Source organism: Cydia fagiglandana, chromosome 1, assembly GCF_963556715.1.
Source record: "Cydia fagiglandana chromosome 1, ilCydFagi1.1, whole genome shotgun sequence".
Lineage (NCBI taxonomy): Eukaryota > Metazoa > Arthropoda > Insecta > Lepidoptera > Tortricidae > Cydia > Cydia fagiglandana.
This window is the reverse complement of record NC_085932.1, coordinates 13795752-14372467: the sequence shown is the minus strand read 5'-3', so window position 1 is coordinate 14372467 and position 576716 is coordinate 13795752. Positions and strand designations below refer to the sequence as shown.

General features: G+C 36.4%; 17 protein-coding genes across 18 annotated transcripts in view; 7 read left to right on the top strand and 10 right to left on the bottom strand.

The window, feature by feature from the left end:
• The first annotated feature begins 17709 nt into the window (after positions 1-17709).
• LOC134670785 (uncharacterized) lies at positions 17710-18771 on the top strand. Its single transcript, XM_063528605.1, has 2 exons — positions 17710-17852; positions 18552-18771. Exons 1-2 carry the CDS (start codon positions 17710-17712, stop codon positions 18703-18705), a joined length of 297 nt encoding a protein of 98 aa, XP_063384675.1. The 3' UTR covers positions 18706-18771.
• A 19431-nt stretch (positions 18772-38202) lies between these two features.
• On the bottom strand, positions 38203-44735 carry LOC134664763 (uncharacterized). The gene has a single exon (XM_063521509.1). The coding sequence runs from the start codon at positions 43656-43658 to the stop codon at positions 38406-38408; it is 5253 nt and encodes a 1750-aa protein (XP_063377579.1). The 5' UTR covers positions 43659-44735; the 3' UTR covers positions 38203-38405.
• A 1134-nt stretch (positions 44736-45869) lies between these two features.
• On the top strand, positions 45870-85532 carry LOC134664757 (carcinoembryonic antigen-related cell adhesion molecule 1-like). The gene is made up of 7 exons (XM_063521505.1): positions 45870-46238; positions 58873-58960; positions 61263-61471; positions 63242-63452; positions 81218-81345; positions 82985-83153; positions 84461-85532. Exons 2-7 carry the CDS (start codon positions 58903-58905, stop codon positions 84568-84570), a joined length of 885 nt encoding a protein of 294 aa, XP_063377575.1. The 5' UTR covers positions 45870-46238; positions 58873-58902; the 3' UTR covers positions 84571-85532.
• On the bottom strand, positions 73681-78155 carry LOC134664750 (uncharacterized). The gene is made up of 2 exons (XM_063521496.1): positions 78032-78155; positions 73681-77458 (listed from the first exon to the last, which is right to left on the bottom strand). Exons 1-2 carry the CDS (start codon positions 78148-78150, stop codon positions 73717-73719), a joined length of 3861 nt encoding a protein of 1286 aa, XP_063377566.1. The 5' UTR covers positions 78151-78155; the 3' UTR covers positions 73681-73716.
• A 42708-nt stretch (positions 85533-128240) lies between the features above and the next one.
• Positions 128241-140529, bottom strand: LOC134680396 (uncharacterized). Its single transcript, XM_063539555.1, has 8 exons — positions 140441-140529; positions 140113-140365; positions 139761-139871; positions 131698-132116; positions 131421-131523; positions 129236-129331; positions 128659-128814; positions 128241-128361 (listed from the first exon to the last, which is right to left on the bottom strand). Exons 1-8 carry the CDS (start codon positions 140527-140529, stop codon positions 128308-128310), a joined length of 1281 nt encoding a protein of 426 aa, XP_063395625.1. The 3' UTR covers positions 128241-128307.
• Positions 140530-164690: 24161 nt separating this feature from the next.
• LOC134670777 (uncharacterized) lies at positions 164691-168493 on the top strand. The gene is made up of 5 exons (XM_063528593.1): positions 164691-164762; positions 165665-165709; positions 166160-166264; positions 167124-167351; positions 168309-168493. The coding sequence occupies exons 1-5, from the start codon at positions 164718-164720 to the stop codon at positions 168387-168389; spliced, it is 504 nt and encodes a 167-aa protein (XP_063384663.1). The 5' UTR covers positions 164691-164717; the 3' UTR covers positions 168390-168493.
• An 83580-nt stretch (positions 168494-252073) lies between these two features.
• LOC134664618 (ATP-binding cassette subfamily G member 4-like) lies at positions 252074-396431 on the top strand. Its single transcript, XM_063521351.1, has 11 exons — positions 252074-252633; positions 324768-324885; positions 327749-327938; positions 329212-329357; positions 355526-355685; positions 369834-370021; positions 373977-374130; positions 374743-374911; positions 376351-376451; positions 392025-392180; positions 394787-396431. The coding sequence occupies exons 1-11, from the start codon at positions 252402-252404 to the stop codon at positions 395174-395176; spliced, it is 2004 nt and encodes a 667-aa protein (XP_063377421.1). The 5' UTR covers positions 252074-252401; the 3' UTR covers positions 395177-396431.
• On the top strand, positions 304335-310272 carry LOC134664533 (uncharacterized). The gene is made up of 2 exons (XM_063521229.1): positions 304335-305786; positions 306364-310272. Exons 1-2 carry the CDS (start codon positions 305650-305652, stop codon positions 310103-310105), a joined length of 3879 nt encoding a protein of 1292 aa, XP_063377299.1. The 5' UTR covers positions 304335-305649; the 3' UTR covers positions 310106-310272.
• Positions 396432-398660: 2229 nt separating the features above from the next.
• LOC134664520 (malate dehydrogenase, cytoplasmic) lies at positions 398661-400486 on the bottom strand. Of its 2 annotated transcripts, none has more exons than XM_063521218.1 (2): positions 400353-400486; positions 398661-399775 (listed from the first exon to the last, which is right to left on the bottom strand). In XM_063521218.1, the coding sequence occupies exons 1-2, from the start codon at positions 400353-400355 to the stop codon at positions 398783-398785; spliced, it is 996 nt and encodes a 331-aa protein (XP_063377288.1). In that variant the 5' UTR covers positions 400356-400486; the 3' UTR covers positions 398661-398782. The 2 variants fall into 2 exon arrangements, with proteins under 2 accessions (XP_063377288.1, XP_063377278.1); XM_063521208.1 differs by lacking the exon at positions 400353-400486 and adding an exon at positions 399905-399994.
• Positions 400487-402839: 2353 nt separating this feature from the next.
• Positions 402840-412794, top strand: LOC134664511 (leucine-rich PPR motif-containing protein, mitochondrial). Its single transcript, XM_063521197.1, has 9 exons — positions 402840-403090; positions 403760-403947; positions 404366-404564; positions 407912-408230; positions 408380-409921; positions 410181-410417; positions 410806-410952; positions 411239-411959; positions 412219-412794. The coding sequence occupies exons 1-9, from the start codon at positions 402957-402959 to the stop codon at positions 412647-412649; spliced, it is 3918 nt and encodes a 1305-aa protein (XP_063377267.1). The 5' UTR covers positions 402840-402956; the 3' UTR covers positions 412650-412794.
• Positions 412795-414194: 1400 nt separating this feature from the next.
• On the top strand, positions 414195-431134 carry LOC134680229 (fibrous sheath CABYR-binding protein-like). The gene is made up of 15 exons (XM_063539353.1): positions 414195-414325; positions 414443-414570; positions 414872-414920; positions 415129-415249; positions 415559-415639; positions 419166-419385; positions 420492-420555; positions 423841-423964; positions 425416-425562; positions 426480-426638; positions 427228-427512; positions 428011-428086; positions 428296-428623; positions 430008-430162; positions 430892-431134. The coding sequence occupies exons 1-15, from the start codon at positions 414195-414197 to the stop codon at positions 430984-430986; spliced, it is 2163 nt and encodes a 720-aa protein (XP_063395423.1). The 3' UTR covers positions 430987-431134.
• A 391-nt stretch (positions 431135-431525) lies between these two features.
• LOC134680142 (uncharacterized) lies at positions 431526-528092 on the bottom strand. The gene is made up of 6 exons (XM_063539241.1): positions 527697-528092; positions 443535-443663; positions 441084-441767; positions 436545-436643; positions 434790-435290; positions 431526-433324 (listed from the first exon to the last, which is right to left on the bottom strand). The coding sequence occupies exons 1-6, from the start codon at positions 527760-527762 to the stop codon at positions 432938-432940; spliced, it is 1866 nt and encodes a 621-aa protein (XP_063395311.1). The 5' UTR covers positions 527763-528092; the 3' UTR covers positions 431526-432937.
• Positions 528093-528551: 459 nt separating this feature from the next.
• Positions 528552-537500, bottom strand: LOC134664505 (WW domain-containing oxidoreductase). Its single transcript, XM_063521186.1, has 7 exons — positions 537335-537500; positions 536821-537058; positions 536033-536301; positions 532149-532328; positions 531019-531133; positions 529550-529690; positions 528552-529186 (listed from the first exon to the last, which is right to left on the bottom strand). The coding sequence occupies exons 1-7, from the start codon at positions 537421-537423 to the stop codon at positions 528947-528949; spliced, it is 1272 nt and encodes a 423-aa protein (XP_063377256.1). The 5' UTR covers positions 537424-537500; the 3' UTR covers positions 528552-528946.
• A 992-nt stretch (positions 537501-538492) lies between these two features.
• Positions 538493-550158, bottom strand: LOC134664496 (synaptic vesicle glycoprotein 2A-like). The gene is made up of 10 exons (XM_063521176.1): positions 550001-550158; positions 549259-549420; positions 546087-546249; positions 543173-543294; positions 541566-541804; positions 541319-541467; positions 540545-540650; positions 539786-540081; positions 538965-539092; positions 538493-538574 (listed from the first exon to the last, which is right to left on the bottom strand). Exons 1-10 carry the CDS (start codon positions 550086-550088, stop codon positions 538516-538518), a joined length of 1512 nt encoding a protein of 503 aa, XP_063377246.1. The 5' UTR covers positions 550089-550158; the 3' UTR covers positions 538493-538515.
• Positions 550159-558252: 8094 nt separating this feature from the next.
• On the bottom strand, positions 558253-562594 carry LOC134680064 (probable serine/threonine-protein kinase DDB_G0282963). Its single transcript, XM_063539121.1, has 4 exons — positions 562279-562594; positions 561559-561684; positions 558500-561453; positions 558253-558285 (listed from the first exon to the last, which is right to left on the bottom strand). Exons 1-4 carry the CDS (start codon positions 562592-562594, stop codon positions 558253-558255), a joined length of 3429 nt encoding a protein of 1142 aa, XP_063395191.1.
• A 1335-nt stretch (positions 562595-563929) lies between these two features.
• Positions 563930-566288, bottom strand: LOC134664489 (uncharacterized). Its single transcript, XM_063521165.1, has 3 exons — positions 566169-566288; positions 564626-565177; positions 563930-564541 (listed from the first exon to the last, which is right to left on the bottom strand). Exons 2-3 carry the CDS (start codon positions 565161-565163, stop codon positions 563964-563966), a joined length of 1116 nt encoding a protein of 371 aa, XP_063377235.1. The 5' UTR covers positions 565164-565177; positions 566169-566288; the 3' UTR covers positions 563930-563963.
• Positions 566289-575673: 9385 nt separating this feature from the next.
• Positions 575674-576716, bottom strand: part of LOC134664478 (uncharacterized) — a 22950-nt gene continuing 21907 nt past the window's right edge. The window contains exon 11 of the mRNA XM_063521158.1: positions 575674-576716. This exon is cut by the window's right edge and continues 3089 nt beyond it. The gene's annotated coding sequence lies outside the window, so the exon portion shown is untranslated.

Below are 576716 nucleotides of genomic sequence, written 5' to 3'. Positions count from 1 at the left end.
AAGATCTAATATTGAATTAGAGTCTGTAAAAATAAGTCTATTACTATAAAATAATATACGCAGCCATATTATGGAGAGTAAGAAATTTCTGTGTGTAGCTTGCATTGTAATAGTCAAATCTAGTTAAAAAGGCGCGAAATTCATACATACGCCGCGCTGGTCCGTCAGTCGCCGGCGCGGCGCTCGAGAGCCTATCATAGCCTACCTATACCTCGCCCCTCGCCCCACCTCCCGCTCAGTAACACTGTCTGTCTTTTCTTATCATTCATTTGTTTGTTTACCGTGCACATATATAAATTAGATGCGGACATTACGTGAAATTAAAATATCTTATTACGTAAAAATACCTACAGCTGGTCAATCAGATCTTGTCAGTAGAAAGAGGCGGCAAATTTGAAAAATGTATTCACGAAGGGATATCGTCCCATAGAAAATTTGAATTTCGCGCCTTTTTTTAGTGACAAGATTTGCTTGACCAGCTATATTTCATTATCTTCACTAATATTGTAATAAAAATGTACAAGATATTCACAACTATTTTATACTATACATAGTTTGTCAAAGGATTGTCTCATTTCAAACATAGACAGAGAGAATCATCATACTATCTTTGACTTACACTAGTACTAGCACCCAAAAGAAAAGGATGAATATAGTTTTTTGTTTTTATTTACTGACAAATTGGTTTGACCAACTATACCCATTTCTGGTTCCTATTGTCATGTCCTGTCCTATTTAACGTCAATATCATAATATGTATATTATAAACCAACTGCTCAATATTACACGGTATACATCCTGAATATACAATAAGGTAAGTGGCCTCACTTACCTTATTGTATATTCCGTGTGGGCCGTATATGCCTATATACAGCCCACCTTAAATTAAAATGGTTTTTTTTAATGAACAGGATATGAAGTATGAAAAACTCACTCAAATAGGTTTCTCATTTATTTAAGTTTCTTCATTATACCAAAATAGTTATAAAAATATTACGATACTCTTGGAAAATAAACCTTTTATAAAAGTCCTATTATCGGCCTTATTGAACACTAGCAGTGTATTACTTAATCCCGCAAAAAATAATCATTTTGACAGTAGGTAATAACAGATTTTATTGTGTTTAACTTAAGAGTTATACAAATACAAATAACAATATTTGATACTTCATATCAGGAGGATTTATTTATAATAAGTGAAAATAATTATTTTGGGCCTTAATAACTAAAGATATAAAAATTGTCTAGTTTACGCGAAAATAGTAGGTAACTAAACATAAATCTTTATTAGTTACAGTAGTATCATCTTTTAACATCTGGGGGCACGGAAGTGCCCCCGCCAAGACGAGCAAAGCGCAAGGGCACTATCTACCTTTTCTCGAAGCGCTTCGTCGTTTTTTGGAACCCTCATAACTTGGGGTTGGATTATACCAGATAAACAAAGTTCTCGGACTTATTAAGCATATCAATTGCATAGCTCTTATACTTTAGATTTTATTCATATCTAAAAACTTTGATTTCGTCACTGACTCACTCACTTGATGATCATCAATACCGGGTACTTCCTGAAGTCCTCTAAGAAGCTGAAATTTGGTATGTAAGATAGTTTTAAGTTGTAAAAAACCCGTAGGGATCGGAAAACTAGGTACTTAAGTCCGACTCGCGCTTGACTGCACATTTCTAATAGGTTTTCCTGTCATCTATAGGAAAAAAGCTAATATGTGTATTTTTTTCATAATTTTAGACCCAGTAGTTTCGGAGATAAGGGGGGGGATGGTCATTTTTTGTATTTTCTTAAATAACTTCTAAACTATTTATTTTAAAATTATGAAAAAATATATCTAAGATTCTCACAATGAGCCCCTTCATTTGATATATAACAAGATATAATTTTTTTTTCTTCTATTTATCATTCATCTCAAAAGTGACCCCTTTATTTGAATTTCTGTTATTTACTTTACATGTATTGTCCTTGGGTTATAGACTTACATGTGTATACCAAATTTCAACTTATTGGTGCAGTAGTTTCGGAGCAAATAGGCTGTGACAGACGGACAGCCAGACACACGAGTGATCCTATAAGGGTTCAGTATTGTTCCTTTTGAGGTACGGAACCCTAAAAATAATGAATTAGATAAATTTTTCACCTTACGCCCATGTGGCGGTAGAGAAACAGCCAAGCCACATATTTTGACTAAGGTGTAGAGTTAGTGAAGTTAGGGCTTGTAGAGTTTGAAGCTTGGCTCGACAAGAGATCTGACAACTTTTTGACAGTGCGAGTCTTATGGTTTCGTCTTGGCAACAATTTACATGAAAATGTGTTTGGTGGGATAATTTTTTACAGTATAAATATTTATTCGTAACAGTAAGTATTATCTTTTAACATAATTTTTACAGTACATCTGGTGCTACATTACGACACCGGTGCTATAATAAGCACATTAGAACACTCCCTTTGGCCGTGTTTTAAAATTCCTCACTCGTTGCAAAATATCTATTTTTCGCACTTCTATCGTAAATACCTACCTATGTATTAACAAAAAAAAGTCACTTGTAAATAGTACAAGGCAGTACCTTTAAAAAGTATAAGTGCCTCAATGTTATTAGACTTTTTGATTCTTTAAAACGTCTTTAGGTCAATAAAGCAAGTGAAACATTATTAGAGTTAGACCAAGAAAAGTCTGCAGCAATTTTGACAGCCCACGCAGTGCAAGTGTTATTTATAAGTCATAATTTCATAGAAGTTTCTTCAAATCGACCTTATTAATAAGAGATTAAAAATATTCAAAATTTACTTAAAATATTTTAAACTAATATTTCATCTCATACGTTCAATAAGGCCCGGGACTGGACCTTTTTACCTGCACTTACAGTGGGCCTTCTAAGCAACAAGTAGAAATTCAGAATAATTGGGAATAATAGGGAGCAACTGCTACTTTTGAATGCTGGGCCTTGTTACCCGCCGGGCCTCATATGCCTGCACCTCACCTACCTTATTTATTTGTTTTACAAGGGGAAAAGTTGTTGATTAACCGCTCGTGCATTTTTTTATTAAATAGGAGGCAAACGAGCAGACGGATCACCTGGTGGTTAGCGATTACCGCCGGCCATGGACATCCGCAACACCAGAAGGGTTGCAAGCGCGTTGCCGACCTTTAAGATGGGGGTCTTTGAAGGTTTGAAGGTCGTATCGGACAGTTCATACCACAGTTTGGCTGTGCGAGGCAGGAAATACATTCACAAATTCAAACATTCTAAAATTGAACCACGAGCGTAGCGAGTGGTTCGTAAAGTTGAACCTTGAGCGTAGTGAAGGTTTCAAGGGACGAATGTTAAATAAAATTTTCACCACATCAGCTCGTAAAGGCCCTCTTGATTGTTCGAGACGGATAAGAAAAGTGGCATTTAATTTAATGCAAATTTTGAGTTGTTTCCGTAGGTAAATAGGATCAGTTGGTTGGTAATATTGACGTTAAAATGATAAATATTGAATAACGTTAGTTTGAAATTGATTTTATGATAAAGTAAATATTATCGGAGATGATCGTTCTTAAAAAATATATGCCGCTAGTCATTTATAACCTAAAAGCGCCATATTACGCAAAATTATATTGAAATGACACCTGTGTATTGAATTTGAAGAATACTTTAACAAGGGTAGTTATCTGTATGACAAAGCATCTAAAATAATTTTCAAATGAATCTATTATTTCTATACTTAACACGATAACGAATTCTACGTAAACGAAACCGCGGGCAATCCCTAGTACATATAGAAATAAATAAGGGAAGGTAAGTTTCCATTAGTGTACTGTGTAAAATAGCTATTTACCATTGATAATAATTTTATAAACGCTTTGCGTATTTTTAAGGGCACCGCGCTAACCGCTAGCCCGCGACGTCGATCGCTGCCTCCTGCCACGGCGCACAGCGCGGCGCGCGAAAACGCCGCGCGTTTGAAATGTAACTTAATATAAGCTCGGAATGCATACTTACGTATCAGTATTTAGTGTCGCCGTGATTTTATATTTCTAATCTTTTGTGTGAGAAGTAAGATCTTTATTATGACCGTGTAATATTAACTCTACAAACTTTAATTCAATATTGGCTATACTGCTTAACCAGAAATCAATATCTAGACAAGCACATTGTCTACATTTCTAACTTTTTACATGTATACTAAGTTGATAGATAATATCGTAATTTTGCAATATCAGCGACTCTAATTCTGTATTTGCATAATAATTCGTGTTTTTACGTTCACCAGAAAGCAGCTGTTCCAGATTTCTAAAAACGGAATATTGTGAATAAATTAAAGTGTTATTGAATATGTTAAAATTTTTTGTAACTTTAATTTTATATTTACATAGTTATTTAGCAAAAATTGAAATATTTAAATATGGCCGAACGCTTCACCTAAAATTTTCTAACTTTTTACATGAATGTTATTTAACATGCTTACAATAACATATCAAAAAAGAAAAAACTTTAATGTTATCAAAACCCATTTTTGTTCCACCGCTGGTCTACTAGGTATACTCTTTGTTTCAAAACATGGGAAAACTGTAACATTGTCATTCCTTTATGTTTTTTATTACCTTCCTAATAATTTATTACGAATAGGTATATTGCTTAAATTAAAAAGAAAAATCTAGATCTCAGATTAGTAAAATTATTATTTGACTGTAGCGTCTAATTTTCTTAGACGCTACTTAAAACCTTTTGACATTGCCAATTTAATAAAACTGTAATGTAAGTGTCGTGTTTAAAATTGTCGGTGTCCCGTGCCCAGTGGCCATTATTCATACAGGCCATTTGTCGGCGACACGGCCTGACCAATATATCCCGATTTTAAAAATAACTCTTTAGTTAAACTTTATGGCTATGGATTTTTTACATGACATATTTTGTTGTTTAGACTAAGAGGCTTTTGGGCAATAAAACTTTTCACCTCATAAGCGAGTTTTAGGATCGATTTAATACCTACTGAAGATATTCTAACAATGTTAAGTTATCACTAAGTATCACAACGCGAATGGTATAAACATTATTGGACCTAGTGCAAATTCAATTACAGTGAAATCTGGATAGTTGAATCTCAAGATCCGCCAATTTTGTGTCCTGTTTTCCATTTAAGCACGACGTACAACGAAAGTTTCACATGCATTGATCACAGATATCATGTATGCTGACGACCTGTGCTTTCTTGCAGAATCCCCAGATGGCCTGCAACAGCAGATGTCTGTTTTTCACCAAGCCTGCTGCAAGTTCGGCCTCAAAATTAGTGTCAAAAAGACGGAGGTGATGTCTTTGGACTCATATGGTCACGAGACACTAGCCGTACAGCTTGGTGAGGACGTGCTGAAGCAGGTCAACAAATTCCGTTATCTGGGGAGCACTATAACATCGAAGTGTGACCTTGACGCTGAGATCAACAGCAGGATCGGCGCTGCAGCTGCAGCGTTTGGGAAACTGTGTTCCAAGGTCTTCTGCTCGCATGACCTAAAACTGGCCACCAAAATTTCTGTGTACATGGCGGTTGTGCTGCCAAACCTTTTATACTCTTCCGAGACGTGGTGCGTGTACCGTCATCACATTCGTACCTTAGACCGGTTCCACCTCAAATGCTTGCGTAAGATCATGAACATCAAATGGTCTGACCGAGTGCGAAATACCGAAGTTCTGCGACGAGCCAAGGTCGGTGGAATAGAGGCTTACCTAATGCGTCGACAGCTTCGGTGGTGCGGTCACGTATCGCGTATGGCGGAGGAGAGAGTGGCGAAGCGCATCTTTTTTTCTGAACTAGAGGAAGGTAAGCGGAAACTTGGCGGACAACTCCTCCGATACAAAGATGTTCAGAAACGACACATGAAAAGATGCGACATCGAGCCCTCTCAGTGGGAAGGTTTGGCAGCACAACGTCCTGAGTGGCGCAGGCTGGTCCATGACAAAGTGCATGGTTTCGAGGAGCAACGTAAAGTTGACCTCGACGCTAAACGCGATGACCTGAAAGCGCGCCAGCCTGCTTCCATTCACTACCACTATGTGGCTGGTGTTCTCACGTGCCCTCAATGTGCGCGGAGGTTCACCTCCAAGATCGGCTATGTCAGCCATATTCGGGCGCACGAGCGCCGAGCGAACTAGGAGTCGAAGTGGTCGCCATGGTCGAAATCGGCCGGAAGGATCATCATCATCATCATCACCAGGAAATTACGCAATTTTTGATCCTGGATACATCCGATATTTGAACACTAAGAACACAAAATATCTGAATTTAATTTAAAGAGGATCCAAATTTCTAATTATAGAGGAATTTTAATACCGATGAACTAGGACCGAACCTTCGGTAAAATTATTTAGATCACCCGTTTATCCAGGTCCGAATTAACCAAGATTCACTGTAAATACGTATACAATTTTTAATGATATTCGGATCCTAGTAAATATAACTTGAGCACTTTTAGCATAAATTTAGTAACAAATATTTATTTTAGCTGTGAGTTTTTACTAGGAAATACACGGAAAACAATACTTTGTTTTAAAATGTAATTGAATACAAAAATAGGTTGCGTTTTATGTACATTAATTTTTAACGGACTATTAGAAGACTATTAGAAATGTTTTTATTTTTATTTTGTGATCTTATTTAAACCTTTGTTTTAAATAAAGCTGAAATTGTTTTTACCACTCACTCCAGCTTATAAAAATTGTAAATGGTATGAATATGACAGGGTAAGTAGTTTTCACCAAGGCAGTAACTAAAAGCTTGTAATTCACTAATAAAAAGTAAAAATTAACTAAAGAAAACGTGTCTTAACTTGAAGTACATAAGGTTTTAAGGTAAGATAAGTATTCTTATGGTATTTACACAAGGTAACATTTTATATCAATGAGCATTGCGTGTTATAGTCCCCTTCAAGCCAGCCCACAACTGGTCTAATCTGTACGGAGCCAAACAGAGCGTGTCTCTTGACATGGCCCTAATTGTAATCTGTCTGCATAGACTAACGACAAGGCAATAATCGTAGTCGAGTCGGTTACTATTAATGGTTAATTCCTCATTCTTCTATTCAGAAATTCGAATAGTAGCTGTCTATGAAAAAAATTCTTGAGCATCTCTAAGATGTTGTAAATATTAGGTACCTAATTGAGTACAATGTGAATATTTTATTTTGTTACAAAATTGCGACCTTTAACAAAAATCTGTGTATATGAGATTGTTTGTGAAAGAACACCTGTCACGTTTTTGATATTTGTTTTTTTATATTCATTACGTTTCATAAGAAATTGAAAGTGAGTGCCGCAATGGCCATCGTTACATGCGGTTCCTGAACAAGTCATAGAGCTCAGACAGTTTGTAGAATCTTTAGCCTAATACCGTTCGAGAAATGGGCCCCTACTTATTTCATAAACTACTATAAATAGGTAAAATACCGAATGTTTCCTTTAACCTCTAGCCGCCTATAAGTCAAACCTTACCAAGCAAAATGAAATTTTATTTTTTCAACACAAAGTTCAAATAAGAATGGAATAGGAGACCTTTTTATAAGTTTCTGGGCGGCTAGAGGTTAAACGATTATCACTAACAAGGAAGGGTACCCAACTGTCCGACTCCGATTTGATTTATTTTGATATATATTATAGAGTAGTCTAAAATAACGGACCGTATTTTTTTTTAGCTGCCCAAACTCAACCTGTTAGGAGAAAATGGCCTTCAAAGTACTGAAAATTGACCAAACCTTCTAATTTCTGAGAAGAACTTTTTTCAAAATGAGTTTGTGGTGAAATGACAAAACACGTCCCCTTTCTTTAATCATGTTCTCCAACATATAACGAAACCAGTAATTAATTATCAATTTTTTTGAAAAAAGTTTTTCATAGAATGTAGAAGGTTTGGTCAATTTTCAGTACATTGAAGGCCATTTTCTCCTAACATATTCAACCTACTGGTTGATCACATCATGATCTTAAATAAGATGTTATCAAATTGCAACATGACGAAAAAACTGAAACGTTTTTTTTTTTCTAGCCTACTTTGGTGTCCCACTGCTGGGCAAAGGCCTTCCCTCGTTTTCTCCAAACTGAAACGATTATAAATAAAAGTAATTTCAAATAACCCCATAATGATGGTCATAAAATTACGGTTGTCAGTGTCAGGAACCTTTAATTCCACGGCTATGTAAATAAGAGTGGCAAAGCTGTATTTAAATTTAAGGTGTGTGCGCATTCCTATTATTTTGCCAAAGTTAATCTGCATATTCAAGATTCATTCTTATGTTGATTGCTATGATTATGGTCTCGCGTTCCATTTCTATATGAAGATGATTCATATTCACTGAGCAAAATTATGATTTTGAGCCAGATTTGCACAGGAAATGTGATATTTATTATGTTAAAATGTATTTAATATTGTTTTAATTGTGCAAAATAAAGACGTTCATACTTCGACTACTACTACTCAACTTTGTATGTATCTAAAGATACAATCCTAAAGGATTCGGCGAGATATATTTTTGTCTTAGGTATCGAATTTTGCTCGATAAATGCGTTCAATTTGAATATTTTAAAGAATAAAAGATATCTCGCAGATATCCAGTAACGGAGATTGCATGAAGGAGGTCATAAGAAGGTCTCAAATCGCAAAAGCAGCAGTGAAGCGCTTGGAGAAGATTTGGAGAAACAGGAACATATACCGCCACACGAAAGTCCGACTTATGCGCACCCTTATCTTCTCCATATTCCTCTACGCCTCTGAGACATGGGTATGGAAGCCACGTGTGAGAGCAAAAATAGACGCATTCGAGATGTGGTGCTGGCGCAAAATGTTGGGCATATCCTGGACGCAACGCCGCACCAACGCGTCTATTCTCGAAGAGCTACATATTACCACCCGGCTTTCAACTACATGCTTCCAGAGAATGTTGACCTTCTTTGGCCATGTGGCCCGCCAAGACCCGTCCAGCTTTGAAAAGCTCGTTCTGGTTGGGTGCGTCGAAGGGAGAAGGAGTAGAGGCAGGGCTCCAATTCGGTGGTCTGATGCCATACGCGACGCTACGGGCGTCAACATCCAGGGGTCAATACAGCTGGCCCAAGACAGGGGGGTTTGGAGAGCGGTGGTGAAGAACTGCACTCCTGATGGTCACGACCCTCAGCCTTGAGGAACCGACTAAGAAGAAAGAATAAAAATTAAAACCAAACCAAGAATTATATAGCTAATTACAGGATAATAATAATTGTTAAGGAATCATAATTATACCCTCAATTGTTGAAGTGGGTGGAAAGAGCTATTGACACTAAAAACACACATTTTGGGGACAGGTAGGTACTGATATAGTTAATTCGAATGACGTATTACGGAGTCAACCCCGAAATCACCAAAACAACCGAAATGTATTTCTACGCAATTGTATATGTATTAACCAAAGCTATGCCCTTTGTCTGAAGTTTTTACATTTTTTAATTACCCATTATAAGAGTTAGGAACATTAAAAAAATGTTTTTTGCTCCTAATTCTTATAATAAGATGAAATCGATAAAGTCATTTAAGGGGCAAAATTTAGTTATTCTTAATGTAGTGTAAAAATATATTCCATATTGTCAATATCCAAGGAGGAAAATTGTGACCACGTTTTTATGGAGACGGTATTCCGCTATTCTTATCTTCATGCTTATTATTTTAACCTGAGTTAGTGATTCATCGACATCATTCGCTTCTCTCTTTTAAATTCGAGACTAGGTATACTATTACCAGGAAAAAAACTCTATATGATTAAAACTTACACCAAATAATACTTCACAACTCGCGTAACTATCGATCAGCATTTGAGAGGTTTCCGTTAGTACCTGTTATGTTGTGTATGGACATGCCTGTAAAAAATATATTTCAGGCAAATATTTAACTTGCTAAAATAAAATTAATTAAGTAATTTGGACTGAGAGTCTGAAATGACGCAGGTACAGAACGCTTTATGGGTCAAACAGAAAACTGTGTTCGCGTCTTTCCTGTAGATATACACAAAAGTCAAGGGCTATAAAGGTTTATTTTCTTATTTAACCCTTACCACGTGAAAAGGTACTCGTTTTATTTAGAGAACTATGATAATAAATAAGAAAATTAACCTTTATAGCGCTTAACTTTTGGTATGTCTACAGGAGAGACGCGAACACAGTTTTCTGTTTGACCCTTATATCATTCTCTGTCGCGGTATGATATTGCATCAAATCGCGATGTCAACATTTGCCGCTTCGTTGATGGCAAGCTTAAGTTCCTATAAGCAAGGTGCATACTTGAATCTCAAAACAAATACTGATTACGAGATTTCTGCAACCCCACATCCCCACTCCACTTGTAGGTACCAACATTATTTTATTCCACAGCAAATTTAAATTAAAATAAGAAATTGAAGGCATTTTATACAAATCAACGATTAGGCAAGCAGTAGTTTCAATAACCCATTAGAAAATTCAAACAACAGCAAGCAATAAATCAGAAAATCAGACCGATCAGACGTTATGTAAGTTAAAACAGTTTAGGTTATAATTTACATAAACAAATTCTTAGTGTTATTTAATTCCGTATTGTCTATTGCTAGTTGCCAAGCGGACCTAGGATTTTCCATAAGCCGTGGCAACATCAGGAAGATAATGATTATCATTTGCTACCAGCCCATCCAATATTTTTACTCACAGCCATATCCGTAGTCTAGCCTTTGGGACGGTCTCCTCACTCCCCTGAATGCGGTTCGTTAGGTGTGTTAGTCAGTGCGAACCGTGCGTGCGACTTGTTTCCACAAGGTAATATTACGTTGGATAATATTTGATCAGACGGCAGGTGTTTGTGGTTGTTTCGTTTGTTCTAATTAGCTAGTTTTAATTCATTGTCTTCTTTTAGTTAAGTAACCCGGCAAAAACGAGGAATTCATTATTTGATAAAAAAAATACCGAAATAGGATTTTATCAAATGTTGTTTTAGTCCGACGCGTAAAATCAAAGTACCATCCAAAGGAACAAAGCATACAATTTGCCATCCATGTAGCTTTTGTACTTTTGTGTCCATTTTCTAGTTTTACATTTTTATTAGAAAAACGGTGGAAATTCCAACAAAACTGCTAAGTTATAATGCTATTTTTCGTTAAATTCTTACAATAGTTGCCTTTAAAGTTTGTTGCTAGGAATTATAGTTTCCAAATGATGTGAGGTGGAAATTTTTACGAGCGATTTTTCTACCACACATCATAGTATGGGCACCCTGAGTAATATAAACTAAGCACGAATGGTTTTACATAAGTATAGGTAAATGTTCTAATTAACTACAAGCTATGTAAGTACCTAATAATTTCGTTGATGAGTTTTAACACGCGCCCTAATTGTATAGTCACTGTGACCTTCATCAGTGCCCTATTTTGTAAATAACTTGGTGGTGTGAATATTATGTTCTTCCAATTAGTTACACAAAGGGGTATTTTGATAATTCTGTCAAACCTTGGCAACTAGCTGCCCATGAATAATAATTAAATTGCTTTAAACTAAGGCTAACGTTCTCTAATTTATCAATAGTATCATGTTCCACATTTTCCACAATAACAAAATTACCAGAATATATTATTAAATATAGATTCATACTTTTTATATTTCGTTTGTCACTACCATTTTGTGTTTGAGTTATTTGTGTATTCTTAGTGAATACCTTTTATATATTGTATACCCTACTTGTAAGGCTTTGCTTTTATCGACGTTGTGACTTGTCAATAGCACAGATGTGCGACATAAACTCTTTGTAATGTATAAAAATTACCTATAAGTAGTAGTAGTAGTAAAACACTTTATTGTACAAAAATCAAAACAAAACAGGAAAAATAACATTCGTCATTAGTACAAAGGTGAACTTATCCCTTTATAGGATCTCTTCCAGTTAACCTTTGAGTAATTGAGGGAGAATTGGAGACAACAACTGGAGATTAAAACTAAGACGTATCAGCAAAAATAACCTAAAAACTTAAATAAATAAAAAATCCCTTTTTTATGCAGCTTTTTTTCAGGTGCACCATGAAATCAAACGTATACATAATGATATTTATCTTAATCGAATAGTAATAATTTCTAGTTTAGGATGGTGATTACCGCACGGCATTAATAGAGTTAAACCAAGAAAATTCTGCATCGATGTTGATAGCATACTCAGTGCAAGTGTTATTTATACTCCATAATTTCGTATAAATTTGACGTTTAAAATAAACTGGCACTGCGTGAACTATCCAAATCATTGTAGGCTTTTCTTGGTCTGACTCCAATCGCACGGTGTTAATGGCAATATTGAGAGTGTTTAAATTACAAACATGGAACAGACAAGTACCCAGACATTAAAAAATTGTAAACCCGATATCGATACCTAAACTAGCCTAAAGTATTCTATTCTGAGATTTACTCTTTGAGTTAGGCATGCAAACACTTAAGTCAATTTAACTATCCGATCCAATAATAGTTTGATTTGTTTAGGTAGACCTTAATATTTAGTAGTAGTAGTAGTAGTAATCACTTTATTGTACACAACACAGGTAGGTATATTTCTACGTAGTAATGGTATAATATAGACAAACATCTGGGTATGTACATACTCGTACAAATACAGGTTACTTCAGACAAAGATTTTATTGTTGCAAAGATTTACAGTTAGGTACTGTTGTAGGTATAAGTATAAAATCCATATGATAAAATTGTAATAGCAAAAGTGATGGATATTATTATTGGGATATAAGTAGATTAAATTTTACATTCCTAGACGTCAAGCCTGTCTTGCTTTAAAAAAAAAATAGTTCCTAGTTTTACTCACCTAGCGCCACTGTCTATGTAACTTTCCTCATGTATCTTTGGTTAGAAATACCAGTCGAATAAATAAGTGTTTTTTCAGAATTTCTTGCATTTCTATTAAATGGGCTACCGATTTCCTATAAACTATAATAGGTTATGGGCCCAGCCATTTAATAAAAGTACAAAGAGCAGTGAGTGGACTCGGTACAGTAAAAATTACGAAGTCATTGTTAACATAACCTCAAAGTATGGATCTCGGCGGACTCAAAATGAATGTGGAACGTTTTGATGGAAATAACTTCCGTCAATGGAAATTTCAAATCAAGTGCGCGCTAAGAGCGAAAGGCATTGATATATCTAAGCCGGAGCCAGAAGACAAGAAAGAATCATGGTTAAAAAATGACGGCATGGCGATGTTCATTATGACGTCCACCATGGATTACCGGCAAATCGCGCTTATTGAAAACTGTAACAGTGCGTCGCAAATTATGGAGAAACTTGAGTCAATATACGAAAAGAAGTCAGAATTTAACAAAATGTTAGTTCATGAGCAATTTTACCAATACAAAATGAACCCGTCAGATAGTATGGCGCAACACATATCTAAAGTGGAGAGTTTAGCGCAACAGCTGAAAGATTGTGACGAGAAGATTAGTGATACGGCCATAATAACAAAAATCATAAGTACTTTACCATCCCAGTATCGCTCTGTAAGACAGGCCTGGCTGTCACTGGAAACAACTCAGCAAACCTTGCAGAACCTGACGGCTCGGTTGATGGACGAGGAAGCCAGCTTAACGGCAGAAGAAAAGACTGACGTAGCACTTGTAACCTCGCAAGATAAAGCGAAACCGAAGAAGAATTCCAGTTCTCACAATGATGAAGATAAGCGTCATCGCTTCATTTGTTATCACTGCAACAAGCGGGGGCATTTCGCCAGAGATTGTAGATCTAAAAAGAAATCATACAACAAACCAAATGGTAATATGTTGGCATTTCATGTGGAAGATGTCATGTGTGTAAATTTATCAGAAGAATCTGAAGATGTTTTTCTGCTTGATAGTGGAGCTTCAGTACATACCACTTTTAGAAAAGATTTCTTTTTGAAACTGGATCTATACAGTGATAATGACAACAGATATGTGAAACTAGGAAACAAACAGAACCTGAAAGTGCATGGAATAGGTACCATAATTATAAAGAAGTGCTTGAACGGCCAGTGGGAGGAAAATATGCTCAAAGATGTTTTATGGGTGCCTGAGTTGAAGAGGAATTTGTTTTCGGAGGGAGCTATAATGAAATATAATTATGTGATAATTAAGAAGAATGATTCTGCCCTTATCTACAAAGACAATGAAGTAGTTCTAACTGCAACTAAAAAGTATAATAACTTGTATGTGATGAACTTTAAAGTTGTGACAAGTGCAAGTTGTAATGCAGTGCATGTGCCAGTGAACAATCTTAAGGTTTGGCACGAGAGACTTGGACATCTGAATGTGAAAGAAATACAAAAAATGGTGAAAAGTGAACTTATACAGTGTAAAGACATAAGTGATGAAAAATTTGTATGTGAAGGCTGCATGTATGGGAAACAAAGTCGCCTCCCATTCCATGCTTCGCGCCGAGGTGGGCAGTGTCCTGGAGACCTGGTCTACAGCGATGTTTGTGGACCTATGAGTGAATCATCTGTGCAAGGTATGGTGTACTTTGTCTTGTTTAAAGATGCGGCCTCTAGCTTTTTATATGTATGTTTTATGAGGCATAAAAGTGAGGTTTTGGAACATTTTAAGACTTTTAATGCCATTATTCGGAACAAGTTTGGCCACAACATACGCATCCTGCATACTGACAATGGTAAGGAGTATGTGAACAATGAGTTTAAGACCTACCTTAACCAAAATGGCATCCAGCATGAACGCACAGCACCTTATACGCCCCAACAAAACTCTCGAGCAGAGAGAGAACTACGTACAATTGTTGAAAGTGCACGTTCAATGCTGTATAGCCGCAATCTGCCAATGAGTTTATGGGCAGAAGCTGTCGGATGTGCAGTATACATACTGAACAGGACAACTTCAACACAAACACCAGATAAGTCGCCGTTTGAGATTTGGTATGGCGAAAAACCAAATCTGCAACACCTCAGAATATTTGGATCTTGTGGTTTTGTTCACATTCCTGATGCATGTAGAACAAAACTTGAAAAGAAAAGTAATAAACTGTACTTAGTTGGTTATGAAAATGAAAATTACAGGATGTATGATCCAAATACCAAGAAGATAAAAGTGACACGTGATGTTATATTTGACGAAACTTGCAGTGACAATATTGTGAACAAACCTGCTCAGATTGAAGTCGAAGAGACAAACAATGAATGTCCCTTAGTACCTGTGACTACTTCTACTCCAATATCCACTCCGCCAAGAGTTGAAACTTCAACTACAGCTGTGGATGATAGTTTGAAGAGCTGCAATGATGATGGTGACATTACTTTTGAACCGGCTCAGACAGATAACACATCTGAAGTGAGATCCCCTATACTACGAGGCCGAGGAAGAATATCCATTTTGAAGAAATCAACTTTACTGAATACCCGGTGCCCTCAACATATGAGGAAGCAATGAACTGCTCTGATGCAATGAAATGGAGGGAAGCAATCAATGAAGAGCTTAAGGCACACGAGGATAACAATACGTGGACGATAGTTGATAAAGAAGCTGGTAAGAAGCCTATAACATCAAAGTGGGTGTTCAATATCAAACAGGACCGAGAAGGCAACATTGAAAGGTATAAAGCTCGACTATGTGCTCGAGGTTTCACACAAATTAAAAATGTTGACTACACAGAGACCTTCTCCCCGACTACTCGATATGATTCAATCAGAGTCTTACTAAGCTTGGCTGCAAAGCATAATTACAAAATTGTTCAATTTGATGTTAAAACAGCTTTTTTGTATGGGGAGCTTGAAGAAGAAATTTTTATGGAAATTCCACTAGGCGTGCATGTAGAAAATGGTAAAGTTTGCAAGCTGAATAAGTCCCTGTATGGACTAAAACAAGTGTCTCGTTGTTGGAATGCAAAGTTTACCAATTTCCTTAAGTCCTATGGATTTACACAAACAGAATCTGACCATTGTGTATTTACAAGTTACATAAACAATATTAAAATATTGTTAATTATATATGTTGATGATGGTCTCATATTCTGTTCTAACGAAGAGACTTTAAACTTAATTATTGAAGCTCTAAAAACAAATTTTTGTGTAAGAATCTTGGATCTTAATTATTTTGTTGGACTAGAAATAGTTAAGAGTGAATATTCCATTCGCATCACTCAAAAGAAATATGTAGAACAGATCATTCAAAGATTTAATATGTCAGATGCTCATTCCTGCTCTACGCCAGCAGACCCAAATGTGTTATTAACAAATTGCAGTAATGATGGCGAGGCAGTAAGTTTTCCTTTTAGAGAGGCCGTAGGCTCATTGTTATTTCTAGCCTCTGTGTCTCGTCCGGACATTTCATTTGCAGTAAATATTGTATGTCGTTATGTCAATAACCCAAGCATAGAGCATGTTAAAGCTGTAAAACGTATTTTAAGATACCTAATAGCAACCAAACACATAGGTATAGAGTATAAAGGGAATTCAGGCCTGGTTGGTTACTGCGATTCAGACTATGCAAGTGACACTGAATCAAGGAAATCCACCAGTGGATATATTTTCTTATTGAATAATGGTCCAATTGTATGGGCAAGTAGAAAACAGCAAACCATTGCCCTGTCTACAATGGAAGCTGAATTTATGGCTGCCTGTGAAGCCACAAAACAATTTTTATGGATAAGACAATTGTTGATTGACTTAGGTGAATCTCTTAATAATATGACTCTGTTGGTGGATAACCAAGCTGCTATTAAACTAATAAGCAACCCTGTGTTTCATCAACGATCCAAACATATTGATGTAAAGTACAAGTTTATTCGTGAGAAGGTAGAGCAGGGATTGTTAAAAATTCAATATGTTCAAAGCTCAAACCAGTTAGCTGATTTTTTAACAAAAGCTCTGACACCTCAAAAATTTTGTCTCAATAGAGATTTGGTACTTTCTTAGGCTAGTATAGTAATATTAGTAATAGTATAGAATCTATTTAAGTGTATCAAGACCGGTGAGATGTAGAGAAAATGTATAATTAGTGGGAGTATTGGGATATAAGTAGATTAAATTTTACATTCCTAGACGTCAAGCCTGTCTTGCTTTAAAAAAAAAAATAGTTCCTAGTTTTACTCACCTAGCGCCACTGTCTATGTAACTTTCCTCATGTATCTTTGGTTAGAAATACCAGTCGAATAAATAAGTGTTTTTTCAGAATTTCTTGCATTTTTGTTAAATGGGCTACCGATTTCCTATAAACTATAATAATTATTATAACCGTACTATTTTAGTTTTACTTTTCAATACCTCAGCTTTATTGACATAGGTTTCTAGGTTTTAATATTCTTATATTGTTTGTTAAATATTTCCATATTTATATCGACATACCTATACATTTACATATTTTTAGGCTATCAGTCATAATACTTGGGTAAACATTTTGTTGGCATGATTTTATACAATAAAAACATGAGTAGGGCAGCTGCCCCGGTTCCGGCCACCTTAGTTCTCTTTTTGGTAGTTAAATTATTATTAAAAGCTATTCTTTATATTAAAAATTATGTAAAATATTTTATTTTATTTAAAGCTTCATATGGTTAGGAATTGAGTTTGTAATGGTATAAGTATAATTAATAGGTACATTTATAATATAACAATAAATAGCCAAGACTTGCCCAGTGGCCAGATTTGGGGCATCTGCCCTACTAATAAAATGGTTATAAAACTAGATTTTTTTTTCATTATAAGGGATTATGGCGAAGAATAAACAACAGAAATCACGCACAACAAATCAGTCTGCCAAAATTGTGGAAAACAAGGAAACTGACAAATCGGAAGTACCTGTGAAGACTGACTCTTTAGATGATGAAGATCAAGGGTTTGGAGGATGGCTTAGGTAAATATATTTTATTTTTATTTTATTTTTTTATCATATTGTCACTTATAGTATACACCAAACATGACACAGGTATATAAGCATGAAATTGAATTACACATAACTAGAACTAAATACAAAATACAGTAAGCCAGAACTTAAATAATTTTATTATCTAATCAGCCGGCCTAGCCAAGGTGACAATCGCTATTGCTTCGACAACGATGCGCTTTACGTCTCCCTATCACTCTTCTATATTAGTGCGACAATGACAGTTGCGTATCGATCGCTACGGAGCGTAAGCGATTGGCATGTTGGCTAGGCGGCCTGTACTAATGGTGAATATATGTACCTGGGTCAATCAACTACTTTTTGTTGTTATTCTGTCCCATCAGCCAGGAGATAATAGTAGCATAGTTTCTTAAAAGAACTGCTGTACCATGTTCTACAAACATGCTTGGGTAGATGTCACATTTTGGAAAGACCTTATAACTACCAAAACATTCAAGTTTGGTTCATTTAAATACAAAATAACTAGTATTTTAAGAGTGACCCAGGAGACCGTAACCATGGCAACTAATTATCAGAAAAAGTTGATTCACCCACCTAAACAAAAATTTGAAGGTATAAATATGTCAGGTGGCATTTTGTTCCTTTACACAGGTACGAAATACCACGTAAAATACCCTTGTCCCGTTAAATTTTTTTTTATTCTTTTAGGTCTGAGGATGGCATGGATACTATGAAGCTATTTGTATTAGCGAACAGCATAGTGATGGTTACAACTATTGCTTACCCACACATTCAAACAATATTCTCTGTCATATCAGAAATTATATACGGTGAGGACGAGTATTACCGAGTCGAATTGTAATAAGCATCCTAGAGAGTCACTTTTTAAATATTGTTTAATAGAATTTGAATTTATTAAGAGGACTTATGTTGACATTGAAATGTGCCCGAGACTGTCGACTGCAAAAAAGGCTTTGACTAAAAATATTGTATTTACCTAAAGTAAATCGGTTTTCAGCTTCTCTAGTTACCTATATAATTATAGTAAAAAGAATTACCAACCACTTTTCATGTATATAATTATATTACATTTCTAGAAACGTGACTTTGAAAATAGAAGTGGTTAAAAAAAACATATACTTACCTATTTAATATTGAAAATGCTTGGTTTAATATTTCGTGTTGTTTTTTCGTTAGGGGTAGTTGTTTGGTATTCAATAAACGTTTGGAAAATGATTTCCGACTACTTTAATAAAGAGTTCCAAAGAATGTTATTAAATGTAACGGGAGATGAAAATGAACTGTAAGCTGAATAAATAAATATTTGAGTACATGTTTTTTTTCGCGCTAAAACCTAAGGAAATTTAATCAAATACTTACAATTAATGTATACTTACATGGAGATATATAAAAACGATCAAGTGCGAGTCGGATTTGGACATTACCAAGTTTTAACTATGTATTTTTTTATGAGGAACGTCAATTAAATGTCTTTGAAAAATCGGATCAAACCAGTACTTAAGTTCGACTCACGCTTGACTGTACATTTCTAATTGGTTTGCCTGTCATCTATAGGCATTGTGTATTTTTTTCAAAATTTAAGACCCAGGGGGCATAGTCAGACAGACAGACAAACAGACGCACGAGTGTTTTTTTACCTTTCGAGGTACGGAACCCTAAAAAAATAAATAAAAATACTTAGAACCAGAAATTATAAAGAAAGGGTTTTCTGCGTTTGTTTGTCAAATACCTACTTTAAATAAAAATGTGTATTTAAATAACAACAGTGCTTTGTCATGAAGTGTAATGTGTTCTAAAATAATTTGCATTGATTCCCAGAGAAATTAGCCTGATACCATAAGGGCCCCCCCAAATCTGGCGTCTTTCGAGCGTCGGCGTCTGTCGGCGTCGGTCCAGCGCTATGGAAAACGACGTCGCTGCGCAGTTGCGTCGACGCTGCGTCGACGTTGCGTCGACGTCGGCCATAGCATTGTAGACGCCGACGCTCGAAAGACGCCAGATGTGGGGGGGGGCCTTATATTAGACGTAGACGTGGACGCAACAAAATAACTCAAAAGCATATATTCTCATCGTTAAAAAATAATAAATTACAAATTAAACTAAAGAGAGCTTATCAAGAGCAAATTAGTTAAACGACTAATCCGCTGCAGTAAAACACTTAAATTGGCCTTTTAACGAAACGACTGAAGTAATTAGTTAACAGAGCTTTATATAAGCCGTGTCGAGGCACGAAGTTTGGTACAAATGCAACTGCATTTGGCTTGTTGCCAGAGCTTGTAAGAAAACCTGTGCGTATCGATTTAAGCTAGCTGTATTTACCTTATGGTAAACAGTTTCTTAAGAGACCGACTATGTTATAGATACAGTACGGATATGATGGTCGTATTTGTCTACGTGACAGCGTGATAAAATGGTGCCCGGCTCAGCGTGATAAAAAGTGACAGTTGTTTTATCACGTGGATAAATGTGGATAACGCGATCCATAATAGGCTTGCAGGTTTGTTACAACAATTTATGCAAAGTATGTTCACACATTTTTTACTCTATTGTAATTATATGATTCTCAGTATATATTGTCGTCATAGTTATTTAGTGTAATTAGGGAAGAACTTTGCTGTATAATATCAATATTATTGATTACATATGAATAAGTAGTCATGTGATAATTATGAGATCCATAATCCAGAGTGAGAGAACCATTTTTAATAATATGAAATCCCTAGCAGTTTTCATATTGATTGTCACCGTGACAAAGTATGACAAGGTGCGAAATAGTGTAGAAATTAAATTCCTTAACCTTACGAATACTCTCCGTGTACCTACATATTAAAGGATATTTTCCTTCATCACTGAACTACTCCGCGCACTAAACCCAACCTAAACCTAAATAGGTACCTAAATACTTGATAAAGTATTTAGGTCATCTTACATGTCGTTTAATTGACGTATATAAATACCCATTTTGTTGACACTAAGAACCAGAAAGCATTTCAAAGAAATCTTCAAAGCCGCCGGGAAGTAACTAGCCTTTTGCCATGCACTTACTAAGATTCATGACAGCAAACAGAATCAATATGCCAGGGCCTCTGGCGGAATACTGGCAACTGGCCAGCTTCACACTGTTTTCCATTTACAAAAAGTACAGACAAATTCATGCAACGCAGTGCGGGTTCTGCTGCGGTTACAGACACGGTAAAGCACTGTGTTGAAATGTGAATTTAGTTCGAGGTGTCAGACACACATCAGGCCGTTCTAGGCACTCCCTAACTGTCAGCAACCGTTGCCTTGATTGTTAGTATGCAAATCCAGTGAATGTACGACCCACATAATTGCTACTTTAACAAAATGTATACTTTGGTTCGGGTTATTGGCCGACAAAAGTAATTAAGCTACCTTCCATAAACCTACATACGTTAATTAAACATTATAAGTTTCTTCGTAGCGTAGTGTTATATTTTCAAGCTAAGAATAATTACACGTACTTAATACTATGTCTTAATAGGTAATTAAACTTAAGGAGCAAGGCTAAAAATTATACAATTATTTACATAGGTACTAAAAGCAGTCTGTAATTGCATTGAGCTTAAAATATTATTTTAAACCTACTGTATCCTTTAGAAATTCAAGTAACAATATACAAACACCGCAATAAAATAAACATATCCATTATGTAGGTACGTTATTAATCCATCCAATGAATCCATCCAATCAATTAATTCCAGTCTATTTATACATATTCGCCATATATTTTCTAGCTTAATATAATATTAACCCTCAATGCGAGTATAAAATGTCGCGTGTATCTTACCGTACGAGTAATTTGGCGTACGCGCCGTCACGAAACTGCCTGCGTTCCGTGTTCCGTCTGATATGCAAATTTATTTAAACTGGAATCCGCGAATCCCTAAGACCGCATGTGAAATGTCTGATGCCATGAGCGACGAAATATAGGAAATATGGCAAACGTTACATTTTATACCTACATTAGATGCATAATTATAATGTTACCGTAAAAATCCGTATTTAGTTTCCCGTAGGTATTGCCCTAATGAAAACGGATTTTCACTAATTATTCAAAATTAATTTCAGTTCAAACTATAATATAATACATAGGTAATTACTACGTGAGCGATGCGAGAGGAAAAACCAAGAATTCTGTTGTTTTGGGTTATTTAAACATATTACCTACCTACTACCCAAAGATTGTGTTTAAAAAGGTACATATCTATGTATATAGAATAAGTTATTTCGAGGTAAGGTTATTTCTAAGAAAATTATCCATCATAAGTAGTTCAACTACTCATATTGTGCGTCGCAGTTCTTATGACGATAAATTATTTTGTAAGTTGTGCTGTATAACAATATATGTAGGTGACAGTAGTAATCTATGTAACTATTTTAGTTTGAATCATTTTCAGTACTTATTTACCAATCAGAAAGTACCGTTATGTTTACATCTGTGCAACATTCTCGAAAGACTTATTAACAGTTCATAAAAAATATTAAAGTCCTCTTTTATCACACACTGCGTTGAGAAAATTACTCCATCAAGCACTGCCACTTTAAAAACATAATGTAGCTACTCCGTTCATTTTGAATTCCATGGTCTGGTGCAAAATCTAATTTTATTTTGCTTCGTAAAGAATTTTTTTCGTAGCGTCACATTTATTTCTGGTAAGAAACATCCGTAATTACTTGGTATTTTACATCCACAACGATTTATGATGTAAGGTATGTACATATGTAAGGTACTCTAATTTTATATCGTGTGATCTGTTTATCTTACGCCATGTTGTAATGAATATCTTAATAAACTGTGAGTCCACTAATGATGGATATAAACTATTCATTGAATAGAACTTATTAACCGACTTCCAAATCTCAAAGAAGGAGGTTATTTTATTTATTGTGAAAGGCGGCAGTTACAAATGGAAATTCTCAGAAGACTGTTAATATTTACTAAGGGCACCAAACCTTTTGATAGAACGTCATCGATGAAACATTTGTGAAACTGTTTTGGAATTAGAAAAATCGGTCAAGTGCGTGTCGGACTCGCGGTCCACGGGTTCTGTACATTACCCAATTTTTAACAATGTATATTTTTAAGTGGAATGTGATTGAAATGTCTTTAAAAACCCGTAGATTGCACATATCTAATAGGTTTTCCTGTCATCTATACGTAAAGAACTATTTTTTTTTAATGTTAGTCCCAGTAGTTTCGGAGATAAAGGAGGGGGGAGGTGGTCGGACAGACAGTATACAGACGCACGAGTGATCCTATAAGGGTTCCGTTTTTTCCTTTTGAAGTACGGATCCCTAAAAATCATAGTACATTGCTGTTATAGCCTGCCCACACATAAAAAAGGTTTCCGTATTATATACCTAATAGAAAAAAGCTATCAACGACTTTTGTTCACTGAGATAGGTTTTGTTTTATTATTTAGGTTATATAGTAGGAATAGTGTTTTTTTACTGGGATCATAGAAAAGGTATTATATACGATAGTGGTATAATGAAGCTTTTTGGTCTTTTACCTTACTTAGGCCACTCAGCAAGCTTAGCATCAACTCATCAAAAATCCTCCGGCAGTCGCATCAGTAGTAGGTAAAGGTGTAATGTTATAAAAGGATGATTATTAAACGTTTGTTCTTGCCTTTTAAAGCTCACCTACCAACAAAGGCAGATTGGAAAAGTTCTTTCTTGAGAGTCCAATTAAAGTTGTTAAAAGCAATTTCCGCAGTGTGTGCCAGAAACTGGACGCAACAGAATCGACGCTTGTTCGTTTTATTACTTGTTATTTTGTGAGGTGTAACTTCATAATATTATTTTTAGTAAAGTGAGGATAAAGGATGACTCACGCTAGACCGGGCCGGGGCCGAGCCGGAGATTCCGGCGCTTCGTTTTCTATGGAAAACGTCACGTGATCACCGATCAGCAGTCATAGAAAATGACATGTCGGAAGCCTTGGCCCGGGCACGGCCCGGTCTAGCGTGAGTCATCCTCAAAAGTCAAAAGAGCTCTCAAATGATCCCAGATAATACAACTAAATATTATAACTTTATTGGTATTGTTACAAATACTAAACACCGTTTCAATAGTACATTACTACAGAGGCCGGGACGAAAGGGGTTGCCGGCCGAAGACATATAGACGGCCGAGCGAAGCGAGGCCGGATAGCTCTGAGCGCGGGCAACCCCATTTCCCGCCGAGGTATGTATAGTGCTTTTCTCAAACATGCAATGAAATAAATAAAATAAAAAATCCACGAAACCCAAGTTTTATTTATAGAAAAAACTAAAAGTAAACTACACCCAAAATATAACCAACACGTACCTATATCATTATCACGCGTATGTTTTACACGAGTCGTGTATTTTTACTACCCGCATATTTTCATGTATCTTTGATTTTTTTCGCCTTGTATCCGTCTGACTGTCGTTTTCGTCACATAAGTTTACATAGTCTTTCATGTTGATATCATGTTTCACATACATCGTTGCTTTATGCATGGAGTAAATAAGTATAATTTCCACAGTGTTGACGAATTTGTAGTTACATTCATTTAAAATATGCCACAAAACTCTTTCTAATAAACTGTAAGCCATTTTTCTTAGTTTCTCAAATAATAAAATTGCCATAAGCAAAGCAACCATATACATACTTCGTCTTTGACTTGGCGGCAGAGGGAGCAAGTTATTTAAAATCAATTCTGCTTACGCTGCCAATTCCAACACCTACGATTACAATTAATATTAATTTCATTATTTCGTCGGAACTTATATTAAAGTCAAAAAATCAACAACGCACCATAAATCCAATAAAACAGAATGAATATTTTTCAACTTTACCTCCATAACAATTTAAAAAATATAACTACGCGTGTTTGAGTAGACCTTTTTACCGCTAACGTTTAGATGAAATATTTTAAATGTTTTTATTTGTGTAGTTAAATTTATAATTTAAAATTATAAAATTATATAATGTATTATTTATTAAGTTCATGTTGATTTTATACATTTAAAACTGCAAATTATAGCAAACATTGTTTTTTGTTTTTTTTTATAGGCGTAGTGCCAGAGTGTCATTACGAACGATAAAGCAAATACTGCCTCTAGTTTTTTTTAATGGATTAATGCCACGACGCTGTGTCACAAATATCTGTGAAATGAAAATTAAAAAAGAGGACTTTGCCGGCCTAGGCCTGCAAGATGTGTATGAAATTCCATTACGACCTTTTGTCCTAGCCGCACCTGAAACGTCATACTTCGCAGCCTATTATAAGGAACATAACATCAATATTTCATTGCATGTTTGAGAAAAGATATTACTACATAATTTGATTTGTGTCACCAAAGAAATCACTTGTAGCATAGGTATACTTCAACACGTACTAAGCCTTTGCAATAAATTATGCCAGTATGTTATTGCGAAAAGGCCGAATACAATGCCAATGTATTGACATTGGTTGCCCGATTTGCGCTGCAAAAGAGAACTAGTTGATACCCTATTTAAACTATACAATCATTCTCTTTAGATCCAGTCGATAGATCCAAAATGGATCTAGTGAGAAAAAAAAATCTTCTTAGATCCAACTTCTTTCCGATGGATCTATAGAGAAGTTTTTTTAGTAATAGATCCAGTTGAAATGATAATGTAACGTAAAAGTGACATTGTTTGCCCGAATTGCGCTGCAAAAGAGAACTAGTTGATATCTAAACTATAATGTAGGTATCTAGAATGGATCTAGTACGTGTCGTCTCTTGTGAATATCTTGAAGTTCGAATAAGGCAGTTATTCTTTTACGATAACTTAGAAAAACTGAATTTTAGCTGCCCAGATTAGTCATACCTATACCACATAGTGCATCGGCTTGAGCGGCTAAGGGGTGTCGAGAGCTGTACTGCGCTTTCTCCAAAGTTACTCGCGGTGTTATGCATTTTAAAACTTCCACCCCAGGAGCATACATATAGCTCTGACGACTCCTCTCTGGATAGCCTCCTTATGGCAAGCCAGAGTTGAGAGTCCTGCGGGTCTGAAAGAGACACGCTGGAGACGGAGACCCTGACTGACTCGGGAGCACTAGAATCCGAGTATTAGGTAATCCTCAACAGCCCGCCACATTATTATTATATATAGGAGCATCCACATCCACCGATGACCACGATCCTCAATCATCGACCACAGAGAGAGATATAAATTTTATAGTACACCCAAAATATAACCAACACGTACCTATATCATTATCACGCGTATGTTTTACACGAGTCGTGTATTTTTACTACCCGTATATTTTCATGTCATCATCATCATCAGTCGTTCCCTCAATGCTGAGGATCGTGACATCATGTCCTAATGTTGCTGACCAGTCTCTTCCATAGGCTTCTGTCACCCGCCATATGTAGTAGTAGTACAGTCATTCGGCACCCTTTTGAAGGGGTGCGAGAGGCCTCTTCCGCCTTCCGGCTGCGGAGGCTGTCTCCGGTCGCGCCCCACCTTGTGGGGCGGTCAATCGCTCGTCATTTTGGGGACGGCTGTGTGTCCATTGAGGGCCAGCTTTCTCGCTACCGGCCGTTTATCCAACCCCGCGACCCCTAGCCCGGTGATACCGTTTGAGCGGGGCCGGGCGTCGGGGAAGCAGGGAAGGCGACCGGCAGCTTAGGCTGGCGTGTGCGTCGTGCCTACTGTTGTGTAGGCGGCATCCGGTGTGGTGAGTTCGTGTTTTCTTCTTCTTCTTCTTCTTCTGTGGTGTGTAGGAGGGCTCGGGGGAGATGCCGAGCCCCGCGTTGGTCCGGCGGGCGCGCGTGATGAGGCGCGATCCCGCGTATGTGTTCGTGGTCGGAGTTGTCCGCGCGGTCGAACATGCCCCGCGCGAGACGCTCGATGACGAAGTCTTCCAGGCTGCTGCTCCACTTCAGGTACTCGGCGATGGCTGCGTTGCTGACGTACCGCGTTGCCCCGACGATGGTCCGTAGCGAGAGGGTCTCCTGACGCCTCAAGTTGGCCCTGATGGTCCTGCAACAGAAAGAATACCAGGCTGGTGAAGCGTATGTTAGTCGAGATCGCACGTAAGCTTTGTACAGACCGAGTTTGGTCCGTACGGGAAGCTTACTGCGCAAGACCGGGCGGAGGTTCATACGAGCGGTTCTCGCTCGTATGATCGTCGCCGCGACATGCTTCTTCATGTTGAGCCTCCTGTCTATGGTCACCCCCAGGTATTTCACTGTGGGTGACCATGTCAGTGGCTGGCCTAGAAGGGAGGGAGGTGGGGGCAGGATCCTGGCTGCCCCTGTGATGAGCGCTTGCGTCTTGCCCACGTTGACTGATAGCCTCCATTTGGAGAGCCAGTCAGGAAGGGCGTCGAGCGTCGGCTGGATCTTGGAGACTGCGTGCGGCATCTGGAAAGAGGAAGCAAAGTAAGCGGCGTCATCTGCGAATAGGGCTAGTTGCGCTTGTCCTACGACTGGAATGTCGTCGGTGTAGCGCGCGTAGCATGCGGGCGACAGGCAGCTCCCCTGGGGGACGCCTGCCTGTATCGGGCGTTCCTCTGACAGTGTGCCTTCCACTTGAACGTGAAAGCGTCGGTCTGCCAGGAATGAAGCGATGACTCTCACGATGCGGCGAGGGGCTGTGGACAGAGAAAGTTTATATATTAGACCTTCGTGCCAAACTCGATCGAACGCTTTCTCCATGTCTAGGAGGACAGCGACTGTATACTCCTTTTTGTTGAGCGCCGTGCCCATGTGGTGTAGCACGCGGGTGAGCTGCAACGTGGTGGAGTGTTGAGACCTGAAACCAAATTGCTCCGGCCTGGGTGTCAGGTGTGGCGAGAGGTGCCGGAGCAGTAACCTCTCGAACACCTTTGATAGGTTGCATAGCAACGTGATGGGCCGGTAGTTCTCCGGCTTTCTTCTGTCCTTCCCGGGCTTGGGAAGGACTATGACCCGTCCGGACTTCCAGATGGTGGGGAAGTGCCCCGATCGTAGGATCCCGTTGAACAGGCGCGCCACTGCCGCTAAGGAGTTTAGCGGCAGTTGGCGGAGCGCCATGTTTGGGATCTCGTCGGGGCCCGGCGCCTTCTTCGGCTTGCAGTGACGTCTGATTGTCGCCTGGACCTGTGAAGGAGAAAAATAAAGTGGATCATCGTGGGTCTCAACGGGCACGCTGAGGTAGTCTCGAACGTGCCGCACGATGTCCGCTGTGTGCTGCGGGTCGGTGTCGGGGAATGGCCTGAATTGCCGCTCAAGGCTGCGAGCGAGTATTTCCGCTCTGTCCTTGGCCGCGTATTTCGGTTTCCCGTCGGTGTCGTCCACTAGGGGCCGTATCGGCTCGGGCGTCGTGCTGAGTTGTCGGCATAACCTGTGGATGGAAGGAACGTGATCAGTTAGGCTATCGATGTGCGCTTCCCAGCTTGCAGCTCTGTGCTCGCTGAGTTTTACCCTTAACAGTCGCTCGAGACTATTGAGCTCAGCCTTGACCGACTGAGCCCTAGTCCTTTGCCACTGTTTCCTGTACCAGCGCTTTTTCTCCAAAAGCGCTTGAAGCGGCCTCGGGAGCGGCTTGCGCCGGTCCGAGGCACCCGCCATATGTACGGCTTCCTGCAGATGTAGATGCAGCGGTGTAGTGACTTGTGCGCTCCATCTAGCGGGTGGTCTGCCGCGAGTCCTCTGGCACTCAACTTTGCCCGTCATAGTCGTCATTTCTAGGCTATCAGGAGAACGTCGTGAGAGGTGGCCAAAATATGCAAGGATGCGGTCTTGACATACGGTCGACAGCCGGCGGTTTATGCGTAGCTCTTCTAGAATGGACTGGTTCGTACGCTTTGCAGTCCAAGGTATTCGCAGAAGTCGACGCCAACACCACATTTCGAAGGCATCGATGCGACTTTTCATTTTGGCTCGGATAGTCCAGGTCTCTGAGCTATACATAAAGATCGAGAATACTAGGGATCGCACTAGTCTGATCTTTGTGCTCCTCTGGATAGCACGATCCCTCCAAATCTTGTCTAACCGGCTCATCGCTCCCTTAGCCATCTGGATCCTCCGGACGATATCCTTGTCGCAGCTCCCATCACTCGTTATGAGTGAGCCCAGGTAGGTGAAGCTATCGACGCACTCTATATTTTCATGTATCTTTGATTTTTTCGCCTTGTATCCGTCTGACTGTCGTTTTCGTCACATAAGTTTACATAGTCTTTCATGTTGATATCATGTTTCACATACATCGTTGCTTTATGCATGGAGTAAATAAGTATAATTTCCACAGTGTTGACGAATTTGTAGTTACATTCATTTAAAATATGCCACAAAACTGTTTCTAATAAACCGTAAGCCATTTTTCTTAGTTTCTCAAATAATAAAATTGCCATAAGCAACCATATACATACTTCGTCTTTGAATTCTGCTTACGCTGCCAATTCCAACACCTACGATTACAATTAATATTAATTTCATTATTTCGTCGGAACCAAAGAATTATATGACAAAGAACAACTCTCAATCTTCAAAAGTGTGACCAAAAATGGAAATGCAAGTGTGTGCGTAAATTGTCTATGTGAGATCAAAAATAGTGATGTCATGTTACAACATATTCATAATCTGTCGATGTTTGATTGCTTTATCGACTACTTTTTCAAATGTGTTATTTTAAACACTAATATTCTATGACATTATGACGTATAAATAACACTTGCACTGCGTTTGCCATAAAAATCGTTGCAGACTTATCTTAATGTAACTCTTACTGTGTTGGAAAGTGAAGTTATCATAACACGCTAAACATGAACACCTTCAAAAAAGTATAACAATCGTTATTATTTGAAGTCGGTTATAAAAGATAATATCTTAATAATGTCTTGTGAAGAAATAATTACATAGCTATTAATATACCGACAAGTTATCGATACTGTCATATGAACATTTTGTCAAGCCCTAGCGTAAACTAACAGTTTATGTTTTTACACAAAATATTCTAAATTATTGACTAATATGATAAAATATTAGCACGGAACGGAAGAAAAACTTATAATGAACTGTATAAACCGGCTTCTTACACTTTTTACGCTGTTAATTTGACAAAATATCGCTATGAAAATTTCGCTCGGAATATCATAAATACTCTGAAATGAGTATTTGCTTGGATTATTTGGCCCTGTGACACTGCAATCCGGCACACTACAAGACACCATCTTAACTGAATTACTTTATTTAATACTTTTCGTCCTAATCCATGTATATTTTTCAATTTGAAAATTATCGTGATACGCTCTTGGCCGTCCGCGGCCGTCGTCAAACTCAAAAGTGGTTACGTTTTCTCATTGGTAGTCTGACTCTTTCGCACTTATGGGATGTTCATTTACGTGATGGCTTCCCTTTCGCACACTTAAGCTGTCTGTCAAGCGCAAGCGAATCCTAGGTCTATGGTCGGAACTCATATTAAAGTCAAAAAATAACAACGCACCATAAATCCAATAAAACAGAATGAATATTTTTCAACTTTACCTCCATAACAATTTAAAAAATATAACTACGCGTGTTTGAGTAGACCTTTTTACCGCTAACGTTCAGATGAAATATTTTAAATGTTTTTATTTGTGTAGTAAAAATTTATAATTTAAAATTATAGAATGTATTATTTATTAAGTTCATGTTGATTTTATACAAATAAAACTGCAAATTATAGCAAACATTGTTTTTTGTTTTTTTTTTTATATGCGTAGTGGCAGAGTGTCATTACGAACCATAAAGCAAATACTGCCTCTAGTTTTTTTTTAATGGATGAATGCCACGATGCTGTGTCACAAATATCTGTGAAATGAAAATTAAAAAAGAGGACTTTGCCGGCCTAGGCCTGCAAGATGTGTATGAAATTCCATTAACGACCTTTTGTCCTAGCCGCACCTGAAACGTCATACTTCGCAGCCTATTATAAGGAACATAACATCAATATTTCATTGCATGTTTGAGAAAAAACTATTTATATAATCGACCCAGGTAAGCACTGTCACTTCACTAAATTTCCTACATTGATCGATACCTGAGCAATTCTCAAAAAGTTTGTACATTTCGATCACATCTTAGATGTCTATAAAAATTGGTATGCTGGTAAAGTACATAAAGCTGAACAACTTCCACTACATTTCCCAAAATGTCCCAGAAAGTTTCGAAGAAACATTCCTTTTTTGTTACCAAATGTGTAATAAAATCGGGTAACAAAAAAGGAATGTTTCTTAGAAACTTACCAATTTTTAGGGTTCCGTACCTGAAAAGGAAAAAACGGAACCCTTATAGGATCACTCGTGCGTCTGTCTGTCTGTCCGTCTGTCACAGCCTATTTTATCGGGAACTACTGGACCAATAAAGTTGAAATTTGGTACAGATATGTAAATTAGTGACCCAAAGATGGTCATGTTTTTTTTAGAATTTTAAAATACATAGGTTCGAAGTTATTTAAGAAAATAGCCAAAGAATGACCATTCCCTCCCCCCCCTTTATCTCCGAAACTACTGGGGCTAAAATTTTGAAATAAATACACAATATAGTTCTTTACTTGTAGATGACAGGAAAACCTATTAGACATGTGCAGTCAAGCGTGAGTCGGACTTATGTACGGAACCTTAGAAACGCGAGTCCGACTCGCACTTGGCCGGTTTTTATAGAAATCTAAGATGTGATCGAAATGTACAAACTTTTTGAGAATTGCTCACCTAACGAATTGTCATAACGTTCACGGGTTACCTACTCAAGTACGTTTGTTCTAATGAACTGTTTACTGTTTACTCTCTTTCCCAAACGTTTGCAATAGTAATAGCGGTACACCGTGAAATTCGGGAATCAGCTGCAAATGGTGTTAGAGGTATGAAAATCGGCACGATTAATCTTTAGACCATTTGAATCAATTTGACCCGTAGCACCAAAAACAAAAAACAAACGGAAAGAAGTTATGACGTCATCTTTTTTTTGTATGGAAAAAGAAAAAAAATTTTTCATAAATCTATCGTGTGTGGTATTAAATGAAAGGGCATTTTGAGCCGGTTCTAAAAATATATCACATTATTATATTTCCGTCACTTGCATTCAATTAAAATAAAAATAATTTTCAAAATATACCAAGTTTGGGCTCCTCCAGATAGGAAACCGTTGAATTATTTTTTGTAAAATATACCTCAAGTAATACCCAATATCCTCATATCTAACCCCAAGAAATTAATTTCGAAAATATTTAGGGTTAGTATATTTTTTTTTTAATTTTATCATTACTAATTGTGATATATCAATCTATCAATGAAACGGCCTCCTAGCCTAGTCGATAGTGACCCTGCCTATGAAGCAGGAGGTCCCAGGTTCGAATCCTGGTAAGGGCATTTATTTGTCTGTTCATCATCATCATCACACAAATAAATGCCCATATACACATATATACAAGCTCTGGTAAGGACATTTATTTGTGTGATGATGATGATGAACACACAAATAAATGCCCTTACCAGGATTCGAACCTGGGACCTCCTGCTTCATAGGCAGGGTCACTATCAACTAGGCTAGGAGGTCGTTTCATTGATAGATTGATAGATCACAATTTGTAATAATAAAAAAATAAAAAAAAAATACTAAAACTAAATATTTTCGAAATCAATTTCTTAGGGTTAGATACGAGGATATTGGGTATTACTTGAGGTATATTTTACAAAAAATAAATCAACGGTTTCGTATATGGAGGAGCCCAAACTTGGTATGTTTTGAAAATTATTTTTATTTTAATTGAATGCAAGTGACGGAAATATAATAATGTGATATATTTTTAGAACCGGCTCAAAATGCCCTTTCATTTAATACTACGCACGATAGGTTTCTGAACATTTTTTTTTCTTTTTCCATACAAAAAAAAGATGACGTCATAGCTCCTTTCCGTTTGTTTTTTGTTTTTGGTGCTACGGGTCAAATTGATTCAAATGATCTAAAGATTAATCGTGCCGATTTTCATACCTCTAACACCATTTGCAGCTGATTTTGGTCAACCGCTAGCACAAGGCAAATCATATCAATATGCCTTGTTAGCGAATTTACCATGTTTTTCACAAGAAATTCAATTGTTGATAAATGTATTTTTACCTGTTTCTAGAGTTTATTTTTAATAAGTTGTGTAGGTATTTGTTAAATAATGCCAAATAGGCAGGACCGTTGATATCTAAATAAAAAAATATATATTTGGCCTAGTAGAGGACGAATTTCTAATATATAGATACTAAAATGTAGTAACTTAGGTAACACCATGGACGGTTTGTGGCCGTGTGGAGAGCGCAGTGTGTGACCCATCTCGGCTGCGGTATGATATTATATTCTATATATATTAGTCATGCTGCTCAGCAGGCTTAGCATAGTAGGGAGCACCGCGGCAGTATCTCGCACGCGAGATAGACTATCCGTATTTACTGTACCAATACTGTAATTAACTAGAGAGCCTACAGTCGTAAATTAATAAGTATTAAGATGAAGAATAAGTTCGATTTTGTATCAGTATCTCGCACGCGAGATAGACTATCCATAATTACTGTACTAATACTGTAAGTAATTAACTAGAGAGCCTTACAGTCGTGAATTAATGAGTAAGATGAAGAATAAGTTCGATTTTCGATTATTAAATTTGTGTATTTTATAATTCGAGAATGTCATATCTACGCAAAAAATGGTGCCTATTTATTTTAGGAGTGATTCGCTTGCTCCTTAAAATGCATGTATTAAGGTGAAAAATTACAATATTGAATTAAGCATTTCTCATTCTTTATTAATCCCTTTAACTTTGTAATCATACTTAGTCTAGGTATAAGGAATCTTTTTTTAAGTACATATTTATGGCTATGGACAACAAAATACTCAACTCATTACGGCTGGCTGTATGATGTGATGACATACAGGTGTAATAAAAAATCAACACTCATTAGCAACCCTGTTTCAAGTTGCGTCAAACACTGAGCACGCGAAAGCGTAATTCATAATATTAAGTGACTGCTCCGCTGATTGCATGAGATACGAAGATAGATTCAATCCACTAATTGACACGTTAAGTAGAAACTGCTCGGAGGAATTTCCGTTGGATGAACTGAGCTTTGATAATCAGGGTAGAATGTGTTTTCCGAGAATGAAATTCATTTAATGAATTGAATATTAATTAATTCAGGGGACTAATTTGACTGATTGTAATGACAGCCCTCGACATCGTATCCATGTCACCGTAAAACTGTAAACACTCGTCAGTTTATAATATCGCTAGTTAAATTATAAACTGACGGTAGGGAGATTACAATCTAACCTAACCTAACCTACGTTAGGTTGTAAATTAACGGGTTCACAATCTGACGGTGTCATCCATAATATCAACAAAATGTTAATACCTACAATGGCAAAAAACTTGTGAGCGCAGTGGGTCATCTTGCCTACTACTTCAAAAACCAGAAGATTATTACTGACTGAAATTTATATGACATTCGTGGCCTCCATCACACAATACAAACTTTCAGGCGTCCACCAAAGAATGCCCAACAATGACACCGATATGCCCGTCACGCCACCTATTGTTCGCAGATAGTACGTTTCGAGGGCATTGTGCACATTACGGATTATCTCACGTAAAACTGAGTTTTGTTTAAGAAGTAAGGCCCTAAGATATATATGTATATGCAGCGACCTGCACAAAAGTTGGAGTATGATAGGTACTTACCTAGCATGTAATATACGTATTATAGTTCTACTGTTTAACTGAGGTAGGTACTTACTTAACAAGGTAGGCAGGTCTCGGATGTGTACGTGGATATTGTGAGTGTTGCGGGTCGGACAATTGACAATAATTAACATTATGGAGACTGCAGGACCAGTCTGGATAAGGGAGACTAACAATCGCTCAAAATGCAGAGAGATTGGGGAGGCGTATGCCCAACGGTGGGCGAAAATACGCTGAAGAAGAGAGAACATTTTTATGTGTAGTGGGTGGTTTGAAAATGTCTAATTTTCTACCCCAAACTTTTTCGTACACTTTTCGTCGGGTAGTTGCACAAATCTGTTGATATTTTGCTGGGACATTAATTAGCCGCAACCACGACCAGTGAAACCTGTGTCGAAACATCAATAAATAAAGGTAATAAAATAAATTCGCGGTAGACCCGTCTATAAATGTAACTTTATATGGGTAATAATAAACTTATTAAGTAATAAGCTATTAAATATGACCAGTTACGAACTGGTTGATGGCTCCGCTGCATGAAAATGATTTGTAATTTTCAAGTTAATAATAAAGTAAAATGTAATGTACTATACTTCGTTTTTTTTAGCATTTGAAAGAACTCCACAGAAGCAAGCGTGCAGTTTTTATCAGGCTCTTTAATTGTTAATAATTATTGAATTATCTAATGTAGCATGGTCAATACATATAATTTACTTCAAATTATTACCGCTAAAAGTGCCGGAGTTGGAACCACTAGCTTACTTCTGCGAAGTTCTTTCTAATGCTAAAAAAAACGGACTACATGTGTAAAATAATTTAGTCACAAAACTCAGTTACTTACCAGTTATCTATGCAGAAAACCACCACGCAAATTGGCCTGACATAAGTGGTTTTGGTTATAGTTCATAAAAACAAGGTCAGTACCCGAACCACGAGTAACTGACAGTGTCAGTACATATAAGCTAACTAACATCTACGTAATTTACTATCTATGAATCTCGCTTGTACTGATTTATTAGTGCGAGTGAGATGTAGCCATAGAAAGTATGATAAGGGGTTTCGGCAGAAAAATAAGTAAATCAGGTTCAAAGGATCTATTTTTCAAGTGATCAACACACAAAAGTTGAAGTTTAGACTAAAATACAAGTATGATACACAAGTGAAATACAGGTATGAGTATTAAATGTAAGTTATTTTAATAGCAAAATTTAATTACTCCTTCGTCTACTATACGTTTCGTGTTAATTACGGTGGTTGATTCTGTCATGAAGTTTACTTATCTGTTTCAAATTATATATAACTTGAAATAGATTCGGGTAGGTATACATCCGTATCCGTAAATAAACATGAATAAAACTACACTCTATTCAGGACAAAATAATATATTTTAGTCTGTTCAAAAAAGTGTATTGGGCACTATACATTCCACGACTCTTTCCGCACAGACATTATCATATGACATTGCCAACATCATCGAAGATCATGGCACAATCGCACCAATACACCAAATATATATTTCATAAATAGGGCTATTTTATTTAATAACGGCCAAACGAAAGTAATTAACGCTTGAAAACCGTGGTGACGAAGTAATAAAACTCACGCCATTGGCTATTTGTCATGAAATTCGTTTCATTTGTAAACGGCGTGCGAAAAGATCCCAGTAATAAATAAAAAAACATGCGTAATTGCATTATAATATACTTACCTATATTATATTTTTGTAAAAACTAGAACGAAGTAGGTAAAGTTCGTAAAAGTAAACGGTTTCATTTTTAAACTTACATTGAAATAGTATATTTATCCCCACCCAAAATAGTTATTTACGATACAAGTGCGAAAAAGAGGAAATTCGAAACGAGTGGCGATAAATTAAAACACGACCGAAGGGAGTGTTTTAAATCGACACGAGTTGCGAATTACCTATTCGCACGTGTATCGTACAACGTTTTACAGTACATATGGCCCTTTAAACTTTTGACATCGCACGAAAAGTGCTATTTTACGCACTAGTGCGGGAAAATAGGACCATATGTACTGTAAAAATATTTTTTTAATATTACTGTATCTCAATTGTGATAGAATTACAGGAGATAAACGATTTCCACCGAATAAAATTCCTCAATCACAAACAACGAAAATATACAACGTTGACAATAAAAGCTTTTCTCCACTATTTGTGTAAAATCAATGTTCCAGAAACCACTATATAATACTCGTATTTTACAAGCACGAGATTTTTCCTTTGTATGAAAACTTTTATTGACTAGGTACTATATGTGAGTAACCCATCCCAAAGGATTGAATGCCAGTGTCCACGCAATTCGAAGTCTTATATTATTTTATTATGTTTCTCCTGTTGAACTTCACATTCTTTCCTTTTCTCTTTAACGGCATTTGTATTCCGTTGGAGAGAAATGAACGCCATTGAATGTTGGAAGTAGACTCGGATTAGATTCGAGTCGTTGGAAGGTAAGCTTGAATACACATGGCGTTCTTTACGGATCCCCTAGCTTGTTTTTTCTTTTAAAATAACTAAGTTTTATGCTTCATAAAAAGATAAAAGATAAAAAAAAAGATAAGAAAATAGTTTATTCAAGTAAGCATATTACAATGCGCTTATAAAACGACAAATAAACCTAAACCGTCTCCAACCGGCCGGCTCCATACAAACAATAAATTTGCATATTTTGCGTCTATAGGTGACATTCGAATAGCAATTTTAATTTTATTCAGTCTAATAAGTAACTAAAACTCGAACGGGCCTCTCAGTAACATACGTACAAAAATACGGTCGAATTGATAAGCTCCCCCTTCACCTGTTACTATGTCGAGTTGTATGGTATAGGTATATGGTGACAAAAATTACACCTTGGAGCTGATTTTTGAAATTCGACCGCTCGATTATTTCTTTAAATAATTGCTAAGTATTGCTAAGCATTTAAATTCTACTAATAGAATTGAAAACGAGCGGTCAATACCACTAGATTCCCAATTTCTATCGCTCGTATTTCTAAAATTAGCATTTTACCGTTTTCCACTGATTTTCGTGTGACGAAATCGAGCGATCGAAATTCAAAAATCGCCCCCCTGATACTAAATTTTAAAAATATGTAATATACTCCGCCTCTGACTTCTTGCAAGTGCTGGCATCTATTAGGTATTATTTTCAGTTTCTAAAGTATTATCAGAGATAAGTATATATAACTCCGTATAAGATAAAGTCTAAGAAAAAAACATGCCTCGGAAATCAACAAAAAGTCATTCTCGAATAGATGGCGCCATTACCTTTGGCCTATTCTCAGCTAGATGGCGTTGACGACACCGTTTGATATTTAACAATTTTAACACATACCTGTGTTAGTGAAAGAACATGGGTCAGTATGGAACAATAAAAATTAAAAATAATTTATCCGTAAACATATTTTGATTAATTTATACATTTTCAATTTTATTTTAAGTTTTAATCGTGTGTCGATAGACGGCAGTAAATGTACCGTGACTACAAAATATACAATAGTTAAATGTTTACTCGTGTGAGAAAACTCTTTTGTAGATATAATAAATACACTCTGAGTGTCATATCTTTAGAGGATATGTGGTGTAAATCAAATGCCCAAATATATACATGCAAAATTAATTTAATCAAAAAAGGTGTAGCTTGTACAGAGATCGTATTAGAAGTGAACGACGACAATTAAAAATGTTCCAAGCACTGAAAGCGCCTGCCGATAGTTACGAGCAAACTTCACGAACCACACTTATCACTGTCTTTTTAACATAGGCTCCAGAGCCTGTACATACTCCCGGCCGTTGAAAACTTGCTTTTCAACCTCGAAGCTCTTCGGCTGTCGGAAGCTTACACAAACGCACAAGAGAGCGACGCACACAGCCTCTGTTTGTGGTGACGTCTGCCACTCTGGCTAATCCATCGGACCCAGTGATGAGGCGTAGAACACGGCCGAGCCTCCATGACAGAGGGGGAGCGTTATCTTCTGCCAGAAGCACCATATCTCCGACGCTCAGCTTGGCAGCGTTGCTCTTCCATTTAGTCCTTTGCTGCATTTCTGATAGGTAGTCGCGCTGCCATCGCTGCCAGAAATGCTGTTGTATTTTTTCCAGGCGTTCATAGCGTTGGAGGTAGTTTTCCTTAGAGTCACCCAAGTATTGCGCTGGTGGAGCAGTTAGCGGCCTTCCGATAAGAAAGTGTCCAGGGGATAGGGAAAGGAGGTCATTGGGACACGATGACAACGGGCATAATGGCCGACTATTTAAAATAGATTCCACTTGTGTAAATAAAGTAGAAATTTCCTCAAAAGTGAGGTGACTATTACCCATAACACGCTTTATATGATGTTTAGCCGATTTAACGCCGGCTTCCCATAGTCCACCAAAATGAGGAGTGTAAGCCGGAATGAACCTAAACTTTATAAGGTTTTGACTTGCAAAATCAAAAAGAGGTTCTTGGTTTTGTTTGATAAATGACCCTAATTCCTTTGCGGCAGCTACAAAATTAGTCCCATTATCACTAAAAATCTCAGTAGGTCTGCCTCGACGCGCTATAAAACGTCGAAGAGTCATTATGAACGCATCCTTAGTTAAATCGCTAACAGCTTCGAGGTGGATGCATTTATAACGAAGACAGACAAACAAGCACAAGTAACATTTAATCAAACGACTTCCACGGCCCTTGCGGTTAATGATAGTAAAAGGACCAGCGAAGTCCAGCCCGACTGACAAGAAGGGATAGTCGGGAGTAATCCGTTGAGATGGTAAGTTACCCATTTTAGGTTGTAGGGTTTTACCTCGTAGACGTCTACACCTAACACAATTATTTACAACACGCCAGGCGAGGTGACGTCCGTTTACTGGCCAAACTGTTTCTCTTACGGTTGAAAATAACAAGAGAGGACCAGCGTGCATATTGACGATGTGTTCTCTTTCAAAGTAAAGCCTTGTCAGTCTATGCGATGCATGAAGTAAAATGGGGTGTTTTTTATCAAAAGAGTAAAAATCTGTTGCGTCTAGGCGCCCTCCAACACGCATTATCTTATTATCTAAAAATGGGGACAAACACAATATTTTGCTTTTATTACTTATAGGTTTATTATTTAAAAGTGATTCATATTCGTCTGAGAAAGATTGACTTTGAGCAATAATACATAACGAATGCCAAGATTCACGCAATTCATCAGCTGTTAATATGCCAGTACGCTTGATACTATTTTTAGTGTTGAATATGAATCTTTGTACGTACGCAAACGATCTAATAAGTCTATTACAAGAAGAGAATCTTTCGAAATCAACTATTGGTTCACTTATTACTGCGGAATGCACTTTCAGTTCAGGCAGAGGTTCGGAATCTTTAACTTTCAAGACAGGCCAATCGTCTTCATTTTTGAGCAGAAAGTTGGGACCTGACCACCAAAGATCCAACGACATTATATTTTTTGGGTCAACACCACGCGAAATGAAATCTGCGGGATTTAAATCTGTAGGAACGTACCTCCATGATTGTGGCGAAGTAAGCTCAACTATTTCACCAATACGATTGGCAACAAATGTTTTTAGTCTACTTATATCACCTTTGATCCATCCTAAGACTACGCTCGAGTCACACCAATGCGCTATTCTATCTGGCTTGTATCTGAGGGACTCTAAAACGGATTGCGTGAGCTTGGCGGCGACCAGCGCAGCACATAATTCAAGCCTTGGGATGCTGGTGAATTTGATTGGTGCAATTTTTGATTTTGCACATAACAATTTGACAGTAACATCCTCATTCGGGCCTATCGACTTGACATAAATGCATGCCCCATATGCAGACTGAGAGGCGTCACTGAAAGAATGAAATTCTATACGCTTAGGCGAATCGCCTAGCACCCATCTTGGAATGTTTAAATTAGTCAGAATTTTCAAATTGCCAGAAAACCTTATCCAGTCATTTTTTATTTCTGATGGGACTGGCGAGTCCCAATCTAATTTTTTCTCCCACAATTTTTGAAGCATAATCTTAGGAATAACAATAACTGGGCTCAGAACACCTAACGGGTCGAATATTTTAAAAGAATTTGACATTATAAATCTCTTTGTTATTACAGCGTCAGGTTCACTAAACATTTTTATAGGAAAGTGCAAAGTATCACTTGAAGGGGTCCATCCGAGGCCCAAAGTACTTGAAGACTCACTGATTGTTAAATTGTCTTGTTTGTTTATGTCAAGATTATCAAAAATAGATGGATGATTGCTTTTATATTTTCTAAGATTGAAACAACCTGATTTTAATGCGTTTGAAACTGATTTTTGAATGTATATTAATTGTTGAGGATCATTTGCCCCTGTGATTAAATCATCCACGTAAAAGTCCTTTTGAATGATAGTTTTAATCAACACATCATCCTGTTGCTGCCCTAGTTCCCACAAGCAACGTGTACTGAGATAACTGGCGCTAGCTGTGCCATAAGTTAACGTGTTTAACACTAACGTCTGAATAGGTTTTGACTCGTCCTCTCTCCACAAAATAAGTTGCAAGTTCCTGTCACTCTCGCTTACTAAAACCTGTCGGTACATTTTTTCGATATCGCCAGTTAGTAGGTACTTGTATTGTCTTGCACGAATTAAAATGGAAAAGAGAGTATCTTGAACATTAGGGCCTACCATCAACACGTCGTTAAGAGAGTAACCGGAAGTGGTGGGGGAGGATCCGTCAAAAACTACCCGCAACTTGGTAGATTCCCTTTCCTCCTTAATAATTGCATGGTGGCAAAGGTAGTACGATGGTCTAGGGCTTGGCACAAGATTAGAAATTGAAAGATGCCCTAGATCAGCATATTCGTTAATAAACTTTGTATACTCACATTTGAGTGTAGGATTTCGTTTAAATCGTTTCTCTAAATTCAGAAATCGTTTTTTGGCAGTATTATGACTATCACCTAAACAATCTACAGATTCCTTTAATGGCAAATTGACACAAAATCGTCCTTCCTCATCCCTTATAGTATGAGTGAGGAAGTGTTTTTCACATTCACTTTCTTGTTTACTTAAGATTTGTTTTTTGGGAACTTCTTCCAAGTCCCAGAATTTTGACACTAGATTTTCAATATTTTCATTTTGAGTTGAAGAAATTATAGCATGATTGCAGAGTATCTTTTTGCTAGATACAGCTGAGTTTATACGGCCACATACTATCCAACCGAACTTTGAACTTCTTAATTTTGGGTTATTTGGTCCTAGGGAAATTTCCTCGTGTCCTAAAATATCCCAGAATATATCAGCACCTATAACAACATCTATAGGGCCTGGCTGATAAAACATTGGATCAGCCAACTCAATATTTTGAGGTAAATTGAAAGAGGTAATATCGACGGGCGCCTTTGGTATACGACCGGTAAGTTCGTCCATGACGTAACAAGATAAAATAGCACTAAACTTATTTTTTATTGAATTTAATTGAACATCACAAGTTCCTTTTATGGTATGTTTAGAAGGAGTGTCGCCCATGCCTATAACATTTAAACTTTCAAGTGAGCGGGGTTTCAATGACAGTCTGGCCTTAAGAGACTCAGTAATAAAAGACGACTCGCTTCCATTATCTAAAAATGCACGAATTTTTAATTTTTGATGGTCAACTGGATTCTCGACTTCAATAATTGCCGTGGATAACCAACCTCGACGGCCTTGATTTGTATTTTGATAAGCATAATTGACGTGTACTGCTTCTTCTTCGTCTACTTGAGCGAGGTGGCTTGAGGAGGGAGATGGACGGTGGAGAAGACTATTGTGTCGCTCGGTGCAGCCGTGCTCGCGGCATGGACCCATGCGGCATTCACTCTCAACATGACCTTGTCTCAAACAATTTATGCACAGTTTATATTTTGACACATCCATCATTCGCTCGTCAACCCCTTTCGCCTTAAAAGTAGGGCAATCATAAATCCTATGACGCTCACTACAAATAACACATGCAAATATGTTTTGTTTTTTATTGTTATTATTATTGGTTGAACTTGCAAACGATTTGACGTAATTATTTTGAACTGGTCTTTGACCGTAATTATTATTCGTTGTAGAACGAGAAGGAACGCTAGGCGTCTTTGACACACTAGAAACATCTGATTTATTGTTACGATTTAACGATTCGAGTACATCAGCACGATCGATCATGAATTTATAAAATTGTTCTAAAGTGGGTACATCACCTTCTAAATTGTTGCGGTATTCTTCCCATTTTAGCAACGTATTGCTATCTAACTTAGAGGACAGCATGAATATTATCAATACGTCCCACTTGTCTGTGGGCTGGCCTAGGCTAGTTAAGGCACGCAAGTTTTTGGTCACGTGATCAACCAAAAATCGCAAAGATCGCTCTGTTTCCCGTGGAAGTTGTTTAATATTGAACAATGAATTTAAATGATGATTAATTAATATTCTTTTGTTATCATATCGATTGCAAATCATTTTCCACGCTTCAGCATAATTATCAGTTGACACTTCCAAATTTGAAATGATCCTAGCCGCATCACCCTGTAGATATGACACGAGATAATGGAATTTATGGATATCTGAAATACGCTCATTTTTGTGTATTAAATTTTCAAAAGTATCGCGGAACTCTAACCAACGAAAATATGCGCCATCAAATTTGGCAATCTGTATTTGAGGTAATTTCAACCCTATTTCGTGAGAGTGAGTGGGATCATCACAATATGACGTATTATGCGCGGAAATGCGCCTCTTTTCGCATTCAATTTTTTTAGAAAATCTTTCGACCAAATTTTTTGCCGTGGCAATATTTACTATTATTTCGTGCTCCATGAGGTCACGTTCTTCAATTTCAGCCGAAATATTTTCAAAATTTAAAACCTCTATTTCACTTTGCAATTCATCAACCTTGACGGACAAAGCCTCAAACTTTGCGAGTTTTAAATTTAACTCGGTTAATTGAACATTATCCAACTCCGTCTTTGGTGCAATACTATCTAAATATTTTCCAAATTTAGTAATTTGTCCTTTGGCGGAAGCCCTTTTTCTAGATAATTGAAGCAGCATTAACTTATCTGCCTTTTCAGTTTCATTTGACATTTTTGCTAGTAACTGTATCTACTTAGTTATTTAGATAGTAATGCAATAAAAAATATAATAGAATGGCTCACGTTCCTCGTTCTGGTGGTACTTGCCGATGACAGGGAAACCGGCTGCGCACGCTCAGCAGACTCCTCCCGGCCGGTGCCGAGCCACGGAGTTTATTTGCAAACGATGCCAGCGGCGCACGGCGATTTTAAATAGTATTGCCCTGGAATAGTCGGCAAATAATGCTAAAGATCTTGTAAACAAAGATAAGGAAAACGGAACCTAAATTAAATTGAATTCAATACGAAAAATATTATAACTTTCACTTTAGTTATACTAATAAATGTTCAAAACTTGTAAATGTAATGATGATTATTAAGTTTTATTGTCAACTTTGTAATATTGAAAGACTTTTATATCGAATTTAAGTAAAATAATCTAAAATTGCAAAGTTAATTGCAAAGTTCTTTGTTCACTTTTTTATGTTTCGGGTAGGTATAGAATCTGATGCAATGCACCTTTTGCACTAATTTTAGGTTTTTAGACGTAATTATAGTTTTGAAATCACTTGATTTACACAAATGGAGATATATTTTAAATAGTTATATTGCCTGTTGTCAGGATTATTGGAATATATGAAGGATAGACACTTATCTTTGGGTGGCGGCGTGCGAACGTAACTGCTCGATGTGAACTTTAGCCGTTTCACTGGTCGAACCCTGGTTTGGAGATCCTCGTTTCTTGAAGCCTGGTGACTTTAGACATCCCCTGGTAGCTCCAGAATACAACAGCAATCCTCTAGACTTGAACTGCGATGTTGAAGATCCGTTACTCGTCGCGCCGGCCGATGTCGTATTTAATTGTTGTACATTAATCTTGATTATTTCGCGGATTCTTCTTTATTTTCCCCTCATGGGCCACCATGTCATATCTTTAGAGGATATGTGGTGTAAATCAAATGCCCAAATATATACATGCAAAATTAATTTAATCAAAAAAGGTGTAGCTTGTACAGAGATCGTATTAGAAGTGAACGACGACAATTAAAAATGTTCCAAGCACTGAAAGCGCCTGCCGATAGTTACGAGCAAACTTCACGAACCACACTTATCACTGTCTTTTTAACATAGGCTCCAGAGCCTGTACACTGAGAGAATATCACCTAGAAATATCTTTCCTTACCAGCCCATGTATCACTAGGCTACGGTAAAGATGAGCCTTCTTTATAGGCCGACCTAACGAGAGCCGGCTAAACGGACCGTGAAGACCGTTCCACACAAATTTATATAATATAAGTTTATTTATGAATAGGTCCTTTCAGTTTGGTGTTTTTAGTGTTTTCTGATTGCTAGCGAAATATTTGTGTAGGTATGAAAGAGTGCTGTTGTCCTAGACGTTATTTTTCTGGTACGCTCAATATAATAACTAAACAAACCTAATAAATATTTTTACGTAGATTATCAGCCCATATTATACGATTACCTACTCTTTTGTTAGAAGTGTTGCAAGAGTTTAAATTAACTTCTTCAAATTTATAAAACAGTTTTAATATACATATTAGGCCCACTTGCACCATCGCACTAACCCGGGGTAAAGCGGTTAAACCGTTAACTCAGTGTCAAATTGTACTGGTAACCATGGTAACTCCAGATTTAACGGGTTAACCCCGGGTTAGACGAATGGTGCAGGTGGCGCTTAGAGGTTAAATTACCAATAACTTATCATATCGTATCGATTATAATTTTAAAATTCAATTATGACTTTATCTTTGCATATGTTTGTATTTTGTACTTCACATTAAAATATGTTAGATCTTTAGGTAATTTTGTTACTCTCCTTTGACAAGGTGATAGAAACACTTGAGATTTTAGACCGAATCAAATCTTAAGTTCATTATTATATAAGAAACAGCTCTATCGGATTGATTAATGAATGAACATTGATTTTCGAGAGAAATAATATTGCCTACATTGTAGTTGAATCCCAGATCCCAATTAAACATTCTTTTTTTATTTACTTAAAAATAATAAAAATTGTGTTAATGTTTATTGTCATAGTCTGACTTATCATCTGACTTAAATATTTCAAATACAATTTTCTACAATCAAGAAGAGGTTTAAAATGCAAATTAAATGTAAAATTCAAGAGGCAAACAAAAGTGCTATTTGAAAAAAGTTTTATTTTACATAAATTATCTGATGTGGTGTTAGAACCATAGACTTTTAGGTGTAATTAAGAGAGCTGGATTAATTGAAGCAGAAATATATTAGGAGTGCAGGACGGTGGCGCAAAGTTACGCAGGCGCGCTAGGCATGACACATCGCAGTGGTGGCCCTACGGACGCGAAGGCAACCCGCCGGCAAAGCCAACGTCCCCACGACTTCCGAAAACCCCATTTACGAAAACTCTCCTTCTCGTTTGTATTTTGTTTTTCGTGACAGTGTCTTGAGTTCCAAACTTCAACGCGAAACAAAAGAACTTTTCGGCTTTCTTTTGTTTGTTATCTTTTGTCGTGAAGTGTTCCGTTTTACCGCTCAAGTGTTGATAAGATATTAAAATCTTTGGAGTAAGGGGCTGAAGATTGACGCTATGGTAATTACTGACCTCGATCTTTGTTGCCTTTTGTTTTCGATCTCTGAAGTATTACACAATATTCTTGCAAGTTGTTAAAAAAAATATTATTTATCGAGGCATTCATATTATGTGGATGTTGTTTTTACTTAGGCATTTAATGAATCATATTAAATTTAACATAGTCTTACGTATAGTTTATATTACTTAGTACGTACTTTTCATATTTTAATGCTTAAAAACAGGTAACTTACCTGCGGAGATTCTTATTAGAATAAAGTACTCAACGAAATTTTTGACAAATCGTCCGTATATTTATAATAGCTAACTAAAAAAAATAAGCAAATACCTATTGTTATTATTAATCAGCTTAGAGTTCATTTGTGTGTTGTGAGCAAACTTAATCTTAAATTCATCAAAATTTGTTGACGACTGATTGCATGTAAGTAATACAACAGACCTAACGCTTGAAACTTGTGTGATCAAAAAGCCGCGCAAACAAAGGCTTAATTCTTTACATCATGTTATAGTCTGAATATACACTATTTGACATGAATGTTGCTGTTAACATTTAAAATAGATTATCATTGAAAATTATGTGCATTATTTTTATACAAATGTGTAAATATGTAAATCTGTCAAAATATCGATTTTAAGTTTTTATTAATCCTACTTATGTTATCTAATTATTATACTAATCAATTTAAATCTCAAGTTTTTGGTCGGGGAATTTGAAATGCAAATTGCATTCCCCAATCAACACGCGCGTGTTGGTGAGATATTATCACTTTTTTTATCGTTCCGTAAAACTCCTCTTTTAGTGAAATAAGTTTAGTACCGTGTCGTTTTTAGGGTTCCGTAGTCAACTAGGAACCCTTATGGTTTCGCCATGTCCGTCTATCTGTCTGTCCGTCCGAGGCTTTGCTACGTGATGCAGTACAAACAACAGGCAGTATCTTGGCGGCACGCCCTTTTGCCAGGACTATGGAACTCTCCGCGCGAGCTCGGATTTATACCTCCGAATCTGCTCCCGTTCACGGTAGAAAAGCGAGCCAGTCGGTTGCCACACGCGCCCACGTACGCACGTCACCGCGCGCCGCCCTGTCAATTTTTACGATAGTTACAAGCTACGTAGTAGGCACCTACCTACTATTGAATCTCTTTAATTGAAAATGTAATGTTTATTATGTATGACAAATGTATAGTTTTAGATATCTATCAATTTGAAATAGGTAGTAAATTTTTAATTTATTTTGGTAAATGTTTATTTTAACGACAGTAAGTTAACTTTATCCGGTGTAAAGTTAAGTGCCTACTCATTTTTGCTCTGGTTAACTTATAATTAATTACCTGTATTCATGGGGTTTCTATTATTTTTCTTTATTGTGTAACATCAATCTCTATCTGGTTTAAAATTACACGAAGTTTTAAAACTAATTCTTGCTGGGATTATTGCGAGGTTTATAAAACGGCGTAAACACTGCGGTTACTGCAGGGACATATGACCTTTTAAAATGACTATTTCGCAAACACTAACGCATAATCGGAATATTAGGTATAATTTAAGATTTAGCTTTCCTTTTATTTCACTCCGCTGTTTAAGTAGGTATTTATTTATCATTACTAAGCCTCAGCAACCCTAGCGTTGTGCCGGTGCGCGCGGTGCGGGGAGCGGCGCGCTGAAGGTCACTCCATTGTATTTTAGTGTAGGTATCAAAACGTTAGGTATTTGCTTTTTCTTTGAGAGATAAGTATCTGTTCGTAAGAACTATTATATAATCTGTGCTTTTGCTACAAAGGAGTTACAAACTTTTCAATCGAAAATGTTCCAAACAATTTGGAGACTTTATTCAATATCCCTCTGTATTTAATTTATTTAACTAAGTAACGACACAAAAACACACATTTTTTATTGAAATAGTTACATAATAATATATCGTATACTTCCTTCTCGAGTAATATGGATGTGACATACCTACGAACTACGGACATAACGAAATTATAAGGGTTCTATACTCGTATATCTGCCTTTTGGCAACGGAATCCTTAAAAGGAAAATGATTTGTATTATTATAGTAAAATATCAATTTATGCGTAGTATACGTAATGTCATGGACGAATCAAACAAGAAGACTGACAATATAGGTATTTCGCGCTCCTCTAACATTCAGCGCCATGTCGCCATGTACTAAACGGAAGTTGAGTTAGGTACTTATTTTGACCAGAAGTTTCCCCGCAGAACAAAATGGATGGTGCAGAGACCCGTTTCAAAACTATTCAACTTAAATTGAATGGATAGGTAGTGCTGCAGAACCGGAACCCAATTCCAGGGGACTAAGAACTAAGAACCGAGCAAAATTAACAGAAGTACGACCTGCTGCATGACCAAATGGTGTCATTTGGCCATAACCTATTGGAGGAACGCGATATTGTATAGACATTATCAGTCTTATTTTTTAATCGTCCATAATAATACTTATTTTACTGAAATGAAAAGAGACAAACTCCCTCGAAAGGTAAATCAGATGTAACTGCCCTAAACGACTGTAATGAAATAATGATTATGCTTATATCTTTGAAGACGTTCGAAGTTAAATCAATTTGTGTTCAATTAGAATTTCAGATTTACCAGAATAATATTGGTTTTCATATCTGCTCCAACGAGTTCAAGTTTTTAACTTTGCAAAGTTCGGGCTCATCTTACATAGGAATCTTATATTCAGATGATATTAAGGAAGTAAATTAACAAAGCATAAGGCTTCCGCATATCTGGACTTTCTTCATCAGTCCTGGGATCTTTGTATTGAATAAAATAATATTAAATTTTCGGAGTTACAATAAAAAATAGTCATTCATCATTCATTCAATTTAAGAGCTAGCTAGTTTTTTCGAAAGCGACTGCCATTTGACCTTCCAACCCAAAGGGTAAACTTAGGTCTTATTGGGATTAGTCCGGTTTTCTCGCGATGTTTTCCTTCACTAAAAAGCAACTAGTAAGTATCAAATGATATCTCGTACATACTCGTAAGTTCCGAAAAACTCATTGGTACGAGTCGGGGTTTGAACCCGCGACCTCCGGTTTGCAAGTCGCACGCTCTTACCGCTAAGCCACCAGCACTTCACGATAACATATTTTACAAAATTTAGATTTGTACCTCTATTAATATCAAAACAACAGCTCGATTCATAGCTTTTCGTCGCTTTAGTTTGGCATATATGCCAATGAATGATGAAAATAAATAATTACATATATTCATGTCACATATGTGGTTTCCTCACGAGGATTACCTTCAACGAAAAGCGATTGGTATTTATTTATCAAACGATCGTTATTAAGTGCATATTGACACGTAACATTATATTACTCTCTCAAGATATATTATTACCTTCAAGACAGTCTCCGCTAAAATACAAACTTGAAAAGAGGGTATAATAGTTTTCCAGAACATGAATTCACTATTAAAAATGATATTTAAATTGGTCTCAGCACCTAATAAGTAAGCGTTCAAAAAGAACAAAAGAAAAGTTAATTAATATTATACCAGTAAATATAATATCATGCCGTTACGACTTGGACAAGCATTTACGCATATTTGACAGAGCACTATTCTTAATTTCTATAAAAGTTAGTTTAATATTATTATTATTATAAGCCTATACGGTGTCCCACTGCTGGGCAAAGGCCTCCCCCCTTGATTTCCATTCGTCTCGATTTTGGGCAATCTCCGGCCAGTCGTTAAGATATGCGTCCAGGTCGTCCCGCCATCTCCGTCTGTTTAATATAATTGAAATAATTCTGAGTCAATTGGGCGGAGTTAGCAAGTGGTACTAAGTCGATTTCCTTCATCATCATCATTAGTTAAGAGTTTTGCTCTTATCGGTGGAGTAAGAGCCAATCATTTCTTTCTCGTGTCAGTCTATTAATTTCTTCATATGATGCATTATTATGACGACATTCTTATGTGAACTATATCTACCCAAACATTCCAACAAGCAGCAACAAGTAATGTTGCCATATCATGAATATGCATCCTTAAATTCTTCATAATATTTCGGTAAGACAAGCATTTTATATCGATAAAGTATAAAATATCGTGTCACTTTATTATTGCTCTGGCGTATAGGGATCTCGTAATTAGCTTAGTAAATTACCTTTTATTTACTTACTCGTGACGTACTAATATACAGGGTGATTCATGAGACGTGAGCAGGACTAATCCTGTACACTCAGTAACTGACAATTGATCGATCACCGTTGTATTAAGGCAAAACAACTTCACTTTTTCCTATTTTAAAATTTTTGGTGAGGGCTAATTTAATTCTCTACAAACATGGTCACCCTACAAGACCTACTTAATAAACATAAAACCTCTTTAACCGTAATGACAGCATTTTGATTATGAAGAAAATAAACTGTCAAACTTGAGTGAGATACGAGATTTCAAAAGTAACCAGACCTTGATGACAGTGATTTCATTCAATTTGACACAATATCGGTACCTAGTTTAGTAGTCTAATTTTAGGGTGACCATGCATGTCGTAAATAAATTAATAGCTTTTTTTTTTCAATACGACTAGAAAATTAACGTTAACCTCACTAATACCGATACGAAGCAGTTGCTTATAATTTACGAAATGCGCAGTGTTAGTCCTGCTCACGTCTCTTGAATCACCCTGTATAATGCAAGTGTCGTGTCGTCCTATATTTAGCAATCTCTTTGAGTAAAATATACCTCTATAAAATAACAATGGTTATTTGCTCGCGTTATTAGTTTTTAGGGTTCCGTACCTCAAAAGCGAAAACCGGAACCCTTATAGGATTACTCGTACGTCTGTCTCTCTGTCAGTCTACCACAGCATATTTTCTCCGAAACTACTGGACTAATTAAGTTGATATTTAGTACATATACCTATGTAAGTTTGTGACCCAAAGACGGACATGTAACGTACCGTAATGAAACGGATTTGAAATATTAGGGCCACTTTTGGGGGGGTAAATAAGAAAATTAAAAAATAAAGCGGTTCGAAATATATCGTGTTACATATCAAATGAAAGAGTTCATTATGAGCATCTCAAATATATATTTTTTATAATGAACAGATTAGAAGTTATTCAAGAAAATTGGCAAAAAAATTACCAGGGGCCCTTTATCTCCGAAACTGGGTCTACAATTTTGAAAAAACACCAAAGAGTTCTTTACCTACGGATAACAGGAAAACCTGTTAAAAATGGGCAATCAAGCGTGAGTCGGACTTAATTATTTAGTTTTTCAGCCGACTCCTGCGGATCCGTTAAAGGCATTTCACTCACGTTAAACATAAAAAAAAATTGTAATATACGGAACCCTTGGAACGAGAGTCCAACTCGCACTTGACCGGTTTTCTAATGTTAACCGAAATATAGAAAGGCAAGCAAGAATAAAATATAAACGGAAAGGTCAAATAACAATGTAGTTATTGTATTCCCACAAATCTATTAAAGAATTTTTGCTCAAAGTTATAAAACTACAGGATAGCTGATACCTATCTGAAAATACAGCTCAAACGAGCACAAGGTACAAACCATGCAACCTAAAAACAACAAAAGCGCACGTCTGCATTGTTCAAGTTTTGGCACAGCACTGGAGCACTATACGGGAATCGTTCCAAAACTCTTAAATAAACATAAACTTAAGTCCATCAGATAGTATCAAGAACGCATTACATGGAAAACATACTGTAATTTATGAGTATGAGGGATAAAAGTGCAGTTTAGTGCAGAAGCATAAAAGGATACTTCGTAAACAAACTTCGGTTTTTAAATTTTTCAGGCCATTTCTTTCAAGTATTGAAACTAGGTATTGAAAGCGCTCGTTGTGGATGATGCAAGCTAATTACAATGTTTTCAGACAGCAATACATTTTATAATGAAACGGTTGTTATTATATTGTGTAAAAATCACAATATAATACTTGATATTGATTCTATTTAGTGGTCAATTTCAATCAAAAAAATGTATTTTTTGGTTAATTTTAATGGCTTTTATTTAAAAGTTGCTCTTGCATAAGTATTTGCGTGAACGCAACCATGGCAAGAGTTGGGTAAACAAAAACAACCTCAAACTCTGTAAACATGTTTGCATTGAACTAGTGCGAGGTAGATACTCGTATATTTACCTATGTTAGGTAATAGATATGTATATGTTTACTCAATAAAAATACGAGATATTTTACCCGTTAGATTAAAAACGGGATATTGTGAATTTATGAGAATATATTATCTCGATTTGAAAAATTAAATCTTCGGCTGCGTGGGATGATGAATATGATTGATCAAAACTACCCTAGCTATGTCCATCCCCGGGTCTCAAACTACCTTCATACTAATTCAGAGGTATAAGTGTGAAGACGTAATAGACAGGCAGACATACACATTTTTGCATATTAACATGCAATTAGGACGGATTATAAATTATAATAGGGGTAAACCAATATAATTTAATTATGTAATCAAGCTGATAATGTTGGTGTTATGAATGTTATCATTATTGTAAATAGTCATAGGTGCGAAATTTTTTTAAACATTCCACTCGCATGTTCTTAGTGATTTGTTGTTTATTTTTTTATTCTTAAGCGCACTTGCACGATCCTACTAACCCGGGGTTAACCGATTAAACCGTTAACCTAGTGTCAAATTGTACTGGTAACCATGGTAACTCCAGGTTTGACTAGTTAACCCCGGGTTTGTGAATGGTGCAAGTGAGCCTTAGAGTTTAATTCCGACGAGCGTCTAATCTCTTTCTTCTACGCAGGGAAACAATAAACGTGCTGCCGGCGTATTATGGATAGCTTTATCCATCTTTATTCATGCGATAAAATAACTGTCACTGTTTAACACCATGGGATAGAAAGTGACGGACACCGTTTTATCACGCTGTCACGTAGACAACAACGACCATCATATCCGTACAGGTTTAAAAAATCGAGGTCAAATGTCTGTAAAATCTGTCAAATTGTGTACAAATAATTAGCGCATCGTAACGCTTGTATCACAGCGAGTAATAAATAAAACTACTTTGTATGCAAAAACCTCACATTATAACTTTCCATTAAACATTAATTATGCAATAAACTTTCCTGAACGTATGACAACGCTACTGTTGCGGAATTATATTTCAGGAAAAAATTGCTGCACGCTATTGCATGCAGAATGTGAAAATGCATTTTTATGTAAAATATCAACGTGATAAACATACATACCTACTGGTAAAAACATTATCCTGCACTTTTTGTGATAGCTGAGCTACACTGAAAAGTAAGTAGGTACCTATATAAAAAATGTACACGTAAAAGCCTCAGCCTAGGTGTGTTAAGGCACCAGTCTTCTATTTACCTATGTGTAAAATTTTGACCAGAGTATATTATTTAAATGTCCTAGAACTTGACTATGCTCAATTAGTTATTTGCACTAAATATAAAGGTAACCAAAGTCTTCCTATTCCAAAAACAAGAGTTTCTCGTCTACATTTTGTTTAAAAATATTGTGTAAAGGTGTTTTTTACTCATTGATATTATACATATTATTTGTTTTTATCTCTCATTGTACAATTTTTCAATGCAAACCTCGGTATTTTGTTTTCCGGTCATCTCATCAAAAACCATTCCATTTGACCCCATATAATAATATGATTTAATACGATTATAAATAAGACAAAAAACTGGTCAAGTGCGAGTTCGGACTCGCGTTTCAAGGGTTCCGTACATCACACAATTTTCAAAAAAAATTTTTTGTAAGTACATGAAACGTGACGTGAGTGAAACGTCTTGAAAAACCCGAATGGGTCAAACCAGATGTAACATGAAGTTTTCTGGCGTGATGGCTTATATCTCTGCAACTATGCAAAGTAGCTTCTTAGGTAGATAGGAAGATTAAATACCGAACAGTAGTATAATAAGTGTCCAAATGCGAAGACTGAAGACCGAGCTCCGCGTAGGGCTGATAGCTCGGAGCGTCCGACGGGTTCGCGCTTCCTACAACTTCCGCAAGTGTTTTAAAAGCGAAGGCCGAAGAGAGATAATACCTACAGGGTGGCCAAAAAATAAGTGCATTCCCGTAGCCGGGGAGGTTTTCGGATTATACTGAGCTTTACAACTTTTATTATGGGACCAACCCCGAAATCGCGAAAAAAAAATGTATCCTCCCATAGAAAATGGACCAGCCAAAATGTATGAAACAGCCAAATTTTTCCTCGCAATTTCGGGGTTGCACGTTGGCAACGGGAATACACATAGTTAATTTTTTGGCCAACCTGTATAGTGCTTTTTAAAACACGTAACAATAGTAACCTAATCAATCAGTACTACAAGTACCAATGCGCCGGCTGTGTGCCAGATAGAGCCTAATCGCATTTTTTGTCGTCATTCCGACTCACGCTTGAAGCTAAAGGCACGCCTCTTCGGGACGCTTCGGGCCTTCGGCCTTATGCGGATATCGGCCTAGGACCTTCGCAATAGCTGTCTACATCCCGTTTCACTTAAACCATTGCGGCTGTGTCCCTAAAAAACCAAAAAAGCATTTTTGTTCTTAAATCCGACTCACGCTTGACTGTAGATTTCTCATAGGTTTTCCTGTCATTTTTAGGTAAAGGACTATTTTGTGTATTTTTTTCAGAATTTTAGACCCTGTACTTTCGGAAATAGAGGGGGGGGAATGGTAATTTTTTGTCTATTTTCTTGAATAACTTCTAAACTTTATATCGTAAATTTATAAAAAAAAATATATTTGAAATTGCCACAATGAGCTCTTTCATTTGATATGTAACACGACATAGTTTGCAAAACTTTGTTTTTAAATTTTATCTTTTACCCCCCAAAAGTAGCCCTTATGTTTAAAATTCATTTGTTGACGTTACATATCCGTCTTTGGGTCACAGACTTACATATCTGTACCAAATTTCAGCTTAATTGGCCCAGTAGTTTCGGAGCAAATTAGCTGTGACAGACGGACGGACAGACACACGCACGAGTGATCCTATAAGGGTTCCGTTTTTTCCTTTTGAGGTACGGAACCCTAAAAACCAATTCGCAGTGCATCTCGCGTGCACTAGCAGGTAACTGAGGCGCCTTTGGACACCACTACTGCAGTGCATTTCGGGCTTAACAGATTTTAAAATCTATTTATTGCCCTCAGGACGCTAGCTTGGAATAACAGGCCTTATCAGTATGTGTGATTAAATGTCACAGGCTCAGCCTAGTGTGGGGATCACTGAACTGCCTCTCCTTTTATATTAATTTCTGAAATAAATATATAATGAAATTGAATTTTGAATTAATTAAATACCAATTTTTTACTGTTGTGTAGTACGGGGTTCTGAAACAGTAATATATAATATATTCAATAAACCAGGCCAGGGTCGCTATTATTGAATAAATATTTTCGGATGTTATCCCGGTAGTTTCAATAAAACGTAATTGAACAGCAAACATAAGTTTTCCGATTTGGCTGTATTTACTGAAGGATCAGGCCGGAGTTAACGTTCAACAGACTTTATTTCATATAATTTTGTTTGCTAACGAAACTTAAAATATAATGCCTACGTTCAACGTTCACCCTCGAACTATTATAACTACTGCTGATATTTTACGAATACTGAGGTACATTTTTTGTGGTTCGTTGTTGGCTACGTCTATCTATTAAATTATGCAAGCTGTCTAAAAATAAGTGTATTTTTTATTTTACTTCTATTCTCTAACACAGACCAATTACTGTAGTACTTAATATTACGTTCTTAACAAAATATTTTAACTACAAAGCACAAAGGAAAAATCCGCCTCAAACACATGCTTAAGTTTGATCAAGAAAGAAAACACACCAGTCCGAGCGGTGAAGCGAAACAAGTGAAGAAACTTTAGAACTTCCGAGTTTGCTCAGGAGTCTTAAAAGTTTAACAGGAATGAGAGGCTGTGGTGAAATAAATAACTTTGCCGATAACACACTGGAAGCCATTGTTATACAAGTTGGTACATAAAAAAGTACCTGTCGTAGTTAGATTAAGTGCCAATACCTGCAAACAAAATGGGTCTTTTTTTAGAGTTTCTTACCATGCCAATAGGATTAAACCGTCGGGTGACAAGCAAAAGTCACCGTTCAGCTAGCCACCAGTCACCACTCAACTAACACCATTGAAATTATTGGACAATAAACCGTGTTACAAGATTAATAAAGTGCATTGATACTTTAATTTTTTGATAGTACTTAGTGACTTTTGCTTGTCACCCGACGAAACTATACATGTGGATATAATATAGTGAATCCTTAATTATTTTGAGGAAAACTTACCTACTGATAAAAGTGTTGGACTGTAATTTATAAACAACTAAGTACGTTTTTGATGAATATTTAATAAGCATCAGGTACTTACTAGATATTGTAAGACAATTGCTTTGGTTTCTTTGTACCTTCGAAGTTTCGCTATGGTAGCCATTTACTAAAACAAAGTCAGAATGCCTTTTCTTTTGCCAAAACACCAAGTTCTCAAAATGCCACAACAATCGACGTAATAACTAAAACTCAAATTACGTACATTTGTGACTTCTATAATAATCCTATATCATCGTCTTTACTTCCAGCATCAGACCCTTAAAAAGAATATTTAATTCGGCAATGGTTTACGCAAAATTGCACGTAACTACAATTTATGCAAAGTGGCACGTAATTGCACGTAAGATTTAAAGAATTTAAACTTTAATTATATTGGGTGTTGGTGTGGGACGCTACATGCGTCGATACACTGGCCCCGTCCCATCTTCATGGCACCTCTTGTCTCACCGGGTGCAGCTGCAGATGCGGCTGAGCGAATCAAAGGGAATAAGTACAACCGTATCGGGCAGAGTATATAGTTTACCCCTTTTGGTGTAGAAACACTCGGCCCGTGGGGTCCCGGTGCTTTGAAATTTAACGGCTCGTTAGCAAAGAGGTTGGTGGACGTAACTGGGGACCGTAGGGCTGGCAGCTTCCTCGCACAGCGTCCGCGTCCACGGCACCTTACCGAGGGGCGATTTTTTATTGTAGTTTAGGTTTTATTCTTATTAATTTAGGATAATTTTAGTTTATAAGTTTTTATACAACTTTTATATTTATTTAAATAAAGATTTCAAACTATATTTAAATTATAAATCCCCTCGGCAATTCCCAGTATTTGATGAAACGTACTTTAATCTGAATATTAAAATACCCGAGTTTTTGGAACTTGGGCGATATGAAAGTCATTATTTTATTTGCTCATTTTAAAAGTTTGAAAATTAAGCATGTTGGGACTTATCAAACTGCACAACGGGACTTAATCGCGTATTTAAGTTTTAAGATTTACCTCCGACGTTTCGAGGACGGCGTTGTCCCCGTGAAGAAGACTCCGAGACCACAAGGACAACGCCGTCCTCGAAACGTCGGAGGTAAATCTTAAAACTTAAATACGCGATTAAGTCCCGTTGTGCAGTTTGATAATGTTTAATAATCGTGAAAGTTTAAATCAGTATGTTGGGACTTAGTTGTTTAAAAATTTAATTCAAATAAAAACAATGGCATTAATGATATTTATGGGCAAATAAACCAAAGCAATTTATTTTCATATACATACATACATACATAGTTTAGAAATTGAATAAAATCCATATTTATAAGTAATATGTTACTATTTTACACCTATTACAATTTAAGTGTCCAAAAAAAACATAAATACCTACAGGTCACCTGAATATAACAACAAAACCTAAATACAATCCGCACAATTAAAGTCGTCTGAATAGGCATTGTTCACACTTATTGGTGCGCGTGAGATGCCTAATGATATTAATAACAGATTTATGAAATCAGAACCGGCCTCTTTATATTGCTTCAGATTAATTTTTATTGTTCACTATAGTTTTCTTTCGGGAGGGCTTCATAATAATAGTCCTGCAAATTATTATGATCAAAATTGGCAATATATGTGCACAATATATTTACGTACGAGTATGTGATATTACGACTAAACTGTAATATTTTACAAAGTTATACGCGTAAAACTTTTTATGGTTATAAAATCCAAGGATCCCCTCATCTAATTTGAGGGGCTTGGCTTTTAGAAATTATAAATTTGCATGAATCCGTTTATACCTACCATGACTTCCATGGCATTTTTTATTTGCCATAAGAAAAAAAAGAAACTCCGGAACATTATTAATTTTTTTGTGTAATATGTTGAGTTGTTGAGTATGTCGACTGTAGGATATTCATGGAGTATCTATGTGCGGATATTCTAACATTCATGCATGATTTTACGATGTCTTTATAAGAATTCAATAAATATCTCAAACCAAATGCTTAAAATGTTAATGTTAAGGGTAACATTCCATTTCCAACGACAGCTGCACTACTGTCAATTTTACTATGGAAATTGACAATGACAGCGACGCGTTCAGTACCGGTAGTGCAGCTGCGGTTAGAAATGGAATGTTACCATAACTTAAACCTTGCCATGCATTTGTTTGCGGCAGTATAATATCCGACCTTTTCATCACCAACTATTTAAGGCAAGGATGGCAGTAAAAATCTCGGTCGCGTTGTTGACTTGTGGAAATTACTTCCATTCATTTTTGCGCTACGTTTAAAAGGGATGTTAAAAGAAGTTTTGTTTCAGGATCAATGACCTTGCTCGGAGGCAGCGACGATGGCGCGTAGCACGGCTGTCTACCTCTTTACAGTCCATTTTCTCTCGTACATTATAGGTGAGTGTCTTGACAGATTGTTAAGTGTTTGCAAGCTATTGTGAGCTTTATGGTGCTTGATTGCACGCACTTGACCTGAATCGTTGCCGGAGTAAGTGTGAAAGGGTGACGGAATGGTGTAAATGGAATGCGATTGATGGAATTGGATGGATGAATGGAATTACTATTTTATCGTTTAAGTGAAATCGCGATAGAATTCCCCGAACGCAAATAGGTATATTTCGAATCATTTTTTATTGTTACGTTTTCTTTTCAGGCTTTTGTTGCGTAGGTACGTGCTAAACATTTTGTCGTTTCATTAGCATAAATACGTTATGAATGGAATTCCAAAGGTCAATATACATAATTGTACGTATGCGTAGCGCAAAACATACGTTTCTAAAAATATATACCACACCTAATGAGTAAACCCAGGTAAAGCCTAAAATAATCCATAATAAAGAGATTAAGATCAGTCAGACATAAACAGAATTATGGTCCTACGGAGCATGAGGTTTATCACGTCAAGCATAAAATTTTGCAAAACGCGTAGGTTGACATAAAACGGTGTTGTAAAGCGGTCCGTCCACAGGACAAAGCGAGGATCATAATTTAAATTTTAACACTTAATCAAGCTTTGGCTGACAATCAAGATTTACGTCTCTACTGGGAGCGTTTCATTTTCCACTCCATTTCTTCGAGCTGCTCTTTAGGCAGATAACGCGATTAATTTTTAATCTGATCGCTCTCCATCATTAATTTCCCACTCTGTGCTGACGCGTAGGACGATTGTAGACAAATCTAATTGATGGATATTTCGTTGGATCCACTGGCGTACTATAACGAGGGGTTATTAAATAATACGACCCAATGAGAATTCGACAAACGTAGCTAGGTACCTACGTTTGTCGTACCATATATCAACGGGTCCGTAACGTCATAATATTTTTTGAAAGTTTTATTTTGAGACAAACTGATGCTGGATTTATTTTTGGAATATGCCATTTCTAATGGTTTAATTACCGTTCCAAATAAAGTTGGATTGACGAAATATTTGGGGGTGAAACTTTTTTACACGCATTTTCTCAAAAACACGGCATATTTTTTGATAAATATTTCATTGGCAGTACTTTAGCTATAACTTTAAGAATAAATACTTGACTGTTTCATTACTTACAGTTAAGAATTTTAGTATTGATTGCTGATAAAATCTCCATGAGCAAGGTTCACAACAATACCCGACGAGTTCTTGAACTATTGTGAATAATGTATAACACAACTTTGCTTGAACAATCTGTTGGTAATAGGTACTTGCCCAGTTGAATGCAATTTGAATAAAGTTGTTGAGAAGTCAATTTTATTTAAACTAAGTTATCAATGAAATTAAAATGGAAACACAGATGGCGTGTTACATAGCTTAATCCTACTTATTGTACAATACTAGTAATATTACAGTTTATTGCCTACTTTTATCTTATTAAAAATTTATATTAAATTTGGTTCAATTAAACCACCATCCGTCAAAAATCTAAACTCAAAACACAAAAATGATATTGTATACCTACATATACTTGCTATGATGCAGCATTGCTTGCTATGTTTGCCAGATTAATAAAGTTATTGTTCTGTTTATTGTAGACCAGAATATTTACAATCACTCGAAATTTACGATAACGTTTATCTAACGAACAAAGCGAGTTGCACGTAAGTAAATTTTGTTACAAAGTTTTGTACGAATGCCTCGCCAGTTTTGATGAACTTGTCATGTAAATTACTCGATTTGAAATGTTAATTTAGTTACGCTTTAAAAATGGATATAGTTTATAAATAGAATGATTGAAAGAAAGATTGCAGATTTGTTACCATGTTGCTGTTTAGGTGCAATATCATGAATTACTAATGTGGATGTGTGGGTGTGCATGTGTAGCGTCAAAGTAAAATGTCTTGCAGGATAAACATTTTACTTCGAATTATACCAAATGCTTCTTATTATGATTTCTTTTAAGTATTTCAAGGATTTCAAAACAGGGTGATTTTAAGAAAAAATAGTTTAAGCTTTGATAACTTTGTAACGTGGATCATAATTATCATAAAACATTATTTTTATTTATATTCATACAATCATGTAACTTGTAATACTTTGTACCTACAAAAACTATCTGCGTAAAAATCGATATTATAGCTTTAAATCGGAAAGTAATTTTTTATTTCAAAGTCACTCTATTATACGATAAAAACATAATTTCACACACAAAGCACATCTATCTGCTTTGCTGTTAACAACACAACATGTATCCATAATAAACAGATAAAATGATTTCAGTTTGCCGTCAAGATAGCAGTAACAACAAACCTCGAGACCAGAGTACAGTTTCGGAATCTTCCCGAAGATTCCGAACAGAGTTCTTAGAAGATTGGCCGCAAGCTCCTGGGGCTCCGTACTTCGATCCAAGTACACCCGACAATGTGACCGGACTGGTGGGACATCCTGTCACGCTTCTTTGTAAAGTGAAGAATTTGCAAAATCGGACGGTAATTGTAACTTAAACCAGAGTATAGTAAACATAGAAGACCTACCTTATAAAACACCGCATTTTTTTTTCATTTTAGCTTTGTGCGTGCAAGGTACTTTGAGGCACAAAAGTAAATCTAAAGCGTAATTAAAGTATTTTATTGTTATTTAATTTTCATACGCTAATATTTAGTTAAAATGTTGAAAATAAAATTAGTTAAGCGCCATATTTAATGACGACTTTCGTGGCGTTGTACGTGGGTATTAATTAGATAGTCTTCTATTTACTAGCCTCTGCTTGAACTATGGTATCATTATTATGTCTTTAGGCATAAAATATTTTGATTGGTTTGTTGAGTCTTATCCTTTTATTAAACTTTATTTTTTCCATACTACTCCCAATAATTGAAGTAAGATGAACGATTATTGTATCTATGTGGTATAGGTATCGTCTTGGGTCATCGCATTCGTTTTTCGTCAAATTCTTATATTAGTCCTATTTTACTTTCGTCACTCATTCTACATTGAAAGCCACCGACGATTGTGATGAATGTAGAGTGGGTGACGAAAGCAGAATAGGACTAATTTAAGAACTTGACGAAAAACGAATGGGACGACCCAAGACGATACCGTGGTATACAAGTACCAACACAATATTTTTATCTTCCGTTTTGTATATGTAGAAGTTGGTTAATGATTCCTTGATAAAGAAATGCAAACTTTTCTAAGATTTGATTTAAAAAAATGGACTTTGTCCAACCTTTGTTTTACCATAGCTCGACAAGACTAAAAGGACATTTGAAAAATAGCCTAACCCTTCAAATATATCACAACTTCCATTTTTCTGTGACAAAAATGCCGGGCGCTCGCTCGGAAGTTTTAATTGCTCAAACTTTTTGCTCCAAATCCAAGTGTGAAAACGTTTGAAGCGAAACAGTTCAATCTCCGGTTCCTATGCACCAAAACGTTATACCTCTGCTGGAACTATTTCAATGAAATATGCTCAAAATATCGATTTCAGTAGCTTTGATATAATAGCATAAAGTTTGGGTAGCCACACATTTCTCCACAATGCAATGGTAGGTGGCTACCTACCATTCAGATATTCTCATTTACATCCAGATTGCGACTGCAACAGCGTCACCATTGCGGCGTTACTGGTGCAGTGTTATTGTAACATTCCATTTCTGACCGCAGCTGCACTACTGGTACTGAACGCGTCGCTGTTGTTGTCAATTTCCATAGTAAAATTAACAGTAGTGCAGGCTGTCGTTGGAAATGGACTGTCACCTTTAACATCACTGTCAATTTTCTTAATAGAATGAGTGATGAACTCAACGTTATAATCACTACAACCATGCGACAGTTACGACAATGCAATTTATCATGAAAATTGACAGTAACATCTTCCGACTGCATAGCTGCAGGAAATATCGAAATAAATATCGTCCTGGATAATTTTAGCTACAGCAATTCTGCACATAATGCTGCAATAGTATACGAGTATTACCTTAATGTTACCTTGTAATTCAATAGTAGTAGATATTAGTTTGAAAAATGTAGGTAACGAAGAAAATAATGACATTCTGGCACTTCTCGCTATATCCTCATTACGGAGGATTTCTGGTGCTGTTATTATGCCCCGTAGGTAGATCTGTCATAAAATATGTATACTCGTATATTAACAAAAACACATTCACTGTTTAAAAATTACATTACCTATAGTTGTAATTATTTTATACTAAAACTATTTTCATTTTAGTATTATTTATGATCTATTTTTGGTAAAGGTATCATGGGTGCGTCACCGTGACATCCACCTGCTGACGGTGGGGCGCTACACGTACACATCGGACCAGCGGTTCGAGGCGCAGCACAAGCCGCGCTCCGAGGAGTGGGCGCTGCGCATCCGCTCCCCACAGCGACGCGACTCCGGCCAGTACGAGTGCCAGATATCCACCACGCCACCCATTGGGCATGCAGTCTTTCTCAATATCGTGGGTAAGATAACAAGCTATGCTCTAACGGATGAGCGCTATAGATCTAACCCCGCAGCAGAGCATTTCTAGCAAGTGCGAGTGTTAGATCTTCAACTCGCCCCATGGCCATCCGCGCCATTTTCCCCCAACATTAGGAGTGAGCGTTTCCGTCATACGTGACGTATATATACATGCTAGACGAGGTAGTTTTTGCACATTCAATCTGCACAAAAGTATGGCGTTTGACGCATTCCATAAACGCGTAAAAATCTTCTTACATCCCTGTTTTTATAGTCAAGATGACTACTTATATATACATATAATAAAGCTGAGGTATAATACGCTATGAAATTACACAAGGGCATACTGAGAATTCCTGGAAGAGGCCACTAAAGTAAGTCGTCTCATATATCAGAATCCAAAAACTTTCAGTATGGCTCACGTACATTAAACTCTCGAAGCTATCTAGATTTGTACTACCCCATTGATTAAAACGACACTGTTCAGCCACGAGCTACTCGCTCCAGCAAGCTTGCCAACCTTCTAATTGGAATCGTATCCGGCTTGAACCGGCTCGTTCCAGTTAAGCCACGACTGCAGGAAGCTTGCCACTTGTTTATCTGTTTGTCTTACCCTGGATTAAGTTTCCGATGAAGTTATTGGAGCGAGCACGGCTCTGTATAACCAGGATGTTGCATAAATGTAAACATTGAGATATTTTATGGTTTAATGCGATTTTTGATTAAATAAGGATAAGTTATTTGTTTGTTATGATATGACCGCCCATGAAAAACCAAGTAGTTGGTCAAAATCTACAACAATGCGAATTATGGACTACTATTGTACACTCTTGAGACGAAGATCGTCTTAATTTACATGGATGACAAATCGGTTATTTTCGGTTATTTTTTGTATGGAAATAATCGGTTATTAACCGAAACCGCGGTTATTTCCATACAAAAAATAACCGATTTGCATTCCCTAGATGTAAAGCTTTGATTGGAAATACTGTATAGGCAAGATAGGTTTTAATTACTTATTATACTTATTTTAATTACTGTACACAAAATTGTTTTTTTTATGTGGGTACTTACGTTGTTATTTGAATTTCCCCGAGGTAGTATTTAAGAGCCCGAATTTCATGATATTTTTTACTTCCTATTACAGTTAATTTTAAACAATGTCAAGTCATTATAAAAAAACATCCAACCCAATCCAATATAATTGATCTAAAGTTATAGTTTTCCCTAATTTTCATTTCCCTATTGTCTGCTATTAGTAGCATACAGCTGTTTATAAATGATTTATAGTAAAAACCTTTTATTAAGTACCTTCTTACATACCTCTCAAGACTCGAGATAGAGGTCGTATTATTTCATTATCACAGTCGCTCATACATCAAAAGGACAGGCGGAGTGAAAAATTGAAGGGAAAGTAATTCCTTAATGCTTCCTAATGTACATGAGGCAAAGTTAAATGGAACGCTTCGCTCACATCCATATTGTTTGCTTCTACTCTGTCACCGACATCAGTAGAAAGTATTCGCCGTTTCTGGCCCCGCCTCTCAGTGGTCCCCGATCCTGACCCCAGGGCCGAGCCACCGCCCATGCTGAACCAAAAAAAAAAAAAAAAAAAAAAAAAAAAAAAAAAAAAAAAAAAAAAAAAAAAAAAAAAAAAAAAAAAAAAAACAAATAGCCCCCCATTTGAATTGATTGCGCTAGGTCCCAGCAGTGCCCGGCGCCTCCTTCAGGGACTTACGAAATACGCTACTTAAACAATACACCTTGTTCACCACGGTAACAATAGGCTCATCGACCCTTTTCTATTGTTCGATCTCGACTCGGGCGCGCTATTGTGTTACCGAGCATACTACCTGCCTGGACCCTTTCCTTAACCCACCGACGTCTCCATTCATGCCTTCTTTATGTGTGTATACAGTAGGTGTTTGTGATAGGTATTAGAGATAGGTATTTTGCAATATGTATTAGCAATACCTATTTGCAATAGGTATTAGCGATAGGTACTTATTTGTGATGCATAGGTACTCTAACTATCAACTCTAATAACCCGCATTATCTTATTACCTCTTGCAGCTATTTCGATTTATAAGGAATACAGTTCTAACCTTCTTCTGACGTAGAATTTACACTATTTAGACTTTGGCAGTCTAAACTAGCCTTAACCTTTTACCAAACCTAACTTATTCTTCGAAAACCTTCTCATTTCAAACTGACCTGCTTTCACCTAGTCTTCCGATATAAAGTAAACTCGTAGTTACTTGTTTCTTTCTATTATTTAAAAAAATAACGAGGCGTGTGAGGTATTTCTTGTGCACTTGTTTTCATTGTTATAACAGCTTAATTGCTTTATTGATAGATGTCTATTATATTTTATGCTGACAATGGGTTTATTGTTTCCTATACATATTTTTTTATAATTTTGGTTTGAGTAAAGAGAACGTCTGTTTAGATGAACTTGTTGAGACATGTTACTTTGAGTGATTTAAAAAAAGAACGAGACGTGTCAACTGGTTTCAACATGATTTAGTCTAACACATCAACATTTCTTGTGCGTTGCTATTCATTGTTATAACAGCATAACTGCTTTATTGGTAGACATCTATTATATTTTATACTGACAATGAATTTATTGTTTCATATTATGCTTTTGAATTTGGATTTGAGTAACGCGTCTGTTTAGATAAACTTGTTGAGACATGTTACTTTGTGTGATTTTAAAAAAAGAACGAGACGTGTCAACTGGTTTCAACATGATTTAGTCTAATACGTCAACATTTTTGTACGTTGCTATTCATTGTTATAACAGCATAATTGCTTTATTGGTAGACATCTATTATATTTTATACTGACAATGGATTTATTGTTTCCTATTATGCTTTTGAATTTGGGTTTTAGTAAAGAGAGCGTGTATTAGATGAACTTGTTGAGACATGATTTTAACGGTACTGTACCCTGGTCATAGTGACACGGTATAAAAGCCGAAGAGAAATGAGTTTGAGTAAGTATTACCGTCGTGGCAGTCCTCTGTATCAGAGCTCCTTGTATCTATTGCAGTATATAGAAATATAGTGTTAATTCAACAGTGAAGTGTTTAAGTGTTTATAGAAAGACCCAACAATGGATGTAAGTATGTCTTTTATTACCGTAACTTACTTTGTTTTGTTTTCACTTGTGTTCTTTGTGTTTTAATTATCAAGTGTAGACAGTGTGTAAATTATTGTTTTATATTGTTTCAGTTCACTGAAAATACTTTCAAGAACTATTACTACCCGGATAATAATAAAGACGAATCAAGCGATGAAGAGGGTACGCTTGGTTTCAAAGTTAAACAAGCCATCGCAAAGAAACGTTCAGGAAACAATATCGATAGTTTCTTTGAACGACCTAAAAAGCAACCCAAAATTGTGAAACGGTCTTCGAATGTGAGCAAAAGTTCACCAGACGGTGTTGCAAACTTATCATCCGGACAAGACGACGGGGCGTATGCATCACATTTGATTAAAATCGAGATATATGATATGCAAACAATTAAAAACGTCCCACCCATGGAACACTGGAAGCATGCGGACTTCAGATTGAAATATTTTGCGTTGGAAGACGATTTGGAGCTACAAAATACGCGAAATATTATTTATAACATAACAAAGCAATTAGCTTCTAAGGACAGTAGTGTGAAATATTTTATAGATAATAAGAAACAGTGATAGTTATAATTATTAATGATAGTGTTAACGTATTTCTCATTTTTTACCTCTTAAGTACATTTTCCATGTAACAGATTTTTTTTTGTGTCGTCTCGTTTTTAAGTAACAAGGATGTTAAGAAATATTTTGTAAATAATAAAATTTAAAAAAAATGTATAGTTTAGAAAGGTCTTTGTATTATATGAAAAAATAAAAAATCTTATTTAAGTACAAGTATTATTTTATTTCACAAAAAATGTTTTAAACATATTCCTTAATATAAGGTCATTACATACAGAATTATCAGAAAACAAACTTAGCATATCTTTCATAGTTTTTCCATGATATTTAAAATACAAATAAACTAAACAATATTCACCACAAACTGCAGTAAAATGGTTTTGAAGAGGTTTATTGTTATAAAACCACTGTCTGGTGTTTCTTTTCAAAAATAAGTTATGGTAACCTGAAGGCTTCCTTCCGAAGGAATCAAAATATTCTCCTATACCAGTAACATCAATGTGTATGGCAACCCAGTGGGAGCCTGGTTTCGTGTCAGGGTCCAAATTACTAACAATAAAGACAGGTAGATCGACCCAAATAGGTATTTTGTTGGCAGCAAAAACATTTGTTTCAAACAGTGGGTTTAATTTCTTCATACAAAATTGTATCTCATTAGTATCCATAATTACTTAATTAATAACAATTTATGTCTTGATGATGCTGCAAACAATGACTACAATAAAATAAAGTAAACGAAAGAAAACATTGTATTTATATAATTATGTTTATCAACTATTATAATCTACAGATACATCACGGTTTTTGTTTATTTCAATAATGTTATCAAATTCTGCATAAACGATAAAATTAATGGTGCTAGTTAGAGCCGAATCAAAGCGTACTTCTATCCGAACACTTCCATGTCTAACAAGATTCCAATGTGAAGTTGAACTAGCAGATAAATCTGGGGTTAAATCAAAACATAACAAACAATAACCTCCACCATAATCTGTTCTACTTATTCCATTACCTTCGTTGTGAAAATGAATACCAGTTCCGGAAAATAAGGTGTGATATGCCGCCGCTATTAAACCAGAACTAAATGACGGTTGTAATGTTTTAGAAGGAATTTCATGACCATCTACAAACAAACTAAATGAATTCATATTATAGTTTTGAAAATTAAATGGATTCAATGCTAAATTTCCATTAAAACCTGAATTTGATACAAATCCAATAATACACCGTTTAGGAATTTGTCCGAGAAATATATTATCCAATGTTTTACCCTGGACCCCTGATGGTATTGTGAGAACCTTAACTTCTGCTCTCGTAATGGGGTACTTCGCAGTCGTTGTTGCCAATACTTTTTGATGGGCTAACAAAACGCTAGGATTGATTTTTGTTCTTCTAACAATGAGACTAGCATCTGTTATTTGTACTTTATATTTTTTATCTTGATGACAAATTAAATTAAACGATTCTTTTGATCGGACTAACTTAATACGCAATTCAACGCCATTTATCAAGAATTTCTCTTGGTTAAATATATCGCCATGCAAATGTCCAATCATTTCCACTTGCTTACTCTCTTTGATAAATTCTAGTCTTTTCTGAAATCCTTTGTTGTTGGCGTCAACGGTATCCATAAAATCTGGGGTATCCTCATACCATAACCCACAAGTAAGATGGGTTTTTTTGGCTGCCGGTCCATAGTTGAGAAGATTTTCCATATAAGCACGATAAGCATATGTATTGTTTGGGGGTGATATGAGTTTTTGATTTAAATATACATCAAGTTGGTTGAAAAGGGAATGTAGCCAGTTATTGGTGGGTCCAACACCGGCATCTGCTTTTAATTTTGTCCCATCTTGATTCAACACTTTAGCAGTAATATGTAACATTGTGTGTGATAGATCAATGTAGTCATCTCCTGATCCAGGTACTTGAAATTCAATGGGACCATCATCACTTAAAGATGAAATTGGTTTGTAATGAATCCAATGTCCGCTTTCAATACTTGTTTGAGTTGATGGAAGGGCAAATATATCTAATTCTGATTTTGCACATTCACATGAATGACTGTGTAGAAATGACATTATTTAACTTGAAAATATATCGTTATTTTTATTATTATTTTTACTTCCTCTTCGTCGCGATGCTTTTCGAGTAATGAGCGGTTCTCTTCTTTTATTCGACATTTTATACCCAGATCCTGACATGAGAGAATCAATTTTTTCATCAGCCTTTCTTTTTAGGTTAGCGCTCGCTTCCTTAAATCGTGATCGAATGGAACTATCCATAGGACGAGAATTTACCATATCAGATAACAGACCAACCCCTGCCCCTAAGGTTTCTTTTCCAATGGTTTTTAAACCGCTAGATAACAAAGGGAGCACTGATCTAAATAGTCCACCCAAAAAACTGCCTATACCATGTCCTCGTTGGTATGGAACTCCCTTATAGACAATACCTATCCCAGAGCCGGCTTGGTGTGTATAATAATGTTCGTAAGGACAAGAGACTGACGATCTGTTGTAAATCATTTTACTCGTTGAAAGTGTAGCTTCACGCAAGAAGATCCAAATTGAAATGGTACTCTGACACCAGTCGTTGTTCTTATATCTATTTCAATTGTATCGAACTCTCTTCGTAAAACTGGTACATAATGAGCGGGTGAGAAGATGTGAGTTTTATAAGCTCCATAAATGAACTTAGTTGGATCTAAAGGTATTATTCTGAGTAATGAAGTAATAACATCTCCGACTACTTGTGGATGTATTATATCAGTATAAACAAATATTTGAGATGGTAAACCTAAATATAAATTTGCGGGGTTTTTTCCTAATGTATTTTGTTTTAAATTTGTTCTCGGTTTAAAACCCAATTGCAGACTTAGTATCGGAGTTGTTATGATAGATGTTATTTCTTTATTTGTTGTTGCTATTCCAACCAGTTTTGTTAATCCATCATATCGAAATTTTACGTTATTTTTTAACTGTGGGTTTTCATTAAACGCTTGAAGAAAATGATCTATATTATCATATGTAGTGGCTGGTATATGAGTTTTTATATCCACTATTTTTGTAGTTTTGTCGGTGGGTGATACCACCGTTTTCTTTAAATAAATGATGTTTTCGTGCTCTTGAACATTATACATGGAACAAGGGTATTGAAATTCCACCAACCCAACTACCCATTCTCCATCCAATTTAATGGTCTTTGGTAATTTAGTTAAGAAATGTGCAGTCGTGTTATCCGTGTAGTAATCTGATGAAATATTACTTAACAAAGTTAGATAAAAACTATTTTCACTCATATTTTCTTTAAATTTGATTCAGGTATCCAAGAATTAAATTTATTAGGATAACCTTGCCACTTAACTAGTATTTCCTTTCTGCCAGCAACTCGACGCGAGCGTATTATTTTATCAATTTTATACTCGTTGGAGGGGAGGTAAGTTACCTTTTGTAATTCTTTAGAATAAAATGTACCAATGATGGGTTCACCTTCTAAATCCTTTATTGTATAAACAACTCGTGGCGATCTGTTAATAATCGAATCAATAATAAATATTTCATCACTCCAATTACTTTCATAACCTTTTTGAAACACATGCTTATATTTAGTGATTCTAACATGATCACCTACATTTAGTTTTTTAGTTTCTGATGAAATTTGCCTATCTTTTTTGCGATCATATAAATTACACCAAACAGTCATAATATTATTAGAGCTAACATCAACTGGACGCATTTTAATGCTAGAATGATAGCTATGGTTGTAAGAATGTAAAAGATCTTGTAATATATTTGTGTAGTTATATGTATTCTTATGAGTGAAGTAACGCCACATTTTCATTTTAAGTGTTCTTTGAAACCTTTCTACTATACTTGCTTTAATGTCGGGGTTATTAGTGGTATAATAATTAATATTTTTGCTCTTAAAGTAATCTCTAACCGCCTTTGAAACAAATTCTGTACCTTTATCAGATTGGATGTGACGGGGAACAGAGTTGGCTTCAGTAAATATGCTTTCAAAACATTGTTTAACAGTTGCTGAATCCTTCTTCTTCATGGCTCTTGCAAAAGCATATTTACTGAATACATCAATAACACAAAGAATATATTTGTACCCATCATTATATTGACTATAAGTACTCATATCACTTAAATCGGCTTGCCAAAGTTCATTAAAGTTCGAGAGAATGTATTTATTTCTAGTAAATCGTCTATGAGTAGGTTTATGCAGCGTGTACGTATCTTGAGATTGTAACCATTTTTTCACTTCCTCTTTGTTCATTTGACCTTTCATTTCCTTTGATAAATTATTTAAACTGCTATAGCCAGCTGGATTAGAGACATCATAGTAGATTCTGTTAATGTCTAATAAGGACTCCATCTTTCCCACTCTATTTTCTTTCCGGATCGCTTTTGCTCCCGTGTAGCAAGAGGTGTAGAAGTATTATTATCTTTATCTGTTGAGGCTCTCGTCTTCACAGATGTGGAGGGGGTAAAGGGTTCAATCAAAGGAGTACCATTAATAAATGCTAAATTAGTAGGATTACCTATGCATGACCTAGGCACTTCGATATCTTTTAAAAGTAAAGCAAACACTTCCCATCCAATTGGCTTAGGACGTTTAAGACATCTAACGGTGTCGCTTACCAAATCAGTAATATTACTATTTTGAATGGTTTGGTTATTTATAACAACTTCACCAGTCTGTTTCCACCAAATTTTCGGTTTACTTGAAACAATGTAATCTAACAACGTTCGAGCTTTTTTTTCATAAGATTTAGGTAATATGTTTATAATTTTTGATGGACTAATTGGCATTAGTTCTTGATTTATTTCACCAGGTGGTGTATTAAACGATGACGGTGTTGCTGCTTCAGTTACATTATCTGTAACTGACTCATTATTTTCATTCTCCTCCTTTTTGTTCACTTTTCTTTTTATAATATCATTACTTTCGTTGACGACTTGATCTAGTCCCTCCATCACGATGGGTATTCTAAACGGTTTTCGATCTGTTTCAATAAAATGTAGAAATCTTTGTAATGCTTGAGAATATAACGTCCACTTTTCGCGATCATTCATTTTACTTTTAAGGATCTTTTGCATCTCTCCATCTAGCCGAGATGAGGAATTTTCGGGTGGACTCTCATTCCGTTTCAGTCTTTCAATAAAATCTGATTCTACTAATAACATTTTTTTTGTGTTTTCCATTTTGTTTATGATAAAGAGTTCACTAAAGCACTTAAAACTGCACCTAAAATAATAGGTAGAAATGCACCTCCTTTTTGAACTATAACAGTTTTTCTTATTTTATGTTTCCCTTTCGAAACTAATTTTCTTAAAATATCTTTATATTTTTTTAGTTTCGTCTTTTCTTTTTTTTCTAATGGAATTTTCCCATTTAGGACGTTATAAATACACTCACAAATAATGTTGATCTCTTCATCGTCACAAGATTTAAGTAACGCAGTACGATATTTGGGTTTAAGCAACTGCAATGCTTCAAGTAAATGTTTATATGTGTTTACTCTTGCATGCATCATGTAGAACTGACTAAAATATGCTGATTTTTATCATATTTAAACCCCTTTTTAGGTACATACACTGTGCAATGCCCATCGAACGGAAATATTTTTGTTTTGAAACGGCATATGTCATTTGTATTTTGTTTCAGGTCAATCATGAGGTAACCATGAGCATCCTTTGTAGCATCTTTGTAGGCTTCGTCCACAAACTTTGAGTTTTCTGGGTAAACTTGTCGTGACAGGTAGCGTATTTGAGTTTTATCCCTGGGATTTTTAAAAAATACAATGTAGCTTGTATTCAATGAAATATCACGTTGACCTCGACCTTGATGAAATATGTTTTGTGTAATATAAAAAACACTTAAGTTTCTATGATGACTACCTTTCGTAAAAATGTCAACGATTCGTCCATCTGATTCTCTCATCAAATCATCTATAATAAGAAGTTTAGGTTTCTTCCCATCAAAAATTGAAAAATCTGGTATTCCTTGACTATAATTTACATTTTCCAGATTGTAGAGAGGTTGCATTTCATCATAACACCAAATAATTTCATCAAATTCAACATTACATATCTCTTTGGAGTTATTCAAAAAGTTTGTGACAAATTGAGTTTTACCACAGCCACTAGGACCTGCGACAATGGTGGTGAAAGGATGATAAAAGTGAATCATTATTAAATATCGTAATCTATGTGTATGTGTGTGTTTGTGTGTGGGTGAGTGTTGATATGTTAACGGATGGACTTTAAATGGTAATATTCAGCAAGACGATTACTATTTAAACAACTCAGATATAGTAGAAAAAAACAAAAGGATTACGTAAAAAAATAATTTATTATATATGATCACACTTTTAACATCAATTTTTTTTGTTTCTTATTTACAAAATTACCTTAAAAGATACAATAAAATAAAATTCATACATTTTTGTTTACATGTTTACAAGTAATATCTTAAAAATATACAATGTACAAACAATAATTTGGAATTCGAATGTTCTGTGTGATTAAATTTCAACTTTGAAACTTTTTAATTATTGCGGTATTTTATAATGACCCCACGCAAGAGTGTCAGAAGAGTTTTCTAATAAGTATCGTTTTGTATCTTCATGCGATAATGATATTTTATTTATTTTTTGAGTGAATATTATATGTTTTATAGACTTAAATCTTAGCATTTGAGCGCGTTGCAAATTTTTATTAAATAAACACGTTTTGTAATTGTCAAGAGTAAATTTTTTTGTAACACATTTATTGACTCCTTTGGCTTTTGATAAAACACCGTATTTTTCACTTTTCTCATCATTCTCGTCATATTTTCCAACATCTAAGGTATACATTTTAGACCTCAGACCTACGAATTCTTTTAAAATTCTACCATTATTTTCATCTTTGAAAAACCCTAATCGCTTTTTATTTATTAACGGCAAATCATATTTATTGTTAGGAGGATAGTCAGATGTATCAAAATATAAATTAAGGTCTGATTTTATATCTGCGTAATAATTTTCCGTGAAAATTTGATATACTAAGCTATCAGTATCTGTATAAAGAAGCTTAAGATTGTCTGGATATTTGGTTTTCATGTAGCTGTAGTGAAAGTCATACATCAAAGTTTTTGATATATCTAATACGCAAAATCCCAAATAAATCGGTTTATTATAAAATATTCTAGTTTTATTCAACTGAACGGCTACTAAATTCTCAGAGAATATGGATAAACTATGGAACTCAGGTTTCGCTATCAAAGATTGAACCCCCTGCGTTTTTCCTCGATTTTCCCAGTTATTTAATAATTTGACATTTACACGTTTTGCAACATTTTCCATGGTCTTACCGAACACTGAATTATTCATTAGTTTAAAGAAATCTTTTTCAAAATCAGATGATGCCTGTGATCGCATGTGGGTGTTCAAATCTATGTAACTTTTTAACCACATAGACTGCTGAAATTTAAGAATGCGATGGATTTTACTCAATTTCAAACCATTTTTTAAACACTGTTTTAGATTTCTATAGTGAATGACATAATTCGTTTTTTTATTTAAATTAGTAATTAATTTTTTTTCTTTGGAATTACCCAAACAAACGTTTTCAGGACAGAATGGTAAATCTGAATGAGAGTCATGCAACTCGTTAGGGTATTCGAGATCAACTTCTAAAATTAAACCATGTTCAGCGTCATCAGATATATTAAAGTCAGTATCTGTATTTACCCATTCAAATTTACCGGTAGGAAGACATTGAGACATAGCCCACCCGTAAAGGTTATTTGCATCAAAGTACATAAGAAATGACGATGGGATATTTTGATTATAATCTGACAAAAAAATATTATTAGCCTTCGCATATCTATTACTACATTGTGATATGCCACCTCGAATATTTTTCGCTATAAAAGCTATTTTATCGATATCAGTTAGGAGTTCTAGTTTTATTTTTGTAGTTCTTAACATTGCATCCCAACTTAATCCCGGAGCAGTATAATAATGAGCGGGGTCTAATCCATACGTCTTAAGACAAAGGTTTCTAAAATTTTCAAATATATCAGTTAGTAATAAAACATCAGTTTTTAAATATAAATCAGAATAATCACCCATATTTTTGCATTGAAAATGAGACCAAACATCTTTTGCGTGATCATAATCCTCCTCTGAGATGTGACTATCAGACAAGGAACTAAAGAAATCATCTTTAGAGGGAAGAGCTGTTAAGTTTAAAGAATCGTATGATGACATGTGTTCATAGGGATATACACCCTTTCGTAATAAGCGTTTAAAATCCTCCTCGCATGAAAAATTCAATTTTAATTCATGAAATTGTTCAGGCAACAAGTTTTTTGCCAATTTGTCAAGACTACTGGACATAAATTTAAGTGAATCAACAAATCTCAATTTAACTGTGCGATTATTTATTTGCAAGCTCTTAGAAAATGAAATGTATTTCTCTTTGTTCTCTGGAATCAGTTCAATGTCGCCTTCCACCAAACCAAGCCCATGCACTATAAAATGACTATCATAGTTACACAAATTATGGAAAAATACAGGTACAAAATTAGGTGCCCTATATTTTTCAGAACAAAATTTATGTGCCACTCCTTCATAAAGACCGGTATGGTAATTATAGGAAATGACTGAATCCTCGTTTAAATTTTTATCACAAATATAACATGTACTACTCTGAGAAATATGCACATTATTTGCGTTAGATAAAGGCAATGGAGTTTTTACAAAAGTATTTCTCCTACAAATGGCCTTTAAGTCTTGTTCCATATACTTCATAAATTCCTGGGTGCAATTTTTGCCTTTATATGTTCTGTACACTGATAATTTATCATTATAAGAACATTTAATGTAGTATCCAAAACTATATACCTCATGTTTTTGTACATTTGTTGTTGAGGATGTAGTAGGATTAATTTTACCTGTTTGAATCGGGTTTAGAAAGGCCTCGAAATCAGCATAAATAACAAAAGGTACCCTTAATTTACGTTCATAATTATCGAAAGTAAGTATATTGGAGGAAACGTTTTCATTGAACCAGTTTTTCTTTTTATCCTGTTCTGAAGGTAAATGTGTACAAACATGGAAACAATCGTTTCTTTGATGATTCATTAAATTGTCGCGAGTTGTAAATTTCGACAAACAACCATCACAAATATGTGCGGCATGCTGTGTATTTGATAATTGTTTAGATACTAACCTAGATAAATTTTTGATATAGCAATAATGCCCCTTACTGTCTTTGGATATGTACAATAAGTTCAAGTGGGTAGCTTTTTTGCACTTTGTTAAGTGTAATGGGCCTACTACGTCATGTATTTTACTTTTCGAATTGTATTCAAGACCAAAAACGTTTATACTTATATCATTCATTTTTTCAAATTTCTGAATATCTCCAACTTTAAGTGGGAAAGTTAAATTTCCAAAATTTAATTTATTTTTATGCGCTATATACGATTTCGTTGTGTTTGAACGATGACTTGTAGGTGGATACAAGCCTGACAATACAGCCCATTTAAAACATTCATGATCACTATTTTTTACATTAATAACTGCCTTTCTGTTCTGAATATCACGTGGTAATTCGATAAAGGAAGAACCACGCAATGGATTAAATTTGTTTACATTGACATCTAGATAGTTAAATTTTACTAAACTCCATCCACTATCTTTTCTCTCAAAGTTAAATAATTTTGTTAATATATCTTTAACAACTGACTCGAAAATCTCATCTTTGTTGCTACTAATATCAACTACATTGTTACATAATTGGAAATCAAATGTATTATTTACTTGTTTGGTCTCTTGAGTAAAATCCGCATTTAAAATAAAGTTTACTTTTAAAGCATGGTGATCAGTGAGGGAACGATCCAATAATGCAAAGATTTTATCTTTATTTCCTAGTAAAATAGATTCGGGAGTAAATGGTTGGTGAACATTTTCATTTAATAGTATTCTGTAAGTGGCCACCCTATTCTTAAAAGCATTTTCAATTAACTGAACATTAACCCATTCAATGTCAGCCCTTAAAACATTATTTTTGTGAAGATTACTATTTAAATGATTTTTAAAATATCTTTTAGAGACAAACTTATTACACACAGAACATTCAATTTCATGATTATTATTTGTACTCACAATGACATCGGGAACTGGTTCGGATGATGTTGATGCGACAGGTTCAGCAGCTGCTGGACGGTTTTTCTTCAACAAGAATTCTTCAGTCTCCAAAAATTCAGCTGTCCTTTTTACTCCCCGTCCTATTTGAGAAGATCTATAACAATACAAAAAAAACATAAATATCTTAATGTGAGATAAAATAAAAATAATTACTAAAATGGTTGGTTGTATATACTAACGTAAGTCTTTTCGACACTGCTGACAATAGGCCTGCATCATCAAAACTCCATCAATCACATCTGATGACTCAGTATTCCCCTTGAAATTTTTTATATGCCCATCACATGGTGTATAATACGGTATAATATCAGAATCTTCCAGTAACGTGTGAGGTAATTTGTTTGAAATGTACCACATTCTGATATTTCTATGAAAATATGCTACAATAAATTCTTTATTTAATTCTTCAATCTTATCACGAGGTAAGGTGAGGCCAATATGATAATAAGTAAACACCATTATGGAAAAGGATATCACAATACAAGCACGGCACCAAAACACTGAATGATATGAACTCGAGATACCCCGCTTATATAACCAGTCCTCTCCCACCCCACCTTTATCCTAACAATAAGTTCAGGTCACAACAAGTTAGGGACCCATCCTTTGTTAAACAGGTACCGATTAAGAGTTATAAACATGTATGAACAGGAATATTTTTACTTACGCCTCTCGATGAAGTTGGCTCACAAGACGGGCAGCCTCGCATAAATCTTCATTTTCTTCTATTTCTTCACAGAGTCTGATAAGTTCAAGATCGTAGACATCACAGCTCAAAGAGTCCATTATGAAATGAGAAATCATACAGTGCTTTCTTTCATTTAAATAGTTGACTACACATATAAGATTTCTAAGAGTGGGGACTGTGACCTTTACAAGTGAGAAGTTTAAATTAAAACTTGTTGTAATGTGATACAATAAAAATAATCTGTTACATGGAAAATGTACTTAAGAGGTAAAAAATGAGAAATACGTTAACACTATCATTAATAATTATAACTATCACTGTTTCTTATTATCTATAAAATATTTCACACTACTGTCCTTAGAAGCTAATTGCTTTGTTATGTTATAAATAATATTTCGCGTATTTTGTAGCTCCAAATCGTCTTCCAACGCAAAATATTTCAATCTGAAGTCCGCATGCTTCCAGTGTTCCATGGGTGGGACGTTTTTAATTGTTTGCATATCATATATCTCGATTTTAATCAAATGTGATGCATACGCCTCGTCGTCTTGTCCGGATGATAAGTTTGCAACACCGTCTGGTGAACTTTTGCTCACATTCGAAGACCGTTTCACAATTTTGGGTTGCTTTTTAGGTCGTTCAAAGAAACTATCGATATTGTTTCCTGAACGTTTCTTTGCGATGGCTTGTTTAACTTTGAAACCAAGCGTACCCTCTTCATCGCTTGATTCGTCTTTATTATTATCCGGGTAGTAATAGTTCTTGAAAGTATTTTCAGTGAACTGAAACAATATAAAACAATAATTTACACACTGTCTACACTTGATAATTAAAACACAAAGAACACAAGTGAAAACAAAACAAAGTAAGTTACGGTAATAAAATACATACTTACATCCATTGTTGGGTCTTTCTATAAACACTTAAACACTTCACTGTTGAATTAACACTATATTTCTATATACTGCAATAGATACAAGGAGCTCTGATACAGAGGACTGCCACGACGGTAATACTTACTCAAACTCATTTCTCTTCGGCTTTTATACCGTGTCACTATGACCAGGGTACAGTACCGTTAAAATCATGTCTCAACAAGTTCATCTAATACACGCTCTCTTTACTAAAACCCAAATTCAAAAGCATAATAGGAAACAATAAATCCATTGTCAGTATAAAATATAATAGATGTCTACCAATAAAGCAATTATGCTGTTATAACAATGAATAGCAACGTACAAAAATGTTGACGTATTAGACTAAATCATGTTGAAACCAGTTGACACGTCTCGTTCTTTTTTTAAAATCACACAAAGTAACATGTCTCAACAAGTTTATCTAAACAGACGCGTTACTCAAATCCAAATTCAAAAGCATAATATGAAACAATAAATTCATTGTCAGTATAAAATATAATAGATGTCTACCAATAAAGCAGTTATGCTGTTATAACAATGAATAGCAACGCACAAGAAATGTTGATGTGTTAGACTAAATCATGTTGAAACCAGTTGACACGTCTCGTTCTTTTTTTAAATCACTCAAAGTAACATGTCTCAACAAGTTCATCTAAACAGACGTTCTCTTTACTCAAACCAAAATTATAAAAAAATATGTATAGGAAACAATAAACCCATTGTCAGCATAAAATATAATAGACATCTATCAATAAAGCAATTAAGCTGTTATAACAATGAAAACAAGTGCACAAGAAATACCTCACACGCCTCGTTATTTTTTTAAATAATAGAAAGAAACAAGTAACTACGAGTTTACTTTATATCGGAAGACTAGGTGAAAGCAGGTCAGTTTGAAATGAGAAGGTTTTCGAAGAATAAGTTAGGTTTGGTAAAAGGTTAAGGCTAGTTTAGACTGCCAAAGTCTAAATAGTGTAAATTCTACGTCAGAAGAAGGTTAGAACTGTATTCCTTATAAATCGAAATAGCTGCAAGAGGTAATAAGATAATGCGGGTTATTAGAGTTGATAGTTAGAGTACCTATGCATCACAAATAAGTACCTATCGCTAATACCTATTGCAAATAGGTATTGCTAATACATATTGCAAAATACCTATCTCTAATACCTATCACAAACACCTACTGTATACACACATAAAGAAGGCATGAATGGAGACGTCGGTGGGTTAAGGAAAGGGTCCAGGCAGGTAGTATGCTCGGTAACACAATAGCGCGCCCGAGTCGAGATCGAACAATAGAAAAGGGTCGATGAGCCTATTGTTACCGTGGTGAACAAGGTGTATTGTTTAAGTAGCGTATTTCGTAAGTCCCTGAAGGAGGCGCCGGGCACTGCTGGGACCTAGCGCAATCAATTCAAATGGGGGGCTATTTGTTTTTTTTTTTTTTTTTTTTTTTTTTTTTTTTTTTTTTTTTTTTTTTTTTTTTTTAGGTTCAGCATGGGCGGTGGCTCGGCCCTGGGGTCAGGATCGGGGACCACTGAGAGGCGGGGCCAGAAACGGCGAATGCTTTCTACTGACATCCGTGTCGTACCTTGTTTGCCCACATACTCATGTCAAAGAGTTAATCTTGGTGTGAATATTTACTTCCGCAGATTGAAGATTTTGTGCATTTATTTCTAAGTTTTGTGGTTCGGCAGTGAACATGGTCGATTGGTCATAGAATAAGGAGTCATATTACTTAGGTATAGAAAATTACAGTTTTGATTGGTACTTCGTAACATTTGTATTTCAAGGTGAGGTGGGTCCATTCAAATAAGTGCCGTCTTTGAAACAGATCAAACGAGTGACGTTTTCTATTTCTAGACCAGAGTGTAACAAATAAGCGGTCGTCGTTTAAAAAAAGTAGGGGGAATAGCTCTATCTATGTATAGATATTCGTTGTATCAAATTGTCCATGACAAATTATTATCATTGTATCTCGTAAATTCGTACTGGGGAGTAATCACAGAACACAACGATAGCAGTTGTTAGAAGTATAATTATGTATATTGTTAAATCCAACTAACTTCGTTATTGGATAATACTTTTATTTTTCTAATTGCCATCCCTAAATTCGCTTGAAATAAAAGATAATTTATTGGCCTGGAGCAACCCGGATCCTTTACGAAAAAAATTAAGTTTGACTTTGTTAATCGGTTGTCTGACATTATGTGGCGATTATCATTTAATTAGTGTATTTTTTTTGCAGAACCAGAGACGGAAATACTGGGTGGGCCGGATTTATTTATCTACGCTGGCTCCACCATAAATCTGACGTGTATAGTCAAGCACACACCAGAGCCTCCGAGCACAATTAATTGGACTCACAGAGGCAAGGTAATACAGGTTAAGGACCGTGCTCCATCTTGGCGTCCTGTCGCTTTGAGTAGTTGGACGACTTCGTTTGATGGATAATATGACTAATGTGCGTATCAAGAAAACTATTATCAGTGACAGTTACAATCGGGTCTATCGCGAATTTATTGTGTTACCTTTAAGGCCGAGCCACACCGGCTTGCGTGTGCGTGACGTGCGCGTGTGCGTGCGCTAAAATGTTGGAGCCGCACACGCACACGTCACGCAAGCGGTGTGCCATCTCTCATAAGGATCTGTATACTACAACGCTGCACGCACACGTGCACGTCACGCACACGCAGCCGGCGTGCACAGGCCCTTATTAACCGACGTTACCACGACCAGTGAAAGCTGTGTCGAAACGTCGGTAAATAAGGTAACCAAATAAAGTCGCGATAGACTCAATAATAAATGTGATTTAATTTGTGTTCAAAACGCGAGTTTTAAATTTTATATTATCAGTGATCTGTAATAATACATACTATAGGTCGTTATATTTATTTTATTAAATGGAGATAATGGACATAGCTATCTAAAAACTATAAAACTATCATTTAACTTAGGCGATTGATGAAAAGTTTTAACACATTCACTGCCAGCGATTTCTATTCGTAGGCGTTTTTCGCTACACACGGGTTTCCCATTTACCCACCTATCTTATTAACACATTCATTTCATTATGCTGCCTAATAATACCTGTACGAGTTTTTTATATAGGTATTTTTATCCTACACGATATACAAGGAGTTAATTTGAGCTGAAAGAACCAGGCCCCATTTTTCATTTAAAAAGAAAGAAATATCTAGTTAGCCAACTTCTAGCGGCCACATCGATTGACGAACAACCGAACAATGAACTGTCGATCGACAAACTAAAACCAAAATACTGAAAGCTTGGACACCGTCCCGGCGCGGCGGTTCAATTTGGTTGTAAGCCGAGTAACCAAACGCGTTCGACCATCATCACGCACGGCGGGGACGTCATTATATATTCCACGCCAGCCATTCCGATCCAAAACCCACATCTACCGATATTGCACGAAGCAATGAATAGTCGGATTGTGGCGAAATATCGTAAAAGCTTTTCGTGTGTACGTTAAACTTTATATCATATTTGTTTTAAATTGCAATAACTATTTGAAATATCATTCATATACCTACCTACAATTTATTTGACATTGCATTGCAAAAATATAATTTCCTAGTGAGAACGGAATAAATAAAAAAAACCAATTAATCAATTACTTAGTATATTGTACACCAAATAGTGAAGGATATAATTCCAACCCGTTGATAGCAGTTTATTGATAAAATATTCTGTATACCAACCCATACAATATATAATGTTCAATCGGTCTCGTGACATATCTTACCGAAATTTACGGCCCGATTCGAACTTTAAGATACGTCGATTGATAGATCTAGAAACGATATGGATTATATTATGTCAGTGTCAAATGTGACGTTTCTTCAAACAAAAACGTCACTTTTGACACTGTGATATATCTAATCCATATCGTTTCTAAATCTATTTAATCGACAATATCGACATATCTTAAAGTTCAAATCAGGCAGTTAGTAGTCTATTGCAAAATTACATCAAGGACTGTTTTATCTGATAGACGATAAACTTCGACTCTACACGAGGCGGCATATCGCTGGTGACTGAAAAGGGGACACACAGCAGCAGTCGGCTGCTAGTACAGTCAGCCAGGACGTCAGACGCAGGCGCATATCAGTGCGCGCCGGACAACGCGCTGACCGCTTCAGCGAGAGTACATGTACTTACTGGTAAGTAAATTCAAACATTTTCTGTTTCAGTTATAAAAAAACACGACGACACCAATACATATATAGTCAGCCTAGAGTCTTGAATTCTATACGAGGATCTATCTTATTTAATTTTAATGGATGGGACGTCAAATAAAATTAAATAGTATAGATCCTTCTACTTACAAAACATTTGTCAGCCTCAACTTAAAGACACGTAATACATCGTTTAATATACAACGTTCGATTACACACTTTATTATTAAAAACTCACTTTATCAGTAAGATTTCTAACTTTTTAAAGAACGTCTCGTTCTATGTTGCACGGAAATGAAATTTTAAATTACTTTTCAGACGATTTCATTAATATTACATTTTATAGAAACCGCTTTGATTGAAATCTCTAGCTTAGGTAGATTGATTTCAAAAAGCGATTTCAAATTTGTATTGGAAGTTATCAAAGTACTTATGAAATACGCATTTATGTTTTATAATTTAAAAGATAAGAAACTGTATTTAAACTTACGCCAATGTTTAGTAAAAATAATCGTAGTTTTAACGATTCCTAAAAGTAAATGCTTATTGTACTTAGCATACCGTAGATTTCTACGATATGCTACTATTTTCTTTTTTAGGTACCTATGTCGGAATTGAAAAATATACAGGATTATATTTTGAAACAAGATACGTTGGAGCTCTTAGATCCCATCTCGGCCTCCAAGCACTTAAATTATGGTTGATAGGTCAGACACAAGACACTTAAGAATGGCTCACATTTCACCGATCCGAGCTTTGGATTTATGTTGGCCCCGTATCTACAAAAGCAGTTTTCGAGCATGTGCTAAGGGCTACAGTAGGTACTACTCCCACTACTCTGTGTGTAAAATTATGTATTTCTTTTTTTTGGCACCGCGTGAGTTTGAAACAAGAACAATTCAACTAACAAAAAAAGTTTTATTGAACTATGAACTCCAACTCTTCGTTAAAATAAATCACAAGCGGAGACAAGTAGGTAGGTAGATAGTTAGAAAACTATTCCTACTTGAACCCAAAAGTTCCATTCGTGCCAAGGTGGTGTCAGAAAATACCACTTTTTAGTCCACTTGCGAAACGTACTGTACAGTCTGTCTGGTCGTTTGTCTTGTTCGGCTGTCTGTCGTGAACTGATGTGATTTTGTCCCCGTAACGTTTTGTGTCTAATTTTGATTTAAAATGCCCGTAGTTCCAAATATGTATGCCAGTCAGTCGGTCTATGTCAGATTGTCAAACGCTTCATAGACATTTAACTGCTTACAGAGTACGAAAGATACAAAACATTTTTGTTCCAGGGGAAACACCAGCAGCGATGCAAGGCAGCGCCCAATGGCCTAGCAGGTTACGGCTACCTGTTGTTATCATTATAAGTGTATCATTATTTAAAGTGACTGTAATAGACTAATTGAAGTAAGGTGAAATAAGAAAGTGTTAGCCGCCAAAATTTACCTAAGTCTCTCTAAGTGTAAATACATTTTTGTAAACACTAAGGTTAACTTTAAGGTATCTACTATTTAAAGATTATGCGAGTGGATGGGAAACATCGAATTGTAAACGCAAAAATCAGTGTCAATGTTGCAAATGTACTTAGAACCTAAAATATCAGGGTAAATTGTAAATTAAAAATAATAGTTGCTGAGTGCATCATTTAAAGTACAACACCATAGATGTTTAGTTCTATAACACTTTACTCAAGACCAATGTAAAGTTTATCAATTCCTCTCTTTTAAATAGGTATATTTAACTAGCATCTCAATTTATTTTAAAACAATATAACTAAATAAAAAGTGTTCCTTATTTCGTCGAAGTAAAAAATTTCTACGTCGTACTGCTTAAAAAACCAATGTAGACTTTTTGTGGATTTTCAGTTACGTTTTGACCATGACCCACTGTCTCACTTAAAAAAAATACAAATTTTCAAAGTGCGATAAAACTAAATTGAAAATTCTGAAAAAATCCACTTCGGTTATTTAAAGGAAGAGACCACATTAAGCAGTTCAGACGTAGAAAATTTTATTTTGCGGATACGAGCAATGCCCTACTAAATAACTTATATCTAAAATTGGTTCATGATTATGATTTTCCGGTAAGTGTTTTTTGTATACTGTATTTTCTAGTTATCAAGATCAATAATAGTACCTACTAATAAATAGTATTCTTGGATTGACTAGTAAATACACTGTAAATTGGATTGAATGTCTAATACTTGTAAGGATTTCTGTCAAATTGTTCTTAATAATTCAAAATACGATTACAGTTAATATGAGGAGAAAACAATAAATCAAATTGTAGTTAGTAAATAAGGATAGTCGTAATTACCTACATTGTTCTCAAATTAAAGTTGATTCAGAATAAAACGATTTACAATTATACTTTTACTGTTTTATTTTTTTATTAAAAGACCAAATTATATCAAAGTACCTTATAAAAGTAATGAGACGTAGCGAGCAAAAATGTAAACATTATTGTTATAAATATGTTAGAAGGTGAAGAAAGATCAAAGTTACATAGGCAATCGTTGCTGATTCATTTTCATAATTTGAATAAAATTAAAACTGTTGGAAATAATAAGTCTAATTTTCTGGTCCTGAATTAAATAAAAAACGGTACATCTCAAGGATACGTTTTGTTACACGGGTTTGTAGTCAATTTCAAAGAGTATTATTATTTTATATTTACAAAAAATAAAATGACGTCAACAACTTCACAATAAAATACTCCGACGATAAATTGTAGAAAGTTATTGACGGCGTCACTTCCTAAGTTCCTACGTAACACTGACATTTTTGTTGAAAACGTCACAAATGCTTAAATATGGCAACAATTCAGTGTGGATTTTTTTTAGTTCCATTTTATTTAATTTCTACTATTTGTAACGTTTTCAACCAAAAGGTACCACATTAGGTTCGCGCGGTTATCGATAAGATTGATTTCAAATTGAAGATAAATAGAAATAGCGCCTTATCTACAACCGACAATAAGTACCTGGGTCGTTCTACCGTTTCGTGCCGATTTGCCACTTTTTTGGAGATTTTTTTTATTTTGAAGTTACAGTGTAGGTTTTGATATTGTGAATGTGTATACGTATTGTGTATATTATTTTAAGAAAGGCACCTATATACTGGTTATACTTTTGGAAAACATATAAGGAAAGTAATGAAGGCACAGATGGAAATGAAAAACCAAGGGAAGGTAATGAAACACGAATAGAAGGAAATGAAATTAGATTAAATATAAATTAACTTTATTGGTCAAAATCAAAATGATAATATTTTAAACGATGGAACCATAAATAGCTTGGCTTTTAAAAAATATATCTACCCTGTTGATCTGTTTAATATAATAACCTACTTTTTAACAATACTTTTTACGATGTTTCAGTATTCGTCTTCGGTCTCATTATTTGTCAGAACTAGAAACATATAATAATGAGATTTGTAATGTAAAAACTACTTATATAAATGAAATTAAAAAAGCTTAAATTATTTTTGTAATGTTAAAAAACTACTTATATAAATGAAATTAAAAAAGCTTAAATGATCTAGAAATTGTCATAAAAAAACAATCGTTAGTTTTGATAAAATATATTATTCGGGACAGAACTGAGGTATAATTTTAAACTATCCAGTATTGATGTAGGTAATGTGACTTAGCCGTCTTTGTAAAGGGCAGATCCTGTTTGTTTAAATAATGTAGTGGGCTAGAATATTACATTTCGGACACGACCATGATAAGCCGTTTCAAAGGGAACGGCGGGCCGAGGTTAAAGCTGCAGAACAGCAGAGCTTGAAGACGAACAAATAGTTGTGTATTAAAAAGCAAACTAGCGGACCGCAAACACGATGTTGAGCTCTAAAGCCGTTGGAGGTCGAAGAGCGTATTCTACGAAACACCAAAGCCCTGTGTACGCCCCAATAATCAAAATACGCCCCAATAACCCCAACACCGTCCAGAGGCCGAGTACGCCCCAATAATCAAAATACTTATTATAAATAACAAACTCCATAGGGTTGTAGACTCAACAAGTCGCACTTTCGAGGAAAAATGCAAAGTTCAAGCCGCAGGAGAGTCCGAGATCACATTGGTTAAATTTCAAGCTCTCTTAGTTCTCAAGTTAGGTCTTCTATGGAAGCGCAACGTGATCAGACGGACTGGGCCTTCACTCTTGCAGATTGATATTTGGCCTTGTACGGAAATGTGCCCCTATCTGACGCTCCCCCGGGCCTTCGGCCTTGCTTTTTAATACATTCGGCTATTGGTTCTTGTTTGAGCTCAGCTCCACTGAAGCTCAGTCTTTAACCTCGCACGATTGTGCCGGCTGCCAATAGTTAAAAAAAAATTTGAACTCCTTTTGCGGAGCTCGGCTTTCGGCATCGCTTGCATTTCGGCAATGAAACAATTTAAGGTCTACTCTCCTGCGAAAGCTTGGCTTTCAGCCTCGCAGGCAAGCGCGCCACAATCGGACGCTCCGAGCTGCCTGCTCTTTCTTTGTGGAACTCGCAGAAAGGGGTGGGAATTGGACGCTCCTCTCCAGTTCTAGATGGTGTTGCACCATTGTTTCATGAACTTTCTAGATTTTTCTAAAGCTTGGCCTTTAGACGGTTACAAAGTTACAAGTAATTTCCCTGATACGGCCAACCCGTATTTTTAACTTAGCACAAGAAGGGGCTTCCGGGAGCAGATCTTTGTGAGACCCTGCTCATAAATATCTGCGGTCGGAGGGCTCGCTCTTGAGCTTTATTCAAGGACTATCATAAGTTTTATAGTAGTTTATGTGACTGCTACATAATGAAAGGCATTAAAATACGAGTGTGGGTTTAAGAAACGAACGAAGTGAGTTTCTTAAAAGGATCACACGAGTGTTTTAATGCCTAATTATGTACAGTTACATACACTACTTTATCTACACACATATTATTACCTTCTATTATATATTCACTAACCTCATATTTCAACCGACATCCATCGTTGCTGTCTGACTTAACTCGCAGATTTGAGAGGTGGCGGCTCCTAAATATCTTTTTATCACTCATTTTACACGATACTTTTGCTTAAAGTTTGTTTAAAAACAACTATCAAATCAATTTTATAACCTAAAACTAATTAAAAGATGAAACTGTAAGTCAAATGGCGGTAAATGAAAACTTTTTTTCACAAATGTCACGCATCCGTAGTTTTTTTTAATTCATAGACAAAAGAATGAAGTCCCTATTCTCATGCCACTCGAGATCAAATGTCGTACGGTTTATATTAAAAAATATACCGAATTGACGTTTCGTATCGATAATTGTTTTAATATCTATGGATACTAGAATAGACACCCACTTGAGTTTTGACAGCTGTTCCAAATTTAAAACTCATAACCTTACAAAAATCTGTAAAGTTATAACTTTAAAGTACAAATTTTACCTACTACCACAGATAAGAAAGTTCTCATAGTAAAATTGGTTGTGATAATGCTGGTCATTTCCTACGGTTTCTGAATGCATTTTAGAGCAGTAATGATATGTGCGTAGATAAAGTATTTTAATTAGCAGATAAGTTAGGTTTTAGACAACTTTCAATAGGGTCATCTGTCCAAAATGTTCCGCATTTATAAAATGTTGGAAATATGGTACATCATATTCCGATCCGATATATTTACAATATTTGCCATGAAAAAAAAACTACTTACGCTTACGCGCATATCTGCTTATTTATATGCAATATCCACAACCAACAGGATTCCCATGACATAGTGTCGGGTATAGGTAAGACCCTAGTTATACCCTGAAACTCTGTCAAACGGTCTAACGAAGTCGAAAGAATGGGACATACATACGTTTCAAAACATCAGGGTTATGATTTGAGAGCGTATGTGTGCATATAACTCTTGGGCTGTCGGCTAAAAACATAAAAAGGTATCACATCTGTCATACAAAATTATTGTTCATTTCCTTCCAAACTGGTTCATTTCCTTCACCCGAAAATATTGGAAGAAATGGAGAGGAATGAATTGGAGCGAAATGAACTTTCGACGGTTTTTTTAAATTTCTTTATCGTCTTTAAGGCTAGAATGTCATCAAGTAAAAGTAATGAAGATATACCAAAATGCTAACTGATTATTAACAAGATGATTTTTTTTTGCAATAGATAGCACCAAATTACTTAATGGATAGAAATGAGCAGTAACCGTGACAAAGTGTCTTTGCGGTGAGGAGAACCAAAATTACTCGTAAATCAAGAGCGCGAAACCTCCTTCGTTGACGTTTTGCGGTAGACTAAGGTAGTCAAAACACGTAGCAATCACAGGTATTCGTGAATAAAGGCGCGTTTAGATTTAGCATGAGTGACAATTTTTTAGAGTGAAAATGAAGTCTTTAGCGTGACAAAATTAAAAAGTGCGTTCTCTCTATGATAATTTAACTTTAAAAATACGTACCATGTACCATTATAATACTGACTATTTGCTTATTTATAAACAATAATGGAAAGTAGGGTTTATCTGCAAATAATAGTGTTTTTAAATTTTCGAACCCAATGGTACGCCATTTTATGTCGAGGGAAATGAATTTTTCGCATGTTTTTAATTTTTATTTAATAGATCATTGGGTTTAGCTAAATTCCAAAACTGGCGCATTTTCCGTACCACATAAACATACCTTTTAAAAATAACCACATGTAAAAAATTATAATTTTAAGGCTTGATGTGGGCTCGGACACCAAATCGGCACGAAACGGTAGAACGACCCACCTACTCTTTTGATCGAGAATGGCACATTTTATGTTGCACTATAGATGTTACGATTACGATTGAGTCAGTTTTGCACCTAACTATTAATGTTATTTGCAAAATTGACCCATAATTGCAAGGAATGAAGAAGCCAGTCCAGATCTTTTTATTTGTACATCTGTGTTACCAACACCTGCAAAGATTTAAAATACAGCGTATTACGAAGCGACAGAACACAGAGCGAGGTCAAGCCAGCGCCTCGCCGGCGGCGCTCACGGTCGAAAGGAGCCAATCGAAACCTAGTCCAATGGAAAAGTGCTCTGATAGGGTGTCCATTTACTAGGTTTTCAGTAAGGACAAGCGCGAAATTAACTAGAAGTGTTCATACATATATGTAAATGCACTGTTGTAGATTATTCTTGTTGCAACAGGATTGATTGAGATGTCGAAAAAACTCAGTGGTAGAAACGAAATCATTGCAACTGTATCGTTAATTTTACCATGAGTTTTACACGGCCTTAAACGCTAGCGACTTACTCAATTCAAACGCAGTACGTCTCGCTTGCACCAATATTAATACTAGAGAGATCCATTGTGAGTAAGTTTACGCAGTCGCTAGCGCAATATGTCAGTGTCAAATACGTGGTAAGAATACTAGTATATTTTTGTGTGCATATGTCGAAATGCGTTTCGCATCAGGGCCCCAAATTTTGCAATAGCCAATAATTGATTACCTATGAGAAGCAAATAAAAATTTTCGATCTGAAATCACAAAGGTTCATTATATACACCTTGTCGACCGAAATACAGGAATATAAAAATATTTTCCCCTTTGGTGTCACTAGTCCAGTACTCTTAATTTAGCACCAAGGTAAGTCTACCTTAAACCTACCTAAACTTTCGGATTTTTTAAAATCTGTTTTTTTTCGTACTTACTTATTTTCTTTACTTAGGAATTTTATCAAAATTGCCTGGCAAGGTTCGCTTTGCTCAACATACTCTTCAGTTTCCAATTGTACGTTTTTGGCGATTGCAAGTTTACAGTTTCGGCCGAAAACCGAAACTAGGTTATTAACATAAATACCATCCAAAATGTGTTAACCGATGGATTGTATCAATTCGTGTAGGTTTGTTCTAAATGTTCGCTATTAATGTGAAAATCAATACCATAAATTAAACTACACATCACTGAGCACGTGCTGCGCGTATGTAAATAACAACCGATGCCTGAGATATTGTATCTATTTGCAAACCAGTGAGCGATGATAATTTATAACACTATAATATTTACTAAACACGATTGTTTTTTGTTCCCTCATATTCATATTCAGCGCTGAATATGATTTTCCTCTACAAAGCATTTTCTCTGTTCTTCTCCGCCAAATTAATCTCGATAGAGCAGTCGTGGCCACGTTGAACGACAAACGACATTTTCTCTACATACTGGAAAGTCCATGCTATCGGCTACGACCGTAGCTCAGCGGTAAATGTGTTAACCAATTTAACTAAACTTTAACAGAGATGACATTAAAGTAAATATGAAAAATTAATAGCGTGTTTATAAATTTAATAAACATCTGGACGTACAATGTTTTTTAAATGTGTAAGTTGACAATATTGTTCCTTAATTTTTTAATTTGCCTATGTATTATTGATATACTTATTATAACCGGATTAGCACAGGATGGATAAAACGGCGACAGGTCACGGGAACCATTTGCGACGCCCGAATGTCTCTTCGGTTGAAGGGTAAAATTTATAAAACCATCATAAGACCTGTCGTCATGTATGGATCAGAGTGTTGGGCCCTAAAGGTGACGGATGAAAAGAGATTGCATGTAACGGAGATGAGAATGCTAACTATAAGATGGATGTGTGGCGTGACGAGAATGGATAGGATAAGGAATGAATGAATGGAGGAAGCCTGAAAGTTGCACCCATAACAGAAAAAGTAAGGGCAAATCGCCTAGCGTGGTACGGGCATGGGATGCGGAGGGATGAAAGTCATGTGACGAGAAGGGTACTACGAATGAATGTAGAGGGAAGTACGAGGAGAGAAAAACCGAGGAAAAGGTGGATGGACTGTGTGAGAGATGATATGAAACGAGCGCAAGTGAATGATGAGATGACGGATGACAGAGAGGTGTGGAAGAGAAAGACATGCTGCATCGACCCCAAGTGAATGGGACAAGGGCAAGAGGATGATGATGATGATGTATTATTGATGTACTTCAATGAAATAGGTATACAAAATTGGCTTCATTTTATGGACAATTGTACATATGTTTATGTAGTAATTCTAGTTATAAACAATAAGGTGTACTAGTACCAACAGTAATGTTATGCTATAAATAATCTGAAAATACAGAATACGAGTATGAAAGCCTCGTTTATATTTTTCCTCATTTGAAATTCAGAATTCTGCACACAAAACGTAATATTTCACACTTGTCTGATCTTGCTGCGTCTTTGGAAATTTGAATAAATAAGCACGCAGGTAATACAATCATATGATGCGAGGGTCTATGGACAAAAGATAGGTACCTACCTATGTACGCCCAACTTGGCGAATTGTCTAAAATGTGACGGACGGACAGAGTCGCACTATAAAGGTTCCTTTTGTACCTTTTTGGTACTTAACCCTAAAAACGAAACCAAAGATAATTAAATCACTATGTTTTAGTTCGGATATGATGGGCGTTCTTGTCTACGTGACAGCGTGATAAAACGGTGTCCATCACTTTCTAACCACGGTGGTAAAAAGTGACGGTTATTTTATCACGTACATAAAACCTTCCGTAACATGCCTACTGCTCACAAAATTTCACGAGAATCGGTTAAGAAATGCGACATGTACAGTCGGTAGCAAAAGTTGTTAAGCGGGCCATATATTCAAAATGATTTAGACGCGACTTCATTGTTAAGAAAATAAAAGCTTGTCTAGGTAATTTTCAACACCTCGCCTCGAACAACTTTACTCATGATGCTGACTGTACCTAAAGGAGAACATCCAGACATACGAAGAAATTTTTGCCCACGCTGAAACCGAGACCTTCGCTAACGCTGTTTATGCTTTAAATCTATTTACCTATTTATCTATTAACCTGTGATATGTAGGTACCTACAGAAATGATTACTACTTACTAGGTACGCTACCTACCACTATTTTATGTGAGTTACAGAATACGTAGTTATAGTACTGTGGTCAGATTTTACGTCGTGAAATTATAGATAGCAGTAGAGTGGTAGTTTTCATACCCAAATAACTAAAATGTATCAACAAATAATATTTCATTTCATTTACAAAACTGACGATTCTGGCGGCGTTGTATAGATTTGTTAGTCTTCTTTATTTACTACACTCTGCTGTAAATCAATAATATCAAAAAATATGAAAATGACATGAAATATTATTAATATATTTTTTTCTTGTGAAAAATCCTTGATTAATTTTTGAGTTCATGGTAAAAGCGTTGCTTAATATCGTCTTTCTCTGAAATAATTCCTGTTCAATATACGAGAGGAAAACGAAGGCTTTAAAATTCTCGCTCGATCTCCCATGATAAATGTGTTATACACCGTGTTTATTGAATTCCGTTAATTTCGGGGTATGGTTGAGTACGTTTAAGAAAATTAATTGGCATAGTTAATACAAAAAAAGTAATTAATGTTGCATATGGCTTTGTTGTAACACGAGCATTTATTATTTAATTCAACCGAGGAATTGAAAACTGTGACATATTATCAATGTCATTTCGAACATCGATTATCCGAGATAGTACTTAAGTTTAGCAAATATATGAACTTATACTAAAGACTAATCAATATGTATGCAAACAGGCCCTAAGGCAAGATTCACGCTCGTAGGGGCCTTATCAGAAAAAAAAATGATTATCTCCAAAATGGAATTTATTAAAATAGCGGTGTCTTTTGAGATATTTACTTGATTGAAGCTCAGGAATGCACCCTAGAAATTAACGGAAGAAAAACACGGTGTATGTCGGTACGGAAAATGTTTTACGTAAATACCTAACTTACGAAAAGTCAAAAGAGTTTCCCCATGTTCAATTTAACTTGTATAACGCGAAATTTGGAGAAATTAATGATTATTTGAGGAACACAATATGCGCTTTATAAAGCGGAAGAGTTTAATTTAAAAGTAAAAGTAATTTGGAGTTTATGAAAATAATTAATTATTTGTAAGCATTTTTTTACTTTGTTCATGTTCATTTTATTAGGTAGGAACCGTAAATATATTTACAGTATACAATATGGACCCACAAGACCCACACCCACAAGATGGACAGACGACCTTGTTAAGGTCGCCGGAAGACGCTGGATGCGGGTCGCTTCCAACCGGCACGTATGGAGGTCCAAGGGGGAGGCCTATGTTCAGCAGTGGACGTCTTATGGCTGAGATGATGATGATCAATATGGTGCTGCTTTAGCGCCCAAGGCCAGGATTAAGGACTATACGTGCCTATGTTAAAAATTGAAAGGACATATGTATTGGAAAACGTTGACCAATACACATATAAAAACAAAACAAGTGCGAAAAGTGGGAAATTCGCAACTCGTGTTGTTTTAAAACACTCCCTTCGGTCGTGTTTCAATTTATCGCCAATAAAGCACAAATAATGGCATTTCATAGATGAATAAAAGTTTTTTTTTTACAAAAAGCAGGAAGTGACGAGTCACAAAAGGCGATTAAAATGATATGTATTACATTGACAACCCCATCTGTGTACAGTTCGGAACTTGACTCTTTTAAAACTGCAGTTTAATCCCACTTACTATTTCCGCTTAGTTCTAGTTCCCAGTAGCTTACCGCTTATCGCAAAAGGACGAGACGCCAACGCTCAAGCGAAATTAGCACTTAACTTCGTTTGCATAAGAGATTTTTTCGAGTGACGAAGGATGCTTTAGTATTAAATTATTAGCCGCCAGAGCCTAAATAGGGATCACATCGTTAAGTTTAATCTATATTCTAAACTGTTTAGCCGGAGATGGTGCGTTTGTTGGCAGATTATATCGGATTAAGTGTAAATGGAGGTAATTTTGCAGTCGTCCTTGTACTTGCTTAAGACGCAATTGGATAACCAATGAAAATTCAAGACTTCACTAACTTTACGATAGTATTATTGTATCCTGGTCAAATGTGTACTACGCTTTAATACTAATAGTCAACTAAGTACCTACGTAAAGTAGTACTAGTGGGAGTAGTAGGTAGTAGTAATAGCTGTCGTCCTTGTACATTAAGACGCAATTGGATAACCAATGAAAATTCAAGACTTCACTAACTTTACGATGGTATTATTGTATCCTGGTCAAATGTCTACTAAGCTTTAATAGACAACTGAAAAAAAATATATCTTTATTTCAGAACATTACATTCCACTAACTAACTAAGAACCTATGTAAAGTAGTAGTAGTGGGAGTAGTAGTAATAGTACCTAGTAGTTAATTTTAGGCATGTTTCTTAAAATGAAGTTTTTAGAATTTACAGCTACGATTTTAAAGAGAAAATAATCCTAATTTGTAAAATTTTATCAGGAGTCCACGAAAACGTAATCAATTGAAATTATAATGTGACAGCACCAACTACATTTTTTTTAATTTAAATTTAAGGACTATCGCCTACCTACACGCAGAAATACGCGAAAAAATGTAAAATAAAATATAATAAATGCAGGGCAACCGAAATTTAATATAATATTTGCACGTACGAGTAATGTGCTATAAAAATCGCTGCAGAGTTATCTGGATCTGACTCTTAGTGACGATAAAAAATCATCTAGTAATAAAATGAATCCCTGTAAGTTTATATATTAATCTGGTTGGTTGGTTGATTAGGTAATTAATACTTGTTTTTAGGCATTGTGCAGAGAAAGCGTATTTTAAATTCTAAACAGTATACATTGTTTTCAATATCGATGAAATTCTTAACAATGAAAACATTGTAACCAACGTTAATTTATATTATTATTACTTATATTAAAACTATTTTCTTACGAAATATTGATAACAATATTTGTAATCAGATATGTTTCTACGGCAATGAGCACGAGAACTAAGCCGTATAAACCAAGCTATTTTAAACTCCCTCAGGGCAAGGGATTGAGACCAATTTGATTGGATTCAAAACAAGCAACCATTGTCAGAACCACGATGCTAACCCTCGAGACATGTTGACTACTTGTTAGGAAATTAACCGGGCATGCTGCGTGTGTGGGTGCGTCGGGTTTAAGTTTTTGCTTTTTTAAATGGTAAAGCTTTAAAACATCATATCTAGAGCGACAAACGAACTTTAGATCTATTATTGATTTATCAACAGGCAACGAATCTATATATAAAATTATTTTATAATAAAATTAATAACTAAACTAATCTAAATTAAAATACATCTAAATAAGGCCCCGCGGCATTGTGCCAAAGATGCTGGCATCATTCCCATTCCCTCGCTGAAGGGCAAAATACTAATGCGCTGCGAGAGAAAGCTGCCAGCTCTCTGGTCATCGGTAACATCGATGAGCTTTTTGCATAGTTCTTGACAAGAACATGTGCACTTGAAGCCCACGGCCCCAGTATCTCGACAATAGTTATTATTGATTTAGTTACTCACAGTGCATCTCAATCTTTTATTCGCGATTTGGGGGTTGGTCCTATATAGTAAAAGTTGCTCAGTATATTCTCAAAATCGCCCTGGCAACGGAAACGGGAATGCAGTTATTTTTAGCCACCCATGTAGTTGCGTTATATGAGCCAGATGCACGGGCTAGTAATGTCTAAATGAGATTATGTCCATTTGTAATTTATATTTGGCCTCTTACTTACAATTATTGATACTTTTAATCTATTACACTGTGGCTAGTGATATCTTACATTAAACTTCGGTGTCAGAAATTACATGTTATCAGATTACTAACATCACAGAGCTCTTACAACCTGACCAGTAATATATCATCAATTCATCACAAACGCCATATTTAGGAAAATCATTGAAACTAAATTTTTCATCACCCTTTTGACAATGACCATTATATTTCTGGTCGAGATTTACATAATGTTTACTTCACAATCGCAGTATCGATTTTAGAATCAAATTTAGAATATCAGTTACAAAAAAATTTTTTTGGCCTATATACTAATAAATACCTATCAGTCGAGATGACGTTTCATCCCATCTTCACCTTATCACCTAAAGTGTCTCTAGTCATACTTAAACACAAAATATAATTCGTATAAACCCTCATAATTCTATCTACCTACTATTTTTTTTGGTTCTGTAGCGATTTTCTGATCTCAACACAAATCGGAAAAGTTTTAATTTGATTTACGTCCCTAAAGTTGCGTGCAAATTATACCTTATCTACGACCAAACACGATTCCTACTAAGAAAATTGTAACTGTTAGCAAATGATGAAAGATAAACTACAAAAGTTGAATGAAATCAAGAACTATTTTGTGAGTGCGTGCCCGCTAAAGTGTGAAGGAGTAAAAGCAAATCAATTAACCAATTTTACTGTGTTTTAATTCAACAGACATCCAAAGGGCCCCACAGATTATCAGTTTGCCGGAAGATATCAGCCTGTCAGTTGTTCGGAGCTGTCAAATTTTGCATTTATAACTGACAGGCATATCGTCCGGCGAACTGGTAAACAGTGGGCCCCTTAAGGCACTGGTCCCACCGCGAGCTAGTAAGCTATGAGCTATCGGCTATAAACATGAACAAAAGATAAACACTCCCTTGTAAATAAAAGAGACACGGCGATATTTATAGCTCACCGCTGGGCGAGTAACTATAAATATCGCCGTGTCTCTTTTATTTACACGGGAGTGCTTATCTTTTGTTCGTGTTTATAGCCGTTAGCTCATAGCTTACTAGCTCGCGGTGGGACCAGTGCCTAACAGACCATCGAGATACGAAAAAATACGGGTAGATAGGTACTTACTCTATGTTAGGGGTCCATCTCTTTCTATAGTTATTATAAACAATTACCTATTTCTTGGAAAATTTGTAGCTTTGTAGGTGTATTTTCTATGTTCCATATGAACTGTCTCAATTATGATGTCACGGCTCATTAAACAAGAGTCGATTTACTAGGTAGTATTTAAGTAGAAGTTACTATTTACTATAGTCTGTATCTTTAGGTATTTAAACCAACATATTGAACATTATCGGGTAGTTATAACATTTATTGGTTAACCAACCAAATACAAAACCGCCTGGATCAGTCACTGAACGACCTGACTTTAATCTCCATTATTTGATCATGTAATGTTTTCATCTAAACTCAACTGAATTAAGGAGCCATTTGAGGGTAGATTTTGTTTAGTTTTGTTTAAATAACTAAAGATACAAGAGTATAGTTAGTGATTTTAACATGTCTACGTCGAACATTTTCAGAATATAAATATTCTGAAAAGTAATTATAATTATAATCGATGTTAGCACTTAGTCCAACATCAATAATGATCACAGTTAGTTAATAATTATTATCGCTCCACACTATTATGTTAATCGTCAAGTCCTTTGTTTGCGGTAATACAATGGCAGTTTAGCTTGATTATCTAAATTCATATGCAAATTAGTCAATTGGCTGAAGTAAGACCAATGCGTAGGTACAAATTGAAATGATTGTACTACTTATAAGCAATCTTAATTTATAAAAAGCCGTTTTGACACTTGGTAATAAAATATGTAAGTAGAGGACAGTGAGGTACAACATGACATGATAGGATGAGAATGTGCTACTGTTGTTTGACATTGGTACTCCTCATACCTGTAAAATGCGAGCAAAATGTCTCTCGATTCCGGGGCTTCTTGTTTTTCGGAACTAATTACCCAAAATCAATGTGATTTTTCCTAAATATTATGATTTACTATCGTCATCTATGCCATAAGTCTATAGGAATTGCATATGCCAAATATTTTCCAAGTCTATACTGGGAAAATTCGACCCATGTCGCCATGGCCCGGGTGGTCGAGGGGCTTAGGCACCTGCCGCGATATCAGAGGACGCTGGCACGTTTCCAACACTGGGCACAGGAGGCCATGTTCACTTTTTCTTCGTATATGAAAATTTCGGTTTATGTTTATGACTGTTACGCAAATTCGAACGTACACATATTCTACATCAAAATGATGTCTTCCAATTGTGCATTTCGCTCGTACTTATCCGTAGATGTGCCGCGATCGACACGTACGATAACGAAATGATATTATTCAAATATTTCCACTATAATGCGCCTTTTGAGAGGCGCCCTAAAGGCTTATAAGGCTTCTGTTTATCTTTTGACTGGTTTATTCACGTATAGTTAGCCACTATGAGCGACATATTTCTGAGAGCCTAGATCTTAATTTTCAAGCACTGATACTGTGCTCTGTGTTTCAATATGTACTACCTTATGGTTTTCTTTAAGGTTACATACGAGTACAAGTACATTACATAACGCACAACAACCGGGAAAGAAAGAGAAAGTTCTAATTTGGTTATCAGACCCTTTACCCCTTTGCCCCTTAATCTAATTGAATGACGAAAGCGACGCGAAGCGATGTGACGTGATCCTGCTCATACATTTATGCAAACTGATGGTAACATTCCACTTCTAACCACAGCCTGCACTACCGGTACTGAACGCGTCGCTGTCATTGTAAATTTCCATAGTAAAATTGACAGTAGTGCAGCTGTCGTTGGAAATGGAATGTTACACTTACACGATCACGTGGACAAAAACATGAACTAACTGCGTTTATTACATAGGTATGCATATTTTAGTGATATATATTTTTGATTTAAAAACTGAAAGTTGCATTTTATATACAGGCTGCCTATAACATTGACAATTAATTAAACTATAGGCTGTACTGTACTACTCAAACTGACAAACATTTGTTCTGAGACTTTTAAAAATAACTTATGATTTGATTTTTATTACACTTTAAAGTTTATTCTAACACGCTATATGTATTGCATTTTTTAATGATTAAAGCGTGACGGGCACGAACTTCCGGCGCATCGTTTTCTATAGAAAGCATCACGTGATCTGAGCCGGAAGCTCTGACCCGGACACTGCCCGGTATAAGGTGAGTCATCCTTAAGATGTATTTCTTATTTTACTTTTATAAAAATATTGTGAAATATAAAGAAAGTAAGTAAATGGAAAGGATAACTGTTGGATATCTGCCAGACAAGTTAAAACCCTGCAGGGCTTATTGTAAATTCTCCTTATTTTAATATTATTAAGCCTTGAAGAGTTAGCCTTGTTTAATATAAAATTAAAAATGTGTTTATTTTAACTCTTCGTGAATTAATGAGAAACTTAAATATAAAATAAGCTTTATTCGAAGAATTATAGACCGAAAAAAGTTAGGTTATTAGCGTAATCTGAATCAAATCTAATAAAACCTGCCAAGTGAGTGTTGGATCAAGCATCATGGAGGGATCCGTAGCTTAAAGGATGACTCACGTTAGACCGTGCCGTGTCCGGGCCGGAGCTTCCGGCGCTTACTTTTGTATGACATGGCAGGTGATCACGTGATGCTTTCCGTAGAAAACGATGCCCTGGAAGCTCCGGCCCGGACACTGCCCGGTCTAGCGTGAGTAATCCTTTATAAATATGTACATACAATACAAAAAGCCATACTAGCAAAAGACTTTCTTTGTTTTCTACGAAAAACTCAACTTACCACAAGGCTTAAACGACCGTATTCATAATAATTTTCGTGGAAAATATTTACTTAATTACTTTTATTTTGCATCTCCGGTTAAAATATTACAGGGTCCCCCTTAGAATATATTTGACTTTTGGAGCGAGTATTTCCAAGGGTATTCACGGTATCAAAAAACGCTTTTAGCAGCCAAAATGTTACCCATTTTAAAAGACCTATCGAATCCTGTGCCACGCGTTTACTTTTAGTTATACTTATGTATTAATAGAGCTCCTCTCTCCCCTCTTAAATATATCTTAAAATATTATCATAAGATAGATATACATTATCGTAGTATTTAAGTTTTGGAGTAATATGGTACCGTAAACCGGGGTTACTTTGATCAATTTTAGAGTTTGGCACCATTTTTTGACGATCCTAATATACGTAAAAATATGAAATAAAATATAATAATCGGTTTTTTCTCCTCTTTCCGCCTGCCAAATAAAAAAAATTAAGACTTATAATTTTTTCAGAAAAAAATAAAAACAACGCGGTCAAAGTTATATTGAAAATGGGGTTACTTTGAAACCACTTATTTTTTTGCTGACAATCTAAAGAAGACCCGCTAAAAAGCCCGTAAAAAATAAAAAAATAAAAATCGGTTAAGTACTTTTTAAGTTATTTTTATTTTTAAGGTGTGGGGCTACTTTGATATCATACGAATTGATCAAATTAGAAAAATTAAGCGCTTATTTACTATAAATAACGTAGGAATTTAACTTATCATCGCACTTAGCAACAGATTTTTGAATTGCATGCTTTTCCGTTTCAGTAAATTTGGTCTGTGCACCCGGGTTTTTGATATTATGTTACCTTTATATTATACTTATTGTATAAAGTTCTATAAAAAATATAGCGTGCTTTCGATGCGGTACGAATAGATTTTGTGCCAATGTTTGCGAATGCATCATTAAGTTGTTCTTCTTGGTATTTTTTGTAGGTAGTCTCGTTACCCGATTTTTTTTTTATCTATGGCATTATTCCTATAAAAAAACAATGCATATTTATTTATTGTAGAATTAATGCCCTGGTGGGCTGGTGGCCTTACGCACGTATAATAAAACACCTAAAGCAAAGCCGCAGGATAAAATATAGCCAAATTTCACCCAGAAACTTAGTTCCATACGACAACTATATGGAAGAAAGGGGTAAAAGAATAATTATAATCGGATAAGCAGTTCCAGAGATCAACTCCTAGATACAAATTTATAATTCTACAACCTTTAACTCTTCCACTGACTCAAACGATGCCTATTTATTACATTACTATTGAAAAAAATACGTAAAAAAACCGTAAGCTGCCAAATTAATCCATGGTGTTACTTTAATCCTTTGATCAATTTCACCACGTATAAGTGATCAAAGACACCCCGACCCATGGATTCCCCGGCTACGTGCGCATGTGGAGGTTGTCGAATTCAGGTATTTTTTTATAAACTCGCGAATCAACACTAATTAACGTAAGACACTAAAAAATTACATGGATTAATTATTGACACAAATACAGTCAAAGTTTTTCAACCAATAAAATCGGGAAAAAAAGCGTACCCGCCATTAATATTTTTTTTCTAGACGAAATAATAATATTACACTCGCATCCGCTCACTGCGCGGTGAAACAACTATCAGTGTTGACAATAAAGAAAAAAATATTGGGAAGTTATTGTTCAACTCGTTAAAACAAGGACTTTAGTAGCGAAGAGAAGTTGCTATCAAAGTCGACCCGCAAATCAAAGTAACCCCGGTTTACGGTAGTGCCACACGGCAAACGGACGGACATGACGAAGTTTTATAGTTGCGATTTTGCCATTTTGGCTACGGAACCCTAGAAATTAAGAAATCTGGAATTTATTTTTGAAACTCTTTAATCTGATAAAATCTAGTAAAAACCAATAATCGTATCCAAGTAACATACTTACATATTATTTATTTATAATAAAGAGACATTTTGAATGTACCTATCACAAATAAGTACTTACCATTTATTAACACAGATAATTCCAATAAATTTGCACAATGCACATTACTGGAAGAGGTGAAGAGGGATTTATCACACACGGTATTATTGTAGTAGTCGTTGGGATTGGTCCAATGGATAAGCGTGACTCATAACTAGGTAATGTTTTGTTTATCGCGATAAAAAATATTCAGGACGCAGCCTGCTCACGACAACAATGCGGAAATGACAGTTTCGCAATTTAATAAGGATATGGAGTGACATCTACATTTCCGCTGCTATAACACTGCCGTAGTCGCAACATGACCACCTGAATACCAGCCGGCCTAGCCAAGTTTACAATCGCTATCGCTTCGACAACGAAAACCATTATGTCTCTCTATCACATTTCCATATTACTGCGACAGTGACAGATGCGTTTCGATCGCTACGGAGCGTAAGCGATCGGCATCTTGGCTACGCGGCCTGATTACCCTTAGCGACAAAGCCATCAAGTGACTGACTAGCCTTAATTTGTATTTATAGTTGTATGTTTTCTGTTTATGATACTATGCCATACGATTAAATTAAGTACTCATGCTTAAACCCGTAATGGTTACTGGCGACTGTATTTTTATGAGCAACATGTAGAATTAATAAAAAACAACAACGGGTTGCACTCCGGTAGTGCCGGCAGAAGTGAAAACTCATTGTAACAGTTTCTCGATCAGGTCACGTGTCCGTCTTACGAAGCGTCTTACGTCTTACGCTCTCGCGAGTTTAACTTTTTTTTCCCCATCACAAAAGTGCACAGCGCCGCTAAAGAAGTTTTCACTTCAAAAAATAGCGTCACGTCTTTTTAACAAACCGCTTTTAGCTTAAAGCTTGCGAACGAGCATTAGCGTGATCATGCGACGTAGAACTATGGGAAACCGTGTTGGACATGAGTGCGGAGGCAGGCTGCCGGTAATGCCGCGCTATTACATACGCCCACGAGGGACGCACGGCTTAATACTTTTATACGCCCTGATATTAGAACAGTTAAATAAGACAGAGAAAAGTTGTTGGTACAAACTAATGGCAGGTACACCGACTTCAGATAAAATTCCAATTGCAACCACATTGCTGTACCACAAATTAAGTACTGCCGATAACATTGTTGCAGGAAAAGTTACCTACATAAAATGTCCTGAATGATAATTTCAGGAAAATGTCCTGAATGATAATTTCAGGACATTTTCTGTAGGTTTGTTTTAGACTTACTGCCGTATTCGAACTTCAAGATATTCACAACAGACGACACGTACTAGATACATTCTAGATCTAGACACGCGGCAGCGTGTCAAGCCAAGTTCAAGCAAAGGAACTGGCTAGCTAGCGCCAAGTGTAATATTACACGAACCACTTGGTGCCACTTTTGACCCTTCTATAACTCAAAACATCTTTAACGTAAACACATAAAACTACGTGTGTTTAATTATATCCATAAGGACATCTAGAAGCCCAAATTTCATGAAGCTAGCTCAAACGGGTATAAAGATATGAAGGTCAAAAAATCGTAAATTTTAAGACTGACTGACATACCTATAGTACCTAAACCTAACCTACTTCCAGATGACCCAGAAGGATGAAATTTGGAATCCAGCTCAGTTATTGTGTGAAAGCGTAGGAAAAAATCTAAAAATTAAAAAAAGTTATAAAATAGGGGGGGTCCCCATACAAAAAAAACATTTTTTATTGTGACTGACATATAAGTACCTAAACCTAACCTACTTCCAGATGACCTAGAAGGATGAAATTTGGAATCCAGCTCAGTTATTGTGTGAAAGCGTAGGAAAAAATCTAAAAATTAAAAAAAGTTATAAAATTGGGGGGGTCCCCATACAAAAAAACCCTTTTTTTATTGTGACTGACATATAAGTACCTAAACCTAACCTACTTCCAGGTGACCTAGAAGGATGAAATTTGGAATCCAGCTCGGTTATTGTGTGTAAGCGTAGGAAAAAATCTAAAAACAAAAAAAAGTTAATAAATAGGGGGGGTCCCCATACAAATTTCTTTTTTATTGTGACTGACATATAGTACCTAAACCTAACCTACTTCCAGATGACCTAGAAGGATGAAATTTGGAATCCAGCTCGGTAATTGTGTGTAAGCGTAGGAAAAAATCTAAAAATAAAAAAGTAAAAAAATAGGGGGGGTCCCCATACAAAAAACCTGTAATACGCGCTAAACAACCGGCCAACGGTGTGTCGTTGGCGGCGCGCGGCACCACATAATTAATACAAAGAACAGAAGTAAAAACATGCAGCGGAAACACAAGAAAAAACATTAAATCTAATCTAATTTAATTTAATCGTGTGATATATGTATGTATGTACATTGTATATATTTTGTTTCTAGATAAGTTCTCTTTTGGTTTTCTAATGCACCGCCTACAATATTTTCTGCTTGGCCTTAAGGTTGACTGGTAGAGAATGCCTCATGGCATTAAGTTCGCCTTTTGTACATTAAGTTATTCTTTTGTGCAATAAAGTTTTAAATAAATAAAAAAATAAATAAATCTCAATACCTGCCTAGTTTTCTTTACAAAAAGTATTGATATCCCATCAAAAACATAAATGTAAAAAAGGAGAGCCAAGTTCAATACAAAAATTATGCTTGGCTGTGGGGTTCGCCGCAAAAAGAATGGAGATTTAAATGAGTGCCAAGTTCTATGCAAAATCGAAATATGTATTTATAGGAACAAAATAACATTATAAACAAGTATTAAACTCTATTTCTTTGCTTTATTGGATACCTATAACAATTGCTGTTATTTTTAAAAAATGTGAGATCTTAAAGTAGGTTAGATTTGGCTTGGCCAGTTTTTATCAGAATTACAAAATATATATGTTGAATAACTTTATAAAATGACTGATGTAATGAAAACTGGCCAAGTCAAACCTAACCTACTTTAAGATCTCACATTTTTTTTAAATAACAGCAATTGTTATAGGTATCCAATAAAGCAAAGAAATAGAGTTTAATACTTGTTTATAATGTTATTTTGTTCCTATAAATACATATTTCGATTTTGCATAGAACTTGGCACTCATTTAAATCTCCATTCTTTTTGCGGCGAACCCCACAGCCAAGCATAATTTTTGTATTGAACTTGGCTCTCCTTTTTTACATTTATGTTTTTGATGGTACGTTATAGTTTAGATATCAACTAGTTCTCTTTTGCAGCGCAATTCGGGCAACCAATGTCACTTTTATGTTAGATAGAGTAAGATATCTATTAGATGTGAATTGGATCTCTAAGTCATATCCTGTGGAAATCGTTCAAGAATATCTCCAGAATCGCGCAAATGTCAAATTTGACGGGTTAGATCTTAAACATATCGTTATCGTATCTTGGTGATGTCTAAAAGATATCTAATAGATGTCTATTTCAAAATCCGAATCGGGCCCTTAGTTGCTGTAAAATGTTGAATTCAATAATTTAATGTGCACCTCTTGACGACGACTCGTGACCAGCATATTTTTTATATATTTTGTTTTGTTTGTGTATGCTACCGTAAAAACCTGTTTTGAATGAAAACGCATTTTCCCTAGTTTTAGTTGCACAATTTGAACCCAATAACACTTATAAAAGTATGAAATTGTAAAAGTAGGTAAAAGCTTTTTTATGTACCGGGCCTTCTTTGACGCAGGTACCTCATTAAGTATGAATGTCGTAATCCACATCATAAAATAACTGTCACTTTTTACCACCGCGTGATTGAAACAGACATACACTGTCACATAGAGAAGGATGACCAACATAATTATTCATACTGCTCAGCAAAAGGAAAAACCTGAACATTCACGGCGTAGGTAATGTAATCTCGAAATGTGCAGGTCTGCAGGTGCGCCTGCTATTGAGAGCACACGCGAATCCCATTTAAATTCATTTCATTAACATCCTCATATATTTTCGCAGCTAACCGAGATGCGAACAGTGGCCAGTGTTTTAATTAAATTGTTTATAGTGTAATGGAATGTGGACTGAATTGAAAAACGGACATTTTTATTCGGATTTATTGAAGAATGTTATGTCAATATTTTATTGTTTCTGTTATTCCAATTGTGTTGAAAGGTTTAAGTTTTAGTGAGAAGCATCAGCAATGTACCTATCTATTCTTACCATCACCACTACCTAGGCCGATAAAGACAAGTGAGCTTAAGAGTGACATTCCATTTCCAACTGCAGCTGCAATACTGTTCATTTTACTATGGAAACGCGTTGCTGTCATTGTCAATTTCCATAGTAAAATGAACAGTATTGCAGCTGCAGTTGGAAATGGAATGTCACTTTAAAGGTGACAGTCCATTTCCAACGACAGCTGCACTACCGTTCATTTTACTATGGAAATTAACAATAACACCGACGCGTTCTGTACCAGTAGTGCAACTGCGGTCAGAAATGGAATGTTAACATAATCGTCAAGTCCCGCTCAATACATCAAACTTTTGTTTTGTTAGTTTTCCACTCATGCTAGACAAAAGTACCTACTATACAGTCCTTGATGAAATAGAAATGAACAATTTGTGTTGCTGTCTCACTTACCGTAAAACGGGGTGGCTTTGCAAATGCAGGAGCGACTTAGAAGCTATATTTTTAGCTAGATTTTTTACAGTAGGTGAACATGTATATACAGGCGTATTCTAGTTTTAAAAACAGTTTATGAATTAGATCTAGATTAGTTATTGATCTGATTTGTCAGTTTCAAATGTGACATTTCTTCAAACAAAAAAGTCATTTCTGACACTGACAGATCAGATCCATATCCTATTATTAAACTCAGAATATGCCTGATAATATAGTACTTAATCTAACTAGTTACACGAATAGCTTCAGTAAAAAAAAAATGAATATTGGTAATTTTGTGACTGTTTTAAAACTATCAAATTAACCCCAAATTATATTTTCCTAAAGCCACCCCGTTTTACCGGTAAGTTATCATTCGCGAGCAAGCGCACGCAAATAATTCGTCTTCGGTATTATTTATACGCACATTAGAGAAAGGTCGCACATGAGGTCGTATAGGGGAGTATTCAGAGCGGCTACCGCGAAAACCGAAATTCGCAAATTGCGGGGATCTTTCTCTTTTACTCCAACGAAGGCGTAATTAGAGTGACAGAGAAAAATCCCCGCAATTTGCGAACTTCGATTTTCGCGGTTATAGCCCTGAATCTATGTAAAACGAACAAAACTGACATAAGTAACACAATCATAGTCCGTCTAGTAGGTACCATGTTTATTCAAGTTTATACATGGTGGCCAAAAAATAAGTGCATTCCCGTTGCCATGGTTTTCGGATTATACTGAGCAACTTTTACTATGGGAAATAAAAATATCCCTCCCATAGGAAATGGACCAGCCAATGCGTATGGAACAGCCAACATTATTTTACGCGATTCAGGGGTTGGTCCTATAGTAACAGTTGCTCAGTATTATCCCCAAAACTTCCCTGGCAACGGGTATACACTTATTTTTGGCCACCCTGTATAATCTGAATACTCCTGTAATTTGTCCGCAGTTGCGGAGGCTTCGCGTGATCTTTGTCAGTCTGTCCGTGATTATGTTCTCCCTTTGTTTGCTATTTTCAGCCCATTGTGGTATTTAATCCATCACACTCCGGCTAGAACAATTACGAAAAGAGTCTAGCTTATAACAGCATTGGTTTTGAAAAAGGTATCAAGACTGACAACTGATAATAACAATTTGTTTATAAATCGCAATACATATAAACGTGGCTCTAATTATTGATACCTAGTGACGTTATAGTGCATTTAGGTCATTTTAACGCATTTACTGCAAGGGGACATGGCCTAGGAACAAACTTGTATGATGTGTAAGAGTAAAAACACCAGAGCACCACTTATTAACAAGATTTATTAGGGAATCACAATATGAGAGTATAGATCTGAAAATAATATGCGAGGACGCTCTCGCGTAAAACCAATCTAAGATGGACGACCACCTCTAGTGATGTGACATTGTCGGTTATCGTAGTGATGTCAAACACCGACGGATGACGATCTCGCCGTATAGCTCGGCCATCTTCTGACCCGACCTACGTCCCGTCAGGTCACCGTTATCAAGGCCGCCACTGAAGACTGCCGCAGCCAACGCAGTCGCAGCAAGCTGGGCCTTCACCAGGTGGCGGTAGCCTCCACCAGTTCATTACTGGTTGGCTCCTCCGTTGAGTTGGCTCCTCAACTGGTGGGAGGCTAATGTGGGACACGTCTCATGCATGTGCATAGGTGCCCTCCAATACAGCACATGTAAACAGTACAAACTCTTATTCACGAAACTCTGTAACATACATGTGAAAAGCCTCAGTTCCTTAATATAACCAAGGCGTTATAATTCACCCTAGCGCCATCGATAGGCTTTGCATTAGCACACCACAATGTTGTTCAAAATAATCATGATAAGGTTTCGACGATATATTAATGCGCAAATGGCACAGTTAGACCCTTTGATCACAGGTCCGACTTGATAGCCATAAAATTATACTGTAATAACCATCACAGTCAAAAGGTCTACTTCTGTAAATACATGAGAAAGATGCAGTTATGATTGGACAGAACTCATGAGCACTCTTTAGCAACATTGTTAATAAATTACATAATCACCCTTAATGGCGACGTAATCAAGTAGGTACTTCATGTCACCGCTTTCTAGCATCGTGACTAATGGCATATAACCACAGATTTGATTATTGGACAAAAAGAAAACATTACCGTGTTAAAATACCACATGCAGGCTAGAATATCACTGCCCTTGTAGGGGCAACGACCGTAGAAGTCAGCCCTTCACGATAAGGCTGTCACGGAGCCCATTGCACGCACTCATTCTACTGGGCATCTTGAACAGGCACTACCTCAACGTCTACTGGATCCGGAACTGCGCCAGCGATCTCTAGAAGGTATTAGTGCAAGCAACCCTTTCAAGGTAACCTTGAGATCATCAGTCTTAAGGTCATTTAAATATCCTTTTGTAAACAAAGTCTCAAGCCAACCTCTCAAGGTCAACAACAAATAGTACGATATAGATAAAACAGTTATCGGTAGTAGAAATAATGGTCCTCTTAAGGATAATCTCATATCACATACAATGGACCGCCTCTTAAGGCCTACACTGCAGATACCAGGAACAAACTAGCATCTTAAGAATAGTACTATGTTATAAGCAATGGACCGCCTCTTAAGGCCTACACTGCAGAAACCAAAAACAACTAGCCTCTTAAGGATAGTATTGTCATCAGCAATGGACCGCCTCTTAAGGCCTACACTGCAGAAACCAAAAACAACTAGCCTCTTAAGGATAGTTAATACTATGACATAATTGTCATCAGCAATGGACCGCCTCTTAAGGCCTACACTGCAGAAACCAAAAACAACTAGCCTCTTAAGGATAGTTAATACTATGACATAATTGTCATCAGCAATGGACCGCCTCTTAAGGCCTACACTGCAGAAACCAAAAACAACTAGCCTCTTAAGGATAGTAATGTCATCAGCAATGGACCGCCTCTTAAGGCCTACACTGCAGAAACCAAAAACAACTAGCCTCTTAAGGTTAGTATTATATCATCAGCAATGGACCGCCTCTTAAGGCCTACACTGCAGAAACCAAAAACAACTAGCCTCTTAAGGTTAGTATTATATCATCAGCAATGGACCGCCTCTTAAGGCCTACACTGCAGAAACCAATAACAGATAGTGACAAGCAACAGACCGCTCCTTCAAGCCTTTGTTGCGATTACCGGCGCCAGGAACTAGCCTCTTAAGGATAGCATCCCTTGCCAAGACAAAAGTAACAGCCTTTCTTAAAGAGCACACAATAATTAAAGCTCTATAACAGACATTGAAGCAACCGGTAGAATTATGAACCAGCCTTTAGAGTAAAATGGTTAACAGTGAGGTGGCATAAAATAACATATCGCAAGCATTACCATGGTTACTACAATATTTAATCAAGCACAATGTGTTTATTTTCTAGGTTTTGTCGGCAAACCCGTTAACAAAACACATTAGTATGACAACAGTAACCCAGTTCTAAATCTGGAATAAAACAAAATCACAACTCGGTTCCTAATCCGAGAGTATGAAATATAAATAATAACTCAGTTCTTAATCCGAGTGTTCAATAAAAGTATAACTCAGTCTTAGTCTGAAAATATAACCAGTTCTTAATCTGAAAACGGTACCTGAAATAACAGCATTTGCCTTCATTAGTCGGCAAACCCGTTAACAAAACAAATTAGTATGACAACAGTAACACAGTTCTAAATCTGAAATAAAACAAAGTCACAACTCGGTTCCTAATCCGAGAGTAAGTAATATAAATAAAATAATAACTCAGTTCTCAATCCGATTCAATCCGAGTGTCTAATAAAATTATATCTCAGTTCTTAATCTGAGAATATACTTGTCGTCAGTTCTTAATCTGAAAACGGTACCTGAAATAGCAGCATTTGGCGTTAATATGGAAAATATAAGATAATAAGCAGTTGCTACTATGCAACCAATGTAAATGATCATGTGCAACTTGGCGTGCCTCTTGCGTGCCCCTAAATAAAGGCCACACTCTTACTATACCACGGTTGAACTACAGTAGACCCTGAACAGAAGTTCATGTTATCGAGGTTCCTCTGTTACCCAGGTTCGCCTTACCGAGGTTTCACAAATTGTATTTTTCAACCATCATGAAAGTGTGTATTGATAATGATCAATCAACCGAATCAATGGCACATATGCTTAAACCATAAAGCTTCCGATTCCAAGACACACATGGTTGATTTTCTTCAGCTGTATATGTGCATTTTATGTGTAGGTGACTCATCACATCATCTTATACCTGCACAAAACTAAATAATTTTGTTAAATGCCATGCAAGCACACATTTAAAAGTAAATGAGTTCATAACATAATAAACCACAATTTATGCAGTTTGCAAAACAATGAAATAGTGAACCCACAAAATTTGTGAAACATTATTATTATTATTATTTTTAACTTCTGATTTATGAAACCCAGAAGCAATAAAAGTGTACTGTTTTATAATGCAAACAGTACCATAACACACTACAAGTTCAGACGAAAACCGTTAATAACTTCAAACAGTAGCTCATGAAATGATATGATATCCTTCGGTCAATGTTCAGCAGCAGTGAACGGGTTAAAATAGTTACTTAGAAAGCTTTAACCAAGCTATTTACCTTCGTTTAGTATTCATCCATTTAACATTTAACTGACCGGTACGTTTAGAGTCCAGTAGCAATTGTATGTAAAAGACATGTACATCATGTAGACCGTCAAAGTCTATATTGACTCCTGAAAGAATTCACCTTGCTTACCATTAGCAGCAACCTGCTTTACCAATCATATTCAGCTCAGTAAATAAATATCTAGTTCAATATGTCCATCTCTTTCATAAGATTTAAACCTTGAAAACTCCTGTAATCATACTTCACCGGTGCAAATATTATAAAGTTATGATCAAAACTTCACCAGCAATCAAGTTTTGTTATAAGGAAATGCATCTGAAAAATACTGCTAGAACACAAATGATTATCTTTGTCAATAACTCAAACACTTGACAATGTAATGCCAATAAAATTTTCATTAGTTTGGTAAGTCTGTTTAAATATATGTCTTTGGTACATTTTATAACATGACATTTTGTGAAAAATATTTGCAATGCAAACATAAACCAACATCCCTATGAACAAAACAATCACAACACAACATACTATAAGTTGTATGGAACGGTTGGATAAACATTTTATTCATAATTAATAAAATAATATGTACAGACAGACAGAAATTATCCTTGATACTTTCCTTGCCATTTTTACTGAGATACTGCCTATAGCAGTATGTCTCCAACTTAATATGAATTGCAAGGATGTATGTGGTTATATGAGATATGGAACATTTAAAATATTCAGCCCGAGGAGGCTCCGGAAACATGGAGTGACTAAACCTGTCACAGACAATACTAACCAGCTACAAATAGATGCCAATAATTCCTTTTGCTTATTCACAAAGCGCATTTTACCAACCCACAGTCCATGTAACACATACTAACCATTAGTACCCATGTAAAACATGAACAATCATTTTATTTCTAAATAAATACCTCATTTTCCATGGCATCAGAGATTTGTCACTTATCAACATATTTTCTGCATATAATGAATTACTTGAACATAATATACCTGGCATCCATAACCAACTAACTTTGAAATATTATCCATGTCGATTTGGGTTCATTATAGAGGTCTGAGCTGATAGGCCTAGGCTCTCTAATGCCTTCAACGGTATGGTAATTCACTTCAAGAATCATTGCTGTCAAATTTCTGGAAATTACACAACTCAAAAACATACTAACAAAGCATTATTTCAGTTGCAATAAGCATGTTTTACACACACACATATGTGAAACAACAATTCACTTTCCTTACCGGTTTGAGTTTTTGAAAACTTGGAATCTATTTTAATTTGACTGTAAAGGGAAAGTATTAAGTAGCACTCATTGTTAATTGTGAGAGCATAATATCACCATACACATAGTATCAATCAAGGCTAAATTTATATTACCAAACTTGTTTGTATGATATGACTTTTACTTGAATATAGTTCTCACACCGTAATACAAATCTTAGAAAATGATTATAGCATTGTGTTAATGTGTCAGGTGTATATAATCACATTATGTTATGTATCTGAAAGCACATGAATCACAAAAATAACACAACATATAAGAGAGACAGTGAATATTTACCACTATGACCCCGGTAGCATTCTTAGGTGTTGGGTCAACGACTTCTTACCTGAGTTAACTTTGGTTCTTACTTTGTAATCCCAAGGATTCACTCAATTCATACCGACATTACACCATACTGTCAGTCTATGTCTTACAATTCCCCGCTGTGAACATTGCAATCTCCATCATCATCATTCATCATCATCATGGAATCAGCTTTATTACACTGTCCATATGTATTTCTTTTTTAGCCAGACATGTTCATTTATGATGGACAGTAAACTGAAATAGATATCTGAAAGTAAACACAACAAAAGGCAAAGGTACAGTACGTCGGCAGCCGACAGTGGTTTAGTAGGTTAGTTAGGTTATCCTTGTAGGTCTTGGACGGTAAGACCTTGTATATTTGAATTTAATCCCTAACTGATGAGTGGTGTTGATGCGTTTACTCATTACAATCAGTTTCATTATTTTATATAACTATAACGTTCAATAACAATGAAACAAGAAAGGACTACGCCCGGTTAATTTTGTATTGCCAATTTCCGACAAATTATATCGCAGTTGGCGAAAAGTTCACATCCCACTTCTGAAGCTGTAAGAGTAAAAACACCAGAGCACCACTTATTAACAAGATTTATTAGGGAATCACAATATGAGAGTATAGATCTGAAAATAATATGCGAGGACGCTCTCGCGTAAAACCAATCTAAGATGGACGACCACCTCTAGTGATGTGACATTGTCGGTTATCGTAGTGATGTCAAACACCGACGGATGACGATCTCGCCGTATAGCTGGTAAACGCACATGTGCGTCTGGGGCACTGAATATGTTAAATTGCATACATATTTTCAAGTACTAAGGGTGTACGTCACTTCCAATACAAAGGATACGTGTATGATAGGATATTAATAGTACATTAAAATATTGAACTGATATTTTTTTCGGTGGCTACTTTGCATCAGTCGTATACTTGTGAGCCGCCAACTTGTACATATACGTAGGGTACCTACATTTAAAATGGTATTCGATACCTTATTTAATAAGGACAACTCCCGGTACACCGGTCCGAGGCGTCAGACGCTTTGTTTTCGAGATGTCTGATGCCCGGGCCGTTCTAGCGTTATTTTTTATTTACAAAACAAAAACAAATTATTTTATTTTCATTTACAACTTTTGCGTATCAGTGCGTAGTTGGATGTCTGTTTCAAATTACACAAGGTTACCAGTACACATATCTACAAGGACAACATTTTGTGATACAAAGCTTTTGTTATTAGACAATGAAGAACATTACTTTCACACGAGAGAACTCCTCTTAAAGAACATTAAACCAACAGTAAATTTGTTTCATTCTCATAGCATTTTCGCAAGATACTTAATATAGACTCACACCCCATACGAGGCTCGTACAAACGTAACAAAGTTTGAAGCGTCTATCTCCAAATCGGTGACATCATTTCGAACAATGCGATTCGGGGATGTTCGCTAGTCGACGAAATAAAATAAAACAGTTCACGTAAAGCGAGCCATCAATGTAAGTAGGTACAAAAAGTCGTGGATATTATATATTTACTATAATGCCTTATTTGACTTAGAGAACTACTTAGAACTGCAGTTGATGTGATTCTTGCTCGTAGACTACATACACTTAGGGACTTCTTAACTGAATTGGGTATTTGGATTGAGATCTTAAAATAAATATCTTTGACTTGGGTATAAGTGTCTTGGCTCAACCTATATAAATTTCTCTAAACGTATTTTTGTTCAAAAATACATTTTCTGGAAAGTAAAATACCGAATAGTGTCATTCCGAAATTATTTTTTTAATAACACATGCCTTTGTTCTCAATCTTCATCCGGATTGTCACCTCTCGACCCGTGTCCGCTCAGTAAGGAAATAGTGAAGGATGGCTACTTATTATAGTTTATTCCAAAGTAAAGTACTTTTATAGGGTTAATGGCGTAAAAGTAGCGATTCACACCTCCACTCCCATGTCACACGCTAAGGGAGTGGTTTCCGCAATAAAACCTTATTGTACATGATAATTCAACCAGAATAACCATCTCTTAGAATGCGATTATCAAACTGATACGGATCCGCACGCCATAGCCGCTATGTGAGCAAGACAGCGATATGCACGACATGCACGTGTATGAAGTTATGTCCCGCTCGCGCGTTGGACCAACGTGCAACCGTGGGACGAAGATCCGAATCCAATTTGAAGACCGCCTAACCCAATATAAAAAAAATACATGCCCACAAACATTCACATTTATAGAGTCTGTGCGGAAAGTGAAGAGTCGTAGAATGTATGGAGCCCAATACATTTCACGACTCTTCTCTTTCCGAACATACTCTAGTATATATTTGTGGGATAAATAAATTACTAGAGGTGTATAATATATACAACTTTATCGGCTTTGTGCAGAAATATGACTTTGAACATGTGCCAAGAAAGTGATTAGCTTTGGCAAGACTAAATTGAAACAGGCACCCGTCTCATTGTACAGTAATCTCACGGGTTACATTGGAATTTGTATAAGATTTAGTAGACTAATAACTATTTGCATAGGCAGACTACAACCAAAACAAATGTTGGCTCGATAGAAAAAAAAACATGAAAACATGTCTACTTTTCGTTAATAATTCTAAAGTCATCGTGAGTTTCATTGGTTTCATTAATAGTCGAATAGTCTAGTCTAGGGTTTGCACGACGGATCCGAAATGTTTGGGAAGATCCGCGGATCCGGATCCAGATCCGGATAATTTCATACATTTCGGATCCGGATTGCAAACCCTAGTCTAGTCATAGGTCTCACTATGTCTCTACCCATAAGGACGAGATTTGCTTGTATCTTTATACAAATAACCTGTCAAAGCATCCTTATGGCAAGCCACAGAGTGAGACATAGAAACGACACAATTTTCAGCTTAACCCAGCATATCATAGCAGTATAATTTTAGTATTACATGTACAAACTAGTAGTATGGCCGAGGCATCTAACGAGTAAAATTGCAAACAGAAGTATACCTACTTTCAGAGTAGATAATTGATTTTACAGCTAAAAACCCGCGCGATGTCCAGTTGTTCCGTCGAAAGACTCACAATTTTTGCGCGGTACCTATTGGTACCTTCTAATTTCCTGGCTTTACGTCCTGTCTTAATCAGGAATGTTCATGTTTGAGCTAGGAACCTAACCTATGTATAATATAATTTAACCTATGATTTCTTGATAAGCATATTCAATCGATGATACCACGTACGTACCTGCTTGTTCCTCGATCAATTACTTAGGAAGGTACTTAAAAATACGAAAATATTTTTGGAATAAAGCTTACGGTTAGGTACTTAGCAGTCACTTGCTTGTTTAAGCACGTGGCTGCGTGACTGGGTTGGGTATAAGGGTAGTAACCTAGGTATCTTGCACTCTATAATGTACGGCTGTATGTGTATATACCTACCTCTTGCTTCATTAAAGCACATTTTGAATAAATTGAATCATACTTGACAAGTATGAGTATGATAAATAATAAATAAAAGATAAGGTGGAAGTGGACGTCCGAGTACCTACCCGTCACTGCCCCAGTACATGGTCTACATTTAATACTTAAACTTTGGTAAGTACTTATGTTTCGATATTTGGTAATAAAGGTTGCCGCTAATGGGCGTTATCATATCGAGTACGTTTACCTCAATGTACAATCACTTGTCATATTTAAACATAAATAAAGTGTAGACCACGACCCACGAAATATAATTAAAAGCTTCTCATTGTGTTGGAAGTGCCAAGTTTAATGAACCTAAACTTTTTGTTTTCCTTTTTGGCGACGAGCTTTTACCTTGGACCGGGCTTATGAGCCACAAGAAATTCAATAAAACAAGGCGTGAATATAAATAACACCTTTTCAGGGTGTTAACATATTTAGCATTTTGATGATTTAGTGTTCACTTTCATGTCCCAGAATGTTTTGGTTTCAGGGAGTTTTAAGTATTATTGAGAAAGTATCAACTAACGTTATTAAATAAATAAAAATACAACGATAACCCGCACTAGAGTAGATACTTACCTACTTCAATTTTACATTAATTTTAATAGTAAATTACATCCAAGTTATGAACCAATCTCATACACACTCACACATGAGGCAGACATGAAACGATCTAACGGTATAGGTATAATATTTTACATTTCAAAATTAATTTTACGCCAATATACCGGGTGCGGCCTGTAATACGAGCAAAAAATTTAACTGTACTCCTTATACGGACCAACATTTCTTCAGCAACTTTTAAAAATAACTGGTGGTTTGATTTTTAATACACTTTAAAGTTTATTTTAACACGCAATGTATTGCAAATTTTGTTATGTTTAAGGTATGACAAGCAACGTCAATCACATATGATATGGCATGGCGATGGCGTCCATTGAAGATAATATTTATTTTGTATGAAAAATAGCAAGTCTAAATACTTCATAATTTTTAAAAGTTGTTGAACAAAAGTGTCACCGTTTGAGGAGTACAATCTATGTTTTAATTATTTGCTCGTGTTACAGGCCACACCCGGTATAAAGTGGGATGCAAGACTTGAAACGCTTGTGCTAACACGATCAAATCCCAAATGTCATGCGAATCGATCGGCCCGGGAACGAGTAAATACGACGTATTTACCCGCCCTTGCGAAATGGGATTATTCTCGAAGCTTTGATAAAGGTGTTCAGACTCGGGACTTGAGATACTCAATGGAAAAGGAATTTCTCTTATTGGAAAAGTATTATGTGTAAATTAACGAAAGGATATCTTTGACAAACCTCTTGTGGCATTGTGATACATTTTGGTGGCCTTTATTTTTTGAGGAATGTCTATTTGTCTTTGACTATTTTATATAAAGTAGTACTGATATTTTTAATTGTTTGGATTATATATGTCGGCGGCCCATCGTAGTTAATGTTCCTGTGTAATGTTTTGACGATAGTCACATTAAACCAATATATAGGTAGGATAGGTTCGTTAGGTTTCTTCATATACCCGAAAGGCAAACTGCCCAGAAATAGGAGCCCCGCGTAGCGGGGCTCCGTCGACTCAGAGAACGGGTCAAATATTTTCACGTTTCATGATATGCCTAGGAATTTCACGATATGCCTGATCTTACGATCGGCTGCCGACATATACATTAATAGTACATTATTGCAGAGGCCGGGAAAGGGCAATTCGTGGATGAGTTTCGATTTCGACAAAGAAGACGAATCCACGAATTGCTATTCCTGCCGAGGCATATATAGTGCTTTTCTCCAAACATGCGAGGAAATAAGCTAAAATAATAATTATTTAAGCATCAAGCATCACTCAAATCAAACCTTCACATCCAAAATGTCAAAAACAATTTCCCTCTTTAATTAATTTTTAAAAGTTAAAGGCACAAACCTATTCTGCCATTCAGTACCATTCAATATTCGTTCATTCAATATAATTGCGCAATATAGTTTGTCAAACCAACTTTTCAGTCAGTAAGAACCAGGAAAACTACACCCATCCTTTTCTTTTGGGTGCTAGTACTAGTGTAAGACAAAGATAGTATGGTTCTCTTTGTCTATGTTTGAAATGAGAAAGTCCTTTGACAAACTATGTAAGCTTTATGAACACGGATGAGATTTAAAAAAAATATAAAAATAATCTTTGATTTTATTAAGCAGTATTCGCACGATCATACACGTGAAATGATAGCTGATCGGGTCGTGTAGAAGCGGCTCGCGGCAATAATAATTGGCTGTTTGCGTTTTTTATTATTAAAAAGTAAAAAACACTACAGTAATAAGTTATTACTGTAGTGTTTTTTTACTTCCCGTCCGCTAGAACAGGACAGCGATAGTTTGATGTTTTTTAGTTAGAGTTTGACATTAACGAAGAACTTCCCGTACTATTTTTGCTACAGTAAGGTGAACATTTCCGAGCATATTGGAGAAATAGTACATTTCGATGCTAGTGCGGAAGGTATGTCATTACTTCACGAGTACCGAGATATCTTGCCACGAGCCGCAGGCGAGTGGCAAGACTCGGGACGAGTGAAGAATGACATTTCCGCACGTGTATCGAACGACGTTTTTTAATACAGTTGCGAAAAAATAAGAAAAACATAGTTAATCGTACACTAAACAAAAGTGGTAACAGTGACAGCTCGGTTAGACGTCGTCTTTAAGTATATTATATCTATGGGCGTTTGGCAGCTATTCCGTTCCATTCCAGTCAACTTATTAAGAACGGAATTTTCAATATTGAATATTAAAAAATAAACGTGTTATAATCATGAAGAGGTAAGTAATTAAATATGAAATATGTAATATTTTTCGTATTCTTACATTAACGGTAGGTTTTTATGCTGATTACGACGTTTAAAGGAAACTAATATTAACACTCATCAATAAGTAGTCGTGAATTGGAACAAGTATAAATTTAAAAAAATTGGAAAAGTAAAAAGCACTAGTTCGAGATAACCAACTTTCCGCACGCTAAACAGCTACGTAAAGTAGCACTTTTTGAGCAACTGTATTAAAAAATATATTTATAGTGGATAGGTACAAAATACAGCAAAGATCTCATATTATACTTTTTAATTAGGTCTCCAATATGCCTTTTGTTATGTTTTTAGTAACTAAGCACAAAGTAACGTATTAAGCCGATTAGCTTTGCTACAATTTCTCTTCAATTTAATAGGTAATTAAATTTCTAAGAAACCTTATAAGTCCATACATGTAGCAACTCCTACGTATACTAGGTATTAACAGTATAGATGTACGTTTACCTACCTTATTGTTTTTGACACAAGAACCTTGTATCTAATGTGGAGATAGCGTAAATATTTGTAAATTTTTTTTATTCATTAATTATTCTTGAGCTTAAAACCGGTCAAGTGCGAGTCGGATTCGCGCACGAAGGGTTCCGTACCATTACGCAAATAACGGCAAAATTTTACGTTTATTGTATAGGAGCCCCATTTAATTATTTATTTCATTATGTTTTTAGTATTTGTTGTTACTTATAGCGGCAACGGCAACAGAAATACATAACATAAGTATATCATCTGCGAAAATTTCAACTGCCTAGCTATCACAGTTCATGAGATACAGCCTGGTGACAGATAGACGGATGGACAGACAGACGGACAGCGGAGTCTTAGTAATACGGTCCCGTTTTTACCCTTTGGGTACGGAACCCTAAAAAGTATATTTATCCTTAACATAAAGACGTTGTGCAATTAATGCTGTCGCATTTAACTCGGAACAATGTTCATTCCGAAAGCAATCTAGATAGCAGTTAAATGGGCAAATAAACAGCGATCATGAGGCTTTCATCGCTATACATTACAGTGATTGCGATTGCACTCGTATTTATGTCGCACTGGACAATATGGATGGTGTGAATTCACCAATTCTGTTCTTCCTAGGAAAAGCAAGCCTTTTTTATTTTGTAATTGTTTTTCATAGTACCTACCTACCGAATTCGTAAGCACGTTTCTTACGTATTTAAATGAGTAACTATTATTATGGGTTTTGCAATTTTAATAGAAAAAAAATATGGTAAGTAAGAATATATCTAGTACTTATATGACTCCCAAATTAAATCCTTATCGGTACAAAGTAGATACTCGCACTTCTATTTGTGGTTTTTTGGATAGTAGTTAATTTAGAACAATTGCTAACTTTCCAACATGTGCATCAACTAGGTTCATTAGTACAATCATGAGCATTGGAAGTTAATCAAGTTGTACAATTAAGCCGCTTTTGGTCGCTCGCACCTGGCGTACCCGCAGACAAATTGGCCTGACAGACCACATTGCCAGGCCACCCGCCTGGCCACCGCACGGGGACGTACAGAAAATAGTTATATTCTATACCGGGTGTGGCCTGTAAACACGAGCAAAAAAATAAACTGTGTGTTAATAAATAATGTACACCTGATTTGTATTACATGTGCCTACGCTTCATTAAATACGTAACATTAAGGTCCAATTTCTTCAATCACCTAGTTATACCGGGTGTGGCCTGTAACACGAGCAAAAAATTAAACTGTAGGCTCTACTCCTCAAACTAACCAACATTTGTTCAGCAACTTTTAAAATTTACTTGTATTTTGATTTTTAGAACTCTTTAAAGTTTATTCTAAGACGCAATGTATTGCGAATTTTGTTATGTTTAAATAGTAACAAGCAACGTCAATTACATTGATGACAGCATATACTTATTGAAGGTAATATTTAATTTGTATGAAAAATAGGAAGTCTAAAGACTTCATAATTTTTAAAAGTTGCTGAACAAATGTTGGTTAGTTTGAGGAGTAGAGCCTACAGTTTAATTTTTTGCTCGTGTTATAGGTTATAGGCCACACCCGGTATAACCAGGTGATTGAAGAAATTGGACCTTAATGTTACGTATTTAATGAAGCGTAGGCACATGTAATACAAATCAGGTGTACATGATTTATTAAGTTAAGTGTACTTCCTACCCTACGTTGTGTTAGAATTTCACATTGATAAAAAGCTCATTAATTATGTCCTTCCTTTTTGGTAAACACATTTGAATCACGACAAATTTGATGGCTCCGGATGAAGTATCTATCTGTCTTAGCACCTATTTACATATTTAGATGTTTTAATTAACTCGTTTCTTACCTGTTTCTATTCTATAGGTTTACAATGGTGATTATACTGAGATAAACATCTTTCCTCTCTATAGTTAATAGATACTTAAAAAAAAATTTTGCCGAGTCAGAACACATAAGTACTTAATGCATTTTTAAGTATTCATTTAAGGTTCAAAGAAAAAAATCTTCCCTTTAAGTTCCTCATAATAAACATACGGATAACATACACTGAAGTAAAGTGTCTCAGTCGATACAGGCAGGGCCGGATTAACCCTAAGTCAAAGTAGGCAACTGCCTAGGGGCCCCGCCTCAGCTAGGGGGCCCCGGCTCGGCTAGGGGGCCCCGGCGGCTCAGCACGCACCAAATAAAATTCTGTTCCATAGGGTCAAAATTCATGAGTAAATTTTTGATTCTTATAATGAGTATGCTTTGTTATTGTTTTTTTCCACTCTTTAAATCAGCGGTCGGCAACCTGTGGCCCGCGGGCCGCATGCGGCTCGTGAACCTGTCACTTGCGGCTCGAGAGCCGCCTTGGCTACTTTGTATGTGATAGTGACAAACGACAGTGTCTCATAAAGTCATAAATATTAACAAAGTACGGCCCGCATCACCTCCGTTAACTACTATGTGGCCCTTGGCTGCTAAAAGGTTGCCGACCGCTGCTTTAAATTAATGAAATACTGTTATAAAAATTGAAGCAATACGTTACAGTTTACGGGGCGTATTCTGCGTACCTGTTGTAAAGTTGTAATAATAGGGATTTTCAGGAAAAATAGGTTCACTTTTTTTCGAACAACCAACAACTTTTGGGTTATTTTGACTCAGAATCACGAGGACTATTGATTAAAACAAAGAAAAAGAAAGAAGACGAACGTGTCCCCAGTTTTTCATAGGAATGCTTGACCTTCGACCTCACTTTTTACCTCAATTTACCATTGGTTTGTGTTCCACATCTCCTCTACTTCAGCTAAGCCTTTGGCCTCGCTGCGCTAAGCTCGGCCTGCGGTCTCGCTTTTTAATACAATGGACATTGGTTCGTGTCTGTGCTCGACTATTTATCCTGAAGCCTGATGAAGCACGGCTTTGACTTCGCATGAAAGCTCGCCTCACTGGGGCAGTTTGGACTTTTAGGCCCAGATGAAGATCGAGACCCGGCCTTTTAACACGCTCTCACAATTTGAGATATTGTTACAAAAAAATTTCGCGCCCGCTGCGCTCGCGCTTCTTTTTGGTTCTTTAGTTGCTCCTTTTATCATCGACATGTTAGCTTGACTGGTGAATGGATAGAGTTAGACCAAAGTATGTAATGATTTTGATAGCATACGCAGTGCAAGTATTATTTATACGTCATAATTTCGTAGAAGTTTTGACGTTTAAACTAACACTTGCACTGCGAGTGCTATCAAAATTGTTGCAGGCTTATCTTGGTCTAACTCTAGTAATTGACCGAAGCGAAGCGAAGGTCTACGTTTCGACTCGGGCGTTTCGCTTTTGTATGTCCGGATGTTCTCCTCTACAGGTCGCAATTCTTAATCGATTCTCGTGAAATTTTGTAACCGAATTCTATAAACCAATAAAATTTTTTTGTCGAGCCATTTTTTGAAAATTTTTCAAAATGGAAAAGTTGTGATAACTCTCGCTTATACAAATAGTCGTATCGGTATCATAAGAAAGTATTCTTTTTGAGACATGTTTACAGATTAAATGTCAAAAAATTCAGAAAATTTATTTCGCTGGTTTTGGAGGTATTAAGATATTTAGTTTTGTATGTCCGGATGTTCTCCTCTACAGGTCGCAATTCTTAACCGATTCTCGTGAAATTTTATAACCAAATTCTATGACTCAATAAAAAAAAATTGTCGAGACGGTTTTTGGAATTTTTTCAAAATAGAAGAGTTGTGATAGCTTGCGCTTAAACAAATAGTCGTATCGGTATCATAAGAGTGTATTCTTTTTAAGACATGTTTACAGATTAAATGGCCAAAAATTCAGAAATTTTATTTCGCTGGTTTTGGAGGTATTAAGATATTTAGTTTTTACTTGAGAATGAGTAGCTAAATTTCGTCACCTCATGTAAGAACTATCATGGTGTATTTTGCAAACGTTCGCTTTTTTGTTTGCACGGAAGGTCTGGGTTCGATACCCAGTAATTATATGCTGGGATATAACTTTTTGTATTTTTTTACACTTAAATTTCATATCAATTGTTGTTTTTATTTTATTTTTTATTTAATTTACTCAATTTTAAGCTCTGCTCGCGAGGTCTACAGCTCACAGAGCCACTAGTTTAAGTAATTTTAACATACGGAAATTCTTTACTATTAGGTTCGGCTCGGCGTTCGGTCTTATGGTCGGACAATCGCTGTTCAGCCTCGCAAAATATTAACTATTGAGAAAATCAACTTTGCGGCACTAGTTGAGCTTAGCTTTTAGCCTCGCTTAAAATTTGCCATTAGAGGTAGATAGGAAAGTGACGCTGAAGCCTAAAGGGCTCTCCCCACACTTGACGCGACGCGGAATCGGCCAAAACCGATAGAATAAAGCTTTAAGTCCACGCAGTAAGAGCGAAAATGACATCGTTCGATTAGGACCGACGCTGATGATTAAAATTAAAAACGCAAACTTATTTCCCTGTACTGAATGTGCTGTGTGCAGAATTGACTGTGGGGGGCCCCGAGCCTCGTACTGCCTAGGGGCCCCGACATGCTTAATCCGGCCCTGGATACAGGTGTTAATAATTAATAATGACACACATTCCTTTACGATCAAACTGCAGGTATTCATAAAAATAACAACATTACAGGGAAATCTCACGGTCGTTTCTATAAACAAACTGGAGCGTCAACTTTTTCGCGATTCTGAACACCTATGATAACAATTTAATGTTGTTTTGTTTCCCGTGTCATAAAAACAAGAAGAGTAGTATAAGCAACGATAGGTAGGGAATTTTCCCTGCATCCGCAAACAACCATTTTATCACACGGGTCTCTACCTACTTAATGGATGGCTTTATCCACGTGATAAAATAACTGTCACTTTTTAACACCGCCGGATAGAAAGTGACGGATACCGTTTTATCACGCTGTTACGTAGGCAAAAACGACCATCATATCCGTGCTGGGCTACCTTATGCAAAAGGCGAAGAAATACATTTTAAATTTTGCTATACATCTACCGCTTAACTGAGATGGTCCGTGAGATTAGGTAACAGGGTCAAACAGATCACTGTGTTACGTTCTTTCCTGTAGACATACACAAGAAAAATGTACAGTTCGCGCGAACACGCTAGTTTTCTCTCCTGTGGGCATGTAAGTAATGATTTTATCATAGTTCTGTAAATAAAAGGCGGACCTTTTTACGTGGATAAGGGTTAAATAAGAAAATTAATCTTTATAGCCCTTAGCTCTTGTGTATGTCTACAGGAAAGAACGTAACACAGTGATCTGTTTGACCCAACAAGGTATTGTTGAAATCTTAGCCGTGCCCCACTGACTAGCTTCAATTAGGTACTCTGAGTAGGTATGTAAGTAAAAATAAAAACTTTCACTATCCCAAACCTGCTTTCCACTAGAAAATCTTTGCACAACTATATCAACTATTCCACAATTATATCTGGTAGGGCCAAGACCTGTAGTTATACAGACGCAAATACTATTCGTAGGTAGGTAGGTAGGTGCAGATTCTGAGACCATACAATTAATTGTTTTTTGGTATACGATAATTATTTACATTATCACCGATATTAAGTAACGGTAACATTTTTTTTCTAATAAATGTTATTGTTTTTTAAAATGGCCTTGAAATTTTTCCGCGTAAATCCGTTCGGTTGATAAGAACCTGAGTTATTTATAATTCCTTACACAGTGTCGGGAAAATTTCGCGTAACCGTTACAAGGTTTATTATTTCCCATATCATTATCTTGATTTACATTATTTCCATTTTGCTTTGCAATATTTTTAGTATGGCGTTTTATTCATCTGATTATCGACTTTGATAAAGTAAAGTAAGACGTACACATGGAAACCGTTTTTAATTATTTTTATATTAAAAACTTTTAAACAGATTAAGAAAATTACGGTTGAAGAAAAATACATTTCAAATCGAAATTTTTAGGTTTAAAATAATAACTAAATAAATAAAATAAACCGTTTTTATTGAAATTCTCCATAGTTAATTAACTATTTATCCAAATATGTATTAGGTATCTGACAACTGTAATTTACATTTAATGTTTTTAATTTCTTATTCCATAATAATAACAAAGACAAGCAAAGCGCAAAACGCAAAGCGGCGCACGTTCATCTACAAGAGTTGCAATATGAGTTTGACCAATCTCATGCGGAGTTCATAATTGCTTGCAGCATAAAACACCAAACATATTTTCAAAAGCCATCAAAAACAAAGTCACTAGACACCACTAAGAAAGTTGGTCCGATGTGACCAATATTTTTGCGACGTGCTCAGTCGCTCACTCGTTTTCTTTTATGGAGGAGCAGTTACGAAAAACTTTCGTGTTATGGAAAGCTCACTCGCTATTGGCTGCAAAATCACTTCGCTGCTCTTAAAGTCATCCATGTTGTATGAGATTTTACACTTTTGTCATTACATGCGCATATTATTTGTTTGACACGAGTTTAATATTTTTCCGTGATTCGAAACTCCTCTTCTTCTTTTATCACGGCTCATGGGGTCATGGGATCAACCATCCACATTCACTATTTAATATTGCATTAATTCATATTATACATATATTATTCATTCTCATAATCTCGGAAACTTTTGACCGGATTTCAAAAAATATACCAAACAGTACCAAACAGTAGGTACATTATGGGTACATAGGTACCATTGTAATTGACTGGAAACTATATCTCTGGACTTGGCAAATTATTCGGAAACTAAATGTTCGTAACCGTGGAGCCAGTTTGTCCTAGGATAATAGACACTTATAAACAGCAACACGAACTGCATTTAACAACCTCAGACTGATAATAGTGTTAATGTTCCGTAGAATGTTGTCTGCTCTTATTTAAGTCATTGCGATTGTAACAGCGTTACTTCTGTAGCGGTTGGTGCAGCGTGAGTATTATGTTGCAGTCACATCAGATGTCACTGACAATTTCCTGCCGTTGTTGCGTAGCTATAACGATTTTAACGTTCAATCCTTCCATAGACTAAGAATCCTCAAGACCGCGTTCAGAGCAATTATTTCATGCAACCGATGATGCCAAAAATGCGGGGGTGCGCAGGACGAGGTGAACGAAGTCCCGTCCCGTGATTGGTCCGTTCAAATACACGAACGTCACACAAAGACACTTTCGACTAAAAGTGTCTCTGTGTGGCGGAGGAAAACGCGCTACCCCGTATGCGTGGCAGAGGGGGTAGCGCGACTATGCTCAGTCTGGAGGATGTTTTGTCTGTGAATCCTTCACTCCTTTTATGAAGATTGACAATAACATGACATGGCCCGTTTTCTGTTGCTGCAACACCGCAGCAGTAACGCTACATTAGTTACGCTACGCTATGCTGCTGGAGTCGCAAGCAGAAAGTAACATTTAAACTAAAGAACAAGCATTTCTTATCAAATGTATTAAGTATATAAGTAATTATGCTTATATATGAATGCAGCATTCATGGCAGTTCGGCCTGTTCTCGTGTAAGTAAAAAAAATATCTACATTCACTCGAGTACTAGGGTTGATTGAACATAGACTATCAATTAGTCTAAATTGGTCTGTGATGTTCCGAGTACGTATTACATTTTACATATAAACATCACCCATGTGCGCTCACCTCTTGCTCCTCATAAACGCTTCGTAATGCGGTTCCTGTGAAATATCTACTACCAACATATTTAGAAACACCGAGGCCCCGATATTTGAAGCGTCTTATTGTATTAGGTACCTTAACTGCTGCAACATCAAACAACTAGGCCGTTAAGTGTAAAATTGATGTGAATTAATTGTTTCCGAGTGCTCCCGTAAGCCTTGTCGCGTCCATTCCCTTGCTTGCCGCCTACTCACGAATGAATATAAGGTCGTGTAATGTAAATAAATAAAAGAAATTACGTTACACCCACTTTTCCTTTCTATTTGCAATTCAATCAAAGCTAAAACAAGTTGAAAATAAAAACAATACTTTTACGTATTTTTACAAGTTTATTATTTATGCAATAACGTCGTACGTCGTAGATTTAGTGCTCTTACTAATCTCGTGTTAATAAATTTAGGTATAGTCAGCAGCAAAATTAATAAAAGAAACTACACTACGCTATATTTCGCTTTTCTGCCTTTTAAATTAAAGTTATCTAGGTGCCTCTGCTGCTATATTTTATTCTATGCTAGATTTCAACATAACATAGTACGAAAATGTTGATTTGAGGATCTGAAACAAAGAATATATCTGAAATAAAACACAAAATGTTTACAATGCTTATGCTCAGAATGTGTTACCTAATTTATGTGGGACAACATTGCCATACAAAGTGCCACTTTTCCGCACGCGTTAATAAAACATTTAAAAAGAAACTTAAAACCCTAGTAGACCATGATTATTCTGCAAAGTTTTAAAATCATTGTGTTACATCTATTACACTTCTAATCTATTCCGGACCGAGCGGTTACCAACTCCATATGACCCTACGCTGCGTTTTCAAGCCACGCTTTCCTCATCTACACTTACCGATGCCAAAGGCCTTACTCCAGCTCTTAACCCACCGGACGCTTTGAACACCAATGGAGTCTGCATTCGGTGTAAGATTGGTATTAGTAACTTTTGATTACGTACTGACATCTTCTCCCAAGGCACGTTGTAGAGCAATACCGGTAGGTCGTCCGTCTTTGAAAATAGGTACTTAGTTATTTACTGTATTATTTTAGCATTATAAGGCTAATAACGTAAGTTAAAGATTGGTATAATTTTCAGTGGCGGTGCGTCTAGATTGTTTGTAGGCAAGCCTCAGCTATGTTGCCCTTCTTTTTCTTCATAAGTTTAAATAAAATGGCCCAAGAGCCTAAATATCAGACAAGCCGATGGGAATCGAGTTCTATGGACGCTCCGCCACTAATAATTTTTAATAAGAATGAGTTTTGCGTGGACTTGTGGTGCTTAATTTTCATATTGATTAATTATCTTAATTTACTGAAGCGCCTATGTCGTGCACACAGCACACAGCCAAAACTATTTTTAATGTGATAACATGTAAACCGTGTTGACATTTAATTAATGTTAAAGGGCAACGAAAAAAAACAACATTTACCTTAATACGTATTTGTTCTAACGCCAGCGACATTAATATCAGGCCTCCCATGTGAAACTGCATCATAATTACATAGGACAGTCTGTTTGCCTTATCCTGAAATAAAATAAAGACATTTCTAGCGATGAAATCTAAAATCTAAGCTTGTCTAGACGTAAGCACCAGCTGGAACCGCTCATGCCTATCCCGGGGTAACTATTGCAGCGGATATTTTATAGACTGGCTATAGTTTCGAACATTGGAAATCGTTTTCTTACGAAATCAGAATTGGGGCCAAATTTACTACCTATATAAAATAAAGCGCACAATATGACTCGACTTTAGATTATAATATTTCGTAATAATTAGTTGCAATATAAATAGATAAATTATCCGGAATTTATTATTTATGAATGTTAAACCATAATATTATTAAGCTTTGAAACTCTAAAACGAAATTTTCATTGAAACCGCAAGACACATAGTAATTTGCCTGTACAACGCGGCATAATGACTGATTAGTTTCAGAAGTTGCCTCATTAAATGGTGTGTGTTATACCTACCTACTGCAACAATGTCGTACTATGCGGTACTAAATAACTTGGTATCAAATTGTTTTGACGTAGGTAGGTAATTAATTAGGTATATATTTTTTTGTAATTGTTTGTACAGTTTTTTGGCGAGCAGAGGCTGATCTAGATACCTACTATATACTTTTTATTTTTGATGTTCATTTTCAATGCCTACTCCAGCCTAATGCGATAGTTGCAAGTAGTGCGAAATTTGTAATTTTTTTGGTTGAATATAGAAAATATAAAATGACTTTCAGATAACTGAATCAAGAAAAAAAAAACATAATTTTAAATTATTATTTAATTAGATGTTACCCTAACCCTAATACGGGTACAAATATGAATATTTATATGAGTATCTGTTATTAATTATTTTTTCACCGCACCAGCTCGGAAAGGCTTACTTTGCACTTCAAAAACTGATAGCAAAGTTGCATTTTATTCACATGAGAGACAAAGTAATCAAATGCAAATTTTGAGTTGGTTTCTTATGTTTGCTGGTAGAAATGACTTTTAAATGATGATTTTGGACGATAAATATTTAATAACATTCATTTGGATTTGATTTGATTTTGTTTGATATTTTACATTTAATATTTGCTTCAGGTTGGTGTGGTGAAAAATTTTGTGTTTCACTCGGGGGCAAATTTTGTATAACCCTCGTGCTTTGAAACACTCGCAACGCTCAAGATTCCATTTTTCGAACCACTCGCTACACTCGTGGTTCAATTTTGGAATCTTTCGCTTGCTCGGGTATCAATATTAGCACGAGCAGTTAAACAACAACTTTGCCCCCTTGTAAAACAAATAACTATTATTAATTTGCCGCTAGCGATTGTATAAAAACATAAATAAAAATAAGTATCATCATTATTTATAATAAATCTATGATAAGTAATTAAGTTAAAATTTCGAAATATTTTGAATTACCATTATTTTGGATATGCCAGCTTGCAACAGTAACTCATCCGGTTGAAGAAATGTCACTGTTGACAGCTGACAGATCATATCCCTAATGGTTTGCAAGAAATGATTATCCGAATAGGCCTCCTGATTCTATTTTGATGATAGGTGTCAGTGATACGGAGAAAAAACAAAGTAAGGGTCTTTGAAACAGTCTATGTTTTAATGGTATTTATTTGAGTGTTGTCAACGTAAAAGATGTTTACATTTTCCGCCTTATTACAAAAGAGTAAGGTATAAATAAATATATACCTACGTCTACATATCTTTGACGTTGACTGTATTTATCTGACGTAAGGAGTGCAGGTGTTTCTTTATTGTAACATTCCATTTCTAACCGCAGCTGCACTACCGGTACTGAACGCGTCGCTGTTATTGTCAATTTCCATAGTAAAATTAACAGTAGTGGAGACCGAGGTAAGTTGTGACAGAGGAGAGTTGTGACATCGTCGATTTTTTTTTTTTTTATTAACTAGAAACTAGGTCGCAACAGTGTGCGTTTGTTAGCTCGTAACTTGAACTAACAAACGCGCGCTAACTATTGCGACCTAGTTTCTAGTTAATAGATTCAAATAATCTACGATGTTCCAACTCTCGTCTGTCACAACTCACCTCGGTCTCCCCTAACGCAGCTGTCGTTGGAAATGGACTGTCACCTTTATAGTACGTACCCCAATCATAATTTGGTATAATAATAAACTGTCCACAATTAGGTTGTGAGCATAATTTACAGCTACATTCATTCCAAACGCAGCCTGCATATCTTTGAAAGTGCTGTAACAAATGAGTATACAACATATTTATATAGGTAAGTAATGTGAGTAAATAAATAATACCGTCAATAAACACATTCAAGCGTATTGAATAACCTCCTCATTCCAATCCTCTTTTTAATATTTTAGTGAATAATTTTATGGAAAGATAAAAAGGCAAGCTTACATTGCTTACCTTAAAATAAAAGAATGATATTTTATAATGTCGACAATCCTTGTTTTAGTTGTAGATTCATCTAGCTTTGTAGCAAAATATGTTTTCATCTTGTATCTTAGTACGTCAATGTGACTCAGAAAGTGGAAAATGAAAATAAAGTTAATGGAATCATAAAGAGCGAAGACACAGCAACCGGCACCAACGAGGTACACGTTCATGGCGTGAGTTATAGCCCATGTATTATAGTCATAGCCGTAGTCAAACGGCATCCATAAGTACAGACACGTTTCCATCCGTACCATGCGTTTTTCTATTAGTTCTTTGTTTTTAATGTTGTTCATAAGAGGAACGAAAATCCATAGAAGCCAGTCGAAAAGAATGAAAGCTGCAAGACACAACGTGATCCAACGGGTGTGACGTTCGACTTGAATTAATTTCTGTAAAAACGAGCAGTCTATGTATGTACATAAAAAAAATGCGTCCCTAGTTTGACAGCCCAACTAAATGGCGCTTCAGTGAGCCATATATTTTGTGGTGACCTTGTGATTAAATTTCTTATTGCTCTTTGACTAACTTATTAGTGTAGGGACACGCGTTTGCCTATTGGAAGGTTTAAAATGTCTCCTTAATTAGTGTAAGCATTGTTTTGAGTTGATTTACAAGAACATACAAATAATGGGTAGTTGTGAACAAATTAAGTAAAATTACCTTCGTTTTATTGAATATTTTATCGGGTAGATGTAAATTAAGCAATGTGATTCTACCTTCCTTTAGTATTATTTTCTATCGGTCACCGGGGTATAAATACAGCCAGTCATTCTGAAGGAGGCCACTTCTAGTTCGGAGTTCAACGAGTTAACAAGGTAATTATGTTAAATTGAGTATGATTTATTTCCTATTCTTGAATATATGCTTTTAGTTCAGAAATGGGGATTTACAAGCCCACATACCATTCGGTCACAGTTTTAATGGAATTTAAAATTATTTAATAACATTTTTATTAGTGTGTAGACTAATCTAGTATTTTTAAAAGTCATTGTTTTAACTGATAAATATAAAAATAACATAAAAAAGTGTTAAGGTTATTTTTAGCTAATGGATGGTTTGTTTGAAACAGGAAGGATTATGTCGGAGGAACATGCCGATGACGATATGAGCGAGGGTTCAGTTGTCCTGGGCGTGACAACACGGCGCCGTGAGGAGCTGCCGGAACGAGGACGACATGTCACGCGGCAACGGAGTGAACGACGCAGCAGGACCCGGTCCCGGCCGCGAGGCAAGCGACCATCGAGGCTGCGTTCACGGTCGCCAAGGGAGCGTTTACGGACGCTTAGAAAGCGTTCACGGACACCGTTCAAGCGCTCTCGGGCGCTAAGGGAACGGTCACCTTCATCCTGTGAACGTGCACGATCGTCGAGGAAGCGTTTGCGTTCGCCGGGCAGCAGCGAGCGGACCAGGCGCCGCCGATACAACACGCCGTCTACAAGTCGACGGGAAAGACGACGCGAGTACCGGTCAACCGTGAGTGCTTCCAGTTCTTGTACAGACGATATGATTAGGAGTTGCCGAAGTAGTAGTAGTAAACATAGTTTAAATAGGAACGCTAATACATTTACCTTGCAAGATGTCATGGATCTGATGAAATCGTTGCCCTCATCTACATCTCAGCATCAGAATCATTTTTCAATGAATACCAACGCGGTCCCGGAATTTGATCCGGCCAGCAAAGAGCAAACAATAGACGCGTGGATTAGGAAAGTAGAGGAGTGTTCGACTTTGTACAAATGGACGGAAACTCAATTGATTCATTATGCCTTGCCTAAATTAGGTGGTGTTGCAAAAGTCTGGTACCAAGGGTTAACTTCACTTAACTACACTTGGCCAGAATGGAAAGAAAAGTTAACAAAAACATTTCCCACCGTTCAAAATTACGCGCAACTTTTACATGAAATGTTGGACAGAAAAGTAAGGCATAATGAATCACTTGAGCAATACTTTTATCATAAAATTAATTTACTTAATAGATGTGGAATAACTGACAAACGAGCTGTAGATTGTATCATATACGGGTTAGACGATAAAGGTATTAGGTTAGGAGCCCAGGCTGGTAAATTTAATGAACCAGAAGAGTTGTTAGCATACCTAAAGTCTATAAAAATTGAGGATTCAAAGGATAGGCGTTTCCCGTTCATCAAGAAATCGAGTGAACCACAAAAAGATAATGCGCGATCTAGTACTATTAAATGTTTTAATTGCAATGAGGTTGGTCACCCGAGTTTTAAATGTTCAAAACCCTTGATAACGTGTACTATATGCAAACGATTAGGACATCAGAGTATTAATTGCAGGCGGTTAGCCAAGACAAACAACGATAGCAATAAAAATAGTCAGGCAGAACAGTCGGTGTTAGAAGTTAAATTTGCCGGAGAAGTAGACAAGAAGTTTGTTCTTCCTATATTAGTTAACGACAAACCGAAGACGTGCTATGTAGATTTAGGGTTTCAACCTACCTTGATTAGACATAGTGATTTTCTAGAATTGGGTATAAGTCATTCCACGGACAATTTGAAGTTTTTAAAAGGATTTGGCGATGGCTATATAAAGCCTATAGGTAAATGCACTTTACAATTGCAAGTACAGTCGGTTAAAGCCTCGATTGAAGTATTGATAGTGTCAGATCATTTGTTAAAGCATCCTATATTACTCGGACATACTTTTACGGAGCGAGATGGTTTAATAATCATCAAAACGCATGAAAATTTAATTTTACAACAATTACCTTCGATGAAACAAGATATTGAAGAAATTAAATTGAAATTAAATGTAAGCTCTGAAGTAACTATTAAGTGTATGGATATGGTACCTATCGAGGCTGAGTCTGATCTTACTTGCAAGGTGTATGTGAACGAATCTATAAGAAATATTGGCACGAATAAATATTGTATTTTACCTGGTCTCTATTCTTTGGTAAATGGAAAGGGGTGTGTAATGGTGGTGAATTTAAACTCTTTACCGGTTGCTTTTTGTAAAGGGCAGTTATTGATGAGAGCTTATGTTTTTCAAGAAAATAATTGCGCTGAAGTTAATAAAATAGATGAAGAGGAAAATAAAAATATAACAGATACTTTGCAGACAGAATTAAATTTGGAAAATCACAATAAATTAGAGCTGTTATTGCAAAAATACAAGGATTGTTTTTCATTCAGTTTGAAGGATTTAGGTTTGACTAATTTAAATGAAATGACAATTACGCTTAAAGATAATACTCCTGTGGTTTATAGACCTTATAGATTAGCATATTCAGAAAAAGACAAAGTAAAACAAATGATCAAAGAAATGTTGGATTGTGGCATCATAACTGAATCCACTTCATCTTATGCTAGTCCTATATTATTAGTACAAAAGAAAACAGGTGACCAGCGACTTTGTGTAGATTATAGAGCCTTAAATTCAAAAACCATTAAAGAACACTACCCTTTGCCAAGAATAGAGGACCAGATAGATCAGTTAGGAGGATATGAATATTTTATTACCCTCGATCTTGCATCAGGGTATTACCAAATACCAATCGCTCCAGGCTCACAGGATAAGACTTCGTTTGTCACCCCTGACGGTCAGTACCAATTTACGCGTATGCCGTTTGGGTTGGCAAATGCGCCGTCAGTGTTCCAAAAAACTATAAATACTATGCTCAAGGACCTCAAAAATAAAGAAGCTTTTGCATTTATGGACGACATAATTATTCCAGCTCATAGTGTAGAACAGGGAATGGAGCGATTGGAAATGGTTTTGAAATTGATTAGAGAGGCGGGCTTAACATTAAAGTTATCAAAATGTAAGTTCTTCTGTAGGACGATTGATTACTTAGGATTTGAGATAAACAAAGAAGGTGTACGGCCAGGATTAAGAAAAACTGATGCTGTACAGAATTTCAAGCGACCAGTAAATCAACATGAAGTTCGACAATTCATAGGCTTGGCGAGCTTTTTCCGCCGTTTCGTTAAGAACTTTGCCATAATTGCCAACCCCTTAACTAGTTTATTAAAAAAAGATAGCAAATGGGAGTGGGGTACGGAGCAAGAAAATGCGTTTAATTCACTGAAGACAGAACTAATTAAAAGACCTATCCTTGCTCTTTACAATCCTAAGGCTAATACTCAAATTCACACTGATGCTTGTAAGACTGGTATCGCAGGGATTTTGTTGCAACAGGACGACCAAGGTAGATGGCGTGCAGTGTCGTATTATAGTAGACAAACTACCCCAGAAGAACAGAAATATCATTCTTTCGAATTAGAGACCCTGGCAGTGATCGCATCTTTGAATAGGTTTAGAGTATATGTGTTAGGTATTCAATTTACCATAGTAACGGACTGTAGTGCATTGCGCACTACCTTATCGAAGAGAGATATGATACCTCGTATTAGCAGATGGTGGTTACAGTTACAGGAATACGACTGTACTATCGAATACAGGCCAGGGAATCGCATGAGTCATGTTGACGCATTAAGTCGCAATGCTGTTCCAATGTTAGAAGAGCCCGAGCCTGTGTTCGATGTACTATTAGTAGAGACTGAGGATTGGTTGACCACAATGCAAGGAACTGACGAGGAAGTTAAGCGAATTAAGCGCACTTTAGAAGACCCTGAATCTCCCAAAGTGGTAGACATTCATAAGAACTATCAAATAAAAAATGGAAAGGTGTATAGAGTCATTGACGGTCAATTGAAATGGTTAGTACCTAAAGGGGTTAGGTGGCAATTACTTAAGAAAAACCATGACGAACTTGGTCATTTTGGAGTTGAAAAGACTCTAGATAAGATAAAAGCTCTATACTGGTTTCCCAAAATGAACAAGTTCGTCAAAAAGTATGTACAGTCATGTCTAGAGTGCTCTTATTACAAAACCCCAGCAGGCAAGCGACAGGGAATGCTTCACCCAATACCAAAAGTAGATCAGCCCTTTCACACGGTACACTTAGATCACCTGGGGCCATTTATTAAAAGCAAGTCTAAAAACGCTTATCTCTTAGTTTTGGTTGATGCTTATACTAAATATTCATGTTTATATGCGGTAAGGAATACCAAAACGCGAACGACCATAAAGGTTCTTAATCATTTTATGAGCTATTTTGGTATACCTAGCCGTTTGATTAGTGACAGGGGAACTTCATTCACAAGCAAAGGGTTCAAGCAGTTCGTATCAGCATTAGGTATAAGACATGTTTTGAATGCAGTGGCTACACCGAGAGCGAACGGTCAAGTTGAAAGGTACAACCGAACCATATTGGCGTCGCTCTCGGTAAAGAACCACGATCATAACGAGAATGAATGGGATAAGCATCTAGAAGAAATACAGCTAGGACTTAATACCACATTAAATAAGGCAATAGGCAAAAGTCCGGCTGAGGTACTTTTTGGAACTAGACTGAGAACAAAGGGTGATGGATTAGTAGCTTCATTAATTGATCAAGAAAATTCGAGCCAACGTTCAATCGATGATGTGCGGTGCGAGGTTAACATGAAAATTCAAGAAGAGCAACAAAAGAATAAGGAAAGATTTGACAGGGTTAGAAAAATAGCAAAAAAATATGAGGTAGGGGATCTTGTTAGAATAGAAAGAGATATTAATAGCAATAACGGCAAATCTAAAAAACTCCTACCTAAATTACAAGGACCTTATAAAATAGCTAAAGTGTTAGACATGGATAGATATTTAGTAGAAGACACGCCAATAACCCGAAAGCGGAATCGAAAGTACGAAGCAGTTATTGCGGTTGATAAAATACACCCATGGTTAACATTTACGCAAGATGTTATTGATTCAGGTAGCGAGAGCAGTGATACTGATGTAGACATGAGGGGAGTAGGAGATGACATTGCAAATGAATCACAGGGCGAGAGTAATTTGGAATAAATATGAGTTATATGATGATTGTGATGTTGATTATGACTATGAATACCTTAACAATGATATGATGAGTAGGATTTTGATTCCGAATTGACACACATATGAGTCGTAAGACATTTGGGAGTGTGATCAGTTTGGCATGTAGACTTCTTGGGTTGACACACAAAGGAGTCTTAAGGACAATTTGGAGTGTGTTCAATCCAAGACAATGAAGGCAGGAATTGACACACAAATGAGTCGTAAGACAATTGGGAGTGTGCTCAATTCTTCCCTATGAAAATAGCTCAAGAAAGGCTTTAAGTTATATAGCTGTAGCTTAAATGTTATTGGTCATATATTTCCCACAAGTATTCTAATGGTCGAGGGTAATAGGTACTTGACATAATACTTGTATAGTACGAAATTTCCATATTGTAATCGAAAGAGACTTGTGAAAAATATATTAGTGTTTAGGGCTGATTTTTAAGTATTAAGTATCTTTTGAATATTTACTATCGTGCGTATAAATAATTCAATTAATTAGTAAAATAAAATAAGAAATATTTAAACTTACGATTTTACCTAAAAGTCTGCCCTAATGATTGTAAATATTGTACGTAATTGATGGAACAATTACTTTGGTAAGATGGCCGAACGAATTAGAAAAAAAAAATTAAATTATATATTTTATTTTACTTTTCATAATTTTGTTTTCTAGAAATGTATGTTGGTATCAGACATAATATGTATTAGTGTTTTTGTAAGTCTAGACACAAATATGAATTTATTTGTTAATTAATGGAGTCGAATTATAAGCTTGATATCTTGTAATAATGCTATAACGAGAGGACTTCGTTTTTTCAGAATGGCCGACTGTAAGCATTGTTTTGAGTTGATTTACAAGAACATACAAATAATGGGTAGTTGTGAACAAATTAAGTAAAATTACCTTCGTTTTATTGAATATTTTATCGGGTAGATGTAAATTAAGCAATGTGATTCTACCTTCCTTTAGTATTATTTTCTATCGGTCACCGGGGTATAAATACAGCCAGTCATTCTGAAGGAGGCCACTTCTAGTTCGGAGTTCAACGAGTTAACAAGGTAACTCTGTTATCGTATTTTGTAATTAAATATATTTGTTATTCTCAGTTGTTGAAAATAAAAGGTAATTATGTTAAATTGAGTATGATTTATTTCCTATTCTTGAATATATGCTTTTATTAGATAATATGGATTTCACCACGCTCTGTGCATTTCGCTCATATATATGTATATTGTTACATGCGAGATGTACTTACTGCGCGTAATGTGAAATCAATATCAAGTTGAGGTTTTTACAATTCCTATAGGCCTCCTGAAAAATGAAACGATTTCCCGATGGTGGCTTGATACTTCGGGTACATTGGATTCTTTCTTTGCAAGCAATACGTCTTGCTTATCCCATGACAGCTGTTATTGGATAGTATTCCACTAGGTTAGGTAGGTAATTGATTCTGAAATTGGGTTTGCACTTCGAATAGTACCTGTGTCGACATGTAAAGTAACCTTCCTTTTTACAAGCTTTTATTAAATTTCACCTGACCGTTGTCTGCCTGTCTGTCTGTCTGTGTGTAATCGAATCTTGCAAGTTAAATTTGATCCACTTCCCGGTTTCCGATTGAGCTGAAATTTTGCATGCATGTATAAATCGGATGACAATGCAATATTATGGTACCATCGAGCTGATCTAATGATGGAGACAGGAGGTGGCCATAGGAACTATGTGATGAAACAATACAACCTAATTGTGTTAGGGGTTTTTAGAATTGTCTCGATGAGTATTAGTTGTCTGTCGTAAGAAAAGTACAGTCAGCGATAAAAGCTTGTACCAAGAATGAAATTTTTGCCAAAAACTTATTTATTTTACGGAGCAGTCAAGTGAGAAAATGAATGCATAGAACAATGTATATTGTACCTACTTATGAAAAACATCTTTATTTAGCAATACCAATACATAATGTTTATTCGGGCCATGCCTAAAGGGGGTATTTTTTGCAAATGACAAATAATGTGCAGAGATTGTGTAAAAAAATCCAAAACATAGTTTCCATGTTGCGCCCAACAAGTTATTATTCCAAAGACAAACAGACCACCCGATATTTTAAATAAAATTGAATGCCATTATACTTACATATAAATGATAACTTTACCTTCTTTATGAAAGAATCCTTGTCATCAATAAAATTGTTTAAGTGTATTTTATCCATAAGCTCTTTCATTATTTGAGAGTAAGCTGGTATCATGCAAATGTATATCTTTGTCTAAAAATTTGTTTATAACAAAGATAAATTGTATTAATTCATTAGTTACCTAATGGACCAAATTACACTCTTGCTACCTACCTATCTCCTTTTACAGTTTTTAATTTAATATTATGAAACTAATAAAAACGAATAAAAGATTTTACATTAATAAGTGCGGAAGTTAATAATTATATATTTTAGTATATTTTAGTTAAAATTGTAGTCATATAAAACGAGTATAATTAACAAAATTACATACCACCACGACAGCAGTTGCTGGAATAATTGAAAACATGGTTCCCAAAGTTCTAAAATTTAGATCATCAAAATTTATATACAGGTATACAAATTGCAAAATTAAACATATCGGACAAATCACAGTCATCAACCAAACATTGCACTTGAAAATCTTGTGCACAGGAGGGAAACCCCACCAAGTTCGATTTCCCATACCAAAGACGTTCATTGCGAAAGCTAGTTTCTGATAAAATATCTGTTGCCTTGGAGGTAACCTGAAAGAAGAACAAATCATACATTTTTATTAATTCACTTTTAAAAATTTTCTCTATTATAAATTCAATAATTACAAATAGTATTCGCATTTCAAGTTTTCTTGGAGGTCAACATTGTTATTAACATGTTTGATTATATCAGCGTCTTCAACCTCCATGCCCATGTCTATATTTTTCAATTGTTCAAGTCGTAATACTAGACTGGGAAGTAAGAAGGACAAAACGCATTTACTACAGTTGTTTGAAATGAATTCGTGTCCATTGTGTTACGAGTTATGATTGTCGATGGTCCCATCTGCTACCTTCCCATTTTTTTCATATTTGTTAGGTAAGGGCTTGTATGTGATCTATTCTATGGCTTATGCAAATATGCACGTACGGGAATGGCACGGGGAAAAGGTCACCCGGTCGTTTTGAAGCCGAGACCAACACACAGAGTCCCTGTCGATGAAATGTAAGGGGTAGATACGCCGACCGTGCGGATACTGCCTGTGGTATGCACGCAGAGTAAGCAACCACCAGAGCGCAAGGACTGTTGAGAATTACAGAAATCTAAATTGTACTAGGCTATATCGTGTGTAGGCATATATATTTTTTATGTCATATACCTACATATTGCATTCGATTTTCTTTGCCGAATGTTAAACCAGTCGATACTAAGATACTTTTGAATAATGAATGGTTAGAGATGGTAGATAAAGCACTGTTTCTTGGTTTAACATTGGACAAAAATCTACAATGGAGTCCTCATATAAGAACACTAGCAAACAAATTAAGTTCGGCCGCTTACGCTGTGAGGAGAATTAGACAATTGACTAATGTTGAGACAGCTCGCCTTGTTTATTATAGTTATTTTAATAGTGTAATGTCATATGGTATTCTGGTTTGGGGCAAAGCAGCTGACATACAGACTATATTTGTCTTACAAAAGAGAGCCATTCGTTCTATATATAATTTAAGGGTGCGTGAATCATTAAGAGAACTTTTTAAAGAAATTAATATTTTAACTGTAGCTTCCCAATACATATATGATAGTATTATTTATGTTGTTAAGAATCTAGACTCCTTCACTAAGAATTCTGATGTCCATAACTATAATACTAGAAATAAAAATAAGCTTGCTATCAGAAAGGTTCGTAAAGTACAGAAGTCATTCGTTGGGCAATGCATTCATTTTTATAACAAGTTACCTGAGGATGCTTTAAGATTACCCTTTCCAGCTCTTAAGAATTACTTAAAAAAGTCATTGATGTTGAAGGCTTATTACAGAGTCGAGGACTACTTGACAGACAAACATGCATGGTCCAAACCAGAAACTGTAATAACGACAAGTAGCAATTAAAAACATTGTATTATGTGTAGAGTTAAAGGTGACTCAGCTCAGGTAAGAAAGCACATCAAATTGTATGAAAGCATCTCATAACAATCAGTTAGATTCATATAATATGTATTCTCATTTCTTTTATTGATTTTATTTTCTTTTCCTTTTGTAAGATTTGATTTGTTTTCTGAAAGAGCTACGTATTTGTGATTTCATGTGCATATATGTTTATTTTTTATATCAAATTCTATAAAGTTATGTACTCACTGAGTATAATTGCATGAATTCTATAGTAATTTAAATTGTATTAATTACTCGTAATGCATGTTAATTATAAGATGTAATAATGTTTTGAAAAGATGTGTCCCGCCGAGTTTGTTGCCGGTCCCATATTGGGATACCCTCCTCCAATTGAGGGGGGATTTAAATCTTCTCGGGGCAGAGGTGTACGGTTGGAGCCGGTAAAGGTTTATTTGACGTTCATAAGCGCATTGTAATATGCCTACTTGAATAAACTATTTTTTATCTTTATCTTATCTTTATCTTTTATTGTATTTTTCACTTAAAGATAAATTAAAATATAATTAACAATGGATATGAATTCTTCCGTAAAACGTCAATTAATTGTCATTTCCCTTTCGTGGTTAGGTATATTTGATGATAGGAAAATGAGCTGCTTGTTTTATTCTTCTTACAAAATTAGAGGCTTTGTTACTTTCTATGACTACTTCGTTGTTTCAAACAATCGTTTGATGATATCATGTCTGAAATTACATAGGAACATAATTAGATAGGTACACATTGAAACTTTTTATTTGTAGGTAGGGTTCTAAGTAAAGGTTATGTCTTAATTTTTACTTTTGTTATTAGTACCTAACATCCGCTTATTCTAATATTGAAATAACCGCTTAAGGTGGTTCGCTTTTCATACAAAATTCAATCAAAGCTCATTAAGTAACTACACACTATTAGTACACAAATATTTCCGCATTTATCTTCTTTCGAATATTCGTTTGCGCGAAATTAACAGGAAAACAATGTTTCATACAGAAATCATGCAAAAATCATAGTTAACTTTTCATCAATTTTACGTATGTGTGTGTCACAAATGTCGTGTACAGATACATTTGCGACGTTGCCATACCATTTCCGACGTTGCCGGGCTGACCACGGCTCGAATTTGGAGTGCCGTCATGTTTAGTGCAATTTTATTGACACTGATATTTGACAGGTAGTTAATTGACCTAAGCGAGAAGTTCGTCAGCTTAGCTAAGAACTATCATGGCGTGTTATGCAAACAGTCGCTTTTTTGCTTGCAAACGGAAGATTCCCGGTTCGATCCCCAGTAATTGTATGCTGGAACATAACTTTTTGTATTTTTGTTACACCTAAATTTCGTAATGTTTTTTTATTTTTATTTAATTTTTCTTATTATCATAAATCGATTATTAAGTATGGGCTACACGTATTCTTTTATTTTTACAAAGATAATTAGAAATTATACTCTACCTAATCTCTCTGATTTTTACAATCAGGACATCCTCACTGCAATAAAAACCGGGCAAGTGCGAGTCGGACTCGCGCACGAAGGGTTCCGTTCCGTGCCATAATGCAAAAAAAAAAAAACAAAAAAAAGCAAAAAAAAAACGGGCAAGTGCGAGTCGGACTCGCGCACGAAGGGTTCCGTACCATAAAGCAAAAAAAAAACGGAAAAAATGCAAAAAGAAAACGGTCACCCATCCAAGTACTGACCCCGCCCGACGTTGCTTAACTTTGGTCAAAAATCACGTTTGTTGTATGGGAGCCCCACTTAAATCTTTATTTTATTCTGTTTTTAGTATTTGTTGTTATAGCGGCAACAGAAATACGTTATCTGTGAACGCTACGCTATCACGGTTCGTGAGATACAGCCTGGTGACAGACGGACGGACGGACGGACAGCGAAGTCTTAGTAATAGCAGAGATATATATAACTCCGTATAAGATAAATAAAGTCTAAGAAAAAAACGTGCCTCGGACGGCCAAGGAAAAGTCGTTCTCGAATAGATGGCGCCATTACCTTTTTACTATTCTCGGTTTTAACTAAAATGGAATTGGGCAGGACATGTTGCTAGGCAGAGTGATGGCAGGTGGACTAAAATGTTAACAGAATGGTGGCCGCTTTCAAATGAAAGAAGCGCCTGGCGTCCGTTGGCTCGTTGGGTGGACGACATCCGGAAAATTGCGGGTCACTGCTGGATGAGATTAGTTCAGGACCGGGACAAGTGGCGTACTAGAAGAGAGGCCTATGCTCAGCAGTGGGCGATAAAGGGCTGATATGATGATGATGATGATGATTCTCGGCTAGATGGCGGTAACGACACCGTTTGGTATTTAACAATTTTAACACATATCAGTGAAAGAACATGGGTCAGTAGGGAACAATAAAAATTAAGAATCATTTATCCGTAAACATATTTTGATTATTTTATACATTTTCAATTTTATTTTAAGTTTTAATCGTGTGTCGATAGATGGCAGTAAATGTACCGTGACTACAAAATTGACAATGACAGGACCCCTCTATACTATCTATTCTTTTTGATAATAGGGTCCCGTTTTACCCTTTGGGTACGGAACCCTAAAAAGAAGTGTATAAAATTTCCTGTGGTTAAAAATAATGGAATCTTGACGTGTCTTTTAATTGAAAAACACATTTTAAAAATAAGTTACGGCAAATATGTAACAATTATAAATCTAATACGATCATTTATATTCTTCTGCTTTCATAAGTAATCGTTTTTGATTTTTAAAAAACCTGATAACACTGAGTATGTGGGGGAAGCGCTGCTGGCCTAGCGGAAAGCAATTCGGAGGTCGCGGGTTCTAACCCCGGCTCGTACCAATGATTTTTCGAACTTTTGTACGAAATAGCATTTGATACCTACCTATTTATACACCGATACCTATTTTTCGGTGAAAGAAAACAATGTGAGGAAACCGGACTAATCCAAATAAGTTTACTCTCTGGGTTGGTAGGTCAGGGCAGTCGATTTCGTAAAAACTAGTGCGCATGCCAATTCTGGGATTAGTTGCCAAGCGGAGATTGAATATCTGGGAGACCGACCAAAGCTTACAAAACATAAAAACTCAAAAATGCGCGTTTTCTCATAGACCTAGCTAAGAGATCAAACCCCTTATAGCAAATTTCATCGAAATCGTTAGAGCCGTTTCTGATACCATCCAAATATATAAATAAATAATTATATATCTAATAATTGCTCGTTTAAAGGTAAGATAACACAAAGGAGAAACAAAAAGAAATTACCTACTCGCACCAGTCTTGAACCCCAATCCTCTTGCACGTATTTCCACGAACATACCGTTACGCTATTGCAACATACTTATGTTGTGTGAAATTGTCTACTACAAGGATGACGGAAACACCCAAGGATTGCGTGCGACTTGCAATCTGGAGGTCGCGGGTTCAAATCCCGGCTCGTACCAATGAGTTTTTCGGAACTTATGTACGAAATATCATTTGATATTTACCAGTCGCTTTTCGGTGAAGGAAAACATCGTGAGGAAACCGGACTAGTCCCAATAAGGCCTAGTTTACCCTCTGGGTTGGAAGGTCAGATGGCAGTCGCTTTCGTAAAAACTAGTTGCCTACGTCAAATCATGGGATTAGTTGACAAGCGGACCCCAGGCTCTCATGAGCCGTGGCGAAATGCCGGGATAACGCGAGGAAGAAGAAGACAAGGATGACGGAAACACTGTTTGCATGTGTGAGTAATAGTAGGAAAAAGCGTGACAGCAACACTCCGTCGAATTAAAAAGGTGGTTTTTGCGCAATGAAGTATTCAATGTTTATTTTAATAGTTCAATATTTACTTAAAGAGTGCGCGAAACATACTTTTAAGTATACAAATACCAAGACCATTTCACAAAAAAATAAAATCTGAAATTTTGCAAAAGTGGTGCCATCTAGCGAGAGTTAAGTTTTGAGTAACCTAGGCGAACCACCTTAAGTTAAATACTTACAGTGGCTTTATTGACTGGAATTCAATTTGAAAGCAGTGATTGGAATCCTACTATCCTACCTACTCCTACCTAAATAATAATATACAAAAAGTTGGAGTGCAGATTCGAACTGGGTTCGAGTAGACTCCACGTAGGCCTCTATAAAATTACCACTGTTTCTTTCAGTCGTAAACTTTTCAAACCCTTTCCCCCTGACTGAGGTATTTCCCAATGACTTTCTCTTACTTCGTTCATTTCATAAACCCACTCTCGTATTTTAACATAAGACTACTATTTTACTATTAATTAATCCAGAATAATGTAACATTAGTGTTTTTATCTCCTTTCCACAATATTGTGATACATTTGTTGTACAATAGGTACATGGCCGAGTGTAATATTTAATACTTTGTTCTACAACAAGGGTCTGGTAGAAAAAAAATACTCATCAGAAAATTATTTTACATGACGCAATTTATGCTACTTCATTTCAACCGCATGTAAAGTTATAAATTCAATACCTAGATTTGGTATTTCATCCCCCTGAGTTATCGCTTTCGCTCTCCCGCTAATGTGCTTCATCCATCATCCGAAACTCGGTAATATTGGATTTTTTACCAAGCATTTTCACCTTGTTTTAAATTATTGCGAATGTATCATCATGTCTATGAAATTGGCAATACTTCTATCAGGTTATGACTCCAAATTGATTTAAAGTATACCCGACACATGCGAGGCCCAGTGTCTAATAAAACCCGCTGTTTTAATGTCCCACTTTGCTGAGCCGAATAGATTGAGCTATTTGATGAGTGTGTAAAATTTATTAGCTGTCGTTGTATCCATACCTACACTGGGTACTGGACAACTTTTACTAGTAAACCCACCAAAATCTGCTCATCCATAAAAAAATGACATAGGTATGATTCGCCGAAATGTATGAGACAGCAGATTTTATTTTGCGTATTCGGGGTTGGCTCCTTAAATTCCCCCCTCAGAGTATGGTCAGACAACAAAATTCCCGTGTATAAATTTGAGATAGGTATAAAAATTTACACAATGATCGCACGCAAGTCGACTTTAAAAATAGATATTAGGCAGGTACATAATATGTGTACCTAATTACGTCACTCAGACACACTCAGAAAGGCAGTGCTTTGGTCCTTCTGCGCGACGGATCGTCTGTAAATGTAGTATTTATTCTATGAGTATGAGTCTGTATGACTGAAGTATGATTGTGTACAAACGCAAGAGTAGTTAAAATGACATTCGGATAAGGGCCCAAATTCGACATGTACAACTGTCAGATTTCGCATCCACGTCAAATCAACAGTTGATTTTATTCCATACTGAGTGTTGATTCCATCAACGGTGGATAATATCATTTGGTACAACCAAAACTCAACTCTAATCTAAGGGTGATTCGGTTTGGTTTGCTTGTCACCCTAACTGTGGATTGTTAATGTCAAATTTTGACATTGTACGTATTCGAGAACTTATGATTTTTCCCACATCAACGGGAGATCAACACGATACGTCAAATGTCGCTTGTCGAATAGGGGTCCTGGATTGCAGCAGTGTTACTGTTGCTGCATTCCTGCTGCAACATTGATGGCGATGTTACTGTCAAATTCCTTGATAAAATGAGTGACGAATTGAACGTTCTAAACATGATAGTAAAGGTGACAGTCCATTCCCAACGACAGCTGCACTACTGTTCATTTAACTATGGAAATTGACAATAACACCGACGCGTTCAGTACCAGTAGTGCAGCTGTGGTCAGAAATGGAATGTTACCATAATGTGGCAACGGACGTAATATAGTTATTTTACCAAGAATGACAGTACCTGCGATAATACCGCAGTAACGCCGCAAAAGTAACATTATTGCATAGTTTATTCGAATGTCACTGTTGCTAAGTAGTAAAGTTATTAGCTAAAATATATAATCTAACCACATACTTAATTTTGTTCTTGTTTCCATTTTTACCTTTTTAAATATTTATAATTTGACCTCACTATATAATAGGTACCTATGTACATAACGCAGTAGGCAATAGGTAGGTATTTACTAAACACCAGGAGTTCAGGACTGTTGAGTGTAAAGTTTATGTGAATGAATTGTATCCGAAGTGCTCCCGCAAGGCTCTCCGTATTCATTCCCTCACTTGCCTCCCACTCATTAAGTGAATGGATTTATATCTGGGATACACAGCTCGCGTTTCAACTTATTAAATATACATACAATATACATCCACTTGCAAAATGTTTTAAATACGTCTAAAATATCTGTTACTCTTTTATAATATCTAAAGTTATAAAATGTTTCTTGACACAAAATACTTTTCGTTCAGAGTTTGAATAATCATAATATAAAAAAATAAGCTTAAATGGTGCTATTTTAATTTCGTCCCGTTTTCTCTCCGACTGTCTTGCGTTCCTTGAGATTTCATTTATACAATGAATAGATATTAAGTAACAGAAAGTAAGAAGAAGCAATTAAAACGAAGTTCTATTATTTAGTGAACATTTTCGCGAGTTATCGTTTCCCAAAAACTGATGTGAACCCTCTCTACAACTTACAAAATAGTGAAAAGCGTATATTTGTTATTCCAATTATTCGTTTTAAATAATATATTTTTATTGTTATTTATAACTGGATACACATTCACCATTATGACTATTTACAATAATATAACCTGACTGCTTAGACATTTTAAAGATTACTATGCACTCGTATTTATTCTTAGCAAATAGAAGAGATAAAATTATTTCATATTTTTGATTTTCTACCTATCATAAAAATATTACAAGAATTATTTAGTTGGGTAAAGTGTACATAACAAAATGTTTTAATACTTAAGACGAAACGGGAGCTGAGCTAAAAGTCAATTTTGAGATTTCAAGCTGAATATACCCGTCGCTCTGACGGGGCGTAACCGCGGCATGAGAGACTGTATTTGTATGTGTAATGCACGCACACAGACGCGTGCGGTGCGCCCGTACTCGCGCTGGCGCGCACCTCACTGATTGCAATTTGCATTGCCACTTTTTGTTACTGCTACTACTAAGTAGGGTAATTCGCCAGTAACTGGCCACTTTTAATAACTGGCCGCCCTAAACTAAAAATGAATCCTATTCACCTATAAACAGAATTCATTTTAGTATAAGGTTTCAATAACTTCAATAACTGGCCACTTTATACTAAAATTAATTCTATTTATAGGTGAATATAATTAATTTTTGGTTTGGGGTGGCCACTGACGAATTACCCTATTGCGATTGAACTTTTTTACTTACCCGGCTTACGTTTACGGAACTCGATATCGAATAGGGTAATTCGCCAGTAACTGGCCGTCCTAAACTAAAGATGAATTCTATTCACCTCTATACAGAATTCATTTTAGTAGGTATAAGGTTTCAATAACTGGCCACCTTATACTAAAATGAATTCTATTTATAGGTGAGTGTGAATAGAATTCATTTTTGGTTTGGCGTGGCCAGTTACTAATAGTGGCCTGTTACTGGCGAATTACCCTATTTATGTACTTAGTGGTTAATACTAGTATCAAGTAAGTTTTTTTTTTTCAATAATGCTCAGAAACGAAGTATAGACATGACAAATATAAATATTAACGTCTTTGTAAGGCAGGATTGGACATTCTATAGAGTAAGAGTAAGTGTATGAAACAACCAATTCAGCTAGGACTAGGGAATGCTATCTAGATCTCGCAATTTCGAGATCTCGCTAGATCTCGCACGTATTTTCTAAATTTAACCTAGTTGACAGGAAATCTCGATATATGCAATCTCGGTCGAGATCTCGATTAATATATTCGAGATCTCGAACAAGACTGAAAGTGAAATACTTTGTTTTAAGTAATATATGACCTTAGATTCATGTTGTTCAGGCAGTGCTATTATGTGTCCGGCTTTAGCTCTATTATTGTTACGCAGTTTCTAAGTAAAGGTAAATAGTGGTTTAACATCGATAGCATTTCATACAAGTAAAGTAAAAATTAAAATTGATTTTATGTTAAATATTTAATTTGTTGTTGTTATTTTCAAAATATAACATGAGGTACCTTAAATAAGTAGTATGTCGGCGGCATATCGAAAAATCGTAATCCTTGGCGTATCATGAAACGCCACCATTTCCTGATCTAATATTAACCCAAGCATATCACGATCTTCCTTATGAAAGAGACGGCAGATTCATCAGAGCAATGCATTCTTTGATATTCCTAGCTTCATAGCGGGTGCATTGTAAAATAATTGATCGAGAAATCATATACATATTTTCAATGATTTTGTAAATGACTACAGTTATGACTACGGTTATTAGAAACCAATTATAGTATGTTTAATATTCTTTCTAATGGTATGCATCACCAATTGATCAGTAAAATAGAACCCGAGAAATAATGATCAGTTGAGGTCGGTCGCCCGCCATTTACGTGACGGAACAAAATTCATCATTACTTTGTTATATGTATAATATCATACATCAATAAAACTTATGTTTTTGGAAAGCTAATGAAATTTTTCGTATATTTTATAATAACATTAATTGCGATAAAGTTATAATTTATTGAGTTAGACGCATGTTTTGTCAGTACTTATGCCATCCATGCACGGTAAAAAATCATATATTTTAAATATTTTGTAAATGACTACAGTCATGACTACGGTTATTATAAAACAATAATTGCACGTTTAATACTCTTTCAAACGACATCTCACACGAACCGATCGGTCCCATAGGACTAAAGACGTGAACAAATATCAATGCTGGTCGGCCGCCCACTTTTTCCTTCCTTTTTTTCGACACGTCCCCCCCCCCCCCCTCCATAAAATAAAAACCGGTTTATTCATATTCTGGAGACCACGAGGAACACGTCCATACCAGTTTTAGGTATTTAGAAGAGATGTCGACGAAAATCGTGAAGGAGACGACTTTTGTTTAATTTGCCTATAGACTATAGGAATATCAGAATATCACACCTTGAGGTTTGCGCAAAATGGCTGGTGTTCGCTAGGCAGATCATGAAATGTCGGCGTTTCATTATATTCCTAGGAATATCTCGATACGCCCGATTTTACGATGTCTATATCTATGGAATTCTTAGAGATTATTGATTAAAATAACACATTTTTAGTTACTTTGTCAAATTCGATCTCGTCGAGATATTAATCTCGATCCCGAAAATCTGACTGTCGAGATCTCGAAACACCCAATCTCGATTCGAATTTTTCGTGCGAGATCTCGAATCGCCAATCTTGGTGCGAGATTGCATTCCCTAGCTAGGACCTTAAATTGCTCGACAATTACGGAGCGTGACTGTACCTAAAAATTTTGTAAATCCATAACCATGCAATAAAATATTTTTGATTTTGATTTCTAATTTGAAATATTAGAATCAAAAAGTTCAAAATAGATTGTACCTATGTAACTACAAAAATGTGTTCCCTCTCAACGCAAAACCCCTTGTGTCTTAGGAGGATCTAGATATTTTCACACAAGACGGTTTATCGATAACTTCTTACATCACTAGATTATCGACATTAAATGTCGACTATTGCCCATCACTTTTCTGGCTGTGTACGTATTTAGAAACTTGACTCCGCCCCTAAAATTAGTGCGATAGGGACAACTGCAGCTGAGGCGAAAGATCCTGCGTAAAAATGACAAAAATAGAGGTTTCGTAGTCCTCTTTTTCCTCCTCCAAAACTTAACCAATCGTAACCAAATTTGGAAATCTAAATGATTATGAAATTATCTGTGTCGGACCGTTTTGCTTTTTTGGCTAATTGATATCAGTTTTGAATACCACGCCTCTCATTGCGGCATAGTCAATTAGGCCATTTTGGCCATTTTTGAAGGGCTCTAGCGCCTTAAAAAACAAAAATATAAAAAAAAGCAAAACGGTCCGACACAGATATTGACAATATTAATCTGTGTTGAAAAAATCATTGCTCTAGCTTCAAAAACCACGGAGGAAAACGAGGACTACGTTTGTATGGAGAAATGACCACTCCTGTTGGCTCTTAATTGTGGATTTTAGTAGCTCGTGCATTTTTTTGCAGAACAGAAACAGACACCTTTAAAAGTCCGCATCAAGCTCGGCCGAATTTCACCTTCCCATACGAACAGAGCTACGTTCTCATTTTAAAACTACGTATTGGATTGTAATGAAACTTAGCACATACAATGACATGAGGTATATGTATTGTGGCTCCTCTACACGATGGGCCAGCGCCGGCCACTCCAAGGGACGCAGCCATACGGTAGAATAAGATAGCAATGTCACTAGCTCCCTCTAACGCATAAATGCGTCCCTTGGAGTGGCCGGCGTTGGCCCATCGTGTAGAGGAGCCATAAATGACTGTTACCCAGCTCCAGTTCCAAGTTGTTGTACCAGCTCCTCTAAAACAAAAACAAGTTTTGTGTGAAAAACTATATTTTTAACTATAGTAATTATCTGCAGCTACATAAACTAATTACAAGCATAAATATTTAAAAAAAACCATTTATTCACGGAACAGCATATTTTTACATCATAGGTACACCTCCGCCAAACTGTATAACAGTTTGTTGGCAGAAATAGGCTCCTCTCTTTACATACTGTTTTAGGCTAATTTACTTAATTTAGGTATTTAAACTATTTTTAGATGCTATATACAAATACAAGTACAAGTTAAATATAAAATGACACTCCTCAACTTAAGTTCATCCCAGCTTCATATTGTTTCAACATGAGCTTATTTAATTTAGACTTAAATACAGTTTTGCTGGTGCTTTTCCTAATATTTATTTATTTATACCTTATATTTGTAAGTAAGTACAAAGTTTCAGAGAAATCTATTGAAAGTAGTTTTAAAATGAGAGCGTAGCTGCTATACGTTTAGAGAACCGAGCTTGCTGCGGACTCTTAATGAAGAGGTACAGATTATGAACAACATAGAATGATGGCAAGCTAAAACTGATTACTTACAACCAATTTGCTTATATAATTATGAAGGTGGATGTTTCACTGCATGGTGATATAATTCAGGTTCAACCATTCCCAGCCATCCCTCGTACAGTCTCCAACAACACTCGAAGGACGAATAACCTCACCCCGTATAAACATATTCAGCGCAGCTCCATACATTCATTAAATCAATGTTTACCCGAAGCACTTTCACTACTTGACACGTAACTAGAATTTATTTAGTGGAGAGAAGTGGAATACGTGAACGAATACGTATTATGGTAAGTAATACGAGTAAGATAATTTTAGGAGACTGGGTTTCGACAATTTGTGCACCTTAGTTACTTTTTTTTCAAAAAGAAAATAAAATATATAGCTGAATATATCGGGTGGAACAGAACGAAGGACTTTTACGGAAACTGGGAATTTTTAAAGCTACGTACTTTATTTTTGACTTATTATTCTTATTAATCACTTTAATTTTCTAACCGTTTTAATGTTACAGTTTGTTAAAATATGTTAGTGCGAAAATTATCTTTCAACCCTAGCAACTAGATCCTATTGAATGACATGACATGACTGTGTTAATTTAAAATGTAAATAGCTTTGTAGGGTTCTCACTGATATAAAACTTTTCATTTTAATAATTTTTATTTTTATGTGAGTTCAAAACTCGACTTTAATTTGTACTTGTACAAGTACACGGGGACATACGAGGTTAAGATTATACTAAACTTACTCGATTGTAGTCCCAATCCGCATTGGGCTAGCGTGGGGACTATAGCCCAAGCCCTCTCGCGCATGAGAGGAGGCCTGTGCTCAGCAGTGGGACGTATATAGGCTGAAATGATGACTCGATTGTAGGTCACTTAGACAACACTATCTTTTTAGCTCAGACTATATTGTATTGTATGATAACACTGAGCTAGGTATGGCTTGTATTCTTGGAATTAATTAAATTAATGAGGTGCTTAAATAATACAAAATAAAGAGAGATTAAAATAAATTAAAAAGATGTTAATTTGTAGTCCTCGACGACGTCTCATTATTCAGATATTTTCATAGCGTTGGTTTAAACGGCTGAGATAAGTAAAGGGTAAAAAATTTGTGAAAAATATATTTTAAAAATCCGAGTGTGGCCGCTGGTACAAATACCGCGCGTGCCGTGCCGTGCGCGTGACTAGCTCAACAGGAGACAGTGTGAGAATAGTAGGTAATATCATTTTTAGGGTTCCGTACCTCAAAGGGAAGAAACGGAACCCTTATAGGGTCACTCGTGCGTCTGTCTGTCCGTCTATCACAGTCTATTTTCTCGGAAACTACTGGACCAATTAAGTTAAAATTTGGTACACATATGTAAAGTAGTGACCCAAAGATGGACATATTTTTTATAATTTTAAAATACATAGGTTCGTATTTAGTTGGACTTCTAGAAACGCGAGTCCCACTCGCACTTGGCCGGTTTTTTAAGTATTCAAGATTATCATAATAAATTAAAGATGTATCGCACTATAGGTACTGTCATACTCTTACTACGTATTTCTTAACGAAGAAGGTGGGTAGGTAATTTTTAATATGACGATTTCATGACTACCGCTCGGACAAAACTCACTGATGAATTGCTGATAAATAAATGAAATTGTTGTTGTATTTTTGCTAAATAAATGAATAAACCCTAATCGGAGTCAAGGGGTTCAACATTTTTATAAACTATTTATCAAAAAAAACATTTTTATAAACTATTTATCAAAAAAAAAACAAGAAAATTAAGTAACTTCAGCATGTTTCTAACAAGGTTAAAGATGTATAAGTATGATGGTTTGGTAAGAATGTATGTAGGTATGGGTACTGTTCCCGCACTGTCTACTTACTCTGTCAGTTCACTATTCCCGTCACGCTCCGCTCATCAGTTCAGGCGCAGCCAAGCTTGCTCTCAACTGTACAGCTTAATAATAAACTTTAACAACTCCAAGAACAATTTTTAATGTCGTCCGAAGTGCAATTACTATGTCACTTCAGATATTTACTGCTGATAAGCAATAAATAGGTTTTACTTTTGATTTCAACTAACCCATTGAAGTATTATTAGATAACGATAATTAATATAATAGACGTTTTCTTATGGGAATGATTTTATCGAATTGATGAAATAAATGCACCTATTTTGAGAGTCACTTATTTGCTATTTCTAATCGTAATTGCGTTGACAGTTTGCGAACAATTTATCCCATAAGTTCATTTGGGTGAATCATCTAATGGTATACCAACATTTCCACATTACATAAATGATTGTTCAGTATAACGACCTCACCTAAGTATTCTGCCAAATGATTACTGGCCAAAGCGAAATATAGGTACTCAACTACTCATAGATTTGGTTACATTTGTTTTGGTTTGCTAACTAAACATTCTGCGATTAGGTGATTTTGAATTAAATCTTATGCAGAAAATCGTCATTAAAATGGATACAGGAAGTCCCTAGCACCGAATTACATTATAACTAGGTACTCGTACAATATTAATAAAATGAATGACCTAATTGTTATAAATTTTCAATAGGTACTAATGTGAGCTATATAGAACAAATCACTACACCTAATAAAACATAGTCTAAGTGTATGTACGTTCGCGATAAACTCTAAAACCACTTATCAATAGAGTGATTCTTGAGTAAGGTTTCAGTGTATAATTTATTACCGTTTATCCATGGGAAACCGGGGCGGATCGCTAGTAAAAGTATAATCCTTAAACACCGACGACCGTTCAGTTTTAACAAGGATTTATCAAATACTCTGCCTCTATACACTCAATCCGAAAACTTACTTATGAACTTTCAGATCGATATCCGATACCGCAAAGCACATTACTCACGCTCGCAGAAAGATCCCGCCCAGTAGGAACGCTGCGGGTTCGCACTGACACTTGCCAATCTATAAAGTTTCCTGAAATATGGCATCAATAAAGATCGTAGGCCTATGCGAAGTATAAAAATCCTAACTGGGTTTATTATTGGTATTATACGAATATTACACACTCGCTAAGCGGCAAGCCGATTCTGTTTTAAGCATTAAATACGGTTTTCATCATAATTTGATATAACCTTAACCGTGGGCACCAATAAGCGTTAGCGGCTAACGTTGATTGTTACTGGTGAAATGTAGGCAGGAGTCGTACCATAAGGCATTTTGTTCGCACTTATTAGTGCTCATGAAATTCCTACCCGATAACACGAATATAAAATGGAAGTGACGTCAAATTGTTAAAACAGAATCAGTGTTCATATTGATGGGCACGAGATTCACTGCGAGTCCCGTCATATACGTATCATAGAAATTACAAATAGCGATGGGATATTCAATTTCAAATAACCCTCCCAGTAGGGAATGTAAGCCAGTCCAGTAGCACCAACCACATTCGATGAATTAATTAACACAACTCAACAGAGATAACTATAGTAACCTATTATGAAATGAATAGGTTCGATGAAAATATTAGCGAAGTAATTAACAGCGTTGTCGTCACACGGACATAGGGGGAAGTCCCGTATCGCCGGACGGAATCTATTTATTCGGACACACGTTTATCTCGGCAACTAACAATTGTGATATTTTGTTTCAATCCTTAATTTTGTTGACTAAGTTAATTCAGTAAATAACTAAACATACATTTTTTTAATACTGTTTGGTTTTCTTCAAAAATTCCGACCGTCCGAGCGTCCGACAATGCGGGACTTTCCCTAATATTAAAATACAAAAACAATTGAAGACAATGACATATCAATAGGTATCGATAGTCCGAGATTGCTGTACTTACGTCTAGTATCAAATGTAATAAACTCATACTAAACACTAACAGGCCCTAAGGCAAGTGTACTCACTCGTAGGGACCTTATCGGATAAAAATTAACCATTTATTTATAACCTATCTCTAATAAAAACTCTTTACAAAAAAAATAAAACCGACTTCAAAAAGGATGAAATAAAATATTATCCTTTTTAAGTCTATACGTTACCAACTTAACTTTTTAACGTCGACTGTACCTACAGAAAGTACGTTCATTGTAAGGCAATCCAACGTACATCCTTATCGAATCGCACCAAAATCATGGTATGCTTCAAAAGTTGGCTTGGCACCGACTTCAAACATATCAGTTGGTAACGTATAGACTTAAAAAGGATAATATTTTATTTCATCCTTTTTGAAGTCGGTTTTATTTTTTTTGTAAAAAGTTTTTATTTTTCCATTTTTAGTTTTAACGCATTGTTAATAGCGCGACGCGTGAATGAAAAACAACATCATGATTAACACTAAATTCGTGTATCTACTTTAATAAATATGTAATCTGGAATTTTCTCGAGTCCGTCTGGGAAATTATAATTCCTGTCACTACACTAAATCCATCCTCCGCCCCGCCACTGACCCAATCCCTCAACCTCCCCCCGATCACTCAACCTCATAGCGTATGAACCCCTGATCCATGTACCCCTCGGCCCTGAACCAGCACCCCTTCAACCACCATTACCCGACCCCTTAAACCCCGGCCCCTTAACTCCTAACCCTAACCCCCGATCAGTATCCTTACCAGCTTACCAAGAGTTTGACATTGATTTATTCGCTAGCGTGTGTGTAACTTACTTTCTTTGCATCTCGCTCGCACTGGCATATTAGTGCGAGAGAGATGCATAAAAAGTAAGTTACGAAGACGTTAGCATCGCTAACTTAGCGAATATGTCAATGTCAAACTCTTGGTAAGGCTACACTTGCACTACATCAAATTGGCGGTGTTCGGAAGCAAATGCTCGAGTTACTTTAGAAAACACCGAAATCACTTTACACGTGCCTTTAAAAACTGAGGAGTTCCCTCAATTCCTCATGGATTCCATCATCAGACCAGAACCAAAAATAATACGGAAACAGCTTGGAGGCAACTCCTTCCAAACAAAAAAAGAATTACTCAAATCGGATCACAGGTGCCGGAGTAATCGCTGAACATACTACATTTAATAAATCATCATCATTATCATCAAAACAATCATCATCATCAGGTCTACTTCATCAAAGTGGTGGTTTTCGGGAGAAAATGCTCGAGTTGCTTAAGAAAACACCCAACTCACCATGCATGTGCATTTAAAAATTGAGGAGTTCCCTCAATTCCTCATGGATCCCATCCCATCATCAGAACAGAACCAAATTAAAATGGGACCAACTCGGAGGTAGCTCCTTTCAAACAAAAAAAGAATTACTCAAATCGGACTACGGATGTCGGAGTAATCGGTGACCGTACATAGAAAAAAAAAATAGCCACAACCGAATACAGAACCTCCTCCTTCTATGAAATGGAAGTCGGTTAAAAAGGAAATAATTAAAATTACTTCCTCGCTTAAAGTACTTACTTACTTTTGTAAGTTACTTACTGTAAGCTCAGGAATGCACCCTAGAAATTAAATGACTTAAAAAAAACCGGGTTTATCAAAATTTCACAGGTAATTATATAATAAAGCAATATTCCAGTATTCAATATGTTAAAAAATATTTAAGTTTTCCTATAAACATCCTTTACATGGTATATCGTTACAAGCAATCAAATAATTGAAATAAGGAATATAAAAGGCAATATGTGCAATACATGGCCTGTTGTTACAATAATTTTCTCAAACATGCAATGAAATATTGATGTTATGTTCCTTATAATAGGCTGCGAAGTATGACGTTTCAGGTGCGGCTAGGACAAAAGGTCGTTAATGGAATTTCATACACATCTTGCAGGCCTAGGCCGGCAAAGTCCTCTTTTTTAATTTTCATTTCACAGATATTTGTGACACAGCATCGTGGCATTCATCCACTAAAAAAAACTAGAGGCAGTATTTGCTTTATGGTTCGTAATGACACTGCCACTACGCCTATAAAAAAAAAACAATGTTTGCTATAATTTGCAGTTTTATTTATATAAAATCAACATGAACTTAATAAATAATACATTCTATAATTTTAAATTATAAATTTAACTACACAAATAAAAACATTTAAAATATTTCATCTAAACGTTAGCGGTAAAAAGGTCTACTCAAACACGCGTAGTTATATTTTTTAAATTGTTATGGAGGTAAAGTTGAAAAATATTCATTCTGTTTTATTGGATTTATGGTGCGCTGTTGACTTTAATATGAGTTCCGACGAAATAATGAAATTAATATTAATTGTAATCGTAGGTGTTGGAATTGGCAGCGTAAGCAGAATTGATTTTAAATAACTTGCTGCCTCTGCCGCCAAGTCAAAGACGAAGTATGTATATGGTTGCTTATGGCAATTTTATTATTTGAGAAACTAAGAAAAATAGCTTACAGTTTATTAGAAACAGTTTTGTGGCATATTTTAAATGAATGTAACTACAAATTCGTCAACACTGTGGAAATTATACTTATTTACTCCATGCATAAAGCTACGATGAATGTGAAACATGATATCAACATGAAAGACTATGTAAACTTATGTGACGAAAACGACAGTCAGACGGATACAAGGCGAAAAAATCAAAGATACATGAAAATATACGGGTAGTAAAAATACACGACTCGTGTAAAACATACGCGTGATAATGATATAGGTACGTGTTGGTTATATTTTGGGTGTAGTTTACTTTTAGTTTTTTCTATAAATAAAACTTGGGTTTCGTGGATTTTTTTATTTTATTTATTTCATTGTATGTTTGAGAAAAGCACTATACATACCTCGGCGGGAAATGGGGTTGCCCGCGCTCAGACCTATCCGGCCTCGCTTCGCTCGGCCGTCTATATGTCTTCGGCCGGCAACCCCTTTCGTCCCGGCCTCTGTAGTAATGTACTCAGAGATGGGCATTAATCGATTAACTTTTTAATCGACTAATCAATCGATTAAAAAAGTTAATCGTCAAAATTAATCGGCGATTAATTTAATCGCGATTAATTTAGTCGACCTAACATACGATTGAAATTGAATTAATCTTAATATTAATCGATTAAATTTCTCGATTAACTCTCGATTGAAAGTAGACAGGATACTGGTGGTCATTTTTGTATGTACCTAACTAAAAATCAAAACTTCTTGCGTACACATTAAAAACCATTCCAGTGTTATAAATGTGCTTCAATAGTATAAGATGGTTACATTGGTTACTATAATAATGCGGATAACTTAGCGCGGCATCTCTAGGTAAGGGTTTAGGGCTTGTAGCGCAGGTATAAAAATTAGAAAGAGAACGACGTATGTGTATGAAAGAGCAAACACATTACTTACCTCTTATCAGTTGTTTTCTATAAGGTTTTTGTCAATGCAGTAATTACTTACTACTTACATCGAACGGATACTATCCTATCGAAGACGGTCGAAATTAATAGTCTCCAAGTGAACATACATAAAAATTCGTCTGTTACTTATATTATTTATGGGTCAATTTCTGAACATTTTTTTTTTCTGTCCGTGATGAAAATCGCGGGCTAGCATCAGATAATACTTACCATTTTTTTTTTTACATAAAGAAGCCACACTTTCACACCGGGTTCCATATGAATTCACTGATTAATTGGTTTTTAGAGTACACTTAAAAATACCTAAAGGCTCAAATTACTACTCCCGTGCCCTATCCGGAATCTACTTTTGAGCATAATGAAAAATCCTACGAAAAATTCTACATTAGTATCACTAATTTAGTGTCAAATACTTAAACTAGATGATATTTAAGTTTTGGGATGTAATGTGAAACCAAGTCGGTTATTTTAGTCAGTGCCAGGGGGTATTTTTTTAGCAAGTTTTTTTTAGGAAGATTATGATATTTTTGAGAAATTACTTAACCAACCTACACTTTGAAGATTTTCCCGCAGGGCAGGGACACCCCGTATACCTATGTGTAAAGTAAGGCGGGGTAAGACTAACTTAGTTTATTTTGATCGGGGCAAGACTAACAGTATGAGGATTTCATACAAGTGATAGTCTTACCCCACCTTACCTCATATGTGTTCAAACAATTTTTTGGGTTATTAATTTATGAAGGCAGCATATTCGATTTGTTCAGATTAACTTACACAATAACTTCTTCTCACTGTGGCCCTATTTATTTCTTAGTATCATTTCCTATAAGACCATATACCAGATCATACACCTTGTACCTATCTACATGCAGATACATAATGACACTTTTTAATGAATAGTTTTGTATGTAAAGACGGACAAGTTTACGAAACTACTCAAAGTATTGTTTTGAAATATGTACATTTTACTAAGAAAGAGATATTAGTTGTCATTAAAATAAAGGAAAGGATTAGTCAAATACGTAGTTTTTAGTGTAACATACTTTCGTAGATTTGTCGTTCGAAACTAAAATTAAAGAAGGTAAATATGTCCGATGCCACTTCAGTATGGTTGCAGTATATTATTGTAGATTAAAATATACATAAATAATAGTTTTAAGTACCAAAATAAGTTAAGAAAACAATTCCCGTGCCGTGTTCTAATTTCCGACCTAGTAAAATCTAATTTCCATGGACACACTAATTCCCGTGCCCTGACCAAAATTTTAAATTTAAATAACTTTTATAGTTTTATGAATATTTTTATCCCATAAGAAAATTAATATTTATTATATTTTTTATCAAATTCTCAGCATATTTTTTTTTGTGTAATGTTGGTATTTCAAAATTCCATGGGAATTAGACAAAAATGCTCGTTTGGTGAAATTGACCCTTATAAATGTTTCAGACGAATTAGGCACCTCGTCCTTTTTTTTAAGTCGGTTAAAAAGACCATATGTATTGCTAAAATTAATCGAGAGAAAATTAATCGAACTAATTAATCGATTAAAAAAATTAATCGCCGGTAATTAGTCGACGATTAATTTAATCGTGACAATATTAGTCGGAGCTTTTCGACTAAAATTAATTAATCGTCACTTTTAATCGTTGCTCGCGATTAAGTCGGTTAATTTTAATCGTTAATCGTCAATCGATTACATTTTGCCCAACTCTGAATGTACTATTAAAAATAAAATAAAGACGAAATGGTAATATGTTCATTACATGGTAGGTGTAATAATTACCTAGTAGGTCATTAGTAGTCATGGTAGGTCACGAATCTCACTAGTGCTCAATGTAAGGATACTATACCACTAATGAACCTGAAATCGTATTAAGGTAATGCGCATCTAAACTCGAATAACCTTTATCATTCGTCTGAACGACGTCGTATTCGCGAAACCTGAAATTTGATTTTATGACATCATCCTGTTATCGTGCCAAGGCAGGCTGAAATCGGCAAAGTTCAGCTTCGTTATGAATTCTGTGTCATAGGCAAAATTTGATTTTTTTATTTTCATCACAATCTTATGGAATATTAGACACAGAATATTAGATATAGAAACTAAAGAAATTACATATTTTATTAGGTAAGCCTGAGTTTATTAATAGCTCACTAGATACTATAGTAAATTATGATACGATACAAGTGCGAAAAATAGGAAATCCGCAATGGGCGGCTATAAATGAAAACACCACCTAAGGGAGTGTTTTATGTCTACATGAGTTATTCGAATTATTCTGACTGATACTCATAATTTTACCCGCCAGTGCAGCTAATCGGGGGGCACGGCAGTGCCCCCGCCAAGTCGAGCGCGAAGCAAACACTGCCGTACCATCCTTCACTGGAACCATTTCGCCGCATTTTCAGGCCCCTATTTGAGAACCTCTGGATAAGACCAGAACGCAGAAATTTTGATCATCCAGTAAGCTATAATCACATACTTAAAATCCAAAATTTCAAGTCATTTAGTTCCGAAGTTAAGCGAAGGCAAAGTTTCGCATTTATGAAACTCACTCATGATCATCAGAATAGAACTAGTACTTCCCATAAACTCAGAGAGCTGAAATTTGGTACAGAGTTAAGGTTTAATGGCCACATAAAGGGAAAACCTAAAAATATTGCAATATCAGTCACGTTTTAAAGATCTAAGAACTGCATAAGTAAGTTTGTAATCCCATATAAATATATGATATTACAAAGTTACTGTTGCAGTTCCTACAAATAGTAGGTAAAGTAAAGTAAAGGTACACTACGATGTACGATGTGAGTATGAATGAAGATATGTTTAGTTATGATATGTGTATACATAGTATGGGTATGAGTACCCGAAAAGAAGGACTGCCTACAAAAAGAGATGAGATCCCATCAAAAACATTACATGTAAAAAGGTGCAAGTCTCGCAACGCTTTTACTACAAAAAAGTTTTGAGATGTAATGTGAAACCAAGTCGGTTATTTTAATCAGTGCCAGGAGGTGTTAAAACCGTATCAATAAGATATCTTTAATTTGTAATACGTATAATGACTTGGCCATCGCACGGCTGCATAATGACAAAAGGATCATCGTCACCTATTAAAAATAATTCTAATTGAACATAACGCTAGCGCTAATTGCAGTTTGAGCATTACACATATTTACGAGTACGGTACGAGTAAAGCATTATGTGCGATTGCCAAGTCATTATATGATGATTAGTGACGGATTACTGATTATTATTTAATTAGTAGATTTAATGAAAATACGAAAAACTGTTGCTACTGTACAAGAATCAGAACCGGAAAAAAAGAAAAGAAAGATTTGTAATAATATAAATACTACTCCTAAAAAGAAAAAAAATGTGTTAAATAAGAAAATCTAATAAAATAAATCAATATGCCCACGTTTCTACAAAAACAAGTGAAAACCCACCAAAAACATTCTGTAAAAAACTAGCCAAGTCTCGATGGAGCTGCTTGTTTATCTCTAAAAAGTAATGAAATCTAGACAAAGTCGTGCCAAGTCTAAGGTTCCTTACTGCGATTTCTTTATTATTATAGTTAATGTTGTGTGACTTGGCCGTTGAAGGGTACACAAGGGTACAAAACCAGGTGCTCCATGACACCATTGCACCAATCTGCCATTGCACCAAAAAGAAGTGTTTGTTTCAGGCTCGCCCATACATAAGTATTATTGAAATACGCAGCTTTATCAAGTCACAATTGACTGGTTATTGAACCAACGTTTTCCAAGTGGCAATTTTCCATCGTCAATGGGTAGCGGTTCTGGCGACAGATTGGTGCAATGGTGTCATGGAGCACCTGGTTTTGTACCCTTGTGTACCCTTCAACGGCCAAGTCACACAACATTAACTATAATAATCAAGAAATCGCAGTAAGGAACCTTAGACTTGGCACGACTTTGTCTAGATTTCATTACTTTTTAGAGATTCAAGCAGCTCCATCGAGACTTGGCTAGTTTTTTACAGAATGTTTTTGGTGGGATACGATATTACAGCGAGCATGTCTATGGCATGACAGGCGATCACGTGATGAGTTCCATAGAAAACGATGCGCCGGAAGCGCCGGCCCGGACACGGCCCGGTCTAACGTGAGTCATACTTAATCTAGTCTAGGAAATGTGTCCTGGAATCGTATTGAAACCATTTTTTAAACTGCCGTATTCTGTCACAGTATCCATACATTGTAGTAATGCTTTTTCACTGCGTCATTATAATAGTGACTGAGGATGGATATAAATCTTAACTACACTCAATTGTTCGGACGCGCAACACTCCTTCTGAATGCTTCCAAACACTAACCTAAGGCACACTCTAGAGAGCGAGAAAGAGAACTTGTAATGCGTTAGGGGGAGACAAAACAATATGTAACCTTCCGTTGTTAAACATAATGAAAATTCTATAGCACTATTATGAATTCGGAGCTTCGGTTACTCGAGGTGTTAAGTACATGTTTGGTATTGCAAAAAATTGTCATTACCTTCCAATTTTGCTGCTGTTCAGCCGGTTTAACGACTTCCGCGCGTAAATGATTTGTCAAATGGGTAATCGGACCATTTTTAGGAAAAAACTACATCGGCTGAGTAATGACGACCTAGCCATTGTTGCTGACTGCTATAATTTTCCTGTCTAGAATTAAATACCTACCTACGTAGGCTAAATTAATCGTTTTACCGCGTTATATATAAAAAGAGCGCATTCAACGTAAAGTTATTCAGTGTGGTCCGTCAGACAACATGCTTCGTTTCACAGTGTTGGCTTTTGCATTGACTGCCGTGTTGGTAAGCAAGTACTTTTACATAACTTATTTTATACAAATAAACTTTACGATACAGAAAACAATATTATTTTGGTTTATAATTTCGCATACATATGATAGATATTCATAAACATGTATTGATTTTTTTAATCAACTATATATAGCATGGTATAATAATATACTCCGCCTGGTACTTTCTTCCCGTCTTTTCTAGGTCACCTGACTGACACAAGCCTACGTCATCATGCGACAGCGCTATATGATAATATGCGATAGCGCTATATATAGCGGCCATGTTATTGTGACGTAGGCTTGTGTCACTCTGGGAAGAGAAGACCATGTTTTATTAGACTATGAACTATAGTGTCGGTACATACCTACTTATGTTATGGAAGTACCCACTTTTCTATACTATTAGTATGGCAACGTGGGTCCTTAATTTAAAGCCCCGATCGTACATATTTTTAACTCCTGTAATTTTTTTACGTATTTTGTTTACCTTTTTGTCAACATCCAGTTCTGATAATAGAATCCATGAGGAATTGAGGAAACCCCTTAAAGCTTATAGGCATGCCTATAGCAATTATTGTATTTTATCTACAAATCAAGTATTTGCCTTTAAACTTTGCTGTTTGATGAAATAGAATTGCTAATGCAGATCAATTCAACCAAATTGGTCAACGACAAATATTTTACGCTTGGCGATGAATTTTCTTAGTGTTTTCGTTAAAGTGGAACTGTTTATAAGGACCTTAAGGACCTACAATGATTAACGGAACTTCGTAATGTAACGAAGTGTCTCTGCCGCCTTTGGAGTTTGGGCTAAATTGTGATTGTTATGCACTCTAGTCGTAAATTAATGTGTATTTCCAACTGTTCCGAGGAAACATTTTTGTTCCCTTAAAGTTTTTTTCTTGATTACAGGCCGACGGTGAGGATAAGAGAAAATGTATGAGGGTGTTTCATCCGGTGAGTAAAAAACTGATCAAATGCGAGTCGATTTCAACCTTAAACGGTTGCAAGCAGCACCGGCTTCCGACACGTCGGAAGGGGGGAGCCCAAGCGTTACATTTGCAATGTTGAATACTGTATACCTAACCTTATTTTATTTCATTAAAGTTCAAAATTAAATTTGGAATTTTCCTTTTAAAAGAACATTTGGGGTTTTGGGGATGATATTTATTGTTACGTAGTGCCTTTTCAATAGTACGATACGACTAAAATAAAGGTTTAATATTGACCTATAGGAGACCTACTAACTAGCGGTGGCGAAATAAACTATTCGATAAAAAATCTGCAATACTTAATTAGTAAATATAAAGGAAAATTATGTGATTGCTTGCATTATGTACATAACACTATATGTATAATATTAACCATTTGTTGTGTAATTTAATTCCCCTTAATTGCTTTTTCCAGGGATCTATGCATTGCTGTAAAAACGATATGATGCCACCGAAAGGAGAGAAAGATGTCAAAGAGGAGCTGAAAGAATGCTTCAAGATGCCACACGCTCACCATTCTGTAAGTGTTGTATTTTTCTTATGGTAAGAGTGACATTCCATTTCCAACTGCAGCTGCAATACTGTTCATATTACTATGGAAACGCGTCGCTGTCATTGTCAATTTCCATAGAAAATGAACAGTATTGCAGCTGCAGTTGGAAATGGAATGTCACTTTAACGTTCCATTTCTAGCCGCAGCTGCACTACCGGTACTGAACTCGTCGCTGTCATTGACAATTTCCATAGTAAAATGACAGCTGTCGTTGTCTTCAAAATACCTACTGCCCAGCCAAGTAGATGAATTCGTTATATCAGATATCCTTATATAAAACCACAGAAAAGGCTACATTATAAAAAACAGTTTTCAGATCAAATGCCGTGTATGCGATATGTAATTTTTTTAACATAAATAGTTATTTACGATACAAGTGCGAAAAAGAGGAAATTCGAAACGAGTGGCGATAAATTAAAACACGACCGAAGGGAGTGTTTTAAATCGACACGAGTTGCGAATTACCTATTCGCACGTGTATCGTACAACGTTTTACAGTACATATGGCCCTTTAAACTTTTGACATCGTACGAAAAGTGCTATTTTACGCACTAGTGCGGAAAAATAGGACCATATGTACTGTAAAATATGTTTATGAATATTCTAATAAGTTATAAGTATTATAAATTTGAATGTTTGTGTTTTTAGACATTTTGATGAGTTTGTTCATCCTATACACACAAACGGCATAACGGATTTCTATGGAAAGAGTTAATACATAGTATGTTATATGTAATAGTAAAACGGCCGGTGTCTTACAATCTTTACAAGTTCTCACACTAAGTACTGTAGTTACTGGTATTCATCATAATGTACATTTTTTTAGTGTGAGCATGATATTTGCGTTGGGAAGAAACTCGGATTCGCTTCTGATGACGGTACTGTCGACATGGATGCATGGGAGAAGGTCATTACGGAACAATTTAAAAGCAATCCTACGTTGTTAGAAGCCGTCAAAGAGAACTGTATCAAGGGTGATATCAGCAAATATGGACCACCTGATGCTTGCCAGCTGGCCAAATTGAAGATGTGCCTGCATAGGTCCATTATCCTAGTAAGTATACCTACTCTACTATATTATATCTATGTATAATTACGTCCCCGAGTGCTTTCTAAAAATACAACTTATATCATCATCATTGGCCACAGCATCTGTTGTAGATGTTTCTTGCGGCCCTTGTGTGTTTATGGGGTCCCGCATCGCCGTTGATGGCTATAAAGTCCTATAGCAGCGCGGCATTTCTTGCCACATTTATTATTACAGTAACTATCCAACTCGGTATCTATTTTAACATAATAATTACATTTTCAACTGCTAGTAGTTTTTGTACCTAAAATTGATGTAAGTACCTGATTCATAATCAGAATAGTATTAGACACAAGGGTGACACCCAATTAGAATCGTTTCTGGTGCAAAGGAAGTCCTGTCCATAGCTATTCAACGCTGGAGTTCATCGAGCGTTATGAGTTTTGAGCACTCTTGCACCAGAAGCGTCTAGAATTCGTCTTTTTATTTAGTCGTAATGCTTTATATATATGCTATATTATGCTATATATTTACAAAAGTTTAACAAAAATTAGTATTGAATTATTATTCTAAATTGTTAAAATCAATAATGCTTCGAACCTAATTATGTCCACATACTTAAGAATAATGCGTCACTAAACGGAGTGGTCATTAACAGGCGTTCCCTTCTATCGAAAATAGGCGGCCAATGGTCAACCACATGTCAACCACATGTATGGACTGACGTTTATCTGATATGGCTATTTTGACGTTACGTATACATTTGATGTGCCCCTCCCCCGCAAGAAACGGTAGACTATTTTGTATTTTGTACCGAAAATTATAGACAGGGCGTCTCCGTTTGGTTATAAATATTCTCTAGTCACTGGTCGAAAATTAAGAAAAAATATTAAGACCATAAATTACGAAATACCTATAACTATGCTGCTATTGTGTGCAATAAGACGTTCAAATCGTATAAATAATAATAAAAAATATTTCCAGGACTGCAAGGAATGGGATGACAATGGTCCGTGCGCTGGCATGAAGGACCTGGTCGTGGAGTGCGCCAAGATGGATGAATAAACAACTGACTACCTAATAAAATATAATGGTTTTCTACTGGTGAAGATTGTTTTTGCAAACGATATGCTACTTATTTAAATAAATATTTTTTTCTCGCTGCGTAACATTTTTGTAAAGCGTTTTATTTTATCCTAAGCGATCCCTTTTTTAATAATAAAGTAATTTAATATGGTTTACAACTCTTCTAAGAGAACATGAGATCTTTGTGATTTGTCAGAGCACTCACAAAATAAACCAACCGACACAGTACACAGTCAGACAAAAGACTGTTGAAAAATGCGTAAACCTAAGTTACATGATCAGATACAAGCAAAATGTTAACCCATATTTTAGTTGTAGTTTTGACCCTACACAAGCATAAAATCGGACCAAGAAAAGTCTGCAGCGAATTTGCACGTGTTATTTTAAACGTAAAACTTCTATGAAATTATGACGTATAAATAACACACACATGCGCGGGCTATCAAATCCGCTGCAGACTTTTCTTGGTCCGGCTCTACCCACATATATATGTAATATAAACGATACCCCAGGACAAAGTACACATTCACCACAGTACAGCTTATCTCGCTGATCACCCATATCATGAGGTGTCACTAAAAGAAATTGAAATGAGCTCCACCTTCATCAAACTTTTTTTCCGCAGAAATATCACTAAGAGAGGATTAGCTGAAGTTTTATTTACGCAGCCGACTAATTAATAAAAACTTTGAGAAGGAGATATAGATCCAAAAACTTTGAGAAGGAGATACAGATCCAGACACTGTACGTACCTACAGGTATTCTATAAACATTTCATGAAAGCCATGCTTTAACTTTTTCAATCCTCCTCGATGGCACACACTGGCTGTTAACTAATTTTTTCTACTCCCGTACTTTTATTTGTCATTTAAAGGGTCGTGCACACACCTTTGAAACCCTTCCTTATAGTTGTCAAGACAAGTCTTTAGTCTATTCCCCAAAAAAGAATTTGTGCATACACGCAGTATCTTTTTGGCGATTTTACGATACTTCGTGTAATGACCACTTAAAAAATATTGAATGAAATATACAGTGTTGCCAACCTTATTTTAAATATCATCCCTGACAAATAAGTGAACCATAGATATATGGTTTTTAAAAATTTCATTCATTCATTCATTTTTATCCCGCCCATACCCCATTTTTGCTACTTCTTGAATTAAAAATATTTATCAAATTTTCAATTTTATTTCAAAGTAAGTGCTTGGTCGTAGCCTTCTTCGGTCGCCTCAAATTGTTACTTACGCCACTCGCCTTTTTTGACCTCTCTTAAACAACGGTTGCATAAAATACTATATTATTACAGACAGGTTAATTACACAATTGACACTTTGGTTAATTTAGTTTGTGTTGGAATGTTGGTGATTGTTTTATTTGATTTTCTACCTTATCGTAATAATCATAAATGTTGTATTACTAAAGGTTTCTTTATCACAAACGCAAATGCTACCTAGCTTTACTCGTACTCACCCACGGAATGCGGTTTCGAGAGTGGGTAAAACAGTGCAAAATAAATGTTAGCGTTCACGAAGCGAAGCTATAATGATACAACTCTTTGAAACATTGTACGAGCTATCGCCCTAGAAGAACTTGAAAATTTGTTGTTGGCTTCATAACTAGGATACCTAATGCATATTCACATTCACATAGCTTCTAGTAGAGATAGTCTAAACGTTATAACAACACCCCATTTGTCAATGACGGATTCACACGATACCTATACGGCTCGATTCGGGAAATGAATTAGAGACTCACTAGATATGAAATAGTAAAGATATGTGACGTTCTGCTGCAAAAGGTACCTTATGGTGGCTGGCGCCGCGATTCGGGAAATGAATTAGAGATTCACTAGATATGAAAGAGTGAAGATATGTGACGTTCCATGGAAAAAGGTACCTTATGGTGGCCGGCGCTTACGTCGCATAGCGCCGCAATAATATTGGAGCGGCGTTAATATAATAGCGTAAGCGCCAACCGCCATATGGTACCTTTACCCGTGGGACGTCACATATCTTTACTATATCGTATCTAGTTAGTCACTAATTCATTTCCCGAATCGCGCTACTACTTAAAATTTGTATTAGTAGTTTTAAGACATTAGGTATACCTATGTCACTATGACCAAGAAGTCCAAGAACACAGCTTAAGAAGATTTTTCCACAATTTTCCTTACTGGAGTAGGTACGGCAGTAATAAATAAATAAAGAGCCATTGGCCTTATTATTTTTAGAAAGCAAAATGTTATTAAATTAAATTTTTGTGTAGGTAAACAAAATTTAATATTCTTTCGGTTAGCTAACTTGGCTATCAACACAATAATACAAGATATATTCCATACGACCTGACTATTTTAAATGACTATGTGAACTTCAAAGGAATCATATAAATTGCCTTTACGTGCTACAAAATTGTTAATATTTCCTCATAATAACTTCCATTATTATTATTGTGCAATTGACTACCTACTTCCTGTGACATTTATTTTTATAATAAGTATACACCTTCGTGGTCAATTGCACTGAATTATAGGAATATACCTATTATAAAATGACCTACACAACTTTCAATGACACGATTTCAATGGTCATAGTGACCGCCATGAAATTTTCAAGGAATGCTTGTAAGTGCTATGGGGCGACTGACAATTGAGTGCAAGAGAGTATTAGAAAGAGAGATGCCTGAAAGTACCATATCTTAATTAACCGACTTCCAAATCTAAAAAGGAGGTTATGAACTATTCTACTCGGTATTCGGTTGTATGTTTTATTTTTAATTAATTAAGTGTTGTAAGTGGCGGGATGGATGGGGCGCTCCAATCAGCAAAAAAGCAGTACCTAGTTTGAAGACTAATCTTGACGAATTTAATTAAATTTGATAATTATAGTTTATAACAGTGCACAAAACAGGTTGTGTTTTCTGTTCGCGTAGAGGTAATTTCTTTTTTTTAGGGTTCCGTACCCAAAGGGTAAAACGGGACCCTATTACTAAGACTTCGCTGTCCGTCCGTCCGTCCATCCGTCCGTCCGTCCATCTGTCACCAGGCTGTATCTCACGAACCGTGAAAGCTAGACAGTTGAAATTTTCACAGATGATGTATTTCTGTTGCCGCTATAAGAACAAATACTAAAAACAGAATAAAATAAAGATTTAAATGGGGCTCCCATACAACAAACGTGATTTTTGACCAAAGTTAAGCAACGTCGGGAGTGGTCAGTACTTGGATGGGTGACCGTTTTTTTTTTGTTTTTTTTTTGCATTATGGTACGGAACCCTTCGTGCGCGAGTCGGACTCGCACTTGCCCGGTTTTTTGACATTGGAAAATCCGGCCCTATTTCTAAATACCCTAAAGCGACGAAAGACAAACGCTTGCGCGTTCTATCTCGACGCCACCGCCATCTAGTGAGCGATTTGCATACTAACGTCGAATACATGCTATGAAACTGTGATAGACTAACGCTTGCGCGTTCTATCTCGCCGCCAGCGCCATCTAGGGATTAATTGGGTAAACTTTCCGCATTGGTGCTGACGTTTGAGTGCTTAATCTTGTTCAGATATTTTCGAGCACCTCGGTCGCTCTTATATATTTCATGACGACTGTACACTGAAATAGTAAATATAAACTGAAGCAGTTTAGTAGTTAGAACACAATATATATTTTCCTGATTTTTTAAACACAGTAACTAACAATGGATAATTTTCTATCCACCACAAAGGCATATACTTAGCAAAGTAGTTTAAGCCAAACCATTCAGGTTATTTCGACCACACGTCATACGAAACTTTCCTTTCCTTGTACCCCGCTCTCGCCTCAAACGACGAAACTTGGTCTTAGGCTGAAACACTTCATTTTATGACATTTGTGCCTCCGGCCACTTTTGTAGTTCTGTGAGAAAAGGCGGACTCAAATCTTTTTATGAGGAAACATATGTTTCAAACTAAAGTAGTGTAGTTATGATTGTGGCTATGAAATATTAGTAAATGTTCTATAAAAAATATTAAAATACGAGTAATAAGTACCTATTTATAACCGAAAACTCACTAAATTACGCTCTGTAATTTGGCATTAATATTCAAGAAACCTACAACGTGCTTACGAGGACCCCGAAAGATTTTAACAAAGCATTTCTGAGGCCAAAAGATATAAAAAATGTTAAGTACGAGTATATTAGTTTAAGGAAATTTCACCATACCCATTTCTTTCTATAGGTAAGTATTCGATTTTTTAAAATGTATTTGTACATAAAATGTATATGTTGTTGGTAAAAGTATTACTTGTACGGACTTTTTTTTTCGTAAACTCTAATTTTTGCAAAGTGTGACTCGTCAGTTTTTGATATTTGTCAATATGTATATAGCAAACACCAGATTCCTATTCATAAAATTGTTAATTAGGAACCCCAGTAACGCAGGTTAAAACAGATAATTAAAACCCGCTATTGAAAGAGAACTATCTCCCCAAGTGTAACTTCTGCCATAAACTTATATCTATTACATACCCTTCCGAGTACTGCTTAATAAGAGTCCCGCTAATACCAGTTTACGTTATTGTACGAGCCTTAAGGCTAAGATTAGCATATAAACACCATCATTCCTAGATTTATACGTGAAAACTTGTTGTCTTTTGTCTCCCAGTGTCGTGGTTAATGTTCGCTTTGTTCCCCTCCACCGCACTGTATATCAAGCTTAACGGGTGTTATCTCACTGACTTTAAACTGTAACCGTTTGAAAAACTCTCGATAAAACAACAAAGGAATAAGTGATTTAATACGTTCTCATACAATAATATTCGTGGATGTAAAAAGAACAAAAATATGTGTATCGGTGTGAGCAAAACGAAACTTTTTTTTTTCAATCTGAGAATATAGTCCTATCATCATAGTTTGTACATGTTTGTACCTTCCTGCACGGATATGATGGTCGTTCTTGTCTACGTGACAGCGTGATAAAACGGTCTCCGTCACTTTCTATCCCGCGCTGTTAGAAAGTGACAGTTATTTTATCACGTGGATAAACGGGGATAAAGCCATCCATAATACGCAGGCTGATTTTAAACCTAGGTGATCATGGTGAGTACACCACGATCATTCAGTAGGGTACATAGGTGGTACTGGGATTTTTTTTTTCAAAAATAAAGTCACGTTTATTGTAATAGCTTCTTTTTTGGAATTGTTATAGGTAAGTTAGAGTTGTCTAAAAATATTGTTATATTTGCAAGATACACTTAGTTTTCAGTTATGATATAACTAACACCTCCGCAGCATAAAATACTAATTACCTACATGAGTATTATCTAATCACCTTAAATATTACCAATCATTCCAGTTGGAAGCAGGCAGGCAGTGGTAAGCAGTTGCTTACATATTTTAATGGACTAGCACATAAGGCCTGATTCGAATTCAATCTGCCAAATTGAAAACCCTATTAATGGTACTGAAGCTAGCTGAATCAAGATTTGTTTTTCCATAATTTATTGAAAATTTGTTTAAAAATTGTTATTTATAAGTAAATTCATCATTTTCCATTTCTTCCCGCTCCTGTCGTTAGTTTTGTTGTATGCCCTCCATCATACATCCGACAGTGTTTTTTGACAGTTTCTTAGTTTGAGTCCTATCAAGAACAATGTTTATTTTGAAATATTATATTGCATATAGTTTTTGTTGTTTTAACGAACTAATTCCTTGGACACTCCACTCCATACCGTTCAATAGGTCAATACTGTGGGACTTTGTTGAATCAAGTTTTTTGGTCCGATTTCGAGGGTACTGGCTTAAGCATGCTGATTGCCTCATAAACATCGTGGATCATCTCCAAATATTATCAAAGGAATATTGGAAATCCGCATTATTAAACTAAAGCTGCGAACCGTTTCTTTTAGTGATGTTGGTGTCGATTTCTCTGTCGAAAAGTAACCAATGCCCGGTAACTGACACCAGATCGACGAAATTCCTGATACGCCAGATATTTGAAGATATGTCTAGATCCTCATTGTTTCATGGATATTGCAATGAAATTACCTTTCAGTATTGGTATAATATTAGGTAACAGGTTATGTTGGAAATTAGTTATGTGCAAGTTTCTTCCATACTTATCAAGTTTTTGACAGCAATTTGGCGCCTAATTAAAAAGACGGCGGCGTTTATTTGATTTTTTTGATCATCTTAGAATTGATAAAAAAAAATTTTTTTGGTATAATAATTTTGTGATTCTGATAATTATAATGTCGTAGTGTATATATAAAGTAAGCTAGAAAATATCCAAGAAAAATCACTCTGAATTTGTCAAATTTGTTTCGAATCAGGCCTTACATCTGACTTTCTTAATTAGGAATAAATACTCGTAGTTAGTTACTCGTAATAGTGAACAGTATTGTGCCCATATTGTCCCCAATAGCCCCGGGCCTTTCTGTAATGAAAAACTTGAGCTCTAAAATTAACCCTTTGTTCGCTTAATCACCTCTATTAACATAACAGAGAGTGGCCGTACGGCGCTTAACTTTATTGTGCAAAATCTGCAGTCCACTGTTCTGTATAGAGTTAACGAGAACTCTTAATTTTTTGTTCTCTGCCTCAGAGTGATGCTGTTGAATTCTTAACTAAGTACTGCGATTGAATTTTTTCCTTATTTTCTCCTTAGGTTTTCCCTGTTAAAGTAACAAAAGTTCGTTTTACAGAAATATACAACTACTTACTTAAATGCATCTAGCGTGTAGGCAAACAAGAGTTACTCTTAAAATTCATTTTTCCGTGTACATACGTAATATTGTCTTTATGTTCAAGTTCAGAACAGCTCAAATAATCATGCTTCATCTAGATTTTGTCGATTTAAACACGGTTATTTTGATTTTACTATCAATTGTTATGCTTTCATATACATAATTAGGTATAACTATCACAAAAGAGTAAAACCAACAACCGCGTTATGGTCACCTATATATTTTTAGCACTAAATTTGTTATGTTATATATAAAAGAGCAATCTATTTCAAAATACATATACAGGGTGATTCAGGAGACGTGAGCAGGACTAACACTGCGCATTTTGTAAATTATAAGCAACTGTTTCGTATCAGTATTAGTGAGATTAACGTTAATTTTCTACTCGTGTTGAAAAAAAAATTAATAAATTTATTTACGATATGCATGGTCACCCTAAAATTAGAATACTAAACTACCGATATTCTGTGTCAAATTGAATGTCATCACTGTCATCACGGTCTGGTTACTTTTGAAAACTCGTATCTCATTCAAGTTTGACAGTTTATTTTCTTCGTAATCAAAATCCTGTCATTACTGTTAAAGAGGTTTTATGTTTATTAATTAGGTCTTGTAGGTTAACCATGATTGTAGAGTTAAATTTGCCCTCACCAAAAAGTTAAAAAATAGGTAAAAGTGTCGTTGTTTCACCTAAATACAACGGTGATCGATCAATTTATCAGTTACTGAGTGTGCAGGATTAGTCCTGCTCACGTCTCATGAATCACCCTGTATTGTGGTAAGAAACGGAGGATTTTGCTGCTTTAAACCAGTTTTGTGATAATTCTGTGTTATACACAAATCATACCAAAAGTTAATAACTTGAACTACTTTTTAGATTTACGTCACGTTCTGTCTGACTGGCTCCGCAGGGAATGGAGAAGCGAGGAATAAATTGTAGATATCTGCCGAAATTATGTAGCTTCCGACGATCTAAAAATAAATTATTATAGGTAAGTACCTATTGGTAAAGGAAATTTCATATGATTATATTTTTGTTGTTTATAACCTAAAAAACCAAGCCAAGGTACTGCAAAAAAAAGTAAAAAACTAATTTTCAACAACGCCTTACGGAAAAATAGTTTTAACTAGTCAAAACGCCTTTTCTCTCAAGCGATACGGAACACTAGTTTTAACTAGGGAAAACTCGTTTTCACTAAGGCGATACGGATAACTAGTTTTAACTAGAGAAAACTTATTAGATCAAACCACCTTGTGTGGCCAAGACGCTAGTTTCGTAAAAATAGGTAACAATCGTAGTGCCAAGACACGACGCCAGAAACAAACATAAATTGATAATGTTTTGAAGCGTAAGATCTTAAATTTAATATACAGCCAATGAATAATATTCACATTTAAAATTTGACATTAAAATGCGTTGAGTAGAAGTTTTTATCAAACATTTTCTTGTATGTATTATATGTACATAAGATCAAAGGACTGAATTTAGTGAATGCTCGTTTAATATCTTTCAGCATTGCATATTATTTATTTTTCTTTGTGAAGATTACAATACATTTCGATTGGCTATAAGCGACCGCCCATTGCTTTTAACGTTACACGAAGATTAATTTCGCTTGGTGCAGAATTCAGATCAAATTTAAATATTTACAGGATGTTTTATTCAACTCCTAGTCTTGTTTTGCGCGGTTAATACATAGGTCATACTTACCACAGACAAAACATCCTCCAGCCTGAGCATAGATAGTCGCGCTACCTCCTCTGCCACGCATACGGTAATTTTACTCCATGTTCGAGTCGAAAGTGTCTTTGTATGGCGTCCATATCTTTGAACAGACCAATCATTGCACTTCGCTCACCTCGTCCCGCGCACCCCCGCATTTTTGGCATCATAGGTTGCATGAAATAATTGCTCTAAACTAGGATTCCTAGACTAGGAGTATGGGTCATACTCAGCACTTATTTCATACATTTTGTTTGCTTATTTATTTAACTCATATCTAGAAAGTAGCGACCCGTCATTCCTAATATTTACTTAAACCTAGAAGCAATCCCTCGTGAGTTTAAAATCAACATTTTTGTATTCGAAGTAGCTATTTTTATGTCTAAGTTGGCATGTGAACATTGCTCCTTCAGTCGAGCAAACACGACACAAAGTCACTCGTTTTAAGTTTTAAATTTTATTTGACTTCATCGTGCGGTTTCCATTTTCCTTGTTACCGCGGAAATTCTTTTTCTAGTTTCTTTTTTAATAGCTTGTACAATTCTAACCGCTTTTATTAATCATTATAGACTTCTTACAGATTTTTATGAACAGGAAAGGTCGCATATTGGTGTTGTGATATTGTGTTGTTTGACATCAAATAATTAAAGAATTAGATAATAGTCTGTATTTTCGTAAGAATACCTTCCTATTTTTTAATTTAAGCTAGGGAGCTTAAATAAAAAAAAATTACTTCGGTCGGTCGCTACGTGAAAACTGAAGCACCTATCCCCCTTAGGCATCCATCCCACTATTATTACCTTATATCAAATTATATGTACATGCGATTCATCTCAATAGTGACTAAATTAAATATAAATACGCAAACTTCGATCAAAACAGAACCAGCGGCAATGTCGAATAAATTGAGTGGAAATCCAAGCGGTTTTTTATTTTATTTTTGGTTTAAAAATAAATATTATTTGTAGGTAAAGTACTAAATTGTCAAATTGACCCTAGGTAATCACGTCGTGTACCTACTATACCTACCTAAAACATAAAACTCTGTCACATACTATTGTTAGTATACTCGTATATTACTTAGTGCAAAATCGTATACAATCATGAACAGCCTAACAAAACACTCTTCATTAATTACGAGCGGCCCCAAATAAGCAACAATTTCTAGCTTCAAAGCTCACTTAAAAATTGCCCTAAACGGCGACACTATGTTTTAAAATTTCTAACTTATGAAATTATAGCCCAAACCATCCCACACAGTTGGCAATCTAAAATCGAAAAAGATGCTACCATGAAACTTGTGACGTTTAATCAAGGAAAATATGACTGGAAAATCTCATCAATTCGGGAACCTCTGCTACACAAGACAAAGTTAATAAACTCCTTGAAATTAGGTTAGGCTAGAATCGTTCAGTCAAGGCGTTAATTGCGCACAGACGAGATCTACAAATTGGCACACATTTTCAAGTTTATTCCGCGTTGCGTAACGTTTGCATTTGCCTTCAGTTAGGGTTATTGTGCAGGAAAAACAGGGATTACGAAATTGTACTTTATTTGGTTGTTTTGTAAAATGGGTCAAAAAAGCGAACAGCGTGGGTAACGATTTCACCCGTAGTAAGATATATTTTGACTTAATAATAGAAGGTTAAAAAAAAACAAATTACGTTTGCATCTCAGGAGAAAAAAACAAAAATGTAATTAGCTAAAAATCTCTCTGAGTTAATAACTCCAAAACAGAAAACCTCCAAAAGAGAAACACGCCGAGTGGGACTTAGTTTCACGCTCCGTGACTTCCGTACCGTCACCCAATATTTTATAATGTATTTTTTTGAATTAACGCATTACTCCAACCTTAACTCCTACTCACAAGAGGATAGTGGACGACCGCTTTTACATACAAACATACTTCCCATTTTCCTCTTATGAAGATATGGACAATCTTTTGACACAATTTAAGAATTGTATATTAATAGCTAAATATGCTACTTCGTTTGAATTTTATAGAATTTTTTATTTTTATAAAAATTAGGAGCAAATAACAAATTCCATACATATTTCTAAAAGCTTCCAAATACCTCTACATAAGTATGATAATGATTAAAACATTGACAAAAAAAAACAAAGACGTATGTACTGTTTCTCATTGCTCTCTCAAAACTTAATCCAAAAACGTGTAATGATGATAATTATTGTATCAAAATTGTAATGTGGTAATAATTATTATTTTGCCTAAGCAGAAGTTATAAATTCTTCTCCAAATATTCCTTTTTCCTCGCGTTATCCCGGCATTTCGCCACGGCTCATGAGAGCCTGGGGTCCGCTTGACAACTAATCCCATGATTTGACGTAGGCACTAGTTTTTACGAAGGCGACTGCCATCTGACCTTCCAACCCAGAGGGTAAACTAGGCCTTATTGGGATAAGTCCGGTTTCCTCACGATGTTTTCCTTCACCGAAAAGCGACTGGTAAATATCAAATGATATTTCGTACATAAGTTCCGAAAAACTCATTGGTACGAGCCGGGGTCTGAACCCGCGACCTCCGGATTGAAAGTCGCACGCTCTTACCGCTAGGGCACCAGCGCTTCGATAAATATTTTGTCAAAATTGTAATGTGATAATAATTATTACTTTACCTAAATTACTTATTTTGCAGAAATTATAAATTCTTCTCCAAATAATATATGAAATAAATTAAGAAGCAATTAGGTTAATTAAATTTTGGCATAGGTTTTACAAAGAACAAAAAATATGTCACACAGGTGACGCTACGCGTGACACGGGCGTGCGGTACACGTTTCCACCATTAATCACTTCCGGTTGATGCCCCCGTCCTGATTTATAGCATAATTAACCAACTAATTAACTTATTCTAAATAAAAACATAACCTGATGTAATGTTGTCAAATATTTAGCGTTTTTAAATTTCATATGAATGTAGATTTAGGTCCTAATTTACCTTTTCTGCTCCTACACACATTACTGCTAGACATTAATACTGTATAATGTTTGTATTTTATTAGGTACCTACCTGATATTATGATATTTACACTGCCCGTTTATAGCTGTTATTCCTGATTTCTTCTATTTTAACCAAAGATCCGGAAGAAATAGCATATAAGCAAATGCCGCGCCGCTTATTGGTAGTAGGTACCTATTTACTCGTAGTTACTGTGTTGTGTGTGTGTTTTATTTGTATTTAGAAATTCACTATGATAAAGAATATTTCCGTGTACGTCATTACTTATTCGTGTATTTAGCGGCCAGACAAGACTATGTTTACATTTCAAAGTTATGAATAGCAGAAGTTAAAATATGTATAACCAAAATAAATAGCGCCGTTTATACAGCAGTGAAGACGCAAATCAATAATACTTTTCACATTACTGAGACAAAAACTGTGAAACATTACAAATTCAATGCATCATTTAAAAACAAAGATATATATATATATATATAACTCCGTATAAGATAAATAAAGTCTAAGAAAAAAACGTGCCTCGGAAATCAAGAAAAAGTCATTCTCGAATAGGTGGTGCCATTACCTTTGGCCTATTCTCGGCTAGATGGCGTTGACCACACCGTTTGATATTTAACAATTTGAACACATATCAGTGAAAGAACATGGGTCAGTATGGAACAATAAAAATTAAAAACATATTTTGATTAATTTATACATTTTCAATTTTATTTTAAGTTTTAATCGTGTGTCGATAGATGGCAGTAAATGTACCGTGACTACAAAATTTACTTTGGCAATAGCCCTCTATACTATCTATTCTTTTTATTTAAAAATCAAACCTCGAAGTTGCGTTAAATTACTTTAAGTACAGTGTTTTAGATAAAACACGGTTTTGACGTTTAGAGAGAAAAGCGTTTGTATAATATTTTATTCATCGAGCCTAATATATCGTATTCTCAATTATCTACTATGAGTAATTGAGTATATACTTATAATAATACTTCCATGTAATTTAATCCTTTGGATACCTACGTCTCCCCGACTACCGTACCATACACTCGTTATTTAAATTGCTATTTAAATAAGTCATCCGTAAAATTGACTTTGTATTAGTTATTTGGGAGGCTCCTTTATAATTAGGGTCCAGATGCGGTCCCAAAAACTTGATTAGGTAGAAGTGCTGTGTTTGTACAAATATACTTAAATACTTAACTAATGCATAGAGGGCAGACATAGGGTTCTCATCAATATTCATTGGAGATTGTGGTTGCCTCAAGGATGATTCTAATATATTTACACAACGATTGCCTGTCGAGAACGCCTCGAGACGTTACCGTGCCAGTGTATCGGGCGAAATATTCATAGTCAATAGGTACATATACCTTGGGTTTGCACGACGGATCTGAAATGTATGGCAATATCTGCGGATCCTCATCTAGCTCCGGATAATTTTCACGACACTCCGGACAATTTTGACGCAGCGTAACACTTTAATACTTTATTCTGACAACTCGAAATTTGATTTGTGAACCAAACCAACCAAATGTAATGCCCGCAAAATGCCCACTGAAGTGTGACGTATGCATATCACTTTCATTGGTATCTTATAAATATTCACTTCATAACTAAATCGGATATTATCCTTACTTATTAAGTCACCTAGTGCAACTCCACAGCAATAACACTTACCATTACGACAGCATAAAGTTCTTGTTTGTTCAGTTTTACTCGAAAAATAGAAGACTTTGGGCAAAGTTATGTTGCTGCATTGTTAAACTGCACTTAAATTTCAAGAGTAAAGTTTCAGGTGAAACTTCAGCCGTCGTATATTGTTTTCCACTTAGCTCGCACATTATAATATTAATCAAAAAGTTTCCCTTTAATAAACCTTTTACGTAAACGGCTGGCTCACTGCCAGTGAAGCGATACTATTTTCAAGAGAAGAAAATTAAAACTCAACGCTTCAACCATAAAGTTGAGTCGGGCTCTTCAGGAGGAAATCTGATCTTTGCCAGTCTGGGTTACAAGTGTTACAACTAACACAAGCATACCCCAAAGTCAGTTAATTTATTTACTGAAACAGAAAATATTATGAATATATAATTATTATAGAGAAGGGAGAAAAAAATTGCGTCAAAATTTTTATTTTTTCCTAATCAGAATACGATATCAAATAATATTATTATATGTCCTTAAACAGATCCCCTCGATTTTATTTTGTTTGTATGTTTGTCTGCTAAGTAGTTAGAAAATTTGCAATTCGTGTTTACTGTTCTTTTTGTTGCAACAAAAAAAAACAGTAAAAACGAATTGCAAATTTTAAGCTTAAGAGAGCCAAGGGATTGATTTATTGATTATTTGTTAAGTTATTGCTTTCTAATGAATAAAAAGACTATCCGATTTATAGCTTAAGTAATTTACGGCTCAATCATTCTAGAGGTCCCAAAGTTCTAAGGCATTTTGTTCAGTTTCGAATATATAAGTGCGTAGCATGTGTAAAACTAAATGAGACCTATTATATTAAAACTTCAGAAGTTAAGTTTTATTTAAATTCATTTGTCACCTATAAATCAATCCATCTCTTTTGCTCTATCCAAAATAATACGAGTACTTACCTAAGTATTTATTCCATCTACTTACAGAACTTAATTTTGCACTTTCAATTTGAACCAACCTCGCATTTTAACCTCTAAATTTTAGCCGCTTAACCACCGCATTTGCGCAGTTAGTTTCGGGTTCTAATTATGTAAATAATCATAACCACAAGCTTTGGCGCTGTGTGAACGTATGGTAATGAAACCAAAGCCAGCGCAGGGAAATTTTGCAAATACGTGCGTGAATTAGACTAACAGCCGTATTCGAACAATGAGATACGTCACATACTAGATATTGAAACGATATGGATTAGATATGTCAGTGTCAAACAAGTGTCAAAAGTGACGTTTTAGTTTGAAGAAATGTCAATTTTGACACTTGTTTCACATTGACATAATATATCTAATCCATATCGTTTCAATATCTAGTATTTGACGTATCTCATTGTTCGAATACGGCTGTAAAACTAGACAGAATTTTCGATTCTAGTTTTTATACAATGATTAACAGACGGGGGATGAAAATTTATTCAATTATAATCTTTGGAATAATATAGGTAGATATTTGATAGGTGTTCACCAATTTTGGTGTTTGACATTAAATTCCAGAGTGAAATGTATCAATCAATAAAATGAAATATGTATAAATTATTAGTTTGCGATAGGATCTAAATAGGTACCTGTGTTCTCATTTAGGGTTCAGGACCAAAAAGGTACAAAAGCGTGAATTAGACTAACAGCCGTATTCGAACAATGAGATACGTCACATACTAGATATTAAAACAATATGGATTAGATATGTCAGTGTCAAACAAGTGTCAAAAGTGACGTTTTAGTTTGAAGAAATGTCAATTTTGACACTTGTTTCACACTGACATAATATATCTAATCCATATCGTTTCAATATCTAGTATTTGACGTATCTCATTGTTCGAATACGGCTGTAAAACTAGACAGAATTTTCAATTCTAGTTTTTATACAATGATTAACAGACGGGGGATGAAAATTTATTCAATTATAATCTTTGGAATAATATAGGTAGATATTTGATAGGTGTTCACCAATTTTGGTGTTTGACATTAAATTCCAGAGTGAAATGTATCAATCAATAAAATGAAATATGTATAAATTATTAGTTTGCAATAGGATCTAAATAGGTACCTGTGTTCTCATTTAGGGTTCAGGACCAAAAAGGTACAAAAGGAAACCTTATGGTGTGACTCTGTCCGTCTGTCAGTCTGTCTGTCACATTCACATCGCTAAATATCTCGAGAACTACTGAAGCTATCGAAGGAAATGTTTTTTTTTTAATATGGGTAGGTTGATGTTGAGAAATAGTAGTTTTACATAAATAGGACAAGAGGAAAAATGGAAGTAAAATAAGCTTCTTAAATAGTAGCTACTATAGTTCGTTTTTTTAGCATTAGAAATAAGGTAAACAATCTTGATGTGTCTTTTAATTGAAAAACACATTTTAATAATAAGTTACGGCAAATATGTAACAATTATGAATCTAATACGATCATTTATATTCTTCTGCTTTCATAAGTAATAGTTTTTGATTTTTAAAAAGCGTTTTTCAATTAAAAGACATGTCAAGATCGCTTACCTTCTTGCAAGTTCTTTCTAATGCTAAAAAAAACGAACTATAGTTGCTAGTAGTTGGTTTGCATCAGGTCTTTAAAAGGAATCCGTTATGACCTTATATAAAACACTTTTAGTCTCATTAAATAATAGTAGTTTATGTGACTGCTACATAATGAAAGGCATTAAAATACGAGTGTGGGTTTAAGAAACGAACGAAGTGAGTTTCTTAAAAGGATCACACGAGTGTTTTAATGCCTAATTATGTACAGTTACATACACTACTTTATCTACACACATATTATTACCTTCTATTATATATTCACTAACCTCATATTTCAACCGACATCCATCGTTGCTGTCTGACTTAACTCGCAGATTTGAGAGGTGGCGGCTCCTAAATATCTTTTTATCACTCATTTTACACGATACTTTTGCTTAAAGTTTGTTTAAAGACAACTATCAAATCAATTTTATAACCTAAAACTAATTAAAAGATGAAACTTTAAGTCAAATGGCGGTAAATGAAAACTTTTTTCACAAATGTCACGCATCCGTAGTTTTTTTTAATTCATAGACAAAAGAATGAAGTCCCTATTCTCATGCTACTCGAGATCAAATGTCGTACGGTTTATATTAAAAAATATACCGAATTGACGTTTCGCATCGATAATTGTTTTAATATCTATGGATACTAGAATAGGCACCCACTTGAGTTTTGACAGCTGTTCCAAATTTAAAACTCATAACCTTACAAAAATCTGTAAAGTTATAACTTTAAAGTACAAATTTTACCTACTACCACAGATAAGAAAGTTCTCATAGTAAAATTGGTTGTGATAATGCTGGTCATTTCCTACGGTTTCTGAATGCATTTTAGAGCAGTAATGATATGTGCGTAGATAAAATGATTTTGAAATACTAAACATAAGCTTACAAAACACATCTATGAATTTATTTAGATTTAGATTTAGATATTTATTCTCAAAATATTAAATTACATTATAAATTTTGTAAGACTAATCTACATGAATTTATATTATGATCGTCATTCATATTTACATAATATTATTTATGTAATAGATCCAAATAAAAAAAAATCTTACAATATTTAATCTCATGTCAACAATTTATCCATTCATGTCAAAACAAAATACGGGAATAACTAAGTACGAGTATCTCTTAATGATGATTTAAATAAAAACTAGGTACACATTGAATTGATACATAAATCAATAACTGAGAACATGTCAAATTTACACGATACGATTCAATTTACAATTTAAAATGTCAAGGTCATATACTCATTTACAGGGATTATCCAATAAAAGAACTCTCAGTTGACGTTCAAATGTTTCGTCAGATGTTTCCCTATGTTGCACGGTTCATTAAAATATTTATACCTTACAGCTTCCGAGTAAAATGGCTGTAAATGAATGTAAAATACGAAGAGACTGACAGATCGACGGACGGACAGACGGACATGAAGAAACTGTAATAGTTCTGTTTTTGCCATTTTGGCTACGTAACCCTGTGTTTGTACCTACGTAAATATATGACATTTATTTTTGTTTACGTTATAATCCATACCTATGTATGAAGAAAACCGGGCAAGTGCGAGTCGGACTCGCGCACGAAGGGTTCCGTACTATAATGCAAAAAAAAAAAAAAACGGTCACCCATCCAAGTACTGACCACTCCCGACGTTGCTTAACTTTGGTCACAAATCACGTTTGTTGTATGGGAGCCCCATTTAAATATTTATTTTATTCTGTTTTTAGTATTTGTTGTTATAGCGGCAACAGAAATACATCATCTGTGAAAATTTCAAGTGTCTAGCTATCACGGTTCGTGAGATACAGCCTGGTGACAGACGGACGGACGGACAGCGAAGGCTTAGTAATATGGTCCCGTTTTACCCTTTGGGTACGGAACCCTAAAAATGGCACTTTTATAATATCTAAACAATTTATAGGCAACTAAGTATTATTGTTATTTTCAATGCTAAGTTTATGTATCCGGCGCCGTCACGAAGCTCCAAAACAGAGCTTCTTGCAAAAAGAGTCCTTATTGCGCTCTTAGCAGCCGTATCCACGCCTCGTGAGATTTATCGCCTTCCACTGACTGTTTGCTTCTTGAGCGCAGCTTGTAACTGATAGTACAAAATTGAAATATATTTACTCGACTAGCAAATAAATTAGTTGAATGTATTTTTGGGCACTTGGATATTGCGTGTGTTGTGGACATGGTATGCATTTTTCTTCACCTCGCTCATATGTTAGAGCTGATTTGAAGGATTTTTAGCTGGTGTGAGGTAGGTACTGTACTTATATACATAGGTATACATAGAATGAACTGCTCTCTACGACCGAAAGATAAGCAAAAGCACAAAATTGCACCTAGTTTTCATTAAGCGATAAATAACGCCATTTAATAAAAATATCGATGTGACAATAATTCAAGTGAAAGATATCAAAATTGAACCACAAGCGAAGCAAGTGGTTCGAAAAGTGGAATTTTGTGCGCTGCGAGGGCACTCATCAGTTTTTGAAGAATAAACAGAGATTTTACGAGCTGGTGTGGTAAGAAATCTTTTGCTCACATTTTCAATGTAACTTTAAGGGTTAAAAGTACAAAGGGTTTTTTAATCCTTATGCTTAAATTGGTGATATGTTTAAATTATTCAAAATATATTATTATTATAAGACCACACCGGAAGTTCAAAAAAAACTATTGACTGTCTCGGAGAAAACATCAATATTTGAAACCCACAACACAAGCCTTATTGAGCTTACAAAAACAGCGTGAATTGTTTTCAAGGGGTCAGAATATTTAATCAAATAATGGACGATCTGTTTTCCAGTAGTCACGAAACTGTCTGGATATTAAATATTTCCTCGGCAGTACTCGAGGGATAAGGAAGTATATTTGCCTAGTACCCACCGCTTGTTGGTTTTTACATTTTTTTCTAATAACATCTTATTATGGAAGCATTCCAGTATGCAGTACCGATGTAACAGTGACGTATTTTTAGTATTCATTTTATATACAAAGCAGTTTCAAGAAAATATTAATGTCCTAAGAAAATAAAATGTGCTTATTACAATTAAGCATTGTAGGTACATATTCTTGTCAATATTATCAACTTGAAGTCAGTCAAGATGTACCTACACCGAGCTACAAAATTTAACAATAATATATTAAATAAGGGGCTATTCATAAATTACGTCATTTCAAAGTGGTCATGTAACTTTTTGCAACTTGGTACTTATAAGTTACTTTTCATTGATATGTTTATACCAAAACATTCAGCGAGAAAAAATAATAAATTATATTCAATATGAGATAAGAGATTAAGAGACATTATCTCACCAACTTCCACAACAAAGGGTCTGAATTTAAAGGCGTTGGAACAATAAGGCCAGGTGGGCATGTTTGTTGAACTTTGGTGATAATCGGGCGCTTATTAAGGCACCGACGCAAATACCCTCCGGGAAGGGATCGTTATAATAATGGTCCCTTTTAGCGTAGTCTTACTGGTACTGAAATGATTTTAATTAGAAATATTATTAATACATTAATAAAGGCTTTGTGTATTTCCTAGCATAAGTACAGAAAGACCCTGAAAGTTTTATGCGTGTCCATAGAACTTTTTTGGTTCAATTATCTGTTTATTTAGTACCAAGATTACACACAATGTTTACGTGCCAAGTCAAGGAAACCTACGATATATAACAGCCGTACCATACCATCCTTTTCTCGAAACCATTCAGGCCATTTTCGACCGCCCTCTAACTTCAATCTTCAAATACGAAACATTTATTCGCCCAGCATTCAAATAAATATTAAACTATACTGCAAAACGTTATTCAAGACCAAAAAAAGTAAGACAATATTGCCACTGCAATAATTTGTATGTAAAATAGTAAATTCCTTTTGATAAATAAACACGCTAAGATAATTTATACATTAGTAATTTTACTCCTACTATTTAAAAAAGTACTTTTATTTACTTATTTGTACATAAATACAAGACTCGCTAGTAAAAAAGTGGCAACATTTCTTATTTTTTTTGGTCTTGAATTACGTTTTGCAGTTTAGATCTTTCAGTAATTGGCAGTATTTGATGTTTTTACTTTATCTGTAAAGCGTTTGTATACTAGCGGGCTTAATTTACTGATTTATAACTGGTAACGTATTCGTAATAAAAAATACATAACTCGCAACGGCAAAAAACTCAATTAAGCAATATTTTTGTCCCGCGCTTATTGAGGACACGTACCGCTCGTAATCTGAAGTTAAATTTCCAAATCAAAACATTATTTCGACAATAATCTCCTTTGGGATTAACCGTAACGTGTCGGGGAAATAACGCAGTTAACGTGCTTTTGGTTTTGGTTACGTTTATACTCGGTAAAAATACTGGATATATACTTTCATTTCTCAATTTTTTCAAACCTACATAATCGTAGTTTAGATGTAAAAACCATTAATTAGCATTTAATAGTTGTAAATAATTTTTCAAAAAAGTTTTTTTCTAGATACGGATAGGTTCTTTTTTATAATATTTTAAACTTTCGCGTTTTGAATACATATTAAACATATATACATATTATTATATTATACATATTATTTTCGTCGGGTAGATGCACAAATCTCTCTTTTGACATTTTGCTGGGACAATCAGTCAGCCGCGACCACGACCAGTGAAACCTGTGTCGAAACGTCGGTAAATAAAGGTAATTGAATATAATTCGCGTTAGACCCGTCTATAATGTGAGTTAATAGGTTCTTTTTTGACAGCATTTATTTATGTACTTAATCAAATCAGCGTTACATCCAACTTTAAAACTAATACATTATTTTTATTTTTAAATAAAATAGTATTTTCTCAGTTTTCGCAAAAACAGATAATATGGAAATGTATTTTTTCTTTTGAATTCTACCTATAGATTAACTTTATAGCTGGTTCGGTATACGGATTGGTCCGATTGTCATAAAGTAAATTAAGGGATATTAAGCACTTAGCAGAAGCAGCCTATAATGATTAAGGTATTTTTTATTCTTGGATAGCGACATTTGGTGAAGTGGAACTGCTCATGATGACCATTAAATGATGTATACAATATAAAATGACAGTAGTTTTCAAAAATCAGTCCTTTTTTATTAAACGTTATTTAGTACCTGTTACCAGTAACGTGTAATGTAGCATAAACGCCCGTGCGTGACTTACAGTATTAATCCGCGCAAAATTCCCAGTTCTTAATAACAGCAAACCCCTAATATATTTGCATACGATACGTATGTACATACATACAGAAGTAATATAAAAACATAAATCCTGACATCGCGTAAGATTAAAATATTATGCACGTATTAACGTGCGGACATTTTTTATAACTTTTTGGTGGAAAAAATGTCGCTAAACAAAGTGGATTCCGTTTTGCGTACAACCTAATTAACTGACCTACTCTTGTAATTGTACATTTGATCTCTCTTCATAAAGGTGATCTGATTGTGACTGAACGGTTGCCGGAATCGGGCGATACCTATCACTGTCAATCTCCTTGTGATATAATAAATGAGGGATTGAAAGTTCTAATCGCGGCAGAAATGCGGCAACGACAACAACATAATTTATCTAAAACTTTGACAGTGATATTGTCCATTTTCTGTTGCAACAATACTTAAAAACCGGGCAAGTGCGAGTCGGACTCGCGCACGAAGGGTTCCGTACCATAAAGCAAAAAAAAAACGGAAAAAATGCAAAAAGAAAACGGTCACCCATCCAAGTACTGACCACGCCCGACGTTGCTTAACTTTGGTCAAAAATCACGTTTGCTGTATGGGAGCCCCACTTAAATCTTTATTTTATTCTGTTTTTAGTATTTGTTGTTATAGCGGCAACAGAAATACATCATCTCTGAAAATTTCAACTGTCACGGTTCGTGAGATACAGCCTGGTGACAGACGGACGGACGGACGGACGGACGGACAGCGAAGTCTTAGTAATAGGGTCCCGTTTTACCCTTTGGGTACGGAACCCTAAAAAATAACAAAAGTTCTATTAATCATAGTAGGCATGTGAGAACCAAGCGATGGTCTGCTAGTTTTCCCAGTGTAATCAGCAAGCAGGACGGTTTATGGGTTATCTGAGCAGCGACTCCACGTACCTACGTGCTCCTGAGGGAGCTGTGCCCCGAATAGTAGGTGGGTGCAAAAGGGCCCTCTGCCTTTGGCTTGCCTTAGTCGGCTGTCCAGAGAGAAGTCGCTATAGCTGTGTTCTCGAGGATAGGTGTGGAAACATAAGTGGCGAGATAGCTTTATGTTTAATGTCTAGTTTCACCTCTATCCCATACACCCCTGCACCGAAGTTATCTTTAAGCCATCCTAGATGTCACTTTTTGAGGGGGGTCATATGTGACCTGGGGGGTCTACGTGTTTTCCGGAGATAAAATTCAAAATTTTCGTGTCATCGAGTGTTGCACTTAGGCCAATTATGTCACTATTGTGCAGAAAAATTACTTATTTAAGCATAATTTATGATATTTTGTACATACATACATTTGGGTCTAATAAAGGTGAACTTTACGAGGTTAAATAAAAGCATAAAGCTTCGTATTATCATAGCTATTGTATAAGGTTTGCGTTATCATGAATTGTCGTGCAATATAAATCTAAAGGCGCTGGATTGGGTTTACATACCTATACGATATCCAATGTCATTATACAAGTTGAAAATAGAATAAAACTTTACTATCTGTAAATATGTATAAAGCCTCTGATATTCATAGGCCCTCAATCACAGATACGGAATGAGGGTTGGAAGTATGACACATCACGTTTCGATAGTGATGGATGGAGATATCTGGGCATCGTGATTAGTCATGCTCCCCTTCATATCTCTTCGGTTCACGATTGTACTTATATAGATATTAAGTTAGTCTACTGAAATATCAAGGTAAAATGATACTAAATCACATAAAAAACTGCGTGAAAAATTGTATAAATAGTTACCAGACCTCTTTACGTTATTAAAACTTTATCGCTAAGCGTATTATTACCGTAAGAGGTAAGTACAGTATATTTTACAATGGTTCTGTTTCTTAATAGTGTATATACACATTATCGCACCAACCGCAAAGATAGATAACACAATATACATACTTAATATTACTACGATTCGTCGTCGAAATCCTCAAAATTAATACCGATATAAACATTTATTTACCGTTACATAAAATAATATTTCCTTATGTGTTTATTCAATTAGTACGATGCTTTAGGATTCTCTAAATCATAATAAAAAACCGGGCAAGTGCGAGTCGGACTCGCGCACGAAGGGTTCCGTACCATTATGCAACAAAAAAAAACAAAATAAGCAAAAAAAAAACGGTCACCCATCCAAGTACTGACCCCTCCCGACGTTGCTTAACTTTGATCAAAAATCACGTTTGTTGTATGGGAGCCCCATTTAAATCTTTATTTTATTCTGTTTTTAGTATTTGTTGTTATAGCGGCAACAGAAATACATCATCTGTGAAAATTTCAACTGTCTAGCTATCACGGTTCGTGAGATACAACCTGGTGACAGACGGACGGACGGACGGACGGACGGACAGCGAAGTCTTGTAATAGGGTCCCGTTTTACCCTTTGGGTACGGAACCCTAAAAAGGATAGAAATGTAATGATTTATAATGCAACATAGATTTGTAATACTCGGAAACATTAAAACGGGCCATGAATAATTCAAAATTGAAATGTAATTTGTGCTCCGAACCTCCGAATTCAGTGGGATTGATTAAATGTGTTAAGATAACATTTTGTTAACAGTAGTTTGAATTTCAATTGCTGTTCAGAATGCTGTGTTTTTAGGACCTTTTTAATATTCCGTGAGTATTTATTTACGATTTTCATTTTAAGCAAGGGATTTTTAAATTTATTCTGAAAAAAATACGCCTCATATAAATCGGTAAGGTATCGTGTAAAAAAGCGCCATAACCTTACTTTACTTTTGTACGGGATACAAACTTCTAGATAATAATTTTATTATGAATTCCTGTAGTGAAAAACAAAAATCAAATTTTATTTTGATGTATTTTACACATATGTGTAATTGGATCTATAATAGTTAATGAATGTTTAATGTTGTTTATTTTGAGGCTTACCTACATAGATACCTAATGACCTACTGGTCTGTCGCAATAACACGAAGTAAGGGTAACATTCTGTCCATTACTATCGCAGCTGCATTACTAGTACGAACGTGTCGGTGTTATTGTCAATTTCCATAGTAAAATGAATGGTAGTGCTGCTATCGTTGGAAATGGACTGTCACCTTAAGAGTGACATTCCATTTCCAACTGCAGCTGCAATACTGTTCAAATTACTATGGAAATTGACAATGACAGCGACGCGTTTCCGTAGTAAAATGAACAGTATTGCAGCTGCAGTTGGAAATGGAATGTCACTTTAAGTCTTTGCCTCCAGCATCATACTTCTCTGTCCAATCGACGGCGCCGATTCGCTGAAGTTCTTTTGCATTTCCTCTCTCCAGTGGTACTCTTCCACCTCTCTTCAGTGGTCTCCCTCCAGACTGCACGATCGTCATCTATCCGGACTACGAGCCCGAGCCATCGGAGCCTGGCGTTTTTGCTCCACCAGGCACCTGTCGCGAAAGCAGAGAGGATGCTGGTACGATTCCAGCCTGGGGCACTAGAGGCCTTGGTCACTTTTTCATAGTATATTGTTTATTTCAGCTTAGCATTTTTGCTCTCGCAAGAGAAAAATACCAAGTGTACATTAAACTAACAGTACCTATTGATATGGGTATATTTTCATTATTTTTTTTTAGTGGCGGTGGGAGTTGACAGAGTTTATCGTTTTTTTAGTGAGGGACTTGTGATAGACCAATGACTTTAACGAATATCCCCCACTCCACCTGACCCCATTGATAGTTTTTGCCGTACAACATACTCGTACAATGTACATATTGTTGATGTATAATATACTAGCGACCAACCCCGGCTTCGTACGGGTTAACGATTTATACATCTCAATTTTCCTCAAGAATCACTATTGATAGGTGAAAACCGCATGAAAATCCGTTCAGTAGTTTTTGAGTTTATCGCGAAAAACATACAAGCACACAAACGGACTGACGCGGCGGGGAACTTTTTTTATAAGGTGTGAGATTTTGCCTAGTACCATCAACGCAGAATCGGCGTGCCTATCTGAAAAATCTATACGAGTAGGTATTATATATACGCTAAAATTTCATAAAATTCCGATATATCATTTAATCAAGCCGATCCTGCATTAATAGATCAGTGTGATGACATGGCAGAAAATACTTCAGACAAGCTTGAAAGTATGTCACTACGACTACGCTAGAATCATTCATTTAATTTCATTTGAAATTATTAAAAAATAAAGGTATTTTGGCGACGTTCATAATTATCAGGATTAAGGAAGTGGTAAAATTATCCAAACAACTTAGGTCTAGTCCTGTCACTCAAACAACTAACATAAATGATTATTTTCTTTTAAAAAATAGTCCAGTCACGTCATTCAGTCAATGTATCATGAAGCCAACTATTAACAGAACATGAAAGTTATTCGTTTGCTTAGCAAGTTATTTAATGTTCGAGCTGGGTGAAACGTAACTCTGCCTCATGAAATTCAAATTTACTTGAAACTAGCAGAGGGCAAAGATAGGTACATGATTTTATTTGAAAATGTCGGAACATATTAAATTTAACCGAGTATGCGATAGCTCGCAGGCACTGGTGTTTAACCGGCACTCCTGATTATACATGTCAAATTCATTTTGATAAGTATCCAAAATTATAGTCTACTGACATTTCCGGGCTTGTATTTCGTTGGATTCCCGCATTATCGTATCAAGTTAAAGTATAAATTAATTGTGTTATTTTATACGTCTAGCTGTATAAGTACGCCTTTGTACAGTCAGCAGCAGAAGTCGCTATACACTCCAGGTGCTCAAAGAGAGGTAAACGTTTAAACTGTCAAAAAGTTGTTGACTGTCATGGTAGTATTTACTTGTGAGCGCTCAACGTGTCACAAATATGTTAACAGTCGCAATTCATTAATTTCTACACTTACAACAAGTCATTGATACCTTAGCTGTCAAAAAACCAATGGTATCTAAGCGGTCAACGTGTCAAATATATCTGAACAATATGGAAAAATAGACTTTAAAGCATACAAGTATGGTCGAATATTGAATAAAAGATAGCCATGCTAATTTCAGGTAAAGCGTTTTGACAATCATCGAAAGCAGTACAGTCTTGTCATCACATACATCTATCTCACGTTTTGCCCTTCAACCATTTGACAGGAGCCTCTCGGTCAACTTACTGCAAACTATTTCTTTTAACAGAATCGTCAAGACGAATGACACATAGCAAAAGCTAACTGAAGTCGAATTTAGAGCCAATTGTCAAGGCACGTCGTGGTCTCAGTAACAGGCGTTTGCTTTTCAAAGCAGAGACCGCGGGTTCAAATCTCAGTCGTACGCACCTAGAGATTACAGCTTTTTGTTTTTTTTTTTTTCATTTCTATTATTAATTTTGTGTCTTCTCGTTTTATGTTAATTTCGCATTAGTTTATATAATTTTTGAAGATAATGTCACATGTAGCGTATGTACGACTTTCTATCAGGACGTTGTAGGTTTGAACCCGCAGTGGGCGTTACTTAGATTACTCCTGTGCGGAAAGCCATTTGATATTTACTACTCAAAAATCACGTTTGTTGTATGGGAGCCCCACTTAAATCTTTATTTTATTCTGTTTTTAGTATTTCTTGTTACTTATAATAGCGTCAACAGAAATACATCATTTGTGAAAATTTGAACTGTCTAGCTATCACGGTTCCTGAGATACAGCCTGGTGACAGACGGACGGACGGACGGATGTCGATGGACAGACGGACGGACAGCAGAGTCTTAGTAATAGGGTCCCGTTTTACCCTTTGGGTACGGAACCCTAAAAATGCTGGTCTCTTCGAAAACTGACTAAATTAAATTAAAGGATATGAAAACAATGCATTTTATTAATTTCAGACATCATGTTTCATAGTAACATTTATTGCTTAAGACCTACACAATCGATATCTAAATAGAAATAGTCTTAGTTTTATTTTTCAAAACGTTCGGGGTTCGATTCCCGAGCTGAGTACACATTTTTTTTAATGTATGAATGCAGTTTTTCGTGTTACTAAAATCGATGACATGATTCCTAAGAAGAGATCGGTGTATATCGTATAGTATCAGATTTTCCCATACTGGCCGATCTAAATGGGCCACCCTGTATAGTATATTTTACTACAATAAGTGGGCTAAATAAATATATTAACATAGAGGTATATAATATGATCAACGGTTTGGAAGAACAGCTGCATATGACAGTTAAAATAAAAAAAACCGATCATTCTAGTAGAACCTACTTATTTATTGTATAAGTTTGACACTTAACGATAAAATACTTCTTTAAGAAAGGAAGTGTCAATTCGTAGTGCTACAGTATTTATTTTAAAGTTAAACAGATAAAATGTTGATGCTTAGTTACCATTGAAATAACAACTGCTTAGCAACTGGTGGCACCCTGGCTGCTGACGTACGTGATTGGCAGTGCGTGTAGGTATTAATGACAGCAGCTTGAATTTGATTGCTTAGTTACCACTGACTTTTTAACCGTTATTGTCATTGTGATTAAATAAGGGTGTATGTGTTAAAGAAAAACTCAGAAGTTAAGGTATTTGTGACGAACTGGAAGCCTACGTGAAAATGACATCTTAGATGTCCTTATTTTTGTGACGATTGAAGTGTATATGTTTTCTTGGACACCTTGCCCGCTCAGGTATATCTGCTGCTGACTGTACTATCACAATGTATGCATAATATGTTTTATCAACTGATAAGTATTGCTTTATTTTATGAGTACGAGTAGGCACACTTGCATTTTATTTATGTGACTCTCCCTTTTAAGGTCCGTAGTCAACTAGGAAAGGAACCCTTATAGTTTCGTCATAAATATCCGTTTAGACAGACGGATACCGTCCATCCGAGGCTTTGCTCCGTGACCGTTAGTGTTAGAGAGCTGTGATTTGGCATGGATATATAAATCAATCATGCCGACAAAGTGGTAAAATAGAAAGCTGAAAATATTTTTACGATACCTCCCCTACACGTAAAGTGGAGATGTTTTTTAGGGTTCCGTACCCAAAGGGTAAAACGGGACCCTATTACTAAGACTTCGCTGTCCGTCCGTCTGTCACCAGGCTGTATCTCACGAACCGTGATAGCTAGACAGTTGAAATTTTCACAGATGATGTATTTCTGTTGCCGCTATAACAACAAATACTAAAAACAGAATAAAATAAAGATTTAAATGGGGCTCCCATACAACAAACGTGATTTTTGACCAAAGTTAAGCAACGTCGGGAGTGGTCAGTACTTGGATGGAAGACCGTTTTTTTTGCATTATGGTACGGAACCCTTCGTGCGCGAGTCCGACTCGCACTTGCCCGGTTTTTTTTCTTTTCTGCGTGTCGTTGAATAGATCTTTTAAAAATAATAGAAGTCTTCATAAACTTTGTTTGTTAAAATAAAAAAAAATCCAATATAAGCGAAAAGTGCTTAGAGGGCTTAGTCCCTTTTTTTGTATACGACATCTATCTCTGTTAAAAAATTATATAATAGTAGTGTAGTTTACATAAAGTACTTTAAAAAACGCTGTTTCGAATCCGGCCTCCACCACTGGAGGGCTTTGCCACTTTTTCTTTAATACCTATATATTATAATTATAACATCTATTTCAGTTTATAATAAAATTTATAGGTATATACTGCTTAAAAAACACAAATCAAAATATTAAATAACATAATATGCCTGGCAACCAAAATAATATTATTAAAGTTAAAGTTATAGTTGAAAACAAGCTGTGATTTAGAATTGTATTGTATTTTTAACTGGGTACTGGTTTACCTCTAGAAACAGCGTGCCGGTATTTTACGTCTTTCTACTCAGTCAGAATTCCTTTATAGACCGCTATATCGATTTGTAGAGCTTACGCCAACGCAGGCAATTGTTAAACTTTGATGCCTGAGTCCGCAATCAGCCTGTAGCCTGTTACACGTCGACAAATATCCCGACTGTGACGATAACGGAGCGATCATAACTCAAAGCTAACAATGAAGATAAAGGGTCTAATGCTAATTGCTGTCACCGAGTTGCGGGCCCTATCGCGATCGATTTCGAATAGCCCCATTAATTTGGAACAGTTGTTAAACAAATTATAGCGTTATGTGGATTAGTCGAAGACATTTCTGTAAGAAAGCCAGTTCTTTGTTTTGATAAGTGAATACTTTTTTTTTCAACAGTAATGTGTACGAGTGTTGACTATAGCGTTGAAACTAAAGCGAACCGTCACAAACGGTTAGTTTGAAACCACACTAAAATATTACCGACCATAATTTAGACTTATCTGAACAGTATTATCGTCAGGAGACTGTTTAATTTTCTAGGGTTTCGTTAATTCTGTTCTGTCAGGGTCTTTATTATTGAACCGTCATATTGAAGATAGATATCGAAGTAGCTGATTTAGTTGTAATTAGATTATTTCCCACAAACATTAGCAAAAGCGAAAGTGAATTAGTTTCTGTCGCATTGGTATTCATGTAAGCAAAGGTCTGCTCAAGACAGACATACATGGTGGCCGCTAATTAGCGCTGTCAAGGGCCACTGCGGTTCATCCCTTTTGCATAACGAGTAAAGCGAGGCGACCACACGGCAAACTCATGCAAATGTGCGGTGCAATCAGAAAGTGTCATTACAAGAGGCTCTGAACCGTGCCCCGCTGGCACGGAATAAAAATTGAATTTGTTCCCTGATAAGTAAACGAGTTAAGTGACGCATACAACATGACATGGGGACAGAGAGGCAAAAATGTTATACAGTACACACAGCAAAATCCAATTTTAGGGGTCGGAGCTAACGGCAACGGGAGTTCAGATTAACATGGCGTATTAGAAGGTATTCTTAGAGTACGGAATACTCCGTATGCATTAAAAAAACCGGACAAGTGCGAGTCGGACTCGCCCACCGAGGATTCCGTACTTCTTAGTATTTGCTGTTATAGCGGCAACAGAAATACATCATCTGTGAAAATTCCAATTGTCTAGCTATCACGGTTCATGGGCCTCTAGCATCACGGCCTGATGACAGACAGACGGACGGACGGACAGAAAGACGGACAGTGGAGTCTTAGTAATAGGCTCGATCCCGTTTTTACCATTTGGAAAAAATACAGTACCGTAGCGATGAATATTACATTTATTGTTATTGTTGATACTGCTTAGTTATCGTCACGCGCTGATACTAGTAATATTCTGCTGACCGGCACATATATTAACGCAAATAAATAAGCTTGTACGATCGCAGTGTCACGAAATCTCATCAAACAGTTATAACATTTGCATTCATTAATTAAAATACATTTTTGATGAACATTCAGTACAGTGCGACTGAAAATTACTCGATGAATATTACATGATTTAATTGCACGAGGCAATCAGTATGGCTATGTAAAGAAAATAATTAATAATATGAACGATCGAACGATATGTAATTATTAGTATGAACTAACCTTTATTATAATTAAATTTAAATGGCACATGTATTGACAGTTTAATTATTGAATTACTTTTGTGTGATGTGGGTTAATTACATCAAGATTGATTACTACTACTTAATTTGAAAGTTTCCTGGCTACTATCAGATATTAAACTACATAAAGTTTACGTACTTACCTGAGAATAAAATTGTAATTAATAAATTATGCAACCTCTTGTTCAAAATTCAGTTGGGGTGTCTGGTGAGATGTTCTACAGCAACCTCACCTTCAATTGTGTTTACTCCCAAACTAAAGAGGTACAATTTCTTTTAAGAAAGATAGATTAAAGGCCCCCCCCCCCCCCCCCACATCTGGCGCCTTTCGAGTGTCGGCGTCTACAATTCTATGGCCGCTGCTCGACGCAACGTCGACGCAACTGCGCAGCGACGTCATTTTCCATAGCAATGACCAGACGCCGACAGACGTCGATGCTCGAAAGACGCTAGATGTGGGGGGGCCCTAAGTACCAACTGTGTACTGAATCCTCATATAATTAAAAATGTCATAACGTAATGTGGGGTTGCCAGAGAGCAGAGAGCTCTCCACTCCACAAGATGCCCTGCGTTTACTAATTGCATAGGGAAAACCAGCGAGTGATGTCCAATGTTTGATAGGTATTGTTATTGTGATATAGTTTACTTTTAAATTTTCTTAATTCATAATTCTTAAGTACCCATACATATAGTAGTTATTTGTTCAGATAAGATTTCTCAAATAGACCAGCGGTGGAACAAAAATGGGTTTTGATAATATTAAAGTTTTTTCTTTTTTGATATGTTATTGTAAGCATGTTAAATAACATTCATGTAAAAAGTTAGAAAATTTTAGGTGGAGCGTTCGGCCATATTTAAATTTTCAATTTTTGCTAAATAACTATGTAAATATAAAATTAAAGTTACAAAAAACTTTAACATATTCAATAACACTTTAATTTATTCACAATATTCGGTTTTTAGAAATCTGGAACAGCTGCTTTCTGGTGAACGTAAAAACAGGAATTATTATGTAAATACAGAATTAGAGTAGCTGATATTGCAAAATTACGATATTATCTATCAACTTAGTATACATGTAAAAAGTTAGAAATTTAGACAATGTGCTTGTCTAGATATTGATTTCTCGTTAAGCAGTATAGCCAATATTGAATTAAAGTTTGTAGAGTTAATATTACACGGTCATAATAAAGATCTTAATTCTCACACAAAAGATTAGAAATATAAAATCACGGCGACACTAAATACTGATACGTAAGTATGCATTCCGAGCTTATATTAAGTTACATTTCAAACGCGCGGCGTTTGCGCGCGCCGCGCTGTGCGCCGTGGCAGGAGGTAGCGATCGACGGTCGCGGGCTAGCGGTTAGCGCGGTGCCCTTAAAAATGCGCAAAGCGTTTATAAAATTATTATCAATGGTACTTAAATAGTTATTTTACACAGTACACTAATGGAAACTTACCTTCCCTTATTTATTTCTATATGTACTAGGGATTGCCCGCGGTTTCGTTTACGTAGAATTCGTTATCGTGTTAAGTATAGAAATAATAGATACATTTGAAAATTATTTTAGGTGCATTGTCATACAGATAACTACCCTTGTTAAAGTATTCTTCAAATTCAATACACAGGTGTCATTTCAATATAATTTTGCGTAATTTGGCGCTTTTAGGTTATAAATGACTAGCGACATATATTTTTTAAGAGCGATCATCTCCGATAATATTTACTTTATCATAAAATCAATTTCAAACTAACGTTATTCAATATTTATCATTTTAAAGTCAATATTACCAACCAACTGATCCAATTTACCTACGGTAACAACTCAAAATTTGCATCAAATTAAATGCCACTTTTCTTATCCGTTTCGAACAATCAAGAGGGCCTTTACGAGCTGATGTGGTGAAAATTTTATTTAACCTTCGTCCCTTGAAACCTTCACTACGCTCAAGGTTCAACTTTACGAACCACTCGCTACGCTCGTGGTTCAATTTTAGAATGTTTGAATTTGTGAATGTGCTTCCTGCCTCGCACAGCCAAACTGTGGAATGAACTGTCCGATACGACCTTCAAACCTTCAAAGACCCCCATCTTAAAGGTCGGCAACGCGCTTGCAACCCTTCTGGTGTTGCGGGTGTCCATGGGCGGCGGTAATCGCTAACCACCAGGTGATCCGTCTGCTCGTTTGCCTCCTATTTAATAAAAAAAAATGTTTCGCTTGTTTGGGTATCAATATTAGCACGAGCGGTTAATCAACAACTTTTCCCCTTGTAAAACAAATGAATAAGGTAGGTGAGGTGCAGGCATATGAGGCCCGGCGGGTAACAAGGCCCAGCATTCAAAAATAGCAGTTGCTCCCTATTATTCCCAATTATTCTGAATTTGTACTTGTTGCTAAGAAGGCCCACTGTCAGTGCAGGTAAAAAGGTCTAGTCCCGGGCCTTATTGAACGTATGAGATGAAATATTAGATTAAAATATTTTAAGATAATTTTCAATATTTTTAATCTCTTATTAATAAGGTCGATTTGAAGAAACTTCTATGAAATTATGACTTATAAATAACACTTGCACTGCGTGGGCTGTCAAAATTGCTGCAGACTTTTCTTGGTCTAACTCTAATAATTTTTCACTTGCTTTATTGACCTAAAGACGTTTTAAAGAATCAAAAAGTCTAATAACATTGAGGCACTTATACTTTTTAAAGGCAGTAACTAATTACAAGTGACTTTTTTTAGTTAATACATAGGTAGGTATTTACGATCATCATCATATATTTAAGAGTATGACTCTTGTTGGTGGAGCAATTTCCATGTTTGGCGGTCCTCCGCCTTCTCTTTGACAGCCCGATACGACACGACGTTGATCTTTTCCTTTATTTGATCCATGTACGCTCTCCTTGGTCTTCCCCTCTTCCTGTTTGCTTCAACTTTCCCTTCTATGATATTTTTGATAAATTCGTCGTGTCGTATCAGGTGCCCAAGCATCCTTCCTCTTCTATTGTCTATAGTTCTTAACAAACTCCTCCTCTCTCCTACTACATAGGCCACACTGAATGTTTTGCACTACTGGCCACTGGTAAACATTTAAATTATGAATTGTATATTTTTAAAAAAATACAGGCTTTTGATTATGGAATGTGACAAATGTTGGCGACAAATCGATCGTCTTTTGTTTTTAATGGCTTGTCAAAGTAAGTCAGTGCGTTGAACGTGGCTTTAACGCGAACATATTTTTAGAGCTATGATTTTGTTATGATTTTAAAAGTTCGCTTACTCCGCAAGAGTGTAGTGCTTGCCTTCAAAATGCTTTTGGGATTGAAGCACCACATCTGAGCATCGTGAGGCGTTGGTATGGTGAATTTAGTAGAGACAGTATTATTCTAGATAATGATTTTCGTGAAGGTCCGCCGTCCACGGCGATCATTCAAGGAAACGTGGCTACTGTGAGACGACTCATTGAAGAAAACCCACGAATCACCTATGACGAAATTTGAGGACAATTAGGGATAGGTATGAGACAAATACAAAAGATTTTACAAGAATATTTAAAAGTCGGGAAGCCTTGTTGTCTTTGGATTCCTCACGAATTAACTTCAGTCCAAAAACAGGTACTTTTTGACTGATGCCGAGAAATGCTGCTTATTGTTCAATAAATAAAAATAAAATATATATATATATATATATATATACAGGGTGATCAATCCAAATGGGTCAGTATGGAGAAGTTAGAAACTATGAGAGATAGCGAAATATGTTCTTAGGAACCATGGCTTCGATTTTAGATTTAATAATAATGGCATTTATTTTTTTTTTAATTCTCTCATACATAACCGGGATTCGAACATGGTCAATATTCTTGTTGTTTGTTTGTATGGCAAGTTTTAAACGATGCGTGATAGCTGGGGGGTGCTCGACCAAATATCATAGAGGGCCCCGAGACAAAACAAACTAGATAAAAAAAAACAAAATGGCCGATTTTTTTTTAATTTTTTTAGGGCTTTAAAAGGGCGAGCTTCAGGCCGGGAGACCGAAGGGTGACCCCGGCGGAAGGCCGAAGGCCCGGAGCCTCCACCCCGACTCCAAAACGCGAGGCCGAAGGCCGAGCTGCGTGAATGCGGTGCTTCCAAGCGTTCTACCAAGTCATCTGTCTTGACGAGCGAAGCCGACGGGCCGAATGCCCGACGTCGAAGCGTCGAGGCTTGCGAAGGCCAAAGGCCGAGCTCCGCGTAGGGCGCCGAAGGCCCGAAGCGTCACATGATAGGGGGCAGTTGGAGCTTAAACACGACCCAACACTTTTCCTATTGGGAGTCGGGGTGGAGGCTCCGGGCCTTCAGCCCTCCGCCGGGGTCGGCCTTCGGCCTCCCGGCCTAAAGCTCGACCTTCGGGCTCGCTTAACCTACTTGGAACTTTGACTTTGCCCGTGTCCGCCACCATTTCAGATTTTTTCAAAAAAATATTTTGACATGGTAATTTTGGACCCCTAGGCGCGGCTAGCATGCCAAATCTCAGCGCGCTCGGACCAACTTGAAAAATAAAAAAAAGTCGGCCATTTTGAATTTTTTTAATGTAGTTTGATTTGTCTCGGGGCCCTCTATGATATTTGTTCGAGCACCCCCCAGCTATCATTATATATCGTATCGTTTAAAACTTGCCATACAAACAAACAACAAGAATATTGACCATGTTCGAATCCAGGTTATGTATGATAGATTTTCAAAAAAAAATTAATGCCATTATTATTAAATCTAAAATCGAAGCCATGGTTTCTAAGAACAGATTTCGCTATCTCTTATAGTTTCTGACTTCTCCATACTGACCCATTTGGATTGATCACCCTGTATATCAAATGAAGGGGCTCATTGTAAGAATCTCAGATATATTTTTTCATAATTTTAAAATAAATAGTTTAGAAGTTATTTAAGAAAATACGCAAAAAATTACCATTCCCCCCCCCCCCTTATCTCCGAAACTACTGGGTCTAAAATTATGAAAAAAATACACATATTAGCTCTTTTCCTATAGATGACAGGAAAACCTATTAGAAATGTGCAGTCAAGCGTGAGTCGGACTTAAGTACCTAGTTTTCCGATCCCTACGGGTTTTTTAAAGACATTTTACTCACTTTTCCCTAAAAAAAATATATTGTTAAAAATTGTGTAATCTACTGAACCCTTGGAACGCGAGTGCGACTCGCATTTGGGCGGTTTTTGTATTATACTTACATACTATATGTATTACGTTCTTGTAGAAACGAAACGGCCAAGCCACACAATTTTGGTGTAGAGCTAGTAAAGTTAGAGGGCTTATAGAGTTAGAAGCTTGGCAAGAGATCTGATAACTTTTTGACAGTGCGAGCCTTATGGTTTCGTTTGGGCAACATTTTACATCAAAATGTTTTTGATGGGATTTCACTTCTTTTTGTAAGTTGTTTATGACAATCTTCCATCCCCTAATTTAAAGGGTTGGGGGTGATTTACTATTAAAAATCCTGAAATAAGTATCTGGGGGCATCTGTTACACAATGTACTTCTTACTGATTCCCCATATAAACCCTTCACCCCGTAAGGGTAAACTTTGGGGTTGAAATCTGCCTTCACCCCGTAAGGGTAAACTTTGAGGTTGAAATCTATTCTATATCCTTCCCCATAACAATACAATTCCCCATAATAACAACAATCTACATACCAAATTTCAACTAAATCGGTTCAGCGATTATTGATTTCCCATACAAAATTAAACCCCATCTTCATCCCCTTAGGGATAAATTTTTTTTGAATTTATTTGTTGTTTGTGTACTAAAACTATCTTACATACCAAATTTCAGCTTCTTAGAGGACTTCAGGAAGTACCCGGTATTGATGATCATCGAGTGAGTCAGTGACGAAATCGAAGTTTTTAGATATGAATAAAATCTAAAGTATAAGAGCTATGCAATTGATATGCTTAATAAGTCCGAGAACTTTGTTTATCTGGTATAATCCAACCCCAAGTTATGAGGGTTCCAAAAAACGACGAAGCGCTTCGAGAAAAGGTAGATAGTGCCCTTGCGCTTTTCTCGTCTTGGCGGGGGCACTGCCGTGCCCCCAGATGTTAAGAGATGAGACTACTGTAACTAATAAAGATTTATGTTTAGTTACCTACTATTTTCGCGTAAACTAGACAATTTTTATATCTTTAGTTATTAAGACCCAAAATAATTATTTTCACTTATTATAAATAAATCCTCCTGTTATGAAGTATCAAATATTGCTATTTGTATATGTATAACTCTTAAGTTAAAAACTGTCACATGTCAAAATGATAATTTTTTGCGGGATTAAGTAATACACTGGTAGTGTTCAATAAGGCCCATAATAGGACTTTTATAAAAGGTATATTTTCCAAGAGTATCGTAATATTTTTCTAACTATTTTGGTATAATGAAGAAACTTAAATAAATGAGAAACCTATTTTAGTGAGTTTTTCATACTTCATATCCTGTTTATTAAAAAAAAAACCATTTTAATTTAAGGTGGGCTGTATATAGGCATATACGGCCCACACGGAATATACAATAAGTTAAGTGAGGCCACTTACCTTATTGTATATTCAGGATGTATACCGTGTAATATTGAGCAGTTGGTTTATAATATATATATACATATTATGATATTGACGTTGAATAGGACAGGACATGACAATAGGAACCAGAAATAGGTATAGTTGGTTAAACCAATTTGTCAGTAAATAAAAACAAAAAACTATATTCATCCTTTTCTTTTGGGTGCTAGTACTAGTGTAAGTCAAAGATAGTATGATGATTCTCCCTGTCTATGTTTGAAATGAGACAGTCCTTTGACAAACTATGTATAGTAAAAATAGTTGTGAATATCTTGTACATTTTTATTACAATATTAGTCAAGATAATGAAATATAGCTGGTCAAGCAAACCTTGTCACTAAAAAAAGGTGCGAAATTCAAATTTTCTATGGAACGATATCCCTTCGCGCCTACATTTTTCAAATTTGCCGCCTCTTTTACTGACAAGATCTGATTGACCAGTTGTAGGTATTTTTACTTAATAAGATATTTTAATTTCACGTAATGTCCGCACCTAATTTATATAATGTGCACGGTAAACAAACAAATGAATGATAAGAAAAGACAGACAGTGTTACTGAGCGGGAGGTGGGGCGAGGGGCGAGGTATCGAGCGCCGCGCCGGCGACTGACGGACCAGCGCGGCGTATGTATGAATTTCGCGCCTTTTTAACTAGATTTTACTATTACAATGCAAGCTACACACAGAAATTTCTTACTTTCCATAATATGGCTGCGTATATTATTTTATAGTAATAGACTTATTTTTACAGACTCTAATTCAATATTAGATCTTATAGGACAAAAAACGCATATTAATTCTAAAGCATATATCTTATTCTTCTAGCTTTTTAGCTTGCCTATTAACTTATAAATTTAGATATGTTGTTGTGGATTTATTAAACTTTAATTCAATATCGACAAAATAATAAGCTAATTGTAGTTTGACAAAGAAGCACGTTAAAAAAAATTCTAATAATTTTACATTATAAAGCGTCATACATATTATAAACAATGGAACTTAAATATTGCACTTTAATTCAATATTAAAAAATCATTACTAAAAATATATAAATACCTAATTTAAATCTAACGCTAGTTCTAACTTTTCATCATATATAGCATATATGCTTAAAAATATGTCCTATATCAGATAAGTATCACTTTTTCAACTTTAGAATTATCAAAACTTTTAGTGCAAAAATCAGGTCCCACTATTGAGCTAAAATATCTACTTCAAAGTCCTATTTTACTCTAAGTAGGCATGATTTTATCATTAAAATGAAACGTCCAAGTTTCTGAACATAAAATTAAACCGTCAACTTGTTTGCAGGTGGACAAAATTCTCCTTGTTAGATTTTGCATTTAATTCCTGATTCCCTTAAACTTTATTACTTCAACAGACTGTTTTAAAGTTTCTTTTTGGAGCCAACAAATAAAATCGCTGGAGGATATTGTTCGCCCGAGTACCTAACTATTTCAAACTTATTAAAGAAAGTAACGTTCTTTTAATAGACAATAATATGATTATTGCGTCGAGGTTCTATTACAGGTCTAATGTTCTTTTTCATGGTTAATTATTTTTATCAGAATTATGATGCTTATGTTTTTATAGTCCTCCGTGGCAATCGTTATTGTCACGCGTATATACTTGTAAAAATATGACGGTGACGATGACCGACGATAAAAGCGCGACCATCTTAAGGTCCACTAAGGTGACTGCCATAGTTATTAGTCACTCCTAACAAATCAGAAAGAAACAATCCAATTGAAGCCTCATTTTTTAAACGGACTATAATTAATATAATATAATTGTAGTGGCCAATTAACTATAGCAATCACCCCAGTCAGATTAAAGTAGATATCAACCCAAGTTCGCTAATTATTAGCAATTGTTTGAAAGAAAACGGAGTTCCATTAATCCTATTCCATTAGAATTTTGGATACCATGCTTTATGAGAGTAACAATAAAGCACTTACTGTAAAGAAACCGAATTGAATATATACATATTATACGCCTACAACCTACAAAATTCAGGAATGATGTCTATAATTAAATATAACATTCTGACAATGATATCAGAACATTTCCCCCTGAAAATTATTTAAGCACAATTAAAAATCAAGTAGGTACTAGGTACGTTATACAAAGTAACTTTTATACCAAAGGTCACTGTCATCGTGTAATTTACATAGCTATTTCTGATTTTTAAATGTTGAACATAATTCTGCCAAGCTTATTTTACCCATAAGTGTGCCTCGTTGCCTGGTAGTCAAATTTTCACCTTCTACATGTTTCCTCCAACGAGATAAGACACGAAAGAGCAGCACAGAATTTGTAATGTGTCTTTGAGCTAAAATTATGTTACAACACTTTTAAGTTAGGCAAACTTAGATGAAGTACCTAAACTACGCTCGAGCATATATGAATACTTGTCTGACAATCCCTCAATTCGCGGTCTCTGTGGTATGTAATTTAATGGTATAGACTCAAAATAAAGTACCTTTGAGTTAACGATTATACGCTTTATTCAAGGGGTCGGAGGCGTAGTAGGGTAATTTCGGATTGTTTGTTCATAAATGGTAAGCATACTTACTATTTATTACTTAGATCTTTTACTACTTAGCTCTGTAGTATATTATTTTTAAATGTTAATTCATCCCTAGAAAAATATGTTCATATTCATATTTATGGGAGATTACATTACATAATACAAGATTTATATGTATGGGAGAGTAAATTTTTTTACCATTTCGGGAACTGACGTAATTATTCCTAGTAGATAATTATTCGTACTGTGTGGCCAAAATATCTTAATGAAAGTTCATAACATTAATTCGAAATTTTCTCATTTTTAATGTTTAGTATCAAAACTTACAGTAGGTAGACTGTCAATAAAATTAGTGAACTCGTCAGTCTGCCAAAATGCCTGCCAAAATTTTATAAAAAATTCCAAGGTCCACCTATATCCGCGATACAAGAGTGTCCCCTACCGTTGTGTAATATCACAAATTTTTGAAAATTTCACACAAAATTGCTTAGACATGCTGGAAAATAATTCGCAACCTTGTTTGTCAGAATCAACTAAATCGCGTTCGCAAGCGCATACCCGATGCAAGATAAAACGCTACTTCTGAAATACCGACGAAAACAGATTTTGCATGTTGCGGTTATTTTCGAGCTAAAAACATATTTTTCACCTTTGCACTTCAAAAACTAATAGCAAAGTTGCATTTTATTCACATGTGAGGCAAAGTAATCAAATGCAAATTTTTAGTTGTTTTCCTATGTTTGCTGGTAGAATTGACTTTTAAATGACGATTTTGAATGATAAATATTTAATAACATTCATTTGGATTTGATTTGGTTTGATTTTGTTTGATATTTTACATTTAATATTTGCTTAGGGTTGGTATGGTGAAAAATTTTGTGTTTCACTTTGAAACCCTCGCAACGCTCAAGATTCCATTTTTCTAACCACTCGCTACGCTCGTGGTTCAATTTTGGAATATTTCGCTTGTTCGGGTATCAATATTAGCACGAGCGGTTATACAACAACTTTGCCCCCTTGTAAAACAAATAACTATATTTATGTTGCAATTGGGTGCAATTTAGTTACTAAAAACAGGGTAGGTATATGTTATTGTATTGTATTGTATGGTACGAGTATTGTATTATAATTGCCTACATTTAAGCTCCTTACAATAAAAAAATCTATAGGTATAATATTAATAATTAATTATTAATTAGCATCAGCACAATCTTATGTGTTTGTTAGAGATCCAACCAAATACGTATACCCAAGAGTAAATATTTACCGCATATTCAAACGTAACCCATTTAAATATGTACTTAGGTTAGGTATCTAAAATATGTTTAACAGACCAACACATTGTGGAGTAATAGGGACATTTTCATTAAAACCAGTGATTTATCGAAATGCCTGTAACTTTGTATTCCTACAACCAGACTTCTTCGATGCCAGACTCAATTCTGCGTTGCATTCCGCTCGTGTGGTAAGTTTCGACCAAATTCCTAGCAATCTGTTTTATTTGGCTTTATTTCAGCTATGTCGATATCAATTTGGCTCAAATATTTTGCTGAAATCTGAGTAAAATCATTTCATTGTGCTCGACTGAAGAAATTTAGCATTGTTCATAACTTTGGATGGTAACTTTTCAAAGTTATTGTGGTGTGATATTTCCTTTGCTATTTTGGTAAAGTTTCTTTATGTATTATATTTCTCATTGTTTTCTGAAATACGGCTTGAATAAGAATCAATTTTATTACAGCTAATTAAGTAATTGCCGTATGTATAAATGTATTTATGTAGGTACCTACCTATTATCGTCGTAAATTTAAGAGTTAGGTGTAGCTCTCTCCTATTATAATACATAAATTATTATCATTAAAGTATCAAAAGGGTAGTCTCAATCCGAATGATGGCACCACACCATACACAATTTCGTGTAAGTAATTAAAAATCTGTGACAAATTCAGTCTCTTTTACCTATTAAATTTCATACGACACATTATACTGACTGACACAATACATGGAAGCTTAGTTGGTGATAGGGTCCTGTTATCACCCTTTGAGTAGTGCACAAAAAAAGTTCTTGTGTGTTGTACATTAAGGGTACATTTATCACTTTTACTATACACACATGTCTTCAATATCCACACCGTGTGACGTGTTTTATTAGCCACAGATCTTTCTTTCAATTTAAGAGCTGGGCTCTTGTCGGTGCAGCGTGATGAAGATGTCTCCACCTTGGTCGGTCCAAAGCCAGCCCCTTTGTGTCCTGGTACGACGCGGCCCCTACATGCTCCTTTACTTGGCTCATATAGCTCTTCCTTGGTCTTCCCCTCCCTCTCTTTCCATTTATTTTCCCTTCTATAATGTTTCCGATGAAGTGGTCGTGTCGTAGCAGGTGTCCTATCATTCTTCCTCTTCTATTTTTAATAACACTCATTAGACTTCTCTTTTCTTTCACTCGCTCTAGAACAGCTTCATTCGTAACTCTTTCAGTCCAACTTATTCCTTCCATCCTACGCCAACACCACATCTCAAATGCTTGTAGGTATTCTTCATCTCTCTTATTTAGCGTCCATGTCTCACATGCATATAGTGCGATGGACCATATATATGTTTTCATAAATCTCTTCCGTATGTTTAAGGATATACGTGATTTAAAAAGGTTTTTCTTCTTATAGAAAGTCTGCTTAGCCATTGCAATTCTTGCTTTTATATCTGGAGTACATCGTGTGTCCTCTGTTATAATACTTCCCAAATATTTGAAGTTCTTGACTTGTTCTATATTTCTTCCCCTTATTTTTAGCTCACTCTTTATATTACCTGTCTTAGACACTTCCATGAATTTAGTTTTATTGTCATTAATTTTTAGTCCAAATTCTTGAAACACTTTATCCATTGTATTTACCAACTTTTCTAATTGAGTGTTGTTATTGGCTAAGGCTGCAATATCATCCGCAAACCTAACAAATACTACTCTCTTTCCATTTATTTGAATGCCCTGCTCTTTTACTGAATCCAAAACCTTTAGGATGGCAGCTTCAATGAACACGTTAAATATGAGTGGTGATAATGAGCATCCCTGTCTTACCCCCTGTTTTATTTTAGCCATTCCCTTTTCATTATCTACTTCTATAATTGTTTCTTGTTGTCTGTATAGTTCATATATTATCTTCCGATCCCTGTAGTCTAATCCTATTTCTTTAAGTCTGCCCATCATCAGCTTCCAATCCACCTTGTCGAAAGCCTTTTCCAGATCTATAAAGGCTACACTTGTATTATGGCCTATATCTAATCGTCGGTCTAAAGTCAATCTCAATGCCAGTATTGCTTCTCTAGTACCCTTCTGCTTCCTGAATCCGTATTGGTCCTCTCCTAGGTTACTCTCAATCTTATCTCGTATGCGATATTGTATTATCTTCAGTAGGATTTTTGAAGCTTGTGATATTAGACTAAGCGTTCTGTGTTCCTCACACTTCATGGTGTTTGCTTTCTTTGGTAACATTACTGTTTTCGTCGTTGTAAAGTCCTTGGGTACTTTTCCTTTTGCGTACATATTCGACACCAGCTTAAAAACTTCTTCCATTAAGATTGGGTTGTTAGCGTATTTTATCATTTCTATATAGATGTCATCAGCACCTGCGGCCTTTCCGTTTTTTATTGATCTTAGTGCTCTATCGAATTCTCTTCTAATTATTTCTGGCCCCATGTCATCTTTAGGCACTTCCCCTTCAATCTCTATATCATTTTCTTCCAGTCCATCTCCTTTGTATAGATCTTCTACATATCTTATCCACCTTGCCAGAATATCCTTGCTGTCCGTTATTATATGCCCATTCTCGTTTGTTATTGCTGTTGACTTGGTTTTATGGTTCCTATGTAGTTCTCTTATGATTCCGTATGCTTTGTCATTTTCTCCTTTTTTTATGAGTTCTTCAATCATTTCACAGTCTTTTTCCATATCTACTATTTTTGATTTTCTACACAACAACGTTATTTTATTTGTGATTCTCTTATAGTTTTGCAGGTTTTCTTCATCAGTTCTGTTTCTTATAGTCCTTCTTTCTATCATCAAGCTTATAATGTCTGCCGTGAGCCATTTTTTCCTAGGGATCAATTTCTCTTTCTTCGCAGTGGCTTTGGCACTTTCCTTCATTATATTCTTTATATCGTCCCATCTTTCATCTATTTCATTAATCGAATTGTCACTTATATATTTATCCACAAGCCACAGATCTAGAACTACGAAAATGTCCTACACTATGAACCGCTCACACTGATTGGTGCTCACGAAATGTCGCATATTCAGGAGGTACTAAGGAGGTAAAGTGAAAGGAAAACGTCCTGATGTCTCCAGAAAACATTTTACATATGGCAAAAATGCCAGTGCCATATGTAAAAGGTGTTACGGATAAAGTTGGCACAGTTACTTGGGAAGTACTGTATAAAGACGATGTACACACTTTTACCTAAAGTCGCAGGGAGCCTAAGGTCACCGTATGACGATATTCAGTTCCAGTCACCTGGCATACTTATACCATCGATTGAAGTTTTGATAGTTCCTATATAGGAGAAACAAAGCGCACCATAGCAGAAAGAGTTAAGGAACATATCGCAGCTGTATATAAGAAATATAAAGAATATTATTTCTTTCTAAATATTGCCTGAATTTATAGGATCGCAATAGTTCAGGCTAAATCATAATGACCACTTCCAGTGACATACATCCCACTATCCATCTCCATTGGCCCATTCGTGTCACGTAACGGAACCTATTCGAAGCGGTACAAAGTACAGCTCTCCTTGTTCACGAGGCACCTAAAGGGTTTTATTTCAGCTCTGGGAAACATGTGAGCACTCAAATGTTTGTTTGTTCAAATAAAATGGGGAAGAAAATGTCAAATTGTTTTCTTTTTTGTGACGATATCGCAAATGTACAGCTGTATCATTCAAGATTTTAATTAAATAATTTAATAAAATAACTTATTAAATAGTTAGCTTATTACAACTACGGCAGCGTATGGTAGCTTTAAATTACATTAAATTAACATTACTATAATTCCAAATTGTATCACATAGGTACACGTACTCGTATATTATACTCTTGGAGTTTTTCTCAAATAAGATTATGAAGGATCATGAAATAAAATCTTGTAGATATCTAAGCAATCACTTTCCATTCGATTCCCACATATGTTTGAATTGTAAATCAGAATATACTCACCTAAACTTGGTTCATTCCTAACAATAAAACACATCGCTTTTATAACTGCCCGAATAAATCCAATTTATTTAGTGTCAGACCAATAAGCGAGTCAATTTAGAAAATTGGAATTTCTTCATAGACTAGTCTAACTGAGAGCCTTTAGAAAACAAACAGCAATTAGGCATTGTAACAATACAATGCCAAGCAGTACCCTTATTACGAGACTACCAATTCTTTGTCCGATAGCGAGTGTGTTAAGGATTTGTATGGAGAATTGATACAGTGCCTCTAGCAGTTACTTAAAGAACAAACTTTTACTCGTAACTCGTATCATGAGGTCACATACCTGATATTATGTTTACTATACTCGCTAACGTTAAAAACTCGATTGGTTGTGTATTAAACGTAACGAAATAGTGTTTAACGTCACACAAACCGGAGAACTCTCTTTCTAACTTTACTTAAAACACTGACAGCGACAAAAGCTTGTGCATAAAAAAATTGTTTCCAAAAACTTGTTTATTATCATAATTTAATAACTAGTCCCTAAATAGAAAACAAACGGATTGAACATGATGGAAGGACAAGCGTGTTTGTTTTTATTAAACTACAAAAAAGTGTCCTCGAAGAAAATGAAATGCTTCTTTTACTATGTAAATGTGATTTTCTGTATTCTCGGATGTCACATTTCAAATCCTACTGGGAAAAAGAAACCAATATTAAGTGTCGAAAATAGCTCGTGTCATTTCTTTAGCAAATCCCCAATATTTTCTTAAAGGATTTTTGGGCTAACATGTTCAATAAATCTAGAATTTCTATGTATTTGTGTTTGTAGGGTCCTTAATTATTTATAAAGCATTACGATATTGACATCGACACGTTATGGACACCTCTGCTAAACACTCCTGGTAATGGAAGTGGCACCAATAATGAAACATAAACCACAAATTCACACAATTGACACACAATCCACAGTTTTTCTACAGTGACATAATTTTATAGTACATAAGAGTCATAAGTCAGCCAAGTCCAAACTACAAGTTCGTTGCTTTTAGTGTCGAGATGCTCAGGCCGAGGGGCAAAGGCGCGCGTGGGTTCTACAAGGAGCTCGAGAAACGCTTAAGGCCCACTTGCACCATTCCACTAACCGGATGTTAACCGGTTAAACCCGGAGTTAGCATGGTTACCAGTACAATTTCACACTGGGTTAACGGTTTAACTAAACGGTTTAGTTAAAGTGGGCCTAAGACGAAACTGGAAGACCGCCCCGAAATGGGCACCTTGCCGAAAGAATAAGGTTCGGAGGGTAGATTTTCGTTATTTTAATTTTTGAGTTAGGTTTAAAATAGCATAGTTATTTTATTTTACTATATAAGTGGCTATAATTCTAATCATATTAATTTCGTTTGTTTAAATTATTATAAATGCAATAATGTAAGTTCTCTTTTTAGAGTCAGAGCCGCTTTTGTTTGAAGTTTGAGAAAAAATATCACATACTTATTTTTAATTTGATGATTGTGTTGAAAACATTGGAGTAACTTACATTAAATACGTCGAAAATATAAAAGACGAATTCAACTTTTAACGCGGAATGTGGTCGAAATTTTACAGGTGAAATATCAAAAAATACTTCATGTGTCATTTGTTTGGTACTATTGTATTAAGTATACAGAAAATGTATTTTCATATCTCATGCTCTGAAAGTGGGTCGTTGTTGTTCTAAAAGGTGCGCAGAAAGTGATACGTTTATGCTCTAGTGCAGAAAAGTGGTGTACTCCTCTGCGTCCCTGTCCCACGAACAACTGGGTGGAAACAAAATGGAAAAATAGTGTCTTTATTTCCTCGCCTGGAACAATTGGTAATTGTTTAATTTTATTAATCCCACGTTGATCCTTTTTTTATAAAAAATGATATAAGTGAATTGTTAAAAACAAATTATTCTTGATTTATTTCGTTGAATTCTATTTACTCGATTTCATAAGGCGGGAACCAAAAGGAATACACCAAAAATATTTTTTTAAACCTTACACTTTGCGTAAATGGGCAAAGGCAGAATCTTATACAGCCACAGTTAAACGTTTGTAGGATATAAATTGATTTTTAAAGATATTTAGCACCATATTCATGAAAATAAAATAAAATACAAGAAAAAATTACTTATATTATTAATTAAATTGTTATTTAATATTTAAAATACTTTTATTATGTTATTACGTGGTGCGGCGCACCAAGGTCGCGGTGCGGTCCGGTAGTCTGTTGCGGCTTTTAGAACGAAAAAGTATAAAATTAAAAAGTAAGAGGCAATCCCGCTGATTTTCATACTATAATGAACAAATCATTTAAAAATGCAGTTTCTTCAATCTAAATTATTTTCGCTAGGGGTTATTAATCACACCTGTAAAGTCTCCGATTGCAAGTAAGTCCTAAGGAAAATAAATCATGGCCGTAGATCTATCAGGTACTTCCATTACTGATTTTGCGAAATTGCCTTGTCTTGTTTGGTTTCCTCGCATTCGATATGAAAAGTAGAGTGTTTAACTCGGGTGAAAGGCACCATTTCTGTCTCGGACTATTGGCGCTCTCACTGCGTTCGAGCGCCAAACTGCCTCGACAGAAATGGGTGCCTTTCCACCCTTGGTTAACAATCTACTATTATCAATTATATAACTAGAAAGAAACGTTAATCTAACTCACCATTATTTCTAACCCGTACTAGATTTTATATGATTTATTTTTTAACATTTTCTTCATCAATCTATATCATATGGCTGTCAAATATCATCAAGCAGATAATATAAGCGCTGACTCCGTTAGGCATTAGTCTCGGTAACATTTTGTATTCAGTCAAGCATGGCATTACAACGACGTGGGTAACCGGACAGGACACGACTAAAGAAATTTTAAATGACTTTTCGACTTACGAACCGCAACTAAAATGGCAGAGAAAATCGCTTAAACTCCCCACTATAATGTAACGTCATAACAATTTATGTCACGGCTGAGCTTCCCCTATAGTTCACACCCAAGTACGATATGAGATATGCCGCTTTCAGAGCAATGCTATCAGGAAAGGGGCGTCACCTTTAAAAATATGAACGTCGTTTATGTAAGGCTCACTTTGCTGAAGTAAGCGAAATTAGGGATTCTGAGCTGCATTAGAAATAAGTGATTCTTTGAGTACCAGGTATTAAATACTCGTTTTAACCATATGACTTTACATTAAATAATATTGAAAAAAACACATCTTTCATATTAAATTAAAGTCATGTAACTTAAAGAAGATGTATGAAGAAACAAGAAGCCCTTTGAGGCAACATTCAACAACTCAATACAATTAGGTACCTAATCTAATTTTAGGTAGTACTTTAACATTAATTTACATAAATCCTGATAGGTACCTAATTATTATTGGTCTCTATTTAAAATATGAACTACTGTTATCGATTTACTTATAACAGAAACGAAGTATTTTCTACTTCAAAATATTTCCTAGTATTTTTATTCCGTACTAGTAGGTATCCGAAATACGTGAGACTTTTGCATAATTCCGACGCGCATTATCCGGCCTTTAGCAGGCTGGGGTGTCGGTTTGGAAAGGCGCCATGTCCTGTAATAAGGTAAAGTACCCTATCCCAAGATATGACGCTAGCGACGCGACGTATACGTACATATTATTTCTAAATATCTACTAGATTTTATAAAGTAGGTAATACGCCCTATAATCTGGGGAGATTTAAAAATATGTTCGTGCCCCCGCAAAGGCGACCCAAACGAACCGCAAGGGCACTATCATTTCTATGGCGCACGTCTCGAATAAATAACCTTTTTTAACCGACTTCCAAATCTCAAAGAAGGAGGTTATCAATTCGGTTGTATGTTTTTTTTTTTATTTTTTTTTTTTTTTGTTTTTTTTTATGTTTGTTACTCCATATCTCCGTCATTTACTAAATCGATTTTGAAAATTCTTTTTTTTATTTTAATGTATATGCATACAGATTGGTCCCATTTTTGTCAAAACCCAGTTTTGATGATGGGATCCATGAGGAATCGAGGGAACTCCTCAAATCTTAAAGGCATACATATAGTGATTTTTGGGTTTTTATCAACAAATCAAGCATATACACCCAAAAAAGTGACATTTGATGAAGTGGAACTGCTGATGATGATCAGAACGGAACTCTTTAACGACGCATAGTTCACGGTTGGCGATTTGTCCTCTTCGTTATGTTTGTTAAGCAAGTTAAGTTTTTAAGCCACATTTTTGTCAAGCTCGAGTTCTGATGATGGGATCCATGAGGAATCAAGGGAACTCCTCAAATCTTAAAGGCATGCGTATAGAGATTTTTGTATTGACATCAGAAAATCAAGCATTTTCATTAAAAACTGTTGCATTTGATGAAGTGGAACTGCTGATGATGATCAGAACAGAACTCTTCAACGACGCATAGTTCACGGTTGGCGATTTGTCCTCGTCGTTATGTTTGTTAAGCAAGTTAAGTTGTTAAGCCACATTTTTGTCAAGCTCGAGTTCTGATGATGGGATCCATGAGGAATCAAGGGAACTCCTCAAATCTTAAAGGCATGCGTATAGAGATTTTTGTATTTACATAAAAAAATCAAGCATTTTCATTAAAAACTGTTGCATTTGATGAAGTGGAACTGCTGATGATGATCAGAACAGAACTCTTAAACGACGCATAGTTCACGTTTGGCGATTTTTCCTTTTCGTTATGTTCGTTAAGCAAGTTAAGTTTTTAAGCCACATTTTTGTCAAGCTCGAGTTCTGATGATGGGATCCATACGGAATCGAGGGAACTCCTCAAATATTAAAGGCATACGTATAGATTTTTTTGTATTTTCATCATAAAATCAAGCATTTACATTAAAAACTGTCGCATTTGATGAAGTGGAACTGCTGATGATGACCAGAACAGAACTCTTCAATGACGCATGGTACACGTTTGGTGATTACGAATTTCGATTTTGACTTGGACTGGGACCCGGACTCGGACTCATACCCGGATCCGGTTCGGACCCGGATCCGGTTCGGACCCGGACTCGGATCCGGATTCGGACCCGGACTCGGAACCGGACTCGGACCCGGACTCGGATCCGGACTCGGACCCGGTCTCGGACCCGGACCTTGACCCAGAAAACCACTATGATACCTTAACTAAATAAACAACTATGATTACCTATCATAAAATTAATGTAGGTATAAAGTACGATGATGCCAATCTTACTATAGCCCCTCCCGCTTAAACCCCCGTACACCGCACGGCATGCGCCATTAAGTGGGTTAGGTTAGGTTTGAACTGCGATCCTCACAGAACCGAACAAGGATTAGGTTAGGTTAGAACTGCGAGCCTTACAGAAACGAAATGCTACTTGAAAAGTGGGTTTGATTAGGTTCGAACTGCGATCCGCGAAGAACCGAACTGCTATCTGAGGAGTGGGTTAGGTTAGGCTAGAACTACGACCCTCATGGCTCCTCTTCACGATGGGCCAACGCCGGCCACTCCAAGGGACGCATTTATGCGTTAGAGGGAGCAAGTGATAGTGCATGGCTGCGTCCCTTGGAGTGGCCGGCGTTGGCCCATCCTGTAGAGGAGCCATTATACAGAAGCGAAATGCTAGTAGAAAAGTGGGTGGTTTTACCTCCTTTTCTACATAGTGTACCATCTACAATAATCTTTCATCGGCCCCCATGGAAGTCGGTTTTTTTTTCTTAAAAATTATTATGTCCTTTATTTCTACGAATTTAACTTTTTTTAAGTAGTATACATACACCATCGCCCCCGTAATTTTCCCTAGAATAATAGCTTGCAAGGACCTTATAGTCGCAATTAATCATTAATGGGGAATGGGAATCCATGATTCCGCTATGCAAAAGGCGTAAGTTCATTACAAAGGGCTGAGAGACCAGTAAATGAATCTTATTTCTTATACTACCAACAAAAAATATTTTATTACATGATTAATAAACGTTTAGGTATATACTAATACTACGCCGGTACTCTACGTTAAAGATATATGTTGTACCTAAAGCTGTGAGTACATTTATTCGATGTCGGCACTCGGCAGTGAATATGTTAATAAACCCGAACTCTACGAATATTTCCCACAAATTGGCCGTTTATTACTTATTGAGTAGCTACACCATAAACTTCGAATAAGCATTGTTCAAAATTCAAGTGAAAATATCTTGTTCCGTTGTAAAATAAGGAACTATGGCGATAAAGTACGATTTCGCAAGTCACGGCACATTAGGAGCATATTAGACTTCCGGGTAAAGGCATACTCACTCGTACAAAGATGAATAACTTTACGTCAGCATTATGTGGTGTTCAGTTTTAACTTTGACATAACAGGGAGTTTAATTAAAATTTACTGTAATTATGTAGGTTGTACCCTTAACAAAAAAATGCAAGGTAAAAAGGAGTGTACCTACAGGTTGTTTGATTGTATTAAGGGGGCGGCAACGCGCAACCCCTGGAGTAGCAGGCGTCCATATTCGATGGTGACTGCTTACCATCAGTCGGACCATATTCTTGTTTGCCATTAGAGTGGTATTAAAAAAAACATTTGGGCTTCTGCCTTTTTAAGCGTTAGGATAGGATAGGTTCGATAGTAGTTTATGCAACAGTGATATAATAAGGGTTCTTAAAATTCAAGGGTCGAAGTTACAAAACGAGACGTAGTCGAGTTTTGTAAAAAAAGACCCGAGAATTTTAAGAACCAATTATGAGCTGTTGCATACATTACTTTTTCTATGACAGCTGCACCCGACACTTTTTTGTAGTTTCCATGTAATGAAAGTATCATAGCTCTTTTGGTAGGCTTTCTTCGACTTTTCGGGTAACAAATTGTCGGTCGCTATTAGGGCCAAAGCCTTTATTTCTTCTGGAGTACAGTTGTCACTCTCACTTCCACTCATTTTAACTGTTTAAAGTCAAGTTTTTTGTACATAGAAAGTTATTTTCACATTAAATCCTGTTAAAAACTCAACAATAATCAGTTTTGCTAAACTTTTTCAATTTCGAACACGGAACAATCGGAACATCAACTCAATAGCATAGACAAGATACAATAAGACAGTTCTCGATTACGAAAAATGTGGTCGCGTTCAAGTAAATCTAAATGTCAAAATGTAAAATGAAGTTGATAGAATAATGTTTTTTTTATGTATTTCGTAAACATTTAAAATACTAAGACACAATTATGTTTTATTCAATCTTTATTCAAGATATTTACCTACGTATTATATTAATTTGAAAAATGAGTTATTATTGTAAATGAAAACATACCTCTTTCAATCAAGATGATCAGAAGTTGTATCTTTAAAAAAATAAAGCAGTTGTATTATACTCATAAGATGACTGCTAGCAGTCACCTTATGAGCCTATAGACAAATAGATTTCATTGCCATCATTCAAATGACATTGCTTTAGATATCACTGTCAGTCATTTAATTGACACATTTAAGTGCTGGAATAGAAAAAAAATTAGGATAAAAAAATACCTGCTCTAAGTTCAGTATTCCAATTAAGCACACGATTATAATTATAGCTATAGGTATTATAGGTCATCAACCTTTCTTAATGTCGTATAGATATAGATACTTGTGGATAGCAAGAGGACAAAGGCCAACTGGACATAAAACGCCGCTACTAACTTTTGCCTAACTTTATGAGGTGCAGTAATTTTATTTACTACCCGTATATTCTGGGTCTCTTCTCTTTTACTTGATACAAATTGTTAAAGCTTAGATAGTAAAGAAGCCAGTTTATTTCCAGTGTAAACTGTGTGTTTTTGGTACTCTCTTATTGAGGTTTATGTATGTAACGTAACGTCAAGTTTGTATCAACATGAAATGTATTGGCTAATTACAATTAAAAAAAAAAGTGTAATCCTTTGCTTATCATGTAGCGTTTTTAAAAAAATGTTGAAAAAAACATTAGCTTTTAATATAACACAACAGTATTTACTTGAAGGTTGCAAAGCCTCTAACACTGAAATCACAGTAACTGAGCTGTTAATGTGGTTATTACCGACATTACAATATACATCCCTCAAAGCAAATAAACAGTCAATTAATTGTATTATATGCATTAACTTCTTATTATTATTTTCCGTTTCTTTCCTCAAAACATGTTTATCCGTTTGCTCACAATGGTGACCACATAATGGATTCGCAGGTTGGGTGCTATTAGTTGCTGACCCGCAGTTCCGCCGCGACTTTCTGTCACGGTAAACCTAGAACTGCGGGTGCCATCTGTAACGTATCGTCAACAAACGTTTGCATTATAGTGTCTATAGTTAAATATTTACAAATTTATGCATTACATTTTTACAATGTCTTGTTGTTAGTTACTGTAAGTATAATGGGTTCATGCGAGACACTTATCATGTAGTTTGTCCATTAATTCGCATGAACTGTTTTTAGATATATATGGATTATTTACTAAAATACATATTACCAACATGTAAGTTATTTTAGTTTGTGGGGACGTACCTACAGTATACCTACTTGAATACTTTCTATAGGTATACGAGTCCATTAATCCATTACCTATTCTATAGGTAAATTATGCCATTAATCCATTATTCTGTAGGTACATTATGCTACAGTTAATTAAGTGTGTTCCGATCATTTTGGACACCTTGCCCGCTTAGCTATTTATTACTGGTTCTATCTATGTTTTGCCTATACATATTGGATGCAAACATACTTAAAATTACAGACTCAATCAATTAGATTTTATAATAAATGGAGCATAAACCGCAAGTATAACGAACACTAAGTCTTTAATAAGAAGCGAAACGTGCAGCGCTTGGCACACAACCAAAGTGTACCTAGCGTGTAATTAAACGCAATTTTTCGGCCACCGTTTACCTAATATCGTACAGCCTAAACCATTAAAACTTTAAAACCATTAAAATCAACGCGTCAAAGTCTAATTTTATCTGATTGTATTTAAAAGTTTATAATTTGATTGATTTAACTTAAAACCTATTTATAGGTAGACGGCGATTTATTAATTTTATAATTAAAATAGTACATATTAAATAAGTACTGACATTAATTGTGTTAACATTAGTTTCATCAAAACAAACACACAACAAACGCCCTTAAATAATTTGAATGACATTTTAAGGATCTCATCAGTAAAATATACTGTGTTCAAAGATAAAAAGCTCTCATGTCTGACAATTTACTGTTAATTAAGCATGTGTTTGCTCACGTGAGCGAAACCATGTTGACAAACGTTTTCATCTCATTAAAAATGTCTTCTGATTTTCAGAGTATTTGAGGTCAATTAAAGTGTTAATTTGATTAATTTCACGTTAACATTGTGCTGACAGCTAATGTTAATTTGATTAATTTTACGTTAACATTGTACAGACAGCTAATTAATTAAATGAGATAAAATACAACAATCATACCGACAAATAATACCATAGCCGCCGACAAATGATTTTTAGGGTTCCGTACCCAAAGGGTAAAACGGGACCCTATTACTAAGACTTCGCTGTCCGTCCGTCCGTCCGTCTGTCTGTCACCAGGCTGTATCTCACGAACCGTGATAGCTAGACAGTTGAAATTTTCACAGATGATGTATTTCTGTTGCCGCTATAACAACAAATACTAAAAACAGAATAAAATAAAGATTTAAGTGGGGCTCCCATACAGCAAACGTGGTTTTTGACCAAAGTTAAGCAACGTCGGGCGTGGTCAGTACTTGGATGGGTGACCGTTTTCTTTTTGCATATTTTTCCGTTTTTTTTTTGCTTTATGGTACGGAACCCTTCGTGCGCGAGTCCGACTCGCACTTGCCAGGTTTTTGTTATTTTCGTCATATTTAAATGGACATTTTTCTGCAGCGAAGCAGTAAATTAAATGACAGTTTTATGGCTTTAAATTGCTTAAATTTGGCCGGTTTTATTTGACTGATTAATCCTACATGGTTACTTGTTTCATCCATTACACACCAATTTCATCCTCAGAGACAGCTGTCGGCGAGAGTAGGTACGAGTAACGGTGGCTCATTATTTTTCCGCTACATTATTCATCGTGTCTCAGGGAGGGATACTGGGATAATACTCTTGAGGCAACGCACAATATCGTAGTAAGGTAGCTGCTGCTGGCTGGTAACCCAAATGGGATATCTCGAGATTGTCTTTGTCTCCAGTAATTGATTGAGTTTCATAAATTATGACGGCTATTTCTCTAGGAAACATGAACTCTGTTTGTATTTTGGGTGCTTCGTGATATTGGTTACTTGAGAATTTAAAACTCTAATAGTTCCACCAACAAATTCGACCCTTATAGTTTGTACGAAGAAATCTATACACAAATATAACGTCGCAAAAATTTATCGATTCTTAGTTAAAAGTACATTAAAAAGCAGTGGGTGCAATCATCAGTTTTGGGAAAATTGTAGCGCCTTTTTAAATCGTAATATGGTTGCACAAAATTATTAAACAACACTCACTCGATAGAAAAAAATAACAAACGTACATCTAAAACGCACCATTAATAAAAATTTGTACACACGACAATTAGCAAGGTTCATAGTAAAATATGGGCTGAAGGCATTTACTTATATTAAAAATTCATAAAGCGGCTCTAACAAAAGAAAGATTTTTTAAATTTCTTTTGGTCACCGTAGACCCTTAGGGTAAGGCATCGTCGACACTTTGTCACAATTTAAAAATAAAAGGAAGGTGCGCCTTCGGGGCATACCTAAACACAAATTATAATTTTAAAAGTTTATGGTTTAATGTCAACGACGACGACGAAGAGATGTGGAAATACATATGACGTATGCTAGGACGCTAGAGTACATATTATAAGTGATCGCCTGTGTATTGTATAGCAACCTTAATTCGTTTTGTTTTTTAAAGAAAGGTATTTGAAAATATATATATGGAGCAGATTTTATCTTTTTTGACCTTTAGGGAGCTTAATCTTACAAAGAAAAACAAAATAATGAGGTTGATTCCTCTAAGTATAAACGGCTTAAAATAAAACGTTAGAAAATCTGTTTCATTTATTTGTGGTTCTTGTAAAAAGATACCCGAGAATAGATTTCTAAAAAAATCAAAAGTTAAAGACTCATAAATCTTTTAGATTAATTTATAATTCATTTAGTTCAGATCTACCTAAAAACTGTAACAAAAATCTAGTTTAAGTCGCTTATATGAGCCTAAAAAAGCTAATAGACATAAACATGTTTTAAACTGTGCTTCCCTCCCTAGATCACCTGTGTCTTGCATGAGTGTTATCTAAAGCAAAACCTTAAAAACACATGCATGAATGACAAAACGGCAAAAGCACCGTCATTTGTTGTTGTGATAATGAAAGTGTCTCGAGATTTCCATACATTTTCGTTTCCTTTATTCCGTTGCCCTCATAAATAAATATATAGTCTATGAAAAAGGGAAGCAGAATGGATAAAAGTTATGGAATCGAGAAGTCTATAATTGGAAGTGCTCGCTCGTGTTTCTGCAGTGTGTATACTACACCTTACCCACACACATACATGAGCATAGGTACTATAGTATTTAAGGCCTTGTAAGTGTTATTTAATGCAGTATACGTTTATACTCGAACCTAGTTGTTTGTCTCAACGCCCAACCCTACATGGCGATCCTGCCAGTGCGGCTTCTTGCTGCACTGGCGGTGCGCTGCGCCAGCCAGAAATAATTACCGATGTCCTTGCTGGAAAATATCGGAACATTTGAGTGAAACGGGAAAGCAATACAACAAAAAGTGAACGTGTAAGTTTGAAAGACTAATAGAACTAATGGATTGGTGTTTTTGCGACAAATGAAAATAAAGTGTAATGTGGATAGTATGAGTGTTAAATTAAAATCTAAAATTGAACAAGTGGCGAAAAGACAAAAGTGAAAATGAACTAAAATAAAACGAATTATATTTTTTTAATAAAAACCATAGAAGTTGGAAAATGCAGCCGGGAGCTTGTTAATTTAATGCAGTATACGTTTATACTCGAACCTAGTTGTTTGTCTTAACGCCTAACCCTACATTTCTGAGTAGAACTTACAAAAAATCAAAATAAAAAAATGTATTTTGTACTGTAGAGGAAATAAAATGGCCCTAACTAATAACTTAATAGAATCTAAATCTAACCCACACGATCACGTGATCTTGAAGGTACGTTTTAACAGAAATATGTTGAAAAAAGTTTTATATTTTGTGTTTCTACAAACATTTTTATGCTACTTTTGAAGATGTAGTTTTAAATATTACACTGAGAGAAAAGTACAACAAAAACACACTTAGAATTACAAAAATAAACTTAATCCGGGGACAAGGAAAGTTAACTAATAGGAACAAATTGACTTTTGCAATTTCTACTAGTTCTTGCAATTTCTATTATCTGTTTGTTGAAATTATATTTGGGATTACTGAGCTGTTTGTAGAAATAAATAAACTTTACAGAAATAGTGAAACGTCCATAATTATTACTAAAACTTCATTTTTCCTCCAGTACAGAACTGTTTTTTAATTCCTGGTGATGTTTTTTCTCTCAGAGTAATTCCCTTTGTGTCTAAATTGCCACCACAATTAGTGTCCCATCATAACATCAAATATTAGTTCAAGAAAGTAATTTGAACTGAAGACCGATTTTTCGCAAACTTCTCACAAAATGGCCTAGGTCGAGTGTGCTTGAGTGCACTCCAGGGAGCTACACTGTAGCCGCAGTAAATATCGATGGCGCTAGATTGCGGTGAACATTCCGCTGTTATCACAAACTCAAATAAGTACCTACCTATGTGAATAGATGTAGTAACACAGCTTAATTACTTAAAAAGAAAATTAATATAAAAGTAATGAATAACTGAACTGAAACAACGTAACTTCTACCAAAAAAGTACTTTTTCAGCTTGTATATAAAAGTGTAAAATTTTCAATTTTCTGGTAATAGAAAGTTTTGTAGCGTACAGTGGGTATTTGCTGCATCGTAGTTTCTATTGAGAATGTTCCAGCAAATGTTGGAATTGTTTTGTTTCAACAAATCGCCAACTGAGTCTTACGTCGCTGTCGAAACTTGGTTCTCTTGAACAGTGCGAACTTTGCACGGTATTTCAATTAAAAGGACAACAAAAGCTTGAGAAACCTAAAACGATAATTAAATATCTCAAATATGCTCGGAAATGGTAGCATTTTCTTTGTAAATCGAAGACGCAAAGTATCTTTGAGGTGCCTACTGATTACCAGTTCGCCGGACGATATCAACCTGTCGCAAACAAACGCAAAATTTGTCAGCTCCGAACAACTGATAGGCTGAATTCTTCCGACGAACTACTGATCTGTGGGCCCATTTAGTATGATGCATATAGTATTATGCATTTTAGTGTTATGGTATTGAGTGGTAATTAGACTAAATGCGATGCGCTAATTTTGTGACTTCAAGCAACATTGGCGGGATGTTAAACTTAGGGAAATATAATTATTTTTATTCGGATAAACATTTCGGACGAGTAATATTTTAAAGTATAAATTAACCTTCGCTCGAGACGAGACTAGTTCTAAAGGTTAGTTAATCTTTAAATTGTTTAAATACGACAACGGTCTTCTCACTTGAATTTTACTTTTTTTTTCGCCGCGAGCACTCGAACCTGAGGAAGGACCCCCGACGGGCCCGAAACATGTCGCCAATAGCGACTAAAAATTCAAGTGAGTGAATCCGTTGTCGTATAAACAATTTAAAATATGTCTCACGACAGTTTAATATCGATTAGTTAATCTTTTCTTCTGTTATTTTAGTTAGTAAATGATAAAAGTTTTATATAATGATATTTTAATATGATTTTACATGGCTACGGAAATATTACGGGCATACAAAATATGTAGTTATATCTGCTTGTTATTATCTACAGATTATTCACATGACCTATTTTCACACTCTTCCGGCAAACCTGTGCTAAGGAATAATTAATGAACTATAATGGTATCATTTATTAAGCAAATAGGCTGTGAACGTTCACGCCACGCCTCTGTGCACGAAATTGTGTTTAAAGAACATAAAGACATATTAACAAGTAATGAACATGGCATGGCAACTATGTTAAGGGTAGCATGCATTATTTCTGCTTATTTTATTCTGATAGCCAAGTTGTTTTCACTTAAATGTTACAGACTGTAAAAAAAATTGTACGAATTAACGAATACAGTAACCTAGATTGAGCATAGATAAATATGATCTTGGCTAGGTTAAACAGTTATATCTAAACAAAATAATTATGTGGATTAAGTATTTAAGCTTCCAGTAATAACGGGACATTAATAATTCGCGAGATAACCCTAGTAGTGAGTGTACACCAACTGGCGCGTAATTTACGATGCCGCTGTACCGTTATCGCCATTGGTCGAGACGCAGTTAATCTATTGGTGTACTGCGATACTGCGAATTGAGGATCAAATTTATATTACTTGGATTACACCGTAGTGGAATACTTAGGCTTCAATTCTCTGGATCAACAAAATGTAACTCGCCAAGAATAAATAAAAAAATAATAAGTAAGTAGCTTGAGCTATTGCACCCAGCTAACTATTTTCTACCGAGCTACCTACTGACCCTACATGTAAATAATTTAAGGTCTGTAGGGATTATTCAACCAGTATGATGACTGAGTCTTAACAAATTCCAACATTTTGCTATACTTGATTATGAGGACGCTAAACCATTCAAATATAATCTTAAGAGTCTTATTTGAATGGTTTAGCTTTTCGTCCTCATAATCAAGTATAGCAAAATGTTGGAATTTGTTTTGCTCACAAAACAGTGTGAATAACACAGTGTGTCCTACTATGAATAACACTGCCTATATTAATATTAAAATAGTATTTTGGGGTCATGAAAAATATCTCCAGTTGTCTGTTTATTGTAAATTTATTCGCAATATCTGGAAAGAGTAAATTATAAATATTGATGATCAGGTGCTACGCAAGCGTACGTAGGATCAGCGATCCAATTTTACCATTCCGATTATATAAAATATTAGTCTTCGGCCATTTAGAAATATCGGCCACATAGGTTCCCCCCTAGATAGATCTCTCTGCTTTGCCTTAAGGTTGACTGGTAGAGAATGCTTTTGGCATTAAGTCTGCCTTTTGTACGATAAGTTTTCTTTTGTGCAATAAAGTTTAAATAAATAAATAAATAAAATATGATTATTCATTGTGAAATTCCAAATTATAGAATTAAGTATTACTGTGTCATTAATGACGATGGCTTTTGAATGAAATTACAAACAATTTTTTTTCATATTCCCCGTCCTTAATGTCATTAAAATTAATGAATAGGCAAGTCCATCGTGTGTCACTCGAAACGAGACGGGAAAAAGTGACACTTGACGTTTTTAGAAATGAAGTAGTTAGGTACCTGTTTTCAGTCATGATTTCATTTCATACGTGAATAAAAAGAGAAGTGGTTCATCTGAAAGGAGTATATGTTTTGGTTTTTAATTGTGAATGTTACGGACTGTATTGACAAAGCCATACCTGTAAGGGTGTTATTTCTCGACATGACTAAAGCCTTTGATACGGTGTGTCATGAGCAACTACTAACTAAATCACAAAACTAAGGCATCCTGTTCTTATGGTTAACGACAGACAGAACTTATCATACAGAATTCAGTGAACAAAAAATAGATAAAATAGAAAAACGTTTAAGTTAACGTAAATCATATTACAAATGAAACTCTTTTGGTATACCTCATTATTGTTAGTATTACCTGAGATTACAAAACATGAATGTATACTAGAGTCAGACCGAGAATAGTCTGCAGTGGATTTGATAGCCTACGCAGTGCAAGTGTTATTTTAAACGTCAAACTTCTTTGAAATTGTGACGTATAGATAACATTTGCACTGCGTGGGCTATCAAATCAGCTGCAGACTTTTTTTAGTTTTTTTCTTTGCAAGCGAGATAAAAAATCATTGTGTGTAACTCCAGGGGAAATTATTGCAAACTCGAGTCTCTGATTCACTCAAGACTGCGGCTGTCGTGAATCTATAGACCTCGTTAGCAAAATTTATTTTATTTATCCCCCCCGTTGCACAAATAACTATTAAGTCCGATCTAAGTAGAGTAAGTAGTAAAAAAAAGTACGTCGCGACCCCACGACCAAATTGTTATTATCCCTTAAACATTTCACAATGCTGTAACCAATGTAGGTACCTAAGATTTATTAAGCATAGAAGTGCTAGGCTTAAAAATATGCCTATGTTTCAGACGAGGCTTTCAAGTATAAAAAGAGGTTTATTTTATAGAGGCACACAATTCCTCTTGGCGGAGTAAAGTGAGCAATTTATTCAAATAAAATATACCTACCACTTGGCCGCAAGTTAGGTACTGAGAATACAGATAAATCACACTGTTGGTACTTTTTAATAGTAAGTATTTGAGATGATGGTACCTACATGCATTTGTGCGACGCGTCGGTCAAAACAATAATATTTTCTCTCTTTTATTTATTCCTTAAATTAACAATTATAGTCTACCGTGTTAAACATATAGGAGTGATAATAAGAAAAACATGGTGTAAAAGTGGTTATTTAATGATAAGGGTCATGTACTAACATACCTCCTAATTCTTAACTATGTAATTGATTTATTTTACAAAGCTTAGTCGTCAATTCAAAAAGTACGAAAGTGCTCCAAGTTTTGCGGTCCATTAATAACAATCCAGATCAAAGTTTGAGTCATGAAACTCTACTACTACTCTGCTGTGCTCTTAGCGAGATAATGAGATAATAAGAGGAAACGTATTTATACAGAACTTCGCATTTTTGTCCTTTTCTGGTTAAATTTTAACAGTTATGCTAATGCAGATATATACGAGTACCAATTATAAATTATATTATGTATGAAGAGTGCCTATTTTAATCCTTCTACCATCTATCTAACCACCACCAGGACACGTTTGGAACTATATCTCTTCATTACGGTTACTATGCTATTATATTATGTTACCTTTTTTATACATATTTTCTACTGCTATGTAATTTTTTACTTTGTTCAAGTAAGGACAGTCTTTTAAAAACATCGTATGGCCAATAACATTTTAATTCTCACTTTTTACATGTCCCCCAAAGAGCTTAGTTTATTCTCATGAATAATAAGTTTCGTAAAACGCGCCCCAGACCCCCGGCTTGGTTATTTCGTTGGCTTCTTATCCCATGTGCAAAGAGCGTGGCTATGTTTTATTTATATTTTGGAAATCGAGTTTAGGCCTTCTTGGATTCTAAGATACATCGTTATAGTCCGACAAGAAATTGTAGAAAATTATTGACTTAAATGCTTAAATATGGCAACAATATTTAGTATGGAATTTTTTTATTTCCATTTTATTTTACTTCTATTAATTGATGTCGCATTATACATCGGTTTGTTTTAGGTGAAATCGTTATTGTCATCAAAATGTTTGTAAGTATCATAATTTAAGAGTCGTCTTAATAGGATTAAGCCAAACTAACAATATTACAAACGTGAATGATAGTTATACGGAAGTTTATATGTATTGAGGAACAAACAGCAAAATATATGGAGTTGGCTGAAATTTGGCTTACCTATCTAAATATCTACAGTATAAACCTGGTTACAAACTGGATTAGGATAAAGAATATATTTTATTCTCGGATATGGAGAATAGTTACTTCGAGAGCACTGAATTCTCCATAACTACAGTCTAAAAACTTCTCAGCGGACGAATTGCCGGGCAGAGATTAAATTTGTTGAATTTGGTTGTCAGTAAAGATCAGTGTCAGCTGTAGATAAACCATGAAATTGGACGTAACAATTATGCAGGTAAACATGTATTTGTCGGAATAAACGACATTATTATTCACCCGATAATGAAAATTTTATGACACCGGACGTACCATTTATGTGTTGGCTGAACACAGTTTTGGCAACTCGCGATTTATATAATTTATGTTGGAATAAATTGTGTGCCGTAAAAAATAATTTATCGCACAAGACATACTTATTAAAGTTGCTATTTTATAATCATGTACTTATTAACAGTAGCTGATCGTAAATTCGTGACTAACTTCAACTAGAAACATTGACAAACAAAAAAAAATATTGTGAATGTTTGGTACAATCATTAAAACTAAACTAAAACTAAGTTTCCAAACCTTTAACAATGCTTTACATCTATAAAATTTTTGATGTAAGGTTAATGTACGAGTATGAACATTTGAACAAGGTAAGGTTAATAAGATGGACAAATAATGCGTGTATAAAAAAATAAATAGACTGATTATTTAGCTACATGATATTATCTATCACTTTTAATAAGTACCTACATACATACATAGATACAATCATAACAATACAAACTTCAATCCATAGACACCGATCTATGGATTACAGTATACCGATACTGTTTACTTTCTAAAATATAGTCCCAATGCCTGCTAAGACCGGACCATAGGTGTCTATCGTTGCACTTGTGAACCCTCTACATGTCATTAAAGTTCTCCAAAGGACATCTACGTGTTGGATCTGTATCTCCACGCAAGCCTATCAAAAGACCGGGATTTATAGGCCCGTCAAATCGAAAATGAAGTTATTTTTAACTTAAAGAAAACGAGTCGGACATATCAAACTGTTACAGTTGACTCCTGTTCAAAAAATCATGATAATCTTCTTCGAGTGGGAGCACATGGGAGCGCGTGGGACTCATGGGAATCTGGGTCAGCTTGGCAACTACATAATCCCGAAAATTGTCGTAGGCCCTATTATTAGTTTTACGAAAGCGATTGCCATCTGACCTACCAACCTACACGGGAAACTAGGCCTTATTGGGATTAGTCTGGTTTCCTCACGATGTTTTCCTACGCCAAAATGCGACTGGAAAATCTAAATATCAAATGTTGAGCCAATAATCCAATACTCCGCGTAGCTTTATTTTTTAATAAGCCTAAAGAGAAGCAGTAAACTCAGCCTACCGAAATATTGTTGGGCCGCGTTTGTTATTTAAATTGCGTCCGCTTGAGTGCCAGAAAATTCAGTAATTTACGGCAGTCTCAACCGTCTGATCAATTTGCAATATGACCACTAAATATATATGTATATACTTAGATAATGAAGATTTCTCATACAAAAATTCAGACAGTTACTAATCAAATTATTAGTTAGTAATTGTTTGAATTTATTGCTAACTGTTTAGACTCGACATCAAATTCAGTCAAGCTATTTTGTTCAATAAGAGATATATTATAGACTCATTCATTCCATTTATATTGAAAAACACTAAAAAAGCAAATTAAGGAAATTTATGGTCACATCGCCCACTTAAAGGCATGGGCACCCGATTAGCACGTCGCTCCGACGTACGAGCGGTACATCGCTATAAAAGTGACATTCCATTTCCAACTTCAGCTGCAATACTGTTCATTTTACTATGGAAACGCGTCGCTGTCACTGTCAATTTCCATAGTAAAATGAACAGTATTGCAGCTGCAGTTGGAAATGGAATGTCACTCTAATACGAGCAAAGCGTTGTCTCGGACTGCGAATCGGACGCAGTGCACTGCAACTTTGCAACAGTAATGTTGCTGCATACCCGAAAATATATTACAAACAGGTGTACATTAGTAGTAAAACTTAATATTTACCAAGACTGTTAGTGTACTATATAATCTTAAATAAAATAAAACGAAACAGTTTGAAATGCCATTAAAATTGTTCACAACCATAGTGCACGTCTCATAATAATAACAAATAGTGAAATACTTACGGTGTTCCATTCTAGTCTTCAAAATAATTTCGATTTCTAGCAGTGTTTAAATGCAAATGCAAGGTTTTTAGATTAACATAAATAAAAAAAAAACGATATACTTAATATAAGCATGTATTATCTTTATAATAATTATTAATTAAATACTCCTGCTTGTTAATTTAGTAACAGCGTTGACCTAGCTATTTATCAGTACCCTTTATGGCATCGTTAACTCATTAAATAGGGTCTGACGTCGCAGTTTCTATGACACGGGTCCAACCTTGTACCCTAACTAAACTAAACTAATTGTCATTGCAAAGGCCTGGACGGGAAACTTAACCTTGCTTTATGTCCTATTTATAAACAACACTAGAAAAATATCACTATTATAATATATAAACTTACAACATGCACAGGATATTTAATGATATTAACGGGTCTAGCGCGAATACAACATACACTTACTATTTACTTCGAAGACTGGGCCGTAGCCACCAGTATGATACATTTTCGACTACGAAGTAATATATATTTATGAAATTTAATATTATATTATTTGCCTCGAACGTCGAGGCATAATGCTCTTCTCAAACAAATACAATGAAATTTATATCAAAAAAATTATCAGCTCCACACGTAGGTATGCACACGTAGGTATGTACACGTAGGTATGGTAGGTAGGCACTTTAGAAACTTAATTACTTTTTTAGATGTACAATGATATTCTCAAATATTTAATTCTGTTCAATATAGTAGGTACAGTATTTGCATACTTATAACAATGACTTTGAACAAAACGTTCGTACTATTAAGACTAAGGTATATTAAATATACCAACACCAAAACTAAAATAAAGTCATAAACTTTACTCACCTGAACAAGTAAAAAACCGGTCAAGTGCGAGTCGGACTCGCGTTCCAAGGGTTCCGTCCATTACTAAATTTTTAACAATGTATTTTTGTATGTATGTGAAGCGTGAGTGAATTGCCTTTAAAAAACCCGTGGGTGTCGGATCTAAAACTAAGTAATTAGTCCGACTCACGCTTGACTACATATTTTAATAGATTTTTCTGTCATTTGTAAGTATAAAAACTATTTTATGTATTTTTTTTTCAATATTTTAGACCCAGTAGTTGCGGAGATAAAGGGGGGAAATTGTCATTTTTTGCCCATTTTCGTGAATTACTTCTAAACTGTTTACTCTAAAATTATAAAAAAAAATAGATTTGAGATTCTCACAATGAGTTCTTTCATTTGATATGTAATGTAACACGATATAGTTTGAAAAACTTTATTTTTTAATTTTCTTATTTACCCCCCAAACATGGCCCCATGTTTAAAATTCATTTGTTTACGTGACATGTCCGTCTTTGGCTCACAAATTTACATATGTGTAGGTACCAAATTTCAACTTAATTGGTCCAGTAGGTAAATAATAAAAAAAAATATATAAAAAACTACACTTTCATATAAATCTATGTACTTCTGTAGCGGCACAACTTAAAAGAACAAAACAATTTAACAATTCGCAGTGGGTATTTCAAACTACAGAATGAAATGTTTTTCTTTTCACGGTTTTTCTTTTTCACGGACGATAGAGCCTGTGCTGTTCGCGATGATGATTTTTAAATCTAAATATTTTATAATAATCTGATAGCCATCTGAGCACTGGGTCTGTGATAAAACCGCCGCTATCTTCGACGTTATGTGTATTGAAACAGGTTGCTTTGCAGGCAAAGATCTTCAATTTTGTATAAAATTCAATTATAAACACCTTTCGAGTTCTCACGCCCAAAACGGAATACTTCAACATTTCATTGCATGTTTGAAAAAATATTAAACTAGTCACTTACATTTTTTGCGACATATTTTGTATAAATAAATGTACAAGAATATTTATACTTATAATTTGAAAATCACACATTAGTTACAGGCGTCATGATATTTAAATAACGTGCGTAGTATACACCGTTATCAGCTAACGACTTATTATTTGGGTTAATTGAGTTGATATTTCCATGATCTACTGGTAGTTTTCTAAAATGTGTACCAGTTGCATGCACATAAATAAATAAGCACCTTTTCATTCACATTTCTTAACGTTATTTAACTCCCCGTTCTCCAAACTAAACCATGCTAAATCAAAGTTAATGTTTTCTACCACGTGTCTAAGCGTAAGTATGCATATGCCATATCCCACCTTTGATAAGAAATGCAATAACGCATCTACACTGCGTATCGAACATTCAATAAATCCCGCTGTAACTTTTGAATCAGGGTTTATGGTTGAATAATTCATAATTGACGGGTTTCCTCCTCCGGGTACGTATAAGCCTACTTTCTTACACTTCATTTTGTCATCGATTCCCGAGAGGGCTCAAGCGGTTTCAGTTTGTGGAAAAATATCTCAAAGCTTTTTTCACCCTTCTTCAATAAATTTATTTTCTACTCGTATTTGCATAGAGCACGTAAATGCCAGTGATTACAAAAACTATGAAATAACTACAAAACACTGACTGAAAGTTTCAGGATTTTCCACGTTACTAGTAGGATTTCTTCGAGACCACGAGGACATTGGGGACAATGCCCTCTTTAAAACGTAGGATGTAATTTTAAAGCTTAAATAATTATACGCAATTACGTCGCATTTATCTAAATTTATATATTTTTAGCAGTACATATCTATATACCATCTCATTTAAATCACTGGTCTATAAATGCTATTTGAGTGAAACATTAATATATTTCTGTATAACAATGAAATGAAAAATATACAAAATAGATGATAAGGTATCTTCATAAATGTCTAAATGGAGAGGATATTTTTTGCTTTAGAGCACGATAGTCTATGATGTCTCTGTCTAAACAAAAAGAGGAAGCAGAAAATATATTTGTTATAAGATCAGACGCTTATTACACCGGATATACTGCGTCAAGACGATTTTCCATCTTCGGGCAGGCCTGTGCACACCGGCTGCGTGTGCGTGACGCGCACGTGCGCGTGCAGTAGCAGTGCGTATGAAGCTAGGACACAGGTATTGCGTTTGCCAAAGAATAGCGAGCCCTTAGAGTTGATTCTTCAGGTTGACCGGGGCAGAGGAAGAGAGACGAAAAAAGAGATGGCGGGACGACTTGGACACATTTTGTAGCGTCTAGCCGGGGGTATACCTACACCAAGCCGTGAAAAAACATTCTGTCACTGAATCATCAAACTGTAATATCTCATGTATGTGTAACTATAAATCATAACTTTCCTGTAGCAGTAGATACTTGCTCATAAACATAAAGATGTGGCTCTGTGTTACCAAGATTGTAATCGACACCTACTACTTATTTATGACAGTTTAAATCAGAATATTTTTATGACAATACTTCGTTTTATTTATACCCATTTTTTCAACACGCTACAGTACATAACTCGCACTATACGGAGGGTCCGCGCAAAAGTAAGGCGGTTAACAATGATGGATGACAACATTACCATCGCCGGGCCTATTTATCTCCTTCCCTGCGATCGACGACGTGATCGGATCACAGGTAAGTGCCTAGTCTATTGTAATGGAACAAATATGTACTTAAAGCATATTTAAGACATAGCCGTTTTGTGTGTTCTTGAGTAGCATTCACTTTTAAAGAAATATTTTTTATCTAATAACTTGAGAATCTACGTACACGTATAATTGACGTTACCCTATCCGGTAACATCGTTTTTCGTATTAGTTATACGGAATTGTTTCAGACGGATTTTTTTAATATTTACGTTAATACAACTGATTTCAATGATCTGACTAAATTTATTATGATGGATAATTTATTTAACGTATTTAATATGAACCGAATTGATCGCAAGGTATGTTAAAAGTTGTATGCATAGTAGTTTCATGCGAGAATAAAATAATAAAATATTACTAGGGCAGGTATGTTCTTTTGCAGCAGATGGCCGCAAATTGAAAGCAAATTTTCTAACAAAATCACTCGGTCCAAAAATTTCCACAAGCGCAGCGAGCGGCGAGTGTTAAACTTTTATAAGCTTTTAAGCGCATGATTGCTTCCATCGCCACAACGAGCTTTGTAAATAAAGTAACGAATATTCTGGAGCGCTTCCGTTACAAAAATAATGATAATAAGGTACCTAAAGAAAGTTTAATTAGTTCTGGTCAATGAGGACAGTTTTATTAAAATATTTGTGGTAGTTTTTAATTTATTTTATAATTGCTGTTGCTCACGACTACTTTCACGTTGTTTTTTATATTGGTTGTAATGTCATCAACGTAGCTAAAAAAACAGTTGAGACTCCATGACATTTGTGCGACAATATCTTGCTCCAAGGTCCCTCAATCGAAAAAAAAAAATTGTCGATACAAATTATAAATTACCTCTCAACCCCCTACAGAAAGAATTTTCCATAGGTAACCCACCCAAAAATATTTTCGTTTTCGAAACAAAGTTTTAACCCCCGTGTTGACCACCATGAGGGTAGAATTAAAAGAACAATGAAATTACCTATCTTGTTTTCTAACGGAGGACTTTCTCCGAAAATTCAAGTCCCTCAACAAAAATATTTTCCCGTAACAACCTTACAAGCCACTACTTACTGTACACATTATATATTGACCAAATAAAAACAGCTGCAAATAAATAAATATATAAATCCAGTCCAGTCAGTTGACGACCAGTCTGGCCTAGTGGGCCTGTGGGTGTGTAGTGACCCTGCCTGCGAAGCCGATGGTCCTGGGTTCGAATCCCAGTAAGGGCATTTATTTGTATGATGATACAGATATTTGTTCCTGAGTCATGGGTGATTTCTATGTATTTAAGTATTTGTATATTATATATATCGTTGTCTGAGTACCCAGACCCACAACACAAGCCTTCTTGAGCTTACTGTGGGACTTAGTCAATCTGTGTAAGAATGTCCTATAATATTTATTTATAAATTTATACACGCCCACATTTGGGAAAAAAAGAGGGTTGTTTATACGACAACGGTTTCACTCACTTGAATTTTTAGTCGCTATTGGCGACATGTTTCGGGCCCATCGGGGGTCCTTCCTCAGGCTCGAGTGCTCGCGGCGGCTGCAACTCGTGCACTGATTGTCGTCGTCGTATAAACAATTTAAAATATGTCTCACGAAAGTTTAATATCGAAAAAAAGAGGGTCTTAAATAATCAGACTGAGGAGGCATCCCGTAAGAATATCTTGGCTCTACAAGTAAGATCGTGTCAGATATTTTTGCGGCCTTCGTTGTGTAACATATTATTGGCAGGTAAGGAACCCTTAAAATTGAAAATCCGAGAAATTGATTTATTAAATTATTATATTTGCAGAGCCAGAATCTGTTAAGAATGCTTCTCTAAGAACGCTGTACATATTAAATAATTGTAAATACAAATAACATCTCAACATTCACAACCAGTGAACGGGCATCTGGTGCCTGGGCAAATAAAATGCTTAGTCGCCGGCGTCGGTCGGGCTGCGCTCACGGCCGCAGGCGCTTGGAAATTGTGTTTCCAATCAACGGTATTGTTGTTACATTCAACACACTTTTTTAGCGAAATAGAAGCAACATACTTCCGCTAGCATTTGGTTATATTTTTAACTGATCAAATATATTTTCAATGTAATAATTACTTCTCGTGTTTTGTACACATATTATAATTTTATTAATGTTACTAACGGGTCTCACGCCCACACATCACCACACCACACCACATACCACCACACACCACAGCACAGCTAGTGTAACTCGCTGAAACGTCGGAAAAAGGTAAAATAATGAAATTTAATCGCGTTAGACCCGTTATTAACATTAATTAAAAATATTTACAGCTCAAATCTGATGACATGTAGGTAATGACTGTAATGAGTTTTAACTAAACCGTTTTATTTCATTTTAGGTACGCCAAATTTTCCGAGATGATGATAATTTTGAAGGTAATATTGGTCTAATCTGGCCCTTTACTGATGGATCTGTTTTTTTTAATAAGTGAAGAAGCCGAAGACGTGTCTGAAAACTAGTTGTATAATACGATTATGGTCTTAGGGATCTATTTAGATACAAATGTTGAACTGTATAACATAGATTAGGTAATCTGATTCATTAATTAGATAAAAAATAAGGGATTAAAGAAATAAATATAATACGTGATTTAAAAATCTAAAATCCTTAAGCTTTTTTAAAGCTTCGAATTATGGTTGTGTAGGCCAAACTTTGCCGTATAAGAGGGAAATTGTTCAATAAGGACATTATAAAATTTTCTTCGGCGAGGGTTAACACATTCACTGCCCCCGACGCACATGTGCGTTCACCGTCATACAAGTTTGTTCCTAGGCCACGCCCCCTGGCAGTGAATGTGTTAAAGTATGTAAAATATAAAAAGACGTAGGTACAATTACTTTTATTTTTAGTATTATCAATTAATTTAATAGGTAATATCTTTAAGTTTTTATTTTCTTTCTGTACTGTACTTACATTTATTAGGTATATACATTTTAAATTCACATTTTAGTTAAAACTGATAAATACCTAACTCCTTGTAACCAACTTTTCTTACAAGTTGCGGCGTCCCTTTTGCATGGCCGGGTATTTGATAATTCGTCCTCGGGTTTAAAGTAGCAATCTCCTTGGAAGCAAAGTCTTAAACTCTCGGGGCTATCTACTGGTCCTGTAATTAGCGTTGCTACTTTAAAGTTATCCCCGCAGTAAGAAAATACCACCGGAACAGATTAAGTCATCCAAGTTAAAATAAGTAGGTACCCACTATATGGATATTTTCTGTATATTTAACCCAAACAGGGCAATTTTGGCTCACATGAATTGCATAGATTATGTAAATATAAGAACCGACCAAGTACGAGTCGGATTTGCACTCGTACCATTACGCAAAAAACGACAAAAAATCACTATTTGTTATTATAGCAGCAACAGGAATACTGTGAAAATTCCAACTGCCTAGCTATCACGGTTTATGAGAGCCTGTTGACAGACAGACAGACAGACAGCCAGCTGAGTCTTAGTAATAGGGTCCCGTTTTTACCCTTTGGTTACGAAACCCTGGTAAAATCGACCACAATATGCTATAATTTCAATGCATTAATCAAGCCAAGCCTGCACTAAATTAATCCCAAGTGCCAGGTAACTCTCCAGAGCCAACGTAATCTGATTTTATGGTATAATTGCTATATGTACAGTTTTTAATAGTTTAGATAACATTAAATTTAACATTTAGGAGGCCTATGTTCAGCAGTGGAAGTCTTAAGCCGACCACTGACTAACAGTCCGCCGGACGATATCGGCCGATCAGTTGTTCGAAACTGTCAGATTTTTGTTCTAACTGACAGGCGGATATCGTCCGGCGGCCTGTTAGTCAGTGGTCGGCTTTATGGCTGAGATGATGATGATGAAACTTAACATTAATAAATACAAAATATAAAACTACTTACACCAAATTTTTAATTAGGATATCCACAACGCAGGCTTCGTCAGGTGGCTACAAATGCAAATCCGCAACATGCTTCGTCCAAAACAAACCAATGATGATATCCGCAACAGGCTTCGTCATTTTTTTTTAAACAATAAAGCAAAGTTAATGCGTAAAGCAATTGTCACGAATCGTACATGGCTCAAAAGTCCCCATCACACTGGCAGCGTTACCACGTTGAATACCACTTAACATTATATACTTGCTCGGTACTTGTCATTTGTTTTAACAAGGCCAAATGAATTCAGATGAGAATATTAGTTAAATTAAGAGCTATCATTTTAAAAGTGGTTTTTTTATCAAACAAGACTACATTTTACTAACTTAATTATTTTATTTCAAATCGTGTGGTCACTGCTCCTACCGAACTACAAGGAAATATATTATGTCGTAAAAACCTCACAATATTTTTTTCGTAACTACAAAAACAACTATGAAATGAAACTTTATGAAAAATTGTGAGTTCTTACCTATAGAACTAGAAATTCATGTACCTACCCAAAATATTGCTAGTATGATATCCCATTATATACTTGGCAACCGTAGGTACTCTCGCTCTGACCAAAATATATTTTTAAATAAATTGCGTCAGTAATAAGAATTTTACTTCGTATTTTCAGGCGAAATTCCCGCTTGTGGCAAAACAGACGCTCCCTGGTGGTATTTTGAATTCTGCCCTAATTTTAATTTCATTGCCTTGGTCTAATTAAAATATGGCAATCAAACAATCGCCGGCTAAGGCAATACAAGGTTAAATTGGCTCAAAATATAAGAAGTAATTTCTTTATATTAAAAAAGTGGTCCAAATTGAGACTTTGAACCGTAAGTATGTTGGTAAAATAAATAATTAAAATAAATGCATACGTAGGTATACTTAATCTACATTTTTTCAATCATAAATGAATATGTTGCAATTATCTTATCATAGATGAAGAAAAACATCGTGAGGCAACCTGCATACATCTGCGAAGAAATTCAAAAGGTGTATGTGAAGTTTCCAATCCGCATTGGGCTAGCGTGGGAACTATAGCCCAAGCCCTTATAAGAGGAGGCCTGTGCCCAGCAGTGGGACATATATAGGCTGAATTATTATTATTAAAGTATTAGATTATCTGTACCCCGGAATCACAATAACCGTGTTACAAATAGCTAAGCGGCCACAGGCAATCTCGAAAATTGGCTCACTGGGACTCTGGCGGAAAATCCTGTGAAGGATAGCTTTTAAAGTTTTAACTTCGTTGCAGAAATTAGTTGGCACGGGCTGTGCATACTCCTGGCTGTTTTCAATCTGTGTATTATTTAATAAACAAGATTTATTGTTCAATTTACTTTAAAAATAAAAGGCGCAATTTGTCTATATTTATGGTTGATTGTTTGGTTTCGTTAATTTATTTAGTTCATTTTATTAGAACTTGTCATGTCTAATTCTATTACTTATTACCTTCAATGTTTTAGGCTGTAAGTTTCTCATTACTATTTAATGAATAAATCTTAGTATCTTATAAATGATACTGCTTTATAAGTTAAGTAGTTATGGATAGAAGATGTAAGCTTCAATCTGTTACTAAACTAGTAACTAAAGTAGTTACTAGTTTATTTATTTTGTAGAATTACGACTAAAGATTTAAGACACCCAGAAATAATGAAATCGGTACTGGTATTTTTACTGAACGGTATTCCGCACAAATTCCCAAAATATTGTACTCACGTTTGTCCCAAGTAATCATGCCATTGTCAAAAAAAGGTTGGCCCTTCCAGCTCGCGAGTTTTACTAGTTTCCTTTACCCGACGCGACGGTAATATTCCGTATCTTTTAGGTATTGTCGAGCATTTTAGGGAAATGAAAAGTTAACTGAAAATATTTTCCGCACCCTTCGACGTAAAACTTTTTACTGTTCTCGTGCAGAAAAAATATTTTAAAATGATTTGCAAGTGTAGGGTTCTGTCGGTTTAAAAAAGCTTCTGAGTAAAGTTTTTTTTTCTATATTATTTTAAAACGGTTGAATATTTACGACTTTGACAATGTAATAGATACACACAGCAACACTCTTAACTGTCCATCGGTGGACTTTAGGCATTCTGTAATAAAAGTTTACAAACTCTCAGCTAACAGTGTCGGCGATGGTACTAGGTATATGGGCACCTTAGCTTAGACATTGTCTTCCTGTAGTTTTAGGGTCAAAGTCATAGTAATTTATATGTAAGTACATAACAAGGACGGTACCAAACTGCTTACGGGACCGGATCTAATCTGATAATTTAATATTTATTCTAAAACGGTTCCTCTCCAGAAAACTTTAAGTCACAGTCAAGTGCAGATATAGTTGATCTTCTCTGCATAGAGTTTTTTATGAGGTTAACTATCTCTGCAGGCTTTACAATTTATTTTCACAACTATATTATTCCCTTGATTGTATATACCATAAGTGATCTTTGAAAACTGATTAAATTTTCATCTGTTTTACTCAATATTAATTTACTTCCCTTCAATTTTCGAACCTAGGCACCTACTTACTTAGTACCTACGTAAGGAAGTCTAAAATTATAATAAAAAAGTGCCGTAAAACTAACGTGATTTAAAGCAGTACATAGTAAAAAACAATAAAATTGAACCCAAGAAATTATCATCTATAAATCGCACTCATTCTTTACAGACTTTGAAGGTTTAGCAGTAAAAACGTTGGTTTTATGTAATGGACATTCAACATTAGGCGCTTTATGTAAATTACGTAGGGGTAGTATCTCGAGGGAAATAACCGCGCATCACTAGAGCCCTGTGATATCCTAACGTATTTTATTATCTTTGTTGGTCTCGCCTTTGTTTACATCTGCACTTTTAAAGTTTGTGTTTGGTATTAGCCGCAGCTCAGTCAGTAGTGTCCCTGCCTAAGAAACTGCAGGACCTGAGTTTGAATCTTGAAAAGGAAATGTATTAATGTGACAGCTTGAGTTACGGATGTCATCTATGTTTACTTAACTTGTACTTTATCGATCTAAGAGTATTTTCTTATTTATTATTTTCTGCCTTAAATAAGTTATAAGCGATTAAGTCCCGTTTAAGTTTTAAAATTATGAATGCTGTTCGTCTCGTATACAGGGTATTCTACGAGAAAAATTTAGTATTCTTGTATTCCCTCGTATGTTCGTAAGTGCCTTAATGCCTTAATCGTATTAATAAATGATATGTCATTAGACGTGTCTTTATTGCGGCAGTCACTAAATACACGTATTATCATTATGAAAAATAAAATAGGTAAAATAGGCGTCAAATTTCATTTCCATTTTTAGTTACGATTTTTTTGGCTATGTCTCTACCTTTTTACGGCTAAACTTAAACCAATTTGAATGATTGATAAGTAGAAGATTAACCCCTGGGGATAGACATAAGCCTATTATTACTATTGGAAATAATCCCTGGGACAGGAAGGAAAAATGACCAAGACCGAATTCCACGAAGGCACATATACCGGGTGTGGCCTGTAATACTAGCAAAAAATATAACTGTAGGCTGTAATCCTCATACTGACCAACATTTGTTCAGCAACTTTTAAAAATAACTTGTGGTTTGATTTTTAATACACTTTAAAGTTTATTCTAAGACGCAATGTATTGCGAATTTTGTTATGTTTAAGGCAAGACAAGCAACGTCAATCACAAATAATATGGCATGGCGATGGCGTCCATTGAAGATAATATTTATTTTGTATGAAAAATAGGAAGTCAAAAACTTCATAATTTTTAAAACTTGTTGAACAAAAGTGTCACCGTTTAAGGAGTAGGTACAATCTATATTTTAATTATTTGCTCATGTTACAGGCCACACCCGGTATTTGGGCTTAGCTGGTTACTAATATAGGCAACTAGCGACCAGCCCCGGCCTTGCATGGGTTACACAAAAAAGTTACCCTACGTTTTACCTGCTATTGGACTTATGTTCGTGATTTCGCATAATTGAAATAATGACATAATTCGGGATTTTTTTTTGATCTATATGAGGTCAAATTCTTGGGAAAAACTTGCCACAAGAGAACTTCTAGTCCCAAATTTAGTTTATGATGTACATAGACTGACGCTCCGAAAAACTACTAAAATTAATTAAAAACAATAAGATACCAGTATCTTACTAATCGGACTACACTCTGGTATAGGTCAAGGAAGCAGTCTTGGCCCGCTATTATTTTTAACAACTATAAATGACCTCCCGGATTCATTAACTAATAAGCACTGATGTTTGCTGATGATGTCAATCTCGCTTTGCCTATACACGATCAATCTGACATCATCAAGCTCCAAACAGTTATTGATAGCGTTTACCAATGGGGTGTACGTTAAATACAAGCAGCAATGGGTTGAACATGTGCAGTCATGAGCTACTCAAAGACGTCACACACCATGGATCGTTTTTATACATTGAATGATCAAACACTGCAATGTATTAAATGTATAGGGTAAACCCTCCAGTGAATGAACACCCCCCAGTGAATGAACAAAGTCACGTTTTTTGTCTAAAATAAGAAATATAGCAATTTCTTCCACTTGTCTTATTTTTTTTCTTATTAACAACTCTATTTCCTATGCAATGACAACCCGTAATAAATTTATTTTCGACCAGTTAGGATGTGACTGGCGTTTGAAGTTTACGTATTTCTGGATTTGAAGTTTTGTATGGAAATATTAGATCCCAGATAAGAACAGTGTACGTTTGGAGCAACATATGAAGTGCTTATTTAATCTTTACCAGTACAAAGTTTAGTTATTTGGTTAGATTAAGAGTTGAACTTTCTATTTATGTACACTTTGTCGGCGTATTATGCGATTAAGTATTTATTTTTTATAGTTCCATTACTGGCTCATCAAATGTTCTGAAACCAGTAAATGAACAGTGTGTTCATTTACTGGTGTCGCGTAGATTTCATTTTTATCCCAAATGTATATGTAAACGCAATCGTATTGAGCTTGTTTTTTGTGATTCTGCATAGATAACGATTCTGATTCATTTAGCCAGTATTGGAACAAACCAAATTTCTATAGTCCATTTACTAGATTTATCATGCCTATGTATGAACAATACAAAATTTGGCTTGTTCATTTATTGGATTTCTACTAATTCTATGTATGAACAGTGTAACCACGAACAATGCAGTGACAAGTTTATTATTTTAAGCATTATTTGGTGAGCATGACCCCTTTTCATCAAAATATGCACGTTGGTTCTTGTTTTAATGGTTGATTTTATTTTTTCATTTTAATATGTAACGGGTTTCTATGTTATTGGTGAATAACCATCATTTTATTACATTCTGATCGATTCGAAGTCAATATGGAGGGATAAAAGATATAAACGCTATCGCTATACCTATTAAAATAGAGCAGGAAACTGTGTTTGTGATAAAAATGATTTTATTATGCTAATTAAAAAGAGTTAAATAATGTTCATTCACTGGGTTTTTCGGTGTTCATTCACTAGTTTTTATGTTCATTCATTAGGTTTTTAGGTAGTTTTTGGTAAATTCTGGTATAACTCAAAAAGTATGAAAGTAATTTAAAATCGCAGAAATTACTTTCTTATTTATTAAATGAGGATTGATTAAATTGCAGTTAATTATTCCAATTATTAATGAATGCTGAGCAATGATTTTTCAAACTTGGATAATTGCTTAAGTGTTCATTCACTGGTGGTCTTACCCTACGTGATGTTGGTACATTTTTTTATTTTAAAATATTGTTTGGTCAGCATGTAATTCTGCTATAGATCGAGAAATGCCCTCGGCTTTGTTGGATATATTAAGGTTATGTGAGATATCTCTACTAGTAAATGTGGTAGTAAATGTGGGATTATATATCTAATACATTATATCAACAAAGGTTATAACAATTCTAATTTAGATGAAATATAAAAATATTTGCTAGCTAAATGAAATATTGACTATATAATTTACATTATATAATAACATTGGTGTGAGATGTATATACATTAATATTTAAATAAAATAGCGTTGGCTCGTTAAGAACTATAGAGTCTAATCTATTGATGTAAATATTTTTTTGAATGTTTATTAGCCTTCATCAAACTACGTCACTAACTATTTATTATGGGTTTTGATATGTAACTCAATGTGAACCACTTTCATATATAATCTTATAATACACATATAGTGATGTGATGTCATTAAAGACCTTGCTTTGTTAGTATGATTCTCGCCAAGCTTTATAAAACCTTAATATAAATGTTGTTTATTCTATAAATCGGGTAAAAAGGAAAAAAAATGTCAAACAAGTTTTGACAACATACCTACCGTATATATTTTGACGAAGAATTAGTGCCAGTTGCACCATCCGCATTTGATACTGATCCGCGTCACCCGGCGCGCCGCGCCGCGGCAGTTTACTATGAAACTTTCCGTACAATAAAATTTAGCGAACTAACGATGATAAACAGTTTGGTGCAACCGACCCTTAATGTGATTACTTCAAAAACAATTTGACTTCCATATTATTGTGAATAAACCATTTTGTGTTTTTTTACTAGCTGTTGCCCGCGAATTCGTACGCGTTTTATATTGGTTGTTATATTAAAAGAACAATTTTCAAAAACTCTCAAATATGTTTCTTTAATATAATTACGGGATTTTCAATAAAGTTTCAAATCCCTCACTCAAAAAACTATTGGTACGAGATATATATACGAAGCGCTGGTGGCCTAGCGGTAGTAAGAGCGTGCGATTTTCAATGGAGTTCGCGGGTTCAAACCAACCAATGAGTTTTTCGGAACTTTGTACTTATTTAGCTTTTCTAGTTAGCTTATTCTTACGTATTTAGCTTTTCGGTGAAGGAAAACATCGTGAGAAAACCGAACTAAACCCCTAAGGCCTAGTTTCCCTTCTGGGTCGGAAGGTCAGATGGCCGTCGCTTTCGTAAAAACTAGTGCCTACGCCAGTTCTCAGAATTAGTTGTCAAGCGGACCCCAGGCTCCCATAAACTATGACAAAATGCCGGGATACCGCGAGGAAGAGAAAAAAAACCTTTTCGGGGGAATAATTTTCATAAGCGCTGAAATCTCTTTATTAATATTGCGCCTTTCTACGAAGTTTTTATGATTATGAATCTTTTATTTATATAGCTACTATACTATAAAGACACAACTTATAGATTAAATCTGTGTGAAAGGAATTAAGGATTTAAATTGAATTTAGCTTCATGCAGTTACTCGTATGTAACAAACTGAGGAAACGTAATATATTCTCGTAAACAAAAATCAAATACGAAAAGGTTGACACCGGCAGGCTATTTGGCAGAAGTCGACATGCGTGGGGAATAGCAGTTCGATTGTCTCTGATCTTAGGCCATTGGCCCTGAACCTTTTAGATTGTTTTGAAATTAAACCCTTTTGTTGAAGGATAGTATAACACCAGAAGAATGTATATTTTCTGTGTTACCTTTTTCGCTTTTGCATTTTAAAAAAATTAGCTACTGTTTAAATTTTTAACCATATAGATTTTAGATCAGATTCCACGTTATCTATCTAATCATGGTAGTTTACCTATTTATATCATTTTAACCAGAAACAGAGATCGTTTTAACACGGTGGTCACAATTGTTATTTTATGCCGGAAGCGTAATTATTTCACAGCTACTTACCGACGCTGTAGTAAAGAGGGTCATATTAGTAAATGATATAGGTAGCGCCATAAGTGCTCTTTGCGACTCATGCCGCATTCGTTACGTAATAGTTAGTTACCTAAAGCTGCGTTGCGCTGCCATGGAGCTAACAGGCCAGTAGGGTCTGTGCAAAATTATAAAAATTAGGAATGTGTTCATATAAAACACCTAACAACTAGCTAAATAACAAGTACTTATACTCTAAAAAACCAGTTTATATGCGTCACACTTTTTTTTAAATAGCTCAGTCCCTGCACGTTATCCAAAGTTGGTGTCATACAATAAATTAATGCTATGTGTAAGCCCTTTCAAACGAGGTATGTCTCAATAGTATACATCCATGGGACAAATTGCCCATTCTCCTTTGGAATAGAAAAATGATTTTTACCTACACACATAGGTATCATAAAGACAGACCAAGCTAATTATGCATGACATATGCAATGACAAAGTTTGGTAATGTCATCATTTATGACAAATTTTTTAATCATTAAAAAGCATATAGTAACGCAAGGGATGCTAACGTTGGATATTGGCTTTTTTTTTGTTTCTATTTATTTAAGTAGAACTTAATTAAAGACCTTTTAATTCATAACAAGTAACTAATTTATGGCTAGACTAGATGAATAATTTCGTGTTGGTCTTCTGTAGGTTATATACTTGTCTGAAATTCATGGTCGCCCGACGCGCTATGGCTCCGTCTGAGTGCATCGTGGCATGCATCACAGTAATGTCTCTAAGCCACAGGTACGGAAAAGTCGAACTCATTTACGTTAGTGCAAAAATGGGTTTACCTAAAATTTAAACATATCTACACACATATCAGTTACCGCAGCCGTTAGAGCGTGCATAATGGTCCTTCTTAGCAAGACACTTAGTGTGCTGTGTTGGTCATTCCACTCAAAGTACCGACCCACACTGTTAATTGTACATCGGTGGACCTTATGCCTTTTGTAATAAGGTCCGCCGATGAACGGTTAGGCTTGTTGCTGTTTATACTGCATTGTATCAAGGATCCGAGAGTGTAATGATAATGTAACCTACATATATAATTACAAATTATAGTTAGCTGAAAAGAAACAATCTAGCATTTTAGTATTAGCAATAATATAAATGTAACATAGGTCCTTCTTCCTCGCGTTATCCCGGCATTCTTGCCACGGCTCAGGGGAGCCTGGGGTCCGCTTGACAACTAATCCCATGATTTCACGTAGGCACTAGCTTTTACGAAAGTGACTGCCATCTGACCTTCCAACCCAGAGGGGAAACTAGGCCTTATTGGGATTAGTCCCAAGAAAAATGTAACATAGTTATTTACTTGTAATATTATGGACTATTGGACTCTATAATTCTGCACTGAATTTGACGGAACCTCATAGAATTTGAAGTTTATGATGTCACTTCCACACTGTGTTATTGCAAAATCTCTGCAGAGTCAGCGGGGAACGACTCTAGGACTAGACTATTATTGTGAGGTTAGATACTTACTCTTAACAGGTAACATCATAATTTTTTTGTTGAATGATAATTTGTTGAACGATGCGTGGCTATAATTATTATTTACAAACAATCAGTCATGCTCCGTCTAATACATACATGTATACATATATTATAATTTTATAACGTAATCCGGAAATCATAACCAATCATAATAGTCATAACGCATAACATAACAATACACGAGTGCGGTAAATAAACTAAAATAGATACAAAAGCAAACCAAAGGATGACTCCAGCCTGCGTCTGTTGAATTAACATCCTCGTTTGTATATATTTTCTTACTCCCCTCGATGCACAAGCTACACATCTTTGCCTTAAGAAACTGCTGTCACCGGATTACATGTAAAGGCGTATGATGGAAGGCATTATCCACGTGATAAAAAAGCCGTCACCTTTTAACATCGCGCAATTGGAAGAGACAGGCATTGTCATTATCACGCTAAGATGGCGATAGCGTAAGCAAGTGCTACTATCAATTCGTACAGGTTGACGCCGTGGTTACGGCCAAAAAGAATAGGAATACGAAGTTACATATGTTTTGTCACGGCTTTCCTCGTCTGGAAAAGATGTAGGTATGTTAACTGGAAAAGAACCCTCTTAGGAACAAGTTCGCCTTTGTACTACAATAACGTGTTACTTTCTCACATACTTACTCACGGGCAGACAAATCAAATTTGAAAAAAAATTGTCAGAGTAAATTAAATATCTATTACGCGATTGGAAATGTTGCGAAGCAAATTACACGGGTTTGGTGAAACAATCTAGTTGCTGACATAAACACAAATATTTCAAACCTCCTGACGACCGGGTTTCAAAAGATGTCAGTTAAAATTAAACTCTGTTAAGTTGACAACGGTTGTCAGAAGGTTAATCAAGACATTAATTATAACATAAGTAAGTTGCTCCTATCAATCGTATAATATCCTTTACTTAATATATTCCTATAGATAGATTACAATAATTATATTCATGCAATTTGAGATGAATACATTGCTCGTTGTAAGCAATTAATGATCATAGCCATGACAGGTCACTAGTTATGGTGGGTAAGATTCCGTGATCATGCATAATACCTACATAATGCAAGGTATATGAGGTGATATAAAAATAATGCAAATTACATCCAGTGAGATAAAACATAGAGCGAGATTAATTATATTAACGTCTGTTATATTTGTACGTGCTAGTCATTTTACATCCAAGTTATAAAATAATTTGTCGACAAGTTCAAAATAGAGAAACTGCTCCTAGAAATAAGGGTGATTCATCATTGCATTCGGAATGATGTCCAGAAAAATGTATTCGAAGAGTTTGTTAGCACATAGACATTAGACAATTGCAAAAGTTATAAACAAGTAAAACTGAATAAAAATATGGTATCACTTTTTTTATTGAAAAAGATTCTTAAAGAAGGAGAAATTTCCAATAAAAAAGTCCTAATAACTAATGTAATGCTAAAAATAACCCTCTGCGCGTCATTACAGAGAAGCGCACGCAGCGTCAAATGCGAGTACGTCACATTAAATTAAATTTAAATATCGAAAATATCTCAAATAAACTATTAACATTTAAGAAATAAAAACAGGTTTTTAAAGGACTAGACTTATAATAAATTTATAATATTGAATAGCTGTGGATTTTATCCAAAAATCACCTTGAAAACGAAAATAAATGGAAAATACTCACGTTTTCCGCAATGTTCTTTTTCTTGTATTCTTTGATTTGATAATTTACGATGTTTGTGTTCGTACCTACCTACTAAATCAAGGCTCCTTATTCTTTTGCATTTCAACTGGAAAATTTTATAACGTAGAAATGGTTCTGCGCCATTTTTTGATGTAACTTCATACAAAGTTTAGTTTTAGTTCAGTTTTAGTAAAAGTCGAGTTTATAAAGTAACAACATCAACGATAGATATTCTTCGCATATACTTATATTTTTCGTCCTATTTAATTTGAAATAAGCTTCTGGGATATAGCAGCATCCATTTAGGCTGATTATATCATCTTTTGTATGTAACTGCGTTATTAATTATCCATATAAAGTGGTTTAGCAGGTATGACTTACATAATACCTCATAATATAAAATCTGTAGTGAGTATGCAAATTAGCAAAATGTCCAAAATTTACTTATATATTATGTTCGTAGTAGCGAAGGAATACAAAAAAATATATATATGTACTTGTATATACTATGCGCAACGCTGTCATGGTCAACTCTTGATCATAACATACCTACGATAACTGTATCCATTTTTTTTTGTAACTTTAAGTTGTCCAAGAGCTGAGATCTTCCAAATTGTTTGTTTTTTTCGTGAATACCTACTCTGCGGAGTATCCGTTCGGTGAAGTCAGGTGTAACAGAATATTATTTTATACTGTATATCATACGGTATTCGCCATTAAAAAACCATTGTCCGAGAAACGCATGCATTAATAACCACTAATTCGTAAGCTGTACTTACATGTAACGCTGCAATTATTATTACATAACGCTTATGAAACTAGTAGCTAACAAGTTTTAAAAGTAGCAGTAACCATCGGTTTTCCTTTCTTGCTAATCACACGTTAACTAGTAGGTAAAATTACCGGCAGTTATTTTCACGGGTCGTCACTCAGTCATTTAACTTATTCGTACGTCATGTTTCTTTGATTGTAACGTTTAGTATCCTTGCGTCTTCAAAAGCTGGCGCGCGCGTTGGTAATGCCGGCTGAACGTTGATACGTTCGGAAATTTAAAAAGTTTTACGAGAGCACAAGTTACAGCAAAGATTAAATAAATAAAGATTTTGTCATGATACGAGATAGTTTCGTTAGAATCTAAGATTTGAGACAGATGGCCAGTAATCTAGTCTAATAATTACAATTAGGTATATTTTACTGACCGTTATTAATAAACATAAAAACAAGCGTTTATGAGTGATTATCGGGTTATAAAATATCTAAAGTGAATATAAAGAAGACGTTTAAGTGATTCGTGTTTTGAAACTGATCAAAAATGTCAAACGTTCCCTTAGTTCGTAAAGCGATCGCTGGCGCCGCCCGACACTCGTCGATCCCTACCAATGAAAACAACCCTTTAGTGTTGCAGCCTGCGCAGGAGAGCCAATGGACCCCCGCGGCTTTGGAAAGGGCTGGATCTACCCTAAAGGCTCTCAATCGAATGGCCAAGCGTCCGCCCGTGCATATACTGTTTGAAGATATTAACTATACCGTGAGCTCACAAAAAGGTAAGTTAAGTTTTTTTACATATCTTTAAATCAAGGGTCTTATACGCCTGTGAAGTACATTATCGTTAGAGTTGGACCAAGAAATGTCTGCAGCGGATTTGGTAGCCCACGCTGTACAAGTGTCATTTATACGTCATAATTTCATAGAAGTTTGACGTTTAAAATTACACGTACACTGCGTGGGCTATCAAATCCGCTGTAGACTTTTCATGGACTGACTCTACTAGGTCGGATATAGGTAGGATAGTATTTAATAATCTATTATTAATATGATAACGATTGTATAAGTAATTTAATAACCAAACCCTAAGTGAGCATTTGGCTCACCGAATCATTTTATTAAATTACTACTAATAAGGAAGGTGACTGAGTCGGACTGACATAGGTACTTAATTAATCAAGACTATTTAGGCTGGCAAGCAAATTTGGAAATGGATTAATATTTAATTAAATAGCTGTCGCTGACAAACTTCGGTTTTGTAGGAAGTTTTTTTTTACGGTAGTACTATTACTTATTTTGTGGTTTTACCGCAATAACAATAACTCTGAAAGTATACTCCTGTTGAAAATGTCGCTATGATAAGCTATTTAATTATATTAGCTATGTTAAAATATAATCCTTTCCCAAATTTGCTTGCCAGCCTATATTCTTGATTATTCGTAATTATGTTTTAGTTTCGTCATTAAATATAAGTGTGGAAATACTGGAAATAACATTTCATTTGTATTTTATTCATAATGGGTACAGTTAAAACGCATTGTTACTACGGCGGAAGACGTCAATTTCAGACGTAATAAACCCGTTCCGGTCCGCGCTCGCTGAAATTATTTGCGTTACAAGTGTATCTACAACAAAATATTTATTTCTATTATCGTTGAGTTGTAGTAGCTATCATGAAAAAGTTGTTTTAATACAGTTGTTATACGTCATAATTTAATGGAAGATTGACGTTTAAAATACCACTTGCACAGTCTAGGCCAGCGGTCGGCAACCTTTTAGCAGCCAAGGGCCACATAGTAGTTAACGAAGATGACGCGGGCCGCACTTTGTTAATATTTGTGACTTTAGCAAACTTTGTCGTTCGTCAGTATCATTCGTCAGTATTACATACAAAATAGCCAGGGAGGCTCGCGGGCCGCAAGCGAGAGGTTGGCGGGTCGCATGCGGCCCGCGGGCCGCTGGTTGCCGACCGCTGGTCCAGGCTATCAAAATAACTGCAGACTTATCTTGGTCTAACTCTCTAAGTATTGATGCATTTCTTGAACAACATAAATACAAAGTGATGGCCATATTCGAACTTTAAGATACGTCAAATATTAGATATGGAAACGATATAGATTGGACAAATGTCAGTGTCAATCAAGTGTCAAAAGTGACGTTTTTGTTTGTAGAAACCTCACTTTTGACACTGACATATCCGATCCATATCGTTTCCATATCTATTATTTGACGTATCTTAAAGTTCGAATATGGCTGATACTCGTTTTATTGCTAAATGTAATCATAGATTATAATTAAGCTGCGACGCGATTTTAATTTTCCTGCAGTAGGTATATCTGTTTTTCCTTAAGAATCTCAAGAATTGTTATTCCAATTAATCATATTTATTCTATTGTTTACAAATTAGACCTTATTACAAAAATAATTATGATCACAAATAGTCAGTTGTTATTATTGCCTACATTAACTCAAATACCGGTTCTCTCCACAGGCTCATACTATTTTTATATTCAAAGGTTACGTTAAGAAAATGACAGGTAAATTATAGACACATACATTATAATCCATTTAATGTAGTTTAAGACAAGTAAAAACGTAGTTTCTCACACATGCCAATCATTGGTCATAAGTGACTTAAGGTATAGGTACACCTACATAATAAAAAAATAAACAAGTTCGAGTCCTGCTCGCCCCTGAAGGGTTCCGTAGCAGCAAGTAACATAATAAAATTGCGGTTTACGATTTATGACGTATTAAAAAAAACTACTTACTAGATCTCCTTTCCTTTCCTTTCTTTTTAACGGCCTCCTAGCCTAGTCGGTAGTGACCCTGCCTACGAAGCAGGAGGTCCCGGGTTCGAATCCTGGTAAGGGCATTTATTTGTGTGTTCATCACAAATATTTGTTCCGAGTTATGGATGTTTTCTATGTATATAAGTATTATATATGTGCATATTATAATATATATATCGTTGTCTAGTACCCACAACACAAGCCTTATTGGGCTTACTGTGGGACTAGGTTGATCTGTGTAAAAATTGTCCTGTAATATTTATTTATTTATTTTTTATTATTTATTATCTCGTTCAAACTAATTTTCGGTGGAAGTTTGCGTAGGAATGTACATCATATATTTTTTTAGTATTATCATTCTCTTGTTTTAGAAGTTACAGGGGGGGGGGACACAATTTACCACTTTGGAAGTGTCTCTCGCGCAAACTATTCAGTTTAGAAAAAAAATATATTAGAAACCTCAATATCATTTTTGAAGACCTATCCATAGATACCCCACACGTACGGGTTTTATGAAAAAAAAATTGAGTTTCAGTTCTAAGTATGGGGAACCCCCAAAAAGTATTGTTTTTTTTTTCTATTTTTGTGTAAAAATCTTAATGCGGTTCACAGAATACATCTACTTACCAAGTTTTAACAGTATATAGCTCTTATAGTTTCGGAAAAAAGTGGCTGTGACATACGGACGGACAGACAGACAGACACGACGAATCCATAAGGGTTCCGTTTTTTGCCATTTGGCTACGGAACCCTAAAAAAGGCTACGCTGGGCCGGTAGGCCAGTGCAAAATTATGTATCTGCGTTTGATGTATAAAAAGAGCGAGCTCATCGCCAAGAAACTGTTTGGCGAAACTTTGTGTTGTGGTACGCATATTTTATATTTTAATAAAAAAACGGATACTTATGTAGATAAATTATATTTCATACAGTAGATAACGACTTAAAGTCGACATTATAATAAATAATAAAATCTGGTATTTTACGTCATATATCCAAAGGTCACGAATCCAGTAAAACACCTTTTCTTAGCAATACACTCGAAGTCTCGAGAAACAAACAAAAATTGTACGCAATGGGTCACAATTATGATTTTATACAATTTTTTTCCTACTAAATCAAACCTTTAACCGTATGTTTCGTAATTTTTGTCGATATCGAGAAATGAGGGTTTCCGCGATCGAGTTTTTCACTAGATGACAGCACCGTGTCGAAAGGTTAGCTGTCATAATCCACCAATCATGTTTAACCATGTTTTTTTATTGGTGAATTTTGACAGCAGCTGTCAAAAAGACCTCTCGTCACGGTGCTGCCATCTAGTGAATATCTCGCTCTCGGAAACCCTCACTGACTCTACTTGCACAATTAACATAACATCTACAGTTACTATACAAGACAGTATAGGTAATACTTACTAATGTAAATTGATTATCTTACTGTAAACCCTAAATAACTCGGCAATTTTTACCATTTAACCACCAATACGTTAATTTATAAGTAAAAGCCAAACTAGTTTAATCAATATCTGTTACTCTTCGTTCTAAATCAAAAGTGATAATGTTTCCTTATAACGCTTAATAACGAGAAGACTCTTAAAATAAAAAGGTCACTTACATAAAAAAAAATATTACATAAAAATATTCTAACGCACTCAAAAATTCATTCTCACTTTGACGGAAGTGCCTACCATAAAGCACACTCGTCATAAAAGTCCGTTAGTACAAGTGTCAAGTGAGCTTCGAATAACGAAGCCGACAACCGCAGTGCGCTTCGCTGTTTGCGAGGCCACTACGCGGTTTGAGGGCTACACGGGATAACGAAAAATGAAAACGCGTATTCAAAAACTGCAATAAGCTTACAACGTTAATAAAGAAAAAAATACGACTATAATGGTTTTTGTCTACGTGACAGCGTGATAAAAAGTATCTTTCACGTTCAATCGCCCGATGTTAAAAAGTGACTGTTATTTTATCACGTGGATAAATCCATCCATAATACACCTTTGATTTCGTATTGTTATAGATTAAAACTAATTTATATTAATACTGTAATATAAATTGTATAAAAACTAAACACTAGTTCATATGTGTTTAGTTTTTATACAATTTTATAATCCGAAAAATAGAAATTCGCAACGAGTACCGATAAATCAAAACATGACCGCACTAGTGCGGTAATTACCTATGTCGAAAATTTAAATGGCCATAATGTACTGTAAACGATACACATTAGCATGACTGTTAGCAATGACTTTATTCATAATTTTATTGACAAGCCTCTGAGAGCAAATAATTATCTTAAGGACATTTTATAAATTATAACTGTCAATGTTTAGATATTTTATGTTGCATGGGAATAAATAATATAACAATCACAGTAAAATGTGTATATAGGCCAAGCAATAAGAAGTTATAGAGGGAAATGCTAGGAACACAATTTTGACTACGTAACTTTGTTTGGACTAGTTAGGAGGTGAACATATCAAAAGTCCCCGGCCGTAGCCCCGGTGCTAGGGGGTAGAGGGGGGAAAGAAGGTTTCATTTTTCGGTTTTTCACTTATATCTTGGAAATTTTGCGTCTTAGCGACATGACTACTAAGACAAACCAAAAGCTGATAAAATTTGTTACAAGTTTTATTCAGTCAAGTTTTTCGATATATTGAATAGTTTTTGAGATATCCGCTCTTGAAAGTTTATTTAGGGCTTTCAATTTTATCTTGATATCTACATTAGTGACGCTGCTAGACCGTGTTTGGTATCATTTTCATATAAATCAGGGGTGCTGAATTCAGTTTTGGTATCACATTGACACCATTCCTGAGAAAAAACATATAAACTTTAAACAAATACCTTTTTTTTAAATTCCTCTTCACGCTTAAACCGCTCAACCGATTTAATTGAAATTTGGTATACAGATATTTCGAGTCCCAAGACAGGACATAAGATACTTTTTATCTCAATAATCATCCTTTAAAGTTGTGAAATGGAGTATGGGGGGAATTCAACTTCGTCGACGAAACTGAATTCCTGAGGTTAATTCTGCTCAAGGTAAGGTTTGAAGTCATGTTTGGTATCACTTTCATCTAAATCACAGATGTATTCCGTCCTAAATTTCATCTAAACCGGTTCAGCGGTTATTGACTCCCCATACAAACTTCAACCCCACTTTTCACACCCTCAAAAGATGCTTTTGGTTATAAAAACTATCCTATGTCGTGTGCCGAGATTTAAACTATTTCTATACCAAATTTCAACGAAATTGGTTCAGCGGTTTAAGCGTGAAGAGGGATTTAAAAAAATATTTATTTTTAAATTTTGGTTTTACTTCGGAATGGTGTCAATGTGATACCATAAATGAATTCAGCACCCCCGATTTATACGAAAATGATACCAAACATGGCCTAACAGCTTCACTGACGTAGATATCAAGATAAAATTAAAATCCCTAAATAAACTTTCAAGAGCGGGTATCTCAAAAACTATTCATGATATCGAAAAACTTGACAGAATAAAACTTGTAACTAATTTTATCAGCTTTCGGTTTGTCTTAGTAGTCATGTCGCTAAGACGCAAAGTTTCCAAGATATCAATGAAAAACCGAAAAATTCGACCTTCTTACCCCCCTGTACCCCCCAGCAGCGGGGCTACAGCCGGGGACTTTTGATATGTTCACCTCCTAACTAGTCCAAACAAAGTTACGGAGTCAAAAATTGTGTTCCTAGCATTTCCCTCTACAACGTCTTTAAGCATTCATTTCTTGACCTAATAATGTTTCTGTTGAAACATACAGCTACGAAGCGCAAAAAAGGCAGATCAACGAAGTTCCGTTCCGAGAGGCTTCTATTTCCGCTCTGACGGACATAATTTAAGTAACAAATCAACTTTGATAAACTTTTCAGAATTTTTCTGTAAAAAAAGAGGTTAAAATGCTTTGAATATTTTGATGTTCAGATAATATTATATCTACAAGAAAACTGATATCAGCGTTCTTATGATCATGCGACGTATTGATCATTTAACTAAATTAATAATACCGAAGTCAATGCAAAAATAAGTCAAATGGCTTGAATTAAATCTGACGAAACGGCCAAGCCTCATTTTTTGACTAGGTGTAGAATTAGGACTTGTAGAGTTAGAAGATTGGCTCTACAAGAGATCTGATAACTTTTTGACAGCGAGCCTTATGGTTTCATCTTGGCAACATTTTACATGAAAATCTTTTGGTGGGATCAATCATACCGTAATACCTTTGGTAATTTAATGCTAACAAAGTCACAGGTGTATGCTAGTATACAGTATAGCCATATATATACTTAGGAATTGTTACGAAACATTCATCGTGCTTGGAAACGATCAAATTTGGCACGAGCCTTATTATAAGGGAACTGCGGTAACAATTAACGGTATTTTGAGTACCACTGTATGGATGATATTATTATGGCACGTTTATTTTCCTCCGCATAAATAATAATTAAATGAAAACATGGCTAAAGAGAAGCCCATCAGGTTTCGAGTGTCATTGAATGGGAACAACTTTAGTTTTAGAGGGCCACACATAACTAATGAATAAAGTTTGCCCATCCAACACCCTTAGCTCGAGTGTTTGAGTTTCCAACATGGGCCCTAGCGGTTATCCAAAGCACGTAGTTATTTTGTGCACAGTCATAATGAAAGGATACATTAATTTTTACCTATACATAAAATTTAATTAGGATCATATATTAGTTAAATGGCTTAAATTCTAAAGTACTAAAATACGAGTGTTATTGTAAAAAATATATATTATATTTATGTGAGATCGAGAACTATGACACCGTGGCAGAATATACACTTTAAACATAAGGTCGATGGGGTGAGACAAACACTGGGGCATCAAGAGTAACACTGTTAAGTACTCTTGCCACGAGTAAAATAAACTATGAAATGAAATGAAAAACATTTATTTCGAAACAACTATGGACTCATACAGATTTGTTAGTAGACTTACGTTCCTAATGTTAGTACCAACCCTATTTAACTATTACAATATATGTATATACACTGCTGGAAACAGGCATTTCGCAGCAGTGTCTCATATACGGGCAGCCAAGTCTGTCCGCTATCACACACAGGATAGGGTTGGGTCTGGCCCGCACCCGGCGCACCAGAGATGTGCACCGTTTGCGCACAGTCGCATAAAAAAATAATAAACTCTGATTATCTTACCACTCTTACGTTATCTGACCTTAATAATGTATTATTAGTACCGCGACACATATGAAATCCTTTAAAGGCGTGCTCTGAAAGTTGAATGAGGCTACTAAACATGACGTTAATAATTCAAGTGGTAATTAAAAAGTATAACTAAATAAACATACTTTGTTAAATCAACTAATGATTTCCCACCGGCAAGGGCACATCAGACATGCTAACGATAGTTGCCAAGGCAAAGGTCGATATGTTTGATATATAAACAACTAATAATGCATATATTAACAGTTGATTCAACGACCTTAATGATACGAGAATTTATTATAATACTCTTTTAAGGGCACAAGATGCTCCGAGTTGGTCCAGAACAAGTTTTGAATAAGTAATTCACTCAGTGCCTTTATTTTTAGATATGCCAGCGCGCGTAACTTTTTATTTTGATTTAGTGCAATTTCAAAATTACTGAATTACCTTCATAAAACGGTACCGGCACTAATGTCAGATCGTGAGATTAGATTTCCGAGCGGACTCCAAGCTCCTACGCAAGGCTATCATGAGTGAAAAGTGAAACAAACCTGTCAAATGTAAACGTAGGTACCTAACTACTAAAATAGCCATAATATTAATAAATACCATTCGGTTTTTCCATGTAAGTAAGCAGCTTTGTTTCACAAGTAGGTACCTACGAAAAAATTTAACCAAGGGATTATTACGATTAATCGTGGTGTCCTTTCTACCTAGTGATTTTATTTATATTTTTTTACGTTATAAATATATGAAGGATCGAATTATGCCAACACAAGATGCAAACCTTTGACAACAGTTATTCAACAGAATAATTTCCTCTATAGTACCAAACCGACGCAATTTTATAACAAATGAGGATTCATAAATTTCTAATTTCCGTCTCGTTAATGATTTTCGTTTCAAAAACGCATTAAACTGGTGACACCATTACCGCTAACGACTTTTTAAGCAATCTTTCTAAAACGTAAATTGTTACCTCCATTTGAAGTGGAGTTGAAAAACCGCAGGCACTCGTGCCTTTTCATCATTAAGTAGAACGGTGCTGCAACGGGACATTCTTACTTAAAAAGGAAACCCTGAGAAGTAGGAATAAGATTCAATTTGGTACCAGAGGACTTTAAATGAAAACTCTCCAAGCAAAGGATTAATTTATACTCCGAAAGTATTGTTACTCGTACAGAATCACAATTGTTGAACAAAATTATAATTTTAATTTGCTTTTTTTAATACTACGTCGGTGGCAAACAAGCATACGGCCCGTCATCATCAGCATCACCTACGGAGACTGCTTGTTACCATCAGACTCTGATGGTAAGCAGTCTCCGTAGGTGATGATGGTATGCAACTCCAAAGGACGGTGTTACATGTGCGTTGCCGACCCTAATTACGCTCCCAACTCTCGTTGAGCTCTTTTTCTTCTTCTTTATTTGATATTCATATATTATAAAAACAATAATACGTATATGCAAATGTGGTTAATTATTTATATATGTACTTATATCGTTCGATCCCACTCGGTCGATTGTATTTAACCATTGCTCTCGTGAAATATAATCATTAAATATGGATATAAAATGCAACGAAATAAAAATTATACTAAAAATTACACCATTACCGCTCAGCAATAGCATTCGGTACAAGTTTTACAAATGTTGATGGTTCTGAGAATGATTCTCGGTAGGATGAGCGTTCACGAATTTGTCATGGCCCAGCTCAACCGCAGAGACCGCTGGATCAGTCAGTTCCTACTAATGTCGCTCGGTTTCTAGCACCTACAAGCCTACGAGCGGCTATCGACATTCTCTCGATATTAACTATCAGGATTTAATTTTACCATTTAACCCTTAAATGCATTATTATAATATGCAGCCTAGGTACCTACTGCATACATAACAAAAACATCTTTTTGTCGGTTTTACATGAAATGGAGGATTTTTTAAATTCATAATAATTCTTAGTACAATAAATGTGATTTAGGCGGCTTTTGATATTATTTTTTATAAAAAATAGTAGGTAGGTAGGTAGGTACAAACAGCAACACTCCTAAATATGCATCGGTGAACCTTATTACAAAAAGCATAAGGTCCACCGATGTACAGTTAACAGTGTGGGCGATGGTACAGTATATTATTCGTAATAAAATTTATCATAATTCGGGGGACTATAGAAAACGGAGGAGCGGGAGAATAATTATTATGCTTCTCTTAACACGTTATTTACCATGGCAAGAAAATAACACTTAATTTAAAAAAATGGCCGAACACGAGGCAGAATGGCGCCCCAAGGGTCACGCACACGACCGTACGGCCATACATTTTTTTCAACTTATTTCGTTAGATCGAGTGATGCTTGACCTTCTTAAATTTTCCTCAAATCTTTAAATTAATTAACCTGTAAGTGAATAATTATATTGTGTTTTTAAATAAAGTATACATAAGGCTCTGTAGTTTTGGAGATAAGGGAGATAAAGATGGTCAAGCAAATCTTGTCAGTAGAAAAAGGCGCTAAATTCAAATTTTCTATGGGATAATATCCTACCGATCCTACTTTTTTCAAATTTGCCGCCTTTTTCTACTAACAAGATCTGCTTGACTCAGTATAAGTACCTAAATGTAAAATAAATATTTATCTTAATATTATAAAACATATAACTGGGATTTCACAACACACCCGTTTATGTATTTGATTCGCCACACTATGTGCAGTTTTGAAAGCATTTATTATTATCTCATTTAAGCCCCATGTTTATTTAAATTTTAATTACATATTTAGGACGTGTGAAGATTACTAAAATTATTTATAGTAGTACCTATTGTTTAATGTGCGGTAACACACAAAGTTAACGTTATCATAACACCGAATACCATTAAATTTATTTAATAGACTTACGTTACCAGTTTAGTGACGTTAGAGGTCTAAAACCAGTTTTGAGTAGATCGAATACAGATGTCGAGAATCCTACATTCCATACAAATGGCGCCAATTCCCTATCCTTTTATCCTCAACAATAAATATTAGTCATCATTTGAGTAGCGTCGTAAATTAGTTTTAGTAAATAAAATAAATGGACTTTAATTTTATTACATTACATATACAGGGTGTTACTGACCATCGGGCTTTAAATCCAGGGCTCGATTCTACTCGCTAAACTGAGCTACTTTTATTATGGCACCAACCCCGAAATCCTGAAATTTTTTTCTTACTTTTTCATACATTTTGGCTGATCAGAAGTCGACGTTTTCTATGGAAAAGCCAAAAAAAATTCCCCGATTTTAGGGTTGGTCCCATAGTAAAAATAGCTCAGTTTAGCGAGTAAAATCAAGCCCTGGAATTAAAGCCCCATGGTCAGACACATACTGTATACACATGTAAGACGCCCGTTTCTCCAAACAATTTTGACGCAAGTTGTCTATTATAATCTTTAAGTTAAATAAAAAATACCTCTTTAATGGATATAAAGTAACTACAATAACATGTTTACTTACTAAATACTTGAGATTTTTACAACCTTGCAGCAAACGTGTAGGTACTTAAATGAAATGCGAATCAAATTTTAATGCCCAAGGGTGTTATCAAGCGACTCGTCAAGTCATCTTTGATAGGCTGATAACTGTAACCATGACGTGGCTATACCGTATGTTTGACTTTTGTTAATGTTTACAGTAAAGTGGGTATTGTCACCGATCTACCGTTTCAAATAGGCCACTAGGGGTCAAATTTTTTGCGTCATTTGCGTCACTAAAACCAAATTGAAGTTAAAGAAAAGTAGTAGGTACGTTACTATATATAGCTACGCGTAACCAAAATTAATTTATACCTATATTGGAATTTTAACGACATTTGTACGCAGATGAACCCGCGGACGAAGGATGATTTAATACTTATATTTATCAAATAAACATAAGGTTAAAGCGAGCTACAGGTAATAGATGTAGGCATTCTCGATAAAAATAATACTGTTCATTAATTCAACATAATTAGGAAGGTGTTATTTTAAGATTAACAGATTAATACAATTTTTTTACATTCTAATTAATTTAGAAATACTGTTCAAAGCAACAACGAATGATTATGAAATACTACGCCTATAGAGCTCAGTGTACGTTTCATTTATACTTCACAGAATCTCTAGTTTAATCAATAAACCTTACTTTGTCGACAAGCTACAGAGACAAAACAAACATTGAAAAGCTAGTTGCAACTCAAAGCGCGAACGTTTTAACAAATTCTCGATACCTATTCAGTTCAGGTGCAGCGACAATGGTACGAATCACCTAAACGCCGGAAAACGTCGCCGATAGTGGCCTGCACTGCAGTGCACCTCACGTTTTCTGACCGGTCGAGTTAAGTTCGATTTTCATATAACTATGTAATAATGCGTTTCATGGCATACATCGATTTAACATCAATTTAGTTAAAACAAAAAGGTTATATTGTGATACATATATTGTCCTTATTCTAATCGCAAGCGATCAGTGTAGACAAAAATACGCTAAATAATCGTTAACATTAGCTAGCTAACGGTTAGGTTACTAGTTTTGGTATATATGACGGCGGCCGATCGTAAGATCAGGCATATCATGAAATTCCTAGGCATATCGTGAAACGTTAAAATCTTTTACTCATTGCCTGAGTCGACGGAGCTCCGCTACGCTACGCGGGGCTCCTATTTCTGGGCAGTTTGCCCTTCGGGCATATGAAGCAACCTCATGAGCCTATCCTACCTATACCTATATATTGATTTAATATGACTATCGTCAAAACATTACACAGGAATATTACGATCTGCTTGATCTTACGATCGGCCGAATCATATTGCCGTGGTCGGATTTACCGCTTCAGTAAGAACCAGTTTTTGACATTTTAGCTAGAGAACCCTAAAAATAGTACCTGCCGATAAATAGATTGAATGTTATGTCGCTTCACGAAGGCTCAAGACATAGGTACCTGGTTTCATCAAAAGGATAGTGGACGGACGTTTCCCCATAAAACCGTAGTCCCTGATTTGCTCCCTAGATAATGACATAAAAAAGATTTACCACCGTTGTTAGTACGGAATGCTCCCGGAATTCAATTTATTTGGCGATAAACGGGAATTCCCGATGTTCTTATTTTTGTTTTGTACTTAGACTATGTAGCGTTTCGTTAGATTTAATTTTTAATATTTTTGTTAAAAAAATTAAAAACATAAGTACATAAACCCTAAATATTTTCCACTTATAACGTGTATTTCACACTCCCACGGGAACTTCGAAACATAAAATCTACAAGTCAGGAGTTTCAATTTATCCTAAATAATTTAATGATTATGTATCTACAAAACTTGTACCAATTTAAATCTCAATTAATATTTTGTGAGTATAAAAAAGTACAAAACATATTCTGTATAATGAGGTTTCATTTTCATGTTTTGTTATGATAATTCTATTAAGGAAATAAATAGGTATTATTTAGAATACAGTCTCCACAATATTGGTTCTAAAATGTTGTACCGCCTAGTTAAAGTAAATCTAGTTAAACTTAGTGCCTGGTAGCAACACTGCGTTCAAACCTAACTTTTAGGGGCGCTCGCGGGTTGCGTTACGAAAGTGGAGCAACTAATTAAATTTTATTAAAACTGAAATATAATGGAAAATTTTCGTGCACTCTTCATTGGAGTGAAATCGGAGAGTACTTAATTGGGGATTGGAACTTGATAAACTTTGTAATTGAACGGCTATCGACGTTTCAGAGTTAGTAAATATACTCTCATGACAAAATTTAGAGGAACGCAAAAAAAAACTAATTTTGAAATTACTTTAGGTGCTGTAATCCAGTAATTACACCTGCCTTGCGTTCGTCTAAATTCGTCCATGTCATGGTCATCTCATTGAGTATACATATATTAAAAATATCTGAATAAAATCCAATTCAGTGACTTGTTGCATAAGCATGCCTAACAGGCCAATTCGATCGCGCACCTGACATCAAACCTATATTGGAATGATATTGGAATCATATATAATCAGGTAGCGGTCATTCGCGCGTTCTTTTCGCTCAGACTACCCGCACGAAAGACAGATAACTGATATGAACCAATATCGTTCTAATATCAGTCTGCCCATATAACCATTCCAGTCGCAGAATCATCAAAGTGGTAACTAAATGTCAGATGTGTCGTAACAGAGTCCACACAATGTGTCTAGAATTGTTTCGAAACAAAGTGTCGTCGCCGTGTGTACACTTTTCCGTAACAAGGTGTCGACACATTTGTGTGCACTTTGCGTGCGGTTTGCGACTAAATCTGACAGCAAATTTGTGACAGCAAATGTCAATATAAAATACCTCTTGAAAACCAAGGTTTGTCAAACTACTATTAGTGTCTCGTGTGCTCGTAAGTAATTCTAGTAAGTCATCATGGGCGATGCAAATGATAATAATCGACCAAAACCATATAAACACCCAACACCCGTCAACCTTTTACAGAAAAGTTTTTAAAGAAATGCAATTAGCTACTTAGGTCAGCCAACGAATGCTCAAAAAAGTTGTAGAGGGAAATGCTCGGAACACAATTTTTGACTCTGTAACTTGGTTTGGACAAGTTAGGATGTGAACATATCAAAAGTCCCCGGCCGTAGCCCTTGAGCGGGGGGAAGAGAGGGGGCTTTGAATGTCCCATTTTCCGGTTTTTCGATTATATCTCGGAAACTATGCATCTTAGCGACATGGCCACTTATACAAAATGAAAGTTAATTTAATTTGTTACAAGTTTATTCAGTCAATTTTTTCGATATGTTGAATAGTTTTTGAGATATCCGCTCTTGAAAGTTTAGTTAGGGCTCTCAATTTTATCTTGATATATCTACATCAGTGAAGGTGCTAGGCCGTGTATGGTATCGTTTTCGTATAAATCTGGGTTGCTGAATCCATTTAACATGGAAACCATTCCACAAAATTAAAAAAATCTTTTTAGGGTTCCGTACCTCAAAAGCATAAAACGGAATCCTTATAGGATCACTCGTGCGTCTGTATGTCTGTCTGTCTGAATACACAAAATAGTTCTTTACCTATAGATGACAGGAAAACCTATTAGAAATGTGCAGTCAAGCGCGAGTCGGACTTAATGTACGGAACCCTTAATACGCGAGTCCGACTCGCACTTGGTCGGTTTTTTTAAACTCCTCTTGACGCTTAACCGCTGAACCGATTTCGTTGAAATTTGGTATAGAAATAGTTTGCATCCCGGAACAGGACATAGGATAGATCTTATAACCAAAATCATCTTTTGAAGGTGTGAAAAGTGGCGTGGAAATTTGTACGGGAAATCAATAACCGCTGAACCGATTTATATTAAATTTGGGAAGGTCTACATCTTTGATTTAGTTAAAAATGATAAAAAAAAACATGACTTCAAACCTAAACTTAAACAGTATTAACTTCAAGAAGTCAATTCTGAATTCCCCCCTACACCTCATTTCACACCTTTGAAGGATGATTTTTGAGATAACTTATTATGTCCTGTCTCGGGACTCAAAATATATGTGTACTAAATTTAAATTAAAACTGTTCAGCAGTTTAAGCGTGAAGAGGAGTTTAAGAGAAAGTAAGTTTATATGTTTTTACTTTGGAATGGTGTCAATGTGATACCATAACTAAATTTGGTACTGCGAATTTATACGAAAACGATACCAAACATGGCCTCGTAGCTTTACTGTTGTAGAAGTCAAAATAAAATTGAGAGCCCTAAATTCTTATTACTTGACCAAACTTGTGTAGAAGGAAAAGGAAAAATAAAAGTCTTCGGTAGGATTATAAGACACAAATATAATTTTTTTTTGCGTTACTATTTCAATTATCAAATATAAACATACCTTGATTATATTATTCTAGTGAGATCCTCACAGATAAACAAAACCATTTACTTAAAAAATTACAAGGTCGAAATGTCACGGAACTTGTGAGAGTAATACGTGAAAAATAAAAACTTTTATGACAAATAAATCTGGACACAATTTAAGAAGCATCCAATTGCGTCGAGGAATCATCTGTATGTTTGCTTGTTTCATTACCTCCTCGCTTCTTTTTTTGTCCTTTGTATTCTGTAGCAATTTGTTAGATCTGAAAATAAAGATAACTTGCGTCGTCACGGATGTCGATTTATAGGTTTTAGGGAGTGCAGAATTCGAAAACGATGATCATTTTATAATCCAAGATGGCCGCTACGTATTTTGTCAGAAAAGTCGTCATGAATATCGTTTTATAGGTTTTAGGAAGTGCCGATTTCGAAAATGATGACCAGTTTGGAATCCAAGATGTGTGCCGTGCACTTTGTCATAAAAGTCGTCATGGATATCGTTTTATAGGTTTTAGGGAGTGCAGAATTCGAAAATGATGACCATTTTGGCTTCCAAGATGTCTGCCGTGCACTTTGTCATATAAGCCGTCATAGATGTTGATTTATAGGTGTTAGGAAGAGCAGATTTCGATAATGATGACCATGACCAACAAAACGACATCCATGTCGACTTTTAACATAGTGCATGGCAGCCATCTTCGATTCCCAAATAGTTATTATTTTCGAAATCTGCGCTCCCTAAAACCTATAAAACGACAGCCATGACGACTTTAATGGCATACTGCATGGCCGCCATTTTGGATTCCAAAATGGTCATCATTTTCGAAATCAGGGCCCCCTAAAACCTATAAAACGACACCCATGACAACTTTTATGACATAGTGCGTGGCCGCAATTTTGGATTCCAAAATGGCCATCATTTTCGAAATCTGCGTCCCCTAAAACCTACAAAACGACATCCATGACGACTTTTATGACATAGTGCATGGCCGCCATCTTGGAATCCAAAATGGTCATCGTTTTCGAAATCTGCGCCCCCTAATACCTATAAAACGACACCCATGACGACTTTTATGACATAGTGCATGGCCACCATTTTGGAATCCAAAATGGTCATCATTTTCTAAATCTGCGCCCCCCAAAACCTATAAAACGACACCAACGACAAGTTTTGTTGGTCATGGTCATCATTTTCGAAATCTGCTCTTCCTAACACCTATAAATCAACATCTATGACGGCTTATATGACAAAGTGCACGGCAGACATCTTGGAATCCAAAATGGTCATCATTTTCGAATTCTGCACTCCCTAAAACCTATAAAACGACACCCATGACAACTTTTATGACATAGTGTGTGGCCGCCATTTTGGATTCCAAAATGGCCATCATTTTCGAAATCTGCGTCCCCTAAAACCTACAAAACGACATCCATGACGACTTTTATGACATAGTGCATGGCCGCCATCTTGGAATCCAAAATGGTCATCGTTTTCGAAATCTGCGCCCCCTAATACCTATAAAACGACACCCATGATGACTTTTATGACATAGTGCATGGCCACCATTTTGGAATCCAAAATGGTCATCATTTTCTAAATCTGCGCCCCCCAAAACCTATAAAACGACACCCATGACAACTTTTATGACATAGTGAGTGGCCGCCATTTTGGATTCCAAAATGGCCATCATTTTCGAAATCTGCGTCCCCTAAAACCTACAAAACGACATCCATGACGACTTTTATGACATAGTGCATGGCCGCCATCTTGGAATCCAAAATGGTCTTCGTTTTCGAAATCTGCGCCCCCTAATACCTATAAAACGACACCCATGACGACTTTTATGACATAGTGCATGGCCACCATTTTGGAATCCAAAATGGTCATCATTTTCTAAATCTGCGCCCCCCAAAACCTATAAAACGACACCCATGACAACTTTTATGACAGTGCATGGCTGCCATTTTGGATTTCAAAATGGTCATCATTTTCTAAATCGGGGCCCCCTAAAACCTATAAAACGACTTTTATGACATAGTGCATGGCCGCCATTTTGGAATCGAAAATGGTTATCGTTTCGAAATCTGCGCCCCCCAAAACCTATAAAACGACACTCATGTTAACTTTCATGACATAGTGCATGGCCGCCATTCTGGATTCCAAAATGGTCATCATTTTCGAAAGCGGGGCCCCCTAAAACCTATAAAACGACATCCATGACGACTTTTATAACATAGTGCATGGCCGCCATTTTGGAATCCAAAATGGTCATCGTTTTCGTAATCTGCGCCCCCTAAAACCTATAAAACGACACCCATGACGACTTTTATGACATAGTGCATGGCCACCATTTTGGAATCGAAAATGGTCATCATTTTTTAAATCTGCGCCCCCCAAAACCTATAAAACGACATCCATGACGACTTTTATGACACAGTGCATGGCCGCCATTTTGGATTCCAAAATGGTCATCATTTTCGAAATCGGCACTCCCTAAAACCTATAAATAGACACCCATCTCGACTTTTATGACAAAGTGTTTGGCTACCATCTGCATGCAAGACATTTCTATTATTTTTACGTACAAAAATGGCCCCCTGTCAATTTCCAACCGAGATTTAATCGATAATTTATTCGATTAATGTTCAGATTAATTCAATTTCAATCTATGTTAGGTCGACTAAACTAATCGTGATTAAAATTTGAGGATTAACTTTTTTTATTCCATTAATTAGTCGAATAAACAGTTAATCTATTAAGTCCCATCTCTGACCACGTCATTTTTACACTTTGAGAATATCTGAAAACAAATGAACACAAGGAGCCATTTTGCAAATCCAGTAACTTTGTTATTACTTTTGACAGCGCGTGTCATGTGTCTACACAGAGTCGACACAAAGTCGAAACATTTGCGACTACTTTGTGACTGCAATATTTCTCAGCCTTAAACCATATTTATACATCATAATTAACAAGTTTCGTAATATGTAAAGCGTTATTTCTGTTATTTAAGTATAGTATACGCATCGAAGTACTAAAAATGCATCAAATAATATATTTATGAACACAAGCACTGAGAAGTAAACAATTTCCTTTCCGGCTAAACTAAAACAATGTGGTGGCGCGTTGATTATATTACACTTAGTTTATCAAATCACTCGAGCAGTTTAATTCCCCATAATAATTTAAGTCCTATTGTAATATAAATGCAAACAATATATAATTACGTCTTGTAATCCGTTTTAGAGATGGCGTATTAATGTCACTTATTTTTATTTAACTATTTTTCCATCTGACAGTTTCCATTTGACAGGAACAAAATGAACGAATGAACGAATGATTTTGGCATAAAGTAGTCGCAAACCCGAAACAATGTGTGCACACGGCGACCACACTTTATGTCACTTTGTGTCATGTGTCGACCCTTCCCCATTTCTGGTAACTGTGTCGACACGGCGACGACTCTGCGACTGGAATTGTGACCGAAACAGACGGTGTCGACACAAGATGTGTCTACACCGTGTCGTAACGGCGACTGGAAATGGTTGTATGGGTGATGTCAGGTGCATATTCAAATTGGCCTGATAGACCGGTCTTATAATTTTATTAAAACACTACACCGTCATTATAAACTGTAGATACCTAATACGTTTAGAAAAGACGAGCGGTAGGTAGTCTTCAAACATATCAGATGGTAACGCATATACATAATAGGATAATATTTTATTTTATCCTTTTAGAGGTCGTTTTAACTTTTCTTTTGTTAAAAGTTTTATGTCACGTGTGTTTGTTAAAAAAGATAATATTTAAGAGACACAACTTTCCGTATGTACATCGGACAGGACTCGATACGAGTAGTTACTTTTTATACATCAAAATATTAATACTATAAGTACCAATAAGGTACTTGTAAAATGTTACGCTATTCAAACCTATTAAAACTCGCAGGATTCCAGCTCCAGCTAATTAAACTTAGCAAACAAGGCAAATCAAGGGTGATCGTAATGAGGCCTCACTGTGCTGGAAACTGAGTCGGAATACTAAATATAAACTAGTATAATAACTTGTAACTAGACTATTATTTGAAAAGCAGACTATTTTCTTTATAATTAGTCCAGCTTTGTTCGTGAACGTTATCGTAAAGTAACATTTTATATGTAAGTACTTATTTTATTTTTATTAAGGTGCAGTGAGTTCAGAAAACGGAGTTTTTTAAAAGCCGTAGCTCTTTTTTGGATCACAATACGGCTGCCATACATTCAATTAGCAAACTTGAGGGCTTTTTCTAGTGAGTGGAGGGATTAGAATCCTAAGTTTTTGACTTTTGCTCGATAGAAAACGATCACGAACATAGGTCTAAAACGGACTTTAAAGATTCGTAACAATTTGTGCACAAAAGATAGAAATATGAAAACTGCTTCTATGTACGCGCAATTGTATGCTTGAACGACTACCAGGATTACTTTTTTTTTAAATTTCACATTCACTAAATAAGTTCGAAAATATGATATCAGCGGTTCCGTGCACGCAACTTCTTTGATCAGATGCCCGCTGGGCTCGGATCAAAGCACACGTATCGCGAATTTAATTAAAATGACAGTTGGTTTTCGCATTTATTTCGACATTAAGTCATATACATATACGAAAAAGTATACCAGTAGACAAATAGTATTTAAAAAAACAGGGTAAATAATTATCATCACATGGAGCTCGAGTCTCATCTTAGATTTGATTTGTTGGGGCATAATGGTTGAAAAACGCAGTAAACTATCTTAAAACAATACGATTCCAATATCATTTAAGTAATTTGCTCCTTGAAACCCGGCTTAGAATGAAAAAAGTTTGAAGACTCATACTTATTGATTGGAATTAATTTTCATTATGCTGGTATTAATATTGCATACCTATTTGACGTACTTTTGTACGTCAACGTCAATGAACTGTGATGACAATGTTGTGATCTTGTATTTATGTTAGAGAACTTTTGATCTTCAAATATTACCTATTAATACGGAACATTATGTAAATATTTCGTGTACTACTTGAAAATCGTGCAGTGGTACACCTATTTTGTTGCTGTGAGGTCCGTCTAAGATAGATGTATAATGCGGTTACGTGCTGTTCTGCAAACCTCCATGAAATCAAGAATAAATAAACGGCTATGGTCTAGCCTCAGCGAGTTTTTGCGGCTTGTGAGGCCGAGATATACATTATACATACTGGCCTACGAGGCTTACAGCCCAAAACCACTGCGGTGCCTGGTTTGTGATTGCCTATGTATCGAGTGTTATACTAATTTACTATAAAATAAAACAAAGTTTTTCGTTCAATGATATTCTGTGCATATTTAATTTTATACCTCGTCGATGACAAACAAGCATACGGCCCGTCTGATGATAAGCAATCTTCGTAGCCTTTGGATGCCTGCAACTCCATGCGCGTTGCCGAGTCTAACACTCCGCACCCCTCGTTGATAACTGGCAACCATACTCACCGGCAGGAAGGACACTATGAGTAGGGTCTAGTGCTAGTGTTATTTCGCTGCAGATTTCTGTAAGGTTGAGCTCTGCTCTAGATCTGGAATGACATCCGCTGTGCTGTGCCCTACCACACAAAGCGAGATGTCATTCTCAGTTCCCATTCCCATACCTCTCTTTGGACGTAGTTCAAGGACCATATATCTTAAATATGCCGATACCGATATGTCCATATATCTTAAATATTAACTATAGAGATTCAGAGTCTGAACATATAACCGTAAGTTTACCAAAAAAATGCCGTAATAGCTGTAGGTACAGTCAGATGCAGAGAGAAAGAATCCGCCAAAATGAAATTTCCACCCTGCCAGGACTTTATTTATTGATAAAGATAACGATATATTTATTTGCAAAAAATATAGTGATGAACATAGGTGGACAGTAATTTTGGATGCGTAGGGTAGAGCGGGGAGAAACGTAACACTATGTACTTTGACCTTAGTTTCTGGTTAACCATTATTATTTTGATGAGTTTAATGTAGTCATACTCGTATATAACGTCAGTGCATGTTCTGTACATTAACGTCTTGACTAACATTATAATTGTGTATTTTGTTTTAAAAAAATCGTCTTTTGTTACTAATGACCCCGTTGTCGTGCAGAAAGTAACACGTTGTGGGTCAAAAGTAACAAGACACAGTGGGCTGTAATTTAATATAATATGACATATCAAATCAAAATAAAAACCGGTCAAGTGTGAGTCGAACTCGCGTCCCAAGGGTTCAGTACTGCACACATTTTTGAACGAGCGAGCAAAGCGAAGTTCTTAAGTACATTCAACTATTTATTCAATTCGTCCACACACGGCTGGCTATCTTAGGATAGTTAGTTACCCATTTTTTTTTTGTTCAAGTATTATGTTAAGCATAGTGCCTACATTTTTTTTCATTGTTAGGCGTATCTCTGTTAATTCAAGATAACAGGGCTATAACCGCGGCAATCGAAGTTCGCAAATTGCTGGCATTTCTCTCTGTCACTCTAATTACCTACGGTTTCATTGGTGTAAAAGAAAAATCCCCGCAATTTGCGAAATTCGATGGTCGCGATATACGGCAGTTCAGCCTTCTCACTTAGCTACTCGTACTTAAACCAATTATTTGTTCTGTTTGAGCACTAACCTCCTAAAGCTCATGCTTCGACCTTGCGTGGAGGTGCACCTCCCATATAACCATTCCAGTCGCAGAATCATCAAAGTGGTAACTAAATGTCAGATGTGTCGTAACAGAGTCCACACAATATGTCTAGAATTGTTTCGAAACAAAGTGTCGTCGCCGTGTGTACACTTTTCCATAACAAGGTGTCGACACATTTGTGTGCACTTTGCGTGCGGTTTGCGACTAAATCTGACAGCAAATTTGTGACAGCAAATGTCAATATAAAATACCTCTTGAAAACCAAGGTTTGACAAACTACTATTAGTGTCTCGTGTGCTCGTAAGTAATTCTAGTAAGTCATCATGGGCGATGCAAATGATAATAATTGACCAAAACCATATAAACACCCAACACCCGTCAACCTTTTACAGAAAAGTTTTTAAAGAAATGCAATATGCTACTTAGGTCAGCCAACGAATGCTCCAAAAAGTTGTAGAGGGAAATGCTCGGAACACAATTTTTGACTCTGTAACTTGGTTTGGGCAAGTTAGGAGGTGAACATATCAAAAGTCCCCGGCCGTAGCCCTTGAGCGGGAGGAAGAGAGGGGGCTTTGTTTGAAGGTCCCATTTTCCGGTTTATCGATTATATCTCGGAAACTATGCATCTTAGCGACATGGCCATTTATACAAAATGAAAGTTAATTTCCACAAGTTTAAGTTTTGTTACAAGTTTATTTAGTCAATTTTTTCGATATGTTGAATAGTTTTTGAGATATCCGCTCTTGAAAGTTTATTTAGGGCTCTCAATTTTATCTTCATATATCTACATCAGTGAAGGTGCTAGGCCGTGTATGGTATCGTTTTTGTATAAATCTGGGTTGCTGAATCCATTTAAGGTATCACATTGACACCATTCCACAAAATTAAAAAAAATCTTTTTAGGGTTCCGTACCTCAAAAGCAAAAAACTTATAGGATCACTCGTGCGTCTGTATGTCTGTCCGTCTGAATACACAAAATAGTTCTTTACCTATAGATGACAGGAAAACCTATTAGAAATGTGCAGTCAAGCGCGAGTCGGACTTAATGTACGGAACCCTTAACACGCGGGTCCGACTCGCACTTGGCCGGTTTTTTTAAAACTCCTTTTGACGCTTAACCGCTGAACCGATTTCGTTGAAATTTGGTATAGAAATAGTTTGCGTCCCGGAACAGGACATAGGATAGATCTTATAACCAAAATCATCTTTTGAAGGTGTGAAAAGTGGCGTGGAAATTTGTACGGGAAATCAATAACCGCTGAACCGATTTATATGAAATTTGGGATGGGCTACATCTTTGATTTAGTTAAAAATGATAAAAAAACATGACTTCAAACCTAAACTTAAACAGTATTAACTTCAAGAAGTCAATTCTGAATTCCCCCCTACACCTCATTTCACACCTTTAAAGGATGATTTTTGAGATAACTTATTATGTCCTGTCTCGGGACTCAAAATATATGTGTACTTAATTTAAATTAAAACTGTTCAGCAGTTTAAGCGTGAAGAGGAGTTTAAAAGAAAGTATTTTAATAAGTTTATATGTTTTTACTTTGGAATGGTGTCAATGTGATACCATAACTAAATTTGGTACTGCGAATTTATACGAAAACGATACCAAACATGGCCTCGTAGCTTTACTGTTGTAGAAGTCAAAATAAAATTGAGAGCCCTAAATTCTTATTACTTGGCCAAACTTGTGTATAAGGAAAAGGAAAAATAAAAGTCTTCGGCAGGAATATAAGACACAAATATTTTTTTTTTTTCGCGTTACTATTTCAATCATCAAATATAAACATACCTTGATTATATTATTCTAGTGAGATTCTCATAGATAAACAAAAACATTTACTTAAAAAATTACAAGGTCGAAATATCACGGAACTTGTGAGAGTAATATGTGAAAAATAAAAACTTTTATGACAAAAAAATCTGGACACAATTTAAGAAGCATCCAATTGCGTCGAGGAATCATCTGTAATTTTGCTTGTTTCATTACCTCCTCGCTTCTTTTTTTGTCCTTTGTATTCTGTAGCAATTTGTTAGATCTGAAAATAAAGATAACTTGCGTCGTCACGGATGTCGATTTATAGGTTTTAGGGAGTGCAGAATTCGAAAACGATGATCATTTTATAATCCAAGATGGCGGCTACGTATTTTGTCATAAAAGTCGTCATGAATATAATCTTATAGGTTTTAGGAAGTGCCGATTTCGAAAATGATGACCAGTTTGGAATCCAAGATGTGTGCCGTGCACTTTGTCATAAAAGTCGTCATGGATATCGTTTTATAGGTTTTAGGGAGTGCAGAATTCGAAAATGATGACCATTTTGGATTCCAAGATGTCTGCCGTGCACTTTTTCATATAAGCCGTCATAGATGTTGATTTATAGGTGTTAGGAAGAGCAGATTTCGAAAATGATGACCATGACCAATACAACGACATCCATGACGACTTTTATGACATAGTGCATGGCCGCCATTCTGGATTCCAAAATGGTCATCATATTCGAAAGCGGGGCCCCCTAAAACCTATAAAACGACACCCATGACGACTTTTATGACATAGTGCATGGCCGCCATTTTGGATTTCAAAATGGTCATCATTTTCTAAATCTGCGCCCCCCAAAACCTATAAAACGACATCCATGACGACTCTTATGAGATAGTGCATGGCCGCCATTTTGGATTCCAAAATGGTGATCATTTTCAAAATTGGGGCCCCCTAAAACGTATAAAACGACACCCATCTCGACTTTTATGACAAAGTGTTTGGCTACCATCTGCATGCAAGACATTTCTATTATTCTATTATTTTTACGTACAAAAATGGCCCCCTGTCAACTTCCAACCGAGATTTTATTCGATTAATATTCAGATATAATGCTATAAAGTGCAACATAGGTACCTGATACCAGTTCCTATTGGTTAAATTTCTTTAGAATAAACATATTATTATATAATATAGCATAGTACTAGATATAAGATTGTATTTAAGTATGTTACCTGTTAACAAATATTCCATCGGCGTCACAGTTATCTGACCAGTTTTGAACTTTGTTGCAAGGAGATAAAGCCTAACGACTGCTCGGGTAAGTGTATTGCCGATAGTACCTACTTATACCTTACACAGTAGATTAAGGAAGATTGTTGAGTGCTACCGTTCGCCAACAAACTGTCATGCAGTTTGGCGAAAAAATATGTGTAATGGATTACTGTGTATTTTTTATTGAGTAAATAAATTAAAAAAAAAAAAAAAAAAAGATTAATTCAATTTCTATCTATAGGTCGACTAAACTAATTGCGATTAAAATTTGAGGATGAACTTTTTTTATTCCATTAATTAGTCGAATAAACAGTTAATCTATTAAGTCCCATCTCTGACCACGGCATTTTTACACTTTGAGAATATCTGAAAACAAATGAACACAAGGAGCCATTTTGCAAATCCAGTAACTTTGTTATTACTTTTGACAGCGCGTGTCATGTGTCTACACAGAGTCGACACAAAGTCGAAACATTTGCGACTACTTTGTGACTGCAATATTTCTCAGCCTTAAACCATATTTATACATCATAATTAACAAGTTTCGTAGTATGTAAAGCGTTATTTCTGTTATTTAAGTATAGTATACGCATAGAAGTACTAAAAATGCATCAAATAATATGGTTATGAACACAGGCACTGAGAAGTAAACAATTTCATTTCCGGCTAAACTAAAACAATGTGGTGGCGCGTTGATTATATTACACTTAGTTTATCAAATCACTCGAGCAGTTTAATTCCCCATTATAATTTTAGTCCTATTGTAATATAAATGCAAACAATATATAATTACGTCTTGTAATCCGTTTTAGAGATGGCGTATTAATGTCACTTATTTTTATTTAACAATTTTTCCATCTGACAGTTTCCATTTGACAGGAACAAAATGAACGAATGAACGAATGATATTGGCATAAAGTAGTCGCAAACTCGAAACAATGTGTGCACACGGCGACCACACTTTATGTCACTTTGTGTCATGTGTCGACCCTTCCCCATTTCTGGTAACTGTGTCGACACGGCGACGACTCTGCGACTGGAATTGTGACCGAAACAGACGGTGTCGACACAAGATGTGTCTACACCGCGTCGTAACGGCGACTGGAAATGGTTGTATGGGCTCTCTCGGATGCTTCAGGCCTTCGGCCCAACGCAGAGCTTGGCCATCGACCTTCGCACTAGCTGTCCGCACCACGTTTCAGTTTCACGTAAACAATTGCGGCTGTGTCCCTAAAACAGCCCAACCGCGTTTTTTTTCTGAAGTCCGACTCACGCTGGACTCTAGATTTCTAATAGGTTTTCCTGTCATCTAGAGGTAGAAGGTTGTGTTTTTTTTTTCAAAATTTTAGACCCAATTTTATCGGAGATAAGAGGGAGGGGGGGACGGTCATTTTTTGCCTATTTTCTTAAATAACTTTTAAACTGTTTCATATAAAATTATAAAAAAAATATATAGATCCTCAAAATAAGCCCTTTTATTATGTAACACGATATGGTTTGCAAAACTTGGTTTTCTAATTTACTCATATTCCCCTTAAAATAGCCGCCTATACTTAAAATTCATTTGTTTATATTACATGTCCGTCTTTGGGTAACAGACTTCCATATGTATACCAAATTTCAACTTAATTGGTCCAGTAGTTTTGGAGAAAATTGGCTGTGACAAACGGATAGACAGACGCACGAGTGATCCTATAAGGGTTCCGTTTTTTCTTTTTGAGTTACGGAACCCGACTCTCGAGCCGCGAACATTTAGAAACCAGAAATGTATTTGCTAAAAACATTGTCCTTACAAAGGTATACAAATGGAATACGCAGTGATAAAAAGTGAAATAAACTGTGTGAATCATGTTAAATGTAATGTTTTGTCATAAAGGCTGCTTTTTCTACAATCAATTGTTTTATTTCCTAATTATACGTATTTTTATACATGAAAAAAAAAATTGGTATTATGAGATTTGATCAAGTCCAGCATAATTCACATAAATATAATGAAATTCATTGGTATACAATCAAATAAGCCATTTTATGCTGAATTCAATGATACATAATTAATATCATTCATACATATTTTTAAAGAAATGGTCATATTTCTAACACACGCCAAATTCGCGATGACCACCCATGGAGGCCACGCCACTAGACGTATATTTTTCTAAATTGGCCGCGCCACTCAACCTCAAGCCACCGTTAAATCTGAGGCGCCGCCATTCAACGGCTTGTTATGACTGTCCGTCTCCCGGCTCCCCGCCACCATAGAGACTGGGAGCCAAACAATGCCACTCTAGGGGATATGCAAATATTCAGAAAATGTATGAATTTTAATACAACATAAACATCAAATAACTAAAAGTCAAAAAACGTACTTTAGATTCGAAAAATCACGTTGCGTCCTCTCACACAACCTAATAGCACGTGGCGACCGTTTCGACTGAATGCGCTGACTGAGTGAAGGGGGCACCACTGTCTATCACTTAATAGCAGCGGAGTGGTATTTTGTCTATTAGATAAACCTACAGAGCAATAGTTACTTTCCACCCGCAGTTACTTTTGTCCCCGCTCTCCCCTACATTTCACTTGAAGAAGCATGCAATTTTTTCTTAGTAGCTAGGTAGTATAACTAAATATATACAAACTGAAGCTAAGCTAAGGTAAGTTATATAATAATAACATCATCGGAATACACATATGATTTTAATGAAATTGTCATTGAATTGATTTGTGCCTTATCGAAAGCCCTATTGATTAGAGTAGTACCTAAATAACGTTTTTCATTTGACGACTTCTGTATTTATTCGGTTTATTTAGTTCGAGTATCTAATAAATTCGATTATTTAGTTAATTTACATTTAAGTACGTCACATGTGACATGAACAGACAAGGAGAACAAGATAAAATATATTGTTTTGTCTTCCTTCTTTCAATGGAACTTTTTTAGAGTTTCTCTTCCTCAAAGGAGGCTAGTGGTTAAGACGAAACTCAAAATACTCTCATTTGCATCTTAAAAAAAACAGGATGGGTCACTGACCTGTCCCGGTAAAGTGAAGTAGTGTGCGTGACGCGTGCTTGTGTGTGAAATGGGGTAATTTGACAGAATCTGAAAATTTTCCCCGGGCATACCTCACCTTAACAGATTTAGTGCCAGCGCGAGCTACACGTTACGAGCGTACCCTTATGTATCCAGCATTCCACGAAAAATGGTAATCGTAGACAAGTGAAAATAAATAAACAATCACATCTTTCTTTGGTGCAGATGTAGGTAATCTTACGTCAGCAAATACATCATTTTGAGGAACTATTTCAGTAAAAAAAATATTTAGATCACCTTTTAATTGTTAAAAACAACCCGCGTGCCTATTCTCTCTTACACTTAACCAATTATTAATCATATTGAGTCTTTTTTTTGTGAGAGCTGTTTATTTATGGCAATAATACCTAAAAATATAAACATTCCTCTTACTGACACACATTTAAATATGTAATATTACTCGCTCGTTCACATAAAAATATTGCATTGAAATCCAACCCTGGTTGTCCCGTAAAAACGTTTTTATTGATATAAAGTTTTTCCTGTTAACCCTCCTTATAGCCATCAACATTTAACTTTTGCTCTAAAGCAGATTTAGTATGAGCTATAAAAAGTGTGCAGTCAGTGTGTAAAGGTAGCAGTTTTTATTAAATAAAATTATTTGATTACTTTTTTGTCCCGTACAAACACGATATTTTGTATCAATTTTGTATAAAATGGATAAAAGTAAACCAAAAGTAATAGTTCTGAGCGTAATAAAAAGTGGAGAAGAAAGCAGGAAGATAGTAACCTGGATTTAAAGAAATGAAGGAGGCTATACCTACTAGACCTGGAATAAAAAAGTCGTTTTGTCATAACAAAAATGCAAAATCTAGTCCAAAATTCAAAAGAATTTGCCGCATTAGCAGCCTCCTTAGTACCAGCTACAACGATTTCATTCATACCATAATAATAATTTTATGTAAACCTGTTTATGTGCAATAAAGTGACATACATACATACATACATAATTATATTTGTACCTACATGAAATTTCGGAGTATCTAACCTTTCACAAGACATACATATATTGACCGGGATATGAACCGTGATTACCTTTTGTAGATATTGTTTTCCCGGTCGATATAAGTTCAGTGAAACTAACCGCGAATCATTCAAAACTGTTACCTAACCTTTATTTGCAGTCTAGGAACTTCACTTCAAAGTTCAGAATGTTTGTTCAATTTAATTTAAATTAGTCTGATTCTCGAATAATTTAGTTTGTTATTTACGTAAGCTCAGTTTAGAGCGAAGAATGTTTAGGTTAACGGACGGGCGGAAAGCGGGATTACAGAAAGCTCGTTAAGACTTAAAAATGTTGGCTTAGCTGTACAAAAACACAAAACATTTAGTAGTGCCAATTAATGTTTGATTTTCAGATTGATTATGTACTTCACAGTGATTTTTGAGTAGTCACAAGAGCAATTTAAACAAGTAAGATCACAGTAAATGTAATTGGAGTTAGGTAATATTCAAAACTTTCATAAACTTTTACTAGACGCACTACACGGTGATTTTGGTTTAAGTTTAACAAACATACCTACATCAAATTCATAAAAACTTTTTCGATAGGATGTTTTCTATATACCTACCTAATATTCTATATTTACAAATAAAACATACTTAACAAAATTCTGAAAGATTTACAACTTTAAGAGAGGCGGATGAAATTAATAATGAGTAAATAAATCAAATACCATATTCATAAAAATACCCTTTCACAAATGTATCTCTGTCCAGATTTAGTCAACGACTCCCAAAAAGGTCAATATTGATTACCAGCATAAGGGTCGGTTGCAACAAATCGTCTGTTACCGGGAAGACGTTCCCTTAGAGGCTTATCGGTTTGACGCGCCTATCGCTCCAGCACAGAAGCTGAGAAATGAAAATCCAGCAAAACTAAAAACAAACTGTGAGCAGTCATTGTTAGATATGAAATTAATAAAACGCAGGCGCGCTTGCAGAATGATACGCTAGACGCAGCTTTGAAACAAAGAGTTAAATATACTTCCCGGGCCCCGTAATATTTGCTAAGAAATACCTGGGACATACACAGACAGATAAGCAAATCCTGCCTCCTCTATACATATTTACCCAAAAGCTATGGGTACTTGAGGGTAATTTCTGTGTGTGATTTACATCACCCAAAAATACTAAAGTAGCTTTCGAGTGAATTAAAAGAACTCACACAAAATCACACATAATCTGTGTATGACCTGCTTGAAAAAACTAAAATAGTGTGTTTTGGTACCATCAATGTACCAGTAACGGTACAATCAACCAAAACCACACACAAACAAACGTACAGCAAACAAAACAAACATAACTTTTATGTTATGAGCAAACCTATCACATGTGTTGTGCTAAAATAACTCCCAAGAAATGCATAACAATTTCCGTAACTAGCATAAGCCGCAACTTAGTTTAGAAATTAAAATTTATGATAATATATTTTTAAGGGGTGCCATCCATATATGTAACTAAAAAAGAAAATAAAATGTTTTCAGGGAAAATCGTCGTGTGAAAGTAAGCTGATTGCAAAAAGTGTTTTTTTTATTCAGAGTACCTAATATATTTTTACAAATAATTACTACGAAAGTTTAAATTATTATAACAAAATACAGACCTTACCCAAACCAGTCCAGGCCAGGTCCAGGTCAAAATCTCTCTAGTGCTTCTAGGATGCCTAATAATATAGCAATATTAGCATTTAAAATATTTTATTCAAATTATAACTAAGCACTTCCAGAAATCAAAATTCTGCGCGAATCCCAATTTCATATCGATATGCAATTTGGCAGTTGCAGTGCCAGTGCACAGTGGAGGGAAACGATATTCTAGCATTCTGGCGAGAATGCGATGAACGTGAGAACTTTTTATTTGTGATTTGTAACATATTTTCACGTTGCCTTTTTTCATTACTTTATAATATTCTCAAAGCTTCACAGGAAACACCAGAAACTTAAAAACGCCGTTGCTGCCATACTATTATACAACATATTGTGTTATGATGATAGAGATTAAAAAAGCGATACTGTCAAAGGACAGTATCGCTTTAAAGGCGTGTCATTTTGTGAAGAAGTCTGACTTTTACTTGAATAGTTTACATAAATACAGGATGTTGTAAGTACCTAAGTCATTTGAATAGAAAACATCTCATAAAATCAGACATATGTCAGAACAGCAAAATATTGCAATTTCTTGCATTCACGCACACTGATGACTCACTAAATCACAGGTGGTAAAGTAATGGCAGCTGCGCATGGAATGGTTTTAGTTTGAAAACAAATTGAAAATTAAATTTTAAATTCTTATTTTGGACAATGACAAGTCACATATATAACCTACACTTTCAGACATTCATTGTTAGTGCGGTAAGTAATGTATGTTAAAAAAAAATTTTATTGGACTTTTACTAACTGTTTTAACAATTAAAATTTGATTTATTATGACATTTTTATTTTTTGCTAGTGTGTTGAAAAACGTCGTATGATACGCGTGTAGGTACTATAGTCCGTTTTTTTTAGCATTAGAAAGAACTTCGCAGAAGTAAATTTGTGGTTTCAAATCCGGCACTTTTAGCGGTAATCATTTGAAGTAAATTACATGTATTGACCATGCTACATTAGATAATTCAATAATTATTTACAAATAACGAGCCTCATAAAAACTGCACGCTTGCTTCTGCGGAGTTCTTTCTAATGCTAAAAAAAACGAACTATAGTCATTACACACATCAGCCTTCTTATTGCCCAATATCACCCCAAGTGTAATGTAATGACCAACGTAGCATACTTGTATCATAATGTAATATTAACCTTCAATGAAACCTTCTCCCGTAAAGGCTCCTCTTCACGTTGGGCCAACGCCAACGCCAACGAGGGACGCAGCCATGCGGTAGAATGAGATAGCAATATCACTTGCTCCCTCTAACGCATAAATGCGTCCTTCGTTGGCGTCGGCCCAACGTGAAGAGGAGCCTTAAGTCGTACTCACACCTCACACGTCACTCTGGCATCTGCGATGGCTTGACAGGCTGATTTATTTCTGGAAATTAGGCACTGGAAATAAACATCCTTTAATGTATTTACGTACATAACATAACTACAATTATAAACGTCTTTTTTAATAAACAACGTTATTATTTGAAAATAAAAAACATGTAATAAAATAGGTACTGCTGAGTATAACCATAATTTAATAATATATATTACCTACAGTTAAGGTGTAATCTGCTTGAATCATTAATAAAATGATGCAGTTTAACTCTTTGCTACTTGATGGATTATTAATAATAATTTATTATGTATTTATAGTAACTAATGTTAGTGATTATAAAGTCTTTAAGGTGTTTCTACTCGCCGACTTTAATCATGGTTGAATTAAGAGTTCGTATACCTACCAAACTATCGCATAGTTTTCACTACGGGCTCCGGATGGCTTCATTCCCAATTCCCAAATTCCGAAGAGAACAAAACCACGAGCTTCTGAAATAGAAAGTTCGAGAAAAAGTAGCTCATTGATATTTTTTGTTCTATTATTTTATCCATTGAGATACTTAGCGCCACTTGCACCATTCTACTAACCCCGGATTAACCGGTTAAACCTGAAGTTAATATGGTTAATACCAATACAAGTTAATGGTTTAACCGCTTAACCTCGGGTTAGTGGGATGGTCCAAGTGGCCCTTACTTAGGTATCTAATTTTGTTTAATTATTTAGGAAATTTCTAATTTAAATTTAAAATCTTAAGAAGATAGTGTCGATAATGCGCGATCTGTATTAACATAATAGAAAATCATTTTTCTTTTCCACGTTTTATATATTTTTGCGGGCCCTCCACGTTAAATGACATTCGAACGTAAATGTTATTTCGCTCAAGGTCGCAGGAAAATCAAATTTAACCACTATTCTTAAGAAAGAGGTAAGATAAGGAAAGAAAGAGGTGTTATTGTTCAAGCTCCTGAGGTAAACATGTATATTGTGAAAAAATATATTCCCCGGCCTTCATTAGGTATAATTTCCAATTCAAGTAAAACACAATAAGTAAATAGTAAAAAAATAATGTAGGATCGATAAACGCCAAAAACCGCAACCGGTTTTTTACGCGCTTATCGATGCCGCTTAAACCAATACATACGGTTGATGGAACTATCACGCTAAAAAGGCTAAAAACTGGTTAACCGTTACAATTTTGTACAGGTAATATTTTTCAGTTACTCACTGTTTCGTGTTCGGGACAATAGACCCGAGCAGGAATGTTGTTAGAATCAACAACAGATCCGCTTTTATTTTAAAATATTGGCGTGCGCAATTTTTAACACGCTTTTATTAGGTCGACCTGTATGTAACTATGTAATGGAATCTAAGGTAAATAATTTAACAATCAACCACCAAGGATCGTAGCGTCATGACATTTGGCAGCTGTATGTAGTTCTGATGACAATACAATAATTGGTACTGTCGAACTGATCAGATGTTGAAGCCGGATGAACGAACTGGAACTTCATGATGGAACATCGTATTATAGCTGTGTTTGGATTTGTTAGATAAGTCTTGTAATGAACTTTGACCACGATTAGGTTTCAAGGTCTGATGATGAAGCCGGAAGATAGGCACTGGCAAAGCGTGTTTTTCTAATGTTTTTTAAACTATTAATTTATTTTAATGTAGTAGTAGGTACGTAGGATCTAATGATTTTGACATTCATACTGCAATGTTAAATCGGTATCAAATCGAGCAGAATTTAAAGTTTTACTCGTATTAGGCTGTTTTTGACACTATCTTTAACTGTGTTTTATTAATTGATGATTTAAGTGTCCAACCCTCAAAATCAGTATTAGGTAGCTAGGTAATTTTTAATATTTCATTATACTCCTTCAGGCGGGTCTCTGTTGTTTCCCAAATAGTTTTAAATCATAAAAATCATAATGTATTGTTTGTCCGAATTTTCGTTAGTCATAATTGGTTTTAGGCGTAACTTTTCAGGATTGCCATAAAACAAACCTAACCTAACCTAACCCATCTACAGAATAACCTTACGAAAATCCTGAAAAGTTAAGGTTACAGTTTTATGACTAACGATAATATGACAAACAATACATTATCACTTAAAACTTTATGGGAAACAAAGGAAAACCATTTATTTCGTATTACAATGTATAGAGTAGGTAAAACCACTGCCACCACCACTTGTATTATAATATTGAAAGCATTTAATTAAAACGTCGAATTCGTCTCACCCAGCCTCAAAGATTCTTCGTTAAAGACTTTTGTTTGCGACCGTTAATTAGGGACTAATTAATCAGACTTCAATTATAATATTGTAGCCTGTATTTGTTACAATGGTTATTCATCTTCTTTTCTTTGTAATGACTTGAATAGCGATTAAAAAAGATTAAGAAAATGGTTTTTTTCATTTTTAATGTTAAGTTGTAACTAGTAGATCTCGTTTGAGTGTTGTGTGTCGACAAGTATTCGCATGCTTTTTACGCATCTCCATTGATGCTTGGCCATTTTTTTTATTGTTATGCTGGGGGACATACAGACGAACCCTAATGGTAACATTCCATTTCTAACCGCAGCTGCACTACCGGTACTGAACGCGTCGCTGTCATTGTCAATTTCCATAGTAAAATTGACAGTAATGCAGCTGCGGTTAGAAATGGAATGTTACCCTAAGAGTGGAATCACATCTATCAGCATCGAGCCGCATTTCGTATACGAGAAATCGCTCGTCAGTATAAAGATACGTAGGTACCTACGCATGCTTTCAGCTTCCTGATGCGTACGCATCTTCATACTAACGAGCGATTTCTTATATACATATACTGCCGTATTCGAACTTAAAGATATTCACAAGAGACGACATGTGCTAGATCCATTCTAGATACGTTATAGTTTAGATATCAACTAGTTCTCTTTTGCAGCGCAATTCGGGCAACCAATGTCACTTTTACGTTAGATAGAGTAAGATATCTATTACTTAGATGTGAATTGGATCTCTAAGTCACATCCTGTGGAAATCGTTCAAGAGTATATCCAGAATCGCGCAAATGTCAAATTTGACAGGTTAGATCTTAAACATATCGTTATCGTATCTTGGTGATGTCTAAAAGATATCTAATAGATATCTATTTCAAAATCCGAATATATCGATTTCATAATGGTGATCCTTCCTCCTGACACACTACGTTCGTTTCATAAACCCACACTTGTATTTTGATGCCTTTCATTATGTAGGTAGCGGTCACAATCTATTATAAATTTACACGAATAGTGCTCGTATTTATGGGTAGGTACAACTGAAACAAGTGGTCGCCTGGTCGTGCTCCACTACTAAATTTGGTGACCTCTATTGGTTCAATGCGCTCCATCGTAGTGGTTGAGGTGGTCTAAGACTATGAACAATGGATGCATAAGAGAATATGTTAGTTTACAGTACATATAGTCCTACATTCCAGTGCGGGAACTACATTCCAGCTCACTTTCAGTGCGTGTGTCAAAAGTTTAAAGGGCCATATGTACTGTAAATCGTTGTACGATACACGTGCGAATAGATAATTCGCAACTCGTGTCGATTTAAAACAATCCCTTCGGTTGAGTTTTAATTTATCGCCACTCGTTTCGAATTTCCTCTTTTCCGCACTTGTATCGTTATTTCAATGTACATTTCAAGTTAATTTATTTTCCTGTTACATTTGTTCCGTAGCCATTTGTTTCGTAATTGCATCGGTACTTAATGAATTATCTCTTAAAATTAGACCAAGTAAACTGCTGACCCTTTTCTAAATGGTTTCAACTATTAAAATATAATATTCTCTTGAGTCATATATATGATAATATTGATAAGCCTCGCATCGCATTTAAATGATCGACATATCACTTACATTTGACATACCTGGAATTCCAAATAGTTAAATACTATTTGATTGTTAGAATTTATGAAAATGAATGACTTATACATGTAAGTACATGAACAAGGACATTGTTATCAATGTGGTCCTGGCCATTCAATGGAAACGGGACAGACAGAATTTCTTTCAAGGGGGACTTACTTCTGAGGGGGACAGTTGTATGTGAGACGTTTTTTGTACGAATATACATCATGCCTCTCGCTGCAAATAGAAATCTGTCACAGATAAATAATTGCATCGTATCTCATTATAATCAGATACTTATTGGGTAATGCAAACATTTACCCGTTGACTGCGCCGCGGTTTAATTGACGAACAGTACATCACATTCCTATCAATTGAATACTAACTAAAATTTCTTAATTTCTTCCCGCAACAACCCACCGTTGAAAGGGATACGTGATATTAATTAGATTTGGTCATGTGAAGTGGTTCGAAAACAGAACAGAGAAAATAGCACTCCAATGAGCATCCCAGTTCTAAGAGACCAGCGTTATAGTTTATAGTGTTCAAAGTGACCCGTGAGGCAAACTTCTCTAATATGTATACATAGATAGTGTTCAGTAGAAATTTGAATTGAAATAGGGATGTTGACACATGTTGAATTTCATAACGAAATCTAGTTAAATAGATAGAAAATGACCAATTTGTTTCAAAATTTATGTTATATTTTTCAACTTCCATAAAGGAAAAAAATAGTACGTTCGATTCCTTACAATTAATTCAAAAAATATTGTATTGCAACTACATAAACGCAATATTTCATCGACAAAATGCAATTTCCTAGTTTTCCTTACATCAAATCGGCTTCTAAGCAATCGTGACGTCACGATGTATTGCCAGTTTGTTCGGGGCATTTCCTCAGTAACGTGCGATTGACTATCATTTGTGACTTTTGTAGTGCTTTAATGCAATGGGTCCCAAATAGACATTTGATCGTTAAAACTAACCTAATCGACTGATGTCATTAAAATCTGTCAACTACTGTTCGTACGTATAGGCCTTCGAATCTCAGCAGCAATAGGCTACATTCCTACTAGTCAAATCAGCTTCTTTTTTAGAACTGTCAAAACGATTTGCCAATATGGAATTTATATGAAAACAAAAGTAGTGACGTCATGGTAAACTCACCTACTTTTTATATTTCAATCCGATTTATTAAATATAAATTGTGTTTAAAAATAGCTGTTATCTATGTTTTTCTAATAATTATCTGATGCTTTATTTCGTGCACGGTTTGAAATAATTTATTTTAAGTACAGGAAATATCCCTATTAGGTTTAGTTCCGTTGCTATATGTCAAAATTATTTACAATGTTTTAATTTTCACATGTTGACTGTGTCAAGCTTGTTTATTTAGTTCTTATAGGTTTTTTAAGGCAGACAGCTGACGCAGACAAAGAGACGGCGAAGACTTAATAATAGGATACCATTTGTCATCTCACGCAGTATGGGCAGTATGGCATGAACCCTAAAATACTCGTAAGTAGGTCAATGTAGCGACGCTTTCCAATTCGTAGTCTTAAAGAGTCTATACGAAGTTGAACAAGTTATGATTTGTTATTAACCCATAAATGCATAATATAAGATGATGTTTGGTACAAGAACGAGATTTTTATGCGTACCTAATTAGATAAAATTTACTTCTTCATGTAGGTATATTGTTTCTATAATAAAACTAATCCATTTTCCGATTTTCAATTAAAATTTGCATGTAATACAAACATGGGAGGCACAGTTCATCTCGCGCCCAGTATTTGGTAAGCGTGAGCAGGATAGGTCGCATTAATGACAAATCATGTTAATTATTGAACTTCTTATAAAGCATCAAGATTAAATTACCTACCAAATTGATACATTACTCAATATTGCACGATAGCAATTTTGAATGTTTCAGACATGAAACACATCTTGCTTTAAGACGGTCTATGGTCTAGATTTTTGACTTTTCGAACTAAGTCTGCTATGCAAATTTGACTGTAGTACAGCAACTAAGTAAGCTGAGGATATCGGTCTCACTTGTAGGATTAGCGCACGTCTGTAATCTGCTAGATACCGCGTGCACTACGGTTACGGACGCAGCTGCTTTTAGAGAGTCTAATAGATGCAGCTAATAATAAGCGTAACTCATTTGTATGACAGTGTCTGATAAGGTGTCAACTTAGAACTACTAAAAACACACCAGCTTGCGCTTTTAATCTGCATCGTAAAAATTTGAAAACTAGAACATCAAACTTTGATTGTTTCCGACCAAAACAACAGTGATATAAATAAGTTATTTTACTTATTTTGAAACTGATGATTTTGATTGACTTGGTTAGACATTAGAGACTTTGATCTCTATATATCATTAAACTAAGGAATATTCAAGTGCTTAAAATACTACGCTAACTATTTACCCATAGTATGTTGTGTATACTCTGTATGCCACGTCCCTTTATTTATCTACGTATTTCTTATAATTTATTTTACTTACGTACTATCTAAAAAAAATTGACCGCGAAAAATCGAATTAACTGTTTTCATTTAGTGCCCATTTAATCACTATGTACTTTGTTTTACCCCTAGGGAATGGATAGAAATAACAGTAAACCGGAAAATACCGGTATTTCTCGGACTAATTAATTATTTACCGGTTGCATTCCCTATTCACTTCTGGCAAACTAGCGGAGAACTAACTATACGTCGTTTTTTAGCATTCGAAAAATGGTAGGTAAACAATCTTGAGACCTATTTTTAATGAAAAACGCGTTTATAAAAAAATTGTCTATGGTCTTTTGAAACCAAAAGAATAGAAAATAGATATCCTTGCTATATAATTATTACATGTGTAAAATCATTTATTATAAACCAGATATATACAGTGGTAAATACTAAAAGAAATTAATAACTAGCTTAAATCTAAAAATAGGGTTTTGAGCTATTTACATATTTGCTGTAACTTATTTTTCAAGTGTTTGTCAATGAAAAGACACTTCAAATTTGTTTACCCTTTTCCTAATGCTAAAAAACGAGGTACAGTGAGAGTCTAAAGAGGTCACCTATTTAAATTATTGCGACTGTCACGCTCCTACAGTGGTATATTGAACGAATTAGGTACCTTTAGGCAAGCAAGAAGTTATTTACATCTGATATAATATTCTTCAAATAGAAAGCAGCTGAACATCATATAAGATTCGGCAAAGGATCGTGCAGAAAGCGATGCTATTTATTATGCGCAAGGCGTGAAACACCAATTTCCTGGTTCCGATGCGGTATCCTGTTACAGTTCCATGAATTTTTCCTTGAACAGTATTTATGTATTTATTTTTACGCTGTATTTTTATCTGTCATTTAACAAATACACGGTCATGGACAAATAATGTGACATACTTACAGTTTACTGCTTTCTTATTAGAACACAAAACACCTGTGTGTTTAGCGACACCAAAACAGTGTTGTACCTGCCCATCACCTGCCACAGACCACTACATTGTATGCTATTCTCGAGGGTCCTCGACCGGAGCACCATCTGCACTTCGCCGGGGCTTTGCTGCAGGTGGTGCTCTTGTCGAGGATACTCGTTACGCTAAAGGAGGACCTTCGTAGAGTGAAATTTGACCTAAATTTTGTGAGTGATCCGACATGACCGTAACATATTTTATAATTTAGTTTTACAGATGTAGTGCGTAATTGGTTTCCATCGTATTATCTCGGAAACGGAAGAACGTGTCATGCTATTTCAGTCAGTCTCAGTGCAAAAAGTACTGAGGTTGACTGAAGGAGCGTGACAAATACGAACATTTCCGAGAAAATACGATGGAAAATAATTATGCACTACATCTGTATCAGAATTTAACTTACCGGATCAGTCATTATATTTGGGACAGAACTTTACTTAGAACCGACTGTGTGTGTATACTACTCCGTCGTATCGTAACTATCACATATGTAATTTTCTCTGATTTTCATTTTCCAATAAAAATTGTAACTTCTGAGGTGTTTTTGTATGGCATACTACGGCCGGTTGTAAACATCCGGAAACCGGAGCGTGTTACGCGACTACGTCCAGTTTTGTATGTGGCTACACTGCCGGCCTAGCCAAGGTTACAATCGCTATCGCTTCGACATCGAAAAGCATTATGTCTCTCTATCACTCTTCCTTAATAGCGCGACAGTGACAGTTGCGTTTCGATCGCTACGGAGCGTAAGCGATTGGCATCTTGGCTACGCGGCCTGGCTACCGACAGTTACACCCGATAAAATAAAATATCGTCGCCGAGCCCAGACAATTCTCCGACAGAAACACCGGACGTCACCAACCGGCCTAACTTTAGATTAATCATGCGTTTAGTAAAGTTATATAGGCTTTTTTTTTTAAATAATAAACTGATCGGCGATTGGCTCTAGTCACACCTGATGGAAAGTGAAGACAGAGCCTAAGATGGAGCTCACCGGTTCAGTAATAGCCTATTCACTCTAGCTTTAAAGAGACCGAGGTCATATTTCTCAGGGAATACAGATGCCGGGAGCGCATTCCATTCCTTAGCCAGGTACGACCATCTTTAAATTATACGTAATTATTTAGCGTGCCCACTAACCTTAACTAACTACATAAATAAGTGTAAATTTTGCCAAGTAAGTTTTCGCCATATTTAATGAAATGCGAAATAACAATTATATAAATGTTGGCCAACTAATACACCCTATGCGATAAGTAGGTTGGGAAATGATATTAGGTGAGTTTTTTTTTAGCAATACATCAGTAAATTAGATCTCACGACATTGTTTGCGCAATCCGAAGGAGGCATTTGCTAGGTCAGTCGATCCTATAAGAAATACGAGAGACATTACCGGTCGCGTCGGAGAAGACACATCGCCGTAGTTCACGATAGCTGACATGTAACATTGAAGGTGAAGGAGGAAACTTGGTAAAACAAATACCTGTACGCTGAAGAGCTACATACCGCACACGTCTGTAGCTCTACAGCGTACATGTATTCTTTTTTATATTTTTAATAAGTGACGAAAATAAAAATACAATTTTCTTTATAAGTATTATTTTTCCTAGCAAAGCAGCGATACCCAGAGATACCTTTTGCGTAAGTAAATTTTAAAATAATTATAGGTATACATTTTTCTGAGGACGGTATGAATAATAAACTTAATTTTCCCTGTAGTTCGTTTTTTTTGCATTAGCAAAAGGTAAACAATCTTGATGTGTCTTTTAATTGAAAAACACGACTTAAAAATAAGTCACAGCAAATATGTAACAATTATGAATCTAATACGATCATTTATATTCTCCTTCTTTTATAAGTAATACTTACTGATTTTTATAAAGCGTTTTTCAATTAAAGGAATATTTTTTTCTTTCTAATGCTAAAAAAACGAACTATAAAACCTATACAAATAATGCTGGTTTCATTCACTGTAGCAAAAGTTAATGCAATTTAAGCAGTTCAGAAGTTAAATAAATATAAGCTCTATATTACCTATATAGTTAACCTTACATTATAAATTAAGAATATATTTAAGCATTTTCGTGCTTCCTCCTCCTAATTTACCCCTTAAACGATATAATGAAATAGTTTGTTAAAATAAATAATAGGTAATGTATTATGCTGTTTTCAATAAACAATCCACTCCACACGTTCAATCCTACTTGCAAGGCGACTGGCTTTGCTTACTGGCAGTTGGCTGTTCTCAGCGTACTCGAATCTGGATACCTGATGCAATCGCTTTATCCAGTATGCAGCGTTGAAAATGTGACCAAGTCAGATAAAAATATTTATTTCACAAAGTTGAGCTGGATTTTATCAACATATCTGTATTATTTCGAATGTATTTATCAAGACCATACATTACAAGTATGGTCATATCAAAATTGAAGTAAGTTGTAAAAATACATAATATAAAAGATTATTATTTTATTATACAGTACGGATATGAGGGTCGTATTTTTCTACGTGACAGCGTGATAAAACGGTGTCCGTCTCTTTCTATCCCGCAGGGTTAAAAAGTGACAGTTGTTTTATCACGTGGATAAATGTGGATAAAGCCATCCATAATAGGCTTGCTGCTCTTATAATTAGAACAAGGCGCGGGGACTCCACTGACAAGGGCAATCAGACAACCGTGGGTAGCTGTCGGAAAGTAGCGACTCAAGTCACTGTGCATAGTGAAACAAGTCCCCTGGGTCTAGCTTGCCTTACCCGGTCTCCTATAGGTAAAGTTACGTTTTGGAGGTTTAAATTGCAATTTTATTTACTGAACAAATCAGTTTCACTCAATTAATCCGAGTACAGTTAACTACACTATATTCAACTGTAATAACTTCTCACCAACCGTCTAAGGTAACTGGGCTAAAACCGCGAAAATCGAAGTTCGCAAATTGCGGGCATTTTTCTCTGTCACTCTAATTAGGCCTTCATTAGAGTAAAAGAGAAAGATCCCCGCAATTTGCGAAATTCGGTTTTCGCGGTAGCCCCTCTGCAGACATATTTATACATATATCAGTTTCTCACCATTGTAAACCGCTAAATTGTAAAATAATTAACATTATTGCTCGTTTTACAATGTATAGGTAAGATATTAATATATCGTGGATTAGCAAACATTTAACCTCTAGCCGCCCAGAGACCTATAAAAAGGTCTCATGTTCCATTCTAATTTGAACTTTGTGTAGACAAAATAAAATTTCGTTTTGCTTGGCAAGGTTTGACGTATGGGCGGCTAGAGGATAATGGCAAACTTTAAGCGGCTGTCAAGTACAGGCAGTGTGCGAGTTCATTCCTACACGTAGCAACTTCGGGAACATTTCCGAATATTCAAAACTTTTCGCCTGACCATTTCCGGTGTAACGCTTGACAAAGGACGGGATAACTTAATATTTAAATCATATTATGAGATAAATAGGAATCACTCAAGATATAAACTGTTTCTGGAACTTATTGTTCTTTTAAAACAATTTAAAGTCTGATTGTAGAGTATGCCTTAGTTTCTGATTCCGAGAATCACTTAATAAAATATTTCTGAAGCATCTTGTTTGCATCATACCTTAGTGCAGTATAGCGAATAAAGTCTCGTGCAATGCAATTCCAGTTGAATCCTATTTTAGCTTTGCGCTTTGAAATTGCATCTTGTAGATTTCATTAATGTGATACAACCTACATATAACTGATAATTAAATATTAAATTTTAATTTATATATATTGTCATACTTAAACAATAACCTAATCTTATGAAAACAGAATCATTAATCGCAAAAAGTTACAAATTTTAAGATTACTTCAAAATATAGGTACAAAGAAACCAAATTTTCATTGTATCAACAAAAGGGCTATTTGAAAACGTTAATAATGTAGTAACCTTTCCTAACACTATTATTTTTGCCTACTTCTTATACATGATTTGGTCGATTATTATCTTGTAACAGGTACCCACGAGGAACCCGAGAGATTTTAACCACGTATTTCTGATTTCGGTGTTACAATTAAAGTAAATAATCCGAAATTTAATCACAAACAAAAGACTGTTGGACAATTTTTTTCTTATTATAATGTAAAGCTCCCTTTAATCATACCTATTTTATTAACATTATTTAATCAATTATTCCCTTTGACTGCAAAATTTAATTTACTCTTAGAATTTATTTGTATCTCTGCCACTAAACTAAAATTTTAATGCGGTATTTTAAGTAAAACATTTTGATACCGTACTAATTCCTATTTAATTAAAACTACGTATTTTACAAATAAAAACTCCTAAGGAAGCGAGAAGTCACATTACCGTACTGGCGAACAATTGAGTGAACAATAAACATTTCGACGAGTTTCTCCAATGCAACTGTAATAACTGAACAACAACGTCAAGAAACCTTTTTAAGGGCCCATAGATCCCCCCTCAAATCCCTGAAATGTTTATTTAAATCCTAATTTCGTCAAACCATGTTATTTGAAATTTGTTCAATTTAAAATTGGATTGAGTTAGAAGCAAAACGAAGTTTCCCTATGGCGTCAAGGGTTCTGTTCCGTCACAGCATCATGAATCAGACAAATCAGTTGATCAAACGTCATGACAAATATATTTTATTACAATATGCATTGTGCAATATGCACTGAAAGTGCTTATTTTTATAGAGGCACAGACAGTACCACTTTTCAGCACATGTGCGTAGAAAAGTGAAGGACTGCTCGCCGGCACCCTGTCTTACTGTCTGCTCTTCACGCATAAACGGCAAGACCAATTTAGACGAATCCCATAGAGGTAGTAGTTTTAGGCCCGAGAAAGGACAGGATCTTTTTATAAATCATCATCATCATCCCACGCAGACGAAGTCGCGGGCATAAGGTAGTGACACAATAAGTATTCAACACACATGTATTTATGCCTTTAAAATGAGTTTATTATACTTCAACACTTTCATGTTATTTTAGAGGACTATGATAATACAATATTAAAACTAAAGTTAAAACGAGAAATAAAATAAAAATTGTAAAACATGTACCTATACGACAAAGACTGCTAATTTAAAAAAAAAAGATTTTGGCGCTTCCGTAGTCGGGTCAAAAGGGACCGAGTGCTATTTCTGTGTCCACAGTTCTGTCGCGAAGGGTCTCGTCGCAAATACGCCGCTCGTCACTCACAGGCCGTCCAATTCGTCGCTACCCTTTTTACCATCTACTCGGGCCTTATTTCCAATGAGAAATACCACTTAAGGAACATGCCTTTCTTCAATATAAATAAGAAACCTAATAATATTAAGGCTATTGTTAAAAAGGCATTGATAGAGATAAATGTAAAAAGACTCAGTAGCATGTAAAAACACTTAATGATAATGTTCAATAATTTTGATAGGGGTTGCTCCCCATGTCCCTTAGTTCTAATAATCTTAAAAATATAAGATTAGTTCTAAGCTAATGGAATGTTTAAAAAAAAATACTTTTAATATGGGTTGTTTCTTTCTTGTAACAAAACCATGTTAATATTGTTAATTAACGCTTTTGTACAGATTGAAGACGTTTTTTTATTTATTTTTTTCTTATTTTACAGTCGTAATTTTATTATAATTATTTTATATAGATTGTATATATTTATCAAATATTCATTAGATATTTATTTGGTTGTTAATGTTGTTACTCTTTCTACAGTGTGTCTAGTGGCAGATTAAAACGAAAATTATGTAAACAAAAACTATTTATTTTTATTTTTGCAGGTTTCATTTTTTAAATCACATTTTCTATCTTACGTCTTGGAGACCGATTCTAATTTCTTGTTCCGATACTCGTATTTCTGGACCAAAAAAGTTATTATTGTCAGATCTAATAATTAACATTTTTTAACAAAAAATTAAATCAAAGTCAGGTTCTTGCATTACTGAGTCAAAAGCCATTGGATAGATAACGCCTCAATAGCATGTGTAGTATGTGTACGACACTCTGCTGGTCGATCCATTTTCACTAATCAATCCGCAACACGCGCGAAACAAAAAAACCTGCGTCTCCCTCCGCGTTCGAAAATTATTTGGAATCGAAATAGGAAATCTGCCACTGGATACCTCAAAAATAGACAAAGAGTTATATTTTCCAACAATAAACGTGTGCACTCAGTGCATGATTTCTAAATGGCTCATAATAGAAACTTTCAGTATTGCCCGCGCATTATCTATTAACAACTTACCACTGACGTAAACGAGAATACAATAGATAGGTATTAATTTACTAGGCAGGGCCCCAGAGGAGTGGAAACCTTGTGGCGTTAATACGAGTAATCACGGCTTTATTACATTACGGACATATTCTGACGTCATTTCATGCATAGAGTAATTGACGTTATATGTAGCCTATGATAGAAAAATTAATACCTAAATTAAATGATAACTACATAAACAATCACCCTGGTTTGCGATATTTTGCTAAAACATAAGTCGTTTGTAATGTTTACTAACGTTTTTGAATATATGTTTTGTAATAGGTATACTAGGAAAGGTAGTTTCGAAACTCTCGAAACGTATTCCATTGTTTACCCATTACCGGAATAAACTGCACATAAGAAGGTGTTCTAAAGTCACAGTTATAGAAAAATTTATCCTATTTCCAGGGTTTAGAGTATAAAATGAGTCCTAAGAACAGTCAATTTAAGAACTTGCGAAAGTTATCTCCGATCAATTTACCTTGCGCTGGGGAAACTAGATTTTGAATATCCTAGCGTCTGGCCTGAATTCAGGCTTGGTTTAGGCGAGATCGTTGCGGCAATTTCCAATATCATGTGACGTCACAGCAGTCCCGGCTTGTCTGGAAAACAAAGCTTATTTCTCACTTAGGCTATGCATGCATATAGTAGTTAGGTACTTAAAAAAACATTACCGTGATTGGTTGGCACCTAAAATTTGCAAACAGACAGGTATAAGGTGTAAGTGATGTCGGAGGGGAACTGACCACACTCGCTGCAAAAATTGGCTATGTCAGTCACCTGAGAGCGCACCAGCTATGCTCTCAGCGATAGAATGTAGTCGCTGTGGCCGAAATTGGCTAGAAGATGATGATGGGGTGATGATTTTATGAAAACATGACTTTATCAAAAATTGCAACCTAAGGGCCAGTTGCACCAACTACATTTGACAGACTGATCAACGTCAGCCGGCGCGCTCCGGCCCTTTACTATGAAACCTTTCATACATAAAAATTTAGCGAACTCTTTAACGATACGAACAGTTTGGTGCAACCGACCCTAAATGTTACATGTTGTAACCTTATTGAGCTTATTACCGTGGGACTATAATATTTATTTATTTATTTATATACGAGCAGCTATTAATATTTAGTGTTGTCTAAGCACAATCGCAAAGAAATTGCGCCCATATTATTAGGACCATTTTAGGTAAGTAACAAACGCTTGAATGCATGTTTGTCCAATTATACCTTATACACGGTGTAACATGAGTAAACCGAATAATTTTAACAGCGTATTCCTGATCATATTTAGAAACAAAAATGTCCTATAAACTTTTTTTAAAAACGCCTAGTTTCAGAGATAATATTAATTTAAAAATAAACAAGTTTTTGTTGTTATATAATGTAAAAGGCCTTTTTGATGGTAATGTTGCTGCTATGGGACGTAGTCTAAATATCCTTATTGATAGATGTCAAAAAGTGACAAGTAACACTTTGCAAAAAGGTTTTACGAAAAAAAAATGTAAAAATCAATTTTAAGAAACAAGTTTACCAATAACATTTATTTTTTATGTACAAATACATTCAAAAAATTGAAAAAACAAAACAAAAATTATTTTTTTTGGCAAAATTGACCTAAACTCATATTACATTTTTTCCTTCTTTTGACCTCAGAAATGCGTGGTTAAAATTATTCGGTTTCCTCATGTTACACCGTGTATTCTGATTAATAATTTCCGTACTCACAAATCAACTCACTATAATTTTATACTGTCGAATTGTATCAATCAATGCACCTTCTAAATACGAAACATTTCCTTCAGGTTAAGGACTAAATGAAAAAAGTTACGCAGTAGGTACCTATTTAATTAAACAAACAAATAATTATCTAGCGTGTAAACGATTCTCCAAAAGACAACTTCGAATTGTTCAAGACAATTTATTGATACAAAAGTTTTGCGGCCCTATATTTTCGGTCTTATTCATAACACAGATAATTTAATATCAGAAGTTGTACCAATAAATACATAAAATTACCTTTTTTTAATAATGGGATTTTTAATAGGTACCTAGACTTAGTTATCAATACCTACTAAGCACAAGAATCTTAACAATAAGCATGGCATATTGGGCCTTGCCCCGCTGCTGGCGGCACCCTAGGTTAGGTTTTTTATAATGTGTTTATATGTATTATTTATTGTTTTGTAAGTGTTTTTATATTTTATTTTTATATACATATTATAAAAACCTAGCCTAAGAAAAATGATGAATAAAAGCATGGCATACAGCATTCGTTTTAAGATTAGGTCTATTCCGACTGTTGCAACAAAGCAGGAAACAGGAAACAGGCTATGTTACTGCCTCTTCTATTTAATGTAATGAATGTTGGAGTTGATTATTCTAATCGCGACAGCAATGCGGCCACGACAACAACGCAATTTATGCTGCTGCAGCCATAATCCAAAATATGCTTAACCTCGTCTTCTATGACAGGTGATCGGTGATCACGTGATGCTTTCTATAGAAAACTGAAGTGTCGGATACCTCAGCCGGACCCGGACCGTTCTAGCGTGAGTCGGCATCTTTCATGCTTTCTGACCGAGCAAATTCGCGAAGCTTCACCTACTCGACTCGTATATGACTCCGACTAGAGACAACTCCGACGCCGCATGCTCTGTGCTTTCAAAGTTATACTTTAACTTATTAGAAGTGAAATTTCTCTGCGATTATATTTTCTGTGTTTTCGGTCCTACTCATAATTTATATTAATTGGAGGCGGGGAAGTTTACAAACTCTTCAGTTGCGAGATACTTGTTTTAAAGAACAATTTTGCGCAACTGTGCTGGGACGCAGTAAATAGTATTGGGCACAACTTCAATTGAATTATATTATAAAGTCATTCCACGCGAGTTAACAGGAAAACATTTAACATTTATCAAAATTAGGAAATCATACAAATGGGTGCATTACATTTGTTTTACCTACTTTTCATATATATCGTTATTTTGAATAATGTAATAAATGGCATACTACCGTAATATATAATTAACGGTAAACATAATGTTATTATTGCTATAATGGTAATAAGGTATATTTACACTTCATCTAGTATACATTGTCATAATTATTACATACTCTAAAGCATATTATTTGTTATAACAAGTGACATCTCATAATTATTTGTGTGGAATATTAGTTGCACGACATAAATGGGTTAGGTTAGATTGGAACTGCGACTCCGCACTAACTAATAACTACCTAACAAAATTGTGGTGAAAAAATTGTTTAGGTTCAGGTTAAAACTGTGACTTCCCTAGCAGGGGTCGGAAACCAATATTTGCTCCATACAAAAATACCGGTATTATTACGTTCGTTTTCGTTCTTTGGTTTATTATTTCATTTTAATGGGACAATCTAATAATACGAAGTTATTACCTAAATACATGATTCAGTCCTATCTAAAGAGCATAAAATAATTCAAAATATTGGGCTATTTCGGGGTTTAAAAAAAATACCGGTTCCGAGCCCTGTTCCCTAGAATAAAATAGCTAACAAAAGCAATAGGCCTGTCTACTAGTTATAAAAGTTATGTAAAACTTTACGTTATCAGTAAATGAAATATGACAAAAAATATTAAACAATATATGTATTTATACTTGATAAAATTGTATGAAGTATTACGTTATACAAAAATATAATATAATAAATGTCATTATAAAACATGTCTATATACGTATAGGTTGTTCCATAAGTCTTGCAAAAGTGTAACTTCTTATTAAGCTTTTTCAAAATAAAAACCATCACTGTTAATACACTTATGCATGCGTTCCAACCATGTATCAAACATGACCTTCCACCGCTCCTTTGTGACAGTGGCGCAGGCTTCGTCCCATGCACTCACTAGCTCGTCATCAGTTGCAAACCGTCGTCCTTTTAATTGGCTCTTGATCAGCAGGAAGAGACCAAAATCGCACGGTGCAAGGTCGGGGTTATAAGACGGATGGTACAGCACAGTAAGCCTCGATTGCTCCAAAAACTCCCGAGTTCTAATCGCACGATGAGCAGGAGCGTTATGATGGTGGAGGTACCAACTGCCCAGATGAGGGATCCAGAGAGAACATAACTTTTTAACTTGTAGGTCTTCGTGTAAAATTGAATTAAGTGTTGATGCACTAATGTGGAGAAGTCCTCAATCTGCCTGCACGTAATTCGCCTATTAATAGTTATCAGTTTTCTAACAGCGTCTATGTTTTCTTGGGTCCTGCTTGTAAAGGGTCGGCCCGGTCTTTCGTCGTCGTCTAAATTATAGTTGCCTCTTTGAAATTCCTTGTACCACCTGAATACGGTAGAAAGGGAAGGGCACTCTTTACCAAAGGCACCGAACATTTCCCTCGTGGCACTCTTGGTAAAATAATCCACGTTTGAAATTATAATAGAAAATCACTCTGTACTCGCGGTTACCCTTTTCACAATTGTTTCGATCTATTTACCGACTATCACTGCTGGCAGGCTCAACAAACACATCATGTAAGAACTTGTAATTAGTGGCAGATAACCATACGCTCAGTCATACATGTCAAAGCTTGTTAGATTCCTTCCATTGCAAGACTTATGGAACAGCCTACGTACTATTTGAAAATTATACTGTATTTAAAATAAATTATTTTACACCATGCATGAAATAAAGCACCAGATAATTAGTTATTAGAGAAACACAGATAGGAGTTATTTTTAAACACAAGTTCTATTTAATAAATCGGATAGAAATATAAAAATAGGTGAGTTGACCGTGACGGCACGATGTAATATTTCATAGAAATTCCATATTAGCAAATCGTTATGACAGTTCTAAAAAAGTAGAAAAATACCCTATTGCTAACATACGATGACCTGCTCGAAGCGGCTGTGGACGTCGATGTGGCGCGTTTGAAAGCAGTGGCATTGCCTGAATCCGGAGCATGGCTGCACGCGCTACCATCACCACACTTGGGCACACTCCTTGATTCTGACTTCCTTCGCATAGGTTTGACACTGCGACTGTTACTGTTTGCGAACCCCACCAGGGGCCAAATTCGACATGTACAACTGTCAGATTTCGCATCCACGTCAAATCAACAGTTGATTTTATTGCATACTGAGTGTTGATTAGTAGAAAGTATTCCCCGATTCTGGCCCCGCCTCTCAGTGGTCCCCGATCCTGACCCCAAGGCCGAGCCACCGCCCCTGCTGAACCTAAAAAAAAAAAAAAAAAAAAAAAAAAAAAAAAAAAAAAAAAAAAAAAAAAAAAAAAAAAAAAAAAAAAAAAAAAAAACAAATAGCCCCCCATTTGAATTGATTGCGCTAGGTCTCAGCAGTGCCCGGCGCGTCCTTCAGGGACTTACGAAATACGCTAATTAAACAATACACCTTGTTCACCACGGTAACAATAGGCTTATCGACCCTTTTCTATTGTTCGATCTCGACTCGGGCGCGCTATTGTGTTACCGAGCATACTACCTGCCTGGACCCTTTCCTTAACCCACCGACGTCTCCATTCATGCCTTCTTTATGTGTGTATACTGTAGGTGTTTGTGATAGGTATTTTGCAATAGGTATTAGCGACAGCTATTTGCAATAGGTATTAGCGATAGGTACTTATTTGTGATGCATAGGTACTCTAACTATCAACTCTAATAACCCGCATTATCTTATTACCTCTTGGAGCTATTTCGATTTATAAGGAATACAGTTCTAACCTTCTTCTGACGTAGAATTTACACTAGTAATCCTTTGGCAGCCTAAACTAACCTTAACCTTTTACCAAACTTATTCTTCGAAAACCTAACCTAAACCTAACTTGACCAAACCTAACTAAAATCAACCTAACTCATTTCAAACTAACCTGCTTTCACCTAGTCTTCCGATATAAAGTAAACTCGTAGTTACTTGTTTCTTTCTATTATTTAAAAAATAACGAGGCGTGTGAGGCATTTCTTGTGCACTTGTGTTCATTGTTATAATAGCTTAATTGTTTTATTGATAGACGTCTATTATATTTTATACTGACAATGGATTTATTGTTTCCTATACCTATTCTTTTATAATTTGGGTTTGAGTAAAGAGAACGTCTGTTTAGATGAACTTGTTGATACATGTTACTTTGTGTGATTTAAAAAAAAGGACGAGACATGTCAACTGGTTTCAACATGATTTAGTCTAATACATCAACATTTCTTGTGCGTTGCTATTCATTGTTATAACAGCATAATTGCTTTATTAATAGACGTCTATTATATTTTATGCTGACAATGGATTTATTGTTTCCTATACCTATTCTTTTATAATTTGGGTTTGAGTAAAGAGAACGTCTGTTTAGATGAACTTGTTGAGACATGTTACTTTGTGTGATTAAAAAAAGGAACGAGACGTGTCAACTGGTTTCAACATGATTTAGTCTAATACGTCAACATTTCTTGTGCGTTGCTATTCATTGTTATAACAGCATAATTGCTTTATTGGTAGACATCTATTATATTTTATACCGACAATGGATTTATTGTTTCCTATTATGCTTTTGAATTTGGGTTTTAGTAAAGAGAGCGTATGTATTAGATGAACTTGTTGAGACATGATTTTAACGGTACTGTACCCTGGTCATAGTGACACAGTATAAAAGCCGAAGAGAAATGAGTTTGAGTAAGTATTACCGTCGTGGCAGTCCACTGTATCAGAGCTCCTTGTATCTATTGCAGTATATAGAAATATAGTGTTAATTCAACAGTGAAGTGTTTAAGTGTTTATAGAAAGACCCAACAATGGATGTAAGTATGTCTTTTATTACCGTAACTTACTTTGTTTTGTTTTCACTTGTGTTCTTTGTGTTTTAATTATCAAGATTGTAGACAGTGTGTAAATTATTGTTTTATATTGTTTCAGTTCACTGAAAATACTTTCAAGAACTATTACTACCCGGATAATAATAAAGACGAATCAAGCGATGAAGAGGGTACGCTTGGTTTCAAAGTTAAACAAGCCATCGCAAAGAAACGTTCAGGAAACAATATCGATAGTTTCTTTGAACGACCTAAAAAGCAACCCAAAATTGTGAAACGGTCTTCGAATGTGAGCAAAAGTTCACCAGACGGTGTTGCAAACTTATCATCCGGACAAGACGACGGGGCGTATGCATCACATTTGATTAAAATCGAGATATATGATATGCAAACAATTAAAAACGTCCCACCCATGGAACACTGGAAGCATGCGGACTTCAGATTGAAATATTTTGCGTTGGAAGACGATTTGGAGCTACAAAATACGCGAAATATTATTTATAACATAACAAAGCAATTAGCTTCTAAGGACAGTAGTGTGAAATATTTTATAGATAATAAGAAACAGTGATAGTTATAATTATTAATGATAGTAGTAGCTTAATGATTGTGTTAACGTATTTCTCATTTTTTACCTCTCCTTAAGTACATTTTCCATGTAACAGATTATTTTTATTGTATAACATTACAACAAGTTTTAATTTAAACTTCTCACTTGTAAAGGTCACAGTCCCCACTCTTAGAAATCTTATACGTGTAGTCAACTATTTAAATGAAAGAAAGCACTGTATGATTTCTCATTTCATAATGGACTCTTTGAGCTGTGATGTCTACGATCTTGAACTTATCAGACTCTGTGAAGAAATAAAAGAAAATGAAGATCTATGCGAGGCTGCCCGTCTTGTGAGCCAACTTCATCGAGAGGCGTAAGTAAAAATATTCCTGTTCATACATGTTTATAACTCTTAACCGGTACCTGTTTAACAAAGGATGGGTCCGTAACTTGTTGTGACCTGAACTAATTGTTAGGATAAACGTGGGGTGGGAGAGGACTGGTTATATAAGCGGGGTATCTCGAGTTCATATCATTCAGTGTTTTGGTGCCGTGCTTGTATTGTGATATCCTTTTCCATAATGGTGTTTACTTATTATCATATTGGTCTCACCTTACCTCGTGATAAGATTGAGGAATTAAGTAAAGAATTTATTGTATCATATTTTCATAGAAATATTCGAATGTGGTACATTTCAAACAAATTACCTCACACGTTACTGGAAGATTCTGATATTATACCGTATTATACACCATGTGATGGGCATATAAAAAATTCCAAGGGGAATACTGAGTCATCAGATGTGATTGATGGAGTTTTGATGATGCAGGCCTATTGTCAGCAGTGTCGAAAAGACTTACGTTAGTATACATATACAACCAACCATTTTAGTAATTATTTTTATTTTATCTCACATTAAGATATTTATGTTTATTTTGTATTGTTATAGATCTTCTCAAATAGGACGGGGAGTAAAAAGGACAGCTGCAGTTTTGGAGACTGAAGAATTCTTGTTGAAGAAAAACCGTCCAGCAGCTGCTGAACCTGTCACATCAACATCACCCGAACCAGTTCCCGATGTCATTGTGAGTACAAATAATAATCATGAAATTGAATGTTCTGTGTGTAATAAGTTTGTCTCTAAAAGATATTTTAAAAATCATTTAAATAGTAATCTTCACAAAAATAATGTTTTAAGGGCTGACATTGAATGGGTTAATGTTCAGTTAATTGAAAATGCTTTTAAGAATAGGGTGGCCACTTACAGAATACTATTAAATGAAAATGTTCACCAACCATTTACTCCCGAATCTATTTTACTAGGAAATAAAGATAAAATCTTTGCATTATTGGATCGTTCCCTCACTGATCACCATGCTTTAAAAGTAAACTTTATTTTAAATGCGGATTTTACTCAAGAGAGCAAACAAGTAAATAATACATTTGATTTCCAATTATGTAACAATGTAGTTGATGTTAGCAGCGACAAAGATGAGATTTTCGAGTCAGTTGTTAAAGATATATTAACAAAATTATTTAACTTTGAGAGAAAAGATAGTGGATGGAGTTTAGTAAAATTTAACTATCTAGATGTCAATGTAAACAAATTTAATCCATTGCGTGGTTCTTCCTATATCGAATTACCACGTGATATTCAGAACAGAAAAGCAGTTATTAATGTAAAAAATAGTGATCATGAATGTTTTAGATGGGCTGTATTGTCAGGCTTGTATCCACCTACAAGTCATCGTTCAAACACTACGAAATCGTATATAGCGCATAAAAATAAATTAAATTTTGGAAATTTAACTTTCCCACTTAAAGTTGGAGATATTCAGAAATTTGAAAAAATGAATGATATAAGTATAAACGTTTTTGGTCTTGAATACAATTCGAAAAGTAAAATACATGATGTAGTAGGCCCATTACACTTAACAAAGTGCAAAAAAGCTACCCACTTGAACTTATTGTACATATCCAAAGACAGTAAGGGGCATTATTGCTATATCAAAAATTTATCTAGGTTAGTATCCAAACAATTATCAAATACACAGCATGCCGCACATATTTGTGATGGTTGTTTGTCGAACTTTACAACTCGTGACAATTTAATGAATCATCAAAGAAACGATTGTTTCCATGTTTGTACACATTTACCTTCAGAACAGGATAAAAAGAAAAACTGGTTCAATGAAAACGTTTCCTCCAATATACTTACTTTCGATAATTATGAACGTAAATTAAGGGTACCTTTTGTTATTTATGCTGATTTCGAGGCCTTTCTAAACCCGATTCAAACAGGTAAAATTAATCCTACTACATCCTCAACAACAAATATACAAAAACATGAGGTATATAGTTTTGGATACTATATTAAATGTTCTTATAATGATAAATTGTCAGTGTACAGAACATATAAAGGCAAAAATTGCACCCAGGAATTTATGAAGTATATGGAACAAGACTTAAAGGCCATTTGTAGGAGAAATACTTTTGTAAAAACTCCATTGCCTTTATCTAATGCAAATAATGTGCATATTTCTCAGAGTAGTACATGTTATATTTGTGATAAAAATTTAAACGAGGATTCAGTCATTTCCTATAATTACCATACTGGTCTTTATGAAGGAGTGGCACATAAATTTTGTTCTGAAAAATACAGGGCACCTAATTTTGTACCTGTATTTTTCCATAATTTGTGTAACTATGATAGTCATTTTATAGTGCATGGGCTTGGTTTGATGGAAGGCGACATTGAACTGATTCCAGAGAACAAAGAGAAATACATTTCATTTTCTAAGAACTTGCAAATAAATAATCGCACAGTTAAATTGAGATTTGTTGATTCACTTAAATTTATGTCCAGTAGTCTTGACAAATTGGCAAAAAACTTGTTGCCTGAACAATTTCATGAATTAAAATTGAATTTTTCATGCGAGGAGGATTTTAAACGCTTATTACGAAAGGGTGTATATCCCTATGAACACATGTCATCATACGATTCTTTAAACTTAACAGCTCTTCCCTCTAAAGATGATTTCTTTAGTTCCTTGTCTGATAGTCACATCTCAGAGGAGGATTATGATCACGCAAAAGATGTTTGGTCTCATTTTCAATGCAAAAATATGGGTGATTATTCTGATTTATATTTAAAAACTGATGTTTTATTACTAACTGATATATTTGAAAATTTTAGAAACCTTTGTCTTAAGACGTATGGATTAGACCCCGCTCATTATTATACTGCTCCGGGATTAAGTTGGGATGCAATGTTAAGAACTACAAAAATAAAACTAGAACTCCTAACTGATATCGATAAAATAGCTTTTATAGCGAAAAATATTCGAGGTGGCATATCACAATGTAGTAATAGATATGCGAAGGCTAATAATATTTTTTTGTCAGATTATAATCAAAATATCCCATCGTCATTTCTTATGTACTTTGATGCAAATAACCTTTACGGGTGGGCTATGTCTCAATGTCTTCCTACCGGTAAATTTGAATGGGTAAATACAGATACTGACTTTAATATATCTGATGACGCTGATCATGGTTTAATTTTAGAAGTTGATCTCGAATACCCTAACGAGTTGCATGACTCTCATTCAGATTTGCCATTCTGTCCTGAAAACGTTTGTTTGGGTAATTCCAAAGAAAAAAAATTAATTCCTAATTTAAATAAAAAAACGAATTATGTCATTCACTATAGAAATCTAAAACAGTGTTTAAAAAATGGTTTGAAATTGAGTAAAATCCATCGCATTCTTAAATTTCAGCAGTCTATGTGGTTAAAAAGTTACATAGATTTGAACACCCACATGCGATCACAGGCATCATCCGATTTTGAAAAAGATTTCTTTAAACTAATGAATAATTCAGTGTTCGGTAAGACCATGGAAAATGTTGCAAAACGTGTAAATGTCAAATTATTAAATAACTGGGAAAATCGAGGAAAAACGCAGGGGGTTCAATCTTTGATAGCGAAACCCGAGTTCCATAGTTTATCCATATTCTCTGAGAATTTAGTGGCCGTTCAGTTGAATAAAACTAGAATATTTTATAATAAACCGATTTATTTGGGATTTTGCGTATTAGATATATCAAAAACTTTGATGTATGACTTTCACTACAGCTACATGAAAACCAAATATCCAGACAATCTTAAGCTTCTTTATACAGATACTGATAGCTTAGTATATCAAATTTTCACGGAAAATTATTACGCAGATATAAAATCAGACCTTAATTTATATTTTGATACATCTGACTATCCTTCTAACAATAAATATGATTTGCCGTTAATTAATAAAAAGCGATTAGGGTTTTTCAAAGATGAAAATAATGGTAGAATTTTAAAAGAATTCGTAGGTCTGAGATCTAAAATGTATACCTTAGATGTTGAAAAATATGACGAGAATGATGAGAAAACTGAAAAATACGGTGTTTTATCAAAAGCCAAAGGAGTCAATAAATGTGTTACAAAAAAATTTACTCTTGACAATTACAAAACGTGTTTATTTAATAAAAATTTGCAACGCGCTCAAATGCTAAGATTTAAGTCTATAAAACATATAATATTCACTCAAAAAATAAATAAAATATCATTATCGCATGAAGATACAAAACGATACTTATTAGAAAACTCTTCTGACACTCTTGCGTGGGGTCATTATAAAATACCGCAATAATTAAAAAGTTTTTTAAGTTGTAATTTAATCACACAGAACATTCGAATTCCAAATTATTGTTTGTACATTGTATATTTTTAAGATATTACTTGTAAACATGTAAAAAAAAAATGTATGAATTTTATTTTATTATATCTTTTAAGGAAGTTTTGTAAATAAGAAACAAAAAAAATTCATGTTAAAAGTGTGATCATATATAATAAATTTATTTTTTTACGTAATCCTTTTGTTTTTTTTCTACTATATCTGAGTTGTTTAAATAGTAATCTTCTTTCTGAATATTACCATTTAAAGTCCATCCGTTAACATATCAACACTCACCCACACACACACACATACACATAGATTACGATATTTAATAATGATTCACTTTTATCATCCTTTCACCACCATTGTCGCAGGTCCTAGTGGCTGTGGTAAAACTCAATTTGTCACAAACTTTTTGAATAACTCCAAAGAGATATGTAATGTTGAATTTGATGAAATTATTTGGTGTTATGATGAAATGCAACCTCTCTACAATCTGGAAAATGTAAATTATAGTCAAGGAATACCAGATTTTTCAATTTTTGATGGGAAGAAACCTAAACTTCTTATTATAGATGATTTGATGAGAGAATCAGATGAACGAATCGTTGACATTTTTACGAAAGGTAGTCATCATAGAAACTTAAGTGTTTTTTATATTACACAAAACATATTTCATCAAGGTCGAGGTCAACGTGATATTTCATTGAATACAAGCTACATTGTATTTTTTAAAAATCCCAGGGATAAAACTCAAATACGCTACCTGTCACGACAAGTTTACCCAGAAAACTCAAAGTTTGTGGACGAAGCCTACAAAGATGCTACAAAGGAGGCTCATGGTTACCTCATGATTGACCTGAAACAAAATACAAATGACATATGCCGTTTCAAAACAAAAATATTTCCGTTCGATGGGCATTGCACAGTGTATGTACCTAAAAAGGGGTTTAAATATGATAAAAATCAGCATATTTTAGTCAGTTCTACATGATGCATGCAAGAGTAAACACATATAAACATTTACTTGAAGCATTGCAGTTGCTTAAACCCAAATATCGTACTGCGTTACTTAAATCTTGTGACGATGAAGAGATCAACATTATTTGTGAGTGTATTTATAACGTCCTAAATGGGAAAATTCCATTAGAAAAAAAAGAAAAGACGAAACTAAAAAAATATAAAGATATTTTAAGAAAATTAGTTTCGAAAGGGAAACATAAAATAAGAAAAACTGTTATAGTTCAAAAAGGAGGCGCATTTCTACCTATTATTTTAGGTGCAGTTTTAAGTGCTTTAGTGAACTCTTTATCATAAGCAAAATGGAAAACACAAAAAAAATGTTATTAGTAGAATCAGATTTTATTGAAAGACTGAAACGGAATGAGAGTCCACCCGAAAATTCCTCATCTCGGCTAGATGGAGAGATGCAAAAGATCCTTAAAAGTAAAATGAATGATCGCGAAAAGTGGACGTTATATTCTCAAGCATTACAAAGATTTCTACATTTTATTGAAACAGATCGAAAACCGTTTAGAATACCCATCGTGATGGAGGGGCTAGATCAAGTCATCAACGAAAGTAATGATATTATAAAAACAAAAGTGAACAAAAAGGAGGAGAATGAAAATAATGAGTCAGTTACAGATAATATAACTGAAGCAGCCACACCGTCATCGTTTAATACACCACCTGGTGAAATAAATCAAGAACTAATGCCAATCAGTCCATCAAAAATTATAAACATATTACCTAAATCTTATGAAAGAAAAGCTCGAACGTTGTTAGATTACATTGTTTCAAGTAAACCGAAAATTTGGTGGAAACAGACTGGTGAAGTTGTTATAAATAACCAAACCATTCAAAATAGTAATATTACTGATTTGGTAAGCGACACCGTTAGATGTCTTAAACGTCCTAAGCCAATTGGATGGGAAGTGTTTGCTTTACTTTTAAAAGATATCGAAGTTCCTAGGTCATGCATAGGTAATCCTACAAATTTAGCATTTATTAAAGGTACTCCTTTGATTGAACCCTTTACCCCCTCCACATCTGTGAAGACGAGAGCCTCAACAGATAAAGATAATAATACTTCTACACCTCTTGCTACACGGGAGCAAAAGAGATCCGGAAAGAAAATAGAGTGGGAAAGATGGACTCCTTATTAGACATTAACAGAATCTACTATGATGTCTCTAATCCAGCTGGCTATAGCAGTTTAAATAATTTATCAAAGGAAATGAAAGGTCAAATGAATAAAGAGGAAGTGAAAAAATGGTTACAATCTCAAGATACGTACACGCTGCATAAACCTACTCATAGACGATTTACTAGAAATAAATACATTCTCTCGAACTTTAATGAACTTTGGCAAGCCGATTTAAGTGATATGAGTACTTATAGTCAATATAATGATGGGTACAAATATATTCTTTGTGTTATTGATGTATTCAGTAAATATGCTTTTGCAAGAGCCATGAAGAAGAAGGATTCAGCAACTGTTAAACAATGTTTTGAAAGCATATTTACTGAAGCCAACTCTGTTCCCCGTCACATCCAATCTGATAAAGGTACAGAATTTGTTTCAAGGGCGGTTAGAGATTACTTTAAGAGAAAAAATATTAATTATTATACCACTAATAACCCCGACATTAAAGCAAGTATAGTAGAAAGGTTTCAAAGAACACTTAAAATGAAAATGTGGCGTTACTTCACTCATAAGAATACATATAACTACACAAATATATTACAAGATCTTTTACATTCTTACAACCATAGCTATCATTCTAGCATTAAAATGCGCCCAGTTGATGTTAGCTCTAATAATATTATGACTGTTTGGTGTAATTTATATGATCGCAAAAAAGATAGGCAAATTTCATCAGAAACTAAAAAACTAAATGTAGGTGATCATGTTAGAATCACTAAATATAAGCATGTGTTTCAAAAAGGTTATGAAAGTAATTGGAGTGATGAAATATTTATTATTGATTCGATTATTAATAGATCGCCACGAGTTGTTTATACAATAAAGGATTTAGAAGGTGAACCCATCATTGGTACATTTTATTCTAAAGAATTACAAAAAGTAACTTACCTCCCCTCCAACGAGTATAAAATTGATAAAATAATACGCTCGCGTCGAGTTGCTGGCAGAAAGGAAATACTAGTTAAGTGGCAAGGTTATCCTAATAAATTTAATTCTTGGATACCTGAATCAAACTTAAAGAAAATATGAGTGAAAATAGTTTTTATCTAACTTTGTTAAGTAATAGTTCATCAGATTACTACACGGATAACACGACTGCACATTTCTTAACTAAATTACCAAAGACCATTAAATTGGATGGAGAATGGGTAGTTGGGTTGGTGGAATTTCAATACCCTTGTTCCATGTATAATGTTCAAGAGCACGAAAACATCATTTATTTAAAGAAAACGGTGTTATCACCCACCGATAAAACTACAAAAATAGTGGATATAAAAACTCATATACCAGCCACTACATATGATAATATAGATCATTTTCTTCAAGCGTTTAATGAAAACCCACAGTTAAAAAATAACGTAAAATTTCGATATGATGGATTAACAAAACTGGTTGGAATAGCAACAACAAATAAAGAAATAACATCTATCATAACAACTCCGATACTAAGTCTGCAATTGGGTTTTAAACCGAGAACAAATTTAAAACAAAATACATTAGGAAAAAACCCTGCAAATTTATATTTAGGTTTACCATCTCAAATATTTGTTTATACTGATATAATACATCCACAAGTAGTCGGAGATGTTATTACTTCATTACTCAGAATAATACCTTTAGATCCAACTAAGTTCATTTATGGAGCTTATAAAACTCACATCTTCTCACCCGCTCATTATGTACCAGTTTTACGAAGAGAGTTCGATACAATTGAAATAGATATAAGAACAACGACTGGTGTCAGAGTACCATTTCAATTTGGATCTTCTTGCGTGAAGCTACACTTTCAACGAGTAAAATGATTTACAACAGATCGTCAGTCTCTTGTCCTTACGAACATTATTATTCACACCAAGCCGGCTCTGGGATAGGTATTGTCTATAAGGGAGTTCCATACCAACGAGGACATGGTATAGGCAGTTTTTTGGGTGGACTATTTAGATCAGTGCTCCCTTTGTTATCTAGCGGTTTAAAAACCATTGGAAAAGAAACCTTAGGGGCAGGGGTTGGTCTGTTATCTGATATGGTAAATTCTCGTCCTATGGATAGTTCCATTCGATCACGATTTAAGGAAGCGAGCGCTAACCTAAAAAGAAAGGCTGATGAAAAAATTGATTCTCTCATGTCAGGATCTGGGTATAAAATGTCGAATAAAAGAAGAGAACCGCTCATTACTCGAAAAGCATCGCGACGAAGAGGAAGTAAAAATAATAATAAAAATAACGATATATTTTCAAGTTAAATAATGTCATTTCTACACAATCATTCATGTGAATGTGCAAAATCAGAATTAGATATATTTGCCCTTCCATCAACTCAAACAAGTATTGAAAGCGGACATTGGATTCATTACAAACCAATTTCATCTTTAAGTGATGATGGCCCCATTGAATTTCAAGTACCTGGATCAGGAGATGACTACATTGATCTATCACACACAATGTTACATATTACTGCTAAAGTGTTGAATCAAGATGGGACAAAATTAAAAGCAGATGCCGGAGTTGGACCCACCAATAACTGGCTACATTCCCTTTTCAACCAACTTGATGTATATTTAAATCAAAAACTCATATCACCCCCAAACAATACATATGCTTACCGTGCTTATATGGAAAATCTTCTCAACTATGGACCGGCAGCCAAAAAAACCCATCTTACTTGTGGGTTATGGTATGAGGATACCCCAGATTTTATGGATACCGTTGACGCCAACAACAAAGGATTTCAGAAAAGACTAGAATTTATCAAAGAGAGTAAGCAAGTGGAAATGATTGGACATTTGCATGGCGATATATTTAACCAAGAGAAATTCTTGATAAATGGCGTTGAATTGCGTATTAAGTTAGTCCGATCAAAAGAATCGTTTAATTTAATTTGTCATCAAGATAAAAAATTTAAAGTACAAATAACAGATGCTAGTCTCATTGTTAGAAGAACAAAAATTAATCCTAGCGTTTTGTTAGCCCATCAAAAAGTATTGGCAACAACGACTGCGAAGTACCCCATTACGAGAGCAGAAGTTAAGGTTCTCACAATACCATCAGGGGTCCAGGGTAAAACATTGGATAATATATTTCTCGGACAAATTCCTAAACGATGTATTATTGGATTTGTATCAAATTCAGGTTTTAATGGAAATTTAGCTTTGAATCCATTTAATTTTCAAAACTATAATATGAATTCATTTAGTTTGTTTGTAGATGGTCATGAAATTCCTTCTAAAACATTACAACCGTCATTTAGTTCTGGTTTAATAGCGGCGGCATATCACACCTTATTTTCCGGAACTGGTATTCATTTTCACAACGAAGGTAATGGAATAAGTAGAACAGATTATGGTGGAGGTTATTGTTTGTTATGTTTTGATTTAACCCCAGATTTATCTGCTAGTTCAACTTCACATTGGAATCTTGTTAGACATGGAAGTGTTCGGATAGAAGTACGCTTTGATTCGGCTCTAACTAGCACCATTAATTGTATCGTTTATGCAGAATTTGATAACATTATTGAAATAAACAAAAACCGTGATGTATCTGTAGATTATAATAGTTGAAAAACATAATTATATAAATACAATGTTTTCTTTCGTTTACTTTATTTTGTTGTAGACATTGTTTGCAGCATCATCAAGACAAAATTGTTATTAATTAAGTAATTATGGATACTAATGAGATACAATTTTGTATGAAGAAATTAAACCCACTTTTTGAAACAAATGTTTTTGCTGCTAACAAAATACCTATTTGGGTCGATCTACCTGTCTTTATTGTTAGTAATTTGGACCCTGACACGAAACCAGGCTCCCACTGGGTTGCCATACACATTGATGTTACTGGTATAGGAGAATATTTTGATTCCTTCGGAAAGAAGCCTTCAGGTTACCATAACTTATTTTTAAAAAGAAACACCAGACAGTGGTTTTATAACAATAAACCTCTTCAAAACCATTTTACTTCAGTTTGTGGTGAATATTGTTTAGTTTATTTGTATTTTAAATATCATGGAAAAACTATGAAAGATATGCTAAGTTTGTTTTCTGATAATTCTGTATGTAATGACCTTATATTAAGGAATATGTTTAAAACATTTTTTGTGAAATAAAATAATACGTGTACTTAAATAAGATTTTTTATTTTTTCATATAATACAAAGACCATTCTAAACTATACTTTTTTTTTTAAATTTTATTATTTACAAAATATTTCTTAACATTCTTTGTTACTTAAAAACGAGACGACACAAAAAAATCTGTTACATGGAAAATGTACTTAAGGAGAGGTAAAAAATGAGAAATACGTTAACACAATCATTAAGCTACTACTATCATTAATAATTATAACTATCACTGTTTCTTATTATCTATAAAATATTTCACACTACTGTCCTTAGAAGCTAATTGCTTTGTTATGTTATAAATAATATTTCGCGTATTTTGTAGCTCCAAATCGTCTTCCAACGCAAAATATTTCAATCTGAAGTCCGCATGCTTCCAGTGTTCCATGGGTGGGACGTTTTTAATTGTTTGCATATCATATATCTCGATTTTAATCAAATGTGATGCATACGCCCCGTCGTCTTGTCCGGATGATAAGTTTGCAACACCGTCTGGTGAACTTTTGCTCACATTCGAAGACCGTTTCACAATTTTGGGTTGCTTTTTAGGTCGTTCAAAGAAACTATCGATATTGTTTCCTGAACGTTTCTTTGCGATGGCTTGTTTAACTTTGAAACCAAGCGTACCCTCTTCATCGCTTGATTCGTCTTTATTATTATCCGGGTAGTAATAGTTCTTGAAAGTATTTTCAGTGAACTGAAACAATATAAAACAATAATTTACACACTGTCTACAATCTTGATAATTAAAACACAAAGAACACAAGTGAAAACAAAACAAAGTAAGTTACGGTAATAAAAGACATACTTACATCCATTGTTGGGTCTTTCTATAAACACTTAAACACTTCACTGTTGAATTAACACTATATTTCTATATACTGCAATAGATACAAGGAGCTCTGATACAGTGGACTGCCACGACGGTAATACTTACTCAAACTCATTTCTCTTCGGCTTTTATACTGTGTCACTATGACCAGGGTACAGTACCGTTAAAATCATGTCTCAACAAGTTCATCTAATACATACGCTCTCTTTACTAAAACCCAAATTCAAAAGCATAATAGGAAACAATAAATCCATTGTCGGTATAAAATATAATAGATGTCTACCAATAAAGCAATTATGCTGTTATAACAATGAATAGCAACGCACAAGAAATGTTGACGTATTAGACTAAATCATGTTGAAACCAGTTGACACGTCTCGTTCCTTTTTTTAATCACACAAAGTAACATGTCTCAACAAGTTCATCTAAACAGACGTTCTCTTTACTCAAACCCAAATTATAAAAGAATAGGTATAGGAAACAATAAATCCATTGTCAGTATAAAATATAATAGACGTCTATCAATAAAACAATTAAGCTATTATAACAATGAACACAAGTGCACAAGAAATGCCTCACACGCCTCGTTATTTTTTAAATAATAGAAAGAAACAAGTAACTACGAGTTTACTTTATATCGGAAGACTAGGTGAAAGCAGGTTAGTTTGAAATGAGTTAGGTTGATTTTAGTTAGGTTTGGTCAAGTTAGGTTTAGGTTAGGTTTTCGAAGAATAAGTTTGGTAAAAGGTTAAGGTTAGTTTAGGCTGCCAAAGGATTACTAGTGTAAATTCTACGTCAGAAGAAGGTTAGAACTGTATTCCTTATAAATCGAAATAGCTCCAAGAGGTAATAAGATAATGCGGGTTATTAGAGTTGATAGTTAGAGTACCTATGCATCACAAATAAGTACCTATCGCTAATACCTATTGCAAATAGCTGTCGCTAATACCTATTGCAAAATACCTATCACAAACACCTACAGTATACACACATAAAGAAGGCATGAATGGAGACGTCGGTGGGTTAAGGAAAGGGTCCAGGCAGGTAGTATGCTCGGTAACACAATAGCGCGCCCGAGTCGAGATCGAACAATAGAAAAGGGTCGATAAGCCTATTGTTACCGTGGTGAACAAGGTGTATTGTTTAATTAGCGTATTTCGTAAGTCCCTGAAGGACGCGCCGGGCACTGCTGAGACCTAGCGCAATCAATTCAAATGGGGGGCTATTTGTTTTTTTTTTTTTTTTTTTTTTTTTTTTTTTTTTTTTTTTTTTTTTTTTTTTTTTTTTTTTTAGGTTCAGCAGGGGCGGTGGCTCGGCCTTGGGGTCAGGATCGGGGACCACTGAGAGGCGGGGCCAGAATCGGGGAATACTTTCTACTTTGATTCCATCAACGGTGGATAATATCATTTGGTGCAACCAAAACTCCACTCTAAACTAAGGGTGGTTTGGTTTGGTTTGCTTGTCACCCTAACTGTGGATTGTTAATGTCAAATGTTGACATTGTACGTATTCGAGAACTTATGATTTTTTCCACATCAACGGGAGATCAACACGATACGTCAAACGTCGCTTGTCGAATAGGGGTCCTGTGTGTGTGCGGGGCTGCAGTCCAACCAAACGGTCACCACGGACTGAGCTGCGTTCGTTGCACCGGTAGGTTCTCCAGACACCAGTGCATTAACGAAATTATTCGTCGTGCACTGGTGTCTGCTAATTTGCCTTGTGTTCTGGAGCCCCAAGGCTTAAACAGGACCGACGGAAAAAGACCAGACGGTCTGACGCTGATCCCATGGGAGAGAGGACGCAGCCTCATCTGGGACGCGACGTGCGTAAGCACATTTACCCCTTCACACCTCAGCTACACGGTACACAAAGCTGGCGCTGCTGCTGAAAACGCCGCCAAACTGAAACGGGTTGAATACTCAAATCTGCATTCGACCTTCGATTTCGTACCAATAGCCTTAGAAACCAGCGGGCCTTGGTGTGCTGATGCTAAAAAAATTATTAGAAAATTAGGTCAACGCCTACGAGAGAAAAGCGGCGACCCCAGGTCTGGCGCATTTTTAATCCAGCGTATTTCGCTAGCCGTGCAAAGGGGAAACGCCAGCAGCGTGCTAGGTACATTTAGCCGGGTACCTATGGCCTAATAGCATGTAATACCCTTAATTTTTATATTTACCTCGTTATAAGTTTGTAAATTTCTGTTCTTATTTGTATTTAGCAACACGTGGAATTATAATAAGCTGCCAAAAAAAATATAGGGAAATAAATTTTATGTAGGTAGGTAAGTATTAAAATTTATTTCAATAACTTATTTTGTTGCGCGCAGAAATTATTAGATTAAACGAACTTACCTTAAGTGAAGTTCTATCATAATAACATGATTATCTTTCTCTGTTAATTAACTATTGTATAACTTTTATTGTATCCAACATTAATCACAATAAACAAACAAAATTTTAAATAAATATAATTGTTTATTATTTTACAAATTGTACCACTGCTCATCATTACTCGTAGTCCTTTGAAATATACATACTCGTAAACCCATGACGGTACTTAAGTAATTTGCGAATGGACAATTAAAACGGACCAAGGTCAGTGAATAGTGGTTGTTTCTTACGGCGCGTTTCGGGAAATGAATTAGTGATTAACTAGATACGATATAGTAAAGATATGTGACGTCCCACGGGAAAAGGTACCTTATGGCGGTTGGCGCTTCCGCTATTATTAACGCCGCTCCAATATTATTGCGGTAATAAGCGCCATCCGCCATAAGGTACCTTTTGCCGTGGAACGTCACATATCTTTACTATTTTATATCTAGTGAATCTCTAATTAATTTCCCGAATCGCGGTGCCAGCCGCTATAAGGTACCTTTTGTCGTGGAACGTCACATATCTTTACTATTTCATATCTAGTGAATCTCTAATTCATTTCCCGAATCGAGCCGTTAGCCAGGCTGTAGACAGCGATGCGCAATGAATACATACTCCAATGCATGTCTTTATTAATTAGATATCTCGTAAATATCTTGTAAACCCACCTCAAGTCTGAACTGACATATATGTCTGAACTCCGCTGCATATTATGTAATACCGTGATAATACCTAAAAGACTCTTGCTAGCAAGTTCTACAACAGCATCCAATTACCTTAGCTAGGTAAGTATTATTATAAGTAACCTACTTTGCTAAACTAGGACACCGATTAAGAACTAGAACCCTCGGGTCTTTAGGTTAAGTAATTAACTGTAGTTTATCTTGTGCTACATATAGAATTAACATCATATCTAAACAAGAAAAGCAATATCTTTTCCGAGAAAACACATGATACAAATAACTGCGACTCGAACTGTAGGAAGTAGGAATAACACTTACCTTATATCATATGTGTTACAATTAATTTTCTAGAACCAAAAAATATAATTCGGTTTTTGATATATATATACTTATATCAAGGATTATTGAACATATTTGAATGCAATTTTGAACTCTACTTAATTAGCAGAATTACATTTATAATAAACTATACCACAGAATTGAACAACTCTTTTTCACTTAATATCACAAAAGGTGTTTAATGCTTTCAACGTCGATTACTTATTACCTACAATTTGCAATTTACCATAGCTGTCTCATATCTCATTAATATGTTTAATTAAGTAGTAAGTGATGGATCCGCATGATTAACACCTGCAAAAGCGACCTACTTAATATAGGTACTTGTATATTTATATTATTTATACATATTTACATTTTGCCTGACTGATGCAAATTGATAAAGGTACAGTATTTCACGAGATTATTTTTAGCGACGCTCTGTAGTCTAAACGACATGAATGCTGTCACCATATTTAGTTACGAAAACTACAAGATAAGTTTTGGGGATTTTAATGCCCAATTACCCAAATATTTTCCTTTCCATCGACATAAACACTCTTCACCTAGTTGATATATTTCATTGCTTACTTAACTGTATATTTTAATACTGTTTTCAAATGAGCCCGCAGCGACCCCAACCCGCGCTAACGACTCGAAAGCACCGCGTAATATCTCACGGACGACGCTTTTGATTAATTCCGCTATGAATTTCTAGCAGTATCAGCTATTTTAGTTCGTTCTTTTACTGCTACTTAACTCTGTCGCGTACTGTTCTACTTTCATAATTTTTTTTGTATAATGTAACTGTGTGAAATGACGATTTTACTAGGAATTAATTTGGGATTTTTTTTTGAGCTTATTTTGGGATTTTTTGGTACGAGAAGTTACGTTTTTCATCTTGTAGAGTTGGACCAAGAAAAGTCGGCAGCGACTTTGATAGCCCACGCAGTGCAAGTGTTATTTTAAACGGCAAATTTCGATGAAATTATGACGTATAAATAACAGTAAGTTAACAGTAACTAACTCTAATTTGCTCTTGTTTACAACTTGTATTAAATTTCATTGAAATTCAGATTTTGAAGTGGGCGTTTTTATATTGATAATAACTACAATTTTTCGTTAGCGCCATCTTAACGAGGTATATAGACACATTATGACTAAGTAATTTAACGGGATTGCAAAGAAATATTTTTAGCGATAAAAGTCACCCAGAATGCGGGCTATCAATAAAGTGACCCTCTTTTTGTCACACCGGGGTAAACCAGAGAGGGTGAAGGGGTACAAGGGTACAAACCACGGATATTCAATCACGGAAAACATATACGAATGCAAAGTGTCCACTGTCCAGTCGTTGAAGAGAAAACTCGGTTCTTCACATCTTCAGTAGGTAGGTAACTAAAAGCTCTATACCAAGGATAATGTGCAAGTAGGTAAACCTATCTTTGAAATAACGGTTTAGTTATATAGAATGGGTTTTCGACCCTTGCAAATAACCGCGGGTAGGCCGTAGATAGTACGAACTGCCATAAAATTATTTGTAAGATAATGGGAGCCTTCATAAACCCTGTGCATATCTTCTTTGTGTTTATCAAAATGTATATTTTACACTAACTGTGTCTGCGTCTTTGTATGCGTGGAATTAAATGTAATGAAGTTTGGGTAGTATTTCGTAACATATCTTTTTAACTAAAAGGAACTCATTGACGGGACAACGATAGGATAATTTATAAAAAATATACATAATTATTTGAGTACGCCTCACAATCAAATAGCTCTGGTAACTATATGATATATAATTCAGTTTAAATTGTCCCACAAATTTATTAGCTCTAGTTAATATACCTAACTTTCATAACATGATACGAGTATATGAAACTATGTATCTGTAGCAGAGATAGGTCAAGTAATTTCAAGCTATCTTCAGACTATAAATACTTATTATAACTATCCCGTCAAATAATTTCGCCGTTTCTGAGCTGGATGAATGAAGCGTCTTTTACACTTTGTAATGTTCCCCGCTGCAAGCTCAAATAATTTAGCTCAAAGGCACTTTGTCAGTGCTTTCTGTAACCCAGAAAACCTGTATTCCTTGCAGTTTTGTAGGTATAATAGCATTAAAAACTTTGTGTTTCCTTGCCTTAGAACAGTCAAATGAATGAGAATTTAAATCGGTTTAAAGACATTTATTTCTCAAAAAGAAAATGTGCACAATGTACAATTCGTTAACTTTAATGGGAATGTTTCCTACATTTAAAATAAATTATTTCACATTATGCACGAAATAAAGCACCAGAAAATTATTAGAAAACCGTAGACAACATTTTAATCCAGTAACTTTTTTGCCTTTTGTAACGGGGGTCGTTTGCGTCCAGTTTGCACCAAATCCGACAGTTCTGATAGTTACAGACTTGTAAGTTCTAACAATAAGCGCGGAACCCAACATTGTCAATAATCGAAAAAACCGAATACATTTCGGTTTTTTTTAGTTTTGGTGGTTTATGAACCGAAAGGACTAGATTTTGATAGTACTTTCTCAAGATGGTTTTAAAGTAGACTAAGTTTGCTATAATACGATACTACTAGATTTGTACCTATATGTAGTCATGCCAGTGATATGTGAGTTTCCGAGATAAAGTATGTCAATTTTTTTTATTTTTTTGAACTTGAATTCACTTCAGTTTTGTCTCAGGCGATTGGCACGATTATTATTACGGTCAAACAAAGCTGATTTGTCCCAGTAACCACAAGATCCTACCGTGCCTACCCCTAAAAAGGGGGGGAAAGGGTCGGCTCTCCGCAATCTGAGTTATATTTCTTCCTACTCTTAAATAGCAACTAGAGCGATTTATATATCATTATTCTAATAATGTGTTTATATGTTATATGTTTTTATTTATAATGTGTTTATATGTATTTTTTACTGTTTTGTAAGTGTTTTTATATTTTACTTTTATATTCATATCATAAAATCCTAACCTAAGACCTAAGATAAATAAAGTAATAATAAAAATTTTAAGAGCTAAATAAACATTTCGTGGCACAGTTTTCTGTTGCGTCACCTGTTCCGGGGTATATTCAAGGTCAGTAGGTATGGTTAAGTGTGGCTGGTCTTCACATTGGGGCCTGTTTACACATTGATTAGTGTTATTGCGGTACATAAGTACCTACATTTGCCACTAAACGCAAGTAGCAAATTTATTAACTAGCAATAAACACTAACCAATGTGTAAACGGCGGTAAACGGGATCCTATCTCATCGCACAATAATTGATTGTCATAATGTAATGTTACGCATAAAACTCATTTCGCATATTTTTTTCTCCAGCTGAAACAGAAAGTATTTTCGAAAATATGTTGCATAGGTTGTGTGGAATAGGATAGGTTAGGTTTGTGTTATAATTTGTCTGAAATGTTAATATTTCCAGCACAATAACAATTATGCGAAATGAGTTTTATGCGTGACATTACATTAGGACAATCAATTATTATGCGACCCAATATGGACCCGCGGTAAACAGACCCCAATGTGAAGGCCTAGTCATCCTTATTATTTATAGGTACCCGTATGCCACACTTATCAGTATTGACCTTACTCAATAATTTAATGATCTTACAACAAACTATAATTATTAAACACATGCTAATTTACTATACATTCCATTCGTTAATCTTTAGATTACGTATATTACTTAATTAACATTTATAACTGTATAATAAGTGCGGCTCATGAGTCATTTCAGTATTTCAATTATCACTATAATAAAACGAAGTGACAATTCGTTTTATATCATCGTAAAAACCGTCAGAGTATATTATTATTACTTAGTTACCTTTCGTTGCCTACGTGCACAGTTTACTTGACATAATTGTTTTCATCACATGATAACAAATATATGTATGTATAGATATTTGAAAGATAGGACTACCAACTACGAACGGCTCAAGTTTCCTTGAGGCAACTACTAAGTCTTCAAACTAATAAAATCGTAAATAATGGGTTGCAATTGTGTATCATTAAATGATACACAAATGTATAGATAGATAGACATATATAGATGCATAATTATTTTATATAAAGGGATATACTTCTTTCCAGGGGATAACACAATTCTGCACAATGTATCAGGAGAGTTTCGATCGGGTGAGCTGACTTGCATTCTCGGACCTTCGGGCGCTGGCAAGTCCTCCTTGATGAACATACTGGCAGGCTATGCGTGAGTAATACATTACACTTCTTAGATCATATGAAAATGATCTTAGATCTAAATTATATCAAAATGATTTAAAACTTGCCCTAGTTGCTAAAAGCAGGAAGTAATTCCCTCCCCCTCCCCTTTTGGGGGGGTAGGCATGGTACGATCTCGTGGCTACCGTCCAAATCAGCTTTGTTTCACCTTAGGAACAATCGTATCAAGTGGCATCGCTTGAGACTAAAGTGCATACTTATTGCACTTATGTACTAAGCCTATGAATTCAAGTTCGAAAGTAATATAAATTCTTGGAAACCATTAGATACTACAGAGACAATTTTAATCAAATCTAGTCACATATTGTAGCAAATTTAGTCTATTTTAAAAACGTCCCGAGAATTATTAAAAACTAGTCCTTTAGGGTTATAATCGCCCTAATCTAAAAAAATACTGAAATTTACGCGATTTTTAGATTTTTGACAAGATTGCGTTCGTCGCTCGAAGTCACAAACTTGGATTAAGTATTTATTGGGCCAACATCATAAACAAGTCTGCAAAAAAATCAGAACTACCGGATTTGACGCAACCGAACCCCGTACATTCAGGCGACAAAGTTACTGTAATAAATAAAGATGGTCATTCTTTATTAAAAAGGTCCGATACGCCGCATAGTTGCTACAACTCAATTCTGGATTTTCGGAAGACCAATACCACCGCTATCCACGCCTACTATCATATTTTATGGAAAAGATTCTGCGGATCCGTATCATTTTCTTGATTTTGATTCCAATTTTTATTTGATAGATAAAGCTGTGTTTACAAACTGTATATTATTTGAAAAATAATTAACAACTAACATGTAGCTCTCGCATCGTGATAAAACTTAAAAGTTGCTGAAAGTTTGTATAATACACTGATGCACAAGGCTTTTATACGTGTTTTACTTCGGTTATATTAAACAGCTCCGTTACTCGTACCTCGTACATAGGTATATAGCACACATGACATACAACGCACAGCTTAAACTGATGAAGAATGTTGTAGAGCTTCACTAAGAAATTAGTGATTTACATAAATTACACCTCTTAGGCCCACGTGCACCATTCCACTAACCTGGGCTTAATCGGTTAAACTGTTAACACAGTGTCAAATTGTACTGGTAACCATGGTAACTCCAAGGTTTAGCCGGTTAACCCCGGGTTAGTGAATGGTGCAAGTGGCCCTTAGGTGATGAAAATGAGGTTGGAAGTTTTTAATGACTTAACGTGGACAAAATTACCTGGGAAAGGTCAGTTTATTAGTTGTTTTAAACCAAGAATTTGTGATATTTATTTGAAGACCAGACTTTGAAATCGAGAAAATATACCAAATCACGCTGACACTGTTAGGTACTAAAAGCTAACTTTTACTTGAGGGTAAAATTTCTATGTGCTAGAAGCACATTTTAGACCGAGTAATGACGAGGCAGGTTGCGTGATATTGAAAAAGCGACTACCACTTTGATAAGATCTCCTGATGTCATGATTTTTTTTGTAATGACAAAATGTATGTATTCTAGGATTTCTAGGTCAACAAGACTAAGTTTTTTTTTTTTAAAGTAATCGAGCTTTTAAATAGTATTTAATGCACACATCACTTGAAGGGCGCACGACTTCCATATTTTGCAATAAAGTGATTATAAACAATACATTTAATTAGTGACAATATTGTTTTTACAAATATATGTAATTAGGTCATTTCTGAAGTTTTACATCCTTAAAGATAAACCACATTCGATTGTTAACAATATGTAAAAGAAGTTGTAGTGTAGTGTAGTGTAGTGTAGTGTATTAGTGCACATAACCAGAATTGGTACTTATCCCTCTCTCTTCCAGCTAACCTTCACATACATATGTAGATATGTACTTATTCAGATTTATTCCTTTTTATAGTTTGTATAAGCTGCAATACTTTATTATTAATTCACTTTTATATATGAACATCAGCTAACATAAAAAATAAACGCGGTAGTTTGTCTATAGCGCTGTGTGGTGGTAAAACAAAGTTATGAATCGTAAAAGGAACGGCACGAAGCATTATTGTTTCACAGACTGCCACACGGTTGTGCTATAAGTTTAACATCCCTTGCTTCTTGTATCTATAGGAACTGTAAGGATGTGTTTTATTACAAGCTTTTCTTCGTCGAATTTAAACTGTTGTGAGACATACTAACATTGAATTACATTGAATTCAAAGCTTTTATTTAACTTAAAATATCTGTTAGTTCAGTCTTGAATTAATGAATATCGTAAAAAACTGGAGATACTAATTAATGCTCTGGTAACAATTTTAACCAATAACATATCCCTCTCGAACCAATTTTGTTGCCAATGTATCCATCTGTCTATTAATAAGCGTAAACTTTTTGCACTATAACAGACCGTCATATAAAAGTAAATCAGACGCGAGTCTAACTGGCTTAAAGTTCTAAACAATTGCGATTCAGCTAAAATTTGCACTCTACTTGTAAAATTAACTCACACGTTTCACTTCGAAGTTAGCGAACGTGCAGTCACATTGTAGCAGGTTTGTTTAGTCGACGTCATGTTTGCAGATTACACATGGTTATATAACTCATATTTTCGAGGCAGCAATTCTTTTGCGAGTTCTTTATATTAAAAAATATCATAATCGTATGATACTTTTCTTTTTACCTATTGCGTTGGTACAAAATATTAGGATTTAATGATTGATTCTCAGTATTCTAATTAAATAGTTCTGCTCATTTCATATAAATGTTCATTATATTGTACGTCACTGAATATCACGTATGCCTTACCTACAAAGTGTGGAAACAGACCGATCTGTGTAATAAAGTCTCTAAAAATCTTTTATTTTTTCTAAACAGTTCGAACAACGTAAGCGGACGAGTAACAGTAAACGGGCACGCGCGCGACATGCACGTGTTCAAGAAACTGTGCTGTTACATTATGCAGGACGACATGCTGCAGCCGCGGCTGACGGTCATCGAAGCTATGCGGATCGCAGCTGATCTCAAGTTGGGCAAAGAACTTGGTAGAGCTGAAAAGCATCTTATCGTGAGTAACATATTTCACGTGCGAAATAAATCTATGCAGATACCTACCTCATTGCAAGATCGTCATTTCAATGACGGTTATCGTGGTAATGAATGTACATTTATTTATTTTAGTTACATATTTCTAATTTTAGCAGCAATATTAATACACACTCAACCTTCTACGAGCAATTTTAGTTCATGAAGTACAAGCCATATAATTAAAATCACAATCTAAACTAGGTATTCAAACAAGAGATAAACATATTAAGTACCAAACATCGGCTTATTAAACATGAAACCTATTTAGTAGGTAGTTTATTCCCCTAATAGCTCGCAGACAACTTCAAGTAAACTCAAATTGAATATGTCAAAACGTTAGTTACTGCGTTTTTCTATCAGTCATTATTCATTTGACCGTACTCTAATCAGTGTATACGGTCGAGGCCGAACGCCTTTATGTCATCTTGGCATCGGGGTCATGCTCCCAACGATTTTCTTTAAGTGGACTCCATTTATCTGTACTTGCCTTTTTCTATAGATAACCGGTTTTACACCGGCCTTTCCGGATTTGTTGGCTAGAGCCGGATAAGATCCTTTTAGGCGGGATTAGATTTGTTCAAGACCCTTTTTATTGGCAGTCCAAAAACCCACAACGATACAAATGAATTATTTTGTCGTTTAATGGGAGCATCCTTATTCGTGTTTTTTATTCTAACTGGGTACTCTTAATTAATTAAGTCGCTGTAGGATCATAGAAATACATTGAAGTTGTAAAGCGTAGAGGGTAAATCAACAATAATTGGTCACTTCAGAAATAATTTCACGGAGAATAGTGCTCATTAAAAAGTTGCAGTGCGGCAACTGAATTGCATTGTTTACATACAATTTAACCAACACGTACATTTTTTTTTTTGCTTGTTAATTCCCAAGTCATATGCTACTTATTACAAAAGACATACTACCCTGTTTCAGTCTTTTGTAATCTCGAATACAGTATTAATCCGAATTTATTTAGATGTAACAAAAAAAATACAATTTTAATTAATGTCAAAATTAGTCTCTTTAAACTACTTGTTGTTTTGCTGAAATTGATTAGCACCCATACACAATACAGAGGACAAAACACCAGCATTATGAACTTTGCGTCATCGTGTTGCTAATCGAACTACAATTTGTCTATATATCTGTAGACAGTCTACTGCCACGGGTTGATGTGAGTGCTACTCACGGACTATTATTTATTCTGTCACTGAACGGTAAAATTAGTACCTATATATAAAATTTTGTTTTAGGTAACAGAAATTTTGCAGACCCTTGGTCTCTGGGACCACCGGGACACGAGATCCGAGTGCCTGTCCGGGGGACAGTCTAAGCGGCTCTCCGTTGCATTAGAACTTGTCAGCAACCCACCTATCATATTTTTGGATGAACCTACCACGTAAGTTGAGTCAATATTAGCAACGGCTTAGGTATATTGCAGTTGCAAGGACTAGGTGTACGTATTTATAAAGATTTTTAGAGTAAGTATACAGTACATATTGAGTATACAGTGTGTAGAGGCTTTAAAAAATGATGGTAGTCATTAACGGATGGTATTATAATATAGTTAACCTATTCCGACCTTTGGGTAATTAACGCAGAGGCTTTAATAATTAACTGCGTTGTTCATAAAACTTAGCAACCTCTAACATTAAACTTCTGTAAAATGTTGTCTCTTTCTTACAAACAGAAAAATCAATTCGTTTGATGGACCATGACCACTGATCATCAACGGATTGTTAGATTTGACTAACATTTATGAATAACTCCTATAATATGTATCCATGGGACTTAGTGGCCTGAAAATAAATGCTATTTTATTATATCTGATTAGACATTGAGTATTCATTGTCAAATTTTCCGTGTTACCCAACCCAAGTCGTTTAAAAATTACGATGACACAAGCTGACAAAAATAAGTAGCTATATGTATTTAGGTAGGTACCTATGAAGGATGTAGATTATCAAGGTGAATGATAATATATCGAGACGATACCGTGCCAAGCTCTTCTCCATCACACTAAATTTAACAACCATAAGTGACAATTGAAAATCTGTTTGGACTTGGAAGTATTGAGCAATAACAACAACACTAACATTAAATCAGTTTTAAAATGTCACGGTTGTTCTTGATGTAGCAGAATCGATCGAGTAGTGACAATCTGGTCACGTTCAATGCCTCCAAAACGCAGGCGTGTCTATTTTCCGCAAAACGGAGTCCATTCGACCTGACTCCTTCTTTCCGGGGTGCATCTGTACCTATTACCGACAGCCTGGAACTCCTCGGCATGGAGCTGAGTTCAGTCCTCGGCTTCGGCAGCTTCATTGAGTCTAAAGCACAAACTGCGGCCAGAAAGCTGGGCGTCCTAAATAAGGTGAAGCGATACTTCACACCTGGACAGCTTCTAACACTTTACAAAGCTCAAGTCCGGTCGTGTATGGAGTATTGCAGCCACCTGTGGGATGGCTCAGCTAAATACCAACTCGCCGCTTTGGACTCAGTGGAGCGCAGAGCCAGGAGGATGATTGGCGACAAGAAGCTAACGGCTAAGCTTCAGACTTTGGCCCATCGGCGGAAAGTCGCCAGCCTGTCGGTATTCTACAGGTTGCACTTCGGGGAGTGTGCCCAAGAGCTACACGAGCTCATTCCACCGTCCCCATTCTACCATCGGACTTTTAGACGCACGGCCGGTTTCCATCCTTACTTGGTAGATATTCCGCCAATTCGCACTAAGCGCTTTGCTTCTACTTTCCTTATGCGCACTGCCAAGGAATGGAATTCCTTGCCGGCGTCTATATTTCCGTGCTCTTATAACCCGGCAACCTTCAAATCAAGAGTGAACAGGCACCTTCTGGGCGAGCTCGCTCCATCGTAGGCCACGTCTACGCCTCGGCTAGTCTGTGGCCATGAGTAAACCCATGCATAATAAAAAAAAAAAAAAAAAACATTTTTATTTCATTAACATCATGATCGAATGTCTTGTAGGTACTTAGAGTCTGTGCGGAAAGAGAAGAGTCGTGGAATGTATTGGGCCCCATACATTCCACGACTCTTCTCTTTCCGCACAGACTCTACACGTTACAAGATCAGTCTCCTGTCAGTTTTCTGTCATTTAAAATGGACTAACGAATATTATCTGTCCGTAAAATATTAAATTTTCATCAGTCCTAACCATAGACCTAGGATTCGCTCACGCTTGACAGACACCTTAAGTGTGCGAAAAGGAAGCCATCACGTATATGAACATCCCATGAGTGCGAAAGAGTCAGACTACCAATGAGAAAACGTAACCACTTTTGAGTTTGACGACGGCCGCGGACGGCCAAGAGCGTATCACGGTAATTTTCAAATTGAAAAATATACACGGATTAGGACGAAAAGTATTAAATAAAGTAATTCAGTGAAGATGGTGTCTTGTAGTGTGCCGGATTGTTGTGTCACAGGTCCAAATAATCCAAGCCAATACTCATTTCAGAGGATTTATGATATTCCGAGCGAAATTTTCATAGCGATATTTTGTCAAATTAACAGAGTAAAAAGTGTAAGAAGCCGGTTTATACAGTTCATTATAAGTTTTTCTTCCGTTCCGTGCTAATATTTTATCATATTAGTCAATAATTTAGAATATTTTGTGTAAAAACATAAACTGTTAGTTTATGCTAGGGCTTGACAAAATGTTCATATGACAGTATCGATAACTTGTCGTATATTAATAGCTATGTAATTATTTCTTCACAAGACATCATTAAGATATTATCTTTTATAACCGACTTCAAATAATAACGATTGTTATACTTTTTTTGAAGGTGTTCATGTTTAGCGTGTCATGATAACTTCACTTTCCAACACAGTAAGAGTTACATTAAGATAAGTCTGCAACGATTTTTATGACAATCGCAGTGCAAGTGTTATTTATACGTCATAATGTCATAGAATTTTAGTGTTTAAAATAACACATTTGAAAAAGTAGTCGATAAAGCAATCAAACATCGACAGATTATTAATATGTTGTAACATGACATCACTATTTTTGATCTCACATAGACTATTTACGCACACACTTGCATTTAATTTTTGGTCACACTTTTGAAGATTGACAGTTGTTCTTTGTCATCTAAATTCTATGGTCCTAACCAAACCATCAGTCCGAGTGTTACACAATAATTCTCTCGTCATTCTGACCAGAATGATGGACTGAACTGACGTATCCTTGTCTAGTATTGAATCAAGAATATATAACCAAGCCAAGCGGTTAGGAATTCGATTATCCAAACTACACTCGCGACTTTAGTACTAGGTAGGTATCCAATCAGATGGTTTAAAAGAAGTGGAAAAATTCCATTATTTCATGTAATTTAGCTACACAGATAATATAATACGTAAACTGATTTCTATTTCGTTTAATAAAACTTGTTGAATAAATCAGTGCGTCTTATAAAAAAGCAAAGCGTTCATTATAAATTACACTTCAAAGTAGACCACAATAAATCTGATTAGACATTGAGTATTCATTGTCAAATTTTCCGTGTTACCCAACCCAAGTCGTTTAAAAATTACGATGACACAAGCTGACAAAAATAAGTAGCTATATGTATTTAGGTAGGTACCTATGAAGGATGTAGATTATCAAGGTGAATGATAATATATCGAGACGATACCGTGCCAAGCTCTTCTCCATCACACTAAATTTAACAACCATAAGTGACAATTGAAAATCTGTTTGGACTTGGAAGTATTGAGCAATAACAACAACACTAACATTAAATCAGTTTTAAAATGTCACGGTTGTTCTTGATGTAGCAGAATCGATCGAGTAGTGTCAAACATTTTTATTTCATTAAAATCATGATCGAATGTCTTATAGGTACTTAACTACACGTTACACGATCAGTCTCCTGTCAGTTTTCTGTCATTTAAAATGGACTGACGAATATTACCTGTCCGTAAAATATTAAATTGTCATCAGTCCTAACCAAACCATCAGTCCGAGTTTTACACGATAATTCTCTCGTCATGATGGACTGAACTGACGCCAGAATTAGCGTGTAACCGATGTCTTACATCCTTGTCTAGTATTGAATCAATAATATATAACCAAGCCAAGCGGTTAGGAATTCCATTATCCAAACTACACTCGCGACTTTAGTACTAGGTAGGTATCCAATCAGATGGTTTAAAAGAAGTGGGAAAACTGCATTATTTCATGTAATTTAGCTACACAGATAATATGTAAACTGATTTCTTTTTATTTAATAAAACTTGTTGAATAAATAAGTGCTTCCTATAAAAAGCAAAGCAATCATTATAAATTACACTTCAAAGTAGACTACAATAAATTAACATATTGTATTTTTCTACGTGCAAAACATACAAAAAATAACAGTTTTTTTTAATATTCTACCTAAAATACTGGATTTAAGGTAACATACTCTTAACATGGCCTTTGAATGATGACTTCTTTTATTTCTTCTTCTTCTTGACACAGTGGTCGTAACGACACGAATTTATGCTATTGATTTGTACATAAATTGTATTTCAGTCGTGTTATCATACCTACCTGTTCAAATTCCTACCTTATTGGTGGACCTTTACTTACTAACACCGTAATACATTAATGTTTGATCACTTTTATTCGTTTAGATTTAGATGAGTTAAAAAACATCGTATGATCCCTACTAAATACAAATCATACGAGACAATGTCCGTTCAATGGCTATTTTATTTTATCTCTTGAGTTACATACATTAATCTCCTTTACTAGAAAGGCTTTTAGGATATTAGTTTACCTGTCTAGAATAATTTTGTACGCAAAGAAGTTAAAATATACCTTCTTATTTGAAAACGAATTCAATTCGTGTGACGTTTTTGAGAGAACGTTTTTAATATAACTTTGAACTTTTTTCTTTAGATATGAATTAATAAATTAATAATAAATAAACATTTGGGGAATATCTGAAACAGATCAACAATTAATTCATTTATACCTTCATACATTAATTGTATGGTGCTACTTTGCCGTACTAGTGCGGTGCCTACCACTTTCCGTGCCTAAGTACATATATCGAAAATGTAAACAGCCGTTATGTACTGTAAAATGTTCTGCGATAGGTACACGTGCAAGTAGGTGATTCGCAACTCGTGTCGATATCACTCGTTGCAAATTTCCTACTTTCCGCACTTTCGGAAATAACTATCGCTCTGTATACATTTTAGTAAGCACGTAGATTCTTAGGGGCTGATGATCCCACAGGCAAACTCATTCCCAATTTTAGTGGGGCTACCTACGTTCACTATCGGGTAAGTACGACATTTTCGCACCCTTAAATAAAACTAAAAGTGTTTTAGAAAATTACCCAATCCCTAACTTACTTACTTAAGTTGCGCAGAAAGTCTCAGAAAAGGTCCCTAACACCCTTCAAGTTTCGACAAAACGTTTTTCCTCTTGGCGTTTGTAATAGATTCAGGTCAAGTGCTTAAGCGCAAGTCTACCGATTTAACAATAGGCTAAGTTTCTTTTATACTATTTTTGAACTCTCCTGACCTCTGGATTTATTATACTAAAAGTTGTATCAGGTTTCTTGGTGGAGCGAATATTAAAGTTAGCTTTTATGCGCGGACGCGATATGATATACTGCTTTTAAAACTAGCAACTATTAAGGATCGTGCCTAAATTTAGGAAGCATGAGGTATATTTTTAAAACGCTTATTTTTTTTTTTATTTAATCTATTTTTTATAGAGGCTTTGGACACTAACGCTTATTATAAATATAACATTAAGATAACACAAAATCAACACTTTTTCAAAATAATACCGATAGTGGACGAACGCTTCTCCATAAAAACGTAGTGCTCGTTTTCGATGGATTTTTTATAAACGAAGGGGTCGTTTTTACGACTTTTTACGATTTTTTTGTATCATTATACAGTTAGGAGTGAAAAACTAATTCCATACAAAAAAAACAACGGTTTGCACTCCGGGACTGCCGACAGAAGTGAAAACTCAATGACTATGTATAATTGACCCATCCTCCTTTCTATTGAAAAACTTTAGTTCCGAAATTGCTGGCCAGTGAGCTTAAATTTGTAGTGTTAATTGTTTAAAATTCGAATAGAAATTGTAAAGTTACCTTGCAGACCTCGCATCTAAATATATTTGATCATGATATTTTGAGTTTTATTCACCAGTACTAGAGTTCACTTTTATTAGCGATTTCATCAGGATGTAGCTTTATTGAATTATATTTGAGTGATATAAAGTTAGAATGTAACTGTGAGATCCTCGTATTTCAGCCAGTACAAGATTAGAACATTGAGCTTTATTGCTTAATATACTTACGCATGACGTTTACGATTGTCCGTCACACAAATGACGTCAGCGTTACGTTACGGGTTACGCGGTACGCTGAATCGAGTTTATAATTTTTTCCCCACCTCAAAAAGTGCTCAGCGCCGCTAAAGAAGTTTTCACTTCAATATTGACTACTTTTGTACGGAGAGTCACGTGACATCATCCCCTTTCCTCTTAAATTATTAAGCTTGTCTATACTAACATAGGCCGACAGTGATAAATCATTAGTTTATAAAGTAACATGTTGTCCCGCATTTTGGCGTTAATTTCTTGCTGAAGCCGTTGTCAATGTCCCTGTAAAAAGGTGGCCTATTCACGCTAAAGTTATACAGCTACAGCTAACTTTGGTTTGATAAATTATGTGACTAATTTTGCTTCAATAATTTACGAGTACGGAAAATTATCATTAACACTGGCTACCTGCGTTTCTAACGAGGATACAATGCTTATATCTAAGGGTTGTGATTCGAATTCGAAATTTCTCGATGTTTGTCGGTACAGATCGGAAACGAAATTTACACAATGTTATCGATATTATATTGATGCGCTTTTTAAGCGGTAGTAAGTGCAATTGTCATACATGTATACTTTTATCACCTGTGCCATGATAAAAGCTGGATTTACATTTGTCTGACATGTCGTGTGGTGTTGTGTCGCGACGCATCAGAACGGTAATCGGTTTCATAAATTTATTATGGTAGCGCTCATATCTATGTGATGCAACATTATTATTCGGTGACCCTTTACGATAGATAACAGTTACAATAACAAGCTGAACGCAGTCTTGCATCTCATATCTGTCCTTGCCATCTAAAAAAAGTGTACATGCCAGCCACAGAATAGATGCAAAGCATTGCAGTGAAATTCCATGCGAAGCAGTACGCTCGATCTTGCTGCTATTTTCCACTTCGTCGGCCACTTTCACTAGCTCGGTGACCAGCCAATTGGCTAATCTAACGCTAGCCTCGTTCTAGCCTGATCGATTCGGCCAATTTGTCAAACACGAACAATGAACCATGCTTTTTTTCATTAAAGCAGTAAAACATCTACTCGTTCGTACCGTAAAATGGGGTGAGTAGGGTCAAAACTGAAATTCAAACCTCGATAACATTTTATTTTTACATATGAAAGCTGAATGGTGTATATAATAAATGTTCCGGACGTTTGTATTTTACTTTGGGTAGTTCCATTTCACAACTTTGACGATAAAGAGGAAAACCCACCTCACCCCGTAGTGCCTCGTATTTGGGGTGAGAGGGGTTTTCATACAAATGTGATTTTGGAAGATTGTTGGATCGATTTTTTTTATTGTGCGTATTACTATAGTTCCATTTTAAAATAGAATACATTATTTTTGTAGCAGTAGCCTTAAAATCCCTTCTCACCCCCCTCTCAATCCTTCTCTCCCCATTCATAATCCACCTCTCCCCGCGGAACCTACTCACCCGTTTTACGGTACGTAATATTCGAAGAAACTTGTCTGTTACTTCCATAATATGTAATAATCACGCTTGTTTGTGATTTATATTTGCTACGATGTTTCCACAGCTGTTTTGCTTTACTCTTTTCATTACTATAATCTCGTTATAGCTATTGGTCTGAACAATCGCAATGATATATACATAATTATTGTTCTGGATGGTAACTTAAAGAAACCATCGATACCACACTATTAAGTAAGTAGATGATATAAAAACATATTGATTATCGATGGTCAGAAAAAATGCATACCGACCCATCGAGTAGTAAAAAGAAGATTGTTAAGGGATATAAACCAATTAATTATGATAAATTAATAAATACATACCTATATGTTTATATGGAGGTAATGTACTACATTAATGACTATGTACTAAGATGGGAACATCAATTGTGAATTCTGATTAAGAGGGCGTCGAGGAGGGTAAATTTTCAGATTCTGTCAAATTACCCCATTTCACACACAAACGCAGCTCACACACACTACCTCAATTTACTGGTACAGGTCAGTGACCCCTAATGTTTTTTTAAAGGTGCTGTTTCGAGTTTAGTGTTAACTACGGACCTTCTTTCAGGAATTTAAACTGTCAAAGCTTTCCTTTGTGAGAAGACAGAGAAAAATCACTTTTTATATATAGCTTTCCTTGTTTGTTCATGTCATGTCATAGGTATGTGACGTATTAGGTAATTAGTTATTTTCGTTGTTGACTTTTATTTGTATTAAGATAGGTACAAACGGCGATGCTCTTAACTGTCCATCGGTGGACCTTATGCCTTTTGTAATAAGGTTTACGAACTGTCAGTTAACAGTGTGGTCGTGGGCGATGGTATGCGGTTTGTAAACATAGTCCGAATTTACCTACTCGAAAAAAGTGGACTATATCTAAAATGATCCCCTCATTAGTTATAGGGCTTGTAATATTTTTTTACAACTAAAGACGCTTATTATATTTCACTTATAACTTAATTGATAATAAGGCTTTAAAAACCTCTAATAAAATTCAGGTACTACATATGTACTACATTTATACTTTTGTAAGTCAGTAAGTGATGCTTATCGGGAAATCAAAGAACTCATAATTACCTATATAAAAATAATTAAATTTACTATTTCGTCTCACGTTCAATAACGCCCGGGGCCGGGCCTTGTCACCCGCACAGACAGAGGGCCTTTTTAGCCCAAGTACAAGTTCAAGAATAACAGAGAATATAGTAAGTATAATTTAGTTTATTTATCTCAATTATACAATTTTCACACAGGTAAAATGTACATACATTTCAGCTTGTAGGTACTTATCATATAACGATCGTTTTTGTCATAAAAAAATATTTATTTATTACACTGTGCTAAACATGAGAACAATATGTTATAATCTAGTTCCTTTTTATCCTATTCAGTTCACATACATTGTTCGTGGGTAATAAGGCCTACAAAATTTCCTTTTAGGCCTTATTATCCTTTATCTGGAATTAATTACGCCTTAAATTTAAAATGGTATACAGGGTGGAAAGATAAGTCGGGCCCTAGAGGGAGCCTTAAATCCTTAAGCTGGCTCATTTTACTTAAAAGAAACATTCCTTTATTTTTAAAAAGAAACAAATCTGCATTAAAACTATTTTTCTTTTTTTATTCAATCTGGCTTGTCAAACGAAATCTTAAGTACTAAATATTAGATTTTATGGATATTTTGTACAACAGACGAGTGTAAGACCTAATGTTTCTTGGAGAAATGTTATCATTAACATTAACTGTATCGACTAGTAGAATGAACTTGCGAGTTTTTATTTTTTGTCGGTTCGAGTCCCGGGCGAGGCAAGCGAGTTTTTAGAAAATCTTTGAATGCAGTTTTGTTTCTTTTTAAAAATAAGGTATAATTAAGGTAATTTCCCTCCAGGGCCCGACTTATCTTTCCACCCTGTATAGTAAATTAAGGCCTAGATTCATTTGATTGTTGGCATTTTGTTTTATAGTTTCATGTGATCCACGATGACGCGCTGCTTTGGTAAATCTAACCTTTAATAACATGGCAATACAAGTCAAGGCACGCGTTTTCGTGAATGACACGATCTATACTTTGCATTTGTAATAGGTACAAGATTGTAATATAGAGTGTTTGTTACCTAACTTACTAAAACAATCGATTCCAGGTATAAGACAATTTATTCTCAGAAGAATATACATACCTATACAAACTTCACTTTTAGAATTGATTTAAATTGTACTACATCGCAAAAGCTTAGTTTGTGTTTCGTAACGATAATTGTGTTAATACCTTACCTACCTTACGATGCTCCGCAAACTCCTGCATCTTTTAATACCACTGTCTTTTGTTATCGATGTAACTTTTGAAAATGTACAGTCTCCCACGAAAACGATCTGATAAACATTTTTAATGTTATAAACCTACAGAGTTGGGATGTTTAGTGGCATTAGGGTGAACAATGAAGCAGTGGATTTGTTGTTGTAAATATTTTTGGCGTGATAACGTCTTATAAATCGATGAACACCGGTCACGTTGTGGCCAAATCTCCATGATAACGTTGTGGACAGATTTCCATGGTAACGTTACGGCCACGTTTTCTTATGACGTTATCACGCAAAATTATCGTCCGTATACTGACTTTACAGACAACCATTTTTTGATGAAATAAATTAATGAATGATTCATAAAAGTAAAAAATAAATAATATTGCTAAAATTTTCATGTCTTGAACAACTTGCGATTGGAATCAACAATTCAAAATCTTGCGTATTATTACTTCATATGATGTCATACGGTTGTCAAAATTATGGAAAGCCTATACTATATAATAGCAATCTGTTCCTTATTAGCTGGAGTTATACGGATTCACAATTTATGAAAAATCCATGTATGTGTCGAATATGATCTCTCTACGTGCACCGATGTTAGCGTAGCATAATGTTAAATAAGTTATTTCCAAACAAAATATAAAACCGAACAAAGAACGTGCAAATTTATTCTAAGACACGTGTGACAGACAAAGAGCATATAATCACACGTGACAGAAAAAGTTGGTAACCGCATTGACATATTAGAATTAAGAAAAATATAAAATACGATCCAGTAAGGCTGTCGTTCATACTACTTTATACGGGCCCGACACTATCATGAATGACAAGACTTATCATAACATGCCAACGTTTGGTCCATTTCGGTCATGACATTACAAATTAAAATCTCCTCAGTGAGGAGGCCTCAAACACTTATCAGTATTTTACAGTACTGCTTACAGCTATTTAATTGTTATTTTAACTACTATTCTTGAATGCTGGGCCTTGTTACCCGTCGGGCCTTATATTCCTCACCTAACTTTAACCTTAAATTTGCCTTTAAGAGGAAAAATAGGAAAAGCCTGATTCGTTGTAGTCCAGTTATCTGGCTTTCGAAATCACTCGGTTTTATATCTTGAGCATCGATTTTTTTATATAAATTTTACTAAACGCTGACACTCGTTCATCTCATTTTAGGTACAACTTTGCATAAGTGTATTTTTTATATTGTAAAAGATTTCAGATTTTCAAGGGTGATTCGTTGTAAACACACTCTTTGGGATAATAATGACATTTATTATTTTTTTTTTTATCAAGAGATGTGAACGCTAGCGACTAAACGGTGACTGCCTTTTCCGCTGATTTTGCTCGACACAAACGATTTATAAACGGCAACTAAGCCACTAGTATTGGGTTGCCTATAATCATTTTTCCGTGAATGTACTCGTAAACCTCTATCCGTTAGTATGCGATTCATTAATGGACGCACCATCGGGACACGGTTCTTTAACACGTAATGTTAATAATCAGTGAACATCTTTAATTACGCTCAAATGCTTAAGTTTCAGTACAGGTTTTCATATGAGCTGTACTTTTAATTGTTAGTACAATCGGCATCAAATAGATAGTGACGGCCAAAGTGACCAAATATAGCTATAGGATCTAAATGTGGACGAATAAGGTCAGGTGAAGCATATAAGGCCCACCTTTATTTTAACTGAAATAGTTCTATTAATAATCAGGATATTATTAACAAATCAATTCAATATAGATTTCTCATTTGTTCATGTTACTTCACATACCAAAATAGTTATATAAATATTCCAGCGCTTTTGAAAAATACACGTTTTATAAAAAAAACCGGGCAAGTGCGAGTCGGACTCGCGCACGAAGGGTTCCGTACCATAATGCAAAAAAAAGCAAAAAAAAAACGGTCACCCATCCAAGTACTGACCACTCCCGACGTTGCATAACTTTGGTCTAAAATCACGTTTGTTGTATGGGAGCCCCATTTAAATCTTTATTTTATTCTGTTTTTAGTATTTGTTGTTATAGCGGCAACAGAAATATATCATCTGTGAAAATTTCAACTGTCTAGCTATCACGGTTCGTGAGATACAGCCTGGTGACAGACAGACGGACGGACGGACGGACAGCGAAGTCTTAGTAATAGGGTCCCTTAGTAAAAGGGTAAACCTTTGGGTAAGGAACCCTAAAAACCATACCATGTTGGTTCGGAACCGGGCCTTGTTACTTGCACTGACAGTTGAACACTGACTTGAACAGAAGTTCAAGAATAACAGAAAATATTACCGGGCCTTATTAGCTTTTATCGTGAATTAATTTCATCTTCAATTTAAAATGGTCTATAGTAAAATACGGCCTACATGAGTCATGGAAAAACAAATTGTATTTTATTTAGAAAGTACTTATATGTTGTTCATAATCTTCAGTAAGCTGACTTCTAGAGTCTATCTATTATAATTAATGTAGATTGACAGTTTACTTAGCAAATTGTACTTTTATACCTTTAGGTTTTATGTCGGAAGTATTTCAGCCAATTTGTACTGAAACAAGCATTTGAGCGTAATTAATGATGTTTACTGATTGTTAATCTTAAATATACCTATTATGTAGGGCACTTAAATTATTTTAGCGGACCGAGCGGATATGTATGTTTGTAGACCACTTATTTATTTAAATAATTAAATTGTAATTCATTCAAAATAATTTGGCCAAGCCCGAGATAGCTCGAGGCATTTAGTGTTCCGTACGGCTACCATCAGTTTGGCATTGACATAAACGCTACCGTGAACGTAATTTACTGCATGCATCTCGCTCGTACTGACATATTAGTGCGAAAGAGATATATATATTATTACCCGCTTTTTTAAATTACGTTCACGATATCGTACCGCTCGCATCGTTACATTTTACAGGGGTTGTTTGCCTGTTTTTAGGATACCGTATTCAATTAGGTACCCTATATATAGGAACCCATATAGTTTCGCAACCATTGTAGTTTTTACTACATATTTAATATATCATTAATTCTGAGACAAAATTTGTTTGTGGTGGCTGAAAAAACTTTCAACAACATATGTAAATATGGAATTCGGAATATTACTAAAAAAAATGGAGACAGGCGGTATCCGGGACAAAGGCGCTATGGTTGACGTGAAAAGTGGTGTAGACAGCTAATGCGAAAGCCGAAGGCCGAGCTCCACGTAGGGCCGAAGGCCCAAAGCGTCCAGAATGTCAGTGCTTAAACAAAGAACAACAGTACAAGTGTCTAAGTGCGAAGGCCGAAGGCAGAGCTTTAGCAAAATGTCAGTGCCTTAGCACAGAGCAATAGTACAAGTGTCTAAATGCGAAGGCCAAAGGCCGAGCTCCGCGTGCACAGAGCAATAGTACAAGTGTCTAAATGCGTAGGCCAAAGGCCGAGCTCCGCGTAGGGCCGAAGGCCCGAAGCGTCCAGGATGTCAGTGCTTTAACACAGAACAATAGTACAAGTGTCTAAATGCGAAAGCCGAAGGCCGAGCTCCGCGTAGGGCCGAAGGCTTGAAGGGTCCAGGATGTTAGTACTTAAACACAGGACAATAGTATAAGATAAGTGACTAAGCGGAGCTCAGCCTTCGGCCTTCGCATTTAGACACTTGTACTAATGACCTGTGTTTAGAACTGACCTCCTGGATGCTTCGGGCTTTCGGCCCAACGCGACTTCAGCCTTTGGATCTTGCGATTTAGACACTTGTACTTTAAAATCAAGGCCCCAACGTTGCCTGTTCTCTTTGACGGCGCAGCAACTAGTATCATTTCTCTCTCCTCGCTCTTTTAAAAATGCCGTTTGTCAAAAAAGGACAACCATACTGTTGACAAGATGGACTTCAAATCAAGGTGTTATCGTTTTAGGTGAAACCAGGTTGTGTATGTGTGCGTAAAAACGTATATGTGTGCTCTTTTAGGGATGTGAAAACTCGATTTTAATAATGTTATATATCGATAAACGCTACACAGCGGAACCGCAGAATAAATAATAGTACTAGGTACAGAAGACTCACTCTCTAACAAAACGCGTCTGTCACGATCAGCACAGATATGGCCGCTGGATGGCGACAGCGCCACGCGCAGCTTATGGCAAACCCCAAAATGGGGGTCGAACGGATGTACTTTTAGCTACCTGTAGCAAAGCGGAGTGAGCCACGCCCACGCCTGGCGGAACGAAATAGCGATTAATTGAAGCTTCAATATCTTCGTTAAACCTAAACATCATTGAAATGCTAATGGATAATAAATATATTATGATATAATAAAATAATTCAATTATTGCGGAACACATATTTTAGTAGGTATTTATGTATTTTAATTAAATAATAGCTGAACTTTCCCTTGGTTCCCTGCTGGGGGGCGTGACGCGTGACGATAAAATTGTGATCTGATAACCACAATAAACGATAAAAGTGTTTTTGTTCATTTTAAGTATCGTTAAACCTTTGAAGTAAAATTAAAATTGCAAGAAATGTCGATAGTTTATCGACATGGCTACAGCAAGGTGGGCCACATTGTTAATCGTACACTAAACAAAAGTGGTAACAGTAACAGCTCGCTTAGACGGAATCTTTGTATATTATATATCTATGTTTGAAATACTTGGAAAAGTTACGGGAGGCAAGCGTCTGTCGGACGCTTCGGCAGTGTTGCCAACTTGGCATAATTGATGCCAGATCTGGCATATTTTCACTTGCTTTGGCACCAAAATTTTCCATTTAGCATCTGGCATATTTTTTAGCATAATTTAGTCTAAGCAAAGTTTGCACCAAATTGGCAGCAACAATATGCGCCATCGCCTTATGTGGTTCATATTTTCATATGAATTTTGACTTTTGTGGACGGATGGACGTCGACGGATTACTTATATAAAGTTGGTCAAGCAGATCTTGTCAGTAGAAAAAGGCGGCAAATTTGAAAAATGTATGTGTTTTAAGTATCTAATTTCAAGTTGTCATTTTAGCATTTTTTTAGCATATTTCAAAAAACTTTGGCATAATTTTGGCATAATCTAGACATAAGTCTAGCAGTTTTTCAAAATCCGAGTTGGCAACACTGCGCTTCGGACCTTCGAATTGGTCTTACGCAGAGCTCAGCCTTCCGAATATTGTGTATATTGTTTCGACGAATCAGATACTCTCAATGAAATCTATAGATGAGGCCATAGCTGTAAATAAATATTAAATGACTTTATATTATCTCTATACGCTTTACAAACTCTATGTGTCATATTGTGAATAAAAAAAACACAACGACAGTGAAGAACGGAATTCTTAATTTGAATTTTTCATATTTTTGAGATACCTAGTCCATTGGTTGGAAAGCCCGTTCGAAATTTAAACTTTATTTGCAATACAATAAGGTTGTATTTTGTAGATCTCTCTCATACTTATAGTAGGCTATTCAGATAAAATTAAATATCCCACAAAAATAAGCAAGCAGAATTAAACTTTGTGTCAAAGACATAAGTCATAAATTTCAATGCCAAAGTTTTAACTAAGGATCTTTCTCATTAAAGCTACTGCGTAATATGAAATGACCAGTGTAAGCATTAGTTAGCTAGCCCTAAGCAACCAAAGACCAGGCTCCAGTTGAAAAACTAATAAAGATAAAGTTAAGCTGATAATTTTCCCGCCGTCTCCATGCTTCTTTAAGTTGGGTATTGACTGGTCAGCTGCCTATTAGCTATAGTTTTCGCGAAAATCGCCAGGACAGAGGTGAAATTTTTTGTATGAAAACTTGCAACTTTAAATGCGTTTTTTGACGTAACTATTGCAGTCTAAAATGAAGTCAAAATCAGTCCATCGACTCAATTTTTTTCAAGCTTTCTAATGGTACCCCACACGATTCTTACAAATGAAAAAAGTTTCAGCCTACCCCTCTCTACCCCCTAAATTTCCCCCTTTAATAAGAAATAAGCAGTTTTGACTTATTTACAATATGAGTGGTGGTAATTGCTATAACTGTTCCAAATTTTAGGTATCTATGTCAAACGGTCTCTGAGAAAAACGTATTTAACTGATTTGCAAGACCGAAGTGATCCCATAAGTGTTCCGTAAACAAAGTTTTGTACGGAACACTAAAAAGGTTATTAAATGAGGGATATAGATACCTCACCTACCTTATTACAAAGCATTACAAAAATGTCCAAAGGCCAAAGCCACGCTGATAAGACATAAGACCTCATAAATACCTATAAATAAACGTTCACTGAAAAAACTTTAAGGCATTTTTGATAAGTAATTAGTTTTCGTTACCTACTGAGTTATCGTTTTGCACCGAATATCAATGAAATAAAAGCACGTTGTTATTTGATAGATACATTTATATAAACATCGTCACATGAAACCAATATAGGTACTCGTAAACCATACCACTGCGATGGAAATATCGTTCTTTCAACTGATAATATAGCCACAAAAACACGCTGAGACTGCAGGTCGAGTCTTGGTTTCAATTTCTTGATGATATATCATTGAATTAACTTTCAAAGCACGTGATAGCTCTCAGAATAGCAACAAAACTGGTTGAAACTAAAAATTTTATTGCTGATATTATGTGAACAACATTGCTTCGTCTTCATAAATAAAATTTTAATAATTTATATTGTTTACGTTAAAATGTGAAGAAATTTGTTGATAAATTGTCTATCTAGTATATTGACATTATGTCATATATGTTTTTAAAATGACGTAATATGAAGGCCAGCACAATGAAAATTTATTCCAATAAGATAAAACAAATCTTCAAACTTTTTTAATTTTTAGTGAATTAGGAAGAAACTAATTACGCTGATTTGGTTGTGTTCGTATATATTTTAAATAATTTGTTATATTTTTAAAGTATTATGACTTATGAATAAAAACAAATCAAAATTTTAATGACTCTGGATCTCCGTGTGACATTATTCATTTACCCTATTTATTTTGAACACAGTTTTTCACTGGTATCATCATTCGTATACGGACATGAATTTCTGTCAATATATATGCCAAATTGAAAAGTCAATTTGGAAAAAGCATGTACGCGTCCGCTTCCAACGGCCCACAGCGGGCATCTGAGGAGAAGGAGAATTTGACAGATATGGCGGATGTATGGAAATTTTACGAAAGTTTACGTTTACGATTGAATTTCTCTGTAGCCTTTAAGAGGAAAAATAGGAAAAGCCTGATTCGTTGTAGTCTAGTTATCTGGCTTTCGAAATCACTCGATTTTGTAGCATGAGCATCGATTTTTTTATACAAATTTTACTAAACGCTGACACTCGTTCATCACGTTTTAGGTACAACTTTGCATGAGTGTATTTATTATACTTATTGTAAAAGATTTCAAATTTTCAAGGGTGATTCGTTGTAAACACACTCTTTGGGATAATAATGATATTTATTATAATTTTTTTTATCGAGCGATGTGGACGCTAGCGACTAAACGGTGACTGCCTTTTTCGCTGATTTTGCACGACGCAGTCTTAACGTCAGTTATGTCTATTTTGTTTGTCGGTATTTATCTAGATCATAGATCATCTAAGCAGCAAATAGGTCATGTGATTTTTGACTTAAACCTCGCAGTTTTTTATAATGCGAAGTAAGCTGCAATTGCCAACCCGGCGGTGACGGCTTTCAGTGGTTCAGTAAACAGCTGACTTAATCCGACGTCTGAGGGATTATAGAAAATTCCAACTTAAGGTCAAGTGTCACAAACAGTAAGACTTCTATTTGGATCATGTACGTATTTGTACAAAAGGTTACCGTTACTTTGTACATATAATAACTTTATTAAAAAGGAAATTAACACCTCAGATTTAAAAAACATGTTGTATGTTGAATTCCATAGGTTCATCATCATCATCACCATCACCATCTCAGCCATAAGACGTTCACTGCTGAACATAGGCCTCCCCCTTGGACCTCCATTCGTACCGGTTGGAAGCGACCCGCATCCAGCGTATTCCGGCGGCCTTAACAAGGTCGTCCATCCATCTTGTGGGTGGACTCGAGCACTTTACGACCCCATCGGCCATCTCTAAAGTACAGAAGTCATTCGTTGGGCAATGCATTCATTTTTATAACAAGTTACCTGAGGATGCTTTAAGATTACCCTTTCCAGCTCTTAAGAATTACTTAAAAAAGTCATTGATGTTGAAGGCTTATTACAGAGTCGAGGACTACCTGACAGACAAACATGCATGGTCCAAACCAGAAACTGTAATAACGACAAGTAGCAATTAAAAACATTGTATTATGTGTAGAGTTAAAGGTGACTCAGCTCAGGTAAGAAAGCACATCAAATTGTATGAAAGCATCTCATAACAATCAGTTAGATTCATATAATATGTATTCTCATTTCTTTTATTGATTTTATTTTCTTTTCCTTTTGTAAGATTTGATTTGTTTTCTGAAAGAGCTACGTATTTGTGATTTCATGTGCATATATGTTTATTTTTTATATCAAATTGTATAAAGTTATGTACTCACTGAGTATAATTGCATGAATTCTATAGTAACTTAAATTGTATTAATTACTCGTAATGCATGTTAATTATAAGATGTAATAATGTTTTGAAAAGATGTGTCCCGCCGAGTTTGTTGCCGGTCCCATACTGGGATACCCTCCTCCAATTGAGGGGGGATTTAAATCTTCTCGGGGCAGAGGTGTACGGTTGGAGCCGGTAAATTTATTTGACGTTCATAAGCGCATTGTAATATGCCTACTTGAATAAACTATTTTTTATCTTTTATCTTATCTTTATCTTCTCTGCGCGCAATGTGGCCTGCCCATTGCCACTTCAGCTTGATAATCCGGTTGCTTATTCCATAGGTTAGGTGCCACTAAATAACTAATAAACTCTAAATACGTACATAGTTACATATACTAACTAATTTGACTGAGTTAAAATAATAACCTTACTCAAAGCGTCGATCAGTATGGTCCGACGGCCAAATCTACATAACCTGACGTTAATCAGATCTAAAAATTGATTCTAAATATTATATGCAAGGAATTTGGATTGGATTCGAGGGAAACTGGGACTTGTTCGAAATATAAAACTATAGCATAAACGTTATATCAAAATAAATTCCTATAATTCGCATTGTTACCTACTCCAATTACTCCAAATAATAAATTCACGGCACGGATTCACGGTACCTACTTTTCCTTTGATTTGATGAAAAAAGACTTAAAATCTGTGCACTGGACAAATAGTACAGTCATTATATCCAAAAAACCGACCCTACCCGTGAATAATTAGTTCTTGGATTTTTTTTTCGTAGGTCCCTCGGGGGGGTCACTGCAAGTGTAAATTCAAAAAGTAGGCTGAATCAGGCTCCTGCGTATATTCGAAAAATGGTTTTTTTTTCCAAAAAAAACGGTTTTTCTTCAATAACTCGGCCATTTTTGATTTTACAGTAAAACCGTAAGGACAAAAATTGTAGGAAATTTGATTCTCTACAAGTTAGTCCAGTCATTATATCCAAAAAACCTTCCCTTCCCTTGAATAATCAGTTCTTGGATTTTTTTTTGTACGTCCCTCAAGGGAGTCACTGGGAGTGTAAATTCAAAAAGTAGACTGAATCAGGGTCCAGTGTATATTCGGAACACGGTTTTTCTTGAATAACTCGGTCATTTTTGATTTTACAGTAAAACCGTGAAGACAAAAATTGTTCAGAATTTGATTCTCTACAACTTTGTTTCCCTTCATTTATGCCGTAAAGCGTGGAACATAGGAGATAATGATAATATTTTGAATTTGTTGCGTTTTTCAGGTTTAATTTCTAAAATATCGATTTTGGGGGAAAGAAGGTGGGAACCAAAATTGTTCAGAATTTGATTCTCTACAAGTTTAGTCCTCTTCATTTATGTCGTAAAGTTGAAAATAAACGAGATGTTGAAAATATTTTGAATTTGTCGCTTTTTTCATTTTTTTTTCCAAACTATCGATCCTAGAAGAAAAATTGTGAGGATCAAACTTGTAGAGAATCAAATTTTCTAAAATTTTTGTCCTCACGGTTTTACTGTAAAATCAAAAATGACCGAGTTATTCAAGAAAAACCGTTTTTCAAATATACACAGGACCCTGATTCAGTCTACTTTTTGAATTTACACTCCCAGTGATTCCCTTGAGGGACGTACGAAAAAAAAATCCAAGAACTGATTATTCACGGGAGGGGTCGGTTTTTTGGATATAATGACTGGACTAACTTGTAGAGAATCAAATTTCCTACAATTTTTGTCCTTACGGTTTTACTGTAAAATCAAAAATGGCCGAGTTATTGAAGAAAACCCATTTTTTTGGAAAAAATCAATTTTTCGAATATACGCAGGAGCCAGATTCAGCCTACTTTTTGAATTTACACTCCCCGTGACCCCCCCGAGGGACCTACGAAAAAAAAATCCAAGAACTAATTATTCACGGGTCAAAATCCATAATGACTGTACTAAAAATGTCATTCAAAATATCGTTAGATTATACCTATATATACTTACTCGTATTTAGCATTTGAATAGCACTAGCATAATCAATTAAACAGTGAAGTATAATTAAATTAAATACCTAATAGTCATATAACTTTGGTTCCGCCATTCAGCGCCTCCAATAATTGGGCAAACCGAATCTACCAATAAATTCTTCTAATATATCAAACAAAGCCGTTATGTATTTTATTATAATGTATGTTTGTCCGTCTGATTATAGCAAGTCGTTCTCATGATCCATTAGCTTCCAATTTCAACGGTAGTCCGTCGTTTCCTTATTTTTGAATAATAGGTATTTTATATTATAAACATTGAAGCAAAAACAAACTTAACATCAATTAGCAGGCTTGTGACAGTTGTGAAATCGCAAGGTTACCTATGTACTTGGGATCGTTAAAACCTGATGGTGTTGGAAAAAATAGCTTTGAACCCCGAAGTAAATAAGGTCATTTGACTGTTTGTATCAGTCTGTGCAGAAGACAGTCAAAGGTTAGCAGGAAGATATCACTTATAGGTTCGCCTTAAGTTCCCCTTTACCTTAATTTCTGGAAATGTCATGTACCTACCCTGGTGTTGTGTTCTTCGTTAAGTTTGTGTAGCAACATTTTTTCCAAGGCCTTAGTTCTGCTTACGGGTTCCACGAGAAATTGTGAGAACTCCTCAAATTTTATAATCATATACCTACTTAACCAGCGACTTTTTTTAAATCTAAAAACCAAGCATCTGATGAGCAGGTTCAGAATATACCTAACTCTTCCACGAAGTATTTTACGTGTTGAGGTTAATTGTACCCACCTAATTGTTTAGAGACACTCTATGGTCTTAAATAATTTTAATAGCATTTCATATGAAAAAATGAAAAAAAATTAAAAAATATTTATTGGTTTTGTATAAGTATTGCTACAATATAGGTTGGGATCTTCTTTTAAGCAACAGATATGCTTGTGACAGAAAACCCCGCTCTTCCACAAATGCAGGGTTTAAACCAATATGTTTGTGTAGGTATATAAATCTAATACTTACTTATAATTTCATACTTATGCGTAATGTCGGATTTTTTTATTAAAGTTTACTAAAAAGTGTGGTGAGTACGACTAAAGATGGTAAAGATGGTGGATGGTGGATGGATGGATGGTATGGTGGTGATGGCTATGATATGAGTTATAAATTAACGTATAACTAAATAAATAAAATATATTTACCTGCCATTTAATTAACACAAAGTAAAAATACTTCGCATTTGGCAACATAGTGGTATACAAAACAAAGATAAACCGCGGTCATCAAACAAGTCACGTAGAGCCCGGATTAAAGTTGAGTAATTGTGGCAATCTAGCGTAGGGTTGCCATACGTCCCGGTACGCCGGGACATGTCCTGGTTTGAAGCATGATGTCCCGGTGTCCCGGCCCATAAGCAAATTGTCCCGGTTTATAAATCATAGTTATTTAGTAGGGGGCATTGAGACAGACAGACGGCCGGACGGTCAACAAAGTGATCCTATTTGGGCTCCGTTTTTTTTCCTTTTGAAGTACGAAATCCTAAAAATCTACCTACTAAAAAAATTTCGAAAAAATTTCGCGCTCGCTTCGCTCGCGTTTTCATTTAGGTACCTACATTATTTGTGACAGTCAAGTTGAAATTTGGTACACATATATTATGTCAATCTATAACCCGAAGACGGACATGTAACGTAAATAAAATGAATTTTAAACATAGGGGGCACTTATTGGGGGATAAATGAGACACTTAATAAACAAAGTTTTGCAAACTATATGGTGTTATATATCAAGTGATAGAGCTGTGGGAATCTCAAATATATTTTATTAATAATTTTAAGATTAATAGTTTAGAAGTAATTTAAGTAAATAGACAAAAAATTACCACTTCCCTCTTTATCTCCGAAACTAGTAAAATTAAAAAAAAAATACTAAATAGTTCCTTACCTATAGATGACAGAAAAACCTATTAGAAATATGCAGTCATGCGTGCGTCGGACTTATTACTTAGTTTTTGATCGTCCCTTACGGGTCTTTTTTAAACATTTCACTCACGTTTCACATCAAAATATACATTGTTGAAAATTGTGTAATGTACGGAACCCTTGGAAGGCGAGTCCGACTCGCACTTGACCGGTTTTCGTTAAATGTCCCGGTCTGAGCCCCCACACTTATGGCAACCCTAATCTAGCGGCTACGGGAGAAGGAGCAAGACGCGTGATGTCCGCGGCAATCTCCGTTTCCAATATAATCCTGGGTCATATAACCACAGGCGCTAAAATCGTCAATCTATGTACACTATTAACGACTCTTACATATGTACATATATCTTACATATCAACTGAAATAGAGTGGAAGCTCGATGGATCGAACCTCCATTAGGCGAGATCCTCGTTTACATGAAATATATTCGCTTTCCTACATGTATGTATTAAATATTGTTCAAATGTTTGGTGAGGTGGAAAAATGCCTCGGTAGGCTTAAGGTAAATTTAATTTCGAACTATCAATATAGATCAGAAATGAACTCTAATTTGACGATTAACATCATACCGCCCATATAAAATTTCAAGCCGATAATATTTAATGCCGATTTCGACCACAGAAACTACGCAATTACCTATTTCGTTATAAAAAATGCTTATGTAGAGGTTTTTGTGTTGCCAAAGAATTGCCATTCAGCAAGAGCGAGGTAATGCTGCCAGCATCTTTGGCACAATGCCGCGGGGGCCTTATAGATGTGTATTAATTTAGATTAGTTTTTAATTATATTATAAGTTGTTTTATATATGTGTTAATTTTATTTATAACTTAACCTGAAGAATAAACAAACGGATATTATCATGTTCTTTGATCACAGCTATTAGTTTGAAAAATATGATGTCGCTGTAGCTCACTACTTTTAAATTAATAAGTATACGCGTCGCATATCAGTCATATATATCTTTCACTGCAACATATAAATATTATTTAAATGTGCATGAAGTTTTATACCATTTGGTTAAGCTTTCTTAACATTCGAGAGTGAGACAAAAAACTAGCCATATTAGCAGTCCAAGAGTTAATAATAGACGCGTTATTTGAAACTTTTCATACATTCCTGCCACAACCCCCACATACTAATTACCCAATTACCCTGGAAATTGGTGTATTGGCCTACGTCCTAGCTCTAACAAATTTCCTCGAGACGCATGACAACCGCAAATTAACTACTCGACCACACGCGACTGCTGTTGGTTTCTTGCTGGAGCCTTATTCAGAAACAAACATTCAATACCAATCCAATTTGAATATAATTGCATCGCTCTTGTTTAGGATGAGAAACAGAATAAATTATAGTACTAGGTACAGAAGTATCACTCTCTAACAAAACGCGGCTGTTACGATCAGGACAGATATGGCCGCTAGGGGGCGACAGCGCCACGCGCGGCTTATGGCTAGCCACCAAAATTGGTGTGGAACAGATGTACTTGTAGCTATTACCTGTTGCAAAGCGACGAAATCGCGGAGTGAGCCACGCCTTCTAATGGCTACTACTACTATGGCCTCACCTTTTTATGGTACCCTAAAACTGTCACTATTCTGCTTGAACAAAAATTTGAAATACTAAAATGAGGAATCTTACAAACCAAATATTAAATGATAATGTAAAAACATAAAACGTACCATATTCCGTCACAACCAATCTACAAAATCACTATGTAGAGCTCGGTAGATTTAGTATTCACACAATAGGCGCGAGCGTTGAATTCCCGATCATTTGATTACACTGCAAACTGCGGGGTACATTCAATTTTATCGTTGTGGGCACCATGTACCGCTGTATCGAAATTTACGCAGTATCGATTCACACTACAGCTCTTTCGGAATTCTAATCAGCTCTGTCTAGATTACAGTTCAGCCTCACTTAACAGGCTTCCCAAAGGCCTATTAGAACTGTATTTTGTGAAATCTCAACTTCGTTTGATATTGTTTTAACATTACTTAATCGCAAGCACCGATAAGCACAAGCAAGAGTCGATGTCAAAAAGATGTTTATAGGTACTTTTGCTAAAGTCCTTTGTAATAAGGCGTAAAATATAAACATATGTCTGACGTTGACTGTCGTACTTACATCGCATCCAGTGAACGAATACGTAACACATGTCATTTGTAAAAACATATCGATGATATAGTACCTAATACTAACTATAACTCGCTTAAGTACTAAACTTAGTAACTGGGTAAAATAAAACTTAAACGATGCGACGCGTTAGGCACAAAGCACACCTGTGCCACTTAGTGGTACGGTAACCATTTTAGCTACGTAGCCAGAATAGCTTACTGCATTTTTGCTAACCGTACTGAGAAGAGAAAATGTAGACCGGGAGCTTGTATTTATTTCTAGCGCGTTTATGTCTACAGATTTACCGTAAAATACACCTTATTCTGCTCCAAAATTTGCACCAAATTTCGAAATTTAAAATCCGTCCGAAATCCTCGGGTTTCTTGGGTAAAAATAAAAATCTTACGACACTCCACTATCGTAGGTGTAATGCTGCCTTGGCTGCACTCTATAGGTCTGATTAGGATTTGCATTAATTTATAAGGTACATCGAAATGTCTTCTTTAAATCAAAAATCGTCAATAATTAACCCTACAGGACAAAAAGTATTTATTTCGGTAAACAGTACAACATAACACTCTCATAGTTGGAACTTCCCAGTATGTACCTACTCGTATCGTATAGGGGCCCACTGATTAACAGTCCGCCGGACGGTATCGGCCTGTCAGTTAGAACAAAATTTTGACAGTTCCGAACAACTGACAGGCCGATGCCGTCCGGCGGACTGTTAATCAGTGGGCCGCTTATGTATAACTACCCGTGACAAGAAACCGCGCTCTTCCATTAACGCTCTTCAGTTATCTACATATAACAAAATCAATTTCAGTTATCATGAATATTACAAACAAAATTATTGAAATCGAAATAAACGATTCCTGCTGTCTCCTGACCTACTTACATACATTGTTGATAAAATGAAAATTTCACGCCCGGCAAATGAAAAACCAAACGCTCAGCCACTGAGCGCTCTAGAGTGAGCCCCAAACACGTTTTCTGGTAATTTAATTAAATAGTCCACTTACAAAGTGATTTTATTGTTCAAATTCGGCTACATTTTGCTTTTATTTATTTGGATTAAGAGAATTTGCCACAGCTTTTACTTTAAACTTAAAAGCATATTCGTCAAACTTTATTGATGATTTATCTATAATTGACGACCGGTCTGGCCTAGTGGGTAGTGACCCTGCCTGCGAAGCCGATGATCCTGGGTTCGAATCCTGGTAAGGGCATTTATTTTTGTGCTGAATACAAATATTTGTTCCTGAGTCCTGGATGTTTTCTATGTATATAAGTATGTATTTATCTATATAAGTATGTTTATATCGATGCCTAGTATCCATAGTACAAGCTATGCTTAGTTTGGGGCTACATCGATCTGTGTCCCCAATATTTATTTATATTTATTTATTTACATTTATTTGCGGAAGTGCCGCACTCTTATGGACGCTATTTGAATCATCATTTTATTGATGTACACTATGTACAGGCCAATGATGACGACATTGATGACCCTACCAGCCACACAGTTTTTTATCAAAATCAAATCAAATCAAAGCATTTATTTTCGGGCTACTAAGGCCCATAGATACATACCTTACTAACTAATATTATATATACAATAATAAAAATCTTAAATACTAAAAAATCATTTTCGTGACGCAGTTTTCTGTTGCGGCGTCACTTGCTCTGGTGTAGGATTCGGTAGATATATAGATATTATACTAAACGAATAAAAGTTACTATCATTTATCGAAATCTGGAACTATCAATTACTAAAAGATGAAACAAAAGCTGCAAAAATAATGATTAAGGTACGTTTTCACAGAGGCCTAGATGTGGTATCGATCCGGCAACTGGTGGTACTGCTGCGTCTGCTCTCACGGCAGGGCAGGACGATCATCTGCACCATACACCAGCCCTCGGCCTCCCTCTTCGCGCTCTTCGATCGAGTATACGTCCTGGCTAGAGGCATGTGCTGTTACCAGGTAAGTCTGTGTCCATTGTTCTGTACATCTTGTACATCACACAGGCCTGAAAGTTATATTAATCCGACAGATAGTGGTTTCACTACGTCTGCTGTTTTACTAGAAAACTTTAACTCGTATAGGTAGTAACCTTACTTTACCTATAGGTAAATATATCAAAATTTTATTATATATTTTTGAAGGGCACTCAATGCATGCTACTTTTTAGCTGTCTGTAAATAACAGAGAACATCAAAGTGCCAAACTTTTTTTTAACATGTACCTAAATAAAAATTATAATAAGATTAATTTAAGTGAACATTTTTTTAATAATTGATTCGAATTTAAAGTTTATAAATTTCATAATATACGTGGTCAGCTGCGTATTTGGCAAGTCTTTTAGTTTATATATTCTCTTCATTGTGATCCTGGGAGTCATAATAAGAAATACAAAATGACTTCAACTGTTAAACGCGACATTATTAAGTAAAGTTATAGTTCTTTAGAGATTACTAAAGGAGCCAAAGACTACCATTTCAGCGCCGGCAGAAACATTAATGGGTTGGAGGTATAAAGAAATGGCCTGGAATAAGTTATTATGCCTTAAATAAATTTTATCAGCTGACCTCTAAATTTCATTACGGCACCTAATTCTGGAGGCCATTACGGAAGACATACGGCCTTCTAATGATTCAACCTAATTATTATTAATTCAACCAGACACAAGTTTTGGTTAATTAACAATAGTAACATTTTAAAACAAATTAATTCTTCACCAATTACACACGAAAAGTTAACGAATGAGAAGACTCAGTGTGATGTGAAATTGTAGCCAATATTTCTCTAAAGAGACTAAGGAAAAAGCTATTACTTAACTATTTTATAATGAGATTCCGGCGTTTCCCTTTATACTTTGTTGGGCATTAGATTAATATAGTGAAGACCCAAATGGAACTAGCGTCTTACTCTTTACGTTTCTCACTGAAATTATACACGACATTAAATAAATACTAAGTTAACGCTTGAAATATCCTTATAACCCTATTATGGAGTCGGCTTGCGAGTTTTAAGGAAGCCTAATGTAATAAAGCGTATAACATAGCCCTATTGTTCCCCTTATCAGCGGGCATACAAAATCGAGTAAAAGCCCCTAACTACCTACAAGAGACAATGTGGGCGACAATCTCATCACCGAACTTTCTTCATTTTCTCGTGCCCCCTGACGTGCCGCAATATTATTGTGATATGATTACGTCTTTAATAAGTTTGGTTGACTTGGATTAAATGTGATTTCGATAACGTAAAGTTTATATTTAGGTGGGATATAACTTTAATAGGAATATTGATTTATTAAAAATACGTATATACGTTTGAAATTAAACTTTTGTACTTACAATTGTTATCCGCGATTTATCAGATTTAGATCACAATGGAAAAATAACCAACAAATATCAAACGTACTAAAATACTTTCCCATTCCAAATGTTTTTTATGCTCCTCAATGCATCAGACGTACAGGTTAATTAGGTGTCAGAATAAAAACTATAAGTACTTACATAATACATACCTATATACATTTTTGCTGTACTCGAATATAGAGTTAGACCGAGAAAAGTCTGCAGTGATTTTAATAATACACGCAATACACGTGTTATTTTAAACGTCAAACTTCTATGAAATTATGACGTATTAATATCACTTGCACTGCGTGTATCGCTGTAGACTTTTCTTGGCCTGACTCTACATATATTTTACATTTTGTTTTGTTGTTTGATCAAAAGATCAGGAACCATTTTAATAACCTTAAATATATACGCTTATTTTGGTAGCTATTACTTTTCAAGCCAATTACAATGTAAATTTGGCCATTTACCCTAAACTTACACTTTCTGATCATTCTGCTAAGAACTTCTAGACGACATTTTGAATTCCTCTCTATTACCTACGGACCGTTCGGAGTCTATTCGGGTCACCAATCGTTGGATTTTCGCCATTTACGAGCCTAAATGTTGCCTAAACCAATTCGCAGTTGTAATTTACGTCTCGCCTACTGCCTATTTCTACAAAATCAATTCATACAGAAGATCCACTATATATGTAACCTTACGGCGCAATTCGGCAAATGAATTAGACATTACCTAGATATGAAATAGTAACGATATGTGACGTTCCACGGCAAAAGGTACCTTATGGCGGTTGGCGCTTACGCTATTATTAACGTCGCTCCAATATTATTGCGGTCATAAGGTACCTTTTGCCATGGAACGTCACATATCGTTACTATTTCATATCTAGTTGATGTCTAATTCATTTTCCGAATCGCGTCGAGACACGTGTACGTTTATATTATAATACAGCAAAGGTAAAAGCTTTCTATCTTGCCATAACTGAAATCTCACATTATATTTTTTTCCTATAAATATTTCTCGCAACCGTTTCTGCTTGATTTAAATTACCTCATATTATTTTTTATTACTACATTATTTTCCGCTCTTATTATTATAAACCTATTTACTCGTATACTTATGGATATGGTGTGGGCTGCCCAACAACGCTTTTTGCCGTACTTATTCTATTAATATACTTACCTATAAAATAACTAAAAATGCATTTTATAACCGTTGAGTGGATAACTGATACAGAAAGGAAAAAGCAAGCACATTTTTAGGGTTCCGTGCCCAAAGGGTAAAACGGGACCCTATTACTAAGACTTCGCTGTCCGTCCGTCCGTCCATCCGTCCGTCCGTCCGTCCGTCCGTCTGTCTGTCACCAGGCTGTATCTCACGAACCGTGATAGCTAGACAGTTGAAATTTTCACAGATGATGTATTTCTGTTGCCGCTATAACAACAAACTAGTTTTGTGCGTTGTGCGCGGGGCCCGAGGGCCCCGCGGTCTTCTTGTGGTTATTTTGTTGTTGTTTTGTTGTTGGTGCTGTTGTTTGTGCTGTTGTAATTGTGTAGTAGTTTGTTTTCCAGAGGGAAAAGGAAATGAAGTTTTACTTTTGCTTGAAACAAAAGGTCCGCATGCGAGCACTTCATTCCCGCAGCTCGGCCTTCGGCCTCGCGTGCTTGGGAAATCGTAAGGGACGCTCCGGGCCTTCGGCCCTACGCGGAGCTCGGCCTTCGGCCTTCGCTGGGCTTCGAAGCTCAGCCTCGGGCCTTCGGCCCGCCGCTTCGCTTATTAAAACACTTGGGGGGTTGGTTTTGCTTTGGGGCGTAAGCGGGAAGTTGGAGCTTAAACACGACCCAATAGTAAAAGTGTCTTGACAAGCTCACGTCGGGCCTACGGCCTTCGGCCTTCGGCCCGCCGTTTCGCTTGTCTAAGACACTTTTCCTATTGGGTCGTGTTTAAGCTCCAACTTCCCCCTCTCGTGTGACGCTTCGGGCCTTCGGCCCTACGCGGAGCTCGGCCTTCGGCCTTCGCCAGCCTCGACGCTTCGCCGTCGGGCCTTCGGCCCGCCGGCTCCGCTTATCAAGACAGTTGACTTTGTAGAACGCTTGGAGGCACCGCATTCACGCAGCTCGGCCTTCGGCCTCGCATGCTTGGGAAATCGTAAGGTCCGCATGCGAGCACTTCATTCCCGCAGCTCGGCCTTCGGCCTCGCGTGCTTGGGAAATCGTAAGGGACGCTCCGGGCCTTCGGCCCTACGCAGAGCTCGGCCTTCGGCCTTCGCTGGGTTTCGAAGCTCAGCGTCGGGCCTTCGGCCCGCCGCTTCGCTTATTAAAACACTTGGAGGGTTGGTTTTGCTTTGGGGCGTAAGCGAGAAGTTGGAGCTTAAACACGACCCAATAGTAAAAGCGTCTTGACAAGCTCACGTCGGGCCTACGGCCTTCGGCCTTCGGCCCGCCGTTTCGCTTGTCTAAGACACTTTTCCTATTGGGTCGTGTTTAAGCTCCAACTTCCCCCTCTCGTGTGACGCTTCGGGCCTTCGGCCCTACGCGGAGCTCGGCCTTCGGCCTTCGCGAGCCTCGACGCTCCGCCGTCGGGCCTTCGGCCCGCCGGCTCCGCTTATCGAGACAGTTGACTTTGTAGAACGCTTGGAGGCACCGCATTCGCGCAGCTCGGCCTTCGGCCTCGCGTTTCGGGAGTCGGGGTGGAGGCTCCGGGCCTTCGGCCCGTCGCGGGGTCGGCCTTCGGCCTCCCGGCCCGGAGCTCGCCCTTCGGGCTCGCTTAACACAGTTTTTGTATAGGATTTCGCTTTGTTCGTCATTTCCGCGGCGAGGCCTTCGGCCTCGCCCAAAATTACTGGGGGTAGGGGACGCTTGGCCATTCGGGGTGAAGCTCCGGGCCTGACGGCCCGTCGCGGGGTCGGCCTGCGGCCTCCCAGCCTGAAGCTCGCCCTTCGGGCTCGCTTGACCTACTTGGAAAATTGGTTTTGCCCGTGTCAGCCGCCATTTTGAATTTTTCCAAAAAATTTTTTTGACATGGTAATCTTGGGCCCCCAAGCTCGCCGCATGCCAAATCTCAGCGCAATCGGAACAACTTCAAAAAAAAAAAAATCGGCCATTTTGAAATTTTTTAAATGCAGTTGTATTTCTCTCGAGGCCCTCTATGACATTTGGTCGAGCACCCCCCACCGTTTAAAAGTTGCCATACAAAATAAAAGTGGCCATTTTTTCCGCCATCTTGGATTTTTTCTTTTTTTTTTTTACCAATCGAATCTAGGGGACCCCGAGATTCCGTGACCAAAATTTCAGCGCGCTGGGACAAACTTGAATAAACGTCAAAAAAAAAAGTCGGCCATTTTGAAAAAAAAATGGCGGCGTCAAAAACTGCCAGGGTCCCTCTATGACATTTGGTCGAGCACCCCCCACCTAAGTCTTACCGTTTTGGCGTGCTCTTATGCAGAATCGTGGTCTTCCACTTGTCCAGGATATCCATATTTTTCTGGACCTACATTTTTGGCCCTCTATACGAATCAACTTTTTTTTTTAACCTAACCCTTACAGTTGCCAAATAAAACAGGTACATGAGAAATGTATCGGGTTGTAGCTATATATATTATTTAACAACAAATACTAAAAACAGAATAAAATAAAGATTTAAGTGGGGCTCCCATACAGCAAACGTGATTTTTGACCAAAGTTAAGCAACGTCGGGCGTGGTCAGTACTTGGATGGGTGACCGTTTTCTTTTTGCATTTTTTCCGTTTTTTTTTTGCTTTATGGTACGGAACCCTTTGTGCGCGAGTCCGACTCGCACTTGCCTCACTGAGGTTCATACCTACATAAAAATAATAATATAGGTACATAGACGATATAGATATACTGGGTGCGGCATAAGCCAAAGGAGCATTCCACGAGCTGTCCCGTACAATCGCATTTTATTTCCTGTGTTGCGACTTTTTCTTCGGCATTTAAAGGAAGCAATTATTTTTCTGTGCATAAGTTTTTGACCATTTGTCATACAAATAGAAACTCTTATACCAGCAAAACGTCAGAAAATTCGCGTTTGTACGGGACAAACGGTAGACAATTTCATGGAATGCTCCCAAAGCCATTAAGTGGGGCCAATAACATTTTATGCAATAACTTTACCGAATTAACACAGGCCTTCTGTGCCTGTGTGTGCTAGACCACCTCCCAGAGGTAATGTGCCCCCTAGATAGCCTCGCTCCAATGCGGGTTAACAATGCTGTAGACACGTTTTATCTCTCGGGGGATGAGGGATGTCGTCATTTAAGTATTGTTACATTTATTGGGTACTTATGTTTGACGTCAGCAATCATATTTTATTGAACTACAACTTCTTTTTCTTCTTCGTGTTCTTCATTACTGAAGGTCGTGCCTGTCTTGAAATGCCTTCACCGAGGCCTCGACGAGCTGCTTCCATTTCACCCTGTCTTCGGCTTGTCTAAGGGCAGTAGTGACAGTAAGTCCTGTTATGTTCCTACTTGATCGGATCAACGGGTGGGTGACCGTCCTCTCGGCCTCTTGCCATCCATTTTTCCAACAACAACCAGTTTCACTACGTTAACTGGCTGCCTTCGAGTAATATGTCCAAAATTTCGTAAAATTCGAATACCTACAACTACATGTGCATATTTTTAAATAAAGGAATATGTTAAGTAAGTACATACCTTATAGTTAGGTTAGGAGGTTAAGGGCAATTGACTATAAGTAAGTAAGTATATTTACTTATAAGGAAACAAAAAAAAGTTCAAATATCTTTACAAAAATGTTACAAAAAATTGCGGATTTCACATTTTTGGGTTAATTCCGTGATGTTGAACGTGTTTTTTGAACAAATATTATAAAATATTCTTCATGCACGTAGCTCATTAAGTACCTGCTCTTAAACAAATTAAATAATAGTAGGCACATTGCCCCCCTAAATGAGATATTGCAAACAAGAGTCTAATTATAGATTCAAGACAGCCGCCCGCTGGAGTGAATTAAAGACTCGAGTTTGCATTTATACCTTACGCTACCTTTATTTATACCTTGACTTTAAACTTATAACCTACTTGGTTCTTATGAGTCAGTGACATTATTAAAAACTACTTATATCTCCCGTGGGAGTAAAATGGACATGCGTGAAATAGCACGCTTACTGCGCAAGTGTGATGAAATAGTATTTTATGCAACAGTTTTATAAGAGGGGTCAAAAAATGTGAGTGGCGTGGGTAACAATGTGAGCCGAAGGCGAACATTGTTAATAAATACGCCATGAGCATTTTTTGACTACTTATACAACGTTGCATACAATGCTTTTTCTATGAGTAGGCAATATTAAATAAAATACAAAAAATTATAAACAAAATTTTATTTATGAAACTGTCAATGTAATTTTTGGATAGTAGGTATTACTATATGTATGTAGCTCTTGTCTGCGACAAGCACCCATAATACCAAATATTACTGCAACCTGTAACAAGAAAAAGGAGAATTAAATAATATTCAGTTTCAATGCAAAAATATAAAATGTACATAAATACAGCTCGTTGTACTGTGTACCCTAAATCAAATTTTTTTATAGCATATACCAACCTTGCTTAAAAGATAGATCTGATCCGGTGTTTCCAATTAGTCTTAGAAAATACACCAATTAGACGTTTTCCGAGAATGACGAAGTTTGTGCTCCAATCTCCACGCCTTGAACTTTTCATAAGATTTGTCGTATAGGTGCTGCGATTTAGTACTCAGGCAACAAATTTTCAGTCGCTGCTTGTGCTGTAGCGTATATTTTTTCAAGTGTAGAAACAATGTTGTCCTCTTTGTCCATTTTCAACACTTTTTATGAACGCAAAACAAATAGGGTCATTGTGCTAGTTTTCGTCCGGTGTCAGTTTCCGTCCACTTGACGAAATTTGAATATAAACCTTCTTTGCTGCACAAATTTGGACTTATTGCATCCTTAATATCTAAATAATTTATCTATCTTCATAAAATTTATACTTCGTAAGTAGCAAATTATAAATGAAATGTGTTATTCACGAATCTGTCAAGTGGACGGAAACTGACACCGGACGGAAAACTGACGCAATTACCCTAGTAACGCAAAGTATAATAATAAAATATATACTCAAAAAACAACAAATTACCGGGAAAGGCGGGAAACGTAAAAACAAACAAGTAATGTCTATGGTTATGTTTTTTTTTAAAGCCGTTACACACTACCGCACCGCACCAGGGTCGTGGTGCTGTAGGGTATAAGTGTGTTACAGGCCCTAGAAGTCCACCTTCCAATAGTGATGATACCAAAAAAAGTATTTTTTATTATGTTGGTAGCAATGAACTCAGTACAAATTTGTTTTTTGTTTTTAATAAAAACCGTATGCATTCAATCGTTTGTCACGTTGGTAGCAATGTACCGGTATGTGGCACCTGCGACCTGCGACCCTACACTAGCTTACCGTATCGTAATGTCTCTAAAACGACACAAGTGCTTTTTTGGGCAATAGACTATAGACTTTTAAGGAGTATTAATAATGTATGCCCTTATATGTTCGCTCGTGACTATGTAAATGACAGATAAAAGTACACGAGTAGAAAAAATATTTAATGCATCTTGCTAGACATTTCCCCTGAAGCACTAACCTCACGCATTCTTCGTAATGAAAGCCATATATTTTGTTAACATAACATGCAACCATGCCGATTTGGCACGCCATCATATTTAATTCACTCGGCTACTACACGAACGAACAACGGTTCCGGTGGGTTTGGTTTGTTCCGGTTTTCGCCGGGATTTGCCGATATTTCCGGACGCACAACGATAAAAGCCAACATCAGTGTCTCATAATTCATAATACGAGTAAGTATATAAAGAGCAGTAATTTTTGTGCAACTTGATGGTAATTACGCCGTTTTCATAAGGTCATTAAGTATTACAACTTTTTTTTTGTTTATCTACCGACTCAACAACAAGTAGTAATGAAGCATTTACTTATTGTTTTCTAACAAAATAGATATTCCTTAGGCCACAGAATAAATAATAGTACTAGGTACAGAAGACTCACTATCTAATAAAACGCGTCTGTCACGATCAGCACAGATATGGCCGCTAGGTGGCGACAGCGCCACGCGCGGCTTATGGCAAACCCCAAAATTGGGGTCGAATGGATGTGCTTTTAGCTACCTGTAGCAAAGCGATGCAATTGCGGAGTGAGCCACGCCTGCTTAGGCGCACATGAGTTGTTATTTGTCACTCTGATGTACCTGATGGCGGCTGTGTAAGTATTTTAACTGCGTCGCAAAGAAGTAGCTGAACACTATTTACCTCTTAATAATGACATTTTAAACGTTAAAGTTATAAGACATGTTAGTAGTTTTGACCTGTGTAATTATGAATAAAGTTTAATTGTGACCTGTGTTAGTAAATGCTTCAACTTCCTATAAATAGTACTTACCTATTTTTTCTGCACTTCACGTAGCCTATAACTTTCAAGAATACCTACTTTACGATGGAACATAGTGTTGCCCCAAAAGTTAAGTTACAATAATGGCTATAACGCATTACCTACTTAATACTATTATTTATGTATGTATATACCTATTCATTGGAAAATGTATTTATCTAAATTATTTAAACAAGAAATATAAAAGTTTTCCCGTATTACCCTTTACTTTACAGCATTTTTCTCGAGAAAATGAAGTTTCGAGCTAACTATTATTTCGGAGTGGAGCTGTCCTAACGGACCAGTATCTCGGGCTTGGAACTATTAAAAATTCACAACTTTGTCGCTATAATATTTAAATTTTACCTATAAATATTTACATTCTCAAGATAACAACTTACTATACCTTTAATGAAAAACAAAGAGGTGCTAACAAAGATATCTTATTTTGGTTTATAATAGACTGTATTGTATTCAAATGTTACGTCATGATTATCAAATTGATTTACAATACATTCAATAAAAAAGTCTACTAGATGCCATTAGTGAATATTTACAAATTACTCGTTATTAATAAAGTATTTTTAAGGGATCTTTTACGAGTAGGTAGGTATCTATCTCGTTCCGATGTAAAAAACAATTGAGCGTAAAAGATTGGCACGGAACAGGGTTGTCAGTGGCAGACAATGTGCGACAGGCGGATAATGAGGGGGCGTGTCAGCCCTAATACTCCTCGTATTAGTTAAATCCTTGTATCGTAGGTGGAATAATACAGCTAATATAGATCATGTCATTGACGAAGACGCTTGCTTTGAGTCGTATTGCCATGTCATTAAAGGTTAGATTTCACAAAACTGCGCGTCATCGTGAATGACATGAAGTATACTTCGTTATTTAAATGCAGTTTCTTGCACACTCGCCTGCAATAAATAGTTATTAGCTTTACAAGGGGGCAAATTTGTTGTCCTCTCGTGCTAATATTGATACCCGAGCAAGCGAAAGATTACAAAATTGAAGTTCAAAAAATGGGATCTTGAGCGTTGCGAGGATTTCAAGTCACGAGGGTTAAACAATTTTTTTGCCACCGAGTGAAACACAAAACTTTCACCACACCAACACAAGTAGAATACTTACTGTAAAATATCAAACAAAGCAAGAATAAAGTTCATAATGTCGGAAATAATCGCTACGAAAGAAAAGAAAATGGGTCCTAAAGATATGAAAAAAATCTTAAAACAAAAGGTTATTAAATACTTTCAATTAAAACTATAGCAAATATGATCAAATCGGTCCATATGAGATGATAACTCTGATTTTATTAAGTGGAGTCACGTAATGCTTAAAAAGTATTTTATTTCATCGGTGAACGTGAATTTAAAACGGAACGATTGCACATGCATAATTTTTTTTTAATTTATACGAATTTCCTCCTCACATTAAAACTTGCTGACAGAATACACAGTGCATAAAACGCAGGAGCTTGGCTTTGTGCAGGTTAATAGTCACTTGGCGGATTGTTTGCACGTCGCGAGCGCAAATAGAAGACATTATGCAAGTGAATGCAGCGCCTGAGCGTCTATACTATGTGGCTTGTCGGAGACTTATTGCTAATATATTTTAGCAGGCGCTCGCACACCGTGGTATTTTGGTATAAACGTTGAATTTCTGTGACAGTTGCTTATGAAAAGCGGAAAAAATAAGGTAAGCGTACTTTAAGCTCATATGATTCATATGATTGCCGTCAGTTAGAATTATTTATTTAATTGTGTTTACAAGGATTGGTAGATTATACGTACTTAAGTACTATAGTAACTTTATAGGATAATAGTTTCATTGTATCAAAACGCAGCGCAGATAAACAGATATTTTTAGTGGGCTTGCGGCTATATGTAAATGGTTTTCTTATTACATAAGTACATGCCGAGTTTGACATGTAATAAGAAAACCATTTACCCAACTCTTTCAATTCCCCTAATATACGAACGTCTCAAGTTACTTCTGTAAGAAACCGTTTATGTTAAGGAAAACATACGGTAAATAGATTAGCATAAAACTAAACATGTACCTAATCAAGAGGCCGATTCGAACCTACAAATTAACTCCAGTTTTGGCTCCTTATCACCAGATAATTTTATAGAATTTTAGGTGCAGCGGAGTGGTGATAACGGAATTGGTATAATCCATTTCAACCCTAATGATAAATTAGCGTTAATTACGTTAATTTTAACCTTAATTTACCATTTCAGTTGGATTAGTTGGAATTATCTATACCAATCCCGTTAACACCACTCCGCTGCACCAAAAATGCTATTTACGATGTCTCTTATCATCATCTCAGCCATAAGACGTCTACTGCTAAACATAGGCCTCCCCCTTGGATACGTGCCGGATGGGGGGGGTGAATGCCATAATCGCAACGCTTGGCAGGCGGGTTGGCGATCGCAGTCAAGTACACCGAATTTGAGGGACGTCTCTTATCATCGTCCTATAAATAAAAAATAATTTTAGCAAACACTAAGATAAGATAGGACACAAATAAAAAAGAATTCGTTACAGAAGCGTTATTCACCTAAATATAGGTTTTTAGTAGTATATACAACTCATACATGAGAATATAAAAATACCCAGGTTATTCAGGCCCACAATGTTTAGTTAGGTTGAACTCTACTGAACCGAATAAATTCGAAGGTTAATTCTATAGATTCGCTAACGCAATAAAAATCCGAATGGAAACTTTAAGCTAAACCATTTTATCCGCTAACTTTTAAATACAATTGAAATAAATTGTACAGCAGACACATTCAACTTTTATTAAAGCTGAGACCGTTCTCATAAAAGCCCAGCAAAGAACTTTAAAAGTGCAATTTTAAATTAGGTACAAGTCCGTCGTCCCGGCGAACAGACAAGACATCTGACACGAAGCCACTTGTGAGTTCAACGGATCGGGACCTTATTAAATTCCATGTTAATTTCAACTTGCAGGCAAATTCACTTGTGCGGTTAGTTAGGGCACAGTGTAGTAAGAAAAATGGGTTTTCGTCATTCTCTGTTATAGGTACTTGCTGGTGATTATTCGAAATAATACAACGTATACAGAGTATACATACAGTCTGTAAGGTATTTGTAATATGGGTCTTGTTGCCTGATTTAAAATATTCAGATTCAGATTCAGATATTTATTAATAAAATTTAGTATTTTACAGGTCATTTTACAATAGTATAAATAATTAAATTACATTAAATTATTGCTAATTATTAATTTATATACATTTTACATTTTTTTTTTTTTATGTGGTTGGGATGGCTGCCCTACTGACAAAGTCGTCAACAGTATAACACGCCAGTTCAGTTAAAAGTGTTTTGAGTTTTTTATCGAATCGAATTAAATAAATAAATAGGGACTATTCCGTCCACTAGCGTTTCTCTAGAACAACCAACAAACAATAATTTCATCGACAAAGCAGCTTTGCTTTAATTGGTTTCAGCAATCAAAAGCAAATGGTTTTATTTCCTACGATTGAAAATCAAAGAAATATACGCTCGTAGACGGAATAGTCCCTATGACGGAATTAGCCACATTGACCTTATCACCAAATTTGTACTACCTATACTATTCTGTCAATACTATGTTAGTTTCTCAAGAGTTCGAGCGTGTTCGAGACGTGACGGGTTTTGCAAGGTTATGTTGAATTAACAAGCTTGTATTGAAGCTCAAGAAGGAGGCTTATTCTAATTATAATAACAGGTAATAAATTTGATCTTCATTTGTTACGCATTTGATCTGTCACTGTCAACAGTGACATTTCCTCAACTCTGAACGTTACTTTAGACACAGACACAGATCATATATCCACAATAAGTCCATATCAAATTCATAAGGAACCTGTTATTAAAATCAGAATAAGTACCTACCATCTTGATTTGACTGTAGCTTCGGATCTTGTCGTGTAGGTAAATATCAAATTGCTGTAAGCAGCACTTGGTTCTGTTTATTAGTCACTCGTGTTATTGTGGTATTTGCTTGTCATAACTATTATTAAATAATTAACAATTTGTGTAATAATAATTTAATAATGGTTGGGCGCCTTATTTATTCATGCCAGAGCACACGTATCGAAATATCGAGAGGTCGACAACGATACAAAAGGTAATCCGGTCCATATCCCGGTCGATGTAAGTTAGCAAATATACCTTTGAATTTCGTCGCGGATGTATGCAGGTCTCCTCACGATGTTTTCCTTCACTGAAAATCTAGTAGGTAGTAAATATCAAATGATATTCTGTACATATTCAGAGTTAAGTTTCGCACTGCTTGAAACATTATAAAATTTAATTTTTATCACATTTTCAATGACGTTAATGCTCATTCATGCCTTAATTGCATATACATAAGCAGGATACACTTATTAACATATCACGTAGGTACTATAAATTTAATATAAATGACTGGCATGATATTTACTTATTGCGAACAAAATTATCAAAATTTATCGTAACTAATTCATTAATTGAAACTCTGAAACATGTTCAATTAATCAAGTTCCCATATGAACGGAGAAGCCGAAGGATTAATTAATCTGTTAGTGTAATTAATCGAATTGACATTTGGGGGTCCCTTTGTTTCCCATAAAGTTTTAAGTCATAATGTATTGTTTGTCATATTATCGTTAGTCATAAAACTGAAACCGTTAACTTTTCAGGATTTTCGTAAGGTTATTCTATAGATGGGTCAGGGTTATTAGGTTAGGTTTGTTTTATGGCAATCCTGAAAAGTTACGCGTTTCTAAGAAAAACCAATTATGACTAACGAAAATTCGGACAAACAATACATTATGACTTAAAACTATTTGGGAAACAATAGAGACCCTGACATTTGATATCGGCATAGCTCAAATAATCACAATACAGTGAGTAGGTACCTAATATCAATTTTACTACGACCTACATGTAATACATGTACTAGGAGAACAGGAGAAGAAATTTACGACAAGCAATTTGCTATAGAACTAAATTGTCTAATGTGTGTGTAATATATTCTTACTGAAAAATTACCAATCTCAAGAAAGGAAAGGTTTTTATCACTACACCAACACCAGGGCTCGTAACTGGTATTTTTAAAAACCCCGAAATAGCCCAATATTATGAATCATTTTATGCTTTTTACATACAATTGAATCATGTATTTAGGTAACAACTTTGTATTATTAGATTGTCCCATTAAAAATGAAATAATAAACCAAATAACAAAAAAGAACGTAATAATATCGGTATTTACCTACATACCGGTTTCCTACCCCTGCCTTATTTGTTTAATTATGTCGTTCACAGGGCGCTGCGCCCCTCCTCGTCCCGTTCCTGGCCGAGGTGGGCTACATCTGCCCGACCACGCACAACCCGGCGGACTTCGTGATCGAGACACTCGTCATCGACGTGGAGGCGCCCGCGCACCTCTCCGAGCTCTGCCAGAACGGGAAGCTCTGTCGCAAACTGGACCGGATCACTGCGAGAGGAGGCCGGTGAGAACTAATGGTAACATTCCATTTCTAACCGCAGCTGCACTACCGGTACTGAACGCGTCGCTGTCATTGTCAATTTCCATAGTACGTAAAATGAACAGTAATGCAGCTGTCGTTGGAAATGGACTGTCACCTTAATCCTCCTAAGGCCCAGCCATACAAATGAAAAAAAAATTGACACTGAAATTTGAACCTTCAGTGCAGGGAATAGAGTTGATTTTGGTTTTGTTTGAAAATTGAATTAAACTGAACTTGAACTGTTCCAATTGAATATGATTTAAATTTCATCAAACTGAATAAGTACTATAGGTGGGACCTTGGGCCTTAGGAGGATATAAACTAAAGGGTCTAATACTAACTAAACATATGTAATACATACGATGTGATTGTACTTAATAAATAAAATAAAATAAAGGGGCCCACAGATTAGACAGGGGGCCCCTTTAAGCAAAGAATAAACGTCTACCCTTCTTATTTTCATGATGTATTACGACTTATGACTAGTGGAGATACATAATGCTTAAGTAAAGTGAAAATTATTTCAGTAAAAAATTATGTGACACAGAAGAAAATAAGAGCAATATACCTACCAGAAATAAATACGTATAATACCAAATATGAAAAATTACGCTTCCGGCACGACTGTCCTGCCGGAAGCGTAATTTTTCCATTTTTCCTTTAATATAAAATTTGGAATATCGCTCGCAGACGTATCTGCATGTTTAAAAAATTGATTTAAATACGTATAGGTATCTATATGTCGGCGGCCGATCGTAAGATCAGGCAGATCGTAATGTTCCTGTGTAATGTTTTGACGACAGTCATATTAAACCAATATATAGGTAGGTTCGGTTTGTTAGGTTGCTTCAGATACCCGAAGGGCAAACTGCTCAGAAATAGGAGCCCCGCTACGCGGGAACGTCGACTCAGGGAACGAGTCATAGATTTTCACGTTTCACGATATGCCTAGGAATTTCACGATATGTATGTATGTATGTATGTCACTTTATTGCACATAAACAGGTTTACATAAAACGGACAAAAACAAAACAAAAATAAAAATGTTATGTACAAAAGCGAACTTATCCCTAAAAGGGATCTCTTCCAGCTAACCTTTGAGAAAATGCGAAAGGATCAGATACTAACAGGTGAAAGGCAATTTAATATGGACAAATAGCACTATGAGAATTTTGGATACACATAAAGGACGACGAGAGCAAATAAGTAAAGAAAAAAAACCGGGCAAGTGCGAGTCGGACTCGCGCACGAAGGGTTCCGTACCATAAAGCAAAAAAAAACGGGGAAAAATGCAAAAAGAAAACGGTCACCCATCCAAGTACTGACCACGCCCGACGTTGCTTAACTTTGATCAAAAATCACGTTTGCTGTATGGGAGCCCCACTTAAATCTTTATTTTATTCTGTTTTTAGTATTTGTTGTTATAGCGGCAACAGAAATACATCATCTGTGAAAATTTCAACTGTCTAGCTATCACGGTTCGTGAGATAAAGCCTGGTGACAGACAGACGGACGGACAGCGAAGTCTTAGTAATAGGGTCCCGTTTTACCCTTTAGGTACGGAAACCTAAAAAAATATGCGATATGCCTGATCTTACGATCGGCTGCCGACATATATACCTACCGATAAATTTTCCTGAGTACCGAGCTTCTCGGAGGAAAGGTTTTAATTGAGGTGCTCACTTAAATATGATTAAATACCACCTACTCGTACCAATAGACCCAATAAAGCGTTCCGTTCTTCAATAAATGTTTAAAATAGATTTCATAATTTATTTATGTACAAATACAACATTTTATACGCAGGACTTGACAAGATTGAAATACGAAACATTTTCATTTATTTTCCTCACAATAGGGCACTTGTCCCACCGCCGACGATGAGCGATAAGCGAGTAGAACGATAAACTAGAAACGAGTGGGCGAGCGGCGAGAAGCGAGTGTTAGCTCCAATAGTTTTGTCGCTCGGCTATAGGCGAGTGTTCGAGTGCGACGGGCTATTACTCGAGTCACTCGCTCGGGCGGTGCAGCGTAGCCGAACACGCAGACGTCACAGACTTGTTCAAACTACGAAGCGAGCATCGCCGAGCGAGTACCGCTGAGCTAGTTTTATCTTATCGCGGCGACAAACTAGTAGAGCGAGTGTTCTCGCCGACAATGTGAACTATTAATATATGTGTCTCTTTTACTAACACAGGATCCTAATCTTTTGTTCGTTTCTCGGGCGAGAAAATCGCCGATAGTTAATCGCTTACTCGCTCTTGGTGGGACAAGTGCCTAGAACTGAATAGCAGAGTATTCACCCCCATCAAGACTCTTAGAAACTTATTCAATAAATAGACGTGTATTATTACGGTTACAATAACGACAATTTCGTCAAAGGTAGCACTCATATCAGTAGGCACTACTACATAGTGAGTTACGATTTCGTTGGGTAGGTAAAGTTAGGAGGAATAGGTAAGCACTTCAACAAGGAATAATCTCGTTAAAGACGTCGGTACATATACATGTATAGCATTTATGCTGTGAGCAGAATTTAGGTACAAGTGGGTGAAGTGGGTACGTAGAACGTAGATGGCTTGCCTCTTGAGCTTTGCGCCAATTATTGATATACCTACGAATATAATCTAACGCTAAGCCTTAAAATTAAGGGCCTAACCTTTATCAATGCTTGTCTAACTTTTGAAACTTTCGCGTTTTGAATACATTCTACTTAATCCACAGAGGTTGGTCTGTGATTTTAATCATAAACATACTGGTACAGTCATCAGCAATAGTATCTTACACAACTAGGGCCGCAAAAATATATGACGCGCTCTTATTGCGCTCCAAATAAGAACGTGTCACATATTTTTGCGGCCCTAGTTGTGTACGAGTAAGATACTATTGCTGATGACTGTACAACATAGGAGAACATTTGACAAATTCCCAAGCCAGTGTAACTGTCTACATGTTTGCTAGTTCTGCTACATGTAATCGAATTGTCTATCAATTGAACTCGACTCTCCATCAAATCGACTACAAGTGGTACAAGCGTCGCTTAAGCAGAGATGTTGAACGTACCTACTCTGTTTACAAATTCGTACATGAATTGTATCGTCGTTGGCTTAATTGGAACAAGCAGGAGTATTCGGTTAAACGTAGTTAATTTTGACTGCGCTTTGTCTTTTACCGCAGTATTGTATTATAGAGGTATTTAACACGTGTGTGCGCTTCTTCTTTCATAGATATCACGGTGTGTGTGGAGAAATTTTAAAGGTGATGTTTATGTATACAGAAGTATAGATATGATGGTCGCATTTGTATACGTATTTATTTATTTAATATTTATTGCACAAAAGAAAAACCTTATAGTACAAAAGGCGGACTTAATGCTATAAGGCATTCTCTACTAGTCAACCTTAAGGCTAAGCAGAGAAATTGTGAGCGCCTACAATTACAATAGCAAAAACAATCAATAAACGTATCTCATGGATAACCCCGCTGATTCATACCTACGCCCGCTGGATCAACCGATAAAGTGATGACGTAGAACATGATCATGCACAAACCATTTTTTTTTAATTTTCCAAATAAAAAATGGAAGTGGATTTATATAAATATATGTAGATCCCAATTTAACTTTTCCACTAATGTTACTTAAGGGGCCCACTGATTAACAGTCCGCCGGACGGCATCGGCCGGTCAGTTGTTCGAAACTGTCAAAATTTTGTTCTAACTGACAGGCCGATACCGTCCGGCGGACTGTTAATCAGTGGGCCCCTTAACTTTTAATTGGGTTCAAATTTAATTGCATGTCTCTAAATGAAAGGCTTTATGACCAGCTTTTGATAATAAATTGCACGTTCGGAGAACGTCTTACGTTTTAAGGCATTTTCTGAGTGTTTACCTTCAGACATTGTACTTGTACTTTTAACATTTTGGTAATCCTTTACAGGCGACCTGTTTTGCACTCCGATGAATCAATCCAACGGATATTCGTGGAGCACGTAGCCAAGGAGCTGGAGCAGAAGATGGAGTTCCCCACCACCTTCCTGATGCAGTTCTTCATCCTCACCAAGAGGATGTTTGTGCAGAACAAACGGAACGCAGTAGGTTCACACTATTTGCAAAATTCATTTTAGATTAGTGATCGGTGATACAGGAGAATTAATATTGCACATTTCTCCTGTGAACATACCCAAATTAAAGGGCTAATAAAGCCTAGAACTATGTTTGACCTCCCACATAAAGGGCAACTCCTAGTTCACTCAATATGACCTTCGCTTTTTAAAATGCAGTAACCTCTGACTGAGGTAGTCTACAAAATTTAAGTTCCATGAATTAAACCAAACAATTATTGATTGTACTTAAACATCGTTCCTCGAGTTTGCAACTGAAGTACATGGCACTGTACAACCCCATATGTGTTGTGAGCAATGTCTGTCTGTGCGGAAAGAGAAGAGTCGTGGAATGTATGGGGCCCAATACATTCCACAACTCTTCTCTTTCCGAACAGACTCTAAACGGGATTGTCAAACATAACACCGCATAATGTACGGAACCGTAGCGTCAACTGAGTACCTAGTTGACGCAGTAGGTACATTATGCGAAAGAGATTTGAGAGTTCAAATAATTCGAAGCACAAATTGAATTCTTCTGCAATTAATAACCAATAACTATTTGGTTTGAACAGTTATACAATGGGTTTGATTTGTGTACAGACAGGCCTCTGGATTCAGCTGCTTCACCACGTGGTGTCAGCCATGCTGGTGGGCTGCATATTCTTCCTCGTGGGCAACGACGGCGACTCACCCATCGTCAACTTCAAGTTCTGCCTCAGCTGCCTTGTGTTCTTCATGTACACTTACATTATGATACCTGTACTTATATGTAAGCTCATTGGAAATACCTAAAGCGTCGACATTTTACAAGCTGCATAAAACCTACTGCCTACTTAACGGCTATCCTTTTTGAGCAGTGTATCGGAACATGCAATTAAAAACATTTTCAACAGATTATAACACAATAGTAGATTGTTAACCAAGGGTTGAAAGGCACCCATTTCTGTCGAGGTAGTTTGGCGCTCGAACGCAGTGAGAGCGCCAATAGTCCGAGACAGAAATGGTGCCTTTCACCCGAGTTAAACACTCTACTTTTCATATCGAATGCGAGGAAACCAAACAAGACAAGGCAATTTCGCAAAATCCGTAATGGAAGTACCCTCAGAAGTACCTAATAAATCTACGGCCATGATTTATTTTCCTTAGGACTCACTTGCAATCGGAGACTTTACATGTGTGAAGATTAATAACCCCAAGCGAAAATCATTTAGATTGCAATATTTACGAAAACACACATTTTTTAACAAACTGCAGTAATTTTTAAAATGATTTGTTCATTCTATTATGAAAATCAGCGGGATTGCCACTTACTTTTTAATTTTATACTTTTTCGTTCTAAAAGCCGCAACAGACTACCGGACCGCACCGCGACCTTGGTGCGCCGCGCCACGTAATAACATAATAAAAGTATTTTAAATATTAAATAACAATTTAATTGATAATATAAGTAATTTTTATCTTGTATTTTATTTTATTATCATGAATATAGTGCTAAATAACTTTAAAAATCAATTTAATATCGTACAAACGTTTAACTGTGGCTGTATATGATTCTGCCTTTGCTCATTTACGCAAGTGTAAGGTTTAAAAAAATATTTTTGATGTATTCCTTTTGGTTCCCGCCTTATGAAATCGAGTAAATAGAATTCAACGAAAGAAATCAAGAATAATTTGTTTTTAACAATTCACTTACATCATTTTTTATAAAAAAAAGGATCAACGTGGGATAAGTAAAATTAAACAATTAACAATTGTTCCAGGCGACGAAATAAAGACACTATTTTTCCATTTTGTTTCCACCCAGTTGTTCGTGGGACGGGGACGCAGAGGAGTACACCACTTCTCTGCACTAGAGCATAAACGTATCACTTTCTGCGCACCTTTTAGAACAACAACGACCCACTTTCAGAGCATGAGATATGAAAACGTTTTTACACACTAATAAATAGTTATTTGTGCAACAAGATTCCCGTGCAAGCGAAATATTCTATAATACATAGATTCACGAGCGTAGCGAGTCACTCGAGACGATCTTGGGACGGGGAAATAATAAAGCTCCGTCTCTGTAACATGTTCCCTCTGACAATCAGACAAGCACCAAGCAAGTTAACTTTCAAACGTTTATTTTATCACCAACTTCTACCTATTATCTTATTTTAGGGCAGACCTATGGGTGTAGAGGTAAAAAAAAGTGGTTTATTTTTTCAGTCCCCACTGAAGTGCGCATGCTCCGGAGAGAGTACTTCAACCGCTGGTACAGCCTTAAAGCGTACTACGCGGCGCTTACATTCGCCTCCCTGCCTGCCATGGTAAGTACCTATTATGTATGTATAATCCTAATACATGCCTATTTAACGTTTAATGATAAGTCGACCCTTTTTGAGGCATTTGTCGCTCCGACCGCCCGCCATTAGTACCTACCTAAAAATATGAATGCGATACAGCGATCTAATTTTTTTCCATTAATCTTAGAAAGAAATAATCGACCACCGAGGATTCCGTATCTTTTTTTACTTACTGTACTTATAGTGTAAGATGATATTTTACTTGCCAAATTTCATAGTTCTAGGTCAACTAGAAGTACCCTATAAATTTTGATTCCTTTTGAGTGTGTCTAAATATACCTAAGTTTTTTGTGGAATCGATAAACGGCCGTATCTTTTTTTACGTTAACCTAGAAGTTTGAATTTTTTTCAAAGGGGCTGTAGACCTGAGTAGGTATATGGTTTTAATTTCAACTAGAGCTTGACAGACAGACGGACGGACAGCAAAGTGACTCTATAAGGGTTCCGTTTTTTCCTTTTGAGGTACGGAACCCAAATAATAATAAAAAATATACATACAACCGAATTGAAAACTTCCTCCCTTTGAAAGTCGGTTAAAAAATAGTACATCGCTATAGTCGCTTTATCGTGTGCGGTCGCAATCTAATAAATACCTGTACAAAAAGAAGTAGCACATTGGCATCACCAACATACTGTAGTAAACAAAATAAACAGAATAGGGATAACTAAGTAAATAATGTTATTCAAATTGTTTACACATGATGCTCGAAGCAATCAATTCATAAGATCCCACACATTTGCGTTGGCTATTTATGCAAAATGTGTGGCCATGTATTAACGCGTTCTCTCTCCACCCCAATAACTCTGTTTTGGTGCCTATCCAAACAGATATATTGACAGGAAACGTGTTTAGTAATCGTGAAAACTATGGATAAAGAAATTATATTGTATATATACTTAGATACACACAGCAAAGCGACAACCTGAGAGCCAAAAGAAAACCCGATGCAAAAAAGAGGGAAAATCTCATTCGCACTGTGCCTGGCGACATTAGTTCTTATAATGATAATTGACACCCGTCAAATGGTATGAAGATGTCCTCCAATGAAAGTGCATATTTTTCTCACGTCGTGCGTTGAGTATTGTCTCTTGTATTCCCCACACATATTGCCTTTCTTACATCAGATTTATTATGTTGACATAAATAATAACACATTTAGAGTTAGACGCGGGCAAGTATTATTTATTAAATAGGTACGTCATAAGTTCATAGAAGTTTGACGTTTAAAATAACACATGTACTTCGTGTGTTATCAAAATCGTTGCAGACTTACCTTTTTTCGTAGACAATAATGCTGCATTACATCTGAACATCTCCTTCATTAATATCGCAAATGATTTATATTTCCGTATATACAAGTTACACCACAGTATTGCAGTTTAGTATTCTTTTCTGTGCTGATATCTCTTTCAGGTCATAAGTCATCAACTAATAGTTGAGAAGGGCACATCGCTCTCATCGACCATCAATAATATTATCATGGCATTCTTGGCTAAAGAGCCAATGTAGAGGATCACGGTAATGACCGGCAGCGAAACTGATTGATATTGGCGATATTGCGTTTTCGTGTTTGTGAACACTGTGTATCCATCATTTGAATCCTAAAATAACATCATACATTGATATTACTTTGGTTCTGTTGTACCTACAGTTTAAAATGTTGTATCTGGGGGCACGGTAGTGCCCCCGCCAAGTCGATCAAAACATAGAGGCACGGCCGTACCATTTATGGCCAAGTCATTATAACATGTATTAAAAATTAAAGATATCTAATATTGATACGGTTTTAACACCACCTGGCACTGACTAAAATAACCGACTTGGTCTCACATTATATCTCAAAACTTTTTTGTAGTAGTAGAATTGCGATGCATCTTTTACATGTAATGTTTTTGATGGCATATTTATTTGCGTATTTATTTTGAAAATAACCTAGTACCTACCTATCTAATTGTTCGTTTGTTTGTGTTTTCTATTTTAGCTCGACTTTTATGATTGTATTTGCAGCGTTTGGGTTAGTAAGTAAGTAAGTAAGTAAGTAAATATTCTTTATTGCACCAATAACCATACATCTTACATACATGTAAAATTACAAAGAAATTTTAGTGTTACAATAGAACCCGGTAACAACAGGCGGTCTTATCGCTAAAAAGCGATCTCTTCCAGACAACCTTTGGGTAGCAGGAAATGTGTAACTCAAACAAAAGTCAACAGGTAGTGCACGGAGTGAAATATGGAGACTATTAAACACAAACACACATATTACATACTACTTATACAACTATTACAACAAAACCGAATACACAAATAAATATACAATATACATAATATATATTTTATACTTACATATATACAATATATAAAATGGCAACTTAAGGCAGAGATAAAAAGTATACTTTCAGCAGATTTTTGAAAATGGGGAGAGATTTAGCTAATCTTAATTCTACTGGCAAAGCATTCCACAACCGAACAGCTCGGAAGGTAAACGAGGAGTTATAAAATTTTGAAGTAGATGAAGGAGGAGCAAGAATATGAGTCCGAGAACATCGGATAGAAGAGAGATACTTGAAACGCTCTTTGAGATAAGGTGGTGTAGCGGGGTTAAAGAGAATGCCATAGAGAAGGGCGAGGACATGAGAGTCACGGCGAAGTCGAATAGGAAGCCACTTGAGCTGAGAACGGAATTGTGACACATGGTCATATTTGCGCAGGCCAAATATAAACCTTATGCAGAGATTCTGGAGGCGCTCAAGCTTATTCAGCTGGTCCTCCGTAAGGTCCAGATAGCAAATGTCAGCATAGTCTAATATGGGCAGTAAGAGGGTTTGAGCTAGCGCAATCTTAGTGGAGTAAGGCAAGAAATTTCGAAGTCTACGGAGTGATGCACTTGCGGCAAACATCTTCCTGCTAACCTCACGTTAGTGAGATTTCTAGAAAAAAAATCCCAAAATTGTAATAAAATTAACAAAGTCATTGCCTAAAATGTTTTTTTAAATATTATTAATTTATATATATATATTTCTACTTAAATACGAATAGGCAGGAGGTTAATGCCTAATTATGTACCTACAGTTACATGCCTACAATATTATAAGCTCTCTATGATGTGTTCAAGAATCGCATGTTACGACCGACATTGCGACGTTGCTTGAAGCGCAGGTAACGTCTCTGAAATATAAATCGCGTGCTCATTAGTACATATACATACACTGTTTGATCGAGCGATATTTGATCTCTCGTTTAACACGCAAGTGGTGCGATAGCTAGTTTTTCAAACAACAAAACGAACTCATTTTTGCTACAAGATAAACGGAACCAACGTCAAATGGCGGTAAATGGTTTTTTTTTTCACGTATGTCACGCAACATAAAAATTACTAAGAACTGTTATTTTTTCTATTCAAAGATTTGTCTTTCGAATCATTTAGCAGTTGGGGCCCACTCTAGTTTCCTACTGTCATATCATTCGATATCAAGTAGAATAACATGCGAGATTTGTCAATAATGTACGCAATTGAAATTTCATTACGAATAAAACGTCATTGCGACTGACATTAGCATATAGGTTAAATCAAATTACTTTGTTTTTCAGTGCTATTCGAAATTTGAATGTCATTATAAAATTGATTACGATGTTATTATCACGCAATAATAACATTTTGACAGATAAGTAATTTATCTAGACACGCGGCAGCGTGTCAAGCCAAGTTCAAGCAAAGGAACTGGCCAGCCAGCGCCAAGTGTAATATTACACGAACCACTTGGTGCCACTTTTGACCCTTCTATAACTCAAAACATCTTTAACGTAAACACATAAAACTACGTGTGTTTAATTATATCCATAAGGACATCTAGAAGCCCAAATTTCATGAAGCTAGCTCAAACGGTTATAAAGATATGAAGGTCAAAAAGTCGTAAATTTTAAGACTGACTGACAGACTTATAGTACCTAAACCTAACCTACTTCCAGATGATCTAGAAGGATGAAATTTGGAATCCAGCTCAGTTATTGTGTGAAAGCGTAGGAAAAAATCTAAAAATAAAAAAAAGTTATAAAATAGGGGGGGTCCCCATACAAAAAAAACATTTTTTATTGTGACTGACATATAAGTACCTAAACCTAACCTACTTCCAGATGACCTAGAAGGATGAAATTTGGAATCCAGCTCAGTTATTGTGTGAAAGCGTAGGAAAAAAACTAAAAATAAAAAAAAGTTATAAAATAGGGGGGGTCCCCATACAAAAAAACCATTTTTTATTGTGACTGACATATAAGTACCTAAACCTAACCTACTTCCAGATGACCTAGAAGGATGAAATTTGAAATCCAGCTCGGTTATTGTGTGTAAGCGTAGGAAAAAATCTAAAAACAAAAAAAAGTTAATAAATAGGGGGGTCCCCATACAAATTTCTTTTTTATTGTGACTGACATATAGTACCTAAACCTAACCTACTTCCAGATGACCTAGAAGGTTGAAATTTGGAATCCAGCTCGGTAATTGTGTGTAAGCGTAGGAAAAAATCTAAAAATAAAATAAGTTAAAAAATAGGGGGGTCCCCATACAAAAAACCTGTAATACGCGCTAAACAACCGGCCAACGGTGTGTCGTTGGCGGCGCGCGGCACCACATAATTAATACAAAGAACAAAGTAAAAAACATGCAGCGGAAACACAAGAAAAAACATTAAATCTCAATACCTGCCTAGTTTTCTTTACAAAAAGTATTGATATCCCATCAAAAACATAAATGTAAAAAAGGAGAGCCAAGTTCAATACAAAAATTGTGCTTGGCTGTGGGGTTCGCCGCAAAAAGAATGGAGATCTAAATGAGTGCCAAGTTCTATGCAAAATCCAAATATGTATTTATAGGAACAAAATAACATTATAAACAAGTATTAAACTCTATTTCTTTGCTTTGTTGGATACCTATAACAATTGCTGTTATTTAAAAAAAATGTGAGATCTTAAAGTAGGTAGGTTAGATTTGGCTTGGCCAGTTTTTATCAGAATTACAAAATATATATGTTGAATAACTTTATAAAATGACTGATGTAATGAAAACTGGCCAAGTCAAATCTAACCTGCTTTAAGATCTCGCATTTTTTTTAAATAACAGCAATTGTTATAGGTATCCAATAAAGCAAAGAAATAGAGTTTAATACTTGTTTATAATGTTATTTTGTTCCTATAAATACATATTTGGTTTTTGCATAGAACTTGGCACACATTTAGATCTCCATTCTTTTTGCGGCGAACCCCACAGCCAAGCACAATTTTTGTATTGAACTTGGCTCTCCTTTTTTACATTTATGTTTTTGATGGGATTATAATAACAGTTTATCTTCAGGCGGCGTAGCACGGTCGCGTTTTTATCCCTTATCACCATGCCTGTCACGTTCTAACAAGTATGTTAGTGCGAAAAGGACGCGCATAGTGATAGTTGATAAAAATGGAACCGTGCTGCGCCCGCAGGCTAGCCCTAATTTGCATTTTTGAACAAATCATAGAGGATTTATGATATGTGGCTATATAAAATAATTTTATTAAAATATAATACTCATGAGAAGAAACATAAAAAACTATTTAATCAATGTTTTCTTTAAAAATACAATAAAATAGGTACCTACTTCTTTTTTTTTTATGGTGCATGGAACGGTTCGTTTCACGGTGTTGTAACACTTGTAACTATTTTCAATTGATTGTTTGAAAATACAGGGATACGCGCAGTTAATAAAAATGGAGTTTACGAGTCTTTCCACGTAGAAAATATTCATTAGAAATGTTTATATTGACAAACATTAAAAGAAGACTTGGCAAATATAGGTCAAACTGGTATTGGACTGCTTTTTTTTTTCAATCAGAGAAGTGGGAATAAAGAAAACTTCGTATTTACCTGACTACGAAGTTGTTTTATAAATAAAATACCCTCGATGTTCCCAACGGTAAAGTAGAACTCGAGTCACGCGGAAGACGCTTAAGAAAAAGCTGTTTTTTTTTATAAATGGAACCTTCTTTGTAAATTGTCGACTTAAATACAATAGTAAATACTTGCTCGGGGAAAACAAATTACGTGACCTGATTTATAAAATCACATAAACTACACTTCTACGCGTAGGTATCTGCTTTTAATTTGCAACGAGAAAACATAAACATGCAGAAAATAGCAGGAGACAAAAATATAATATGAGCTACGTGCGCATTGTGTTGCCTTGAGATCTATTAAAAACTGTCTTCTTTCGAACTTTTTGGCTTGCCTAGAAATATCTACATCACTCGGTTATTGCACTTTAAATTATGTCTATTATTATGCCATGATACAGAGATCATCAAATATATCAGAGCGGCCAAGTTTCTCAATAATGTCTAAACATGCACTAGTAACCCCTAAAATCCCACACCTACAGGGGTGAAAAAACGAAATGAGAGTTTGCATGTGATACAAGTTTAGTTTTAAAAAATGAAAATATTTGTCTTTCCTATTTCAAATAGTTATTTGTTCTACAAGGGGGCAAAGTTGTTGTTTAGGTAACCGCTCGTGTTAATATTGATACCCGAGCAAGCAAAGGCTCCAAGATTGAACCACGAGCGTAGCGAATGGTTCAAAAAATGGAATGTTGAGCGTTGCGACTTGCGAGGGTTTCAAAGCACGAGGGTTAAACAAAATTTGCCCCCTACTCGTAGTGAAACACAAAATTTTTCACCACACCAACCCGAAGCAAATAAAATAAATAATGTTAAATTTAAAATATCAAACAAAATCAAATCCAAATGAATGTTATTAAATATTTATCATCCAAAATCATCATTTAAAATTCAATGCTATCAGCAAACATAAGAACAACTCAAAATTTTCAATTGATTAGTTTGCCTTGCATGTGAATAAAATGCATTTTGCTATCAGTTTTTGAAGTGCAAAGTAAGCCTTTCCGAGCTGGTGTGGTGATATTATTCGACCCCATTTTGCATACGACCCCCTTGGGGTATAATTTTCAAATGAGAGAGTTGAGAGCCTTCAAATTTCGTGAAAAGGCGTTATATTGCTTCCTCTAAGCGGCTTGAGACTTGTTGAGAGGAGATTGAATGTTTGTATCGAGAATAAATATTTTTTGAGTGAGATACGTGAAAATTCATAGAAAGACATTCGGCTCGATTCGGAAAATGAATTAGATCTCTACTAGACCTCAACAAGTTACGATATGGATAATTTAAAGACATTAAATTTGTAAGATAGATATGTCAAATTTGACGTTTCCGCGATTCTGGAGGCCCTCTGAACGATTTCGACAAGTTATGACTTAGATATCCAAGTCACATCTAGTCGATATCTAATGTAAATCTAGTTGATCTCTATATCGTCTCTAGGTCTTGTGATTATCTCGTTTGCCGAATACGCGTGAGTGTTAGAGATAAATGTTACGTGCTGTCAAACTGTGCTGTTATTAAGCCAAGTGCTATGTTTTGCGGCACAATGTTTAATTACCATCAACAGCGAATGAAGTCGTAGGCAACAACTAAGTACCTACCTACTTATAAATTAATATTATTATTTTTTTCCTATGTAGGTACCTTTAAATTTGGTAAGTAGGTACATTTTCCGTAAATACCTACCTACATAATTAAGACGTCAAAAAGCACCAGACAAGCTGTTAGATTTATTCTTGATGTATTTATAATTAGTACCTACATTCTTATTAGTAGTAAATATGTACTAGTATTGATGACTAATTACTTTCCTGTAGGTAGAAACATGTAAATTGTAAACATGTAGGTACGTAACGTCCGGTAGAGCAAGTCCTGCAACAAAATAAACATTTGAAGCGAAAAGCCCGAGTACTCTGAGTAGCCACCTGTTTCAGTGATTACCAGGCTCAAAAGACAGATCTACTTCACTATTCGTAAAGGGAGACTAGCTTACCTACTCTGTCAGGTACAAACTAAAGGAATAAAATGTATGTTTCGGTAAGTAATAACATATACTAATCTATGATGGATTGTGGTAATGAAGCTCCCTACGCAGTGTTTCGCCTATTATTGTCAAAAATATGAGCGTTGGGGTAAGTACGTACCTAACTCCGAAGAGCGAAAATTTCGTAAATAGGGAATACCTATACATATGTACTAAACTACAAAGTAACCCTTATAGGTATGGCTACTACATCGCTTGCATCTTAGTAAGTAAGTCTGTGTTGCTTGGGTAGAATATTAATGTGTTTAGTAGGTATTTGAAAAATAGCTTTTCATAATATTATTCATATATATAAGTACCTACTTATATGTCAAACATATAAATCACCCGTGGTCTTACATCGAGTCTGCATTAATACATAAATACATTCGTTTAACCTTTTTTACTTTTTAAATTTATTTTGTCCCTAAATTATGTATAAAAACGTATCTTTTAGGCCCTTAATTATTAAGTGTAAAATATCCCTGTGATCGTCTATGCAAATTGTATGGTAATTGTAATTAGAATTCTGCGTAGATTTGTGAAACATTTGAACCCCGGGCCAAATTAGCTAAAGGGCTACTTAATGCCTTTGCCGGCCGGATTAATATAAATACCGAATCAAACGCTGAAATACCCTCCTAAGGCCCAGCCATACAAATGAAAAATGCAATATTTGCCACAGAAATTTGAACCTTTAGTGTAATAAATAGAGTTGATTTTACGTTGTTCAAAAACTAAATGAAACAAATCAAAAGCAACTCTGTTCCAATCGAATATGATTTAAATTTCATTGAACTGAATAAGTACTATAGGTAGGACCTTGGGCCTTAGGAGGATACAGTAGACAATCCGAATTTTAACCGTAGGTAATCATTTTAGCTACCTTCTTTCATCCTTCGTCGTCAAGTTTGTTTAGTGTTCCTAAAATCCTTCCCATTTTGAATGATTATAAAGCCTCCGGTTGATACCGTACGCAGTAGGTGTAGATAGATGACGTAGCATAAGAACAAGTTGCAATACTCTGTGTCTGGATTAATATATTCGTAGATACTGTAAATAAATAAATAAATCTACCGTTGAATCACGGTCATTTTGACGCATGGTTCTTTAAATAAATATTCTATTTTATTTAACAGAATATACCTAAATTGAATAGTTGGTAAACCAGGAAAACTTATAAATTAAAATGTAGAATAAATAAGTGGGAGTGGGACTAAGATTATTTATCTCAAGTATACATTAAGATCTAGTAACAGCTATAGAAAATGGCGTCGCTGCGAAGTTGCGTCAACGTCGCGTCAACGTCGCGTCGTTGCGTCGAGCAGCAGCCACAGAGTTAACTAAAATCAGAAGACGGTAGTGCGGGTGGCCCTTAATGATTTTACCCTAAGTATTGTAAAAGAGCTATTAGCGACAACGTTCATTGGTGCAAATAATAATATTTCCTCAACTATACAGCGTCACATTTTATAAAACAGCAACCGGAGACCGAGGCTTTAGAAAAACGGCCTCGAGTTTCAAGAGACACTTATAGCAAGTTATCCAAGAGAATACAAGCGGGCACTCGGTTAGGAGGATTTTCTTTTATACCATGCCTACTATTTTCGCATTCTGTTTTAATCGAGAGATGAGATGATAAACGAGACATATTTTTACTTTTAACTCGACCTTTTCTGACTGTACCGTGACCGAGCGTCAAACTTATTAGTTTTTCCTGATAACTTAGGTATATTAATAGTACATTATTGCAGAGGCCGGGAAAGGGCAATTCGTGGATGAGTTTCAGGAAATAAGCTAAAATAATTATTATTTAAACATCAAGCATCACTCAAATCAAACCTTCACAATCCAAAATGTCAAAAACAATTTCCCTCTTTAATTAATTTTTAAAAGTTAAAGGCACAAACTTATTCTGCCATTCAGTACCATTCAATATTCGTTCATTCAATATAATTGCGCAATATAGTTTGTCAAACCAACTTTTCAGTCAGTAAGAACCAGGAAAACTACACCCATCCTTTTCTTTTGGGTGCTAGTACTAGTGTAAGACAAAGATAGTATGATTCTCTTTGTCTATGTTTGAAATGAGAAAGTCATTTGACAAACTATGTAAGCTTTATGAACACGGATGAGATTAAAAAAATATATAAAAATAATCTTTGATTTTATTAAGCAGTATTCGCACGATCATACACGTGAAATGATAGCTGATCGGGTCGTGTAGAAGCGGCTCGCGGCAATAATAATTGGCTGTTTGCGTTTTTTATTATTAAAAAGTAAAAAACACTACAGTAATAAGTTATTACTGTAGTGTTTTTTTACTTCCCGTCCGCTAGAACAGGACAGCGATAGTTTGATGTTTTTTAGTTAGAGTTTGACATTAACGAAGAACTTCCCGTACTATTTTTGCTACAGTAAGGTGAACATTTCCGAGCATATTGGAGAAAAACACCATAAACAAAGGTTATGACATGTTCTATCAATAGGTACATAACCTCGATTGGAGTTAATCACCGCCGTTCGGTAATGTAACTTGTAGTTTCAAAACATAATAAAATAGCGTCAGGCCAAATCCATTGACATCTTGTATTTTACTAACCTATCTCGGATTAAAATTCCAATAATTTTAATGTCATTATAGTTTCCGAGTAAAATGGCTGTGAGATACGGGCAGACGGACGAAACTTTAAGGAACCCAAACGGTCGTCGGTACGCAACCTAAAAAAAAATCAACTTTTAGTAAATCGTCGACCCGAATGATTCGATATATCTAAGGAGTGAAAATTGCGAACGTTTAAGACGAAATTCAAACTTATATTTCAAAGAGGGTTTAATGTAACATCTGAATAAGTTTGCCCACCCGTAACCGACAGCCGTCGTTCACAATATCAATGTTTAACGAAGCTTGTAATCTATTCCACCTAAACTCATTCCTCGTAAATGCGATTTCAAAAACAAAGGAGAAAACACAGCCAAGTTATATGAATGGTCTTTTTAGGGTTCCGTACCCAAAGGGTAAAAACGGGACCATATTATTACTATGTCTCCACTGTTCGTATGTATGTCTGTCACCACCCTAATAGCATTTTCTTGTAGGGATTTTGTTGGGCCTTTGTTTACGTATTAGTTGGGCAACCGTTATATTTGGCCGTACGATTTGCTGGAGGGCCCTCGACAAAGGCCCTCCCGAAGATTCCCAACAGAGGGCCATAAGAGTAATTTTTTCGTTGGGCCTATTTAAATAAATCATACAATTATTCAACGGTGGTCGTTTTGGTTGGGCCGTGGTTGGGCCTATACACATTTGTTTGATGGTTGGTTAATTGTTACATTTGGCCGTACGATTTGCTGGAGGGCCCTCGACAAAGGCCCTCCCGAAGATTTCCAGCAGAGGGCCATTAGAGTAATTTTTTCGTTGGGCCTATTTAAATAAATCATACAATTATTCAACGGTGGTGGTTTTGGTTGGGCCGTGGTTGGGCCTATACAAATTTGTTTGATGGTTGGTTAATTGTTACATTTGGCCGTATGGTTTGCTGTAGGGCCAACTGCAAAATAATAAAAAAAGGGCAATTTTTTCGTTGTGCTTATGTTTGCAAATTCAACAATTACCCAACGGCAAGTCAGGTAGGTCGGTAGGTAGTCGTGCACCAGGTTGGAGGCCCAACACAGCTTGTTGCTCAAAGGGCCAACATTGTAACTTTAACGTTGGGCCTTGTGTAGGATTCTTACAATACTACCGTAGGTAAATACTTGTGTAATTTATAGTGTGCCTACAGTCTAATTATGTAATGGGCTTTTGTTTACGAGTCCTACAGTTACCCTACGTTAAGTAAGTGGTTGTGTAATACGACGTTGGGCCTTTGCTGATAAATATTACAATTACACTACGGTAGGCATTGATTGTATCCACATGAAGGCCCTAGGCAGCAGTTGTTGTTAATCTTCTCTGTATCGTTCCAATTTTAGTATATGTACTGCCGAAGCAAGTACACTTACTATACACTCTAATTTGTATATATACTAACCGCACTTCGAAACTTCGTAAGCGAGATTTATGTTTTTTGAGATTTAAATTGAGAAAATGTTAGTAAAATCAATTTTTTTAATTTATGTATAAATTTTATAGTCACATCTATTAGATTTATAAGTTACTTTAAAAAAATATTATGATTATATCCGGAATAATCGAGAAAATAACTATAACTTCGATGTTTGGAGACAGTAACGCCATCTAGTGACGCCACAAGCAAACTCAACTGGTATTGTTGGGCATCAGTACCACAGCCAATGTTGGTAAATGCGATATTTGTGCTCACTGGGCCAACGAATGTTATCGTTGTTTAGCCACCGGTACCAAAATACACAAAGGCCCATTGTTAGGCGTCAGTGCCACAGCCAATGTTGGTAAATACGATATTTGTCATCATTGGGCCATCGGATGATATCTTTGACTAGCCAACGTTACCAAAATACCAAAGGCCCATTGTTGGGCATCCGTGCCACAGCCAATGTTGGTAAATGCGGTATTCGTCACCATTGGGCCAACGAATGTTATCGTTGTTTAGCGAACGGTAGCAAAATACACAAAGGCCCATTGTTGGGCCTCAATGCTACAGCCAATGTTGGTAAATGCGATATTTGTCGTCATTGGGCCATCGTATGATATCGTTGATTAGCCAACGTTACCAAAATAAACAAAGGCCCATTGTTGGGCATCAGTGCCACAGCCAATGTTGGTAAATGCGATATTTGTCATCATTGGGCCATCGGATGATATCGTTGATTAGCCAACGTTACCAAAATACACAAAGGCCCATTGTTGGGCATCAATGCTACAGCCAATGTTGGTAAATGCAATATTTGTCGTCATTGGGCCATCGGATGATATCGTTGATTAGCCAACGTTACCAAAATAAACAAAGGCCCGTTGTTGGGCATCAATGCTACAGCCAATGTTGGTAAATGCGATATTTGTCGTCATTGGGCCATCGGATGATATCGTTGATTAGCCAACGTTACCAAAATAAACAAAGGCCCATTGTTGGGCATCAGTGCCACAGCCAATGTTGGTAAATGCGATTTTTGTCTTCATTGGGCCATCGGATGATATCGTTGATTAGCCAACGTTACCAAAATACACAAAGGCCCATTGTTGGGCATCAATGCTACAGCCAATGTTGGTAAATACAATATTTGTCGTCATTGGGCCATCGGATGATATCGTTGATTAGCCAACGTTACCAAAATACACAAAGGCCCATTGTTGGGCATCCGTACCACAGCCAATGTTGGTAAATGCGGTATTCGTCACCATTGGGCCAACGAATGTTATCGTTGTTTAGCGAACGGTAGCAAAATACACAAAGGCCCATTGTTGGGCATCACTGCCACTGCCAATGTTGGTAAATGCGATATATGTCATCATTGGGCCAACGAATATTATCGTTGTTTAGCCAACGGTACCAAAATACACAAAGGCCCATTGTTGGGCATCTGTGCCACAGCGAATGTTGGTAAATGCGATGGTGGGCCAATACAAAATTAATGTTGGCTACGGAACGAACCTCATCCCAACGTTTTCCCTACCGTTGGCACCGTGGGCCCCAACGAAAATGCTACTAGGGCAGGCTGTATCTCATGAACCGTGATAGCTAGACAATTGAAATTTTCACAGATGATGAAACAGAATAAAATAAGTGGGCTCTGTACAACAAGCGTGATTTTTTGCCGTTTTGTAATGGTACGGAATCCTTCTTGATACATACCTAATATATTTTTAACCGACTTTAATTCCAAGAATAAACCTCTTCCTTCTGTATTCGGTTGTGGGTTTTTTTTCTTCACCGATTTCAAAACCCGTGATGCGTTTTGGATAATTATTAGGACTCTGAATTGATATCATAGGTAAGTACTCGTATTGTAGGTACTTACTTTAATGAACAAATCCCTAACAACTTGAATAATGTACTGTTTATCTGCCTATTCAAAGAGCTTGGCTTATTGTCTCTCTGCTTACAGTCCCGAATAGCATAGCATAGGTTTCAAATTCCTTCATCAACTTAAGTGCCTCAGAATTGCTACCAACGTAGGTTCCTTGAAATCTGGGTATACCTACAATGGCCTGGCTTTGAAATCGGTATAGATTTGTTATTAGATTAGACTGCCTCCGATATAAGCTGATGTACCTATTCCATCGATACTGGATTTCGGTAACAGTTTAATACAATAACAGATTTCTTCGTAAACCTGTAGTATGTAAATTAGACCTTACATTAATATTTTATGAGTCTTTTTATTGTTTATAAGTGAAAAAGTACCTAATGGTAATACAACTTTGAATTATAATAGGTAAAGGAAAAGTCTAATACTCAGGCAAACTAGCTGTTTCCAACGGCCAGATACAAACAATGTTTATAAGAAGTCACAGCGGTACGATACCGATCTGACTATGTCAGAAGTGACATTTCTTCAACCAAAAACGTTACTTTTGACATTGACAGATCGGTATCGTACCGCTGTGTCTTCTTATAGGTATTGTCCGAATCAGGTCGCAAGATCCGTTACAACTATGTACTTTTAGAATTCGACTCGCGCTTTCGAGGTAAGCAATTGGTAGGTATAAAGCCCCCTCCACACTCGTGCGCGAATCGCGGCGCGAAGCCGCGAACGCAAGTGTGGCGTCGATGTTCGCAGACAGCGAAATCGACTCCACACTCGCGTTCGCGGCTTCGCCCGCGATTCACGCGCATAGTCTGGAGCGGGCTTAACATTTGGATGCTGATACGCAATAATGTGTCAATCCACATTATTTTTTCAATAAGATGTCAACTCAAAAAATAGACGCACAAAGTTGACATTTATTTGCAAAATGGATGTGGGATGACTCATTTTTGCTAAACACCATCCATTTCTGAAGGCTTCTGTAGACTAAAGGGTGATATAGACATTACGGAATCCTCGATGGGCGAGTGCGAATCGCAGTTGTCCGGTTTTTTAGGACTTGAAAAATCATGTGTTATCCTTCGTACTGGCTAATAATAATATTTTTTATGAATTATTCTGACTTGATATGGATAAAAAATAAATCAAGAAACGACGGCAAATGCGACCGTTATTTTTTTAAATCTATAAAAAGAGGCATATTATTACATCTAGCGGTATTAATAATTTAATTTCTTTTTTGTTTATAAAATGTACCTAAATATGTAATTTTTAAGTAGGTACTTAGATTAATTTAATAGACCAGGTAGCTATTTAAAATATTTTTATGTAGGTACACAATTTTCAATCGTGGCAGAATGCCGGATGGGTCTGTGCTTTCGTGCCTTTGATGCCTAATCTGACAAATGCCACCGCCACCACCGTATTTGAATGACTTCGCTTAAAATTCAATTTTCTCTTCGCAAGTGTGATGGCTGATGATAAAAATTGTGTGTAATTCCGGAGGTAAAGAATATTGCAAACTCGAGTCTTTAATTAACTCCAGCCTGCGACTGTATTTTTGCGACTTTTCCAATATTTCTCTTAGGTAGGTACTCCCCCTCGTTGCACAATTAACCTACTAAAACTGTTATTTTTTTTTTAGATGTTATTTGGCCTTCTATTCCTCGGCATCTCATACCTAATGTCAGGGCAGCTGCTTGAATGGAAGAGATTCTGTCTTTTCTCTCTCATCGGCATTCTGACTGGAGTCTGCTCCGAAGGACTCGGACTACTCATTGGCGCTGCCTTTAGTGCTACGGTGAGTGTCAATTTAAATTTAACTATTTTAACTAAATCTCACTTAAAATGCTTATACAGTGCGACAGAAAATAGTAGAAATAAAATGGAACAATAGAACTAAAAAAATCCACACTAAAACTCTACGTCGTAGTTGCCATGATTAAAAAGTATTTTACATCAAAAATGTGACAGTTACGTAGGAAGTGGCGCCCTCACTAATTTTCTACAATTGCTTGTCGAGCTATAATTATATACAGGGTGTTTGGTACATCGTTTGCCAAATTAAAACGGCAGATAGGTTAAGTCATTTGCTATCTTCTGAGGGCTAGAAATTTTTAATTTGGCGTACATTTTTTTTCCACTTCTATAAAATTTTTTCGTAAATTTCAAATTTTTACTTGCGTAGTAAAAAAAACCATGGCCAATTTTCGTTTTCTAGGCATGAGAAGATAGCAAATGAGTCAACCTATCTGCCGTTTTAATTTAGCAAACGATGCACCAAACACCCTGTATAAAGCTGGTGAAGCAAATCTTGTCCGTAGAAAAAGGTGGCAAATTTAAAAATGTAGGCGCGAAGGGTTATCATCGTCTCATAGAAAATATGAATTTCGCGCCTTTTTCTACTGACAGGATTTGCTTGACCAGCTTATAATTATTATTGAATAACCGTCGCAAACGCTGCTCGCACTGTTAGTGCTTGAGAAAGGAGACCTAGGCTCTCCGAAAACATGTCGCGCGAGTAGGGTTGCCAGATGGTCGGGATTTGGCGGGATTCTCCCGATTTTTAGCATGTGTTCCCGATTCCCGACAAAGTGAAAACTGTCCCGAAAAACAGCTTCACGTTATAAAACAATAATTTCAAGTTCCGAAGTGAGGAATTGGGCAGTGCAGCTTACGTAGTGCCAATAATGTAAAATATCGTTGTTTTTAATACAATTACTTTAATTTGAATGTTTCTTTTTTCCCGACTTAAGTCCCAAAATCCCGACAACTTGATATTTTTTCCCGATAATTAGCGCCTTTTGATCTGGCAACCCTACGCGCGAGTGATTAAAAACAAGTGAGTCTAAACCGTAAAAATTATTCAATATTAGTATGTCTAACAAGAGTTTAAATTCGATTATAATTATTATGTAACTAGTATAATTAAGTATGTGCATTCTGTAAAAATGTACACTTGAGCATCTGACATACAATTTATTACTTAAATTGACTGTGTTTATTTAGACAATACAATCCAATTTAAAAATTAATATTGCGTGGCTTTTGGAGTATTTATTACTAAACTTCGGCTAAATAGAATTCAGAAAAGTTCGAAACTTGCGTGATGAGTTCACCACAGAAACATAGATAGGTAGGTATATAAATCGAGACGTAGACAGATTGGATGTATGTAGGATTGTAGATGGATGAAGTTTTACTTAACTATCAGTGCTGTACTTATGTTTGTAAATTTGTATTTACTTTGTTCAACGAATTGTATTTAATTTGTTGTATTTTTTGAAGTAAGTATCGTGTTTATTGCGCAAAATTGTAATATAGGTAGCTATATTATTTTAAAAATATACCAATGTACCTAAGTATAACGTTAGATCAGATATAATGAATGGATAACTTAATTATGTAGGTATCCACCTATTACCTACAGTTATCCTGATTGTAGGCACTTGATTCAGATACTAAGATTTTCACTTAAAAATAAACATTTAAAACATTGAATAAATAAATAACAGGATTAGTTAGGGAGAGTGCCTTTGGGCAACCTGCATAAAGGTTTTTAAACTAACCGGTTTATACCGGGTGTGGCCTGTAACATGAGCAAATAATTAAAACATAGATTGTACTCCTCAAACGGTGACACTTTAGTTCAACAACTTTTTAAAATAATGAAGTATTTAGACTCCCTATTTTTCATACAAAATAAATATTATCTTCAATGGACGCCATATCATTGTGATTGGCGTTGCTTGTCAAGCCTTAAACATAACAAAATTCGCAATACATTGTGTCTTAGAATAAACTTTAGTGTGTATGAAAAATCGAACCACAAGTTATTTTTAAAAGTTGCTGAACAAATGTTGGTCAGTATGAGAAGTACAGCCTACAGTTTAATTTTTTGCTCGTATTACAGGCCACACCCGGTATACATTAGTAATATTTAAGCTTAAAATAAAAATTGTGGCTTATTTCACGTATGCATTTCAAGTAGGTATATCCCTAGCGTATTTCAAAGCTTTGCGCCAGCAGGCTTTGTTCGCACTACCCCGGTACACCTCCACCGGTGACCCAAATTCTTGAACAGTCTAGCTGATATCATAATTACGTACAAAGTTTAATCAAAATCCGTTATAGACTAAAGTTCTTATCGTCCTATCACGAAACCATTATATTCTCATCAGGCGATAGGTAAGTTCCTAATAAAAGTTTGGGGCAATTTTGGGATTCAAGAGTAATCGGAAATACACAGGCAAAACGCTAGATTTACAATATACGAAGGTTATTACAATTATAGATACAATCGAAAGTGGTTTAATCGTAGAATAAAATGATTGTGTGTACTGGGTATGGGTATAGGTACTTACTTAATCTTCTGCGACAGCTACAAAATATTCTATTTTGTTTCAGAATGGTTCTATAGTAGGTCCAGCCACTGCAGCTCCGCTCCTAGCGCTCTGCTGCTACGGAATGGGCTTCGGCCCCAACATAGAACTCATCATGAAGGTCCTTATGGCTGTCTCCTATCTTCGCTACACTGTCACAGGATTCACCTTAGCCTTATACCAGGAAAGAGACCCTATGGACTGCGACGATGTATTCTGTCTTTACGCTGACCCTAAGTTGTTATTAAGAGACTTGGGCATGATTGATGATAATTATTATTTCCAAATACTGGCGCTATTTGCATTTACTGTATTGCATAGGGTGCTAGCGTACTACGCTCTTAGGTACAGATTGACCGTCGAGTTTTCTAATAAGTACGTAGCCTATGTAAGTAAACTACTTAAACACAAGTAATCAGAATAGCTCAATTTTAATAAATAAATTATTTAATTTTAAGCACCTACCATAATACTTTGGTGTTGGGATTCAAAAAATATCCAATGGCAGGTAATTTACTTCGGTGCTGTTTTAATAACTTACGTGACAATACCAAATAATATCAATGTATTACCAATATACCCTTTTATCGAGTCAAAGACACCATAAATAATAGTTAAGTTCGATGCAAAATGATTTTAGCTATCCCGACTATTTAATATTATCTACATACCTAACAAGAAAGTTCTAAAAAACCTAAGTCGTACGTATCCTGTAGGTAACGTGACACGAATGCAGATTTCGAAATTGACTCGATATAATAAAAGTTAGGTACCTACCAGGTACATTTACTATATAGGTTACTTACCTAATTTTTAGGTTTGTAATTTTCGGAAATTCGGATCCAATTATTGTAAACCATTTGTGATGTAGTTAAGACTGACGCACCTGAAGTGCCGTGTAAAATTGTGTGATATTCATGTACCTACTTAAGTAAGGAGATAGAAAAACACCAAAAAAGCGGTAAGTTGTTAAGTTTAAAAACTATTTTTAGCCGGGTCTAAAACTACTAAGCCAGGAGTGGCGTCTCGAAACTACGGCCCATGGGTCAGATAACTAATAGGTACTTACCTAAGTACTTTAGATCCGCCTAAAATAGGCAGGAAAGCCAAAATCTAAAGCCTGGCCTTGGCTCTCGGGCCCAAAAATTTGGATACCGCTGCTCTAAGATATTCCTTCATACCTAGGTAAATCAAATAGAGATGCCCCGAATATTCGGCCCCTATCCGAAGCGCCGTATATTCTGCATGAAATGTGAACATTTTGAACCAATGAACGGGTTTTGAACAGTCTTCGTAACATTTAACAACTTAGCAATCAACCAACCATACATACCACCAACATCAACAATACCTTTACCTAGTTTTTGGTTATTATAAAATATAAATAATGAATAAAGTAATTTTACTTTTTAGGTAGGTGCAACAGATATTCGGTAGTCAACAATATTCGGCAAAGTGGCTGAATAAGCCGAATAAGTAGTTGCCAAATATTCGTGGCATCTCTAAAATCAATGGTGAAAAGTTTTGGCATTTAGTGAACCTATTTTATATTTTTAGATAAGCAACAAACAATACATAAAAGCTATTGTCGATAGTGTAATGTTGTTATATTATATAGAAAAATATTCCCAACTGATGTGTGTTTATAATAAACTACGTAGCTACCTCAATACTGCCTTTTAATGCAATGCCTACCTACCTTGTACCTACCTTAAATGCAATGTGTAACCTGAAGTTTTTTTATTAGGTAGGTACCTACCTACTCCTAATTTCATATTTTTGCCTACGGTCCAAAGATTAGAAGGGGATAGGGCTGGGACAGATTTTTTTGTATTATGCGAGTAACGATTTCACTCTACCAAATAATTGAAGGTTTTTAAGACCACAACTCCACAACGGCCAAGTCATAGGATTTAAACAAAAGAATACCCAATTATTACGGCCGATGTTACCTACCTAAAAAAATTCGAATTGTATTACAATATCAGGTACCCATATGTATGAATAGGTACCTAGGTATATAATTATGAATGCCAAACTGCAGCTTTCTATAGTACCTACCTATCCCACCAAAAACATTTTCATGTAGAATGTTGCCAAGACGAAACCATAAGGCTCGCACTGTCAAAAAGTTATCAGGGCTATAACCGCGAAAATCTAAGTTCGCAAATTGCGGGGATTTTTCTCTGTCACTCTAATTACGCCTTCATTGGAGTAAAAGAGAAAGATCCCCGCAATTTGCGAATTTCGCTTTTCGCGGTAGCCGCTCAGATCTCTTGTAGAGCCAGCCAAGCTTCTAACTAACTCTACCCACAAACCCTGACTTCACAAACTCAACACCTTAGTCAAAATAGGTGGCTTGGCCGTTTCGTTCCTACGAACTATTGTTTTTCACCTTACGTGACCGCAGCAAAGGCTTCCGTACCTACAATGACGCAAAAACGGCAAAAAATTCACGTTTATTGTATGGGAGTCACTTAAATATTTATTATATTGTTTTTAGTATTAGTTGGTATACATCATATAATAGGCCTTTTCGTCTATATCAGACGATTTATGGTGTAACACCGTTTTTGGTGGCTAAATAGACCGATGCGAGATCGACATGGTCTACCACAGGTCTGACAAGAGAAGTTTGCGGAAACCGGTACTGAGACACCTTGTCGTCGTCTTTGCCTCTTGTCAGCGAGTGCGGCGAACCAGGTCTCATCACAAAACTTGCGACCCTCCACAACACGTTTGGGCCATTGGTATACAGCGGCAACAGAAATCATCTGTGAAAATGTCAACTGCCTAGCTATCGAGACAGCCTGGTGACAGACAGACAGACGGACAGCGGAGTTTTAGTAATAGAGTCCCGTTTTTGCCCTTTGGGTACGGAACCCTATAAACAATCTAATTTATTAATTCATAACAAAACAATGACGTACCTACCTAAATAGTTTCAGTATTACACCACCTAATTACCTACGTTACGTAAAAGTACTACCGATAACATTGCTAATTACCTACTCTGGAAAATATTATCTACTGAGGAATGTAGATAGCACAGGTAGATAGGCGCATACTCGAGGTCAAATTTAGAGGAAAGCAAAAAAAAGGTTTAATTACAGCACCTAAAATAATTTCAAAATTGGTAATTGAGTAAACTTTATTTTGCGTTCCTCTAAATTTGTACCATTTTTTTCTGTATCATACCTACGTTTTATATTTTTAGTCTTATTTAGGTAAAATGACGTCCATCATTCTATGTTCTACTTCATATTATTATGCTTGAATTATTAACACAGAACGAGTAATATTTTTTAACAGGTGTTCCAAATATCGTGGGACTTTATGGAAATAATATTAATATTCATAATTTTGAAGCTCGCTGATTAAAACTTGACTAGTAGATCATATTTAACACGCCTTAAAAACGATCGCCTAAGGAATTAAGAAAGTCTTTTAATTAATCACTTAATTAAAAAACGAACGCTTGGTGCCTATTATTTGCTCCTGCATCTGCACCCGCTTACCACGCCTAGCACAACTCTACCTTCCACATCTACACTAGGTTACACATTGAGAATCAAGCTTCGAATCTACATGCTGCAAATAATAAATCTTTAAATTTTACTTTCATCCAACATTGCATTATTTTTTTACTTCAATTACAGAAAACAATCTATTTTCTCATTGTACCTAGTGACATTATAATCTTAAACTCGTTAAATCTGCCAAGTGTAAGAATATAATTATACTGTTTACTGCAGTTCTTCAGACTCACATGCAGACATCTATATCTATAAAGTCGAGATAAGAGTAGTTAATATTACGGAAGTAAGGAGAACTCTTGACCTGCTAGTTAGTAACTACATTACATAACATAGATATTTGAAGGACACAAATCATTATAGTTTATATCAACAACTTTATTATTGCCAATAACATTTTCTAATAAAAGCATTAGGTGTATACCCTATACAAATATGTGTAATGCTATTAAATACATTGATTTTCAATCTTAAACTTTACTCAGTCAATCTTTGCACACATCCAGTGCATCCTGTTTCTCCTCAGCCAGCTCTTTGCCTGTGTTGTCCAACATTTTGCGGGCAAAGTCAGAGATAGTGAGACCCTCAACAATCTTCCATTTACCATTGTTAACGGTGACGGGGAATGAGAAGACAACATCCTTGGGTGTGCCATAAGATCCATCAGACACAACACCCATACTCACCCAGCGGTCACCTGTGCCAAGGAACCAATCCCTCATATGATCAGAAGCAGCCTTAGCTGCAGACAAGGCAGAAGACATTTTCCTTGCAGCAATGACAGCAGCGCCTCGTTTTTGTACAGTGGACACGAAGGTGTTTGTTAGGTATTCATTATCATTTAAGACAGCTGGGACTGGTTTCTGGGCACCTCCAACAGTCACCACAGCATTAGCGGCATCAGGGAACTGAGTGGAAGAGTGGTTACCCCAGATGACAACATTCTTCACATCCTTCACTGGTACTCCAAGTTTAGCTGCCAATTGTGACTGGGCACGGTTTTGATCCAGACGAGTCATTGCTGTGAAGTTTTCCTTGGGAATAGAAGGAGCATATTTAGAGCAGATGAAGGCATTAGTGTTGGCAGGATTGCCAACAACAAGGACTTTGATGTCTTTGCGGGCAACTTTATCAATGGCCTGTCCCTGCTCTTTGAAAATGCGAACATTGGCAGAGAGAAGATCTTTTCTTTCCATGCCTTCTTTCCTGGGCATAGCACCAACAAGGAAGGCGGCAGCAACATCCTTAAATGCCTCCTCGGGGCTAGCTGTGGGTAGGACGCCAACAAGAAGAGGTAGTGCACAGTCAGCCAGTTCCATTACCACACCTTCCAAGACGCCCATCATTGGGGCGATATCTAGAAGGTGGAGGTAGACAGGCTGCTCAGGGCCAAATACTGCCCCAGACGCGATTTGGTACAGCAAGGAGTAGGCGATTTGACCCGCCGCTCCGGTAACGACAACCTTGATCGGTGCAGCCTGGAAAAACAGAAAAAATTGGTTTATATGATAATAATTCTAATAAGATTCTTGTTACAATGACAATTATTATTATTATAATTACAGTAAAAATACGAGGGATTATTCTATGAGATCCCAATTAATTACCATGGCAACCGGTTTCGGTTCTATTATAGTGGTTTCTAAAAAGTCTTCAGTTTTCGATCCCCAACAACACGCCATGTCTCAACTCGATCAAATAAATTATCGTAAAATAAAAAAATCTAGAAGTCATTTTTTCTATTAATGATTAGATTAACCTTACTTATCATAATCATGATAAGGATAGTGCAAAGTATCAAAAACACAAGCAACCGGTTACTTAATTGACTGGGCGGTAAAAAACATAGTGTACCTAGTCATTCATATTAAAACTAAAATTGCTACGTAAGTATACAGAATTCAAACAACCTTTAAAGGTAACCTACGAGTTAGAGATAACCTACGAATTTTAAATTTTTTCAAGATAAAAAAAAATTAAAACTACAATAAAGGTCAAACCAAAGTCAATGGAATAATACAAGTAAACAAATTTCATAATAAAATTGACACTTACCATGTCTTCGGTCTCAATGGATTATTTCACAAAAAATAACCAAAAACACGTCGCGTTTAAATAGAAGCGTGAAGGTCAAGATATCGCCAACACACGACACGACCTCTATCTTTTTTATTAGCTTAAATCTTGAGTTGAGCGCAAATTAATACTATATTTTTATCACTCCCAACTAAGTGAATGGATTTCTGATAACAAGGATTTCCGTCTCCGCTCATCGAATTCATCGATCGACCATTCATTCGCTCTTCCGGTCCTAAGAATCCAATCAAGGCCCCTACGTTTTCTGTTCTCTTTGACGGCGCAGCAACTAGTATCATTTCTCTCTCCTCGCTCTTTTAAAATGCCATTTGTCAAAAAAGGACAACCATACTGTTAACAAGGTGAACTTCAAATCAAGTGTTGCCTTTTTTGATGCATCCAGGCTGTGTATGTGTGCGTAAAAACGTGTATGTGTGCTCTTTTAGGGATGTGAAAAGTCGATTTTAATCATGCTATATATCGATAAACGCTACACAGCGGAACGAAATAGCTATTAATTGAAGCTTCAATATCTTCGTTAAACATATACATAATTGAAATGCTAATGAATAATAAATATATTAGAATATAATAAAATATTTCGATTATTGCGGAACACATATATTAGTAGGTATTTATGTATTTTAATTAAATATCTGAACTTTCTCTTGGTTCCCTGCTGGGGCGTGACGATAAAATTGTGATCTGGGCCCAGTTTTATAAAGTTACAAGTTACAAGTTTACAGGCGTTTACTGGCAACACTTGCTCCGTTTTTTACAATTTGCGTTTTATAAAAGTACTGTGTTACAATTTTACAGGTTACAGGTACAAGTGCCTGTAGCTCAACCATAGACGAAAATACGGGAGTTTTATAGTTTTACGCTACGTCTTACGTAGGCGAACAACGCGCGAACGCGGCGCGGCGCGGCGCGGCGAAAGCGGCCGCCGCCGCGCCGCGCCGCCTGACATTCGCGTGCCAATCGCGCCGCACCGCGTTCGCAACGAGATCGCTTACGTAGGACACTTCTATGGGCATCAAAGGATTGATTTCGCCGCGCCGCGCCGCGCCGCGTTCGCGCGTTGTTCGCCTACGTAAGACGTAGCGTTAAACTCATAATCGAACAAGCGTTTTATAAAAATATTGTAAATTACAAGTGTAGATTGGTACACTTGTAACAAAAACTTACATACGTCTTGAGTCCTGTAACAGCACAACAGCAGTTACTTGTAGACTCGTTTTCTGAGAGATTTTAAACTTTACTCTTTATTGTTAAGCACCAACGCCAACGATTGTGCCGGGCATGCATACTTTTCCATGCACTGACCTTATCAGTTTTTGTTTATGTATCTGAAATATATAGTATACTTGGTCAAGCAGATCTTGTCAGTAGAAAAAGGCGGCAAATTTGAAAAATGTAGGCGCGATGGGATATTGTCCCATAGAAAATTTGAATTTCGCGCCTTTTTTTACTGACAAGATTTGCTTGACCAGCTATAAATAGGAAATAAAGTGACAATATGTTTGATATTGATTTTATTGACGATTTGTTTTATTTTATCTACTAGGAAATGGAAAGGGATTATTGCCGATATTTGTCGTTGATTTATTAGCATTCGTCTCTTTATTTAAGTATAGTGCATTCACATTATGGTAAAGTGTACTATTCATAATTTTCGATACAGCCGCTACCGAAACGATACATTTTAATGTAAGAATGTAAAAGAGTACTTATTTACATGTTATTTACTTATTACGTAAATATTTCATTAAATCTAACTTAATCTGAATCTGAAAACGGCCCAAAAAGTATATCCTTGGCATGGAACGCCGCTCTCGACCACTCGATTTTTCCTTCATTTCTGGCCATTTTTCCAGTAATTAATATTTTACAGCAAACAAAAACACATAATTTAGTAGAGAACCGAGTATCTATGACACACGTTTTTTTTAAAATAGTGATGTCCTTCACACCTGTAGATTTCACATGTAATCGAGATTGACCGTGGTTCTTTACAACTGTAATTATTTATGTGTATTTATAAAACACCTGTAGCCGTTCACAGTGCATTACAGGTGCCTGTAGCCTGTACTCTTGTAACCTGTAACTTGTAACTTTATAAAACTGGGCCCTGATAACCACAATAAAGAATAAAAGCGTTTTTGTTCATTTTAGATATCGTCAAACCTTTGAAGTAAAATTAAAATTGTAAGAAATGTCGATAGTTTATCGATATGACTTTATCGACATGGCTACAGCAAGGTGGTGTTAAATTGTTAATCGTACACTAAACAAAAGTGGCAACAGTGACAGCTCGCTGAGACACCGTCTATATATATATTATGTCTATGAATCCAATAACCAAAGACAAAGAGTATTCAGGTTGTACTAGAAATGTCGGCAGCTTTTCGGTTTACTCAAACAGCCGCGAAGTGACAGATGACATAACAAAATAACCTCAAATTCTTTTAATGTGGAAGATTTTCTTATAGACGACACTAACGCTAATATTCTAATAAAACGCCTCATTTTAAGTATTCTTTACTAAAATATTGATTTTCAAGTGAAAAGCACGACATCAAAATGTCGTCGCTTTTACGTTCCACTAAATTTGTGCGATACTTCACGGGTGCGGCAAGAACGCTGATATTGAACTCGGCTAAGACTGCCGAATCTAATTTATTGGTCAATCCTATTGCACTGTGTTCCGCTAACAAGTAAGTATGATTCATATTTAAGTACTTAAGTAAAAATTATGAAAGAAAAAATGTTTATTAATCTTTCTGCTTCATTGATTATTTATGAATTATGTGCCAAGACAGTTGCAAACAATCTATGGATGCTAGTTTATAGGGGTGTCACATGTGTGTTGCTAGCCTTATTAATGTAAAACAGGAGAAATAATGTGTTGACTGCTTAAGGCTGGCGTCCACTAGACTCGCCGAGGCGAATCGAATCGAATCGCAATAATTCGCCTCCTATATTTTCTATGCAACTGCGTCCATTGACGAATAGCCGCGGCGCGCCGATTCGACTCTCCGCGCGTATTGCTCGTCAGGCGAATTTCTGCGGCTACGCGTTTCGACTCGACTCGGCGAGTCTAGTGGACGCCAGCCTTTAAAGTATAAATGCACACTTGCACAGCTATCACCATCAAGTATGTGTTTACCTCCTCAACCTCCCGAGACCCAGAAGCAATTGTTTTGTTTTTGTAATTGGAACCCTTAGTTACACAATAAAAGTTTAAAATAGATTTTGGAATATGTACAAAAAATTGTATGCAGGGATTTAGGAGGATAAGACAATCTTATACAAATCAACCAGCTTCATCAACCATATCAACAGTATAGTATAACACAATGATATACAATTTAATTTTTTTTCAGTGTATTTATGCGCGATTATGCCACTTCCAAAAAAGCAGAAAGTCTTGAACCTTTGCTACAAAAATTGGATTCAGAAGCAAGAAGATTTGGCCGCATTACCAAGAAAGACATTGACGAGGTGTTTGATGAGATCAGAGCAAAGAATGACATCACTAGTTCCCAGTCGTTGCTTGTAATACGGTGTTGTGGTAAGAAAGTCAATAGCCATACAACATAGTACATATGTTAAATGTACTTGCCATAAATAATAACATATATAATAAAAGTCTCATTGTCACAGCCTTATGCAGCATATCACATTAATTGATACCATGCATTAAAAGTAAATTTCTAGCATAAGTTGCGTTCTCGCGCACAAGTTCATACTTGAAGTCGCACTAGATGTGTGGTGGCGAGTACGAGTACTCATGCTAGACTGATTGAATAGCTCAATAATGTCATGTAGTTATTGTGCAATTCGCTTGTTCTTGTCCATACATGTAACTATGATGTCAGTGTATGTTCAAATTGGCCTGATAGTGTAAATCTATAACCATAAAACATTGCTGACTAGGCTAACAAGACATAAAATTATTACAACAGCATTCATTCACCTTTATTTTATAGGTGAACTTGTACCAGAAGAATTACCAGAACAAAGGACACTCTTAGTCCAAAAGATATGGAGTGTACTTACAGAACGGGGTATCCCTATGGACATTTCTCACTACAATGCTCTACTGAGGGTCTACATAGAAAATGAGCACCCGTTTTCACCAGCCCAGTTCCTTGAAGAATTGGAGAGGAAAGGACTGCAGCCTAACAGGTTTGGCAACAACATTTTATAAACTACTAAGCTGAGCAATGTGCATTGCCTAGAACAGCGGTCGGCAACCAGCGGCCCGCGAGCCTCCCTGGTTATTTTGTATGTAATATTAACAAACAACAACTTCCACTTCGTTAACTGCTATGTGGCCCTTGGCTGCTAAAAGGTTGCCGACCACTGGCCTAGATGTTATCCAACCCCAGCATTACCATAAAAATAAATATATGTTAAGAACAACCGCACCGAGATCATAGAGGTGGCAACCAGATTCTACAGAGATCTATACAGTGAAAAGTCTGCCATGGAAAATAATACCCAAGAACCTATACAGTCACAAAATAAACAAGAAGTTATAGAAATCACAGAACTAGAAGTTATACAGGCGATAACCAGTCTAAAAAGTAGTGTCCGACCGAAACATGTTTTTTTGCCGAAACCGAAACCGAAACCGAATGTTCGGCTTTGGCTCTAGTTTCGGCCGAAACCGAAACCGAAACCGAAACTTTTGTAGACTTGTTAGAATCGTTGAAAAAATGTCATAAAACCGCTTTTACACACATATTATGGGGCTGTCAACACCCAATGTCCTTGAAATTTATGTTACTTAAGCAGTTTTTTAAGAAAATTACTAGAGTTAGACCAAGATAATTCTGCAACGATTTTGATAACACACGCAATGCAAGTGCTATTTTAAACGTCAAAACTTCTATGAAATAAGACGTATAAATAACATTTGCACTAGTTGCACTGCGTATGCTATCAAAATCATTGCAGAATTTTCTTGGTGTAACTCTATTCATTCACCAGTCAAGCTAACATGTAGATACAAGGTCAACGCGAGCGCAGCGAGCGCGAAATTTTTTGTTATAATATCGCAAGGCCGGGTACCGATCTTCACCTGGGCCTAAAAGTCCGAAGTGCCCCAGTGAGGCGAACTTTCATGCGAAGTCAAAGCCGTGCTTCAGGCTTCAAAATAAGTAGTTGAGCACAGACTCCAACCAATGTCCATTGTATTAAAAAGCGAGACCGCAGGCTGAGCATGGCGCAGCGAGGCCAAAGGCTAAGCTGAAGTAGAGGACATGTGGAACACAAACCAATGGTAAATTGAGGTAAAAAGTGAGGCTAAGGTTGAGCACTCGTATGAAAAACTGTACTGGGGCACTTTTAAGGGTTTTTTCTTCGTTTTAATCAATAGTCAGCTGTTCAGCCTCGCAAAATATTAACTATTGAGAAAATCAACTTTGCAGCACTAGTTAGCGTAACCTTTAGCCTCGCTTAAAATTTGTCATTAGAGGTAGATAGGAAAATGACTGAATAAGTGATTGAATAAGAGCGAAAAAGACATCGTTCGACTCGGGCCGAGCGGATACTCGGCTAGCGGCTACGTGCGACAGTGCTATCTCATTCACTCCGATACAATTAGACAGTGCCAGTGTGCGCGTTATAGGTATTGACAGCCTCTTAAGACTGAGGCGACCGTCCAGTGGCGCCCTCACTAGTGGAATTGTGTTTTATAATAAACCAATTAAATTATGTACCTACCTATACCACCTATACATGAATCAGTATATGTACCTAGATATTAATATTGTTGTCCTACTTATTCCCCAACTTTTGGTCTTTGTCCGAAGTACCATTTCGTAAGTTTCGGCCCGGCCGAAAGGTTCGGCCGTATTTTGGCCGAAACCGAAACTACGGCCGAAACATGATTTTTTGGCCGAAACTGGCCGAAACCGAAACCGAAACCGAACCTTCGGTCGGACACTACTAAAAAGAGATAAAAGCCCAGGGTCAGACCAAGTGACCAACGAAGCATTAAAGACAGGACAAACAATATTAGCTCTACCCCTAGCAAATCTGTTTAACCTAATACTAAGAACATCAGAAATACCCTCTCAATGGACCGAATCAAACATTATTTTAATATATAAGAAAGGAGACCCAAAAGATATTTCCAACTATAGACCGATAAGCTTGCTGTCAGCCGTGTACAAGCATTTCTCTATAATTATTAATCAACGAATAAGTCCAACTCTAGAATCATACCAACCTATAGAGCAAGCGGGCTTCCGGAAAGGGTTTTCTACCACCGACCACATACATACACTGGAACTACTTATAGAGAAATACCAAGAGAAACGGAGACCGCTCTACATTGCCTACGTAGACTACCAATAAGCTTTTGATACGGTTTCACACACAAGCATATGGGAAGCTCTTGGGAACCAAGGAGTAGAACACCAGTACATAGAACTCCTCAAGAGCCTCTACAAAAACAGCACAGGTAGAGTAAGACTAGAAACGACGGCTTCGAGTTTCCCCATAAAAAGAGGCGTAAGACAGGGAGATCCTCTATCCCCTAAAATATTTATAGCCATCCTAGAGTTCATTATGGGACAGCTAGACTGGAAGCACTACGGTATAAATATAAAAGGCAAATATTTAAGCCACCTCCGTTTTGCAGACGACCTCGTCGTACTGGCTGAAACGGGATCTCAACTTCAAATTATGATGGAAGCTCTACATAGAGCAAGTCTCAAAGTAGGACTTGAAATGAACCTGGCAAAAACTATGATAATGACAAACAGTACAGAGAAAACAATAACAGTAGGCAACAAGCCCTTAAACTATATTGAACAATATATATACCTCGGCAAGCAAATAAGTTTCAACAAGAAAAATAATGAACTGGAAATCGAAAGGAGAATACAAAGCACGTGGAACAAGTACTGGAAATTGAAAGAAATCTTCAAGAGTAACATGCCCATAACCTTAAAAACTAGAATTATGAACTCGTGTCTATTACCAGGCCTAACTTACGGATGCCAAACATGGAAGTTCACAAAAAAAGTCAAAGACAAAATAAGAACTTGTCAAAGGGGAATGGAGCGTAGTATGGTCGGCATCAAAAAAATCCAAAAAATAAGACATACAAAGATAAGAAACTTAACAAAGGCCAAAGACGCGCTTAGACACGCCAAACAACTGAAATGGAAGTGGGCGGGACATGTATCACGGATACCGGACCAGCGTTGGACCAAAAATGTGACGTCATGCAAAGGGCCACTAGGAAAACGGGGTATAGGAAAACCTGTGACTAGATGGGAAGACGAAATAAAAAATATCGCTGGTCAAAACTGGATGCAAATAGCTCAAGATAGAGATGAGTGGAAAACTCTGGAGGAGGCCTTCACCTGCGAAGACGGGGTTCTTGCTAAATATTAACTTTAAAAACTATTCTAAAATGTCAAATTGCAAGAAATAAAAGGCTATTTTATTTTATTTTTATTTATTTTATTTTAAGAACTTTTACAAACAATAAACCACAAATATTATCAACATTGCAGGGTGACTTACCAAAGGCTTATGTGGCGTTATTGTCAAGAAGGAGATGTCGAGGGTGCAACAAAGGTTTTAGAAAAAATGAGAGAGCTTAGCATGCCAGTGTCAGAACCAGTTCTAAACGCCCTGGTCATGGGCCATGCATTCCACGGAGACACAGATGGTGCCAAGGCTGTGCTTGAGACAATGGCTGGAGCAGGCCTGCAGCCAACTAACCGCACCTATACTCTTCTTGCCTGTGGGTATGCTAAGCAAGGAGATATTGCAGGTGTTGAAAGTGTCATCAAAACTGCGACTGACAAGGATGCTTACTTGACTGATAAGGTACTTATGTTCTAATCCGGTTGTTTTTATTAAATTATCAGTGTGTCTGGTCTCACAAGACTCACTTAAGTATATTTATATGCAGACCAGCATGAACAAGATTAATAGTCCAAAACTATGCTATATTTGATTTAAACACTTTCTTCCAGGATATTTTGGATATCATTGAACATCTAGCAACTGGAGGTTACAGTGACAAAATGGAAAGTCTTTTCCAACATCTTCAGAAGGGCATGGGCTACAATCAAGACGTATGCAATGTTATCCTACGGTTGCTCAACAAAGGGCAACTGGATGCGGCCAAAAAGATCATGAAGACCATGCCAAAGACTACCAACAATGATGACACGCCGTTCAAAGGGGCATTCTTTATCAAACAGCTTTTAAGAGTTAAAAAGTCGCCTGAGGACATAATCAAGGCTTGCCAGGAACTTAAGGAAGAAGGACTAGTTCCTAATTCCATCTATATAGCTACTGAGTCAGCATTACAACAGGGACACGTTGAACTGTCTCAAAGTTTGTTCAAAGAGCTCGAAAAGGAAGGATATGAAATTCGCCAGCACTATTACTGGCCACTGCTCGCACAGAAAGGTCGCGAGGGTGATGAGGAAGGCCTTTTGCAACTCATCCGTGACATGGTGAAAGGAGGTAACATTCCCAGTGGAGAGGCTTTGAGGGACTATGTCATACCACACCTGATAAAAAAAGACACCCCTCTGAACATAATATTAAAACTCCAAATTGCGAATGTGCCAGTTGCACATGCCGCAAGAAACCTTATGATCGAGCTCTTACAAGCCGGCAAACTTAAACAAGCGGCCGAGGTTGCATTAAAATATAGACCTAGAGGTCAATACTCTTTGATCACGAGACCGCTAATCATTGCACTGAGCAAAACTAAAGATATTAACGCATTTTCGACTATTTTGCACGTTATTTGCAGCTCACAAGGTCAAGTAACACAAACTGACGATGATACCCATGATGACGGTCAACAAGAGATTGAGGTCGGTCGAATTGTTCTATCGGCTTTGAAAAACTTAGGCAATGTTGACGCAGCTAAACAGCTACTGCAAGCTATTCATGCAAAAGGTTTAAGAATTAGCTCTGAATCTGCAGATGCCATTCAACAGTATCTAGGAAAGAACTTGACAGTGGAACTTTCGGAATTACTGTCTCAACTTACGTCGCCTGATCTTGAAATTGCGCCATTAGAAGCGCAGAGAGGTTATAACAACGAACCGCGAAGTTCAGCTCATTTGGAAAAACTGCTGGCTCAAGGCAAGCCTGACAGTGAAAAGCGCCTACAGAGACAACTCATTTCAGCTTACATTAAAGAGAACAATGTTGAAAAGCTTAACAAACTGTTGGCCGACTTGAAAACTTCAAATTTTGAACTATCTAACTTGGTTCTTTCCCAGTTGTTCGAATTTTATTGTGTGAATGATGATATAGAGAAGGCTAAGCGAATCCATTCCGAAATGCTACAAAAAGATCCTGAATTTGTGTTGAATAAGTTTAAGCTTGTTCAGATGTCATATGCTTTAGTGAGAGCAGGTAAAGTGGAAGAAGCGATCCAGTTTCTGAAGGACAATAGACAGGAGCCAGAGTCGGATAAAGGAAGTTTCATGCTCAACTCCAAATGCTGGCAAATGCTAAATAGCTTAGCTGAAAAGAAAGAAGATGCTAAAGTAAGTATCATGTGAGTTGTTTTCAGGCAGGACTCTGTCGTAACATTTGTTTACGTTTTATCGAAACAGTCAATATTAGAAATTGCCTTCATTAACAGCTCATAAATTGGTAGTAATGATGGAATGAAATTTTGCTGTTTATTATGATTTCCTGCTCATTGACATCCCTTTTCCTTAACCATAAAATTCAAGATCTAAAACCCAACCCACCATTTATCCAAGTGTAACTAAAGCATCCTAATGTTTATACCTTCAACAGGTAATAGAAATGACAACGGTACTCCTAGAGAACAACTACATTGAGCCATCCAACGTGATCTTCGGGCCCAGCATCAAAGTGTTCTTACTGAAAGGCGACATTGAGGCCGCGCTGAAGCAGTTCGAGGGCTGTTGCAAGCAGTACAGGTGCACGCCGTGGAAGGGAGAGCTGATGAAGGTGCTCATCGCCAAGGAAGACGCCAGCAGGCTGCAGTGGTTGGCGGATCTCAGCACCCAGGTTTGCTTTAAGTTTGATAATATATGTACTTAATTGGTTAAGGAAAAGTTGTGGGGTAACTTGCATATTATACAATGAGATTCATAAGTACCTATTTACAGTCGCGTGAAAGATATGTTTACATTTTTCGCCTTATTATAAGGGAGTGAAGTGCAATAAGAGTGTAAAAATATCGTTGACGTCGACTGTACCTATGTTGATAATGATATATGAAGTCAACCATTGATCAGATGAGATGTCATATTGTGTTCCAAAAACTCAACCTGGAAAACTTCATATTCGTGCCGCTTTTTCAAAGTTATATTCGCTATATAATCACCATATATAGGGCTGGACCCTTCTATAATAAAGAGGCAGACTGCTAAAAGGCCCTATCACACGTCCCCAGATCCACGGCGAAGTGAACGTGCTCCACGACCTGGTGCTCGCGTTTGTTGAGTGCGGCCGCCTGCGCCAGGCGCGCCGCATCCTCGAGACGCCGGGGCTGCAGGCGCGCCACCAGCGGCTCAACGACGCCTGCGAGAGATACGTCGAGGTAATAGAGTACACACTAAAGTTTCATTCAATGGAACTTGCTAACTATGTAAACCAAAGTCACTAGTAAATTGACATTTAGAGACAGTTTTAATATGGTGGTTTGTTTACATAGTTAGCAAGTTCCATAGAATGACACTACACACAAACCTGCATCACGTCGCAGATATCCGGTAATTTAATGTACGGCACATGCTCTTGTGTAATTCAAGTATTATTACTGGATTAGATCCCGATGTGCGGTAACTTGGAGATTTTTAAACATCAGACTTATGTTGTGATTACAGGAAGGCAAATCCGAATATCTCGAGGGCCTGCTCGAGGCTACCAAACAACTGTCGCACATCGATCGCTCCAACATTTTCTACCACCTCCTCGTCACCTACTGCAAAGCCGACGAGACTGACAAAGCTCTCGGCCTCTGGACTATCCTGCAGGAAGAAGGCGAAATCCCGAGCGACCAATTCCTCGCTTACCTTGGCAAACACCTGAAAGCAAAGAAAAGGCCAGTACCATTCATCGTTCCTGAAGAACAGGGCACAAACAAGCAAGTGAAAAGAGAACAGCAGAAACCTAAAAAAGTACAGACGAAACCAGATCAACCAAAACTTTTGAAGCAAGATGTAACAGCTAAGATTGAGAATTTGGTTCACGACGGAAAAATTACCGAAGCACTGGACTACGCCGTTAAGACATTAGACGAAGGGACGATAGCAAAGCCTAACATACTGAAGTTTCTGCTGAAGAAACTCGCTGAGCAAGGAGAAGTCGAAAAGATACAAGAGCTAGGCAAGCGCCTGACGGAGCCCATGAAACGTAATGTCACCTACGACGATAAACTAACCCTGGCCATATTCACGACGGGCGCGGGCCCGCAGCACATCGACAGTCTTTACGACGCCGTCAGCAACGCCAAGTCCGACGAAGAGTTAGCAAAAGCCCTGGTGAAGTTCCCGCGAAGCAATGCTCTTGCTTCGGTCATACAAGATGATGTTTTCGTTGAAAAGTGTGAGTTGTTATGTTATAATCCTAGTTATAAGGAATAATTTGTTAAAGTTTTAAGGTTGGTTCTAATAATTTCTAGGGTTTATGCAAAATACAAACGAACTATGCTTGTACTGGCAATAAAATGTAATATTTTCAGATGTAAAATAATTTTAAGTGGCGTTTAAAAAGATTAAGAATCCTTCGGAAGGTTTCACCGACAGATGTCTTTTAGTTGTTAGGATAAAAATGGTAAATAATGAGCATTTTTATTATATTTCAGGTCGCAAAGTAGCCGAACTAGCAGCTTCCAGAGGACAACACATGCCAGCAAATCTCCTCTGGATGGAGTATGTACTAGCAGGAAAAGACCAGCAAGCTGACTCTCTCTGGGAAAAATGCTTGAACAGTGTCCAGAGCGTAGTCTTCAGACGACTGCTGCAGGAGAGCCACGTCAGGAAACAACCAGAGTTAATAGAAAAACTTATAGCGGCGATGCAGAAAAACAAAAACATATCGATAGGGTCGCACGCCAATGCATACTCTAGACTAATCAATTTGCATTTACTTGAAAATAAAGTCGATGAAGCGCAAGCTGTTTTAGAAAAAGCAGTGAAACTTGGCGTACCCATCGATCAATTTAACAAAAATTCTCTAAGTAAGTTGAAAGACGCCATAGAAGCTACAGGACAAAGTTTCAAATATGCTGTTTAGATCTAGTTCATTGTGATTTGTTTCAGTAGTGTGATCATAGGCCTTGTAAATAATATTGTGAAATTAATACAAGTACTGAGTATTCATTATTATAATTTACCTTATTAATATTATATTAGATGTCATTAAATTGTCAGTTAATAAACTCTTTTGTTTAAATAAATCAAATAAATACACCTATGGTTCCCAGTTCTACTCTCTATGGTAAGAAATAACTGCCCACAATATTGATATTTTGTGAAACCAGACATTCACTCTAATCAAGCAATCTACTACGAGTACGAGGCGAGTTGGCTATATGTTTAAGTCCAGTGACACCTCTACCCTCAGCTCTCACAATGCTGTTGCCCTCCTAATGTCGCTTTTTGTGGGACTCGATCTTGGGGCTAGTCATCGTCTGCCCGAAATAAAATTAATACCGTTTTATTAGTATTTAGTCCATCGCTTTCGCCCAATACTCCCTATAGCCTAGTTCATTTACGATTTCATCAACTCTCAATAGTCCTACCCTGTCATAGAGGTACATGGTATAATAATATACTCCGCCTGGTACTCTCTTCCCGTCTTTTCTTTCTAGGTCACCTGACTGACACAAGGCTACGTCATCATGCGACAGCGCAATATGATAATATGCGATAGCGCTATATATAGCGGCTATGTTATTGTGACGTAGGCTTGTGTCACTCTGGGAAGAGAAGACCATGTTTTATTAGACTATGATAGACGTACAAACAGCAATACTCTTAACTGTCCATCGGTGGACCTTATTACAAAAGGCATACGGTCCATCGGTGGACAGTTAAGAGTATTGTCTGTACCGGGGTCCCTTTGTTTCCCATAAAGTTTTAAGTCATAATGTATTGTTTGTCATATTATCGTTAGTCATAAAACTGAAACCGTTAACTTTTCAGGATTTTCCTAAGGTTATTCTATAGATAGGTTAGGTTAGGTTAGGTTTGTTTTATGGCAATCCTGAAAAGTTACGCGTTTCTGAGAAAAACCAATTATGACTAACGAAAATTCGGACAAACAATACATTATGTCTTAAAACTATTTGGGAAACAATACAGACCCGTCTGTACCTCTATTAGACGTTTACATTCACGGCTGGCCTCGAGCGCGTAAACACGTCGAGCTAATGATTACACTCTCGTCTCGTGCTAATGATTACACTCTCGCCTCGTGCTCGTCTCGTGTCTCGTTAGCTCGTCGATGTAATCCACCACCACCACCTTCCAATCACCTTACCTTCTATGTCCACTCGAGACGACCCACGAGCCCCCCGCTTACACTCACGTCTCGTGGTTCGGCTCGGCTCGTGGCTCGCACGAGAATGTAAACTGCCTATTACGGCTATTTCCGTGTTTGTCTATGATCTATAGATTTAAAAAAAATCAGCTAGAACGAAATGAGTGAACGGTGAACGAATGAAACGCAAATTGGCGGGAATGGGAAAAATCGAACGTCTTGTTTTCGCGTGCTTGACATGTAAGAAATTAAAGTTTGTATTTGCATGTAAATTAACTAAAATTTGAAATTATAAAAATGTTTTATCCGGAAAATTCACTGAAAAAAGGGGGCAGATTTCATTTATGTTGGGTGGCGGATTCCTGGCCTGTTTGTTTTGCTTCGATAACCCAACGCCAACTATGGTCTCAAGATATAAGAAAAATTTGGTAAGTTGCGATGAGCATATTCTGCTCGTCCTTTACTTACTCCTCTTTTTAAAATTACCAATGTAAAGATCCTTGATTAAAATATTTGACTTAGGTATAATTTTTTTTTCATTTCAGCGATGACTTATTACAAGTTATGACTAATGAGTCTGGTCGCCCCTCACACCGATTTTCGCTCCGTCTCAGCTCTCAACTCATGCGGGGACTAGTCCGGCTGTATCAGAAGAAAGTCAACAGCATGATAAGTAAGGAAAAGTACTAAAATTAAAGTGTCTAAATTATAGTTGTTTCCATGGGCGCCAGCGCCAGGATAGGAGTTTACTTCCATAACCTCCATTGCATAAAGATAACCTACTTATATACAAAAATTATAAATCCTTCTAGTTTATAGTAAGTATTATTGTAATGAGCATGTCAATACTCCACCAAAGTTCTAGATATTAGTGGCCAATAGCCATCATGGCCAGGCCATGACAACTTTCCTCACTAAGATTATTAAGATTTTAAATTTCTAATGATGTATGTCTATTTTTAATTCTTTTTCAGCTGAGTTATGCATGCTTAATGCAAGAATTATGAAGAATTCACATAAAAAGTAAGTTATTAGTTTTTTGTTATGTAGAATGTAGACCAGGTATGTAGGTAGGTTTAGGTACTTTTAAATAGTTCTGCTAACCAAGCAGTTATGTACATGTGTAAGATTAGTTCTATGTACAAGTCATACAAGATTAAAAATTGTAAAATTGTATAAAAAAACTTGAATAAAAACAGCATAAGTAACAACATCAACCTGTGTTAACCAGATACAACATGCATGATGAAGCAGAAGAAGTACAGAGACATATGGTGCCGATGTTGGAACTGCCAGCTCCTGTGAGGGAACCTGTCCCGGAGCCAGAGGAAAGGGTTGAGGAAATGATACGGGTAAGTAAAAACTTTTATGTTTGACGATCTTTTTGTGAAATTCTTAGTATTAAATTTGATCTGTATAATAATCCAATATTACTATGGAATAATATTAACTTCAATAAATTGCTCTGATAATTAGCTTAAGATAATATATTATTATGTAAAACGTTCATAAGTGCTTGTTACTAGGCCTACATGAATAAAGTATTTTTGACTTTGACTTTGAAAACTAATTAATCAAATGTTAAGTTTGTACAGTACTACTGATAATATTGGATAGGAATTCTGTATAAATTTTTTTGTTTACAAATCTTATATTTTTAGCAAAGTGGTAATGTCGTGCCCAACATTGAAGCCATCACACTGAAAGAAGCCGCCATTCCCGACTTCCAACCTCCACCGAATGTAAGTACCTACATCTGATGGTGGCATAAGTACTTACTATGTATAGATATAGAATTGTAACCCATAGGCTTTTAAAGTCAGACCGCTTGGTCTTACTCTAACTTAGCAGCGATTTTGATAGCACAGATTGTACAGTCTGTCCTATCAAATCGCTGCAGAGTTAGAGTGTTGTTTTAAAAGTCATAATTTCATAAAGTTTGACGTTTAAAATACCTGGGCCACATCTGCCCAGGGTTCTTGCTATGTTCTTCTCACTGTGTATCAGCCATGCTTACCTACCACCCGATATGATTCGCACTGTAGTTGTTCCTATTGTAAAAAATAAGACAGGTGACATAGCAAAGCTGGCCAATTATAGACCAATTTCTCTAGCAACTGTGGTGGCCAAAGTGTTTGACGCGGTGCTTGATGCTCAGCTTGATAGATATATACAAATCAGTGATGCGCAGTTTGGGTTTCGACCCAAACTATCTACTGAGAGCGCGATACTGAGCCTCAAGCACACCGTCGAATACTATACACACAGGAAGACTCCTATATATGCATGTTTCCTGGATCTCTCCAAGGCGTTCGATCTGGTTAACTATGAGCTCTTGTGGGCCAAGTTAGAAGAGGCGGGGGTCCCTATGGATATTGTGCATATACTTAGGAGTAGTGTCCGACCGAAACATGTTTTTTTGCCGAAACCGAAACCGAAACCGAATGTTCGGCTTTGGCTCTAGTTTCGGCCGAAACCGAAACCGAAACCGAAACTTTTGTAGACTTGTTAAAATCGTTGAAAAAATGTCATAAAACCCCTTTTATACACATATTATGGGGCTGTCAACACCCAATATCCTTGAAATTGATGTTACTTAAGCAGTTTTTTAAGAAAATTAACCAAGATATATATATAAACCAAGATAATTCTGCAACGATTTTGATAACACACGCTGTGAAAGTGTTATTTTAAACGTCAAAACTTCTATGAAATTATGACGTATAAATAACATTTGCACTAGTTGCACTGCGTATGCTATCAAAATCATTGCAGAATTTTCTTGGTCTAACTCTATTCATTCACCAGTCAAGTTATTAACATGTAGATACAGGGTCAACCAAAAAACCAACCAAAAACGCAAGCGCGAAATTTTTTGTTGACAATATCGCAAGGCCGGGTACCAATCTTCACCTGGGCCTAAAAGTCCGAAGTGCCCCAGTGAGGTGAACTTTCATGCGAAGTCAAAGCCGTGCTTCAGGCTTCAGGACTAGTAAGTAGTTGAGCACAGACTCCAACCAATGTCCATTGTATGTATTAAAAAGCGAGACCGCAGGCCGAGCATGGCGCAGCGAGGCCAAAGGCTAAGCTGAAGTAGAGGACATGTGGAACACAAACCAATAGTAAATTGAGGTAAAATCACTCATTCACTCCGAAACAATTAGACAGTGTGCGCGTTATAGGTATTGACAGTCTCTTAAGACTGCGTCGAGCGTCCAGTGGCGCCTTCATTAGTGGAATTGTGTTTTATAATAAAGCAATTAATTTCTGTACCTATACATGAATCAGTATAATATGTCATAGGTATTAATATTGTTGTCCTACTCGTATTTATTCTCCAACTTTTTGTCTTATTCCGAAGTACCATTTCGTAAGTTTCGGCCCGGCCGAAAGGTTCGGCCGTATTTTGGCCGAAACCGAAAATACAGCCGAAACATGATTTTTTGGCCGAAACTGGCCGAAACCGAAACCGAAACCGAACCTTCGGTCGGACACTACTTAGGAGTTGGTACTTGTGTCAAGTTAATGTTGTCAGATGGGGAAAAGACATGTCAGAGGAATACAGGTTGGAGTGCGGAGTGAGACAGGGTGGGAGAACGTCTCCGAAGCTCTTCAACCTGTACATAAATGCTCTCATCGAGGAACTCAGCAGCATACATGTCGGCTGTCATATTAGCGGTGTATGTATGAATAATATAAGCTATGCGGACGACATGGTGCTGTTGAGTCCCTCACCGGGAGGGCTTGAAATATTGTTAAAATTATGTGAGAAATATGCATGTAAACATGGCCTCAGATATAATGCTCTTTAAAGTGAACTTATGGTTTTTAAGTCTGGGACGAAAAGTCCATCAGTTGTACCACCGCTATATCTAAATGGCACTCCCCTTAAACGAGTGACATGTGTCAAGTATTTAGGCCACTTAGTCAATGAAAATTTGCGCGACGATGCAGATATAGATAGGGAACGTAGGGCGCTGGCGATAAGAGCGAATATGATAGCACATAGGTTCAGAGGCTGTACAGCTCAGGTCAAAATTACACTCTTTAGAGCCTACTGTACCTCCCTTTATAGCTGCAGCCTATGGGCTAATTATTCGCAAAGATCGATCAGCGCCCTACGGGTTCAGTTTAACAACGCCTTCAGGGTGCTGTTGCGTCTGCCACGCTTCTGCAGCGCGTCAGGCATGTTCGCGGACGCGCAGGTAGACAGCTTCTCTGCTACAATAAGAAAGCGTGCCGCCGCGACGCGTCGCAGAGTGCTTGACAGTAGCAACAGTATCCTGAGTGTGATAGCGGGTAGGCTCGATAGTCGCTATATGCAGCACTGGTCGAACCTGCACCGTTCCTTAGCTCCCTATGATGAAATGTAGTAGGTAGATAGGTATCAAATAAATTAAGTACTAACATAGTCTAAATTACAAGCTCTGCATGTACATGTTTACTAACCTGTTATGGATTTCTGTGGTCCGAAATAAATGATTTTTATTTTTATTTTATTTATTTTTTATTATTTTAAAATAGCACTTGCACAATTTGTGCTATCAAACTTGCTGCAGAGTTAGCTTGGTTTAACTCTTTCCCACTGGCGCCGCAATCGGGTAACGTGCGGCTACGGTGTGAAAGCGAGATGTAGCTAGAGGCGTGAATAGCGTCTTGCTCGCACACCGTAATACCATTGTCATATCCAGTAATCGCAGCAGCGCCCGTCTGCATTTTAAATTAGGACTCGACCATGAGCACGTCTCACAATTTTCACAGTAAGAACGAGTATTTTTCCCGGAAGATCTTCGATTTGTTAAAATACGGATCGCTGGTCGCTAGGTAGTAGGGACTCATATACAGGATGATTTCTGGGTCGTGATCCAGAACCACTCTTTCTGACTCTGTAAATGATCTACATTATCATATGGTAGTATTTGATTAAAAGATAATTAGTTTAATTATTCTTATTCTTCAAGTAAAATTAATGTTATACTAGGTAATTATGGTCACCCTATGACTTTTGACATACGCCGTATGGAAAGCGACAAGACGTCACATTGAGTAGGGTCACCAAATTGTATGCAAAAATGTTTTTTCCTACTTATCATCTGGAAAATAATCATCATTATTGGTGATAAACAATAATTAACAACATCATTAGGAACATCTTTGGATTCTGCGTGATGTCTGGCTGTCTTGCTCCACGACCCCGAAATCACCCTGTATTACGCTGTTCTCACAGAGAAAGTTTAATTATTGAAGACACAACCATTATGTTCCCAGGACGGCTTCGGCGAGGAGAACCCCAACCAGGCCCTGCAGCTGCTGGTCCAGGACCGCACGCTGGAGCAGATGCTGGGCGCGCCGGGTGCGCACGGCGCGCTCGACGCCAGCGCGCCCGCGCTCGCCGCCCGCGCCGAGCCCGACCACGACCACTCCGGGCTCCACCTGGACAAGACCATGGAACGCATGTCCGACCATGAGACCACTTTATTCAGAAAATGTACGAGATTATCTTATAGTTCGTTTTTTTAGCATTAGAAAGAACTTGCAAGAAGGTAAGCGATCTTGTCATGTCTGTTAATTGAAAAACGCTTTTAAAAATCAAAAACTATTACTTATGAAAGCAGAAGAACATAAATGATCGTATTAGATTCATAACCGTTACATATTTGCCGTGACTTATTTTTAAAATGTGTTTTTCAATTAATAGACACATCAAGACTGTTTACCTTATTCAGGCGTGTCTCACTCCGCGATTGCGTCGCTTTGCTACAGATAGCTAAAAGTACATCCGTTCGACCCCAATTTTGGGGTTTGCCATAAGCCGCGCGTGACGCTGTCGCCGCCTAGCGGCCATATCTGTCCTGATCGTACCAGACGCGTTTTGTTAGAGAGTGAGTCTTCTGTATATAGTACTATTATTTATTCTGTGCCTTATTTCTAATGCTAAAAAAAATGAACTATAATTGCTTACCAAATTTCCTTTCGTTCCGATGGACGCTTCGGACCCGAACGTCCCTATCACACAAAGTTGTCGCAATTTACAAGTACAACGGAGAGGCAACACGTCGAATGCGGTTCGCGGTAGGCCCTCAGAATACCGCCGAGCCCGCCGCCACCGACCGTAGCATCAACTAGTCTAGGGACCGAACTGGACAAGACCATGGAGCGCATGTTCGATCTTGAGACCATTTTATTCTGGCAATCTACGTTATTATCTAAATTACGATTTGATCCGAAAAACTGCTAAAGTCTAAAATCTACAGAAAGTCTATGCGTCGCATTCGTATTGTTTGAGAAAACAGCCGCGACGATCGGTCGCCATATTCGTATAATGTATTTTATTAGTATGACAGCTAACAAGGATAGACCCTATTAGCTACCGGTGTAATAACATATTTATGATTTATTCCCCAAATCCCTTGTAAAAATTGTTATGTTATTCCCCACTAGATGAAAGGGTTATTTTAGCTAGTCTGTTAGTTACTTAGGTACCACCAAATTGTTACCTCTGGTCACTCACAGGAGTGACTCCTAAGTAGTTTCCAATTGTTTAATGTTATTTAAGTATTATATAATGTTATGTCACTATTATTCTGTTCACAGCTACAGCGCAGGATCTATTGCCTGAGGAATTTGATAAAGGTATGCTATGCAAGGTGGAGCTAATGTACCTATACCTGAGAATCAATTCCTTCCCCTTACCTTACCAGTTCCCAGCAAATCCTGAAATTTAATGATTTACATAGTGTGAGGGACAAGATCTGAAAATTATCATTTCTTATCGCCATAATCCAGCATTTTACAGTGACGCTTACTTACATGTGTATTACATATTTCAACCGTTTCAATTTCAACCACCTCATTTCAGTGGACACATTTGTAACTAAAATCCCACCAAAAACATAAATGTAAAAAAGGAGAGCCAAGTTCAATACAAAAATTATGCTTGGCTGTGGGGCTCGCCGCAAAAAGAATGGAGATCTAAATGAGTGCCACTGCCAAGTTCTATGCAAAATCCAAATATGTATTTATAGGAACAAAATAACATTATAAACAAGTATTAAACTCTATTTCTTTGCTTTATTGGATACCTATAACAATTGCTGTTATTTAAAAAAATGTGAGATCTTAAAGTAGGTTAGATTTGACTTGGCCAGTTTTCATTATATCAATCATTTTATTTATATTGTAATTCTGATAAAACCTAGCCAAGCCAAATCTAACCTACTTTAAGATCTCACATTTTTTTAAATAACAGCAATTGTTATAGGTATCCAATAAAGCAAAGAAATAGAGTTTAATACTTGTTTATAATGTTATTTTGTTCCTATAAATACATATTTGGATTTTGCATAGAACTTGGCAGTGGCACTCATTTAGATCTCCATTCTTTTTGCGGCGAGCCCCACAGCCAAGCATAATTTTTGTATTGAACTTGGCTCTCCTTTTTTACATTTATGTTTTTGGTGGGATATCAATACTTTTTGTAAAGAAAACTAGGCAGGTATTGAGATTTAATGTTTTTTCTTGTGTTTCCGCTGTATGGTTTTTACTTCTGTTCTTTGTATAATTATGTGGTGCCGCGCGCGCCGCCGACGACACACCGTTGGCCGGTTGTTTAGAGCGTATTACAAGGTTTTTGTATGGGGACACCACTTATTTTTTGACTAAACTTTATTTTAATATATATAGCAAATATAATAATACATATATTGGGGTAGTTTCAAATATCTGCTTGTAACGGTTCCAACGCTACAATAAAAAAATATTTTTTTGTATGGGGACCCCCCCCCCCCTATTTTTTAACTTTTTTTTATTTTTAGATTTTTTCCTACGCTTACACACAATAACCGAGCTGGATTCCAAATTTCATCCTTCTAGGTCATCTGGAAGTAGGTTAGGTTTAGGTACTTATATGTCAGTCCCAATAAAAAATGTTTTTTTTGTATGGGGACCCCCCCTATTTTTAAACTTTATTTTATTTTTAGATTTTTTCCTACGGTTACACACAATAACCGAGCTGGATTCCAAATTTCATCCTTCTAGGTCATCTGGAAGTAGGTTAGGTTTAGGTACTTATATGTCAGTCCCAATAAAAAGTGTTTTTTTTGTATGGGGACCCCCCCTATTTTTTAACTTTATTTTATTTTTAGATTTTTTCCTACGGTTACATACAATAACCAAGCTGGATTCCAAATTTCATCCTTCTGGGTCATCTGGAAGTAGGTTAGGTTTAGGTACTATAAGTCATAAGTCAGTCTTAAAATTTACGACTTTTTGACCTTCATACCTTTATAACCGTTTGAGCTAGCTTCATGAAATTTGGGCTTCTAGATATCCTTATGGATATAATTAAACACACGTAGTTTTATGTGTTTACGTCAAAGATGTTTTGAGTTATAGAAGGGTCAAAAGTGGCACCAAGTGGTTCGTGTAATATTACACTCGGCGCTGGCTAGCCAGTTCCTTTGCTTGAACTTGGCTTGACACGCTGCCGCGTGTCTAGATGCTTTAAATTGTTACCTATTTAGTAGAGTATCCAAGTGTCGTAAAAAAACTACCGGCCTTCTGCCAATTTTATGAAAATGTTGCACAAAATTTATTTGGAATAAGTGAATTATGTAGGTAGGTACCTCTTGTATAATATCCCTTCCATTATTTATGAATTTTTCATTTTCGTTTTTTTAATGTTTCGTATCCACACAGAGATCCCAATTCCTGAAATCCCGCCTCCGGACCTGCCCGTTCCCACTGAAAAAAAGTTAGTTTCGTTTGTTTTTTTTATTTAGCGAAATTAATACATATATGGTAAATATTGTGACTACCTACAACAAGAAGGTGCCTGCTACTACAGTAGGTTGTCGCTTAAGGCTTTCGTTGGCCGACCGTATCTTAACCAGTAGCATATAGAGTGCTCACTCCATACATTTCGTATCCGATATCTCGCGTCAAGACTGGATTTATCAATACCGCTACTTGACATTAGATGTCACGAGTGTCGCGACTGACGAAAAGTGTATTGCTCAACAATTCACAAGTAATATTACAAGAAGGAGTTGAAAAGAGAGTTCCGGTTATTATATTAGCTGAAAATTGTTGAGCATTAGACTTTTCGTTCGTCGCGAAATCTAGTGTCAAGTAGCGGTACTGATAAATCCGCTACTTGATGTCGACTATGAAAATAATTCGCGTTTTGGTAAGATAACTGTTATGTATGGAGTATAAGCACTCTATGCCAGTAGACAACTTCTTCGGTATTTTACAAAAACGTGGTCGTTCATAGTGTTTCATCCATTTTTAGTTAGGTAGGAACAGCCTGGCAAAAAAGAGAAGAAATTAAAAAGTGACAACACTGTGCTGTCGTCCCTTTCAAATCAATTTATATAAGAGAACGGGATGACACTACAGTGTTGCCACTTTTTAATTTCTACTCTTTTTTGCCAGGCCGTACGTATACCAACATTTAGGTACTTACAGCATAATTAAAGTAAGTACGTATTAGGCACTGGTTGTTTTTAGGGTTCCGTACCCAAAGGGTAAAACGGGACCCTATTACTAAGACTTCGCTGTCCGTCCGTCCGTCCGTCCGTCCGTCCGTCTATCACCAGGCTGTATCTCACGAACCGTGATAGCTAGACAGTTGAAATTTTCACAGATGATGTATTTCTGTTGCCGCTATAACAACAAATACTAAAAACAGAATAAAATAAAGATTTAAATGGGGCTCCCATACTACAAACGTGATTTTTGACCAAAGTTAAGCAACGTCGGGAGTGGTCAGTACTTGGATGGGTGACCGTTTTTTTTTTGCTTTTTTGTTTTTTTTTTGCATTATGGTACGGAACCCTTCGTGCGCGAGTCCGACTCGCACTTGCCCGGTTTTTTTTAATAATTTTCAGGTGGAACATTTGTTGTTGATATATGTATCTAATCCTGTCATACCATGCACTAGGCCCCCGACGCCCGAGCCGGAGCCGGTGGCAGCGCCTGCGCCGGCCGCACCGACCGCGCCGGCCGCGGAGCTTCCGGCGGCCGCGCAGCCCGCGCCGCAAGAGCCGGAGATCGTCACATTAGAGGTTTCGTTTATTTTACTTCAAACCGTTGCAAATTACCTTTTCTCAAACATGCAATGAAATATTGATGTTATGTTCCTTATAATAGGCTGCGAAGTATGACGTTTCAGGGTCGGCTAGGACAAGAGGTATTTAATGGAATTTCATACAAATATTGCAGGCCTAGGCCGACAAAGTCCTCTTTTTTAATTTCCATTTCACAGATATTTGTGACACAGCATCGTGGCATTCAGCCATTAAAAAAATCTAGAGGCAGTATTTGCTTTATGGTTCGTAATGACACTCTGCCACTACGCCTATAAAAAAAAACAAAAAGCAATGTTTGCTACAATTTGCAGTTTTATTTGTATAAAATCAACATGAACTTAATAAATAATACATTATTAACCAAATTCTGTAATTTTAAATTATAAATTTAACTACACAAATAAATACATTTAAAATATTTCATCTAAACGTTAGCGGTAAAAGGGTCTACTCAAACACGCGTAGTTATTTTTTTAAATTGTTATGGAGGCAAAGTTGAAAAATTTTCATTCTGTATTTCTGTTTTATTGGATTTATGGTGCGTTGCTGATTTTTTTACTTTAATATGAGTCCCGACAAAATAATGAAATTAATTTTAATTGTAATCGTATGAGTTGGAATTGGCAGCGTAACCAGAATTGATTTTAAATAACTTGCTGCGTCTGCCGCCAAGTCAAAGACGAAGTATCTATATGGTTGCTTATGGCAATTTTATTATTTTAGAATCTAAGAAAAATGGCTTACAGTTTATTAGAAACAGTTTTGTGGCATATTTTAAAGAAATGAAAGTAACTACAAAATCGTGAACACTGTGGAAATTATACTTATTTTCTCCATGCATAAAGCAACGATGTATGTGAAACATGATATCAACATGAAAGACTATGTAAACTTATGTGACGAAAACGACAGTCAGACGGATATAAGGCGAAAAAATCAAAGATACATGAAAATATACGGGTAGTAAAAATACACGACTCGTGTAAAACATACGCGTGATAAAGATATAGGTACGTGTTTAGTTATATTTTGGGTGTAGTTTACTTTTAGTTTTTTCTATAAATAAAACTTGGGTTTCGTGGATTTTTTATTTTATTTATTTCATTGCATGTTTGAGAAAAGCACTATACATACCTCGGCGGGAAATGGGGTTGCCCGCGCTCAGACCTATTCGGCCTCGCTTCGCTCGGCCGTCTATATGTCTTCGGCCGGTAACCCCTTTTGTCCCGGCCTCTGTAGTAATGTACTATTGTAGTGAACTCAGAGCCCTTAACTTTGACCTGTTTCGATTCCCGACTGCGTAGGTGGGTTTTCACAAAATGCTATATAAATTTCATAGTGGACTTCTATTTTTCTTCGTATCTTGTTTTAGATCTCTCCTCATTGAAATTGCTCAGCCTGTATTTAGGTATTGTTTCTAAATGTAGACGCTGGAAGAGGGCGAGCCGCATGCCAAGCGCCGCAGGAAGCACAAGCTTATCATAGACAAGAACCATCAGCTCTCCAAGAAGTTCCTTCGCGCGAGAATCGAGAACATCCATGTCGACTTGCGCTGTGAGGTGGGTAGTCATTCATATTAATTAAATATGCAAACAAATATAAATAAAATAAATAAATAAATATTACAAGACATTTTTACACAAATTGACTGAGCCCTACGGTAAGCTCAAGAAAGCTTGTGTTGTGGGTACTCAGACAAATATAATTACAATGTTTTGTACTATATACGTCTCACAGCTGAACAGAGAATCCATCTCATCTCATACACCTTTAAATTTATTCGCGAATGTATGCAGGTTTCCTTCACCGGAAAGCGAATGATAAAATGTCAAATGATATTCCTTACATAAGTTCCCATGTACCCTCCTTAGTTCCAAGAAACGAACCGCCAAAATTCGAACCCGCGACCTCCGGAAGATATTTTAATTTGTAACATAGGTATCAATAAATAAATGTATGTACAAATCAATTTATGTCCCCAAAGGTAGCGAGCCTTAACATTACCCGAGAAGATGAAATCCATTTTATTATTATTAACTACTAATAGCATCGATATGTTTAAAAGTGGACAGAAAGATCAATGTAGTGAGCGAGCGGTATCGGTAGCTTACAAAAAACGGTGAAACTACCCTCTTAAGTTTTTAGATGGGCCTAACTCAGTGGGTAGGTACTACGTACGCTCGCTGGTGTCACTTTGTCATTTAAGTTCCATTTTCGTGTCAATCGAGAGCTTTCCTTTGATTCCGGGCCTCCATATACCGTCGGACATTAGCCGAAAACAAAAAAGACTAGGTACCGACGCATACCCCGCAGCATCGGGTAGGTCGGTCAAGTTAAATGTTGAACTACCGTATAAATTATAATAATAAGCGTTTACAGCCAACTCGTTTGAGATATTTTTTAGGCACATTTATTGTAAATACGAGTTAATTAGTTGACTGTATAATAGCTAACATTAACTGGTCGTATTGGCTGGGTTGGGTGGGGTTAGGAGTTTTCTGAAGACATCGTGGACCTGCGCGTGCCGGCGGAGCTGCTGCTGCACCGGCCCGCGCGCGCGCCGTGCCGCGTGGCGCGCGCGCTGCTGCGACTGTTCTCCCGGAACCTGGGCCTGGCCGCGGCCGCACACAAAGACCAGAGGGAAATGGAGGTACGAGACGTTGTTAAGGGCTGATGTAGACGGCGTGCGAAATCGCGTGCGAGTTTCGTTACATTGCGGTTTTTGATCGGCAAGTTGAATTGGACGTAACCAACAGTCTGCAATGTAACTAAAATCGCATGGTGTGAGCTCGCGCGCCGTCTAAATCAGCTCTAGGTCGGAATTCTAGGCTCCTAAGCGAACTTCTATTGTATTTGTTACAAATAAAACTCAAATTCGAAGCACCTACTTATCCAGCCGTAGCAGTTGACGCTATTGTAATTTTTTTGCATACTTACAATATTTATTTTAGATAGGTTTTCTAACCTAATCGCCATGCACAATAATATGTAAATTGTTGAGAAATTGAATACTAAGATGCCAGTGCCAGATAATTCACATTAGAATAACGAAATCATTTTTCTTCGGTTTTCCAAATCAAACAAACCAAATCATTGCCTGGAAGAGAACGACAAGACCTACTGGTTGGTGGTTGAAAATGCTTATTGTTTTATTTTTTGTTGCACCGACTACGGTCGCCGGTTTCAAAGCTTTGATCTAACGTAGGTATAAAAGTTCAAGCCAATATTATTAATTGCAGCTCGCTCTTGCTTCGCGCGCTCGACGCGCCTCCGTCCCAGTCCTCGAGCCCATCCCCGAAGAACCACCGCAAGTGCAAGAACCGCAGGTGCAGGAGCAAGTGCTTGAACCACAAATACCGGAGCCCCAACTGCCGGTAGAGGAGCAGACCGTTCTGAACCAGTCCACTGCGGTGCCAGACCTTAGTGCTATAGATGTGGAGAAGGACATTGCCGACTTGCCGACGCAGAAGCTGGCGGCTGCGACTCAGAAGAGGGCCTCGCGGGAGGATCTAAATACGAGTCGAGTAAGTATTCGCAAGAGTTAGTGCCAGTTGCACCATCCGCACTTGACAGACTGATCAATGTCGCCCGGCGCGCCGCGGTGGTTTACTATGAAACTTTCCATACAATCAAATTTAGCGAACTCTTTAAGGATGACAAACGATTTGGTGCAAACGACCCTTTAGTTTCTACTCTTCCTGACTGTCGGTAACAGATACATTCATGTATGTGTGTGATGCTATACATTACGTAAAATAAAACTTAATTTTACCAATACGGGACTTTAATATCTCCGATTTCCAGTTCCACATTTTTTGCTTTTTTGGTCCTGCAGAAAGGCTATTTAGATTAGTCAAGTAAGTTACGTGATTAAGTCCAATTTAGTAAATTATATCACTGTAGAACTCGTCACACTTGTCACACAAAGGATTAAGTTAAATGTGAATGTGAAAGACTTCATAACCAAATTATTGATCACTGCGACAAGATATATGTTAGTGACGCTGGCTTATCCTTCACAGACAAAAAAGTCGAGATGCGGATACACATCCTTCAGAGAGAGTCAATCTCAAAACCTACGGGTCGAGCCAGAAATCGGTAAGCATTTATGGCGACTTTGGAATGATCAAACATACATGACTAGAATATATACTTGGTCAAGCAGATCTTGTCAGTAGAAAAAGGCGGCAAATTTGAAAAATATAGGCGCGAAGGGATAATGTCTCATAGAAAATTTGAATTTCGCGCCTTTTTGTACTGACAAGATTGTTTGACCATCTATACCTACATTAACATTCTTCTTTCAGTTGAAAAAGAGAACATCCCGGAAAACTGGCAGACAATACCGTCACGTCGTGAAGAACAGCTGATCATACCAGACATAGAGATACAACGACCGTCGGATCCGGAACGAGTCCTGACTTCATTGTTGCAAGAGGCGGGTCTGGCCGATGTGCCGCAGCCCCCGCAGGAGCAGCCGCAGGAGGCGAGCAGGGCGGAGGCGGAGGAGGAGCCGCCTCGCAAGAGCCGCCGCCGCGGCAGCGAGAGCTCGGAGACCATGCTGGGCAGTCTCGACCGCACCAAGGTGTCCCTCGGCGACTCCGACCAGACTACTGACTCTAAGAGATTTATTCGGTACGTACCTAAAGCAAGGACGCTAAGCATGAAGCCCCGCCCGTTCCTATTTTGCTGCCCCGCCCATGATGGCGGCGGCCAATGACACTATGCCAGCGGATCCGATAGATAATTATTATTATATTTATCACAATTACATAATAAAAATAATAATAAGCCCCGAGGGCAGCTTGTGGCGAGCTGAATGGGAAGTGACGTCCCTTGGGTCCCATACCCCCGAGAGTCGGTCAGGCCCCTCTCTCCGGCTAGCCTTAATTGGCCGGCTGGAGTGAACACTGAGCAGGGGCCGCAGGACTCTCACCTCTGGCTTGCCTTAACCGGCCGTCCAGAGTGGGGTGTCAGAGCTATATGCTCGCAGGGCGGAAGTGAAACATGCCTAAGACGCGAGTTGGCACAGTGGCTGCTTACAGCCACTGGGTAGAAAGCGGTGCACACCTCTCCACGCCCTGAGCCGCTCACGTGATGTTGTCCCCTTGTCGCTCCGTGCGAGCGGCCGTTTTCGGGGACCCATATAGTGAGTTGGCGAGTCACCACCTGTCCATTTTTTCGTGTTTTTAAACATAGATTGGGGCAGGTGCCATAGTATTTCCATAGACCCGGTTACCAGTACACTAACATCTCAACACAATAGCCCAGTTTCTTTTGTTTCTTATCATTGCAATAGCCCTACACTAACCGGGGCTTATCCTTGGGTGCATTACTATAGTGCATACAGGGATAATCGTCGGGTGGTGTCACATCACCTTTTAGAGTAAATTGTCTTCTTACAAGGGGCCTCTGCGTGTTGGCTTTGGCTCCAAGCACGCCTTCCAAATGTCCGAGACCCCATGGTCCCGAGATTATGTAAAGGAGGAACATAATAAAAATAATAATTCAGCCTATATACGTCCCACTGCTGGGCACAGGCCTCCTCTCATGCGCGAAAGGGCTTGTGCTATAGTCCCCACGCTAGCCCAATGCGGATTACATAATATTTTGATCCCAAAACATACGAGATGCGAAAAGGCGGGTCTATGTACAGAATTCTTCGTGATTAGCGTTCTTACTTTATTTAAACATCACAATGTTACGACACGACTGCTGCATGTTAATCAGAACAGGTGGATGAAGTTAGCCGCGTAAACATCTAATTAAGTCTGATGTAAGGGGTAACATATTAATTGTATTTCTCTATGCAGCATTGTTTAATTTTTATCAACACTAATAACATTGTAAGAAATAAAAAATGCTAACTTAAAAAAAATACGAAATCGCCGGTTCATTTCGGGTCTCAACCACGAGGGCTTGACAATTTTTTTCTTTTATATGTATATGTAATAAGCATCTAGGTATTTCAGTTTATTTCAGAGATTAAAATGTATACCATTTTATTGATATTGCGCAGTGATCAATGGGGCACGGAGGGCACGATGGTGAAGATTTTGAAGATGGTTAAAGCAGAGATCCAGCCTCTAAACATGAACTCGCTCATGTCATACGGGCCTATGGTTCCAGGCTACAAGTGTATTATCGCAGCTCGATGTTTCACTTCAATACTGAGTAAGTATATTTCCTTAACATACTTTATATAAAAAAAATAACACACTACAAGGTGAGTCCCCAGCAAGCTCGGAACTTTTAAGCGATATGAAGAATTCTCAAATATTTTTTCTACTTTTTAGGGTTCCGTACATCAAAAGGAAACAACGGAACCCTTATAGGATCATTCGTGCGTTTGTCTGTCTGCCTGTCCGTTCGTCACGTCATGGCCGATTTGCTCTGAAACTATTGGACCAGTTAAGTTGAAATTTGGTACTCATGAATATGAAAGTCTGTGACCCAATGACGGACATGTAACGTAAATACGATCCACTAAGTTATTCGAGAAAAAAGGCAAAACATACATATCGGATGACAGTGGGGATACTGGGATGTTAGTTGTACCAGTTGATGACGAGCTATTGATACACGGCGGCAGCGGCACTGTATGATGTGTATTTATTTATTTGTTCCTTGCAAAATGTAACAAATTATTTGCAATAGCGAAGTATAAACCATAGTTTTGTTTAAAGCTTGACCAATTATGATCATTGTCAAGAGGGCTCTTTTAAATGGTGACAGATCAGTAAAGTAGTTACCTATGAAAAAATTAGTTCCAATGAAATTCTGCAACATGGCGTGTGATCAACTGATCATATATTACTGGTCAGGCTTTACCTAACGCGACTTCAAAGTTCGATTTTGTGGAGAAATAGCCAATCGTTAATGGGACTTTATATTTGTTTTTAGAACTGAAACAACACGGCTTCATAGAAGTACGTAAGGATCCGGACACTTTGGAGATACTCGACATTTTTTTGGGTCCTAAATTTAATATCTTTTAGTCAAATTTTATTTCCACTCAAATGCATTAATATTAGTTCATTATAATTATTCAGCTTGACATTATTATATTTTGTTATTTTTATAGCCTGTTTATTAGGTTAAGACATGAACTTCATGGTACTTGTTTATTATTGTTGATTTATGTATCCCTGCTTTGTTTTCTAATTAATGATAATTTATGCATATTTTTTAACAATTTATAAAAGTTACATAACGTCGGCCTAAGTCGCAAACCTCGTAACTCCATTTCAAGGAAATTATTAATTGCTACCATGGACAACAATACTTACAGTCGTAAAGCTCGTAACTCCCCCGGCGGAGTTCCGAGGTTTGCGACTTAGGCCGACGATTAAGCAGCTTGACGTTAGTTTAAATTGACATGGATTTGTTATTGTTATGATCTTTATATTATAGTCTTTGTTAAGTTTATAATGTTGTTTGTCATTTCAATTGTTACATTTGTGTGGATGTGTATATACTGATTGATAATTAAACTTTTTCAATTAAGACGTGATTTTTATTGAAATAAAAAAGACAATTGATATGAACAATTTAATTGAATAATTTGTATATAATGATATGATTTCTGTACAGCTGTACATAAGTCATCAACTAGATTCAAGTCAACTAGATAAATTTATGAGTATCTTAAATTGTAGGTAGGTAGTGGCTTAATAATTTACAAAACCTTAACATCGCCTTTGATTGCTGTACAATAAAGAGTTGACTTAAATAATTATCAATAGGTAATTTACAGGCTACATTTAATCTTACGTTACATAAAATACAGTCATATACTACAGAATTGGAATATTTTTAATGTCTAATTCAGTAACACTTATTCACATGTAGGCAATATTTTTACATAATAACATAAAATGACAGAGTAAGCATTAATAGGGCTTTATTAAAAGGAAATTCCCTAACTTGGTATACGCTATCACTATTTTTTTAATAATTTATACAAAATCAGTCTCCTACTATTTTGTTACCGAGCGCTGTCGTATGAAACGTGTCGCACAGTACCCTATAATTGAAACTAACCTCACACTACTGCGCGACGGTAGCCGTGCTATGCGACATTAGGACGTTAACATCTGGACATTTTTTTTTAAATAACAATAGTACATATAAATAATAAATCGATACTTACACCCAACGCTTACCGTGTGAACCATTTCCGTAACATCTATAATGCTAAGATACCTACCCCCTATGAAAATGAAACACAACTTCAAGCACACAAATTGTTTCACAGCCTTGCTACAGTCGTTCCAAGCTCTCACTCAATTTATATTTATAGTTACAGTCTGTTCTTATAGCCTTAGGAATGACGTGACATGTAAAATAGCTACCGTTACGGCACAATCGTTTAATTATACAAGGAGTATCTCAGAGATAAATACAAGCGCTTAATATTTGAATAAGTAGGTATATTAATAGTCACTATGATAGCATTTTAGCAAATAATAGTTGGCAATAATAAATGTGTTTTACTTTTTTCTCCAAGCATCCCATTTCATTATGGAAAGCAAAGCGGAGACAAGGAACCATGTACAATTGCGTAGTATTATTACTTGGGGAGAACTTGTAATATCTAAGAGTTTATATTTAATTTGTTTAATTAAAAACACTTGAATCTAAAGTCATTGTAAAATGGGTCTCATAATTGTTAGAGGTAACAACAATAAGACTCTCACATTAGTCGAAAAGTTCATTAAAACGCCTGCAAAAACGCTACAAAAGTTATCGTCGATGACGGGTTTATAAAACGTGACATATCACAGATCTCTCGAGACGTCTCTAACAGTGCCTTTTACATGGAATGATACATCTGAAAATGGAAATACACTATGGCGTTACAAATGCGAGGCGAGAGTCCGGACACAGGTTTTACTAACAGAAAGACTCAAAAATTAACTAGGTAACAGTACACTCAGTGTTATATTCTCAAGGTGCTAAAGAATCATTATCGCAATCGGTTTCATTCCTGTTATCATTCTCAGCGTAATTCATGCTCTCGAAATACTGCTGAGGCCTGCCGTTCCAAAGCGAATCCCCAGAACTGACGGACTTGACTGTGGTGTCGATGCGGTCTGCGGATTCGTAGAGGATGGATTTGGTGAGCTCCAGGGCCAGGTTGTGGGGCGAGTCGTAGGCCAGGCGGTAGTCGGGCAGCGCGGCCGGCGCGGGCCGCGAGCGCGGCCGCAGGCGCGAGAACAGCCGCTCGGAGCGCGCCAGGTACTCCGCCACCATCCCCACCCGGGACTCCGACACGACGAAGTTGAGCGAGTCCGGGCACAACTCCGGCTCGGACTCGCGCGACGCACGCCGAGTCTGTCAACACCCAAAACGGAGTGAATAGTCTGAGCCGACGTCGCCGGACGAAAGCGATGGGTTTCAGTTTTGTTAAAAGCATGCAAAGAAAGCCCGACAATATTCAATTATATTCATACAATAATATTTATTCGTGTTCGTACTAAAATGCTTCGCTTTCTATATGTGATTTTTGTTGTGTTAGGTACTTTAACAAATTAGCGTTTCAAACATTACTTTGATTCCCCTAAATGTGATCGGAAACATCAGTCAGTGCATTAGCCATGTGATAATTAGATCATAATTTACGTAGTGGATTGCCAATAACTGCCATTATGCCACTATGTCTAATGTAATAAAAATAAAAATAACAACTTAAACCAAAGAACAAAACTGACAAAAAGTGACTAAACGTGAATCTACAGTGTATCGTCAAAGGCCGATTTGTGATTATTATGAACTTATTTCACTTACCATTGTCCTTTACAATTATCTAATTATCTATACATCGGTCCAAAGGATTAATAAAATTACAAGTACTGTTTCAACAATTATAATAGATCTATACTACGAATACGTTATAATATTTCACTTCACTTGTTTATTCGTAAAATATACAATTTGAACAAACATTAGAGCAACAAGTGGCTAATAATATGCTAACTTCATATTTAAAACAAAATAAATGTTCAGAATGAGTCACAATAACTATTTAGAACCATGTGTAATGTCCGATTGAATAGAATCGGTTACAATTACAACTGTCACAAGGGGTCTACGAAAGGTCCACTACGTGTTTCTATATTTTAAGAGCTAGGAATGGTTGGTTGATTCAGGATTCTAGCAGGTTAGCAAAAATCGCTACTCTTGATTTTACAAAAAATGTTACATAATAAAATAGTAATTACTTCTGTATGGCAACATTAACAATATAAAAAAATGTATACAAAGTTATATAACACATTACATTAACTCATCAATATTCAGTGACATCAAAATCAATATCATGCATTGTAGAATTAGCGCCACCTACCTATAGGTGCTCGTGCATCAGAACGTTATTGTTACACGTGATTAATTTTACATTTAATGCAACATGCTGGGGGTTATCACTTAACAAACCATAACCAATTTTGTTATAATCAAAACCCTGACTCGATTTTAAGCAATCACTTTTACAGAATATGATATCGTTAGTAACATGCTACTCAGGCTACTCGGGACCGTCACAACTACAACAAAACTAAAATAATAAAACTACAACTTAAAATTTAATGTTAAACCAGGGTCAAACGGAACCGAAGCTAAAGGAAAGAAATGAAAAACAAAAACTTACGATCGACATAATGGCATGTGAGCTACGAAGGGCGAAGCTGCGCCCGCGTCGCCCGGCTCGCCCGCGGCTTGAGAACCAAAACCGAAACATGAGAACGGTCAGGACGCGATATTAGTGAGTCACTGGGTGCACTGTCACACGGTGGGTTTAACACGACACGGTTAGTTTGGGATCGGTAACTTTCGGCCGGAATCTTTGGAATTGGAACATGTATTCCAGGAGGGCGCGCACCTTGTTCTCGTGGGGCGGCTGCGGGCGGCGCTGGGGCGGCTGCGGCGCGGGCGGCAGCGACGGGCGGCCGCGCGAGCCGCCCGAGCGCGCCGACGCGGCCGACGGCGGCCGCGGCGCCGCGCCCTTGTGCGCCGTGTGCAGCGGGATGCGCGACGGCCGCCGCCGCGGCGTGTCCGGCGTGGAGCGCGGCTCCTGCTCCGGCATGGGCAGCGGCTGCATGTCGCGCATGCTGCTGTGCGAGCGCCGCTCCGGGCTGGCGCGGCCGCGCCCGAGCCCGAGCCCGAGCCGGCTCAGCGGCGTGGTGGGCGTGGCGGGCGGAGCCGGCGCGGGCGACGGCGGCGTCCTAGAGACCTCCCTCTCTCCCTCCAACTGCCGCACGCGACTTTTTGCACTGTCTAATTCGACGCTCTTCTCTTCTAACTGCAATGCAAAAAACATAATCAGCATGTCGCACATCATTTGACAGGTCTTTAAAAGTAATATGAAGGTTGCTACAAACGTTTTTTCATTAAGTGATATCTTTCAGAAATAATTGCTACGAAAGTCTAAGTTTTGAACCGTACGTGCAAAAAAATTGAAAATAAAGTTAAGCCATTAAAGAGTCTTGACAAAAAAATGATCTTGTTGAAACCAGATAAATACAGCGATGATACGTTCATTTGCTTGTATGAGTTGTATGGCTCTTTCTATTATGAAGGTACGGAACCCTCCATAATGACTGGCCCGGCACGCACTTGGCCGATTTTTTTACCACTCGTGATTAGTGCATTGTGTAATTCATCACGTACTTGAAACAAGATGTACAAGACTATATTGATATACTTAGACATCATAAATAATGAATAACGTCTACAAGTATCTACTCTAAGTAAAAAAGCGCTCTTATTTAATTTTTAACAGGTAGATGTTTTTACATAGGTTTCAAGGACTTTGTCTATTCAAGCGCATGAATAGAGACGGCAAGGTGAACCTTTGTACGTAGGTACTATACCTAAATACTACGAGGCGAGGAGACCTTGAACATATTACAGGTACAATATGAGATCAATAAATTAACTCGCTACAATAATGGAAAAGTAAACCTCATTAATTTTGTTAATTTTAAATGGGCTTTATCTTATTATCGAAACCACATAGAAATTTAAGAATTCTAGCAACTCATTAAATATTAACGATCGTTATTGGTCACAATACGTCAGAATCCGAGGTATCCGTGACCGAAGTCCGCCTATGAGTCAAAGGCAAGCCATACGCTGGTCATAGGCTATGACCAGCGTGTGGCTAAGCACATTTTTTATTCTGAGCTTGAGGAGGGCAAGCGGAAACAGGGCAGCCATTTGCTCAGGTACAAAGATGGGAGCAGCACCGTGCGTACGGAATGGCGGGATGCACTAAATACCAAGATAAGCAATTTTGAATCTCGGCGGCGGTTAGAGCTTGATGCCAAGCGTGATAGAATAAAAGCAAGACCACCTGCGGCAATACCTTATAGTCTTATAACTATGATAATAGTGTGCTCACATGCCCGCAATGTTCATCGGCTACATCAGCCACTTGTATAGAAAGGCCTCAATATTGCAACTCATATGTTTTGGTAACCGTATTTGGTAATCTAAAAAAACTACTGGCTGAACGCTTTGCGCCTTAAATGGACCAAGATATAAGCTATCTTACCCGAAATTTGAGGTCTTCGTTTAGATCGCGCGCCTGCTCCAGCCGCTCGAGTAATGTCGCGCGCTGCTTTACAGCGCGGCTCATCCATTCGCGTAACACCTGGAACATCAACAACAAAATATTTCAATGGACGTAATATTTTTAATTTATAAATCAATAGCCTGATTGTGTATAATTTATTGTGAAAATCTCGAAGCGCGCGGCATTATATTCTACAGTTTAATTTTTTGCTCGTAACTATTACAGGCCACACCTGGTATATACCCAGAATCTCACTCAACGCTTTTCACTCTCAGACTAAACACTGAACAGATGATTCGGTTAAATTATATTCTAATGTATGGGCAAGAAAAACAAATTATAGCCAGCATTCAATGAATGTAGTATGATACCTTTGGGTATGGTGCTTTACGCACACTAGCGTCCCTCCCCCTCCCCCTGACGCAACCCCCCCTTTTAGCTTGAAATATGTCCCGGTTTACGGTTTTTTTTTGTTTTTGAGAAAAGTATTAGAGTTAGGGAAAAAGTGTCAAGCTAAGAAATAATCCTTAATAAATTTTAAACAAAAAAGGTTATATACAACTTTTTGGTAAGACTCACCATATTCATGTATTAACTTGTTGAAGTTCAATATAAGTTAGTACGTGATAGTACTGAAATAAAACTAATACGGAGAATAAGCTTGCAAGCTTATTCTTCGTGAAGATTTCTTTCAGTACTGTCACGTACTATGTTATATTGAACTTCAACAAGTTTTTCAACGGTAAAATTTTGTCGAAGTTCATCTAGCTAAAACATCAATATGGTGCGTCGTATCAAAAAAAAAATATAACCTTTTTTGTTAAGAATTTAATAGGGAACATTTCTTGCCTTGACACTTTTTTCCTCACTCTAATACTTTTCTCAAAAATAAAAAAAAAACCGTAAACCGGGACATATTTCAAGCTAAAAGGGGGGGTTGCGTCAGGGGGAGGGGGAGGGACGCTAGTGTGCGTAAAGCACCATACCCAAAGGTATCATACTACATTCATAGAATGCTGGCTATAATTAGTTTTTCAAAAAACACAATTTGACCGAATCAAGAGGACTCATAGTCAACATATGAAAGAGTAGGTATAGAGGCAGATAACGAAATATCCATGTCCGCGGTAGGCTCTCTGACGCCGCAATAAGAAGCGTTTACGAAGATCTCGGATCTCGAGCTGACCTCATCATCATAATAATAATAATGAAATAAATAAGATGCAGAAGGCGGTAATTTTGGACACGGCGCGTATAGTACGTCGATTCCTCACTCTGCGGCCCTGACCACCGGCAGCTTGGACCCTGCCCCGCTGCCGGCGGCACCCTAGGTTAGGTTTTTTATAATGTGTTTATATATTTTTGTAATGTTTTGTAAGTGTTTTTATATTTTACTTTTATACTCACATTGTAAAATCCTAACCTAAGACCCTATTTGAATAAAGGAAATAAATAAATAATTTTAGAATAAACGGGGCTCTAAATGGTTTTGTGTACATATACTATGGCATTAATGAAATTTAATGATATATACTCGTAACTAGGCTATTAAGACGGTCGCGAATATTTAAAAAACAATAAAAGCTAACTCCGCTAAGAAGAAGCGACTTATTTTATTATTCACCTCAAGGACGAATACGTATAGGTATTGCAAAAAGCCATTACGGTCAACAAAGAGACTAGTTAAATACGAAATTCTTATTCTCTTTTTTCTATACGGTTGGCCTGCCGCCACACTCCATTAGTTCGTTTTTATTCTTTCGTGTAATTTGCCGAAATCTAATTCTTACGTCATTTGACGGGCCCTCGTTAGCCGCATGACACAAATGACACAAATTTATGATGTCCCCACCGCAGCGTTGTCGGTTTACGACAATTTCATCAAGATTCTATACAAAAATTAGGTGTCCAAAGATCCGTCGCAGTGCGGAAGCTGTGAAATCAGCAAGTACCCTTGACTTTTGTTTCCTGTTCGTGACAGAAGTGTTTAGTCAATGGTAAATTGGCTGGTGTTGGTGCTAGCTACGAACTCATCATAATTATTTATGTTTAGAGTATTTCCGTTTGAGTGCCACAAAAAGAATAAGCAAAGGTTTTCCGGATTGGCCTATTACTACAGACATTTAAGTCCTTAAATGGCAATGTTCATATTTATTGTAAGTACGGTTTCGAGTTGTTTCGTTTGAAAATGTTTGTAATACATATTTATTTCATCCAAATGTACAATCAGCAATACAAGCGTGTAAAAAAACTGCAACTAGTAAACTTTTCAAACACATTCAACAGACAACTGGAAAGGAGGGTCGCTCTGACGTCCGGTCCGGCTTTCAATCCAAAGGTTATGGGTATGGGTTCAAACCTTAGCTCGTACCAATGAGTAGGTACCTGTAGGGAACTTAAGTACGTAATATCAGTTTATGACTTTTACCACAAGCTTTTCGGTGAAACAATGACCGCTAATGTGTCAATGGGGTGACCTTTCGGTTGCTCTCGGCTCCGTTCGGCTGAGCGTTGCAACGAGCAATTATTAGGTACTTTATTAGGTAATAGTGTTACTGTACTAAAGCCACTAAACTTAAAGGTATAGTGCCTTACCTACATTAGAAAGGGACAACATGATTCGTCCCTGAATCGCTGTCAAACTTCGTTTTTGTAGAAATAGGAAGTGTACGGTAGTATGATTATTTATTCTGTGCCAGTGGCGCGGAGCAGCGCGACAAACATCACAGTTCGCACGTACTCTGTTACCTCACTACCTAAGTAGTTCTGCAATTAACGAGGTTGGCCGACTTACCGACGAAACCGCCGCTAAATCGAGGTTTTTTAACAAAATTACCTATTATGCAAACGCTGAACGTGAAACCTAGAAGCTCGGAGACATTCAGATTTTGGACAGTAAAAAAGATGCCATCATGAGAAACAAGTTACCTACTGTTTTTTGAATGTCTTTATTGTTGACTGGTCATCGAATACGAAAGGGTTTTTACGAAAAAAAAAAACAAAACAGGGCAATGCCTATTTTTTTACCAAGCATGTCGTCGTTTTAGAACTTCTTTTTGGATATTTTATTGAAATTACAAAAACACAATTGCTCTACATTACAGAATTCTCACTCTCATCTACAAAACCGATGTTTCACATCGGAAAGTTACGTATCACGTTGTTCCTCCTAATTAACGCATCTTCTTTCCTCGCTCGCTCAACTCCCTTTATTACATTTATAGGGTAAAAGCACCAGTAGTCAGCCTTATAAAGAATATTTCTATGTTCAAGATCGTATAATTTGCACACTTATGGACCAATAGGTATTATCATTGCAAAAATTTAATAAAGTTTATTTTTTGTAAAGAATAAAACTTAGTTGAATTCAACTTTTAGAAATATTTAATTAAATATAATAAAAGGGCATTTTTGCCAGTAATCAGCCCCCTGTATACCAATACACAGCCTTTAGTTACCCAGTGCCCAGCCATCCCATTCTAATGGCTGATTAGTGGGTTTGAATAGAGTGAGCTTATTGTCCAGTGGTCAGCCACAGGCTGACTACTGGGTATTTAATGTATTTCAATCAAATAAATTCATAATAACGTAATTTTTTAAAGGGGCTTGATTTAACGACTTACACTTCATTTTAAAATGATAACAAATCCTAAATCCTATGGTCAGCCTCCCCCGGCTGACTTCTGGGTTTACGACCTTTTTAAAATTACTGCTTCAAACCCAGTAGTCAGCCAGGGGAGGCTGACTGTTGGATTTTGTACAAAAAAGTAGTTTCCAATAGTCAGCCGCCATAAAAATGTTACTTCCACATGGATTAATATTAATCTTTTACGTTTTTCAGATAGTTTAGGTATTAATTGAAGGCGAAGCAGTCCTTTTTCGTTTAAAAATAAATCACAATTCGGCTGCTATCGTCTTATCAAAATACCATGTGACATTCCAAAAAAATAGGCGCATATCTCTTAACCTTTCATGTCAGAAGACACCACCACTTTGAAATTTTTTTGTGGAGTCGTAGAGTCATCGTAGAGTATTCGTTTAAAAATTAAGGTATTTTTCAATGAATAGCTTATCAATCTATAATATTACCTAGTTTTCACATTTATTATAAAATTAGGAAAAAAATATTATTTACAGCCAAAAATAGGCAAGAAAGGCTGACTACTGGTGCATGGCTGAGCACTGGTGCCTTTACCTTATAGTAGTTTAGGAACATTTTACGTGTTGCGCGAATACAGACTTTATTCTGGAGAAGTATAAGTAACTGCGGATGGAACATTGAGTTTTCACCAAGCGTAAAAGTTATAGGTAAAACCTACTCATAATCATAAGGCCTGAGTTACACTTGTAAGTTTTACTTACGTAAGTAGGGACACGGCTATACTACAGAATGAGAGATGAATATCGTTATCTCATTCTAACAAATAGCTTTGTCCCTACTTACGTAAGTAAAACTTACAAGTGTAACTCAGGCCTAAAGCTAAATGTCAAACTACGTAAGAAAGCAGACCTTATTACCTGATTCTGTACGGTGGAGCTAAGGAGTTGTCTTTGAAGTTCCACGGGATTGCTCTCTTGGAGAATCGCCGCGAACTTCTTGGAATCCGGCGTGGGCACACGCGGGGGCCGCGGCGGCGTGTCCAGCGCGCGGTCCAGCCGGCCCAGCGGCGACGAGGCCGCGCGCGGCGGCGTGGCGGCCGCCTCGGCCTCCAGCTGGGCCGCTCTGGTGAGCAACGCATCTCTTTCGCTGCGCAGTCGTCTCACGTCCGAACACTCTCCGCAGCCCGACAGCGCTCTCGCGAACGATTCCTCCGCCGTATCGCCCGAGGGTCTTTCGTCGAGCTCGCCTCGTAGCAACTCCGCTTCGTCCCGTAATCTGACGCCTTTCCTTTGTATGACGTCCAGGAGTGCCCACAGCTCGTCTTCGAGCGGGCGAGATCGGGAGGCGGATGATGATTGAGCGTCTTTCCCGCAGGAGGTCTCGGTGCTGAAGCCGGAATCTTGGACGGAGGGCTGCGGCTTGGTGCGGGTCGCGTCGCCGCCGCCGCCGGCCAGCTTGCGTCGCACGCGCACGCCGGGCTCCCAGTCGCGGCGGGTCCCACTGGCGGGAGTCGACGGTGCCATCTTCGACCGAAGATTCGGGAATGTCTCGATGACGAGATCGCGGAACTCGAGCAAAGCTCCGACCTCATTCTGGAGTTCCTGTAAAACGAATATTTATTGTACATACACAAATAAATAAGTTATCAAAAAATAACTTCCGCTTAATGATCGTACCTATATTGTAGATACCTACATGATTTATTAATGTTAAATAAATAAGTATGAAGGTCCATCCTACGATCTTTTAATTTTTGTTTTGTAATCAAGCAAAGAGAGAGGGTTATGTGATTATATTAAGTATATACTATTAGTAGTTGGGTTATGGTTTGTCGAAATTGGTAACATACATTATACCCATTTTTTACAAAAACCTACTTTCACGCCCATACGTACGTAGTTTACGAATCCATCATTTCGACGTGTTTAAACAAAAGAAACAATAGCCCTCATTCAGTCTCACGGTTCAAAATTTCTTAGCTACTCAATTTGGATTGGCCCTAACGAACAAGAAAGATAAATCATCCGATAATACATTGTCAATTGTACTTCAAGTGAATAATTATGGGCCATTACCCGCCTTATACATTTTGTCTATGGCCTACTAATTTCCTAATAGGTACCTAACTCTCAAACAGAATTTTAGGGCATTATGAATTTTCCAGAGGATTTTTGCATATTTAATGCAATCAATTCGAAGTCAATATTCAAGATGAGCTTAAGGCCAGCGCACACCGAATGCGTGTGCATGGACACACGCACGGACACGTTACACACGCACCCGGTGTGAACCGGCCTTTATATAAATAAAATATAGCTTCCTCGTAAATAAAACAGATTCATAATGTTGATCGTTGATGTTTTTCCTTAGACGTGTAGTCCTCTGCCTCTACGTGTAGTGAAACCTTTTTCTTCTAACAAATTAATTTTCCGTGCCTCAAAGTAATGTGAGTCGTATAAGAGAGTCCATCGAATTCATCGTGAATCAATTGGACTAGGCAGGTGGTCCAAATCGTTCGTCAATTGATAGTTACATTTCAAACGATTCTAGTTTGATTTGCACGAACTGAACTACTGGAATAATCAGTTGATAGTGATTGGTCATGGAAATGATCCATAAATACCACATTGCAGATGACTATCCCAAGTTCTAAAGCAGGCCACTGACGAGCCTTCCAAATGGATGCCGTTACAATGGTTTCATCCAAATGGACGGCATCCTAATATTAAACATTGTACGTTTTTGACATTCACGGACCGATTTTGGATTGCAGCCACGCAATTTGGACTGTTGGAAGGCTCGTCAGTGGCCACCTTAATAATGAGAGTATAAGCAACGTAATGCAACAATTTAGGTATCTTATGTTGATTTAACCGAGTTTACCCTCTTTCGTCAATGGTAAAGCCAAATTTATTTATTTATTTATTTAAAAATATTTATATCATGCATACAGGATGGCTAAAAAATGCCAGGGAGGTTTTGGGATTATACTGAGCAACTTTTATTATGAGACCAACCTTGAAATCGCGAAAAAAATTGCCCGTTTCATACATTTTGGCTGGCCTATTTTCTTTGGCAGGATATATTTTTTTGCGCGATTTCGGGGTTGACCCCATAGTAAAGACCAAAGTCAAAGTTTCACGTTCAAGCAAAGAGCTTAGATGTTGCGCTTACCTAAAAAAAAAAATACAAGCGATTTCAAGGACTTTTGGTTATTTTAGAAACTGCTAGATGCTAAGTTTTTTAAAAGGTCAAAAAAGTGATACTAAATAGTCATATATTGATATTGACAGAGTCGCCGGTCAAAGGAACTAGTAGAAGGTAGAAGTTTGTAAATGTGATATACACATGAATATAAGTAAAGTTACCTGTAGGGCAACGAGAGACTTAGCCTGCTCCGAGATGAGGTAGTGGAAGGGTTCCGGCTGGGAGCGCAGCTGCATGCATTCCATGCCCGACCCGCCCGAGCCGCCGCTGGCGCTGTCTCCGCCGCCCGTCTGGAAACCAAGGAATAATAGTTCAAACAAGTTATATCTAAACTACACACATGGAGCGTTGTATAAATATTTACAAGACTTTAAATCGAATCTAAAATAGCACCATGCTGGCTCTCTGGAATCTCTGTGTAGCTTTACCTAATCGTAGAAAACTTAAGGCTCCTCTTCACGTTGGGCCAACGCCAACGCGAACGAGGGACGCAGCCATACGGTAGAATGAGATAGCAATATCACTTGCTCCCTCTAACGCATAAACGCGTCCCTCGTTGGCGTTGGCGCTGGCCCAACGTGAAGAGGAGCCTTTACATTACTACACGCACATAGATTGAATGCAAGTTATGCAGGTAGTAGCCATGGAATAATAATACATTTTATTGCAAGTGCGAAAAGTGTGTCATTGCGTATGAGCCGTTAGGGCCCCCCCACATCTGGCGTCTTTCGAGCGTCGGCGTCTGTCGGCGTCGGTCCAGCGCTATGGAAAATGACGTCGCTACGCAGTTGCGTCGACGCTGCGTCGACGTTGCGTCGACGTCGGCCATAGAATTGTAGACGCCGACGCTCGAAAGACGCCAGATGTGGGGGGGCCCTTAGGTGAATAATAGACACCGGAAAAGTACATACCAAATGCTGAAAAAAGATTGTCATGCCGTCACCTATATCTCTTCATAGCGTAAAGCAATCGGTTACAATATGGAAATTGATAATTTCCAAGCAATCAGTCCCCGCTGGTGGTACATGGAGGAAACTCAGTAATGTCGCAGTGTTCCATCCACCATGAAATTGCGTCAAGCCTGAGTGCGCGTGCCCGGACAACCCGCGTTTTGTTTTCCTTTACGTTTACGACTATTGTGCTTGTTGTGATTCGATGGTGCAAGTATTGCAAAATGCTAAATCATAGACTAAACAATATTTGTGTAAAACATAGATCAGGGTTTTATCATACGTTTACCACGCACTTTCGTGCGTGGTAAGAGCCTCCTTGGTAGGAGCCTTTGTCGAAAGACAAAGGCTCCTAAAAAAAGGTCTACAATTCGTTATTTAATGCGTATGCTTACTAAAACTGGGATAAACAAAGATCACTTTGATTAAACAGTTTCAAGTGAAATATGACAAGATAAGACTGATAGAGAGAATCCTCGAAAGTATAAGTGGAATAATCCAGAGATAACAATTGTTGTCCGTCTCAAATATCTTGTTGACATTGTTCAGAAATGTCGAAACTTATTGCAGAAACTATTGTGTTGCGAGTCAAGTCTGAAACGCGTAATTCGCTATCTGCGCAAAGAAAAGAACAATACCTTGTTTATATCCCGGGTACACATTTGACACATCACGATTTTAACTACGCCTTTCAACTTGATTTTATTACACGAAAGTTAATATTTGTGAGAGGATGTTATCGAATCGTTCGGCGGCTCATAAATCAGGCACGATTGAGCCATAAAGAGAGACCGGCAATCGCCAGCAGTTTCACTCGCAATTTACTAAGTAAATACAGGAGATTAGCGATGCCAATCAAATGCACTTCAAAGATAATAATAACGAGATAAACCTTCGAACACGACTGAAACAACTGAGTTTTCCACAGTGGACTACGTACTTGAATAGAAATTTGCGGTGTATCACTCCTTATCATTATCGATAAAATAATCTTGACGTGACGGAGAAGGTTTTGTTATGTTATCAATGAGTTTCATGTCAGGTACAGTCATTGTTCAAATATGCGTTCCTTTATTATCCAGCAGGAGGTAGTTACTAATTAAGACTTCAAAGTACAGTGTGTATATCAGTACTAGGGTTTGCACGACGGATCCGAAATGTATGGAAAGATCCGCGGATCCGCGGAAAATGCTTGATGAGCAATGTGTCAGAAATGCATACTTTGCTTACTTTCAGTCAATTGTAACGTACGGAATTGATATGTGGGGACTAGCAGCGGACAGACAAAGGGTGTTTATAATGCAAAAAAGGGTAATTAGGATCATGGCTGGGGTACCCTGGGACACACCTGCCCGTAGCTTATTTCAGAAGTTAAGGATCATGACTGTCCCAGGTTTGTACATATTTGAAGTGGCAAAGGTAGTTCGAAAGACTCTTAATGAATTTAGAATGCGTGGTCCAAACTTCCGAAATGGAAATAATCTCCTCCCTAACCGGCACAGACTAAAAAAGTCCGAACAATGTGTGTGGTACATAGGTCCTAGAATTTATAATCGTTTGCCAAATAATTTAAAGTCAGCAGAATTATCGGACAATATGTTTATTAGAAAACTAAAGGAATATTTAATAGATAAGGCGTTTTACTCATTTGATGAATTCATGAATACAAACAATGTTATATATGATTATTGAAATAAGACACTTATTATTGTTAATATAAAATAGACATAAGATGTAAATATGTATAATAAAACTGACATGTAACTTACGTTATGAATAAAGAAATTGAAATTGAAATTGAATTGAATTGAATCCGGATCCAGATCCGGATAATTTCATACATTTCGGATCCGGATTGCAAACCCTAATCAGTACTAACAAAACTATCGGTAGTTAAATATTTTTCATTTGCTGCTACTGCACTGTTTGTTCGGTTATGTGTACTAACACTACTAACTATCGTATGACGGCGAAAGTTCGTGGAACAAACCGGATGGGCGTGCTTCCTGCATACCAACCATTTGAATTTTCCACAATTGTAATAGAAAATTATAGTTTTCGATAATAGACGGATAATTAGTCAAAAAGTGGTTTGTGCAGCGTGAAAGCAGGTTTCGGTGATTACCGGGTGTTGACAAGCTGCGGAACAATCGGATATTTTGTTGTGACGTTTTGGAGGTGATTTCATGGTTTCACTTTCTTAGTTGCGTCAGCAAGGCCGTTGCTAATTGTCGCCGAACACTAAGTGGTATAAGATCTGCTAATTTGAAGTCACATTAGCTCTCGTGCTATTTCGTTGTAGGTATTGTTTGTTTTCAAACACGTAACAAAAATATAGGTACCTTCTTTGTGTACGTGTGGAGTGTGGATGTTACAAAAATGTGCTCAGGGAAACTTAATGATACTTTAATGATTTGTGAGAGCAGTGAGTGACTGTCAAACCCTATGATTCAAAAGGAGGGTTACAATAAAACAGCTTTAATAATAATAATAGAAACTAGTAGGACTCGCGCACGGAGGGTTCCGTACTGTTAGATACCGGGAATTACCGAATAAAAAATTAATTTTATTCGTATTTTGATATTAACTGTAACTATTTGCAATTTGTATAAATATATTGAAGATATAGCAGAAAATCTATTTAATGCGAAATAATACGAATAACAATATTTGATAGATAGCCCAGTTGCTCTGTGCCGGCTCATAAATGAACACCTATTATAACTCCGACATCAAGTTATTCGTACAACATATACGTGTACGGTCAGCCAAGAAAGTGGTCTACCACTTTTCGACTCTATCATCTGATTGGTGACAGAAACACGCACGGAAATAAATCTGTTGTCTGCTGCGCTTAGTTTTGTTTCATAATTGTAAAAATATTTGTATTATAGATAAATAGGTATTTTTAACTGATTGCAAAAAAAGTCGCCGATCCTGGTCGATGACCGCGAAAATGGCGCATATTCCACTGAGAAGAGCCATGCTCTTAAATAATGACCAAGGTAATTTCGTTGCTACAGGTAGCTGGAATTATGAGCTAAGTTCTGCTTTGATAATAATTTAATAATATTACTTCAGCATTAATTAAGCATAGGTAATAGGTAATTGTTGTATACGGCGGATAGTAATAATGATAACCTTTAGGAAGTGTTAAGACATTACAGTCGAAATTGTTACTAATAATACACCAACATATAGATATTTATGAGACTTGAAATGTTGATGATACCTACCTACCTATGAAAACACGTTGCTAAATCATGATCACTCATGAGAGAATTAATTAGAAATAGAACTTTAATGACTATATTTTATTGATCTGGCGAGTCTTGATCATTAGTTATGCGCTTAATGCTAAACTGAAACTTTCTATTTAAATTCAATATTGATTTAAAATAGTTTTATCGTAGTGAATAGCCGTTCTATTGTCTTCACATAACACTAGATATGCGTCATAACAGTTCTTTAAGCTGCGTGCTAATAAATCGGATGTGTCGGCAACGAGCAACGTGTTCTCTTTGGTCGTGTAAATCGTACACGTATTATTAAGTAATTACACGATGTACTTTAGTCCCAATTAGCATGTCGTACCTACGCGAAGCCACATACGGAGCCGCGTACCTAAAGGTATTTATTTTGGTTAAGTGGGATACTTAAAGTTATTGACTCTGACGAAAATAAGGCTGTTCGCACATACGTACTATTATGACCTGTTAACTTGATATTCCTACCTATACTTATACACATATCTGACATATCAATAAATAAAGATTTTTCTTTTTTGTTCTAAGAATAATTTAATTCGGTAATGATCCAATTTGTGATAACCAATTTTTTACAACCATTGTTGAACTAATTTTAAATATTTAGCAACCCCAAAAAGACAAATGCACGGACTATAGGACGTATTTTGAAATAGGTAGGAATTGTACATAATCAATGCAGCACATATCACTTGTAGTTTGAATGTCGGGTTTGATTTAGTTTCTACCGCCGAGAGAGTCGCAGTCGCACCGCCTTGTATGGGTAAATCTTTCTAATTAGCAGCTTCCACTTGCCATGAATAGCAGTACAAATTGATCGTATAATGATGGCTTACAATGTCGATATCATTAGTGATTTCGGATTTCACTCACTTATTCTTTGCATAAGGATTTTAATATAAGATATTGAAAGACCACAACTGCACCGAATGGAGTAATGATTAAAATGACTTAAGAAACGCGTATCAATACGTCTTGGAAGTTATTCGAATCAAATATTTCATTTATAAACAATTATCGAATCACACAGAAAGTTCTAATATTTGCTTAGTCATGCAGTACTTGGTTTAATTCTGTGGATAGTGCATTTCGCAAGCATTCGCTGTAGTATGTCAAGTTATAATTGCGAAATCGACTGGACGAATATTACACGTGCGAATTAGATAGTCAGTCTAAAGTAACTCTGCACCGACTTTGACAAAGTGCACTGAGAGAAAAGGATAACAAAAACACACTTAGAATTACAAAAATAAACTTAATCCGGGGACAAGGAGGGTTAACTAATAGGAACAAATTGACTTTTGCAATTTCTATTAGTTCTTGCAATTTCTATTATCTGTTTGTTGAAATTAGATTTAGGATTACTGAGCTGTTTGTAGAAATAAATAAACTTTACAGAAATAGGGAAACGTCTATAATTATTACTAAACTTCATTTTTTCCCCCAGTACAGAACTGTTTTTTTAATTCCTGGTTTAGTTTACTAATGATTTTTCTCTCAGTGTGTGGAAGTGCATATATAAACGTCATTTTTCACAGAAATTTAACATTTATGATGATGACATTTGCACACTTTGTCATAGCAAATGCCATGTAGAGTTAGCTTTGTCCGACTCTAGTTCGCTGAATTCGCCGCATGATTTTAATGTAATGATAATGGTTCAATTGATCAATCTAGGCAATTTTGTGACTAGGTAAAGTTTGCCTTTCCTTTGAGGCTAGTCTTGCCAATCAATCAATAACAGAATCTAGCTTCATTTACAAAAGAGTTGAAACATTTGCTCGAGGTTACTAACAACAAACATATTATGTACATGACGGTTCGCGAGCGTGACGGCTCCAACAACAGTCTATAAATTGCCGCACAAAAAATAGGAAACGTATTATATTCGACCATGCCAATGCAAAAAATCGTGTAATGAAACTTCGAGATCGGGACAAAAACTTAACTAGTGCAATTACTATACAATTTGAGATATTAACCGGGCGTGGCCGTGGAAAAATCACTTATGATTAGGGGTTAAGGGCCCCACTGATTAACAGTCCGCCGGACGGTATCGGCCTGACAGAACAACATTTTGACAGTTCCGAACAACTGACAGGCCGATACCGTCCGGCGGACTGTTAATCAGTGGGCCCCTTTAGAGATGATACTACCCATTGTATTGTATTGTAGCTCGGGCGATTTTCCGCAACTCGACGTCTTGCGCCTATTTTGCGTGATAGGGGGTGGGCTAGTCTTGCCAGCCCAGCTCCTCGAGGAATCCTATCAAACCTTTGATGTTGAGTAGGACCTCGGGGAGGTCACTCGGGGATCCGAGATGTTTTGCCCTGTATGGGGCCAATCCGCTGCATTCCAACACCACGTGAGAGGCTGTTTCTTCTTCCTCCATGCATCCACGGCATAGGGGACTATCTGTGACACCTGTTATAAAAAGATGTTTGTTAAAAAGTCCATGACCTGTTATGACACTGGTTACCATACTGTCGAACCTTTCCTAGTTGAAGGAGCGCCCTTGTGAGCTTACCGTTCATGCTAGGCATGGCCTGCTTGGCCTGTCTGCATCCAGTTTGGTTTAGCCAGTGTTCTGTGTGTAGTTTCCCTGTACGTGCCAGCAGCATTGAGCGTACCTTACTAAACGGTATCGGGAGAATCGGTTCCGGGCCTATCGCCCCCGCACCCGATCCTTGTCTGGCGAGCTCGTCCGCGGCGTCGTTACCTCGGGATCCACTGTGTCCTTTGATCCATTGTGAGGTGATCTTATTGTTCTGACATACCTCCATTAGTCGTTCGTGGCATTCGTGTATAAGTTTGGATGTGACTATATGGCTTTTTAGGGCCATTAAGACTGCTCTGCTGTCGGAGAGTATGCGGATGGAGGATCCTACTACCTTCCTTGCAGTGATGGCAGCCGCCGCGTTAATGATGCCCATGCACTCAGCCTGGAATACCGAGTTATGGGCTCCTAGCGGAGTGGTGATTGACATGTTCAGGTCTTCTGAAAAGGTTCCAGAGCCTGATCCGCTGTCTGTTTTGGACCTATACTACTACCCAATCGTTAAAGTGGTTGTCATTTCAAACTATGCTGCCCATAATTTTTCAGATCTCATGAACAATCATTATTCCGTCACAGAATGACATCACATATATTATAAGAAAACAAACGACCCTGTCGGCGGTCTTATCGAGAAAATAGCAATAGTAAGCAAACCTGATTTGTACGAGTCGACCCTTGTGCCAAAGTGAAAATGCAATAAACTTAACCAGAATCCACATAATGGATCCACTCGATGACCTCGCTCTCCCGTTTAATTAAACAAAATAGTATACTTGACTTCGAATAGGCAAGGTTCAATAATAGTACATAGATCTACATATACGCATAATTTGTCTGTTATTGGTAGATAATAGTTAACCGAGAAGAAATAAGTAGCGAAACTGTGGTGAAATTGGCGATAATTTGTTGGCAAACAGTTGACACTTGCAAGGCAAAATAAAAGAAGGAGCAACGTGATCCAATCGAGCGTTACGAGCTTTCACTCTCCGTCTTGTCCGCTCGGACAAGGTTCATTTTCAAAACGGATAAAAACAGCAAATAACTAAGTAAACAGAATATACAGTAATAAGGGAAAGCTTAGATTACAGTTTCGAGAAGGCAATGTTGGTACCTAATCTACCATGACGACATTAGGTAGGTATTGCTAATTTGTAAACAGAAATACGAGTAAATAGCTCCAGAGAGTCTTGTGACTACATCTGTTACGCTATCCATAAAAAAAAAATATTTTTCTACACACACTCAAGAACTCTTAAACTGGGCACTTTTTATATTAAAACTATATGGAGAGTTGGTAAACAACAGCTAAAATATAAATAGTTTTCAATAGAAAAGAATGCATTAATCATGCGATGTGTGATAATGAAATATGAATACCGAATACCGTTTGTATACTTCGTTGCAAGTAGCTCACGCATACGGAACAGCGCATACCTGTGAACAGCCGAGCGTGCGCCCGCGCTCCGCCCAAATAACTATGCAAGAAACTAAACCGTATCACAGTACAAACTACACATAGCTGCAAAATTACATACACACCGTATGAATGTAATTCATTAATAAAGTAGGTATGCACTTTCAATATGATCTCAACGGTTTGTCGAATATACATTCTTTGCTTATTCTGAATGGTGATTGACTGAGGACTGGCCAAGCAATGCCATTGTTAACAGAGATGAATTGTCGCAAGTCCGTCAGCCATCACCCAATTGTGACTAATCCATATTATTACAGCCGCTATTCAATTGTCTCAACTTTTCAATGTCAGTTGAGTCCAATGTTTCAACAATCTCTACAACAGCTAGACGTCTATTAGAATTTCTGAAACGGGCAGAAAGCATTACGAAACTATATTACAGTATTTTAGAGGTGTATAAAGTGTGTGTATTTAAGCAGGTATACTGCGCTTTATTTAGTGTTGCCATAACATTAACAGTTTACGATAAAATAAAATGTAGGAATATATTTATATTCCTAAATTTATTCATACTACATATGTATATTTATACATATTACATAAATTATACTCAAACGAAAAAAAAGAAGTTATTTTATTATTTAAATCTGTGCAAATCATTTATCGCAATGAAACTCCAACAGACACGTCAAGACTCGGTCTTGAACTTCACTTTCCTACTAAGTATGTATAAGTATATTGCTTTGCAACTTTACATAAATGTATGTATATTACTTTATAGCATAATATACTTTCTTCGGATCAAGTTGGACTATCCATCAACAGTTCCGTTTTAACCGTTTCTGGTGCTTAGCTGAATATTACTAGTAACTACTCTGCAGTAACTAGATATAAGATAAGCGGATTGACTCGTAGTCCGTCTCCTAATAAGGCAAGCATTTAGAGGTTCATTGTTTCAACTAAGTGCGTGGGCGACCGATTGTTGCACCCACCATCTGTTCTGTTGATGAATTGCAGCGTGCGAAACGAATTAATCACAATTCTACATGCTTGCTAGCACTAACAACAATGGACTAGGATTTGATAATGTGATTAATGTTATGTGTGAGAGATTTTTTTATTGTTTATTAAATGGGGGTTCCGTACCTATCTGTGAAAAAGAATATTTTACACTTTCTCACCAAAATATCATTCTAGCAAGTGGCCAAATATTTCGGAACACATCCTTATTTAAATGGTGTCGTGTTACGATACATTTCGTTACTTTGGTCGTCACTATCTATTTAATGCTGACTGTGTACAGCTAATTAAATAGATATGGTGAGATGCTAAATAAGCTAAAACCTATTGCGTATAGAGAATTAGTTACCTACATATTAAGTAATACAAATACAAATAATTTATTGAGAAAAGTATAGTACAGTGGTTGTTCTTAATGACTAAGAATTTATATAGAGACAAGTGGTTTACAAATACCTGAACTAGGATTCCCTGTGTTTCAGGCAGCGAAGGACAATATTAATTTATTACTAATTATTCACTTAATTATAAACTATAATATGTATAACTGTTATATCGTTCCAATTCATAAATCGGGAGACAAGTCGCGTTGTGAAAACTGTAGGCCCATTAGTATTCTTTCGTGTATGGCTAAGCTCTTTGAATCCATTGTCTATGTAAGCTTATATAGCCACTTTAGAACAGTCATATCTGATAAGCAACACGGGTTCGTAAAAAATAAGTCTACAGTAACAAATTTATTGGAATACAAAAATTATCTATGTACTAGCTTTGCGGATAGAGGTCAGGTCGATACTATATATACGGACTTTTCTAAGGCCTTTGATAAAGTGGACCATAACATCCTTTGTCACAATCTCGCACTATACGGATTACATGGTAATTTGTTCAGGTGGATATGTTCCTACTTGAACAACAGGAGCCAACTTGTAGCTGTCAACGGATCTTTGTCTGCTCCTATACCTTTAACCTCAGGAGTACCTCAAGGGTCACACCTGGGGCCGTTGCTGTTTATTGTTTTTATAAATGATCTGGTAGAACGATTGTCTTGCCCCTCTCTATTTTACGCAGATGATCTGAAAATATACAAAACAATAAACAGTACCGTAGACTGTTTACTGCTGCAGGATGACTTAAATGTTATTTCAAACTGGTGCGCTAATAATCGTATGTTTCTAAATGTGGAGAAATGCTTCGTGATAACTTTTTCGAAGAAAAAACAATAATTATATTACGATTACGCCATAGCCGATCAAAAACTTTCACGCAGAGAGTTAGCTAAAGATCTCGGTATTTGGTTTGACGAACAGTTAAACTTTAAATATCATTACGAATACATCACAAAAAATGCTAACCAAATGCTTGGATTTATTCTCCGAATCACCAAAGACTTTAAAAAACCAAAAAGTTTGTTAACACTCTTTCATAGTCTTGTCCGTAGTGTTCTTGAGTACGGGTGTAATGTGTGGTCGCCGTACTACTCTTTACATTCCAATAATATCGACAAAGTTCAGAAGAGGTGTCTCAAGCTTTTGTCATACCGCTACAACCGTGATCTTATACGCAAGGATTATGTCGAACGATTGCGCACATTCAATGTTTACTCCCTTGAATCGCGTCGTCTTCTTCATGACATGCTATTTCTCCACAAAGTTCTCCATTCCAAAGTTGTATCTCCCAATATTCTGTCCCTTGTTACATTTAATACCCCCCTGTTCAGGTCCCGTGCCCCAAAGACTTTTGCTCTACAAGTGTATAAAAATAATACTTCATTTTACAACCCTATTGTAAGAATGTGCCGTCTGTACAACCTAGTATCTAAACATAGCCATATTGATATATTCAACTCGAGATTTGCAATCTTTCGGAAACAGGTTATGGAAGTTCTTTGCCATCGATCACCATTACATTAAGTTTCATTAATGTCTTTAATTTCCTCAATGTTTTGTGCCTAAAATTGTATTATTGTGTAATTAAATTAGTTTGTATAGTAGTCTTAGTATAGTTGTAGTTTTCGCTCTAATACTTGTTTCATGATGTGCATACATGCTTTGGATGGCATTCCCAACCAAAAACCTGCTCTGAAAAGAATTATTCCATGTAATAAATGTTATCTGTTTTGTGTGCCTAATAAATAAAAAAAATAAAAAAAATAAACTGTAATCCCCTTACTTCCCCTAAGTAAGTATGCGGGCTGTTGCATACAATATAGATTTTGAACAGCAAACAATAGTTAAACGGTAATTTTGACGGCGCAAATTGTGAGTCTATTACGCCATCATTCGAGGTCTTGTGCGCATTGGGGCTACGCGACCAACCGGGCATCCGCCTGCCCCGCTAGCACCTAACACAACATAAACAAACATCCAAAGAGAATTACTCAAAGCCTCTACAAAATAAACCACTCCCATTTAAAAGGAAACCATAGCAACTACGAGTAGAAAAAATCTCTGTCTTTAATCGTTTCCAATTTTCAATTTGTCGGTCGGTAGTGGATGGTAATTACTTCTATATATAAGTACTTAAGTTCTGATGGTACCTCACACAGTATAAGAATTCAATATAATTCACAGTATTTTGTACAAGTACCTCATTATTTCGGAAAAAAAATATCTAAGTTAGTAAATTTTTAGACAGCAACTTTTAAGTTAGCAGACACAACAATGACAGTTAAAAATCTCTGACCGATCCGTCGCGGGTCAGTCAATAATGGTCGAGACGGCAATTTCGTGGGAGACGGTCGACCGACGCTTCGGTTCCTTATCGGGTTTACCAGATGCAGTTATTTAAATTTATATGCTCAGTGCAAGTTTAAATTCAAGTCAATGTTGTTCGGATCGAATTGACCGTGGTGTTTACAGTAGCGACCAAAAGTATTTTGACAATGATAATAACTTTGGTATTGTATGAAACATATTAGTTTTTTCAAACGAATTTTTGATAATTTAATCAATGGCTTAAAAGCTTCTTGAAACACGTAAAAAGCTTAGTTTCATCGAATGAAAATATAAACTTGGCAACAAAAAATGACAATTTACGGGTTCAAAAGTATTTTGACACGGTTCTTTTTTACAATTTTTTTGAGAACAGAGCCGCAGAATTCAAATATTTTGGAAGTAATTACATCTGAATACTTCTCTTAATATGCCAAACATAAAGCATATTCGAACGATTTCAAGCAAGCTGGCGCGGCTGCACTTTAGAAAGATAAGTAGCAAGCTGAGGTTTCGCGGACTTTTGGTGTATCACTGCATCTGATTTCTGTCTGGAATAAGCAGTTCAAGGCTCGAAACTGCATCACAAATAAGCATAGAAGCGGTTGTCCTCGAAAAACGACTTCTACAACTGATCCTGTAATAATAAAGATTTCAGTAGAACACCCATGGAAGCGTACAGTAACAATTAAAAATTAACAAAAAAATAACTATAATGTAAAGGTTGTTGTTTTTACTATTAAACTACTCTTAATAGAGCATGGATTACATGGTCGACGCCCATTAAAAAAAAATTACATATTTCAGCAAAGAATAAGGTATCCCAATTAGCATTCGCGATTCGTGACAAGTTGTGGACAAGTTCCGATTGCTCAAAAACTTTATGGAGTGACGAAAGCAAGTTTAATTTAATGTCGTCGGATGGTATCAAGTATGTGCGTGGTCCAAATAACAAAAGACACGTTGTGCGATACCAGGTACCCACCCAGTCTAGCCTGGTGGCATTGGTGGCCCTAACGTAATGGCTTGGCGATATTTTTCTCGCCATGGAGTCGGGCCTCCCGTACGAATTGATGGGATAATGGATCGATATGTATATGAAAATTTACTCTACACACAAATGATACCATATACAAAAGAAAATATGTCACTTCGCTGGGTTTTTCAGCATGATAACGACCTCAAACACAAATCCGATCATGTAAAGGCTTCTTTAATGCAAAAAAATCTAGGTTTTTGAGTGGCCTAGTCAAGGTACTGATCTTAATGCTATAGAGCTTTTATAGAAAGCGTTGGATCGTCCAGTGTGAGGTGCAGAAATAATTCAAACAAAGGGGTTTTTTCCAAGGTCTTCAGTCAGAATGGGCGAACATACTATATGATCATATACAGAAGTTAGGGGACTCTATGCCGTCTCGATTTACTGCTGTTAGGAAAGCCAGAGGATATGCCATTAAATATTAATGAAATGTTTTTTTTTAACCGTCTTGCCAGTTCAGCAAAAGCATTTCATTAAAGTGTCAAAATACTTTTGATCTACCTGTAGCGCAAATTATCATTTATCAGTTTTAATTCTAAGTCTGTTGTTTAGTTTTAGTAATCTAAGTGGAAACGTAACAAATGAAGGGTGAATAAAATATAATCGTAACGTAATGATTAAATATATACCCTATTCATAAACAAATTGAAAGAAGTTCGTTTGTCAAAATACTTTTGATCGCTACTGTACATTATAGGCAGGGTTGGGCAGTATTTCAATTACATGTATTTGAAATACGTATTTGAAATACATTGTAGTATTTTGTATTTGTATTTCAAATACTACCTGGAAAAGTATTTTGTATTTGGTATTTCAAATACTGCACTCACATGTATTTTGTATTTTGTATTTCAAATACTTCAAGCTTCAAAATACATTTCTACAAAATACATTTTATTAAATTCTATGATCCTAAAATGGAACGTTTTTTTTTTAAATATAATGTACAACTTGTACGAGGGCAAATATGTACCATGCGCGAGTTATTCTGCGCGGAACTTTTCGTCAACAGCCAGGGGATAGAGTCATTACAGTAGTTTCCGTCCATGCTCTAGTTTTCGGCCACTTGACAGATAGGCAAATAATATATTTCATTTTTAATTTACTATTTGCAGCAATGTAGGTTTATATTCAAATTTCGTCAAGTGGATGAAAACTAGAGCTGGACGAAAACAAGCGCAATGACCCTATACGTTTTTAGGAAAGGATATTCGTTAAACAAACTAAACGATTAGACAAAAAGAATTAAAAGTATTTTGTATTTTGTATTTGAAATACATTATTTTAAACACTGTAATTTGTATTTTGTATTTCAAATACCAGTCACCAAAGTAGTTTGTATTTGGTATTTCAAATACTTTTAAAAATGTATTTTGTAATTTGTATTTGAAATACGTGGAAGCCAGTATTTTGCCCAACCCTGATTATAGGATATAAACATATAAGGAATATTTCGAAAGGTAAAGCAAGTACTTCTTTACATCGTAAAACAAGATCAAACTATAATTATTGTTAGCTTGACTACGAAATACGTTCGAGTAATTTATGAGGCGAGGTCGACAAGATTTAGAACTTTTAGTTATTTTTTTACAATACTTGTCCGAATGTCAAATTTGCTTCGAAACTCTAAAAGGTAAGGTTTTTGTTAATAAATATAAACCAAGCTCTTTTTATTTAATTATTGACTTAAATTAACGCCTTCATATACAGGGTGTTCCAGAATTCGACGTCAAGCCGTAAACGGATGATAGACCAAGTCATAACAGTTATCATAAAAATACAAAAAAAAATCCAACTCATGTTCTTTAAAAATTATGGTCACTTTAAAAATTCACTAAAAAAATCCACACGCTGTAATTATTCAAGATTACACAATAATAAAAAAAATAGAATAAATTATGGAATTTGTAGTAACAAGAGTTAAAGAAGAGCGCTCTTACAAGAAAAGTCGAAATAATGCAAAATTGATGATACTAGTCGACGAAATTCAGGACTTTGTGCTCATTATTAGAAACAATGAGTACTTGTTCCAATAAAAGAGTCTTCTTATCTTTTTAAATATCGTTGTAAATATTAGAAAAAGGACTTATTAAATTAGTAATGAATTTTTTTCTGATGGTCGTTTCCGAAAAACCCCGTGAAGCACTGAACGGCAAGCTCTTATTTGGAAATGTTGAGAAGTTTACTCTGCTAAACCTGGCTATTTTGTATTACTAATACCCTGTACTTTAGGCATATCAAACGATATTTTTCCTACATACCTTTGAGAAAGAGAAAATCAAAGTAAAACGAACTCAATTTTCTCTCCGAAACAAGTGTCAATTTCTACGAAAATCTACTTAATATCGAAGTCATTTTCATACTCAAGCAATCTGCAACGTTTGCTTATACTGTTGGTATACATTAGTGTTTATGAAATTCTACTAAAATTTTTTGGCAATTTTTTGAAAACTACTCTATATTACCGATGACGCGCGCTCGCCAGCTCAGTGCCGCGGCAGAGCTTGTACAGGTAGGACGTGTGTCGGTCGGCTCCGCACATTTTCAACGGCGACGACGAGGTTTTTTATCATTGTGTGCGGCGGGCGCCGTGTAAAACGCTATACTGTGTGCGTGTAAACCGCAACGAGAGACTTTGATCCTAGCACTGTTTTTATAGTATTATAATTTATAATGGTACAGTTTAATAAACTACCGGACAGGATTAAAAATATTTGAAACGACCTGACATTCTATATGTATTTATTTGACTCAAGATAGTACTCAGGGTCTGATGATGGAGCCGGAAGGTGGTCACCGGTACCAATCAACCATGCAACTAAACCACTTTGTGTTTAGGCTCGTTTTATTCATCTCAACAAGATCTTTGACACAAGATAGTACTCAGGGTCTGATGATGGAGCCGGAAGGTGGTCACCGGTACCAATCAACCATGCAACTAAACCACTTCGTGTTTGGGCACGTTTGATTCGGCTCAACAAGATCTTTGACTTAAGATAGTACTCAGGGTCTGATGATGGAGCCGGAAAGTGGTCACCAGTACCAGTCAACCATGCAACTAAACCACTTCGTGTTTAGGCTCGTTTTATTCGTCTCAACAAGATCTTTGACACAAGATAGTACTCAGGGTCTGATGATGGAGCCGGAAGGTGGTCACCGGTACCAATCAACCATGCAACTAAACTACTTCGTGTTTGGGCTCGTTTGATTCGTCTCAACAAGATCTTTGATACAAGATAGTACTCAGGGTCTGATGATGGAGCCGGAAGGTGGTCACCGGTACCAATCAACCATACAACTAAACCACTTCGTGTTTAGGCTCGTTTTATTCGTCTTAACAAGATCTTTGACACAAAATAGTACTCAGGGTCTGATGATGGAGCCGGAAGGTGGTCACCGGAACCAATCAACCATGCAACTAAAACACTTCGTGTTTGGGCTCGTTTGATTCGGCTCAACAAGATCTTTGACTTAAGATAGTACTCAGGGTCTGATTATGGAGCTGGACTGTGGCCACGGGTACCAGTCTACCATGTAACTGAACCACTTCGTGTTTGGGCTCGTTTGATTCGTCTCAACAAGATCTTTGATACAAGATAGTACTCAGGGTCTGATGATGGAGCCGGAAGGTGGTCACCGGTACCAATCAACCATACAACTAAACCACTTCGTGTTTAGGCTCGTTTTATTCGTCTTAACAAGATCTTTGACACAAAATAGTACTCAGGGTCTGATGATGGAGCCGGAAAGTGGTCACCAGTACCAGTCAACCATGCAACTAAACCACTTCGTGTTTAGGCTCGTTTTATTCGTCTCAACAAGATCTTTGACACAAGATAGTACTCAGGGTCTGATGATGGAGCCGGAAGGTGGTCACCGGTACCAATCAACCATACAACTAAACCACTTCGTGTTTAGGCTCGTTTTATTCGTCTTAACAAGATCTTTGACACAAGATAGTACTCAGGGTCTGATGATGGAGCCGGAATGTGGTCACCGGTACTAATCAACCATGCAACTAAACCATTTCGTGTTTGGGCTCGTTTGATTCGTCTCAACAAGATCTTTGACACAAGATAGTACTCAGGGTCTGATGATGGAGCTGGAAGGTGGTCACCAGTACCAATCAACCATGCAACTAAACCACTTCGTGTTTAGGCTCGTTTTATTCGTCTTAACAAGATCTTTGACACAAGATAGTACTCAGGGTCTGATTATGGAGCTGCACTGTGGCCACGGGTACCAGTCTACCATGTAACTGAACCACTTCGTGTTTGGGCTCGTTTGATTCGTCGCAACAAGATCTTTGACACAAGATACTACTCAGGGTCTGATGATGGAGCTCGAAGGTGGCGACGGGTACCAGTCTATCACATAACTGAACCACTTCGTGTTTGGGCTTCGTGTTTGGGCTTCGTGTTTGGTTTATCACCTAGTGTCAAAGATCTTGTTGAGACGAATCAAACGAGCCTAAACACGAAGTGGTTTAGTTGCATGGTTGATTGGTACCGGTGACCACCTTCCAGCTCCATCATCAGACTCTGAGTATCACCTAGTGTCAAAGATCTTGTTGAGACTAGTCAAACGAGCCTAAACATGAAGTGGTTTAGTTGCATGGTTGATTGGTACCGGTAACCAACTTCCAGCTCCATCATCAGACTCTGAGTATCACCTAGTGTCAAAGATCTTGTTGAGATGGATAAAACGAGCCTAAACACGATGTGGTTTAGTTGTATGGTTGATTGGTAATGGTGACCACCTTCCAGCTCCATCATCAGACCCTGAGTACTGTCTTGTGTCAAAGATCTTGTTGAGACGAATCAAACGAGCCCAAACACGAAATTGTTTACTTACATGAGAGACTGGTACCCGTGGCCACCTTCCAGCTCCATCATCAGACCCTGTGTATCTTCAGTTTCTTGTAACTTGTTTCTTGTAAATAAGCGAGTACCTATAATTTCTTTCGAGTAATATACGTTCATAAGTACGAGTATGGGGCTATTCATAAATTACGTCGTTTCAAATGGGAGGAGGGGGGGTCTGGACATCGGATGATGGTAGCATGACGTAGGAGGAAACAGAGTCATCCGAAGCATGATTTTTGGATGATTTGAGGGATGGGGGGTCAAAAATAGATGACGTAATTTATGAACAGCCCCTATGTACATTTGCACTGCATTTAGTATTTTCGTACTTACCAAATAACAGTTTTAGGACTTTATAAGTTAAGTACAGTTAGTGTTGTTATGGTTAATTTCAATATGCTTCGCGAAGGATCAAGAATGTTTAATCCATCATTGTAGTGCGAGTGTGGTAGAAGGGATCGGAATACTGAGCTCGCACGGCCTGCCGCAGCGCGTAAAATACCTAAACTCGCTCAACCCCGAAATGTAATAGCACTCTTAAAGAACCATTACAGGGTGTGGATTTTTTAGTGAATTTTTAAAGTGACCATAATTTTTAAAAAACATGAGTTGGATTTTTTTTTGTATTTTTATGATAACTGTTATGACTTGGTCTATCATCCGTTTACGGCTTGACGTCGAATTCTGGGATACCCTGTAGAAGGCGTTGTAAATGTTATGACGACACTGTCTTTCTCTTCCATTCCATGTTTGATTTTAGTTGATTAAGAAAGTACCGTTATAGATATTTTAAATATAAGCTATCTACCCAAATATAGTGTCAGATCCATAAGTAGAATGTATGTAGTTGTGTTTGTGGACCTATATGGAAAGTTGCCTCTCTAATGGCATGTTATGAAAAAGTTGATAATAAAGGATGTTGTCATCGACATTCATAAATCATCGCTTTAGTCGCGACGCAATCTTTATAGGAAATCTGCTGTCGATTAGGAGTATTAGGACAAAATGCAGCTGAAAAGTTTCAATATAACTTCATGCATCGTACCCAGCAGTGTCAGGTAAGCTAATGTTTCTATGCGAGTATGATTGTTTTGATTTGTGATGGATTTCATATCGGATGCAGATCATGACCTAGTAAAACGACCTATTAAGCCCACTTGCACCATCCATCTAACCCGGGATTAACCGGTTAAACCGTTAAGCTAGTGTCAAATTGTACTGGTAACCGTGGTGACACTCTAGGTTTAACTTGTTAACCCCGGGTTAGTGAATGGTGCAAGTGGCCCTTAGAAAATTTGTCTGTCTAAATGTCTTATGTTGGTGTAGGAACATCACCGCGTACACACAGCAACACTCCTAACTGTAGGTACATCCGTGGACCTTATTACAAAAGCCATAAGGTCCACCGATGTACAGTTAACAGTGTGGGCGATGGTACGAATCATTCATTCTACGGAAAACATAATACCGAATTCCAGAGATAAAACTATAGCAGAGGGGTTTTCACCTTTGCCACTGTTTTGTGTGTATTTTAAAACCTATGTATCCGTACGTCACATTGTCATGGTCAATAGAAGGATACGTACTACAATAAATATTTACTACGTACACTGAGAGAAAAGTACAACAAAAATACACTTAGAATTACAAAAATATACTTAATCCGGGGACAAAGAGAGTTAACTAATAGGAACAAATTGACTTTTGCAATTTCTATTAGTTCTTGCAATTTCTATTATCTGTTTGTTGAAATTATATTTGGGATTACTGAGCTGTTTGTAGAAATAAATAAACTTTACAGAAATAGTGAAACGTCCATAATTATTACTAAAACTTCATTTTTTCCCCCAGTACAGAACTGTTTTTTAATTCCTGGTGATGATTTTTCTCTCAGTGTACATTTAAGTAAATATTCGTATCACTCGTAAAATTTATTTAGCTAACGTGTTTATCGCAGAACATGCGATATTTAAAATACCCGCGTATTTGCCCCACGGGCAAATACGCAGGTATTTTCGTTTTTCTTCGATGTGTTAAATGGTGTGGGAGTTACAACCGCACTCCATGCCGACCGAATTAGAATGTTTATTATCAACGCATAAATACGATAATTACTTATTACAAATCTAAAAAATAAGGTTGTAATGGCATTTTTTTAATTAATTAATGTATAATTACTGTACTGTAGGTTTTTATTAAACAGTCTCATTCTAAATAACACACATTAATTACAACCACTAAATCGGTTTATTATATCTCCACTAGAACGAATCTACCCGTCCATTTGGGTAGACATGCGTAAATTGCGGATAGAAGGCTATTTGCCGAATATTTACCCGGGTGGGTAAATTGGGTACACGCAACCCATCTCTAGTAATGAAAGAACAAATTGAGGGTAATGTTTTTCACGCGTATGTCCGTAATATGGACGTTACCACCTGTACTTTATCCTCCTAAGGCCCAGCCATACAAATGAAAAATGCAAAATTTGCCACAGAAATTTGAACCTACAATGTAGGAAAAAGAGTTGATTTTGCGTTGTTCAAACACTGAACGAAACAAAGCAAAAGCAACTCTGTTCCAATCGAATATGATTTAAATTTCATTGAACTGAATAAGTACTATAGGTAGGACCTTGGGCCTTAGGAAGTTAACCGATTTGGCACAAATGTGGTGTTGTTGGATTCGCATTAACCTAAGGAGAGATGCAAATATCAGCATCTTAAATTACATACACGTGATCCTTCTGAAACCAATCATCTCTCCTTCCTGCTCTACGATTCTATATAGCCATTACCGCCATGAGCTGATCAACAGACCGATGAAGATTCGAGTGTATAAGACAGTAATTAAATTACACCAATATTGATGTATACGGTCGACCCAACTGTCCAGTTCAGATTTCATTGATTTTGATATATGTTAGAGAGTAGTCTAAAATAAGAGACAACTATTTTTTCTTGATGCCCAAAAAAGGGCAGGTAGGCGTAACGGCACCATTTTTCAGCTTAGTAACATTTACTTGAAGTCTAGGAACACCATTACAAAAAGGGTCAGAAGTCAAACAGCGGTCTAATAACTAAGCATACGACACATTTCTAGTAGAGATTTTGATAAAAAGTAGTTAATATAAAGTTTAATTCGTTTTTGGCTGTTGGGGATGGGAGTAACTGGAGTAAGTTTGGAAGTGTTAGAAACTACGCAGCATAGGCACGGTCGCGGTCGGGCGGACAGCATGCGCGCACGCATACGCAATGAGCCCAAGCGGTAATTCGCTGCAATGGCCGCTCTCGCGCCGCATACGAGGCAACTAAGTTAGCGATAATATGCCTACGACTCTTTCCTATATTAAATAAATTCAATTTGCGACGTTAACATGGAATTTTACAAACGCGAACAAGACTTCACAAACATATAAATACCTCCCTATCTAACGTTAATGTTAATACCTATTGGTTAAATGTCCGTCTAAAAGCTACTGTAGTTGGGCCCTGTAAAACTACGTCGCAATTTAGACTGATCCTGTGGCAACAATTAAACTCTATCAAGAAATTCTTCAGTTTTTAGTGATGCATTCTAGTTTTCAATGTTAATGTTTGATGGTCCCCTATTAGCCTAGTCGGTAGGTATAGCGAATCCCGATAAGGGATTATTTGTGTGTTTATCACGAATATTGTTTCTGAGTTATGGATGATAGTTAATTTGAATATCTCACACGTCTGTCAATCAGAAGAATATTCTACTTAATTCCCTCGTGGTGGCGGTAGATTCATACAATACATGTAGGTATATGTATTTACTTAGTAATAAATAAATAGTCAACCTTATTGTATTTATAAACATTATTGAGTGTCTCCTCTAGGTAAATTTTCTGTAAAATCAAGTATCAAGAACAAATGAAAATGATTCAAAATATCCGTCCGTTCCGTCGCCATTTTCAAGGCCCGAATGTCCCGACCGCGATCACCGAGTCGTCCGTCACGGTGCACCAGCCTTGCATTCAGTGCAACCGTCAAACTTCTTGTTTCGAAAACATTATTCAATCACAAACTTATAGTTATAACCCGCACTCATTAATTATGTTATGCAAAATGTATGCACAATTTGTAAAAATAGCCACAACAACGTAAACTCAATCACGCCAGGGAAACGGCTACCTAATTTTCCAGAAACACACTTAAACATTATGGATGCAGTTGAGTGTGTAGAGGCAATTATAGTTAGTTACATGCTACCTAATTTCATTGTGAAATCAATTCGCAATCATTTATTGACCAATGTGGCTACAATGTATTGCTACAGAAAATTTCAGAAACCATTTCCATGTCATATTTTATGGAGTTAGTATTTAGCTACGTCATGGAAGGCATGAAGTAAATCATCTATATCAGATTAGAATAGAAAGTCTAATACAAATCAAGGAAACGATATAAATCTACGTAACATAGTATTACTCAACTAACACAAGTAGATTACGTTGGAAACTGAATGCAGCATCTAGTGTGAAACATGAGTTTTATTACACGAACGAATCGCGCCGAGCCGCCGACACGGGCAGAGATAATATCCAATGCAATTGACGTTCAAGACGAAGACCAGTCCCATCAATGTGAGCCTCGACAGACTAGCTTATGTCTGTCCAGTGTACTTAAGATTATTTAACGGCTAAGTTCTTAAGTGGCCATATATAGAAAAGGTGGCGAGTCTACTAGCCTTTAGAAATTAGAATTATGACTCGACCTTATTAATTACATTATAAATTAATTTCATTTTTTTTTTATTATAATAAAATTAGTCTAGTGACATTCATTAAGTTTGGGGTCTTCTCAATTTCCCACATGCTTAAAAAATGCAGTTCAATAGAGCTTATTATTAAATAAAATGAGTCTACTAAGCAACAGCTGATCATAAGTCTGAAACAACCAGTCCTACAATCCATTTCAAAATTCATAATTATATACAGCACTAGATACGTGCCAACGTATGTAGCTTGTCATGTATGGCACGGTTAACGGAACTAATGAGGTTGACCCTCCATAAAGATACGTCTCGCACGCTGCTGCCACTAATTTCTGGCGGCATTCCTGTCACTTCAGCCGGGTCCTGTATCTTTACCATTTGGTACCAAGAATCTCTCGCCATTGACGTTATTACTCAATCAAAAGCGATGAAAAGCTGAAATGTGCTACACAAATACGGTCTAAGGGGCTCTGAGAGCACAAAAGATAAACGATATCTCTTTCGGCACGTTCAAGTGGGTCGGGCGGGCACACACACAGTACATAACAGAAGTTCGACAACGTTATAGCCTAGAAACTACACTTAAGAGTTTTTAAGTGTAGGCGCGAACAATACAGTGAATCATCGCAGCTGTGAATGAAGCCCGTATCTTTGCCCCGGCGTTCCGAGTCAGAAATAGAATGTTGTTGTTGTTCTGCAAAGAGTAAACTGGCTTTGTTTCTTTTAACGGTTAGATGCATTATGTACCTATAGGTTATAGACAATAATATCCGAACCAAACAAACACATAATATCCGTGAATAAATGCATTATTAATAAGGAAGCGCCACCAGAACCAAGCATTTAGGTCAATTATAAACAAGTTTATGGCTTCTATACTGTTTTAGCATAATTCATGCACCTCCCACAGACGCAGCTATTAACTTGGATTTGTTTAAAGAAAACTAAAACTATTTATGTTCGTTAACAACATGCACGTGTGCATTAAACATAACTGTTCCTAAAATGTCAACATGACAGGGTGTATACGTGCACGTGGTAACGATGAAAATAAAGCAATCCTATTCTAGTTATCCTACATACTGCGAGTGCTAAAGATGCGGGACTATAAGAACCGGGTTGCGTTGAAGTGCAAGTTTCTAGGAAGTATGATGGTGAGATATCTATCATATGTCTTGGTGACACTTCAAAGAACGGTAATCGATTGTTCCGTGAGTGGGACACTTTCACTGAAGCCCTCGCTCACGCCTCTTAATTCAACTCCACGAGATCCAGTTCCGCATAGGTACTCATATTAAAATCTAAGCTGCTCAATAAATTTATTCCGATTCGCATGCACACGTTTCATAAACATAGGCACTTTGATACTTTGACACATCGTTTGCCACCGCTTTCTAATTCTATTTGAAATGATTCAGACTTGAATTACGCTTTGCGCTGATGGTTTGATCGTTTATGAAAATACACATTAAATTATGCTCGGTTTACCCAAAAAATCTAATAATGTTAGAAGAATCGCGTAGAGTTGTAGAAAGTTACAAATTTACAATGTTAACATATTGGTTTATGGTAGAGATTTTATTTACTTATTAAATAAGTTTACTTATTTCAATACAATACATTAAATAATCACCAAAATTGCCAGATTGCAAAAAGTTACATAATGGTACGGAAAGCTATTCATAGACATACCTAAATTAAAACGGTACGATTGTAACATATTACATTACCAGATTGGTACTGCCCTACAACAAATTATGTATTATAAATGAACATTAATTAATAACTGCATACAAGGCGAGCAAGCAAGTATTTTCCAACGAACTAATTAAACCACGACGAAACCCGATGCGGCAGTGTCGTGTAGCAAGCAATATGACACACGAAACGACGTAGAACACACCGTGCTTCGGCCAGCTCGCTTCACCAGCTCTGGTTACTTGTGGTTCAATAATGGAGGTTTTGTTTAACCCGTATTCTATTAGCTTTCTATCTACCTACTTCCTCTTGTCGGATTTCGCATAAAATAATATCTAAAAATCGCTAAGCGGTTCTTACTAAAAGATTTTCCGTTTTGGCAAAATGGTATGGCATCACAGAAAGTTACGAGTAACTTATATAAGTATTCTCATTCCAAAGATTCCGTGGATAATGCTGGCTTAGGAAAACTTTGCGTACCTGTTCCAGCCCTGCGTTAACATACGTAGGGCCACTTGCACCAATTATTATCCCGCGATTAACCGGTTAAACCGGGAGTTACCCTGGATACTAGTACAATTTGACACTGGGTTAACGGTTTAATCAGTTAAGGGTTAGTGGTGGAGGGCGCAAGTGGCGCTTACTACGACTGTTTCCAGTTAAGACTGATTGCATTCTCAGCATGACTTAGAATTCTGATTTGGTTTAAGTTTTTCTTATTTTGACCTTATTGTCAGGCAATTGTATATTACGAAATGAAAATTCGATTTAACTGTTGACATAATTTGTGGTAGAAGGCGGATGCGGCGGCGGAAGCGACGTCACGGTCCAGGGAGCCCGCAGACCATGGGGTGACGTCACCGAGCAGCGCAGACGGATATTCACCATACTGAACCAAACAGGTTCCATTGCACTGCATAGGATTTTAAATGAAATCCGACCGCATACACGTTATTTTTTCAATATTATAATGCGACTCGTAACATTAAGTAGCAAAATACAATAATTGATTTAACCTGACACATGATTGCACAAACAAGTTTTTGCAAAATGCTGGTTTTTGCAAAACCTACATCGGCTTAGCGAGGATTCTATAGAGTATTTATTTTAATACCTATATTAACAAATTCACTGCCAATGACACGATTGGTGTGTTCATTTTGTATTGGAATTGGACAAGGACATGAGGCGCTTGGCATTGAAAGTGATAAGTAAGTACTTTATGATCAGTTTCATGACACGCTAAGCTGTGTCTTTATATTCCAGGTATAAGTAATTCTCGATATACGTTACGTTATGTGAATTACGTGTATGTTAGCATACGCGTAATAAATATATCACATGCAAAGTATTTAGGGGTGCTGCTGCTGGTGTTAATTAATTATCTATTTGGCGTCGTGCGATTTAATCGCGGCAACCAAGTTGAAAAAAGTAGAAAGTTCGTTGAGAGTGGCATCCGAGGCTCGTAGTATCGAATTCAAATCACGAATCCGCCCCGTTAGTGAATGTGTCGCAGCACGCGAACAATGATCTGATCTCTATGATACCTCAATTAGAAACACGTAATACGAGTATATCGTAAAATTTTGAAAATACATTGCACAATATGAAACGTTACTTTCTCAATTAGTTTCCGGACTATTCGACATCAACGCATATGCATTGATAGTATACCTAAGTCCGAATAGAGAAAAAAAGTAACTAACTATAGCTATTAGAGAATCTGATTTGATGAATAACCTTGCGTGGCCGATAATGTCAATCAATCAGACACTTGAGCAGTTAAATCATACACTTACGTGTTACCGAGCCTACGGCATACGCATGAGGGAATAGTAAGAGGAATCAGGAAGCAAGCTTTATGTGCCTTGCTTAAACAAAGCAATCGGAACATCAGATCACAGAACGGAAATTGTTGAGCGCTCCAGTTGCTGGAGATTAGAAAATCTTCAATATAGTGTCACACTTCTGAATGGGTCATAAGGCGAATGAATGTATAATGTGGACATTGCAGACATTTTCGCCCTTGTCCCTTGTGCGTTGTAAGACTTGTCAGTCTAGATATAACGCTGTGACTTACGCCCGCTGTTAACAATAAATATCAGTTACAGTGATAGATCGCTGGTGAATTGAACAACATTGCCCGCTTCCGGCTGGAGTTTGTACTAGTTAGAGAACTGACAGATTTTTTTCGGTATATGTATTATTAAATTTATTAATACGTAGGTATAGGATAAATTTGGCATTTTTTTTACCTTTCGTGTACCTATTCAAACATTGCAAACCGACAGATAGAACACAGCGAGTCCGAGTTAAAACCGTTTGTATCGAAATATAACGTTCAATATAACATGACACTTTAATTGACCTCTTAATATTCAAGTTAAACGAATAACTCGTGCATACAGAATATCGTATAGGTATATCTTGGTTACTTGAGGCTGACTGTACATGTACATACATTAATATGGATACTTAATCTAAAAATCATGCGGTAAGGTAACATGGCGGAGGAAATAAATGTAGTAACCTCATAGATAGAGTAACGTGATAATGACGTACTCGTAGCACATCGAGTAGCGGGGAAGCCGGGCCACTAACCTAACCCGTTTAAGAGCCGTGGGTCGTAATTCAATTATCTACCAGTCTGACGCACGGACAATCCAATCGTAAAACACTTGTTGTGAATATTAGGGGCTCGGCTTTACAAAACAATCAACCTACCATCGCAATTCGCAATACAATGACTTACACGTGAATGAGAAGGACACTAGGCACGTGCCCCAACTTAGTTTAAAATTTAAATAGCTCCATCTTCTGTGTATGACGTGACGTTATATAAACATAAAAAGACTGATATTATTTGTAACATAAAGAGTAAAAACTTATTGTTGAGTACTAAGAATAACTAAGAAGTAGTATCGAAAGAGTACCTAGTATAGTATCTCAATGAAAAATACTGCTATTGCAGGAATTGTGTGCACAAAAATAAGTCCCTTCAGAAAGTCAAATGACAGAGGCATTTTAAATTTTTACTAAAGGGGCCCACAGATTACTAGTTCGCCGGACGATATAAGCCTGTCAGTTGTTTGGAACTGTCATTTTTTTCCTTTAACTGACAGGCTGATATTGTCCGGCAGAATGGTAATCAGTGGGCCCCTTTAAGCTGTTCACAAGTGCAGCTCACACATTTAATTTATCAATAAAGACGATTTCTAATTCTAGATTATATGAAGGCAGCTTATCGAAGACATACGATAAACCCTTTTCCTTCAAACGGCCTATTCAAAGATCTGATATGATATATGTATCTACCCATATATATTTAAATAAATAGTTTCATTGAAATGTATATTTTATTTATCTCACCAATATTTTTTACTACCCATAACTGTGTAGATGCAGATGCTTACCTGTAAAAGACAAGTTACACACATTAGTAATGTAAGTCAGTTGTAACATAATTCGGTTTACTTAATAGTAGTCATTTTTCTCATATATAATTTTATTATGTCATGATTTTCTTACTCAATATGTATCACCATTAAGTTTGCTCAAATTAGTACATGTTGAGAACAAGCAATTCAAAAGTAGGTTACGCGGTTTGTCAATGCATTAGTTTTAAGGTAATGTTGAAATTACCGCAGATAATTTATTTTATAATAGATTACTTTTATGTAACTTCAATGCTCACGCGCAGATCCGGTAGCTATGGTAAAGGTTAAAAATTATTTATGAATACCATTATCAATTGTTTAATGCGGCTATAGATATGCATCTGCACCATGCACGAATTAAATAATTAATTACGTAAAATACTTACATTGTAAATTATAAAATAAACTCTTAAATCAATATAGCACATCAGACACAGCCAATGGTCGCAAATAGCATTACAGTTGTACCGAAAAATCCGGTTTTTTGGGTGTAAAATATTCGGTTCGACGATATTTGCAATTGAGTTATTCGTATATTTCATAATTATTCAGCGAAAACTATGTTAGACCACTTGATCTTGCTTTTGAGATACTTTTACCTAATAGATACCTTATTAAATGTTTTGTTTTTGCTGCTGTGCTGTGGTGGGCTTCAAATTTTTCTGCTTTTGGTAAGTATTAAAACGGATTGACTATTTTGTTATGCAAATAAGCAATTTTTAACAAACTTGTCAAAATAATTACCTAATACGACTTTGCCAAGCAAAGCCATTGTTCGTTCCATCTGAACGGTATCCTCGGTGCATGCAATCAAACGTGACCGCCGCGCGAATGTCCACTCGACGTCCCTTCGCAACGGAAATCGTTTGTTTACAAAAAAAATAATTTGATCTCCACTTTAGTCAATCAAAACTACAGAACAACGGAACAACGGTTTCTTGAAGTTTCCTTAACGAATTGGAAATACATACAACAAAAGAAAAATGTTTGTAATATGTCGACATCTGTTGACTCGGAATGGAACCTATCTAAAGAACCATCGCAGGTGTATCACAAATGCTGTACAGAAAACCGCAACTAAATTGGTGGATCGGTTTTCTGGATATAAATGGCAATATTCATACGTATGAACAAAAAACAGCCTCTTAACCTAAACTTTAAAATATATCGTCAGTAGTGTGTTTGTGCCGCTTTTCGGCCACAACTTTTTCGATAGAGGGCGCCAGTATGTATGCGTAAGGTAGTGACAATTTAGTTCACCCTACTCCCCGCTAGATGGCGCCACTGTCTATGCGCAACGTTAGTTCCAAAGGTCTCCGCTAGATGGCGCCACTGGTTAGTTCACCCTACTCCCCGCTAGATGGCGCCACTGTGTATGCGCAGCGTTAGTTCCAAAGGTCTCCGCTAGATGGCGCCACTGGTTAGTTCACCCTACTCCCCGCTAGAGGCGCCACTGTGTATGCGCAACGTTAGTTCCGAAAATATCCGCCAGCCCCGCCGGAGGGCGACAGTATGTATGCGCCGCTGGTTAGTTCACCCTACTCCCCGCTAGAGGCGCCACTGTGTATGCGCAACGTTAGTTCCGAAAATATCCGCCAGCCCCGCCGGAGGGCGACAGTATGTATGCGCCGCTGGTTAGTTCACCCTACTCCCCGCTAGAGGCGCCACTGTGTATGCGCAACGTTAGTTCCAAAAATATCCGCCAGCCCCGCCGGAGGGCGACAGTATGTATGCGCCGCTGGTTAGTTCACTCTACTCCCCGCTAGAGGCGCCACTGTGTATGCGCAACGTTAGTTCCTAAAATTTCCGCCAGCCCCGCTGGAGGGCGACAGTATGTATGCGCAAGGTTAGTTCTAAAAAGCCCCCGCCAGAGGGCGACAGTATGTATGCGCAACGTTAGTTCCAAAAATCCTCACCAGCCCTGCCTGGGGGCGACAGTATGTATGCGCAACGTTAGTTCCAAAAATCCCCACCAGCCCTGCCTGAGGGCGACAGTATGTATGCGCAACGTTAGTTCTAAAATTCTCCCGCCAGAGGGCGACAGTATGTATGCGCAACGTTAGTTCCAAAAATCCTCACCAGCCCTGCCTGAGGGCGACAGTATGTATGCACAACGTTAGTTCCAAAAATCCCCACCAGCCCTGCCTGAGGGCGACAGTATGTATGCGTAACGTTAGTTCTAAAATTCTCCCGCCAGAGGGCGACAGTATGTATGCGCAACGTTAGTTCTAAAAATCTCCACCAGCCCTGCCTGGGGGCGACAGTATGTATGCGCAACGTTAGTTCCTAAAATCCCCACCAGCCCTGCCTGGGGGCGACAGTATGTATGCGCAACGTTAGTTCCTAAAATTTCCGCCAGCCCCGCTGGAGGGCGACAGTATGTATGCGCAAGGTTAGTTCTAAAAAGCCCCCGCCAGAGGGCGACAGTATGTATGCGCAACGTTAGTTCCAAAAATCCCCACCAGCCCTGCCTGAGGGCGACAGTATGTATGCGCAACGTTAGTTCCTAAAATTTCCGCCAGCCCCGCTGGAGGGCGACAGTATGTATGCGCAAGGTTAGTTCTAAAAAGCCCCCGCCAGAGGGCGACAGTATGTATGCGCAACGTTAGTTCCAAAAATCCCCACCAGCCCTGCCTGAGGGCGACAGTATGTATGCGCAACGTTAGTTCCTAAAATTTCCGCCAGCCCCGCTGGAGGGCGACAGTATGTATGCGCAAGGTTAGTTCTAAAAAGCCCCCGCCAGAGGGCGACAGTATGTATGCGCAACGTTAGTTCCAAAAATCCCCACCAGCCCTGCCTGAGGGCGACAGTATGTATGCGCAACGTTAGTTCCAAAAATATCCGCCAGCCCCGCCGGAGGGCGACAGTATGTATGCGCAACGTTAGTTTCAAAACCATCCGCTATGAAATGAATAGATGTCTCCACTTTGTATGTGAGTTGTTGAATCGCTTAAATGAATAGATATCCCTAGTGGCGCCTTCGTCGGTGGACACCGCTAGTTAGTTCCAAAAATCCCCGCCAGGCCCGCCAGAGGGCGACAGTATGTATGCGCAACGTTAGTTCCAAAAATCCCCGCTAGCCCCGCCGGAGGGCGACGGTATGGATGCGCAACGTTAGTTCTAAACTTTCCCCGCCAGAGGGCGACTGTATGTATGCGCAACGTTAGTTCTAAAACCATCCGCTATGATATGTATAGATGAGCAGCCGTCTGAGTATTTCTAAAAAAGTCCGCAGAGTCAGAGGGGGTTCATGGTAAGTTAATTAATCTTGGTCAAGCAAATCTAGTCAGTAGAAAAAGGCGGCAAATTTGAAAAATCGTTTGAATAGTTCGAAAATCGTGTGTCATTTATATCTTATCTGTGGAACTGTTTTGTTTACATTTCATCGCTGTTCGATGTACATTCCTGCCTTTTGTTCGTTTCCTAGGGATACCATACTTTAGTTTGCTTTACATTGCTTCTGACATATCCGGCTTGACAGACTATCGATTCGCTTAACAATATAGATGTCGCTAGTAGCGCCTCGTCAGTGGACACCGCTAGTTAGTTCCAAAAACATCCGCTATGAAATTGCAAAAAGGCCCATCATGTTTGTTTTAAAATATGAGACATATATCGGCGTTTTTTTTTAATACCACGTCGGTGGCAAACAAGCAGACGACCCCGCCTGGCAGTAAGCAGTCGCCGTAGCCTATGAACACCTGCGAATTCTATAGTTTACACGGATGCACTTTTATTTGCGGTTGGTTTTGTCGCTTGTGCTTATCAAATGTATGGAGTTTGTAGTTTACCAACCGTAAAGGGGTTTTTCTTTTATTATACCACATTGGTGGCAAATAAGCATACAGTCCGTCTGATGGTAAGTTGTTACCGTAGCCTTTGGACGCCTGCAACTCCAGGGTGGATACAAGCGCGCTGCCGACTGCCCAAAGATTCAATAACTTTGTTTTAAAATATGAGGCTTATATCGGCGTTTTTTTTAATACCACGTCAGTGGCAAACAAGCAGACGACCCCACCTGACAGTAAGCAGTCACCGTAGCCCATGGACGCCTGCGAATTCTATAGTTTACACGGATGCACTTTTATTTGCGGTTGGTTTTGTCGCTTGTGCTTATCAAATGTATGGAGTTTGTAGTTTACCAACCGTAAAGGGGTTTTTCTTTTATTATACCACATTGGTGGCAAATAAGCATACAGTCCGTCTGATGGTAAGTTGTTACCGTAGCCTTTGGACGCCTGCAACTCCAGGGTGGATACAAGCGCGCTACCGACTGCCCAAAGATTCAATAACTTTGTTTTAAAATATGAGGCTTATATCGGCGTTTTTTTTAATACCACGTCAGTGGCAAACAAGCAGACGACCTCGCCTGACAGTAAGCAGTCACCGTAGCCCATGGACGCCTGCGAATTCTATTGTTACCACGGATGCATTTTTATTTGCGGTTGGTTTTGTCGCTTGTGCTTATCAAATATATGGAGTTTGTAGTTTACCGACCGCAAAAAGATCCAGATTTTTTTTTTTATATACTACGTCGGTGGCAAACAAGCATCCGGCTCACCTGATGGTAAGCAGCCACCGTAGCCTTTGGACGCTTGCAAGTTCAGACTTTTGAAACCTATACATCATCATCATCATCATCATCATCATCATCATCATTATTATCATTAGACCCTCAGGAAAACCTCGACAGGGGACACCTCCGGCCCCCCTGCTCATGTAGTATTTAGGGTTTCTAGCACACTTATTTACGGTTGATTTTGTCTCTTTTGGTTATCAAATGTAGTTTGTAGTTTGCAGACTGCAAATGGGCCCAGATTTTTTTTTTTTTTTTAATAATACGTCGGCGGCAAACAAGCATCCGGCTCGCATGATGGTAAGCAGTCAACGTAGCCTATGGATGCCTGCAACTTTAGAGTTGTTACATGCGCGTTGCCGACTGCAAAAAGGTTCAATAAGTTTTTTTCTTTTTTTATATACCACGTCGGTGGCAAACAAGCACACGGCCCGTCTGGTAGTGAGCAGTCACCGTAGCCTATGGACGCCTGCAATTTCGAGATGTTACATGCGCGTTGCCGATCGTTGAGATGTAGACCGTGACGTTCGAAAACAAAAAGTCGTATGTGACTGTAAACTTCCATTCACCGTAGAATTTGACAGATAGAGAGAGTTTGAATTAAGTATTGTAACCTTAGTCAGATAATGAAGCTTATTTGAAAGATTATTAACTCTAAGTACTAGAAATAAAGTAGATTTTACTAATGCTGTAATTCTGTAATGCGACATGGTCATGAAACTCGTGCGATGTTGGGGGTATACTCTTCAATCTTTTCAATCGGAATGGTCAGAGGTCAGAGTTCAGAGGTCAGAAAGTCCGTGAGGGACAGAACATACGCAAAGTGACGAAATTGAAAACACGTTTTAATATACCTGACAACATATCAAGCATAACCTACGTAACTTGGTCGGGTTATTTATTACCTAACATAAACCATACTAAATTCACTATGGGGAATTAAAAAAAAATGTGAGAATGTGACAAGGACAAACAATAATAACGCTTTCTCTGCTACTCCTACTGAAAGATTACATAAGACTATCTCGTTTGGTCATTGCTGGAGGTGCTAAGAAAACACAACATTAGATCATTCCTCTCCGTGCCTCTTAAACAGAAAACTTTAATCTGGAAAGACGCGGGGGTGTGGTTCGTAGAGGTGACCAACCCGAAAATCATCAAGAGAACTTATGTGTTTTTTGACTTCGAATAAGTGTACGTCTGTGTATGTCTGAAATAAAAAAATGTTTAAAAGTGAATGACTATTTATTTATTTACCAATCATTTAGATATTTTATAATGTTCCCAATGCGAGTACAAAAAAGAAATGCAAAAGCTGGTTTTTCAAAATTCGTTGTTAAGGGGCTCCTTGGCGCTAATGACATTCGATCTGAATCCCTTAGTTTTCTAATGTTTTTGAAGTGAGAACTTCTTTAGCGGCGCTGGGCACTTTCTGAGGGGGGAAAAAAAATATAAACTCGAGACAGCGATCACGTGATCGTAACGTTTAGATGACCACTCAATTAGATGGCAATTAAATCAATAAAGAAAAACTCAATGACATTACATGAAAAAGGTTCTAATCTTGTACGGGTTGAAATACGAGGATCTCACAGCTACATTCAAACTTTATATCATCATCATCATCATCATCATCATCATCAGCCTACTCTCGTCCACTGCTGGACATAGGCCTCTCCTATTGCACGCCATTGAGCACGATTTGCGGCAACTCTGATCCAGCTCTTGCCAGCCGCCTTGCGAAGGTCATCGCTCCATCTAGTCTGAGGGCGTCCTACGCTACGCTTTCCGATGCGCGGTCTCCACTCGAGAACTCGTCTACCCCAACGGTTATCGGTTCTACGGCTAATATGACCGGCCCACTGCCACTTCAGCTTGCTAATCCGGTGGGCTATGTCGACGACTTTAGTTCTCTGACGGATGACTTCATTTCGAATACGATCCCTCAGAGAGACTCCGAGCATAGCCCTTTCCATAGCTCGCTGAGCGACTTTGAATTTATGAACCAGTCCTACCGTGAGTGTCCACGTTTCGGCTCCGTATGTCATCACGGGCAGGACGCACTGATTGAAGACTTTTGTCTTCAGACTCTGTGGGATTGACGACGTGAAGACTCGACGCAGCTTCCCATATGCTGCCCAGCCCAGCTGTATCCTTCTATTCGACTCTTTCTCGAAGTTGTTCCGTCCTAACTGCAGTATTTGCCCGAGGTAGACGTATTCCTGAACAACCTCGACAACTTTATATCACTCAAATATAATTCAATAAAGCTACATCTTGATGAAATCGCTAATAAAAGTGAACTCTAGTAATGGTGAATAAAACTCAAAATATCATGATCAAATATATTTCGATGCGAGATCTGCAAGGTATCAAGGATCTGGTAACTTTACAATTTCTATTCGAATTTTAAACAATTAACTCTACAAATTTGAATTTCTAATTTTAAACAAGCTCACTGACCAGCAATTTCGGACTAAAGTGTTTCAATAGAAAGGAGGATGGGTCAATTATACATAGTGCTGCAGACATTTTGGACTAGTCATTGAGTTTTCACTTCTGTCGGCAATCCCGGAGTGCAATCCGTTGTTTTTTTGTAGCTATAATAGCAACGACTTTTAGCAATATAGTATGCCATATTTACTTCAAAGTTCATTGTCTTCGAGATATTCGACATCAAGTTGAACAATTTTAGGCCAATAACCTGGTTTTCTGGCCATAGCTTTTGTGTTAATTATTTTAAAATTGACATTTCTGACCAGTTTTTAGAGACGTCAAAGACGAACCCAAATATGCAGATTTCGTTCATGTAAGATCCTTCACAGCAATCCAGTTACGAAAAAAGTGTTATTTTTAGACAATGTTTAAAAAAATCATAAAAAAATTAGTATTCATTAGTTTCAAAATCCGGTATACAAGAATGGAGATTAAAGATTGAAGAACAGATAGCCATTTGTCTTATAATTCTATCTGTAGTGTAAATGTAGAAGTAAAGGCTTAAAACTTGTCAAATATCGATGAAAACCGCGGGGAGCCCCTTAAGGTGAGGTTGTGTACTGGTAAAAGCTGATTACTGTGGATAATAGTATGTAGAGCAATGTCTCAGAGTTACTAAGCGTGTGTCATCATCGTCGTTAAAAATATATCAAGTCTCGATTTCAAACAAAAACAAGACCTAACCTAATCAAAGCAAGTGCTATACCATCTACATATTATGCATAGTAGGTTCTGCCATCTTGTGGGTCCCATTGGAAGCATAAACGTCACATTTACGTCTCACGCCAAAAATCAGATGGCTCCTATGCTGTATAGTTCATGCATGCTCCCTATTGTCAGTTCAGTACGGTGGCGCTTAAGCAATGTCAATGTGAAAACAAATCCGTTTAAAATTACAAGGAGGGATTTCATATCATCGCTAAGTAGGCGAAAGTGTGTCTGTCTGTCTGTCTGTCTGTCTGTTACCTCTTCACGCTTAAGCCGCTGAACCGATTTAGTTGAAATTTGGTATAGAGATAGTTCGAGTCCTGGAGAAAATCAGGGAAATCATTCCTGAAGAGAGTGCAAAGGCGGGTGGAATTGAAAGAGTTAATGAATTGCCTAATGATTGAAGTAAGCAATGAGCATATTGAATGATTGCTATTAGCATTATCCAGGCGCTATACCTACTTTAGCTGCTGTCACTAATTCCACGCAGACGAAGTCGCGGACAAAAGCTAGTATTTCAATGTTTTCGCTAGGATTTTTTTTATTGTTTAGTACAAAAATCAACTTTACTTAAATGTAATAAGGTTGGCATCTGTTGCGGGGTAGCAGAACTTCTGTGATTGTAGATCAACTATGCAACGCTGATGGGCTACTCGTATCTTCAAAAATAAAAATCGTAGATGCAATTTCGACATAATTTCCTTTACTGTAAAGTTCAAATTATTGTAATGGGCTAGGGCTCATAGGATAATCTCTTTCGAAATAAGAAAATATGGTCAATCATCCTTTAGATAGCGTTGCGTTTGTAGTAGTGTGCATGTTGACGACATAGGTTTCCAGACCGCAGAGAAGCATTATATATTTGTTAATGCCTGGAAGATTGAGGCCTGTCTGCCCATGCTGATGCTCTGAGCTTATTGAATTGCCTTTCTTGGAACTCTTCAACGTACTTTCGGTCATTGGTTCATTTGTCTTAGAGTTTGGTAAAATGACATTCGGTGTATATGTTCAGTGGGCATGCTAAGGGTTATATTTGCAAAAACCCAGGCGTTGACTTTGGTTAATGCTTGGGAGCTCCATGTGCATTTGGCCTGTTTAGTGTCCATATTATACAGACGCACTGCTTGCCACCATTTGAATATTGTCTTTAGAGCTCTTTGCATTAGGTTGGATATCGTGTGGAAGAAGAAGTTTTGGGTAGAAACGATGTTAGACTAATAATGGACTGACGGATATAGGCTGTCAGTAGTCCTTCAAGCGACAAAACCAACCGCAAATAAAAGTGCATCCGTGTAAACTATAGAATTCGCAGGCGTCCATGGGCTACGGTGACTGCTTACTGTCAGGTGGGGTCGTCTGCTTGTTTGCCACTGACGTGGTATTAAAAAAAACGCCGATATAAGCCTCATATTTTAAAACAAAGTTATTGAATCTTTGGGCAGTCGGCAGCGCGCTTGTATCCACCCTGGAGTTGCAGGCGTCCAAAGGCTACGGTAACAACTTACCATCAGACGGACTGTATGCTTATTTGCCACCAATGTGGTATAATAAAAGAAAAACCCCTTTACGGTTGGTAAACTACAAACTCCATACATTTGATAAGCACAAGCGACAAAACCAACCGCAAATAAAAGTGCATCCGTGTAAACTATAGAATTCGCAGGTGTTCATAGGCTACGGCGACTGCTTACTGCCAGGCGGGGTCGTCTGCTTGTTTGCCACCGACGTGGTATTAAAAAAAAACGCCGATATATGTCTCATATTTTAAAACAAACATGATGGGCCTTTTTGCAATTTCATAGCGGATGTTTTTGGAACTAACTAGCGGTGTCCACTGACGAGGCGCCACTAGCGACATCTATATTGTTAAGCGAATCGATAGTCTCTCAAGCCGGATATGTCAGAAGCAATGTAAAGCAAACTAAAGTATGGTATCCCTAGGAAACGAACAAAAGGCAGGAATGTACATCGAACAGCGATGAAATGTAAACAAAACAGTTCCACAGATAAGATATAAATGACACACGATTTTCGAACTATTCAAACGATTTTTCAAATTTGCCGCCTTTTTCTACTGACTAGATTTGCTTGACCAAGATTAATTAACTTACCATGAACCCCCTCTGACTCTGCGGACTTTTTTAGAAATACTCAGACGGCTGCTCATCTATACATATCATAGCGGATGGTTTTAGAACTAACGTTGCGCATACATACAGTCGCCCTCTGGCGGGGAAAGTTTAGAACTAACGTTGCGCATACATACTGTCGCCCTCAGGCGGGGCTAGCGGGGATTTTTGGAACTAACGTTGCGCATACATACTGTCGCCCTCTGGCGGGCCTGGCGGGGATTTTTGGAACTAACTAGCGGTGTCCACCGACGAAGGCGCCACTAGGGATATCTATTCATTTAAGCGATTCAACAACTCACATACAAAGTGGAGACATCTATTCATTTCATAGCGGATGGTTTTGAAACTAACGTTGCGCATACATACTGTCGCCCTCTGGCAGGAGAATTTTAGAACTAACGTTGCGCATACATACTGTCGCCCTCAGGCAGGGCTGGTGGGGATTTTTGGAACTAACGTTGCGCATACATACTGTCGCCCTCTGGCGGGGGCTTTTTAGAACTAACCTTGCGCATACATACTGTCGCCCCCAGGCAGGGCTGGTGGGGATTTTAGGAACTAACGTTGCGCATACATACTGTCGCCCCCAGGCGGGGCTGGTGGGGATTTTTAGAACTAACGTTGCGCATACATACTGTCGCCCCCAGGCAGGGCTGGCGGATAATTTTGGAACTAACGTTACGCATACATACTGTCGCCCCCAGGCAGGGCTGGTGGAGATTTTTAGAACTAACGTTGCGCATACATACTGTCGCCCTCTGGCGGGAGAATTTTAGAACTAACGTTGCGCATACATACTGTCGCCCCCACGCAGGGCTGGTGGGGATTTTTGGAACTAACGTTGCGCATACATACTGTCGCCCCCAGGCAGGGCTGGTGAGGATTTTTGGAACTAACGTTGCGCATACATACTGTCGCCCCCACGCAGGGCTGGTGGTGATTTTTGGAACTAACGTTGCGCATACATACTGTCGCCCCCAGGCAGGGCTGGTGGGGATTTTTAGAACTAACCTTGCGCATACATACTGTCGCCCCCAGGCAGGGCTGGTGGGGATTTTTGGAACTAACGTTGCGCATACATACTGTCGCCCCCAGGCAGGAGAATTTTAGAACTAACGTTACGCATACATACTGTCGCCCTCCAGCGGGGCTGGCGGAAATTTTAGGAACTAACGTTGCGCATACACAGTGGCGCCTCTAGCGGGGAGTAGAGTGAACTAACCAGCGGCGCATACATACTGTCGCCCTCCGGCGGGGCTGGCGGATATTTTCGGAACTAACGTTGCGCATACACAGTGGCGCCTCTAGCGGGGAGTAGAGTGAACTAACCAGTGGCGCCATCTAGCGGAGACCTTTGGAACTAACGCTGCGCATACACAGTGGCGCCATCTAGCGGGGAGTAGGGTGAACTAACCAGTGGCGCCATCTAGCGGAGACCTTTGGAACTAACGTTGCGCATAGACAGTGGCGCCATCTAGCGGGGAGTAGGGTGAACTAAATTGTCACTACCTTACGCATACATACTGGCGCCCTCTATCGAAAAAGTTGTGGCCGAAAAGCGGCACAAACACACTACTATCGTCTCCGTCCTGTCGGTTAGTTATACCAGAGATATATATAACTCCGTATAAGATAAATAAAGTTTAAGAAAAAAACGTGCCTCGGATGTCAAGCAAAAGTCACTGTCGAATAGATGGCGCCATATACCTTTGGCCTATTGTCGTTTAGATGGCGTTGGCGACACCGTTTGATATTTAACAATTTTAACACGTATCAGTGAAAGAACATGGGTCATTGTGGAACAATAAAAATTAATAATCATAGATCCGTAAACATATTTTAATTCATTTATACATTTTCAATTTTATTTTAAGTTTTAATCGTGTGTCGATAGATGGCAGTTAATGTACCGTGACTACAAAATTTACTTTGACAGGACCCCTCTATACTATCTATTCTTTTTGGTTATACATACGATAAAAGAGGAATAATAAAATACAAAATGTTAGTAATAGTAATATCATTCTAAAATAGCTACCATGTAGCTCTTCCCTCTAAAAGTACTACATATTTAATTATCTAATTATTATTAATAGGCAATATATGAAAATGTTAGAGATTAGTTGAACGTTCTTTATTTTAGCAAGTATTGAGAGCACAAACGCACTCATATATTATTGACGAGGTAAATCGCCTCGTTGTCATGTATTCAGTACACCGCTCGCTGTGAGGCATTTGACACTTTCTATTTCTGTTCAAACGTCAATCAGACGTGACTTGTGCTATACCGAATGACATAATTATACTCGGCGGGTTGAAATTCTCTTCCTATCGATATAATAGCTTCACGATTGTTGTGAAATTTATAGGAAAAGCAGAGTTAATGCGTCAGGTATGCTATTACATACGAGGACGTGACTTATAAAGCATAACAAAATAACGACTAATTTATGTTTAACATTCCTAATGTCCTCGTTTATGGTCACATTAGAGCATTTAGTAACTCGAGATGCCTTCTTTGTCATTGTCTGTACAAAACAGTCGGCCGATTTTTGCGGGGGAGGAGCACGCCAAATGTATGGCTATTTGTACGTAACGTATGTCAGATAAATGTCAGTCCATACAGAAGTATGCACATTAAATTTGTGCAAGGTTTTCGGCAGAGGGGTACGCTCCTAAAGCCGTCTCTGGTTATTAAATGTTGTAAGTCTGCTACCAACGAAACAAATCAGACGTTATAGAGTGGTTGGCATAAATCTAGGATAGGGTTGCCATACGTCCCGGTACGCCGGGACATGTCCTGGTTTGAAGCATGATGTCCCGGTGTCCCGGCCCATAAGCAAATTGTCCCGGTTTATAAATCATAGTTATTTAGTAGGGGGCATTGAGATTTTAGTCAATCAAAACTACAGAACAACGGAACAACGGTTTCTTGAAGTTTCCTTAACGAATTGGAAATACATACAACAAAAGAAAAATGTTTGTAATATGTCGACATCTGTTGACTCGGAATGGAACCTATCTAAAGAACCATCGCAGGTGTATCACAAATGCTGTACAGAAAACCGCAACTAAATTGGTGGATCGGTTTTCTGGATATAAATGGCAATATTCATACGTATGAACAAAAAACAGCCTCTTAACCTAAACTTTAAAATATATCGTCTCCGTCCTGTCGGTTAGTTATACCAGAGATATATATAACTCCGTATAAGATAAATAAAGTCTAAGAAAAAAACGTGCCTCGGATGTCAAGCAAAAGTCACTGTCGAATAGATGGCGCCATATACCTTTGGCCTATTGTCGTTTAGATGGCGTTGGCGACACCGTTTGATATTTAACAATTTTAACACGTATCAGTGAAAGAACATGGGTCATTGTGGAACAATAAAAATTAATAATCATAGATCCGTAAACATATTTTAATTCATTTATACATTTTCAATTTTATTTTAAGTTTTAATCGTGTGTCGATAGATGGCAGTAAATGTACCGTGACTACAAAATTTACTTTGACAGGACCCCTCTATACTATCTATTCTTTTTGGTTATACATACGGTAAAAGAGGAATAATAAAATACAAAATGTTAGTAATAGTAATATCATTCTAAAATAGCTACCATGTAGCTCTTCCCTCTAAAAGTACTACATATTTAATTATCTAATTATTATTAATAGGCAATATATGAAAATGTTAGAGATTAGTTGAACGTTCTTTATTTTAGCAAGTATTGAGAGCACAAACGCACTCATATATTATTGACGAGGTAAATCGCCTCGTTGTCATGTATTCAGTACACCGCTCGCTGTGAGGCATTTGACACTTTCTATTTCTGTTCAAACGTCAATCAGACGTGACTTGTGCTATACCGAATGACATAATTATACTCGGCGGGTTGAAATTCTCTTCCTATCGATATAATAGCTTCACGATTGTTGTGAAATTTATAGGAAAAGCAGAGTTAATGCGTCAGGTATGCTATTACATACGAGGACGTGACTTATAAAGCATAACAAAATAACGACTAATTTATGTTTAACATTCCTAATGTCCTCGTTTATGGTCACATTAGAGCATTTAGTAACTCGAGATGCCTTCTTTGTCATTGTCTGTACAAAACAGTCGGCCGATTTTTGCGGGGGAGGAGCACGCCAAATGTATGGCTATTTGTACGTAACGTATGTCAGATAAATGTCAGTCCATACAGAAGTATGCACATTAAATTTGTGCAAGGTTTTCGGCAGAGGGGTACGCTCCTAAAGCCGTCTCTGGTTATTAAATGTTGTAAGTCTGCTACCAACGAAACAAATCAGACGTTATAGAGTGGTTGGCATAAATCTAGGATAGGGTTGCCATACGTCCCGGTACGCCGGGACATGTCCTGGTTTGAAGCATGATGTCCCGGTGTCCCGGCCCATAAGCAAATTGTCCCGGTTTATAAATCATAGTTATTTAGTAGGGGGCATTGAGACAGACAGACGGCCGGACGGTCAACAAAGTGATCCTATATGGGCTCCTTTTTTTTCCTTTTGAAGTACGAAATCCTAAAAATCTACCTACTATTATCTCGAAAAAATATCGCGCTCGCTTCGCTCGCGTTTTCATTTAGGTACCTACATTATTTGTGACAGTTAAGTTGAAATTTGGTACCCATATATTATGTCAATCTATAACCCGAAGACGTTAACGTGTAACGTAAATAAAATGAATTTTAAACATAGGGGTCACTTATTGGAGGGTAAATGAGACAGTTAATAAACAAAGTTTTGTGGGAATCTCAAATATATTTTATTAATAATTTTAAGATTAATAGTTTAGAAGTAATTTAAGTAAATAGAAAAAAAATTACCACTTCCCCTCTTTATCTCCGAAACTACTAAAATTTAAAAAAAAATACTAAATAGTTCCTTACCTATAGATGACTGAAAAACCTATTAGAAATATTGAGTCACGCGTGCGTCGGACTTATTACTTAGTTTTTGATCGTCCCTTACGGGTCTTTTTTAAACATTTCACTCACGTTTCACATCAAAATATACATTGTTGAAAATTGTGTAATGTACGGAACCCTTGGAAGGCGAGTCCGACTCGCACTTAGCCGGTTTTCTTTAAATGTCCCGGTCTGAGCCCCCACACTTATGGCAACCCTAATCTAGGATGACATCGGGTCGTCGCTCGTTCTCACCGAACGCGCCGTAGATGGCGCACAACCGCAGCCTGCGCGTGTGCGGTGTCGGTAGCGTTAGTCGGGATGGAAACGGATTCCGTGCAACGTGACTACGCGGATTTATAAGAAATAATATTGTACTTTAGTCGACTGAGCTATTCAAACTTTTTTTCATTTTTAGGAGAATATTAAAGCGCACCCTATAAAGGGATATGGAACGCAAATAATAAAGACGCGATTGTCGCGAACGTAGAAAATCCATTTTTTTTAAGTGCACTCATACCAGAGCAATCACGCCCACATAATGTAATCTGCAACAACCCAAACCTGCCAAAAAGACAACAGGCGGTTTTATCATCAAAGACTGATCTCGACCAGAGAACCAGAGAAACATTAACCTGCTAAATACGAATACAAATATAAATGAATATCGCAGAAACACTTGCACATTTAATTTACGTCATGTTGTAAGTAAAGCAAAAATAATTGCACATTTAATTTACAGTGTCACAATAATATAGTCGAATAACAACAGACGATGCCAGTCGTGACTGTAAGCTTAACCATAGTCACATATAATTTCCATTTCACGCAGACAAATCTCTTACAACAATAAATCCTCTATATAAATATTTGATAAGCCGATATTATCAAGAAACATCTGACTTAGTACGTAGTAACCCCTTTCGTGCCAAATAAATATGCCCATCAGTTGCACTTTAGTCTTAACAAAAACATGTTACAGTTGAAATTGTTTTGTTGTAAAGAGACTTGTTGCGTTTCAGACTTGAACGACCTTTGTGATCGGATTTGCTTTTGCAGCGTTTAATCAGCGGGTCCCTAATCGTGGGCGGAATCGACTACCGACTCTATCGAGCTAAGAGGTGCGGCTGATCTCGAGATAACAGGTAGAAAGCGCCGTTGAAACAACACCAACCGCGTTACGCGCGCTGAGCAAACTCGAAACGGAACGAACAAATATGGCACGGGACGATGAGTGCTTGTGCAACGTTTGACCGTATGAGCGTACATAGCTACAGTTTTTACTTTATATAATATAAGTATAATAGCGTGTATATATCTACACACACCACCGAGATTAAAAAATAAAATTCTGAAGTTACAATTTTACACGGACAATATTTACAATACAATACACAATATTTTACTTTACAAAGCTTTTTTGTTGAACATTGTTAATGTAAAATCTACTCGCTTAACTGAGGCTAACTATTATATGCTTAAGCAAGGCTAATAATAATATTGAGTTAGAGATAATACCTATTATGCCATAGGGACCGATTAGTGGTGCGCTCACGCCAAAAGATCATTGTGGCTGCGCCCGCGGCGGCGCAGAGGTCGTGGAATAAAGCGCGATTCGAAATCGACGCGCCCAATGTCAGAGCGCACAAGGTCGCCTCTCACGCGTGCCCGGCTCCATAATAGAGGTAGAAGCATTACAAACAGTATACGTGGGCTATAGGGAATGCAATACCGGGATACCAGGATCCCGAAATACCGGGATCCCGCATGCAATTTGCGGGATTAATCCCGCTCGTAAATTAAGCGGGATCCCGCGGGATTTGCGGGATTGAAGAGCGACGTGGTTCTTACGTGTTACTACAAGGAACACAGGCTCGGGCGCGTGCCTACTGGCGAAAATTCTGCACGAAGCCTAAATGCATCTATGGAGGAAAGGGGTAATGACACGGATGAGCATTTTGCCCGAATTTGTCTATTTATTTCATCAAACTTTCTCGTAAAAGGTGTTATTTTACGTAGGCGACGCGGTCCGTAAATCTTAAATTTGTACCCAGGGAATTTTGTTATGTAGGTACGTCCGAAATTAGGCAGATTTTTTATTGTTTTCCCTCTTTTTTCCTCACAGGTGTGATGAAAAACATTGTGTGCCACGAGTGGTACAGGACTTACGAAATCGCGTTAATTAAGCCTTTACACGCGTTCTTAAATTCTTGATTACTGTCATTATATCGTATTCTTTTAATACAAAATGTACTATTTCTAATTTTAGTTTACTTTTTGTTTTCAACCTTCAAATTTAGTACTAATTCGTAAAATTGTATACTAACTTGCGGGATCCCGCAAATACCGGGATCCCGCGGGACTTAAAATGGCGATCCCGCGGAATACCGGGATTGAGTTCCTCATGCGGGATTGCATTCCCTAGTGGGCTACGATAAAGTTTACAAGTCTCAAAAAATACTTATATATTCAGCATTACTCTGAACCATTAATTTTTATTATCTTCTGAAAATCAAAAGTCCCGTTGTTCTTGACTTTGCTTTTTAGTAAACTATTCCTTCTTCCGTGTCCGCCACGGAATTGGGGTTAGATTTAGTTAACACTTGGAAAAACGCCATGTAAAATGTAATAAAACCATCCTGATAGCTATCGATTGTAAATTCTGAAATCCTCAACGAAATAATTTGGGTGTACCTATATTTTAACCAAAACATTAAATACATTGTTCCTATTAAACAAATGTCAACTGAATGGAACGTAAGTACCCCAAATACTCGTAAGATAACATTTAGTGCATGATCTCTAAATTGGTCTATTCTGAAAACCTTAAGTACGTTCGTTTTCTGGCAGTGCAAAACGGTGTTAGTCGATTATCGGTCAAACATACTTCTGGTGATGTGTAAATAATCGATCACGTTTAGTGATTTCTTATCGCGATTGGAGCTGCTGGTTTCCACGTGCCAGTCGTGGTTGCTATAGTGGCAGCTATTGCATAAATTTTACCTAAGGTAAATTACTTAACGCTGTGTAACATTTTGTACTTGTAAGTAATCACTTTTGACTTTGAAATATGTACATATACTTTTATATGTACTTGTTATCTCAAAGTGATCGGTGCATGTCACTGACGCCAAGGCAAAGGCAAAAAAATCGCTTAGAATTCTTGCTCATACTTTCACGTTGATAATACTTTATGCAAATTATTCTAATATGACAGTTTGCATTAGATAACAGTAATAGAAAAGTATTAACGGGTAGACTTAGTTACATATTGTATTAAAAAACACTGATAGTAAAAGCCGATAGACTAGACTCACGCCTCGTGATGAATAATCTGTCAAAAACACTTCACTTGAAGACGAAAGATCGAGATGTTATGACATTTAAAGTGATATACATATCAAGCAAGCCAATAAAAAATTTACGTTTGTATAGAACACCGGATTTGCACTTTCCTCTTATATACTTACTCAAATCGTGATTTAAGAATCAATCATGTTTAGACATATCATGTGCCTTTTAATACGTGCAAAAAGTTCTGCTTTCGATGTACGCCTGGTACATTGAAATATCGATCTTCATGAAATCATCTTCCGACTAATAATGTCAACATTTTGACGTAGCGGGTTTAATCACGATTTGTGATGTTTTTATTTATTTATAAAGATATAAAAATTTACATTCTTACGTCTTACACAAATCGACCTAAATCCCAAACTGAACAAAATTTGAATCTCGGGTAAGAAGGGACGATTCTACATGTTTTTATAGATAAATGAATACGAAGTCGATGGTTTATTTTTGACAAGAAACCACACAAAAATTAACATCAAACCAAATAAAGCTAACGAGGCATGGTGGAATTAACACTAAGTACTTAAATTAAACGACAAAACTAGGACAGACGATGATCGTAGTAGGTTAGTTTTTGTAATTAAAATGTTTGGTAATTTGGTAAGTTCTTATAAGTTCAGCGTAGCGTATTAAGATAAATATACACACTTATTAATTACTATGGGTGTCAGGCTAGACCAAGTAATACAATTTTAAAGTTACAGCTCGGAACAATGCCTGATTTTACAAAAAAAAATACTACATTTCATCGTCAAAAGTAGGCACACTGGATCTACAACCTTGGTTATAATTGGAAATCAAGCGCTACCTAAATATGAATCAGAAAAAACAGAGAAGTGAAACCTACCCAGCAAGTTGTAAAACTTGTAAATTTGATTTCGGCGTCACGACGACAGAAGAAATCGCATTAGAACAGATAGCCGAGTCAATCGAATGCAGACCGAAGCAAATTAAACACCAGAGATCACAAACAAACCACAAGAGGTCAAATCAAATCAATTTATCGAGAAATGCGTTGCTAACAAACTAAGAGTGAAAACACAACAAAAAAAATCTGTTATCTCAAGTTTCGTACGTAAAAAGAGATTGATAGTTTACGGTAGTCTAGTAAACCGGGCTCACTTTTAACACCAATATCGATAAATTGGTATGTAAAACAAGTCCTCCTCAGTGATAGGTCCTGATATAGCTTTCCCAGTACAAAATACATATTATATTTATTACTCGTATTTTATATGACACTTTTGAAACTATAATTCTGTTATTCTCAGAATCTACCAAGAACGGTGTTTTAACTTTAGGAACGGATTTATTTTAAAACGGACACACCGGAAAATATACATTTCATAGCGTCCACCTGTCACGAAAAGAAAAATAAAGGATAAAGGAGTAACCAGTCGATTTTTTTTTCTTTATTCTTTAAATAAATATAAGTGTAAGTTTACAGCTCTAGATATGCCGAAACACTTATACTGACTGAAATGCTCTATGATTGCCCATAATACAAATGTAAGTAAAGAAAGGGTTTTTAAACAATATGGTGTTCCTCTTAGTCCATTCATAATTTGTTGTTAACTCTCCCGTATCTGCCGTACAATATCTTATCAATTGATATCAGAAATTGAAGATGACAGCTATGCTGTTCGGTTTTAATATCTAAAGTTGGAAATGGAACCAAGTAGGTCTTATTATCTTTAAATTGGCCAAAACTGGGTTGTGAATTCTGTAATAAATAGTATTGAGGATACTACTACCTATCTCTTGATTATTTAGTAATCTGACTTTACTTACCTAATTTATTTATTATCTATTCCATACTTTCAAATATACGAGTACCTATAAAAGGAGTTTAAAACGTTATCTTTTGTCAAGATGATAAGCTTTTTTTCGAGGTACGTGACAAGAATGGATTAAAGAGAAATCACGAATCTAACGTTTTTAAGTTTAATTTTGTTCCTTTTATCAAAACTGGGTTGGTATGAAAAAAGAGGCATGATGTTTACCAGACGGCATTGTAGCTGGTAAAGGTGCATCTTCAAATACGTCGTATTAAAAGGTCTTACGACGTACTTGTACAGTGCACCTTTCGCAACCTGAGATAAACGCAACATCTGGAAAACGAGAATCAACGACACCTGTCGTTGCATTTTACTAAATAATAATTGTAAATCCTTAAAAAATATATGGCATTGGAATAATGTGAAACCGTTATTCAGAAGACAGGTGCAATTTCGAATTAAATTGTAAATGATACCTACTTATGTTTTTGATAACACCTTATTTTAATTGTCTCAGCGTTCTGTCAATTGTAAAAACTGCGATGTCGATTTAGAAGTGTTTTTAGAAGTAGTTGTTCATAAAATAGCACGCATAACGCATGTAAGATTTCGCAACGATTAGTGATCTTCTATTAAGGAGGCCATCAGAACTAACAACTATGAAATGACTAGAATTTAACTCGATATGGAATAAGTTTTTTCCAAAAATATCATTTTTGTCACTTTTTCTACGTTTTTGTCTATTTAATGCTGACTATACCATTACTATTATATTGCAGGACGCAATTGTTAGCTCAATCGGATATTGGGTCAAATTTAGCTTCCAAGATTTGAGTCAGATTAACTAACAAGCATACCTACAAGTACATCCTACATAGTTACGAACAGGGCAAGTTAAATTAAAAGCCTTTTCACTTCTCATGCTCAAAAAGTGCACCTTTATGCCGAGCGTAGACGACATAAAATCTCATTTTATGCTCTAGAGCATAAAAATAAAATATTCTTCTAAGATTACCTTAGAATCGGTCTCAACAGCCAAACAGTCAAAACATATTGCACAATTTTACTGAGCAATAAAATTGTGTAGATGACAAAACTTGTTATATTATTTTATTTTTGCTACAATTTATTAGAAATCCGTATTTTCTGTCATTAAATTTAATAAATCACATAAAATAGGAGTCGATTATCGATCAAAAATGCTCCGAAATGTTTGACTTGGCAGAAAACCAAGCGTCTGAAACTCTGATCACAAGTTGAAAATTTAAAAAAAAATGAAAAGGTAGTTGGCGGGAATTGGTTATGTATTATGTTCTTTCGCTTTACGACAATTTCGTGGTGTAAATTGCCGTGAAAAATGTGTTTTATTTTTCTCACAATTGAAGTGAAAAGCAGAGTGTACAACAAGGGCATAAATGTCAATTTTTACCCGAGGCAATTTTTTGGTCTGAGCGAAGCGAACTTTGTGCCCTTGTTGTACAATCTACTATTAAAAATAGATTTTGGTATGCGATCTCAATAAAATGAGTCATTTAGACTGTTATTGGCAACCTTATCTTGACATTACGTTTTGCGGTCTAACACTGATAACACGACTTTATTTGCTTATTGTGGAGATAAGATCTCAAGCAACGTTTGCTTAGAATTTAGCGTGTGTACGTGACATTGATCAAAATAGAAAATATGTCTTGTTCTGTTTAGTTGTATAGTGAAGCACTGACAGATTTGTCATGATGTCATGAAAGTCAAACCACCTCACAATGAAATACTATCTACGCAAATCTGACTGAAATTCAAATCATACTATGTACATATTTACTTTTATATAGCAATTATAGCAGTTTGGCCGGTTTGCAGTATGAATCATACAATAATTGGTCAGCGTGGCAATTTGGCAAATAAGACACTAAGAGCGGTCTCACGAGTAAATGATATGCGATTATTTCCACTGAGTTAACCCTTCACAAGTTGCCTTGAAACCGTGTTTATTAATATTGTTCAAAGTGTGCATACATATTGTGTAATTTGCGGGTATAGATTTTATTTTGTATCGTAAACTTGCTCAACCTAGGCAAAGTTTTGAATTTAAAAAAAAAAAAAAAAACTAAACTCTCAACCTAAATGGCAAATAGATTTATATCCTAATAAATGCGGTAAAGTTAACAATCACTGGTTTTACAAGCAAAGTAATGAATGAACGTCGACAATTTTTACGATATAGATAGTTTCAGTTCTGAAGATTTTAAATTTTAAAGGCATTTTGTAAGCAATTTTGACTCACAATAATATGATGATAACATACAGTCTTACACTAATGTATTTCAGACTAGAGCAGAGGATATTGTCATACTTTGAACATACTAAACAAAAGAGTTCCACGTGACGATAGCGTACTTAGATAAGATGTCCTATTTAAGGGAAGTCGCGTTGTACCGGCAACAGCAAGACGAAGGTGTCTATGTTTTTTTTTTCATTGGAAAATTACTTTCAGTTACTATAAGCCAAACATAGTACTTAGATAATTTGGATATACATACCCCGAATTCGACAGTGCCGATACCGATACCAATACTGCAGAATACCTATTATAGTTGCTACTTATGAAATACAATGACGTGACACTATCTATTATGTTGATGATGTATTAAACACATCTATTGTCTGTTCTTATAGCAAACTCATTTGTCATATGTATACACATGTGTAACTAAAACAAAACACTAAAACAAACTAACGCCCCATAACGAGATTACGAGATACATACGTCATTCTAAGGAGTTTCAGCGACAAAACGTCACAGACCCTTGCTCTCGTACCTAATACAATATCTGTGAGACCGAGCTTTGCTCGGAAGACATATAAACACTCAAAAATGCGCGTTTTCTCAGAGATAAGACCTAGCAAGATAGATTTATCGCCCCCGAAAACCCCCATAAAGCTAATTTAATTGAAATCGTTAAGAGCCGTTTCCGAGATCCCCGAAATATATATAGGTATTTTAAACAGAAATTGCTCGTTTGAAGATATTAGCAGGCGTGGCTCACTCCGCGATTTCGTCGCATTGCTACAGGTAGCTAAAAGTACATCCGTTCGACCCCAATTTTGGGGTTTGCCATAAGCCGCGCGTGGCGCTGTCGCCACCTAGCGGCCATATCTGTGCTGATCGTGACAGACGCGTTTTGTTAGAGAGTGAGTCTTCTGTACCAAATAGTACTATTATTTATTCTGTGATATTAGATAGATAGATACATGTCTTTATGGCGTACAAGTCTTTGTGTCCATTTTATATATGTACCTCAGCTTAATTACTTAGGTATATCGAGAAGATTGAGCGCTAATATATAGCACAGATGCCAACCTCTGGTGCGAGTACCGCCACCGTCTCCGTGGTCGCCGTGTTGCCGGTGTCCGCTGTGGCTAATCCCAACCATGCGGGCCCGCATGTCGCCCGCTCCACGCACCACACTTGTCCATCAGTCAACGTATCCTCCGGTATTGCAGTATAACACACTTGGGACACTCCAGGCGCGAACCACTAGCCCGTAACACACGCACTCACTCGGAACTATCGCTCCCTAACCACATAACGATACAGTTATTGCACTGTTTCCTAAGTTGACACTTTGACAATCGTCCAATGTTTTCAAAACAATGGCCACGATAACGATTTGATGTCAACTGTTATCTGTACTTATAAAAAAACACGTAATGTTTGCTTTCACCACTGTTTTATATCGTCACTGAAACCCAAAGTTAGAAAGTTAACATTAAGAATTATTCATACTAGGACCTGGGACAACATTGACGTGATGAGAACGAAAACAGCATAACAGTCCGTGTGGTTTGAACGCTTTTACCATACTGGCCAGCGGCAGCTGTGGAAGGCTGAGAAAAAAAGAGAAAGAACTATACTATGACGTAGCTTAGCGGAGGTGTAACCCTGTAACCGGCGATATAGCCGTAAGTAGACATATACCATAAAACGGTAGCAATAAAGCGCATTTTCCCAGACTTCACTTCACGTGGTACGATACACAGCTGAGTCAGTTTCCTCGAATGTCGAGTGTGGAAATTCAAGTCAAACTGAGCAACAGTCATTGAGCGAGAAAAGGATGGAAGCGGAGCCCGAACGACGGCGACTCCGGCCGATCGTGCACCGAACGCCAAGGCCGGCTCACGTCACGTTTCGCGAAGACCAGACATACCTGCATGTGTAACTACGTAAACCACAATATATATATATGCATTACTGCAGTTTATTGCACTACTTACCTCCTCCTCCTGAATACGCATCTACTTATTATTTTACTAAAAGTAAAAAGAAATTAGAAAATTAACTACTTATCTATTCAACTAAACATAATAAAATTTAAGTCGAAACCCTTATGGTAATATGATAAGAATAACACAATATTAATTACCTAAGTACCTAATTACTAACAGCGTAAATAAAGGCCATGCTTATGAATAACAAACCGAAAGTGGTACAAATCTGTAAGTAGTTTAATTTTACTATAATAATGGGCATAATGTAAAAAAAATTTCGTTATCATTGTTATTCTAGGCAGGGTAGTTACTACAGTACGCGGAATAAGCATAAAGAAACGTCGAATTTTTTCGTAGTACCTATGTTGATCAGCGTGCCAAGTATTGGCTATAAAAACCGGGGCTAAGTAGTGAGGTTTTCTCCCAGCATCCGTTTAGTGAAGTGTGACGATAGTCGGCTATGTATATAAACTGTATAGCGAATGTATTCACACTGCATCAGCAATTACGATTAAATTTTCTCTCGTTCAGTTTTTGTGCTCGTGAATTGGCTGGATTCTTATTGTTCTTTACGACGACCACTACTTAATATTATAGAATAAGACAGTACTTAAGCTATATTTTTTCTTATAAGACATACTATCCCACTAGAAAAATTTGGATCAATATTAGAGTGGGTGGCTAGTTAGAAAATGCCCCTTAAAAAAATATCATTAAATTATTTCATCGGAAATGATAAACCTGCTGCTACATAGTCAGAAATTCAAATTTTTAAGTAAAGTGTAAGTAAAATAAAAAAAGTAAATATGGATTCGCATGATCAATAAGGATGCGAAGCGTAGGCGGGCGGGTCAACGCCCGTCCAGGATCGTTTCTTAGGTGTATTACGAAAAAAATTATTTTTGTTTTATTCCGTCTGAAATAATGCTTTTTTTTGGGTCTTGAAAAACTGCTCCACTGCCCATGTTATCTTCATTAAGTTGAACGGATGAGCTCCTTTAATTTTAGTAATCAGTGGAAATTACTCGGACCTAAATCTGGGATAGCCGAAAAAGTTTTCAGATCACGCATGATAATTTTGAGGTTTCGCTTTCAAATCTTCCCATTTTTACAAGGTGGTCCTTATGACAGCTTATAATAAAAATAAAACTAGCATAAAGAGGTTTTATAATTATGCCATAATTATCATCTAACAACTTTTTGATGCGCCCTCGTATATGTATTCCCTACATGGTGTAATAATAATATATATCATATATAATATATATATACCCGTGACTTTAAAAAAGATATATATCTATACTCGTAGTAATTTTCCTTGATATTTTTCGAGCATAAATTCGTTCTTTTGTAAAACTTGCAGCAAAACAATCATAATAAAATGTACATTAAAATGCAGCGTATATGATGTTGATGTGCCAACAGGTTTCAGGACTCGTATTTGAAAGGTGTCCATAAATAAGTGGTATTAACATACTGTGCACGTTGGTATCATACTTTCTTTTTTTATCCCAAAGGCGACTCGTCCAGTTTGTTAACATAATGTAAATATCATTGAATGTCGTCCGACCGGTTAAGATGGAAACACTTTTTTTTTCGAATAGGTAGGCACTTTCAATATAAGTACCCCCTGTTGTTTTTAATAGCTAAATTAATTTTAATTAGTATGCCCAGTTAAAGGATCACCTTGTGAAGGAGCAAATAAGAAATAATGTACCTAATGAAAAATTTCCCAAGGAATAGTGTGAGCCAAATGAAGTTTTCTTAGTTAAACGATTTTCATGTCACAGAAACTAAGCGAAAGTGAAGGAAAGAACAATGCAAGTTCTTTAATGTTCCTTGACACTCTTTCTAAGAACGCGTACTGGCTAATTGCTCATACACATACGCGAGTAACATTGTAAGTTTTAAAAACATTACCTACACAATGTTCTATACGATGGACCAGCCGTTTTTATGGCGGTTTTAGGTCTCCAGTGATTATTTTACGGATAGATATCATAATGTAAATACCTACCCAATTAGATAGTTTCCTTACGTAGTTATAAATATTCATGAAGAATTGTTTACTCGTGATATTTTCGTTCTTATTTTCTTAGTCTACATATATTAAATTAATCGCACTTCGATTTAAGTTTGACACGTCTCTGTAGCAAGGCCACAGAATAAGTAATAAATAGTATTATCATGGCAAACTAATTCTCTCCTCTTCCGCTTCTTCAGGATTGGAACCAGGAAAGCGTTAACATTTATTTCAGCAGCAGAGGTGTCATATTTCCAAAAACGATTCTTTTTATTGTACTATCTCAAAGTGGGGTACAGCTTGGCATAAAAGAGTATAGAAATTAAAAAATGGCAATATTGTAGTATCGTCCCGTTTTCTTATATAAATTGGTTTGAAAGGAACGACACTACAGTGTTTCCACTTTTAAATTTCAACTCTTTTTTGCCAGGCTGTGTCTTCTAAAAACTTTTAGTATTACGTATGTACTTACACAGTTTCTGTATCTCTATAAGTACCTACATCGAATAACGCAACATAAATAAACAATCTGCCATGGACGTACTCCTCTTTACAGCATTTTGCAATTGCACTCTGCAGCCATTTTAGTTTAGTGTTTAGACTATACTATTTACAGCTTAAAACGAATCAGTTCTAACCATCTCAGGTCAGGTTATTTTAGGAAATAATTAATACCGTTTGGTAAAACAGTGATTCGATGATTAAGTTGGTTCTCTGATGCACCCACAGAATTTATATTTTATAAAATACACATACTGTTTTTATGTCAATATGCATACAGCAAAAAAAGAAGCGTAAAGAAAAAAAACAATTGATTACATAAATACAAAGACAAACAACTAGAGGTCTTATCGTTATAAAGCAACTCACAACTCACAACGACAACCTTAGTCCATAAAAAAGCTATTTATCTCTTGATATTTTTGTTTGTATCTAGTTTAAAAATCTATCTTGTATGTATGTATAAAAATGATTAAGCAACAGTGGTCGTGTTTAAATTACTTTGTCAGTTGAGTCCAGCAACAAGTTTCGACTCAAATTTTGACATTTGACCACTGAGAGTGAAAGTAAATTTATTTTAGCTGTTGTTTATAATGTGTGGTATTTATACGAGTAAGTATACCACTTCACTCACCCTCCAACATCTGTCGTGGGCGCGATATAAATGCCGCGAACAGAAAAACAACTCGTGCCATCTATTGCTCTATTCAAGCAGTAAAATAACTTTTTACTGGGCATAATTTTTGTAGCATATTTTTTTTGTCCTAATGTAATGTTACGCAAAAAACTATTATCTCATATTTTTTCTCCAACTGAAACAGAAAGTATTTTCGAAAATATTTTGCATAGGTTGTGTAGGTTAGGTTTATTTTATATTTTTTCAGTAATGTTGATATTTTCAACACAATAACAATCTTGCGAAATGAGTATTATGCGTAAGATTACTTTAGTATCAATTATTAAGCGATCTAGTATAACCCCTTTTTACTAAGCGCATTGAACGTAGGCACCTATAACTTATGGTATGTTGTCAAGTTTAAAAATTGTCGTATCACTCAGTTACATCAACTAAAAAAATATTTTAGCAACTATAAGCTTGTTTCAAACGATACCTACACGTACTTATGTTATTGTAACATAAAACATAACGCTCTAGACCGGCAAGAGAAAAAGCCAATACTTTAAATTCCTGAGTTGCCAATACAGGCGTTTCAAGTCATTCAACTGTTTTCAATTATTTATTTAGCCGTAGGTAGTTGCACAGCTGCGGGCGTTCAAATAATTATCCTTGCTTCATGAACGCTTTTGCAAACCCCCCACTACATCATTGAAAACACAAATTATTAAAAATCAGTTTTTTTTTCACTTTTGCTTATGATAATGTTATTCCACGCAGGAGTAAAGTGCAGCCATAACTGATATTACTCTCAATAGAGGTTTAGGTGATAATGAAATTTGTATGTAAAATGGATATTTATTTTTAAATATTTCCCAATGAAACTCCATATGTTTTATATACTTATATTTTATTTTCGTAAACAATATATCTCTCCCTAATGCATAAATTGTTAGAAGCAGTCATGATGCTTCTACGTGGCTACGATAAAGCAATACAGCCTTAAATCAAATTCCATTATTTCAATAAGCCCGTAGGCCCGGAAGAAGCCTAAATATGTAAATAAATACACATTCAACGTAGGTATTCATAACTTTAATAAAATGACAAATTAAATGACATATAATGCACCTGCGGTCGGGGTTGGGCTAGTAATTTAACTAGTGAATTCTGTTACGAGTAGATAAGAGTTTTGGAAAGTAAAGTGAAAATTATGTATTGTAGAAATCGGTTATAAGTTGCGCAGATTCTACGCACCGCGGGAAACAACGCCACAGGGCGTGAGCTAGCCGCTAATAAATTGTAGAAATTCTGTTTGTTGTCTAACATAGGGTTCTTTCCTGGCGATTGTAGATGAAATTTATCGATAGCTTATCAATAGAATCACAGACGGCTTTGTTGGACGACGAAGGATGCGGCAAAAGCATCTAAGTATGTACTATATTATGCTGCTGACTATAACCAATATTAATGTTTGGAAAGAGACTCGGCTAATTTCGGCTTCGTAGAGATGTCACTCATTTTTAAAGTTTACATGCAATCGATTTGACATTAAACCAATAAAGCAGTATTTATTTGATATGAAACGACACTTAATAAATACGATACATCGGTAGCCAGTGTTCGGAACTCGTCGTAAACAGCCAATTGTCTGTTTCCAAAAACAATTATGTGCAATATTTATCGGCGGGTACTGTACCACATGCACACAATGTTTCATGTGGTACTTTCATTCTTACCTATTCATTTTAATTAAAACGTTTGATAGATGTTGCTTTCACATACATATCACATTTCACAATCGCATACCAACACCCAGTTTCCCAGTTAGTAGGTAGGGTCATAACTTCTGAACAGCAGTGGGTCCTCTGTACACCGTGTGACGCGTCCCTGTGCGTGCGTGTTTGCACTAAGCACATACTACATTAAACCCCAGGAACAGACTTAATTGGAATTCAATCGCATCACGAGAGCATGTAACGTCGTAACAAACAACTAAAGAGTCGATAAACGACGCAATGAGTTTGAATTGACGATGTCCAACACAATTGACAGGCAGCCAGTGACCCGAGGACGGGCAGTCGTTATGCATTAATTTTATGAGCCAAGTTCGAGATATGCAGCAACGCTACTAGACGAAACTAAGCAGTTAAATGTGTATTTTACTGCTGTTAATGAATTTAAATAATATAAAGAACCCTCTTAATTACATTTCCATGAATTACACTCGACCTGTACTTGGTTACTCGTTGCATTACGCAATCCATGTAGGTATCTTCTGTGCGACGAGCACGACATTTATTTGTAATGCAAAACTGCAAACATCCTATAGGTAGACACGGTGACCCGTCGTTTGTTAATGTTACCCGAGAGAGTTTGTTAAATATCTATCCGAATATCCGATCCCTGATCCTCATAGTAGGTATACCGAACTGAAATTGAGCGCGTTTTATTTAGTTCAACGTAAGAACATTGTCTTAAGAATAGATGTGAAAATTATATATAAGTCTTAGTATTTCTTAACTATTTGTGTTCCTTGTTATTTTTAAATCCATGCAATAGACAAAACTTCGCTTTTTGAACATCAAGTTTGAAATCGTGCACTTGCGTGGATCACAATATTCTAACGAGACTAAACAAAAACTTTACGCCCTTCTAAATTACTGAACTATTCATTTAACACTTATACATTTCAGGAAGTAACAAAACATATATTTTACGATTCATTAAATAAATCGTAAATGAAACGGCGTATCAATGTCCCTATGAGTGTTAAATCATTAAAACTATATTTTTAGCGTCATTTTCTAAGTCGGAACACAAGCTAAACGTTACTCGGAAATGTCTTTGATGCACCACATTGCTTATTAATAGGCCATAGTCAAACCCTTTGAGTGCCGGGAAATAGGACAATAAAGCCGACTTTAGTAGGTATACTGAATTGGTTTTAGTATGCGCCAATATGTACGTTTACCTACGTCGTTTACAATTGGCTAGCTGCGGATAAGTAAGTATTAGGTGGAAAGAAATGCCACAGGTTATACAGTTGTAGACTGCACACAATCATCAATCAGTTATGATACTGAAGCATTTACGTCTCCATAGTACATAGTACCCACTTAGTATAAAAAACAAAAACGATGACAAGCAAATTTAATTTCATAACTTGCTAAGTTGAGTGATAGGCGCCTGCACACGCAGGGCGATTCTCACATTTCTCACTTAACGGTATAAAGTCCAAACATTGTTCAGTTCACGCGTCCAATCAATTGAACTCGTCAAAACTGTTTGTGTAGGTACCTACTAGTTTCCATTTAGGTCTACCTAAATACAGCAAGGACCGGTATTTTTTTAATTTGTACTCTTAATGTAACTTTTCAGGCAGATCGATGACATCAAGGAGCTTACCTAATGACAGAGGGGACTGGAACGTCTGTTATATATTTTTTAGAATTGTCCTGTGCCGGGTTTAACTGCCGCCAACAACGTAACACTTCCAGTCGGCGAGGCGATGAATTGAACGGGATCGTGGGCGGCTCAGCAATTAATCAACATTATTTTCATTTTATTTCATGATATCCGAGAACAAACTACAATTACTGAGCCGAGATAAAAGGTTATGTCATCAGCAATCATACATTGTGTAATTTGCAGGGAAAGTATTATGAGCACAATCGCCAAACTACCTACTAAAGTAGCGCACCTTTTGTCGGATTAGAACACCATGTTTCGTAATGCGTATGAGAATTGTACTCATTTACTCCGATCCATCGTTTTTACATGAGAAATGAGAACAGTGCAAAATAGGAATAATAACAGCGGTTCGTAATAGACCGATAGTATTTATGCTTTCCAGTCTTTCCATGCACTTGCAGAGCATTCTTTCGACTTACATGCGTCAACAAATCATTAAAAATAAGTGCTGCTTGAAAATCCTCATTCATTTTAAAGATTTACCATATCAGGCATGACCAGATTTTTTCGTGTCCATACTTTAATATATTTATAGGTACCTATTGCGACATGATTTTTCAAATCTGATCTGCATCGGCGATGGGGCAATTTGATGATGAGATTTTAACATGGCATGTCGGCATAAAATGCCGTACACGAGAGTGAATTAATAAAGCGTTGAGTTTATCCATCAACAGACATTTGCACAGAAGTTATGCTCCAGTTTCGAGTAATTGCATTGCACTTGTTACGCGAAACGCGGCAATAGCTAGCCTCGTCAACCATTTAGTATTAGCCAACGCGTAACACATAATTATGCGTAAATAATTGGTAATAATTGTATACCTCTGTCCATGCATCGCTATTAGTACAGAATGCAATTAGATATGATAATATTTGATGGGTTGCGTAGTACCATTGAGGGTGTCGGTAGGTAGTACAAAACGGTGCCTAATAATGAAGACACATTGCACATTGCACTCCATCGTCTCCATCAAATTGCTACACTATTACATTCACACAATTACAATATCAGTACGGTATAACGTTTCTAATGGAATGATGGACGTTTCGGCACCTTTGCCCATGGTATACGCAACATTAAATGTATTGCTACACAGCTTACTGTAGTTATTGTTCTGAGCGATTTGCTTAAACTTGCCGCAAAGTAATCAATATTTTGAAGACAGCAGTCACCAGTGAACCTTATCAGATGGCATTGGGAACTGCGGCGCATCGGTGCCTGCCCCCGACATCACCGCCTACGGATTGAATGTAATATTTTGTGAGTAAATGCCTGTTTAGAAATGATAATTTAACGAACATTTTGCAAAGCATTTTGTACTGTATTGGCTGACGTTATTTGCAATTCCACTTCATATACGCAATGGTTATTGTGATATAACTTTAGTGTTGGTTGCAGTGTTTTGAATTTAAAATGTTCTTTTCCAAGATGCATTTATTTACTTAACTGTATGTCAGTTTTGCATATACATAACGGAAGTAGATTTAAATTGAGCAATCAATCAAAGCATTCTTCTTCCAATGGCATTGGCTTGAGGCAACTCTTTAGATAACAGTGATGCGCGTAGGCATGACCCAACTATGCTGCTATGCATGAGTCAGAACTTGTTACCAAGTAATTGATAGGTATATTTTCCACTTTTGAGGTCAAACAACTTAGGTTAAAATAACTTCCTTGTCTGTGTCGGAATTTGAATAGTGATATTAGATTTTTTAGGTGCACGTGCAAACTACAAAAACCTCGAACGCGAGGGCGGAGTCACCGACCGACCGCGAAGGTCCAATTACTGCCCTTCAACGGAGTAACAAACCATAAGCAAACAAGTTACAAAGGCATCAATTGTTAGTAATTTAGTATTTACAAATAAACAGTAACTAGCTATGTATATAACAAATATGTATACCTAACGCCAGACGCCGTGATGGATAATGCGGAACTAAGAACTTTTGGTTCCTCGTGTTTTCGGCTTGTCATATCGCGCCCACCCCGTATCAAGGCAGGTCAACGAGGTTCTTTTGAAAAAGTTTCACTTTCTTTTGGCTTGAGCGTGGGATGGGCGTGACGCGAGCCCGCAGGCCTGTGTCTGCGACTGCGCCCGCACGTCGATTGCACACTTTCCCTGTTTTTATGGGAATCGCATGGGGCGCCAATGATATAACAATATTGTGAAAGCTAGTGAAAATACCTAGCTAACCGACTATGTACATTTGGCTGCCACTTTCTGTGCCCATATTCATATTTATAATGTCACATGAAATCTCGTTTGTGTATAGTTTCCTCCTGCCATTTTGTGTGGGCCCCCGACGGGTCTGACGCTTATTGTTTACATCCGACTGTCTTCCGAAACTTTACAATTGACATTCACATTACATACTTTGATTGCATTCGATGTGGGAACAGATACCATTTTTGCTTCACAACATTTAAAGCAATGTACAATGTTTATTTATGGACCTCAGTTAGGTACTACTTGATAGTGATAGTTGTATTTGATATTTGGGCGAAATTTTACATTTTTTTCATATTTAACCCAGTGACATTACATATATATGCCATACGATAAATAATATAGTTAGTATACCATGAGAATATACACATGACTTTCAGCAATTAATCACATATTGAAGGTTAGAAATCAATCTTCAGACAGCTTTCAATTATTTGTTTAAGATACCTCAAACCGACCTTCTGATGCAGTGGGTGGTTTGTATTAGCATTGACATACATGGCCCGCAATTGCAAATGACATTCTCGCCAATTCGACTGAGAACAATTACAATAATAGCTTGATGTGGAAACTAAACATTTGTCTTGTGCGATCGAGGCGTGCGACTACCCACTCCATAAAATGTAGCCACATGTGCAACTTTATTACCACCAAATGATTTTCTATTGATTCAGATGTCATTTTCACAGACAATGAGTAGGTACTTAACGTTGTTGGAATTGATATTAATTCAGTATTCTTGATAAGTGTTTTTTATTATACACAGTTTGGTAGTCTGGGTTTATTCACGTTGGCAAGTTAAGCGCAATAACCATGGAAATTCTAATGATAAGCTTTATCTGTTGAAGAGATTCTCTTCGTCGGATTACGAGTAGGTATATGGGCACGTGAAACGGATGTTAGAATCATGAATTATATTAAATGTTCACTATGTTTTTAGTATGTCTAAACTGCCCAAGTAATTTACGAGTAAGTAGCATCAATATGTCACAGTGTTACGGCACGGCACACACCCGAAGCCAGTTACTGCGCTGGTGAAGTCTGCACGCAATCCTATTACAACAAGGCCGACTGAAGCTACGGAGATACGTGTCCGTTCTGACACCTGACAGTATAATGAGGGTATGAAAGAATGAAATCAATGAAACGCTATCCGCTATTAAGCTGCGCGGTGATGGATGATCGGAAAATGAGTAATCACGTCAATTTAGATGATAGACGCTAATTCCGACCGGTTATAATTCAAATAAAATATTTGCTAATAATAAATATTTGCTCTTAGGGAAGTTGCAAGTGTTAAATTCGTGGCAAAACCACCAACGTGGAATAAATATTTAGATGACTGTTTATAGAAATTCAAACATTAAGTTAACCGCCATAAAGTTCCGCCATGTTGTAGAGAGATGGCCACTTTTTACCTATGAAGATTAATTGGTACCTAATTGGTTTTTCATTATTGTTGACACAATCAATGCGTTGAAATTACAAATGACCTCCGAACACTAATAAACAGTTTAATGACCGGCATTTTCGACCGTATTCATGATATGTAATTTGTTTTATAAGTAGTTTACAATTATGATGTAGACTGGCTTACATTTACTATTTAATTAAGTATAACCAGTCCCAACCATTAATTATGCAAATGGACATGCGGAAAAAATGGAATGGAAATGCATACTAATCTGCGTGTCATCTTTATAATTTTATTTTGTATAAGTCTGAATCAAAGATGAATATTGTTATGGCCTTACACACTATACTATGTATTCTGATTTTGCAACAATACGCAAGTGATTAGCGTGCACTGTCGCACGATAACAACAATAGCAAGCGAAACACACTAATTTATCCATTGTATCAAGAGACAGGCACGTGTATAAAGAGAAATTTCGGCAATGCACTCACAAAGAAAGTTTACTTTGTGAACTCGTCATTTCGCGATTCAACAAACGAGTTTTTACACTCCAAGGTGATTAAAATCTACTGGTGCGGTTCCAGAATAATGTTGTTTTATGTGTTGTGACGCGATAAGTGAATTCTGGTTATACAGACTTACATTGATTTAATCAAATGTGTACGTGAGATATATAATGGAGTAGCTATCGGTGGACGAAGAAAGTGACATGCTGACCCGCTTATTACTGCCTTCGAAGAAGCGAGAGTAACTGGATGACGTCCAGCAAATGACGTGTTTGTAGTTGACCTTAGACACCAATTAGAAAATAAAGAAACTATATAACGCATCTAATTGAATTATTAACTTGATATCGTACCAACACATACAGGCCGTAGATGATCCAATTGACAAAATAAGTAGGAGGCGTAGTCGAAAATAGTCATTTTCACGCCACTGTTCGGAAATGTAGCAATAGATGGTCTAAAACCAAGCTGGAAAGTAGGCAATAGCTGTAGCACCTGAACCACCACTACTACAATGTTTCATTGTTATCATCATCTGTCATTGGTGACAGTTCGCTACAGCAATGAGTATCATTTAAAACATAAAAAAACAATAAAAGGTCTTTTTTTGCGCAACTTTTTCCTTCAAAAATAAAATTAGGTTATTTATAGAACCAATTTCTTGTTTAAAAAAAAAAGAAATGACAAAACCATTCACTTCATTTTTTTTAACAATTATCCATTCAGTTCACGTTTAAGGCGTTTTTGACGTTTGTAGCTGTTTGTGGTTTTTTTAGCAAAAACGCTTCTGATTTTAGAGTCGGTTTGAAGCAAATAACAGAAAAACGCTTCTTAAAAGTGGTAAAAAAAGTAAAAAAGGCGGGATCTGAAAATACTTACTGAATTGGATAAGTGTATATTGTGTTTGACTAAAAAATATAAGAAACGCGTATCTACGCTCGCTATAAAAATGAGTTCTTCTAGTGAAGAAAATGTTATTCTTACGCTGACGCCTACTGAAATTCAAGAGACAGTACAGGCAGTGGCTAGTAATTTGCTACCAGAGAAATCGCGGGCTAGTACTTATAGTTATGTAAATGTTTTCTTATTTCCTCGCAGTAGTCGTGAAAAGCACTATGTAATGCCTCGGCCGGAAACGCTAAAGATGGACTCGTATTATTCGAGGGCCTCCACTAACGTGTCGGCCCTCGAACTCACTCGTCCATCTTTTAGCGGTTTTCCGTCCTCTCCTACAATGTACTATAGTCAAATGAATGGCCCCTGGTCACGAAACACTTCTATTTAGCAGCCTCTGGCGGTGAAATTTTGCAGTTTTGTCGCTGTTTGGCTGTTAAGGGAATTAAGTAAAATAATATACAATTATGTCTGTAGTTTGTCTAATGTGAGGCAAACGCACCTGTCCAATTGAGTGTTATCGTATCACATCTACATGACATGACAATTGTTAATTTAACAGTGATCTCATTTCGCCATCGGGATCGGGACTGACAATGTCCGATTGTGCAAACCCCGGTAATGGTAGAGATCACGGCGATACTGAGCAGAGTGATAACGTGCTCGTTTGTCAGCGTGCATAGTCCGTTGACAACTATTGACTAACAGTGTCAAAATAGTATTACTTTCAATACGAAATGACCTATTAGTTATGATACAGAACAGATTAGCCAGGTCAGGCTATTACAGCGGCTTTGCTCTTATTATTCCGGTTTTTTGACAAAGAGAATGCAATTATATGATTAATTGCTCTGTGCTGTACCTACTACTTACTTACTTACTTTGCTGGCTCTGCGGCCCGAAGTGGATCTTGGCCTCCGACAGTATAGATTTTGCCATTCGTTCCTGTCCTGTGCGATCTGACGCCGACAACACAACACAAGCGATACAAGCGGCTGACTGAACCTAAATTAAGCATACATTTATGTTGTTAAGTATTTTATTAATTCTGTATTAGTGAGTGTCTCTGCCTAATGGCGCGACTCGACACGCAACCCAGGTACTTTCGCCGATTAAAATCCACTGTCGTGTATTAGATATTTGCTTACGACAATCACACGTAACAAATAAAGATTTAAAGTAGTAGTAGAATCATCAGAATTTAGATTAAAACAATACGAAATAACGCTACATAATGAGGTTAATGAGCCACACCAAAGACGATCATGTTCAGTAACGTCCCGATTTCTCAAATAGTCATATTATATAGGTAAGAATATATTAATTTATTTGGGATGCAATGCATAAATCACATCACTGTAACCGATGTTGAAGTTTTTTTTATTCAAGCATAACAGTTAAAATATCTGTAGAGTGTGAAAACGACCATCACCAAGGCTTGTGACAATTCAATTCAATTCAATATCTTTAATGTCAAAAAAACACATGTCCAAATATACAATAGGTACACAATAAAATTCAAAATACATAATCCACACAAATAAAAAAATTTGCATTGCATTACATTGTATTTGGCCACGTTTCCACTATAAACTCTTTTGTTTATAAACAGTGTTGGTAAATAAAATGATTAACATGTATGGTATTAAATAAACAAAAACGTTTAAATTGAATACGTGGATTTATCTTTTTTGTTGCCAATTATCATACAACAACTTCAGTAAGTACCTAAGTAAGTAACACATCAGATATAACAACAACTTATTACTTAAGTGCAAAATTAAAACAGTCCGTAGTCTCCGGACGTTGTCACTAACGTGGTTCATTTCAAACACAGCCACGCCTAAATCCACGGTAGTCACGATAAGGACTTGCATTAAGCGGTCGTGCCCAGAAGCACCTGGGTCTGACTGACAATCACTACCTACCTCGTTTAACAACCCGCCACGCCCATCATAAATCTGCCTGCAATAGTGCGCTTTGTGTGCGTTCCATTAGAAAATTAATCGGGAATTTAATTAACCCGTGGAGCGCCCTATTATAACACGTGTTACTAACTCCATCCATACTGTTCTGGGTTCTGATAGTTATAATTAAATGAATATGGGGCTTAAATAATGGTTAGTCAGCTGACAATAGGTATACTTTACAAATTCTCTGTCTTGGCTGAGACAAAAAAAAAACTCTGTCGGACATTAGTCAGCAAGTGACAAATAATACATAGTAAGTACATCTCCTTGTATGTACACTAACCGAACTAATCCTGATGGACGAATCTGCAATGACTATGACTGTGAGTGCGATAATATACCGACAACCCCACTTTCTCCCGGTTGCCGAAAAAAAAATCGATCGTACATAAACAGCAATTCATTGCCGCGGAACCGTATGGGTAATGGGTAATTCGACGTAACAAGAGTTGAACAGATTATTAACTCAGGAGAAATTGAACCGGAAGATTGAGAAGAAATCGATAGCCATTTCGTTAATTTTCCCAGCCAATCTTTTCACAGAATGGAGAAATATGTATTTTATTTATTGAGGATGAATATGTGAAAGATAAGTATTTAACAAACATAATCATAATTGCGCCGCTGCCGTTCAATTTATGATTACTGATACACTACTTTAGTTACTCCGTATTTTTACTGCATTACTCATGTAACTATGTATAATATATTTAATAGATACTAACTATAGGTTTTATTTTAAGGGGGAGGCCTATGTTCAGCAGTGGACGTCTTATGGCTGAGATGATGATGATGATGATGATGATAGGTTTTATGCTTGACCACTATCTTTTATCTCATATCTTTGCCAAGGGAGTGGTCAGTCTATTTCAACATTTATTGACAGAGTCGGAGTATCAATTATAAGACACGAGACAATAGGATTAGGCAACACAATCGTTATAATCTAAGAATGATAGCATCGGATAAATTGGTAATGTTACCGGAGAAGTCGTGAATGCTAATGCACGGTCGTGTGCACATTATTAAAGTTTAAAATTATGTTATATAACGACTGTAGCATCGCTATATCGTCCCAGTCGATGTGATCGCGGTACTTATATTTATTTTTACTCAACTAACTACGTGAAGGGTTGTGCAGCCTATCCGTCTTGTTCATAAAACTTTACGGGCCTGCCGGCGTATTATCGATGGTTATATCCGCGTGATAAAATAACTGTCACTTTTTAACACCTCGGGATAGACAGTGATCAGTGACGGACACCGTTTTATCACGCTGTCACGTAGCCAAGAACGACCTTCATATCCGTACTGATTTAGTTTAATTTTATCCCTTTCTTACAAATACTTACATAAGTCGAAATGACAGATAAACAAAAGATTCATAGCTAATTCAGGCTTGTAACGTGTTTATGAATAATACCTAAGTGAGCTGGTGGTGGTGGTGAGTGGGTGCGATTTGGCTATATTTTTACCGAATATGATGAGGTTGCTTTTGTCTGGTTAAAAAAATTCGAACGTAATTCTAAATATGGTTTGGACTACTCACGGTACCTCCTCCTCGGTCCTCTAGCTATATGATGCTGATTAGTTGATTGATTACACTATAAGAGCAATTAGAATAAATAAATTTAATAATTATATAAGTAAGATGTCTGCTGTCTGTAATGAATACCATGCAACATTTTTAATGTCCATCTGCGATAATATCCAGATTGTCATGATGGGGTCAGTTTTCATTGGATTCTTTGAGACGGTTTAACTCGGTACAAATTAACTTTCTGCGTAGGTATCACGTTCCATTTCCATCAATTACCTTCGCTTGGTTGAAAGTCGAAGGCCTTCTAATTTGCTACTGGTGTTACGGCTACTAGCTTTAAAGTCTGCTACCTGCACCCATTCGCGTGCTAGATAAGGGATTGTCTATGCTTTGGGGATTAGATAAACTTTGGGGCGCGGCGGCCCCGAAACAACTAGTTTACCGCAATTTATTGTCATTGAAATAGGTTAATGTCAACCATTGTAGCACGTACTAAATAGTTAAGTAGTTGGCCTATAAAAACATGCCTATTATTTACCTGATAAATAATGAGTTTTCTTTGAGATTTGTAATAACTGCATGTACTTCGAGTCACGTCTTTAAAGAACACCTTTCGATGGAAAGTGTATCAAGTGACAGATTGTAGTGACAATAGTATAGGTATAGTATAGGTATGAGCGCAATCGAAGTGGCAAAATGAAATCCCGACCGGACGCGTAGCGTCGCCGATATCGCTCTAGAAATCGCTAGGAGACACCGCCTCTCGGTCACCACACTACAGCCGGATCATACTTCATAATAAACTCGGTATAAACTATACATTAAAAAAACCGGGCATGTGCGAGTCGGACTCGCGCACGAAGGGTTCCGTACCATAATGCAAAAAAAGGCAAAAAAAACGGTCACCCATCCAAGTACCTACTGACCCCGCCCGACGTTGCTAACTTCGGTCAAAAATCACGTTTGTTGTATGGGAGCCCCACTTAAATCTTTATTTTATTCTGTTTTCAGTATTTGTTGTTATAGCGGCAACAAAAATACATCATCTGTGAAAATTTCAACTGTCTAGCTATCACGGTTCGTGAGATACAGCCTGGTGACAGACGGACAGACGGACGGACGGACGGACGGACGGACGGACGGACGGACGGACGGACGGACAGCAGTCTTAGTAATAGAGTCCCGTTTTACCCTTTGGGTACGGAACCCTAAAATAAGACACGCGTCAGAAACTTATGAATCCGATCTGTAGGGACGATCTAATGGATTCTGAGAATAATTAATAAACGGTCCTCGAATGCAGTTAAAAACCCCACAGATAAGCATATTCGTTAGGTACAATATGTACATTTTATAATAATACTGCATGTTTAAAATAGTTAACACATGACATGTTTGATTGTGGAGCATGCTGTAGGTGACTTAACTGTTTAGTCACAAGTCAAGATCAACTTAAAGAGTAACGCGTTCAAGATAATTTGTTGTCGACAAACGAGTTCGACCAAAATAGATCGGTTTCCAGATCAAAGTGCATTTCTAGTGGACAAGCATTAGCCGATAACCGTTATCAGAACACGTTTAATGCATTAAGCGTTTGATAACATGCTTAATGGATGCAGTGGTGTTTAGTTTGGATGATATTCCCAAAAATGCGGTTTATTAAGCTATTTTTTTTTTCAATTTTTGGTACGTTTGTGTTCAAAAGTTAGAGGAAGGAGAAAATGCGATTTTGTTCACTGAGTGAGACAAAATGACATTCAAGTGACCTTTATAGTCAAATGTCATTTCAACATGCGGGGTCTAATACCTACAAGTTCGAAATACTTGGGTTCTATTATCTCTGTCCCTTTCACACTGAAACACACTTTAGCAAAAAGAAACAGACAAAAAAAAGTCAAAACGACATTCAACGGTATATTGACGGTTTATAATAGACCCCCGAAAAACTTCAGACCGCATCGTTCCAAAGCACGTATTACGAGTATGAATTCTTAATAATTAATTAATAAAAATAAAGTTTAAGATTTGATAAAAACTGATAAAATACTATATTTTAGGTATTTTATTGTACAATTTAAATAATGAACTCAAAAATACACAGATTATCACGCAAAATTATTTTACTTTTAAGAATTTCTACCATAGCTGACAATAAATAGTACGTATCCGCAATTCGGACCGTAATTTACAAAGTTTTTTTTTACAAAAAAAAGTTGTCGATTGAAGTGTCAGTTGATGTTCGTTATTCGATATTATTTTACTGATTTTACGTTTTGTTTTTGTGTTTGATTTCGGTAATTTAACTTAATTGTTTGTATATCTTAAGAAAACATGAGTGCAGGTATTAAGTGATGAAGAAGGATTACATTTTTCAAGTTGTCTAATAGGTATGTTCTCACTGCTCAGGTTAAAAAATTTGTGTACTACACGAGATCAAAGTTATTTACATCTCGTGCGCTTTTGAGTCCCTTACTACGCTCAAGATTCTATAATATAGAATCTTTCGCTTGCACGGGACTCAAAATAAGCACTCGAAGATATATCAAACTTTGATCTCTTGTTGTAATAACTATACCTAGCTAAAAGTTTTTGAGTAAAATGGCTGGGACATACGAACAGACGGACGGACATATACATAACGGTTTCGGTTTTGCCATTTTGGCTACGGAACCTTAAAAAGTGGTAGGCGTAACCGCAGAAATACGCAGGAAAATAAAATGATAGTACAATCAACACCAAATATGCAATATATATGACCACTTAGACTACCACCATGTTATATACCTATCTTTTTGATGCTGACTGCAACCAAAGAATTAGTTGTAGGATAAGCCTATAATAATTTTTTCTCAAACATGCAATGGAATATTGATGTTATGTTCCTTATAATAGGCTGCGAAGTATGACGTTTCAGGTGCGGCTAGGACAAAAGGTATTTAACGGAATTTCATACAAATCTTGCAGGCCTAGACCGGCAAAGTCCTCTTTTTTAATTTTCATTTCACAGATATTTGTGACACAGCATCGTGGCATTCATCCATAAAAAAAAACTAGAGGCAGTATTGGCTTTATGGTTCGTAATGACACTCTGCCACTACGCCTATAAAAAAAAAACAAAAAACAATGTTTGCTATAATTTGCAGTTTTATTTGTATAAAATCAACATGAACTTAATAAATAATACATTCTATAATTTTAAATTATAAATTTAACTACACAAATAAAAACATTTCAAATATTTCATCTAAACGTTAGCGGTAAAAAGGTCTACTCAAACACGCGTAGTTATTTTTTTTTAATTGTTATGGAGGTAAAGTTGAAAAAATTTCATTCTGTTTTATTGGATTTATGGTGCGTTGATGATTTTTTTACTTTAATATGAGTTCCGACGAAATACTGAAATTAATATTGTAATCATAGGTGTTGGAATTGGCAGCGTAAGCAGAATTGATTTTAAATAACTTGCTGGCTCTGCCGCCAAGTCAAAGATGAAGTATGTATTGTATATGGTTGCTTATGGCAATTTTATTATTTGAGAAACTAAGAAAAATGGCTTACAGTTTATTAGAAACAGTTTTGTGGCATATTTTAAATGAATGTAACTGCAAATTCGTCAACACTGTGGAAATTATACTTATTTACTCCATGCATAAAGCAACGATGTATGTGAAACATGATATCAATATGAAAGACTATGTAAACTTATGTGACGAAAGCGACAGTCAGACGGATACAAGGCGAAAAAATCAAAGATACATGAAAATATACGGGTAGTAAAAATACACGACTCGTGTAAAACATACGCGTGATAATGATATAGGTACGTGTTGGTTATATTTTGGGTGTAGTTTACTTTTAGTTTTTTCTATAAATAAAACTTGGCTTTCGTGGATTTTTTATTTTATTTATTTCATTGCATGTTTGAGAAAAGCACTATACATACCTCGGCGGGAAATGGGGTTGCCCGCGCTCAGACCTATCCGGCCTCGCTTCGCTCGGCCGTCTATATGTCTTCGGCCGGCAACCCCTTTCGTCCCGGCCTCTTTAGTAATGTACTATGTAATTGTATTCCAATACGGAAATTAAAACCAATAATGCATTAATCTTACATCATAACAGAGATAAAATACAAACTAGTAGGTACCAGCCTCCGATATTTCGACATTTGACCTGACATTTAGACGGGTGCTTCGTAAATGAACCATTACGTTTTAATAAAAAAGTAAACAGGACTTATAGAAAGCCAACATAATATAAGAGTCGTGAGAGTCAGAATCAATTAAACCATCCATCGAAAGCCTGAGAAGATGATCTAAGTAGCCAGAGAGATTATACCCGTAGTTGTTGATAACATCGATACAGTAATGCTGATCAAGATTACGACTCGGTAACAGAATAACGTAACACTGTTATTAAATCTATTGTTGGTATATTAGCACTGGTTTGGTTGCTCATTATGACCATACAACATTATATCAATAGATTTATACCTAACGAAATAGAACGTGTTCGAATCATAAGGACTGTATCGTTTATTATAAATACAAATAAAACCTGGTCTAACTGTTGACGTGTGTATTATTTTGTATTACTATGTTCTTAAGGTATACTCTGGGGGTATTTTTAAGCCATATCTGATATAAGAAGGTTTTACATTTATTTTATTTTAGGGACTTTATGATGATTTTAATACCGTCTAGCAATTGTAATTTGGACAAGCCTATCGAGCTTAATTTGAGACTATTTCACCGATTCCTTGGTACGATTTAAAGAAACAAAAGGTTAATATGCTGCCGAAATATGCCATCTAAGTGTCCTTTTCATGATTGCTCAATTGAACATCCACAGAATAAATGTGGTGATTTTTTATCTTTACATGAAAACGACTTTTTATGCAACATTTTGGATGCCCGTCAATTTCTGACGCCAGCGAAATGAGGGAAACAGCTAAAAGAATCTACCGAAATCCAAAGCCTAACGGACATTCATGGCGTTGAACCATGGCTAGAACAGGTCGATAGAAACGCTCCATGATGGTTATATTGTATACCAAAGTCGGGGTTGTCGTAAGTAACATGCCATATTCTCTAAAAGGCCACCAAGCACAGATCCAAAACTTTTTTTCCAACTAAAAGAAATGATTAGACTATGCCCAGATGTTTCGCTTTACGAATCATATGTAATTGCTGTTTACATAGTACGATTTTTTTTGTGTAATATCTCGTCTTGTTCGCAAACCGTAAATTTTCTTGTAGTATTTGTCCAAAATCGTTGTAGTTACTCGGGAGGATTGGGTAAATATTGTCCAAACCATATGCTTTACGTGATCTCCCAGGACGAAATGTTACTTATTATTAAAGCACTAATTAAACTATATGTGTAATTTTTTAATAAAAATATAATACCAGAAAAAACGGCTAAGTAAAGTTGTATTTATAATAAACGATACAGTCTTTACACGTTTCAAAATAATACCATGTTGGTCCTAAGTTGGTCCATAAAAGCATGGGTGTCCGGCAAACACTTATCAATTCATTTTAGGGGGTTTTAATCTCATTTAAGATCATATTTCATTTCATATCGAATACAGCATAATGAGTTAAAGGAAATTGAATAAACAAGAACATGATAATGCTAATGTAGGTTAATTTTCTATATTATGCGCAACTAGTTATGAATTTTTTACAATGCCTAGTAGTGTGCATTATACTTTATTAATTTATTAAGCATAATTTTGTGCCCTACACAGCTCAGATTAAATCTTAATTCTTTGCAGATTTTTAGCGACGGCATCCTTGTGCTAAATGATTCAATGCCTGATTTACAGCGTAGGATGACGCATAGAGACATTAGAGACTTAGCTGAAACCTACTCAGAACTTATATCCTCTAATACGAGGTCGACCAATCTCACAATTCTCTCATGTTGTAGCAACTTTCACGGTCAACACCCACGCTACTCGTATAATAAAAAAAAACGTTACCTTATTAGTTTTTCTTTGTTTACACACGACTGCCACGAGATTTAAGCTTAAATTTGGCCTATATACAAGGCGAAATTTAAGCTTAAATCATCGTCATCATATAGCGAACGAAAAGTTAAAGACGATACCAGCAATAATAGCAATATTTTACACAATATTGTTTCGTGCGTGTCGTTTTATGGAAACGTCCTCAATAGAATCATATGCAGTGACAACAGCAATAGCGTGACGGCAAGGAAATGCGGGTTACCGACGTTACCGTTTAGAAATCGTTCATTCTTAACGTACCGCACCGCACTTACACCCGTAATTCACCTGGCATGGCAATTACATGTTCCACACTACTATCTCACTAATTGGAATAAAAACTTTTTACAAAAAAAAGAAAACCGACTTCAAAAAGGATGAAATAAAATATTATCCTTTTTAAGTCTATGCGTTACCAACTGATATGTTTGAAGTCGGTGCCAAGACAACTTTTGAAGCATACCATGATTTTGGTGCGATTCGATAAGGATGTACCTACGTTGGATTGCCTTACACGACGACAATGAACGTACTTTCTGTAGGTACAGTCGACGTTAAAAATATGTTTACACTTTTCGTCTTATAACAAAGGAGTAAGGTGCAAAAGTGTAAACATATTTTTGACGTCGACTGTACCTAAGAACACACGATCAAACCTTCTTGGCACAGTCCGTACCATGTTTGTCGGCACGCAAGCGTGGGATTGGGACTACATTTCAAAATATAAAACAATTCAAGGAATTTACTTTCTTGCCAAATTTCACCTAAAGCGATTCAGTTGTTTAGCCATGAAAAGGCGACAAAGAGGCAGACAGAATTACTTACACATTTATAATAGTTCTAATGGTACACTTCTAATGGGATTTATAGTCATAAAGCTGATTATTTTTGACGGGTATTCTTTACTACTTGGCTTGGCACCGACTTCAAACATATCAGTTGGTAACGCATAGACTTAAAAAGGATAATATTTTATTTCATCCTTTTTGAAGTCGGTTTTCTTTTTTTTGTAAAAAGTTTTTATTTTTCCATTTTTAGTTTTAACGCATTGTTAAGAGCGCGACGCATGAATGAAAAACGACATCATGATTAACACTAAATTTGTGTATCTACTTTAATAAATATGTAATCAGGAATTTTCTCGAGTCCGTCTGGGAAATTATAATTCCTGTCACTACACTAAATCCATCCTCCGCCCCGCCACTGACCCGATCCCTCAACCCCCCGATCAACCCCTGATCCATGTACCCCTCGGCCCTGAACCAGCAGCCCTTCAACCACCATTACCCGACCCCTTAACTCCTAACCCTAACCCCCGATCAGTAGCCTTACCAGCTTACCAAGAGTTTGACATGATGATTTATTCGCTAGCGTGTGTGTAACTTACTTTCTTTGCATCTCGCTCGTACTGGCATATTAGTGCGAGCGAGATGCATAAAAAGTAAGTTACGAAGACGTTAGCGTCGCTAACTTAGCGAATATGTCAATGTCAAACTCGTGGTAAGGCTACACTTGCACTACATCAAATTGGCGGTGTTCGGAAGCAAATGCTCGAGTTACTTTAGAAAACACCGAAATCACTTTACACGTGCCTTTAAAAACTGAGGAGTTCCCTCAATTCCTCATGGATTCCATCATCAGACCAGAACCAAAAATAATATGGAAACACCTAGGAGGCAACTCCTTCCAAACAATAAAAGATTTACTCAAATCGGATCACAGGTGCCGGAGTAATCGCTGAACATACTACATTTAAAATCATCATCATTATCATCAAAACAATCATCATCATCAGGTCTACTTCATCAAAGTGGTGGTTTTCGGGAGAAAATGCTCGACTTGCTTAAGAAAACACCCAAATCACCATGCATGTGCCTTTAAAAATTGAGGAGTTCCCTCAATTCCTCATGGATCCCATCATCAGAACAGAGCCAAATTAAAATGGGACCAACTCGGAGGTAGCTCCTTTCAAACAAAAAAAGAATTACTCAAATCGGACTACGGATGTCGGAGAACCTCCTCCTTCTATGAAATGGAAGTCGGTTAATAAAATAAAACAAGAACTATTCGTATTGTGAAAAATAAAAATTACATACAAGATTTGTTAAATTTACAGTTTCTTTTTGCAAATAAATTCAATGCTCACGGGCGCAATTACATGGCATGTATGTAAATAGTTTTTAAGTCTCATGAAGTGAAATGTACATTTCTTTTCAGAATAACAAATATTTTTAACCCGAATTAAGTAACTAATGGTATCATGTATGTATGAAATGTGCTACAAGTTTTCCTAAGGCATAAGGTATACAGGGTGATCAATCTAAATGGGTCAGTATGGAGAAGTCAGAAACTATAAGAGATAGCAAAATCTGTTCTTAGGAACCATGGCTTCGATTTTAGATTTAATAATAATGGCATTCAATTTTTTTTTTAAATCTATCATACATAACCGGGATTCGAACATGGTCAATATTCTTGTTGTTTGTTTGTATGGCAACTTTTAAACGATGCGTGATAGGTGGGGGGTGCTCGACCAAATATCACAGAGGGCCCCGAGACAAAACAAAGTACATTAAAAAAAATCAAACTGGCCGACTTTTTTTTTAATTTTTTCAAGTTGGTCCGAGCGCGCTGAGATTCGGCATGTGGCGAGCCTGGGGGCCCAAGATTACAATGTCAAAAAAATATTTTTGGAAAAATTCAAAATGGCGGCGGACACGTAAAATTTTCAAGTAGGTTAAACGAGCCCGAAGGGCGAGCTTCATGCTGGGAGGCCGAAGGCCGACCCCGGTGGAAGGCCGAATGCCCTGAGCCTCCACCCCGACTCCCAAAACGCGAGGCCGAAGGCCGAACTGCGTGAATTCGGTGCTTCCAAGCGTTCTACCAAGTTAACTGTCTTGATGACCGAAGCCGGCGGGCCGAATGCCCCACGGCGAAGCGTCGAGGCTTGCGAAGGCCGAAGGCCGAGCTCTGCGTAGGGCCGAAGGCCCGAAGCGTCACACGAGAGGGGGAAGTTGGAGCTTAAACACGACCCAACACTTTTCCTATTGGGAGTCGCTTTTTGGGCGTCGGGGTGGGGGCTTCGGGCCTTCGGCCCTCCACCGGGGTCGGCCTTCGGCCTCCCAGCCTGAAGCTCGCCCTTCAGGCTCGCTTAACCTACTTAGAAATTTGTCTTTGCCCGTGTCCGCCGCCATTTTGGAATTTTCCAAAAATATTTTTTTGACATTGTAATCTTGGGCCTTCAGGCTGGCCGCATGCCAATTCTCAGCGCGCTCGGACCAACTTGAAAAAATTAAAAAAAAAGTCGGCCATTTTGATTTTTTTTAATGTACTTTGTTTAGTCTCGGGGCCCTCTATGATATTTGGTCGAGCACCCCCCACCTATCACGCATCGTTTAAAAGTTTCCATACAAACAAACAACAAGAATATTGACCATGTTCAAATCCCGGTTATGTATGATAGATTAAAAAAAAAATTGAATGCCATTATTATTAAATCTAAAATCGGAGCCATGGTTCCTAAGAACAGATTTCGCTATCTCTTATAGTTTCTGACTTCTCCATACTGACCCATTTAGATTGATCACCCTGTATAGCGAAATTCATAAAGTAGTACACATAGAAACTTTAATTTTCGTGAAAGTGTATGATTCTTTTTTTCCAGTCCAGCACTGTATATTTGTATAAAGAGTGAACTCTATTCCTAATACATATAAAAGTCACAATGGTTACAATTAAAGCTCCAAGTTGATAGGCAAAACAGCAAGGTATTACGTAATGTACCTACTTATCAAAATCTTGTTAAATGTAATTTAATTAACAACTATATATGTCACGTTCTAATAGCACGTTCCAATCTAAAGGACCTTTGTAGGGCATAGGGTTTCTGCAGCGCTACCAAGCCTGACAATAATCGACTATTACGTAAATGTAGTATAAATTAATCAGTATTATACTGGTATTCCCATTTTGAAATGTTTTCATTTAGGTATATTGCATTGCAAATTATTTTTATACTAGCCAAAAATTTGATGGCTAACCAATTTTAACAACAGCAGACCAAACTTCAAGAAACTTTAAAGAAGAAACAGCAAACAAAATTAACATAATAAAGGAAAAAGCCGGCCAAATACGTGTCGGGCCACGCATAACGGAGGGTTCCGTACCTTCGCGGCACTTATCTAATCTAGCCATTGTTGTAAACGTTGGTATCCAACATCTGGGGCGTAGTATCATAACGTTAATTTAATTTAAAAGACATTGAACTGATTGAACTATTTTAAATCTTCCTAGAGAAAGTAACTAATTGCAGTTTACGGCGAATAAACCTTAAACAACAAAATATGGATCACGTGTGTCTGAGCTTTCGTTTGCTAACAATGTAAGGCAGACAGTATCATATGTTTGCGATAAGTTTGAATATATACCTTATATTTAGAAGCAGTAAGGTTACCATTTGATTGTTATAGTTGATCGATAAAGGATGTCGCAGAAGTTACGCCCCGATATGATTCGACGCGGAGCCGTAGGTAATGAGGATATACGGAGCCGTTACAATCTCGATATAAAATGTAACATTCAGACAAGCAGACAAATTGCGGTTAGAAACCAATAAATGCACATTATAGAAACTTAGAAAGCCGATATAGCGTTGGTAAAGTTGCGATTTTTGTTTTCACCTATTATAGCAATGCGGTTTATTCGGGGTCTAAGCTTTCGATCCAAACGATTACACTGAATTTAATCAACGATCAGCAATTGTGCGTGATGTAATACCAAATAGTACTAGAAATACTAATATATAATACCTAGTATATTATACTAACCATGTGTATATTATATTTGGCAGTTTAAGAAATACCTTTTGAACCGGCAGTGATGTGTACTGAAACAAAGCCGTCTTCACCAGTCAAAAATCCATTAGGTGTTGCGTAAAAAGAACATTACGATTTAATGGAAATTCCACGGTTCTTACAGTTAACGTCCGCGGCTATGGCTTTGAATGCTGTTGGATGTTGCAGAAGCTATCGATGTAATACGAAATTAGCTGATGCAATCGAAATATGTCATTAGCACATCACAACCCATGCTCCCCAGCATGCATGCAATTTATTTGCAAATGAAATAAATCAACACCATTTAGGTGCAAAAGGCTGAAGAAGTGCTATTTTGTTACGTATTTCAATGAATTCTTATGATTAATATTAAGGTTTCGTCACACAAGCGCGTTTTCCCAGCGGGGCGCGAGCGTTTTATACCTATGTAAAAGCGGCGCGCGCCGCTCACGCCCCGCCCGGAAAACGCGCCTGTGTGACGAAGCCTTTAAAGTTACATTTTGCTTAATGAGAGAGTGAGTCGCAATGCAATTGGATAGGTGGAATACCATCCTAATAGGTATGCAAAATACGATCGTGAAGACTTACAGTCGAATATATTTAGGCTGTGGCTTGAATCAGGCTGATGGCATAGTTTGTGTATTGCGAATAAAATTTATATTGGCTTTCATGAATATAATTTCATGAGTATCATTGGTTCTAACAATGGATAAATGTGACGTGTGCGTAAGAGTTTCATACTTGTAAGTGCAGAATCTATATCTACGTTATGATTATGATGCACGCACCAGTTTCCGTACTTTCCTTTTACAAAACGAAACTGTTTTCATATTGGCAACGTTTTTAAGTCACAAGTTTTCAAATCCATATTAGTCTGGCATAAACGGGTACAATGTATCTTATGTATGCATTATTATTCTCCTTAAAAGAGGAAGCTGGTCCCTGGCAGGACATATTCACTCTGATAGCGGTATTTTTATTATTACAAGGCTTAGCATACAATTTTTTTGTTTAGCACCCGAGGCTGACCACAACGCAGCATAAGTTTCGCAAGTCGAATCCGAACTGGCTGATAATACCAAACTGAGCAAGAGCATTGCCAACTAGGTAGGTATAGGTTTTGCCAACACGCGACTGGTACTGGTACGTAACTATAAAGTTTATATCGAGTGTGCACGAAACTTTATGGGGCACTGAATCATACTGAGTCAGCGTGATGCTGAAATAGTGAAAGTAACATGTCGAGACACCCTTTGTTTTAATAGTAAATTATATTTTAGATCTGGTATTCATTATTCGTAGCTTAATCATTTAAAAGTATATTATACAGTTTATGATATAAACTGTACTTTGTGTGGTGTACATAAACTTTGTGTACGCCACCAAATATTCAAATTGTTCTAACGAGGAGTTACAATATGTATAATTATTGGAATGTAAATTCAGTAAGTAAATATAATTTATGGAACTATCTAAATATGTTAAGAAATAATTTACGTTCAGTTATCATGCCTAATAAACAAAATAAATAGGAACGAAAAGGGGAACGACGATAAACACGATTCAAATATTTCAAACCAGTACAGATTTGTGCAGATACATTAGGTAAAACTATGACGCAGTGAACGTTTTCATAGTTGGGCTGTGGGGGGTTAGCTCACGCCAGCACCAGTCCGCCCCTGGCACCCGGACTTGGCATGCGACCTCGGGACCATAAAAATTGTATTATCTTTCTCATAACCGATACACGCACGTAAGACATCAGTCTGACAAAGTTCAAGGACCTAATTCGTGTAGCATCACAGCTGAATTTATCAAAATTCTTAAACATGTTTTATATAATATATAATTTTATTAAAATTTGCCTACTAAGGGCCGGTACAGACGGACTGCAACTCGACTGCATCTTGTATGGGAACGTCAACTGCAACGTCCGCGTGCAGTTCCCATACAAATTGCAGTCGGGTGTTGGTTTGCAGTGCGTCTGTATCGGCCCTAAGTAACACGATTATTAAAATCACCGATTACGCAACGGAGCCACGCCGTTTTGTCGACTAAATAGTGTTTAGTTTTAAGTTTATAAAATACATATGTATGTTAGTCTGTAAGGTATTTGTAATATGGGCCTTGTTGCCTGAATTAAATTTCTAAATAAATAAATAAATCTCTCTGCATAAGATCACAATTTTATTAGTTTAGTACCTAATTAGAATATTGGAATCTGAATACTGGATCGCTAATAAAAATAAACTACCTATTACATTTCTATTGTAAGTTTTTGTCCGCTTCCCATATGAGCTGTAGAGACAAGCTTCATTTGTCTTTTGAATTACAATTGTGAGAATAAAAAGCAGGTAACCTTTTATCACGTTCATAAAATGGTCGTATGTGCACTCGAGGCTCCGCTAATCATATGTCATTTTTAATTAAAACGAAACGCTAATATGGCGTTGTCTCGCTCAAATTAAATTGTGTCAGACGCTTGCCCCACATCGCATTGTCTGTCGTGGGATCGAGTTACCATTATTGTTCATTGGTTTGGTGGCAAAATAGAAAATTATAAAATGAGGTATTTCTAACTTCCCAATCAAGTGATACTTTAATATAAGATGAATGGAAGAATGGCCTTTTCCAGCGTGGCACAAAAAGGTCAGATATAAGGACACATCGTATGTCATATCTGTCAAGACTGAATTTTAATTACGTCGACCCAGCCGGTTCAGTTAACAAGCCACAATCTGAAATCTTGAGTTTCACTTGGCTTTCCTTACGTCATGTCATACAAATATAAACACTAACAACGATATGGTTAGCAAACTCGTATTTTACTATTACCTGTTCTTTAAATGTAAACCTTAACCCTCATGTAGCCAGGTTTGAGTTTTTGTATACATTTATATTTAAAATGTGAAAGTTTGTTTGTTAATACTTATATGCATAAGACATATGGCCGATAACGCAAAGTTTCTGTCAGCGTCTAGGAACGAACATTTAGTAAGATTGCCGTTAAGATATTGTTTATTTTAATAACTGCTGGTCGTCATGCTACCAGAATCATAGATATGATGGCATCAAAGATATGTTAGAGATTGTTTACAGTGTGCGCTTTGTTTAGCTAACATGCCTAACTAGGTTTTTTAGGGTTCCGTAACCAAAGGGTAAAACGGGACCCTATTACTAAGACTTCGCTGTCCGTCCGTCCGTCCGTCCGTCTGTCACCAGGCTGTATCTCACGAATCGTGATAGCTAGACAGTTGAAATTTTCACAGATGATGTATTTCTGTTGCCGCTATAACAACAAATACTAAAAACAGAATAAAATAAAGATTTAAATGGGGCTCCCATACAACAAACGTGATTTTTGACCAAAGTTAAGCAACGTCGGGAGTGGTCAGTACTTGGATGGGTGACCGTTTTTTTTTTGCTTTTTTTTTGCATTATGGTACGGAACCCTTCGTGCGCGAGTCCGACTCGCACTTGCCCGGTTTTTTGTAACGCTAATGTGTAATCATTCAGCCTTTATACGTCCCACTGCTGGGCACAGACCTCCCCTCATGCACTTGGGCTATAGCTGAAACAAGTACTGCCTAGTGAAAAAGAGATTTATGAAAATACAATGTAAACAATACGGCCGAAATACTGAGCAACTAGTCTAAATGCGTACATAGTTACATAGGTACAAATAACACTTAAACCGAATGCAGTTTCCTTGGTCCATTCGCATTAGTGGTTACGCAAAAACGGATGAACGCATTTAACGTGTTTGTGTTACCTTAAAGAACGTTTTTGTCGTAATAAAACATGCTATACAAGTACATACACAAGTAAACATAAATATTTTCAAAGTAACCGGTAGAGTTGAATCGTTTTACCAAGTTTATTTATTAACTTCTGATCTTATTTACAGTTAACTTTAAACATTACGGCGCAATACTCCTTTATGTGGGGCAAAGGATATTTTCTTTATAAATGCATTAATCCATGAATATCTGCGTGAAATCATATGAATTAAAGACAAGGGTGATGAAATCAAATAATCTAACATCTTTTAAATGCGTAGAATTTGGATTTTCCCACGTTATATCGAATTCACGAAGCTGACTCTACCTATCGTAAATTATATATCCCCGGGAACACAAACTCACGGACTTATTATTTTAACATGGTTTTGCATACTTGATGGCTCGATTCGGTGGCGAAACACTCCAAGATCTGGCAATGACATGGTTGCTAGAGTGCACCGTAAAAGGGCATGATGCACACACCGAGTTTTGCAGTGAGTTGTGTTAAACGAGTAAAGGCCTTCGCAAAACGGCGGAGCGCAGCGCAGATCACTTTAAAATTAATAAAATTATCAATGTATCTTCTTCCCTATTTCAATTACCTTCAGGTTTAAATTTAAATGCTTTGAGACCGACCTCGGAGCATCACGGAGGATTGTTACTCCGCGGCATCGAGGAGCACGCCAAAGGATACCGCGGCGGTAGGCGGCGGCATGCCGCGGCATCCCCCGGCCTGCGCCGAAGTGCTCCCTGGTGCGCCAGCCACCAGCACTGGGGCTAGCAGGCGCTCGCGGTATCGCGGGGGATTTTACCTCTCCGGTGTGCGCTGCGCGGCGTAAAGGCTCCTCGGTGATCTGCGCTACGGTCCGCCGGTTTGCGCTGGCCTTTATGCAGTGTTGGGATTTTAAGGTGGATGCAGGTTTTAGGGACAGTAGTTACAGTCACTATCAGATATATCGGAGTCGGCCAAGTTGCTAAAAAATATGGCTGCCATCTCTAAACGCCGAACCCGGACAAAGACTTAAAAAACCCGGACATTTGGCGTAAATGGCATTCTTTCCCCCGGTCGTGTATTTAATATGGTATTTACCTACTTTGTACACAATCACATCGGTAAATAATTAAATTCAATAAGGTGTTTCCTCATAAAAAGTGTCCACTTGTCGGGACACTTTTTGAAAGCCCCCCAGATGAAAAAAAACTTATCCTCCATAATACTAAAACCTACACCAACCTCCATACGCTTTTTTTAAGAAGCATATCGTTTCCTTTCTCTCCCCGTCTGTTGATTATCAAAGAAAATTAGCATCCAAATTTTGAGTGCTGTGTCCGCATGAAATATTATGGTTTGTGTAATTTCTCCTGCCTACCCTCAAGGGGTGAATATTCAAAAACAAAGCTTATGTTCATGCTCAAACTATGAATAAAATAATGGGTTCTGTAATTTATATATGAAAAAGACAGAACAGATACATACAAATGCCTACTTGATCTTACAGGCCTCTCTGCATACAGGGCTAGCTTAGTGCGGGGACCCCTAGTAATTCTGTATTTATAAAACAATGTTATGCACCAACAAAAATATTCTGAAAAAATTGGCTGTGACAGACGGACAGACAGATGCACAAGAGATCCTATAAGGCAGCGGTCGGCAACCAGCGCATGCGGCCCACAAACCTCTCACTTGCGGCCCGCGAGCCTCCCTGGCTAGAAGGGTTCCGTTTCTCCCTTTTGCTGCAAATTGGTGGTTTTTCGATTTTTTTGGGTGTATAAGTTTAATAAGTCAATGAGGAATAAACACTTCATAATGTACTCTGATTTAAAAAAAAATACTGATAAGGTACTTTAAAATTAAACAACTGTAAGCAAAACAAAATACAATATCTATTCCACCCATATGTGCTGAACCACTGATGCAGCTTTGTTATTGGAAAGATGATAGGTACTTTGCATTGGAAGCATTTTTTTGTATAAACACATCCCGGGAGGTAAGTTGGCTGGTGTGTGGCTTATAGTTTTATTGCATCTGTCAGTGTCTACATCTGTATGTCACATACATTTTACTTGAATTGTGAGCTATATAATAATGAAATCATTGAAACAGGATGTCTTATGTCTGTTCATACTTATATTTGACATTATTTATTAATCATATGCATAGGGATCTGCTAAACATGATTATGGAAGACTCACTAAATATGTACATACATATTCTTTGTTTAGTCTAAATGTTTGTGAACAATTAACAAGAATAGGGAATTTCCCAAGGTAAGTAAGTCAAGAAATTTCCAAATAAGTCAAGAAGATTAACAAGCAAAATAGTAATTGTTTTACTATGCCCACTTCTTCAAATGTCTTTTATCATGGTAAACTACCTGATTTAAGCAAAATTTATGGTAAACAAAGCCTAGAAAATATCCTGAAACACATAAAGACAATGTTTGTGTTTGCTTAAGCCCTGATTTAAAGTAACTTTATAGTTTTGTTTCTAAGCTCTTTGGAGGGATTCAGAGATTAGTGTCAAGCTGGAAAAAACAAGAATCTTAGACAAGTAAAAGTGTAACAATACAATTACTCACCACATTGTTGTAATTGAAGGTTGCAGTGTCAGGAGGGAAATATTCTCCGTTCATCTTGTCGCCCATCTCGAGACAAACACTAATTATAACACACACAAATTTCACGTCCCTGGCATTTCTCTAAACGACACGCCAATCGTGGAAGAGTCCTAATTTGGATAAAATGACTGACGACGGTTGGGAACCTCGTAGCCCCTAGAAGTCCGAAGAAGCATTATACTTGATCACACATTTTGAACAAAATATGGCCGTAGTTCAATGAATACAATAAATCACCGTCTTCGATTTCTAGACTAGTTTAGATCCGTTTTAATGCTTCCAATTAAAACTTGTAAAATTTTATTTTATTTGACAAGTTACCTTGACACACATAAATGTCAAAACCGCCATCTTCTACGTGGGGCTGCCAGGCCTAATTTTGAGTCGAGTTGTGAGTTGCCACTTGCAAAAGTGTTAAGGCCTCTATAGACCTTGCAACAAATATCATGAGATTATCGATTTTCTCGCTCTAATGGAATCTAAAAACGTCATCGACAATCGCATGAGATTTGCAAAAATTGCGGAATTTAATCGATCGCACTTACCACTTTGCCACTTTATTGCTCCCAATCGAATGCCATTCATAACAAGTTCTCTGCGCATCACAAGCCGGCGATGGTCCCCCAAAAAATTAATTTCCGTATGTTCAAATTTATTAACAGTCAATTATAAAAACTGTTCCTTTAGCCGCTGGGCAGTTGCCACTCACCTAGGTTACACGTCCGTGGGTTCGGTAGTTTGGTATACGCAAAGCTAGAAAGAAACAATCAAACACAAGTTACAGGAAGTATAGTTTTTGTATTCATTTGCTAAACTTTATCCTTAATAGAATTATAGCACCTTTTTCCTTTTAAATAATATACTGAAGTAATAAATGCATAAAAACTTACATAGGTACCTACTTCCGTAAGACACTACCGCACGTATCGATAGTGTGTAAATTAGTCGCCGTAAGTGAGTTACAGACGCAGCTGTTAGAGCGAGAAAGAGATATTTTGACCGCACCAAATTTACGGCTTTAACTTTAGACTACATAAAAGCAACGGTACTCAAAATTTGCAGCCTTTTTCTACTGAGATCTGCTTGACCATCTATATTCACAAAACCAATTTCGCACCCAAAGAGTAAACGACTATTAAAATATTAACACAATATAAATAAATTATACGATATCGCACATCACGGTTTTCTATACATTTTGTAAACGGGCCTTAAGCCTGAACACCACCACTACTAGGTGGGCAATATTTCTGCAAATATTTCTGAAGGCCATCGGGGCCGACGCGTTGTTCTATCATTCTTAGCGACAAAGCGAAGACTTCATTTGCTATATCCTTGTCCCTGCATAAAGCGGACTCTTCACAGTAAAAGCAGTTGTTGAAATACAGGCCCGTGACGCCTTCGAGCTCCGCCGCCGTGGCTACGTACACCGTCGTGGCGGCTGCTTGTTGCTGGAAGAAAACATAATTACGTACTTATATAGCTATTGATGTAGACAGTTGGCTAATCTCCCCTGTGCAGGGGGTTTATGTCTATGCGTCAGGCGGTTAGATATCTATGCTACTGATGATGATAATTTATATTTGAAGCCAGGTGGGGTAAGATAAACATAATTCCAAATCCTAGGACGAAAGAGAAAGGTTTACGGACTGGATACTAGCCCTTTAAGAGAAATCTCATAGAACATATACCTAACTACAGACAGGTAAAACTCTGGCGCCATTTGAAAGTTGGCAACCCTATTGAAATAAGGTGCAAAATTGCATACAAATTTAATACTGACTGTACTTTGAGATAAAATGAGCAACATTTACCCAAGACTTGGTGAAAGGTCGGACAAACATGAATGCTAGCCTGTACAGCCACCAAGACTTGCTCAGGTTTGTGTAGACCATGTTGCCCGGGTGAAGTGAGTTCACGCAAATGCCTTTGCCTTTCCATTCCTCGCTCAGAATCTGAAAATATTTGTTTTATTTGTTAGTGTGACCTAATAAAAATGGGTTTGCAGCATACAACTATTAAAACAAATATGTAGTGAATTTTTTTACAATCTTGATAATGCTCTGGTCTACTTCGTTTGATCAAAGAGATAGATCTGTTTTTGATACATATGACGATATACTACAAGAATGTGCTTGCATTATGCTTTTTACCGGATGGGACCATATTAAAAAAAAAAAATTAGGTACCTTAACAAAACTAAGCATAAATTAAACTGAAATGGGGGAGACACTAGACAAGTAGGTAGTATTATATTATTGTTAAAGTGATTTCTGTACGTTACTTTGGTTAATGTAGTGATGGGCCAAATCGAAAAATTTTCAAACCGAATAAGTCGACTCCGATTTAAACCCAAATCGGTTTGCAAACCGATTTGGCCAAGTCGATTTAACTTCTACTTTTTAAGTATCAGTAGTTCAAACCGCTCCGTAGTCTTTGAGTTGAGGAAATTAAATTGTCAATTTTACGCTTTGTTCGATCCGATCGACAGCAAAAATTTTGACTTAAAAGTTTTGTAATATTTTTTTAGTTTTGTTCCGCGGTAAATCACAATTTTATAATTTCTAAAGCTAAAACGGGAAAGCACTATACGAGCAAGCAGGAAAGAGCGTGCGGTCTCGTGCGATTTCGTGTCATTGCCGCAAATCGTTGAGTTAGCAAATCGACGCGGCGCAAAACTGCCAAACCGATCCAAGTATACCGCCAAATCAATCGCTTTAAACCCATGCGAAATTGAACCTTACAACATAAATAATAAGTTTCATTTTACTTTACCTGTAGATACCAAGTTTCGACTCGACTCAATAATGGCGGCAATGTGCATGGCAACATTTTTCTTCGTGGTTTGAAATCGATTTGCGTACATTTTAATCCTCAATATGTCAAATGAAAGTGACGCATCAACAAATATGAAAGGATGCGTTTAGAGTGGGTGAACGTATCTTAAGTCGATTTACGGAACACTCACGTCGATTTAGTCGACTTCAGACCTAAATCGGTTTGAACCGATTTGTGAAGTCGAATCGTAACATCGCTAGGTTAATGTTCTAAGTACCATGATGATTGTAGTACATATTATACTTGGTCAAGCAGATCTTGTCAGTAGAAAAAGGCGGCAAATTTGAAAAATGTAGGCGCTAAGGGATATCATCCCATAGAAAATTAGAATTTCGCGCCTTTTTTTACTGACAAAATTTGCTTGACCAGCTATAATTATGGGCCAGACAAGGATTTGCGAACCCATGTTTATTTTATAGACTTATATTGCCTTGCGTGCACTTGCCTTTGCAGTTATAACGTTGAAGAGTTTAGAATTGTTGTAAGCCATCATTGCACTGTACTGGTCCTTAGACATCGAAAGGCTTTGCTGTGCAAACAGGTTCTTTAGGCTGGCAAAACTGAAAAATAAGATAAAGAAATTAATGACTAATATAGCCTCCTAAGGCCCAGCCATACAAATGAAAGATCCAAAATTTGCCACTGTTTGAACCTATAATGTAGGAAATAGAGTGGACTTTTCGTTGTTGGAAAATTGAACAGTTGCCTGCACAATGGTGTTGTAAGGTGCAGTGTTTGCTTGCCGTTGGGTGGACCATGCTCTTTATTGCAACCTTTCTGGTATCATAACTCCAGGTTATAAACTACAGGCTAGCATGCACTGGGCCCAGGACAGAACGGCTTGGAGAGCATTGGTGAAGAGTGCATACAATCGTCATGTGACTCAGCCATGAGGTTACAACAAGGAAGAGAAACTCCAGGTGTTCCGCCTATCTACTGTATTGTTTAGTAATATGTAACTTGAGGCACTGGTCCCACCGCGAGCTAGTAAGCTATGAGCTATCGGCTATAAACACGAACAAAAGATAAGCACTCCCGTGTAAATAAAAGTGACACGGCGATATTTATAGCTCACCGCTGGGCGAGTAACTATAAATATCGCCGTGTATCTTTTATTTACACGGGAGTGCTTATCTTTTGTTCGTGTTTATAGCCGATAGCTCATAGCTTACTAGCTCGCGGTGGGACCAGTGCCTTAAGCTACATAGGATGTAAAATTTAGTATAATTTTGTAAATATTTCTAATACTTACTAAATATATTCACTGCTTATTTCTTTTATTCAAGGTGACAAGAAAATGACATAAATGACATAATACATAATGTTTGGCTCATTAGCATGCCGTAAATAAAGGTAAACAAGTAAAAATAACTTTTGCGTTAATGTTACTAGTCATAATTAACATAAAATTAAACACCTTATTGCACCATAAGTCATACATGTATCATTTATATCTTTGTATAGATATAAATTGTTATTTGCTTTGCCATTTTTAATGTGTTTATAACTGATTTGCTTTTTTCAAATTATTTGCTACCTCTCATTTGAATAATATGTATATTTCAAATTGCTTACCGATGGGACTCTGAAGAAACAAAAATCACCTTTGAGCCCTTTTTAAGTAGTGGTTCCAACAAAATGGCCAGATACAGATGGCTGAGATGGTTCACTTGGAATGTTGTCTCATAGTTGTCTTCAGTCTCTGTGAAAGGTATACCAAACACTCCAGCATTCAGTATCAGCATATCAAGATGACTGAAAAGTAATAATAGGCTTTAAGTCAGAATTGTATTAAAATACATAATTGGGTAGGTAAAGTTTTTTGAAGATAGGCAAATTATATTTTTTCCCGATAGTATTCATTATAGCGATCACGGAAATGCAGCTCTTTTATTTTTATATCATTTTATTGATTAAATATAATTTTTTAAATGATCGATATGACGTTTGTGAGGTGAAATGGCAGACTCGAGTAATTAATTCCTTGGCGCGTAGTAAATGGGACGAGATAGAAAAAAAATCGATGTCAACTGTCAGTGTCATTCTTGGAAAATAACTTGCAAATAATTGGAAAATAATGGTCGGACGAAACATTTGTGTTTTCTTGTAATTGGATGTCGGTGTGATTTCTAGAATAAGTATTTTTAACGTCCCTAGCACGATCAACACGGATATTTTGATAATGATAACGATTGCTTTCGACTACTTGGCACTGCTTCTTGGAGAACATTTTCATTAACACCTCCACGACTCTTGGACTGCTACACGAGTCATTTTGGATCTCAGTATCAACACAATAGATGGAGACGATCCCGGAAACGTTCGAATGGAAATAGAATAATAATATTACAGAGATGAACTCAAAGTGCGTCGTACCGTCTTGTAGGAAGTACAGACGTTACTTTCCAAATTCAGCGTATTTGAGCACACCAAAGTCTTTAACAGCGATTCGGTGCCAAGCTTTGAAGATATATTGGCCAAAATGGTAACTTATACGTTTGTGAGGACTATATAAAGGTGATTGTTGTATTATACATACATAATGATTAAGATTGTAATAGTGTTAATAACTAGGTCGTTATTGGCTATTATATATGGGCTCGGCAAGGTGTTCACAATATCTGAACACGCACGCCCTGATAATAGAGGCGTGTTCAGATATTTATGAGCACCCTAGCTGCACCAATATATCTGATGGCGACTGTACTTTAGAAAACTTATAATATAAATCCAAAATAATATAATATAAATCCAGTAAATTTCGTTTCGTTTTATTTTAAAATCCACAAATTATTATCCTTAAGCATTAACATTACAACAGTATATAGAATCACGCTGTGTGGCGTGCCCTTGAAGAGAGTTGAGAGGTTCAAATATGGTCAATATGGATAAGTATGTCTGTAGGGTAAATGTGCTTCACGTTGGGGCCTGTTTACATATTGATTAGTGTTGATTGCGGGTTTAATACATTTGCCACTATACACAAGTAGCAAGTGTATCAACTCGCAAAAATACTACATTTTTGCTTCCATTGAGGTATACATAGTAAGCACTATTCTCAAATTATGTGAGGAAATAAAACAAATTCAATTTAGTAAAGCGTATTTAATAGGGGTAAAGTGACGCGAATACAATTAAAAAAACAACGCATATTCTTAGTTTATATTAAATGTAGATAGATGGCTTTTTAGTTTTCACTTGGTCACAGAAATACGCTAAAAACCACTTTCAGAGTAGGTGTTTCTTGCGTTTTGGCTGTCCTTCTTGTGTCCTTCCACAGCATGAGCATGTCGTAAGTCCTATTGTATTTGTCCCAGGACTTAGCAGGAAGCTAGTTATTCATTATTAAGTTTGCTTCTGCTTTAAAATGAGGCGGTGCATGCCGTCTATTCCAGGTCGTTTTCGTCACTTGAACTCATTTTGTTTATTACGAGTATTAAAATAACAAGCGGTAACTTATTGAGTATTGCACAACGAATAAACTTTGCCGCCTTTTATTTGCATATTTTTTAAAATTATATTACCATAGATACAAAGCATACGGTACGCGCATGCGTCAATCCGCGCGCACCGCGCAGCGCCCTTTCGCGGTGCTAAAGCGGTATCCAGACGGGACTGATCAAATCGGTCGATTTGATCAGAAATGAAATTGGCGTCAATCTCCAATTTTAGATTTATGGTGATATTAGACCCATTTAAATTGAAAAAATGCCCCATAACGAAAATACTAGCCTCACAAATTGGTGTTCTTGTGTCCGCACCTCATTTTATTGGTCATTATCGGCGGTTGAATTCGGCCAGCCAAATTGGCGTTTGCGTCCGTACGTCCCGATTCGATCGGGCAATTTAATCAGATTGGCGAAAAATTGACTAATTTGGATACGCCTTAAGCAACATCGAGTTCACGATAATTTGACATATAATAATAATAGGTTTTTAGCATAAGTTGCATTTCATAAAACTTAACCCAAATCATTTGTACATTTTCAAGTCAAAGATAAAGACATGTTGGTTTTAAAATTTTAATAAGTATAGACCATAACATTGTCATGATCTTGTAACATTGTTAAAATAAGAGAGTCTCCCATTTTCATTTTATTGCATTTTTTATAAAATGTCTTTATATTCTCGGGATATCTTGGTCCTAATTCGATTGCTCTTTTTTATGGAAATAATTATATCCTTCAGATTCACAGGATGCTCGAGGCTTAGCCGAATAACACTGCAAGGAAGTATGTCATGGCTCAATGGTTCTAATTAGCCATCAGTATAATACCGCCAATGAATGTTTACATCCACCTGAAAATAAGAACAACATTCATAAAATGAGGATAACCACACAAAACTAACAGATGGTTGAAATTGTTAGAAAAAATTAGACCGATTTCTTGTTTACGAACTTAACAGCTCATGGCAATTTAATAATAAAAATCAAAACACAAGTGAAGAAAGTTTTCTGTACCTATGTATTTCACGGATACGTACTCCTGTACGGCCATTGCTCCTCTAATTCAACGGCATTGTGCTTATCACTGTTATGATAATAATTTCAAATTTGTAGAATCTGCTCGCAATCTCGTATGAACTCGCTTATTTTTCTTGCAAAACTCTGTCCAAGGGTCAGCGTAGGGGCCGTCGTGTAGGGGTGGGGAAGAAAACGTTGTCCAATAATTTATGCAGTGCCAAGTTATCGAAAGTAAATTCAATCTTTGTCCAAATACGCGCAGATGTCGTGGGGAATCAGAAGTCCGTGGGTCGTGCTGAGGTCGCCGAAAATCTCAATGATAACATTAATAGCAATTCGCAAGGTAACATGAGGCTTGTCCGTTATTTTTCGGGAATGAGAGCTAAGTGACACTGACAGTTGACATCGATTTTTTTTCTATCTCGTCCCATTTACTACGCGCCAAGGAATTAATTACTCGAGTCTGCCATTTCACCTCACAAACGTCATATCGATCATTTAAAAAATTATATTTAATCAATAAAATGATATAAAAATAAAAGAGCTGCATTTCCGTGATCGCTATAATGAATACTATCGGGAAAAAATATAATTTGCCTATCTTCAAAAAACTTTACCTACCCAATTGTGAATTGTGACAGAGACTAAGAATTAACATTTTGAAAAACCCTTGGTTTTTGATCTCTAACATACTCGTAACAGCGTAAGCTGATGTCCCGCAGGTCCTACAATAATCCTCATAGACACTTCTTCAGCGACAGAGTGGTCAAAGCTTGGAACAAACTCCCAGAGGATGTAGTATCGGCCCAAAGTGTCAATGAATTTAAGAATAAACTAGACAAGCACAATGCAAACTCTACTCAACACTGAAAACTCGATTGATGGCTCTAGATACAGGCATTATCAGTTATTTCAACTGCCTGCCTGCTTCACAAATAATAAATAATAATAATAATAACATTCTAACAATCATTAATAAAAATGAAAATCTTACTCTGAAAATAATGTTTTCACCATAATTGCACATTTTTTCACACTTTGTAAGGATGACAAATCAAGTTGAATGGCTTTTAAATTTTCTTCGGCAGCGTTTGTTTCTTTCACAATGTTCTCTATGGCTGTTTGGGTGGCTTCCATATTGCGATTGGCCAATAAAATCTTGCATCCATGGCGCGCAAGAGACTTTGCTGTCTCATACCCAATGCCTGTGTTGCACCCAGTTATCATGGCATATTTTCCAGATAAATCTACACCATGCAAAATCTGGAATAATAGTTATTTGTTTTACAAGGGGGCAAAGTTGTTGTTTAACCGCTTGTGCTAATATTGATACCCGAGCAAGCGAATGATTCCAAAATTGAACCACGAGCGTTCTAAAAATGGAATCTTGAGCGTTGCGAGGGTTTCAAAGCACGAGGGTTAAACAAAATTTGCCCCCGAGTGAAACACAAAATTCAAACACACAAATCACCTCACCAACCCGAAGCAAATATTAAATGTAAAATATCAAACAAAATCAAACCAAATCAAATCCAAATGAATGTTATTAAATATTTGTCATCCAAAATCATCATTTAAAAGTCAATTCTACCAGCAAACATAAGAAAACAACTCAAAATATGCATTTGATTACTTCGCCTCACATGTGGATAAAATGCAACTTTGCTATCAGTTTTTGAAGTGCAAAGTAAGCCTCTCCGAGTTGGTGTGGTGAAAAAGATATTAACAATAGTAGATATTATTGGCAAATATTGAAGCTATGACACTTTATCATTAACATACTTGAAATGCAGTCGAAGATCCATCAAACCTCTGCCTAAAATCATGCACATGTTTTTTCTCCTCCTTAGCAAAAGCTAGTCGGGGATCCACATAAGTCTTGTGGCCAGTTTCCTGCTGAACGTATAAAGTCTTCCCCTCTTCATCTACAGTTTTCGACCAGCCAAAGGGCAATTCTTTTGGTATAACTTTCTTACGGCCTGTGCGTGGATGAGTCCATTGGGTTTTGGTAGTGCATGTGCTACAAAAAAAAATGCATTTATTTCCTAAATCAATCATGGGGAGGAAAGAATTAGAAAAAGGAAATAATGTTCAAGTTCCTGATATTTCACTAATACTTCCTGTACTGACATATCTTTTTATTACTGTTACATTACACCAAGATGAATACGTGATTGATTTAAATGAGTACTGGTTGGTTAGGTACTGCACGGTGCACCAGGCCCACTATATGAATAATTATTTAACTCATTGGCACAAAATTCGATGTAAAATACAATCAAGATAAGAAACTTACTTTACAAAGTAAACACTTCCATCTTCGGTGGATTTTTCCTCCCAACCTGGAGGCAATTCATCTTCACTGTCTGAATCCAAGTTATGCATCGTATGTATTCTTATTTTTAACTCTTAACAATAAATAAATTGAGTAAAATAAAATCTTTGTTGTGACTCAAGCGAGTCCTGCGAGCAAAGTGAGCAAAAACTATTTTTGACAGCTGACAGTGACAGTGACATGACACTGCGACTGTGAAAGCCGTAATAAAGCCTCACGCGACCTTGTTGCAGTCAAAATAATCTCTATCTCGCTCTACTGTGTGTCTTGAAAAAAAAAAAGATCGGTTTTCCTAGGATAGCGGTGCCGTCATATAGCGGCCGACTCCATACTAAATAATACTACTAAATATGGATGTCGTAGTATTTGTATGGTGACGGCCGCTATATGACGGCACCGCTATCCTAGGAAACTAGAGCATAACGCATACGGCGACCACACCGCACCGCACCAATATCCTAAACATTATACTACTCTTTCTCTTTAGTCTTTGGCATCAATGTCACGGTACGGTGCGGTAGTCTGTTACGGCTTTGAAAGCCGGTCCAGACGGGATGATCAAATCGACCGATTCTATCAGTAAATAAATTGGCGTCAATCTCATCTATGTCAGACCGTACAAAGTCTGCAGCGATTTTGATAGCCCACGCAGCGCAAGTGTAATTTTAAACGTCAAACTTCTATGAAATTATGACGTATACATAACACTTACACTGCGTGGGCTATCAAATCCGCTGCAGACTTTGTTTGGTGCGACTATAGCATCCAAGCGTACCTACACAATTTAACCCTCTACCAGGCATAGTACGATTTACCGACCACATACGCCCCAATATACCTAATTTGAACCTTAACAATTCGATTCATCATAGCTGGATTAATTGGAATAGGTATATTTGGATTTTTTGGGATAACCATGTAGATTGGTGGAAAAGGGTTAATCTTAATCACCATTTTTTTAGATTTATGGCGCAGTGCAGAAGGGCAGGATAAGTGTAATAATGTCTAAAATAAAACACTTATCAACACAATTATTTCGATATTTATTTATTTAGGTATTCATCGCATAAGTCTTTAACTTAAAACATAAGATAATACTATCTGTATTCAATTATTTGGTCTGATCATTAGAACCATAATTTTTAGAAGCAACATATTTTACTTTGTGCCCTCGGTAACAGGAATGCCATGAAGCCGCAAACTGAAAAGAGATAGATTATCATGGAATGAAAGTACAATAAACCTCGAAGCTTCGGGTAGACCTGAAAGGCGTAGGTATTCAGATATCTACCTAGATAATTACTAACTTATTTATAGATATGCCTACTTTACGTTTAAATGCTCTGCTTTACCAGTGTTTTTATAGGCGTGTAATGTCCATCCTATAATAGAGTTTATCTACAGTGATTTTGAAGTGATAAAGTGGGGAAGAGTCATCTGATTTTCTTATGCCCTATCTATAGATAGCCCTCCACACTTGTGTACGAAATTCGTTGGAGCGGGCTATAGGAATTTTGCGTTTAAGCTAGGTGGCATTCCACACTCAGTCACTGCAGCGCAGAATTACCTTGGTCCGACTGTACCTACATACCCAACAACAATCCACCGAAAAAGTAGAAGGTGGATTCGCATGAGGCATTGATGAGCAGCCCCGCGATGTTTGTACCGAGAACTGACCCGATTCGGCCCAGCATGATCGCGAGGCTCACCGCCATACCCCTGAAACGTGTATAAGGGGCCCACTGATTAACAGTCCGCCGGACGGTATCGGCCTGTCAGTTGTTCGGAACTGTCAATATTTTGTTCTAACTGACAGGCCGATACCGTCCGGCGGACTGTTAATCAGTGGGCACCTTAACTAATTATTACTACCTACACCTTATAAAATAAAGTCCCCCGCTGCGTCTGTCTGTTTGTGTGTTTGTATGTTCGCGACAAACTCAGAAACTACTAAATGAATTTTCATGCGGTTTTCACCTATCAATAGAGTGATTCTTGAGGAAGGTTTAGGTGTTGACCCGTGCGAAGCCGGGACGGGTCGCTAGTACCATACATATTCATACAATACATATACATACGACGAAATAAAATATATGCAAAAACGACAATATATAATTATAGTAAAAGTACTAACTATTCATCCTCCAAAGTTTAGCGGGCTTTTCTTTTCCACCTTAGCATACGTCTCGTGGTGCCCGGCTGTAATTGGTCGAGCTCGAGCTTTCGATATGTTGGTAGTTATTAACTTTCCAAAGAATTAGGGACCTACAGTACAGTCGGTCAGTTTTTATTATTTTATGAGTTTTGCCAGGACTTTACATACCTGCCTAATCTAATTTATGTGCCATAACTGCACTTGGGTATGTAGCGTTACAAATCCATTTAACGGTTTTAATCTTACTGCTTTCTTACCTCAAATGAGTAGGAAATATTTCCACCGCATAGGCATTGACAGGCCCAACAGCAACGGCTACAATCTGCAGAGCTGACAGCAACACCGCGAACACCATACTCGTTCTAATAAAGTTGACGGATATGCAGAAAGAGCCCATAATGAAGTAGACTAGTACTAGAAGCACTTTCTTGCCAATGATCTTGAGCGTGCAACTGGCAAGTAAAGCTATGACGGCACAAGAGATACTGGCTATTGAATTCACAAAGAATGTAAGTTGGTCTATGCTGTCGTCACAAACTGCAGCTTCAAGAGTCTGTAAAGAAAAAAAACCTGACGCTACGTCTTACGTAGGCGAACAACGCGCGAACGCGGCGCGGCGCGGCGCGGCGAAATCAATCCTTTGATGCCCATAGAAGTGTCCTACGTAAGCGATCTCGTTGCGAACGCGGTGCGGCGCGATTTGCACGCGAATGTCAGGCGGCGCGGCGCGGCGCGGCGCGGCGGCGGCCGCTTTCGCCGCGCCGCGCCGCGCCGCGTTCGCGCGTTGTTCGCCTACGTAAGACGTAGCGTGAGTGTTTAGGTACTCTTGATTAATTTACTCTTTCTGATACAATATAATTCTTTACCAGCTTGGCCTTCTGATTAAGCTCGTGCCATTGCTCCACACAACAGCTGTGGAGGCTCCAGAATGCCATGGACCGAAGGTACGTTTATGTATACAATCTTTTTCTTATGTTTTAGCAACTGTGAATCACTTTTAACTTTCATTTACTTACCTCATTAAGTCTTTGAGCAATAACTTCACAGGCTGTGACTCCGTCGCGATCCTGACTGAGCACCCTGTTCAGGATATCCGGAATCCACATGTAGAGACCGTTTAAACTGAAAATGTGTTGTCCATGAAATGTTAAAATTTAGTAACAACGGAGCGTAGACAAGATGCCAATCGTTAACGCTCCGTAGCGAACGAAATGAAACTGTCTCTGTTGCACTAATAGAACAGGTATGGAAGAATGATAGAGAAAGATAACTATGCTACGTTACGGAGCGTGAATGATTGGCACCCATAGATATACATATATAGATGGTCAAGCAAATCTTGTCAGTAGAAAAAGGCGGCAAATTTAAAAAATGTAGGCGCGAAGGATTATCGTCCCATAGAAAATTTGAATTTCGCGCCTTTTTCTACTGACAAGATTTGCTTGACCAGCTATATATGTCCATGTTGGCACCCTATTTCGCAAGCATATATTAGGTAGGTATAGGTAGGTAGATAGGTATTATATTATTAGGATAATATAATGAAAGAGGATCGCATAGGATGTTATTGAAATTATTATAATAATTTGTATAAATTTAGAAAAGTTGTATATCTACAGTATATATTTACCTAATTACAAATAAGTATGTACCTAAGGAACTTATATTCGTAGCGGTTGAGAACGCGCACGACTCGCCTCATTGAGGTTCAATAACATATCTTATATTATCATGTAAATGTAAAGTTTATCACGGTGGGTATAATTATAATAAAAATAATACCTACTTACGTAGCAAACACTCCGAACAATAGGAAGCCATTCAGGGCCATCCATTTTGCGTATGGTGGTCTCATTAGAGGCAAGGACTGAACCTTAAGTGAGGTGAAGAAACCGACTTTTTCTTCCTTAGAGTCTTCGACAACTTTAAGCACCTTGATCTGAAATTATTAATTTTATCACGTCCTGTATCCAAACTTTTTCTTTTATATATATAGTTGGCAGCAAAATATCTGACACTCTTGTACTCACAACTTACCGGATATTCCGCCTTCGGCTTTCCTTTATTCGCAGCGTACATTGTCTCTAGAACTGCTAGAGCCTCGTCATATCTCCCTTGTGAAACCAAATACTTGGGGCTCTCGGGGCCGAATGACATCAGGAAGCCGGCTAGTATGAAGAACGACGAATACACGATAACCAGAACTCGCCACGAGCGAAATGTGTACACCCCAAAATCTACTCTGAAGGGCAGCGGAATGATGCCCCAGGCTAGCACTGCAAGTAAAAAAATAGAATTTTTAGAGCTTAAATGAGAGTTCAGGGAACACTTCGGTCTGGCAAATCGGCTAAATGCGTTTTTACTTAATAATGGTAGAGGGTAGAGTTATATCTACGAATTTTTTGATGCATGTCTGCTTAAATAATTAATAATAATTAATAATTAATTTTAATTTTAAATCGTTTGTGGTGAGCGTTCCGACTGATCATCTAGCGACCTTCACCAAGGAGGAGTTTTGGCCGAAGGGTGTCAAGTTTCGGCGGTTCCGCGGCTGGCTTCCTGACACTGCGGGGTTGCGTAATGCATCGCAGCCATAATGTGATTTGTAGTGTTTAGTTTTAGAATATATTTTTATAATATGTATGCTAGTTTTAAGGTATTTATGTATGGGCCACTAGTTGCCTGAAATAAAGATTTCATTCATTCATTCATTCATTAAATGGGTTTAATTTTATGGCGGTCATCACATTGCTCGCGGATCCCCAATTCCGCACGCCGCTTCAATGTGCTAGCGGAGCATCGCTATATACGTGCATAATGCTATCTCGTTCAAACATCAGCGCGGCGTGCGAATCCGCATCTGTGTGATAATAGCGTATAGATGACCTAGCATGTCTTAAATCACTCACACAAGCATGGTACGCGTACACCTACACGAGCTTAGACTGTGTGCGTAGGAACGCGTTTGTTTCATACATTTGATCGCCAGTGTCCGAGGTGTGCCATGGGTATATTGACTCCTTAAGAAGAAGAAGAAGAAGAAGAAATACATTTATTTTAACGTCACAACATAGTACATGTAAAAAAAAGAAAAGTATGCAGACATAAAACAGATTAGGACGGTAAAATAGGATCCCCACTCAGCATGATGCCGCGGCAGACCGTGGCGCTGGTTTTCTGTGGGGACCTGACTTAATCTAAAATTGAATGGCGACACGTATTACGCCAACGACACACAAGTAAATTATTTACATTGATTAAAAAAAAACATGAACATTATTATTCATATAGCAAGGAAAACATAGAAAATTAATACACAAGTAAAAACCAGAAAAGAAAAGAACAATCACATGACATAGACTACCGTCTTTTTTAAAAAAAATATATAACAAATTTGCGAGGACAATAATTATTGGTATTTGGTGTGGTAACACCAAACCAAACTTAGACGTTTTGACCCTTGGACGTGTTGACTCCTTGGACATATCGACTCCTTGGACGTTTTGACCCTTGGACGTGTTGACTCCTCGGACATATTGACTCCTTGGACGTTTTGACCCTTGGACATATTGACTCCTTGGACGTTTTGACCTTTGGACATAGTGCCCTGGAAGGTAATTATCTTGCTTGCATATTCTACTTACAAGGTACTAAAGCGGATCCAAGAGTCTGCATAGCGTTCGTGATGGAGAGAGCCAAGTCCCTATGGTGCTGAGGAATAATCTCGCCGATAAAAGTGTACGGTGCTGCTGCCGGACATGCCATGCTGGAATAATTGGGTATAAAAACTTGGTTAAGATTTTATAGGTTTTGCGGGATTTGTGATATGATCGGTTTTTAGGGTATCGTAGTCACCTAGAAACCCTTATAGTTTCGCCATGTCTGTTTGTCTGTCCGAGGCTTTGCTCCGTGATCGTTAGTACCTACTAGGAAGCTGCAATTTGGCATGGATACATAAATCATGCATTGCGACAGAACGGTAAAGTAAAAAGTATAAAAAAATATATATTTTGGTATACAAAAAGTTTTTTATTGAGTTTTTTTTTCTTTATTATTAATTATTAATTATTTAATTATTGTAACTGTAAGGTATCGTTGGATTGGGTCTTTCAAAACGAATAAGGGTCTTCTAAAACGATTTTTGAGATAAGTAGTTATACTGCGTCAAGCAAATCTTGTCAGTAGCAAACGGCGGCAAATTTGAAAAATCGCGGGTTAGCAACACTGTGTTCGAATAATTCGAAAATCGCGTGTCATCTTTGTTTTATCTGTGGAATGTGGATCGCGAATGACAGCCATCATCTTTGTTTACAATCTGAATCGATTCTATTTCCAGAGATATTTCTGCTGTGTCGCCATTAAATACCAATATATTAAATAAAATTGTGCTTAATCAAAAATAAGGTGCCTACTATGCTTACAGTTCCAAGATATAAATCTAATAAAATATTAAAATCCAATAGGACATCTACCTGCTGAAGCAATGATTTTATTCATTGCATTCTTGTTTAACGGCATATTCCACTTCTAATTTTATTTTGAGATCTTCAAATTCACCACACACCGCTTTTAAATTGTCCGTCCATACCATTTAAATGCCATTTAATAACAATTTCAAACATTTTCAATAGAGAATCCACGAGTGACAATTTGAATTGACGTACGTAACAGGGCGCGCTCAGCGGAAAAAAAAGTTTTGGTTCGATGTACATTGTACATTGCTGCTTTTCTTAGCGCAATACTACTCTTTGAGTGTTGCCCTACTTTAGTTTGCTTTACATTGCTACTGACAAGATTTGCTTGACGCACTATAATAAGTTCGGAAATATGCGTTGCGAAAGAAAAATAATCAGCCAAAAGCATGTCGGGCCATGCTCAGTGTAGGGTTTCGTAGTTATCATTCTGTCAAAATAGGCCAAACGGGGGCTATTAGTAAGTATCATAAGATTTCATAAGGGAGTACCTTTGCAGGTACTTTGTAGGTACGTCTTTTTACTAAGAAAATAAGATTTTTTGCAATAACTCACAAACGACTAGACCGATCATGTTCGCTATAGTTTCATTTTTAAACCCGTGGTTTTAAAAGTTAGAGGGGACCCATACTTTTTTTCTTACGGAGGGCATATTTCCGAAAACATTAACTATATCAAAAATGGTTTTAAGATTTCATTTTGAAAAACCTATCCAACGCTACCCCACACTATCGAGACAAAGTAAAAAAAAAAACGAAAAAAAACTTTTTGTATGGCAGGTAAGTACCCTAGAAAAACTTTTTTTACTTTTTATTTTACCGTTTTGTCGCAATGCATGATTTATCTATGCCAAATTGCAGCTTTCTAGCACTAACGATCACGGAGCAAAGCCTCGGACAGACAGACAGACAGACCTGGCGAAACTATAGGGTTTCTAGGTGACTACGAGCTTAACACATTCACTGCCCTCGACGCACATGTACGTTCACCGTCATATAAGGTTGTTCCTAGGCCACGCCCCCTGGCAGTGAATGCGTTAATAAATATTTTCAATGAAAACCTATAGCCAACATGATCGGTCCAGTAGTTTTGAGTTATTGCTAAAAATATATTTTCTTAGTAAAAAGACGTACTTAAGTACAAAGCTCTGAAATGGTACACTCCCTTATGGATGCATGGCCCGACATGCTCTTGGCCGATTATTTAATGTTAAGGTATTAAGAAAACCATTAAATGAATGTAGCTAAATAGTTTTTTTTACTACTTTAAATTACCTACATATCTCATTATAACGTTGCGTTTGTTAACATGAGTATTAATATTAAGGGGCCCACTGATTAACAGTTCGCCGGACGGTATCGGCCTGTCAGTTGTTCGGAATTGTCAAAGTTTTGTTCTAACTGACAGGCCGATACCGTCCGGCAGACTGTTACGCTACGTCTTACGTAGGCGAACAACGCGCGAACGCGGCGCGGCGCGGCGCGGCGAAAGCGGCCGCCGCCGCGCCGCGCCGCGCCGCGCCGCCTGACATTCGCGTGCAAATCGCGCCGCACCGAGATCGCTTACGTAGGACACTTCTATGGGCATCAAAGGATTGATTTCGCCGCGCCGCGCCGCGCCGCGTTCGCGCGTTGTTCGCCTACGTAAGATGTAGCGTTAATCAGTGGGCCCCTTTAGCACGCAGTATTATGATTATTGATGATTAGAATGTGTGTAGTAATTAACCGTACTTTATTAGTCTTGTGAAAGTCTTTACATACATAATAATATCCATGTTCACATAAAGAATGATGCAATCGTCCGTAATATGTAGATAAGCAGATGACACACTTATTATTAACTAATTAATCATACTTGCTGAATGCTTGCGTAATTGTGACTACGCAAAACTTTTTTTAGAAACTAAAATAAATACTTGTGTCGCTTCACTTCAAGCTCGGGTAAATACATTCGACTCTTTCATCAAATTTTCTTAATAAGTACCTACAGATGGATTTACCCGAGTTTGAAGCTAAGCGACTCACTTGCAGAACATATATAAATGTTTATTTTACACGATATTTTACTAATTCATATAAGTACGTACCATATTGAAGCGAGGAACTTGCATGTGGTAAAGCTGATGAGCTCCGGCATAAAGGCCGAGAGTATCCCGAAGGCTCCACATAGAAGGGAGCTGTAAATGACCACTGTCTTACGGCCTCGCGTGTCCACGAGGTAGCCCCAAGGGAACGAAGTCACGACAACCGCTGGAAATCGAAGCTAAATTTGTTAATTCTTTAATTACAGCTACATTGTAAAGGTAACCGATATGATTAAAGACTTAAAAGGTACCTATTGCTTAATTTACTTATTGTTCGATGAAATAGAGCAATCAGTGCCCTTGGCCCTGTGCAAGATATTCTTTTGTCTAGTAATTTTCTCTTGGTCATTAGAACACTGGACATAAAGGTTAAGTTTCCTTCCTTAAAGGATCTTTTGATTCAGATAGCGACGGGTTTACCCAGAAAATGTTTGGCACCGACTATAAACATATCAGTTGGTAGGTAAGGTAACGCAAATAAGTAGGTATACTTATATTTATACGAGTATAATAGTTATTTGTACAACGAGAGAGCAAAGTTTGATATTTCTTCGAGTGCTTATTTTGAGTCCCGTGCAAGCGAATGATTCTATAGGTAAGAGATCCAAGAGCGTAGCGAGTGAATCTTATTTAAAATGTTTAGGCAGCGTAGTAAGGGATTCAAAAGCACAGGAGATGTACCTACTTAAATAACTTTGATCTCGTGTTGTACATACAACTTTTCACCTCAGAAGTGAGAACATATTAGACAACCCGAATCTGAAAAATGTAGGTGAATACTTCTTCATAATTTTTTCACTCATGTTTTCTTAAGATATTCTAACAGTTAAGTGCAATCAAACACAAAAACAAAACAAAATAAATTTCAGTAAAATAATATGGAAATAAAATTCGACAACAGAACTCTGTTTTGCAAAAAAAACATTGCAAGATAGGTACGGTTCGAATTGCGGATACTTATATACTACTATATTTGTCAACCATGGTAGACATTATTAAAAGTTATTTGTTTTGCGTGATAATCTGGGCATTTTTTTGAGTTCATTATTTTAGTTGTACAATAATGTAGGTACGTAAAATATAAGTAGTCAAATCAATCAATCAAATTTTAAAGTTTATTTTTATTAATTAGTTATTAAGAATTCGTACGTTATTTGGAACGAGTTCTGGCGTTTTCGGGGGTCTATTATAAATCGGCAATATGCCTACCGTTGAATGTCGTTTGAACTTTATTGTCTCTCTTTTTGTTAACGTAAAAACTTTTTATGTAAAAAGTTTTATTTTTTCATTTTTACATATACTGTCTAATACCGAATATTCAGGATTTTCCTTGAGTCCGTCTGAGTAACCAGTCCTGCCATTAATTTCATCCTCCGCCCTACCGCTGACCCCCTCAACCTCACAACCCCTCAACCCTTCTCTCCTCCTAATCCTAAAGCATAATATTCATAATATACCCATTACACCCACTTATGAAAGGAATGTTCCACATATATAAATGATTTATTTATTTATTTTTCTTTACATAGCATCTGTGGTGTGGTATTCATCAAATTGGTGATTTTCAAGAGAAAGTGCTGAGTTGTGCCTTTTAAAACTGAGGAGTTCCCTCAATTCATCATGGATCTTATTATCAGAACAAAATCCAATTCTATTTTTTTTGTTCCTTATCTTACTTATCTTATTTAGGTACTATAATAGTATCTAGTTTATTCGTTTTATTACTACTAATCTCATACTCATATTGTTTTATTGGCTTTATTGCAAGCGTAGGTAGGCATGATGTATATATGTATATTACAATTATCATTATTATCAAACGTTTGGATTACAGCACTCCTGCCGTGTTATTATTTATGTTGTTTTGTTCTTGCACCATATACCTAATAAGACTGAGATAATATCTTCACGATTCTATTTCGAATATGCGTAGTATACTCGTAGATGTAGTGAATATAGAGATGAAATGGGAGAGGGGCCAGAGATGGCCAAACGAGATGCACTTATGGATGGAACTTTCAGTAAGAGTAGCAGAAAAAGCTATATTATTGTTTGTCCTTGTCACAGCCTCACCTTTTTTATCCCCCATGGTAAATTTACTATGGTTTAGGGTGGGTAACAAATAACTTGACCAAATACGTAAGTAGTTTGTTTTTAGTACGTTGTCAACAATGTTAAAACTTGTTTTTAATTTTGTCACATTGCGTATACCTAATATTTATAGGTAACCTATGTTTTGTCCCTCGCGGGCGCACGTGTATACCTACATATAAGTGCTCATCTAACTATCCATATAAGTAACAGGTATATGTTTAAGCAGTGGCGTAGCTAGCATGGGTGGCACCCGGTGCGGAAATTGTGGGTCTCTTCTTCAATTTAAGAGGTATCCTCTTGTCGGTGGAGTATTTTCCATATCTCCCTCTCATAAGCCATAGCTTTGACCTCTTGATACGACACGACACCAGCTATTTCTTTTATTTGGTCTACATAGCTACGTCTTGGTCTGCAAGAAGCAACTCTTAAGATCTAGTTTGTCATGTAAGAGCAAAAAGTTGATGATTAAGGTGTATATTTGGAGTATCGCACTTTATGGTAGTGAAACGTGGACTATGACTCAGAGAGACCAAAAAAGACTGGAAGCTTTCGAAATGTGGTGTTGGAGACGTATGGAAGGTATAAAATGGACGGAGAAGATAACGAACGAAGAGGTATTACGAAGAGTGAAAGAGAAGAGGATGATATTGAACACCATCAACAACAGACGGGGAAAAATGATTGGACATTTGTTACGGCACGACAACTTCTTTAAAACCATCATAGAAATTGTGGGTGTCACCCCAAAATTCAATCAAAATTGTAAAATATATTTAAAAAGAGTAATTGTAATTTTTGTTAAATTGCTCAGGATTTACTCCGCTTTCATTTTACGAATTTTTATAGGTGGCACTACTGATGTTCACGATCGGGTGTCACCCCTAAATGGGTGACACCCAGGGCGGACCGCCCCCGCCGTCCCCCCCTAGCTACACGTCACTGTGTTTAAGAACCATTTTTTGCTCTATCTCTACTTACCGGTACATCCGAGGTCTGAACTCACAATTAATAGTAACCTACACACACGAAAGGATTAATATTTTTGTTTGTGGATTTAAGAATCACTACCATGTAGGCTTACCAAAGTACGGTAGCGAGGCGATGATTCCCCGTTGTGCATCTGACATCTCCAGGTCGCACTTAGCGGCAGGTAACAAGTACGCGTATCCCAGCGTCTCGATTATAGCTGATATTAGGAACAGGGCCAGTACTAAGCAATACTTGATGTTGTACCAGCCCACACCTGCAACAGTTCAAAGGACGCACCTTGCTCGGATTTTTAGGTTCTTGAAATAATGTAAACAAACAAAACCTCGAAGTCTTTGAGATAATAGATAAGTAGGTAGGTTTGGTTTTATCTCTCTTATTATCTAAGTATTTGTTTACATTCCCAAAAATATATAATTTAAAAAACAATTATTATGTGCGAGCTATGCTATGCCAGTGAGATGTGATCAGAATGACTGGTACGAGTATAAACTATAAAGTGACGCGCCTTTTGTTACAAACCATTTTAAAAATATGCGTTTTTGAAAAATCCGAAGGAATGTAGGCAGTCTCTTGCTACGTAGCTAAATAATGGCGTCAGATACAAGTAGGGTTTGCAATTCGGATCCGAAATGTATGAAATTATCCGGATCCGGATCCGGATCCGCGGATCTTCCCATACATTTCGGATCCGTCGTGCAAACCCTAGATACAAGCATATGAAGCATATGGTTAATAATACATTTTTTAAGCTAATTTGTAAAAACAGTATTTGGAGGGATGCTGTAACAATTGTAATTGATGCTATTTCAATCAATTGTAATTAAATCACATACCTGCCACTGAAAGGGCTTGTTCCAAATCTGCTGCATATTTTTCACGGCTATCGACACTATTCGAAACAGTTTTTAGATTAAACTCCATTGTAAAACTATATCACATTTATTTGATTAATTACAAAAAATAATAAATTATACTATCGTTTAATTATGCAGGTAACGCAACAGCAAAACCTGGGTTCTATTTGCACCGCTAAAATCTTTTTGGAATCATATTGGTAACGTACACGTTACCTATTGTTGGTACTGAAAGAATTTTGTGGCTGAGAGAGATATCACTACGTAAACAATTGTCGTGTATTTCGGTCGGGTTCTGCGACACGTTTAAACCAAGCGTATCATTGGAAGGCAGTAATCAGCGCAGGGTTAAAACGAGGCGCGTTATCAGTGACTATAATTAAGAAGCATGAACACGCTGTTAATTTATGTTGTTTGTTGTTGGTTCAACGATATACCCTAACAAGTCTGATAAAAATAATATGGAGACTTTATGGATTAAATCAAAAATATAAATACAAAAAATTAACATATTCGGCTAGATCACCCACATATACGTATATTTTTCTAGGTGTTAGTTTTAGATTTGTAGGTAGTTTTAATTTTAGGTTACTTTTATTCTAAGTTTGTTTATTAATTATGTTTGTGGTTTAAAAAAAAAATACTATTAATTTTTTTAATAAAAAACAGGTAGTAGGTATAGGTATACTTACCTATATTGGTGATACTGGTATGAAAAGGACAATGTTTTGATCCCATGCCATGCCTAAGAGCAAGGGCATGTGTAAGTGTAAACACATTTATTAGTCGCTCAATAAAATTTAGTTGATCATCAAATCTTCTCCATGGGTGGAATAAACAGTAAATCTCAATGTGTCTCAATAAAAATGTATGTTGAGTCAGTTAAGTTTTCATGCCAAGTGCTACGTACAAGTGTCAAGTAGCGCTACTATGAGATATCTTTATAGGTACCTACCTATCAGCCCATCGACACCCCATACTTTGATAAATTATGAAAGCCCTTGTTACCAACATTGAGGCATAGAAATAATCTTATCGAATTAAAATGACTGCTGTTGCATTTTGGTGGCACATACCATACTTGCTTTTAACATAGACGTATTATACTTACTTTTCTTTAGGTTGGTATGATTGGTAGTAAAACGTCAAACGTCATTTGAATTGTCGTGAACGTGGAAATACGTGGTTATTTTTTATTGTAATTGGTAAAATAACTTTAGCTGTTATTTAAATGGGGGCCAAATCTTTAAGGAAATGTGAAGTTTGTAGTGGGTGTGTAAGAAGACTAACTACTGACGCATTTTTGGCCAAATTTCCAACTTGATCCGAACAGGTCGGTAAACTGATGTTTGTATGCAATATTTTAATTTTTTACTTTGAGTCGTTAACAGTTACTAATTTAATTAGTTTTAGTCGTGTACAATCCATGATTAAAACGAAAATATTTTGTGAATAAAGTATTTTTAAGTAAAAAACTAAGTAACCTATGACACGAATAGTGTACGACCAATTTTATCGATAATCTCTTTATTTCAGATGTCGATTATGGGCAAAGCTGAGGAAAAGGAAATGAGGATTTGGCGTATTTATTTACCTATTCAAAAGCTGAATGGAAACAAGTTCATTTGTGGAAATCATTCTCCATCCAGTGCCTTCAATAAAAAGGGACCAGATTAAAAAAGAATGCGCGCGAATTCAGCATATTGTAATATGCCTACTTGAATAATAAACTATGTTATTTTTATCATGTAAAATAAAATTGTTTATATATATATATATATATATATAATGTTCTTTTATTTTATTAATAGGTAGTACAGTAGGTAAATACAGCAGCACGTATCGCACATTTATCGATATCGATAAACAGTAGGTACTGGAAGTGTCGAGCCCTAGCGTTGTTTTTTTTGTGTTGGTAGTATTGTGTGGTTTTTCTTTTTTTAACAATCATGGCCTGGATGCGAGATCTTTAAGCCTGTATTTGGTGTGTTGGGATATGTACGTTCATAATTCGGTTCGAGGATTGTTCGAGAGTGCCGACTCTTAAAACGTAGTGATTATATGCTCTTTGCCTACCTATGTCATAGTACGGTCCCTGCCAAGACGGTGCGGAGTTACGGAAATACCCCGTTGTCCGGCTTTATTAATTTACATCACTCACAATGTCAGATGTACGAAGTAATAATAAGATTTAGATAGAAATCATTGACTATTATTACTTCGTACAGACGGGGCCTTACACTACGAAGTGGGCCACAGTTCATTGGTTCACAAAAGTCGTTCGTGGGCAAGTTCATTGGTGCACATGTTCGCTTAGTATTTATGTCTATGAAAGGACATATACCTACTTATACTTTAGAAATCTTTGTTAGAAATGCGTTAAAAATATGACATTGTACTTTTACACGGTATATATAACTGTTCCGTTCCGCACGCGCAGTCAGATACCTAATAACAACATATTATTATATACCAGTAGGTCTGACTTTTGAAAGGTAAGTAAGTACCTTTCGAAATGACAAGGCCAGTGGCTGTGACATTTCCAGGCACTATATGGCTATTTTTAAAGGGCCAAATAAAAATAAAATAAAATACAATACCGCTCACTACAGGTATGTGACGCTGCCGCGTCCTACCGACAAAACGCACGTAAATATACAGTCTTGTACTCGTATGAGGGCTCAATCGAATCAAAGCGCAAAATATATAAATTTATCATGCCGACAAAGTGCACTTGTAAAAAATTGTACAATGTATACAATTTTTTTTTGTACATATAATATATTATGTGCTTTTTTTGCCAAACCCGACATTCCATCTGGTAAAGCCTGACAACAGTTTATTTAACCCTGAGATAGTGTCGCTGCAAATAGCTTACGTATGGTAATAATATGCTTACGTCATGTATAGTCAGGGTAGTGGGCATTGGCTTCATGTTGATACTAGTATAATGTCAAAACATTGCTTACAGAGAATTCGGTTCTTTCAATTTACCTATTCGTCAAAATCTGATTATAAATATTCAATTATAATATATTCTTCGTTTTCTGACTCTGACGAAGGCTGATTTTCATCAGATGTTGTGTCGCTTTCAGGACCACCAACCTCGATTATAAAACGTTCAGTCTCCAATTCGATTATAGGATTTTTATCGTCGATCTACATAAACCTTAAATGAAATATTAAAGTTTGAACCAAACAACTAACCAGTTCAATAAAACCGCACTATAAAATGTTAATACCGGTCATGTCAACAACCAACTTTAAAACATTGTTTATTTGAATGCTATGTAATCCTTCGTCTTTTTTAAGCTGTAAGTATTTGATTGCATTCATATATTATAGAGTCTGGCTAGCCAAATTTTGTTGACAAATATTTCCTTGTTGCATCACCAATTGTCTATGCTTTTAAAAAAAGTTAAAAGTCTGTTGTCAATTTATGTCATTCATTCAAATTGTTTGCGGTTTATAAGGCGTTTATTTTAAATAACACTTAAATAATATTAATAATGACTATGCCGAGTGTGGTCCGCAAACTATTATTTAAGCTCTTAAATAATTAAGACAATGTGCGAAGTCGACGTGAAGCGATTATTAACGAAAAACTGCAATGTTTACAAGTCGTAAATAATTTAGTAGGTTGGTGCTCTAATAATATTTTGATACTTTAAGTACTATTTCTAACATTTCCCTATAACTTTGATTAAGTACGTGCATTTATTAATACCTGAAACAAGTGTGTAAAAAAAAACGGATAAACTAGAAGTTCTAGAAAATATCAATAAAATCAAAACATTGGACCGTAAACTTATGTGTTTGTCGTTAACTGTACTTTAAATAGTGGTATAAATTATGTGAGCTGACTTTGAGTGCACGTCAACGTATATTTAACTTATTTTATCAGGTACCTTACGTGTGCACGGAAAATCAAAAATATTTTCTAGTATCAAAACTATAAATCCTACTACACACAGTGTGACCAGCCCAAGATTTTTTGAATTTCCCGCCAAAACTTTGGGTAATATTTCAGTAGCCAGACTCTATTTTCCGTTTGTTTACATCGGTGACATTCGATGACATACAACGTTCGTTGTCAAAGAGTACTTGTTGCCAGTAAAAGAAATTAGTACCATTGAAAATCCGCAAAATGGCGAGGGTCAAATAAACTGTTGTCAGGCTTTATTTTTCTTTTATGTTGTTATTTATGCCAGTATTATCAGATCTACATAACAGCGCTATAACATATATTCTGAAATTTATTTAAGTAACTAAATATTCCAGTTCATGAGATAGAGCCCAATGAGGGCAATGAGGCAAATGACACCGATATCGTCGTAAAAATAGTTACGTTTATAACTACTATATTGTATTTTATGGCATTGCAATAACATATAAGATATTTGAACAAGCTTTTGTATATTAGGTAAACGTAAGTGTATAAAACATATTACATTTCGCTAAATTCTCCTGCATCCACATCTTTTAACAACGGGAATCAGTCTCAAAGAATTTGTCCTTTTAGTATTTCGCATTCTCATTTGAAGTATTTCTTGTTTTGATGCTAGCGTATTTACTTCTTGTGTCAGGTCTTTGATGACAGTGTGCAGGGGAATTAATTCGCTTTCATATATCAAAGCTAAATTTTTGTTGAGACAATCTTTGTGTTTTTTTGTACGATCAACAGCGTCTGAAATAGCATGGAATAATTAGGATTGCCTATTGAGCTACGAAAAGTATTCATGTACCTACTTACAAAAAAGCGGCCAAGTGCGAGTCGTACTCGCCCATGAAGGGTTCCGTAGCAGCAAGTAACATAATAAAATTGCGGTTTACGATTTATGACATATTAAAAAAAACTACTCACTATAGTTCATTTTTTTTAGCATTAGAAAGAACTCCACAGAAGCAAGCGTGCAGTTTTTATCAGGTTCTTTAATTGTTAATAATTATTTAATTATCTAATGTAGCATGGTCAATACATATAATTTACTTCAAATGATTACCGCTAAAAGTGCCGGATTTGGAACCACAAGCTTACTTCTGTAAGTTCTTTCTAATGCTAAAAAAACCGGACTATAGATCTCGTTCAAACCAATTTTCGGTGGAAGTTTGCATGGTAATGTATAGCTGTTCAAGCAGATCTTGTCAGTAGAAAAAGGCGCGAAATTCTAATTTTCTATGAGACGATATCCCTTCGCGCATACGTTTTTCAAATTTGCCGCCTTTTTCTACTGACAAGATCTGCTTGACCAGCTATACATCATATATTTTTTTTAGTTTTATCATTCTCTTATTTTAGAAGTTACAGGGGGGGGGGGGGGACACATTTTACCACTTTGGAGGTGTCTTTCGTGCAAACTATTCAGTTTAGAAATAAAATGATATTAGAAACCTCAATATCATTTTTGAAGGCCTATCCATAGATACCCCATACGTATGGTTTGATGAAAAAATATTTTTTTTGAGTTTCAGTTCTAAGTATGGGGAACCCCCCAAATTTATTGTTTTTTTTCTATTTTTGTATAAAAATCTTAATGCGGTTTCGGAAAAAAGTGGCTACGACATACGGACGGACAGACAGACAGACAGACATGTCGAATCCATTAAGGGTTCCGTTTTTTGCCATTTGGCTACGGAACCCTAAAAACATTGCAGTGATAACTGAATCATGAATTTAAATATACTGTTGTGTATTGTTGATTGAACTTGATTGTTAACTATCAGTAGTGTCTTCTATGGAACTTGCTAACTATGTATGTAAACAAAAGTTACTAGTAAATTCATCATTCAGAGACAATTTCAATATGGCGGTTTGTTTACATTTACGTTAGTTCCATTGAATGACAATTTATATAAGTTGTTGCGTTTAAGGCATGTGCACACCGGCTGCGTGTGCATGTGCGTGACGTGCACGTGCGCGTGCGGCGTTGTAATATACAGATCCTTATGAGAGATGGCACACCGCTTGCGTGACGTGTGCGTGTGCGGCTCCAACATTTTAGCGCACGCACACGCGCACGTCACGCACACGCAAGCTGGTGTGGCTCGGCCTTTAGTATGGATCAAACGAAGGCCAATAATAGAGTAGAAAAGTCTTAACCTACAGATTACAGCAGCCCATCGACACCCCATACTTTGATAAATTATGAAAGCCCTTGTTACCAACATTGAGGCATAGAAATAATCTTATCGAATTAAAATGACTGCTGTTGCATTTTGGTGGCACATACCATACTTGCTTTTAACATAGACGTATTATACTTACTTTTCTTTAGGTTGGTATGATTGGTAGTAAAACGTCAAACGTCATTTGAATTGTCGTGAACGTGAAAATACGTGGTTATTTTTTATTGTAATTGGTAAAATAACTTTAGCTGTTATTTAAATGGGGGCCGAATCTTTAAGGAAATGTGAAGTTTGTAGTGGGTGTGTAAGAAGACTAACTACTGACGCATTTTTGGCCAAATTTCCAACTTGATCCGAACAGGTCGGTAAACTGATGTTTGTATGCAATATTTTCATTTTTTACTTTGAGTCGTTAACAGTTACTAATTTAATTAGTTTTAGTCGTGTACAATCCATGATTAAAACGAAAATATTTTGTGAATAAAGTATTTTTAAGTAAAAAACTAAGTAACCTATGACACGAATAGTGTACGACCAATTTTATCGATAATCTCTTTATTTCAGATGTCGATTATGGGCAAAGCTGAGGAAAAGGAAATGAGGATTTGGCGTATTTATTTACCTATTCAAAAGCTGAATGGAAACAAGTTCATTTGTGGAAATCATTCTCCATCCAGTGCCTTCAATAAAAAGGGACCAGATTAAAAAAGAATGCGCGCGAATTCAGCATATTGTAATATGCCTACTTGAATAATAAACTATGTTATTTTTATCATGTAAAATAAAATTGTTTATATATATATATATATAATGTTCTTTTATTTTATTAATAGGTAGTACAGTAGGTAAATACAGCAGCACGTATCGCACATTTATCGATATCGATAAACAGTAGGTACTGGAAGTGTCGAGCCCTAGCGTTGTTTTTTTTGTGTTGGTAGTATTGTGTGGTTTTTCTTTTTTTAACAATTATGGCCTGGATGCGAGATCTTTAAGCCTGTATTTGGTGTGTTGGGATATGTAAGTACGTTCATAATTCGGTTCGAGGATTGTTCGAGAGTGCCGACTCTTAAAACGTAGTGATTATATGCTCTTTGGATTACAGATGTGACCTATGTAATGTAGGTAAGTAGTTACGTAAATCGTTTAACATAAATAAATGCTTCGTTTGATTCGTACTGAAAGTGACATCGTATTTAGCTGACATATTATAGAAACTAAACAATATACATAATATACATATTTACTTTTTTCACGACGAGTTATTGGCAATCCGATATTACTGTTCCTTTTTTCCACTCTAGCGTCTTTGTCTAAAATGTTCAAAGAGATATCATTTTCGTTGTCCACAGGTATTCTTATTTCATTTCCATGTCGTATTAATGTTTTTACTATAGTGACTGTGCCGTCATTAGGCTTTTGTTTGTCAATAAGTGGGCTTTGTGTCTGAACAACCCTTTGTTTGTTGTCGTTGATATAACTATAAAACGACATATCTAAATAAAGTGGACTTGTACTTTTTATTGATAAAGATGATTCTGTTCCAACAATATTAGATTCTTGTAGCTCTTTTGATTTGGTTAGATTGGGTTGTTGATAAAACGTGTTTTGCCCATAATGACTAATAGGTTTTGCTCTAATATTTTCCTTATTCAACCCGATTAAATCATGTATGGAAATGTCCGGAATTTGAGACGATTGGTAGTCACTAGGTTTGTTAATCCTATCAGTTGGCTTTAACTGATCTACATCTCTGGTTATATTTAACTGAGCGTTGTCCTTATCCATGGAATTAGACCGACTTATTTTTTGTATAGATTTAAATGTTCCCGAGCTTGTTTCCTTGTGCATATTGTAATCAATGTCTTTTAATGTTGATACGGAACTCTTGATTAAGTTATTTATTGGTGCAATATGACTGCCGTCCTTTGCTTTATGAGGAAAATTACTGTCAACAGCTAAGTCTGACACCATGCTATTAGATTCTGATTCTTTAGAGATATTTGTAAATGGATTATCAAACGTTTGGTAATCACGAGCAGCTTGAATATCTAGTTTTATAAAATCCTCATGTCTTCCAGTAGTTTCAGTTAAAGATTGATTTCTTACGTTAATACCCTCTTCTCCTTCTCTGTCTTCTGTAATATTGCTTAGAACCTCACTTAATAAGCCTGAATATCCACCAGAGGTTAAGCTACTTCTTGTTACATTTTCTGTATTATCAACTAATCTGTAATTATTGTATTCCGCTAATTCTTGGGTCTCAAAAATCTCATTTTTTAAATCTGTCAATTCTGGTACGTTTTGAGTAAGATTTGTTAGATTTGGTTGTTCATTTCTGTGTGTATTTACCTTTTCTAGCTCTTCATAATCGAAATTCTTCTGTTCTTTTTTATCATTTAAATTTTGAATAAGTTCAGGTTTATTGCCATTCGAGTTGTCGTATCTGTTAACAACTTCTATCCTATCGCTTGCAGAGTCAGCGGAAAAATATTTACCATTCTCAGTATGAAAATTATTTGCTAAAAGATTTTGAGATGCATACATATCACCGCTAATAGGTTTGTTCCCATGTTTCAATATGATGTCTTTTATACCCATTCGTTCTAGTTGCTCAATGTTTTTAGTAAGTGATGCAGAATTATCATCAAGATTAATTTCTGGATGCCAATCTCTTGCATTTTCTGGTAAATTTTCCGTAGTTAGATCAGCAACGAATTTGCTGTCGGTCGACATTTTTGAACGCAAATTATCCGTATTAGTTTTTGGTACAGATATGTTAGAGTCAGTATTCAATATTTTTTCCGATTCTCTTTTGGCTAAAAATAAATTTGCTGTTTTTTGATTTACAGCTGATTCACCACTAACTGAATCTTTTGGATGCAAATGTTGTATATTATCAGGGATAGTTTTTTGTAATGAATCGTTTATGGACTCAATGGGTCTTTCCATATCTTTTGTTCCTTTATCTAAAGATTTTGCGTTTTCACTGATAAGATAGTCCTGTGTATTTTCTGGTTGATGTAACAATTCCATTTCCTTGTAATTTGCATTCTTATTTTCAGTTTTGATTTCTATTTTAAGTGGGCTTTGGACAGTTTCACTAATGTTTGTATCTATATCTTTAACATGTGTTGGTAAACGATTACGTAATGGATCAGTATTTATTTCGTTTTCGTTTGATATCAGATTGGGTTTTGTTTGATTAATAGTATTGTTCATATTGGTAAAATTCTCTGAGTGTATTTGTGATAAACTTCCATCAGCATCAGTATAAAATGCACTTTCTAATTCTTTCGTGCGTGAATCTATCTTTGTTGCTTTAGTATCATCACTGTCTTTTGAATGTAAATCCTTTACATTTCCTGGCTGGCTGTCTCTTGGGGTTGAACCTTCTAGTTTTCTGTTATTTATATCAGTAATACTCTTAACTGTGTTATTTTTAGTTAAATTAGGAGAGTTTAGTTTAGATACATCAGTGGTTTTAAAATAAACATCTGTTATGTTTTCTGGTATTTCTTCAATTTCTTCGCATTTTTGTATTGAGGTATCAGATGCAATAACCGTAAATGTATTACGTTTATGTGGAGCTGTTTTATTAATATCATCGTACTCCATATCCAAGTCATGTTTCGCCGATAATGCTTTTTTCTGAAGAATTGCGCTAGATCTTCTTTTTTCTGATTCTGGGTCGGACTTAATGTAATCATGTTTCGGAATATTTTTGCCAACTATGACATTATTTGTACTTGCAAAGTTCATGTTTTCAGCGAATAACTCGTGTTTTTCTTTGTGACCTAATGTGTTTTCTGGGTTACGAGTTTCCACGTTATTTGAAAATTCCTCCTTAAAATCTATACTGTGTTCGGAAGATACATCAAATTCATTATTTTCACTACTTGAAATACTTTGTGGCGATAAATTCTTTGGTTCATTTTCATGAATCTCAAGTTTTTGTTTAGTAGACTTTTTGAGCAAGTCTTCTGAACATTTACTCATTGAAGCTTTATTTTTGTTAGTCACCGAACTATCTAATCCAATGTTTGATTTGTCATTAAATTGTAATGATTGTTTTTTAGATAAAGCCAATGTAGCTGTAGCTAAAACAGGTATTGTTGCTTCGGCAACTCGGAATATTTTAGAGGTATCATCATTACTACCAAAATTCAATTTGTTATCGTCTTTTATAGGACCATGTGTATTTAAGAATTTAGAATTTTCTGTTTTCAGCGTTGATTGTTTTGTCAAATTTATATCTGGCACATCCTTTTTTGCATCGAGACTGTCTGCGGTTTGTGTACCAGTAATGTAACCAACTTCTGATTGATGTAATGTATCTTTTAACGGATCTTTACTTCCTATCTCAGCTCTTTCAACTATGGGGTTATCTTCTTTGGTCTTCACATTTTCTTTACCAATATTCTCTTTAGGGTATCTAGTTTTTTCATAATATAATTTCTGATTGTCGATTGGCGACACTATTTGTTGTTGTGATATAATATCGTTTTCATTGTTGTTAGGATTACTTTCAGTGGTCCTTAGATATTTTGAAGCATGTTCTTTATCGAGAGAATTTTGATTACTGCCAACGTTTTTGGAATTCGTGGCAACATATGACGGAATATTCACATTACTAGTGTTTTCTTGTTCAATTCCCACAATATCGCTTTGTTTATTATAGTCATTTTTAAAAGTAGCATCATCAGCATAATTTGGTTTCATTTTCTCTTTTTGTATATCTTTTGAAGGTGTCACATATTGAGGACTAAAATCATGTTCCATACTTTTTGATTTATCTACCATATCTATCTTAGCATGAGCTGTACTGTTACTACTTTTGCCAATGGTGAGAGACGAGGGTCTCGTACTATACCTACGTTCTTCCTCTTTACATCTCAAAACATCTTTCGGAGGAACAAAATATGATACTGGATAATCATAACTTTGCTTTTGTGATTCATCATCATTGCTTTTTATTGATAGTTTTTTAGGTGGAATTTGATCACTTAGCGTTTCATTAGATGACACATCAGTAGGATATGTTATAATAGAATGTGAATATTTTGCCTCCAGTGAGTTTTGTTTCGGAGTTGTTGCATAAATGTCCATAAGTTTTTTAGAATCATCTTCTTCCTTTATTGTTTTCTTATCAGGTGTTTTACGACGTTCTTCTGAAGATTTGTTGCTGAGTATTTGCTGTTCTTCCTTAGTAGATTGCGGTGTCAATTCAAGTTTCATTGGTTGATGCGTTTTTGAAATAGTGTAGGGGTATTTATCTTCACTAAAAGGTGGGTCGAGGCATCCTCCTAGAGCAAAATAAGGGTATTTACTTTTATTTATTTTTTATATGTATAACCAGATGGTGGTAATAGGTACCACCGGAAAAGGGTTTATAAAAATGTGATTGTTACCTGGTTCACAAGCATCTTTATTATCGTCTATCTTATTACATTCTACTTGTAGGTTTTCTGGACGATCTGCTTTTGGGAGGCCATAAGCATAATTGGGTTCATCAAAGGGTGGATCAAGGCATCCACCTGGAATAAAAGGTAGGAGCAACCTCAGACGATTTGTCTCTCTACGACTTTTGGAGCTCTATAAGTTAAATAATAATATAATAAATTGTTAAACTTGTACGTTTTACAAGTAAAAGCCATGCATGTTTAATTAACTATGTCATGGATATAATTTATTATTACGTTGGCACTTACATAAGTATTTAAAAATATAATTAATTTATATACCTGGTTTGCATTTGCCAAAAAATCTTTTTTGAGTGTGGGTAACTGTGTTTGTAGAGCTGAGAACTGGCGACACTTTCTTTTTAAGAATGCCGCTGGCCGATTCGCTACAACGGCCACTTTCCATGGCATTTTGTTCGGAAGAACTCGGCAAATATGGTCCTTCATCATCGCTATATGTTCCTAGGCAGCTTCCTAAATAAATATTAATAGAACATTATATTAACTAGTTATTAACCTGTTTAGTAACTATAACTCGTAAATTAGAAAATCATGGCAACTATTTCTACCTAACTACGCCTTATACTTAAGACTAATCATTTCATGTAATTCTTATGTTTTAAGCAGCAAATAATTTAAAAAATCAAAAAGTGAGTGATGTTTTCTTACCAATGTTAAACAGTTTTAAACCATTGTGACGTTTTGATCCTTTTTCTGTTTCACCATCCAAATAAACGTTGAAGGACAGAATGGTCTGATCGCTAGAAATAAGCCTGAGTTTTTCGGGTGCAGTAATACCAATTCTTGGAACAGGTATCACACCTTTTTGGATCAGTCTTGGTTCATCTTTGTTCCTCACTCTCACTTTAACATTGAGTGGTGTGCCGTTGGTAGTAGTCCATGTTAAGACATTATCTTGGTTTACAGCCTCTATTTCAAACGCCAGACTTTTAACTATTTCGCGTAGAATAAGGTCTTCATCCATTTTTTTTTGGTCAATGGGTCTGATATTAAATAAATTTCTGCTAAAAATAATTTTTTATAAGGACACATTTTTATTGCCGACTGTACTTAATCCATCTCCTGGCGCCATTATTAGATGTATTGTCAGATTGATTGATCAGCTCGAATTGTTGTATTGTCATCTAACTATATTAGTTACTTGCAAAGTTTCAGATCGGCACGACTACCAGAAGTTAGTTACAATCGAATTGGAAGATATTACTACTTACATTATTAATAGTTTGTTAATTAGTTACAAGTGAAGTTAGTATACGAGTAGAGTTGGAACAAGCTAAGTTGGCAGCGATTTCGATAGCCCAGAACGTCAAACTTCTATGAAATTGTGACTTTTACCTATAAGGACTTTGTAATGACTCGACCGCAAGTGAAATAGATGGGCTCTATGTATGGATTCTACCTTCAAGTCCTCAAACTAATTCGTCCATCTATTGGTCACTTTACAGCCTCTTCAACCATGACGAACATGACGGACTATCGTTACTTCAGCTGAATGAAGGGCTGTACATAATTGTTTCGTTCCAAAAAACCCCTACGCTATATATAGCGTATATGCCATTATTTTGGAAAAGCGCTGACACTCTTCAGACTGCTGAATCGATTTCTACCAAACATAGCTAAGAACCACCGCAATAAAAACTCGTCCTTATGTAAAAAATAACACATAGAAATCGATCCATCCGTTGGAGAGATACAATGCTACAGTCAGACAGACAGTCAGACATTGGCGTCAAACATATAACACCCCTGTTTTTGCGTCGGGGGTTATAAAGTGTCTATTTGTGTCTGAATTTCCAGAACGAAAAGCCACTAATAGCTGTTCTGAGATTATTCGTTTTTGTTTAGAAAACTTATGTTTTTAATAGCTTAGCATAAAGTGAAATTTATGAATGGCATTTCTAGCAAATTAACATAATAACTAATAAGTAATTACAAAATTTGTAAACTTTAAGATTTATTAGTTTCACTCGGGACAAAAAACTAGAATAGAATAGTAATTTTTAAGCCGTAATAAAATTCTAAGAAGGTACATAGAATTTTATTTTAGCTAAACGTTTATTGGCCAATCAAAACTATTTAATACCGGAAAGTTGTGTATTGGGTAATGTTCAAAGCTGGGAGTGGAGTATATTTATGAAGAAGGCATAACTGTCAGTGTATCTGGACAGTCCAGACTGGACTGTTTTTGGAAAATGTGTTTCTATGGTTAGGCCGTCCATGGACCGTCCGTTTCATCGATTACTCGGCAGCAAGGTTTGTTCATCGTATTTTTAAACCCGTAGCCATAAAATAAAATAAATAAGTTCTAAGTCACATTTATTTGACAGTCAAATTTAATCATCAAAGACAATTGTATAAAAAACACGATTAGATCTACAGCGATTTTGACAACTAAATTTTTCGATTAGATGATTTTTTTTTGTGCGTAATAAAGATTTTTTTAGTTGGTTATCTACATTTAGTGACGCGTATTTCGAAACTATGTCATTTAGCATATATTTTAGGGGTAACATCTCGTATTCAATTAATTTCTGGAACTCAGCTATTCGCATTTCAGGTGTATTTCTATATGGTTCTATTGGTTTACACTCATTTAAAGGCATGTAGTAAGTGGTGCCCATATTTGGTTTCATTATTGGTGATATATATTTATAAAGAATATCTTTGACAAATCCCATGTTATTATTATTTTCATTTTGTTCTGCCATAAACATGTCATTTGTGTTAATAGAACAAATAGGCGTGAGACTTAATTTACGCATTTCATTAATGTTACACTTCTTAGAGATCTCATTAATTAAGACGTTGATATTTTTACTGCAGATTTTTTGGTTGCCCTTTTCAGGTACATCGTTTACCACGTCCACAATATTTTGAATAGTATCGACTTGAATATCAATGTTACACATTACTGAAATAAAAAACAAATTAAGTACAAAAAAATATATCGATAGCTATCTCTTAAAAAAGTTAATAACGGTAACTAGTTAATTACCACAATACTCTTTGTCAGTATCCGTGCTGTTTGTGGTATAAAATTTATTCAAATTTCTGCTTTCACTACTAGTGAGAGTAAATTCGCCTCTCTTCTCGTAAGTCTGAGTACTTGCTGTAATTTTTTCGTCTGGGGTGAAGTTAAGTTTTTCATGTTGTGGTATAGCCATGTTCCATCCATGGAAACTTGTTGGTAGTTTATTAAACATTACAGTTTCGCTTAAAAATCGTTTGATGTCTCCAGTTTCATCATAATAACTGGTAGCAGGTCCGTGTAAAATGTCTACACATGAATGATAAATCTGGTTATGTTCATAACCCGCATGCTTTGTATCGCATTTCGTACTCTTCTTGAGAATTATTTTATAAGTAATAGGAATAACGTATTCGTATAAGCTGTTTTCTTGTTTCTGTAGCATCTTATCAATGTTTTGTAAACATGTCACTTCCGGTACAATTTCGAGACAACATTTGGAGTCATTCTCACGTAGCTTTTTGATTAGTGGTGTGAATTTAATTTTTAAGCACGCAGTTTCCATTTTGTTAATAAACTCTGAATAATAAAAATAAATATCAGAAAAAAATATGTATACGACCTAGAGGATATAATAGGTACCTAAGTCTAATTTGACGATAGGTATATATTTAATATTTGTATTTGTAATATACTTTAATATTTGTGGCTATAGTGATATGATTTGACGACCGGTCTGGCCTAATGGGTAATGACCCTGCCTGTGAAGCCAATGGTCCTGGGTTCGAATCCCGATTAGGGCATTTATTTGTCTGAGGAACACAAATTACATTTGTTCCTGAATCACGGGTGTTTCCTATATATAAGTATGTATATCGTCGCCTAGCACTCATAGTACAAGTTTTGCTTAGTTTGGGGCTGTGTAAGATGTCCCCTAACATTTATTTATTGACGCTCTGTGGCGCGGCAATGTTGTAATCCTAAACCAAAATAATTTAGACTTAAACAAGTATACTAATTTACTCTTTGCCTTTTTGCCATGTTGACAGTGAAAATTTGAAATTAAAAAGAGATTTTGATTTACATGTAGGTAGGTACATGATCGATATATTTGTGACTTGTATTAAGACTACCTAATATATGTTTTAATGTGTATATCAATAACTTTATTTTTGTGTTTTAAAGATTGACAAGACAAAATATCACGGCCAGTGTAGTGTGGTTGGTATCAAATCATCGCTCGTTTCACTCACTAAAAGTAGGTATGCTGAATGGATAGCTTTGATGCATATTCCTATATAATTATCATTAAAAAAGTTTCGTTTTTATTGAAAAAATAAAAAATAGTTGTTAATTGTATGGCAAATTTTGAAAAAAGGAAGAACGAAATAAACCTAGTTTTTCAGCGTGTCAATAATTTAAATAATACACTAAAAATCATGGAAAATATTTCGAAGTGGAAAAAGTTTTCTCTTTTTGTATGGACGATCACGTATACTTCCGTTATATTGAGTCCGGATAATCCGTGACTTTTTATTGATGATACATATTAATGTTCTTGTTTTCTTACCGGCTTCACTATTATAAAGCTGTGGTCTATCGCATTGAACTCATAATTTAGATTTTAACTGAAATTTAGAAACTAAACATTAGCAAAACATATTGTTTAGTCAATACATGACCAATAAATGACAACCAAGACGTAGTTGATACGTATTTTTTTTATGATTACGGTTGACGTTTTTACACTTACTGTGTCAACCAGTATTAAACAAGTTAAAAGAGGTTTGGTGTGGCCCTCGTGATGTTTTTTTTTTATAATAAAAGGGATTACGGTGCCTTTTTTTAATTATGTGTTTAAATCTTCGAGCAACACGGAAAGGGAGTCGGCATTCGCACTATTTCCCCTCTGCCGAAGTACAAGATCAACTACTGTGCATCAAAGAATATAACACTCACTAGGAGCTGTGCATGCACACGACTAGCGCGGTGAGTGTTCTGACACAATAAAGAGTTCGAGGTGTGCAAGATTTGTTTTTGTGATCATTACGGATTAGATTCTGTATACATGTAGAGTCAGACAGAGAAAAGTCTGCAGCGATTTTGATAGCCAGTGCAAGTGTCATTTAAAACGTCAAACTTCTATGAAATTATGACATGTAAATAACACCTGCACTGCGTGGGCTATCAAAATCGCTGCAGACTTTTCTTGGTCTAACTATAATTGATAAGTGAGAAGTGCGACTGTGTGTGGTGTAGAAAAAAGTATGGAGTGTAGAAATACCATACCTTCCATAGCTCGAAGGTTTATAAATTAATCCAATTAACTGATGACGGAGTTTGAGCCATAATTAAGGAACTGTAAGTAGGTAGTGTAACAGCAGTGTTACAGGGTTAGGTTTAGACTTCTTATAAATAGCTAGTATTTTAATGCGGATCCCTAAAAATATATTCACACGTCGCAAGTTCTTTGAAACCGACCTAATATAAACACAAAATCATAGTTTTGGTTTCATGTTGCCTTTTTTCGGCGCCGCTCTTAGGATACTTGATTCTTATCATAAGTACGTTAGCTAAAACAAAGAGTTCTGTTGCAAATGCGTATTAAAAGGGCATAGGTTAATTATAATAAGGTGACACATACGTCATCTAGTTAAAAACTTTTACTAATCGAATTCATAAATGACGTATGTTAATGCAATTTGTACGTACATAACGTCTTTCTGTTACGTGAATTAATTCGTGTGAATATTATTGTTTTAAAAAATAGACCTCCAGGAGGGCAGTCGGGATTTAGAGCTTGAGACGATTGGCTGAATTCGTGTCGTGATATTTAGCCAGAAACCAGTTAATTGTGCGATTCAGTAACTAGATAAATATTTGTTAGGTAAATTTTTTTCATAGCTAGAATAGGTAAAGTTCTAAAAGTGTAGTTTTAGTAATAGTGGTTTATAATGACAATAAACTCTGTGTAGAGAATTTAAGTATTAAAACTCTATTTCTTTTTATAAAATGTTTTTTTTTATATAATAGAGTAAAGTGTATTTATTGTTTAATAGAGTCAGTGAAGTCAGGAAGTGTTTATATTTATCTATAATTTAGTTAATAAGAGTAATGTGTAAGAAATTAATTCTCTTATCCCCTTACGTCATCACGTCGGGTGTTCGTTGTATTTTTTTAGCTGAGTTCAGCGTTTTTCAAAGGGTTAGGGAAGTCGTCATGCAGTGGACGATTTGTACGTAGGACATAATAGATCTCTTCTGCAATGTTCCTGAGCTGAGCGAGCGAGCGAACGAGAAGAAGATTATAGGGAGCCCTTCTGGCTACATTCGTATCTCTTTATTTAGATAGTTTTTATTAAATTTGGTACGAAAGCGGATAAAACTCCCATAAAATCACTTTTATTTTGATCTGCTTGTTTGAATTGAATGTTGACATTGCAATGTAGTTGTTTTGAAGGAAGAGCTTAATTTAATACCATATATCATACAATACAATCCATAATTTGGCTCTTTCCGACAATATGACGAAATTGTAGTGTCACGCATTTGATTGCTTCTTTGATCCTATTATTTGTGATGAGATAGTGAACCACAATAAAAACTATTTTACACACCATGTATTTTGTGCCTCACACACACAAAAAACATGTACACACATTCGAAACACACCACACTACACTTACACATACACAGCTGACACACCACACGTTTAGTCTATTTGCATACACACATTTAGGTACACTCGGAATAAGGTCGGTGGCTGAGAGTAGCTCCTGCCGGCTGGACGCCGAAACTGGCTTTGGCCTGAAGTATCTGACGTGTCAGTGCTTCAGAAGTCTGAAGCCTCTACCCTACACACTAGGTACACACACAAGGCCTGAGTTGTTTATATTTTCTGCAACATTTCGCTCTGTAGTCCTGGGATTCAACCACTCGATATGTGCCGACCCCTGACGTCTGATGTCGTGTGTGAAGGTAGAGTGCTCTCTTTCCAATTTAAGGGGCTGCAGTACAGTGGATGTTGTAGAGTATAAATAATATTCAGAGCACCTTGTACAAATCGACAACACTCACTAACTTCGTCACAAATACGCGAGCTGCATGCCGAGTTAGGGAAGCGTAGATACCGCAGCGCGTAGATTGCTTAGCGTAATTTAAAAATGCATTGTGCGTAAATATATTTTTAAGAACGTCAGGAAAGTGAAGAATGTAGAGTAATGAGTAGGTGTGATGGTTTGAATGTTTTTGGTTTAGCTAGGTTTGTTTTCCTGACGGCTTTGAAGGACGCGTAGACGGGCATGTTCCATTCTCAACGTCACGCGAGGCAGGGGTGTAGGATGGCAGGGAGCCCCTGGACATTCAAAAACAAAGTAATAACTTAGGTTCCCCATTCTAGACCTATGGTCTGTTTCACAAGGTCCCTTTGAGGTCGGGCATTTATTTCAGATCGTTGTTGCTTTGCTGTGCGACGAGCTTATATTTAAGTTAGAAGTAAGTTACTAGTTATTAAATTACAACATTGTAAATCTACATGTAAAGTCAGGTAATTAAGTCAACTAATTAATTCTATTCCTTAGCCATGCTGTTTTCGGTGAGTTGCATGTTCATTTATGTAGTTAGATTTTTTTATTATTTTATTTATTTTGAGCTTACGGGTAAGTTAATGTTTTACGTTTACTTCGTTTTGTTTATTTACGTACAAATTTATTGAAGTACGGATGTTCTTTCAATTACGGACGGTTAATACTGGCGGTTTATTTTGCGTCAGTAAAAGTATTTTTATACGAATATTTGTTATTATTATTATTTCGTATTTGCGATTACGTTTTTTATAAACGGACGTCCATTGCGATAATTTTATTTTATTTAACGGTTCTTTAATTTATTAATATGTTGTTCTTCATTTGTTTTATTTATTGAAAATTAAAATCAATTTGTTATAATTTTAATTATAGGTCCGTCGATTTCATAAAGATATTTTATCACAACGTAGAGGGTCCTACATTTTGAACTAGACGATCACTAATATTTATGGCCAATATTTGCTTAGATTATTTCTTGGAAGCATTAGGGTTAGTGCTTTTACAGTAGGTACCTAAAACGGGGATTGAGAAAGGGAACGGGATTATTCATGTGCTTAATGGCTTACTTTGAGCCAGCTTGAGCGCAGTAGTATGAGTAATAGGACTAGTGGGGTTAGAGGAATACATCTGAAAGAAACAAATTTAGTGTCTTTCAAGGAAAAATCAAAACATGTCTTATGTTTTTATTTCCAAACTCTACCTACACAATATTAGTTACATTTCCACAAATTTCAATAGTAAATTAACAGAAACGATATGCGTTATTGCTCCTATTTTATGACTAGCTTTTGTCAATATATTACTCGTATTTAAAATTCTAGCTATACATTTTTTTTACTTACATTATGCAATAAGTCAATGGTATAAAATGGTTGAATCAAACAATCACAGTTGACTTTTAATTTTAAGAACCTGACTTATGGCTCATAATACAAAAGAGTTATGAAGATAAATACATAGGTACTACTTAGTTTAGAAAAATAACAATTTAGGGAATTAATGCGAACTAAGGAATAACAGTATTAGAAGACGCTGCGCGTGATGATTATCTGCCGTATTCGAACTTCAAGATATTCACAAGAGACGACACGTACTAGATCCATTCTAGATACGTTATAGTTTAGATATCAACTAGTTCTCTTTTGCAGCGCAATTCGGGCAACTAATGACACGGCCCTATTCTAACTTTAACACTAGAGATCATCTAGAGATGACTAAGATACGATATCGAGAAGATATAGTCATTTGTAAGTTAGATATGTCAAATTTGACGTTTCCGCGATACTGGAGGTCCTCTTGAACGATTTTTTTTTTTTCTTATGAATGGGCTTACTCATGGCCACAGACTAGCCGAGGCGTAGACGTGGCCTACGATGGAGCGAGCTCGCCCAGAAGGTGCCTGTTCACTCTTGATTTGAAGGTTGCCGGGTTATAAGAACACGGAAATATAGACGCCGGCAAGGAATTCCATTCCTTGGCAGTGCGCATAAGGAAAGTAGAAGCAAAGCGCTTCGTGCGAATTGGTGGAATATCTACCAAGTAAGGATGGAAACCGGCCGTGCGTCTAAAAGTCCGATGGTAGAATGGGGACGGTGGAATAAGCTCGTGTAGCTCTTGGGCACACTCCCCGAAGTGCAACCTGTAGAATACCGACAGGCTGGCGACTTTCCGCCGATGGGCCAAAGACTGAAGCTTAGCCGTTAGCTTCTTGTCGCCAATCATCCTCCTGGCTCTGCGCTCCACTGAGTCCAAAGCGGCGAGTTGGTATTTAGCTGAGCCATCCCACAGGTGGCTGCAATACTCCATACACGACCGGACTTGAGCTTTGTAAAGTGTTAGAAGCTGTCCAGGTGTGAAGTATCGCTTCACCTTATTTAGGACGCCCAGCTTTCTGGCCGCAGTTTGTGCTTTAGACTCAATGAAGCTGCCGAAGCTGAGGACTGAACTCAGCTCCATGCCGAGGAGTTCCAGGCTGTCGGCAATAGGTACAGATGCACCCCGGAAAGAAGGAGTCAGGTCGAATGGACTCCGTTTTGCGGAAAATAGACACGTCTGCGTTTTGGAGGCATTGAACGTGACCAGATTGTCATCACCCCACTGGGAAACGAGACTAAGGGTCAAGTTCATTCGCTCAACCATGGCCTCTCTCTGTGAACGTATACCCTCCCTGCTGTCCCCTGCACCAGCCAAATATCTCTCAACAACCGTACTGTCATCTGCATAACCTACAATGCTGGGTTGCAGCATGTCGTTAATGTGGAGCAGGAAAAGGGTTGCGGAGAGAACAGACCCCTGAGGAACACCGGCGTCAATGGCCATGAGGTCTGAAGAGCAGCCATCAATAACTGACAAGTTATGACTTAGATATCCAAGTCACATCTAGTCGATATCTAATATAAATCTAGTTGATATCTATATCGTCTCTAGATCTTGTGATTATCTCGTTTCCCGAATACGCGTGACTTTTACGTTAGATAGAGTAAGATATCTATTAGATGTCTAAGTCATATCCTGTGGAAATCGTTCAAGAGTATCTCCAGAATCGCGCAAATGTCAAATTTGATTTGGTTAGATCTTAAACATATCGTTATCGTATCTTGGTGATGTCTAAAAGATATCTAATAGATGTCTATTTCAAAATCCGAATTGGGCCAGGGCCAGGAGCAGGATATGACTTATGCCTGTCGGTTTCACTATCAAATTTTTTTTGCTCGGGGGCAATGTTCTGTGTATTTTAAATATTATCATTTGACTAAATGGACGCTACAGTGTAGATACCTAAAAGCTGGCTAGCGTCTTTGTATTGTCATATAAATGATACAGATAATTTAATAGATTTCCACCTCAAGGTATAATTTGTTTAATTTTAATTACTTAGTAGTAATTTACCGCTCGGAGCCACAATTTTTAGCATTGCTAAATATGTACAGTTACAAACATTACTTTGTACAATGTCTATTTATTAATAATTTTAATATTAGGTAACTTAATCTACTCCCCTATGCATGTTTACATCAATTCACAGATCCCAACATTCCCAGCGAATGACTCGGTCGTTAGTATTAAGTTATACTAGGTATTGGTCTCGCTATTTAGAGAGAGCCGGCGGCAGTTTTCACACAGAAATTAATAAAGATATATGGCCAGACCTATATTAAGTACAACTGATTTGGTAGATTTAGTAGTGTGTCTAAGGACATTTATTATATTGTCTAATATTTATTATTTATATTAATTACATTTTCACTTATCTGCGTATTCTGGAGTCGGTTATACATATAATACTTATAATAGGAATAAACTAAATATAATTAAAAAAAGGATATTCTAAAGCTTTTGATCACAGAGTTGATACCTACAATTCCAAAACACTTCATTGCGATTGTATCACACCGAAATGTTTCATAAATTGTATGCAACCAAATCGGCTTGACTCGAGGGTTTAAGGGCCCCCTCACATCTGGCGTCTTTCGAGCGTCGGCGCCTACAATTCTATGGCCACTGCTCGACGCAACGTCGACGCAACTGCGCAGCGACGTCATTTTCCATAGCGCTGACCAGACGCCGACAGACGCCGACGCTCGAAAGACGCTAGATGTGGGGGGGGGGGCCCTAAGTTGCAGACACGCTGTCATAATTTGGGTTTTTAAACTTCGCATCAATGTGGCAAAATGTAAAATAAGTACAAACACACAGCGTCACATGCACTTACTGTATACGCATTATACGACTAAAATTTGAGATCATTTTGAAAGCAATTTTCATATAAAATACAAGTACTTACTTACTAATTTTTGGTATTAAGCTGTTGATACTACATAATTTACAAACTAAGTATAACGAACTCATAAGACCCACCGTAGACATGGCAGAATTCAGATCTTAACATATTTGTCAGTTTATAGAATTGTCAATTCCGTAAGAACCGACATTCCACATCGTGATTCCGCCGTGATTTCAGTGAGTCTAAAGCCGACCACTGACTAACAGGCCGCCGGACGATATCGGCATGTCAGTTAGAACAAAAACTTGACAGTTCCGAACAACTGACCGGCCGATATCGTCCGGCGGACTGCTAGTCAGTGGTCAGCTTAAAGCCGCCTTGCTTTAGCTTCAGCTAAGAAACTGGCAGTATTATCGATAAGTATAATAGTCATCCGGAAAGAAAGGCGGTTACGGAAGTACATATTCATTATTGTATTACACAAAATCTTATACGTGTAACCGAAGTGAATGCATATGTTATTTATGTTATACAAAAAGTAATAAATCATATTGCTTAAAGTAGAAGCGAGCCAGCTGCTGCACCTTCTGTATATTTTTTTTATAAATTAATAAAGGATTAAAATCAGTACGTACTTAAATCTTCACTCAGAACAGATAGATTGCGGATATATCTGTACATAATAACATAAAAATTAAAATAAAAAGTTTGCAGCCGGTTAAGAATCCAATATAGATATTTATCTACTTTTTTATTTATATATTCGCAAGTTAATTCTTTTAAATATTACACCATTGAATTCTTAATCAGCTTAGGTCATCTAAACAATTATTATTAGGCTCTCTTCTACAATATTATCTATATGTATTCTAGTAAAGAACCATTCTTTACTGTTAATTAATTCTATTGAACATAATTCGTTTCACGTTACGGTGTGTTTATACCTACATAATAGTAACTAGTGCTAACTCTATTTTGAATGTATTGCATACATGTCCCACCTATCATCGGCTCGCTTTCACGACCCCCTACGCCTAGATACAAATTTGTAACTTCCATCGTGCTCTGATTTGGCTATACCAAATGCATTCCATATGTGATCCACATACGCGTTGTAACTTCACTCGTATTGTTTACATTTTTTGCATTAATGGAAAGCTGTTTGAAGACAGTTCGTAACTTGTAAGAAAGGGAGTTGGTATTAAGGCTCCTCTTCACGTTGGGCCAACGCCAACGAGGGACGCATTTATGCGTTAGAGGGAGCAAGTGATATTGCTATCTCATTCTACCGCATGGCTGCGTCCCTCGTTGGCGTTGGTGTGGCCCAACGTGAAGAGGAGCCTTTACAAAAACAAATAGCTTTCCTGACTCTGGCCTGGCACAGCAAGGCCAGCATAAAACAGTAGATAACAGGGAAACTAGCCAATTAACGGAACACATCCTATTATACCATAGGAGTAGAGATGTGTAACGATATACATATGTACATAAGAGTATGTGGTTACCTTAGTTGCTGCAATCTGACTGTAACCTTATAAATATATTGAAAGTAGAAAATTTAAGAATATCTAATAAAATTCTACCCTTCTAGCAATTCGTTAATAGTTTTAATTGATACCTTTAACTCATCATGTTGCAAAAAATATGCTATAAATTCTCAATGTTTATAAGTATTTAAATCAGTGCATTAGTTGTGAAATATACGAGTGAGTTTACATATATAATGTGAGATCGACATTGGACCATCCTACGACTAAACATCCATTTGTTTTTTCGATGCTACAAATAACAGTTTTTATTCAGACAGTTTTTAATATTTTATGAGGTACTACATAATATATATCGTGGGTACTACCTATAGCTATGTTTCGCCCCCAAACGAGCACATATGCTTGACACGTAATTGACGTAATGTGTATATCTTGCAAACATTTCTATCTAAGGGTCAGTTGCACCATACCGTCTGTCACCGTTAAAGCGTTCGTAAAATTTTATTGTATGGGAAGTTTCATAGATCTCTGCTGCGTGAGATTTTTTTGTGTGTTTTTTTATCTGTATTTTGTATGTAATTCGACATTAAGAGACCATATACATCTCTTAGTAATTGTAATACGTTAGATTGAATTGTTAGTTTTATTTTATAAAATTGTTGATGTTATTATTTTTGCTTTTATGTAAATTCAATGTTGACGTGTAAAAGTGCCCTTGTGGCCTATTTGCTGAATAAATGTTGATATTTGATATTTTATATTTGACATTGTTCAATCTGTTAACTGTGGCTTGTGCAACTGGCCCTAAATCTTTGTTTACTTTAATCCGTACGTACGCAGTTAAGTCTGAGAGGTGATACAATTGAGATAACTCGGATAACGTTAGGTAAATAAGAACTGTTTATTGCCGCGTTCATTCCTTAGGTTAATGGTTTTCCGTATTACTTGTAAATTTATTATTCTTAGTTTTATTAGGGTTCCGTACCACAAAAGGAAAAAACGGAATCCTTATAGGATCACCTACTGGGTCTACAATTTTTTTTAAAAAGGAATAAGGGTCTCCCCAAATATATCGACGCGCATTCGGCAAAAGCCGATAGGAAAAAGCTTTATGTCCGCGCAATAAGAGCGAAAAAGTCGTCGTTTGGCTCGGCTCGCGACGGCCGACGACGCCGGACGCGTCGACCGGTTTTTCGCTCTTATTGCGCGGACATAAAGCTTTTTCCTATCGGCTTTTGCCGAATGCGCGTCGATATATTTGGGGAGACCCTAAGATGACAGGAAAACCTATTATAAATGTGCAGTCAAGCGTGAGTCTGACTTAATTACTTATTATTAGTTTTTGATTCGACCACTACGGATTTTTTAAAGACATTTCATCCACGTTCTACATTCAGAAATACAACATTGTTTAAAATTGGCTAATGTACGGAACCCTTGGAACGCGAGTCCGACTCGCACTTGACCGGTTGGCTTTTTATAGATAAATATTGCTGTTTTTAACCGTTCTAGGGAACAGGCGCCGCTACTAAAAATAATAGATTGTTAACCAAGGGATGAAAGGCACTCATTTCTGTCGAGGTAGTATGGCGTTCGAACGCAGTGAAAGCGACAATAGTCCGAGGCTGAAATGATGCCTTTCACCCGAGTTAAACACTCTACTTTTCATTTCGAATACGAGGAAAGTAAGATCCATGTGTTTTGTAAAAACATGACTAAGTATAAATTTTTAATGTATTTTTGAGGGTACTTTCAATTAACAATTTAGGCAAAAGTATCGTTTTTTGGAATGGGGAGTCAAATATCAGAATGGAAATTGTATAACAAATCCATTTATACCCAAATATCAATTGCTTATCGTAAAAAAATAATTAAATCGTACTTGCAACCTAAAATGCTCTAGTGCAGAAACGTATCATTTTCTGTACACCTTTTAGAACAACAATGACCCTCTTTCAGAGCATGAGAAATGAAAAAAGTTTTTAATATAACATGTACATAGCCACGAACAAGTCTCCCGCCGCGAGTAGGTACGCCTGCGTAGTACCAAGTCGTTAAAAACTTTCAACCTTATTTTCGCTTTTATGTAGAGAGCTCTCTAACATATAAAGAATATACCTACCTAATTGTGTTTAAAATTTCAATATCCTATCTTGAACGATTTAATTAACAATGCGTTGTCTGCCAGTATCTATGTAACGGAAGTAACGGCGTACTATAACCTATAACTGTATTTTAAATAACATCGAAATAACAGATAGTCTTTCCTTACCTACCTACCCTCAAAAATTCGCCTCAAGTGGGTTTTTATAATATTTA

Coding starts and splice junctions, on each gene's coding strand:
- LOC134670785 (XM_063528605.1), top strand. CDS start 17,710: ATGGCGAAGAATAAACAACAGAAATCACGCACAACAAATCAGTCTGCC. Junction 17,853..18,551: donor GGGTTTGGAGGATGGCTTAG/GTAAATATATTT, acceptor TTATTCTTTTAG/GTCTGAGGATGGCATGGATA.
- LOC134664763 (XM_063521509.1), bottom strand. CDS start 43,658: ATGTCAAATGAAACTGAAAAGGCAGATAAGTTAATGCTGCTTCAATTA.
- LOC134664757 (XM_063521505.1), top strand. CDS start 58,903: ATGGCGCGTAGCACGGCTGTCTACCTCTTTACAGTCCATTTTCTCTCG. Junction 63,453..81,217: donor AGTCTTTCTCAATATCGTGG/GTAAGATAACAA, acceptor TTTTTTTTGCAG/AACCAGAGACGGAAATACTG. Junction 81,346..82,984: donor ATTGGACTCACAGAGGCAAG/GTAATACAGGTT, acceptor TTTATCTGATAG/ACGATAAACTTCGACTCTAC.
- LOC134664750 (XM_063521496.1), bottom strand. CDS start 78,150: ATGGACTCTTTGAGCTGTGATGTCTACGATCTTGAACTTATCAGACTC. Junction 77,459..78,031: donor AGCCAACTTCATCGAGAGGC/GTAAGTAAAAAT, acceptor GTATTGTTATAG/ATCTTCTCAAATAGGACGGG.
- LOC134680396 (XM_063539555.1), bottom strand. CDS start 140,529: ATGGGCATGGAGGTTGAAGACGCTGATATAATCAAACATGTTAATAAC. Junction 139,872..140,112: donor CAGCAACTGCTGTCGTGGTG/GTATGTAATTTT, acceptor ACAAATTTTTAG/ACAAAGATATACATTTGCAT. Junction 131,524..131,697: donor TATCATTCTTTTATTTTAAG/GTAAGCAATGTA, acceptor CATTTGTTACAG/CACTTTCAAAGATATGCAGG.
- LOC134670777 (XM_063528593.1), top strand. CDS start 164,718: ATGCTTCGTTTCACAGTGTTGGCTTTTGCATTGACTGCCGTGTTG. Junction 164,763..165,664: donor TTGCATTGACTGCCGTGTTG/GTAAGCAAGTAC, acceptor TCTTGATTACAG/GCCGACGGTGAGGATAAGAG. Junction 167,352..168,308: donor TGCATAGGTCCATTATCCTA/GTAAGTATACCT, acceptor AAATATTTCCAG/GACTGCAAGGAATGGGATGA.
- LOC134664618 (XM_063521351.1), top strand. CDS start 252,402: ATGTCAAACGTTCCCTTAGTTCGTAAAGCGATCGCTGGCGCCGCCCGA. Junction 324,886..327,748: donor AACATACTGGCAGGCTATGC/GTGAGTAATACA, acceptor TTTTCTAAACAG/TTCGAACAACGTAAGCGGAC. Junction 329,358..355,525: donor TTTTTGGATGAACCTACCAC/GTAAGTTGAGTC, acceptor ACGTTTTCACAG/AGGCCTAGATGTGGTATCGA.
- LOC134664533 (XM_063521229.1), top strand. CDS start 305,650: ATGATTTCTCATTTCATAATGGACTCTTTGAGCTGTGATGTCTACGAT. Junction 305,787..306,363: donor AGCCAACTTCATCGAGAGGC/GTAAGTAAAAAT, acceptor GTATTGTTATAG/ATCTTCTCAAATAGGACGGG.
- LOC134664520 (XM_063521208.1), bottom strand. CDS start 399,979: ATGGCGTGTTGTTGGGGATCGAAAACTGAAGACTTTTTAGAAACCACT. Junction 399,776..399,904: donor AACCGAAACCGGTTGCCATG/GTAATTAATTGG, acceptor CTGTTTTTCCAG/GCTGCACCGATCAAGGTTGT.
- LOC134664511 (XM_063521197.1), top strand. CDS start 402,957: ATGTCGTCGCTTTTACGTTCCACTAAATTTGTGCGATACTTCACGGGT. Junction 403,948..404,365: donor GCTTGTAATACGGTGTTGTG/GTAAGAAAGTCA, acceptor TTTATTTTATAG/GTGAACTTGTACCAGAAGAA. Junction 410,953..411,238: donor CCTGCGAGAGATACGTCGAG/GTAATAGAGTAC, acceptor TTGTGATTACAG/GAAGGCAAATCCGAATATCT.
- LOC134680229 (XM_063539353.1), top strand. CDS start 414,195: ATGTTTTATCCGGAAAATTCACTGAAAAAAGGGGGCAGATTTCATTTA. Junction 414,326..414,442: donor CAAGATATAAGAAAAATTTG/GTAAGTTGCGAT, acceptor TTTTCATTTCAG/CGATGACTTATTACAAGTTA. Junction 423,965..425,415: donor CGGAGATCGTCACATTAGAG/GTTTCGTTTATT, acceptor TTCTAAATGTAG/ACGCTGGAAGAGGGCGAGCC.
- LOC134680142 (XM_063539241.1), bottom strand. CDS start 527,762: ATGGGCGACAAGATGAACGGAGAATATTTCCCTCCTGACACTGCAACC. Junction 443,664..527,696: donor CCTTCAATTACAACAATGTG/GTGAGTAATTGT, acceptor CTTGGTTTCCAG/ACGGGCGGCGGAGACAGCGC. Junction 436,644..441,083: donor GCTCCACCGTACAGAATCAG/GTAATAAGGTCT, acceptor TTGATGTTCCAG/GTGTTACGCGAATGGATGAG.
- LOC134664505 (XM_063521186.1), bottom strand. CDS start 537,423: ATGCATAACTTGGATTCAGACAGTGAAGATGAATTGCCTCCAGGTTGG. Junction 529,691..531,018: donor TCAACGTTATAACTGCAAAG/GCAAGTGCACGC, acceptor AAATATTTTCAG/ATTCTGAGCGAGGAATGGAA. Junction 529,187..529,549: donor GACCTTTCACCAAGTCTTGG/GTAAATGTTGCT, acceptor GTTTTCTTCCAG/CAACAAGCAGCCGCCACGAC.
- LOC134664496 (XM_063521176.1), bottom strand. CDS start 550,088: ATGGAGTTTAATCTAAAAACTGTTTCGAATAGTGTCGATAGCCGTGAA. Junction 540,651..541,318: donor TTGTTCGGAGTGTTTGCTAC/GTAAGTAGGTAT, acceptor ACACATTTTCAG/TTTAAACGGTCTCTACATGT. Junction 538,575..538,964: donor TTTCGGTGGATTGTTGTTGG/GTATGTAGGTAC, acceptor ATCTCTTTTCAG/TTTGCGGCTTCATGGCATTC.
- LOC134680064 (XM_063539121.1), bottom strand. CDS start 562,594: ATGGATGAAGACCTTATTCTACGCGAAATAGTTAAAAGTCTGGCGTTT. Junction 561,454..561,558: donor TAAAGATGCTTGTGAACCAG/GTAACAATCACA, acceptor ATTTTGCTCTAG/GAGGATGCCTCGACCCACCT. Junction 558,286..558,499: donor ATTATGAAGAGCTAGAAAAG/GTAAATACACAC, acceptor GCAATATTACAG/AAGACAGAGAAGGAGAAGAG.
- LOC134664489 (XM_063521165.1), bottom strand. CDS start 565,163: ATGGAAACTGCGTGCTTAAAAATTAAATTCACACCACTAATCAAAAAG. Junction 564,542..564,625: donor TACTGACAAAGAGTATTGTG/GTAATTAACTAG, acceptor TTTTTATTTCAG/TAATGTGTAACATTGATATT.